Source organism: Leucoraja erinacea, chromosome 12, assembly GCF_028641065.1.
Source record: "Leucoraja erinacea ecotype New England chromosome 12, Leri_hhj_1, whole genome shotgun sequence".
In the NCBI taxonomy this organism is placed as follows: domain Eukaryota; kingdom Metazoa; phylum Chordata; class Chondrichthyes; order Rajiformes; family Rajidae; genus Leucoraja; species Leucoraja erinaceus.
The window spans coordinates 35,713,308-36,264,858 of record NC_073388.1 but is presented as its reverse complement, the minus strand read 5'-3'; the positions used below and the strand labels follow the sequence as shown (position 1 = coordinate 36,264,858).

Below are 551,551 nucleotides of genomic sequence, written 5' to 3'. Positions count from 1 at the left end.
CACCTCATCCTTCTTCGGAAAGAAAGTTTAGTCAGCGATCATTCTGTGATGGTTCCAAGCCTTGCGTATTGCAGCTCGTCATGCAGGTTAATACCAAATTATTTTGAAATAGTTTCATCCCACTGTTCAGGCGATGAGAATTTTAGCTGCTGTTGAAACATAAAAGTTATATAAAATTTAATATAGAGAAATGCTTTGAATGAGATTAAAGACCAGTAAAACTGTACAAACCATTTACTTTATTTATTTACTTGAAAGATAATCGTAAAATGTTAAATTCCCTGTGTAAATAATGCCATACTCATTAACAGTAAATATTGGGAATTGAAACACAGTCCATCTGCACTTTAAGGAGCTCAGTGTCCCATGTCTTTGCTGGACTTCAATTGCCTATACCTTGCTTCCTTCATTTCCTGAGCAGAGCTTCAATTTATCTCATAATCTAAGGTTCCTTACTCCCATCTACCCTGCCCTTCACTCTAACAGGGACATACATGCTTTGAACTCACATCATCACCCTTTTAAATGTATCCCACTTTCCAGACATCCCTTTGCCTACAAACATCCTACTCCAACCAACTTTAGCAAGTTCCTATCTAGTGACATTATGCGGAGTGCTTAGAGAGGTTAGGTCTCTTTTACCTGGGACAGAGGAGGCTATGAAGAAACATGATTAAGATATTTAAAATAATGAGGAATGTAAAGAGAATAGAACTGCAGGACGTTTTCTACTTGTCTAAGGTGAATAAAAACGGAGGGCACAGACTTAGCGTAAAGGGTAAAAAGTCCAGAAGGATTCTCGGGGGATCTTTTCACACAAAGAGTGTTGAGTATCTGGAATGCACTGCCGGAGAGAGTGGTGGAAGCAGACTTGCTGAGAGCATTTAAAAATTGCCCAGTGGAACATTTGAATGGCCTCCACACAGAAGGCTATGGGCCATGTGATGTAAGCTATGATTAACATGCAAGGGTGAGCAGGGATGTTGTGGACTGCATGACCTGTATCAATGCTGCATAACTCTATGATTCAATAACTCCAACCTCAGTGCAAATGAATAACAGTATATTTTACTAAGGTTATTAAGGTTGTTTGCTCATGGAAAAATAATAAATTGTTGATGAATCTTTTAAGTTGCAATGCAAGGAAAAATGTCCCACTTTTTCTTCTTTTTATTAGCATTTCCAGAAGTAATCCATCCTGTCTTCTTATCATTGAAGGCTGCAGACAAACTCTTTGATTTAAAATTGATAGCCTGACAAATCTATCCAGAACTGACAGTGACCGAGGAACATTTCAACAATTGTCTGCTAAGATGTGAAAGAGCTGCCCGTCAAACACTTGAACAAATCACTCAGAACTTTTCAATCTGAAGAGCGTGCATCACCCCTTTCCTAGATCATCCATTTTTAGACAAACCATCTATTTATACAATACTTATAACCAAAAAAAGAATCATGAGAATCTGTGAAATTATTTGCAGATGTATACAAAGATGCATTTGAAGAGCCCTTTCTTTTAAAGGAAATGTTAAATAAAGATTAAAAAAAAGGAATACAACAGAGTGACCCAGATGGGCTGTGAAATCAATGCAATTAAATCCATTGTTTTATATGCTAATTACATGCTTTATTTTGTCATAGCAACATATTACAATGCCATACTCCTTCACTTTATATTGTAAACTGAGAAATTATAAAGTTCCCTTTCAGTCATAGAAACATGTGCTCCAGATTGGAAATTGGAACCATTTAATTCTACCTGATTCTTCTTTGTAGGTAATCCCTCGGGATTAAGGTCGATCTACATGGCTCTGGCTTGATGTTCGAATCTGACTGATTAAGCCAATATGGAAGCCAATCAAACACCTGTCAATCTCCGCTTTAACATTTTCCCAAGACCTTGGGTGAAGGAGATTTACCCTCTGCCCAAAGAAATTCCTACTCATCTCCTTTCTAAAAGTGCGCCCTTTAATTCTCAAGCTGTGCCCTCTAGTCCTAAACTCTCCCACGAGTGGAAAATAGTCTAAGTCTTTATTGTTACTACCAAAGTGCATGACTGAACACGTTGCTGTGCTGTATTCTATCTGCCACTTCTTTGCCCACTGTCCCAACTTGTCCAAGTCCTTCTGCAAACTCCCTGCTTCCTCTACACACCGAGCTCCTCCATCTATCTTTGCCCTGGATAGTTATATGGATGGGAAGGGAATGGAGGGTTATGGTCTGAGCGCAGGTATATGGGACTAGGGGAGATTATGTGTTCGGCACGGACTAGAAGGGTCGAGATGGCCTGTTTCCGTGCTGTAATTGTTATATGGTTATATGGTTATATCATCCACAAATCTGGCCATGAAGCAATCAATTCCCTCATCCAAATCATTAATATACAATGTGAAAAGTAGCGGACTCAACATCAACCCCAACACCACTAGTCACCAGCAGCTAACCAGAGAACCCCCTCTTTAGTCCCACTCTTTGCCTTCTGCCATTCTGCCAACCTTCTATCCATGCTAGTATCTTCCCCTGCACACCATGGGCTCTCATCTTGCTTAGCAGCCTCACATGCAGCGCCTTACCAAAGGCCTTCTGAAAATCCAAGTAAACAACATCCACTGGCGCTTCTTTGTCTATCCTGCTATTTACTTCCTCAAAGAATTCCAACAGTTTTGCCAGGAGAGATCTCTCCTTCAAAAAATCATGCTGACTTCTGCCTATTTTAGCATGAGTTTCGAAGTACTCGAAAACATCCTTAATAATGGACTCTAAAATCATACCAACAATTGAAGTTAGGGTATAGTTTCCCCTATTTTGCCTCGCTCCCTTCTTGCACAGCGGAGTAATATTTGCAATTTTCCAGTCCTCTGGAACCACTCCTGACTCTAGTGATTCTTGAAAGATCATTACTAATGCCTCCACAATCTCTAAAGCTACTTCTTGCAGAACCCTGGGGTGTAGTCCATCTGGTCCAGGTAACCTATCTGCCTTCAGACCTTTCAGCTTCCCAAGCACCTTCTCTTTATTATTAGCAACTCCACTAACTTATGCTCCCTGATTCTCTTTGCTGGTGCCTTCGGCGTGAAGATTGACACCAAAAAATGTATTCAATTTGTCTGCCACTTCTTTATTCCCCATTACTACTTCTTCAATGTCATTTTCCAGCATTCCAATGTCCACTCTTGCCTCTCTTTTATTCTTTATTTATATCTGAAGAAACTTTTGAAATCTTCTTTTATATTATTGGCCACCTTCATATTTCATCATTTCTCCTCTTATTGGCTTTTTAGTTGCTTTTTGGTGGGATTTTAACAGCTCCCCCATCCTCTAGCTTCCCACTAATCCTTGCAATGTTATGAGCTTCTCTTTTACTTTTGTGGTGTCTTTGACTTCCAAGGGGTGGAGATTCCTCAGTAGAGGTTGTTGCATTTCTATGATGAAGCTTTGAAGACATCCTTGAATCTTTTCTTCTGTCCACTTTACATCTACCCATGACTGAGCTCAGGAGAGACTGCCTGTTCTAGTAGTCTGGTATCGAGCTCTCAGGACGACCATTCCAACAGAATTAACTGTGTTAATAGAGCATTAATTGTACAAATATTGGTCTGTGAAAGGACACTGATTTCATTTATCCGTCCAGTGAATTTGGAGGATTTTGCAGAGACAGAGTTGGAGGTATCTTTCCAGTGACTTGAGGTACCTATCTCTGTTGATGAATGGGATCGGGATGAATGGGGATAATGGAGAGGTGGTGGCCAATCTAGCCATGAGCTGTGTTGGTCATAGTGTGAATGATGCAGCCATCTTTGAGGTCTCTTGCTGGGTGTCTCGACATAGTCCTCTGTTTATCTCTCTGATAAAACAAGGATTCATTCTGACCAGCCTACGCTCGAAACATTTTGTCAGGAAGATTAACCCATTGCCAAGCATGCACCTTTTGAGAATTGCATCTCGTCCTACTCTGGGACTGAAGTCACTCAGGATGATCAATTTGTCTCCCTTCGGGATGCCAACCAGGTTTTTGTTTTAAGATGGAGGTTTTTTCAAGTCCCAGTCTCTGGATCTGACGGCACAGCCTGCCAACATTCCCAACCCAGCATCAACAGCACAAAAACACTAAGTGCTCACTCAGAGGGTCAGGCCACATCTGTGGAGCGAATGGACGGATTACATTACGGGTCAGGACCCTGCTGCAGACTGAAGAAGTAGGAGAGGCAAAGCTGGCAATGAGAGTGAGGCAAAGCCTGGAAAGTGATACGTGGAGATGGGTTGATTGGCATGTGGGTGAAGCAAGTAAATAAAGTTAGATGTGAAATGGAGACACAAGGTGTCAGATAGGGGAGAAGAGAAAGAGTGAAATGTAAAGCTCTTGGAGGGTGGGGGGGGTGAATTCATGGAAGGAAGAGGGGTGTGGAAAGAAGAGGCATAAAAAGGAAATATGGGATTCAGGGATGGCAAATGACAGAATGGAAGACACCTTCTCTACCTTTATCTGGCACCCTTTCTTCTCCTTTTCCCCTTTGTCACTTACTCCACCACCTGCCAATTCACCCCTCACTTGTATCCACTTTATCATTTACCAGACTTTACCCCACCGTTTTCTCTCTCCTTTCCAGCTTTCTCCCCCTACTTCAAAATTCTGAAGAAGCACTCTGACCCAAAACGGCCAGTGTCCATTCCGTCCATACATAACAAGGAAATATGCCTGATTCAGGGATGGCAAATGACAGAATGGAAGACACCTTCTCTACCTTTATTGGCACCCTTTCTTCTCCTTTTCCCCTTTGTCACTTACTCCACCACCTGCCAATTCACCCCTCACTTGTGTCCACTTTATCATTTACCAGACTTTACCCCACCCTCCTCTCTCCTTTCCAGCTTTCTCCCCCTACTTCAAAATTCTGAAGAAGCACTGACCCCCAAAATGCCCCGTGTCCTTTCCCTCCATACATCCTGCCTGAGATCCTCCAGTGCTTCATATTTTGCTCAAGATTGTAGCATCTGCAGTTTCTTGTATTCCCATTTCAACTGCACACATGCTTCATGTTCCCAACCCCATTTCTGGCCCCATATTGCTCATGAAATCAGTGCTAAATAAACATAGAAACATAGAAACATAGAAAATAACATTAAATAAGGGAGGGATAATGGAGAGTCACTGCTGTGCTGGAAACCAAGTGTGAACTCCTGCACTCTCCCTCACAACCCCAATCACACACACGCACCAGGATGCACCCACTCCATGGGCAACAAGCTTAACAAATGGAGCAGGAGCTTCCTGACCCTAGCAGAGACTCCATTCACCATGCAGATCAGGATGCAGTCCTGACTTCCGCATCACAATACTGAGCAGCTACACCACTCAGCCCAGCGTGCCTGACACCAATCCCTACTGACAGCCTCTGCACACCAAGCTGTGGGGCAGTTCACTGTTACAAGAACTTATAAATCTTTTGCCTCTCACCTTAAACCTAAAAGTTAGAATCTTTTTCCCAATGTAAGGGAGCCTATAACTAGAGGCATCGATTTAAAGTAAGAAGGGAAAAGATTTAAATGAGATCTGAGGGGTATGTTTACATGGAACAAGCTGCCAGAGATGATTGAAGAGACTGATATAATTATGTTGAAAAGTCATTTGGGCAGAATCTTAGACAGGAAAAGCTTTTAGGGATATGGGCCTAATACTGGCAAATCGGAACAGTACAAAAATATATTATGGTCGCCAATCACATGGTTTGCTGAAATCGTACAATTCTATGATCCTATTATAAAATTGGATCTCTGTGGATGCCAAATTACTGGTTTGTATTTTGTGTATTTAGAGACAGCCAGGATTATTCCCAGTTTCACCTGTCTGCTCCAGCTTTCTCCACCCTATTCCTATCAGTCTGAAGAATGGGCCCTTCCTGAAATGTCCGTCTATCCATTACCTTCATAGATGCTGCCTGACCGCTGAGTCACACAAGTACTTTGGCTTTTGCTTAAGTTTTCTTGTGGTCCAGTCTTTGTTTCTTTCTCTCGCCAAGAACTTTGGCCTGTTGACCCAATTGTGCTTGTTTCTCACCAGTTACCCCATCCCAGGCGAATGCCAGAAAAGAGTACTGGGCAACATACTTTCAGTTAAGCAACTGTGCCATTGCATGGGTGTACAGGCATTTCTTGATATGAATACTTATTTTGAATATCTTTCACTGACTTCTGCAATTTGATCCCTAACAGATTTGCCCTGTTAACTGAGCCTAGTCTCTGACTAAATGCATCACCGATTTACATTATTTCATATTGCTTCTGTAAATCTGCACATTTAACTCATAGCATTATCATTGTTAGATAAATGTGCATTCACTATTATTCTGCTGAATACATTTGTCTCTTTATTTAATTTTGGATCTAACATGGTCATCTCACTTTTGCTTCAATAATAATAATAATAATAATCTTTATTTATATAGCACTTTTCAACAAAACCAGTATTTGAACCAAAGTGCTTTACAGAGATTGATTAAATTAATTGAACAGATCTAATGTCAATATATCCATACAAAACAAAAAAGAGAAAAAAGAAAAAAGACACAGAACAGTACACTATAGAAATCAACATGAAACGTCCCCCCACAACAGAATTCACTTTGAGGGAAGGCACTAAAAATATCCATTTCTCCCCCTCATAGTCCACCCGAGGTCGGGGTCTATATGTGGCCTCCTCAGCCAACTCGATGTTCTCAGGACCTCTGCCGCGAAGCTGGATCATTGGCATCGGGTGAACATTCTTCAGCGGCCTGGACTGAAGCGGCCGCTTCCTCCCTGAAGACTGCAATGTCCAAAGTTCTCAGGCCGCGCTGGCCGGACCTCTGACACTGGCGAACTCGGACACCAGGCCCCGCGATGTTGAAATCAAGGACTGAATAGCTGTGAATCTGATTGCATTAATACATGGACTCTTTTCTCCATGATGTACCTGATGTTGGACAGAGTACAAGAGTCTGAGGATATTTTGAGGTAATACAATTGTATATTTCTGATCAGCATAAAATAAGTAAAACAAAGATGGATGCTCCCACTGGTGAAAAATCGGCTCAGATTGACAAATTCAGTAAATTATGAGAACTCACACTGCCAGGAGATGGAAACTTGATGGAAACTTTCCATCTCTGATATTACAGATGAAGAACATCTATAAATGATGAGCCTGCTTATCAATCATATTTTCAGATTTTAACTGAGATCCAGAAGTAGAATAAGTAAACAAGAAACTGATAGTAAGAAATGTCAGAACGGGGATTTACTTAATCCTTGTCAGTTATAATTTATCAGTGAGTTCAATCTGGAAGAGTGTAAAATAAAATTAGAATGTTGTTTGTCAATTAGAAGTTAATTTGATACACCTGCAGAAGGGGTGAGTGGGTCGGCTGAAGATTTACTCAGAAGCACAGTAACCTGATGCAGATATGTAGAGGAGGTGGTGAAAGGCAATGCTGGCAAGCTGACTGTACCTGCATGAGAGTCCTCCCACAATCTAAGGGCCATATCCCTGGATATGTCTCTGCATTTTGATAGCTTGCCTTGGACCCTTGAATTACTTTTAAATGTGTGGTCACCTTGGAGCTCATGACTGGTGTAAAGCTTAGTCTAGGAGAGAATGCTCCAGCTATGGGATGTTCAACAAGTTGCCACGAGTACAGGAATTAAATGATAGGCTCAAAAAAATCCCCAGAAACAATTATTGTAACATCAGAAAGAATTACAAATGGAGAAATTACAAGTGGAAAATGTAAAAAATTGGGGTAAAAATCCCTAAATATCATATCTGTGTTTTTCTTAAAGTGATAACAACACAAAGAGAAAGCACAATTATTATTCATTTATTTTAAACAAATTCCTTTTGTTTAAAATTCAATAAAACTCTTTCTATTTGACTGTATAATCATGAAATGACTGAACATTTCAAAACCACTGGCCGGAATGCAGTAGGTGGATACCACAATTACCATGTACCAGTTCCCTATAATGCATGACCTTTAGCAGCACGAGTCATAAGTATTGATAAAAGGCCATGATGTGCATATTTCCATCTGATGCTTTCAGTTCAAGAGTTAAGTTTTGTTTCTTCCTGGATACATTTCTGAGTAAATGGTCTTATCCTTAATAGGCAACTTCCTCTTACACCCATCCTCTAAGTTTAACCTGAGCCATCAGGATGGATAAAGCTATCACAACTCAGAATTCTCACGTTTTAATTTATATTATTTTACTTATGTCGTTTTCTCAATTTTAATAACATTTTAGAAGAGCTCATTTAATAATATGCAAAATCACCCAATATTACACACCTTGAATTGTTATGCGGTGATTAGCAGTGGCTGCCTCAACACTCTTCCAGGGGTGGTGTTGAAGGCAGATACAATATTGCATTTAAGATGCTTTGAGATAGGCACATGGATACATAGGGAATGGAGAAATATGGATTGCGTGCAGGCAGATGAGATTTGTTTTACTTGGCATCGTGTTCAGGATGGATTTTGTGGGCTGAAGGGATTGAATAGAACATGGAAAGAACTGTTCTCTTAAGGGCATATACAGGGTATATTATCAGAGTATTTTTCTATGGTAGAAATGAAAAGAACTGGAGGACAATGGTTTAAAGTGAGAGGGGGAAGTTTAACGAAGATTTGTGAGGCATGTTATGTGTAACACAGGAAGTGGTAAATGCCTGGAACATGCTGCAAAGGGAGATGGTGGAAGCATCCTTTGATATGGTGGAAATACTAAGAGGCATCATGTGTCGAAGGGCCTTTCTCTGTTGTTCCATGCTCTAAAGCTGGATGTTTCTGGATTGGAGGACTTTAGTTATAGGGGGAGATTGGATGGACTGGGCTTGTTTTCTGAGAACAAGGATGGCCCAGAGGGTGACCTGATAGAAATATGTAAGATTATGAGAGCATAAATAGGGTAGATATTGAAATGTTTTCCCTGTGATAAAGACTTCAAAAACAAGAAGGCAGAGGGGAGGATGTGAAGTAGTTTTAAAGGGAATATGAAGGGTAAGTTTTTTTTTTTTACACAGAGCTGTTGATATCTGGAACATACTGCCAGAGGAGGTAGTGGAATCAGAGACGAGTCATTGTTTAGTCAGAACCTTATTGAGGGAAGGTATTGAAGGATGTAGCCCTTATGCAGATGATTGGGTGAAAATGCAAGTGTGGAGTTGGCCGGCAGGAGGTTCTGCTTCCATGCTGACAACTCTGATTCTAACCTTGTAAAACATTTTGTGGAGCCTTGGCTCCTACTTACAAAATAATTACGAGGCATTAAAAAAAAATGAAATGATTGATAAGATTATTTAAAAATTGATAAAATTACACAGGTATTTTAAACAGGTCTGCTCACTGTCCCCATCAGAAAGCTGCTATCTTCAAGTAAGCGTCTGAGAGGTTGCCTTCTTTTGACAGTCGCTTAGCCAACTTCACGGCACTCTCTGCAGCCCTATCATTTTATGGAAAATGGCATGAATATCTCTGATGTTCCTACAGCTGTGAGCTCAAGGTCAACAAACCAGAGATACATATCTTTATAACTGTCCTTTCAGACAATGAACAATTTTCAATGTGTGGGTGTTTTCTGAGAATGTTATCTCCCAGAAATCGGAAAAGTAATCAACATGCACAATATAATTTTCCATCCAAGTGAAACAGATCTGATCTGGCTTTGGTCTAGAGCAGTGGTTCCCAACGTGGGGCGTACGCCCCACAGGGGGGCAATTTGATTTTTAAGGGGGGCAATTGAGCGCGACTGAGAAGGTCTGGGTCCAAATTTTAATTTTATTTTTTTTTACAATTTTGTAGTAATTTCTTGCTCAGAACTTTAACTCTTTTGTTTATTTCATTTTTGTTTTTCATGGATGCCATGTTCTTTTGAAGCTTGTTTAAACCAAGGTATTGGCGTTTTAAGCTTCTTCAGCTGAAACGGAGTTCACTTTTTAAATGATAAGAATTATATATCACCACATGGGGTGGGGGGCATCAGGATTTTAGAGGTGACTAGGTGGGGCATGGCCAAAACAAGGTTGGGAACCATTGGTCTAGAGTCAGTCGGAGACCTAATAAGGGTGGGGGTTTTTTTAGAGATCCTTTCTAGAGATTTGCATGTCCTACATTTGTGCAGATACCTCCTTATCTCCCTGTCCATCCCTGTAGATACATTCTCTCACTTTGTCGAGGCAAGCATTCAATCCCAGACATGAAGAGTGAATGCCTATGATCAGGTTTTTATTTTCTAACCGAGGAACAATTACACATCTGTCTCTGAAGATCAACTTGCCTAAACAACCCAGTCTGTCAGGGTGAGTTACAGGTATGTTCTGAGAACAAGTGCAACCTCAGATTAATGTCTCTTTCCATTGCGGTGTCTGAACTGTGTTCCCAGGTCCATTGTTCCATTTTGTTTGATAGTCTTCTCAATCATTTGCACCAAGGATTGAGTGATTGGAATATGCCTCACCATGCTGATTGTCCCAGGCTACATTTCCTCAGCATATCTGGTGTCCACAAGGTAGACAGACCTTGGATAATCGCAACAGTAATAATAATTGAGAAGCCCACTGTCTCTGGTAAGAAGAGTCGATTCGGGAGCTCCATGCCGCAGAGAGAGTTTCAACCGCCCCGACGAAGAGGTTTTGATCACCCCGATGGGGGCTTCGATTGTTGGCTGCAGGGGCTTCGATCGCCCCGACTGCGAATGGTTTGACTGCCCCGACCGCAGGAGAACCAAGAAGAAGAAGATTGAACTTTATTGCCTTCCATCATAGTGAGGACTGTGGAATCCACTGTGGTGGATGTTTATGGTAACTTTTATGTGGTTGTGTGGGTTGTTGCTTTTCACTTAGTATGGCTGGATGGTAACTCAAATTTTACTGTACCTTAACTGGTACATGTGACAATAAAATGATTTTCATGAAAGGGCTGGCAATACCTCTTGCGGAGCAATGTCATCTCTTCTTTAGACCTCTGACTACTACCTGATTAAACACCATTCTCAGCTGAAAGCCAAACCTTCACTGATCCAGAAGAAAGACACAAAGCACTGGAGAAACTCAACAGATCAGGCAGCATCTCTGGAGAAAAGGAATAGGTGATGTTTCGGTTGGAACTCTTCTTCAGGTTGACCTGACCTGCTGAGTTACTCCAGCACTTGGTGTCTACCTTCGGTATAAACCAGCATCTGCGGTTCCTTCCTCCACTGATCCCTCCTGGGAGATGATGGTGGCAGATCACAAGCAAGCAATTAGATCACGGCGGAGAAACGCAGAGATAATTCAGCCTGGCTGCAGTTACAGAAAATTAGTTTTCACTTTGGTCAGGGCTTCATTTGTTATGAAGAAAGATAGAAACTAGACTGCAGAAGTTCAAACAGAAAGTTATCTAATTTTTCAGTCAGATGTAGAGGTACTTTAAAGTGGTCTGTAATGTTCGATGATAAAAAATAATCCCACTCAAGCACTAACGGGAAGTGAATAGCTGCATCATGTTGCCTCTGTCATACCTCTACGTCCGTTCTTGAACAAGTTCCTCCAATGCTGTGGATATTTGCACAGTCATATACAAAAATCAGTTATAAATCAAGGCACAAAATGGAACTGATTGGATAATTTGTTTTAACATTTTGATCTGAGCAGAGAGATCAGTGGCTAAGGAACAACATTCATCATTCACCTTGGGAAGGGGCATGGTAAGAAGTTTGCAGATGATGCAAACAATAGTTATGTGTTTACAAACAAAGCTTTTGAGTTCAAGATAAAAATGGTCCAGTCAGTTGGACAATAAATTGGCTGATGGAATTTAAACCAAAAACTGGGAGGTAATGGAGATGGGGGGGGGGGGGGGGGGGGGGGGGGGGGGGGGCAACAAGGCAAGGGAGTTCATATTAGATAGCAGTGTGTCCAGTGGTGTAGATGATCTTTAAAAGTGTATGTCTACAGAGCCTTCAAGGCAGTAGGATAGTCAGTACGTGGTTTAAGTGCCTAAGTGATGCTATCCATTATTAGCCTTACAATTGAACTTATAAGAGCAAGGCGGTTCAGCCAGAAAATCAACCAACTGCAGATGATGAAAAGCCAAAATAAAACAAAATTGATGGAAACCCTTGCAAACACAAGGAACTGCACATGCTGATTTCCCAAAATGGCACAAAATGCTTGAGCAACTCAGCGGTCAAGCAGTATCTCTGGAGAACATGGATAGATGATGTTTCGACTCAGGATCCTACTTCAAGCTCATAAGCAATGTTTCAGATCGGAATCCTCTTTAGTCTGAAGAAAATACACAACCCTTTGCTTATCCATATTCTCGAGAGATGCTGTCTAACTGCTGAGCTACAGCAGCATTTTGTGCCATTTTTAAAATAAAAATTCCTAAGGGATCAGGCAATACCTATGGAGAGAAATGCAATATCCTTCTAAGTTTTGCTAGAACTGTATGCAATGTTGGATAAATCACAACACGAGTACTGGTCGCCACATTACAGGAAATACACAATTACACAGAGAGGATCCAGAGGAGATGTACAAAGATGTATTTTAACGATGAAAAGATTGCATAAGCTTGGGGATGTTTCTTTGCAAGGGGAGCAGGGAGGGGGAACGTGAAGTTTATAAAATTATTCAGGACCGACGAAGATGAAGCAAGAAGGAACAGTTAATTAATTTATCAACTTGTCAATTTACAAAGAAGTTAATATCTGGAGGCATAGATTCAAAGTAACTGGTAGAGGATTAGAGGGGATACGAGCAATTCTGTTTTCATCCAGACTGTGAGAGGAGGAAAATATGGAGAAATATCGCCATATTTTACATGTACCTTGTATATGTACTAGAGCCTTCATCTGAAGGACTGCAGAACAAATGAAGTAAGTTGAGGGTAGGCTGGATAGCAGACACAATGGATCTGTGGAATTCTCTGCCACAGAAGGTAGTTGAGGCCAGTTCATTGGCTATATTTAAGAGGGAGTTAGATGTGGCCCTTGTGGCTAAAGGGATCAGGGGGTATGTGAGTTGGATGATCAGCCATGATCATATCGAATGGCGGTGCAGGCTCGAAGGGCCGAATGGCCTACTCCTGCAACTATGTTCTATGTTTCTATGAAAGGAGACCAATCAATTGAGCCTTTAGTTGAGCTATTCACTCAATGGCCTGGTCATTATTTTCCATCACATTTTTACTTCAGTTTTTTTTTTTGAAAGATATAACTGCAATTTATTAATGCATCAGAAAGGATAATGGCCCAGTCACCAACCTCTGGGAACTGTAAACATACATACCTCCAGTGTGAAAGACATCCACTTAGAACTTTTCCACTTTCTTTGCCTGAAGTGATTTTGTATCCATGGTGCCACAATTCTTTTTACCTAGCTAGGCGTTAGCAATGAAGCAGGTTTAAATGCATTGCTTACTGACAATGTGTCAGGAGACCAGTGCCTAGGTACCACTCTGTATACAATACTCACCTCAGCCATAAATAGAGGGCCAATATTGCTGGTCCACTGCACCCTTAAGTCCGATCAGGAGGTCAAAGTGGCAAATTGACTATGAGTTGGAAAATGCAGATATCCTGTCCCATAGATAGCCAATGACAGAATGCATGGCTGGAGGTAGAGATTTTCTTCCTGGCAAAGTTGCCAATGTTTCAATTTTTAATAAACCTGGCGGACATTTGAAAACGGTTAAGATTGCAGTTGTTATTTCAATCCACACTGAAGCACATGGAGTTTTCTTCGACAGAGTTTGTGAATCTCTGCAATTGCCTAACCTTTTTCTCCAGCGATGTTGCCTGACCTGCTGAGTTATTCCAGCACTTTGTGTCTTTCTTTGGTATAAACCAGCAGAAGGTTGTTTCTAAATTTGATTAACACTTAATTGGTTTGCTTTCTGTAACTTTAACATTGCAAAGTAGACTTCAGCAGATTTTAAGCCAGAAAAAAAAGACACAAAGTGCTGGAGTAATTCAGTAGGTCAGGCAGCATCTGTGGAAAACATAGATAGGTGACTTTTTGGGGCATGACCTTTCTTCAGGCTACAGGACTGTGGAAAAGAATGTTTAAAAATACAGGACAGAAACCCAGTCTAAACTTCATGGTGCATTGTGCTGCGGTGATCACAGCTCTCTTTATGCTCCTGTGACTTACGTCAGGCACCTCAAAACACTGGAGAGTGGAGGTCATTATCACTGTCATCAACAAAAACCTCCAATTTCAATTGCAGGACTTGCAAAGGAATGTCAGGGTCCTTCCTAGCATAGAGACTCCAATTACTCTCAGACAGCTCTGTTGGACTAGCCATATTATGCCCAATACCAGACTCCTGCAACACACAGATATATTAAGGTAAGTGATTAGTAGGTGGACAGAGGATGTTCTCAAGGACACCTTGGTAACTTTCCCACTGATTCCAGGGGATCACGGGCTCATGACCACTCAAAATGGAGGAATATTTATATTGGTACTGTGGACCACGAGTTCACACGCTCAGAGTTCCCAACCCTGAGTTACATACAACTGGGTTATGGAAATTCATCCTTCCAGAAATTAAAACTGAGATACAGAATAAAATTTGCTCCTGCATAATTTATGTGAACAATGCAAAATAAGAAACATCGGTTTTTTTTATAAACTTGTGTTTCTCAACACATTTGCAGATGAAGTGACTTGGAGCTGCAAATGTCACAATACAGCCCATTTTCTAGGAACACAGTCCCCTGTACCATAGGGGTCACTTGTACAAAAATCTAGTGCAAACATCTAAGGAGCGCAACACCTCCCAAGCTTTCCAGACACAAAATCGAATGAGACTACTATCCAGTTTCCTTCTATCCAGGGATGCTGCCTGTTCCGCTGAGCTATTCCAGCATTTTGTGTCTATTTCTGATGAGACCCTCATCCCCACATGTGAAAATGTCAGTGGGAGTTACTGCAGCACATAATATCAATGCAAACACACAGGCAAAACCTTCACACAAGGCATGCACCATTGGGTAAGTAAATACCAAACAGTAGAACTGACATTGTCAAACATGTAATATTATGCAGGCAGTATGAACAGTACTATATTACCCAACTCTTTAATTACACTCAATCATACCATCTACTGGATTTTTTTCCATTCATTTCCGGGAGCGAAAATTAAATTATAGGCTAGAATCATTCATCTAATTTCTGCCTCAATCTCTTAAATAATAGCGTCCATGGGGACTTTAGACCTGAGAATGTAAAACCCTCAAAATCTATTGACCAAAGCTGCGACTGAATTTCACACTTTGCACTAAAGATGCCTGGCTTTGTAGTAAATGCGAACGTGTGTGTAATGTTGCAGCAATGTCACGTGGACAGTGTGGTGGAGCTGCCAGTAGAATTGATGCAAACACTGTGGCCTGCACACACTGCTTTCATTGTCTTCCTGTTTGAATGCAATTCTGAAGGTCAGGAAGTTTATTTTCACTGATTCTCGCTCGAGTTTTGTTTTGTTTAGTTTAATTTAATTTATTGGCTTGTGTACCGAGGTACAATGAAAAGCTTTTGCTGTGTGCTCACCAGCCAGCAGAAAGACAATACTGTACATAATTTCAATCAAGCCATTTGCAGTGTACAAATACATGACAAGGGAATAATGGTTAGTGCAAGGTAAAGCAAGAAAGGTCTGAACAAAGATAGTCCGAGGGTCCCCAATGAGGTAGATAGTAGTTCAGGACTGCTCTCTTGTTACGGTAAGATGGTTCAGTTGCCTGATAACAGTTGGGAAGAAACTATCCCTGAATCTGGAGGTGTTCATTTTGCCGGATGGGAGCGGGGAGAAGAGGGAGTGCGACTCATCCTTGATCATGCTGCTGGTCTTGCTGAGACAGCGTGATGTATAAATGAAGTCAATGGTTGGTGTGATGGTCTGGGCTACGTCTACAATTCGCTGCAATTACTTGAGGTCTTGGATGGAGCTGTTCTCAAACCATGCTGTGATGCATCCCGATAAAATGCTTTCTACGGCGCATCTGTAGAAGTTAGTGATAGTTGCTGGGGACGTGACAAACTTCCAAAGCCTTCTAAGGAGGCAGAGGTGTTGGTGTGCTTTCTTGGTTATTGCTTCAATATGGTTGGTCCAGGAGAAGTCATTGGTGATATTTACTCCTAGGAAATATGTGATTGTAGATCTGCTTCTGCAATCTAGCACGCAAATAGTCACCTTGGGTGGGCGTCATCTTGGGAGCAACAAACATGTGCAAAGAGGTTAAGAATCAACTGTTTTTATTTACTGATCTTTGTCAATATTTAGAAAGTATGACATTTGTATTGACAATTTTACCTCATTTTATGAAGTCACATGATAAAAGGATTATTATTTCATCATATAAGCCTGGAGCCTCTTTTCCACCTTGACTTCAGCTGGAGAGCAGTTTAAGTGTTAGAAGCATAAACATACTGTATATACAGTGGCAGTTAGTTAGTGGACAGCAAAGCACTTTGATATTCTTGTAGTCACAAGGAACTACAGATGCTGGTTTATATAAAAGGGTACAAAGCACTGGTCAAGCAGCAACAGCATCTCTGGAGAACATGGATAGGTGATGTTTTTGGTCTAGGCCCATAATGATGATATTCTCACTCTACTGCCCACTGTCTCTCAGTCATGGATTGTTAATAAATATTTCCATTATTTCATTTCCTTTTTATTAATTAATAAAATGCCGTAACAAACGTCGGTGTCCAAGTGAAAGAGATAAAAGTGTTCCCAGGAATGTGACATTGATAACTTCAAGGGGAGCTTAAAACAAAGTGTTGGAGGAACTCAGTAAGTCTGACAACATCCAAGGAGGAATATGCCTGATTGGTTCAACATGGTCTTGGAACAGTTCTGATTAATGGAGGTTAAATAGCTGCAAAAATTTTGAATTACAGTATGTCAGATTATCTCAACATTTCACAATGCAATTTGAAATATTCATTTATTCTCAGATTATTTGCTTGTTGCTGAAAGCAGTAAACGGCTCACATTGATTCCGCTTTAAAGATTCTGGCTTTGCACATAAAATTACATAACAATTCTGACATTTGAAACCTGCAGCAACAAAAACCACAATCTTCTAAAGGATCCCACATTATCACCTCTATCTCTTTGTTTATCATATGACCCTTCAGTGATAGAATAAATCAATCATTTCTACAACACATCAAAACAGCACTCCAGCAGCACAGGGGATGGGGGGGATATGCATCACATGGAAGCAGAGCAGATTGTTTTAACTTGGCATTGTAGAGGCACAAACATAGTGAATAAATGGATTCTTTATTCAGGCATTGTAGGTTAGATATACATGCATGTTTAGCACTCTAACATAATAGTCATTGTTGTTGCTGAGAGGCTGTTGCCTCGTGGGCTCGACTGAGCTCCTGCTGAGGTGGCAGGACACTCTCATGAAGAGAGAAGAAGAGGAAGAGGAAGAAAAAAGTGAGCGAGAGATCGAAGGTCGGTTCTTATATACTAGGGCACACCTCTATATCCCGTGACTCCTTCCCGTGACTGCCGAGGATTCGCATAGCAAGAGTGGCCGAACCACTAGGTGCCGCTAAAGCATCATGATTGAGACAGACATTGTGGCTTGAAGGGCCTGGTTCTGTTCTGGAATGTTCTAGTTGTCCAGACATTTTTACTATCCAGTCATCATTGCATTTGCATACTTCTAGAAATGTAAATATCTCCTATTATACCTGAACCTAAAATTCATATGTCTTTCTTCGTGTGAAGTTGCTGTTTTTGTCCCTCCTGAATTGTTGCGATTAATATATCGGCCCCGATCATATTAGCAGCAAACACTCAAACTGACTCTACTTATTCCTAATGTTTCTTGTTGGTAAATAATGCTAAAAATATATGGGCATAAAATCTATTGATAGATCACTAAGGTCCACTAACCTCTTCCCTAATAAAATGCTGGCGTCATACAGCTTGAAAACAGACCCTTCAGCCCAACTGCACTGACCATCAAGCACCCATTTTCACTAATCCTACATTGAGCACATTCCATTCTCCCCACATTTCCCATCTGCTTCCCCAGACTTACCCCGACACCAGCTGCAATTTAGAGTGCCTATTATCCTACCACCCTAAGTCTTCGCGAGGTGGAAGAAACCGGAGTATCCAGGGCAAACTTGTGCAGTCACAGGGAGAACATGCAAACTCCACATGGACGGCACTCAGGGAATTGAACCCATGTATCTGGAGCTGTGGTGCAACAGCTTTACCAGTTGCACCACTAGGCTGGCCCAATTTATACATCTTATACCTCACCATAAAGAAAGAGTTTGGTTCCCATGGGAGAAACTATTCCCAGTTCCATTCCTCTTCTCCTTTCTATCCTTTACCATTGCAGTTTATTCTCTTTCATGGTTGATCTGTATGTTAACCCGGTTTTCTCCAGGCATTTTGGGAGCAAAACACGAAAAAGCTATTCCAAAGTTTCCTCAATAGAATGCCGCTTTGGAGTTCTTCAGTGCATTGTGCAGACTAGCTGTAGACACCCTTGGGAAAGCCGTGTAAATTCTCCTGCAACTATCTTGTGAATGTGACTGAGATGAGTAATGAATTCAGAGACAGTATCACATGTTCGAATTGTAAGAATACCCACTGTTTCCCTGTGCTATGGAACTGGGTCAAGTGGCAGCCACAGCGTTCACCTACCACAATGTGTCTCCACACATCACACCTATGTTTCACACTTCTTACATCTCGCAGTTGAGAACATTGATGTGCTGTGCCATGCCTGTAAGTCTTCACATAAACTCAAACATATACATCCACCCACATTAAAGAGCAACACTGAATGATCTTAACCTTCAAATAGACTATAGGTATAATTACACCTGGTATGGCTGCAACACGTGCAGTCAAGTCGTTTGAATATTTTCAACTCATTTGTGTTCAAAACTGCATGTGATAAATGACAGCAATGGATCAGAGGAGGATTAACAGGAAGGTGCACAAATTGTGCTCTGAAAATGGCACCCTACGAAAATAGCAGAAAAGGACAAGCAGCAGATATGACCGTGACTGAACTGATTTCAGGCTTAGTACCAATCTTCTGCCTATTCCCCAAACCATCAACAATCAGAGACAAAAATCTGTCTCAGTCCTGACTGGTCGTTGAATATATTCAATGATTTAGCCTTTGTAAAAAAATGAGATAATCTGATTTGATTACCGAAGGCAGAGCTATTTGCATTGAGATGTAAAAGAGCATTGAAGGCAACAACGCTCAGCTAAACATTGATGTGTTGAACAACAGAACATAACCGCACTGCACATTCATTAGAGGAACCCTTCCAGTCACATATAGATCATTGGTTGGAAAAGCTGACTTCACAGTCTGTGTGGTTTGTTGTGTAGAAGTGCAAGACCGAATGGCCACTCTTCCAATGATTTTTAGCAACTTTCAATTAGGAAGAAATTGTACCAGGCAGAGGAATTATGATGGAGTAACTCAGCGGGTCAGGCAGCACATCTGGAGAAAAGGAATAGGTGATATTTTGGGTCGAAACCCGAGTCAGAAGAAGGGTCTACACCCGAAACATCACCTATTCCTTTTCCCCAGAGATGCTGCCTGACCCGCTGAGTTACTCCAGCATTTTGTGTCTATTTTGGTATAAACGAGCATCTGCAGTTCCTTCCTATGCGGGTGAGTTATTTGATTGGTCCCCAAAGGTTTGTTCCATCACATTTCATCCTGGCAGCATGGATTGCTTATTTATATGTTGTTTGTATATTTGATTTCTCAGCTGAATTGCAAACTGTGTTTGGTCAACAAGTGATTGGGATCCCTTCAGATTTAACATGTTGCTCCTGTACAGCAGCATGCTAATAATTAGTAGCATTCCGCACTATGAGCTGCGAGTAACACTTGTAAAGCCATAGCTCACTCTGGCAGAGGGACAATAGCAACAGGCCCATAACGTGGACATATTGATCCGATGATTAAAAAATGGTCTCAAATATTTTCCAGTTTTCAACACTCAGTTTCTAGCTTTTCCCTTGCTTCCGACCACCAAGAGAAGCCTGGGGTTTTCAGCAGCATAATGTGGAACTGAGGGGGCTCGGGGTATAAGTAACCAGATAAGAAACATTCAATTTTCCCTCGTGGACCTCATGAATTTGAAATCCAAAATAAAATAATTTTAAGTAATGGACAAAAGATTTCTAACTCGTAAAAATAAAAGGTTCTTATCAACATATTCCATTGACTTTAAAAAGGGATACTATATTTGTGGTATGCCAGCATTATATGGAAAATTCTGTTACATTACCTCAGAATCTCAATCATTGGTTCTTTAACTTGCAGATAATTCCAACCACATTGAGTAAATTTCAACTATCAGATCATGTCACAAAGAATGCAAATGACTATATTGTTATGCTGTTCCTGTGGTTGTGGTTTGACTTTCAGTTGCAGAGAATTGAAAATATATTTAAAATGTATAAAATGAAAATTGTAAGTTTTTTGAAAAACAATGAAATTTAGAATGCTCAACCTTCTAAACATTATAAAGATGACAATTATTACTAAGGAAGGAGCTCCCCTTACTGTGACTGTAAATAGAAGATAAACTTGGAAAAAGAAACGTGATTGATGCATTGTTCAAATTGGAGCACGATGCACTCAATTCAAATTATAATTTTGGTTAAACCATGTAATTTAACAAAAAATAATAGAAAATGAAATTGAGAAGGAAATCAGTTTTTATGTGGTCTCAAAAAGGTTATACGAATGTCCTCCTCAAAAACTGATTGGATAATTAAGGCCAGGGGAAGATATATACCTTTCGATTTGTGCTTTTAGAAAGTAAATTAGATCATGACAAGCGTATTTCCTGATGAGTTTCCTTGTACGATTCAGTAAAAAGGTGGTCCGGAGTACAAGCATCTTAAACTTCCTATCAATCAATTTATCCATATGCATTCCTCACACTTCTCTGAGTCTTGTAATAAAAAAGAAAATGATGGAATTACTCAGTCGGGCGGCATCAGAGTCAACATTTCAAATCGATGACCTTATGCCAGAACATATTTTTAACTCAAGAATCATCTCCTGAATTAATTTATATTTCGAGTTCCTTTGAATCAAGGCATGTTTCTATTTTCAGCCTGTTCGTCAGATCCTGGATCTCCTGACCATTCTCATCAAACCAGGCCCTATTCTGACCTTGAAAAAAATCCTGACCCATATCCTAGAGAGGTACAGAAACATAATCTTCCTAAGTGAGTTCAAAGCCAAGCTTGGAAATGCGACAATCCTTTGGCAAGGCATGATGAGCAAGAATGGGGTAGAGAAAGCTAACTCCAACAGAGTCCTCCTCCTTTCAAAATGATTAGTGCACTGTGTTGCCTTAACCAAATCCCTCTTTCATTAGGCAGAGGTCCATTAACCTCATGCCAACACCCCATGTCCAGGTCAGGCCATCAGGATTAGATTCATCACCACACTATGACAAGAACCAAAGAACATTAGCCAACCACTTCATCCTCTCTATTGTCCCCATCAATCTGAACCCAAACAATGATGGCAACAGAAACTTTGTCATCAAAAAATCAATGATGCATATCCCATGGGGCCTGGAAAAATAGATCTCCAAAAACAGCACCTCACAGACACCCTGACAGTTCCCACCCTCAGCAGCCATAGTGTGTCTGCAGCTTCTGAACTGTTCCAATGTTCTTCATAATTAATACATGTGAGGTGATGTATTTATATATTTGATATAATAGAGATAAAAGTATATAAGATACAATATTGCATACTTACTGTGATATACAATGATACATGTTTTCCCATTTCCTCCATACCATCACCAATCAGCAAGCCCCTCAGTCCCAATTGCATTCTCCTGCCATTTATCTGTACAAGGGGCCATTCAATTAAGCCAATTAACCTAACAGCACATTTTATTGCATAAATCCAAATTCCAAAATCTTTATCAGTGAGCCAGCATTATGTAATAAATAGAAGTTGGACTGGACTGGACCTTTGTGCCTGCTCTGCCATTCAATGGCTACCCCAGCACAACTTTCCTGCACATACCTTGTGTCCCTTGATATTGAAAAATCTATTCATCACTGTCTTGAACCTTTCCAGAGACGTCAGTCTTTTGGGTAAAGCATCCCAGAGATTTACAGAGATCTGCAAGATAACACATCGCAATTTTTTTTCTACTCAACAGTAGAGGTTTAACATCAGCATAAACAAAATCCCACCATTGCAGGAATCATTTTTGTGCACTTTCACTGCACACCCTATTACCCAGAGTAGGGGAATCAAAAGCCAGGGGACACAGTTTTAAGGCGAGAGGGTAAAGATTTACTAGGAACCTGAGGAGCACCCATTTCACGCAGAGGATGGTAGGTATATGGAATGAATTTCCAGAGGAGGTAGTTGAGGCAGGTACTACAACAACATTTAAAATACATTTGGACAGGTACATGTATAGAAAGTTGAAAGGGATATGAGCCAAACATTGGCAGATGAGACTAGTGTACATGCAGCATCTTGGCCAGCATGGTCAACTTGGGCCTAAGGGCCTGTTGCTGTGCTATATAACCATATAATAATATAACCATATAACAATTACAGCACGGAAACAGGCCATCTCGACCCCTCTAGTCCGTGCCGAACACATATTCTCCCCTAGTCCCATATACCTGCGCTCAGACCATAACCTTCCATTCCCTTCCTGTCCATATAACTATCCAATTTATGACTATGACTCTATGACCATTTTATTTACTTATTACAATGTGAATCATTCAATCCATCTAATCCATATTGGCTCCCTGGACAGCTTCATTCCCATCCCTGTAGCCCTGCAACTTATTTGACCTGCGTGCCCATGAATCCCCCTTTGATTGTCCTTCTGCTTACCTATACTACAGTCTGGTTTACAATTAACCAACCAGCCACAATGGCTCTTTTTCAATGATTTTTCAATTCTTCCGAATTGCTAACAGTGTCCTTGTGGCCCTTGTGGCTAAGGGGATCAGGGGGTATGGAGAGAAGGCAGGTACAGGATACTGAGTTGGATGATCAGCCATGATCATATTGAATGGCGGTGCAGGCTTGAAGGGCCGAATGGCCTACTCCTGCACCTAATTTCTATGTTCTATGTTTCTATGTTAACTTGCACTGACCATCTGACCCTCTGACCATCAATATTTTCCAATCTCCCACTTTTGAAATACTTTTCCACATCAAGAGTCAAAAAAGTTTACGTGTTATGCAGCGGGTAAGCAGGAATAAAATTCTTATTTGCTCCAGTTTTACAGGCATATTAATGCACCAAAACAAATAAATATGCAACAATCAATAATACAATAAGTTATTAGTAATACGATGAAGCAAGGCCATAATAGTACAAGCCAACCTATGAAGTGCGACCTATGTATTGTCTGTTGCTGAGGTAGGTTTTATGGTCAGGTTGTGCAGTGTGATTATAGAGCTTGATGGTTGATAGGAGGAAGGTGTTCTTGAACCTAAAGGTAATAGTTCTTAGACTCCTGTACCATCTTTGCAACATTATATTCCATCTGCCTTACCTCTGTTTAGATTGTCTATAATCCTACAGCTATTTTGCATCTATTACATAACCCTCACTGCTACAGCTTATATCATTAGCAGGTATGGTTACTTCAGTATATGGAATATACTACATTCAAAGCAGCGATATAGATTGTGCATGATGGAGGACCCACCACCAATCCCTGCAGCAGCACACAGAGCGGTGAAGGACACCATAGGTCAGGCTCTATTCCATCACTGATCTCGTGATCTTTAGCAATGCTATAGGCCTTTTCCTTTGATCTTGGAATAGGGCAGCATAGTGGTACAGCAAGTAGACCTGCTGCCACAGCACCAGAGACATGGGTTTAATCAGGCTGCTGTTCATGGGGTAGAAAGGAACTGCAGATGCTGGTTTAAGCCAAAGATAGACACAAAATGCTGGAGTAACTCAGCAGGACAGGCAGCGTCTCTGGAGAGAAGAAATGGGTGACATTTCATGTTGAGACCCTTCTTAGGTCTCTACCTGAAAAGTCACACATTCCTTCTATCCAGAGATACTGCCTGTCCCGCTGGGTTACTCCAACATTGTGTCTATCTGTGGTCCATGAGGTGTTTGTATGTTCTCTGTAACTGCATTGTTGTCCACCAGGTTCTCTTGTTTCTTCCCACATGTCAAAGTTGTGCTGGTTGATAGATTAATTGGCCACTGTAAATGTCCCCAAATGTGACTAGTGGTGTGTCTCAGGGTTTGGTGCTGGGCTCATTGCTGTTTGACATCTATATCAATGATTTGGATGAGAACATACAAGGCATTTAGTAAGTTTGCAGATGACACTAAGGTGGGTGATATTGCACAGTACATGGCAAATATGATTGTCAACAATTGCAGCATGATCTTGGTTGGGCAGGTGAGCTGAGGAAAGGCTAATGGAGTTAATACAGAGAAGTGTGAGGTGTTACATTTTGGGAAGTCAAATCAGGGCAAGGATTACACAGTGAATGGAAGGGCTTTGGGAGTGTTGTAAAGCCGAGGGATCTAGGAGTGCAGGTACATTGTTCCTTAAAAGTGACATCCCAACACACCTATCACTCTGGTTTTTACCCCTTGTGTTTTATTAGCTTCAGCCAAATTGATTCTACTTCTTGATTTTCTGTGCTGGAGTAACTCAGCAGGACAGGCAGCGTCTCTGGAGAGAAGGAATGGGTGACATTTCGTGTCGAGACCCTTCGTGTTGTGTCGAGAGCTTTCCCCCTTTACTGCTTTTATCCTATTCTTTAATATCAGGACTGTAACCTACATCTTCCATTTAGCCTATCTCCTCTTAAAGTGAAGCATCCTTCAATATTCAGTTATCGGCGTTGCACCTTTTTCAACCACTTCCCTATCATGACTATTAGATGGTATCTATTTGATTTTGTATGTTACCTATTCCGCGAATTAGTTATTCATACTGTGCACTTTAGCTCAGGAGCCTTCAATTTTGGACTCCTACCACTTTCTCTTCTCTGAATCTAATTGGATGTATGTATGTTTATGTATAAAGTTCCTCTTTAACTCAATTATCAGATAACATTTTGCTATCCTGCACGATAGCTTTATCTTTTTTCTTTAACTTTCTAAATTTCTCCTCACCTAAACCAAACCGTCCCCCAACAATTTAATTTAACATATTTACAAATTCAGTTGTTTTATTTGCCCGGATACTGGTTTGAGTAAAATCGGGTGGATGGAACAGCTCCCTATTTCCCCAGTACCGGTGTCAGTGACCACTAATTTGAACTTCTTTTCCCCTGCTTCTGTCCACCAAATCTCCCATTTTCTCCTTGCCAATTTGCAAATGAGTTGGGTAGTTATCCAGAGATTCCCCCTCTGCTGCTCTGCTGTTTAATTTGGACCCTTACTGCACCTTCTTCTTTGTTGCATCAATGCCAATGGGTTTCACAGAGACAAAGATAATTGTATATTTCCCATCTCCAAGTTCCCGTGCAGTCCCGGGGATTGTCCAACACTGCATTGGGCACAACTTTCAGGTTCAGAGAACAGAGTTTACCCTTCTAATTATGCTGTTTTCTAACACTATTATATTCCTAAATCCATTCTTAAAGCTGGTTCTCACGTTGCGAGTTGACACAAGAGGTACCCCGAGTGAAAGACTCGTGGTTGTGTACGAGATTGCAAGTGTATGATCAAGAGTTTAACCGGGTTCCCACGAGTATGACAAGTTTGCCGTTTACTTGTCATTTCTGCGATGTTCCAAGTTCGTCTCCCAAGTTACTTGAGCCAATCCTGATTGAAGGTTTGTTTTAATAAGCAATGGTGTTATATTTTAATAAGCAACAGTGTTAAAGAAGACCTCTCCATCCTGTGGCTTTGTTTTAAAGATAGAATTCAGCGCGGCCGCATCTATTGATGTGACCTACAAAGGAAAAATGCGCACCATCCAGTGCCAGAGCAGTTATACTTATGATTTGTTTGAAACACACAGGTTTGATATGTTTTAGTTGAATTTACTGCCATGTCTAAACACTGCGGGGAGACGGGAGATTAAATCTTTAAATGTGGCCGGATGTGCACATCAGATTGTTGTGAAACGGAGCTCAGGGTTCGCCTCCTGAGCTGCTTTGGTGCCCAGGCGTGAGTTGAGGTGGAGAGAGGTGGGGGGGGGGGGGGGACAGTGCAAAGCCCCGACGTTTCACACAGAAGACAGTGCAAAGCCCCTGTGCCGGTGCAATGGGCGGGGAGCTGGAGAGGGGAGGGAAGGGGTCACACACATGGCTGGGAAGCAGAGGGGTGTAGGTGAGGGTGGTGACAGATAGGACCAACAATGAGTGGAGAAAGACTGAAACACCGACGTGCAAAGGAGACCTACAACAGTGCATGATCTTTCTCACGTTATGGCAGGTGATTGTCGCTGGGAAACTGAAGGGAGCGACAATCTGCTGCTGCCTACCCGCTGAGTTAAAGAGTTCCCACGGTAGACTCACGATACACTAAGGTAAACGCACGGGCCATTACGTTCTTACAACGTTAAAATGTTTCAATTCGTAACCACAAGAGTAAAATTGACTCGTGGAACATTTTAAACATGTTTGATTTTTTGCAAGAGTTGACAAGTTTCACGAGTACCTGCCGTTAGTGCCACGAGTCTCTAAGTTGCGTCCATGAGTTCCGTACATTAATCGTACGTTATTACCACGAGTTTTAACTCGGGGCACCTCTTGTGTCAACTCGCAACGTGAGACTCAGCTATCAGGATTTTCAATCTTTCTCCCCAATCCTATCCACCACCGCCCCCCACCCCCGCATATTTCCCATTTTTCTTCCGTCTTTTGTCAGTCCCTTTCTCTTCCAGCGGAAGTGCAGAGTAGATTTCAGATATCAACTTCCAGATTTGTCTCTTCTTATGTGCAAATAAATAATCCTTTCGATATGCCCAAATATTACAAAAACATTTATGCAAATTAATTTTTATTTTCCAACTTCATCCAAAAGCTCTGTTTTTCTTTTTAAATAGTGGCTACACAAATTGACAACACCATCCACATCCAGGTTGAAGGTGATTGCCTAATTCCACTATAAATCAAACATTGTGCACAGTGCTATAAATAGCAAAGATAACAAATGTACATAATTGATATGCACATTGCATTTTTTTCTGGAGAAATTAGCTCAATTTTGTTGGGATTAATTTGTGCCTGTGTGTGTTTTTTTTCTCCACATTTCAGCCAGTTTGTAGTCTGAATAAATGGGTTTTATTGGGTGAATCGAGTGCTGAGTGCATGCTCTGTTATGTGACAAGCCCCACCCAACCAACTGATCACTGGCAGACTGTGCCGTCAATTTTGTTATACAGTACATGTATAACATGGAGACAGAATGACAACAATGCCGTTAGAATGGATTAACCACGTACATCTTCAGCTGGCCACATATTCGAAGTGAACCTTAACTGAGAAGGTCTTCAAGCATGAATTAACTTTGGGATTGATGTACAGATACCTCTGTCCTGTAAACCATTTAGACATTCTCTATTCCAAAAACACACAAAAAATCAAAACCAAAAAAAGATAGAAACAGGTCCTTCTGCAGACCGAGTCCATATCAACTATTGTAAATACGCTCTTCTAAAGCTTAGTCTGGTTCAGTTAAAAAAAAGCACTTTCAAGCACTGGAACAACTAAACTTTATTTTTAGATTGAATAGCAAATTCCACTATATGATACCTAAACTACCGCAGGTTCGATCCTTGTCTCTGCCTGTCCTTCAGCCTTATGCAAGCAGACATGCTCCAAAAGGTCACGCAGTCCCAAGCGCTCTTCCTGAAGATCGACAATGGACCTCGTGGGGGCTACCTTTTATAGGTCCCCGAACCTTGAGGGGCCGAACTACATAGGGGTTGTCTCTTTACAATCCAATCAAACATATTAATTACATCAATACATTATTGACAGTTCCCCAAACCAATTAGTGTCTCCCATACATTGTTTCTTGGAGAAGCTTCTGGAAAGAAGCTAACTTAATTTAACAGGGCAACATTTACCCTGGAATTCAAAACAATCCTGCCAGGGCTTAACACCTTAACCAATCAACAAACAGCATTGTAACTGTCTAGCAACATTATTTACATTATTTACAATTATCTTGTAGTAATCCAATCAACTTCATTCATTTACAATTCTTTGGAGGTCCTCTGCAATAATCTCATTCATATTGACAATGGAAGAGATACTGATGCATTTCTTATCTGCAACATTGATCTGGGACCTAGACTTCCTGGCAATATTCAGTAGCTTGTCTTTTTATATACAGACTTGACCAAAATGGCCTTGCAATGCAAGAATCGTTTACTAAATTTTGGTTCTATTCCTGCTCCATTTTGGCCTGGATTTACACTATCAGCCACCCATTTTTAAACATCCATTTTAACCTCCCAACATTCCAATGAAATAATTCCCAGATGTTGTCACTCATCAACACATAAAGTCATAGTCATACAGAGTGGAAATCAGTCCTTCGGCCCAACTTGCCCACACCATATATGGCCTCATATTCTTTCTTACCAAATTTTAAAAAAGTGTGATAAAGCTTCAGGTTTACACTATAATCTGTGCCTTTTCTGGAATTTATTACTGCCCATCTTTATTTGAAAAATGAAAAAGCATACTGCAATACATTTACATTAACGATTTGGATGTAAATACAGATGGGTTGCTTATTGCGTTCGCAAATGACACAATATAATTGCTGGGATCGCAGACTGTGAGGAAGGCTGTCAAAGTATACATCAGCTATAGAAATGGGCGTAGAAATGGCATATGGAATAATCCAAGTTGGTGTTCAACCAGCACATAGAACATAGAACAGCACAGCCCAAGAACAGGCCTTTCGGCCCACAATGTCTGTACCGAAGATGATACCAAGTCTATCTCTTATCTTCCTGCACATAATTGATACCCGGCCATTCCTACATATCCATCAGCTATCAAAAAGGTTTTTAAATGCCACTATCAGATCTGCTTCAACCACCAACCCAGACATCACTTTCCAGGCATGCACCACCCTCTGTGTAAAAATGTTGCCCTGCACTTCTCTTTTAAACTTTGTCCCTCATCTTAAATCTATTTCCTCTAGCATTTGATTTTTCCATCCTGAGCAAAATAGTTATGTCTTTCTTCCCTTTCCATACCTCTCATAATTTAAAGTATTCTATCAGGTCTCCACGAACATCCAGCATTCCAGCGAAAACAATCTGTCTGTTGACCTCCTCCCATAGCTTATACCCCCTAATCCAGGCAAAATTTTAGTTCAAGAGTTCATAAATGATAGGAGCAGAATTTGGCCATTCGGCCCATCAAGTCTACTCTGCCATTCAGCCATGGCTGATCTAACTCTTCCACCTTAACTCCATTCTCCTGCCTTCTCCCCATAACCCCTAACACCCGTACAAATCAAGAATCTATCTATCTCTGTCTTAAAAATATCAAAATTTGGCCTCCACAGCCTTCTGTGGCAATGAAACCTCCTCAATACACTTTCCAAAGTTTCCACATCCTGCCGGTAATGGAGCAACTGGAACTGCATGCAATACTCCAAACGCTGCCTAAGCAAAGTCCTATAAAGCTGCATTCACCATTTTATAAGCAAATAGAGTATAACATCCACAGAGGACTGGGTGGAAATTCTGACAAATATTTTTAAACAGTAACTTTGTATATTCATGTCACTTAGCTTTCAAAACCTGTGCAAAAAAACATACGTTTTTGTAAATGTGACCTTTAAAATGCTTTATTTGAAGTTTGTATGTACACTTTAGATTATAGACCTTTGAGATACAGTGTTGAAACAGGCCCTTAAGCCCACCAAGTCTGCATAAACCAGCCATTCTATCCCACGCACTAGGGACAATTGACAATTTTTTTTGGGAGCCAATTAACCTACAAACGTGTCTTTGGAGTGGAGCAATCTTCCAGTCAAGGCAAAACTGCAGTAATACTTGGAGATAAATCGGACTACACTAAAATGTTTTGGATTTATTAAAACATCATCATTAAGAGGTTTTTGTGTGGATCAATATTTTACATTAACATAGCCTATTGAAACATTATTTTGCTGATAATAAATCTTTAACTGCAAATGCTACATGTGCTATTTTGGCTCACTTGCACCTTATTGCATAAAAAAAAATCTTACAATATTATAAGATTTAACAAGCCACAACTAGAATCATGTTGACTTAACCTGTAACTTTGGCGGTGTCGTCAGTGAGAGATGTGACTCAACAGCTTCTAAATCAACTGCAGGCTCTGCAAAAGCTCTGCAAAAGCCTCCCGAAGGTTACCCTGCCTGCCAGAGCCAGGAAAGTGAATGTTCTTGCAGTCAGCTGTTGATCATCTCATGCCAGGGTGGCCTCAGAAATTGGACTACATGGCACTCTGTTACTGCATCCCAGCATAACTGGGATCTTCGAACCATACATAGTCTTAGAATTGTGGAGTCAGAGTGTGGTAGGAGTGTGGCACTCAAAGGTGGGAGGAATCAAGACATAGTTTGAGGGGATGGTGGTAGCAGGAACTCTCACAACATTTTAAAAATATACAGACAATCATTTGAATTTCAAGGCATGAAAGGTTATAGGTCAATTATTGAAAAATTAGATCATTCTAGATGAATATTTGATGGCTGGCATGGATATGGGAGCTGAAGGGCCTGTTTCTCTGCTGTGTAACTATGATTCTGATTCTATGTCCTATATTTATAAAGCATGTCTAATATAACAAACCATCCCAATATGTCAGATATGCACAGAATGCCCAATATGGCCAAAAGATTTTACAACGAGGTACATAATATTTTAATGAAAGGATAGGAAGTTGTGAATAAGCAGAAAATCCCATGTTAGAGCTTGGACAGCAGAAACACTGATCAGGATGGCACGAGACAGTGGCGCAGCGATAGAGTTGCTGCCTTACAGCACCAGAGACCCAGGTTCGATCCTAACTATGGGTGCTGTCTGTACTGAGTTTTCCCTGTGACCGCATGGATTTTCTTCAGGTGCTCCCACATTTTCTCCAGTTTCCTCCCACACTCCAAAGATGTACAAGTTTCCTCCCACACTCCAAAGATGTACAGGTTTGTAGGTTAATTGGCTTCTGTAAGTGGTAAATTGTCCCTAGTGTGTAGGATAATGTAGTGTACAGGGTCAGCACTGGTCAGCGTGGACTCGATGGGCTGAAGGGCCTGTTTCCACGTTGTATCTCCAAAGTAAAGCAAGAGAGAATGATTGTTTACTTTCCTGTTGTAAAGTTGTTGATAAGATAAGTTTTCTAGCAACTTACTGTACCTCAATACATTCTGTCCTCAACTGTCAAGTGCTGGGCAGACCATGGTGCTCCAAATGAGGCCACACTAACAAACAATGGTTTTATGTAGAATGCTTTGCCACACATTTTCTATGTCTTATAACTGATGTATAACTTATATATGTTTGTGCTGTCTGTGTGTATATTCCAGTCGTTCTGCTGCAAGCAAGATTTTTATTCAATCCATTCCTCATCATGCTTGTGTACAGGACAATTATCATTGAAGTCAAGGTGAGTGCATGACTGTAATCACTTGATACCGAGGAAGTAGCACAAATCAGCGACATTTCCCTGAACAGTCCAAAACGCTGACGTACTCCAATAGGAAAAACAATTTTGATGAAACCTCTAGTGGTTTTATACTTCATCCTCATTTAAAAGTTCTTCGTCATATATCTGAAGAAACTCATTGTTTAAGAACACAGCAATTTGCATACAGTGTCTGCTGTAGATGGCTTACTGACATTTCACAAATTACCAAAACATTTCCTGCATCAGAATCTAATTCTATGTAAACTGAACAGGAAGTCGTATAATGTTTGTTTGGTCCGCTGTGATGAAAACCAAAGAATATATTTTTGATTTGTCTGTTGTATGCATAGCTGTATTGAGAACATTTCTCTTTTACCCATTAATCTCACAAATAAGGTCTTCAGTTGGGATTAAGATCACAGTTTTTTTTGAGACCTGGACTTGAGGTAAAGAACATCATCTAAAAATTGACAAATGGTACAAAACTCTGCAACATTACAAATAGTAGGTAACCAGTGATCAGCTTCAGGGGGGCTGGCGAAATGCACAGACACATGGCAGGTGTAATTTAATTTGGTGAAGTGTGAAGTGATGGAATTAGAGACACAGCAACTGTGTCAGTATTATTTAAAAGGAGCTACTTTGTCAGAGGAGAAGAGCAAAATGACTCAGGAGTGCATATTCACAAAATCTTAGCGGTTTACCTATGGGGTTTCCAAATGACATGGACTTTGATTTTGTAAACCAGCCGATATAATATAACACCAATGCAATGATGTTAAAGCTTAATGATAGGTTGTGAATCCTGTATTCAACTGGAAACAATACTAGTGCCAGGGTCTAATACTTTGGGGAGGGCAAGAGCAGTTTTTTTATTCCCCTACAGTCTTCCAAGCTTTGCTAGACGTAGATTCGGCAAAGGTTACTGCTTGGTGTCGTAAAAAACAGAACATTTTGGAAACACAATACGTTCGGCAACATCTGTAGGATCAAACAGATTAACCTTTCAGAGGAAATGGTTGTGACTCCACCAGATTGCATTTCAAAAATAAATGTATTCCCCATGTTATTAGCTCGCTGATTGTGAGGAGTCATAAACAATATATTTACTCAACATTTTGTAGTTTTAGGAATTCATGATATCATGCATTGAATGTCAAATTAATGTGGCCTCTTCTACAACAGTGAGATCAAGCATAGACCAGGTAACAACATTGGCAATTACTTGCACTCTGTCCACCAAAGCCTGTTGAAAGGGTTGCTAAATATTTTAACTGCCCTTCCCATTTCCATATTGACTTTTATGATATCGGCCTCCTCGACTGCCAGAGTGAGGCCACACATAAACTGGAAGAATACCTTCTCATCTTCTGCTTGGGTAGCTTACAACCCAACAACATGAGCATTAAATTCGCCAATTTCAGGCAACCACACTCCTGCTTCTCATCTTCTCAGCTTTCTGAACCCCTCCCACTCTACTCACATCTTTCTTTCCACTCACCCCACCCCTATTACCGAGTGTTTTTTCCCCTCCTCCAACCTCCATCCACTCATAGCCCACCCCTACCTGGCCCATCCCACCATCATTCCTCTCCACCCACCATCCTTCCCACTGCTTCTACATTTCAGTCTCCATCTTCCTTTCTTATCAAACGCAGGCAGCTGGGACATGTTGGGACATGTTGGCTGATGTGGGCAAGTTGGGCAGAAGGGCTTGTTTCCACACTGTAATACCCTATGACCGTTGGCAGCCTTTTGCCTTCAGTTTACCACTTCCAATGTCAGCTACTCTCTCCAACCTACTATTCCCTCTCTGGCATCTAATAATCAACTTATCCGGATTCACCTATCATTTGTAATATCCTGCCTTTCCCTCACCCCTTTTTTGCCAGCTATCGCTCCTCTTATTCATCAGTCTGAAGAAGGGTCCTGATCTAAAATGTCATCTTCCCTTAGAAAGACCCGGCCTGACCCGCTGAGAGCCTCCACCAGTTTGTTTTTTACTCAGGATTGCAGCCTCTTGTGTCAATCTCTGCTGTACTATTTCTAGTGCTGCAAGTGTGGTGACCAGATATGCCACAATATTCCACGTGCCTAATCACTGTGACGTATGGCAAGCTGCGAAATCCCCTGGAAATGAGTGCATCACTCTGTGTTAACCTCCGTGCCATGATGACAGCAGTCTGACCTTGCCTGGCCTACAGCAAACAGAGATTTGAGACAGGGGCTGATCATCCATGACCTCATGCATACTTTGGATGTCCTTTGCCTCTTCGATCAAACACTGCCAGATGGACAAAATAATGCTGGCTTGCAAGGAGGTTCCTACCACTTCCCCTCTGACAATGACAGCTTTGCAGATGTCTGGAGAGGGTTTATTCTTTGCTCATTTACACCTCTCATCAAGGTTTTCTGGCGTCAGAGAATGCACACAGTAAATCCATAAATATATAGATCACCCTGCATCCTCATCTAAGTTTTCCAGAATAGAATTAATGGGAAATCTTGTTTCTTATCCCTTGGCTGCAGCTCTGGAGTTGGATATCTCACAATATGTTCTGGCTCCATTAAATTGGCTGGCACCTTTGGAGTGAATAAAAATGTAATGAAGCAGTGTTCCTTTTCCTCTGGGTGCCTTCCTTCCCAAGGGTGACAGTGAGGAAAGGCTAGTTAGCCAGGTAGGACTTTGCAATGATAAAAGCAAAGTAACAGGATAATGTAAACCTGTGGTCACTAGAAAAAATCCGTGAGTGTGTGAGCAGGGTGTACTGGCAGCAGAAAAGATGGTGAAATTGTGGCACATGAACGCACAAACGCACACATGTTCACATCAAAGTTTTGCTATGTTGGATTTTCTGAATGGTATATGAAGCTTACAGCACAAACTTTGACCAAATGCATGGGAACACAGAATATCTTCTAACACTGATCCAAGATCAGTGGGGATTCACATCGATCTCATTGTCACTTGCTCCCAATACCTCCTCATTACAACACAGTGTGGTTTCACCTTTTGCACCCAGCAGGTTCAAATTGTCCCTGAAGTTTGAGGTGAGGTCTGGTCGGAATAGGTCAGATTTCCTAGTATCTGACCTCCAGTTCTCTTCCAATATCCAACAATGTAACATACATATGCGCATGGTCTGGGACAAGTTAATACATGCTGCAGTTAGCCATTTGCAGAACCATTAGCAAAGGTAGGCATGATTCCAGCTGATGTGAGAAAATCTGGAATCTTGCTTCTGCTCAGGTGGGAGTCTCGTTCATCCCTGGACATAGAAAGATCCAGAACAACTAACAACAAAACATCTTGTTGCTGTGAAATATACATGCCAAATGAGTTGTGAACTATTAATCAAGTCCATAGCAGAGTGCATCTTAAACACAAGGAACGCAAACAAGGTGTATGGATTTTATTTAAAATTTTGTTTGACAAATATTTTTAGAGCCCAGTTAGATATTTGACATAATCTGAAGGAAAGGACACCATTAAACTGAGTTCCTGTTCTCATCCAATATTACATACACTGCACTGTTGTATCTATTGCAGAAAAGAGTAAAACATGTAAAAAAAATAACGTAATGCAATGTAAATATAAATTTAGCTAAGACATGTTTCACATTTTCTATGATCTTTGCCAAATCACAGAATGGTTAAGGCCTGTAGGCCATTCTGCCCATTAAATCTCTCACTGGTTCCACATAACACAAATCCAGGTAATCCCAATTCTAACTCCCTTGTCTTCTCCCCATAATCCTGAACTGCAGGTGCTGTATTAAATCGAAGGTAGACACAAAATGCTGGAGTAACTCAGCGGGTGAGGCAGCATCTCTAGAGATGCTGCCTCACCCGCTGAGTTACTCCAGCATTTTGGGTCTACCTTCCAATTTAGCATACTGCACTCAGTACTTACTTTTTCACACAGAGAGTGAATCTCTGGAACTCTCTGCCACAGAAGGTAGTTGAGGCCAGTTCATTAGCTTTATTTAAGAGGGAGTTAGATGTGGCCCTTGTGGCTAAAGGGGTCAGGGGGTATGGAGAGAAGGCAGGTACGGGATACTGAGTTGGATGATCAGCCATGATCATATTGAATGGCGGTGCAGGCTCAAAGGGCTGAATGGCCTACTCCTGCACCTAATTTCTATGTTTCTACCCAGCACTGAAGGAATTTCAAACTTGTGGAACACCTATTGAATCTACAGGAGTGATACTGAGCTCTCAGTTGACTTGTCCTTTTATTCTCCATCCCTCTCCCACTCTTACTTCTCCATCACTGATACAGTGAAGCTTGGGGGACAGCATTTTATCTTTTGCAGAGGAACATCATAGCCCTTGGGATTTAACATTGAATTCAGCAAGAAAAAAGAGACTGCAGTTTCCAGAATCTGGCACAAACAAAATGAATGCTGGAAGAACTCAGTGAGTGAAATAGCATCTGTAATGCAGTATATAGAAGCATTGGTGAGGTCTGCAATGTTCCCAGAAACATGGTAGCAGGACTGGCTTCAAGTAAGAATGTAGCATCATTGCCTCTGACCCCAGTCCCCAAATCCAGTATGCTTGGGCTAATGTACATCCACTGAATATAAGATTGAGGACTTAAAATTGCTTTACCAAATGGACATGAAGGAATACTGTTTAGTCTTTTCACAGAAACACGGCTTAGCTCCAGCTCTTCCAGCCCAAATATGTATCAATCTATCTCATGCACTAGCGCCATCGGGTATAGGAAAAGGTGGCAGCGCCAACCTCATGGTAAACTCCTGAGGTACGGACGTGATGACCTTGTCGATCTCCTGCTACCCCTGCCTGAAATGTCTAGCAGTGAAGTGCTGCCTCTTCTACCTCACAAGAGAGTCCACATCCCGCCCAGGCACATATTCAGCTAACACTTAAGGAATTATTCGCCACGGTCAACAAACACCTGACGGCATCCCCCCAACACCTTCTCCATCATTGCCAGGGATTTCAACATGGCTAACCTGTAGAAGGTACTTACAAACTAACATCAGCACATCTCCTCCAGCATCAGAGGATCAAACACTCTCTTGCTTCTGCTACACCACTATTAGAGATGTCTGTCACTCCATCGGTTGCATGCACTTTGGAGATTTCAACCATCTGATTGTGCCTCTACTTCATTCATACGGGCAGCAACTGAAGAGCATAATTCCAGAAGAAGGAATGTACAGAGCTCTTCAGGGGAGACAGAGGAATGATTTTGTGACCAGTTGGGACTTAGTAGACTGGAAGAACTCAATAATGGACCTGAATGAATAAGCCATGGGTCTCACTGATTTTATAAGGGAATGTGTGCAAGAGTAGGTTCCTACCAAGACCATTTGAATGTGCCCTAACTGGAAACCTTGGATAAACCAAAAGATAAGCAATTGGAGGTTGAGGGGAGACTTGATAAAAAATATATACATTTATGAGACGCATTGGTAGGGTAGACAGTCAGAACCTTTTCCCTGGGTAGAAAAGTCTGGAGTCATACCTGAATTTCTCGTATGACTGGATGGTCTGACTTGAATGCAGCAGATCTGCTCCTCAGCATAGAACGTTAAACATAGAACAGTACAACATGGGAATGGGCTCTTTGGTCCACAATATTTGTGGCGAACATGATGCCTAGTCAAACTGATCTAATCTGCCAGTACAAGATCCATATCCCTCTGTTGCCTGCACTTCTGTGTGCCTATCTAAAACCCTTTAAACACCACTTTCTGGCCTCCACCACCATCCCTAGCAATGCATTCCAGGCCTTCACTGCTCTCTGTGTAAAAAAACTTACCACGCACATCTCCATTAGACTTTCCCCTCTCACCTTACAACTATGCCTCCACAAAATTCATAGAGATACTTTCAGACTAAATTAGATGATCAAACGGATAGTTGACACCTGTGGCAGGGATAACTGAGGCCTCTCACTACTAGTCTGTGATCCACTTTAAATGGATATCCATAATAGAAGAGCAATTTTTTTTACACAGAGAATGGTGGAATGGTGCACTCAATGCAGCGCTATGAGCGGTGATGGAGGTAGCTGTGATAGTGTATTTTAGTTACACACATGGATGTGCAGGGAATGAGGGGAATATGCAGGCAGAGGAGATTAGTTTAACTTGACACCATGTTTGCACAGACATTGTGCCATTGAGTACCAGTTCTTCTGCTGCACTGCTCTACTTTCTATGCTCTATAATAACTGATAACTTTTTGTATATTATTGTTGTTGTGGCTAATGGGCCTATAAAGCTGCATCGATGGACAAGGGCTGATGAGAGAGTCGGCTTGGTTTTGTACGTGGGAGGTCATGTCTCACAAATCTGATTGTTAAATATATTTAAAATATTTTGGATTCCTGGACTAGGTTATAACTTTGAGACAAGCCCAGGCTTGCCCCAGGTTGCTGTGTATTGAGACAATGACCGATGACTTTGAAATGCATCTACCAATTGATGAGAGAGAGAAGCCCAGACTAGTCCCAGTGAGGGGTATTGGGACAATGTCTGATGCCTTTGAAATGTGCAATGACCAATGCCTTTGAAATGTCTTGGCTTGAAAGTACCAACTGGTAGGATGCCTTTGATATGCAACTGCTGATTGACAAGAGACAAACTCAGACACATCCTGTGGTAATGTGTATTGACTCTGACCACGACTAACATCTTTGGTGCTTGGGTGACAAAAAAAAAACAGTATAAAATACTATGTAATTATTTGTTCATGGAAGTGGTGACACGAGGAGAACCATGTGTCTATGTTGCTTACTTGGCTGGTGTATCCTCGTCACTTCCATCGACCGATAATCAGTAAAGTTTGAATTGGTCAACCTAACCATATTGTGAGTTGACTGTTTATTAAGAAGAGAACCTTTTAAGAAGTGAACGTTTTTCAATGTGACCAAAGAGCTTGGTGAAGGCAGAGCTGGTAATATTGAATACATGGATATCAGCAAGGCTTTCAACAAGGTTCCACATGATGGGCTGCTCTGGAAGGTTAGATCCAATGGAATCCAAAGCAAGATAGCCGAATGGATAGAAAATTGGCTTCATGGGAGGAAGCAGAGGGTGGAAGGTTGCTTTTCAGACTGGAGGCTAGTAACTAGTGGTGTGCCTCAGGATTCGGTGTTGGGACCATTGCTGTTTGTCATCGATATCAATGATTTGGATGAGAATGTAAAGGCACGATTAGCAAGTTTGCAGATGACACTAAAGTAGGTGGTATTGTAAAGATTTAATAGGAACCTGAGGGGTAACTTTTTTGCACAAAGGATGGTGGGTATATGTCAGAGGAGGTTGTTGAGGCAGGTACTATCACAAAGTTTAAGAAAAATTTGGACTGGTACATAGATAGGACCGTTTTAGAGGGATATGGGCCAAATGGAGCCAGGTGGGACTAGTCTAGATGAGACAGGTTAGTCAGTGTGGGCAGGTTGAGCCAAAGGTTCTTTTGCACTGTATAGCCAGTATTGAGCATTATTGTTTTATCATCTATCCTCACTGATTGTAGGCTGTTGGTGACCAAGTCGAGGATCTTATTGCAGTGTGGAGTGCTAACTCCAAGTTCCATGAGTTTGAGATGAGCTTGGATAATGTGAATAAAATCAGAGCTGTAATTTATGAATAGAATTCTGACATAGTTGTCTCTCTTATCCAGGTGTTCCAGGGATGATTATAGGGCCAGGAAGATGGCATCAGCTGTGAACCTGCAGGGGCGGTAGGTGTACTGTAATGGATCGAGGTTGCTTGGTCGGCTGGATTTAATGTATTTCATACTGAGTGTTCATGAACTGAGTGGCTTGTTTGGACATTTTAGAATCATTTACAACCATACCTTTCATACAGATTTCCAGTGTGCCTCATATTTAGAGAAATGCATCCATTTAAGTTCGAAAATATGAGAGCAGGGCTTTTAGACCAGGTTCAGAAACCTATCATGATCCAGATTGAGGGAGTTTTATAGATTGTGTGTGATATCCCTGGATGCCATTTGGGGAAGGATTAATGGCTGTTGTTAACAGAGAGGTAACTGGAGAACACAAGTCATCAGTAATAAGCTGATCAGATGTTCCACCTGCACATGAGTCAGTTTCCAAATTATCCCACTCTGAGCCGTCGTTGATGAAAAGTTTTACCGAACTTAAAAGGATATCGGCACAATTCCAAATCCCTATTTCTGTGCTCTCTAGATTAATTTCCTGAGAGATATCAAATTGATGATGTACAGTCTCTGATGCCTGAATGTCTTTAGCAGTGTTGTTCCTGCTTGTGTCTTCTGTATCTTCATCACTTAAAAACTGTTGGTACGGTAAATGAGAGGATCCTGGAACTCTGAGGCTGATGTTTGGGGTGATGCTTGAAGATCCACCATTTTCAGTAGATGTTTGGAAGGAGATAGGAATGCATTCATTCTCCTTGTCTGTGCAACCATCGTTTACTTGCAGTAATCTGTTACACTCATAACTTGTACAATTCAATTCACTACTTTGGTCGAAAGCATTTCCATCCATACTGCCAGTTATTGACATGGTTAAATGTAATCTCTGGCTTTTCTGGTAATAGTCATTGGCATAATCACTGTGTGTAATGAACGAGATACGGTCAGCCTCTGGATTTTCATCAAGCTCTTTGCATTGCAGATTCACATGTAATTCTTGAGAAATAATGACCTGTTTAGGTAAAGAGACATTAGTTTTAAACATTGCGTATCCAAGCTCGTTCAATAGATTTCCCTTGGATGAATAATCTGGTATTCATCAACAAATAATGTGATGACGGTACATGATTCCTCCATATCTCCATCCATAGCTGTTCTCCTGGGTTTTGCTTCTGTAGCCAAATCTGCATCAAGAGAAGCATTCAAGTCCTGGTGAACCTACACTAACTAAAAAAATGGCAAAAAACCTCCATCTCAGTGTGCCATAAGGAACCATCAGACATTTTAATAAACATTTAAACTGGGAGCTAAACTTTACTTAGCTTCAATTTCAATACATTTAAAAACAGGTTGTGAGCTATGATGCCCTGCAAGACATAATTAATATTACCCCAAGCTACACTTAGATAATGTGTATAAAGAAGATGTTTAGTGGGACTGCCTGTACTTTATTCTGTTTTTATTGATTTGACTATTGTTTGGCACGATAGTTTCTTCCTAGACTTGAATCGTCATTTCTAAAGTTCTCCAAGGATCCATTTCAGAACATTCCTTTTGTTCATCGATGTCCTGTAAAGTGACAATACCATCTCTAGCCACAAGATCACTTTCTACGTGACCTGACATGGCTTGCAACTCCATCGTTCCATCACTTCCTATGACTTCTCCACTAAACATGTTTCAACATCCAGTCTCAGATGGGCCCTTACTTTTGTAATCATTAGTCAATCTAAAACCATCAAACTGAGATGCTACCACAAATTCTGTTAACTTACTGCTAATCCATCACTCTTCCGAAATGCCTGATGCTAAGCTTTGTACCTACATTCATCCACAACCAGCATTTCTAATCTATATCCTCTCTATATTAAAGGTCAACTGCATGTCCCCATCCAACACTATCTGCTCTTTCGTCCACCCCTATCTCTTCAAAAACCATGGTTTTACAACATCAACATCAAGGAGTAACATTTGCAGCCCAATGTAGGTATGATTTGTAGTGGATGTGATGTTTAAAAAATCAAATCAAATTTGTCCTCAATCAACTTTGAACGTGCCCACTCTTGGCCTTCTGTCATTGCCTGTGGCCCAACAACAGGAATGTTCCACCTGATTACCAGTAAATGTCTCTGTCCTTGTACTGCAATCTGAACATTCCAACAGTACCTCCATGCAACTGCTAACAATGTTGCCCAGCTGTTTTCACCACCACCAGATCAATGATTCTCACATCTCCAATCTTTGTGATTATGGAACACAACTCAAACATCATCTCTACCCCGAGATCCTCTTTAAACTACTGTACTTTCATCGCCATGATCTCTATCCTGGGCGGCTGGAAATCTGGCCGTTCCTAGGTTGCATTTCTTTGCAAACAGGGAGAACAAACTGAACATGTGTTAATCAGGGTAGTGTTTGGGAGGAGAACTATTAGCAGAACCCCAATGAGTTTAAACTACAGAGCAAAACATTCCTTCTTGTGCTTCTCCATCGTACTTCAAGATATAAGAATACATTAGGCTATGTGATTTTGAAGAGTCAGAGACTTATCATTACAACATCATACATCATGTCTTGCCATAAATGATCTCCTGAAGACATTTCTCTTCTTATTCTGCTATAACTCCATTAACACAACTGATACTTTCTGGTATGGGCTACAAAATTCACAAGCAAGTCTCGTAGTGATAAGCATCAAACTGTCCCACTGTAGGAGGTGTCAAATCTTGCTCTCTTTCAAGGAACCACACTTGCAGCAGAAGCTGCCCAAGATGGAATCAGAGGCTCTTTAGCAGTTTATATAATTGTTTCATTGTGTATGTAATTTAGCAGGAACCAATATAGAATCATGCATTTTGGTCAGGGTAAATTAACTGATGAAACAGGAGGACACATATCCCCAAATTTCAATCAGTTTAATAATATTTTCAAGGGTCAAACATATTTCTATGCAGTCAGGTATAGGAAAAAAATATTTACATACCAAGGATTTAGGAAGATCTGACTGGACCAAATGTAGGTAAGTAAATTCTTTCACCATCCATATCCCAATACCAGTGATGATCAAAACTACAATGAAAACAGCCCCCGCTACTAAGGGAGCAATCCACAGTATATCTACCAGGGAAGACAACAGACAAATAACAGATTTATGATGTAGAAACAAGATACAAAGCGCTGGAGTAACTCAGCGGGTCAGGCAGCATCTCTGGAGAACATGGATAGGTGACGTTTTGGGTCGAGCCCTAGTTCAGAACCGATCCAGAAATGTCACCTGATCATGCTCTCCAGAGATGCTGCCTGACCCAGAGTTACTCCAGCATTTTGTGTCCTTAACAGATTTATAACGCCTGCTTATTTAATGACTCTACGAATCCTACTCTGGAGATTTTAGCAGGAGTCCAGTATTGTGGGTGTGCTGTCTGCCAGGGATGCCTCGTTTGGAAGAGGCTCTAGCTTCTCTCTGAGGTGGGCAGAAAATATAGCATGACAGCAGCTGATAAAGGAGTAAGCAAATCATTTTGTGTCCTGTGATTGTATCCAACTAAATCTGGTTTAAAGAAGACCCACTGTGTTTGATTCGCATCACTCATGATGGCCACTGCAGAAGGGCACAGATGCCCATAGCTCAGCACAGAGTCTGATCTGTATATGGTTTCGCTGATTCCCCTGTCAGCTTTGGCTATCTTGTGCTTCTGGTTGGATTCCATTAAAACTCCCATTCCCACACGGACCTATCTATCCCTGGATTTCTACACTGCCACGGTAAGGACAAATGCAAACCTGAAGAACAGTACCTCATGGTCTACCTAGGTAGTCTCCAATCCAATGGTGTGAACATTGAATTTTCAATTTTTAGGTAAACCACATCTCTTTCCTGATTCACATCTCTTTCACAATTCTCTCAACTCCCCCCTTCCTTCCCTCCCCCCCCCCCCCCCCCCCCCCCCCCCCCCCAATCTCCCATTATTCAGATTTTTCCCCTTCTCCCAATGGATCCATTTGCTCAACATTTCTCCCTTATCTGGTTCCATCTATCACAGGCTTTATATATTAGATTGCAGAACCTGCCACTTTTGTTATGCCTACTTATCACCTCCAGCCTCTGATTCTCCTACCACCTCCCCCTGCCTTGTTTGATCTGCCCTACATCCCTCCTCACTTGATTCCACCTATCACTTGCCAGCTCTTGCTCACTCCAACCCCTCTCTTTATACTGGTTATCTTCACACTATGCTTCCAGTCCCGATATAGGATCTCGACCCAAAATGGTGATCAGTTATTGTGGGGCAGAAATTGCCAATTGAATGTGTTGTTTGTAATGTAAATTAATTTGTGACCCCAAAGTTGAAGGGGGAGATGTAATGTAAATCTAATGTAATTGCCAGCACCACTTGAATCCAGGAGTAGAAGCTGGCGAGTTGGCCAGTGCCTCATGACGAGTGGCCTTCTAGAAGCTTGTGGTTTGGAGTGGGAAATAAAGAACTTCTTACAAGATGTCATCAGAGTCGGACATCCATTCATTGTGCTAGCCACAACAGGGCCTTACAGGAGACATTATAGGGTTGGCATGTTGGAGGTATCATGGGAAGAGGGATGGATGGGTTTGGAGTTCTGCTGGATGATCAATTATAGGATTTCATTTGGATGGGTGATCATTGAATGGGAGAAAAGATCACGTAAGGATCCGGTGGAGGTTGAGAAATTGATACCCTGGTGGGAAAGAGGTCTTCATTTGACTCAGTAACTGAAAGGGACCAACAGGATTTGATTTCCCTATACTGGACTGGGACTTGAACAATGAGGCTTGTTTTGAGTTATGCTTCAAGTGTAGTTTAAAAGTCTACTGCTTCAGGTATGGCTTGCAAACCATGGCGACTCTATAGCAAATGGAAGTGGTATCTGCATAAGCGCAGCACATCAATGGACTGTACAGGTCATACCCAGTGTCCTCAACAGGTTAAGTAGAATTTGCACAGAGAATGAATTCGCAATAATGAAAATCATAGCTTTTGTAATTTATGTGCTAGGTCTCCAACATTTCTTCACATTTTGCTATTCATGTACTAGGATCTTTTATCATACAAAATATTGCGTTGTGTAATTGAAATGCAGTAATTATTTGGTTGTAGAATAAGTGAGAAAGTAATATTTCAAAGATTTATTTGGTACAATTCAACATGGCAGCCTTAAGATTATTTACCTGTATTTTGAGTTGAGGTGGTTGTGCAAATCTTTCTGGAATCCTTCATGTGGTAGTTATGTAATGACTCAAACCTGGCTACAACACAGTATGTAAAGTTGGATTTTAGATTTTCAAACCGATAATATCCTTTCCCCGATTTATCAGGTTTTACTTTTCTATTCTGGTGGGAAAAACACATCCATTACTCATTGCATACTGTATAGAATGACTGGGGTACATTAAATAATCATCCCATAAACTGATTTCAGAAAGCAGCAATATTAATATGAATATTGAATATGAATAATACAGAAAAACTATAAAATAAATCATTTAGGTACAGTGAAATTATTCAAGTGATCTTTCCCTTATGCTTATAGGAAAAACATTAAAATATTTATCTATCAATATGCAATTTTGCACAGTAAAGCGCAACTAACAAATTAACGATTGGAGTTGTGTGATTTTGTGTTCAGAAATCTAGGGAGTGGTGCGCAGTGTGACCAATAACAATTAAATATCTACATTGATCCAGATAGAGGTAGTTAAATGCAGAATTAGGATAAACAGGAACTGACAGGTGAACCACACCAGTAACACCAAGGTCAGGGAATAGCAGATGCAGTTCCATAGATGATAGTGTCTTCTTAAATGCTTATATGCTGTCCTGACTCTCACTGATTGAACCTAAGACATACAAAATAGGAGCTGGAGAGAGCCATTCTGCTTCTAAAATGTGCTTATTTACTGTAATAAATACACCTTAAAATTCCAAACATAATTTTCCTTTCACAGATCCATGCTATGTCAGCTCAATCATATTATTATTTAATATTTATAATGCACAAAAACTATTCAGCCCTTCAGGTCCATGCCAGCTCCTATTAGTCCTATTCCCATTCTTCTTACTTCCTTACACCACTACAACCCGTACCGTCTCCCGCAGACCCATTCAAATCACTTTTGATTTTTTTCTTAGATACACTAAGGATAATCCACAGATTGTAACTAACCTAACATCATATCGTTGGGTTGGTCAAAGGGAACCAAAAGAACTGAAGGAATCCTCCAAGTCATGGAGCTGTGACATGACAGCATGTGTTTTGATACCATACCCTTTTAATGCATTCCTCTCACATTCCTTTATTTTCCATTTAAAATTTTATCATTGTAAGCGAGCTACATTTTTATTTTTACAGTAAAGATCAACATGCCATCTTTCTTCCTAACTGGTTTCTCTACTCGCATGTTAATTTGCAGAGATTTGCATGCAATGACCTCAGGGTCCATCAGAAAATCAATGTTTTTCAATTTACTGTGTGGCTAGACTCTTCTTCAATGCCATTTTTTAATTCACCGCAATTCTATAGTTGTTGGACAAATAATGGGTAATGGTGTGTCAGAGTTCAGCAGAGAGATTGATAAACTGACTGAATGGTGCCAGAACAACAAACTTGCTCACAATGTGAGCAAATCCAAGGAGCTAATTGTTGACTTTAGGATGGGAAATGGATCCATGAACCTGTCTTCATCAATGAGATGGCAATGCAGACCGTGACATCTGCATGTTCCTGGGCATGCATATCTCTGATGATCTGTCCTGGGTCCAGCACTTAGGTGAAATCACACAAAAAGCACATAAATTCCTCTACTGCCATAGAAGATTAAGTAGATTTGGGATGTCAACGAATACTGTATCAAACATCCACAGTGTATGGTAGAGAGCATACTGACTCATTACATTAGAGCCTGGTTTGGAAACTCAAACCCAGGAACAAATGAAGCTACAGAGGGTGGCAGACACTGCCCAGTCCACACATGAACTGACATCCATACTATCGAAGGGAGCTATAGGAGGTTCTGCCTTAAAAGGGCAGTCGATATCAAAAAGGATGCACACCAACCTGGCCACGATATAATTTCACTACTGCCGTCAGGAAAAAAGGCACAGGAGGCTGAAATCTGTCACCTCCTGGCTCAAGAATACCTTCTTCCCAACAACCATCAAACTCTTGAACTGTACAACACGAGCTATCACAGTAAACACAGACCAAAACAGCAAATGAAGAAAAAGATGAGACAGGCTGTTGACGCGGCTGCCAAGTATGGCGCCAATAAGTAGGAATAAATTTCCCATTTATTCCTATTTTGTTGTCTGCCCATTATCCAATTCTCAGTCCACACCTCTGCATCATTTCCAATCCCATAAGCTTTAATTTTATTGAATTGAATACTAATGGATGTGGTACATTTGGAGTTTCAGACAAAGCGATCCAGTGTGTGTGTGCGCGCGTGCGTGTGCGCGTGGGTGGTGTGTGTGTGTGTGTGTGTGTGTCTGTCTGTCTGTCTCTATATGTATGTACATATTAATGTATATAGTGGAAATTATTTTATTTAACTTGGAGAGAAGACATGAGAACAAGAATGGACCATGCAAATATTTAAAACTTTATATATAGTATTTCCAAAACAATATTAAGTTTGGTATAATTTCTCTTGAATATCAATGGAAATATTATAAAAAGTTAAATTAATCTTGTTAGAATAGCTTAAATAGAAGTTCACTTACTGTATACGCTTTGCCATTTTCATCAACAAAAAGGATAATGTAAATCAAATATGGATCAATATCCCTCAGTGTCTTTAGTTCATGACTATCTTCTTCCTTGTGTGGTGTCAGAGGCATGTCAAGAATTACTTCAATTATCTGGAGATTGCTTTCCACCATAACAATTGGGGGACCCACAATGGCTGCGTAAAATAAAAACAAAGAATCATAAAGATAAAATATTTTAATAGATGCACATACTGCATTTCTGTCCACCCTTGCAAGTAGGTCTTGTACCTTCTATAATTTTCCAAGACCAATACCTAAATAACCTTTAGAGACATAAGAGGCTGCAGAGGTTGGAATCTTGAGCAAAAAACAAAGTGCTGGAAGAACTCAGCAGACGATGCTTCAGGTCGGGAGCCTTTTAAACTAAAGAAGGGTCCAGACCCAAAACGTCTTTCAGCTCATTTTTACACGAACCATCAACCACCCATTTACACTAATCCTACATCAACCCCATTTTTATTCTTCTCACATTTGCACCAATTCCCCTCAGATTCTATGGCTCACCTGTACACTCAGGGCAATTTATAGTGGCTAATTAACCTACCAATCTGCATGTCTTTGGAATGTGGGAGGGTACCAGAAGAAACCCATGTAGTCACAGGAAGAACATGCAGACTCTACCCGCGGTCAGGATTGAACCCAGATGCGAGGCTGCAGATCCACGAGCAACATCAGAATATAGTGCATTCAATTTCCTTCCTCCGAATTAATGTAATTTATTTCCAAAAGATAAATGATTTGCTTTTCAGATATATTTTCATGCATTCCTTTTACTGTAAAACAATCAATCCTCTTCTTAAATATATCCTGACAATATGTTTACTTGCTGTAAACAGGTACATGCAGGCTATATTTATTAAACAGACATTAAAACAACTCATTCTGACAGTTGCTGGCTTCATATTTTCTACAAAATGGCACTTTAAGTCAGAGAGTTGAAGGCCCCTTCTATCAAACTGTAAATCAGAGAACTCGCACTAATCAACCACAACCTCTCCTTTTCGCAGAAAACATCAAATAACTGCACATGGGTCAGCATGAAAGAGATGGGCCAAAGGAACTGTTTCTTTGCTATATGCCACAGATTATATTACATAATGAACCGACAACTACTAAGATATCAAAGGTAGACAAAAATGCCGGAGAAACTCAGCGGGTGAGGCAGCATCTATGGAACGAAGGAATAGGTGATGTTTCGGGTCGAGACCCTTCTTCAGACTGATGTGGGAGTGGGGGGAGGCGGGATGAAGAAAGGAAGAGGTGGAGACAGTGGGCTGTGCGAGAGCAGGGAAGGTGAGGGAGAAAGCAAGGACTACCTGAAATTGGAGGTCAATGTTCATACCGCTGGGGTGTAAACTGCCCAAGTGAAATACGAGGTGTTGCTCCTCCAATTTGCAGTGGGACTCACTCTGGCCATGGAGGAGGCCAAGAACAGAAAGGTCAGATACAGAATGGTAGGGGGAGTTGAAATGCTGAGCTACTGGGAGATCGGGTTGGTTAATGTGAACTGTGCGGAGGTGTTGGGTGAAGCGATCGCCAAGCCTGTGCTTGGTCCCACCGACGTAGAGCAGTTGACACCTAGAACAGCGGATGCAATAGATGAGGTTGGAGGAAGTGCAGGTGAACCTTTGCCTCACCTGGAATGACTGCTTGGGTCCTTGGATGGAGTCAAGGGGGGAGGTAAAGCGACAAGTGTAGCATTTCCTGCGGTTGCAAGGGAAAATACCAGGGGAGGGGTTGGTTTGGGTGGGAAGGGACAAATTGACCAGGGAGTTATGGAGGGAGCGGTCTCTGCAGAAAGCCGAATGGGGAGGAGATGGGAAGATGTGGCCAGTGGTGGGATCCCGTTGGAGGTGGCAAAAATGTTGGAGGATTAAGATATCTGTGACCATTCATATTGCCGCATCAGATTTACCAATAACCGGTTATGCAGCTTTAAATATATGGCGCAGCCACATTCAACCTTTCTCGGTGCTCCTCCCCTGAGGGAATCATTACAGTGTTTTAACGTCACTGTCAACGTCAAGAAAAACAGCTGCACCCAAAGAATGTTTTCTTTCTGGAGTATCTGTGGCATACCTTCAAGGTAAATAACTCTCTGCATTCATTGACACTATACAGTGATGTCTAAAATACAGGATGATGAATGTCAAGCATTCTTCTTTTGTTAATGGAATGCTGTGTCAAATTTAAGGATAATGATAAAATTGAGCTTCCAATTTGGATACAATAAAAAGCTAATGTAGACAATTGACAATAGACAATAGGTGCTGGAGTAGGCCATTTGCACCGCCATTCAATGGGATCATGGCTGACCATCCCCAATCAGTACCCCGTTCCTACCTTCTCCCCATATCCCCTGGCTCCACTATTGTTAAGAGCCCTATCTAGCTCTCTCTTGAAAGCATCCAGTGAACCTGCCTCCACCGCCCTCTGAGGCAGAGAATTCCACAGACTCACCACTCTCTGTGAGAAAAAGTGTTTCCTCGTCTCCGTTCTAAATAGCTTATTCCTTATTTTTAAACTGTGGTTCTGGTTCTGGACTCCCCCAACATCGGGAACATGTTTCCTGCCTCTAGCATGTCCAAGCCCTTAACAATCTTATATGTTTCAATTAGATCCCCTCTCATCCTTCTAAACTCGAGAGTGTACAAGCCAAGCTGCTCCATTTTCTCAGCATATGACAATTCCGGGAATTAACCTTGTAAACCTACGCTGCATTCATTCAATAGCAAGAATGTCCTTCCTCAAATTAGGGGACGTAAACTGCACACAATACTCCAGGTGTGGTCTCACTAGGGCTCTGTACAACTGCAGAAGGACCTCTTTGCTCCTATATTCGATTTCTCTTGTTATAAAGGCCAACATGCCATTCGCTTTCTTCACTGCCTGCTGTACCTGCATGCTTACTTTCATAGACTGATGTACAAGGACCCCCAGATCCCGATGTACTTCCCCTTTTCACAACTTGACGTCATTTAGATAGTTAAGGGCCTGTCCCACGAGCATGCGACTCCATGCTGCAAGCGCGACCTAAGCGACTCCATGCGGCAACCGCGACCTAACCAGAAGCGGGGGCCGCGCGGTGGTCGAGTGAGTGACATGAAGTGCGAGCGAAGTCCGGCAGTGGTTATGTTTCACCAATTCTTTCATTTAGAGAATAAGGCATAATTGTATTCGATCAAAACAAGGTGATGAATTATCTGTTTTGTTTCACACTGCCTGTTTTGTGCATGTAGCCAAGAAAAGTGTCATTAAGATAAATTAGCAAAAAAAAATGTGGTTCTGAATTAATTTCTGGAGTTAAAATAAACAACGATAAAGCCAATAAAAATAGTGGAATGGCCACAAACCTTGTCGCACAATGTTCTTAAACATAATCTATTTTTGCTGATCAGATGCCAGGAAGCAAACAGGACAAACCTGTTCTTTAGGAACCACATAATTGTGTATTCATTGAGCCAAAACCAAGAATGTATCTTCTCAGGTGTACGTCACAGGGTTGCCAAAATAATTATGTTCAACAAATGTTAAATGTTCATGAAGGAAGAAATTCTACCTCATTCTTTGCCCTAAATAGACAAACTCTTATTCTGAAACTTCGGTACCAGTTTTAAATTTCCACATGATGGTAAATATCTTCTCAATATTTATTCCAAGGGTGTTCTCCCCAATCATCTGGCCAGTATTTATATAATCACCTTAGGTGAGAGGATAGCACAGTGGCACAATGGTAGAGTTGATGCCTTACAGTGCCAGAGACCCAGGTTCAACCCTGACTAGGGGTGCTATCTGAATGGAGTTTGTATCTTCTCTCTATGACCACGTGGGCTTTCTCCTGGTTCTCCGGTTTCGTCCCACATCCTAAAGATGTGCAGGTTTATAGGCTTCTGTAAAATTTCCTAGTGTGTAGGATGTGAAAGTGGGATAACACAGAACTAGTGTACGGATGATCGTTGGTCAGTGCGGACTCGGTGGCCTGAAGGGCCTGTTTCCATGCTGTATCTCAAACCTAAACCAGTTAGCCTAGTATTTGCTTATTATGTAATCTTTGAATCTTACAGCACAGAAATAGCCCTTTCAGCCAATCGTCCACCCCTGCCATTTGAACGTATTAGACATATCCTATTGCACCTTTCCTCTGCAAGTACCTGTCCAAACATATTTTATTTGATTAAGATATTTTAATTTCCTTCCTGATTACATTTGAAATAGAAAAGTGAAATGAGTTTCATTTATCCAATCTAAACAAAGATTTATAATCATCTCCCAAAAAGTTCAACATCCATGCAGTAGTGATGCTGCATTATTCCTTGATAGGCAGTGAGCAAGAAAGTTATAGCAGCCTAGATAATGTGCTTAGGTCTCTGCTGCTGGATACAGAGCAACCATATCTGGCTCAGAGGTAATAGTGTTACCAGCTGAGGCACAGTTGCTCGGAAATGAAATGATGGCATGAGCATTTGCTAAATTATCACAGTGACAAAAACTAAACAGTTAGGCACTCACTGTCCCGGATTGGCAGAAGCTCCTTCGATTCCACCCATGAGGATTCAGATTGGTTGGTGACACTTTTAACCTGAGCCCAGTAAAGGTTGGAAAAAGACTTAAACTTCCATGACAGGTCACATGAGTGTGCTGTAATATTGGTGCATCTTTTCACTGGAGTGAATTTCCCTTGAGCATTGCTTTAAACAAAATAAAAGAATCAACAGATGAGTCCCACTGCAATGCATCAATTCCATTTGAGGCTTCTGTGGCCCATTTGTCCAAGAGTTCACATGAAAACCTAAAGGCACATGGTATAAAATTAAACAGTTTCCATTTAAATGAAAGATTGTTATCAGACTGGTTCTTTATAATAGGAGGAAGACAAAAATGCTGGAGAAACTCAGCGCTGCAGCAGCATCTATGGAGCGAAGGAAATAGGCAACGTTTTGGGCCAAAACCCTTCTTCAGACTGATGCAGGGTGGGGAGGGGATGAAGAAAGGAAGAGGGGGAGCCAAGGGGCTGAGGGAGAGCTGAGAAGGGGAGGAGACAGCAAGGGCTACCGGAAATTGGAGCAGTCAATTTTCAGGCCACTGAGATGCAGACTGCCCAAGCGGAATATGAGGTTCTGCTCCTCCAGTTTCCGGTGGTGCTCACTCTGTCAATGGAGGAGGCCCAGGACAGAAAGGATGGATTCGGAATAGGAGGGGGAGTTGAAGTGCTGAGCCACCGGGAGGTCAGGTTGGTTAATGCGGACCGAGCGGAGGTGTTCGACGAAACGATCGCCAAGCCTACACCTGGTCTCACCGATGCAGATCAGATGACATCTAGAGCAGCGGATGCAATAGATAAGGTTGGAGGAGGTGCAGGTGAACCTCTGTCTCACCTGGAATGACTGCTTGGGTCCTTGAATGTAGTCGAGGGGGGAGGTGAAGCGACACGTGTAGCATCTCTTGCGGTTGCAAGGGAAAGTGCCCGGGGAGGGGGTGGTGTGGGTGAGAAGGGAAGAATTGACCAGGGAGTTACGGAGGGAGCGGTCTTTGCAGAAAGCAGTCAGGAGTGGAGATATACGGAGGGAGCGGTCTTTGCTGTTTTCCGCAAAGACCACTCCCTGCTTAACTCCCAGGTCAATAGTTCCCTTGGGTCCTCTACTACTTTGAAGGATAAGGATAATTGGTTATTACAAACATGAAGTCCCACATTTTCCAGCTTCACCAACAGTCAAAGTTCTGGAACACTTAATAGAATCGCTGGAGCCCATTCATCATAAGGTGTGACACAATTCAAGAAGACTTATTATCAGCTTCAAGGACAACTATGGATGGGAAGACAGTATTTTGGCAATGATACTTAGACCCCATAACAACCTAAGAAAGAGTAACATATTCACCAAAAAGTGTTCAGAAATCTATGAAACATAGATACAGATGCTTACTTCAGGTTGCTGACCTCAACTGTGTATCGTGTGTCTGGAGATGTCCCAACTCCTGGTTTCCATGTTACAATATATCTAAAGTTTTCAGAGGTTAACTGCACATCTTGTGGTGCGACCAGCTGTCCGAACACTAAAGAACAAATGTACATTTAGGTTACGGATTCAAAGGTCAATGTACATTCCAATTATCTACACCTTTTTAAGATTTTGTTACTGCACTTAAGCCAGCTTTCAAATAAACAGAGATGGATATCTCTGACTAGGTCTTGAATGGAACATGGAAAACCAGAGGCACAAGTTCAGTGCTTTGAATATTTGCGTATTTACTGTATGTTACATGCAATTAATTCTGAATCAATTCTGAAAAAGTTGGAGAGAAAGATTCTGCTTAGTTTCATCATGATTGGATTATTAAAACAATTTGAACAATTCACACCTACCACATAAAAGGAGATGAATGAATACTGTTACCCAAACAGTTGATTTAGTCATCTCCCGAAGCTGACCATTCTTCATTGACATCTTAAAGCCTGCAGAAGGAATGCATAGAATAATCACAGGGATTTGCCTTTGTGTCTTTGCTGTACAAAACTATTTTACAAAACTACAGGAGATGCAATACTAGAAAAAGGTGCCTTCCCAGATAACAGTCAAATTTTAATTTCCCGTAACAGCAAAGCTGGGTCACATGCTCATGTATCAAAGAAAGAGTTGAAAAAATTACACAAATATTTGTTTACTTTACTCACATTTAGATAGAGCAAATTTTACTTTGTATCTCACATCTCTGGGTAGTGATTTATAAATTTGGTACGGGCAAATGTTTGTTTCCCAAATAGCTATAATGTGGGCATACCTGTACTTGCAAAACAAGCCTGAATTGAAAGCAGACTGTGGTAAACAACACTTTTAAAATTATTTTCTTGTAGTTAGCATCCAAGTTTGGAGGTGAGAAGATTATTTTGTTCCAGTTAACTTTATACTTTTAGAGATACAGCATGGAAACAGGCCATTTCGCCCACCAAGTTCTCGACTACCAGCGATCACCACGTACATTAGCACTATCCAAAACATGAGGGACAACTTACAATTTTACCGAAGCTAAGTAACCTACAGACCTTTGGAGTGTGGGAGGAGACCAGAGCACCCGGAGAAAACCGATGCAGTCACAAGGAGAACGTACAATTTGCACACAGGCAATACCCGTAGTTAGGATTGAACCAGAGTCTCTGCCGCTTAATAGCCCTGTCCCACGGTGCGAGTCCACCCACGAGTTATCCCGAGTTAAAGAAAAAATCAAACTCGTGGTTTTCTACGAGATTCCAAGTTTATGTTCACGAGTTTCAATGAGTTCCCACGTGTGTGTCTAAGTTTGCCGTTTACTTCTCATATCTGCAATGTACCAAGTTCCTCTCCCGAGTTACTCTTGAGCCAACAACGACTACCGTCATGTGGAAAAATCATCACATGGTAAAAATGATGTCATGCAGTTTTTTTTTTCACTATAAAAAGCCTCCCATGTTTACATTTCTTAGGGTTACGGAATCAAGGGATATGGGGAGAAAGCAGATTTGGATGATCAGCCATGATCATATTGAATGGCAATGCTGGCTCGAAGGGCCAAATGGCCTATTCTGCACCCATTTGTTATGTGTTTATACCTTTTAAATGTTTTGACATGCGTTTCAGGATTCCAGCATCTGTCTTTTCCAATATCCCTTTCCCTGTATTTCTCTTAGGCTTTTCCTCTCTTTCCCCAACTCCTATCTCCTCCATCTGCCAGTCCATCTGAGTGTAGATATTAAGTTCTTCTTGGCTGTCTATCTGTATGTGTGGACTTTCCATTAAAAGTAATCCATGATCATTATCTCACAATCCTTCAGGTGTTTTTGCCACTCATTTCTCATCGAGTCATGGGTTCATACATCACAGAAACAGGCTCCTCCACCCACCATGTCCATTCCAGCCATATCCTTCCTGACCGTTATTCAAGTTCTGGCCCATATACTTTGTAAACCTGCCTCCATCGCGTTCTCAGATTACGGCTACAGTACTTACTGGGATGAGAAAAAAATTATCAGATGCCCTCTATTCCGCCTGCTGCTCACGTTAAATCTACGCCCTTTGATGAGTTCAATTACTCTGATTATTGTCTGTCCGCATTCATTTCATTATATGTTCACTGGAGCAGCACGTGTCACTACTCCAGGGACCCGGGTTCGATTCTAACCTCCGGTACTATTTTATGGAGTTTCCCCCAAGGGCTCCCTTTCGCTCCCCGCACGCTGCTTTGTTGTATGAATGCTCCCCACAACACCTGCTGTGTTGTATGAACCCATGACTCGATGAGAAATGAATGGCAAAAACACCTGAAGGACTGTCACCTCCCCCCGATGTGTCGGTGAGTGGTCGAATGGGGCTCAAGTGGGAAATTGATGTGAATGCGGGCAGAAATTAGTTTGAGGTAAATGAGTGTTTGATGGCTGGTTAAATGGGCCAAAGGGACTGTTTCCACCCTTTGAGACTTGTCACGTACACGCAGCTACACGCGAAGCTTCACTATTTGTAAAGGTTTCTTGTCTAATGTACTTTTTTAAACTCACTGAACCCAAGTTTAGGGATTTTTCAATATATAGGCTGACGGTTAGTACATTTCTCACCCCTGTTTATTCATCGCTCGGCAGATTATTTCAGGGATCTCGCCTCACACCTGTATCATTGGCCACATTATCATATCCGTGACTGCGGATGGTATCAAACGACCCCAAAGGATATTCCCCTTCGTGTTGGCAAAGTTTTGCAATTGCTTTATTTTTCACATAAAGGCTATTTATTTTTAAGAGTTGGTGTGGATCATTTCATTTCAAATAATCTTATTCAAACAAGAGATGGACACAAAAAGCTGGAGTAACCCAGCGGGTCAGACGGCATCTCCAGAGAAAAGAAATAGACGACGCTTCGGATCGAGACTCTTTTTTTCAGCGTTGCTACATGACCCGCTGAGCTACTCCAGCTTTTTGTGGCTGTCTTCGGTGTAAACCACCATCTGCAGTTCCTTTCTACACTTATTAAAACAGGAATGCATTCACTACCCCCCCCCCCCCCCCCCCCCCCCCCCCTCCCCGCCCCACATAACGCATCAAACCTCTGAAGCAGTAATGTGAAAGGCACATAAACAAGGGAAGTGACTTGCCCTTGGAAATCTGGAAATATTGGTTGTTGGTCGCTCTATACCAAAGGCCAAGGTGCGATTCCCACAGGTGTCTCCAGCACCAGGGGATCATTCCTGACCGGCAGACTTGGCAAACCTTTTTTTATTCACCTTTTTTTTCTCTGTACAATTAAGAGTACCCACGAGTTAATACGGCAAACTCACGGGCTACTACGGTATTACAACAAGTTTAAAAATATCAAAGTTTTCCTTCAAGAGTATATTTGACTCGTGTAAATCTTTTAACATGTTGAAAATTTTTCACGAGTTAACACGTTTCACGAGTACCTGTCGTTAGCGTTACGAATCGCTAAGTTACGTCCATGAGCTCCAACGTGCCCGCTACGTTCATTCTACGTGATTACCACGAGTTTGATTTGTTTTTAACTCGGGATAACTCGTGGGTGGACTCGCACCGTGGAACAGGGGTTTAAGGCAGCAACTTTACCACTGCGCCACTGTGCCACCCACTTTGGGGTTATTTGGTGTTAATTCTAAACAGTTCTAAATCACATTTAAAAGAATTCGACAGGAACCTGGATAGAAAAGATTTAGAGGGATAGGGGTCAAACTAAACTAAGTGGGACAAGCACAAGCACAGGTATACAAATTGGACGGCATGGACAAATCTGGCCAAATGGCCTGCTTTAGTGCTGTGTAAATTTATTAGTCCATGGCCCTAATTGAATTCAGAACAGGCTATCATTGCCAAATGAGAATATCTAATCACTTTTAAAAGTAGTAGGAAGGAACTGCAGATGCTGGTTTAAACCGAAGATAGACACAAAGTGTGGAGTAACTCAGCGGGACAGGCAGCATCTCTGTTGAGAAGGAATGGGTGACGTTTCAAGTCGAGATCCTTCTACTTCTGCCTGTCCCGCTGAGTTACTCCAGCATTTTGTGTCTACCTCATTTAAAAGGACACGAGCAGGTAGATATAAAAACATATTGGATGTATTTTTAAAATTGTAAGAAAGGGTATTTAACTTAATTTTATTTTTCCAGTGTTCCTACGTTCTTTCACAACATAAGATATTCACGAACAAGAGACAACTACCCGATTAAAAAAAATATATTAACCTCGTTATTTTTGTGAATGTTCTAGTTCCTTTAATAACAAAAGGCAACGCAGAATCTCTTTGCGGTCAGATTCACCAATAAATGATTGAGTAACTCATTACATAATTGCCCCCTCCTTAACCCCTCGAGATGTATCTTACCTTTAACTTCAGCGTTGCAGTCCGGCAAACGACGACTGGTCGCTCGTCAGCCCACACTGGTTGTATATTTCCTTGAAGAGAAACGCCTTCATGCACGTTGCGAATGTTGCCGTGCCAGTTCCTGGATACCAAACATTCTCAACCGCACGAAAAATAGCTAGAGGCGGCACCCTAGTGGGACATACGTGACAATGATATTATCCCTTCCTTTTCCTCTAAACGTATTTGTTTTAAGTCAAATTTATCTCGCACTTGTAGCGGCCGATTTTGTATTGCATTCGCACAATGGCCATCGGACTACAACAAAAGGAAGCACAACAATTTAATCAGTTTGTTTTGAAAAATGAGTTTAAGACAATTTTCTATTTAGTTCACAGCCAACGGTATATCATCTATTTGGGGTGCTACAATTCCCTAATGACCAAATGGAGTCGTTGCCGACATACCGAAAAAACACAGATCCTTGTCGTTCTCAGGAGAACCATGCTTACTTTTTTTAATAATGGTGCCAGTCTGCAGCAAAAGGCAAGCTGTTGGTGGAACCCAACAAGTCAGGCAGTAGGTATGGTGGGAAATTGACACCTCAACTTCATGTCCATTTCGCTCCACTTGATCGGCTAAATTCCATCAGCAGATAGACACAAAAAGCTGGGGTAACACAGCGGGACAGGCAGCATCTCTGGAGAGAAGGAATAGGTCACGTTTTAGATCCGCAACGTCACCCATTCCTTCTCTCTTGAGATGCTGCCTGTCCCGCTGAGTTGCTCCAGTTTTTTGTGTCTATTTTCGGTTTAAACCAGCATCTGCAGTTCTTTCTTGCATGAGTTAAATCAGCAATTTGTTTTTCTTTTACCGGTACTGACCTCCACGGGATCTGTAGGAGCAGGGCTGGCAAAATTTGGTGAGAGTTGAGAGTTAAGAGTGAGAAATTACGGGGGAAGAATAGCGACCGGGGGGGGGGGGGGATATAATGGAGCGAATCGTTTAACTTACACTTGAATGCAACATTTATGGCAGATGGAGGAGATAGGTGTTGGGGAAAGAGAGGAAAAGCCCAAGAGAAATGCATGGAAAGGGATATTGAAAAAGACAGATGCTGGAATACTGAAACGCATGTCAAAACATTTAAAAGGTATAAACACAGAGCAAATAGGTGCAGGAGTAGGCCATTCGGCCCTTCAAGCCAGCATTGCCATTCAATATGATCATGGCTGATCATCCAAAATCAGTACCCTGTTTCTGCTTTTCCCCCATATCCCTTGATTCCGTAACCCTAAGAAATTTAAACATGGGAGGCTTTTTATAGTGAAAAAAAACTGCATGACATAATTTTTGTCATGTGATGATTTTTCCACACGTCGGTAGTCGTTGTTGGCTCAAGAGTAACTCGGGAGAGGAACTTGGAACATCCCAGAAATGAGAAGTAAACAGCAAACTTAGACATACACTTGGGAACTCATTGAAACTCGTAAACATGAACTTGGAATCTCGTAGAAAACCACGAGTTTGATTTTTTCTTTAACTCGGGATAACTAACTCGTGGGTGGACTCGCACTGTGGGACAGGGCTATTAAATTGGATTAGGAATGAATAAGGTTAAGCTAAATTATATTCCTAATTACATTCCACAGCTGAGCCAGGCTCTGATCAACAAATGTAGCACATGAATGATCTTAGTATAGTCCTTTATGGAAATCAGATTATAATTCATGCTGTTGTGCATATATATATATATGCATATATATATATATATAGAAAAAAACAGAGAAACAAGTCGGACTTACATCACTGTTCTGCACAAATAAATTAATCAACCTTACCCTTTGACTAGCAATGTTACAAAATTTTGAGATTTAAAAAATTAAGTCTGTAATTTATCCCATCAGATAAAGCATAAAAATAAGTTTAATTTGACACCTAATTCACTTTCATATCTCAAGTATTTAAAAAGTTATGGCCATTTTCATACTCGGAAATTAGCAACTTGTTCCCTATTGATTTTCTATGGACATAACAAAAAGCTGTGATCATGGACAGTCAAAAGGCCATAACCTTCTTAAAAATTAAGAGAACTGAATGAAATTTTCAGTTATCGTAGATTGAACCATTCTGAAACAAACATAAAATAATCTAACTTGGATGACCTGAAATTAAAGCATATAATTAGTTAGTTACCCAAGTGTAGCAAATTTCAAACTTCAATTACTAGATCTAAACATCTATCCATTTCTTAATAAATGATTAATGTTTTTAAATAGCCCAAGTGTCCAAATAATATTCATAATTAATTCACAATAAAACATGATTTTAAAATCTCATTTACATTAATTTATAGGCCAAAAGGAAGGAATTTAGTGTTCAATTGCTGTAAATTAAAGTCAATTTTAAATCGGCTTTCTAGTGGGTTCCTGGGAACACGCTGGTTTAGAACGTTCACATTGCGCTGGATTTGTGCCCTCAAATGCCCAGAAAAATACTGCGGGATATAATTTAGCTACTCGCTATAGAAAACTTTATATACAGGGTTCTTAAGAAGCCCCTTTTAATGTAAAAATAAGGTACATACCTTTAATTGTTTGCTTTATAAAACCCTGGGGCTGCGAGAGGTTGCGGGTTGAGAGAGTGATTTTTAAACTACTATAACTATTATACAAGGCCATAAAAACTAATAATACCTTTTGCGACGGGGTCTTTCAGCGATTTTCCGTTAATGATTTACTAGGCTGAACATTTTCGATTGCAACAGCCTAGTAAAAATCGCGTTTTAAACCCGCCCCCTCTAAACAGCGCCAAAATTGCGCACACGGGGCTGGGACAGATTCTCAGACACGATTCAGGTAGGTTTTGTAACATACCTACTTTGACTATAGAACAAGACAAAAATAATGCCACATATTCAATCATATATGGTTCAATGAAATTAAGATATATATGTAAAAAATACAGTGGCTTGCAAAAGTATTCATACCCCTTGAACTTTTCCACAGTTTGTCACGTTAGAACCACAAACGTAAATGTATTTTATTGGGATTTTATGTGAGAGACCAACACAAAGTGGCGCATAATTGTGAAGTGGAAGGAAAATGATACATGGTTTTCAATTTTTTTTACAAATAAAAAACTGAAAAGTGTGGCGTGCAAAAGTATTCAGCCCCCTTTACTCTGATACCCCTAAATAAAATCCAGTGCAACCAATTGCCTTCAGAAGTCACCTAATTAGTAAATAGAGTCCACTTGTGTGTAATCTAATCTCAGTATAAATACAGCTGTTCTGTGAAGGCCTCAGAGGTTTGTTAGAGAACATTAGTGAACAAACAGCATCATGAAGCCCAAGGAACACAACAGACAGGTCAGGGATAAAGTTGTGGAGAAGTTTAAAGCAGGGTTAGGTTATAAAAAAATATCCCAAGCTTTGAACATCTCACGGAGCACTGTTCAATCCATCATCCGAAAATGGAAAGAGTATGGCACAACTGCAAACCTACCAAGACATGGCCGTCCACCTAAACTGACAGGCCGGGCAAGGAGAGCATTGATCAGAGAAGCAGCCAAGAGGCCCATGGTAACTCTGGAGGAGTTGCAGAAATCCACAGCTCAGCTGGGAGAATCTGTCCACAGGACAACTATTAGTCGTGCACTTCACAAATCGGGCCTTTATGGAAGAGTGGCAAGAAGAAAGCCATTGTTGAAAAAAAGCCATAAGAAGTCCCGTTTGCAGTTTGCCACAAGCCATGTGGGGGACACAGCAAACATGTGGAGGAAGGTGCTCTGGTCAGATGAGACCAAAATTGAAGTTTTTGGCCTAAATGCAAAACGCTATGTGTGGCAGAAAACTAACACTGCACATCACCCTGAACACACCATCCCCACTGTGAAACATGGTGGTGGCAGCATCATGCTGTGGGGATGCTTTTCTTCAGCAGGGACAGGGCAGCTGGTCAGAGTTGATGGGAAGATGGATGGAGCCAAATACAGGGCAATCTTGGAAGAAAACGTGTTAGAGTCTGCAAAAGACTTGAGACTGGGGCGGAGGTTCACCTTCCAGCAGGACAACGACCCTAAACATACAGCCAGAGCTACAATGGAATGGTTTAGATCAAAGCATATTCATGTGTTAGAATGGCCCAGTCAAAGTCCAGACCTAAATCCAATTGAGAATCTCTGGCAAAACTTGAAAATTGCTGTTGACAGACGCTCTCCATCCAATCTGACTGAGCTTGAGCTATTTTGCAAAGAAGAATGGGCAAAAATTTCAGTCTCTAGATGTGCAAAGCTGGTAGAGGCATACCCCAAAAGACTTGCAACTGTAATTGCAGCGAAAGGTGGCTCTACAAAGTATTGACTCAGGGGGGCTGAATACTTTTGCACGCCACACTTTTCAGTTTTTATTTGTAAAAAAATCTGAAAACCATGTATCATTTTCCTTCCACTTCACAATTATGCACCACTTTGTGTTGGTCTATCACATAAAATCCCAATAAAATACATTTACGTTTGTGGTTGTAACGTGACAAAATGTGGAAAAGTTCAAGGGGTATGAATACTTTTGCAAGCAGACAGTACCCGTAGTCAGGATCAAATCTGGGTCTGTGGTGCTGTAAGGTAGCAACCCTACCATCGTACAACGTGCCATCGTGCCATCCCATTAAATTATTTTTTCTGTAATATATTTATTATGGTGTCACGTCAATAAAGAAGAACACAATTCTGATTTCTGCCCTTAGTAAGATAACACACATCTCCAGTCATTGTGTTTTATGGTTGATTTTCAACCTCTTCAGTCTGAAGGTCTCGACCGGAAACATCACCCATTCTTTCTCTCCAGACATGCTGCCTGTCCTGCTGAGTTATTCCAGTTTTTAGTGTCTATCTTCAGTTTAAACCAGCATTTGCAGTTCCTTCCTACACTCTTTGTTAAGCGAAACAGGTTAAGCTATTAAGCTATTTTTATATTATTCACTTCAACTAAAGGGCCTGTCCCACGAGCATGCAACTCCATGCGGCAAGCGTGACCTAACGTGGTCGCTTGAGCCGTACGGCCTCGCGGGGCCGGTCCCACTTCAATCGCCAGAGCCGTATGGAGTTGTGCAGAGCTGGTCCCGACATCGTGTAGGGCTCCGAAAAACTGACCGTGTTCAAAAATTCCGCGCAGCATCGCCCGCTCCGCAATGGAATCCAATGCTGCGCCGCCGCTAAAGCTCTGGCCGGTCTCCGGCAGAAAAGGCTGCGCCAATGCAGTTGGTAGGCCACGAGGGGGGGAGTGAAGATGTGGCTCGGAGAGAAGACACATCCTCGATCAGGTAGTGACTCAGAAGACGGTTTACCTTTTCCCCACATAAAAAAGACTAAAAGACTTCAAATACAAAACTTTAGACAGACTAAAAATAATACAAAGGATGAAAGGACAGACAGCTGCTGGCGAGGCTGCCACTTTTGATGGAGCCACCACCTATGGTGAATGCATAGTCTTTTTCCCGGGATATGGGATTGAAGAACTAGAGGGCATTGGTTTAAAGCAGGGGTGTCAAACTACTGGCCCGCAAAGGGGTCCAATCCAGTCCGCGGGATGATTTGATGGTAAAAAAGTAGATTAGTTTCTCCCTGCAGATGGTGTGATAGGTGAGACACGGCAGTGGTCGCAGCACCAACCTTCCCAGAGGCACCGCTCACACCTCCCACCCTCACCTCCAGCATCTCCATGCCCGTCGGCCAGTCCGTCCAAACCTCATGGAGTTTTAACCCCGGCCTGGAGCGGTGAGTGGGGGCGTCGTGCCCACCTCCGAAGCCGTGGGGATAAATCTCAGGCTAAGGTTCCACTCTGTTGCCGATCCCCCGGTCACTGACCACACCTCCCCCTGACCCCAGCTGGACACAGGTCACCTGGGCCGGCCCGCTTTCCTGGGGGGGGGGAAGAGAGGGAAACGGTCCCCAGGCATCACCAAGACTCTGCTCACCCCGGATGTTGGCGTTGCTTCACTCACACACAAGGTTTAAAGGTATCAAAGGTATTTTATTAGTCACATACACACTAGGTGTAGTGAAATGCTTATTGCCATTTTGCAACACATAAAGAAAGAACAGACATAACATTAATAAGAGTTTTAAACATAAAAAACATCCCCCCACAATGGTTCCCATTATGAGGGAAGGCACAAAGTCCAGTCCCCAACCCCAGTTCACCCATAGTCGGGCCTATTGAGGCCTCCACAGTTGCCTCTACGGAGGCCCGATGTTCCAGGCCGTTCTCGCCGGGTGGTGTTGCTCCGGCGTCGGGAGAGTCGTCTCCGCGGCTTGAGAACCCTGGAACGGCCGCCTCCGTACTGGAGGCCGCGGCTTCCGAAGCCGACAAGGCCGCGCCGGTTGGAGCTCCACTACTGGCGATCTCGTCGCGAGATCCCAGGCTCCCGGTGTAAAGTTCGGCGCCGCCTCCCGCAGCTGGCCGCTCCATAGACCCGCAGCTCTGCGATGTTGTTCCCGGCGGTTCTTCAGCTCACCGGAGCTCCAGCGCGGCGACCCAGGCAAGGCATCGCCCGCTACACGATAGCGCTCCAGTGCTGTGCCGCCACAAAAGCCGAGGTTCTGGGCGGTCCCCGACAGGAAACGCCGCTGCTGGCCCGCTGGTAGGCCGCGAGGACGGGCCAAAGCTGCAGCCCGGAGAAAAACTGCCTCTCCGACCATGTAGGGACCCTGAAAAGTAGTTTCCCCCCCCACCCCCCACATAAAAAAAAAGTCTAGACCTCCAAACAAAACACTTTAACTAACTAAAAATAAAAATAAAACGGTGAAAAGACAGACAGCTGCTGGCTGGGCAGCCATACAGCGTCCCCTCAGATGATATGGGCCAAATGCGACTAGTTTAGATGGGGCATCTTGATCTGCATGAACAAGTTGGGATGAAGGGCCTGTTTCCATGCTGTAAGACTATGACACATTGTAGAAACGGTGCAATTGCTCTAGCGAGGATCCAGGAACGATTTATGAACAAATTGGCAGGGTTAGAATATTTTTTTTCACTTTGAAGAAAGATTTGATAACTGGGATTGTATTCTCTGCAGCAACGGAGGTGAAGAAAAGACTAAAGGGCCTGTCCCACGAGCATGCGACTCCATGTGGCAAGTGCGACCTAACGTGGTCCCTTGAGCCGTATGGCATCGCGGGGTTGGTCCCACTTCGATCGCCGGAGCCGTATGGAGTTGTGCGGAGCTAGTCCCGACATCGCGCGGGGCTCCGAAAAACTGACCGTGTTCAAAAGTTCCGTGCGGCAACAGCCTGCTGGCCAGCAGTCGCCCCAACACCATACACACCGCCTCGACGGGCGTGCGCAGCATCTCGACGCAGTACGCAGCGTCTTGACGCTGTACTTCACACGCGAACTTCCCGCGGACTTCGCTTGAACTTCACGTCTCACTCGACCTCCACGCGGCCCCCGCTTCCGGTTTGATCACGCTCGCCGCATGCAGGCGCATGCTGGTGGGACCGGCCCAGTACGGGGATCACTCGACCTCCGCGCGGCCCCCGCTTTCGGCTCAGTCGCGCTTGCCGCATGCAGGTCGCATGCTCGTGGGACAGGCCCTTTAAGGCGATTATTTGGTAAGACCTGCAACCTTCGGCAATGACCTTCAACTAGCATCGTAACCGGCTTCGACTAAAAAATTACCGATATTTAAAACAGCAACCTATTTTTAGTGGCGGCCGGTTTTGAAATAATCGCAGGAACATAGAAGCGGAAACCACTTTCGACCATTAGGGAGACCGACAAATACCTCCGGGAACCGCACGGAAACCTTGGGTGGGGCGCAAAGTCCCAGAGGTTTCCGTTCAGATTTCCTAAGTGGGACAGGGGCATAACACTGAACACCGTTCAGGTGTGGTCTTCTTACCAGTGACAGACTGTGCAGCAAAGGTTCATTAGAAATATGTGAACTGTGAAGAGGATGTTAGGAGGTTGCAGGGTGACCTGGACAGGCTGAGTGGGCAGATGCAGTATAATGTAGATAAATGTGAGATTATCCACTTTGGCGGCAAAAACAAGGGGGCAGATTATTATCTCAATGGGGTTAGGTTAGGTAAGGGGGAGGTGTAGCGAGACCTGGGTGTCCTTGTACACCAGTCACTGAAAGTTGGTGTGCAGGTACAGCAGGCAGTGAAGAAAGCTAATAGAATGTTGGCCTTCATAACAAGAGGATTTCAGTATGGTAGTAAAGAGGTTCTTCTGCAGTTGTATAGGGTTCTGGTGAGACCACATCTGGAGTATTGTGTACAGTTTTGGTCTCCTAATTTGAGGAAGGACATCCTTGTGATTGAGGCAGTGCAGCGTAGATTCACGAGATTGATCCCTGGGATGGCAGGACTGTCATGCGAGGAAAGATTGAAAAGACTAGGTGTTGTATTCACTGGAATTTAGGATGAGGGGTGATCTTATATAAAATTATAAAAGGACTGGACAAGCTAGATACAGGAAAAATGTTCACAATGTTGGACGAGTCCAGAACCAGGGGCCACAGTCATAGAATAACAGGGAGGCCATTTAAGACTGTGAGAAAAAACTTTTTCCACCCAGAGTTGTGAATTTGTGGAATTCCCTGCCACAGAGGGCAGTGGAGGCCAAATCACTGGATAGATTTAAGAAAGAGTTAGATAGAGCTGGGCTAGTGGAATCAAGGGATATGGGAAGAAGGCAGGCACGGGTTATTGATTGGCGACGATCAGCCATGATCACAATGAATGGTGGTGCTGGCTCGAAGGGTCGAATGGCCTCCTCCTGCACCTATTTTCTATGTTTCTTGAAAGTATCCAGAGAACCGGTCTGACTCGCAACTCAGTGAGAAAAAGTGTTTCCTCGTCTCCATTCTAAATGGCTTACCCCTTATTCTTAAACAGCGGCCCCTGGTTCTGGAATCCCCCATGCTCTGGATCTTGGGGAGTTCCTTCTCTACTCCATACTTAGCTCTTGCCATCACTCTGATATGTTAATCTTTGTCTCATCTGTCCACAAGACCTTTTTCAAGAACTGCGATTGCTCTTTTAAGTACTTCTTGGCAAACTAACCTGGCCAAACTATTTTTGCAGCTAACCAGTGGTTTGCATCTTGCAGTGCAGCCTCTGTATTTCTGTTTCTGAATTCTTCAGCAGACAGTAGTCATTGACAAATCCATACCAGACTCCTGTAGAGTGTTTCTGATCTGTCAGACAGGTGTTTAGGGATTTTTCTTTATTAGAGAGAATTGTTCTGTCATCGGCTGTGAGATCTTGGCCTGGCAGTCCCTTTGCGATTCATAAGCTCACCAGTGCTCTCTTTCTTCTTAATGATGTTCCAAACAGTTGATTTTGGTAAGCCTAAGGTTTGGCTGATGTCTCTAACAGTTTTATTCTTGTTTCTCAGTCACACAATGGCTTCTTTGACTTTCATTGACACAACTTTGGTCCTTATGTTGATAAAGAGCAATAAACGTTTCCAAAGGCGATGGAAAGACTGGAGGAAAGACTAGGTGCTGAGAGCTCTCTTATACCTGCATTAAGGAGGCAATTAAACACACCTGAGCAATTACAAACACATGTGAAGCCATGTGCCCCAAACATTATGGTGCCCTGAAATGGGGGGGGGGGGGGACTATGTATAAACACTGATGTAATTACTACATGGTGAAACCAAAGTATAAAAATACCCTTTAATAAAATCTGACAATGTGCACAGTAATTGTGGTGCTCTGAAATGGGGGGGGGAAAGAGAGGACGAGATGGACAATGTATAAATACTGCTGTAATTTCTACACTCTGAACCCAAAATGTATAAAAAATGCCTTTAATAAAATCTGACTATGTACTTTAACCACATGTGATTTTTTTTCTATTACAAATCGCAAATTGTCGAGTACCGAAGCAAATAAGTAAATGAAGGGTCTTTGACCCAAACATTACGGAGGGCACAGTATATCACTGCATTATTTAAAAAATGTATTGCCTTAAACTGGCCATCAGATACACATTTACATTTCAAGAATATATTATACATCTAGGAAGAAAATTCTATTGCAATTCCAAGACAAATCTAAAACAATATATTCTTTGACAGAACAAGCTACATTTGGAAATAAGATAATTTACAATAACATCAGTTCTCAGTTTACTGGAGTCAGCATCATTCACTAATTTTACTGCTATTATTATTAAACAACAATGAAAATCAACATGAGAAACAGTTCTGCTGAAAGGTCACAAAAAACAAAAAAAAAAATGATTCACATGATATGGTTAAACAGGCATCATCTTTACAATCTTTTAAAATAAATCAACAGAAAACATTCAAGCTAAGTGTTTATTCAAGCCTGCAGTTCATAAATAAATTTTAGAGTTTGATTACAATAGATTAATTTTAACACCAACTTATACAATCATTAATCATACACAATTTTGCATCATTAACACATCTAGGTTTATATGTATTAATATTGGAACACTGTATAACTATAAGAAAAATGCTACTTTTAAATTATGTTTTCATTAACATTGCTATTGAATTGATTTGACAAATGTGATTATTTCTTAAATGAGAAAATATCTTAAATTTGGTTTCATGCCTTTTATTGGGTAACATTGGACATAAATGTTGATTCAGCAGGAAGATTAATTTGATGTACATTCAGGGTGCTCCTGGATTTTGCCATCCACCAATAGCAATTTCTAAATGTCGAGCCACACCGAGACAAAGATGGTCATAATGGTGATTGGCTACAAGCTGAATTCCAAGTGGCAGCCCATCTTTACTCATTCCAAGGGGGCACTGGGTCACTGGCAGTCCAAGCACGTTAAAAATTGCTGAAACAAAAATTTACAAACGCAAGTGATTATAGAACAGAGAACAGTATAAGCCCACTATGTTGGAGCTGAACATGATGCCAAAAACAACTCTATCTGCCTGTACATAATCAATATTGCTCCATTCCCTGCATCTATCTATGTGATTATCCAAATGTCTCTTAAATCTCACTAGTGTCTGTCTTCAACCACTCATGGTAGCACATTCCAAGCACTCACAACCCTGTGTAAGAAATCTTATGAAGGTTGGCTGGTCACCATCTCGGTTTGATTGAAAACCATGTTTTGCACATCTCTGGTACAAAGAACACAGCAGAAAAAATCAACTCTCAACTCAAAGTTCCTTCGAAGTTATGAACCATTGATATAACTCAAATGATTGCCAAATGCTCATTTGAATTTGGAGTCGAGACCTTGTTTTCTGTTGTGTTACTTGTGTGCTCTGATGTACAGACTCTAATTTTCAGGGAAATCTGAGAAGATGTTCAGTCAATCCATTAGTCCAGGTTGCACAAAACAACACTACATAATAATTACACACAAGATGGTTAACTTATCTATATTCGCACTTCAATAGAGTACTGATGGTCCATTTTCTCATCTCTTAGTTCTTCAATCTGAAACCATGATAATGGAAAACTGCTTTTCAACCAGTCCCTGCAAACCCGCTTTGTCCCTGCCTGCTTCAAAGCCTGTATTGTCCCTGCCTGATTTTAGCTCTGCATTCCTCACCATTATGCCAGATCTACTGCACTCCAAACTCTCCAAGTTGACTGTGCCTGAACCCCTCTGTCAGTGGATCACCAACTTCCTGACAGGAAGCAGCATGTGAGGCTGGGAAAGCACCTCAGACCCGCAGACCCTCAGAGCATGGCCAGGGTGTTGTGGGTCGCTCATGATGCTGGCTGTCTTCTTATAAGGCAGTATTATAAGGCAGTATTCTTTGAAGGCAGTGAGGTCAGTACACATAATGGACTGGGTTCAGCACTTTTTTTTGCAAACTTCTTTGTTCCTGGGCATTTAAGTTGCCAAACTATGCTGTTATGCAACCAGTCATAATGCTCTCTACCTTACACCTGTAGAGGTTCAAGAGATTATTCATCGATGTGCCGAATCTCCTCAATCTTCTAAGGGGTTGATAGGCTTGATTTATGATTGTGTCAATGTGATGGATCCAGGACAGATCTTCAGGGATAGGCACCTCCAGGACCTTCTTGTTGGCTCTCTCCACCACCAATCGATCGATGAAGATAGGTTTTAGGATCCTCAGCCTTCCTCTTCTAAAGTCAACAATTCGTTCTTTGGTTTTACCGATGTTCAGAGCAAGGCTGGTCTGGCAACATTGTCAGCCGACGGACCTCACTCCTATTCTCTGACTCATTGTTCATAAGTTCATAAGTGATAGGAGCAGAGTTAGGCCATTTGGCCCATCATTTACTCTGCCATTCAATCATGGTTGATGTATCTCTCTCTGCTAACCACATTCCCTTGCCTTCTCCCCATAACCCCTGACACCATCTGAAATGCGTCCAACAATGTGCTGTTGACAGCAAATTAAAAATGTTGGAACTGTGTTGCACGACACAGTGATAGGTATAGAGTGAGTAGAGCAGGGGACTGAGCAGAGGTCTGAGGTGCTCCTGTGCTGATGGTTATTGAGAAGCAAGTCTGGCTACCAATTCGCACTGATTGTGTTCAGTTGATGAGGAAGTTCAGATTCCAATTGCAAATGGATGCGCAAATGGACACAGTTCGCTGAGTTTGATAACCATTTTGGAGGGGATGATAGTGCTGAAGTCAATAAACAACAGACTGATGTGTGTGTTTTTATTGTCTATGTGGTCCAGTGCAGAGTGAGTAGTCAGCCAGCGTGATCATGTTCTCCACTGATCTATTTTGGCAGTAAGCAACATAGTGGGTCCAGTTTCTTGTTGAGGTAGCAGTTGCTATGCACCATAACCAAGCTCTCAAAGCACTTAATCATCATGGACTTCAGTCGGTCGGTAACACATTGAGACATGTCACCTTGCATATCCTGGGCACTGGTATTATTGACCCAGACCGTAGTAATGCGAGGTTGAAGATGTCTGCATAAACTCCATACATCATGTAGCTTTTCAGAAAATGACGAGGAACATCTTCAGGGCTGGACACAGTGCAAAGGTGTATTCTCCTGAAGGATCCTTTGGTATTGGCCAAAGTAACCATGTGGGCCTGGGAATGCACATTAGTGTTCTACTATGGAATGCATTAAGCATGTCCATGAGTGATGTTTCACTGTCACTTCAGCTGCCCCCTGGCATGCAAGTCATGCAATAGGGCTAATCCATTTAAATGGACTAATAGCTTGTCAGCTACAACACTGATTGCGTTGTTACTTTTATCCAAATAAGTTCAGAATTACTACATTAGATTTCTTGCCGTTGGGCGGCTTGCAAATTGTTGCCGCAGAACGGCGCCGTATTGAAATGAATATTTTCTCCTTACAGTCAACCTCTCAAAATACAACACCTCACGCTTGCTTGTATAAAATTACATAGAATAGAATAGAATAGTTTCTTTATTGTCATTGTAACATGAGCCATGTACAACGAAATTTAAAAATGTCAGCCAGTCAGTGCACCATTCAAACATTTCTAAAAGCTAACGATACATACAAGGTAAAATATTAAAAGATAAAAAACTAAATAAATATCACGAAAATAGCACGCATAAACACCCAACCCTCCATCCTTCTGTCGATTTCACAGTGTGCCACAGTCCCTTAGTATGTCTCGCCCCTGCGTTCCTTGGCGGCTACATTTAGTGCTTTTATAGCAGTGGGGTAAAAACTGTTTTTTAGTCTGTTCGTCCTTGTCCTTGTAGATCTGTACCGTCTGCCTGACGGCAACAGTTCAAACAGGGAGTGTCCGGGGTGGGAAATGTCCTTTATGATGCTCTGGGATTTTTTGGTGCAGCGGGAACTGTGTAAGTCCTCCAAGGTAAGGAGAGGGCAGTCGACAATCCTCTGGGCGTTGTCAATGGCCCTCTGGAGCGCTTTCCTCTGAGCCGCTGTGCAGATGGTGTACCACACGCATACACAGTATGTTAGTATGCTCTCAATGGAGCACCGATAAAAGGACAGCAGCAGTCCCGGAGTGATGTTATTCTTCCTGAGCACCCTCAGGAAGTGCAGTCTCTGCTGGACCTTTTTCAGCAGCGCAGTGGTGTTCACGCTCCACGTCAGGTCCTCCTCAATATGGATTCCCAGGAAGCGGAAATCCGCCACCCTCTCTACACAGTCCCCTCTGATAGTCAATGGTACCATGTCCGTTTTATTCTTCCTGAAGTCTATTATTACTTCCTTTGTCTTTAAGGTGTTGAGGAGCAGGTTATTTTCTTCACACCACACTGTCAGCTGCTCCACCTCATCCCGGTAGGCGTACTCGTCCCCCCCGGAGATGAGTCCCACCACTGTAGTGTCATCCGCAAATTTGACAATGGTGTTGCTGTGGTGGGCGGGGGTGCAGTCATGTGTGTAGATGGTGTAGAGCAGGGGGCTCAGTACGCAGCCCTGTGGAGAGCCGGTACTGAGGCTGAGGGCCGTGGATGTATGATGGCCCACTCTGACTCTCTGGCTGCGACCCGACAGGAAGCTATTTATCCACGTACAGGTGGAGTGTGGAAGTCCCAAGTCCCCCAGTTTGTCCACCAGTTTGTGGGGAAGGATGGTATTAAAAGCAGAGCTGTAGTCCACAAAGAGCATCCGCACGTAGCTCCCCCGCTGCTCCAGGTGAGACAGTGCAGCATGGAGAGCTGTGGCTACAGCGTCCTCTGTAGATCTATTTGCTCTGTACGCAAACTGGTGGGGGTCAAAGCTTCGGGGCAGGAGTGATGTGATATGACCCCGGACCAGTTTTTCAAAACACTTCATCACCACTGGTGTGAGTGCGACTGGCCGGTAGTCGTTGAGGCTGGAGATGTTGGTTTTTTTTTTGGGCAAGGGGACTATGGTGGAGGACTTCAGACAGGGTGGAACAGTGGACTGGGCCAGAGACTGGTTAAAAATCCTTGTAAAGACTCCAGCCAGCTGGTCTGCGCAGTCCTTCAACACGCGTCCAGAGACGCCGTCAGGTCCAGTAGCCTTCCTTGGATTGATGGCCCGCAGCGTGCGCCTCACCTCATGCTCCTCTATCTTGAGGGTTTGGCTGCTGTGGACCATGTGCTGTGATGTGGCTGTCTCGGGTGGCTCCACTTCAAAGCGAGCAAAGAAGTGGTTCAGCTCCTCTGCCAGCGAGGCGTCACCTTCAACAGCTCCAAGGTTGGTCTTATAGTTGGTGAGATACTGGATCCCCTGCCACACCTGCCTGCTGTTATTACTGTCCAGATGGTCCTCTATCTTCCTCCTGTAGTTTGATTTGGCCTCTCTGATGCCTCTCTTCAGGTTAGCTCGGGCCGTGCTGTATAAAGCCCTGTCGCCAGACCTAAAAGCGGTGTTCCTCTCTTTCAACAGCCGCTGGACCTCCCGGGTCATCCAGGGCTTCTGGTTGGGGTAGACCCGGATGCGTTTGTCCACTGTGACCGTGTCCATGCAGTTTTTAATGTAACACAGTACACTGTCTGTGAACACCTCCAGGTCCCGGTGTTCAAACACCTCCTAGTTGGTCCTGTCGAAACAGTCCTGCAGCTGCTGAGAAGCACCATCAGGCCAGGTTGTGATGGTCTTTGTAATAGTAGGAGCGGTTTTCCTGAGGGGGGCATATGCAGGAATTAAGAGCAGGGACATATGGTCAGACTGGCCCAGGTGTGGTAGTGGTCTAGCCCTGTAGCCCAGCTTGATGTTGGAGTAGACCTTGTCCAGGGTGTTAGCTCCTCTTGTAGCACATTTAACATGCTGGTAGAATTTGGGCAGCATTTTCTTCAAGTCCGCGTGATTAAAGTCCCCTGCTATGATGTGAACACCGTCAGGATATATACTCTGTTGACTGTTAATGCTACCATACAAATGACCGATAGCCAAGTAGCATTAGCATCCGGTGGTATGTACACAGCAGTTATCATGACAACAGTAAACTCTCTAAGGAGGTAAATGGGCCTGCATTTAACAGTCACATACTCCAGGTTCGGGGAGCAGTGACTGTCCACAATCACTGTGTTTGTACACCAGGTGTTGTTCATGTACACACAGATATACATCTGCCATTTCTCGGGCCATTTCTGTAGATCTATATCCTACTTTATACTTTGACAGATTTCCTCACAGTCTGTGACACCAGCAATTTTAGCGTTATACGTATATGTACTAACCAAGCCGTCAACGTTTACATCCAAGTCATTTATATATATCACAAACAACAGAGCAGATAGATTCCTGCAGGATTCCACTGGTCACAGACCTCTAGCCTCAATATTGTCCTTCCACAACAACCCTCTGTCTTTATCAGTAAGTTAGTTCTGAATCCATGCGACCTAGCCACTGTTAATTCCATGCATCTTAATTTCCTGAATCAGCCCACCATGGGGGACTTCATCAAAGGGCTTGCTTAAAACTGCATAGACAACATCCACCACCCTATCCTTATCAATTATCTTAATCGGTTCCTCAAAAAAAACTCCAAGTTAGTAAGACATGACATGCCGTGTAGTCACGCTGACTGTCCCTAATTAACCATTCTTTTCCGAGGCTATGAAATTAAATTTACACATATTATTTGTAAAAACCTTTGAAGAGTAGGATCTTTATTGAGTGAAACATCTCTAATTATCTAACAAACTAATAACCCAACGCATACATTTTGTGTTAAAATGAAACATGCCATTTTGATCAAGAGAACAGACGTGCTTTGATATTATTAATTTGGTCTTTGACATTCCAGTTCTTAAACATAAAAATATATCAGTTAATCCGGTACTACCAGATATGATAATTTTATTTACTAACCACTTCTAATATTATTTACATTGCAGTTAAAATCAATTTTTCCATAATTCAAATCGCTATCCCCTCTCTTCTCATGTAAAAAAAGATTAACTTCAAAAGCTACTTGAAGTTAAACTATGTCAAATGAACCCATGCAAAATGGTTCAATGCCAAAAAGCACATATTGAGTGACTATAACTTTGAATAATCTCCAGTCGAGCATCAAAAAATCCTGGAATTATCCAAGAAGCAGTGAGATAATGCTTTTGAGCATTGTCAACAATTCTTGCCAATTGTTTCCCCCCCCCCCCATTAAATACTCAAGGTGAAATGGAAAACCAAGAACGATTTCACTTTAGTCGAAGGCTGGAACACCAATGTACACACAAAAAGGTGTGGTGTGAAGACAAAGAACTGCAGATGCTGTAATTTTGAGCAAACTGATTCAATTGGGGGTGGGACAAAGCTTGGCAAATGATGGGTGGCTGGCTATTCCTCCCCTCACCTGTATAGACCTATCACTTGCCAGGCTTTGTCCCACTCTCTAACCTCTCTTTTCCAGCTTCCTCCCATTCCCCCCCATCTCCTATTTCAATCAGTTTGAAGAAGGGTCCCAAACCAAAATATCGTCTGACCATTTCCCTTCACACTTGCTGCCGGACTTTGTTTTATTGCAAAATCTGAAGTGTAGATATTAGGCTGAATCAATCCAACTGATTTAAACTAAAAAACACTAATTTGATGGCAGTCTTTCAAAACCATCTCTCAGTTATGGTGCCTCCAAAGCTGATCAAAAAGAATAAAAGATGAAGTAAAACAAAACTTTAACTAGAACACAGTAAACAAAGAATAAATAATTGTGAAATATACTTTGCCTCTTCATGTAAACCACACACTGCTATCCAGAGAAATAATGGCAATTATTTTAAAAAAATCTTGAATGATGTACGTAATCTGCATGTCTGAAACTAGTAATTTGTCCAATTAATTTCCCTGGTAGATACTGCAAGTAAGGCACAGTGGATACAGACCTAATTAGGACAAATGAAAATAGCTAGATAGGTGAAAATATTCCCATGGACATGATGGGCTGAAAGGCCCATTTCTACTCTACAATGCTATGACTATACCTAGGTTTGAAATGAGGTTGTTTGCACTTTTGAATGAGTCCAACTTTGACAGATTTCTAAACCAAAATTACAGCAAAATAACAATGACTTTTATCTGCTTATCAACTCTTTTTTTTCAAAAAAGGTGACCAAATATACGTTCTTCATTAAAATAATTGACATTTTAAATATACAACATCTTATATGTTTATTATAAATGTAAAAATACTCGGTTCTCTACAATTTACCTGTGTACGCAAAGTTGAAAGGCATAAATTTAGGGTGATGGTGTCTGGGTGCAATTTTTGGATGAGATGGGTATAAAAATATACCATCGTCACCAAGAAGACTGCAAAACTCAGCTTCAAGACTCTGGCACATGCTCATCAACTTAGCATTATTGCACTGATTTATCTTGGCCAAATCCTCCAAAATAGCAAGACCTATATTGAGAAACAAAACATAGTACATCAGGACATGTTTATGTTCCAACATTCACATAATTTATAACAGAATTAACAGCTTTCCAAGAGATGCCGATGATAGAAAATATATAATAGGATTATTATGACCAATTGAGTTGATTGCCATGAAAGCCAGCAAATTCAATGATTTTGATTTCCAATACCACAACTAAAATCATCATGTTAACTCCAATACTTAAGAAAAATTATGAAGCAAACTATTTGTTATATATAAAGTAAAACATTCTTTAGTTTACACAGTTCTTGAATAAGAGTACTGATACAAACTGAAAAACAAATATTGTAACATTTTAATCTACAGCTTCTACAACTATCAAGAGTATAATGGAGAAGAGAATCTGCCGACGCTAGAACCTGGAGCAAAAAAACAAAGTGAAGGAGGAACTGAGGGGGTCTGGCAGCAACTGTGGAGGGAATGGACAGATAATGTTTTGGAGTGAGGACTTCTTCAAACTGATTAATCGTCTGTTCATTTCCTCCACAGAAGCTGACGAACCTGCTGAGTTTTTCCAGCACTTTGTTTTTGAATCAAGTCTAATGCGCCTGTCCCACTTAGGCGATTTTTAAGGCGACGGCCGGCTGTAAAAACCGGTAACTGTCAGACACACACACACACACACACTGCTTCCTTCCGAGTTAAATTTACAAGGTGCAAAGACAAGGTAATACAGATACACCCCACGATGAACTGGAAGGTTGGCGCTGTAATTAAGACGGCTAAAGCAGTGTACGGTAAGTCCTTTAAAAGAGAGAGGGGGGGGGGGGGGGGGGGGGGTGAAAAGGAGCGGAGACAACTTTTAAGAAGCCAGATACCCTGCTGTGAACCTCAGCGGACATTTAACATTACTGGTCGGTTACCCTTGGTTCTGAAAACTACTGCTAATTTTTTTTCCCCCAATGAGCCATTGAAATTCACCGGTCAAACTGGCCACAACCTACAACAACCTTCGACCTCCTGGCGACCCACCCACGACACGCAAATTCTCGCTACTCTCCATGGCGGCTTCATTCTGGTCGCCGCTAATTTTTCAACATGTTGAAAATTTCTCGGCGACCATGATGAGACCACGGCTAATTCCCAGAATGCGGGAACACCTCACGACCATGAGGGAGACTACCCAAAAACCACCTGAAAACATGTGGCGACCGCATAGTCTCCTGCAGTCGCCTAAAAACTCACCAAAGTGGGACAGGCCTCTAAGGATATTTATTGAGAAATCTTTAAGTATCGTGTTCCAGTTTTCAAAAATCTTATCGAAGTTCACCCTTCGGCTTGTGTGCATTTAAAATATTGGATACCATCTTCATTTGTGCTTTTAAACTTAGATATAGTAAAAACTTGATTCACCGGGTGGTGCCGTCAGCGATGGCAGCCTCTGTCTTTTCATCTCTTTTGTCATTTTTAGTGTGTTTTAAAAGTATGTGTTAATGTTCTCTGGTTAGTTTTATGTGGGGGATGGGGTCGGGGGAACATTTTTTCAATCTCTTACCTTGCCGGAGATGCAATTGTTTTCCGGGTTGTATCTCTGGTCGCTCTGCGGCCTAACATCATGGAGCTGATGGCCTTGCTCGAGACTGTCTTTAAGCCCATGGACTTACCATCGGAGCCTGCGATCCCTTGCTTGGGATCGGCACTCCAACCGCGGCCTGCGGATTTCAACCATGAGGAGCTCGCAATCTCAGGTAGTGACTGATGTCGGGAAGCTTCAAGTCGCAGGAGGTTCGACTAGATCCGACCCTGGGTCCAATTGCCCAGCGCAGGGGAGCCGAGTTGCCCCCAATGTGGGAGCTTGATCGCCCCAACGCAGAGGGCTTGACCGCCAGCTGTGGGAGCCAAGATCAATCAGACAACGGAAGGTTAGAGTGCCCCGACAGCAGGAGAACAAAGAAGGGAAGAAGATTGAACTTCTTTTGCCTTCCATCACAGTGAGGAATGTGGGGGCAGTCGCTGTGGTGGATGTTCATGTAAAAAAAAATTGGGGTGTCTTGTTGTTCTTTATTGGTGTGACTGTAAGGCAAATCAAATTCCTCGTATGTTGCAAAACATACTTTGCTTAATAAAGTACTATCATGATTATTATGAAATCTACTCGCATAAGTAAATTTCACTTTGTTTCACTGTGCGTTGAAGCACAATAAGTTTTTTAACATATCAATCACATTACAAATAAATTACATTCTGTTAAGCTGGACTATACCTATAGCTGGAAATGTGTGTACTGAGAGTCCCAGAATTTTTTTCACCAATTCCCACAGTGGTTTCATTTCCTTCCCACAATCTCCCATCAAATCTTTGAACGACACAGGTTCCTGTTAAAATAAATGTACACTATAATCAAAAATGAAAACGTTTCAGTTTAAGTTAATTTTTGTTTCAGATCTAAATTATACCACAATCATTTAATATCCTGGAAAAAACCAAACACAATTTAATATTACTCACTATTTCCCCCACCTAAACAGCCCTCAATGAATGATAGAGGCTGTTTGACTGCTCGTCCAAGTCGACCAATACGCCCCATCTAAGACTTATTTGCTCATGCTTGGCACAAATTTATCTAAATCCTTCCTATCTATGTATGCCCAATTTATTTTAAATGTTATTGCACCCGTCTCAACTACTTCATCTGGCAGGTCATTCTATATAACTACCACCCTTAGCGTTGAAAGGTTGTCTCCTCAAGCTTCTATTACATCTTTCCCAGCTATCCTTGAACCTGTGCTCACCTCATCTTGGGTCTCCTACCACAGGAAAAAGACAGTGCCTTCACCCGGTCTATAACCTCATGATTATATACATGTACAAGATCACCCCACTGCCTCCAGCCCTCCCACGATTGAATTTCTAGCCTGACCAACCTCTCTTGAGCTCAGGCTCTTAAAGAGTTCTATACTTGTAAGTCTTTTCTGAAATTATTTCAGCTTAATGGCATCATGCCTATAGCAGGATGGCCAAAACAGAACACAGAATTCCAAGTGCTGCCTCACCAGTCTTGTACTTTGTATTGTATTGTATTGTATTCAAATTTATTGTCATTGTCTCAATTTGAGACAACGAAATGAATTTCCCTTACAGGCAGTATCATAAAAAAAAATCATTAAAAAATAAATAAATAATAAATAAATAATAAAACATATTAAAAATCAAATTGAAATTGAATTTTTTAAAAAAAGCACAAACACAGAAAGTCCACGACACAACATAACATAAATGGCACCAAGGTGAGGATGGCACCATAGTCCAGCCAGCCTCCCCTCCGTGTTCATCCGTGGTCGGGGCCTTCCGAGCACCCGCAGTCACCGCCCCGGTTGGCCCGATGTTCAGGCCCTCACGCCGGGTGGAACGCCGACGCCGACGGTGAGCATCCTCCTCAGCGGCCCGGACCTCCCGATCAGCAGCCTCCTGCTGCCGGAGTCTGCAGCTCCTGAGTCCGCAGGCTGAGCCGGGCAGAGTCACAGGACCCCGCGCTGTCCATCAGCGCCACCCGCGTTGGGAGCTCCGCAAACCGCAGCTCCATGATGTCGGTGCAGCAGGTCCAGCACTCCGGGCTCCAGACGGCGACCCCCGGTAAGGCATCGCCAGCCCCGCGATGTTCCAGCGCTGTCCCGCCGCTGCTGGAGCTCCGGTCGATCCCGACAGGAAAGGCTGCGCCAATCCAGGTAGGTAGGTCGCTGTGGGGGGGGGGGGGGGGGGGGGGGGCGAGGACGCGACTCGAATAATAGTCGCGTCCTCACCAGGAAGCGGCTGAAGGACGGTATCCCCCGCACCGTGCCCTCTTCCCCCACATAAAAACACCAAAAAAACACACTTTTACATAACTAAATAAACAAAAAAACAAAAAGATACCGGGCTGTAGGTGGAGGCTGCTGGCACCAGCGCCACCGGAAGTACAACTGTGAAATAATGTCCTTACTTATATACTTAATTTCCTGCTGATGAAGACCAGTGTGCCAAAAGCCTTCTTCGCCATCCTAGCTACATGAAATGCCTTTTTCAGGGAACTATGTACTTCTGCGAGATCACTCTTTTTTTACAGCACCTCCCAGTGCCCTCTCGTTCATTGTGAAGGTGCTGTCCTGGTTTGACTTCCCGAAATGCAACACAAATATGAAGTAAACTTAATTTGCTATCACTTGACCAGCTGATTAAGATTGATGGAATTATTGATAATCATCTTCACCGTCTTTGATACCATCTATTTTAGAGTCATCTGCAAAATTCCTGTTCGTGCCTTATACGTGTTTATCCAAATCGTTGACTGTTCTCAAGGCATCAGGGATTAACTTGCCCAAGTTCCCTCATCTCCATGTCTTTCTCAAAGGTTAAAAACAGAATTTTCCATTGAAGACCTTTTCCTGTGACTCCACGCGTAGATGATCACTTTGATTCCTGAGGGTCTCCATTTTCTCTCGAGTTACCCTTTTTCATCTAATATTGTTAATAACATTCATTTGGATTTTCCTTAATCTTGTCTGCCAGAATTATCTCATGCCATGTCCCTTTTTGTTCTACCTTTCCTTTAGTATGCTCCTCAATCCCCCTTCCTCCTCCAAGGATACATTTGACCGAGTTACCTACAGTGCCCTCCATAATGTTTGGAACAAAGACCCATGTATAAACACTGCTGTAATTTCTCAATGGTGAAACCAAAACGTATAAAAATGGCCTTTATTAAAAGCTGACAATGTGCACTTTAACCACGTGATTTATTTTGCTATTACAAATCTCAAATTGTGGAGTACAGAGGCAATATAAATCAATGATGGGTCTTTTAACAGCAACATGCATACCTTAAACTCACACTCACACTTTTAAAAGCATTCCACTTGCTGGATGCCCTTTGCCCTCCGCAATCAACATTTGCACATTGCTGTTCATTCCCATCAAAGTAGGGCTTTGTCCCAACTTAGGTGTAGACACATGGACCAGCTCTGTCCTTGTCCTTACTATTTTAAAGCTAATAGAACAGTAGTGGCTGGTCTCAAAGTGCTTGCCCACCGACACTTCAGTCATTCGCCCTGGCCAATTCCCTCACAGTAGGTCAAGTTTTGCCCTATCCCATGCCAAGAAACTGTATTTCACCCACCATCAGTGATACATTTTAACCTTAATTGTCAATCAATAAAAATTTAAAAAAATTGTTACGTTGCTTTGGTGATTTGCCTCCTTTCTCTAAAGCATTGTCCGTGCATTTCCTAATGATGGTTATAAACAGATCAAGTAGCTCTGTACTATCACTGAAAAGCAAACCACAGCCGTGAAACTCTCCATGGAAAGCGCAGTACAGCATAAAGGCTTTCAAGGAGGGGAGGGAACTATGGGAAGAGGGGGATAGCGAAGAGATAGGGTAAAAGCGGGCCTCTTCAGTAGGGCCAGAGACTCCTTGCATGACTCTCTGATCACAGAGCTGTTCATAACCAAATGACAGCAAGGCACCAGATCATGATGGGGAAATAATTCAGCATCTTGCACCGAGGTACATAATACAGAGTTGCTACAAACTTTCAGAATAATCTAAAGAGAACATTGCAGTATGTCAAAAGGGTTAAGGCGCTGTCTGTGAACAAAAAACAGCATCCCATTGGGGATTCCTTAAATTACGGATGGATGCTGACTTGCTGCAGGATTTAATTGAGCATTGAACAGCAGTATAAGCAGAATTATTTTGATTTAGATAATGGATTGTTGCGTCTTCATTGGTTCCCAATCTGCTCTCGCTTTGCTAATCTATTCTCTTCATACAAGCTGCCACAAATGTAATTTATGACCCAAATTGCTGGCAAAATTCCCCATTATCTTTAAACTCCTCCATCCTGAATGACTTTCGGAAATAGGTCTAATACACGTTAGTAATCGTCATTACTTAAAAAAAAAATAGCACAGTATTGAACTGTGGAACTTATTTTCCTTAATTTAGCCCTCCTGGAAAAAATAACGAATACTTTAACAATCAAATTCTTTGTGTGCGCTAGCTGGATATATACCATACCCCATGCCTACCAATGACACGTAAACAATAAACCAGCCACTTGAAATTTTTGGAGTGGTGTTGATGGGATTTGGAGTGTGTCACAAAATAAAACCATTTGAAGAAGGGTTTTGGCCCGAAACGTTGCCTATTTCCTTCGCTCCATAGATGCTGCTGCACCCGCTGAGTTTCTCCAGCATTTTTGACTACCATGGTGATGATTACTGTGTCTCAACCTCTTGTAACATACTTTGGTTTATCTGAATTGCTCCAACTTGAAATATGAAGTTTTATTTTATTTTTAAAAAATTGAGAAAATAAAATGAAGACAAAGCTAAACAGAGGGAAAATCAAGATTAAATAAATTAAACAATGAATGCACCAATACAAAATCTTTAAACTCTCCCTCTTCATTCTGAAGTTCCAATCTACATTAAGATGACCCCTATCATTCCAGTGCCAAAGAAAAGCAAGGTTGCCTTACTAACTATCATCCAGTGGCTGACATCCATGATGAACATTAACTTCAGCTTCCTACACAACCTTCATCCACGACAATTTGCTTACCATCACAACAGCAGGTGTCATCTTCCTTGCCCTACACTCATAGCTCGAATATCTGCATTACAAGGATACCTAATTGTGAGACTCCTATATATTGATTACAGCTCCCAATTAATTTACAGTGAAATTTGAGTTACCATCCAGCCATACTAAGTAAAAAGCAAAAATACACACAGCACATAAAATAAAGTTTAACATAAAAATCCACCAGAAATCCATCAACATTGCTCACTGTGATGGAAAGAAATAAAGTTCAGTCATCTTCCTCCTTTATTCAACCGTGGTCGGGGCCTTAGAACGGGGCTGTTGCCGACGGTCCGCTGTTTAAGCATTCACGTCAGGATGATTGAAACTCCAGCATCGGGACGGATCGGAACACTCAGTGGCATGGAGCTTCCGAGTCAGCGGCTTCTTACCGGAGACCGCTGCTTCATGGTGTTAAAGTCCACAGGCCCCGCGATCGGAGCTCCAATACTGGCGATCCTTGGCAAAAGATCCCAGACTCCGCAAAGGTAAATCTGCGCCGCACCCGCGACTTGAAGCTCCAGGCCGGCGTCGAGGTAAGGCCTCATCACCCCACGTTGTAGGCCACGGGGGGGGGGGGGGGGGGGGGTTGTAACAGAGATACGACGGAGGAAATTTGCATCTCCCGTCGAGTTAAGTGACTGGAAAAAGTTTTGCCCAATCCTCCCCCCACACCTCCACATAAAACATACCATGATACATTAAAACAAACAAGACATACTTTAAAATAATAAAAACAGAGAAGGGACAAGATAGACTGCTGGCGAGGTGGCCATTATGGGTGCAACGGGAGCTACACAACATCCTCCATACCATAAACGGAACAGTTGCTACATTACAGCTTTAGAGACTCGGGTTGATCCTGACCACGGGTGCTGTCTGTACGGAGTTTGGACGTTCTGCCATGTGCATTTTCTGCAGGTTCTCTGGTTTCCTTACGTAGGTTTGTAGGTTAATTGGCTTCTGTAAATTGTCCCAGGTGTAGAATAGTGTGTATGAGTGATCGTTGGTTGCTGTGTACTCAGAAGGTCGAATGGCTGGTTTCCACGCTGTATCTCCAAAATTGGTGCTTGATATACTCCTGATACATACAAGACTGTGGCCAAATTCTGCTCTATATTAAAAAAATTGCAGATGACATCATCGGAGAGGTCCAGATCTCAAAGACAGGACAGAGCAAAGTGAGATTGGGATTGGTAGCATGGTATCAAGAGGACAACTTCTCCCTCAATATTAGCAAAGATAAGCTGATCAGAGACTTCAGGAAGAAGCATGTTGTTGAAGCCCCAGTTAGCATTAATGGTGCTGATGTGGTCAAGAGCTTCAAGTTCCAAGTTTCAAGGAGGTGCAAAAAAGGAGTTTTAAAAAGACCACACAGTTAATGACAATTCAGTTTCAGTTGGATACACTGGGAGAAGACAGTTAGTTGCTAAACATTTTAACTCCCCTTCCCATACTGACCCATTCGTCCTGGGCCTCCTCCATTGCCAGATTGAGATCACATGCAAATTGAAGGAACAGCACCTCATATTTCACTTACAACCTTGCAGCTTACAACCCAGCGGTAACTCCTGCAGTCCCTCCCCATCCTCATCGTCCTTCCAGTTTCATTGTTCGCATCCTAGCATCCCTCTTATTAGCACATCTTCCACAGCCATTATGGACGCCACCCTGTCGGAGGTCATCTGTTGTCGGCCCTTTCTCGCTCTAATGCCCCCCCCCCCGCCACCTCTCAGTCCGAGGAAGGGTTCAGAAATCCGAAATAGCAACACAAAATGGTAATCAGGCAGTATTTAATATTTGTCGAGATAAGCAGGACCATCATTTCAGATCCTTGAAAGTTAATTGACGTTAAACATAGAACTGTACAGCATAGGAATAATTTTGCTGCATGTCATTGTGGTATGTGTCATGTCTTGATTGGTGAATATGTTTAGTTTGTGACTTTATTTGAAGCAGAAATAATATCTGAATGCTTCATTGAGCATAATTCCGACTGGCAACTATGCACTTCATCGGAGCACATTATTGCATGCGTCATGCAAGCCGTCTTAAATTATCACCTAAACTGTCATTTGGCAACCTAAATAGCTGCCGAGGTTGCCCGGCTGGCAAGAGAAAAAAAAGTTAAGTGAGAGCCCCGATTTCCCTATATTCACTGCACTTCCATGTGCCTATCTAAAACTCTCTTAAATACTGCTATTGTATTTGCCACCACCACCAACCCTGGCAATATGTTGTAGGCCCCCACCATTATCTGTGTAAAAAACTTGCCGCACACATCACGACCGCCACCACTCATCTAAAAGCTATGCCCCCCAGTGTTGGACATTCCACCCTGGAAAAATGGTTCTGACTGTCTATGCTTCTCAGAATTTTACATATATCATAAACATTAACTGTTTTTCTAGTGCTACGATGTGGCTTGATTAGATTTCAATTCAGGGCTATTCATAGAAATAGGAAACATGTTTAATTTATTTTATGTCACATCCCATGGAGAAATATCCAACGGAACTGTACCTTGCCATCAGTGCCACAAGAGGACATCATTGCTGACCATATCGGAAAAGCATACTTCATTTTGCGAATCTGAACTTGTTGCACCTGAACACCAAATTGCTCTTCAAGGTATTTAATTAACTGAAAAAAAATTACAAAATATATTATATACTGAATCTGGATATTTAAAAAATAATAATTTTTAAGACTATGAACAGAACAGGTAGTAAACTCAGTATTTTAACCAACTGCATATCAGTTGCATGCCACTGCAAGCTGCTGAATTTAATTTGAGATTACTAGACAGTTCAAAATTAATTAGAAAATAACATTCCTATCCCAGATGGGTTCCTTCCACACATTAAAAGTAATTGGATGAAAGACAACAAACACACCATCTATCTATCTATCTATTACTAAAACTCTGTTCTTGACCGGTTTTGGCGTTCTGTGCTGCGATTTCCGAGAGAACGCCACCACCTACGGCCGTCATTTTTGGCCACCTCGCTCAGAGCCCCCCTCCGCCACATGTATGCCGAGGATTTTTCCCGTGAATGAAATATGACAGAGATATTAATGTTTTTACAATATTCTCCGTTCTCTCTGCTGCCCCTGCTGGAGGGAGGAGGAGGGACTATAAAACCAGGAAGTAGTGTGCCTCAATCAGTCTCTGCAAGTGGTGTGCCTCAATCAATCTATGCAAGTGGTGTGCCTCAATCAGAGCTCTGAATAACACTGAACAAATGTCTCCACAGCTGTGAGTACCCATAATGTGGTTTGAAAATGAAAATATGGTTAGTTTGAGGAAAAAAGCACTGCCTGCAAATGGTTGTTTGGGTTGAAGTAAAAAGTCACCCTCTCTCTCTCTCTCCCTATCTCTTTCTCTCTCTCTCCACCTCTCTCCTCTCCCCCCCTCCTCTCCTCTCCCCCCTCCTCTCCTCTCCTCTCCCCCTCTCCTCCCCCCCCCACAACCGCATGTTGGGGGAACAGACCCAACGGGTCTGCACTTGGTCTAGTATATTACTAAAAGTCTGTTCTTGACCGGTTTTGGCCATCTGTGCTGCGATTTCCGAGAGAACGCCGCCACCTATGGCAGTCATTTATGGCCACCTTGCTCAGAGCCCCCCTCCGCCGCATGAATGCCGAGGATTTTTCCTGTTGATTAAAAATTACAGAGATATTCATGTTTTCACAAAATTCCCCATTCTCTCTGCTGCCCCCGCTGGCGGCAGGGGGGAGCGACTATAAAACCAGGAAGTGGTGTGCCACACAGTCTCTTCAAGATGGAGGAAGGCAGAGGGTCACGTTTCTCTGAGCTGTGAATAACACGGAACACATGTCTACTCAAATGTAAGTGCCCTTAGTTGTTCTAAAATGCATGCAGAATGTGTCTATTGGTTTTAAAGCTTGCAAAAAAAGCATCTATTGGTTCTAAATCTTGCAAAAAAAATGTCTACTGGTTCTAAAGCTTGCAAAACAAATGTCTATTGGTTCTCAAGCTTGCAAAAAAAATGTCTATTGGTTCTAAAGCTTGCAAAAAAAATGTCTATTGGTTCTAAAATGGTTCATACTAGCGCTCCAGAAAGCACCCCCCCCCTTCCCTCCCCTGGTTGGCTTGGCTTGGGTGTGTGTTGAAATTGAAAGGCACTACTTACTGCAAATGGTGGCATGAAGTTGAAAGGCACTACTTACGGCAAATGGTGGCTTGGGAGCCCTGGCTTGAAGTTGAAAGGCACTACTTATTGCAAATGGTGGCTTGGTTGCTTTGGCATGAAGTTGAAAGGCACTACTTACTGCAAATGGTGGATTAGTTGCTTTGGCTTGAAGTTGAAAGACACCACTTACTGCAAATGGTAGCATGAAGTTGAAAGGCACTATTACTGCAAATGGTGGCTTGGTTGCTTTGGCGAGAGGGAGGGCCATGGTGCCACTCTAAATCTCAGATAGCTTCCCACGGCAGGAGTGAAATTAAAGAAAGTATGGCTTAAAGGAGTTAGAGAATGGCCAGGGTGGTGAATCCTTGATGATGCTGGCTCCTTTTTTTGAGACATAGCCTCCTATAGATCCCATCTACTCTGGGGAGGTCAATACTTGTGAAAGACCGGGTGACGTCCACCACTTATGGTAATCTTCGTTTCTGAGCGTCAAGTTGGCTAACCGAGCCGTGATGCACCCAGTCAATATGCTCTCTACTATACACTTTCAGGAGAGTATTCGTCGACATACTAAATCTCCTCAATTTTCTAAGGAAGCAGAGATATTGATGGGCTTTCTTTATTGTTACATCGATATGCTGGGCCCAAGACAGATCTTCAGAGAAATGCATGCCCAGGAACTTCAAGATGTTGACCTGCTCCACCACTCATCTGTAGACTTGTGCAGTGTGGCAAAAACAACAACCACCTTGTTAAGATCTTTGCACATCAACTGAATATAGGGATTTGAAAGGAAGCTTAAAATTGCAGTGAATTTAATGAACAAGGAGGTATCCATAATCAGTCAAAATCTTACTTCAGCAAAAAAGTGCTCATACTTTATCTCAGTGGTGAAAAGTTGATTGGTTTTATAATTTAGTATTATTCAAAATTGAGACATACTTGTATGTTGAAGAGAGCTGAATTTAAATGAATGTCGCTACAATGCATTTCAAATGTAATTTTGTTTTGCTCCTATCCAAGTCAAATATCCAACTTACCCTCCTTTGAGCTCGAATTAGCTCATTGTCCACTTTAGACACACATGACGATCCACCATCATTTTCCATGGAATAGAACTTCACTTTCTTCATAAATACTTCTTCATCAAGCCTTACCCTTTTTAAATACAGAAATAATAGCAGATCAAATTAATATAGGTGATACAAAATTAGATAGTTCCTTACTGCTGCTTATGCAACAAATGAAACTTCAGCAGTCAGGTTATAATTTATGTTTTTTTTGTTGATGTTAGGACACAAACTGTTCCAATGTTCTTCTATGAGACATAATGACCAAGCATAGCTTTGCAAATACATATTATTAATTACATTGCATCTGACAAAGTATGGCTTAAAGGAGTTAGAGCAAAGTCCGAAAGTTGGAAAGAGTGCAGAGAATATTTACAAGTCGGTTGGCGGGGCTCAAGGGTCTGAGCTGTAGGGAGAAGTTGGGTAGGTTAGGACTTTATTCCTTGGAGCACAGAGGCTGAGGGATGATATTAGAGGTGTAATAAAATCATGAGGGGAATAGATAAGGCAAATGCCGAATCTTTTTCACAGACTAAGGGAATCATGAATTGGAGAGTATAGGCTTGCAGTGAGAGGGGAAAGATTTAATAGGAATCTGAGGGGCAATGTTTTCATAAAGAATGTGTTAGGTGTTTGGAACAAGCTGCCAGAGGATGTAGTTGAGGCAAGTACAATAACAATATTTAAAAGACATTTGGACAGGTGCATGGATAGGGAAGGTTTAGAGGGATATGGGCCAAACATGGGTAGATGGGCTGAGATGAGGCTCCAAGGGAGGCATGGATGAGTTGGGACAAATGGCCTACTTCTACGCTCCATGACACAACTGACGTCAATGATGGGGCAAAGGGAAAACTCCAGCGATCAAAGTTGCAAAATATGGTTGTGGTGATCGGAGAACAGTTATTGTAACTTTAGGACATTACTGCAAAGGAGTAATGCTGTCTTCTCAAATATTTCCAGCATCATCACATGGTCAAAATGGAACTGATTTTCCATTATCATGACACTACTGAAAATGAAACAATTTTCTATATGATAAAGATACAAAATCTTGAGTTAATAAATGGTAGGTAATACTCATTCCATATAAATGTAGCTTAATTTATTATTTTGTTTGTTTGCATGTGATCCAGTCAAAGAAAATACTAAGCATGGATAATAAACATTGCAAATATAAAGGAAGGATAAAGGGTTAAACATTTAGTGCAAGATAAAGTCAGATTAAAGATAGTTCAATGGTCCATCAACTAGCCCCACTATTAGGACACTGTGGTTATAGGACACAATCCTTCTGGAATGTCCTTCCTCCCCTACTACTCCAGCACCAAAAAAGGACAAGAAATGCAATAGGTATACCATCTCAAAATCATACGCTGTAGTGGCCATTTGGCTTAACTTAGTAAATTGATGGCATTTGCCTTTGACATTTTATCTGCCTGTAATTATGTGGGTGGGATTTATTACAAAATCGGAGGCGTGTTTGCTGCTGGGATTCTGGCGCAGAAGCTTGTAGTTTTTTTAGTTTAGTTCGGAAGAAGTATGGAGGGATGGCACAGCTTTAACCCCCACCCCCCCACACCGGTTCTTCAAAATGCTCAGAAAGAACAAGCAAGTTCTGTAGATCCCGAGGTCACCAGCGCTCATGAAGAACTTTCTCCTCGCGGCCAGAGCTGCTTGAAGTCACGCCCCTCCCCCGCCCCCTCCCTCCAGCTGTAAACCGCTCGGGGCTTCCAGTCAGGCCCTGTTCTCTCTCTCTCCGCTTTTTGCAGCCCACTCACTCGCCTGGCTCCCTTTCCTTCCCTCTCCCCTCTCCCCACCCCCCCCCCCCCCCCCCCCTCTCCCTCCCACCCCCTTCCCTCCCCTCCTCCTCCTCCTCCTCTTCCCCTCCTCCTCCAGCCCCCCACCTCCCCTTCCCTTTGCCCCCCCCCTCCCCCTCCAACTCCCCCCTCTACAGCACCCCCCTGCCCTCTCCCCTCCATCTCCATCCCCTTAAATCGCCCCTCCTCTATCCTCCTCACTCTTCCCCTCCCCCCCCTTTGCCTCAACATCTCGGCCGTCTGCCCCTACATCTCCCTCCTCTCCCCTTCCCCTCCACTCACACCCCCCTCTCTCTGCCCCCCCCCCCCCCCCCCCCCCCCACTCCGCTCCGCCTTGAACTTTTTCTTTGATTCACATCTCCTCGAAAACCAACGCGGGGTAACAGTGAAATGTTTACATATTCCAGTAGAGATTTACCTCACGATTTCAAAAAACACCTCATCCTCTTCCTCTCTGCCCCCCCCCCTCCCTCTCAGCCCTCCCCCTCCCTCACACTGCATCCTTCCACCTGTTGGGGCTTATGTGTGTGGATAGGGCGGGAATGGGGTAAAAGAAGCAAATGAATAATTTAAAAAGTGTGTGTGTGTGTGTGTGTCCCAAAGGCACCCCCCCCCCCCCCCCCCACCCCCCCACCTCCTACCCACCCCACCCGGTGCCCTGAAATGCTGGGACTATGTACAAACACAGCTGTAATTTCTACATGGTCAAACCAAAATAACTAGATATCAATTTGAGCTTTTTTCTTACTTGGAGATATTTGGACCAGCCATGACTTTGAGCATTGGAATGAGATCCTCCGCATAACGACACATCGGACCAGTACATAGGAACTTCTCTCTTAAACCTGTTGCATCTGGAAACTGACCATCATTAGGTACCAAACCTGAAAACAGAGCATTAAGAATGTAGAGTACGAAGTACAGTCAATTTCAGATAGATTGACAAGGATTAAGTCACAATTATAGTATATTATAGTTGATCACAAAGCAAAATATTTTATCCACAAATGATTCATAGTGGAAAATCCTTAAAGATACCGGTTCCCTGGTCAGCATAGTTTGGGATGCAGGGCGACAAAAATATCATCATCCCCAGGAACTGTTGCAGATCTTCTTTGTCTGCGGTGTTGGCATCATGTGAATGTCCTTCACCTTACAAAGATCTTGTCTGATGCCTGTGTCTGAATAGACTGACCCGAAGAAGTTGATGGACTTAGCCTTCACTACGCACTTTGCACTGTTGAAAACTAGTCCTTCCTGGGATGCGGTCTCCAACAGATTCTTCAGATTACCGGCATGTTTTTGTTCTGTGGATCCCACTACGACAATATCATCTGCAGTGCAGATGCATCCAGGAACCTGCTCTATGATTGTGTCCATTCGTTGCTGGAATATATCCTGGCTTCCTGGCTCACCGACAAGCCGAAAGGTAACCTTCTGTAGCAATACCTGCCAAAAGGTGTCCGGAACGTGGCAAGTTCCTGGCTTGCCTCATCAAGTCGGACGGACCAATAGCCCGCTTTTGCATCAAATTTGGATAAAATATTTCCAATTGGCAAAAGCTGGATTGATTTCTTCAAGAGTTTGGATCTTGTGTGGGCAGCATTTGAGACTTGCATTCAAACGTTTTGGGTCTAGGCATATCCAGATTAATCCATCTTTATTAACGGAGGTTGTTATTGAACTGCACCAGTCCGTATGGCGAGTTACTTTACTGATGATTTCATCATCCACCATTTTATCCAACTCGGCCCGCAACTTGTCTCCGATATGGACCCTGCATTTCCTTGGTGCATCTATGTGTGGCGTGGCCTTCTCCTTGAGATGAAGGGTGGCTGGCTCCTTGAAGTTGCCAATCCTGTCAAATTGATTAGGCCATCTCTTCATTAGGTCTCCCACCGAGTTGAAAACGTCTTGCTCCTTCCGAGCATTTGATGGCTGCTCTTCTGTTCCCATGGCATGTATCGTGACGACCTGAAGTTGCTCGATACTTGGGAGGCCTATGACAGCGGGTCCTGCCACGTCCACCAAGAAGAATTCGTGAGGACACCACATTGATCCCTAGTATCGGCATGAAATGGATATAGTTCCAAGACAAAGGATTTCAGTCCCATTATATGCCGTGAGTCGGACTTTGCATGGTCGTAGGTACTACTTATATTTGTCACGTGGATACATGTCTCGTATGACCCGAAGGGGAAGGGTATTTCCTACAACTCTGGTGTCCATCTTCACCTTCAGTCGATGTTGCCCCTTCATCAATGGGTATATGATGTTCAACACTGCAAATGCCTCATTGCCATAATCTGTTTATTTGCACTTTATCTGCTTATTGTCCTATCTGGGACACATGACAATTAACTCTCTTGACTTGACTGTTTGCCACTTGACAATTTAGATGGGCGTATATTACCCTTCTTAGACCTACAACAACTTGCCCAATGTGTCTTGCATGTGTCACGAAACACTGGGCATTGCTTGGACTTGTGAAACAAAGCACATTGGCCACAAAGGTTTTGTCTCTCCTTATCTTGCGGCTTTTGCTTCGTTTTCCCTCTTGTCTTGACTGCATCCATATTGCAAGACCAAGACTCTAAATCTGCAATGCACTGTCTGCTTGCCTACCTCAATGCCCTCATACTGCCTGCCTAATGTAAGCGCCTCTGGAATGGTGCATCCTGCAGGCTTCTGCAGAAGCTCTCGCTGTAAACCTTCATAGGGCGTTGACACGATTATCAACTCAATGATTCTTTCATTGAGTTCGGGATCAGTGAAGTTACATTGGAGAATCTTTTCTCGTCATCGGGTCACAAATTGATCGATCAATTCTTCCGGTTTCTTGTGATACCGCTTCAACTCCAACCTGTGGACTCTGAAAATTACCTTTATCCTCAGCTGGCCCTCAAAGAATGTTCATATCTCCTCTGGCTTGTTTTGATTCTCATCGTTCAGACCTGGCACATTCAAACGACGGAGTCCTTCTACTCCTAAAGCAAGTTTTATCTTTGTTGCCTGGTTGGACACCGATGTGATTTCTAAGTCTTGCAGGCACAATTCCATCCTCTGCTTGAACGCGGAGAACTCATTGGCAATGTCCAGCACTTGCCAGTTCATTTCAGGTAACCGAGTCATGTTACTTGCCATATACAGCATAAACACGGTAACTTGAAATATTAAATTTGGATTAAAAAAAAAAAGTATCACAGGGTTACACACCTCTGCACCTTTTTGCAGTTCCACACACAGCTTGTGCAATCTTAGGGGGGTCCTTTAAGTTTCTATGGTAAACAATCAGTACTTCAGTACATTTCATCAAATTGGAATTCAAAACATCGTTAAATTTGAGATTTCCAAGGTCCCTTGTTTATGTCTTCCTAGGTAAGTCGTTTTCAGTACGGCTTATCTCGAACAGCCTTCTGCTTATCTTGAGACTGTTTTCCATACAGAGCTTTTTAATAGCCTCTGTTGCTTTTGCTGTTTTCAATATTGCTTCTGCAGCTTTTAACTTTAAAGTTCTTAGGTTTCAAAGAAAATACAGCCTTTCGGCTTGCTTCGTCTCCGTGAGCGTTCGGTCTCACCGGTCGCCGCGTCCCCGTGTGTGGCCAGTCTCTCCGTTTGTCGCGCCTTCGTGTGTGTCTTGTCGCTCCCCTTTCCAAACTCGGGCCTGTACAGGGCTGGGGCGCGATGTGGCATTCACTCACCACCCATAGCTGCTTGCAGTGTTCCGTCGGTAGCTCGGCATCCAATCAGGTACTTACATGTGTAGTAGACCTGCTTCTTTTTTCTGTTTCTTTCTAGGGCTAAATCACACAAACCGCTGCCACCATGTTGTACTTCGTGGTCCGGTATCTGTTATACCTTTGTTATGACTCTGGAATAACCACAAGTACACGTATCTAGGAGTTTGAAGCTGAGCATAAATCAAGGCTGTTTATTTCACGGCCATCTGGAACCAGAGTGCCCTGCCCACATACGTCATTCCCATATATACATGTTGCTATGCGGGCAAACAAAGTAGTCCTTGTGATATAACAAAGTAGTCCTTGCAATATCACAACACTGACCATTGCCGTGACATCCTCCTTAATCAATAACGCAACACGCGCTCCTCTTTTACCCCCATATTTATCTCTCCTGAAGCACCTATACCCTGGAACATTGAGTTGCCAGTCCTGCACCTCTCTTAACCAGCCTTTCGTAATGGCTACAACGCCCCAGTCGCACATACCTATCCATGCCCTAAGTTCAGGCCTTTTGCATTAAAATAAGTGCAACTTAAACCAACATTCCTTCCTCATTCCCTACCTCTCTCCTGCCTATTTTGCTCTCTAAACATTTTCTCATCAACCTCCATATCAACTAACCTCTCATCTGCTCAACTTCTGACCTCTTACCTATTTAAATAAGCATTTGAAATACCACAGCAGAGAAGGCTTTGGACCAAGTGCTGCTAAATGAGATTAGCTAGGATTTTGGTAGTGCTCTTTAAGGACCATTTTCGACACAATACGAGATCTGCCTCGCATCAAATATTACAAGCTGCAAATTAAGCCCACTGTTACTTGGATCTGGAATGGTAGAAATATCTTCAATCAAAAAAAAGAAAACATAAGAAATACAAGGTCAGGCAGTAAAGCATAGACTTAAAAGTTTTAGGTCAATAACATCATCAAAAAATATCTTTCCTCTTTCTTTATAAAATGTTCTCATTTTTGGGCGGTCTGGGCATTGCAGACAAGCAAAGAGTGTATTGTCCTCAATTGCCCATGAGATGACAATGGCTAGCCACATTTACTGAAATGGCTTCCAACAGAAGGAAAGAATACACAAATACAAAATCATGTTGTGCAGCAACACTTGGTGGTCAGAACCTGCAATTGCAGAACGATGCACTCAAGTACATTTTATCTTTTTAAGCTGTGCAGAATTATGAAAAATATTATTATTTCCTTGTTTATTCAATGCTAAATGCCTTGCTGTGTAATCCACAATTTGAGGATTTTTGGAATCTTGCTGATGAATCTGACGACACCATCCATCCACTCCATATTCTTTGGCATTTAAGACTATATCAAACAGCAATTAAAAAAACCCTAAAAAATAACGTTATATAAGCATTCATCAAGGTGGAGAAACTAGATTTAAATATTATTGCAACAACTGTGACGCGCTTGAAAGTATAAATAACTAACCTGGAGCCAATAGGCAAATTAATGGAATAAAATTTGAATTGTTTGATTTGAAATTAAGAAATGTGCTGATGCGGACACGTTTAAACTTACACTTCAATATTTAAGCTGCAACAAATAAATCGCAATAAAATATGAAAAAGACAAAATCTTACTCTGACCTGTTGTAGGTTTGTGCCCATAAATTCCATTGAAGAAGGCGGGCATTCGAATACTTCCACCAATATCAGAACCTACGCCCATTACTGACCCAGCTGCAGCAATAATGCACCCCTCACCACCTGTAGAAAAAGTAAATATTTTTTCACCCATTTTATTTTTTAATTGAGGAACATCACCAATTCAAATGAAGAAATTGTTATTCCACAGGACAAAGACAAAAGACTAAGAAATTATGCTAGACAAGACAGAAGACTAGGAAAACAAAACAGAATGTTTTACACTGTCACTTGAGATGTGATAGGGGTCAGGAGTTAGGAATATCTTATTCTGAAGAAAAACAGTCCTTTATTCAATTCCATACAATGCTTGATTATATTTACGACAACTTGTCCTAGTTTTTGTGTATGCGAGTTCTGGGTGAGAAACTTTACGATTGGGAACACTTTTCAATTCATCTAAAGTGCACATTAAGAATTCCCATGTCAGACAAAATCTTCTTATGTCTGACATGGCACACTCTTCCAGTTTCAGATTTCAAACTCATCAGCTGCGGATGCAAGGAGAAATCAACATTATATGGCTGGCAATAAGGAGTGTCTATTTTACCACCATCATCTCGCCTCACAAGCCCCAGAAATTATTTCCGAGTGCCTGGCTCCTCGTTTCAAGTCGGCATACCATTTTGCTGCACCTTTCTTTATGGCATCAGTCTCTCAGCTCCTGGTCTTCCATCATCTCTCGCACTTCTGGTATTTTAGTGCACATTTTCCTTCCAAACAAAGCTTCTGCTGGACTTTTCCCTGTCGTTGAGCGAGTGATCACCCGATATACAGCTACGTATGCTAACAGTGCCTCCTTCCAGTTTTTCCCTTCGGCATGGGCGATTCGTATCCACTTCTCCAGGGACTGGTTTTGTCTCTCTACTTCTCCATTAGCTTGTGGCCATTTCAGAGTCACCTTGTGATGATGGATGCCTGTGATTCTCATGTATTCAGCAAACGTCTCAGAAATAAACTGTGGCCCATTGTTGGAGTACAATGTAACAGGCAACCCATGTCTGGCGAAGATCTCTGCTAATGCCTGTACAGTCTGCTGTAGTTGACTTCATCACTGCATACTCGTAGTACCTACTATAGTAGTCTACCACTACCATAATTGACAGCATTTCAAGTTTAAACTTACACTTCAATATTTAAGCTGCAACAAATAAATCGCAATAAAATATGAAAAAGACAAAATCTTGCTCTGACCTGTTGCAGGTTTGAGCCCATAAATTCCATTGACGAAGGCGGGCATTCGAATACTTCCACCAATATCAGAACCTACGCCCATTAAATGGAAGTGGTCCAAGAAAGTCAACAGCTATGTCAACACATGGTCCTGTTGGCAACTTTGTACTTCTAATTAGTTCTGGTGGGTTGCTCCTGCTTGTGATTTGGCATCTGTGACAAGTCTCGACAAATTTTGCTGCATCTTTCTCACAACCTGCCACCTCACTTTGCTCTGCAAATTCTGTTTAGTACTGACGATGCCTAAATGTCATTCATGAGCTAATGACACGATCTTTGGTCGTAGTGCCTGCGGGATCACCAATCTGCTACCTCTCAGCACACACTGACCAACTACACAAAATTCTTGCAAATATCTTGACCTTGGTATCAGCTGACTTGGAGGTCAGATCGCATGTGCACTGTGTAAGCCAAGGCAGGAGGTCATGGCTGGGTGAGATAATATACACGGAGACCAAGGATTGTAACCTGTAAATATTGTGTCAGTATTATTATTCTTCCACATCTGAGGCGAAGATGGGACAATGATCAGTCAGTCTAGATCTGGTTTGAAGTTTGGTTCCAGAAGTGAAGTATTAGCATTTCGCCTTTATGTTATCAACACATCACCAAATATACATTTCTCATGACATTTCTTTGTATTTTGTGTTATTAGTAGCTTTTTGTGTTCTTACAATTGGTGAAAAATGTTACCATCAATGAGGACTAAATGGATACTGGGACATATACGTAATTGAGAAAAGTTTGAAAACTTTCCATCTAACTCGCATCACTAAGTGCAGTTGCTATAACAACAAAATACAATGGTGTTTCTCTGCTTTTAATACTTACCAGAGCTTCCACCCACAATGCGATCCACATTATATGGATTTCTGGTTGTCCCATATAAATTGTTACTAGATTCATACCACATGCACAGTTCGCTGCAATTTGTCACACCTAAAGGGATAGCACCAGCTTTTCGAAGATTAGTGACAACTGCAGCATCGGTAGGGGAAATTACATTCTTACGGCTTACAAGACCGGAAGAATTAGGCGAACCTGGAAAAAGGCACAGATTTTTTTTAATACAGACTAAACAGTTGATAGTACAATTAAAGTTTTCTCATAAATGCAAATATCACATAAAAGTAAATTTGGTTATATATTTTAAAGCACAAGACTAGATACATATGAACTACTACTTTGAAAAGTACAGTTCAAACAGCTAAAGTATTTATTCAAACATTATAAAAGTTGATTTATTTGTAAGTTAATTTATTTAGATGATCATTGATTAGGCATCTTTCACACTTTTGAACCCAGTGAAAATTATAAAGATTATTTTTTCTCTTTTTAAGCAAATTAATAAAGTTATGTCAGATGGGTACTTGCTCTGCATAGGAGCATCAATGTTTACTTAATGTACAATAAACCCTCATTTTAACAGACCTCTTTATAACAGATTTTGGTTACAGGGGTGCGACCAACCGCCAACTGTCCATGCTACCACTGGGTCACACTGCCTCCCCTTCCGCTCACAGAACTGGCTGCCCGCAACGTCGGCTGCCACCAGCTCGCGCCATTTCCCCTGCTGCTACAGCGCCCTCTGCCATGCCGACCCCGTCTTGTGCCGCCCCCCCCCGCCGTTTGCAGTGCCGGCTGCCTTCATGCCATCCCAGGCTCATGCTACCTCCCCTGCTGCTAGCAGCACCGGTTGCCCCAATGTCGTCACCGACTTAAGCTGCTTCCATGCCAGATCTATCGTTGCCACCTTCCTTGCAAGCACAAACAGCTTCCTTGCCCGCTTCCAAGCTGCGCCTGCTGCTCCCACCACCGACCCATACCTGCACTCCGGCCACCTGCAGGCCGCGACCTGACTCTGCCGATGCTCACCTCTCCTCCAGCCACCAGGGCTGTCAACTCACTGAGATTCCATGATTAGTTCCGGACTGAGAGTCTGAAGAAGGGTCTCGACCCTAAACATCACCTATCCATGTTCTCCAGATGCAGCCTGATCTGTTGAGTTCCTCCAGCACTGTGTCCTTTTGTGTGTTAACCAGCAACTGTAGTTGGTCATTTTTCACTACTTGCACAATGATAATACCTTACTCAGTTATAGTGGACAATCGGCAGTAAGGGATCTTCAGGAAGCTATTTGCATTCCACAAGAAGTTACTATTCTTAAATGCAAGGCATAGACAAAGAACGACACTCTAGAAATACGGGAAATGAATGGCTGATCAGGTCACTCAGGGGACTACCTCATTAATGTGTCTGAAACAGTAGAATGTCATCTCCCCCAAAATTATTCTGACTCTCCACTGGGTGGAGCGGGATTACGGGATAGCTGATCTCTTTGGGAACTTCCTCAGCTCATGGCTTGATCATGTATAATTTTAACCATTTTAGTTTATAGTGGACTAAGTGGGACACGTTGGGTCCCTGTCACACAGGCTTGGTCCCCCAACGCAATATTCCACCACTCACCCATAGCCTCCAACTGCACAGGTGCAGCTCATTTACCCTGGTCCCTAGCACTCTCTCCCCCTGTTCTTCCCCTTCCCCAATCCCTCCCTTACCTCTCTCCTTTCCCCTACTCTGTCACTCCCTCTATCCATAACATCTCTCCCCTTCCTACCCCACTCCTATCCCTCTATCCCCCATCTCCCCTATCCCACCTCACCTCCCCCACTGCCCTCCTCTCCCTCGATTCCCTATTCCCCACTCCCTACCTTCCCCACTCCTCCCTCCTCTTCCTCTATTCCCCCTCCTCCAGCACTCTCCATCCTCGCCTCCTCCCTCTTCTTTTCCCTCTCCTCCCACCCTCCCCAAATCCCTCTCACTTCCCCAACCCTGTCACTCCCTTCATAACTCCTCTCCCCTCCCTACTCCTCTCCCAGAGGAGCACCAGCCGTCGGCGCGGATCCTCGGCTCAGCCCGGAAGCACCAGCAGCTACGGCCGCACCGGCATGTGGGGGGGGGGGGGGGGGGGGGGGTTGGGAGGGGGGAGAGAGCTCGGAGAAAAGATGGGGGAAGAGCCATGGGGGGGAAAGGGGGTTATCATGGGGGAAGGGGTCAGGAGCCAGCGAGGGGGACCAGAGGGAAAAACCGTAAGAGCACAAGATCAGGGTTTTAGTTATGTATAGATTGTGTTTTAATGTTTATTAAGTATTGTTGCAAACGAATGGTAAAAGCCCTAGCTTACATCAGATCCCTTCAGTTCTAGCTACCACTCTCTGACCACAAAAGCATTTCCTATATTTAGAGAAAAAAGATTTATTCAGGCTTTGCTATCATAGGTATAGGAGGCTGTCTCTAAAATATGGAGACCATTAAAGATAACTAATGATGTGTGCTTGTGGTACCTTTACTTATTTAGGTGATTCATTCTCTCTAGTCGTGATCACAGGGGGGGATTGTACAGGCTTCCAGAAAATTGCTAGGGTTAGTTTATTAAACTGCTTGAGAACAGGTCTGCTAAACACAGTGACAGAGCAGTTTGTGAGCTCAAGGTCGTAACAAAAACCGAGACAGAACTTCATGGTGAGGGGTGTTTGGTACATCCTAATCACCCTATATGGATAAGGAAGCTTGTTTTACAGCAGTCTAAAAGTTCTGTGTGGATGTCCAGCGTCTTTTGTCTGTTAGCTATATTCAGTCAAATATCTGTTAGTTATATTCAGTTTTTAGTCTTTTAGTTGCAACAACAGTTACTTTGTTTCGTTAGTTGTGATAAGTTCAGTTTTTAGTTAACGTCTGCAAATATTTTAATGCTTTGCTCTGGTGCTTTATAACCATTATGCCTGAATTAAAAGTTCGAAATGGAGTTGGCAAATCATTGATTTAGTGATCTTACAGTACTCCAAATGTCTTGTCCAGCTGTTACATGATATCCCACCCCCTTTAATAAACTTCAGTTAAGTCTCCCCTCAGCTTCCTCTGTTCCAAAACAAAATCCTATTTTATCTAATCTTTTCTCAAGTCTAAAACTATTCCCTGTTGGCAATGTCCAAATGAATTTCCCCTTAATCTTCTCCAGAGTGATTACATTATTTTTTATAATATAAGCTGTGACCTAGTGTTGAGCATAGTTCCAGCCAGTTGGATTTGATAATTACTGTGCTATTTACAAAATGGGCAGCATCTAAACTGTTCAGATCAGTATGGAAGATAAAATGAACATGATGTTTTTTTTACCTAAAGAACAATGTGTCCAATTAATAACAAAAATATCGGTGAATACTTAAATGCACTGACATACCCTCTAATGCAAATGCTTCTTTGACTGTAAAAGGAACACCAAGATAAGGAACACTCTCTTCGAGTAACTTTTCATCTTCATTTCCTTCAGCAAGTCTTTTATCCACCTGCTGGGCCTCTTTCAGGGCAGCTGAAAACCTGGAGCAGCAATATGGTTTGAGGAAAAAACATGATGGATATAAAATGTCAAAGCGATAGCTTCATGATACGCGTCAAAATCTTAACCTTATGAAACCATGAGGAAAACATAATTTTTTAGAATTAAAATTTAGAATCAGAGCCCAATTATAGTTATACTTAACATGTTGCATTGATGACTTTCTTACCTCTCTGCGACAAGAGCATTGACAATGGGATTGACATCTTTGATTCTGCCAATATATGCTTCTATTACATCCACACACTTCACCTAAAAAAACATGAGATTGTTTTACAAACTTTAACTAAATGTAGTGCAAGACATTGACATTTAATCACAAAATCATACAGAGTATCACAATAATCTTTTTTTCCTGCTCATAATAGACCCAAATAATATTACAACAAAAAAACTGCCTATTTTGTCATTAAACCTAATTTTCTTTTCTTACAAATCATTAGATCTACATAGCCATGCCAGGGCTCTCGCTTGACTTAAGGGGGGGGGAGGGAGGGGGAGGGATCCTCGCCACCACCTCCGCCAGCCAACAGCAAAGTGCGGGGTCGAGCGGTGCAGCTGCTTCAGAAGTTTCGGGGCGGATGACGGGTCCCGCACAGCAGCAGCAGCAGCAGCGGCTCCATCTCCTCCTCCTCCCTGAAAGCGGCCGCTGCTTGCAAACCCGCTAACGGCTATAACCGCTTTCAAAACAAACCCTCCCGCACGCTGAGGCCGGGAGGAGGAAGGGGGAGGCCTCGGCGTGAGGGATGTTTCTTTTTTTTTTAAAGCGCCGTTAGCAGGTTTGCAAGCAGCGGCCCTTATCAGGGCGGGCGGGGTGCAGGAGGAGGTGGAGATGGAGCCGCTGTCGCTGTTCGGGGCCCGTCATTCGCTTCGACCCTTCGTCACCCCGCATCTAGTATCTTTCCCACGCAATACAGCCGTCACCGCCGACACAAAATGTTGCGTTCCTTTTCTCCGGAGATGCTGCCTGACCCGCGGAGTTACTCCAGGTTTTTGTATCTATCTTCGGTACAAACCAGTATCTGGTTGCCAAGCCGGGCAAAATGACTCGGTGTTTAGGTTGCCCGGCGGCGCTTTGAGTGGTCAATGGAACCCGGGCAACCGTTAATTTTGAGCCCTGCATGCTTTACTCTAACACATGCACACTGCCACGGCAACTGGTCGGTACCGAGCATGCTCTACTTCCCTTTGCATTGTGGGAGATCTGGACGCCATTGCTGTCCAGTCGCCGCCTCACCGCGACCGCCGAAGCCCAATACAGAATCACTCCCTGGAGTATCTCTTGCTTTTTGGTTTCCTGGTCCTCCAAACATATTCCAAATGGAATTTAAACTGGAGGTGGTGGAGTGTGGACTTTAGCAAAAAAAGGGTTCTTGGGGAAAAAAGAGCTACCTTAAATTTAGTTGCGTCTGGTTGGGTAACTACGGCAGGGTTAAGACTATTCCATGCTTTAATTACGCGGGGGAACTCCATGGAGCAGCCAGCAACTCTGGATAGAAGAAATTGGGTGATGTTTCAGGTAGAGACCCTTCTTTAAACACCCTCTGGTTTTAGTATTTTAAAGTTTAATTTAAAGATACAGCATGCAATCAGGCCCTTCGGCCCACCAAGTCCACGCCGACCACCGATCACCCGTGTTCTAGTTCTATCCCACACATTAGTGACGTAAGTCAAGAATCTTTTATTCTCTCACATTCCAGTTAGAACAATGAAATCCTTACTTGCAGCAGCACAATACCCACACATACATACACACAATTTTCCTCCTGGGATTAATAAAGTTCTATCGTATCGTATTAGACAATAGACAATAGGTGCAGGAGTATGCCATTCGGCCCTTCGAGCCAGCACCGCCATTCAATCTGATCATGGCTGATCATCCCCAATCAGTACTCAGGGCTCTCGCTGAACTTTTTCCCCCTGTTGCTAGCCGGGCAACCTAGGCAGCTTTTTAGGTTGCCAAATAACAGTTTAGGTGGTCATTTAAGACGGCTTGCATGACACGTGCGATGTGCTCGGACGAAGTGCGTAGTTACCCATCAGAATTATGGTCAATGAAGCAGTCACATATTATTTCTGCTTCAAATAAAGTCACAAACTAAACATATTCACCAATCAAGACATGATATATACCACAATAACATGCAGTAAAATTACAATGCAGTAACTCATCTCCTTTTACTCGTTGCAAAGAATGCAAATTCTATTATTTCTTTCCACTTCCAAACAAAATTCTGGTTGGATTATTCAGCATATGATCAACCTCAGTGAGATCAAGTGCAGGCTTGGCGATCGCTTCGCACAACACCTACACTCAGTTTGCAATAACCAACCTGATCTCCTGGTGGCGCAGCACTTCAACTCCTCCTCCTATTCCGAATCCGACCTTTCTGTCCAGGGCCTCTTCCATGGCCATAGTGAGGCCCACCGCAAATTAGCAGAACAGCACCTCATATTTTGCTTGGGTAGTTTACACCCCAGCGGTATGAACATTGACTTCTCCAATTTCAGGTAGTCCTTGCTTTCTCCCTCCTTCCCCTCCCATTCCTATCTCTCCCACAGCCTATTGTCTCTGCCTCTTCCTCTTTATTTTTCTCTACCCCCCCCACCCCCCCCTCGACATCAGTCTGAAGAAGGGTCTCGACCCAAAACATCACCTATTCCTTCGCTCCATAGATGCTGCCTCACCCGCTGATTTTCTCCAGCTTTGTCTACCAATGGCGGCTTTCCATAGAGACCGCTCCTTCCCCCCTCGAGTGTTCCATCTCCGTTCAGGGGGTGGCCGGAGATGAGATATCCGGACCAACAGGACATCAGCCCTCAGGCCCAGTACAGTGAAGCACTAAACCCAGCTCATCGCCGCCTTTCCTGCCGGGCCAACTAGTAGCCCGGTCCGACAGAACCCACAACCAGCGGCAACTCCAGCCCAATCCCACTCCAACTCCAGAGGACAAATGCCAGCTTGCCCACGGTCTCAGAACAAGCTGTACCTTGCACACCACCAGCTTCTGCCCCTACGGTGTCTGCTGCCACTTCATCCACAACCCCGAGGAGGAGTGAGTGCCCTGACCTCACCCGAGCCAGAGCACCAACCTGGGCTAAGCCTCCTCTAGCCCGGTGTTAGCCTTCAGCCCCGACCTGGAGTTAGAGCTGGCCCGGACTCGGGCTTGGGGCTGGGTAAGGGAGGGGGAGGAGGTTGCTGCTGCCGCCAGCACCACCACCACCAGTACCCAAAGCTCCAGTGGGCGCCTGTTCTTCCATGGCAGTAGCTCATCCACAGACTCTCTCTCTGACCAAGACAAATCTAGCAGCAGCGACTCAGAGTCACCCATCTTCGAGAAGGCCAGGCAGCTGCCCATCTTCAGCAGGATCACGGTGTCGGATCGAAGGGAGAGGGGTGGAGGTGGAGAGCTGTTGGGGCCAACCCGGCACGACAGGCAGAGCCGAGCTGGAGCCAGCGGCTGCAGGTCCGGACCAGCCCCGCCAGCCCAGGGCCACCCCGGACAGGGACGGGACACCGGGGAGGGGACGGCCCAACAGTAACTCAACAGCACCCACAGCGACTGAGAGCCGGCCCCGGATGAAACGCAAGCCTGCCCACAATGCAGCACCACCGTTGTCAAGACTTTCATAGCTAGTGACCTATGACCTAGGCATGCGCAGTTGGAATACCAAACTTGCTTGTTCTGAGGGAGTGTCATAATTGATACTTTTGGAAGAATTAAATTAAATAAAACCTTTGCTCTCAAAGGATGAACATAAGAGATTGAATTACAATTAGATGAATATGGATCTAGTGTGAGATCAAACAGATAATTATCCAGTAATAGTTGAAAATCTGATCATTTCATACTGCTAAGAGCATGCTGTGGGTAAAATGACTGCCTAATTTTACACAATAAAAGCACATATCACAAGTATTTATTTCATTGCAAAGCAATTTAGGAAAACAAGGCCATAAAGTGCTATATAAATTCAATCTTTTTCTTCAACAATAACATTGAACATAGTTTAAAAAGCTATATGATTCACAAAAGCCATATGCAGTTACAACAAAAAATTGTGCCGCTAACATTTTTTTTGATTTGGTGTTAGAGGAAATTAATATAGAGAGGGGTGATGTCTCAGTTATGCATGGGGTGAGACTGCATCTAGAATACACGACATAGTATTAATCTACTTATTAAGGAAATGTTAATGCTTTAGAAGCAGTTCAAATGAGGTTTAATATAGGGAGGTTGCACGGCAGTCGGGTCACGACCATGACCGTACTGTTCCTACGCTACGCCAACTGGAGTATAGCGGGGATGCACGGAAGATCACTGGGTCATAGGGCTTGACGTACGGAGCCGCTAAATGCAACTGGAAGTCATCCGTCACTTCCGGTATATGTTATTAATGCTAGAAACGCGTACTTTCCTACCTGTTAAAAACCGCCAAAATGTTGAATTTTTGCACTGAAAAAAATTGTGGGAGTCGGGGTAAGTGTGAGAGACATGTACCCAACTTCAGAATTCCAAAAGTGAAGCGAAATGAAGGTATAGAGAAGCGAGAACTGCAGGGCCAACAGCAGTTAAAGTGCTTGGTAAACATTGAAAATATTGGGAATCATCGCGTTTGCTCACTGCATTTCATCGTAAGGCATTATTTGTGTTTTTTCTTGATTCCTTTGGTATCTAACAATTCTCAGAAGTGATAAATCTGGCTAAATTTTTCTTCAGATGCGTTTTCATTTTGTATGTAAAAACCCACGAGAACCATGGGCGATTTAAAAAAATTACAGCCAGATTTATTACTTCTGAAACTTTTTAGATGCCAAAGGAATCAAGAAAAAACACAAATAATGCCTTAGTTGATGAAATGCAGTGAGCAAACGGCCAATGTTCGCTAAACACTCTGGCTGTTGTTGTCCCTTCAGCTCTCGTTTCTATCTACCGTCATTTCTCCTCACTTTTGGAATTCTGAAGTAGGCTAAATGTCTCACACGCTTATCCCGATTTCCATAATTATTTACAGCGCAAAAATCGACAATTTCAGCTTGTTTTAACGGGCCCACTACGCTGGAAACAATGGTAAGTGCCTACCTGCAGTACATCGCGTGTAATCCATTTGGAGTAACGTAGTAGTCATGTGACCCGACTGCCGTGAAACCTCCCTATACGCGATGAACTGCAGGTAAGCACCATTGTTTCCAGCGTAGCCAGATTTATCACTTCTGAGACTTTTTAGATACCAAAGGAATCAAGAAAAAACACAAATAAAGCTTTACTGTTGATGAAATGCAGTGAACAAACGCGATAATTCCCAATATTTTCAATTTCTATATCTGCACGGCCAATATTCACCAAGCACTTTAGCTGTTGTCCCTTCAGCTCTCGCTTCTCTTTACCTTCATTTCGCTTCACTTTTGGAATTCTGAAGTTGGGTACATGTCTCTCACGTTTACCCCGATATCCACAATTTTTTACAGTGCAGAAATTCAACATTTTGGCGATTTATAACAGGTAGGAAAGTACGCGTTTCGTATCGCAACATATACTGCGATGTCCTCCAGATGGATTGGGCGGCTCCGTGCGTCGAGCCCTATGACCCAATGACCTTACGTGCAACCCCCCTATACACAGAGGCATGGGTGGCAGATTCGAGTGCAGTGATCAGGATGGCTGCAGGGACTCTGAACTCAGTGGGACCAATAGCTAACCCAAGATAATGGATACTTACCTGAATTGGAGTGATGCCAAATTATGTGTGCAAGTACAGCAGGTTCGAGGAGGCAGAGGCGAGGATTACATATCCCGCGGTCTTGTTCAAAGATCATAGCTCCGCTTTATGATCCGTGGTCTTGTTCATGTTACCCTGGTTAATGTCGTTTACCTGCTCCACCCCAGGGTTCAGGTGGGAAGCTGCTGCCGCCTCACCGACACAGGTCTGGAGCAGCGCCGACTCGACTCGACTGCCAGCGACCCCCCCCCCCCAACTACCACCACCATCCCATTACTAAAGCTGAAGCTGCCGGGTCGCCATACCTGCCTCCGTCGAATCCGGCGCGCTAACTCCACTCCCGGGAGCAGGAGGAGAGGCTGAACGGCGGGTGGGACCGGTCGGGAATTCCTGGGCCCGCCGACCGTCTGGATGAGCGAGAGGAGGGCGCGTAGGAGCCGGGAAAGAGCGCGGAGCAGCAGCGTCGCGCTGCGCTCGAGCACCGAGGACGACATCACGCGCCAACAACAAACTAACGGACCTGATCTTTGCAACGGTCTGCGTGTGGGGGAGGGACGGGGCGGGCAGGGGAGGGGGGGGGAGGGGCGGGGCGGCGGGCGGGGGCGGGGGCGGGGAGGGGAGAGGCGGGGGGCGGGGCGGGGCAGGGCGGGGAGGGGGGGGGGCGGGGGGGGCGGAGGCGGGGCGGGGGGAGGGGCAGAGGCGGGGAGGGGCGGGGGCAGAGGCGGGGAGGGGGAGCGGGGCGGAGGCGGGGAGGGGCGGAGGTGATGGGGCAGAGGGGCATTTCAAAAAACGTTGAATGTAATCGTTTTAAACAACTCCAGAGGTAATGTGATAGCATGGGAGAGAAAAGCGTTGATTGGATGAAAAGGACGATGAGGCATGAAAGATAATCAAAATATTTGTTCCCTGTTGTTGACGTATCGAAACCATGTGTTTAAGATGAGAGGAAGGAATTTTAAAACAATGCAAGCAACTATGATGTGTAGAAAGAATAACAGATGCTGGTTTACACCGAAGATAGACACACATGTTGGAGTAAGTCAGCGAATCAGGCAGGCAGTGTCTCTGGAGATACCTCTAGAGAGATACTGCATGATTCGCTGAGTCACTCCAGCATCTGTGTCCATCTTCGGTTTAAACCAGCATCTGTTGTTCCTTCCTACATGTTTCGGGTCGAGATCCTTCTTCAGGTTGTGAGTCTGACCCCTAGATCTGCTGGTACGTGAAATACATAAAATTAACATGTAGACATGTTAAGTCTGGCTCCAAAATTGGCTGTGTGATAGAACGCTGTCAGTAACGGTGGATGGGTGTTTTTTTCTGACTAACAAGTAGTGATTCTTGACGCCAAAGTAGGCAGGAACCATCCATACCTGCCAATAAAATACCAATAATGTGCAGTAATCCAACAAAATAGCTCTGTGTCCTCTCCAAGAGATATTCTGATCTATTTGAATAGGTCAAGCAATGTGTGTTCCTCGTCAACTGGAAAATACTCATGCCGTTATTGAATCAGTAAGTACAAAGTTGAATTGTCCGTAGGTAGCCAAAAATGCTGGAAAAACTCAGCGGGTGAGGCAGCATATATGGAGAGAAGGAATAGGCGACGTTTCGGGTCGAGACCCTTCTTCAGACTGATGTAGATGGTAGAGGGGGGGGGTGAGGGGGGGGAGGAGCAAAGATCTTAGAGCAGAATGATAAGATCTTTGCAGAGGCAGGAGCAAAGATCCTATAGCCTTTGGCAAGGACTCCTATAGGATCTTTGCTCTCTCCCCCCCCCGATCGTCTGGCGGACCCCCCCCCCCCCCCCCCCCCTGTCACGCTCCTCACTCCCCCTCTCCTCCGGGAGATCGCTCCGTCTCTCACTCCCGCTCTCTCTCTCTCCCCCCCCCTCTCCCCCTCCCCCCCCCCTCCCCCCCCCCTATCTCTCTCACTATCCCCCACCCTCTCTCCCCCCCCCCCCCCCCTTCTCTCACTCCCCCTTCCCCCTCCCCCCACCCTCCCTCCGCTAAGCCCCCTTCCCCCCTCCACACAGTTAGTGTGTGTGTGCCGCATCCGCCCTGCCCCCCAGCCCACCCCCCCCCCTCTCCTCCTCCCCCCTCCCCTGCAACCACACCCTTTTGGGGGAACAGACCCCTCCGGTCTGCACTTGGTCTAGTTTTCGCTCAACCTGTCAGGTCTCACTACAGCAAGTTAAGACTCGCTACAGTATGCACCAGATTCCACAATTTCAAGTTGAAAAATGCAAAAAGCTCCGTACCAATGGGAGGGGGAACATCCCCCTCCCCACAACTCTCCCCCCCCCCCCCCCCCCCCTTGACCTTCTCCCCCCCCCCCCCCCCCACTCTCGGTCGCTACGCTCCCTCGGGCTTCGTCTCTCGCAATAGGGGGGTTGCACATAAGGTCACTGGGTCATAGGGCTTGACGCACTGAGCCGCTCAATCCATCTGGAGGACATCCGTAATTTCCGGTATATGTTATTAATGTAAGAAACGCATACTTTCCTATCTGTTAAAAACCGCCAAAATTTTGAATTTTTGCGCTGAAAAAAAATTGTGGAAGTCGGGGTAAGTGTGAGAGACATGTACCCAACATTAGAATTCCAAAAGTGCAGCGAAACAAAGGTATAGAGAAGCGAGAGCTGAAGGGACAACACCTTGAGAACCACGGGCGATTAAAAAAAATTACAGCCAGATTTATCACTTCTGAATCTTTTTAGATGCCAATGGAATCAAGAAAAAACACAAATAATGCCTTAGTTGATGAAATGCAGTGAGCAAACTGCCAATGTACGCTAAGCACTTTAGCTGTTGTTCAGAGGTACACAAAAAAACTGGAGAAACTCAGCAGGTGCAGCAGCATCTACGGAACGAATGAAATAGGCAACGTTTCGGGCCGAAACCCTTCTTCAGACTGATCGGGGGTGGGGAAAAGAAAGGAAAAAGGAGGAGCCCGAAGGCTGGGGGATGGGAGGAGACAGCAAGGGGACTGAGGAAGGGGAGGAGATAACAAGGACTAACAAAATTGGGAGAATTCGATGTTCATGCCCCCAGGATGCAGACTCCCCAAGAATAGAATAGAATAGAATAGAATAGAATAGAATAGAATGGTTTCTTTATTGTCATTGTAACATGAACCATGTACAACGAAATTTAAAAATGTCAGCCAGTCAGTGCACCATTCAAACATTTCTAAAAGCTAACGATACATACAAGATAAAATATTAAAAGATAAACAACTAAAATAAATATCACGAAAATAGCACGCATAAACACCCAAGCGGAATATGAGGTGCTGTCGCTTCTATCTACCGTAATTTCTCCTCACTTTTGGAATTCTGAAGTAGGCTAAATGTCTCTCACGCTTATCCCGATTTCCATAATTAGTTACAGCGCAAAAATTGACAATTTCAGCCGGTTTTAACGGGCCCGTTCTGCTGGAAACAATAGTAAGTGCTTACCTGCAGTTCATCGCGTGTACTCCGCTTGGCGTAGCGTAGCAACAGTACGGGTCATGGGTCGTGACCCGACTGCCGTGAAACCTCCCTATTTCTCCATCCCAACTCTCACCCAATGTTGGCAGCCCTGTAACAGTTTTGTTTTCACTATCTTGCCTTTCTATTACACAATTGATCCTTTGTGGAAGGATAAGTAACAAATGCTCACTACATTTTAACAGCATTACGTTTCAAATGTTGCAGCTATAAATTCATTCCCGGGAGGCTTACTCTTGGTTTCTGTAGTTGTGGTGCTTGTGTTGTTGGAGCTTTGGCTGCAGGCTCCTCTTCCTCGCGGGAGTGCGCGTTCTTCCGGCGCGGGATCGCGCTTCGCCGGACCCTGCGCTTGCGCACCCGCGCGTTGGCTTCTCGGAGCAGTGCGGCGTTGAGACGTGAAATAGGAATAACGTCGGGGGTCAAAGGATTCACTGCAACCATGTTACAGTGCAGGGCAGTGTGGCAGAAACTAGCGCCGCTGAGCAGGGCATCGTCCACGCTAGGGAGGACTGGCAGCAAGAGGCGAGGTAAACGGCCGAGAGCGGTGTGTACAGGTCGCTGCCGAGTCAGCCTAGGCCTCTCATGGTCCTGGGAATTACAGCCTATGTTGCGAGGCCCATTCGAGCCAAGGTCGTGGGAACATTCTTATGCACAATGTTTTTTGGCGACAGCTCCATTGCAGAATATATCTCAATTTTATTAAATACGTGATCATTTCCTCGGCGGTTTTTCTGACTTGCGCCCTTGTTTTCCACTTTTCTTTCAATAACTAACTCCAAGAGCAACAGTTGTGCGTTGCACGGTGGTGCTCAATGGTACCCAGATGAATGAACTCTTGAAAGTTATTGGGGAGTCTACACTACGCGAGCTACGTGGACGATGTATAAACGAAAATAATATAGTATATACTGTCCATTTGTTTTAGTACTAAACTTATTCTTGGTGATTCTGATAACAATTAACTTACAGCATGCAAATTCCAGTAGATTGGTTCAATGTTACCCAGAAGGGCAGTTATATATGCACACATTTGATGTCTTATAGAACTCAAAAAATATATATTTCCCCCAATATTAATAAAACACATTGAAATTAGCATCTGCAATGCTGGAATTCTGAAATACAAAATATAATCCTATAAATAATTGGGTTGGACACCATTTGGAAATTGAGATAGTTAACATTTGAAATTATTTTCTCTTTTTGAACTTGTGCCTCATTTGAAATATGTTGAATGTAATGGTTTTTAAACAACTACAGAGGTAGTGTGATAACAAGGGAAATAAAGTGTTGATAGGATGAATAAGATAATGAGGGAAAATACTCTAAAATGGAGGATCACGGCAGGACTCGAGGGCCTGAGTTCCAGGGAAAGACTGGGCAGACGACGACTTGATTCCTTGGAAAACAGTATGCTGAGAGGTGACTTTTCGAAATGTATAAAATCATGAGGGAAATAGATGAGGATAGTATTTTCCCCAAGGGTGGAAACTTTTGAACTAGAGGGCATGGGATTAAGGAGATGGGAAAGATTTAATAAGAACCCTGGGCAACCTTTTCACTCATAAGGAGGTGGAAATATGGAATGAGCCGCCAGAGGAAATAGAGGCAGGTACTACAACAGCATTTAAAAGATACATAGATAGGGAAGGTTTAAAGGGATATGGGCCAAATGCAGGTAAATGGGACTAGCTGAGATGGGGTATCTTAGTCAAGGTTGGAGAAGAAAAGATTTTGTCTGAGAATGAAAATGGGAAAGTGAGAACCTTCTGACAAATCAGTCTGAAGAAGGGTCTCGACATGAAACGTCACCCAATCCTCTCCAGTGATGCTGCCTGTCTCGCTGAGTTACTGTCAGAACTTGTATTGGAATCGGTTCCCAGGAAAAGGTGACAGTGTGGTTATAATCTGAGGTATCTTATCAATAATTAATATACTTTCCCAAGATTCCTTTGAATGCTGAACAATGAGATCAGAATGAAATGAAGATTTTAAAATAGCAATTATTGGAAGTTAGGGATATTTTATCATCCAGGATCCAGGATGTCACGGACAGAGTGCAGAAAATCCTCAAGGGCGAAGGTGAACATCCGGAAGTGGTAGTCATGTCGGCACAAACAATGTCGGAAAGAAGGGGATGAATATTCTGCAGCGTGACTTTAGAGAGCTCGGAAAAACGTTGAAAAGCAGGATCTCCAGGGTTGTTATCTTCGGTTTGCTTCCAGTTCCCCGTGCTGGCGAGAGCAGGAACAGGGAGATACGGGACCTGAACGTGTGGCTGAGCAACTGGTGCATGGGGCAGGGATTTAGATTCTTAGATCACTGGGATCTGTTTTGGGGTAAGGGGGAACTGTACAAAAGGGACGGATTGCATCTTAACAGGTGTGGGACCAGCATTCTGGCAGGCAGGTTTGCCACTGCTACACGGGTGGCTTTAAACTGAATAAGGGGGGTGTGGAGAATAATGAGATAGTGGAGGATGGAGTTAAAGGGAAAGGGTTTCTTAAATGTGTGAGCGTAGAGACCAAGGGGTGTAAACTGAGGGTAGAAGTAATAGGTAGCAAGGTGAAAAGTAAAAGTGGCAGGCAGACAAAACCGGGCAAAAATCAAAAAGGGCCACTTTTCAACATAATTGTATAAGGGGTAAGTCAAGTCAGAAGGCTTTGTGTCTCAATGCAAGGAGCATTCGTAATAAGGTGGATGAGCTGAATGTGCAGATAGCTATTAATGACTATGATATAGTTGGGATCACGGAGACATGGCTCCAGGGTGACCAAGCCTGGGAGCTGAACATCCAGGGATACTCAATATTCAGGAGGGATAGAGAGAAAGGAAAAGGAGGTGGGGTAGCGTTACTGATTAGAGAGGAGATTAATGCAATGGAAAGGAAGGACATTAGTTTGGAGGATGTGGAATCGGTATGGGTAGAGCTGCGAAACACTAAGGGGCAGAAAACGCTGGTGGATGTTGTGTACAGGCCACCTAACAGTAGTAGTGAAGTTGGAGATGGTATCAAACAGGAAATTAGAAATGCGTGCGACAAAGGCAAAACAGTTATAATGGGTGGCTTCAATCTACATATAGATTGGGTGAATCAAATTGGCAGGGGTGCTGAGGAAGAGGATTTCTTGGAATGTATGCGGGATAGTTATCTAAATCAACATGTAGAGGAACCAACGAGAGAGCAGGCTATTTTAGACTGGGTATTGAGTAATGAGGAAGGGTTAGTTAGCAATCTTGTTGTACGTGCCCCCTTGGGCAAGAGTGACCATAATATGGTTGAGTTCTTCATTAGGATGGAGAGTGACATTGTTAATTCAGAAACAATGGTTCTGAACTTAAAGAAAGGTAACTTTGAGGGTATGAGACGTGAATTGGCCAAGATTGACTGGCAATTAATTCTAAAAGGGTTGACGGTGGATATGCAATGGAAGACATTTAAAGACTGCATGGATGAACTACAAAAATTGTTCATCCCAGTTTGGCAAAAGAATAAATCAGGGAAGGTAGTACATCCGTGGATAACAAGGGAAATCAGGGATAGTATCAAAGCGAAGGATGATGCGTACAAACTAGCCAGAAAAAGCAGCATACCGGAGGACTGGGAGAAATTCAGAGGCCAGCAGAGGAGGACAAAGGGCTTAATTAGGAAAGGAAAAATAGATTATGAAAGAAAACTGGCAGGGAACATAAAAACTGACTGCAAAAGTTTTTATAGATATGTGAAAAGAAAGAGATTAGTTAAAACAAATGTAGGTCCCTTGCAGTCAGAAACAGGTGAGTTGATCATGGGGGACAAGGATATGGCGAACCAATTGAATAACTACTTTGGTTCCGTCTTCACTAAGGAAGACATAAATAATTTGCCGGAAATAGCAGGGGACTGCGGGTCAAAGGAGTTGGAGGAATTGAGTGAAATCTAGGTTAGCCGGGAAGTGGTGTTGGGTAAATTGAATGGATTAAAGGCCGATAAATCCCCAGGGCTAGATAGGCTGCATCCCAGAGCACTTGAGGAAGTAGCTCCAGAAATAGTGGATGCATTAGTTATAATCTTTCAAAACTCTTTAGATTCTGGAGTAGTTCCTGAGGATTGGCGGGTAACAAACATAACCCCACTTTTTAAGAAGGGAGGGAGAGAGAAAACGGTGAATTACAGACCAGTTAGTCTAACATCGGTAGTGGGGAAACTGCTAGATTCAGTTATTAAAGATGGGATAGCAGCACATTTGGAAAGTGGTGAAATCATTGAACAAAGTCAGCATGGATTTACGAAAGGTAAATCATGTCTGACGAATCTTATAGAATTTTTCGAGGATGTAACTAGTAGCGTGGATAGGGGAGAACCAGTGGATGTGGTGTATCTGGACTTCCAGAAGGCTTTCGACAAGGTCCCACATAAGAGATTAGAATACAAACTTAAAGTACACGGCATTGGGGTTTCAGTATTGATGTGGATAGAGAACTGGCTGGCAAACAGGAAGCAAAGAGTAGGAGTAAACGGGTCCTTTTCACAATGGCAGGCAGTGACTAGTGGGGTACCGCAAGGCTCAGTGCTGGGACCCCAGCTATTTACAATATATATTAATAATCTGGATGAGGGAATTGAAGGCAATATCTCCAAGTTTACGGATTACACTAAGCTGGGGGGCAGTGTTAGCGGTTAGGAGGATGCGAGGAGACCGCAAGGGTACTTGTATAGACTGGGTGAGTGGGCAAATATGTGGCAGATGGAGGATAATGTGGATAAATGTGATGTTATCCATTTTGGTGGCAAAAACAGGAAAGCAGACTATTATCTAAATGGTGGCCGACTAGGAAAAGGGGAGATGCAGCGAGACCTGGGTGTCATGGTACACCAGTCATTGAAAGTAGGCATGCAGGTGCAGCAGGCAGTGAAGAAAGCGAATGGTATATTAGCTTTCATAGCAAAAGGATTTGAGTATAGGAGCAGGGAGGTTCTACTGCAGTTGTACAGGGTCTTGGTGAGACCACACCTGGAGTATTGCGTACAGTTTTGGTCTCCAAATCTAAGGAAGGACATTATTGCCATAGAGGGAGTGCAGAGAAGGTTCACCAGACTGATTCCTGGGATGTCAGGACTGTCTTATGAAGAAAGACTGGATAGACTTGGTTTATACTCTCTAGAATCTAGGAGATTGAGAGGGGATCTTATAGAAACTTACCAAATTCTTAAGGGGTTGGACAGGCTAGATGCAGGAAGATTGCTCCCGATGTTGGTGAAGTCCAGGACAAGGGGTCACAGCTTAAGGATAAGGGGGAAATCCTTTAAAACCGAGATGAGAAGAACTTTTTTTCACACAGAGAGTGGTGAATCCCTGGAACACTCTGCCGCAGAGGGTAGTCGAGGCCAGTTAATTGGCTATATTTAAGAGGGAGTTAGATGTGGCCCTTGAGGCTAAGGGGATCAGAGGGTATGGAGAGAAGGCAGGTACGGGATACTGAGTTGGATGATCAGCCATGATCATATTGAATGGCGGTGCAGGCTCGAAGGGCCGAATGGCCTACTCTTGCACCTAATTTCTATGTTTCTATGTTTATGTGCACATTGAATGGAAGAGTTTACAAACATGACTGTTCAATCTACATTTGGTTTTCCTAATATAGAAGAGTTCAAGAGAATTTATTGTCACATGCATCAATTGGCACAGTGAGATTTAAATCACCATACAGCCATACGAATAAAAAGAACACAATACACAATAGAATTTAACATGAACATCCCCTAGAGTTAAATCAACGTTTCCCACTCTGCGGGAAGGCAATAAAGTTCCTCTTGTTCACTCATGGTCGGGCCTTTAAGGCCTCTGCATTTGCCGCAACGGCGGCCCAATTGTACTATAAGCAGTGAGTATGGTCTACTAAATTAAGAAAGTACTAGTCAACAATCATATGGAAGGAGTATTTGAGGTCATGGATGGTAGAAAGTAAGGTTACGAATAGCCAGGTGTTGTCCTGCGTATGTATGAGAAGGAGTCTTGAACATTACAGCTGACTGGAATGGATTAAGGAGATACAAAGGACCAGATCTTTCAAAATACTAAATGGGAAGCAGAAGAGAGCTTTTTGGTGATGACATTGCATAGGAGTGTCTTTGAATGTTCAACCTGGTGAGGTGGAGGGTGATGACAATAAGGATACAGGTCTTTCTGGGGATCAAGGGATGAGTTACAGTAGAATTGAAAGAAATCGGACATACTGTCAAATATCCTGGTTCCATATGAGGAATATTCCTTCAAATAGCCCTTGGGATCACTCGTTTGGAAATCGCTTTTATTTGATGCAAGGAAGAGTAGACTAAAGATGGTGCATTTTTAATTATTTTGTGTATTTGCACCAGATTTACAGTGCCCTCCATAATGTTTGGGACAAACTCATCGTTTATTTATTTGCTTCTGTACTCGACAATTTGAGATTTGTAATAGAAAAATCACATGAGGTTAAAGTGCACATTGTCAGATTTTAATAAAGGTCATTTTAATACATTTTGGTTTCACCATGTAGAAATTGCAGCAGTGTTTATACATAGACCCCATTTCAGGGCACCATAATGTTTGAGACTGCTTCAAGCCTGCGATTCACTGACATCACCAGTTGCTGGGTGTCTTCTCTGGTGATGCTCTGCCGGGCCTGTAGTGCATTCATCTTTAGCTTATGCTTGTTTTGCGGGCTAGTCCCCTTCAGTTTTCTCTTCAGCATATGAAAGGCATGCTCAAATGGGTTCAGATCAGGTGATTGACTTGGCCACACAAGAATTTACAATTTTTTTTAGCTTTGAAAAACTCCTTTGTTGCTTTAGCAGTATGTTTGGGATCTCTTCACTCAGTTATATATTCAAAGCACTATTAAATTTGTGAATACATCTTGGTTTTAATAGACCCCATAATACAAAGGTAACATGCAGAGTACTCAGCAAGCTTTAGTGTGTCCACGGGGCGATAATCAGAATTAATATTTTGGGACTGACATTCATGGTTTTGAGCAATGCTGAGGCAAAATGAATGAGGAAGGGCTCTGCTGGGATGGAAGATAGCAATGGAAAAACACCCAGCTAAGTAATTACTGGTGTCTGCTGTCTGGAGGTGGAAAGATGACCAATAGTTAGAGTCATTGATTGAACACACCTGCCAAATTGGAAAATAAGGTACTGTGTTGTTTCTTTGCATCCTTTTATTTCTCAAGTAATTATCTTGTAGGAACAGCATTTTTTATGCTAACATACAATGGTTGCTTTATTGCAATGAGGAAGAAATACTGTACACCATGAATTGTCTTAAAATTATGAGTTGAGCCTTGTAAGTACTATAATGCTATCTATAGCTTGTTGCCTGATTAATTTGTTGCTGTTTCAGTTTCAAATGGAAACTGTTTAATGACTTCACAGTTCTGAGGTAGAGAAATAAAACATGTCCGAATAGTCCATTGTCATTAGCTCTGATGGAAAATAATTCCCCTGATTATTAACTCTGATTTTCCAAAAATGCTGTATGACCCACTGACCACTTTTAATGGGTTCTGTTTTTACTTCCAATTCCCAATATTTTGTGTTGAGACAAAAATTTGTGATTTGTTAGCCTGGCAGGAACATTTTGAAATCCTTTACACCTAACAAGTTATTTATAAAGCCAATGATCTATACAGTTGAATCAGTAATTTGTTTATTATTTTGTGCTCATCGTTTAATGCAGTGCGCATAATTCCCTATTTTTGAATTTGTTAACCTCTTTGTTCCAGGCAGTTTTGTACAGAATTTCATTTTGGTTAACCTAATTCTATTTTGATAGAACAGTTCTTGCAACTGTTTGTTGCATAGGCTTTTAAAATATTAAATATAACTGAGTGTTGAAAGAGTATTGATCTACTATTAAATGGTAGATCAATTTTTAAACTGTGCCTCAGTTCTTCAAAACTGCAAAACCGTAACTCAACGGTTTGGTAGATTGATACATTTTTGGAGGGGAAGAAAATCGAAGTGGTATATTTGGAACTAAAATATTAAATTAAAAATAAACATGCATGAAACAGGGGCCAACATCTGTAATTCTGGGAAGAACATGCAACTTCCATACAGATCAGCACGAATCTGAGCCTATGCGGCAGTAGCTTCAACTGTTTCGCCACTGGGCTATCTCTATTATTTTTCATTAATTCTCATCCTGGAGGATGCAACTCCCTAATTAAGGGTGAGAATATAGGGATCACAGCAACGTTTATTGGGGCTCTATGAGACTTCATTAACATTGGTAAACCTTTTAACTAAATTACTGTGTGTGTGCGTGCGTGCTCATTTCGTTCCCTGAATTGCCTCAATTCCTTCATAGGAGCTGTCCCTTATATAGAGTTATAGAGACAGCCTATCTAGGGCCCTTCTGGCATTAATCACTCATTGACAACCACGTTAGCCCTTTTAAAAAGATTCTCCCAACCTTATCTCCTCCTCCCGCTCCCCCCCAGATTCTAGCTTTCATATTTTCGAGTCATAGAGCTATATATTGCAGTAATAGGCCCTACTGCCCACCTTGCCCATGCCGATCAAGTTGGCATACTGGGCTAATACTATTTGCTTCCATTCTACCCATGGCCCTCTAAACCCTTCCTTTCCATATTTATGCTCAAATATATTTTAAAAGTAATAATTGTATCTGCTTCTAGAGCTTCTCATAGCTCATTCCTGGTATGGATTACCCTTTGAGTGAAAAGATTATTCCCAAAGTCCCTTTTAGATCTCCCTCCTGTAACCCTAAGTCTATCCTCTCTAGTTTAGGAATTCTCTATGCTGGGAAAAATGTTTTTGAGTGTTCACTTTATCCATGCTTCTCATGGTCTCAATAAGGTTAGTCTCAAACCTTCCAAATAAAAAAATTCCAGCCTATTCAATCTATAACTCAAGACTGCGGTTCCAGGAAACATCCTGGTGAATTTCTTTTGCATTCTTTCCAATTTAGTGACATATTTCCTATAGCTTGGTGACAAATGCCCACAGTACTCACAGTGTGGTCTCATCAATGATTTGTACAGCTATAGAGACAGTTTACAGTGGCCAGTTAGCTTACTATCCTGCAAGCTAACCCTCAAGGTCATATTGAAGCTGGGTTTCTGTTTTTTTGACGCAGTGGTTCCAATTGCTGCCCCACTGTACTGCCCACAATCGGTTATCATCAGGTAAGGTAGAAATTTAAGTTTATTTTCTTGAGTGTGAATAAGTGAGACTATCATTCATAAAGATTAGAAACCACTTATTTAGATGAGGGTGATTACCACTGATTTAGACTAAGATCTCAACAATGTAACCTTTGCCTCTCACATCGAACATTATTCTGCCCTGACCCTGGTGAACCACACTGTGATTCTGCTCTATGGTTTTTCTCTTGACTCTGATCTGTGTCATTGTAGTGTCATTTAGACACTGTTTATCATAATTATCATTGTTTTGACGGTTTAGATTTCACATAGTAATAAATTGACATGTTTAATTTCAAACTACATTTTCATAATTGATCTTTAAGATGCTTGATTGAGTAATAGACGTATTCACTTAACCTGCCTTCTAAAATATAAGTACCCAAATTATGATTATTATATTCTTATATTAATAAATTTTACTCTTTAGGAACTTTGTTACAGCGATGGAAACTTCCTTTAAATCAACAGATGAACAGGCAAATGGCTAGCGGCGTTGAACCTCATGGCTCTGGCGCTATTTATTTAGTGCTTATTGGCTTGACAAGTATAGGAGCTGGTGCATATGTAAGTAGAAGGGATATTTAATGAAAGGAATGAGCTTGCCACCTCTGCTTCTGTCGGTAACATTTGGAACATTTTGGAACTTCCTAATACCTCTTTACTTCCAGCTCAATTTCTTTGCTTTGTAGGTACTTGTAACTGGAAAGAAGAATAAAAATTACAGTGTGGATTGCAAAATTCATTTAACCTGTGTGACCCTTAATTTTATTAGACCTTTGGTTTCACTTTTTTAAACCAAATTGATACAATCATTAGGATCTGTCGTTAGTTTTCCCTGATTCTTTTCCATTTGCTTGCCATCTAAACCAAGAGATTCTTATTGATATGTTATTTTAGATTCATTGTTGCTTTGAAATGTGTGTAACTAGTGAATGTAGAGAAACATTTTTTTCAATTAAGCACTCTTAGCGAGGAAGTGTGCTGTAGATTCCACTAACTGTACATTTAGTTTGTAGGCAAAGGTTATTATCTAGTAATATCCTGATAAATCGGTTATTGCTAAATAAAACTTTTTTTATCCCTCACAAATTACTACTTAAATTTATGAAGTTTGATACATTGCCTAGGAATTCAAAGGAATTGCTTTACCCAAGAACTAACGTAAATGAATACATTTTTTCTGTGAATTAAGTGGGCACAATTAAGAATTTCTGCTTTATTTGGCTAATATTTTTTTTAATCAATTGATATTGCACTTTATCAATAGACTGAGCCTGATACTTCCAGTTTGATAAAAACAAATCTTAATTTTAGACCATCCTTACCATTAAAAATGAGGTATTTCCAAATGTAAAGTGGCATAGAAAAAGATATTCGGTTTTAAACTACAATATTATTTGTATTTTTCACGATTGTCCCATTCATATTTATTTTCCACCCAACTAAATATGATGGTATTAACACTTGTGTAAACACCATCTTTTTTTCCCCCCCTAGTTATTGAATGTTCTAGAGGATCTTCTCAAATATATGCACAGTCATCATACAAATTAAAATCTTTTTACTTCCAAGAAAAGTTCACTGAATATCAGAACAGTCATTTTCTGTTGGAAATATCAATTTCTAAATTATTTATTATGTGTAACTACTTCACATCAACATCAATAATGAAAACAAAGATTATACAGGGAGACAAACCAATGCGTGTTTCCCATTCCACAAAATCATAATAAATCAAGTTAGTCACTTGGAAGCTTTGCAAAGCAAGAGTATTAGTCATATTTTAGCTGGAATGCTTTTAAATTTGCATAGCTATGCATTGGAAAGAAAAGCAGCCTAAAAGTGAAATAAAAGGTCTTTTGAAATGGAAGGGTTTTCACTACTTTTTCACCAGTTTCTTCTTTTATTCTTTTCCTGATTTTCTTCTCTACTTTTCTATTCTTCTCTACAGTTTTCAAGCCTTACACAGTGCCTCCTTTAGGACCTTCAACAGGGTGTTTGATGTCCACAGGTGTGTCAAGGAACAGCAACAGCAATCTCATGTACTTCTTCATTGTTGGTGGAACGTTCATTGGGGGAATTACATATGTAAGCCAGCTTTGCCCTTTTGTAGTTGTATTTCAAATATTTCCTGTGGGTGGACCAATTGTTTCTTTTGTTTCATTGTTTCATTGAAACATTGTTTCTTTTTCCAATTAGTAGTGCCCATTTTATGCAATTGTATTCGAATAATATTAATGAAGTATAGCTGTGAGTTTGAAAAACTCCCATATTACGTCAACATGAACTACAGAAAAGCTTTAGTTTTCTCACAAATATTGGTAGTTCACTTTGCTGAGGTCAATTTGATCTTTGAAGTATGGACTACAGGTTGTTACTTGTAGTAGAAGTGATATGAGAAATTTGAGGTAAAAAATATTGTTGTGCTTGGGGCAGTTTAGGCAGATAGTCTTACATGTGAATGAGGAGCAGCATTAGGTTTCTCAACTATATTTTGCCACTAACTGGGATTATGACAGATCTCTTTGTAATCTGAATTTTGTTTCCTGGTAGTAACCCTATACTATGCTTGATTAGAAATTGATTGATTGATACTTTATGATCATGTGTGGCATGTCTCAGTGAAATTCTTTGTTTTGCATACCGTACACAAAGTATGCAAGAGTCGCCACGTATAGGACACCACCAATTGTTAGAAGGAATCTCTGCCTTAAAGATATTCAAGGGCTTTGCTCCCATCGCCCTATGAGAAAGAATTCCAAAGACTCAAAATTCTCTGAGATTTTTTTCCGCCTGATTTAAATTAGCAACCTAAATTGCGATTCTTGTCGTAATCCAAGACTTTCAAGACTCCACATTATAGAATAGAATAGAATAACTTTTATTGTCATTCAAACAGAGAAGGTTTGAACGAAAGTCATTCCTACAGTCATGATATTACAAAAAAAAACCAAGACACACACTTGACACAATTTACACAAACATCCATCACAGTGAATCTCCAACACCTCATCACTGTGATGGAAGGCAAAAGTCTTATCTCTTCCCGTTGTTCTCCCACGGTCCAGCAGTCCAACTGCAGCGTTGAGGCGACTGGGGCTCACGATGTTAAAGCCCCCGGCGGACGATGGTAAGTCCCACGGCCGTTTAAGCCGCGCCGGGCGATGTTAGGCCCTGCTCCGAGTCATTTAAACTCCGTGATTCCGGAGGACGAAGTTGCTGTTACGGGAGCTCCGAAAAGCGGTCTCCTACCAGGGACCTGTGAGCTCCCGATGTTCCTGTCCACCAGGCCTGCGGCCGGAGCCTCCGAAGCTCCGAAGTCAGGTTGCAGCGGTGCGCCACCACAGCTCTCCCCGTTCCGAAGTCGGCCAGCTCCGCGATGGTGAGTCCGCAGGCTCCGCGACTGGAGCCCTCAGGTTGGTTCCGGTTGGAGGCCGCCGCTGGCTCCATGATGTTAGGCCCAACGACACCGGAGGCCTGACAGGGAAAAAGCCGGGTCCCCGTACAGGGAAGAGATTAAACGTTTTCCCCCACCCAACCCCCCACATATACACAGCTTAAAAAATAATAAAAATTAAAACCAAAAACATACATCTAACGGGACAAAAAAAAAGACATACGGACTGCAGTCGAGCGGCTGCCGTTAGGCACCGCCACACTGCAGTTATCTTGTGTTGTGATCAAGTATCCTCGTACTCTTCCAAGTTTGCCCTGTCCAGTGTTTCCCAATGAGCAGTCTGCCCATTCACAGGTTAATTCAGAAATGCTTCCTCTGCAGAAACATCCTTCCTTTAATAAGGAGGCATACTGCATCTCAGTTTGCACTACATTCACGAAGAACATGATAATTAACTGACTCTTTGCTTCACTGTGTCCATTCTGGGTAGCAGTCTATACCAATCCCATTTACTAGTACTCAGTCCTCAGTCTCCTGTGCCTTGGCAATTGCAAGTGTGTATCCAGATGCTTCATAACCGTGAAAGTACCTGCCTCCACTATCTTCTTCACCTTCGCATTCCAGATAGCAACCACTCTCTGGCTGAAGAAATTCTTCCTTGGATCCCTGCTGAATCTTTCTCTTCAACTTAAACCTATGGCATCTGGTCGTGGACAACTCTGCCAGTGTAAAAAGTTTTTTACTGTTTACCCTAACTATACTTATTATGATTTTGTATACCTATGTCAGGTCTCCCCTCAGCCTCATCTGCTGCAAGTAAAACAAGCCAAGCCCATCCTGTATCTCCCCGTAACTGGTCTGTTCCAAGCAACATCCTGATTAATCTCTGCACCCTCTCCAATTCAATATTTCATATTCAGCAGAATCTAGAACTGCAGAGTATTCTAGATGTGGCTGAATTAATATTTTATGATTTTGTACCAAGACCTCTACTCCTATTTTCTACGCTCAAGCTGATGATGACTCAAATACCTTGTCACCACCCTTTCTATCTGTGCTGACACCTTCAGAGATCTTTGATCTTGTACCATAATGTCACTGTTCCTTGCGATTCATGGTATATGGCCTAACCTTATTTGACCTTTATTCCTCATAGTAATATATTGCCTCGCATGTCAGAATTAAATTACATTTGCCATTGGCTTGTCTCATTTAGCAATGGATTAATGTCATTCTATAGTCCAATACTACCCAGCTCTCTATCAATAATATCACCAATTTCCATCTCATCTACAAACATATCAATTGTTCCATCTTAGTCATTTTTTTTTTTTTTTTTTCCTTTTCTTAAATTTAATGAAATCTGTGGGTGAACATTTAAGCTTTCACAGCGTATTTGCGCATGGGGTACAGACGCTCTTTCCTCTGCAGTTTCTTCGTCTTCAAACTCTCCTCGTGCTTGTTTAGTCACCAGCGCATGGCTCGGGTCTTCTTGGGTCGCAGATCCAAAGGCTTGTACTTCTTGCCTTTGTAGAATTTTCTCAAGTTCTCCTTCTGTGTCTGATTAATGACGGTAAGGACTCTGGCAATGGACTTGCGCACGACACGGATCTTGGAAAGCTTTGACGCATGCTCCTCCTGTTACCTTGGCAACACGGAGCTGGGACAGTTCCACCTTGAGATCATCCAGCTGCTTGAGGAGCTCCTCCTTTTTGCCGCGCAGATCTCGTGCCTTGATCTTTGCCATGGTCCTGGGCCATCTTAGTCATTGATATATACAACCAACAGCAAGAATCACACCAATGTTAAACTGCTGGTCTCTGACTTTCACTTACAAAAGCAACCCTTCATTGTCATCTATCCTGTGTTATTAATTTTGCATCAGATCTGACAAATTGCGTTGGATCCTATGGTTTCTATCTTGGTGGACTAACCTTCTCAAAGGCCTCACTGAAGATCATGCAAAACACATCAACTGCATTGCCTTCAAAACTATTCAGATTTGTCAGATGTGATTTCCCACCAACAAATTCATGCTTAACTACCCCTTATCGGTCCCTGCCTTTGCAAGTATAGATCAATCCTCTTCCTCTGATATTAGCCTGAGCATTTATTTCTCTATTCTCTATTCTCAGTAAATAAATATAAGTAAATGCCTTCCACGAATCTTTCACCTCACCTGTGGCCAGCAAAGATTTATATATCACTGACTGATGGTCCCTGACAGTCTCCCTCATATTTTCCCGAAGCTTGGGATGCACTTTAGTTTAGTTTGGAGATATAGCGCGAAAAACAGGCCCTTCGGCCCACCGAGTCCGCACCGACCAGCAATCCCTGCACATGAACACTATCCTACTATTAGGGACAATTTACGCACACACCAAGCCAATATACCTGTGCATCTTTGGAGTGTGCGAGGAAACCCAAGAAAACCCACGTGGTCACGGGGAGAACATACAGACTCCGTACAGACAGCACCTGTAGTCGGGGTTGAACCCGGGTATCCGGCGCTGTAAGGCAGCAACTCAACAGCTGCACCACCGTGCCCACTTCACCAAGCACTGGTGATTTAACCTCCTTTATTCCCGCAAAAATATCTTGTACTTGCTTTTCTATCTTGATATACTCTCAAATATCACTATCACATTTGAGATTTCGAACTACAATGTCTTTCTCCTGAATGATAACACACTGATTTAAGACCTCACTCACATTCATTGGCTCCATGCACAGGCTGCACATTTGATCCCAAATGGGCCCACACTTTCCCTGATTATCTTCTTGTTCCCAATGTACTTATAAAATACCTTGAAACCTCCCTTAATCTTTAATGGTCCACCTTTGCCCTAATTCCTTCTGTCAGCACCTCTACATTTTCTTTACTCCTGAAGGTCTTATTCGTGGTTTGTACTGTGTGCCTACCATATGCATGCTTCATTTTCATTCTCCAATCCTCTATCCTTTGAAATTCAGAATTCCTTGGATTTGCCACGTTTGCCTATCCCCTTGCAGGAAGATAGGTTAGCCATGCTATTTCACTTGTAAAACACTGCCCCATCTTGGAAATAAGATGACCCGTATCCTGAAAGTAAATTTACCTGTAGGTGGCAGCTCCCAGTCTACCTTTACAGTCCAGCTTCATGACATTGAATTTTGCCATTTCCCCCATTCAAAACCTTAATTTTGGGACGATCCCAAAACTCCATCTGTTACTACCTTGAAACATGTTGAATCATGGTCACAATTAAACTGCTTGTCAACTAAGACCTTCACTACTTGCCAAGTTCCATTTGACATGCCCCACTCACTGAACTTAAAGTGATTCCCAGTCCACTAATGCATAGAACAAATCACATCAGATGGATCGGGGGAAAAGAAGGTTCTTAAACCTTTTTTTTAAAGTGCAGCGTACCTGCCAATTAGACATAGACATAGAAAATAGGTACACGAGGAGGCCAATAGGCCCTTCAAGCCAGCACCGCCATTCATTGTGATCATGGCTGATCATCCACAATCAGTAACCCACCCGTGCCTGACTTCTCCCTATACCCCTTGATTCCGCTAGCCCCCAGAGCTCTATTTAACTCTCTTTTAAATTCATCCAGTGCATTGGCCTCTGCTGCCTTCTGTGGCAGAGAATTCCACAAATTCACAACTCGCTGCGTGAAAAACTTTTTTTCTCATCTCAGTTTTAAATGGCCTCCCCTTTAATTCTTAAACTGTGGCCCCTGGTTATGGACTTCCCCCAACATTGGGAACATTTTCCCTGCATCTGGCTTGTCCAGTCCTTTTATAATTTTATATGTTTCTATAAGATCCCTCATCCTTCCGGATTCCAACTAATACAAGCCCAGTCTTTCCAATCTTTCCTCAAATGACAGTCCCTCCATCCTGGGGATTAACCTTGTGAACCTACTCTGCATTGCCTTGATAGCAAGGATGTCTTTCCTCAAATTAGGAAAATCTGCACACAATACTCCAGCACTCAAACTGCACACAATACTCCCGATGTGGATTCACCAGGCCCTGTACAACTGCAGAAGGACCTCTTTACTCCTATACTCAAATCCTCTCGATATGAAGGCCTACATGCCATTAGCCTCCTTCACTGCCTGCTGTACCTGCATGTTTACTGTTAGTGACCAGTGTACAAGGACACCCAGGTCCCGTTGCACTTCCCTTTTTCCTAATCTGACACCATTTGGATAATAATCTGTCTCCTTGTTCTTGCCGCCAAAATGGGTAACCTCACATTTATGTACATTGTACTCCATCTGCTTTGCATTTGCCCACATACTCCACCTGTCCAAGTCAATGGATCAAAGGATTTTTCCAATGTCTTTTCAAATTGAACAGATTTTTCATAAATGTAAAGCTTGTTAGCCTGCAGTTCACCAGAATGTGTTAATTTTTTTTAAATTGGAAATTTTATATTCACTGCTCATTCATAAAACTTATGACATTTCTGATACTGAATCATTTCCCTCTCCAATCTTATTTTAACAATGTTATTTTACATCTACAGAGAATGTCATATTAAAATACTGTATTCCTTTGTACGTTGAGATATATTACGACCCTCCTTGGCAAATCTTTACTTAAGTTGTTTGATTGAGATCCAATGTTGAATGTTCTAATGAGTTCGTCAGAAATAAGTTTGAGATACAGAAAACTTATTGAACAGCTGCTGGAATCTGGAGCAACAAACAAGCTGGTGGAGGAACTTGGTCAATTGTGCAACATCTGCATTGCTGCTCGATTTGATGAGCTATTCCAGCAGAAAGTTGTTTGACACATAGGATTGTTTGAAATGGGTTAATTTTGAACTATTGTTAAAATGCAAACAGAAAACCTGCCATGTACCATCCTTTTCCAGTGATTTTTAGGAGTTTATAGCAGAAGCCTAAATTTCATAAATTGATGTTGTTTATTAAATGTTCACTGATTGTAACACCACATTAATTGGTTCAGCCTCCACTTGTAGCCTTTGTGCATTTAGACATCTTCTCTGTAGCCTCACTCAAGCCATCCAAATATCACTTTACAAAATCCCCACTTTCCAACCCACGGGTATTTTTGGAATAGAAATCCTTCAATCTTAAATTTACTAGTTGTGTTTTTGAACTAAAGAATCCTGTATACAGTGAAATTGTATCACTGAAATACTCTTCTCATCTCTTTTTCAAAATAGTTGGAGTACATTTTCAGAATAATTTGTGTTTCATGTACTGGATCTTGACAGGCTGATAAGACTTCATGTTCTTGTATATTTCCTTGTCTGATATATTTTCTCCTACTCCTGCCATTCCTCAATCCGAAACACTGACCCCTGCACTGACATCTCAATGTTTCTTTTTGTTGTTGGATCGCCAGGAGAGCTAAACTAATTGACATTGATTAAGACATATGAAAATACATTTAACACCAGATAAAATACGTAATGAACTAAAGCAACGTCAATTTTAGAAACAATTAGGCATGAAGGTCAGTTTTTTATTAATTTGGAAATGTTAATCTGATTATTGAACCAAATATACCAGATTAACACAATTTGTTCACAGGTATATAGTACAATAAAGGAAGACAAAGAAAGGTACAAAAAGCGAGTCACACAGATGCGATCAAGATCCAGTGAAGAAAGAAAGCCTGAAGAATTGTCAGCAAAAGGTATGTAAGTTTTTTTTTTCTTCTGCTTTCTTGAGGTGCAGATGCAGACAGATGTGCCATGCCAGCAGATATTTGGTACTTTTGTTGAAAGTCTTAACTTGTGTATCTAAAAAGTGGGCTTTTGCAGTTGTTTAACATGACTGCGGTACTTGGTGCCCTTTCTCACACTCTTGTGCTGGAGTAACTCAGCAAGTTAGGCAGCATCTGTGGGGGGAATGGCTGGGTAACAATTTAGGTCGGGACCCTTCAGACATTGTTGGCAGGGAGAGAAAGCTGAATAAGCAACAGGTCAAAGCATTGCAAGTGAAAGGTGGATACAGGTCTTGGGATTACAGACAGATGGACCTGTCCCACTTGGGCGACTTTTTAGGTGACTGCAGGAGACTTTGCAGTTGCCACATGGTCACCACATGTTCGCGGGTGGTTGCCTGGGAGTCGCCTTCATGGTCGTGAGGAGTTCCTGCATTCCGGGAACTAGTCGCAACCTCATGGTCGCCGTGAATTTCTCAACATGTTAAAAAATTAGCGGCAACTAGAATGAAGCTGCCATGGAGAGTAGTGAGAATTCTCGAGCCGTAGATGGGTCGGCAGGCGATCCTAGTGGGTTGCCAGGAGGTCGTAGGTTGGAGCCAGTGCAAACCGGTGAATTTCATTGGCTCATTGGGGGGGGGAATTAAGCAGTGGTTTTCAGAACCAAGGATAACCAACCGGTAATGTTAAATGTCCGCCGAACTTCACAGTCGTGTATCTCTGGCTTCTTAAAAGTTGTCTACACTCCTTCCCCCCTCTTCCTTCTCCCTCCCCCCTCTTTTAAAGGACTTACCGTACACTGTGCTTTAGCCGTCTTTTTACAGCGCCAATCTTCCTGTTCATCACGGTGTGTCTGTATCATCTTGGCTTTGCACCGTGTGAATTTTTTTGGACAGGGTAAGTGGGGGGAGCGCTGTCTAAAAAATTCTCATGGGCTGGTAAAGAAAGGTTGGCACTGTAAAAAGACGGCAACTTGACAGATGCCGGCAGTCCGCTGAAAAATCGCCTAAGTGGGACAGGCCCATTAGGTGTTACTTAATATTGGATAATTCAATGCTCATAAAGTAGTATGCTTTCCTAACTAATAATGATGGTAAAAAAAAAAAATTGACAATGATATTAGCAGTGAGACTCTTATTGCAATTTATCTTGTTTTGAAAGTGTCTGAGGCACTGATGCCATTAATACAGAAATCAAATAAAGGCTGCTTGGTTTTGTCAAGTCTGATAAAAGTATATTATTAATAAAAAGGAATTCGTCCTATAAAAATATCTCTATAAAAAGGAGATTTGCCTAGTTTCTTTTATAAAGGAAACTTGGCACATTGTTCCCAAAAATTGGAAGTAATTCAGGACTCTTATCACCTTGGATGGAATTACATTGGCTGTAAATGGTGGGCAGAGATAGTTCAGCTGGAAGTGGTGGTGCACAGATAGTTCATAGACAGAGGCTAAAAGTTGTTAGTCCTTTGATCTGAGCTGAAGTAAATAAAAGGAGGCAGCATAAAAAAATTACATATTTTTGTTGGAGACTATTAAATCTGGAAGGTGCACATATTTCTCTATTTTTGTTTTAGTTTGCCTTATGCTAATTGCTTTTCTTGGATTGGGTTTAGTGAAACATGTCAAGTTAGTCTTTCGCGGTTGCTTTGACTGGTATTAAATCTGCAAGCATAATGTTTCCTTGAAGGCCCTGCCTGATTCAAAACATGGAATATATTGACTGCTTGGGTAATTTAAGAAATTTTGAACTGAAGATGAGAAATTTGCTGCTTTTGGCTTTTAAAAATGTTCATGTCCACAGTTTCATAAGTCATAGAAGTGAAATTGGGTTATACAGTCCATCAAGTCTACTCTGCCATTCAATCATTCAGTCTATCTTTCCCTCTCAACCCCATTCTCCTGCTTTCTACCCATAACCTTTCACATCTGTACTAATCAAAAACCTGTCAATCTAGCTTTAAAAATACCCAATGACTTGGCCTCCACAACTGTCTGTGGAAATGATTTCCACAGATTTGCCACCCTCTGGCCAAATTTCCTTTCTAAAAGTACATACTTTTATTCTGAGGTTGTGTGCTCTGTTCCTATACTATCCCACTAGTGGAAACATCCTCTCCAAAACCACCCTATCCAGGCTTTTCACTATTCGGTAGGTTTCAATGTAGGTCTCGTCCTTCTAAGCTCCAGCGAGTACAGGTCCAGAGCTGCCAAAAACTCCTCATGCATTAACCCAATCATCCCTGGGATTATACACGTAAACCTTCTCTGGACCCCCTCGAATGACAGCACATCCCTCCTCGGATATGGGGCTCAAAACTGCTCACAATTCTCCATATGTGGTCTGGCCTCATGCCTTATAACGCCTCAGCATTGCATCCCTGTTGTTATATTCTAGTCCTCTCGAAATGAATGCCAATATTGCATTTGTCTTCATTACTACCTATTCAACTTGCAAATTAACCTTATGGAAATCCTGCACCAGCTCTCCCGATCTCCAATTTCTGAATATTCTTCCCATTTAGAAAATGCTCATGCTTTTATTCCTACTGCCAAAGTGCATGACTGTACAGTTTGCTCTGCTGCATTCCACCTGCCATTGTTTTGCCCGCTCTCCTAACCTGTTCAAGTCCTTCTGCAGACCCCTTGGTATTCCACACTATCTGCCCCCCTACCTATCTTTGTATTATCCATAAACTTGACCATAAAGCCATCAATTCCATAATCTAACACTGACCCACTGCGGAACACCACGAGTCACTGGCAGCCAACCAGAAAAAGCCCTCATTATTCCCAATCTATCTTCTGCTATTCAGCCAAACTCTATCAATTTCATCTGATACCATGGGGTCTCATAGTTTTTTAACAGCCTCACGTGCAGCACCTTATCAAAGGCTTTCTGAAAATCCAGATAAACAAAATCTTTCTGCTCTCCTGTGTCCATCAAGCTATTTACTTCCTCAAAGAATTCCAACAGATTTGACAAGCAAGATTTCCCCTTCACAACACCATGCTGACTTTGGCCTATTATTATATCTCATCAAAATCTTCCAATTAAAATGGATGAGGATTGGGTTACATGAGCCTAATTAATTTGGCTCTGAATTGTTTTAAGGGCCTGTCCCACTTGGCGACTGTCGGCATCATTCACTATTGTATCATGTCACCGAAAAAGTTGCGGCGTGACGAGATATTGATGCGTGGTGTCTCCTCAAGTAACGCAACTTTTTTTTGTTGCTGCTGGATTTTGAAATGGTCGAAATCTTTCAGCGACCCTGATACGTCAGTCAACGACGCCGGCAGTTGGCAAAAAAATCGCCAAGTGGGACAGGCCCTTTAAACATTGCACGATACGAAAGTTGTATCTAATGGTTTGTGATGTGTATCTGTCATTACAGCAGATGCCTCAGAATTGTCCGATCAGGTTTCAGTGAAAGTAACAGCAGAGAAATCGGAAACTGAGATTGAATGTGAGTTTTGATTTTTTCCCACGTACAGTATTTTAAATTTTATTTTGTCCTAGTAAACCATTAAACAAAATCAATGTATATTTAATGATAACATGAATTTGATGTAAATATTAGATGAATTGCATCCATGTATCTTGATCTAATTGGAGTTACTGATGCTGTATATTGAAGTATATCACATGATTAAGATGACATTGTTATGGTGTCTGAAAAAACAATTAATGTGGCCTGTGGTCCAAATGATGCAGTTACTTGAATTGCTCTGGCTGACCCGCTGACCAGCACTGTGTCCTTTTCCATATTAACCATGATCTGTTCTTTATTTCAACTATATACAATGATAATACATTACTCGGTTATCACGGGCAATCAGCAATAACGAACACCACCGCAACCCCCCCCCCCCCCCCCCCCCCATCCGTTATAATGTGGGTGTACTGTACCATGAAATTAATCTTTGTAATTTTAGGGTTGTAAATTTGAATTAATTGCATTATATTTTTCTGCATTTGCTTGTGCTATATTTGAATTTTTGGTCATCTGATGCTATTTCTGCAGTTCATTGCAAAAAATATAATTGCTGCATTTTAACTAAGACACATAACTATTATTAATTACGAAGTAATGTAGCTTACCTGTTATATGTTTGATTGGTGCTGGAGAAAAGTCCTTCATTGTTGTTGCTCAAGCCTATATAGAATTTGTTTAATGTGTTTCTCCTCTTCCGACAGCAGCAACAGTTGAACCAGTCAGTGCTAGGCCTGACATACCATCACATGTTCCTTACCTTCTGATTGGTGGAGGCACTGCATCATTTGCAGCAGCTAGATCTATACGTGCACGAGATCCTGGAGCAAGGGTGGGCAATAATCTAATTTATTTGTATGGATTTCTAATTAAATATGATTTGAGTATACCATCCCTTAGTATGTTTAATTGTCCCTTTGCTAAATTACTATGACAAAGATGGAAGACCTGTAACATATCTATATGACCCAGATGGAGAAAGGAAAATCATCCAAACTGAAATTGCATTTGTGCATGATTGGAATGACAAAGATGAACTTTGAAATGTTCCCAAATTATAAATGTACAAGAAACTAGTGCTTTAAGGAGTCTTTAAGGAAAATAAGTACATTTGCATACTGTAGTCGAGGTGAAGGATGTTATCACAGTGATGCTTAATGAAATAACACCCAGTGTATGGCTTACAGCTTTAGTCTCCACTTTTAACAGAGCAGTTGTTTGTAGTAGAAGCAGTGCAGAGAAGGTTCATGAGAGTAATTCATGAATTGAAAGTGTGAATGTAAAGGGACTGGCCCACTTGGGCGACCTAATCCGCGAGTTCTGGCGATTTTGCCCTCGACTCGTACTTGCAGCATGGTCGCCATGAGGTCGTAGGTGGTCTTTGTAACTCTCCTTCATGCTCCAGAGTTGTCCCCATGTACTCAAGGCCTCAACTAGGTTGCGGCTCATTTTTCAACATGTTGAAAAATGCCCCGTGAGTAAAAAAAGGTTGCCATGGAAAAAAATTATATTTTTTTTACTCGTAGGTTTCGTCGTCGTAGGTCGTAGTAGATCGGCATGTTAGTCGTAGGTAATCGAGGGTAGTCAAAGGTAGTCGTAGATAGTCTTCATCACAGTCGAAGGGAGGTCGGCTTCACTCTCCACTATTCGGTGTCCAATTTTCCCAAAGTTAGTCGTAGTAGTTGATCTTCAACATAGTCGAAGGAGGTCTTCAACATGACATTTTTTCAAACTCTCCTAAACTCTTCTAAACTCGCCAATTAGGTCGCCCAAGTGGGACAGCCTCTTAAGAAAGGTTTGCAGATTGAACCTACAGTTGGATTCCTGAAGAATGATAAATTATTTTATTGAATCAACAAGTTTCTGAGGGAAGAATGACAGAGTGGATGCTGAGAGCATGTTTCCCCAATTGGGAGTATCCAGCACAGATAAATGAGTGGAGGAGTAAAATCCAGAATGGCATGACTTAAATTGATAAAATAGAATTGGTTGGGTATCTGGGGTACAGAAGACTGCCAATTAAATAATGTTGTATGGTTAGGCCAGTCGTACTCAATCTGCCCTTGGAGGATGAATCCTCATCCCAGGGAATATGCCGTCATCCTAGTAAGGGAGAGGTCACAGTATTTGGGCACAGGTTGGAGTTCTGCAACATATGGCTAGAGTGTATGAAATTTGGTGAATTGTTGGATAGATTTTTACAAATGGTTTTTAACTTTAACTTTATAGTTTCATAAATATTGTCAGTGATAAATAGTCCGTGAAAATTAAACTGTCTACAAATGGCAATATATTATTATTCATATCGGGCACATCTCAGATATTTGGTCATTTTTTTTCAGGATACATACTGAAGACTATTACTAACACTGAGTAGGATAGAATCTAATACCAGGGAGAAGGTCCTTCAGAATGGGGAAAGTTGGTATTTTGTGTGAAACAATTGGGTGAAGTGATGGGAAAGAATACTCTGTAGTTTCAGAAGTAAAAATCAATTGAATTCGTCAAAAAGCACCAGTTGTAAAATTTTGCGTTTCAGAAACAGTAGCAAAATTTGAGTGTGACATGATTGAAGGGAGGTAGTAGTTGGCGAGTGAATATTGTGGTTCTCCATTTCCTCTGCTTTAAAATGATTTTCTGTGCACTTATGGCACTGAATTATTATTAATAATAGTATTGAAAAGATATATGATTAATTATAGATGGGCAACTTAATTACAAATTAGATTCAAACTGCCAAGGGAGAGCAGATGTGACTGGAGCAGATGGGAGTTGCTCCCATTAAGGGCCATCACAATCGAGGAACATTTCTGAACCATAAACTGAAGTTTGAGCTTTTCTCATTCCATCAGGGAAGGAAAATGGTACGAATATTTTGTTCCAAGAAGCATTCATAATCTTTGGGCTCTAAATTTGGTCATGTTGTGGTGAGGAATGAGTGAGGCAAGTCTGGCAATCTATACATTAGCAGTAGGGCAAGTAAGCCCTTGCACTTGTCTGACAAGTCTGTGGGTTTTTTTGTTTGTAAAGTTTTTTATTGTCATATGTCCCAGATGGAACAATGAAATTCTTACTTGCTGCAGCACAACAGAATATGTAAACATAGTACAAACAATATGATAAATGATAGGGGGAAAAAAAGTTCACTGTAAATACAGTGCATTCAGAAAGTATTCAGACCCATTCACTTTTTGCACATTTTGTTACTTTACAGCCTTATTTTAAAATGGATTAAAACATCTTTTTTATCTTCAGTCTACACACAATACCCCATAATGAAGAAACAAAAACAGGTGTTTTGAAATTTTTGCAAAGTAATTAAAAAGAAATAACTGAAGTATCACATTTACATAAATATTCGGACCCTTTGCTATGACACTCAAAATTGAGCTTGGGTTCATCCTGTTTCCATTGATTATCCTTGAGATGTTTCTACAACTTGATTGGAGTCCACACACCAGTGGTAAATTAAATTGATTGGACATGATTTGGAAAGGCATACGCCTGTCTATATAAGGTCCCACAGTTGACAGTGCATGTCAGAGCAAAAACCAAGCCATGAAGACGAAGGAATTATCTGGAGACCTCCGAGACAGGATTGTGTCAAGACACAGATCTGGAGAAGTGTATAAAACAATTCTTGCAGCCTTGCAGGTCCCAAAGAGCACATTAGCCTCTGTCACTCTTAGATGGAAGAACTTTGGAACTCTTGGACTCTTCATGGAGCTGGTCGCCCGGCCAAACTGAGCAATCGGGGGAGAAGGGCCTTGGTCAGGGAGGTGACCAAGAACCCGATGGTCACTCTGACAGAGCTTCAGTGTTCCTCTGTGGAGATGGGAGAATCTTCCAGAAGGGCACTGTATCTGCAGCACTCCACCAATCAAGCCTTTATGGTAGAGTGGCCAGACGGAAGCCACTGCTAAAAGGCACACGACAGCCCGCTTGGATTTTGCCAAAAGACATGAGAAACACGATTCACTGGTCTGATGAAACCAAGATTGAACTCTTTGGCCTGAATGCCAAGGGTCATGTCTGGAGCAAGCCAGGCACCGCTCATCACCTGGCCAATACCATACCTACGGTGAAGCATGGTGGTGGCAGCATCATGCTGTGGGGATGTTTTTCAGCGGCAGGAATTGGGAGACTAGTCTGGATCGAGGGAAAGATGAACAGAGCAAAGTACCGAGAGATCCTGGATGAAAACCTGCTCCAGAGCGTTCTGGACCTCAGACTGGGGCAGAGGTTCACCCCCCTCTCTTCTCCTCCCACCCCCCGTCTCCTCCCCTCCTCCCTCTCCTCCCTATCAAAGCGTGCGTAGAACAGCAGTGAGCTTGTCAGGGAGTGATGCTTCGCTGTCGCTTGAGCTGCTTCCTGATTTTGCTTTGGAGGAGGTGATGGCATTCAAGCCCTGCCACAGTTGCTGAACAACCGCCACAGCTTTAGCAGGAGTCCCTTTTGGCCTTTTTGATGGCCTTGTCAAGGTCGTATCACCAGACCTGAATGCCCATGATCTGGTCCTCAGAAAAATGTGGATTTCCTGATTCATCCAAGGCTTCTGGTTAGGAAACACTCGGAAGATTTTTGTAGGAACGCAGTCCTCCACACATTTCCTTATGAAGTCTGTAACGACTGTGGCATATTCATTCAGGTCAGTTGCCGAGTCCTTGAACATTGCCCAGTCTACTGAGTCCAAGTAGTCCTGGAGTTGTTCCTCTGCCTCCCCAGACCAGCTCTGTACAGTTTTCACCCCTGAGGGTGGGCTCTTCAGTTGCTGCCTGTATGCAGGAAGAAGCAGCGCTGCTGAACCGTCGGATTTCCCGAAGTGAGGGTGAGGGATAGAGCGATAGGCATCCTTGGTGGTCGTATAACAGTGGTCAAGGGTGTTTAATCATCTGGTGCTGCAGGCGAATGTTGCTGGTAGTTTGGGAGTGATTTCAGGTTGGCTTTTTTTGAAGTTCCTGGCTACAGTGGTAAAGGCTTCTGATGGTTGTTGACCACGGCGTACAGCTCCTCCAATGGTAGATGGATGTCTGCCTGGGGTGGGATGCAGACCGCGGTCAGGATGATGGAGGTGAATTCCCTTGGGAGGTCGAAGTGGCGACACTTTGCTGCCAGATGTTCCAGGTACGGAGAGCAGGAGTTAGACAGAATTGCTACATCTGAGCTGAGTCTGGGGAGCTGGAGGTGAGCTGTGCCTCTGTGAAATAGAACACAGAGCATTCTCTCAGCTCCCTTTGGTAAAGCAGCCTTGACCTTAAGTCCTCCACTTTATTTTCCAGTGATTGTACATTGGCTAGTAGGCTGGAAGAGAGCGGGGGGGCGTAGTCCCCTGCGCTTCAGTCTGTCTTGTAGTCTTGCCCGCCGGCCACGTTTCCGGACACCATGGAGGCCTTCCCGGTGTTTCCAGGTACAGTACTTACTGTTCCTGCGATCCTCTGCCAGGTCGGGGATTCCCCTGCGATCGGGAATTCCCTTACAGTCGGCAGCTCCATTGCTGCCGGTAAATCGCAATAGTGCTAATGCGATTAAATGCATTAGCAGCTTGTCAGTTACAGCGCTGGCTTCTGCTGTATCTTTTATACAGGTAAACTGAGAACTACTGAATTTGTTCATTTTCTGCTGTACTGCTGGCAACATGTCGCCACAGTCAGGTGCCAACTTTGTGGAGGGTGCAGGGAGGATATAAGAAAAATAAACGTGGATTTTGAGTCCTAGATGTTACCTGCCCATTTCCAAGAATAAGGATATACTCAAGTTTAGAGCAGGAAGTAAAAGAGCCATCTAATGTGGTCCTCTTCAGTACCCAACAAAATAGGACTAAGAAAAACATCTTGCTTTGGGAATATATACAACTGGGTTGTAAATTAAAAAGCTACAAAGGTTGATTATTCTGCACAATGAGCAAACTGGTGAGGACTCGATAAGATCAGAAGCTGAAGCTGAATGAAAGACATTGATTTGTATGGGAGAGAGAGGATTCAATTCATGACAAACTGGCAAAATCGGGAAAGTAGCAGTTTCATTTGAGATGACTTCACAAAACGAGATGGGAGTAATATCCTGGCAAAATCCAATAACTCAACCAGTATATTAATTATTGACCTGCTCATGCGAGGGGACATTTTGAAAGTTCACAAGAAAAGACATGGCAGAATTGCAAAATGGTAATAATTGCTATAGAAGAAACAATCATGAAGATACTTCAATTTGAATCAGTGTGGGAAAACATGTCAAAAGGCAAAATTTGAGGCATCTTTTTTAAAGTTATAAAGCTAGTAATTGTCATTACGATCCAGTGAAGGTGATGTATTTGAACGCCCTTGGTGAGGGACCACGTAAAAATCTGTTAAGACCGTATAAGAATTAAAGCAATTAAAGGTAATATACATGTCTAAATTAAGAATGATTTAATTGGAAGAAAACAGGAGGAATGAAACATTTTTAGGTTGGGCTGCTTTGACAGAATCCACAGGGGTTAGTGCCAGCTCCCCAGCTGCTGACGAACTTGCATGAATTTGGATGAGCTGGTTAAGTGTAACATTTCAAAATTCACAGCTGAAGACAGCTGGATGTTACAAAGTTGTGAGAAGGATGCAGAGAGGTTTCATGCAATGTAAACATGCAGACTAAATGGGTGTATGCATGGCAAATGGGGTATGAAATGGGTAATATGTTGGGGAAAAGTCCAAGAGCATCCACTTTGATCGAAATTAAGAAAGCAGAGTATTTTCTTTCAGATGGCGAAATTGAAAGATTCAAAGATACATGCAGGTCAGTAGTTTAATCGGCCACTGCAAATTGGCCCAAGTGTGTCGGTGAATGGTAACATCTGGGGATTTGATAAGATGAATAGAGAATTAGATTAATGTAGCATTGGTGTAAATGGATGGATGATTTGGTTCTGTCTTCACTAAGGAAGACATAAATAATCTGCCGGAAATAGCAGGGGACCGGGGGTCAAATCAGATGGAGGAACTGAGTGAAATCCAGGTTAGCCGGGAAGTGGTGTTAGGTAAATTGAATAGATTAAAGGCCGATAAATCCCCAGGGCCAGATAGGCTGCATCCCAGAGTACTTAAGGAAGTAGCCCCAGAAATAGTGGATGCATTAGTGATAATTTTTCCAAACTCTTTAGATTCTGGAGTAGTTCCTGAGGATTGGAGGGTAGCTAATGTAACACCACTTTTTAAAAGGGGAGGGAGAGAGAAAACAGGGAATTACAGACCAGTTAGTCTAACATCGGTACAGGTGCACAACCTTTTATCCGAAAGCCTTGGGACCAGACACTTTTCGTAATTCAGAATTTTTCGGTCTTCGGAATGGAAATCTTTTAGCGTAGATTTTAATGGCTGGCTCAGTGGTAGAGTGTTCGGCTCATATCCGCAAGATCGCGAGTTTGCGCCTTGATCCCAGCAGTTACTCGGTCGCGAGTTTGAGTCTTCAATGTCGTTTTTTCTTGCAGAATAAATGTTTGTATGAAATGCAGTGTAGGAGAGGTGTACTGACTGTGTGAGCAGAACTTCGGAAGTGATTGCCCACCAGTCTAAAAAGCCGCTGTGTCTCCCTGTCCCTGGGATAGCAGGGGGCGATCAAACAGCACAATACCCCCCTCCCCCTCCAACTCCAGAGGAATCCTCTCCCCGATGGGCCGCTACGGCGACAAGTGGCAGTTTGCCCACAGCCAGAGCTGCGCCACCCCAAGAACACCTTGCACACCCTCAGCTTCTGCCCCTACGTGTTCCTCTGGAGTTGGAGCGGGGCTGGGCTGGAGTTGCTGCTGGCTATGGGTCTCTGGGATCTCCGTGCTTGCAGTGGGCCTGGGGGTCGCTGTCCCGTTGGTCCTGACGTCTCCGGCCACTCCCCTGGACTGGAGCTGAGACTGGGAACTGTACCACCCTTGCCCCCTCCCTCTGCAACTGCAAACAACCCCACTCTCCTGCAAGGGCGGTACAGTTCCCGGAGGATAGCAGGTGGCAGGAGACGTCAGGACCAACAGGAACCCGCTCCCCGATGGGCCCCTACGACGCCCCGAGCTGCGACCCAGGTTCCTCTGTAGTTGGAGCGGGGCTGGGCTGGGCTGCTGTTGGCTGTGGGTCTCTGGGATCCCCGTGCTTGCGGTGGGCCTGGTGGTCGACGTCCAATTGGTCCTGACGTCTCCGGTGACTGCACTGACGTGCTGGCTGCCATCGCCGACGTGAAGACAGTACAAAGCCCCCGCGCCGGTGCAATGAGCGGGGAGCTGGAGAGGGGAGGGATGGGGTCACACACATGGCCGGGGAGCAGAGGGGTGTAGGTGGGGTGAAACTGAAGGGAGCGACAATATGCTGCTACCTGCCAGCTGAGTTAAGAAGTTCCCACGCAAGACTCACGATACACTGTGTATCGTGAGTCTACCATGGGAACTTTTTAACTCAGATGGCAGGTAGCAGCATATTGTCAATTATTAACCCTCCCGCGCAATATACCCTCACCTTGTCTTTTATGAATGGGGATTTAGTTCCCCTTTCTTCGAGGACCGACCGGAGGTTCCGCTGTCACCTCTGCGGGCCGCCCTCGGTGAACGTTTTCAAGGACCTTTCTTCAAGGACCGAAAAAATGTCGCTATTCGGAGGTTTTCGTTATTTGGATCTTTGGATAAAAGGTTGTGCACCTGTAGTGGGGAAACTGCTAGAATCAGTTATTAAAGATGGGATAGCAGCACATTTGGAAAGTGGTGAAATCATTGGACAAAGTCAGCATGGATTTATGAAGGGTAAATCATGTCTGACGAATCTTATAGAATTTTTCGAGGATGTAACTAGTAGAGTGGATAAGGGAGAACCAGTGGATGTGTTATATCTGGACTTTCAGAAGGCTTTCGACAAGGTCCCACATAAGAGATTAGTATACAAACTTAAAGCACACGGTATTGGGGGTTCAGTATTGATGTGGATAGAGAACTGGCTGGCAGACAGGAAGCAAAGAATAGGAGTAAACGGGTCCATTTCACAATGGCAGGCAGTGACTAGTGGGGTACCGCAGGGCTCAGTTCTGGGACCCCAGCTATTTACGATATATATTAATGATTTGGACGAGGGAATTGAATGCAACATCTCCAAGTTTGCGGATGACACGAAGCTGGGGGGCAGTTAGCTGGGAGGAGGATGCTAGGAGGCTGCAAGGTGACTTGGATAGGCTGGGTGAGTGGGCAAATGCATGGCAGATGCAGTATAATGTGGATAAATGTGAGGTTATCCACTTTGGTGGCAAAAACAGGAAAGTAGATTATTATCTGAATGGTGGCCGATTAGGAAAGGGGGACATGCAACGAGACCTGGGTATCATGGTACACCAGTCATTAAAAGTAGGCATGCAGGTGCAGCAGGCAGTGAAGAAGGCGAATGGTATGTTAGCATTCATCGCAAAAGGATTTGAGTATAGGTCAGGGATGTTCTACTGCAGTTGTACAGGGTCTTGGTGAGACCACACTTGGAGTATTGCGTCCAGTTTTGGTCTCCTAATCTGAGGAAAGACATTCTTGCCATAGAGGGAGTACAGAGAAGGTTCACCAGACTGATTCCTGGGATGTCAGGACTTTCATATGAAGAAAGAATGGATAGACTTGGTTTGTACTCACTAGAATTTAGAAGATTGAGGGGGGATCTTATAGAAACTTACAAAATTCTTAAGAGGTTGGACAGGCTAGATGCAGGAAGATTGTTCCCGATGTTGGGAAAGTCCAGAACAAGGGCTCACAGTTTAAGGATAAGGGGGAAATCCTTTAGGACCGAGATGAGGAAAACATTTTTCACACAGAGAGTGGTGAATCTCTGGAATTCTCTCCCGCAGAAGGTAGTTGAGGCCAGTTCATTGACTATATTTAAGAGGGAGTTAGATGTGGTCCTTGTGGCTAAAGGGATCAGGGGGTATGGAGAGAAGGCAGGTACAGGATACTGAGTTGGATGATCAGCCATGATCATATTGAATGGCGGTGCAGGCTCGAAGGGCCGAATGGCCTACTCCTGCACCTATTTTCTATGTTTCTATGATGATCAGCATGGACCTGGTGGACATAAAGGCCTGTTTCCCTGTTGTAGTGTTCAGTGCAATAGTTACTGCAATAATGAGTGGCCCTGGAATTCAGACTAAAGGCTTGTTTGACTTAACCTAAGAACATAGGTTCAACAGAGGGAGCATAATAAAGGTTCATCAGATTTATTTCCAGAATGGGATGAATTGTTCATCGAAGAGAAAGAGCCTATAAGCAATGTTCCCTCGAAGCTGTGCGCGCGCACACAAGCTTTGAAACCAGCGCACAAAGAAAATGTATGTGCGCACAAAAGTATTTTGAAATTAGGAAAATAAAATCTCCACTATAAAATTTCTCCGCTATAAATGACAGTGGAGAAATTTTATAGTGGAGATTCTTTTTTCCCCGAATTTCAAAATCCGCGGCCCAATCCGACACCAGGGACAGCTGCAACCCGCTCTGGCATCGACGGGGAAATCATTGGACCCTTTCGCGGGCCACATCCCGTCCGTGGGCCGCATACGTCCCCGACCATCACCCGGGGGAGGGTCAGGGCCTCCCTCCCCAAGGATGGCGGCGCTGCTGGCAGGTACCCAGCGGTAAATGGGTGGGACTGGACCTTGGAGAGGGAGGTGGGGAGGGAGAGGATGGGAGTAAGGGAGAGAGGTGTGGGGAGGGAATGAGGAAAGGGAAGGAGAGTGGGGGGACGGGGGAGGAGAGAAGGGGAGGACATTACACTGTTAAAATAAAGAACTGTTTCATTTGAAAAATGAAAGCTTTCAAGAGTCTGTATGTCATAGACACTACAATGTTACCTAAAATGTAGTGATCAATAATTATACAGTATGTAATTTATACTTATTTGTGAAAATCTCATAATCATATTGACTTTATTGCACAGTTTCCAAAGATCCATTTCAAATTCTGTAGCTGGCATTGAGTTTTTAATTGATAGATATTTTGATTCACCATGTCAAATTCAAAGGATGCAAAGGGTGTGAAGCGCAAAAGAACTGCAAGCTGGTTTAAAGTTGTATGACTTAACGAAATGGTAAAATCTACTACACCAAAAGCTCATGAGGTCAAATTTGCACAAGAATTCAGTGCGCACACACAGTTGTAACAGCATAAAAATTGCACGATAGAAGATTTCTGCACCCAATTCTTATAATTATAAAACTTTGACTTTGGGTGTGTGTTTGTGTGTGTATTTATTTGGTTGTGTGCGACCCATTCAGGACAAAATGATATTGGAAAGCAGGAAACCGTGGACCAGTTCGATGAATGTCTGTATATTTTACTCTTTTACATCTGTGCATCACTGCCAAGCTCTACATTTATTGCTTGTCCACAATTACCCTGGTTTAACATTTCAGTCAATCATTTTGGTGTGTCTGGCATCACACTTGTAGCAGATTTAACAAGTATGGCAGATTTCCTTCTGTGAAGGATAGTAGTAAATCTGGTGTTTTTTGTGATAATGGTTAATGTTTTTATGTTCCAGGTTATTGAAATAGTCCAGATGTCATGATTACCAGTTTGGAAATTTAACTGTAGCATCACTATCATACCATTTTAAACAAGTACTCTCATGCACATTATTAAGAAAATGTGAAGTTATCCACTTTAGTGGCAAGAACAAGAAGGCTGATTATTATCTGAATGGTGTCAGATTAGGAAAAGGGGAGGTGCAACGAGACCTAGGTATCCTTGCACATCAGTCACTGAAAGTAAGCATGCAGGTACAGCAGGCAGTAAACAAAGCTAATGGCATGTTTGCCTTCATAGTGAGAGGATTTGAGTATAGAGCAAGGAGGTCCTACTGCAGTTATAGATGGCCCTGGTGAGACCGTACTTGGAGTATTGTGTGCAGTTTTGGTCTCCTAATTTGAGGAAAGACATTCTTGCTATTGAGGGAGTGCAGCGTAGGTTCACCTGGTTAATTTCCAGGATGGCGAGACTGGCATATGATGAAATAATGGATTGACTGGGCTTACAGTATATTCACTGGAATTTAGAAGGATGAAAAGAGATCTTATAGAAACATAACATTCTTAAGGGATTAGACAAGCTAGATACAGGAAAAATGTTCCCCATGTTGGGGAGTTCAGAACCAGGGGTCACAGTTTAAGAATAAGGAGTTGGCCATTTAGGACTGAGATGAGGATAAAACCTTTTTGGCCAGAGATTTGCAAATTTGTAGAATTATCCAGGCAGTAGAGGCCAATTCACTGGATGTATTCGAGAGAGAGTTCGATTGAGCTCTTGGGGCAAATGGAATCAAGGGGTATGGGGAGAAAGCAGGAACAGGGTACTGATTGTGGATGATTAGCCATGATCATATTCAATGGTGGTGCTGGCTCGAATGGCCGAATGGCTTACTCCTGCACCTATTGGGACACTGCACCTGGAATTCTACATACAGTATTGATGTTCTTTTTTAAGAAAGGATATCATTCAAATGGGAGGCAATTCACTTGTTGATTTCTAAGATGAAAGTGTTGTCTTATGGACCTGTCCGACTTTGACCATTTTTCAGGCAACTGCTGGCTGAAAAAGCGGCAACAGGAACAGCGACTGTCAGAGTGGAACACACACACACACACACACACACACACACACACACACACACACACACACACACACACACACACACACACACACACACACACACACACACACACACACACACACACACACACACACACACACACACACACACACACTCTGACAATGTGATACAGATAAACACCATGATGAACAGGAAGGTTGATGCTGTAATTAAGAAGGTTCACGCAAGTCCTTTAAAACGGCGGGGGGGGGGGAGAAGTAGTGGAGACAACTTTTAAGAAGCCAGAGATGCACGTCTGTGAATCTCGGCGGGCATTAACATTACCGGTTGGTTATCCTTGGTTCTGAAAACTACTGCTAACGTTTTTTTCCCCAATGAGCCAATTAAATTGTAGCACCGGCTACAACCTACGAGAACCTACGACAACCTTCGACTTCCTGGCAACACAATACCACTGCACCTACGGCATGAGAATTCTCACTACTCTCCATGGCAGCTTCATTCTGGTTGCTGCTAATGTTTCAACATGTTGAAAAATTCCCGGCGACCATAATGAGGCCGGATTCCCAGAATGTGGGAATTCCTCACGACCATGAAGGTGACTACCCGGCAACCACCTGCGAACATGTGGCGACCGCATAGTCCTGCAGTCGCCTAAAAAGTCGCCTAAGTGGGACAGGCGCATTAGGATTAGGCTGACACTTGCTGGAGTTTTCAAGAATAAGTAGTAGTTTCATTGAAATACATTTGCTAGACAAAAGTTAATGCTGCTCTTTTTATTGCCCTTTTGCTCATTTCCAGAGTAATCGCCAATAGTTGCCAGGTCTCTAAAATCTAGAATTTCCTTCCAAACCTCTAATTTACCTTTAAGTGTTTCTTAAAACCTGTATTTTTAAATGAACTTGTAGTCATCTCCCCTCATTCCTTTTAGTTAGGCCTTTTTGTTGTTTCTTGTTTGATTATTCTCCCTTGGACTATTTTAAGTTAAATGAACGAGTATAAGTAAAATAACACAAAATGTTGGAAATATTCGGAAGGTTGGGCAGCTTCCATGGAGAGAAAATGCTTTTAATTTTTCTGAAATGGTTTTGGCTTTTTCTGGCATCTATTGTACTTTGCTTTGAGATTGCAATTTGATATTGAATTATAGTTTGAATTCTCAAGTTTTTAATGTTTTGTGTATATTATATTTTAGGTCCTGATAGTTACGGAAGAACCAGATTTGCCTTATATGCGGCCACCACTTTCGAAAGAGCTCTGGTTTTCAGATGACTCCAGTGTTCCGGAAACACTGAAATTTAAACAATGGAATGGAAAAGAAAGGAGGTAGGCTTATAATATTACTGAAATTGATATATAATAATTGCTCATTTTTGTTCCTTTCCTGTTCAATCATAACATAGAGGTTGATAGTTTAGAGATGCAGCATGGAAACAAGCCCATCGGTCCACCAGGTCCTCGCCAACCTGCAACCCACTCCTGCATATTAACACTATCCTACACACTCTGGGGATAATTATTACATTTGCCAATATACCTACATACCTGTACACCTTTGGAGTGTGGGAAGAAACCAAAGATTTCAGAGAAAACCCACGTAGGTCACGGGGAGAACAGACAACTCCCATAGTCAGGATCGAACCCATGTCTTTGAGGCTGTAAGCGCTGTCAGGCAGTTACTCTACCACTGCGCCACCTTGCTTCTTATAGGATGTAGGGTTTTTGTTTCTTTAGCTTTCTTTATCAGACAAGTGCTTTGGTAAGGAACAGGGGGGAAAGAATGCCTATTCTAGGGGGATTTTGGAAAATTGCCAATAACGCCATACTAAAAAAAAAGCCACAAGACATACAGCTACATAAAAGTTAACATCAACATCCACGGCAACGGATTCCCCACATTCCTCACTGTGATGGAAGGCAATGAAGCCCAATCTTCTTCCTCTATTCTCCCGCAGTCGGGGCGATCAAAGCTCCCACAGCCAGAAAATGAAGCTCCCGCGTTGGGGCGGTCGAAGCTCCTGCAGCTTGGAGCTCCTGAATTAAGTCTCCCACCAGGGACTGCGAGTTTCACGATGTTAAAGTCCGCAGACTCCTGCGGTTGGAGCTCCAAAGTTGATCCCCGACAGAGACCGCGAGCGCCACGATTGTCAGACCGCAGGCTCCCGCGTTTGGAGCTCCTGAAGTCGGTCTCCAGCAAAGGCCGCTAACTCCTCGAATGTAGGCCGCAGTGCGGACGGAGATACGATATGGAAAGAAATCGCATCTCCGTCGAGGTAAAATAAATTCCCCAATGCCCCACGCCCCCACTCCCCACATAAAACAAGCTAAAGAGCACTAAAACAAACATTTAATACATACTATCGAACAACAAAGAAGGAAGGGACAGACAGACTGTTGGCGAGGCTGCCATTGGTGGCGCCACTCTTTCTTGGAATTCTTTGAAGAAGTAAATAGTAGGACAGACAAAGGAGAGTCAGTGGGTGTTGTATACCTAGATTTTCAGAAAGCTTTTGATAAGGTGCCACACATGAGGCTGCTAAGGAAGATGAGAGGCAGTAGTATGAAAGGGCAGATACTAGCATGAATATCATGTTGGCTGGATGGTAGAAGGCAAAGAGTAGCGATAAAGGGAGCTTTTTCTGGTTGGCTGCCAGTGACTAGCGGAGTACCACAGTGGTCAGTGCTGGGGTGTTGGTACTCTACACGTTGTATATTACTTATTTTGACGAGTGGATTGAAGGCTTTGTGGCCACGTTTACAGATGATAGGAAAATAGATGGAGGGGCAGGTAATGCAGAGAAAGCAGGGACTCTGCAGAAGGACTTCAACAGAGTGGGCAGAGAAGTGGCAGATGAAAGATTGTGTAGCAAAGTATGGAGTCATGCATTTTGGTAGTAGAAGTAAAGGCGTCTAAATGGGGGGAGAATCCAGAAATCGGAGGTTCAAAAGAACATGGGAGTGCTGGTGCAGGATCCCAAAAAGTTAATCTGCAAGTCGAATCAGTAGTAAAGAAGGCTAACGCAATGTTAGCATTTATTTTTGAAGAGGGCTAGAATACAAAAACAGGGATGTAATGCTTAGCCTTTACAAGGCACTGGTCAGGCCAAATTTGGAGTATTGTGAGCAATTTTGGGCACCATATCTGAAGAAGAATGTGTTGGCCCTGGAGAGATTTCAGGGGAGATTTACAAGAATGATCTCCGGAATGAGAGTGTTAACATATGATAAGGATTTGAGGGCACTGGGCCTGTACTCGCTGGAGTTTAGAAGAATGAGGGGGGACTTCATTGAAATGTACCAAATAGTGAAAGGCTTGGATAGAGTGGATGTGGAGAGGATGTTTCCAAATTGTGGGCGAGTCAAGGACTAGAGGTTATAGCCTCAGAATTAAAGGACGGTCCTTTAGGAAGGAGATGAGGAATTTCTTTAGTCAGAGGGTGATGAATCTGTGGAATTCTTTGCCACAGAAGGCTGTGGAGGCCGTCAATGGATATATTTGTGGCAGGGATAGATAGATTCTTGATTAGTAAGGGTGTTGGGGGGGATGTGGGGAGAAGGTAGAAGAATGGGGTTAGGAGGGAGATAGAACGGCCATGTTTGAATGGGTAGACTTGATGGGCTGAATGGTCTAATTCTGCTGCATCTGTTGTCCACAGAAAAGTTTTAAGGGTCTGATTCTTACATGGTTTTTTTTTAAACTTGCCCTTTTCGTTTTTTAAAACAGTATTTACTTCCAGCCCCCGTCGTTCTATGTCAGCCCTCAAGAGTTATCTTTTGTGGAGAATGGAGGAGTAGCAGTGTTAACTAGAAAAAAAGTAAGTCTAAAAATTTACATTTAGTAATTGTATCAGGATCACATCAGATTTGAAAGCCATGTGTTAATAAAAGGAAGTGTGCACAACAGATCTGTTAGTTTAATTGCCTTGCATTCTCTTGATTATTTGCATAATGGCATGTTGTAGTTTTTAAGCTTGTGCTTAAACACAAAGGGCTATTTTGAGATGGTTTACTATGGGCAGTGCGACTTAATGGCAAGAGTTGGTATTGTTTTTCGTTGCAGGTTGTAAACATTGATGTCCGAGGAAACAAAGTAAAATTAGACGATGATGTGGAAATAACATACGATAAATGTTTAATTGCAACAGGTAACCTTTTAATTTTTTTTCATACTAGCAGTCCTTTCAATATAGTTATGGTCTGTTCTAAGCTTAATTTTTAGTTGCATACTTATTTTTTGCCACAGTTGAGCATTGTCTTGTTTATAATCTGTATTGTTAGTGAAGGAGGATGGGTTTTTTTTTCTACATCTAATTAAAAGATAAGTTTGGGACAAGAGTGATGAGATTGCTCTGCTCGAAATTTGTGCTGTCTTCAAGTTCCAAGTGGTCTGCCTGTGTTGTAATAAATGTCACATAATCATACCGCACAGAAACAGGCCCTGTGCCCCACATTGTTCATGCTGACTATGATGCTGATCTTTGCTCATTCCATTTGCATGCATCAGGCCTGTATCTCTCCTCATCTTTCTTATCTAAACGTTTATTCAAGTGCTTTTAAATATTGTACTGTTCCTGTCGCCATCACTAGCTTTGGCAACTCATTTCAAATATTGATCACCCTCTGTGAGAAGAACCCCCCCCCCCCCCCCCCCCCCCCAAGATCACCATTGAAATTCTCACCACCCCCAACCCCCCTACCCATGTGCAATTTGTTCAAGACTCTCCTGCCCAAGAAATAATACCAAATGATACAATCTATGTCCCTTATAATTTTATAAACCTCCATAAAATCACCCCTTGCCTCCCTATGTTAGGAGACAAAAACAAAAAAAAATCAAATTGCTGGAGGAACTCAGCGGATAAGGCAGCATCCTGAAAGGGAAACAGCCATTATTGACCCTACATTTGGACTGGATAGTGGGAAGCTGGCCAGTATAAGGAGGTGAGGGAAAGGGAACTGATGAGATAGCAATAGAGGCTGGAAGGGGGTAACTGAAGGCAACAAAGGGGTACAGTTGATGGAGGCATAAGAAAAGAAGAATGTAACCCAAATAAGCAGTATGGTGGGCAGATGGAAAGAGTGCAGGGAGTGCTGGAGGACCTAATGGGAGGAGTGTGTTGGTGATGGGAAGGGAGGGGAAAGAAACTGGGTAATAGAGGGAGTGGACAATGGAAAGGGTTTGTGTGAGGGGAAGCAGATTCAACTATGAATTTTAAAAGGCATTTGGACAGATATTTTGATGCGAAAGGAGTAGAGGGGTTCAGGTCTAACACTGGGGGATGGAATGGGAACTGGTAGATGTCACGATTGGTTTTGACAAGGTGGGCCAAAAAGGCTTGTTTCTGTGCTTTGATTCTTCCCTGTCACCTATGTTCCTACAGTGACCTGTAGACTTGCACCCTAGGTCACTCCGCGTCATAACTCCGACAGTCCTTGCTCTTTACTCCATATATTCCTAGCAGAATTTGACGTCGCACGCTGCATCGCTTCACGTGTTTTAACCTCTGAACCAGCCTACCATGTCGGACCTCGTCAAAAGCCTTACTGAAGTCTATGTGAATCATATCGACTGCTCTGCCCTCATTAACTTTCTTGGATACCTCTTCAAAAACCCATGATTTGTGAGACGTGAACTCCTGCACAAAGCTTGCTAACACCAGTTAATCAGTCCCTGCCTTTCCAAATGAACATAAACCTTGTCCATTAGAGTCTTCACCAACATTTTTCCTGCACGGATAGAAGACTCACTGGCCTACAGATTGCAGGTTTTTCCATGAGACCTTTTTGTTGAACGAGGGACAGTATTGTCTATCATCCCGAGGCTAATGAAGGTGTAAAAATCTGTCAGCTTAGTTGGATACCAATTTTCTGTATCAGACATTTGCTTCCATCTTCCCTGCTCAAGATTTCAATATCCTTTGTTAACCAAGTTTCGCTAAACCGACCATGTTTGCTTCTTGCACTGCTAGGGGCATGCTGACTCTGAACTCTATTTACTTTGTTTTTAAGTAATTATCAATATTGGGACCAGTATAACCTTACTGCTTTTACCTTGTGCAATCTGTCAACATATTTGTTCGAATCCCTGCTGACGCTTGGGAAGCCTGCAGTATAACTATCAAAACATACTACCCAAACAACCTCATTGGCTGATCCCTGCAGAACATTCTCCCTCCATACTGCTGCAATGCTCTCCCTGATCTGCAGTGCGTTCCCCCCTGTCACGTCTGAAATTTCTACATCCTGGAATGTTGACCTGTCAGTCCTGACCTCTTGCCCTCATTTTTATCATGCGCTGATCCAGGGTCAACTTGTGCTGATCCATGTCCTCAACTCATTCACCTTATCTGAAGTTTGTTGCACTGGAGTAAACATAGTTACGCCTCCAGGCCCTTTCATGCTTCTCCTGCTTCTGTCCCACTGCTCTTCCCACTGGTCTTGCATGTTATATTTTCTACATGAGTCAACTTTCCTTTGCGATGCACTGTAACTCTAGGTTCCACCTCCTGCCTCACTAGTTTAAAGCCATCTGATTTGCATTTGCAAACCACTCTGTAAGGATATTGATTTTCCTCTTCAGTTTGCACATTGTCCTTGTATGCCACGCTTGCCCTAGAAGAAATTCCAATGATCCAAAAACATGTTACCTTCTCCCTTCCCCACCCCCCCCCCCCCCCCCTGCGAACCTATTCTTTAGCCACACATTTTTCCATTTGGATACAAAATGGCACGTGACAGTGACTAATCTTGTTATCAACCCTAGAGGTCCTGATTTTCAATTCATTTTTCTACTTAACTCCCTAAATTCCATGACTGCATATTTCTTATCTATGTCATTAGCACCAATGTGGATCTCCTACATCTCAGAGGAGGAGCCATGACTGAATTACTAATTGTTCTAGCTATTGACATACATAAAGAATGACTTTGCCTTACAAAGCCTCCTCTTTATTTTCAACTACAGCACTTCTGTCCAAGAAACAGTGGTTCTATCTGGCCTCTTCTGCTAAACCTACCTCTTTTTATAACTCCTCTTTGTAACATCGTTCCCCAGTCCCGCATGGCCCGTTTTATCTTTTCATCCAACGGGATCCTACTACTGGCCACATCTACCAGTTTCCACCCCTTTCTGCTTTCCACAGAGACCGTTCCCACCGCAACACCCTGATCAACTCGTCTCTTCCCACCCAAGCCACTCCCTCCCCAGGTACTTTCCCCTGCAACCGCAGGAGATGCAACACCTGTCCCATTACCTCCCCCCGTGACCAACCAAGGACCCTGACAGTCTTTCCAGGTGAGGCAGAGGTTCACCTGCTCCTCCTCCAACCCATTTCATTTGGGTAGCTTACACCCCAGTGGTATGATCATTGACTTATCTAACTTCAAATAGCCCTTACTTTCCATCTCTCTCGATCCCCTCCCCATCCCAATTCTCCTACCAGTCTTACTGTCTCAGACTACATTCTATCTGTCCCGCCACTCCCCTGACATCAGTCTGAAGGAGGGTCTCGACCCGAAACGTTGCCCATTCCTTCTCTCCAGAGATGCTGCCTGTCCCGCTCAGTTACAAATGCATTTTGTGTCTACCTTTTTATAACTTACTTAGGTCCAATATTACAGACACTGCATGTCCTGCTGACGTTTATAACCCTTGCCTTGTTCTCTCTCGCTTTCTTTCTCATGAAAGTATTCATAACTTAAAATGAATCAAGAAAAACATATTTGCTGGTGATGGAATGAAACAATTTCTTTCACATGATTAGTCTTGTTGATTTGTTTTTAAATGCGTAATTTAGCATTTCACCCTCTAACTCGACTTGCCTGGTTACAACCTCGTGATGTTCAGTGTGAGATCAGAAACTCAGCAGGAAAAAAACCCCAACTATTTCATTTAATTTTATTATTGCTTTTACAACGTATTTTGCTGATGAAGTCATAAACTTGCACAAGTTTTTAAATTTTCCTTTGTATATACACCTATCATGCCTTTCTATTTCAATTTTGCTTATGTTTTTTTTGCATTCCTAGGTGGAATTCCACGCAACCTTCCATCACTTGAAAGAGCAGGAGAAGAGGTACAAAAGAGAACAACTCTATTTAGGAAGGTAAATATAGTATTATTTTCTTTAGGGTTTTGCCTTCCACCAGGATTTCATTAAAAAAAAATTAAGTTTTAGGTTAAATGTATTGTATTTTGTACCACTCATTCCAGAAAAAAGGCTCTTCACCCTATGGTAGGCCGATTTTAGGACACATCTGTACGTATCACATTTATCAGCACTTGGTCTAGCCAGGGTGAAGTTGATATTGTGTGGTCTAGGTTCACAAATGGAAAATTCGAGGATGAAGCAGATGGTTGCCATCATGTATGGAACTGTCAGGTTAATGAGGAGGGCATGAAATAAAATGAAATTGGCATTACAATGTGCTGTTTTAACGTACTTTCTAATCATGAAAGCTATAAAGTCTGCATTGACATATGCTGCTTTAAAGTTTCAACCATCTCTACTTTGGCGCTGTCAATGTATAACTTTGCTTCCTGAAGTCTATCACTATCTTCTTTGTCTTGTTGACATTGAGAGAAAGGCTGTTGTCTTGACACCAGGTCAAGAGGTTCTTAATCTCCTTCCTGTACTTACTTTGTCATTATTTGATATCCAATATTTGGTATTTCGTTAAACATGGACGTGAAGGCATTGTTTAAGTGTGAACTATGAAAATGTAGGTATTTTGTGATTAGTGCAGTTGAATGTATTGAAAATAATGTATAATTAACATAACATATTAAGAGTATTTTAATATAATGCTCTTGAGGGGGCATTAAATGCAATGCAGTGGATTGTGAAATAAAATTACTTCGCTTGGTGTGAAATCCGCAACAGTTGGACCATTTGATTCTAACTAATGGTGCTGTTTTTATGAACCTGTCCTTGGAGCTCAAAGTAAATCAAATGTTGTCTCTCCACAGCTGCTGCCAACTTGTTGTTTTGAATTTTTTTATCCTTGTCATTAAGAACACATTTTTACCACTGTCCATATCTTAGCTTTTGTGTTGTCTTCTATTTATATATTTCCTGGTTATATTTTATAGTAATATTTTCTGGATCACATTTTCACAATTTATAAAACTTTTTTTAATCGATTATCAACAATTGAGTTAGTTTTGTATTTTTAGCGTAAATAATTTTAAGTCATTCTTGCCATATTTCTTCACATAACCACCAGATTTGTTTCTCAGTTAAAAGCTAAAACTTTAATTTCTATATTATTTTTAAAGTAAATATATATAATTGCACTCAACTGAAGTTGTTTGCCAAGAATATGAATGTACTAATGTTCCTGAGACAAGCAAAGCAGTATGTGCCAAAGATATGTGCCTCCCATTTAAAACTTTAGTGGCATATTTTTGGCATTGAAAATGTACTGGTTGTATTTTTGTTTTAGACAGGTGGGTCTGTTCTGTGACAGGTTGATATTTATGCACCAATTACATTTTGAATTTTCATTGCTTGAAGTAGTGGTCAACTTGTCTGATGTTACATTTCGGTTATAGTTCAGATTAAGATTTCTAAACTGGAAAGTAAACTGTTCATCTTCACTGATGCTACCTGAACTGCACGGTATTTTCTGTTTTATCCCAATAACATCATAGTTAGGCAATATGAACTCTGAAATAGTATTAAAACTGTGGAGCACCTTTTGACACTGTTGGGAGAGCTTTAACCAGCTACCAGATTTCACCTGTATCTATCCAGGAGCAAGCTAAGTAATCCCTGGACGGGAAAAAAAAAGTCTTAGCCATATTTACCATTGCCATTTATAGTGCAGATGTGTTCTGGAAACGTGGAGTGCATGAGGTGGATTTTCTACTTATTTTATGGTTGTTTTTCTTTGGAGAAGTAACATTTTTTCTAATAGACTTAAATTTCCATTACAGGTAGAAGATTTTAAATCATTGGAGGCAATTTCAAGAAATGTGAAGTCTATTGTAATAATTGGTGGCGGATTTCTGGGCAGCGAATTGGCTTGTGCTTTGGGAAGACGTGGTATGTCTTTTCAGTTTATTTCAGTGAGAGAGATTAAAAAATTATGCTCAAAATAAATCCAATGTCGGAAATCTGGACCAGTAGGTACTTTGAGTGTTGACATAAGGAATTACAGATTCTGCTTTATAAAAAAAGACACAAAGTGCTAGAATACCTCAGTGCATCAAGCAGCATCACTGGGGAACATGGAAGATCTGGAAGTCTTGACCCGAAATGTCACCTAGCCATATTCTCAGGGAATGCTGCCAGACCTGCTGAGTTACTCCAGCACTTTGTGTCTGATTTGAATCTTGTTTTGCATGCACATGCTATTCTGTGTCATTTAGTTTGGTTCATTATTAAGGGTCTCTGATATTGAGCCTTTTGAATTTGCCTTATCTAAATATCCACTAAATAGATATTTATAGCTGCACGGTTTGTATTTCAATCATTAGCTAAAAACGTTAAAATTAACAAATATAAATAAGTACTCAAATTATTATTAGTAATCGCTCAATTTGGCTTCATTTTCATGATCTAAGCATTATTGGAAAAGATAGCTTTTCAGACTGTGGACCAGGAAAAAACATAATGGTGTTATCTGTTGTTTGTGTAACTGCCCTCCTTAACATTTTCCCTGCTGAGATGCTAAAAGGCATAGGTTTAAGGTGAGAAATGGAACAGTTTAAAAGAAAATATACAAGGCAAGTTTATTGTTTTTTATATACAGAGTGGTGGGTGTCAACACTGCAGGGTAACGTAGTGGTAGAAGTAGATATAATATTGATGTTAAAGAGGCATTTACACAGCCAAATGTGGGATATGAACACTGGAAATAGAGGGATATGAGCACAGATCAACACAGTACTAGAGGAACTCAGCAGCTCAGATAGCATATGTGGGAGAACCCTTCAACTGATTATAGTGTGTGGGGTGGAGGGGTGGTAAGCGAACAAAGATCTGGGAACAGGATAGAGCCAAGCAATTGATCAGTGAAAAAAAGATGACAATTGCTGGAATAACTTTGTGGGTCAGACAGCATCTCTGGAGAACATGGATAGATGATATTTCAGTACAGGACCCATCTTCAGACTAATTGACTGAGAGCGGGGGGGGGGGGGGGGGGGGGGGGGGACGACTGGAAGAGAGGAAGTGCAGGACAAAGTGTGGCAGGCAGTAAGTGAACACAGGCGAGGGGGGGAGGGGGATGGGAAAAAGGTTTGTCACGTCTTCCCATCACCACCTTTTTTCACGTTCAGCAGAGACAGCTCCCTCTGCCACACCTTGGTTCACTCATTCCTTCCCAACAAAACCACACCCTCCCCAGGTACTTTCCCCTGCAACTGCAGGAGATGTAACACCTGTTCCCATACCTCCTCCCTTGCCTCCATCCAGAGACCCTAGCGGTACTTCTTGGTGAGTCAGCGGTTCGCATGCACTTCTTCTAACGTCACTTACTGCATCTGGTGTTTCTGATGTGGACTCCTGTACATTGGCGAGACCAAGAAGTGGATGATCATCCAAGTGGGACACAGGGAAAATATTGGGGGGGGGGGGGGTGTTGTCTAGTTATCTAAAATTAGAGAATTCATTGTGAATTCTCTCCCACCCACCTTCCCTGTTTCCCCCCTCCCTCGTCTCTGTGGCCCACCTGAATGTGCATCTATTTTTCCCACAAACCCACCCCTCTTTCCCCCTCATCGCCTTCCACTTGTATCTCTTCTGGTATCACATATCGTGCCTCTTATCTTGTTTCCTTATCTCAGTCTTATCTTCTTCCCATCTCTAGGCTTTGCCACCAATCTGCCAATCATAACCACCCTCCTCTGCACCCACCTATCACTTAGCCCACCCATAGCTCTCTTCCAATTTTCTCCCCTGACTATAATCAGTCTGAAGAGGATCTTAACATAACTTAACCAATCCAAGTTCTCCACAGTTGCTGCCTGACCTGATTAGTTACTCTAGCAATGAATCTTTTTTATGTAAATTAGCATCTACAGTTCCTCGTATATGGATGATGATGTTTTGGATTGGGACTATCCTTTGGGCTGAGTTGAGGAGGCGTGAGTAAGCTGAAAAAGAAAGGTGGGACTGGGAATATAGATGAGCTTACGGAAGAGCGGTAAGGAGCAGGGTGGCTTCAGGGGCGGAAGATCCTGCAAGGAATGTGTGCACACTGGGCTGTGGAGGAGGGCATGGGAAAGAGAGGGGTGGAAGAAGGTACTATTTAAAATTGGAGAACTTAGCGTTCATACTGTTGGGTTATAAGGTACCCTAGCGGAATACAAGGTGCTGTTCTTTTTGTTTAAGTGTGGCCTCACTCTGGCAACGGAGGCAAAGGACAGAAAGATCGGCATGGCAATGGCGTTGGGAAGGGGCAATTAAATTATTAGCAACCGGGAGATCTGGCAGGCCTTGGTGGAGCTAACTACCACTGAGTAGTCATAACCACTCCTAGTTTCTCTGCAACCTCTCCAGCTTAACCATATGGGGGGGGGGGGGGGGGGGGGGGGGGGGGGATGGTGGTTGGACAAAGGCTAGAGATTAAAAAGACAAAAACCATGAGATAAGGACATTGAGATAGAAGAGACGTGAAATGTGAAGCCAGGGGAAGGAATATAGGTGGAAGGAGAAAGGGAGAAATGGATGCACATCCAGGTGGGGTACAGGGATGAGGGGAAGGGGGTGAATGTTTGTAGATTTATTACCTAAAATTGGAGAATTCAAAGTTCATACTATTCGGTTGTGAACTCCATAAGTGGAATATGAGATGCTCTTTCTGTTTCTTCCATTCCCAGAGTGAGCCCACATGCAAATTGGAGGATTGTCACCTTGTATTCCGCTTGGGTACTTTGCAACACAACAGTATGAATGTTGCATTCTCGCATTTTAGAAAGCTAAACCACACACACACACACACACACACACACACACACACACACGCGCGCGCGCGCACACACACACCTTTGTGTCAAAAGTTTTACATGGCTACAACATGAATTCGTGATTTTTATACTCGATGCACAAATGAAAGTCAGCATGTCATATGTTATCTTTGACACCCTTTAGGAGAATTATGACTAATACCCCACGATCCCACTGTAGATAAATGATCCTTCCTGTTCTGCCATTTGACCTGCCATAATGCATCATTTTATTATTTTAAATTTTATTACTATGTTGTTTTCTTTCAACAAAACGGAGGAGTTATTTTTTTCGGTAATGGCATTGAGGAGCATAAACAGGACAGAAGTGTGGACTCGAGAAAAGTTGGAGCAGCCATGACCCTGGCAGCAGGGTCGAGAAGCTTAAACTCTTGCTCTTTTTTCTTATGGGTTACTAGCATTTTATAAAACTGTCAATTATCCTAAATCTAATATTAGATATTTTACTTGTTCCCCGTGTACTTTTCTAAACCATGACATATTAAATCACAGCACAGAATACAGAACTTGAAGTGATCCAGATATTTCCTGAGAAAGGAAACATGGGTAAAATTCTCCCAGAATATCTCAGCAACTGGACAACTGAGAAAGTAAGGAAAGGTAAAGATCCTTCATTGTTATTTTTGTGGAAATTATTTTGAAGTGTTTTGATTGATGGTAGAAATTTATTGTTTTGATGTTAAACTTTGGAATTTACATAAGCATGCCAACAGTAAATCTTTTGCAACACAGAATATTTGGCTAATCTTAATCTCAAACTATTAAATTACATTTTTGTACAGTCAATGTCTGTTAAATTGAGAATCGATATAAATAGAGATTAAAAAAAAAAAATCAAATAAAGTCCCAAATATACAGTGTAATTTATCACAGAATAAAACATCCTACTTATGACCCTTTCCTTCCTCCCACTCTCTATGAAGATTTTCAGTATTTTGTTGGAAATATTACTGGTTTAACAGATGTTAAAATTGTATTTTATTCAGCACAGTTCTATTTGCATTGAAGCTAATTTGAATATGGTTCTTTTGAATATGATTCATAAATGGTTAAATGGTAGTAATTCGACTGCGTCATTGAACTCGAAGTGAGACCAGTTTATTTAAAGCTGTCAATGCTTATTTGCTTATTCTTCAATATTTTTCAATAAATTAGATTGTGGCCAACCAACATCTTAACTTGATCTCCCTCTCAGTTCAGCAGCAATCAAATAGCCTTCATCAAACAAATATCTAATTTATGGATCTTTCACTAACCTGCAACATTGGCCCTTTGCAGTTATCCATATATATCCAACCCCTTTTTCAAAAGTTTCTAACATGAACATTAGAGTGCTTGGCTCTAATTTCTTTTCTTGCCCCCCTCCACCCCTCCACCCATTGTAGTCTTTCCCATCTGCTAATTATGGTCTGACCCTAACCCTTATCCAGTCAATAACTTGTTTCTATCCTGGTCCATGCCTTTTTTTTGTACCTGATAATAGCTTTTAGTGATTTCTGCATAGATTCCCACATCTCTGCTCTTCTGCAGTTCAGAGCATTATACCATTTAAAAGATTTTCAATTGTTTTGGCTCCAAAGTAAAATAATTCACTTTTTCACACGTTAAATTCTGCTTACCACAGTTTTGCCCAAACATCTAGCCTTTCAATGCTGCATTGGAATTAATCGCTGTGTGCGCAACATTTACTATGCCATCGTACTTGATCATGCCCTCAAAGCCGGATCCTTCATTCTCACTTCCTTACTGCACAATTGAGCAAACAAATCTCCCTAGAATACCACTACTGGATTGTAACTTACTTGAGTTCTTAATCCTTCGTCTCTGTGTGGAAGTTGCCAGCAAATCTATGAGCTCTTCTTACCCTTGCCATTCCCCCCTCCAATACATTTTGTTACCTCTTCATAAAGTTTAGCCAGTTTGATTAGATGAAGATATTCCTCAAATGAAACTTCGGAGATACAATGCGGAAACAGATCGTTCAACCTACTAAGTCCACAACGATCACCCCGTACACTTACGCTAAAATACAGGGTTCTTTGGATGACAAGGAATATGGAAGCACAAACGACTGAACATGCTGGAATCTTGAGCAATGAATCAAAGTGGTGAAAAAAATCATGTCAGAGAACATCAGTGGAGGGAACAGACAGGCAACATTTTGGGTTGGGACCCATCTTCAGATTCTGACCAGTCTAAAAAAGATCCCAACGTGAAATGTTGTCTGTCCATTCCTTCTCATGATAGACACAAAAAGCTGGAGTAACTCAGCAGGACAGGCAGCATCTCTGGAGAGAAGGAATGGGTGACGTTTCTGGTCGAGACCCTTCTTCAGACCTTCTTCCCTTGATGCTACCTGACCAGCTGAGTTCCTCCAGCACTTTGTTTTTTGCTCAAGAAACATTGAGGTTTGGATAAGGGTGCGTACTTTTATTTGCATGTAAAAGATAACCTTCCTGATTCAGCAGTGCAGCACCAAGGCCTCTGATGACATAATTGTAAAACAAGCGGGTCAATCAAGCCCTCGTTGTGAAACTCTTTTGAAAACCCTTTGGCATTCAGAAAAAATGCAAAACAATTTAAAATGAAAACCTTTTACATGTTGATTTTTAAAAAATCTGAAACATTTAGTTGAAGTAGTTGAATAGTTGAAGCATTCCTGCAAACTCAATCTAAAATAAATTATCTGTTCTTGTTAAGTATAACATTTTCATTAAAGTTAATGAGCAGAATTTGAGAGCAAATCTTCTAGTCTAAGTTCAATGTAATACTTCACACTTGAACACATTATGGAACTGCAGATAAATCTTGGCTATGAAGTTAGTTCCGTGTTAAAATGAAACTGTTTCCTGTTTTAGAGGGTGTCAATGTCATGCCCAATACACTTGTGAAATCTGCCAAGTATAACGATAATAAAGTTGTTCTGCTGCTCAAGCATGGCCAAACTGTAAGTATTTTTAATATAACTTTGAAATTGTATTCAAATATATTAGTTTTGTTAACCAAATTGCCAGTTAAACACGCCAGAACTAATTGGCTTATTGTTCACAGATAAAGACTGATCATGTTATTGCTGCAGTGGGACTTGAACCTTGTGTTGAATTAGCAAAGTCAGCAAGGTTAGAGCTGGATTCTGATTTGGGTGGATTCAGGGTGAATGCAGAGCTACAAGCACGTTCAAATATATGGGTGGTAAGTACATACATCATTTTCGAAAACATCTTTTTGCATTTATTTTTCATTGCGAAGGTCTATTTTTTAAGTTTCCAAATACCAAGGTCAGTTCCACAGTAGTCTTCCTCATCATTGTATATATTATTTTCTTCTATAAATTTCCAACTTTTACAGTAAAATTATTAAATGGAGTAAGATTGCCAACTTTTCTACAACTAAAATTGGCTATACTTTATACAGTGCCCTCCATAATGTATGAGACAGACTTATAATTTATTTATTTGCCACTGTACTCTACCATTTTCTCTTCAGCACATAAAAGGCATGCTCAAATGGGTTCAAATCGGGTGATTGACTTGGCCACTGAAGAATTGACCATTTTTTAGCTTTGCAAAACTCCTTTGTTGCTTTAGCAGTATGTTTGGGATCATTGTCTTGCCGCAGAATGATCTGCCGGCCAATGATTTTTGAGGCTTTTTTTACTTTAGCAGATTGAATGTGCCTTTTCACTTCAGAATTCATTATGCTACTACCATCAGCAGTTGTATCATCAATGAAGATAAGTGAGCCAGTACCCTCAGCAGCCCTTATACATGCCCAGGCCATAACACCTTGGCCACTGTGTTTCACAGATGAGGTGGTATGCTTTGGATCTTGGACAGTTCCTTCTCTCCTCCATACTTTGCTCTTGCCATCAGTCTTATACAAGTTAATCTTTGTCTCATCTGTCCACAAGACCTTTTTCCAGAACTGTGGTTGCTCTTTTAAGTACTTCTTGGCAAACTGTAACCTGGCCATCCTATTTTTGCAGCTGATCAGTGGTTTGCATCTTGCAGTGTAGCCTTTGTATTTCTGTTCATGAAGTCTTCTGCGGACAGTGGTCATTGACAACACCACACCTGACTCCTGAAGAGTGTTTCTGATCTGTCGGACAGGTGTTTGGGGATTTTTCATTATTATAGAGAGAATTCTTCTGTCTTCAGCTGTGGAGGTCTTCCTTGGCCTGCCAGTCCCTTTGCGATTAGTAAGCTCACCGGTGCTCTTTTTCTTCTTAATGATGTTCCAAACAGTTGATTTTGGTAAGCCTAAGGTTGGGCTGATGTCTCTAACAGTTTTATTCTTGTTTCTCAGTCTCATAATGGCTTATTTGACTTTCATTGGCACAACATTGGTCCTCATGTTGATTAACAGCAATAAAAGTTTCCAAAGGTGATGGAAAGACTGGAGGAAAGACTAGGTGCTGAGAGATTTCTTATACCTGCATTGAGTAGGCAATTAAACACACCTGAGCAATTAGAAACGCCTGTGAAGCCATGTGTCCCAAACATTGTGGTGTCCTGAAATGAGGAGGGACTATATTTAAACACAGCTGTAAATTTTACATGGTGAAACCAAAATGTATAAAAAATACCCTTGAATAAAATCTGACAATGTGCACTTTAACCACATGTGATATTTTCTATTACAAATCTAAAATTGTGGAGTACAGAGACAAATAAATAAATGATAGGTCTTTGTCCCAAACATTATGGAGGGCTCGGTGTGTACAATGTATGATAATAAAGGTATACCTTTGGCTTCGTAGCAAAAATGTTTGTTTTTTAACCCCACAGGCTGGAGATGCTGCATGTTTTTATGACCTCAAGTTGGGTAGAAGGCGTGTAGAGCACCATGACCATGCTGTAGTGAGTGGCAGATTGGCTGGAGAAAACATGACTGGAGCTTCAAAGCCTTATTGGCATCAATCTATGTTTTGGTATGAAATCACTTGGTATCGTCATTCACTTGACGAATATCTGAACATGAAGAATAGAATAACTGTTAGTGGTTGACTAATATTTTACAATGTCAAATTCTAATTCTTGCTGTTGCAGGAGTGACCTGGGCCCTGATGTGGGTTATGAAGCCATTGGTATTGTGGACAGTAGTTTACCTACTGTGGGAGTGTTTGCCAAGGGAACTGCAAAAGACACCCCCAGAGCTGTGACAGAAATGTCTGGTAACTTGCTGTATATTTTGTAAATTAAGATGAATCATACAAATGTTGCTAATAGTAAAGATCCATCTTGCTCCATAACTGATTCCATTAAGAAGTCATTGAACTTGAATGCTAATTCTGTACCTCTTTTCACCTATGCTGGCTGACTTGTATATTTTGAGCATATTCTGTTTTTTGTTAAATTTCCATCTATGTTAGCATAGTTTACTTTTTAAGACTCTTTTTGGATGTTTATATATTAAAACATGGTGGGTTTTTTGAATAGCATTTTGAAAAAAACCCCATTATATTTTAAATTAAATTAAGTTGGAGATGTTAAGTCTGATTTTTAACTCAATTATTGTAGAAAATAACTATGTCATGGTTTGGCTGTTCCCCAATTGCTTGAACTAGCTTTATTTGAAAGGAGAATGTGCAGCAGTCAGCTAACCTATTATAGTTTCTTTAATGTCACCATGAAACTTAACTCCACACAATTCTTAAAGGTATGATGCTCAAATCAAAAACTGCCTAAGCTCTTCCAGTGGTGCTGACTCAGAAACATAAGATCAGTGGTGTGTAAGCAAAAGTTAAATAGTGTGGCAGTAGATATGCTCTATATGGCATTAATGCCATAAGATAGATAAAGCAACAATAAGCAATGTCTCTGTTCTCAATATCCAACATCCATAGCCAGTTAAGGACTTTGTATGCAAACAGAAGCTGTCGCAACTTCAATGGTGAAATACATACTTAAACTACATGGCATTGGGGGTTCAGTATTGATGTGGATAGAGAACTGGCTGGCAAACAGGAAGCAAAGAGTAGGAGCAAACGGGTCCTTTTCACAATGACAGGCAGTGACTAGTGGGGTACTGCAAGGCTCAGTGCTGGGACCCCAGCTATTTACAATATATATATTAATGATCTGGATGAGGGAATTGAAGGCAATATCTCCAAGTTTGCGGATGACACTAAGCTGGGGGGGCAGTGTTAGCTGTGAGGAGGATGCTAGGAGACTGCAAGGTGACTTGGATAGGCTGGGTGAGTGGGCAAATGTTAGGCAGATGCAGTATAATGTGGATAAATGCGAGGTTATCCATTTTGGTGGCAAAAACGGGAAAGCAGACTATTATCTAAATGGTGGCCGACTAGGAAAAGGGGAGATGCAGCGAGACCTGGGTGTCATGGTACACCAGTCATTGAAAGTAGGCATGCAGGTGCAGCAGGCAGCGAAGAAAGCAAATGGTATGTTAGTTTTCATAGCAAAAGGATTTGAGTATAGGAGCAGGGAGGTTCTACTGCAGTTGTACAGGGTCTTGGTGAGACCACACCTGGAGTATTGCGTACAGTTTTGGTCTCCAAATCTGAGGAAGGACATTATTGCCATAGAGGGAGTGCAGAGAAGGTTCACCAGACTGATTCCTGGGATGTCAGGACTGTCTTATGAAGAAAGACTGGATAGACTTGGTTTGTACTAGAATTTAGGAGATTGAGAGGGGATCTTATAGAAACTTACAAAATTCTCAAGGAGTTGGACAGGCTAGGTGCAGGAAGATTGCTCCCGATGTTGGGGAAGTCCAGGACAAGGGGTCACAGCTTAAGGATAAGGGGGAAATCCTTTAAAACCGAGATGAGAAGAACTTTTTTTCACACAGAGAGTGGTGAATCTCTGGAACACTCTGCCGCAGAGGGTAGTCGAGGCCAGTTCATTGGCTATATTTAAGAGGGAGTTAGATGTGGCCCTTGTGGCTAAGGGGATTAGAGGGTATGGAGAGAAGGCAGGTACGGGATACTGAGTTGGATGATCAGCCATGATCATATTGAATGGCGGTGCAGGCTCAAAGGGCATAATGGCCTACTCCTGCACCTACTTTCTATGTTTCTATGAAATGTAATGACACTGACATTGGGTATGGCATTTGTGAATTTTTCCACATGTTGGTAACCATGTGTTTTGTTCATGAATGTAGGTACAGGAATCCGATCAGAAAGCGAAACTGAAACAGTTGCCACTTCTGTAAGCGTGGCTGCTGATGCTACCGCTGTGGCTCATCCACCTGCAGGAGGAGATGACTATGGAAAAGGCGTCATCTTCTACTTGAGGGACAAAGTAGTCGTGGGAATTCTTTTGTGGAATGTTTTTAACAGGATGCCTATTGCCAGAAAGGTTAGAGTTGTCATTAAAAATTAAATAGAAGCAAGATTTTTTTTTGTGTGTTATCACAGACACAGTCTTCATTTCATTCAAGTATTCATGAATACCTTTTGCTACACAGTACCCAGTACAAAAACCTATTATTTATTTATTTGCCTCTGTGCTCCACAATTTGAGATTTGTAATAACAAATCACACGTGGTTAAAGTGCACATTGTCAGATTTTAATAAAGACCATTTTTATACATTTTGGTTTCACCATATAGAATTCACAGCAGTGTTTATACATGTCCCCCCATTTCAGGGCACCATAATGTTTAGGAGAGAGCAAGTCATGTAAATTAAAGTAGTCATGTTTCGTATTTTGTGGCATATCCTTTGCATGCAATGACTACTTGAAGTCTGCAATTCATGGACATCACCAGTTTCTGGGTGTCTTCTCTGCCAGGCCTGTATTGCAGCCATCTTTAGCTTATGCTTGTTTTCGGGGCTAGTCCCCTTCAGTTTTCTCTTCAGCATATAAAAGGAATGCTCAATTGAGTTCGGATCGGGTAATTGACTTGGCCACTCAAGAATTTACAATTTTTTAGTTTTGAAAAACTGTTTGGGATCATTGTCTTGCCGTAGAATGACCCGCCGGCCAATGAGTTTTGAGGCAGTTGTTTGAACTTGAGCAGATAGGATGTGCCTTTTCACTTCAGAATTCATTATGCTACTACCATCAGCAGTTGTATCATCAATGAAGATAAGTGAGCCAGTACCTTCAGCAGCCATACATGCCCAGGCCATAACACCCCCACCACTGTTTCACAGACGAGGTGGTAGGCTTTGGATCTTGGGCAGTTCCATCTCTTCTTCATACTTTGTTCTTGCCATCACTCTGATAAAAGTTAAGGGCCTGTCCCACCAGCGTGCGACGAGCGCTACCTAATGTGGTCGCTTGAGCCGTACGGCCTTGCGGGGCCGGTCCCACTTCGATCGCCGGAACCGTATGGAGTTGTGCGGGGCTCCGATAAACTGACACTGTCAAAAAATCCGCGCGGCAACGGCCTATCAGCCCGCAGCCGCATTGAGGATGTACGTTGCGCCTTGATGGGTGTACGCAGCGTCTCGACGTTGTACGCAGCATCTCTACGGCGTTGCGTGATGACATCACCGCCCGGCGTGCCGTTGTGTGATGACGTAACCGCCCGACGCCGTGCAACGTCCAAATTCAGTCATCCTGCCTCCTGCCCAGCTGATTGGTGAGTATGACGTCGGGACCAGCCCCGCACAACTCTAGACGGCTCCGCGGTTGGAATTGGGACCAGGGCCACGAGGCCGTACGCCTCAAGTCACCATGTTTGGTCGCGCTAGACGCATGCAGTCGCATGCTGGTGGGACAGGCCCTTTAATCTTCGTCTCATCTGTCCACAAGACCTTTTTCCAGAACTGTGGTTGCTCTTTTAAGTACTTCTTAGCAAACTGTAACCTGGCCATCCTATTTTTGCAACTAACCAGTGGTTTGCATCTTGCATTGTAGCCTCTGTATTTCTGTTCATGAAGTCTTCTGCAGACAGTGGCCATTGACAAATCCACACCCGACTCCTGAAGAGTGTTTCTGATCTGTCGGACGGGTGTTTGGAGATTTTTCTTTATAAAAAAGAGAATTCTGTCATCAGCTGCGGAGGTCTTCCTTGGCCTGCCAGTCCCTTTGCGATTAGTAAGATCACCAGTGTTCTTTTTCTTCTTAATGATGTTCCAAACAGTTGATTTTGATAAGCCTAAGGTTTGGCTGATGTCTCTAACAGTTTTATTCTTGTTTCTCAGTCTCATAATGGCTTATTTGACTTTCATTGGCACAACATTGGTCCTCATGTTGATTAACAGCAATAAAAGTTTCCAAAGGTGATGGAAAGACTGGAGGAAAGACAAGGTGCTGAGAGCTCTCTTGTACCTGCATTAAGGAGGCAATTAAACACACCTGAGCAATTACAAAGGCCTGTGGGTCCATGTGTCCCAAATATTGTGGTGCCCTGAATGGCTGTAAACACGGCTGTAATTTCTACATGGTGAAACCAAAATGTATAAAAATAGCCTTTAATAAAATCTGACAATGTGCACTTTAACCACATGTGATTTTTTCTATTACAAATCTCAAATCAAATTGTGGAGTATAGAGGCAAATAAATAAATGATGGGTCTTTGTCCCAAACATTATGGAGGGCACTGTGCCTCAATACTGCTTGTAGTTTTGCTATCCTAGTCTTTTCCAAAACCATCTTACTGTCGGTGAGCACATCTCGCAACGATGTGCCTGTAACCAAAATAATGACATTTTATTGACCTCTTCATCCTCCTCTGTGGATGCTCCCTATTCCATACAACTCGGGCAATTTATGTAAATATTTGTGGACTAAGAACAACTAAATTGTAAGGTACACAAAAAAGCTGGAGAAACTCAGCGGGTGCAGCAGCATCTATGGAGCAAAGGAAATAGGCAACGTTTCGGGCCGAAACCCTTCTTCAGACTAATTTGTAAGTTTGTATCAAGACCCTCTTTATAACTTGGCTTCATAATAGTATCTGTAGCAATGTTACAACATTTTGAGATTGCGTGGTTTGAAGTCGAACACACCGGTTGCCAAACACTCACTCCCCTTCCCATTCTCGCTCTCTTTTTTCTCCTGGTGAGTTTCATTATCTGTATAACTCGACTTCACTGAGTCCACACTAACAATGCACTGTTTTCTTGATTATTGTTGCTGTTTTGCATATCTTTCATTTCTTTGTTGTACATCTCTCTAGACCACCGTTTATATCTCCTGTTTCCCTTTCCCCTGACTCTGTCTGCGGAAGGGTCTTGACCCAGCGTCATCCATTCCTACTATCCAGAGAAGCTGCCTGAGATACTTAAGTATTTTGTGTTAATATTTGGTGTAAACCAGTATTTGCAGTTCCTTCTTGCACACATTCTCAAAATGCTGGTTTTAAGAACAGAATCATAGAATGGCAGAGGAGGAGAGATGTTGAAAGTGCGTTCTGAATTACTTCCTCAAATTTTCCAAGATCTCCCATGTTTTATTCTTCCAATGCATTGATCCCTTTTTTTTCCCCCCCAATATACAGGTCATTAAGGATGGTGAAGAATATGATGACCTCAATGAAATTGCAAAGTTGTTCAACATTCATGATGATTAGAATGATCAGAGTTTAACTGTATATAAGAGTCTAGAATTTTTTTTAAAATTGTAAACACATTTTGTGTCCAAAATCAAGAACTTGAATTCTCAGAAATGTAAGTAATATTTTGTGAGTTTCCAGATTATTTGAAAATTGCAAACAATTTGTACCATGTGCACAGTGATTAAGATTTTCTGAACTAAATATTAAAAATAATGTAAAAATGGCATTTAAAAATTCGTAATTTTATAAGCAATGTTTGAGTTTGAATTCAGTTGTATTTTCGGCTGTGGGGACTAACCAAACTAGTATTCATTCATTCATTCGTCATTGTTGAAAACATTAGCGACGCAGTGGTGCTGGTTTCCAATGGGAACGGTGACGGAAGCGCCACATATCTCTGTTCGCCAGTTCCTGCGGACCTCCGCCGCTGGATATATAGGATATTGGTGTGTGTGCTTTATCATCATTCCTTACAATGCTATGTACAACAGCGAGCACAACTTCTACTGAAGTGTGGATGGCCGTTGGCTCGCTAGAAGCTCATCTGCCCTTTGACAGCTCTTGTTTTTGGTCCTGCTGGGGGTCTACAGCCCCCTCCTGCTGGAGGTCCACAGGTGGGAGAGACTGTTTAGTTGCCGACTATCCAACCATGGAGCAGGTAGCACGGGATTGCACGGTATCCATGGCAGGGGGGAACTCCCCCTTCCGCGCCCCCCCCCCCCGACCTGAAAACTAGTAATTGAGGATATAATTTGACAGATTGCTCAGAAAAGTTGGCTCACTTTTGACTGGTACCACGTGATTTGTTTCTTTCCATTAAGAGATATATTCTCTGCCAGTATATAAAAGCTATGGTATCACTCAAGGTTATGGTGCTTGCATCACAAGTTAATTCGGATGAGAATGTTGATGGAAAAACTAAATAATAGACATTCATATTTATGGTGCAGGGATAGAAACATACAAAAGCAACATACTGACTATGTCCATCCTCAAGTTACAATTTCAATGGAATTTGCTTTTGCTTGCATTGTAATTTCTGTGAGTGTAATGAAATGTGATTTCTCTCAACCATGGTTGTTTAAATGTTTTAAATTTTCTACACTTCCTTTTCTGGGCCTGAAGTATGTAGCATTGAAATGACAATTTAGGTGCTTTGATGATTGAAGATGATAGACACTCTCATAATTTGCATGGATAAGCTGTGGGCCGAGGAGCTTTTTTGTTCAAATTTGTGACCCAACTCACGGAACTACCTGAATTTTTAACATATTATGTAAAAATATTCTATAAATCGTACCTGAAACTCGTCAAGAACAAAACCTACACATTTTTTGAAAAATATGATAAAAACGTCCAATTTTCCGAGTAGTAATTGTCCAATCAATGCACGTTACATTAATAGCAATAGCAAGGTTTCCAAGGAATAAAGGTAATGCTAACCTTAGGTTATATGGTTATTATATAACCTTGCTGATAATTTTGTTTTTCAATTGCTTTATCTTTATAAAGTTAAGATGTGAACTGTTAAATAAGAATGATAAATAACAAATGTAGGGTCAGGGTCAGTAGGTCGGTCTTGTCGGTAGGCCGAAGGATGCTGCGGAGGATCGGTCGGGCTGTCGCGCCGTCGGTGGGTGGTGAGAGTGGTCAGACGGCTGGTGGATGCTGCTAGGGGTCGGTCGGGCTGTCGGACAGCCGGTGTTGCAGCGAGCGAGCAGGCGGTCTGATGGAGCCGCCGTTATGGTGGTGCTGAAGGTGGCCTGGGCAGCGTGCAGGGCAGTGCTGTTCCCCACCATCATCACCATGATGATCGAGAAGGGCATGCTGGCATATATATGCAATTGCAACACGGAAATAGGCTCCCCATGGTGCAATATGGGCATTGCACACTAGATGGTGCTTAAATTTTTCGATCTCATTTTCTGATTCGTTTAATTAATTATTGTGCAACTTTTGGCACTGACGAGTTATATAACCATATAACAATTACAGCACGGAAACAGGCCATCTCGGCCCTACAAGTCCATGCCGAACAATTTTTTTTTTTCCCCTTAGTCCCACCTTCCTGCACTCATACCATAACCCTCCATTCCCTTCTCATCCATATGCCTATCCAATTTATTTTTAAATGATACCAATGAACCTGCCTCCACCACTTCCACTGGGAGCTCATTCCACACCGCCACCACTCTCTGCGTAAAGAAGTTCCCCCTCATATTACCCCTAAAATTCTGTCCCTTAATTCTGAAGTCATGTCCTCTTGTTTGAATCTTCCCTATTCTCAAAGGGAAAAGCTTGTCCACATCAACTCTGTCTATCCCTCTCATCATTTTAAAGACCTCTATCAGGTCCCCCCTTAACCTTCTGCGCTCCAGAGAATAAAGACCTAACTTATTCAACCTATCTCTGTAACTTAGTCACTTATGACTTCCTTCTCAATTATATTTTGTCTAAATCTGCAAAATTTAATGCAGTTCCGAGACATGGGTCACAAAAGTTCGTTTCTAGATGCATTTTTGATGCTCGGCCCACAGCCTAGGGGCCTTGAAAGCCGGGACAGCAGAATGATATTAGAACACCTTTATGTTTTCACTGGATGTTCTTGTAGAGAATGGTTATTAGAAGATGCTGATAAAATATCTCCATGAACTGGACCCTGTAATTTACATTGTGTGGCCTCATGAGGGAGCCAGGTCTCTAGTCGTGAAAAATACCTATTTTCAGCACTGAACTGTCAACCTCATTTATTCCATATTCACCATGGGTTTCGTGGGGGGGGGGGGGGGGAGCGTATTGCTTTGGAATACCTCTGTCCTCTTCTGCAGACTCTCCTTATCCTGCCTGATGTTTCTGGCATTCTGTTTTCAATAAGTTTACCAGTGTCTGCAGCTGCAGTTGGAAGAATGGAAGTAATGCAATATCGCATCTTGAGAGGAAGTTGTTTGTTTCATTTAGTGCCCTTCGTGAAATACAACATAATATTTATATATTCCCCTGCTCGAGGTCCACCAAAAAAATTATTTTCCCCTCTTTTCCAACCCTGCTCAATTTAAAGGTAGGTGTTCAAAAATTAAAAATTGGGAACACTGTATCTGGAGTTATGGTGAGTGGGGAATTCCAGCTGTCCAGAATTTGTCTGTGGAACACTAGAATTGGCTACCTAGAAAAGATCTGAAAACTTTTAGGTGCATGCTGCTAAATCGTAAATTGAGTCACTTGTGTCTCCTCTGTGTCCTGCAGTTCTGCTCTCTGCCCCTTCCCCCAGATACAATAGAATTCTCCTGATCCTTGGCTTTTTACCCCTCCAGCCCACACGTCATCCTCCAACATTTCCACCATCCACCAGTCACATCTTCTTGTCACCACTGTTTTTGTAGAGATGACTCCCTGTGCAAGCCCTTGGTTCACTCATCCCTTCCCACCTACCTGCCATCTTATCTAGTCCTTTCCCCTGCAACCACAGGGGTTATAACACCTGTCCCTTCACCACTCTTACTTATATCCAGGGACCCCTACCAATTGAGATAGACATTTACATGCGCCCAATGAGGCTTCGATTACATTGGCAAAACCAAGTGTAGATGAGTGACCATTTGGCTGAACACTTACATTATGTTCACCAAGGATTGCTGGACTTCAAGTTCAAGTGAGTTTATTGTCATGTGTTCCTGATAGGACATTGAAATTCTCACTTTGCTTCAGCACACAGAACATAGCAGGCATTTACTACAAAACAGATCAGTGTCCATATACCATTATATAAATATATACACACATGAATAAATAAACTGATAAAGTGCAAATAACATATAGTTATTCCTGGTTGCTAACTAATTTAAAATTCCTTCCTATTCCATTTGAATTAGCATCTTGTAGTTTTAATTATCAAGTTCTTAAATATATAGATTCTAATCTTGGCTATGAAGGCCCATTGGCTTAATGATACTGTCGGTATCTTCTACTGCCGCTCCGTGCAGCTGCTGTAGGCTGTGTCCAATCTATTCACTTGTCCAATGTCTGTGGTTCGTCCAGCAGTGTTTGAGCTGCGCATACCCACAACTGTGATAGGGTCATCAGTGGTCTATTCCACCATCAACTCGATCTGTGGCTTTGTGGAGTTGCACGTTCTCAACAAATGCAAGGGTTTCCTCTCACATTACAAATATGTGTGGGGTGGTTAGATAAGTGGCTGCTCTAAAATGGCACAAACTGCCCCCCGGTTCCCGGAGGTTTTTGTCAGTCTCCCTACCTGCTTCCACTACCTGCAACCTCCGGGAACCGCACGGAAACATTGGGTGGGGCGCAAAGTCTCCAGAGGTTTCCGTTCAGGTTTCCTAAGTGGGACGGGGCATAATAGGATGAGATTCTCAGAGACATGATCGACCTGCATTTGTAAATGCAAGGACTGATTGGGGATACTCTCCATGGTTGTCTGCACAAATTTGAGTTTTCTCAAGAGATGTCCAAGTGAATTGATGATGGCAGTAGATGTTGGCTACATGGACTTTAGTGAGGCATTTGACAATGCCCTTCAAGCAACTCTTTCTCCTTGTTAGCCTCATGAACCAACTCAGAACGGTATGCAATCATTGTCAATTGTAAGGCAGTACTGTGAGCACGAGAGAGATTAAGTACCTTTACCAGAACAAAGCGACAGTTTAAGTAAAAGGAGACAAAGTGCTGGAATAACTCAGTGGGTCAGGCACCATCTCCCGAGAACATGGAAAGGTGACGTTTTGAGTCGGGACTAATCTGTAGTTTAAGGTGATTGCTCACCACACCTTGACATGATCATCACCCCTTTTTTGAGGACAGTGGTGTAACTAGTGTAAATGCTACATCACATCTCCAGCAACAAGGTTCAATCTTGACTTCCAACGCTGTAATTTGCGGGATTATATAAACAAGTGGTTGATGGTCAGCACAGAAGGGCCTGAATTGGGTAAGAAATAACTGCAAGCCTTTCCAGTAATGCCCATGTTTTGTACATGAATAAATGACATTTAAACAGAAATTCTGGCTTTTGTTTTAATTAACAGTTTTTAATTTGCTGAGTGTTGGCATATACAGTGCATTCAGAAAGTATTCAGAGCCCTTCACTTTTTCCCCCATTTTGTTACGTTACACCTAAAATTCTAAAATTGATTAAATTCTTTTTCTTTTTTTTTTATCATCAATCTACACAATACCCCATAATAAAAAAGTGAAAACCGGTGTTTAGAAATTTTTGCTAATTAAAAATAAATAACTGAAATATCACATTTACATGAGTATTCTGACCCGTTACTCACTACTTTGTTGAGGGACCCCAAGCCTCAAGTCTTCTTGGGTATTACATTACAAGCTTGGCACACCTGTATTTGGGTAATTTCTCCCATTCTTCTCTGCAGATCCTCTCAAGCTCTGTCAGGTTGGGTGGGGAGTGTCAATGCACATCTATTTACAGGTCCCTCCAGAGATGTTCGATTGGGTTCAAGTCCGGGGTCTGGCTGGGCCACTCAAGGACATTCACAGACTTGTCACAAAGCCACTCCTGCGTAGCCTTGGCTGAGTGCTTGGGTTGTTGTCCTGTTGGAAGGTGAAACTCTACCCCAGTCTGAGGTCCAGAACGGTCTGGAGCAGGTTTTCATCAGGATCTCTACTTTGCTCAGTTCACCTTTCCCTCAATCCTGACTAGTTTTCCAGTTCCTGCCACTGAAAAACATCCCCACAGCATGATGCTGCCACCACCACCATGCTTCACCCTCAGTATGGCATTGGCCAGGTGATAAGCGGTGCCTGGTTTCCTCCCGACGTGACGTTTGGCATTCAAGTCAAAGAGTTCAATCTTGGTTTCATCAGACCAGAGAATCTTGTTTCTTATGCCTTTTGGCAAACACCAAGTGGGCTGTCATGTGGACTATCATTACTGAGGATTGGCTTCCGTCTGACCACTCTACCATAAAGGCCTGATTGGTGGAGTGCTGCAGATATAGTTGTCCTTCTAGTAGGTTGTCCCATCACCACAGAGGAACTCTGGAGCTCTGTCAGAGTGACCATCTGGTTCTTGGTCACCTCCTTGACCATGGCCCTTCTCCCCCGATTGCTCAGTTTGGCCGGGCTTCCAGCTCTATGAAGAGTCCTGGTGGTTCCAAAGTTCTTCCATTTAAGAATGACGGAGGCCACTGGGCTCTTCGGGACCTGCAATTCTGCATAAATTGTTCCCCAGATCTGTGTCTCAACACAATCCTGTCTCGGAGGTCTACGGACAATTCCTTTGTCTAAATGGCTTGGTTTTTGCTCTGACATGCACTGTCAACTGGGATCTTATATAGACAGGTGTGTGCTTTTGCAAATCATGTCCACTCAATTTAATTTACCACTAGTGTGTAGACTCCAATCAAGTTGCAGAAACATATCAAGGATAATCAATGGAAACAGGATGAACATGTTCCAAAACATTTCTAAACACCTGTTTTCACTTCTTCATTCTGGGATATTGATAATTGATGATTAAAAAAATGAATTTAATCAATTTTAAAATGAGGCTGTAACATAACAAAATGTTGAAAAAGTGAAGCGGTCTGTATACTTTCTGCATGTTTTGTACTGGCTGTCATTCATTAATGAATTTCTTGTGTGAAATGAAAATGAAAATTATTTTGTGGCAAATACTATTTCATAGTTATCATTTAAAGATAATGACCTACTGGAGGGTAAAGCAGAGCACTGATAGTTCCATCTCAGAAGAGGAATACTTGGCAGAAAAGTATAAAACTTCAAAACAACCAAGTGTGAATCTGTGGAATTCTCTGCCACAGAAGGCAATGGAGGCCAATTCACTGGATGTTTTCAAGATAGAGTTAGATTTAGTTCTTAGGGCTAACGGAATCAAGGGATATGGGGAGAAAGTAGGAATGGGGTACTGATTTAGGATGATCAGCCATGATCATGTTGAATGGCGGTGCTGGCACAAAGGGCCGAATGGCCTACTCCTACACCTATTTTTTATGTTTCTACCCTAAGGTATGTTAGTTCATTAGCTACAGTAAATTTACCTCTTAGTATAGGTAATTGACAAAAGAATCAAAAGGATGGGAGAGAGTAAATTTTAAGAAAAAAGGGAAGTAAGGCACATTGAATGGGATTACTTTGCTCGGAGCCTGTATTGATCCGATAAGCTTACTGGGAATCTCCTGTATCATAATCAGCAAGTCAAAAGCACTTCTTGTTATTGGTACATAGCAATGTGGAGAAAACAACATGACACTGAGTTGGGCAGAGAAAAGGGTACGACAAAGATAATAAACCATTTTGTCCACATTGTATTATATAAACTGATTCCTCTGATAAATGTAACAACTTATTCGGACTATCAATTTATTTGGAGTCGTTAAAGTTGACAGAATTAAGAGTACTTTAGATAAGCGAGATGTAGAAAGAAACGGAAGAACGTGCTGTTAGGGTGAAATCAGTAATGTGGGAGTAAGCCTCAACGTGGGATAAGTACGGTGGCTTGCAAAAGTATTCATACCCCTTGAACTTTTCCACATTTTGTCACGTTACAACCACAAATGTAAATGTATTTTATTGGGATTTTATGTGATAGACCAACACAAAGTGGTGCATAATTGTGAAGTGGAAGGAAAATGATACATGGTTTTCAAATTTTTTTTTACAAATAAAAAAAACAAAAGTGTGGCGTGCAAAAGTATTCAGCCCCCTTTACTCTGATACCCCTAAATAAAATCCAGTGCAACCAATTGCCTTCAGAAGTCACCTAATTAGTAAATAGAGTCCACTTGGGTGTAATCTAATCTCAGTATAAATACAGCTGTTCTGTGAAGGCCTCAGAGGTTCACCCACCTGACCAGCACATTAAAAATGTTGGGAAAACACCCTACTGGGATGTGTGAGGAATGCCATCAGCCGGAAACAGTTCAGCATGCTCTAGTTGCATGTAGAAGATATGCAACAGAAAGAAGAGTTTTGATCAATGAAATGAAGAAAATTGGAATGACAGATATATCAGAAAAGAACATTCTAGAGTATGGAGGGGAAGGAAAAGGAGTAAATTTGTTGTTTAATTTCTTGAGGGCCTCTGGCCTTATAAAAAGGATATAAAGTAAAGACATGAGGACTGTGGAGTGAAGCCAGAAGGTGGCAGCAATGCAACATTGTGGATGCCGGCTGCCGTAAAACTCCAAAGAAGAAGAAGAAGAAGAAGAAGAAGGCCTCAGAGGTTTGTTAGAGAACATTAGTGAACAAACAGGATCATGAAGCTCAAGGAACACACCAGACAGGTCAGGGATAAAGTTGTGGAGAAGTTTAAAGTAGGGTTAGGTTATAAAAAAAGATCTCAAGCTTTGAACATCTCACGGAGCACTGTTCAATCCATCATCCGAAAATGGAAAGAGTATGGCACAACTGCAAACCTACCAATACATGGCCGTCCACTTAAACTGACAGGCCGGGCAAGGAGAGCATTGATCAGAGAAGCAGCCAAGAGGCCCATGGTAACTCTGGAGGAGCTGCATAGATCCACAGCTCAGGTGGGAGAATCTGTCCACAGGACAACTATTAGTTGTGCACTCCACAAATCGGGCCTTTATGGAAGAGTGGCAAGAAGAAAGCCATTGTTGAAAAAAAAAGCCATAAGAAGTCCCGTTTGCAGTTTGCCACAAGCCATGTGGAGCACACAGCAAACATGTGGAGGAAGGTGCTCTGGTCAGATGAGACCACATTTTTGGCCTAAATGCAAAACGCTATGTGTGGCGGAAAACTAACACTGCACATCACCCTGAACACACCATCCTCATTGTGAAACATGGTGGTGGCAGCATCATGCTGTGGGGATGCTTTTCTTCAGCAGGGACAGGGAAGCTGGTCAGAGTTGATGGGAAGATGGATGGAGCCAAATACAGGGCAATCTTGGAAGAAAACCTGTTAGAGTCTGCAAAAGACTTGAGACTGGGGTGGAGGTTCACCTTCCAGCAGGACAAAGACCCTAAACATACAGCCAGAGCTACAATGGAATGGTTTAGATCAAAGCATATTCATGTGTTAGAATGGCCCAGTCAAAGTCCAGACCTAAATCCAATTGAGAATCTCTGGCAAGACTTGAAAATTGCTGTTCACAGACGCTCTCCATCCAATCTGACTGAGCTTGAGCTATTTTGCAAAGAAGAATGGGCAAAAATTTCAGTCTCTAGATGTGCAAAGCTGGTAGAGACACACCCCAAAAGACTTGCAGCTGTAATTGCAGCGAAAGGTGGTTCTACAAAGTATTGACTCGGGGGGGCTGAATACTTTTGCACGCCACACTTTTCAGTTTTTTATTTGTAAAACAATTTGAAAACCATGTATCATTTTCCTTCCACTTCACAATTATGCACCACTTTGTGTTGGTCTATCACATAAAATCCCAATAAAATACATTTACGTTTGTGGTTGTAACGTGACAAAATGTGGAAAAGTTCAAGGGGTATGAATACCTTTGCAAGCCACTGTATATAAACACTATCAAGCTACTCTACCATCATTAAGAATGCATGAAACATTGACTACTAAATGTAATGTGTTCATACATATTAATGTATATGTTATTGAGTTGGTGTTGTATATAAGCTGGGAATGTTGGGTAATAAATCTGTCTCTCGTGATCCAGGCAACCTGCGTGTAAGTTGTTATTCATTCTGCCATCCAGAATATAGCAAAATTGGCGACGAGGATGGGTTAGAGGTTGTGAACTCATCCTTTAAATACAGTGCAGGACTGTTGTGCAACATGCAGTATTGTTTAACATTTTAAACAGAACATACGGAGTTGTGTCGCAGTTGTTTGCGAGCTGGACACGATAGGCCGCAGATCCTTCTGTGCAGGGGACTGCAGTTTAAAACAGCAGCTGTACAAATTGGCGAGAATTTGTCAGGCTATCTCTATGTTGTGTCTACATGGCAAGATGTCGCCCTTGGGATTGTATAGCATTTTAGACTGAGTTTTTTGTTGTTCCTTCAGCTGAATAGCCTTTGTACAGCTAAGTTTGAGGTGAATTGTTACACCAGAACAGACAGGAAATCGGGGTTTTGAACGGACTTTAAAAAAAAAAGAGAACGACACGATGGCAGCGTCCACGGGCTACATCGGAAACTTTGGAGATTTTGAGAAGAGTAGAGAGCCGTTCAGCGACTATATGGAGAGAGCAAACATGTTTGTCACGGCAAACAACATAATGGAGATTAGTGGTGCAGGAAAGATAGTGACTGAAACAAATAAGACCGTTTGTGAATGCATGAAAGCGATTCTATTCACGGAGATCGGTCCTAATGTGTGCGACACACTCGTGAAACTCCTTGCGCCCATAAAGACAAAAGACTTGCCATTCAATGACATGAAGAATTTGGAGGAGCATTTCAACCCATAGACTCTGGACATTGCAGAAAGCTATAAATTCGGCACTAGAAACCAGAAGCAGAATGAAACAATCAATGAATACATTGTTGCCTTGAAAAACTTAACTGTGCACTGTAACTTTGGAACCTTTCTTGGACGTGCACTATGCGACAGATTTGTTTGTGGTCTAGTGGATGCACGAAATCAGTCCAAACTCATGAACACTCCAGATCTTACATTCAAGAAAGCATGCAAGATTGCTACCACAATGGCGATGGCATCAAAGAATGCTCGCGAGTTTCATCCACCACGAACTGCAGTGGCCGTTTACAGTCACAAGGCAGTGCCTATGGCCAAACCATCAGGCGCTAAACCAAAACCAAAGTATGGCGGGTAGCCGGGTTCAGCCAGTTGTTATAGTTGCAACGGTAATCACTCATCCCAATTTTGTCAGTTCAAAATGGCCAAGTACTATAACTGCCAGAAGAAAGGCCATATCGCCTCAGCATGTCAGGCCAAGCTTAAAATAGGAAACCAACAATCTGCGGGAAACAAACGACAACACCAGAAAGGAGTTCATAACTTGGAGATGAACCCAGATGGAAGTGAACTTGGGTTGTACACCATTTATGCAAGCAACATCAATAAGCCTACAACCAGCCAAGGCAAGGACTTTCGAACTAAACTAATGATAAATGAACAGCTAATCGATATGTGTATCGACACGGCAGCAGATTGTTCGGTCATGAGCAGAGACCTGTACGAAACAAAGTTCCCACATTGTTTGCGAGTAAGGTGAGAACCTACTCGGGCGAAGTTTTGGAGACGTGGCCAAATGAACTGTAAAGTTCAGCTTAATGGTCAGTCAGTAACACTGCCCACCATAGTGGCCAGCTACAGAAATAAACCAACCCTCCTTGGAAAGGATTGGCTGAGTAGAATAGAGTTAGACTGGAAGAATATTTTCAGCGTTGATTTGTCCAAATCACGTCTTGAAAACGTCAAAAGCAAAAATGCAAACATTTCTGCTGACAGTTTCACGGGAATAACAGGGTACTCTGCACACATTCAATTTAAGCAAGATGTGAGACCTGTGTATTGTCGACCAAGACCTGTACAATATGCACTAAAGCAACAAGTGGAGGAAGAACTCGACAAGTTAAAGCAGAATGGAGTACTCGTGAAGACAGACCATAGTAACTGGGCAACGCCACTTGTGGCCGTACCCAAGGCCGACAAAACTGTTCGACTATGTGGTGACTACAAAGTCACAATCAACCAAGCTCTTGATGACGAACAATATCTGTTACCAACCTCGCAAGATCTGTACGTAGAACGTAGCGGAGCAAGATTCTTCACTAAACTGGATTTGTCTCACACTTACGCCCAACTCAATGTCGACAAGGAAAGTCAGCGGTACTTGACTATCAACATACATAAGGGTTTGTATTCATATACAATGCTGCCCTATGGTGTGAAATCCTCCCCGAACATTTTCCAGTCTGTCATGGACAAAATTTTACAAGGCATTGTGTGTGCAACCAGGATGACCTACTGATATTCACAGAGGGCATGGTAGAACATCTGGAAATCCTCAAGCAAGTTCTCGCACGACTGAACTGCCACAATGTCATCTGCGTCAAAGTAAATGTGCATTTGCGAGGTCAGAGGTGGTTTACCTTGGACTCAAAGTAGACGCCAACGGACTTCACCCTGTGAAGGCGAAAGTTGAAGCAATAGTGAATGCTCCAAAACTCAACAATGTGTCAGAGCTACGATCATTCCTTGGGATGGTGCAGTTCAATGCACGATTCCTTCCAGATTTAGCAACTGTGCTAAAGCCACTACATCATCTGCTACAAAAAGATGTGAAATGGACGTGGGGAAAGGAACAGCGACGTGCATATGACATCTGCAAGGAAAATTTGACAAGTGACAAACTCCTTGTTCACTACGATACGACACGCGAGATGAAACTTGCTTGTGATGCTTCAAGTTATGGTGTAGGTGAATCTGAATCTAGGTGCAGTGATCTCCCACCTAATGAATGACGGTCAGGTAAAGGCTATTGCATTTGCAAACCGCACCTAATCACCAAGTGAACGCAATTATACACAGATAGAAAAGGAAGCACAGCATCGTGTTCGGAATCAAGAAATTCCATCAGTTTCTTCTCGGCAGACCATTCATCCTAGTGACTGATCACAAACCGCTACTAGTGATACTTGGTCCCAAGTCAGCTCTACCTTCCATGGTGGCATCAAGGATGCAGCACTGGGCAATTTTGCTGTCTCAATATGACTACAAGGTTGAGTACAGAAGCTCCAAGTGCAACGCAGTTGCAGATGCGTTGTCCCGGTTGCCCCATGAGAACTCTGACGTGGGAAGGGAGAACTCAATCTACACACTGCAAGTTGTTGATGAAGACTTTCCGGTGACTGCAACAGAAATTGCAGCAGAAACAGAGAAAGGCACTGTGCTGAAGCAGGTCTATGAACAGACATTGAATGGTTGGACTGAAATCGATAGTGGATTGAACTCAGTTCTGAACTCAGAGCTGAAGCCTTTCCATAATCGACGTCATGAATTATCATGTGAGCAGGGATGCATTAAGTGGGGTTACAGAGTGGTTGTACCAGAATCTTTGAGAAACAAAATTATGAATGAACTTTTGTGCTGAACATCCTGGCATAGTAAGCCAATTGCCAGAAGTTTTGTGTATTGGCTTAGTATTGACAGTGACATTGAGTCACAGGTGAGCAAATGTGTCTGCCAAAATTGTCGGAGTAAACCACCAAAAACACCACTGCAACCCTGGTCATGGCCAAGTAGACCTTTTCAGAGAGTTCATGTAGATTTTTGTGTAAAGGGTAATGATCACTTTCTGGTACTAGTAGATAGTCATTCCAAATCGATTGAGGTTCAGCATATGGGGTCATGCACTACTACTGAGTGTACCATAGATGTTGAGATCAATTTTTGCATTCCATGGTTTACCGGAAGAACTTGTTTCTGATAACGGGCCTCAGTTTCGTTCTGAACTTTACACTGTACCTCGATACACGTGAGAATAAATTAATGAGGGGGAAATAATTATATGAGATTGTTACGTGGATTGGTCTAACAACACACCAGTTGTTGTTGTGAAGCTTCAGTCATTGTTGTTGCTTATATTGTATTGCTCCTTTACAGGTGCTCTCCCCTAAATCTAGCCTAAATTTACAGATGCCTTCCCTACTGCACCATTTAAAGATGCCCTCCCCTAATTCACCATTTACAGAAGCCCTCCTAATGCACCATTTAAAGGTGCCCTCCCCTAAATCTCCCTCCCATTTACATGCCCTACCCTAAATCCACATTTGCAGATGCCCTTCCCTACCTCCCCCCCTATTTCTAGGCACCCTCCCCTATATGTAGCCATCTAGCTAGCTATCCAGCATGTAGCTCATTCTAGCTAGCTATCTAGTTTTCCAGTATGTAGTCTCAGTCTAGCTGGAGCTACCTAGCTACCCATTATGTTGCTCAGTCTAGCTATCTATCTAGCTATCCAAGTACAGATAGTTGGGGCCAGTTCATTTGCTATATCTAAGAAGGGGTTAGATGTGGCCCTTGTGGCTAAACGTATCAGGGGGTATGGAGAGAAGGTAGGTACAGGATACTGAGTTGGATGATCAGCCATGATCATATTGAATGGTGGTGCAGGCTCGAAGGGCCGAATGACTTACTCCTGCACCTATTTTCTATGTCACTATGTTTAAACCAGCATCTGCATTTCCTTCCTACACATTGTATCTTTGATATTGTTTAAGAATCTGGCTAAGGTTGCTTTGATTTCTGGAAGAAGCAATGATAGTAAATAACAGCAATCAAGGAATTGCAAAGCCACTATCAGCAGCCAAAGGCCATCTCTGAGCAGAGAAAGTTGGTATAGGTTACAGAGCTATGTGGTGGGAATGATGTGATGGGAACAATACTGTAGTGTGATGGGAACAATACTGTAGTTACTGTAGTTTGATCCCAGGCTGACCATGTTTTAGCCTGGAATAAATCCACTGACTGCTTGAAATTCAGACCAAGGTCAGTCATCCTCACCAACATGGAATTATTGCAAAGGCATTACCGTTTGACAACAGGGTCCACAAATTAAAGTTCAAAATTGGGGCAAAGTTATCTTTGAATGGTATTAGGCAGAAACTTGCAAAAGTTGATTAGAGTAAGTTGCTTGAGGGCAAAGGGACATCCGAAAAGTGGGATGCTTTTAAATGTCTGATAGTGAGAATTTAAAGTCTGTCCTAGTGAAAGGCAAGGCAAGTAGAAGTATGGAACCCTAGTTGACGAGAGAAATTGAGCATCTGGTCAGAAAAAGGAGGTATAGTTCAGGTATAGGTAGCTGGCATCACACGTGCTCCTGGGGGAATATAGATGATTGCGAGGCTAACTTAAGATGGAAGTCAGGACGGTAAATGGTGGGCATGTGATTGCTCTGGCAGATAAAGTTAGGTAGAATCCATAGATATAAGTATATTATGTGAAGAAGGGCTCTCACTTATAGCCTTCGCGTGGTTCTGGATGGCAGACGCTGTATGTATTTTTTTAATCATATTTTGATGATATGGCTAATGGTGATATTGATGGAGGCAATCCTGTGAGGTTTATATCTTGGAATGTAAAGGGGCTTAATGGTCCGGTTAAAAGAGCTAAAGTTTTTTCTCACCTAAAACAACTAAAAACAGATATACTACTTTTACAAGAGACTCACTTAAGACTGCAAAATCATAATAGACTGCGTAAAACGTGGGTTAGTCAGATTTTTCACTCCAGATTTAATAGTAGGTCCAGGGGTGTGGCAATATTAATCAACAAAATAATACAGTTTACACTGTCTGACATAGTCAGTGACCCTAATGGCCGGTTTATTATAGTTTCTGGGTGTCTTTTTCAAAAACCTGTCGTTTTAGTGAATGTTTATGCCCCTAGTTGGGATGATATTCACTTTGCAAATAAGGTTCTGTCATTAATACCCGACCTGAACACGCACCAGCTAATTTTTTCGGGAGACCTGAACTGTGCTATTAATCCACTGCTTGATAGGTCTAGTTCTAAGGGGACACCTTCTGGTATGGCAAAGACCTTCTCACTGTTTATGCAACAAAATGGTTCCGTGGACCCCTGGAGATTTCTGAACCCAACTGCTAGACAATTCTCTTTTTTTTCTCATGTTCACCATTCTTTTTCCAGAATAGACTATTTTTTTATAGACAGCCCCTTTGTTCCGAGGGTTAAGAAAATTGAATATACCGCTATAGTAATATCAGATCACTCACCTGTGATACTGGACCTAGGCTTTCCTTTAAATATTAAAGAACGACCTCTTTGGAAACTCAACCCCCTTTTGCTTTCCAATGAAAAATGTTGCAGTTTTGTATCAGCTAACATAGACACATTCCTCGAAATTAATAAAACTGAGTCCGTATCCTGCTCTTTAATTTGGGAAACTTTAAAAGCCTACTTAAGAGGTCAAATCATATCTTATACTTCATACGCCAATAAAGAACGCAAGAAGGAAATGGAAACCCTGTTAAAATCCATCTTGACCCTGGATAGGCAATATTCTGAAGCACCCACCACCCAATTATACAAAAGCCGTGCTGATTTACAAACGAAATTCAATCTTTTATCTACTAATCAAACAGAACAACTAATTCTCCGGACTCGTGGTCTTTATTATGAATATGGTGATAAGGCGAGCCGGCTTATGGCTCACCAACTGAAGCGTCAATCCGCGTCACGGCTTATTCCTCAGATAAGAGACACACACCAAGACATAACAAGCAATCCAAAAGAAATAAACAATACTTTCACAGCCTTTTATTCTTCTCTTTACACCTCAGAATTCCCCTTGGATACTATGAATATGGAAACTTTCTTAGACGATTTGGAAATACTCACTCTGGAATTAGAAGACGCAGAATATCTAGACCAACTCTTTGGGCAGGAAGAGATTAAGAATGCCATTATGGCGATGCAGAGTGATAAAACCCCGGTCCATGACGGCTACCCATTAGAATTTTATAAGAAATTTAAGGATAAGCTCACACCTGTTCTTTTAGAAATGTTTCAAGAATCTTTGGAAAAAGGTTCATTACCCCCCACCCTTTCACAGGCTTCTATTTCACTTCTTCTTAAAAACAACAAGGATCCGACTCAATGTGGATCATACCGCCCCATCTCACTTTTGAATGTAGATGTAAACATTTTGGCGAAGGCGCTGGCTTGCCGTTTAGAATGCCAACTTCACAAAATAATCTCAGAAGATCAAACAGGTTTCATTAAAAATCGTCATTCCTTTTCTAATATCCGCCGATTGGCCAGTGTGGTCTATTCGCCCAGTGCTTCTCCGCGCCCAGAGGCTGTTATCTCTTTGGACGCGGAGAAGGCATTCGATCGAGTGGAGTGGCCATATTTGTTCAGAGTCTTGGAGAGATTTGGATTTGGCAAAATATTTGTAGCCTGGGTTAAGCTATTATATCATTCACCCTTAGCATGTGTACAGACAAATTATTTGCGATCTGATTATTTTCAATTAACCCGTGGCACTCGTCAAGGCTGCCCATTGTCTCCGCTTCTTTTTGCGATTGCAATTGAGCCCCTCTCTATTACACTTAGGTCAACTACATTATTCCAGGGCATTAGGAGAGGAAACAGGGAACATCGTGTGTCTCTATATGCCAACAACCTTCTTCTTTATGTGAGTGACCGGACAGCCAGTGGCCCTGCAATTGTGTCCTTGTTGGATCAGTTTGGGACTTTTTCCGGCTATAAACTAAACCTCCAAAAAAGCAAATGCTTTCCCATCAACCTAACCCTACAGATACAACAGGAAACCCTGCCCTTTCCCATATCTCAAGAAGGTTTTATATATTTAGGAATACACATCACCCTTTTTTACACATCCCTGTTTGCAGCTAACTACATGCCTCAAGTTAGCCAAATGAAGGCTGACTTTGAGAGATGGCGTAGTCTGCCACTCACTATGGCTGGTAGAGTGCAGTCAGTGAAGATGACTGTACTTCCCAGATTTCTTTACTTGTTCCAATGTTTTCCGGTTTTCCTACCCAAGTCATTTTTTAACAGTTAACCAATCTATAACCTCCTTTATATGGGGTAACAAGGTTCCAAAGGTCAATAAGTGCACTCTCCAAAGAGGTCGTGATGTAGGTGGACTGGGCCATCCTAGCTTTATTAATTATTACTGGGCATCCAATATCCAAAAGATATTATTCTGGCTCCATCGACCAGATGCAGACTGGTGTCTGCTTGAATCACAATCCTGTTACTCCTCGTCTCTCCCAGCTTTAGTATATTCCTCCCTGCCATTGAAACCCTCTAGATTTACATCCAACCCTGTCGTACTATCCACCATCAAAATTTTTAACCAATTTCGTTGCCATTATAAGTTTACATCAGCTTCAGTTCTGGGTCCCATTCATAGTAACCATTTATTCCCCCCCTCTACACTTGACTCAACCTTTCGACAGTGGGGTTTGAATGGTCTTATGTGCATTAAGGATTTATACACTAACAACATATTTGATAGTTTCGACTACCTACACAAAAAACATGGCCTCCCACATAATCATTTCTTTAAATATCTTCAGGTTCGCCACTTTGTCATGAAAAAATTTCTTTTGTTGCCTGATCTCCCTCCTGTCACAGTATTGGATAAACTCACTCTTACCTTTGCAAATAAAGGACTGATCTCTGCAGTATATTCTCAATTGATGTATTTAGGAGATCAAAACCTGAACAAAGTTAAAGCTAGGTGGGAGGATGACCTTGGTATGGATCTGTCTGAGGAACGCTGGACAGAAGTGCTGAAAAAAGTCCACTCCTCATCATCATGTGCTAGATTGGGGCATACAATTTAAAGTTTTACACAGGGTTAATTTATGCAAAGCCAGGCTTGCTAACATATATCCAGGGACGGACGCTGGCTGTGACAGGTGCTCATTCTCTCCAGCCAATCTAGCTCATGCATTCTGGCCTTGCCCCAAACTTGTTAACTACTGGGCAGTGGTTTTTAAAACCATCAGTGAAGTCCTTGGGATGACAGTGAGACCTTGCCCGCTTGTAGCTGTATTTGGTGTAACAGATAAAACCTTGGGTTTAAATACAACCCAGTCTGATATCATTACATTTACATCACTTTTGACCCGTAGGAGAATCTTGCTGGTCTGGAAATCTACCACTCCTCCATCTGCCGCTGCTTGGCTGGAAGATGTCATGTTTTTTTTAAGGTTAGAAAAGATTAAATTCTGTGAAAAAGTTTTATTTGAAATGGGAACCCTTTTTATCATACTTTGAGGGTCTAAAGGAACTACCTATTGACTGAGGGCACTTGACAGTAAGTGGAGATGGGATCCGCCTTTATTCTGTTTTGTTACTTTATTATTGTTAAAAAGTGCATTTGATTTTGTGATATCATTGGATTGTGAAAAAATAAGCTGCCAAGGGGTGTTTAGGGAGGGTGGGTTAGGGTTATTTTGTTTATATTATTATTATTATTTATAAAAAACAAAATGGAAGAAAATGTAATTCCATACATCAGATGTACTGTGAATTTTTTTTTTCCCTCCACTCAAAGGGTAATGAGGGGGAATATGCTCTTCAGAACCCAAGGTCATCCACCCATGGAACCTCGGGAGTTTTAAATGAATATTTCTTCTGTTTTTAATGTGGAGAAAGACATTAAGTTAATGGTGATGACTTGAAGATGGTCCATATTACAGTAAAGGAGATGCAGGATGTCCCAATATATATGAAGGTAGACAGGTCTGTTGCCAATTAGATCAAGGACACTGGGAAGCTAGAGAATGAATTATCATCAGACATGGGTGAGGTACCAGAGAACGGAAGGATTGCCATTGCATGGTAGTTCATGTCTCACAAATTTGATTGAGATTTTTGGAGATGTAAATAAGAAGGTTGATGAGAGCAGGGTTGTGGACGTAGTTTATAATTCTTCAGTAAGGCCTTTGATAAGGTTCCGCATGGGAGGCTGCTCTGGATGTTAAATTGCATGAGATCCAGGGTGAGCTAACTAAGTGGATAAAGAATTGGCTTCATGGAAGAAAGCAGAGGATGGTGGTGGCCTGTGACAAGTGGTGTGTGCCTCAGAGATTCGTGCTGGACCCATTTTAAAAGAGCAGCAAAGAAAAATGTGGGAACTATAGCCTAGTGAGCTTAACATCTGTGATTAGAAAGTTACTGGATTCTAAAGAATAATATATTTATTTATTTTGAAAAAACAGGTTGATTAGGCATAGACAGCATGGTTTTGTGTGGGGAGTTTATGTCTCATGAATTTGATAGTGTTTTTTGAAGATGGTTGGTGTGAGCAGGGCCGTAGCTGTGGTCTATATGGACTTAATTGAGGACTTTAATAAGGTTCCGCATGGTTGGCTACTTTGGAAGGTTAGATTGCATGGAATCCACGGAGAGCTAACTAATTAGGGCGGCAAAGTGGCAGCAGCGATAAAGTTGTTGACTTACCGTGCCAAAAAGCCAGGTTTGATCCTGACTTTGGATGCTGTCTCTATGGAGTTTCTACTGGGTGGGTTTTCTCCGGGTGCTCCAGTTTCTTCTCACATTCCACAGATGTGCAGGTTTGTAGGTTAATTGGCTTCTGCAAATTGTCTCTGAGGTGTTGGATAGAATTAGTGTATGGGTGATCATTGGTTGGTGCAGACTCCATGGGCCGAAGGGCCTGTTTCCACGTGGTATCTCTAAAACTAAAACTAAATTGGATACAGAATTGGCTTCATGGGAGGAAGCAGAGGATGGTGGTGCAAGGCTGTTTTGCGAACTGGAGGTTTGTGACTAGTGTGTGCTCGGAACGGAGTTGGGCCGATTGGTGTTTGCTATCTATGTCAATGATTTGGATGAGAATGTACAGGTTTCCAGATGACACTAAAATAAGTGATATCATAGATAGTGAAGATAATTATAAAGAATTGCAGCAGGTTCTTGGTCAGCTGGGCGATGGGCTGAGGAATGGTTAATAGAGTTCAATTCAGACAAGTATGAGGCGTTACATTTAGCGACCCCTTGCGGTCCTTGACTTTCTTACCACTGTAAATAAAATATATCATGTGAGTTGACCCTACTGTGAACGTCAGTGTTGTCACTGCTGAACCCGGTGTTATTCCCCGATGCCACAGTGTGTAGATGCATTGTCAGTTATAAGTCCCATGAAATGCAGTGAACTGTAAGTTAGATGCAGGACAAAGAAAGGATCACAATCACAATCCCGGTTTATTAGCCATGTGTGTAGATGTTTTGCAACCCATAAATGCATGAAGAATTAGATGCAGGACAAAGAAAGGATCACAATCACAATCATACTTTATTAGCCATGTATGTTTTGCAACATATGAGGAATTTAATTTGCCAAGTCAGTCACACAATAAAAAGCAACGGAACACACATAACACATTTTAACATAAACATCCACCACAGTGACTCCTCCACATTCATCACTGTAATGAAAGGCGAAAAAAAGTTAAATCTCTTCCCTTTGCTCTCCTGCGGTCGGGGGCCTCGAGCCTTCTGTTGATGGGACGATCTTGACTCCGTAGCCGGTGGCGTTTTGGCCCACCGCATCGGGGTGATCAGCTCCTGCATCAGGGGTATGTCAGCTCCCAGCGCCGACAATCGCACCCCGCGTCGGGGCTGGTCGAAACTTCCGCGACGTTGGACTTTCCCGACTCGGCCTCTCCCGAGATTGCAAGCCTCGGATGTAAAGTCCGCATGTGGAGTGATCCAAGGCAAGGGACCAACTCCGAAGTTGTCCACGCCCCACGGTGGGGCCCACGTTCGGTCCGAGGAGGCCTCCTGCTCCATCGATGGTAGGCCACAGAGCGACCGGAGACACAATCCGAAAAGTAATCACATATTCAGCAAGGTAAGAACTGAAAAAAAAGGTTTTCCCCTCCCCCCACATAAAACAAACCGGAGAACATTTACACGAGCTTTTAACACACACTAAAAAATAAAAAAAGACGAAAATACATACAGACTGTTGGCGGGGCTGCCAATCGTGCATCACCCATGGTGGTTAGACAAGTCACAGGCTGTTCCTCAAGACCTTGGAGCCTTGCCATTGAATTGACTGTGACACGGGTTTATTTTCCCTCTCCCGTGCCTGCTTGATGGTAAGTTCTGCTCCTGGTCATACTCTCTCAAACTTTACATGTATTTTGCCAACTAGTTACAAATTCACAGAGCTATCATACCCCAGTTCCTTTCAAAAATGCATTTTATATCTCATTTACAACAAACCCTGTCTGCTCTTCTATGGAGTCAACCATTCCTTATCGTCTTTGTTTACTTTTTTTGCTGTCTGAACCCGTCCTTGAGTGGTGCCATTATAGTAGTTGGCTGAAATTCTGTGATAAATATCATCATGGTGGCCCTTTGGTTGTTGCAATCACTCCTCTGTTCTTTCTGTCCCTTAATCAGGGTTCTGGCCATCTTATTTTACATAATATGGTTAACCCTGTCTGCTCTAACGTATGGAGTCAAGATTATCCATCCGCTATCAACACAGTCCACAGTCGTCAGTTTCTTTTTTCCACATGCTGTCTGACGGGAGACCCGTCCTTGAGTGGTGCCATTATAGTAGTTGGCTGAAATTCTGTGATAAATATCATCATGGTGGCCCTTTGGTTGTTGCAATCACTCCTCTGTTCTTTCTGTCCCTTAATCAGGGTTTCTGGCCATACTTATTTTAATTTAATATGGTTAATTAGCCCATTCCTAGCAGATCTAATGTGGTTATTGGGTCCACGATTATGGCCATCCGCTCCGCTTCAACTGAGGCTTCATGCGGTCCTGGTGGACCGGCCCGCGCAGAATCCCGCGGGACTTCTGCGAGCGCACGCACCTCTAACCCCAAGACCCGGTGTGCGACCTCGCACCCAACCCGGCGGTGGCTTTAAATTGGCTCAAGGGGTCAGTCGGCATCAGTGCTGTTGTGTCTTGGCCTTTCACATGTCGCAACATTTGAACAGAATACTGTTTCGGCACATTCTTTATATTTAGCATCATTTTCAAATGAATTGATCATCATGTGTTGCTTGTGGACCTTATACCTAACTAACTTTACAAACAACCAGTTAGAGACAGAAAAGGGGAAATAAATAAATTGAAGGGGAAGATACTGTCACAGATGAGAAGAGAAATAAATAAAAAAAGGTGGTTACTTGAAATTGTTAAGTTCAATCTGAAGTCCTGAAGAAGATGGAAGATGAGGTGCATTGAGTTCATTGAGTTTATGTTGGGATTTATCAGGAAATTGTAAGATGTGGAAAATGGAGCAGGACAGAGTGACAAAGGACAAGAAACTCTGGTTCAGCCTTGTGTGCTGCAAAGGTCTCACCCAATCTGCATTTGGTTTGTCAATTGTGAGCACAGATTGCAGTACACTAGTTTAAAACAAGTGCAAGTAAATCCATCTAAAAGGACTATTTGGGGGAAGAATAGGTTAAAAGGGTGCAGTTGTGGGGAAAGTATTGGGAGAAGATACTTCTCCCAATGGTGGAAATGGAAATGGAAGAATAGACTTGGGGAAATGTCGAGAGATCATTCCCTTCAAATGGAGCATAGGGGAAGAATGGAGCATAGCGTTTCTGTTGCTAGAATCTCATTGCAGGTGGGATGATCAACTGGAAAGTGAAGACAAAAGGGGAATCCTGTAGCGGCGCTTAGTGGCGCACGCAGGTATCGAACCTGCCGTTCGGAAGCCGCGGTCACGTAACTTGGCAGGGGCTGCTTGTTTTCGCGCGGTTTTGCTTTCGCGCGGTTAGTTCAGCGCTGACCACCGACGTGGCCAGACGTGTCTCGAGAACCTGTGTACTGAAAACCAAACTTTTGAATAAAGATCAGTTTAAAACTACAGTTGTCGTTCTTGAGACCGCCAAAATCCTATCATTGTCCTTCCTCAGAGAAGTGTGAGAGCAAAAATAGACAGGATGCATTTGGGGGTTGCATGTCTTCAAAGGGGAGTTGGTGGGCACGTGGGAGAAAATTAGTCAGAAGCTGAAGGATTACCTGATAGAAGTATATAAAATTATGAGACGCATAGATAAAGTAGAAAGTGAGAACATTTTACCCAGAATAAAGTTGTCAAGGACTGGAAAGTATATGCTTTAAAGGAGATGTGCGGGACAAGTACTGTACACAGACAATGCTGGGTGCCCACAACGTGCCGCTTGGGATGGCTGTGGAGGCAGATACAATTGTGGCATTTAAAAGGCTTTAAGACAGGCGCATGGAGACCTAGGGAATGGAGTGATATGAATCATGTGCAGGCAGAGAGAATTTGATTTATTTGCCATTATATTCAGCATGGGTATTGTGGACCGAAGTGCCTTTTCCTGTGTTGTATTGTTCAATGTGTAAATTTCAAGGTTACAGGGAAATAATAATTAGAATGGGACTAATGAGATTAAAAAGTAAATCCAGTTAATTGTGTGGAGAACAAACCACACATAAGTGAAAAAAGAAAATCTCTTAAAGGCACTGAAGTGTATAGTCTCATCATAAGAGCGGATACAGAGAGGTTGAAGAACCAGGAAACAGAGGTAATTGCAGGAAATGTTGTTGCGGTCACTTGCTGCCAGCACATCTGATGGTGCCGCATTCCAGATGCCAGTCACATGCTACTTAATAATGTTTTCTCCAGGTCACTCTTCTACATGTGACTGTCACGGTCTTAAAATTAGGAGGAAGGTCGCTTGGGTTTGAAGAGAGAAGAAATGTATTCACACAGTTGACGATGAATCATTGGACTATTCTACATGAGAGAGCTGTGGAAGTTTAGTCTTTGATGGCATTCAGAATAGAGGCTAATAGAATTCTGCATGTGAGAAGAATTCAGGATTATAGGAATAAGACAGGAAAAATATGTTATGTCGATGTTGAATAGCACAACAATCAGTGACTGCTTCCACCACTCCTCTTAGGTGTATTCCAGAGAATTATTACTGTGGGTAAAGCAGTTTATAAGACCATAAGATATAGAAGTAGTATTAGGCCATTCAGTCCATCGAGTCTACTCCGCCATTCAATCATAGTTGATCTGTTTTTCACCCTCAACCCCATTCTCCTGCTTTCTCCCTGTAATCTTTGATGTCTTGATTAATAAAATACTAGTAATCAAGAACCTATCAATCTCCGCTTTAAAAATACCCAATGATTTGGCCTCCACTGCAGTCTGTGGCAATGAATTCCACAGGTCCACTGCCCTCTGGTAAAATAAATTCCTCCTCATTTCCATTCTAGATGTGACATCCTTTCATTCCTATGGATGTGCCCTCTGGTTCTTGACTCTCCCACGAGTGGAAACATCCTCTCCACATCCACTCTGTCTAGGCTTTTCATTATCCGGTAGGTTTCAATGAGATCTCCCCTGATCCTTCTAAACTCCAGCGAGTACAGGCCTAGAGCCTTCAAATGGTCCTCATGAGTTAACCCAATCATCCCCAGGATCATTCGTGTAAACTTCCCCTGGACCTTCTCCAAAATCAGCACATCCCTTCTCAGATATAGGGTGTAAAACGGCTCTCAATATTCTATATGTAGTTTCACCAGCGTCTTCTAATGCTTCAGATTTACATCCTTGCTTTTATATTCTAGCCCCCTCAAAATGAATGCTAGCATTGCATTTGCCTTCCTTACTGCTGACTAGACCTGCAAATTAACCTTTTGGAAGTCCTGCACTGGCATTCCCAAGTCCCTTTACACTTCCGATTTCTGAATCTTTTAAAAAGTGGACTATGCCTTTATTGCCTTCCCCCCACTATTACAATCAGTCTGAAAAAGAGTTCAGACCCGAAATGTCACCTCTCTACGTCTCCATGGATGTCGACTGACACACTAAGTTAAGGGGCCCTTCCACTGCGGCGACCTAATCTGCGAGTTTAGAAGAGTTTGCCCTCGACTGAAACTCGCAGCATAGTCGACACATGGTCCTAGGAGGTCCTATGAGGTCATTGGAACTCTCCTTCATGCTCGAGGGAAGTTCCCGCCTCAGCGAAATTCAATTATATTATTTTCTTTTTTTTTTGTGAAAATCCTTCATGAGGAGCTTCCTGACAAACCAAACACACCAGACATGGACAGATCAAAATGTATTGGTTAATTGCATTTTGTTTTATTCCTGGCAATTATCGCAAATCCATTTCATGAACTCATCTTTCAGAAGAATCCTTGCCAACTTAGTTTCTCCTACGTGTATGATAAATGAAATTCCTTTATGATTAGTAGACAAGCTCTTTGATTCTTTGATTAATTAATCCTTTGATTAATTCTCGTGGCTTGTGTACTTTATGGGGGCCTTTAAATCACCCCCAACAATGTTTCTGACCCCTTTTTCAAAACAGACACTCCTCCCTGATCTCTCTCTCCTTATCCTTTATTATAAGGGCTACCAAATCTCCATTTCTTTTTTAGTTCAAAACTGTGGATAACTTGTAACCAAGGCCACCAAATCCCCCCCCCCCCATCAGTCCTCTACCTTCTTATGACCTTTTCATTTCCAATTGCCGGCGGGACATCAACCGCCTCAAATTTTCCACTCCCCTTACTCACTGTAGTCTCTCCCCCCCTGAACGTACAGCCCTCTGCAGCAACCCTGCTGACAATGGAGGTTCTATGGTGGTCTGGCGTGCTAACCTATACCAGGCAAGGCCAGGCGACAACTCTCAGCCACCTCCTCCTAATTATCCTTGGACCATGACCCCACAGATGAGCACCAGGCCTTAATCTCAAGCACCATTATTGACTTCATCACTTCCGGGTCTCTGCCCTCCAAAGCCTTCAACCTTATCGTTCCCCAGCCCCGCATGACCCGATTTTATCTTCTCCCCAAAATCCACAAACAGAACTGTCCTGGCAGACCCATTATTTCTGCTTGTTCATGCCCCACCAAAATGATTTCAACATATCTCAACTCCATCCTATCCCCCCGGTCCAATTCCTCCCTACCTATGTCCAAGACACCTCACACGCTATTCGGCTCCTCAATAACTTCTGTTTCCAGGCCCCCATTCCTTCATCTTTACTATGGATGTCCAGTCACTCTACACCTCCATCACTACACTCTACACCAGGAGGGTCTTAAAGCCCTCTGATTCTTCCTCGACCACAGAACCAGCCAATTTCCATCCACCAATACACTCCTCCGGCTAGCAGAGCTGGCCCTTACCCTGAACAATTTCTCCTGCGACTCCTCCCACTTCATCCAGATCCAAGGCGTAGCTATGGGCACTCGCATGGGCCCTAGTTATGCCTGTCTCTTTGTAGGGTACGTCGAACAATCCCTGTTCCAGGCGTACACTGGCCCTAACCCGGATCTCTACCTCCTCTACATTGACGACTGCATTCGTGCTACCTCCTGCACCGATGCAGAACTCCCTGACCATCAATTTCATCGCTAATTTCCATCCTGCACTCAAATTCACTTGGACCATCTCCGACATCTCCCTACCGTTTCTAGATCTCACTGTCTCCATCACAGGAAACAGACCATTGTCCGACATCCACGATAAACCTACTGACTTATATAGCTATCTTGACTACATTTCTTCCCACCCTGCTTCCTGTAAAGACTCTATCCCCTACTACCAATTCCTCGGTCTATGCCGCATCTGCACCCAGGATGAGGTGTTCCATACTAGGTTATCGGAGATGTCCTCATTCTTTTAGGAACGGGGGTTCCCCTCTTCGACTATAGATGAGGCTCTCCTCGGTATACTGCAGCTCTGCTCTTGCTCCCCCTCCCCCCCATTCGTAACAAGGACAGAGTCCCCCTTGTCCTCACCTTCCACCCCATTAGCCGTCATATACAGCATATATTCCTCCAACATTTTCGCCACCTCCAACGGGATCCAACTGGCCACATCTTCCCATCTCCACCCCTTTCTGCTTTCCGCAGAGACCGTTCGCTTCATAACTCCCTGGTTAACTCGTCCTTTCCCACCCAAACCATCCCTTCACCAGGTACTTTCTCCTGCAACCGCAGGAGATGCTCCACCTGTTCCTTTACCTCCCCCCCTCGACTCCATCCAAGGACCTAAACAGTTTTTCCAGGTGAGGCAGAGGTTGTTTGCACCTCCTCCAACGTCATTTGTCTATTGTCGTCTTCTGTATCCGCTGTTGCAGGTGTCAACTTCTCTACATCGGCGAAACCAAGCGCAGGCTCGGTGATCATTTTGCTGAACACCTACGCTCAGTCTGTCTTAACCTATCTGATCTCCCGGTGGCCCAGCACTTCAACTCCCCCTCAAATTCCCAATCTGACCTTTCTGTCCTGGGCCTCCTCCATTGTCAGATGCCCAGTGCAAATTGCAGGAACAGCACCTCATATTTTGCTTGGGTAGTTTACACTCCAGCGGTATGAACATTGACTTCTCTACTTCAGATAATCCTTGCTTTCTCTCTCCTTCCCTTTCTCCTTCCCAGATCTCCCACCAGTCTTACTGCAGAGCTGCCAGCTCTCACGCATTGAGCGTGAGATTCACGCATTTCGCCCAATTCTCACGCTCTCACGCTGATCAATGAGAAATTCAAAACTATCAACTGCATGGGCCACGAGTGTTGGAGAGCCGGAGCGGAAGAAGGATGGAAGCAGAAGGAGCGGCGGGGGCAGATGCGGACGGGGAGCCAGGCTGGCGAGTCGCTCGCTGCAGCTGCTGCCATGGAGCGGCCTCAGTGCAAGAGCCCCGGGCCGACGGAGGCGTCGGAAATGTTGCGCCGCTGCCGTGAGAGTCTCTGTGCCGAATTTGCCCTGGTGACCGGCATGGACCAGGCTGCGGCTCGGTGCATCCTGGAGGACAACCAGTGGCTGTTGGAAGTAGGTACCAAGCACTGGGTAGAAGCGGTGGAAGATAGTGGCCTTCAAATGGGGGTGGTTGGAGAAAGCATCCTGCTTGCCTGCTAGATTTTCACTTACTGTAACTGCAGGAAAATTGTGCCCGATGTTGGGGGTTCAGAACCAGGGGTCACACATTAAGAATTAGGGGTAGGCCAGTTCGGACTGAGATGAGGACAAACTTTCTTCAACCAGAAATATGTGAATCTGTGGAATTCTCTGGCACAGAAGGCAGTGGAGGCCAATTCACTGGATGTTTTCAAGAGAGTTACATTTAGCTCTCGGGGCTAGCGAAATCAAGGGATATGGGGAAAAAAACAGGAAAGAGGTACTCATCTTAGATGAACAGCCATGATCATATTGAATGGCAGTGCTGGCTCGAAGGGCCGATTGGCCTATTCCTGCACCTATTTTCTATGTTTCTATGCTTGAGTATATGGCAATAAAACTTGACCATTTGATTTTGAAGCATTCATGCATGGTGGAGGTATAATGTAGTCAACCTGTCAAAATAAGTTGGGGGTGGTTAGAAATAGTCAGTGAGGTAAACAAACATAATAGTTGAGTGGCAAATGACAATAGTGCAACCTTCCCAATATTTAACTGAGGAAATAATGGGTTATCGCGGCTGTATGTTGTGACAGACAGCCTGACACCTTGCATGTCATTTTAATATTACACTTATTCCACCCCCCTGGATATTCCGGATTAATAAATTAAGGTTTTGTCAACTAATCACAAATCAGGCTAATTACATATCAATAACATTAGCCAACTCCGAAACACGAAGCGCTGAGAATTGGGATCCAGACATCACGGACAACTGACCTCAGTTCCCCGCTCACATCTGGCAGTGCTCTCCATCTGAACCAGGGGCCGCGGAGCGTTTTTGAAAGTGAGGGGGCTGAGCGATCACTGATCACTGGCCTTGGGGGTACCCGGCGAGGGACACCCCCCCTCCCACATCCCCCCCCCCCCCCCCCCCCCCCCCCCCCCCCCCATCATGCTCGCTACGCTCCCTCGGGCTTGGTCTCTCACAATTTCTCACTCCCAACTCTCACCCAATGTTGGCAGCCCTGTTACTGTCTCCGCCTAAATTCTATCTTTGTCCCACCCCCTCCCCTGACATCAATCTGAAGAAGGGTCTCAATCCGAAACATCGCCCATTCCTTCTCTCCATAGATGCTGCACCCGCTGAGTTACCTCAGCATTTTGTGTCTACCTTGGACTATCTCTTGCTGTTTTATTAATTAGACTCAAATGAAATACAATCACCTTGTATAATTTATTAAAGTGTTATTTCATCAAGCATTATTTTGTGATTTCTAATTTTCCTCTTATGTCCACCCCATTACCCTTTATTCAGCTATCTTCAGGTCTGCCACAGGTGCTTTTGTATATTTGGTTGGGGGTTGAAAGCAATGCTTAGATCAGCTGCAATGCCCCCTACAGTTCTACTGCAATTTAGCAATCCACCGAAAAGGTTCCAGCTGGAGCAACTGGTGTATACATACCACAACAGCAGAGTTGCAAATGACTCCTACCATCCAGGAACAAGACTGGAAATTTTATTCTTTAAAGAAAAATAAAATTCACATATTTAAGTGGAGCTGTTGGAAAATGACACCCTGATATATAAGCACAATGTGATTTGTCATTACAATGTATCCCGTCGACAACCTTTCAGTTTCTCTCTGAATCTTGTAATGTGAAAAGTCTTGAACTTTTAAACAGTGGTTTTGTCAAGAACTTGAGACTGTGGTCGGGACTTGCTTACTGACCGGTGAGAGTAATCCAGGAGTCAAATAGCACAATGTCTGTGTCAATTAAGTAGCTACTCATTTCTGAGTAGCCCGGGCTGAGAAACAGCAGGTCATGAAAATAGTGGTGCACGGTTGCTGGCTGACTTCTTGTTAACGTAGCATTGACCCAGTGCGTGAAGTTTCTTTGTAACCAAGAGTTGGTTTTAGTAGGCACTCTTTGCCTTCGGACCCAAGAATCAATCAAACTTCAAAAGGAAATGTTGCAACACACTCCCCAGCCTGGTGTAGGTTGGCAGTCGCTTTCTGATAGCCGTTCCCATATGGTCTAGCGGTTAGGATTCCTGGTTTTCACCCAGGCGGCCCGGGTTCGACTCCCGGTATGGGAATTACAGTTTTGTGACCTTAATTGCAATTCTTTTAAAACTAAAATATATGATACTCCCAAGCCAGCCAGGCGTCACGGCGATGGGCGTGGGAGCTCTCAAAGAGTTTCGCGGGCCGAGCCACGGCTAAAGACGGGCAAACAAGTAAGCAGGGTGTTATCCGGGAGGCTGCTCGCAAGTCTGGGCCGAGCTGCACTATTTGGAGGCTGGGCTGGCGGGACGGGGCATAGGTTGAGTTTGTCTTGTAACGTGTCTAATTGTTCATCTACTCTACATGGTATTCACAAAATTGCTGGAGAACCGCAGCGGGTGCAGCAGCATCTATGGAGCGAAGAAAATAGGCGACGTTTCGGGCCGAAACCCTTCTCCAGACAGATCTGAAGAAGGGTTTCGGCCCGAAACGTCGCCTATTTTCTTCGCTCCATAGATGCTGCTGCGCCCGCTGAGTTTCTCCAGCAATTTTGTGTACCTTCGATCTATCAGCATCTGCAGTTCCTTCTTGAACACTTAATCTACTCTACATGTTGTGTGACTGTGACAGAGACCGGGGGGCGCGGCCACTGTGACAGCTTCCCGCAACTCTGATCTCTGCAATTTCCCCGTGGCATGTAATGTCGAAAAGTCGGCATCACTTCTGGGAAAATAGGAGCGGTAGCAATCCAAGGGAGCGTCTCCAAAGTACCCTTCTCTACCCAGTGTCCTTTACAGTGAGCTTCACTAATTGTTACAAATATGTTTATGTCAGTTCCTACTAAATCAACTAGGCCGACACGATGAGTTAATCGTGGCTATATTTGGGTGTGCCCTTTGGTGCATGTAGTTTAAATGTGTTTTGTCAATGTGTTATCAATCCAGACGCAAGTGACTGCAAATATGAAGAAGGGTCCCGACCCGAAACGTCACCTATCCATGTTCTCTTGAGATGTCGCCTTGCCTGATGAGTTACTCCAGCAAGTTGTGTATTTTCAATGTTCATGGGTCCCGGCCCTTCGTGGTCTAAAACCTTGCATGCCGCCTCTGTGCTGGTAGTAGTGGCAAACTAACGGGTTTGCAATCCACCTAGTTTACCTGAACTATCTTCCCCGACTCTATGCCTCAGCCGGGACCCTCTCTTCCACTGTACCTCTTCGCAACTCCACTCCACTCCAAGGCAAACAGGGATTTTGTATGTTGCTCAATCTTCGAAAACCGTTTTTCCTTTTTAAAGAATATAAGTTTATATCTGCGACTCCTTACGCCAAGTCTTGTTGGTTTCTCTAGGCTTTGAGCAGCAAAACAATATTGGGACCGAGAGCTGGAAACGCTGCCTCATTTCCATCCCGTGTGAAGCTTGGAGACGATCCCTTATCGTGGCATTGGCCGATATTATGGAAAAATGTGATTCACCCTGCGCCAATGGAAAGGGTGAACGTCTAGCTGGGAAACCCCCAAACATTCAGGAGTTCAGGTGGAGCATGCGATCGTGTGTGGAGTCAGGCAAATGGTGAGAGGACTGCTCTTCATTCATCAGCAAAGGGTTGTTCTCAGGTAAGTTGACGGAGCTTTTTCATTCGGTGACCGGGTACAAATTGTGAATGAGTTTCTCAACTCTTGTAGCCCAGAGAGAAGCTGTAAGGCTAAAGGGTTCATTTCGTATGGAGCAAAGTGCGGTAACTGATATACTTATGTTCAATCTATCGAGTTTCGCGTGACTTTACCCAGGATTTGCGTTGGCGTATAGTTTATACGTTCTTAAAAAACACTCAATTACTGCAATGATTAAGGTCCTGGAAGATGGCTCGCATTGATTTGGAAGTGTGTCATTTTAAAGGCGGGTGGTATAATGCATGCAGAGTATAGATAGCGAGTGTAAAGGTGCCTTTAAAGCAGGATTTTAATCACAATCTTCAGAGTTGTCCGATCATTGGATATTTCCCTATTGTGGCGATCCCAAATGCCAACCATCCATCCATGTCAAGACAAGTGATTAAAGACGACCCCATGTGGTCACTACCAAAGATCATAGAGCTCACTACATCAGCCCTAATTGTTGTACTTTCATTTCCACGTGCGTTCACCTTCGTGTAATGCTCTGAGGTTTCATTGCGAAAGGCAGCTGTCCAAGTTGAGAAGGATGCACTCATTGACCACTCCAGCTCACTGGGAAACTTCAAACATATATCACTGAATCACAGCTTTTGTTGTTTTCTTAAACATAAAATTGAAATATTATTGATAATCTAGTAGAGGTGAAGTGGAAGAAGAACTTCTTTAAAAAAGAGACGAAGAAAGAAGGAGGGGGAGGGAGGTGACTGTAGAAGTTACTTAAAATTGGAGAATTCAACATTCATTCCGCTGGGTTGTAACCTATCCAAGCGGAATATGAGATGCTGTTCCTCCAGTCCACATGTGGCCTCACTCCGGCAATGGAGATGGCCCACGACAGAATGGTCAGTATTGGAAGGGGAGTTTATGTGGTTAGCAATCGGAAGATCCTGAAGGCTTCACAGACCGAGGGTAAGTGTTCAGAGAAACAGTCGCTGAGTCTATCTTTGTTCTTGCCAATGTACAGGAGCCCACATTGGGAATACCAGATGCAGTAGATGAGGTTTGAGGAGGTGCATTTGAACATCTGTCTCACCTGGAAAGAATGTCAAGGTCCCTGAATGGAGTCGAGGGAGGAGGTATAGGGACAGGTGTTACATTTTCAGATTGATGGAGTTGAGGAGAGAAATCTGGTAAAAATAAGTGACATGAAAGGGTGGGGCAAGAACTGGCAAATGAAAGATGGAGTCAGGTTATGAATGGCGATTAGTAGTTGGGTGGAGATGGTTACCTTGACTGGAGGTGAAGTGGAGACAAAAGGATGCAGATGTGGAATTTGTTAAGGTAGGAAGATGAGGAGTGAAATGTAGAAATGTAGGAGGGATAGTGGGTGGAAGGGTACAGTAGGTGGGTAAGGGTGGAATATGGGAAATAGGGGAGTTGGAGTAGTGAAAGAGGGTGAGGACAGAATTTCATTGTTCTGCCTTCTGCTGCTAAGAGCTTCCAAAAACCCCTCCTGTGAACCTATCTCTTTTTCCCGGTGACTGACACATTCATGTATTGTCTTTCTGCTGACTGGTTAGCACGCAACAAAAGCTTTTCACGGTACCTCGGTATACGTGACAATAAACTAAACTGAACAAGAGACTGCAGATGCTGAAACCTTGAGCTAAAAACAAAGTGCTGGAGGAACTCAGCAAGCCAGCCATCATCTATGGAGGGAAATAGACAGATGATGTTTTGAGTAGGGACCATTCTTTGGAGTGAAGGGGCCTGATTCAAAACATTGTCCAGTCCGAAAGAAGGCCCTGATCTAAAATGTCTGCCCATTTCCCTACATTGTTGCTGCCTGAGTTACTGAGTTTCTTCCTCCAGCAGTTTGTATTTGCTTTTTCACCTGATATTTGATCATGTGTTCAGAATGTTTTTGCTAATTCTTCTGTAAAATGTTAAGGTTTAGTACCTTTTATAGGTGTAACATAACTGCTATTTGTTGTTCAGCAATGATCGATCGGAGAGGTGTTTCACAGGAAAGCATTGTATAGAGGTTGATACTTGAGTATGGGAAATGGTTGTTAAGGTGGTTGGAAGCTTGATTAAAGATGAGCCATGAATGCAGAGTAATATGAATGAAGGCAACACTGGTGCTTGCTATCCAGCCCAGTTGATTGTCTCCCCTGACCCCTGATCCCCATCCTCATTCACTGCTCCAATCCCCACTGTCTTGGCTGAGCACAGGCCCCAGACTCCAGTTCTGGTTCTTTAAATACATACATTTGAAGGTGTTCAAATCTTGCTCATAAAGCAAACTCACTCAACTTTCCTTTTGCTTGTCATTTCATGAGCATTTGCATCATCTCATGTTTCCAAGTACTTTATTGATGTTATAATTGTGATTGAAATGTAAGTAACTGGTCCAGCCAGTTTCCCCCACTGCAAAGTACCACGTGATACAAATGAGATAAGTGATTTTCAATCTGTTATTGCTGAGAAGAATGATGGTGCAAGGACACCAAAAGTGCTTTTCACTCTTTTGATCAGCATATGAAATATCTAATGTTCATAATGAGACAGATTAGTTTAATTCTGACCTCAGTTTAATCTCTTGTTTATGAGAAAGTTAGACTCAGCACTCCTGTGGGCTGGAAAATAATTTCAACCAGGTTGGGAATCTTTGCTTCACTCCATGCATCATAACATTGACAACTGTGTCAGTATGAATGATACAAAAGGCAAAATCTAATCCAGATCCTGACACCTGGGATGAATAGAAGGAGCAAAAAAAAAAAAAGAACTACCAAACAGGAGCACAAGATATCAAATAGCCACTGCATGCATGAAACACACACTTTGGCTTAACTTGTCCATGTTAACCAAGTGTCCATCTAATCCAGTCTTATTTGCCCGTGCTTGGTCCATATCCCTTTGAATCTTCCCTATCCATAAACCTGTTTAAATGCCTTAAAATACTTTAAATCAAACCATCTATAGACACAGGATCAGTTCCTGTGGATTGGAGCGTAGCTAATGATATCCCACATTTTAAGAAAGGCGGGAGAGAGAAAACAGGGAATTATAGAGCAGTTAGCCTGACATCAGTGGTGGGATAGATGCTGGAATCAATTATGAAAGATGAAATAGCGGCACATTTGGATAGCAGTAACAGGATCGGTCCAAGTCAGCATGGATTTACGAAGGGAAATCATGCTTGACTAATCTTCTGGAATTATTTGAGGAAAAAGGACAAGGGAGAGCCAGTGGATGTAGTGTTCTTGGACTTTCAGAAAGTATTTGATAAGGTCCCACATAGGAGATTAGTGGGCAAAATTAGAGCACATGGTATTGGGGGTAGAGTACTGACATGGATAGAGAATTGGTTGGCAGACAGGAAATAAAGAGTAGGGATTAACGGGTCCCTTTCAGAATGGCAGGCAGTGACTAATGGGGTACCGCAAAGCTCGGTGCTGGGACCGCAGCTATTTACAATATACATCAATGATTTGAATGAAGGGATTTGCAGATGACACAAAGCTGGGTGGCAGTGTGAACTGTGAGGAGGATGCTATGAGAATGCAGGGTGATTTGGATAGGTTGGGGGAGTCGGCAGATGCATGGCAGATTAAGTTTAATGCGGATAAATGTGAGGTTATCCACTTTGGTAGCAGGAACAGGAAGGTAGGTTACTATCTAAATGGCGGCAAGTTGGGAAAAGGGGAGGTACAACGGGATCTGGGGGTTCTTGTACACCAGTCTATGAAAGTAAGCATGCAGGAATAGCAGGCTGTGAAGAAAGCGAATGGCATGTTGGCCTGTATAACAAGAGGAGTCGAAAATAGGAGCAAATAGATCCTTCTGCAGTTGTACAGAGCCCTAGTGAGACCACACCTGGAGTGCTGCGTGCAGTTTTGGTCCCCTAATTTGAGGAAGGACATTCTTGCTATTCAGGTAGTGCAGCGTAGGTTTACAAGGTTAATTTCTGGTATGGCGGGATTGTCATATGCTGAGAGAATGGAGCAGCTGGGCTTGTACACTCTGGAGTTTAGAAGGATGAGAGGGTATCTCATTGAAACATATAAGAGTGTTAAGGTTTTGGACACGCTAGAGGCAGGAAACATGTTCCCGATGTTGGGGGAGTCCAGACCAGGGGCCACAGTTTAAGAATAAGGAGTAAGCCATTTAGAACGGAGACGAGGAAACACATTTCCTCACAGAGAGTTTTGAGTGTGGAATTCTCTGCCTCAGAGGGCGGTGGAGGCAGCTTCTCTGGATGCTTTCAAGAGAGAGCTAGATATGGCTCATAAATAGCGGAGTCGGGGGAAATGGGGAGAAGGCAGGAATGGGGTACTGATTGGGGATGATCAGCCATGATCACATTAAATGGCGGTGCTGGCTCAAAGGGCCGAATGGCCTACTCCTGCACCTATTGTCTATTTTCTACAGTTGTATTGGAGAAACAATGATTGTGGTCACAAACAATTTGGAATGGAGACTTTCAGACTCGCAGTAAGTGCCGTTTGGAGTGGGAGGGGAAATATCCAGTCATCATCAACCATGTGGGTACCAATGACTAGGAGAACTAAGCAGTTCTGCTGAGGGAATTTGAGCAGCTAGGGACTAAATTGAAAGGCAGAATCCAAAGGTAATAACCTCTGGATTGCTACCTCAGCCACAAGCAAATTGGCATAGGGTCAAGAATATTAAAGAGTTGGATGCTTAGCTCAAGGATTGGTGTGGGAGAAGTGAGTTTGAATTTATGGGACATTGGCATCAGTAATGGGGAAGGAGGGAGATGTTCTGATGGGAAGGACTCTACTTGAATCCAGCTGAGACCTGGGTTCTGGCAAACCACATAACTATGGCTGTGGAGAGGGCTTTAAAGTAAATAGTGGGGGCTGTAGGTTGAACAAATCAGAGCTGGGGCTGAACACCAAAGGATACATGTTCTATCGAAAAGACAGGCAGGTGGGCAAAGGAAGTAGAGTGGCTCTGATGGAAAGGAATGAAATTCAATCCTTAGCAAGGGATGACAGAAGATCAGAAGATGTAGAATCCTTGCGGGTAGAGTTAAGAAAATGCAAGGGTAAAAATGCCCAAATGGGAGTTATATACAGGCCTCCGAACAATGGCCAGGGAGTAGGGTACCAATTACTTCTGGAGACACAATCGGTATGTATGTAAGAAAGTCAATGTTACAGTGGTCATAGGGGAATTCAATATGCAGGTAGACTGGGAAAATCAGATTGGTACTGGATCGCAGGAGAAGGCATTTGTGGAATGCCTACAAGATGGCTGCTTGGAGCAGCTTGTGGTTGAGCCTCCTTGGGAAAAGGCAATTCTATATTTGGTCTTGTGTAATTAAACCCAATTTGATTAGGGAGCTTGAGGTGAAGGAACCACAAGGAGGTAGTGACCATAGTATGGTAAAATTCAATCTGCAGTTTGAAACTGAGAAGATGAAATTGGATGTGTCAGTATTAGTGTTCAGTAAAGGTAACTACAGAAGTATGAGGGAGGAGCTGGCTAAAGTTGGTTGGAAAGGGACCCTCGCAGGAATGACAGACCATAGCAAAAGCTTCTTCAGCTATATTGAGAGTAAAAGAGAGGTGAGTGCACATTGGACCGCTGGAAAATGATGCTGGAGAAGTAGTCATGGGGAATAAAGAAATGGTGACAAATTGAATAAGTGCAAGACACCAACAACATGCGGAAATTTAAGAGCATCAGGAGGCAGAAGTTAGTGGAGTTGCTTTTACTAAGGAGAAAGTGCTTGGCAAGCTGAAAGGCTTAAAGTGGATAAGACGCCTGGACCAGATGGACTACACCACACGGTTCTGAAAGGGATAGTTTTGAGATTGTGGAGGCATTAATAGTGATCTTTCAAGAAGTACTTGTCAGGAGTGCTCCTAGAGGACTGGAAATTTGCAAATGTTACTCCACTGTTCAAGAAAGGAGAGTCAAAAGAAGGGAAACTTGACTTCAGTGGTTGGTTGGATTTTGGAGTCCACTATTTGGATTACTTAGAAGCACATGATAAAATGGGCTGGCCAGCATGATTTTGTGAAGGGGAGATCTTGTCTGACAAATGTGTTGGAATTCTTTGAGGAAGTCAATAACACAATAGACTAAGGACAGTCAATGATGTTGTTTACCTGGATTTTCAGAAAGCCTTTGATACGGTGAGGCTGCAAAACAAGATGAGCGCCTGCAATATTAGAGGGAAGCAGGTTGGCTGGATGGCAGAAGCTAAAGAGTGGCAATAAAGGGGACTTTTTCTGGTTGGCTGCCAGTAACTAGTGGAGTTCCGCAAGGGTTGGTGCTGGGGCCGTTGTATATTAGTGATTTGGATGAGGGGATTGAAGGCTTTGTGGCAAAGTTTGCAGATGATACAAAAATAGGTGGAGGGGCAGGGACTCTGCAGAAGGAATTGGACAGCTGGGAGAGTGGGCAGAGAAGTGGCAGATGGAATATAGTGTAGCAAAGTGTGGAGTCATGCATTTTGGTAGTAGGAATAAAGATGTAGACTATTTTCTAAATGGGGTGAGAATCCAAAAATTGTAGGTGCAAAGGAACTTGGGGGTGCTGGTGCAGGATTCCCAAAATGTTAATCTGCAAGTTGAATCAGTAGGAAAGAAAGCAAACACAATGCGAGCATTTATTTCAAGAGGGCTTGTATACAAAAACAGGGATGTAATGTTGAGACCTTAAGTTGCTGGTAAGGCCACATTTGGAATATCGTGAGCAATTTTGGACACCATATCTGAGGAAGGATGTGCTGGCTCTAGAGAGGGTCCAGTAGAGGTTTCCAAGAATGACCCCAGGAATGAATAGGTTAACATATGATGAGCGTTTTGCGGCACTGGGTCTGCGCTCGCTGGAGTTTCGAAGAATGGGGGGGGGGGGGGACCTCACTGAAACGTAGAGAATAGTGAAGGGGGAGGGTCCAGTAGAGGTTTCCAAGAATGACCCCAGGGATGGATAGGTTAAAATAGGATGGGCGTTTTGCGGCACTGGGTCGGGGCTCGCTGGAGTTTAGGAAGGGGGGGGGGGGGGACCTCACTGAAACGTAGAGAATAGTGAAGGATGAATAGAGTGGATGTGGAGAGGATGTTTCCACTATTGGAGAGTCTAGGATCAGAGGGTATAGCCTCAGAACAAAAGGACGCATCTTTAGAAAGGAGATGAGGAGTTTCTTTCGCCAGAGTTTAGTGAATCAGTAGAGTCCATTGTCACAGACAGCTGTGGAGGTCATGTCTTTGAGTATTTTTAAAGTGGAGATTGGTGGGTGTTTATTCAGGGTGTCATAGGTTATGAGGAAAAGGCAGAAGAATGGGGTTGAGAGGGAAAGATAGAACAGCCATGATTGAATAGCAGAGTAGACTCAAGGGGTCAAAACCTCATTCCTAATCCTTCAACTGCTATGACTTATGGACATGAACTAATTTAACCTATCAATTACATAAAGGTGGCGATATTTTAGTACAGGTATGAGAAGTAAATTAAAGAAGATATTAATGAATTAGTTGGATGAGCAAAACTTTGGCAAGTAGATTTCCAATGGGGGCAAGACTGAAATTGCCCAGTTTGGATTAGAAATGAGTTCCCACTGTAATAGATGGTAGATGGTCCAGTTCCAGTGAATAGGATCGGTAGTTCTGGTTCCTTGTATGTTTCAGACATTACAGCCACACCTTTAGCCACCTGGGCCATGAGTTCTCATCGCATACCTCTTCCTTCACGGTGTTACCTAAAACACTCTGTCCGAGCATTTAGTTACCTGCACTATTTTGCCTCTCTTCTGTCATTTTTTTCTGATGCTGCTCAAGTGCATTGAGATATTTAATTATGTTGGTTAGCGTAAAAATCTGAATTGTTGTTGTTGCAAAATAAAGTTGATGCCTTCTCTGAGCTCAGGATCAATCAGATGTTTTCATGTGGTTTCAGTGATGTACTTTCTACATATTGACTACGTTCTACTGTTTAGACCAAAAGGGGTCTTTCACCTTCTAATAAACAAGTTGGCGCTCTCTTCATTTTTTGGTTCTGAATCTTGGTTAAAGTGAAATCCAGGAATAATATGTCCCTGCTAATTCAGCTCATCTCATTTTAGCAGTGATGACGGAAGAAAGATCTAATCGCTGTTACTAGCGCACCTCACAAAGGAGGTCACCAGGGTAAACTTGGGGTGCTAGTTAATGTTGGACAGTCTTTGAGAGGCTGAAGCAGAACAGTGCCAGGGGAAAATAAATTCCCCAAAAAAAGATTCTCTTCCCCTTCCAGCCCCTTGTAAATCCCCAGTGGACATTCTTCCTCCCAGACAGCTGTGTTTTTAGCTGCCTGGGCCCAATATTTGGAAATCATCCCAAAACTTGAGCCTTTCCTCTGCGACTCCTCCAATGCTCTTTGCAAACTTTTGGTTTGTCCTTGATTTGTGCTTTGGTCATGCATTGAGGTGTTTGCTTCATTCAAAAAGTGCTATATATGTTAAGGTAGACATAATGGCATACCTTGCATGTTGTGTTTTTGTTTTAAGCTGGAAGAGTTGTTAATGCTGAAAATGCCATACAACCCAGGTAATTTGTATTGTTTGGACTATCCACAATGCTGGAGCTCCACACAAACCTCCAACTCACCCATTCGGGGGCAGTGTGCACTGTGTCTTTGCTCTAACTACCCTGGTTCCCGCTCACGAACCGTGCATGCCTGACAAAGGCATGAATGTAACTTCATTGTGAGACAGTGTTCTGTTGCTGCTGAATTTTCTGTGAAGTTTAAATGAAATAGTTGACAGAAAATAAATCTGCTGATCCTATAGAATCCCATCCATTATACTTGGATCCATAATATAAATGGGGTGTGTTTGAATTGACTGACTCTTTGACCACGAAGATAGCAATGTGTTCAGATCCAATCGCTCTAAATAGCTGAGCCTGAATTTGTGGCATTATTGATGCTAGATGAAAGACTGACATAAAGACTGAAAGAGAGTGCTTGCTGCATTGTGCACGTCTCCAGAAATTGACTGAGTCATTGACAAAAGTTGCTTTTATTTTAGACTTGCCGAAGTCTTAAAGCTGACAATTCCCAGTAAACTGTTGCCATGCCGCTCGTGACATCTCTAATTCTGTGCTGGTTTAGCTCAGAACATTAACATCATCAGAAGCAGTAGTAGGCCATTTGGTCCGTGTGTCTACACCTCCTTTAATTTACATCAATGGCTGATATTTTTTTACTTCAGGGATGGTTTACTTTATCGTGCAAAATCTCTTTCTCAAATACACTAAGTAACTCTGCCTGGGGGGAGAATCCAAAGTTTCATTACCATTTGCAAGGCTGCAAGGTGACATGGATAGGTTGGGTGAGTGGGAAAATGCATGGCAGATGCAGTATAATGTGGATAAATGTGAGCTTATCCACTTTGGTGGCAAAAACAGGAAAGTAGACTATTATCTGAATGGTGACCGATTAGGAAAAAGGGAGGTGCAACGAGACCTGGGTGTCATGGTACACCAGTCATTGAAAGTAGGCATGCAGGTGCAGCAGGCAGTAAAGAAAGCAAATGGTATGTTAGCATTCATAGCAAAAGGATTTGAGTATAAGAGCAGGGAGGTTCTACTGGAGTATTGCATACAGTTTTGGTCTCCTAATCTGAGGAAAGACATTCTTGCCATAGAGGGAGCACAGAGAAGGTTCACCAGACTGATTCCTGGGATGGCAGGACTTTCATATGAAGAAAGACTGGATAGACTCGGCTTGTACTCGCTAGAATTTAGAAGATTGAGGGGGGATCTTATAGAAATTTACAAAATTCTTAAGGGGTTGGACAGGCTAGATGCAGGAAGATTATTCCCAATGTTGGGGAAGTCCAGAACAAGGGGTCACTGTTTAAGGATAAGGGGGAAGTCTTTTAGGGCCAAGATGAGAAAATCATTTTTTACGCAGAGAGTGGTGAATCTGTGGAATTCTCTGCCACAGAAGGTAGTTGAGGCCAGTTCATTGGCTATATTTAAGAGGGAGTTAGATGTGGCTCTTGTGGCTAAAGGGATCAGGGGGTATGGAGAGAAGGCAGGTGCAGGATACTGAGTTGGATGATCAGCCATGATCATATTGAAAGGCGGTGCAGGCTCGAAGGGTCGAATGGCCTACTCCTGCACCTATTTTCTATGTTTCTATTTGGATGATGAAATATCTTCTCATTCTCGGTCCTGAATGGAGGACACCACCGTCATGGGAACCATCATCCTTGCATCCACCCTGCCAAGTTCTGTAAGAATTTTGCATTTCAATAAGGTTATCTCTCATGATTCTAAACTAAAGCGATACAGGCCATGTCTGCTTAAATTCTTCTCTTATGGGCCTGTCCCACTTAGGCGACTTTTTAGGCGACTGCAGGAGACTCTGCGGTCACCACATGTTCGCAGGTGGTTGCCGGGGAGTAGCCTTCATTGTCGTGAGGAGTTCCCGCTCTACCCACATGTCCCTCCCCACACACTACTTACAAATCAATCTGATGAGTCTTTGCTTCACCTTCTATCCCACCTTTGATAGAAAAAACTGGCTTTTACACAATATTCTAGGTGAGATCACATCAAGCCTCTTTTCAATTGCAGTAAAACATATAAGTTTGCCCAATGCCGCCTGCAATAAACCCCTTCATTATAGCTAGCTGCACCAGTGTTTTAAGAGTGATTCTTGTACAAGACACTCAGTTCCTGTAAACATCAACAGCTTTTAATCTTGTGTAACTTGTACTATTTAAAAAAAATAAAATCACTTAGCTCTTTGTTTACTGACAAAGTGGATGATCTTGCATTTTTCAATTTTGTGCCATTGACTCAGCCTGACTACACCCTTGAGGGTTCTCTGCTTCTTCGTGGCCCACGCTGTTACCCAGCTTGGTATTGTCAGTATAATGTACTTTGTGGTGTAGTCTATGTATAGCAGTGACTCCATCACTGATCTGTGCAACATCCTGTCACAGCTTGGCAACCCAAAATGGACCATTTGTGCCTACTTTGTTTTCTGTCCATTAAGCAATTTTCAATTCACACCAGAATAGTTGAAAATTAGTGCAGATCAGTTTTACTAATCATTTCCTCTTTACATATGTACAGCACAGGGGTTTGCATTCCCAGTAAAGTGTTCATACCATGATTTTCTGTATTGTGAAGCCACATAATCTGTGCATGCACCAAGAATGTGAGCTGAAATAAAATCCAATTTGCACGCAAATTCCGTGATAGCAAATTGTATCCTTCTCAGATTCTTGGGTAGTGACATGTAAATACTGTAAGGGGGTCAAGGAAAGCGTTCATGTCGCGGCCCTGTTTCCACCAATCTTTCTACCACCACGCACAAGAAGCACAAGAAGCGACAAAACAGACACCATTGTATGCAGATGCAGAGAAGTGTGTTCAGCTCTGGCTGAACAATTTCTAATCCTGTGTGTGGACTCGATAAGAAGAAGAATACTGTAAGAGCAAATTTCTGCTATGCAAGTAGCAATGATTCTGAAATGGCATCACATATGGAAGAACCGGAAATACGAAAGTTTGAAATTGTCTGGGATTGAGTTTAAAATAAGGTTCTGTTTTGGAAACGGGTTTGGTACAGTCACTGTGGGCCATAGGGCTTGTCTTGTGCTGTTCTGTTCTATGTTCTATGCCCTAAAATCTGATTGGATTGGCAGCTGCATAAGGGATTGGTGTAGTGGTTAAATTATTGGAATTTTGGATGTTGAGAAATACAGAAATACATCTCATGGTGGTTCGGGAATTTGATAATTAAAAGAAAATTCTGGTTCCACAAAGAATCACAAGACAGTGATCTGTTCACAATTATTTTTTCAGTGACTTGTATTTGCTGGTCTTGCTCTGTCTGTCCTATGTGACTGCAGACCCATCACTGTGGTTGTCTCCTCAGTGCAGCAGCAATTGGGAATGTACAATAAATGTCAGCAAATTTAGCAATATCCTGGGAACCAAAACAGTTGAGGAAAATGGATTTGAATTTAAGAACTGAGAAACCCTGATCTATATATCCAAGTAAGTCAAAGACATGCAGTTTTATCCAAATTTTTATTTTATGAAAGCTTTATGTCTACCATGATTAGTCACTTGTAAATTGATAGCTTCCTTTAAACAACATAATGATGGAATAATTGACAAAAGTGTATGAAGGTATGTGCAGCCCTGATACTATATGGAGCAAGTGATTGTCTGCTTTATTTACTTACCACAGTGAGCGTTCTTTGAGAAATAATTAATTAGATGTGATAAAATTTAAAGACTCCTGTAGTTCTAAAAGAAGAGAAAAATGCTGGAGAAACTCAGCGGGTGAGGCAGCATCTATGGAGCGAAGGAATATTCCTTCCTATTCCTTCGCCTATTCTTTCGCTCCATAGATGCAGCCTCACCCGCTGAGTTTCTCCAGCATTTTTGTCTACCTTCGATTTTTCCAGCATCTGCAGTTTTTTCTTAAACTGTAGTTCTGAAAGGTACTTTTTAAATTACTTTTTGAAGTGAAGGCATCTACCTTGCATAAGAACAGAATGTAGGTTAGTCCAGAAAATTGGGAAGAACATCATGTTGTTGGACCCAAGCCATGCTATGCAATATGATAGAATAGGTGACCATTCTAATCCATGGGCATTTTGTGCAATGGGACTGAATGAGATAATATGCTGGGGGAATTTTCTGTTCGATATGTTGTAATGTAGAGACTATTTCTCACAAGTTCAAGTTATTTACTGGAAATAGCCTTTCCTTCAGGATTCTGTTCTCCACACTGCATGTTGAAAATAAAGTCGTTAACTGCTGTGACTAATGTGCAGAAACAAAACGCCAAAAGCTATTACCATCTCGCTGGGGCTATCCTGATTGCTTTTGTCAGGGTGAAACTCTGCAAAGCAAAAAGCGCATATGTTGCTGTAAAAACTCACATCACAATCAAATGTAGAAGGTCTTTTATTCACTCTGAACCGAGATTTAAATGTGCCGTCCCTGATGTGAATGTATTAATTTGTGAGTTAATCCCCTAATCCTTTGCCACATCTTTGCAATTGCTGTTTCTGTCACTTAGTCTGTTTTCATCGTAACTGTGGCATCTCACATGTTTGCTTTGGCTTATTTTCACCTGGACCTCGCAAATCTGAATGCTGGTTCACCTGTGGCATCAATAAAGGAGATTGCACTGTGTTTGCCTGGGGAGTTAATCCCTCTCACTAGATGAGCATATTAACTGTGGCTGTGTTGTCCCACTTTCCTGCACTGTTGATTTATTTGTTGATTGGTGGGTGATTGTGGCGTGGTTTAAGGTGGCACGTAAAGCAAGAGGGAACATCCTGTTGCGATGACTAAACTTTCCCTTCCAACACGGTGTCTAGAGGATTTGTGGAAGTCTAGGAACCATTTGGGGTGCTGGGTAGGAAGGAATTTCAGATGCTGGTTTAAACCGAAGATAGACACAAAGAACTGGAGTAACTCAATGGGTCAGGCAGCATCCATGGAGAAAAGGAATAGGTGACCTTTCAGGTCGAGACCCTTCTTCAGATTGAGAGTCGGGGGAAGGGGTCCGTGACTCTCTGTCTGAAGAAGTGTCTCGACCCGAAACGTCACCTACTCCTGGGCTGCTGGCTGATAGTTTCAGAAAAACAGAGGCTGACTCTGGATGGAGGCAACCTTTTGGGTGGAAGACTCTTAACGCGGGCATTTTGTAGCAACGCTGCTTCTTTCACAGAAGATTTCAAGTGGACTAAATCTCCTTTGACCTTACTGCAGAGCCCTGGTGATGTTTGCAAATAAGTACCCAGTTTGAAATCTGAAGAAGGGTCTCGACCCAAAACGTCACCCATTCCTTCTCTCCAGAGATACTGCCTGCCCTGCTAAGTTACTCTAGCTTTTTCTGACTACCCCAGTTTGTATTTATAGACGGCTATAAATATAAACTGGGTACAGTGTGCAAACATCAACAGGGCTTTGGCAAGGATGTACTCAGTTTGTACATATCTTATATGTATATATTTTACCAAAATAGATATATTTCAGCAAAAAAATCTGTCGTCAAAATGACTGCTTAAAAATTTGCAATAATCTACCTGTAATCACCCAGTGCAATGCTGAACTATTGACCACCCAGCGATCATCTGTGTGCTTTTATGGATAATGCCTGAAAATTTAGTTTAATTCTGCCTTTCTTCAGTGTTGCACAGTTGAAATTAGAATTTTCTTCTAAAGGGAAACTCGATAATGAACATTTCTGACATGTTTTGAGCCTCTTGTAATACTCAACCAGGCGTTTCCTGTTATCAGTCATGCTGATAATCCCATTGCAATTTCTGTGTCATGGATGAATACAATGATGATATTCTTTTGGAGCATTGCAGGATGCTTGGAAGTGCCCTTAGTTGGGTACTGCCAGATCAACAGGATTTCATTGCTGGGACATTGAACTGGGAGATCTATGTAAGATAAGCTCGCCTATATCCTTGGGACCCTCTTCAATACTACCTCATAATCATTTTTGCTTTCTCCGCGATAAACAAAAGGGTGATCTCTGAATCCCTCATGTTCACTTATCTTGTTATCCTCCAATCCACCCTCCCATGAATCTCATCCAATCCCGTCAGTTTACATTCATCCAAACATCAGATTTTTGAGTACACCCTTGAGGGTTGTTGAATTTCATGCCAGGTAAACGTTAAGCCAATATATCCCTGGATGTCTCTAAAAGACTTTGCTCAAACTTACCACTTGAATGTGCTTTATGTTGTTTGAGTTCCTCCTTCTCCTTCACTGCTCAATATCTGGTCTTATTTTTGTCTAGCACATGTTCAAAGTGTGAGAGGGAAATAAAAACAATGCTAGAAACATTCAATGGATCGGGCGGCATCTGGAGGAAGAGCAACGGAGTAAATTCTGACAAATTCTGACATTCTTGGTGCTTATGATGCTATTGAACGTCCAGGTGGATAGACCCTGTCCTGATAATGTCAGTCATTATCTGACACGTGTTGTGTAAACATTACTTGCCGCTTATAAGCCATTGCCCAAATATTCCTTGCGTCTTCCCAACCTGCAGAATTCTAACCTTACGATGGAAGGAATGATGGTTTGATCCAAAGACCTGGCTTGGAGGAACTGCCTTAGTGTTGTCGCAGTGTCGAGATGATTGAACTCGAGCAACTGCAACCATATTCTTTTGTAAGCAGAACGACTCCAACAATTTGAATTTTATTTTCCATTGAAGTCAGTCTTGCCACAGCTGCTTGGTGCCGCATATGTGGTTAAATGCTGCCTTGTTGTCAATGTCAGACACTCAGCACACATCTGGAATTCACCTATTTGAAACATGTTTGGATTAAATGGCATTTATTCCATATGAAGTCGAGAACTGGGAGTGTTACAGCAAAGAATTTGGAATCGGTCAACATCCTGGTTACAGTGAGCAAGGTGTTGATGAGAGAACTGTTTGAAATATACCTTTGTCACTCTTATGGTTGACAGTACAGGAACAAGGAGGTAATTGACTGGATTAGATTTGTGATTAAGATATCACGAGTAACGTTTCCAATTGTTGGTAGGCTACCAATATTGTATCCGTAATCAGCCGGCTTGAATAGAGTATGGCTTGTTTTGGAGCAAGGGTTCTCCAGCATATAGTCTTGCCCCATATTTTGAGATCTGATATTTTCTGTAATTATATAGAGCAAATCAAATAGTGGAATAAATGGTTCCCACATCACACATTTTGTTCTAATTAACTGCCACACTGAGTGACATTGACACTTGTCAAACACCAACTCCCTCTCGAGCAAACAAACCTCGGAAAAAAACTCAGCAGGTCTGGCAGCATCTATGGAGGGAAGTGGATAGATGATGTTTAAGGTCAGAATCCTTCTTCTGAGCTTATTCCGTGGAAGGGTCTCGATCACATTGAATGGCGGTGCTGGCTCGAAGGGCCGAATGGCCGACTCCTGCACCTATTGTCTATTGTCTATTGACCTGAAATTCCATCTGTCAATTTCCCTCCACCAATGATGCCTGACCCACAAAGTTCTTCCAGAAGTTTGTTCTTTGCTCAAGATTCCAGCAAGTGCAATCTCCTGTCTCCACTAATTATTTTCCCATACTGGCTTGTGCGTTATTCTCCATTCTGGTATTGCCTAGGGGCTGAGATCTACCATTCTGACAGTCAAAAGACTCTGAGAGCTATTACCCATTTGGAACATTTTAGGCATACCAAACATGCATTGCTTCCTTGTGGCCTTGTCAGAATTAACTTCAGTTGCTCGGTATCTGCAATAACCTGGGTTTGATCTGAATTTCATCTTGTGAATGGTCGGTGGATAAGGTACTGATAATTTTCTGAGAGATGTGATTGTGTAGAGAAGATTTGTGAGGATGGTACAAGGTTTTAAAGGCCTGAGCTACAGGGAGAAGTTGGCAGGCTAGGACGTTATTCCTTGGAGCACAGGTACCTGAGGGGTGATCTTATGGAGGAGTATACAATCATGAAGGGAATAGATTGGGTGAATGCACGTCTTTTTCCCTGGACGGAATTCCCCTAGGGGAATTAAGAACAAACAGGCATAGGTAAGAGGCGAAAGATTAAATGGAGACTTGAGGGGCAACCTTTTCTCACAGTGAGGCACAGGTGTATGGAACAAGATGCCAGAAGAAGTAGTTGAAGCAAGTACAATAACAACATTGAAAAGATATTTAGACAGGTACACATAACTGTGTTCAGTTATGTGTAAGGTTCAGAGGGATATAGGCCAAACACTGGTGAATAGGATTAGCATAGATAAACCATCTGGGTCGGCATGGTCGAGTTGGTCTGTTTGACCTTTTGGGCCCATATCTGAGGAGGGATGTGCTGGCTTTGGAAAGGGCCCAGAGGATGTTTACAAGAATGATCCCGGGGATGATTGAGTTAATGTATAAGGAGCATTTGAAGGCTGTGGGCCTGTGCTTGCTGGAGTTTGCTTGAAGGATGAGGGGCCATTTCATTGACACCTACCAGAAAAATGAAAGGCTGAGATAGAATGGACGTGGAAACATGTTTTCCTTAATGGGAGAGTCTAGAACCAAAGGGCACAGCCTCAGAATAAAAGAGTGTACCTTTTAGAATGGAGATGAGAAAGAAATTCTTTAGCCAGAGGGCAGTGAATCTGCGGAATCTGAACAGATCTTTCAGCCATCTCTTGGCCCGACCCGGCTAAATGCATTGAATGTTCCTGAGCCAGCCTTACATTTGGTGCCTCTGCACTTGCCCTCACAGTGGAGCAGGGGTAACTAGAGATAGGCAAAACAAGCTGGAGTAACTCAGCGGGACAGGCAGCATCTCTGGAGAGAAGGAATGGGTGACGTTTCGGGTCGAGACCCTTCTTCAACTGCATTTGTTGCATTGTTGTTGAGAGTGATATAATTCTGGATGATCTGTTTCAAATAAAAAGTGGTTTAAAAATACTGAAGCTCAATATCTCAAAGAAAATTATAAATACTGGAAATATACAATAATCAATGATAAAGAGTAAAGAACAAAATCAAGTATGTTAACCAGAGTAGGCCTGTTTTATTACACAGTCTTGTTCAAAATTTTAGGTGAGCATTTATCATTATTTTTAGCTTTTTCTGCATTGCCTGTCACACTTGTATTTATTGAGTCCATGAATGATGGAGGTGCCTGATTCTGTTCCAGAGCTGTCCACTAGGAAGCATGTGAGTAATGCCAATTTTTCGAGGTTGTTGTAACTTGTCTGCATCCACCCAATGGGATAAACCAGATCTCTACTTGCCAATTGCAGCTCATCAACTGGAGGCAATTAAACTTGCAACACCACTCTGCATTGCCTTCAGTTTCACTTTGCAGAAAATCGTGCCATTCAGTTCTTGCGCTAGTTTAGTGGCCAACAGTAAACATCACTTCATGATCAGTTCAACATACATTGGTGATCCAAAAATTACCTCATTGTGCCCCTGCTCTTAATCACTGCAAGTCTTCTCATTTTTTTTTTAATGCATCAGTCGTCTACAGAGAGCATCACTGCCTCATTGTTTCTCTGCCCATTGTTGGTCCACAGACTGCATTGTTGCCTCAATATTTACTAGTTTGACAAATAATTGACAAGAGGGCAGAGGTCCCCTCTCTGAACTAAATATTCCCATGCAATTTTTTTGGGAGTGTCATGAGCTTGGTTTTTGGCAGTGTAGTAGACTTTCAGTGTTGCAGTAGATTGACAACCTACATTATGTGCTCAAGCCGCTGGAGAGGGTCTACCGATCATGACTGCGTAGAATCTTGCCATATGACAACACAGACTGTTAGGTTTCAGTCTACCTTTCCCAAATGTTAGTTTGTGCCTGTGAACAAAATGTAGAATTTGTAGCTGAAATCGTGCTTTATTGAATGGCAGATGCGCAGAGACTGCTAGTGAGTGAGGCAGATTGCTTGGAGAAAGTTGCTCAGGAACTTTGCAAAATGGTGACTCTGTTCAATTAAACTGAACAGTGATTTTGCTGTACCAATATTTCTTGTATTTTTCTTGTCAAAAGTAATTGTCATACAAAAATGATTTATTTGTCTTCACTGTTGAGTCATGACTCTGCCGAGCACCATTTCCCTCTGTATCCTCCTGTGGCATGCTGGGGATGGTGCAGGGCAATATGTAATTGAAGAAAGACTTAAAGGATATTAATCCTGGGCCTTGCCTGGGATTGTCGCGACCTGTGGATTTTAACATTGAGGAGCTCGCAGTCTCAGGTAGAGACTGATGTTGGGGAACTCCAAAGTCGCAGGAGGTTCGACTAGCCCCGATCCGGGGTCCGATTGCCTGGCGCGGGGGAGCTGAGATCCCCCCCAATGTGGAGGGCCCGACCGCTGGCTGCGGGAACCAAGATCGCCCTGACAACGGAAGGCTCGAGGCCCCCCGACAAACAAGGACAAAGAAGAGAAGAGATTGAACTTTTTTTTCGCCTTCCATCACAACGAGGAATGTGGATGAGTCACTGTGGTGGATGTTTATGTTAACATTTATTTTTGTGTGTTTTCTTGCTTTTTATTGGTATGACAGTATGGAAAATCAAATTCCTCGTATGTTGCAAAACAGACTTGGCCGATAAAGTATGATTATGATTGTGAAATGTTGTCCAGTTCTTGATGTGTTTTATATGGTTGAAAACACCAAACTGGATGCCTACTTGTTTTGGAGGGATCAATTAATTATTGACTAATGGATGTGATTGAAGGACATTTTAATGCTGATTATTCGCTCCTGGAAACGTGCTTCCTACGAGCTGAATGGTTTCATGGTAAGTTGGGAGTCCAGCAGGCCTAGAAAGGCAGTGCAACTGTTCAGTGAATAGTTGCCTCGTCTATGCTTGATCTTGTTAACGTAAAAAAGGCCATATTGAGTTTGAAAGAGGTGCAGGTGAATCTCTGTCTCATCTTGTAGGGCTGTTATGGGAGGAGTGTAACATCTCCTAAATGTTGGGTGAGAAGGGATGAGTGAATTAAGTTGTGGAGAGTTATATCTGCAGAAAGTGGAATGTGGTGGTGGTGGAAAGATGTGACTTGTCTCATTGAAAGTGGTGGGAAAAGTTGGAGAATGATGTGTTGGATGCGCAAGCTGGTGGGGTGAAAGGTGAGGGCCAGGGAAACTATCGTTATTCCATCCGAGGGGAAGGGGATCAAGGGCATAACTGTGGGACAGAGGAGACACGGGTGGGGCTTCCTTCCACAACTGCATGGGAGAAGCCACGTTTACTGAACATATCCCAGAGTGGGAAGCCTCACTTTGGGAGCAGATGTCATGAACATGGAGAAATTGAGAGCAAGGGATGATGTCCTTGCAGACAGTGCAGGAGGAAGTACATTGAGGTAGCTGTGGTAAATGGCAGTCAATACAATGTTCCACATGATGGCGACAAAGGATCGAGAAAGAGAAGAGGGGTCTCGAAGATAATTCAAGTGAATTTGAGTGTAAGGTAAAGTTGATGAAATTAATGAGTTCTGCATGGGTGCAGGAAGCAGCCCCGATGTAGCAAAGGAAGAGTTGAGAATGGTGACAGGTTATGTTTGGAACAAGTACTGTTCAACTTAACCACCAAACAAGCAGGCACAGCTGCGGGTGTCCATGGCTACACCTGTGACGAGGAATGTGAGGAGTCAAAAGAGAAGTTGTCAAGGGCGAGGACCAATCCTGGCTGACAGAGGAGAGTCATTGAGGGGAAGTGGATGTATGTTCAAGGAAGGGCTGGAGGGCCCTGAGTCCTTCCTGATGGGGACTGGAGGTGCAAAGCAATTGTACTCCTGGACTGGACCAAGATCTGTGGGGAGCATGTCAGAACTAGGACCTTGTAGAAGGTACAGGCTCGGGGGCATTGGGGTAGATAAGGACTGGACTTGGAGCAGCAAGACAGTAGCAGGCTGGAGGAAGTTACTTTTCTTAACCTGTGACCTATGTTTATTTGAACTCATGTGTGGAAATGCAACCAGATCAGATGTTATGCCTCTGTGCTCACTTGATGAATGAATGACGTATTTCTAGTTTCTATCCCAGTCCATGTGCAGTGTGCCAGGTGGAAGTTGGGTCAATGTACAATGTCAGGTGGCTGACACCTCATTGATTGATTAAAAGATAGAGCATGGAATTAATCCCATCACCCACTAAGTCTACACCGACCATCGCACATTCACACTAGTTCTATGTTATCCCACTTTCTCATCCACTCCCTACACCCTGGGGCAATTTACAAAGGGCCAATGAACCTACAAACCTGCATGTCTGGGATGTGGGAGTAAACCGGAGCACCTGGACGAAACCCACATGGGTGCAGGTAGAATGTGCAAACTCCACGCTGATAGCACCCGAGGTCGGGGACAAACTGGGTACCTGGCGCTGTGAGGCATCAGCTCTACTGGTTGTGCCACTGTGCTTCCACTAAGCTTTTATCCTAGCAAGACTGGCTGTCAGTGAAGAGAAGGGGAAGTATGGTTTGATGTCAATCAAAATACCAAACTTAAAGCATGTAAAATTGCTGGACATTTCAATTAACTTGGGATAAAACAAGTATGAGTAATTTTTCATGTTTAAACAAAAATGTTGGCTGTGTTTGTGTATGAATAAAATCAATGTTCCCTCCTTGCTGTGAATATTTTCTTAGCTGTCGTAATGTACAGCCAACCCTTTTCTGGCTTTGAAAGGTAGGAAGTATTTAAAGGCAGTGTTTGCCTGTGTTTGTTTTTCAGAGTTAGGAATGCAAATGCTTTACTGGGAGGACAGTCTATCCTGCTCCGAGTTGAAGGAATTCTGTTTATAATCAATCAAGCATGCACAAACTCGCTTTCACGTGGAGGGAATGTGCATTCTTATTGTGCAACTGCAGCTGATGAATATTACAAGCGTCCAGATGCAACTCTCAGATAGTCAAAAGTTCCAACTGATGGAGCATTTGTTTGTCCTTGTCCTGCCACAGTAGAACACGAGGAGGTCCCAATAAGTATTGGAATGGTCTGAGCTGATGTTTGTGAGCACCTTGTCAAAATAAAATCAACATTTAAAAGTCACTTGAACAGATACTTGTATAGGAAATGTTTAGAGGTATATGGGTCAAATGTGGCCATATAGAACTTGCTTACATGGACATCTTGCTCGGCATGGCCTGAGCAGGGCCAGAGGCAGTGCTGCCAACTCCCAAGCATTGAGCGTGAGAATCACGCATTTCATTCATTTCTCACGCTGATCACAGAATTTCTCAGATACAGCAACTCCTATTCTGCTTGGGAACAATCCAATGGGCCGAATGTTAAATTCTCCATCTTTTAGGAACTTCTAACAAACCCCTCCCTTGCCTCGCCCACACACACATTCTTCGCCCCCTCTCCCCCCCTCTTCTGGCTTCACAATTTGTAACTTTTTGATCCTTTGTCTCAGTAGATATTCATCTCTGGCCTTTCGAGTGGTGGCGCCATCGAGTGTGGCGTCTTGGTCGAGGATACGTCTTTTTTTCTGAGCCGCATCTTCATCCCCTCGTCGCGGCCTACCAACTGGATTGGCATGGCCTTTCCTGCCGGTGACCGGCCAGAGCTTCAGCGGTAGCGCAGCACTGAATTACCATCGCGGAGCGGGACGATGCCTTACCGGGATCGCCGTGTTGGAGCTCCGGAGTGTTGGGCCTGCCGACTTTAACACCGTGGAGCTGTGATCTGCGGAGCTTTAACATCGCGGAGGCCTGGGATCTTTTGCCGAGGATCGTCAGTGTTGGAGCTCCGCCCAGCTCAGCCTGTGGACTTCGGAAGCCGCGGTCTCCGGTAGGAAGCGGCCGATTCGGAAACTCCAAGCCGCTGAGAGTGTTCTTCCGTTCTGACATCGGGGCTCCGATCATCTGATCATTCCGGCGAGAGGGCCTGAAACATCGGGCCGCCGTTGCGGTAACTGTGGAGACCTCAATAGGCCCCGACCTCGGGTGAACAAGAGGAAGATGACTGAACTTTATTGCGTTCCCTCACAGTGGGAAACGTTGATTCCGTTGTGGGGGGATGTTTTTATGTTTTATGTTAAATTTTATAGTGTTGTGTTTATCTTGTTTGTGTACTGCATGTTAACTCAAATTTCACTGCACCAATTGGTGTATATGACAATAAATGTCCCTTGTTCTTTGTCCAACTACCCTCCCCTAATGAAATAGTTAACTTTAGTTTTCACTTTGCATTTTATTTTGTTTTAGTTTTTCTTTTAAAACTGATCTATTCAAAGCATATTTTATGACCTTAAATGGTGATGCCTCTTGGAAATTCTTCCCACACTCCCTGTTGATGATGTCAGTGAAGACTAGGAGGGTCATTCCCAGATGAAAAAGCCTAGAATTTGTTTGTTGTGCAGTCTGGCGGTTGTGTAATTCAACAGGGAATGGAGCAATTATTGTACGGTGACTTCATTCTCACGCACAGGTTGTGAACAGTAGCAGAGGACCAGGGTTGAGAGGTGCTGAAGAGGAAGCAAACTTGAAATGCTTTGCAAAGTGTAAGAACATTTGCATCCCTTACGCAAACATTACGCTACACTCAAGAAAGTTGACCTAATGCAATTAATGACCCATGACGTTGTTTTAGTTGGGTGTATTTCTGAAAATAAACCTCTTTTGGTGAGCTTTTGTTTAAAATAAGTAAAACAAACTTTAATTGGAGCAATTTGAAAGTTGTGAAATGCAGCTCTTGAAATACAAGCTTGTAGAATAGAATTAGAAATACTTGGCATTTTGACTGAGGACCTCTTCTGGATCATATGGCTGGAAAAAACACTGCCACTTGCCAGCGTTGAGGAAATTAGTTAATGCTTGTCAAAATGATGCAACACATTCATGTCTTTAAGGTATGTAACTTCTGAGATTGCAATCATGTCTGATACGTCCCTCCCTCAAACTTTTGATTGCATACTTCAAAATAAACTGTTTTCTAGCAGAGTAAGCTAATTCAAAAGAGAAATATAAAATAAAAACATTTTTTAATTAAACAAAAAAAACTGGTAATCATAAACTTGATGGTCGGATGATTATCCTTGTGTCATTCGCTGATACTTTTCCTATATTCCTGCTGTGATTGCAGACAATGAAGTACTTTTCGAGTGCAGATGTCTTTGAGAGGGCTTTAAGTGAGTCACATCTGACACTGTTGTGTCTGCTACCCAAATACTTTGAAACCTGGTTCATGAACATATTCTCCATATTGCCACAATTCTTACACGCAAGAAAGAGGCCATTTACCCTATCAAGTCTGTGCCAGCTCACTCGTGTTCCCTGTTGACTGCCCTCCACATCTCCTCATCAATTCTATCATCCACCTACACGAAGGGATCATTTACAGCAGCCAATTAACATACTAACAGTCTTGGGATGTTTGAGGAAACTGGAGCGCCCAAAGGTAACACACATGGTCACAAGGAGTAATCAAAAGGAACTGCAGATGCTTGTTTGTACCAATGATAGACACAAAATGCTGGAGTAACTCAGCGGGTCAGGCAGCATCTCTGGAGAAATTGATAGGTGATGTTTCAGGTTGGGACCCTTCTTCAAATGTCACCTATCCGTGATCTCTGGGAATGCTGCTTGACCTGCTGTTACTCCAGCATTTTGTGTCTATCTTTGGTCACAAGAAGATGGTACAAACGCAATCCTGGGTCAAACGGGAGTGGTGGGGCAGTAACACACTCTACTGTGCTGCTGGCTGCCCAGTACTGAACATTATCTTTCAACCGAGACAACGTTTTTGTCTGCCTTCTCAGATAGAAGAAAAAAATATCATCACAATACAGGTGACACCTGTATAACAGCCATTTGGGTAATGGGAATTCTGTCCTTACTTCTTTAGAGTTGTTGCCTTACAGTCAATTGATTATATCTAACACTTCTCACAGGTTTATTGCTGATTATGTGCATACAACTGGATAGCATCACTATTTCTGTTACTTGACATCCTTGACTGTATTATGTTGCCACCCTAGTGAGTGGGCTTCATTAGTTATAGTTATGTAATGTGGGTAGATACAAAATGCTGGCATAACTCTGCAGGACAGGCAGCATCCTTGGAGAGAAGGGATGGGTGGCGTTTCGGGTTCAGACCATTCTTCAGATTGAAAGTCACGGGAAAGGGAAACGAGAGAGATAGATGATGATGTAGAGAGATGTAGAACAAATGAATTAAAGATATGCAAAAAAGTAATAACGATAAAGGAAACAGGTCATTGTTAGCTGTAGCTAGGTGAGAACAAAAGGTTCACTTGCACCTCCAACCTCATCGACTGTAAGCGTTGTTCAAGATGTGGACTCGTATACATTGGCGAGGCCAAACGTAGACTGGGCGATCGTTTCGTTGACCACCTTTGTTCAGTCCGCCTGGACCTACCTGATCTCCCAATTGCTTAAACCTTTAATTCTCCTTCCCATTCCCACACTGACCTATCTGCCTGAGGCTTCTTGCATTGTCAGAGTGAGGCTAAATGCTAATTGGAGGAACAGTATCTCATAATTTGCTTGGGCAGCTTACAGACCAGGGGTATGAATATTGATTTCTCTAACTTCAAGTAAACCCTGCATTCACTCTCTCTCCATCCTTCCCTCACCCAAGTCGCACCAGCTTTTCATTCACACCTAGCTACAGATAACAATGACCTGTTTCCTTTATCGTTATTACTTATTTGCATATCTGTTAGTCCGTGGGCCAGAGGGGCCGACCATGCACCCCCCCCACCCCCCCATGATCCTACTTCATGGGCGTCATTTTGTTCATTGGTTCTTCTGTCAGAAAAATGATGTGCCCAAGAAAAAAACCCCATTTGGACTATGTTTTTTTAACCCTTATTTCAGTATATGTCAAATTTGTGTTTTGCCCTCTTTCTTGAGCTCTGTGAATTTGGTACTTGCAATTGAGTGTTTCTTAGCGAAGATACATTAAAAATCCACTAAATTAGGACCATATAATCTTCAACTCCATGAAAATCACTGCCAGAGGTTTCACGAATTAGTTACACTGTTGCATCACGGAATTACGGAGGGAGCGGTCTCTGCGGAAAAGAGGTGGCTTGAATGCTGTTTGCATAGTGAAGCAATATGAAAAAGATATCGCTGTCTGGGCTTTTGACTTGTACGTGGTCATATCCTTTGCCATAGTTGCAGTATTGGATGACTCACGAGTCTGTTTCATCTTGGTTTGGCTTCAGGGATTGAATCTCAGACTGCAGTGTCTCTTTCCCATTCTGAGAAGTGAGAAGCAAAAATGTGGCCTCTCCTTCCTTAATGAAGATCACCTTCCTTCCATGTAGCCTCTTTGCCATGTCATGCTCATTCCACACATCAAGAAGAATTTCAATGAGCTGTTTCTTGTTCTCATCACTGGTCAAGAACTGCTTCCAATCTCTTGGTTTTTTCGGTCTTTCCTCCTGTGATTATTCTCTTCTCCCACGCCGTGTCTGTTCACTTGACTTCACTGAATCTGGTTTGTACATATCGGTACTGAAAAAAACATCATTAGATGACAATGCATTGAAGATTTTGATGCCAATCTCTTTGAAGTTTGCAGGAATCTCTTTGAGATTATATGCAGCATTGCCATCTTCCACTATCAATGTCTTGTTACCTATCAGGAGGTTGTGAGTTGTCTACATCTTTCTATAGGTACTGTAGGCCCTTGGATTTATCTGCCTTTGTAAAGAAGTTGTCTGATGTACCAATGGAGTAGGGTACAGGGTTCAGAGAGTACTTCATAATCTCCTGTATATTGAATTGACTGACAGAACTTTGTGCCTTGACCATCAGTTGAAAATCAATATCTCCTTGTTGCTTGTACTCTATAACCTTTCATTGAGATATTTTCAGCTTCACTCTTTTCTTTGTTTCTGCCATGGTTTTGAGCTTCAAATTCTTGATGGGTTCGGAGAATGCTGTCTTTTTCTCAAGTCGCTCTCTGATGAACTTCTCTTTCTGTTCTTTCCCTGTGGTAAGTACCTTTATGACATCTTTCTCAACTTCAGCTGGAACACGTGCACCAGAAGAGAGTACATACAACCCAGTCTTGTCATCTACGTCAAAAGGATTCAGGAAGCTCTTTACAGCATCAATGGCTTTCTTTACACATGCCTCACTTTTCCTTATTCAGTTGGTTGTTGATCTGTGTTTGCTTCTGTGATTGGTACCAGAAGTCATGTCTGCGAGACTGAGAGTTGCAGAGAGAAAGTGTGCCCTTTCTGTTGAAGTTCAAACCCATCTCTGATAAGCACTGTGATTCTCCAAGATGCCAGAGAGCCCAACACCACTAACACCACCTCGAGATTTGCCATGCTTCATGATTGTCTCCTCAATCGTTTTGTCAACAGCACATCGGTTTCCTGGTATGAACGACCTAGGAACGATCTTTCGAGGAAAGCCAGGGCATCGGGATGTGATTCATCGATGTTTGCCAAGAACACAGCAAGGTAGGTCAGATAGCGGGAGTACCAAAGGTGAGGAAGAGATCGGGCATAACAAACAGACAGTGCAAGTACAACGGAAAGTTGTTCTCTTTCACAGACCCAATCAATGAGAGAGCAATCCACACAGAATCCATGTACGACAACCAAAATTGTGCAATCTTCCCGAGAGTTCCTTTTCGAACATTAGCATTGAAGCTCTCATACGACTCCAATATGTTGAGATTTGCATTGGCCATGATTTAAGCAAGTGTCTGCTTTGTTGGCGATCGGATTAGCTCTTGAAAGATGCCCTTTGATTCTTCTGGTATACCGGACAGCACTGCATCTTTTCCAGCCATTAACAGGAATTCATCAAGAAGGAGCCTCTCCAAGCACTCCACCATCGTCTTGTGGTAGTGCAGACTTCTGTCATAGTTCTTTCCTGTCATAACACCTTTCATAGAACTAGTAGACATGAGTCCAGATTTCATGAGGACATCCTGAAATCCGGATCCTTCCATTTTCTTTCCAAGCATTTTCAAGTTTGCACAAATGACATGAAATGTGCCAATCAACATCATGTGTTTCTTGTCCTTTGCAGGATGACTCCATACGAGAGGATATGTCTTCATGCAGACACCCGTCAAAGGTTGTAATGACATATTCTTGGCCAACCTCATGACTTGCTTCTTCAGAAGCTCGCAAATACTCTTGAACTGTACTAAATTCTGTGATGGGATGATTGATCACAGGATAGTAGTCAATTGTGGTCACATTTGAAGGCACATCTCCTGTTGCTGAGACAATTTCAGCCCAAGCTGGAAGCTCTTGACCTTTCTCACTACTCGCTTTCCGGGAAAGCATCCATGCCAGATCTTTTCATGTACACTGTTTGAATGCTTCATCCCCCTCACCACGCTTCCAGTGCTGCACACGAAAATCTGAATTTGCTTTCCGGTTGACATAGGATGATGGAAGAGGGCCACGAGAAAGAGGGCAAAGTGTGAAAACACAATTTTGACATGGATTGAAATAAGGGGTTAAAAAACATAGTCCAAATGAGTTTTTTTCTTGGGAACATTCTTTTTCCGACAGAAGAGATACCAATGAACAAAATGACACCCAAGAAGTAGGATCATAGAGGGGTGCACGATATGCCCCTCTGGCCCACGAACTGTCATTCATTTGTTTTATATCTCTCTACATCATCGTCTATATCTCTCGTTTCCTTCCCCGTGACTCAGAAGGGTCTCGACCCGAAATATCACCATTCCTCTCCAGAGATGCTGCCTGTCCTGCTGAGTTACTCCAGCATTTTGTGCCTATCTTCGATTTAAACCAGCATCTGCAGTTCCTTCCTACACAGTGTAATGTGGGTGCCAGGCTGGTTAATGGGTGGAGATACTTGTGAATGATTACTCATTCTTTATTCAGATGCCTGCTTTTGCCTACATTTCCAGGAAACGGTACTTTTAAAACTTTCTAAGCTAATTGATAATATGTTGTGTCTCGTAGCATTCAGTGTTCAATATAATAAATGAGTAAATTGACAGGAGTTACAAAAAGTACAAGATCTGGTGATATGGTGACCCATTTGAGATCTACTAATGGGCATCCTCGAAAATATGAAGCTATTTAGTTGCATGCTGAAGGTGAGTGGAATATAGTAGTCTGGAACATCACATGAAGAAACTATAAAGATCCAGTGATATAAGTGTGGACAAGTACTAAAAATATAAAGAATAAACCAAGGTATGATGTTGGTATTCCATTTGTGTTTTGAAGCATGTTGCCTACAGAAAAATAATAATACGATGAGATGCTATGAATTTTAAGAAGAGTTGAAACAGATGATGCAGTAACTCAATTTCAATATAATTATTGAAATGAAATACCAGGGGAAATGTTCAAATAACATCCGACAACTAACCAGTGAAAATGTTTTGATATTGCAATTGCATACTTCTGTCTAACTGAATGTGGAAGTAATATATTTTGGGCGAATTAATGATATGTCATTTTATTTGATTAAGAATGTGTATTTTATTTGTTGTTAAAGGCGTTTTCCTAACCCTCACCTCACTGTTTCAAGTACCTAATGGTGTTTGTTGTTAAATAGAACCTATTGATAACAAAACTAATGGGAGGTTAAGTAACTCATTAGTAGTCTCCATCGAAACATGGCTTTAGACCAGTTCAAACTTTTGTTGCTCACTGGTTATTTGTATAATCTGGTGGAAACATACTATAAAGTGTAAATGTCCCTTCCCCAGAAAGTTTCACAATTTATTTTAGCTTTGTTCATTTTTTCATATTTCTCTTTCAGTTCTTTGAGGATTGAACCTGGTGTATGTAATGTTTAGTCATCTAGCTTCTCAATAATGGAATTATCTCTCCAAACCACTCTGCTACCACCCTGCACTCCCATCCCCAAACCCTTCCTTATCCTTTTGGGGGTACCTGACTGGAGCAGAGAAATGAAATTATCTACTTTGGTGCACAAAACAGAACAATTTTATTTTAATGTGTCATTAATAAAGGATGAGGGGTGATCTTACAGACTTATAAAAAGTCAAGGAGGCATAGATCGGGTAAACACACAAGAATCTTTTGCCCAGAGTAGGGGAATTGAGAACATAGGGCATAGGTTTAAGGAGAGAGAGGAAATATTTAATAGGAACCTAAGAGGTAACCTTTTTTACCCAAAGGGTGGTAGGTGTATGGAGTGAGCTGCCAGAAGAGGTAGTTGAGACGGGTGCTATTGTTAAGTTTTAAGACGTATTTAGACCGGTACATGGATAAGATAGGTTTGGAGGGATATGGGCCAAATGCAGGCAGATGGGCCTAGTGTAGATGGGGCATGTTGGTCGGCATGGGCATGTTGGGCAGAAAGGTCTGTTACCACGTTGAGCACTCAGATTAGACCAGTATTTGACATTAAAGTACTTGGGGTCATACGGCACAGAAACAGGCTCTTCAACCTACATGTCCATGCTGACCATCAAGTATCCGGGTACGGACATACCTGAGACTAGTGCAGGAAAATGGAGTAGAGGAGATGATCTCCCATTCACAAAACACTGTTCATGATAGATAGTGTTCAAGAAGGAACTGCAGATGCTGGAAGATCGAAGGTACACAAAATTGCTGGAGAAACTCAGCGGGTGCAGCAGCATCTATGGAGCGAAGGAAATAGGCGACGTTTCGGGCCAAAACCCTTCTTCAGACTGATGGGGGGTGGGGGGGGGGGAGAAGGAAGGACAAGGGGAGGAGGAGGAGCCCGAGGGCGGGCGGATGGGAGGGTGGGAGGAGACAGCTAGAGGGTTAAGGAAGGGGAGGAGACAGCAAGGGCTAGCAAAATTGGGAGAATTCAATGTTAATGCCATCCGGACGCAAGGTCCCCAGGCGGAATATGAGGTGCTGTTCCTCCAATTTCCGCTGTTGCTCACTCTGGCAATGGAGGAGACCCAGGACAGAGAGGTCGGATTGGGAATGGGAGGGGGAGTTGAAGTGCTGAGCCACCGGGAGGTCAGGTTGGTTATTGGTTCACGATAGATAGTTTAGCTATACGTTTCTATAATGTGAAAATGTAGAAACAAGTACTGCAGATGCTGGTTTATACAAAGTTGGGCAGAAAATGCAGGAGTAACTCAGCGGATCAGGCAGCATCATGAGAGAAAAAGTATAGGTGACATTTCTGGTCGGGATCCTTCTTCAGACTGATAGTAGGGATTGGGGGGGGGGGGTATAGATCGGGAGGTGAAAAAAGACCAGGACAAATCAGGGCCAGCAACAGTTTACCTCGGACAGGGTGGTACCCTGTTAAACCAATTGTTGGCTTGGGGAAGGTGTGATCTCAAGAGGAATATATTGTGATAAACTGTGAAGCTGGTTGAACAACTAGGGTGGAGGGTGGAGGAGGGAGCGGGACGGGAGTGTTGGTAGATTATTTAAAATGAAATAAATAAAATTCGTACCACTGGGTTGTAAGCTACCCAAGCGGAATATGAGGTGCTGTTCCTCCAATTTGCGTGTGGCCTCATTCTGGCAATGGAGGTGCCTCGGAACAGAAAGGTCATTATGGGAATGGGAAGGGGAGTTAAAATAGTTAGCAACTGGGAGATGCCATAGGCCTTGGCGGACCGAGCGCGTGTCCAATGAAATGATCGGCAACTCTACGTTTGGTCACGATGTACAGGAGAAAGGGTAAAGGGGTTGCAGGGGAAAGCACCTGGGGAAGCGGTGGTTTGGGTGGAAGGAATAAGTGAACCAAGGAGTTGCAGAGGGAGTTGTCTCTGTGGAAAGGGGTGGAGATGGGAAGATGTGATTAGTGGTGGGATATGTAGGTTGGTGGGGTGAAAGGTGATGGCCAGGGGAACTCTCTCCTTGTTTAAGAAGGAACTGCAGATGCTGGAAAACCGAAGGTAGACATAAATGCTGGAGAAACTCAGCGGGTGAGGCAGCATCTATGGAGCGAAGGAAATGGGCAACGTTTCAGGTTGAAACCCTTCTTCAGAACTCTCCTTATTGCGTTTGGGGGGAGTGAGAGCAGAGGAGACGCGTGCGAGGGTCCCATCCATGACAAAAGGGGGAAACTTACATTCTCTGAAGGATGAGGGTCATCTCGGATGTCCTGGTATGGACAACTTCATCTTGGAGCAGATGCAGTAAAGACAGAGGATTTGAGAGTAGGGAATAGCTTCTTTGCAAGAGGCAGGGTAAGAAGACGTGTAGTCCAGATGACTGTGAGTTGGTAGGTTGGTAATAGACAATAGTCTGTCTCCTATGATCGAGACAGAGAGATCAGGAAATAGGTGCCCGAGTTAGTCCAGGTGAATTTGAGGGCAGTTAGTGGTGAAGTTAATAAAGTCTAAGAGTTCTGCACGTGTTCAGGAGGTAGCCCCGATACAGGCGTAGCAGAGAAGTACCCAGTACCCAGTATAAGCCTGTGGTGTGAATTGGATGTAATGCATTGTTGATTTAGTTATAGCATGATTTTATCTTGGAACCACCATCACACCAATCACAAATCAGGGTGCCTGTTTAACCGTGGATGGTTAAAGAGAGTTATTTTGGAAAATGGCAAAAAACAAAACAAACCTGTCTCTAAAAAGCTGTTTTGCAAAAACATCTGTGGTAGGACCTTGGTGGTTACACAGAAAAGCTGGAGAAACTCAGCGGGTGCAGCAGCATCTATGGAGCGAAGGAAATAGGCAACGTTTCGGGCCGAAACCCTTCCACAGAAAAAACATCTGTGGTAGGACCTTGTTCCGCCAATTGTAACAAGATTCCACCCCAATGTGCATCTTCTTTCCACTTTCCACTGTGCATCACTTTCCACTTTCTATCAGGACAGACTCCCTCCATGAACCCCTGGTCCACTGGTCCCTTCCCACTCATCCCTCCCTGACCCCTGGCATTTTACTCTGCAGCCACAGGAGGTGTAGCAGTTATCCATACACTACATCCTTAACTTCCATCCAGACACCTAAACGGCTCTTCCAGGACAACAAAGATTCACGTGCGCCTCCTCATCTACTTCAACCAGTGCCCCTGATGCAGCCTTTACTACATTCATTGACACCAAGCATTGAGGACCCAAGCAGTCTTTCCAGGTGCGACAGAGGTTCACCTTCACCTCCTCCAACCTCATCTATTGCATCCGCTGTTCTAGGTGTCAGCTGCTCTACATCGGTGAGACCAAGCGCAGGCTTGGCGATCGCTTCACCCAACACTTCCGCTCGGTTCGCAATAACCAACCTGATCCTCCAGTGGCTCAGCACTTCAACTCCCATTCCGAATCCGACCTTTCTGTCCTGGGCCTCCTCCATGGCCAGAGTGAGGCCCACCGTAAATTGGAGGAGCAGCACCTCATATTTCGCTTGGGTAGTTTACACCCCAGCGGTATGAACATTGACTCCAATTTCAGGTAGTCCCTGCTTTCTCCCTCTTTCTCTCTTTCCTCTCCCCTTCCCAGCTCTCCCACAGCCCACTGTCTCCGCCTCTTCCTTTCTTCTTCCTGCCCCCCCCCCACCCCCACGCCCACATCAGTCTCAAGAAGGGTTTATTTTTCCTTCGCTCCATCGATGCTGCCTCATCCGCTGAGTTTCACCAGCATTTTTGTCTACCTTCCAGCAAATTGTTTGTTGCTTTGGAAATAAAGGTCTGTTTCCATGTTACCTCATGACACCATAGTCTCTTAAGAACACAAGCGCTCAGTTTCACCGGAGGAGAGCCATTTGAGGTTGACGTTAGAACTCCGTACAAACAGCACCCGTAGTCAGGATCGAACCCTGGTCTCTGGTGCTGTAAGGCAGTAGCTCCACCACTACGCCACGGTGCCACCCCAATACTCCAGATTTTTGTGTCTTTCTTAGGTTTCATCGATACGTGTGTAACCATACATTGTAACATATAGCCTTTAGTGTTGTTACCTTGCAGTAACAACATAAACTTATAGCTATTAAAGCATTAGACAAAGTTGTACCCGTTGGGTCCCATTGTTATACGGGAGGCCTGGTCCCCCAAAGCAATATTCTACCACTCCCATAGCCCCCAACTGCGCAGCCCCAGCTGACAGGTTCCCATTGTGAAGCCCCTGATCCCCCCATTCTGCTCACCGCCCCACCCTCTGCTGCTTGTCCCCTCCCCCCCCCCTCCCCCATGCACTCACTCTATCCCCCCCCCCCCCCCCCCCCCCCCATCCATTCTTAGTGCCTCTCCGGCGGTGCAGCCATTTCCCCCCCCCCATTGGATTCTCATTGTCAAGAGTCAAGAGTGTTTTATTGTCATATGTCCCCGATAGAACAATGAAATTCTTACTTGCTGCAGCACAACAGAATATATAATCAGAAAAAAAAAGAACAAACAATACAGTGCAACAATAATAATAATAGTCTATTGTAGTTCAAAGCTTAGGAGGTTGTAGTGTTTAATAGCCTGTTGGCTGTAGGGAAGAAGCTGTTCCTGAACCTGAATGTTACAGTTCTCAGGCTCCTGTACCTTCTTACTGATGGCAGTGGTGAGATGAGTGTAGCCAGAATGGTGTGGGTCTTTGATGATGTTGGCTGCCTTTTTGAGGCAGCGACTAAGATAAATCCCTTCGAAAGTAGGGTGGTCAGAGCGATGTGGCCTGGGCAGTGTTTACAACTTTTTGCAGTCTTTTCCGCTCCTGGACGTTCAAGTTGCCGAACCAGGCCACAATGCAACCAGTCAGTATGCTCTCTACTGTGCACCTGTGGAAGTTCAAGAGAATCCTCTTTGACATACCGATTCTCCGTAATCTTCTCAGGAAGTAGACGCGTTGATGTGCTTTCCTTATGATTGCTTCAGTGTGCTGGGTCCAGGAAAGATCGTCTGAAATATGCACGTCCAAAAATTTGAAGTTTTTGACTCTCTCCACCATCGTCTCATTGATGTAACCAGGATTGTGGGTCCTCAACCTTCCTCTTCCAAAGTCCACAATCAGTTCTTTGGTTTTGCTGATATAGAGAGCCAGATTGTTGTGCTGGCACCATATGTTCATTGTGACGTAGAACACGCAGGTATTACTGTGCAGGCGCAGCTAACGGGCGCGGCAAGTGAAAAAGGGATTTATTAAAGCTTAAAATATGAATAACTCTTAAAATACAACAACAATTTAAACTTTAAAGATGAGATTTATTCTGTTAATTTCTTTCTTGTTGCGTCTCTTGTTGCGTTCTGCTGCTCACTGCGTCTCGATGTCTCTTTGCTGTTGAAAAAAAAGGCACACAATTTTCATATAGAGACATTATTGAGTGGTCAAAGTTTAACTTGAAGAAATTCGGAGAATTTACCTCAGAAGACATCGTTCAACCAAGCACGCACTTAATGACAACATTCTTGGTTGATGTTCCATCCTTCAGGAAAAAATTGACATTTTCCTTCACCTTTCCTCAGCTAAGAGCCACATATAGTTTGATGCTGAAATACCGGTTTCTCGAGGTATATCAACACTTTCTCCATGGTTTCTCCTTGGGCTTAATGGATCGTCATAGCAAAACTTGACAATGGGGAATTGGCTCCGTTGAAGGGGAACGTCTTTGCGTTCTGTCAAATTGAGCGTTATCCTAAGAATGAGACCAATGTCATCTTTGAAGGCTCCCATGCTGATTCTTACAATGATCAGAGTATTGTGTAGCTCTTCCACAATCATCCTCGTTCTATTGCATAGCTTTGGGGGTTCCAAGTTTCTCATTAACATGATCGGAGATCTTTTTTCAACTCCAATATGTGTGGTGGTAATCCAGAGATGTCAGGATTGTCAAATGCGGGATAGATGAAACGAATACAATCCTCCAATATTTTTGCTGAGAGAACGATGTCTCCTGTCATTACAATTTCATCATCTTCATTCTTTAAAATCTCGTCTTCTCCAACTTTCAGCAAAAATTGAGAATAGTCGCCTTCTCCTTCTCTCAATTGCATATTCGTCTGCAATTGAAACTTGGTGAAAAGTGTCCAGAAGTAGGATTTCTTGATGCAGGAATTTTCAACATCAGCATCATTTCCGCTTTTCAGTACAGGAAGGAGTTGTCAAAAATCGGCACAACAAATGTTAAGAATGCTGCCAAAAGACTTAGTCTTGGTGCATACATCTTGAAGAGTTCTGTCCACTGCTTCAAAACTCCCTCCTCATCATTGGTCATTCATCCCAAACAATGTTTCACTTGCCTCATCAAACGTGCCGTGTTAGAGTTCTTCTCAATGTTGCAGAATATATTCTCGGTCACTTGGATGGGTATCTTGAATCGAGAATGTGCAGTTCTTCCACCAGGCATTAATTTAGCTGCTATCCCACTTCACCTTGACCTCTAACTTTGGAGAGGATCAAATTGGTGATAAATGTTTTCCCTTTCCTCCAGCTTCAGGCTGGGGCTATCGGGGGGAGTTTCCTATAGCCGGGGGAGGGGGACGGCTTCGGCTTCAGGCGGGGCCTGTCAGGGGGAGCACTGCCCTGGTGGTCTGCCGCTGCCATGGCCGTTACCTGTCACTTCAGGCGGGGACCGGTGGAGAGCATCCTGCAGCTGGGATGGGGACGAATTCAGGTGGGGCCGGTGGAGGTGGGAGGGGGGACATGCGCATTGCAGGTGGGGACGGCTTCAGGCGGGGACCAGTGGGAGTGTCCTGTAGCCGTGGACAGGAACTGCTTCAGGCGGAAGCCGGGGGGGTAGGGTGTCCTGTAGCCGTGGACAGGGGGAACTGCTTCAGGCGGGGGCTGTTGGGGAGGTAGGGGGTGAGCGAGCATCCTGCAGCTAGGAGAGGGGGAAGGCTTCAGGCGGGGGCTTTCGGAGCCGGTGGGGGAGGGGGTAGCATCCTGCAGCCGGGGGAGGGGGACGGCTTCAGGCGGGGGTTTGTCGGGGCCAGTGGGGGAGGGAAACATCCTGCAGCTGGGGACGGAAACGGCTTCAGGCGGGGGCCGGCGAGAGCATCCTGTAGCCGGGACGGGTTCAGGCGGGGTCGCGTCCTGTAGCCGGGTTGAGGACGGGTTCAGGCAGGGGCCGGAAAGTGGGGGAGGGGCTTTCTGGAAGGCTAGTACATGTGTTATGGGCCAAAGCAAATGGTTTCCAGAGGGCTATGGTTTCCAGAGACATTGTGGGCGGAAGGGACTTTTATTGTGCTAGTACAGGTGTTGTGGGCTAAAGGGACTGGTTTCTGGAGGGCTAGTATGGACATTGTGGGCTGAGTGGACTTTTATCGGACTAGTACAGATGTTGTGGGCCGAATGAACTGCAGCTGGGGATGGCTTCAGCCAGTGGCTGGCGGGAGTGTTCTGTAGCTGGGGGCGTTGACAGCTTCAGACTGGGTCTGTCGGGAGCCGGTGGTTGGGGGTGGGGCAGCGTCCTGGAGACGGCTGCAGGCGAGGAAACTGCCCCCCGACAGCCCCCACCTCAACTACTTCCTCTGGCAGCTCTTTCCATATACCTATTACACTTTGTATAGACAAAAAGTTGCCCCTCAGGTGCCTATTAAATCTTTCCCCCATCAACTTAAAGCTATGAACTCTGAATCTTGATTTCCCCCACTTTGGGTAAAAGACTCTTTGCATTTACCCTATAATCTTCTCATGGCCTCATACACTGCTATTAGATCATGCCTCATCTTCCTGCGCTCCAAGCCTGCTCAACGTCTCCCTATAGCTCAGGCCCAAAAGTCCTGGATACTTCCTCGTAAAAAGCTTTGGTAACACATAAAATCTATTTAAACATGAAAATACTATTTTTCCCAGTTTCAATATCCATATTATGAGCAGAGATCAGAATCAAATCAGTACTCCAGATGTTGTTGAAACAAGACCTTGATTTGTATGGGTGTCAGAGGTTTTGGGCAGAAGGCAGGAGAATAGGGTTAGGATGGAGAGATAGATCAGCTATGATTAAATGGCAGCATGGACTTGATGGGCTGAATGGCCTAATTCTGCTCCTGTCACATGATCTTATGACTCTGTAGAAATAACTTTTTTGTCAGTGTTATTGTTGCAGAAATCTTTGGTCATACTGTTCCTGGCTCTGGGGAACAGGGTTGTCGGAAGAACAGCTTCGATGACAACACCTTGTAGTTGGCATTCCGGAGATGGACTACAGTTTACAGGATTTGGGCATTGCATTTATTTTCTATGCCTGACTATCCTTGAGGACATGGTGTGTTGAAGTCCTGTTTTGTGATGGTACCCCACAGTGATGTCTTGTTCCTCCAGCATTTTTGTGTACCTTCGATCTTCCAGCATCTGCAGTTCCTTCTTGAACACTTTGTCTACTCCACTGCGATATCTCCTCAAGGTATGCCTACATTGAAGAAGTTCTCCTCCTCTCTCCGGAGACAGTTTCACAACCTCCTCCTAGCCCTTGCTGTCTCCTCCCCTTCCTTAACCCTCGAGCTGTCTCCTCCCAGCCCCCTGCCCTCGGGCTCCTCCTCCTCCCTTTTTCCTTCCTTCTCCCCTCCACCCCCCATCAGTCTGAAGAAGGGTTTCGGCCCGAAACATCGCCTATTTCCTTCGCTCCATAGATGCTGCTGCACCCGCTGAGTTTCTCCAGCATTTTTGTGTACCTTCGATCATTCAGCATCTGCAGTTCCTTCTTGAACACTGTTATCTGGCTACTGCTCCATATTGGACACACAAGAAACTGCAGACTGCTCAATGTTGAGCAAAAAAAACAAAGTACTGAAGGAACTCGAGGGGTCAACCTGTCTTTTTGTTGGTAACAGAACACAGAACAGTACAGCACACAAACAGGCCCTACAGCCCATAATGTCTGTGCCAAACATGTCTGTACCAAGACGATCACTTATCTACCTGCACATACTCGTATTCTTCCATTCCCTGCATGTCCATATGACTATCCAAAAATCTTTTAAATGTCACGAATGTATCCGTTTATTAAAATCTTTGTACACAACATCCACCACCCTATCACCTTTGTCACCTCCCCAAAAAATTCAAACACATCAATAAGGGGCGATCTGCCATGTACAAAGCCTTGCTGAATGTTCTTCATTAGCCCATTCTCTTTCAAATGAGATGAATCCTACCCCGTAGAATTCTCTCCAATAGCTTTCCTACCACTGATGTGAGGCCCACCAGCCTTTAATTCCCTGGATTGTCTCTACTTTCCTTCTTAAACAAGGAATGACATTGTCTGTCCTCCAGGACCTCACCAGCCACCAGACATGTTGCGAAGATCTTCATTTTTCTTGCTTCTCTTAGTAACCTGTGTTAGATCCCATCAGGGCCTGGGGATTTATCAACCTTTATGTCCATCTAGGGCCCCAACAGCACCTCCTCCTTGATCTCAAACTGCCCTTGCATATAGATGTTCTCCACACTAATTTCAGTGCTCCACGCCCTTCTCCTTGGTGAATGCCGATGCAAAGTACTCATTTAGTACTTACATTGTGTTGCTCCAAGCACAAATTCCCTCCGTTAACTTTGAGCACTCCTACCCTGCCCACCGTCTTGCTTTTAATGTTTGCAGAAGAGGCTACAACATCTAAACCTATTGTCCAATGTTTTGGTGTGTTTTTTAAGAGAATTGTGTGAAAGCAATGTATTTCCAGAATGGTGCATAGAGGTCCGTGGGCAAGTACAATGATGTCAAGAGTTCATTGGGCATTACCTGTACAAGATTACACTGTGTAAATGTGTAGGCTGGTCCCTCCATTGACTCTCATTGATACAGCTGTGCAGTCCCCCTGAAATACAGAGGTTCCATTGTCGGATTACGCCACGTGCCTGACCACCACAAAGCCGAGGCTGCAACGCCATTGCCCACTGGACGATGCAGCATCGATGCTCAATGCCTCTGGGTACTCACAGGTCAGACCCACAAACTCTGCCCTTCACTGCATCACAGGCCGGGACCTCTTACTCCACCACTCCCTGGCCAGGTGTTTGTAGGTCCTTGCCTGCACCCCTGCCGCCTATGTGCCAGGCCCAGACTCCGCCAATCCGCACTGCTAGGAGACCGGGGTCATTGACCCAGCTGGGTTGCAAGCCAGGTGCCTCGACAAGGCAGGCGCCACCTGCTTCACATTGACTGACACTCCTGGATTCTTCTGCTCCGCTCTTCCAACTGGGGACCTCAATACTGACACCAATGGGTGGTGTCCACGCCACCCAGTGGCGACCGTTCTCCCTTCTCTAACATTCTTCCTCTTCATGGACTCCCCCTGCTGGCCTTTTAACCTCTTTGGATGTTTTTATTTCCAACTGCGGCATCAACCGTCTTGACTTCTCCACTCCAATTCCAGCCTCTCTGAACGCACAGCCCTCTGCTTCAATTCCAACATTGTTCATAAGTGATAGAAGTAGAATCAGCCCATCAAGTCTACACTACCATTCAATCATGACTGATCTATCACACCCTCCTAACCCCATTCTCCTGCCTTCTCCCCATTACCCCTGAAACCTGTCCGAATAAATCCTTGCAACAAGGGAGGTACCACTGTACTCTGGCAGGCTGACCTCCACTGTGCTGAGGCCAGACACCAGCTCTCGGACACCTCCTCATACCTCACCCCTTGACCATGGCCCCACGGATGAACGCCAGACCACCATCTCCCAGACCATTAATGGTCTTGTCACCTGTGATTTTTCTGGTGGCTGCTCTTTTATCCGGACCTCATTTAACTGCCGCTCCATGCTTTCACAAATCTCCTTAACACACCTCCACGTCCACCAGATTAAATGTGCTTTACCTAGCACTGCGTGTTCTATATTCCCCTCGCCTCTCCCTACTTTGATTCTTGGAGAAATATGCAGATAAAGAATGTTCCAGGATACAGCCTGCAATCTTCACCTGCTGCTGTTTACTCAGGATACTTTGAATGAACAAACCCACAAAAAGCAACAGCTTGCATCTGATGGACTTTGCTGTTGGGGGGTGTAATTTACATTCCCCACAGTATCAATGTCATTATCGTCCCCTTCTGACCACAAATGAGTCATTTCAGCACGGTGAACCAGTATGTATTCCAGAGCGAATGTTCTAGTCCCCTGTGTCTCGTGCACTTGTTTCTCACAATGCTACAGATATAGATGTCTGGTTGTTTATGATGTGTCCTTGTGCTATTGGTAGGGTGTTTCCACACGCGATTACAATGCTCTCTCTTTTACACAAATGATCTGATTGGCCACAGTAACAGCACGATGTTGCTGGGTCTGGTATGCTGATCCAACAGACCTTTAGCATTGGTTTGTTTTTTGATGGCAGCAGGGCTACTGTGGGTTTGAGCTCTGGGTATGTTGATCTGTTTTGTAGAGTCGGCAGATGAAGTGAGGTAAAATAGCAGTGCATAAATAATGCATCAACATAATGATCAATTTTGGGGTTTTGAAATGCTAAATGTATATAAAGAGCTCTACAGTGAGAAATATATTGAATATAGTAAAGAAAATATTCTATAGTTAAATAAAGTAACGGCATTTGAAATATGTGAGGAAGAGGATATGATAAATCATTTTCTGAAACAACTCACGCTGGCAAAGAAAGAGCAATAATTTAGTAGAAGCAAAGTCCAAGTTGAATTTGATTTATCAATTTTCAAGTTAGTGATCTGGCAGTGCCTGATATGAAAGCTTCTGAATGGGGCCCAAAGTCCATGGGCAATATTATGATCTGGCCTCTTAAACTCAACACATCAATATCCGCCATCATTAAAGTTAAGTTTACCTCTGATAATTCGCATAGGTTACGCGACAATGCTGTCTAATGGCGTCAAGTTGGGAAAAGGGGAAGTACAACGGGATCTGGGGGTCCTTACATCAGTCTATGAAAGTAAGCATGCAGGTACAGCAGGCAGTGAAGAAAGCGAATGGCATGTTGGCCTTTATACAAGAGTATAATCGAATATAGGAGCAAAGAGGTCCTTCTGCAGTTGTACAGAGCCCTAGTGAGACCACACCTGGAGTATTGTGTACAGTTTTGGTCCCCTAATTTAGGAAGGACATTCATTGAGGGAGTGCAGCATAGGTTTACACGGTTAATTCCCGGGATGGCGGGACTGTCATATGCTGAGAGATTGGAGCAGCTGGGCTTGTACATTCTGGAGTTTAGAAGGATGAGAGGGAATCTCATTGAAACATATAAGATTGTTAAGGGTTGTTAACCATATATGGTTATATGTTTATATGGTTTGGCCTCGCTAGAGGCAGGAAACATGTTCCCGATGTTGGGGGAGTCTAGAACCAGGGTTCACAGTTTAAGAATAAGGAGCAAGCCATTTAGAACGGTGACGAGGAAACACTTTTTCTCACAGAGAGTTGTGAGTCTATGGAATTCTCTGCTTCGGAGGGCGGTGGAGGCAGGTTCTTTGGATGCTTTCAAGAGAGAGCTAGATAGGGCTCTTAAAAATAGTGGAGTCAGGGGATATGGGGAGAAGTCAGGAATGAGATACTGATTGGGGATGATCAGCCATGATCACATTGAGTGACGGTGCTGGCTCAAAGGGCCGAATGGCCTACTCCTGCACCTATTGTATTTTGTCTATTGTCTATTGTCCCAATAATCTGCCTTCCTGTTCTTGCCACCAATGTGGATAACCTCACATTTATCCACATTATACTGCATCTGCCATGCTTCTGCCCACTCACCTAACCTATCCAAGTCACCCTGCAGCCTCACAGCATTCTCCTTGCAGCTCACACTGCCAACCAGCTTTGTGGCATCCGCAAACTTAAAGATGTTATATTTAATTCCCTCGGCTAAATCGTTAATATATATTGTAAACAACTGGGGTCCCAGCACTGGGCCTTGCAGCACCCCGCTAGCCACTGCCTGCCATTCTGAAAAGAACCCGTAATTCCTATTCTTTCCTGCCTGTCTGCCAATCAGTTCTCTATCATGTCAATACCCTACCCCCAACACCACGTGCTCTAATTTTGCACACTAATCTCTTGTGTGGGACCTTGTCAAAGGCTATTTGAAAGTCCAGATACACTACATCTACTGCTCTCCCTTATCCATTCTACTTGTTATATCCTGAAAAAATTCTAAAATATTAGTCAAGCATGATTTCCCCATCATAAATCCATGCTAACTTTGACTAATCTCAACACTGCTTTCCAAATGCACTGCTGTAACATCTTTAATAATCAGGTCGTGACACGCATGTGATGTGCGCATGGTGCGTGATGACATAGGCAGTGTCGCACGGCATCGCAGGATTTTGGGATGTACAAAATCTTTGCACGCCATCTGAGTGACGGGCAAATGACCGCCAAGTGGGACAGGCCCTTTAGTTCGCCGCAGTGGGACAGCCCCAAGGCTAACTAGTCTATAATTCCCCGTTTTCTCCCTCCCTCCTATCTTAAAACATGGGATTACATTGGCTACCCTCCACTCCACAGGAACTGATCCAGAGTTGAGAGAACATTGGAAAATTATCACCAATGCATCCACGATTTCTGGGGCCACCTTCTTGAGTCTAGGATGCAGACAATCAGGCCCTGGGGATTTATCTGCCTTCAGTCCCATCAGTTTACCAAACACATTTTCTGACTAAAGTGGATACCCTTCAGTTCCTCCCTCCCACTAGATCCTCGGTCCCCTAGTATTTCTGGGAAATTGTTTGTGTCTTCCTTAATGAAGACAGAACCAAAGTACTCGTTTAACTGTTCTTCCATTTCTTTGTTTCCCATTATAAATTCACCTGTCTCTGATTGTAAGGGACCTACATTTGTCTTCACTAATCGTTTCCTTTTTACACATCTAAAGAATCTTTTAGAGTCAGTTTTTATATCCCCGCAAGCTTTCTTTCATGCTCTTTTTTTTCCCTGCTCTTAATTAACCCCTTTGTCCGGCACGGACTTGTAGGGCCGAGATGGCCTGTTTCCGTGCTGTAATTGTTATATGGTCCTCTGTTGAATTCTAAATCTCTACCAGTCCACCGGTTTGCTGCTTACTCTTGCCAATTTATATGCCTTTTCCTTGGATTTAACACTCTCCTTGATTTCCCTTGACAGCTACTGTTGAGCCGCCTACACTGTTTTATTTTTTCGCCAGACATGGATGAACAATTTCTGGAGTTCATCCATGCGGTCTTTAAATCTTTGTCATTACATCTCCACCATCAACCCTTTAAGTATAATTTTGTCTGTCTATCCTCGCCAATTCCCGTCTCCTACCTTCAAAGTCTCTGTTCTTTAAGTTGAGGATCCTAGTTTCTGAATTAACCGTGTCACTTTCCATCCTAATGCAGGATTCCACCATATTATGGTCACTGTTGCCCAACGGGGCCTTGTACAACAAGATCGCTAACTAATCTTTCCTCATTACACAATACCCAGTCTAGGAAGGCCTGCCCTCTAGTGAGTTCTTCTACATATTGGTTTAAAAAACCATCCCGTATACATTCCAGGAAATCCTCCTCAGCGCAACTACCAATTTGGTTGGCCCAATCTATATGTAGATTAAAGTCACTCATGATAATTGCTGTACCTTTGCTACACACATCCCTAATTTCCTGATGGATGCTATCCCCAACCTCCCTACTGCTATTTGGTGGTCTGTGTACAACTCCAACAAGCGTTTTCTGCCCTTGGCTATTTCGCAGTTCTACCCATACTGATTCTACAGCATCCAAACAAATGTCTCTCCTTGGGTTTACATTAATTTCCTCTTTAACCAGCAATGCCACCCCACCTTCTCTTCCTTTCTGTCTTCTTGCTGAATATCGAATACCCCTGCACATTTAGCTCCCAGCCTTGGTCACCTTGGAGCCATGGCTCCGTAATTCCAACTATATCATATTCCTTGAGTCTCGCCTGTCGCCACAGAATCTCCTAACCGCACCTCTGATAATGGAATCACCCACCACTATGGCTATGCCTGACCCCCGCCAGTCTGGCCAGTCGAGCCTCAGCGGCAGAATTCGAGTCACTGGCCTGTCCGACGCTCAGACTGGAAGCGTCTTCTGCCCCGACAGGTCCCCGAGATCATGAACGTGATGAATCCTGATTTGAAGCAAGCTGCTGATTACCCTGGGATTAGGTTCTTTAGAAATCTCATCATAGAATATGTTTAATAACTGGGTAAATGTACTTTATATAACTAGTTATTGCAATTATATTGACTTTTTTTTCAGTTCGAATGTTTCACTCTGTTCACTGAAGAAAACTTCCTTTTATTAGGAAATACATTTTTTGCATCCTATTCTACAATAAATTCTGAACCCAAATATCATGATTCTTCAGTGGTCACTGAAAGGCTTTGCTATTCCTGTGGCCTGCAGTCTCCCTTTGGCCCCTTCCTACTTCCTCTTTCAGCTTTCTATCATGAGCGCTTGTACTTATTCACGCTCTTGTATTTGTTAACACTCTCACCTTCATCTAATGTTTATTGGCAGAAGGGCTTCCAGTTCCTTGCACCTCTGTCTTGCAAACAAGCTACTCGTGTTTCAAAGAATCCCAGTCTCATTGCTTTGACCGTAGATACAGGCCATGTCCTTCAATGCCTTTCTTGCTTCTGCACCTTCTGACATGCCTTGGGACGTTGCTGTTTTTGGGAGCTTGCATAAGTGCAGCCAGTTATAATGATGCAAGGTTTCTTTGACGTTCATTTCCTGTATACCCACCCCACCCAAATACATCACGTGGAAGCAGCAGTTTTTTAAATGTACCACTGTGAACTGAACTGAATATGACATATTCATATTCAGAAGGGTGGTGACCTGTGAAAATTACTCCTGCTTGATATCTACCTTGTGGATAAATTATCTGAAATAAACCTGCTGTTCTTTTGGGATGCGTTGACATTTTCGCACATCATTTAACACATATTTACTGGTCAGTGAGAAATATCTGCCTTGTCTATAAAATAAAAAATAGTATTTCAGTCAAATTGAACTTTGAAAGTTGGATACCAACCCAGTGTTGGTTGTAAGGGAAGACATTCTGACTTGAACATGGTTCCTCAGGACAATCCCGTGGGTAACTTTGTTTTTGCAATTTCCAGATAACCAGAGTCTTTGAGTTCACAGCAGCAGACGATTGCAGTTATTCTCATTCTTGGGCCTCATTCCATTGCCAATACTGGAATCTTGTTGCTCAGTTCCAATATTATTGTTAGTTGAGCTGTAGAACAAACTTACAGTGTGTCTGAAAATAGAATATTGCTTGTAACTCTGTTCATAATTCAGTGTGTTCTCTCCACCCATACGAAACCAAATAAGAGAACAACTAGAATATTTGAAGTGTGGGAAGCACTTGAAAAGGGGACCAGAAGAAAATTGTTGACTGCGTTTGTGAACGATACCCAAAATAACCTGAAATTTGCTCCCAGTGATCTTCCCGGTGAGAATCTGTAGTGACTACTGAAATCCTTCCGGGGGGGGGGGGGGGGGGGGGGGGTGTGGAAATGTGGAAATGGTGTGGAAATGAACCTCACCCACATTAGCCTTTTATTTTTGAAATATGCTGTTGGTAACCAGACCCTTTCCCAATCTTTCATTCACTATTCTGCTTATAAAGTTCTTTGGCCATGGAAAGCTGTTTATGATTCAATGGTGCTTTATTGTCACATACGCGAAGTGCAAATGCATAGTGAAATTATTTTCTTACAAACAGTCCAGTAGAGTATTGCCATGCCATCCCCGATTAGCAATTGAACAGAAATAGTCTACTGATCCCGCATGCAACAGACGCCATGTTTTGACGCTATTTTCCACATCCAGAATGCTCCAGTTGTAATGAGCAGTGATTATTTCAGGGAAGGCCCAGGCTGCTGCGGGTCTCCAGCCATCAGATTCCTTGATCAACCAGCAACTGACAATCCTCTCCTCACCCATCCACCTTTGTGCCCTGGGTGCACCTCCAGCAGCTGACCTTGAAGACATGGTAGGTCAAACCCCGGTCCCTCTTCCCTCTCCTCCCTCGTCGCGTCCGTTGTCAATGTCGGCTCCTTCCTTCTGTTCTCTGGTCCTCGGGGGCCATGCAGCAGTGGCTCGATGGGCTCCACTTCCATGCCGCAGTCTGCATGGCCAACTCGGCAGCTACCTCCTGCAGATCACAGTACGACGAGTCTTACGGTTGGCCCTGGTTTGCTGGATGTTGCGTTTGGCTGCGGACCGCTGGGTCGGCATTGGTACACTAGGTTTTGCAGTACTTTGTGGTCCACTAGCTCGGCGGTTTCCCCTGTGGTTCGAGTTGTCTCAGCAAAAATAAAACTCTGATTATCAGTTTGTATGGATAATGGCCCTGACACTTCTCATTAAGATTGTGAGAACAAACTGTTCATTGCAGTTTCATTTTATTTCAATTGTGAGGTTGGGCTACATGAGCTCAGAGAGGGTGTGTCGCTGTGATAAGAGCAGACAACACTTCTGCTAGAGTTGTGCTGGGGCTAGAACTAAACTGGATGTTGAATGGGATCTTCCAGAAGAGTGAGACTTTGCTGATTAGCCTCTGCTTTGTCATGTTTGGAGTTCAGAAAATGCATAGTCGGCAACATGCCCATGCTTAAGATGATTGGATATTGTTTTTCTACTTCCATGGTGTGTGTCACCAGGCATGTAAAGACGGTGCTTACCTGAGCATGTAAATGTTGTGATGCAAGTACTGAAAGCAATAGGGTAGTGGGGGTGGGACAGCAATGAGTTGGGTGGCCGGTTTTAATGTGACCATACCTATTATCATTACATTAGCCTTTTAAAGCCGGAATGCCCTTATATTTGATTCCAGAATCCCTTTCTTGCCCAGATTAATAGCTTGTGGGAACGGTGTTCCACTATGTGCCGTTGCAAGGCCACTGGGTTCTCGGTACAATCCCAAATGCTCCCTTTTCTTGTCTGCGTGGTCATGGGCCAGTGGTTCCAATTAGTCAGCAGCGGATATTAAATTGAGACTTAATTAAATCCTATAGATTATTCTGTTGAATTGGGAATAACAGCTCAATAGTTTAAGAGAGAGATTCGAGATCATATTGTAGGGTATATCAGTTCAGTAAATTCTGAATAATATGGTTCTTAATTTTTTTTCTAAGCATATCGTAAGTGGAATTTTTTCTTCCAGGACACCAATTAAATTTCATTTCAGGATGGATCTGTTAACTGCGAAGGCCCTAGATGAACTGAGCATGGACAGAAAGCTACTCGTGATGTTGATTAGAGGATAGCTAATGTGGAAATTGGACCCGTTTGTGTGGTTGGCTGAAGGAGCAGATGGGGGAAATGCACTGAGTTTTCTTCACGCTGAGCTCTTTGGAGGACCTTTGTTGTCGAACATGAGTACCCAACTTGTGCATCATGGGACCCTGCTGTGTGTGTCCTATTTCTGTTTTGACAGGTGTGTCCCCTGTTGCAACATTTGTCAGTTTAGGACTTTTATCCTGGTCAGTTTGACTGGGCATCAGCAATGACGACTATGTTAGCTGAATCTCTGGCTGATAGTGGACAAGAGTCATAAGAGAACAATTTTCAGTTGATTCCGCCTCAATTGCAGGTTGTGATACCCGACAAGTGAATGGACGGGGACTGTTGCCCCAGATCTGGGAGCTCATTCTTGAGCGTCTGTTGTGAGTTGATCTTGATGTCAGTGGCAGGGTGCGGTGCCTGGCAAGGGAGTGAAGCTGATCATCAGAATTAATGGGAAACTGTTCAACTTGCAGTGACTGCACGTCAAATACTGGGTTACACTAACCTCGCAGTCGTGCTGCAGGAGGGGGATGATGCTTGCGTTTGCACACTCAGCCAAGATATTGCTGACAATTTCACTGTTGGTATGGGTCTTGCACTCTACATTAATGACCCAAAAGGCCAACTACCAATCTGCATTTCTGCACCACAGATTCCGTCATCAACACTTTTTAGCGATTTCCTGTAAATACTTTGAATACATGTTCAGGATATTAACTGGATCAATTTTTGTCAGTGTTCGGTCAATATGATTGGGAAGGAATGGAATAAACAATCAGAATGACTCTTAACACATACAACATTTTTCTGTTGTATCTGTTCAGAATTTGGGTGAATATTTGACTCGCCCTGATTAGGAATATTGAGGGCCACTCAGATGATTAGTGAATTTTAGCATTATTTAAATGTTGATGATTATGATCTGGAGACAGAGCTTGGCATAGTTTTATGATCAGTGAGAAGGATTTAAACTTTCTTTCAAATTCAGTTTTAACTCGATGTCCAACATCAATGGTGCACCTTAATGCAAAGCTTATTGCTCATTAATCTGCATGTGTACAATTGTGAGCATGACCCTTGACTACACTAAAACCAGCCAAGTGGAAATATTATTTCTGAAGAAGGAATGACAAGTCTGCTCTCTCACTTTGTGCATTATTTGCTTTTGGCTGTTGGTCACAGATAAGCCACACTCTTCCGTTTCGCTTGTACTAGAGGCCGTTTCTAAAATGCAATACACTTCCTGTGGAAGGAAAAACAGCCTGCGTCATGACTGGGTTGCAGTTTTCAGAGGAAGCCCCTAACCATAGTTCGCCTTTGCAGCTCAGAGAAACCAAACGTTTCAATTGTCTCCTTTCTGCAGCTCAGATGGATTCTTTATTCATTAATGAACGCATAACCTCCCACTTTGGATCAACAATTTGTATTTGACTAACCTTTTAAAGAATGTTAACAATTCTCCTAATTTTCTGGCTAACTTGTTCCCCTGTGACCATCACTCGAGAATAAAGTGATTAACAATATTTGCCTTCCATTGATAGAGCCTGCCATGCACAAATTGAGTGATGTGTTTCCAATTTTATCGTGTCACCTACAGAGAAAGTGCAGATTTTTTAAAAAAAAAGCAAGATCCACAGTGGGGTAGATTGGGTGATTGGGACTACATCAACAGCTTGTGAGAAACCTGTTCAGTTGTCTCAGAGCAACAGAGAAGAAGCTGCTCCTGAATCTGGTGGATTGTGCTTTCAAGCTGGCGGACTGCGGGGGTGATGCGCCGTTGTGTATGGCTGCTCCTCCTGCAGTCCGTCCTTTCTCCCTTTTTTATTTTTATTTTTAGTCCTGTCCGTGGGAACTTTTAATTGGAAGTCTTCTTTTATGTGGTGGGTGGGGGGGGGAAGGGGGAAACTGTTTTAATCCCAGTCCTACCTGGTCGGAGATGCGGTTTTCTTCCGAACCGCTTCTTCGTCCTCTCTGTGCGGCCTACCATCGAGCTGGAGCAGCGCTGGAGCGACGATTTCCTACCGGGATTACAGCTTCGCCGGCGGTGCAGATGCTGGGACACCAACACCAACACGGAGCGGGCGATGGCTTACCGGATCGTCATCGGGTAATCTCCGGGGCACTGGGAACGCCGACTGCAACATCGTTGAGCTGCGGCTGCAGAGCGTCCAGTCGCGGGCGGGCGGCACTGGATTTCAACACCGCGGGGCCTGGTGACCGAGTTCGCCAGTGTCAGAGGTCCGGCCAGCGCGGCCTGAGAACTTTGGACATTGCAGTCTTCAGGGAGGAAGCGGCCGCTTCGGTCCAGGCCGCTGAAGAATGTTCACCCGACGCCGATGATCCAGCTTCGCGGCAGAGGGCCTGAGAACATCGAGTTGGCTGAGGAGACCACATATAGACCCCGACCTCGGGTGGACTATGAGGGGGAGAACTGGATATTTTTAGTGCCTTCCCTCACAGTGAATTCTGCTGTGGGGGGACGTTTCATGTTGATTTCTATAGTGTACTGTTCTGTGTCTTTTTTCTTTTTTCTCTTTTTTGTTTTGTATGGATATATTGACATTTGATCTGTTCAATTAATTTAATCAATCTCTGTAAAGCACTTTGGTTCAAATACTGGTTTTGTTGAAAAGTGCTATATAAATAAAGATTAGTATTATTATTATTATTATTATTATTATTAAGCTTTTGTATTAACTGCCTCACGAGGAAGGGGGGCAGAGGGAATAACTGGGATGTAATTAGTCCTTGATTATGCTGGCTGCTTTCCGAAATGTCGATGGAGTCAAGGGAGTGGAGCATGGCTGATTTGGCTGATAGATCGGGCTTAATTTACAATTCTCTGCAATTTCTTGTGATATAAGGCAGAGCAGTTGCCACACCAGGCTGAGATGCATCTGGACAGTGGTGTATCTGGAGAAATTGGTAAATCATTGGAGACATGCCAAATTTCCTTGGTCTTTTTACTAGAGGTGTTAATGTGATCTCTTGTACATATTGTTGAGAAGATTGGACCAGCACAAATTGTTGGTGACATTTACGCACACGAACCTGAAGCTCTTGATCATCTCCACTTCAGTTTATTGGCAGAGGGGGTGAAATGTGGACAGTCTCAAGGACAAACACCTGTGCCTTTTACATTAGTGCAGGGGAATAACTTTTGTCAATTTTAGGGGGGTTTAATGTCTCATCTAAAAGTTGGCATGTTGACTATGGAATATCCAACATAATTGATTCAATCTCTGGAGTATAACTTGTCTGCAAAGCAAAAACCAAGTGAAGCTTTTGTCGATAGTGTAAAAGAATGCAGAGATGTGTTCATCTCATAAAATCACAGGCCATGTGTAATTTCAATTTGCTACCAATGTGGCCTCATTCAGTCCCCTGGAAAGAAAACCATCTGCATTCCAGTGTTCCATCATATATAGCTTATTTAGTGAAGTGTTCTGTCACATTGTCAAGTTGGAATTTCTGGAAGTTAGTTGGCCCGGCCTGCATGTTCATTTGCTGTGTGTGGGTTCCAGTGAAGTATAATCATGTGCTTGCTTCCCATCTGCCTGTGTGCCTTTTGTAATGGGTCCAGTGGGATTGGGGTCTCTTAATCTTCATGCGTGACAATGAATTGCAGATCCAAATCTGTCACCCGGACGAGTTTAGTTTAATTTAGAGATACAGCGTCGATCATCCATTTGCACTAGTTTGACGTTAACCCACTTTCTGATCAACTCCTTACATATTAGTGGCAGTTTTTTATCATAGAGGTCAATTAACCGACAAACCTGCATGTCTTTAGGATGTGGGAGGAAACTGGAGCACCCAGAGGAAACCCATCAGGTCACATGGAGATCATGCAGACTCCACACTGACAGCTCCCACGGTCAGTTTCAAACCTGGGACTCCGGTGCTATGTGGCAGCAGCTCTACCCGCTGCGCCACTGTGCCGCACATAACAGGATTACGTAACTCCCATGTGTTTCAGGGGATAAGTGTTGTGACTTGACAAATGGAGCAACAGGAAAAATAGGCATTGTCAGACCACCAGAGAGAAAAATCTGTGATTACATTTATAGTGAGACGCTTTTGTAAGCCAGGCAATTGTTAACATATTTTTGAAAGCATTATCTTTCTTTTTGCTTGTATGAACGGGATGCTGAGGACGGTGGCCAACCCAGACACATGACGATGATCCGATTATTTTGGTTGCTAACTATCCATTTGTCTTTACCTTTCCTACTAGTTTCTCATGTGAACAAAACTCTCAAGTCACATACCCCTTGCTTGTTTGGGAAGATGGATGATCATGTTAAACACTCTCACTACAGACTCCATTGCTATTTAAGCCACAGTGGTCTTTGTCAGCTGGAAGTGAGCCTATTTGCCATCTGGCTCCTTTAAGCAGTCTCTTTAATGGTCGATCTGAGACTTCTAGTTTGCAAATGACTCGACAAGGATAAACAACACGCAAGCAGCCATGGTTGAGTTGAACACAACACGGTATCAAACACAAGCGTTCTGCCACAGAGCCGTACAGCATGGAAGTAGATCCTCGTATATCCATATCCAAATAATTCCCAGAAATTGTAAACCGCAGAGGCCCCGGCAATGATCTCTGTGGAACACTAGTCATAGGTATCCAAACAGAAAAACAACCTCTGCTATCACCTCTGGCTGATTTATCCAAACCTTCTTATCCCTTGACATCCAAAATCCCCTGTACTTATTACCCATGGCTTTTGCTCTTACAAGAACATATTGAACTTGAACTTTTACTATTTCTCCTTTGAATCCTCCCCACTGTGCAGATGCTGATTTACCGGCAATAGATGCTACCAGTCTATCTTGGCCAAATCCAGTCTTATCTCAATAAAGTTGGCCATCCCTCAATTTTAGACTTTTATTCCCTGCCTTTTTTTCATGATCACTTTGAAATATGTAAAATGAGCTGAGACTATATTATTGATGTTTTTTATGTTAGGGGAGGCGTGATTGTTTTCATTGACTAACTTTAGTGGTTCAGTGAGTGGTTTCAGAAATGACTGTCTGGTACAATTAAGGTGATACTTCCATTAGTCTCAACCTGTTGCAATCTACTAGTGCACAGTAACTGTTAGTATGTGGGAAAACATGACAGACAACATGCAAACAGTAATATCTCATATACAAAATTAATGTTCAACTGGTCTGTTTTGTTGTTGGCCAAGATGTTGTGGAAGGTGTCTCAATTTTCATGCTGATATCCACTATTGCATCTGAATTCCAGATACTCCAGCAAAGAAGGGGGAGGGTAGAGGGCAGGCATGTGCTGGGAGTAATTACTCAGGGTAGGCAGTCAGTTGGCTTTAAAAAAAAAAATTAAACCTCGCATGCGCAGATTGTTCTCTCCGTAAAAATAAAAATAAAAACAAAAACAGTAACAATTCAATTTGCCCAAGGCTTCCTAGTCTCCTTTATTCTGAATTACTGAATGGGTGGGGATGACAGGTGATGGCAGGTGGAGAGATGGTGGGAAAAACGGGAGCACAGGAAAAAGTTGAATCAGTTGTCATCTTATTGAATGACAACACTTGTTCAAGGGACCAATTGGGGGGAGAGTTCCTTTCACAGCGTGTGGAGAGTCTGTTCCAGGGGTAAAGTTGCGGGGAGGGCAGGAGTGTTGAGAAGGAGGGCGTCGGGGATAATGCCAGTAACTCATTCAGTGCTGCTGTGGCGCTCCGGGCTCCGGGCGCGGAACCAACGCATTGTAGCCGGGGATAGAAGCAGCTCGGGTGGCTGCGAGCGGCCGCCGGGACCCGACAGCAAAACTGGCCGCCACTTCAGTGCTTTCTGCCGGTCTGCTCACCTCTAGCAGTGCTCTCCGTCTGTCCATCTCTCACCTGCCGCTGGCCAACTTCGCTCATGTCAGCCGCTTCCCGCAAAGCCTTAAATTCCCACAGCCGAGTAACCTCAATCGCAGGGGTGTCGGAATTAAAGGATTTACGGAAAGCTGACATGAGTGAGACCAGCGAGTGGCAGGAGAAAGGTTTTTAGACGGAGAGCTAACAGAGGTGAGCTGGGGCCGGCAGAAGTGGCAGTCGGTTCCGGTGTCCGGCCCAGCTGTCGCTCGCAGCCATCCGAGCTGCTTCTCCCCCCCCCGCCCCCCGTCCTCAATGCAGTGGCTCCGTGCAAGGAGCGTCGCATATGGCATGATCCCGACCCCCTCCTTCACACCATTCGTGCCCTCCCCACAACTTTACCCCGGGTCAGACACCCAAACACTCTCCCCCCCCATCCCCGCACCCCGGGAAATACTGTATTTAAAAACATAAAGCACCAAGAAATGTACTTACCACATTATCGGTACACAAACTCCATTCTTTTCTCTTTGTTTTCTAAGAGACACTTAAAATAATGGCAATCCATATTTGAAAACTCCGCCAAGAAACTTGTGCTGCGCATGCGCAGTATGATGCTGTGCATGTGCAGTCCTGCAAAGGCAGAATTTCAGCTGCCTTCAACCCCGCTTCAAATCCCAGATTCAGATTCAGATTCAATTTTAATTGTCATTGTCAGTGTACAGTACAGAGACAACGAAATGCATTTAGCATCTCCCTGGAAGAGCGACATAGCAAATGATTTGAATAAATAATAATAAGTGTCTGGGGGGGGGGGGGGGGGTGGTGATTGGCAGTCACCGAGGTACGTTGTTGAGTAGAGTGGCAGCCGCCGGGAAGAAGCTGTTCCTCGACCTGCTGGTTCGGCAACGGAGAGACCTGTAGCGCCTCCCGGATGGTAGGAGGGTAAACAGTCCATGGTTGGGGTGAGAGCAGTCCTTGGCGATGCTGAGCGCCCTCCGCAGACAATGCTTGCTTTGGACAGACTCAATGGAGGGGAGCGAGCTTGAAGCAGTACCGATGGCACGTGGGCTGCACAGATCTTCAAAGGTTACAAATGCTGCGGATGAAAGGCACGGAGAATTATGCCCACCTAAGAGTTTGATCTCTTAGATAGGCATAATTCTCCCATGCCTTTACTATTTATATTGTTATTACCATTTAATAATTTTAGTCAGGGTAGGCAGTGCCTACCTTGCCCACCCTGACAGCACGTGCCTGGTAGAGGGGTGGGGGGGGTGGGTGGAGGGGTGAGGGATAGGTCGGTTTGGATGAGGGACTGGTGTGGGGGATGGGGTCTGGGGGGAGGGGGGGGGCTGTGGGGGAGGGTGGGTGTGGGGAAGGGGAACCTTCAAAACCTTCATAACTTTTGTACTATTTCACCGATCGGAACAAAACTTATTTGACGCAGCAGAGGAGAATGGTGAGTAAGGTGGCGAAAAATCGTAGCGCTATGGGGGATCGTTTTTGCGCAAATTTAATTACAACACTGACAGGAAGTGGTCAAGATGAGAGTTTTAGTAATACATAGATATAGATAGATGTATAAGGGGCACAGCTGGATATTTAGTACTGTTTCTTCAAATACTATCTCCAAAAAGTCCTTCAAATCTATTGGTAGGATAAGTGAGCCAATGTTGGCATATTCTCCCAAGCCAATTACCTCATTATGGCAGACCTAATTGCACTCAGTCCCTTCTGATGTGCAGGCCACAAAATTGCACTAAATATCTTGAGTCTTTCTTTCAGGCAACACTAAGAACCTCTGAAAACAGCTGCCTCCCACCCCAAATGATTTCCTTTTCGTATCTCTCTGAATCAGAAATTGCTGAATCAACATCAGCTTCATCAGCACCTGAGAGAGAAAAAAGAGAAGTACTGACTTGTTGTCTAACATCAGCAAGAGAGTGAGAAACAAGAGACTGCAATTGCTAGAATCTGGGATAAAAAACAAAATATACTGCTGGGGAACTCAGCATCCATGGAAGCAAAAGATGATGTTCCAGATTGAGATGCTGGTAGAGCGAATGCTGGAATCCATAATGAAGGATGTAATATCTGAACGCCTGGAAATAACAAATTCAACAGTCAGTAGGGGTACTTGAAAGGGAAATCATATTTGACTATTCTGATGGAGTTCATTGAGAATTTAACTGATAGATTATTTAACACAGAGTCACTAGATGTGCTGTTTGGATTTTTAGGGCTTTTGATCAGCAAGATAAGAGCAAAGTGGGGACGTATATATCGAATTGTTTATTAGGTTGAAAGCAAGAAGTGGGAATACGAGCATTTGGATGGGATAGGGCTGATTGGGGATAGTCAGCATGGTTTTGTATGTGGGAGGTCGTGTCTCACAAATCTGATTGATTTTTTTGAAGATGTGAGCAAAAAGGTTGATGATGGCAGAGCTATAGATGTTGTGTACATGGACTTTAGTAAGGCGTTTGACAGGACGCCCCATGGTAGGCTGCTCTGGAAGGTTAGATCTCATGGGATCCAAGGAGAGACAGCTGAATGGATAGCAAATTGACTCCATGGAAGGAAGCAGAGGGTGATGGTGGAAGATTGCTTCTCAGAATGGAGGCCTGTGACTAGTGGTATGCCACAGGGTTCGGTGCTGGGACCGTTGTTGTTTGTCATCTACATCAATGATTTGGATGAGAACATACAGGGCAAGATTAGCAAGTTTGCTGATGATACAAAAGTTAGTGGTTTTGCAGATAGTGAAGATGGTTGTGAACGATTGCAGCAGGATCTGGATCGATTGGCCAGGTGGGCGGAGGAATGGTTGATGGTATTTAATACACAGAAGTGTGAGGTGTTGCATTTTGGAGGGCAGGAGCTACACAGTAAATGGTAGGCCTCAGGGTAGTGTAGAGCAGAGGGATCTAGGAGTACAAGTGCATGGTCCCATGAAGGTCGAGTCGCAGGTAGATAAGGTGGTCAAAAAGGCTTTTGGCACTTTGGCCTTCATCAGTCAAAGTATTGAGTATAGAAGGTGGGAGTTAATGTTGCTGTTATGTAAGACGTTGGTGAGACCACATTTAGAATATTGTGTTCCGTTTTGGACACCATATTATAGGAAAGATATTGTCAAGCTTGAAAGGATTCAGAAAAGATTTACGAGTATGTTTCCAGGACGAGAGGGTGTGAGCTATAGGGGGAGGTTGAGTAGGCTGGGTCTTTATTCCATGGAGCATAGGAGGATCTTATATAGGCATACAAAATTATGAGAGGAATAGATCGGGTAGATGCACAGAGTCTTTTAACCAGAGCCGGGGAATCGAGGACCAGAGGACTTAGCTTCAAGGTGAAAGGGAAAAGATTTAATAGGAATCCGAGGGGTAATTTTTTCACACACAGGGTGGTGGGTGTATGGAACAAGCTGCCAGAGGAGGTAGTTGAGGCTGCGACTGCCCCATCATTTAAGAAACAGTTGGATAGGCACATGGATAGGACAGGTTTGGAGGGTTATGGACCAAGCGCAGGCAAGTGGGACTAGTATAGCTGGGACACTGTTGGGCGGTGTGGGCCAGTTGGGCCGAAGGGCCTGTTTCCACACTGTATTAATCTATGACTCTAAATATATTTTTTACAGATTGACAGGCTGCCATGTGTGGGGTACCGCAGCAATCACTATTTTTGATCTATATCAAAGATTTGGCTGATGGAACCAAACATCATGCTGCCAAGTTTGTTCATGCGACCAAAAAAGGTGGGACTTTGCGTTGGGAGGAGGTTGTACAGAGGCTTCACAGGGAGATGGACAATACTTGAGTGATTGGGCAAGGATATGGTGCTGTGATATAGGAAAATGTGAAGTTATCTATTTTGAGGCATGAAACAGAAAAGTGAAGTTTTTTTAAATGCCAATAGATTGAGCAATGTTTAAGTTCATGGGGACCTAAGATCCCTTCTGCAATAATGTGATGGATTAGGAGTATGAAATGGTATATTAGCTTTAATTACAAGATAATTTATATACAGGAGTAACGATGAGACCATACCTGGACTGTAGTGAACAGTTGTTGTCCCCTTAACTAAAAGAGGATACGCATACCATACAGGGAGCGCAGGGAAGATTGGTTGGAAAAATGACGAGATGTTTGCGATTTGAGGACAGATTGAATTGCTGCGATTCATATTCTCTGAAGTTCAGAAGAGGGGACATCTTATATAAAGTTGTGAAATTCTCGGAGGGCTAAACCAAGGGCAGCAGAGTGGCACAGCTAGTAGAGCTGTTGTCTCGCAGTATCTGAATCCCGATTTCAATATTGACCTTGTGTGCTGTCTGTGCCATGTTTACACATTATCCCTGTCACTACATAGGTTTCCTCCAAATGCTCCAGTTACTTCCCACATCCCAAAGCCATGAGGGTCGTTAAGTTAATTGGCCACTATAAATTACTCCTAATGTCTAAGTGCATGGTAGAATCTTGTGGGGTGGTGTGGTGTGGGACTTCAGGCCTCTGCACCTCTTGCCCGATAGTAGCAGTGAGAAGAGGGAATGGTGGGGCTCCTTGATGATGGATGCCACCTTCTTGAAGTAGCATATCATGGATGCTTCTGATCGGAGGGTTATGCCTGTCATGGATCCAGCGGAGTCCACCACTTTCTCCAATACCTTGCACTCCTGTGCATAGGAAATGCTGAACCAGGCCACGATGCAACTGGTTAGGATAGTTTCTACAGTTCATCTGTAAAGGTTTGTTAGAATTTTCAGAGACATACCAAATCTCTGTAAACTTTGAAGAGAGCAGAGGGGCTGATGTGTCTTCTACACAATTGCATTTATGTGCTGGTCCTCAGACAGGTCATTTGAGATGATAATATCCAGGAATGTGAAGCTGCTTTCTCTCTCCACCATCGATCCATCAATCAAAACGGGCGTGTATTGTCTCAACTTCTTCTTTTCTGTTAATTGTACAGTTGATTATTGGGAACTATTTCTGCACTTCCCCTCAGGAATAGTTTCTATACGCCAGTAGCCTTTTGTACAGTGAAGGAACCTTTGACGTTCTAATTCATACTTGTAATGTACAGTTTTACACCTGTTCACATTCAGACAATATAGTTTACCTTTGCTGTTGAGCGAGTTTCAGAATTTGTTTGGGAGCAATGTAAGTGTGCTTCAAACAACACTGGACCCACTCCAGTGCACCAAATGAAAACCTGCAAGACACTTGTATCTTGATTTGTAACATGTGTGCCTTATTTTAATACACTAAGGCCCGTATTCTACTAATTATTTTTAAACCCAACAGCAGGTTTAACTCTGCAATTTAGACTCGACGGCGGGTTTAAATCCCTGATATTTAGACTAAAGTCTAAGTTGTCTTTCTACTAATCGCCAAAGCTTAGACTGACCTTAGACTAGAGACTAACTTGCCACAAAATTTAGACTCAGCAGGTGGCAGGTTTAAGGAATGTTTAAGCTCGCTACGGAGAGAAAAGATGGCGGTTCATGTTGAATTCTATAGTGTGTTGTGTCTTTTTAAATTTTTTTTATTTTATAGCAATATACGGTAATCAACATTTTCTCAGAAAAAAATTACTTTTAATGTCAGTTAAACAGAAAAAGGGATAGGACATTTTAAAAAGAGAAATTATTTCATTGTCTATATAGGAACTTTCCAACTAATGCATGGTGATGATGCAGGTTTATCACAGCCATCTATGTCACGTATAGTCCAGGAGGTGTCATCCCACATAGCCCAACGGAAAAGAACCTATATCTCCTTCCCATCAACTCCCCAGCAAGTTCATGACACACAAAATGCTTTCTACCAGTATTGCTGCTTTCCTGGCGTGATAGGAGCAATTGATTGCAGACGCCCCAATCAGAAGTCGCTCAGCTGTTTGTCAATCGGAAGGGCAGATATTCTGTGAATGTACAGGTAAATGTAAATGTTAAAATCATTTTATTTCTGAGAAATATTGAATGAAATCCTTTCAAAGATTTCTGAATTCATGGTTTTACATGAGAAAATGTAGTTGTCCAAAACAAAATAAATGTGTCATAGCACCTTGTTTTATCGATAATTGTAATTTTATATGCAAGTAACGTCAGGAGAAATTCTTTCTCGCTGGCGTCCCAGTTTCCTTTCCGCTGTTTCTTTTTGTCAGCCATGTTGAAGTTGTCGTCTGCTCGTGCTTCTGCTATTGCATTGCACATGTGCAGTAGAAGCAGACATCGTCACTATGGCAACTAAAATGCGGTCTAACTTTAGACTCAGTTAAAACCAAAGTCTAAAGTTAGACTCGTCTTAGACTTTACCTTTAACTAAACCTCGCTACCAGATTACCAAATCTTTCTTAAACCGTGCATCGGGTTTAGTTAGACTGAGCGGTAAGTTTAAGGAAAGTCTAACTTTGCAATTAGTTGAGTACGGGCCTAAATGTTTGGCAACAGTGGTAATGAGGATTGAGAGTACTTCAGTTACAACAGGGAAATTAATGGAGCAGATCATGGGCAGTTTTTGTGTAGTTAACTATAAATAGAAGCTGTTACTTCAAGTCACTTTAGCTACTTGTGTTTGTTTTCTAATGACAGAAGGATGCCATTTGTCAATTACATCTCTTGGAGCTAAAGGGATCCCTTGTGGCTAAAGGGATCAGGGGGTATGGAGAGAAGACAGGTATGGGATATTGATTTGGATGATCAGCCATGATCATATTGAATGGCGGTGCAGGCTCGAAGGGCCGAATGGCCTATTCCTGCACCTATTTTCTATGTTTGTATGGAGGAATTTGCCATTCACAGTCCCATTCCCCACCCATTTACCGGTATGACCATTTCTGACATGGCTTCTTCACATTTCCTGTGAAATGTTAAACTGAAGTCCATTCTGCAGTCCAAAGATTCTAGCAGACAGAAGATTCAAAAAAGAGCAAAACAGTGTTTTTCTCTACATTGTATTTATCCTTCAACTAACTTTTCTAGTTTAAGTTGGTTATTTGTCGTCTAGCTGCTGGTGTGGGCTTGTTTTGTGCAAATGACGAGTGGATATCAACAACGACATTTCATAATTATTAGTGATTGGTGCCAATGTCGTGAAGATGAGAATGGAAATGTTTCACTCTTGTTTCACATTCCTTATCATGTGATGTTTTGGTCTGATCAGATTCTCGTGGACTGGCCTATCTGCCCCATATTAAGTTTTTGCAGATTAATTAATGACCATTGAATAACATGTGAACTGAAATGAATTCAACAGCCCCAGAAAGGTTGAACAAAAGTGCTGAAAATCTGAAATAAAACAGAATGTGTTGGAAATACTCAGCAGGTTTTGCAGCATTCATTGTGAGAAAAAGCATTTTGCATTTTTAATTTGTGGCCTTTCATTGGGGCCCAACCAGAGTATTTCCAGCATTTTTGTTTGGTATATGGATCTTGCCATCTATTCATGGCCTTCACTTCTTACTGATGATAATTCCTTTGAACAATATTAATAATGGACCTGAAGGCGAGAGACTATTTCTGTTAAATACCAGAATTGAAACCTATTAAAGTTTGCTCTGTACAGGGTATTTTTTTCTAGGACCCGTCCTGGAATGCTGTTGCGGCACTTACTGTGGACTAACCCTGAAGACACATCAGCTGTTTACTTGCCTCATTAGAGGTTGATTGGACTCAATGCACCCATTCTGTTTTTGCTATTTGTCTTTGCCCTCTTTCTGGTGTTGTGACTCGCATCCCGAAACATCATAAAATCTCTTGCTCTCTGAATTAGCTCATCACAAAGTGGAAATTCTCAATAGAAAATCTCCAGCTTCAGATTCATCAAATCAAAGTGGACTCACTGCTCAGCAGCACTTACAAATCTGAATAGTTGCCCAGAATGAACTGGTCAATCTTTCTCCTAGTAGCTCGTGGGTTTGATCCTACTGATTGTAATGTCCCCACTCTGAAAGCAAAGGTGTCATCTGTACAATGATTACCAGTGGAAGCCTTGATCAATGGAAGAGATTTGTCGCACTTCTGTCAAGTCGACTACCAGCAATGACCGGGAACACAGGCATGATCTTGCCCCATAGAAACTTCACCATTTTACTCTACAGTTAATATAAAACTTACAGTCAATATAAAACTTGCAGTTATCGCACCACCAGTGCTCAAACACAGACAAGGAATTACACACTGACCTTTTTGCTAGCTAGAACTGCAGAAATGGGCAGGCTAAATTTCAACTAAAATATTAATATTATGCTCTTTGTGCAACATTTTGAAACTTGTGTTTTCCAAAGTATTGTTCCCTTAAAAGTTTTGCAGAAATATTACCACATGATCTCAGTTGAACTTGAACTTGAGCTTGTGTTTGTAAAATGGTGGCAGTGACTCCAAGCTAAGTGTCCTTGTACATCAATCACTGAAAGTAAACATGCAGGTATAGCAGGCAGTGAAGAAAGCTAATGGCATGTTGGCCTTCATAACAAGAGGAGTTGAGTATAGGAGCAAAGAGGTCCTTGTGCAGTTGCACAGGGCCCTGGTGAGAGCACACCTGGAGAATTGTGTGCTGTTTTGGTCTCCAAATTTGAAGAATGACATTCTTGCTATTGATGGAGTGCAGCGTAGGTTCATAAAGTCACAAGGGATGGCTGGACTATCATACGTTGAAAGAATGGAGCGATTGGGTTTGTATACACTGGAATTTAGAAGGATGAGAGTGGATCTTATTGAAATAAGATTATTAAGGGATTGGACACGTTAGAGGCAGGAAACATGTTCCTGGTGTTGGGGGAGTGCAGAACCAGGGGTCACAGTTTAAGAATAAGGGGTAGGCCATTTAGAACGTAGATGAGGAATAACTTTTTCACCCAGAGAGTTGTGAATCTGTGGAATTCTCTGCCTCAGAAGGCAGTGGAGGCCAATTATCTGGATGCTTTCAAGAGAGAGTTAGATAGAGATAGCAGAGCCAAGGGAGAAGGGGAGAAGGCAGGAACGGGGTACTGATTGTGGATGATCAGCCATGATCATGGTGAATGGCGGTGCTGGCTCAAAGGGCCGAATGGCCGACTCCTGCACCTATTGTCTATGGACGTTAAATATATTAAATCTTTCCACACTCAATTTAAATCAATGCTCTAGTTTTAGATTCCTTTACACTTTATCTACAGTCCTCATGATTTTATACATCTCCATAACTTCACCGCTCAACCTCCTACGCTTCTATTGGACTGAATGAATAGCTCAGTACTTCCTAGCCTCCATGGGAGGTTCCATCTGTGTGATTCTTCCTGTTTGTCCCGGTGCGTAACTGAAAGATGCAAGATCAGTCAGTAGGTGCAACCCACATTGCCCAAGAGGGTGGTGGAGGAGGTACTGAGAACTCCATTTTTGAGAACTGTTCAGATAAGAAAGTGACATGGAAGGGAACAGACCAAGCAGTGGAAAACAGGATTAGTGAAAGGAAGATAATTGGTAGCATGGACGGACAGCATGGACACTGGACTCTGTTTTCATGCTGTTTCATTTGTAAATGTTCCAGTTTACAAAGTTATGCCTTTGTTCCTGGCCACTGATTGGCAGCAGTGTGTAAATCTGGCATAATTGTGGCGTCTATTTCTAATTATTATGCAGATGATAAACCTCTTGCTTTGTGGGTGAAGTCATTATGAACCAAACAATCTTCTATGTTCAAACCTATGTTCAAACAATGAATCACCAGGAGAATGACTACTGGAGCATTCCATGCATCATTCATATTTGTAGAAGTGCTGCTTTGCTGTGAGCTGACTGTGATTTAATTGACTCAGCCTGGTCAATCATGGCCACAGCTCTCTCCAACATCGAAAGCAACTCCATGAGGTGCTGCCGCATGAAGGTGACATCCTGCACTTCTATGGACTTATGTTCCAATTGTGTTTTGCACCAATATCTTGTGTTCTCAAGTAGTATTTTTCTTTTTGCTGTCTTTTGCAGAATTTGTATAACTTATCTATAATTGATTCAACAGTTATGTCAGAGACCATATGCTTGTGTTGCTGCTGCAAATAAGGTTTAATTGTACTTGTACCTTATTGCACTTACGCACTTGACAATAAATTCAACTTGCCTTGAATCTGGTACTTGGAAACTTTCTGTTAAGAAGTCCGACTTTAGTGTGCTAAATCCAAGTAATAGAGAATTTTTAACAATGTGTTCTGAGATGACGGTGATACTGACAATGCAGGCGTTTATTGCCATTGCGGGTTGCCCTTCAGACTGAAGTTACCTTTATGGTTTATGTGCTGAAGGTGTTTCCACAATTGTGCAGATAGGCAGTTCCAGAATATTGATCCACTGCAAGAATAACAATTCTGATAAAATGCCTTGCAATTTGCCTTTGGGCTATTATCATTTCAATCTTGAAACAAAATGTTGAAACTCCGGAGACGTAACAAGTACTAAAGAAATAGACATAAAACACCACAGAACAGGAATAGCTCTTCATCCCACAATGTCAGTGGCGAACATGGTGCCAGGTTAAACCAATGTCCTTTGCCAGCACATGAATGCATATCCCTCCATATCCATGCACATATCTAAAGGCCTCTTGTCTGCCACTATTATTTCTGCCTCAATTACCAGCCCTGGCAATGTGTTCCAGGCACCCACCATCTTTTCTGGGTTTTGTGTGGGCCCCACACATCTTTAAAGTTTACTCCACTCTTGTTAAAGATATGCCCTCTAGTCTTTGATATTCCCACCCTGGGGAAAAAAGGTTCTGACTCTAGCCTACCTATGCCTCACATAATTTTTCATGCTTCTATTATGTCTACCTTGAACTTCGGATGTTTCAGAGAAAACAGTCCAAGTTTTCCAATCTCCTCTTATGGCTATTACCCTATAATCCAGACAGCATTCTGCATAACCTCTTCTGCACTTCTCCAACCTCTACATCATTTCCGTAATGGGGTGACTAAAACTATACATCTATGGAGCGAAGAAAATAGGCAACGTCTGAAGAAGGGTTTCGACCTGAAACGTTGCCTATTTCCTTTGCTCCATAGATGCTGCCTCACCCGCTGAGTTTCTCCAGCATTTTTGGCTACCTCCGAGAGTAGTAATCTCTGGAATACTTCCTGTGCCACCTATTAGTGAGGATAGCAATAAGAGGATAAATCGGATGAATGCATGGCTGAGGAGTTAGTCAGGAGGCAGTGATTTAGATTGGACCATTGGAATCTCTTCTGGGGCAGCGATGACCTGTACAAGAGGGACTGGTTTCACCTGAACTGGAAGGGGGCAATTTCCTTGCAGGAAGGTTTGTTGTGCTATATAAGAGTGTTTAAACCAGAGTGGCAGAGGGTGGGATCCATAGAGGGTTAGCAAATGGAAGGTGGAGGTTATGACCAGTCAGTCTGAAAGAAAGCACAGGCAGGGAGAGGTTAAGCAATATGCTGAAAATTATGAGCTGATGTGTGTTTATTTCAACACGGGCAATATCGTGGTTAAAGTAGATTAACTTTGAGCCTGGATCAGTAAACATCAAATTAAAATATTCCAATTTAGTAATGTGCTCAATGGATAGTTGGGGTGGATTTGTTGGGTAAAAGGACCTGTTTTCATGCTGTGGCTGAAATGACTGTGGCTCCATGACTCTAATGGAAGAGGTCTGGCAAGACCTTTGTGTATGGTTAGCCCTACTGTGCCTGATGCCCAGAGTTTTGCAGGGCCATACCATGAACAAAACGTACATTGGCTTATGTTCATTGACTTTGATCAGGTTTTTCCTAGTGAGGAAGAATTTCCAGGCCAATGTCTTTGCTTTCACTGCAGACTTCTTGTTAAAAGATCAAGATCCAGAGGGCAATTTCAGAGGCACCTCTCATAGAGCTGCCAGAATGTTCCAGATGTTCTCTAGCTGGACGCCGAACAACAAAGAAATGACAGGGTTTGAATTTATGATTAAACTACTTAATATGATTTGTCTTAGCTTTGTAAAGGAACTGAATGTATCGAGAACAGGAACTTGTGGCTTTGTTTTATTCCAGTCTGCCCTGTGGGACTCTGGCTTGATTGGGTTGGCCAATTTGTTAGCAAATGGAAATACAAGCTGGGGGTCAGCTGTGCAGCCAACAGAATCCCATTGGCTTCCGACGAGTGTGTTTAAAACTTCACTGAACATTTTTAAAGTGTAGTTCAGAGTATGGATTTGTTGTTGCCAGCTAATGAACTGCCTTTGAAGTATTGTCATGAATAAACCTATCTAAATTGTTTTGGCTATTTATGTGAGTGTCCACAATGAAGCTGTGAAGAAAGGAATATATTTACTCTGTAAATCGCCTTAAACCACAGCGATGCTGTGTTGTATACATGACTGCCTCAACATTATTCTAGTGCCTTGTTGTTTTGGCCATGCTTATATATGAAGAACTATATGCATCTTTGAGTTGGAACAGAAACCTTCTATTTGTTTAGTTTAGTTTAGAGATACAGCAGGAACACAGGTCCTTTGGCCTACCGAGTTCACGCCAACCATCGATCACCCATTCACGCTAATTCTATGTTATCTCACTTCAGCATCCCCTCTCTACACACTAGGGACAATTATGCAGAGGCCAATTAACCTATAAACCCACATGTCTTTGGCATGTGGACCGAGCACCAGGAGGAGGCCCACACGAGAACATGCAAACTCTACACAGACAGCACCTGAGGTCAGCATCGAACCCTGGCCTCTGGCGCTGTGAAACAGTAAGTCTACCAACTGTGCCACTGTGCTGTTCAGGTCTTGACTTTAAATTCAACCAAGTCTTCTGTCTTTGCTTTTGGAGCACGAGTTCCTTGGTAAACAAAGTTACCTGCAATTTGGCATTGAATTGGACACTTCATTTATAGAAGCCACCTGCAGTGGATGTCGGAAATGGAAAACTTAAATTGGTTCAGTAAGGTTGATGTTGTGAATCTGGACATAAAGGGATAGTACTAATTGTTCACATTTCTTTCTACATCGAACACCATAGAAACAGATTGGCTAGAAATCTAGATGATAATGAATGACCTAGAAACATAAAATGTGAAGAATGTCATTCAAACACCTGGGAGGGAAAGATAGTAGATCTATTACCTCACAGCCCTTGAAACCCAGGTTGAGTCCTTCAGTGTTGTATCTGTAAAGTTCGCCCAAGTGATCTGGTTTCCTTGCACATCCCAACATCATGAGGGTTGGGAGGTTAAATCTAATAACCTTAGGTGAGTTGTACAATCTGGTACAATATTGATGAGGATTGCAGCAGGAATAAAATGGGATTTGGTGATCTGAAAAAACTGTTTCAAGTTGCACGACTCGATATTTCAATGGCTTATTCCACCAATTAGTTCAGTTTGGCTAATCTACATTGTAACTTCATTTATCTACCTTGGTTTTATAGACTTTATATCCATGTTACCCCATAAAAGTCTATCAATCGCAACTTGAAAGTTTCAATCAGTGCTTCAATGTGCAAGAATATCGCTCCAAAGTCAAAGACAGAAGGCTTGGTTGAATTTAAATTCATGATGTGAACAGCACAGTGGCACAGCTGGTAGAGCTACTGTCTCACAGAGCCAGTGACCTGGATGCAATATTCTGAGTTTCCATGTGCTTAATTTCCTGTTATTCGTCCTGAAATTCCACTTCAATTTTGTGTTGGCCCCTTTTTCGGGACAAGTACTCAAATAAAGGAAATGGTTACTCGAAAATCTATACTATCAAATCGTTTAATTGTAATTACAGGCCTGATTTAGTTTATCCCTTTATATCTCACTTAAGATGATACAAAGAGGATGTGCCTAATTTAACTCTCTTTGTTTGTCGTGAAGTCAATTTGGTGAATCCCTACCCCAACCTTCCTGAGCCAAAGATCTTGTGAGGTTTGGGGCCCAGAACACAACACACTACTACGCATTCAACCTTTATCTATGGGAGCTTGATACTAAAAGAGTTAATTGGAAAACAAACGATTAATGAATGTGCAACATTGTACACTTCCAATGTTAAAAATGCCCTGATATTTTTAAGGAGATAGTTATCAAACTTAATAGCAGTCTTTTGTAAAGTCTTCCTTGCAGCCAGAGGGGTGATTTAGTAACTTTAAATTTGTCTGTGCAACTTGTGAAAATGTTGACCCAATCAAACGACACAATTTTTCAGTGAGATTCAGAATGCTGATTTCACGAAGTGACTTCTTTGCACCTTACCCACATATGACAGTCAGGAACACAGTAAAGTCAAATATTTGCTGCTGAACTGGCCTGTCAGCAACATGTCATCTCTTTGAACAGTCATCCAGCCCTTAGAACCTACCATGCATATCATCTGCACTGTAAATCCATTTTCCTACCTTCACAATGCACCCCTTGACATGATGTTAGGAAACAATGCCATATGCAGCTATTTTAGGCTTGGGCAGATATATGGATCGTAATATTTATGTAATTTAAGTGTAAGACCATCCTGAACAAGACTAAATGTTTGCCATTACATGACATCCTCATTCTCAAATGCCATCATATTGTGGGAGTTACTATTGACCAGCATCTTACGAAGATCAGCTGAATAAATACCGTGACTGCAAGAGTAGGTTAGAAGTTTGATAACCTGCATCGAGTATCCGGTAACTCATCTCCTGACATCTAAAAACGACTACAATATCTACATTCTATAAGGTAGGAGTGTAATGAAACATTGTCAACTTGCCTGGTTGAATACAGCTGCAACTAGATTTTTAGCACAAAACTCCCAGGACTAAAGGGCTTGGCCCACTGTACGAGGTAATTTAAGAGTTCTCCTGTTTCCCCGATTCGAACTCGGAGAATTACGGCAATAGCCGTTCGTAGGTAATTGGGGCTCTCATGGACATTTTTCACAGTGCTGAAAAAACTTCACGAGTTACTGCGTTTCCCGAGTACCCGCCGTTAGCATTATGAGCCGCTATGAGACATCCACGAGCTCCAACGTAGCCGCTACATACATTCTACGTACTTACCACGAGTTTAATTTTTTAAAAACTTGGGAGAGCTCTTGAATTACCTTGTACAGTGGGACAGGACCTTAAGAAACCCACTTGTTTGGTGCCCATGTTCCCCAGGTCTTCTTCACTCCACCACCAGTGCTTGATGGCATCCATTGTCTCCAAGATGCACTGCAGTAACTCTCGATGGCTCTTTCAACTACGCTTCTTAAAACTGTGACCTCTACTTTCTGTAAAGGGCAAAGTCAGCAGATCCAAGTTTTGAAAAAAAAAATCAGTTTCCCTTGAATGTGATTTTATCATCAGTATGTAAAAATCTTTGAGGTTCTGTGGGAGTACTTTCAGCACATCAGCTGTGGTTCAAGCAGCTCACCACTGCCTTCTCCAGGGTACTGAGGGATGGGCAGTAATTACACACCTTGCCGGCAATACCCACATTCTTTGAGCAAATTACAAAGGGCTTGTAGCAACCAAATTGATAGCTTTAGATGACTCAGAATAAGCTCTGTTCATTGCAACACCAGAGACTTGAACCATCACATTCCTTGGGTTAAAGGTGTAATGATGTAATTGCAGTTGTGGCGTTCGAGGGTGGTTGATGGTTAAAGGGCTAGTGCAGCACACTTGAAGATTAGAGGGCTGTTACAGTGGGATTAATAGAGGTTGCATGAGTACACCAAAGGGAGTGTAGAGGATCATTAACACCATGGAGTCGAATAATTAGACTCAAAACTTGCCCTAAACCCTATCTTGATACGTTATCTACCACACTTCAAATTGCTGAAAGCTTCCACAGTCCTTTCTTCGTGCTCTCCATTAATAGGATTCACATCTGCGTTTGTATCATTAAAACTGTAACAACCAGCAAGAGATGCCACTCAGAATTTGTCAGAGTGCACTACCCCTTTAAGAGGTTATCCAGTTGTCATATCTTACAGACTGCTTACGAGTGCCACTCCCTTCAGATGTGTTTTTATATATAATCTCCATTTGACGAGAAGGGGGGGGATGCATGCGAGGAGGGTGTTGTGTAAATTTTGAACACACATAGTGCTGCTTAGGAGAGCCAATAATGTGTGTGAGAGAGAGTGAAATGCAGAGAGACATAGAGGGACGACATTGTCATCTGCGCTCGTTCGGCCTGAAATTCAGGTATGCCCAGCCACTGTATTTTTCAACTGGCTTCCAGTTGCTGTGTGTCACTGAGAAATGTCATCCCCCTCACCTGCAGGCATTTGCATAAGGAGCGGAGAACAACCATTGGGTGACTGATGTACGTAGGCGTGCCTCACCCAGAACCGGCTTGCTTCTATGTATGTATGTGTGTCTGGTGTGTGAGTCATAGTGAAATACCATGCAGTGGCAGTTGAACTTGTAGTTCTTTTTTTTCTTCAAATTCAGCCATTTCTGTCAGCAGTCAACAAACTAAAAAGAAACTTCTGGGGCAAAGAGGAAAGAAACAGTTTTGAAAGCGGAACTGCTTGACTTCCCGTTCGGTGTTGTGAGACTGGAGTAGGGTTTCACATCTCGTTGTTCTGCTGTTTCACAGGTGTGGTTTCTTTACGTTTGACTGGAATTTTATTTGCGTGCATAAACAGATACATGGATACAAGGAGCGGCATGGAACTCTCTGCTTCCTGAGGTAATCGATCACTTGATGTATTTTTGTGTTAATGTTCTATCCAAAGGGGGAGGGGGGGGTTGCATTAAATCTGATTTTGCATTCACTGTTGTGAGCTATGTAGAAACTTCAGTTGTGCGGTTGTACTCGTCTCTGCCGAACAGCCCAGTTCCAATAATCTTGCTTGTTAACTATTAAGCCCTTTTGCTGCCGAGTTTAGTGCTGGTGGTTTTTAATGTGAAATCTATGAAGCTTTGCGGGAGTTCATTGATTTGCAGGTCCATTCTCCACTTCTTTGAAACTGGGAGTGAAAGAAATATTCAATGCTTTGTTGGTATTGGCTTAGTTCTCATCAGTTTGACATGTTTAATTGCTTTGCCAACCTTCCCTTTTCCCCATTTGGTCTCACTGCACCCTGGCCTGGACCATTCCACTGGTCCTTGCTCCCTTTCCCAATGGCTGCCGTTTTGTTCCTCTCGATACTTGTGGCCCAAAGGTCACCATTGGCACCACAAGGTCTGTATCAGACCATTGTCCAAAAGCAGGACAACAGGTGTGTTAAGTGCTCCCTACATTTCCCTATGTTTTACCATTTAGGAGGAACCTTGGAACTTGGGTTTACCTGGCACATCATTGGGTTCTGAGGAGCACCTTTACAAATTTGTATTTTCAGGGCCTGTTTAGAGATGGAATTTCTATCTGGAAGATATTTAGGGAAACACAGTTGAACAAGAACAGGCTGCAAAGGGGATATGTTTCCATGTCATTATCTATGGAATTGTTCCATTAGTGGAGTGATATGCAGTGGGTGGGTTTGGGCTGGTTTGTTTGCGAATTAATGTGTCACCTGACCATTACTTACTGAAAGAGTGATATTGTTGGCTGAGTCTTTGTGAAAGGTGTTTGCCGTTGATAGAGCTAATCCAGGGAGTCTGATTCCAAGTCCACTAAATGGCCAAACTGTTGATTTTGATTTTGCAATTGAGTTTAAATCTTATTGACATGCCAGATCCCAATACAGTTTTAAATATAAAATGTATGTTATATTGCGTGCTTGTTGCACGCACAGTTTTGCGTCTGGGTTTTGTTGTTCTGCAGACTGACTCTCAGAAAATGGATACCATGAAGTTTTAATTGTTTTGTGATTGTGCTGTGTGGGCGTGGGTGTGGTGCTGCAAGTGCCTCCTGCCCCTGGATACCTTGTCAAGGTTATCAAGTAATCTTTTACATATATGTTGGTGAGCTGCTAAATAATTTGGATGCCACAATTGAGTATGATTCCCCTTGCCTATATCCTCAGCCTTTTCTCTTCAATCTCCTGCCTCCTCTGCCCCCACCATCTTCATCTTCAGCTCAACATACAAGGACCTTAAATGGTTCTGCAGTAAGTTTAAGTCATCCACTCAGCTCTTCTGTCACCACATATCCACTGAGTATCAGGTAAACCTCATTTAAGCCAGGGCCATCCTAGCTCTCTTCTTCCCATTCTCTGGATCACTTGGAGCATCACTCATCCATGGGACATCTCCCACTACTTTGATCCCTTCTCACAAAAAAAGAGAGGGGGAAGATTTAATAGGAACCTGACAGGCAACTTTTTCACACAGAGAGTGGTGGGTCTATGGACCGAGCTGCCAGAGTACTATAACACAATTTAAAGACATTTGGACAGGTATATGGCTCGGAAAGGTTTAGAGGGATATGGGTCAAACACAGGTTTGTGGAACTATTGTGGATGGGGCATCTTGGTCGGCATGAAAACGTTGGTCTGAAATGCCTGTTTTCATGCTGCAAAACTCTATGACTATAATAATAATAATAATAATAATAATAACTTTATTTATAAAGCACTTTAAACAACTGCAGTTGCCACAAAGAGCTGTACATGAGAACTCATGGACAAGAAGTTATTACAAACCATTAAAAACCGTAAAACAAAGGACTATAAAACAGTAAAAATTAAAAGACATTAAAAGCACTAAAAACAGGAGCAATGTCTCAGCCAGTGTCGAAAGCCAGAGAATAAAAATGAGTTTTTAGGGTGGATTTGAAGATGGACAGTCAGGGGGCCTGTCTGATGTGCAACGGCAAGGTGTTCCAGAGTGCCGGAGCAGCAACAGAAAAGGCTCTATCCCCTCTGAGCTTCCGCTTAGACCTTGGTACCATGGACTATAAATATACTTCCTGGCCTTGGTCTTACTGATAAGGATGTATGATTATCCTTCTTTTCTAAATGAGCTCCTATTGCTATGGGTTTAACTAAACATATTCCTCTTTCCCTTCGTCCTTGCAAATTGCTGCTCCAATTTGAAGCTCCCTTTCCTCAAATGTTATCAGTTGGGTTAAGGCTCCAAACCAGGCTCTTTCCTAGAGTTTTTTTAATTTGTCTCGCAGTAACTTTCTTTGCTGTACTACTTGCGTATCTCACTTTATCTCCAACTCGAACCCATCCAAAACTTTAACCATTGAAGTGATTCACTATCAATTCCAAATGAATGGTGACAACTACCAGCTCCATATTCACTCTCATCAAGCCACCAATTCCTTAATATCAATTGATGTAACAGGTTTCAGAAGGCGAGGAACAGTTCTCAAGCCTGCTCTGCCATTCAAAAAGGTCATGGTTAATCCAATTAGTGTATTCACACTCTCCTTCTACCCCCTGACTCGCACTCAGTTTAAGTGTCTGTCAATCCCTGCCTTGAATGTAAACAATGGCTTGGCCTCCGCATATATCTGGCATATATTCCAAAGGATCACACAACTTTGAGAGAAAAAAAAATCCTTGTTATCTACATCTTAATTGAGTGACCAAAACCTATAATCCTGGACTTACCTTGCCTTTGACTTTGTCCTTTACCATCTGGACGCTCGCAGCAACGGCTGCGGAGGGTGGAGGTCCTGACCACGGGGGGAAATGGAGGAGGTCTGGCCAAGTTCTGTGCCTTCCACCACAGTGATGAATGCTGTGGTGGATGTTTGTGTTATATTTTTATTGTGGTTGTGTGTTCTTTATTATTGTACCGCTGCTGACAACCCAAAATTCCACCGACCCTGGTTGTGTGGCAATAAATTCTATCAATTCTATTAATCAATCAATCAGAAGAAACATCCTCTCAGCATTCTTCCTGTCAGTTGTTTCAAACCTGGAATCAACCTTGTGATTCTTCTTTGCATTGCCTCCAATGCAAGTATATTTATCCTTGAATATGTAGTCCAAAACTGTGCTCAACATTCCAACTTCTTTCTTACTAATGCCCTATAAAGTTGCATCTGCGCTTCTCAGCTTTAATCCTCTATAATCCTGACAATAAATGAAGGCAAACATTCCATTAGATTTCCTAATTAATTCTTGTTCCTGCATCCCAATTATTTGTGTTTCTCAGATCTCATATTCTTTGGTATCACAACATTTCATAGCATTCTTCTCAAATAATAATTTTATTTTTTGTTGTTCCTTTCAAAGTGGGTAACCTCACATTTTCACACATCACACTTCATGTGCCAATTTCATGTCCACTATTTAACCCATCTAGATTCCTAGCAAGATTTTTGTACTTGCACCTCTCACACTTTGCTTATCCATGTTTATATCATCAGCAAATATACCACAATACTCATGGTTCCTTCATCTGTCATTGTTACAGATCATCAAGAATTGAGGTCCCAGGACTGATCCTTTGGCACCACTTTAGTTACTGACCGCTAATCTGAAAATGGCCCATTTATCCCAACTCTATTTTTTCACAGTAAGCTACACCTGTCCATGGCACTAAATTACTCCCAACCTCCTACATTCTTATCTTGTGCAATGACCTTTCATATAGCAACCTGTTGAATGTTCTTTTGAAATCCAAAATACATAACATCTACTGGTTCTCTTTTATCCAGCCATTTTATAGCATCCTAAACTCTACAAATTTGTCAAATAAGATTTCACTTTCATAAAATATTTCTACAAGTTGATTATTTTAATCATTTATTTTATTTGAAAGGAGACATCTGCATGTTTTTCAGTTATTGGTCTGAGAATGATCATACCACCATCTGAGTGCTCATTCTTCTCTTGCAACACAAGCTCAGGGGGAGAATGACTTTTACTTGCCAGTGGGTGAGGTTCCGGTCTGAATCTTTAAAGCTTTTGTATAATGTTCCCCAGTGGATTCTTTATCATCTGTGTTCACCAAGGTAATGGTTATCTAAAAATGAAATGAATAAATGTAAAATGCATTGCACAAGAAGGAACTGCAGATGCTGGTTTACACCGAAGTTAAGTACACAATGCTGGAGGATCTCAGCAGGACAGACAGCACCTTTGGATAGAAGGAATGGGTGATGTTTCGGGTCACAACCATTCTCCAGACTTGACCTGAAATTACACCCACTACTTATATCCAGAGATGCTGCCTGTCCTGCTGCATTACTCCAGCATTTTGTGTCTGTCTAAAATGCGATGTACTTCAGGTTCCTAGATTTTTAAATGTTGCCCCCATAAAGCAGATTTTAACGTGAAATTAAAGAGGTCATAAGTCAAGTCAAGTCAAGTTTATTTGTCACATACACATACGAGATGTGTCTGAAGTGTCTGAGCGAATGGAGAATGTGATGCTTTCTTCTTTCTGTTCAGATACTGAATGAAGGGATTGTATTTTAAGTGTATTTTAAGAAGCAAAATGTTCCATTCCTTGTGTCGGAAGGAACTGCAGGTGCTGATTTAAATCGAAGATAAACACAAAATGCTGGAGTAACTCAGCGGGACAGGCAGCATCTCTGGTGAGAAGGAATGGGTGACGTTTCGGGTCGAGACGAAACGTCACCCATTCTCTCCAGAGACGCTGCCTGTCCCGCTGAGTTACTCCAGCATTTTGTGTTTATGTTCCATTCCTTGTTGTGACTGTCCCCAATCTCGATGAGACCACACCAGCAAAACTCAAGGAAGACTTTGACCAAAGTGCCCTTTACCAGCGAAATACTGAGCGTTCAGGGTGAAATGATCAAAACTGATGACTTGGAATTTCCTGTAAAATTAGCAGCCTAATCATTTAATACCTTTTTATAAAAGAATTGACGTAATTATAACTTCCCACAGGATCTGTATAAAACCCAGGCATGCAATCTATTCTGTTAATGATATGTGTGGCCAATAGGTGATATTCGTAACTAACAGTTAGTTTGATTCATAACTTGATTAAGCCAAATTCAGAATCAGGTTTATTATATTTTTTAAATAATTAATTAGCTCTCCTAATTATTTTTATACTATTACAGTGGAAGATAAATGCAGTGCCCCATTAACATTAGGCCAAATCTCAGCTGAATTCATCCTTACCTACCCACATTGTCGAAAATCTTATACTGGTTTCAGGTGCCAGATGCGTTCTAGCTGTGCATTTTGCAATAGTTTGGGTAATTCTGTCCCAAACCTATGTTTTAAATCAAAATGTAATAGGTTTTCGTAACTTTTGTGATATTCAGTTTAAATGTAACTTTAAAAATAAATTGACTTTGTTCTGCTGTCATCACACTTCTCCTTCAAATCCCTCAATTTTGGATTGCATTACTAGGTCCATAGGACGATTACCTACTAATAGGGTCGCAACTTTCTTCAGTGAAAGTTGAGGGCTTCTGTGGAATCCATGCAGTAGAAATTCAGCCCAAAATGTGTAATAGAAGGTGACTGCATTTTGAACCCTGCTCCTGAAATTCAGCGGATTATATGAATTGAGCGGAAGACTTGGTCATCTGGCCCTGTGAACCTGTTCCACCAATAAGATCATGGCTGATTTTATTTCATGGGGCAGAACCCGAATAGATGAACTCTTGCAGATTGCACGTAGCACAGGTCAGAGGCTGTTCTCAAGTGTCGCTCGTGCTTCTTCAGTATTTGCCTCCACTACCCGTCCTGTGACCAATTATTCTATGGCTTGAGTCTGATGTGTCTTTGTTATTCTCTGTCTCCATACCTGGAAGCTGTAGGTGGGGATGGTCTCCCAATGTTGATGAAGGCACACTGCAGCACTAGGGTGGAAGAGTGGTGCAGCTCATAGTGCTGCTGCCTCACACGTCAGTGATGCGGACCCAGTCCTGACCTCCAGTGCTGCCTGTACAGGGTTGGCACATTTTCCCTGTGGGTTTCCTTCCAGTACTTAATTTTCATACAACATCCCAAGGTTATTTGGTTAATGTAAATTGCTCTTGTCATGGAGGTGAATTACAGAACCTGTGGGAATTAATGTGGATGTGGGGAGAATGAAGTGAGATTAGTGCTTGATGATTGGTGTAGACTCAGTGGGATGAAGGACCTGTTTCTGTGCTGTATGAGTCTGTCTCCATGAAACTGCAGGTGCTTTCGGATGGATCTAGTGTACCTGCCTTGCAGATAGTGATTTCACTGGGTCAGGACAGGAAGCTGCCCACCTCCTGAACGTAAAGGGAAGCCTGGGAGTTACACTGACCAGAGGACAGACACTCTAGGGGTCTGACCCTCCCTACCTCACTCCTTTACCCTTGTTCCAACCTGCCACAGCGCTGGCTCATGCAGAAATGTTCCGTACACCCCAATTTTATTTGGTTAAATTTGCAGAGTTTTGTAAGACTGAAAAAAGGAACTGGCCGTGTGCATTATAACCACCCATTCAATTATGGAACTTGTGGTTTCATTTACAGCAGCCATCTGGTGGAATTGAATGTTGAAAAGTGGACTAAAGCAGGCAGCAATGCAATCGGCCATTGGCACTATTTGATACTAATTCTGATGCAGCTTCTCAAACTGAAACATCGACCACCCCTTTGTCTCCGCAGATATTGCCTGACCCACTAAATTCCCCCAGCAATTTTTTTAAATTATATTTGCTCCAGGTCACAGCATTTGCAGTCTTATGTTTTTACAAATACAATCCTTTGTATTTGTACAATTGTCTCTTGATATGGACGTGTGATCAGACTAGATCAATTGTTGAAAGTCTGCATGTATTGAAACATCCCCTTATTTATTTTGAGTGGACATCCATAATCTGCTTTTAAATACGTAGATCAGCTCCTGGAAAGGTTAAACTTTCTGTCAGTTTTAATCAAGGGTAGTTATTTTACATTTGTTAGTGTGGCAAAGATTTCAAATGTTATCCTCCTGTTTAAGTTGAACTAGTGATGTGAGGATTTGCAGTCCAATGGTTTATTTGATTGCAATAACACATCCAATGCTGGGATGCTTGGTTCTGTTTAATGGATATGTGATGTTATTGTTCAGTTTGTTTAATGTCAGCATACTATTTTACTGTTGGAAAGTGCTCATTTGTTATTGTATGATGTGCTTATTAGTTTTCACCTCAAAAATGTGGCAATATCATTTGCAGCCTTTGAGAGACGGTAGACAGTAGGTATCGGTATTTACAAATCAGCTTGTTGCAGTGATAGCACTGCTACTTGAGTACACAATTGAAGCTGACATTTTAGCATAGTGCTTTGAGGTTTTTCCACTGTCAGAATGGTCATGGGATAAGCTAAGACTTGACCTGTGTTAAAGAACAGAAAATGCACTAAATGTTCAGCAGTTCAGGCAGCATCTGTGGAGAACTCATATTCATAATTCAGGTGGAAAGCTCTCGATCGATTCTGTGTGTTAATCTCGTCTCAGTGGATCCCACAACACGATTTGAAGACGACAGGGTGCTCCCTTGATGCCTCAGCCCATATCTCAAATGAAGAGATCAAAAACTGATCATTTATCCCTTGCTATTTATGGGCTACACTTGAAGTATGCCAAGCAAAGGAACATGGAAAATGAAAATAAATTAAATCCATGATATATTTTACTCTCGGCCTTCTCCCTACTTCCAGCATCTGCTACTTTATTCCAATTGCTCACTCAATGCATTTGGGGGGAAAAAAAGAAGATGAAATTTAATAAAAGTGTCGAAAATTAGAAGAGGTTTAGAAGAAGTGGTTAATGAAAAATTCTTTATTGGTAATTAAATATTTAGCTGGTCACACTTTAAGGTTATTTCCTTGATCTGTGGATTTGCTATATTAGATTTGGCTGTAGGTACAAAACGCATGATGGTTTTTTTATGGAAGTAGAACCAAAAAGTATGTGGCAGGGAATTGGGAGCTGGGTAGCTTTTCAGAGATATAGGCAGGTAACGACTTTCATTAGTAGAGACCTCTACAATTCGTAATCTAGTTTGGAAAGAAAAAAAATATATGGCTGTGTTGCTATTTCATACATTGGAATGTAGGTTGTGCAGTGATTAAATTGCCAAAATATCCCATCATGGCAACTATGGAATGTAAATTTTGTTAAACTAATCTTGCCAATGATGGTCATGAAGAATTATTATATTATCGTAAAAGCTTATCAGATTCCATTAAGTCCTTTGGAGGAATAAATCTGCCATGCCTATCCAGTGTGATCTGTTTATGACTCTCAAACTACCTCATGTTGGTGACTTTTACATGCTCTCTGAAATGGCCTCGTCAATCGTACAAGTACATGTTGAAATAGAGAACTGGTCCTTCAAGAAGGCAGCTCACTACCACCAAGAAGGGTAAATAGGGATGCCAGACCTGAGTTTTTCCAGCATTTTCTGGTTTTTATTTTGATGTGAAAGAACATTTCTTGTCGACATGGTGCAACTATTTTGCAACTTCAACAACAATTTTTAGTAGAAGCTTTGTAATGTAGAAGTAATGTAATGTGGCCTGTACAATTGTGTGCATGCACTGGAGGACTCTGATCCTCTTTCTCTGTTGTGCACTGCGAACTTCACCAGTGCTGAGTGCAGTGCTCTGTATGAAGTTGTGAGGAGAATATTTTGAAACAAAATAAATGAATCTAATAGTCAGACTCATTTCTATTTACAGCTTTTTGAATGGGTCGTTAAACATGAGAGTATGCAAAATTCTGTTGCCCATGTCTTAACTTTGATCAGTAATCTTTATATTTGCTAAATTGCCCATGTTCTCAGTTGAGCAATATTTAAAAAAAAAACTTCTTCCCTGTGTCTCCTTGTATCATCCACTATTCTTTGTGTTCTACAGCCACTCAACGTTCAAATCTGAATTCAAAAACTCTACCACAGGAGACTGCTTCAGCTCCCAAAGCCCCATGCAATGGAGTTCCCTTTATCAACCCCTTAGTCTATTTCTATTTCCTCGTTTAAAATGCTTCTGAGTCCCAGTTTCAGAGCTAAACTACTATCTACCCCATTGTAGGGGATTGTTAGAGGTCACCCTAAAATTGGAGAATTTAATGTTCGTACTGTTGAGGTGTAAGCTACCTAAGCAGAATATGAGGTGCTGTACCTCCAGTTTGCATTCTGGCAATGGAGGAGACCGAGGACAGAAAGACCAGTTTAAGAATGGGAAGGGGAGTGAAAATAGTTATTAATCAGGAGATCCATTAGGCCTTGTAGACTGAGTGTAAATGTTAGGCAAAACGGTCGGCAAGTCTATGCTTCGTCTCATACAGGATGTCTCATCGGGAACACCGGATGCAGTAGAGGAGGTGCTCGTGAACCTCTGCCTCACCTAGAAGGACTATTGGGGTCACTGGATGGAGGCAAGGGAGGAGGAATAGGATAGTATAGGGACTAGGAACTGAATATAGACACATAGAAAATTGGTGCAGGAGTCGACCATTTGGCCCTCTGAGACCATGGCTGATCATCTGATATCAGTATCTCGTTCCCACTTTCTCCCCCTATCCCCTGATTCCTTTAGCCCTAAGAGCTAGATCTAACTCTCTCTTGAAAACATCCAGTGGATTGACCTGCACTGCCTTCTGCGGCAGAGAATTCCACAGATTCACAACTCTCTGGGTGAAGACGTTTTTCCTCATGTCAGTCCTAAATGGCCTACCCCTTATTCTTAAACTGTGACCCCTGGTTCTGGACTCCCCCAACATCGAGAACATCTACCCTGTCCAATCCTCTAAGAATGATATATGTTTCTATAAGATCCCCTCTCATCCTTCTGAATTTCAGTGAATACAAGCCCAATTTCTTACATCATACTGTATGTCAGTCCGGCTATCCTGGGAATTAACCTGGTGAACCGACGCTGCACTCCCTCAATAGCAATAATGTCTTTTCTCAAATTAGGAGATCAAAATTGCACATTATACTCCAGGTGTGGTCTCACCAGGGCCCTGTACAACTGCAGTAGGACCTCCTTGCTCCTAAACTCAAATCTTCTCGCAATGAAGGCGATACAGAGACATGGCTGCAGGAGAATCAGGACTGAGAACTGAATATTCAGGGTTATACGTCCTATAGAAAGGACAGGCAGTTGTGCAGAGGAGGTGGGGTCGCTTCGTTGGTGAGGGGTGAAATTCAGTCCCCAACGAGGGGTGACATTGGGGCTGACGATGTAGAGTCACTGTGGATAGAAATGAGGAATTGTAAAGGTAAGAAGACACTAATGGGAGTTATCTACAGGACCCCAAACAGTAGCCTGGATATAGGGTGCAAGTTGCAGCAAGAGTTAATATTGGCATGTAACAAAGGCAATGCCACTGTGGTTATGGGCGATTTCAATATGCAGATAGACTGGGAAAATCAGGTTGGTTCTTGACCCCAAGAAAGAGAGTTTGTGGAGTGCCTCCGAAATGGATTCTCAGAGCAGCTTGTACTGGAGCAAACCAGAGAGAAGGATATTCTGGATCTAGTGTTGTCTAACCAGATTTAATAAGGTAACTCAAGGTAAAGGAACCACAAGGAGGTAGTGACCATTATAGGGTAAGTGGTAATCTGCAATTTGAGAGGGAGAAGGTTAAATCAGAAGTGTCAGTGTTGCAGTTGAACAAAGGGGACTATGGAGGCATGAGAGAGGAGCTATTGAAGTCCTTTGTGTCTTCACTAAGGAAGACACAAAAAATCTCCCAGATGTACTAGAGGACAGAAGATCTAGGGAGACAGAGGAACAGAAAGATATTTGCATTAGGCGAGAAATAGTATTGGGTAGACGGCTGGCTTGAGGGGCCAAATGGCCTCCTCCTGCACCTATGTTTCTAACGCCATTAGCTTTCTCAGCAGCCTGCTTTACTTTCATGACTGATGTACAAGCACACCCAGGTCTCTTTGCATCTCCCCACTTCTCCTAATCTGACACCATTCAGATAATAATCTGCCTTCTTGTTCTTGCCACCAAAGTGGATAACCTCACATTTATCCACATTATACTGCATCTGCCGTGCTTCTGCCCACTCACCCAATCTTTCCAAGTCACCCTGCAGCCTCATAGCATCCTCTTTGCAGCTAACACTGCCACCCAGCTTTGTGTCATCCACAAACTTAGAGGTGTTACATTTAATTCCCTCGTCTAAATCGTTAATATATATTGTGATCAACTAGGGTCCCAACACAGAGCCTTGCCGCACCCCACTAGTCACTGCCTGCCAATCTGAAAGGGACCCGTTAATTCCTACTCTTTCCTTCCTGTCTGCTAACCAGTGCTCTATCCATGTCGATACCCTACCCCAATACCATGTGCTCTAATTTTGCACACTAATCCCTTGTGTGGGACCTTGTCAAAGGCTTTTTGAAAGTCCAGATACACTACATCCCCACTGGCCTTCCCTTATTCATTGTACTTGTTACACCCTCAAAAAATTCCAAAAGATTAGTCAAGTATGATTTCCCTTTCATAAATTTATGCTGACTGATCGATCCCATCACTGCTTTCCAAATGCGCTGCTATAACATCTTGAATAATCGACTCCAGCATCTTCCCCACTACCGATGTAAGGCTAACTGGTCTATAATTCCCCATTTTCTCTTTCCCTCCTATCTTTAAAAGTGGAGTTACATTGGCTACCCACCAGTCCACAGGAACTGATCCGGAGTCAAGATAACATTGAAAAATGATCACCGATGCATCCACATCCCACAGAAGGCAGTAGAGGCCAATTCACTGGATGAATTTAAAAGAGAGTTTGATAGAGTTCTAGGGGCGAGCGGAATCAAGGGATATGGGGAGAAGGCAGGCACGGGTTACTGATTGTGGATGATCAGCCATGATCACAATGCATGGCCACCTCCTTCAGTACTCTGGGATGCAGCCCATTAGACCCTGGGGATTTATCTGCCTTCAGTCCCAACAGTTCACCTAACACCATTTTTTGATTAATGTGGATTCTCTTCAGTTCCTCCCTCTCACTAGATCCTTGGTCCCCTATTCTTTCCGGGAGATTGTTTGTGTCTTCATTAGTTGCCACCAAAGTGGATAACCTCACATTTATCCACATTATACTGCATCTGCCATGCTTCTGCCCACTCACCCAATCTTTCCAAGTCACCCTGCAGCCTCATAGCATCCTCTTTGCAGCTAACAAAGTACTCGTTTAACTATTCTGCCATTTACTTGTTCCTTATTATAAATTCACATGTCTGACTGTAAGAACCAACATTCATTTTCACAAATCTTTTCCTTTTTGCATACCTAAAGTCATTTTTAGTCAGTTTTTACATTCCCCGCAAGCTTTCCTTCATGTTCTTTTCCCCCCTTTTAACTAATCCCTTTGTCCTCCTCTGTTCAATTCTAAATTTCTCCCAGTGCTCTGCTTTGCCGCTTCTTCTGGCCAATATGCCTCTTCCTTGGAATTAACACTTTCCTGGACTTCCCTCGTCAGCCACAGTTGAGCCGCCTTCCCCGTTTTATTTTTTCACCAGACAGGGATGAACAATTTCTGGAGCTCATCCATGCAGTCTTTAAATCTTTGCCATTGCATCTCCACTGTCAATCCTTTAAGCAGGGCTGCCAACTCTCATGCATTGAGCGTGAGAATCACGCATTTCGCCAAATTCTCACGCTGATCACAAATTTCTCACGCTCTGTCATGAGAAATTCTGTGATCAACGAAAATGTCAAAACTCATATCAACTGCATGGACCGCGGGTGTTGGAGAGCCGGGGCTGAGGAAGGGATAGAAGCAGAAGCGCCGGCAGAGACAGATGCGGTTGGGGAGCCGGGGCTGGCGAGTGTTTGCCCTCGCTCGGTCGCTACGCTCCTTCGGGCCTGGTCTGTAGCAATTCCTCACTCCCAACTCTCGCCCAAAGTTAGCAGCCCTGCTTTAAGTACAACTTGCCAGTCTATCCTAGCCAAATTCCGTCTCATACCTTCAAAGTCTCCTTTATTCAAGTTAGGACCCAAGTCTCTGAATTAACTGAGTCACTCTCCATCATGCAGAATTTCACCATATTATGGTCACTGTTGCCCAAGGGGCCTTGCACAACAAGATCGCTAGCTAATCCTTCCTCATTACACAAACCCAGTCTAGGATAGCCTGCATATTGGTTTAAAAACTCATCCCGTATACATTCCAGGAAATCGTCCTCCTCAGCACTGTTACCATTTGCAGGGGAAAGTACAAGGGGTTTGGAGTTAGTGGACATCGTGGTTGGGGGTGCTCAGTGTTGGGATTGGCAGTGGGGTTCTGTATGATACAATACAATACAATACAAATTTATTATCATTTGAGCCCCAGTGAGACTCAAACGAAATGTTGTTTCCACAGCCATACAAACAAAGACACTGTCTTACAGACATACACATAATTAAATTCACACAAACATCCATCACAGTGAAGCCACTGTGATGGAAGGCAAGTCTTTTCTCTCCCCTGTTCTCCGTGTCTCTCCCGATGTCCAAGCCCCAGGCGGGCGATGATGAGTCCCACGGCCATTTTAGGCCGCGCGGGGCGATTTACGGCCCCGCTCCCGGTCTGAAAGTCCAAGGTTGGAACCCCCACGGGCGATGGTGAGTCCCACAGCCATGAAGCCGTGCCGGGTGATGTACTGTCCCGGTCCGGGTTGTTCCAACCCCGTGACACCGGCTGGAGAAGTCGCGTTGCGGGAGCTCCGGGAAGCGGTCTCTCTCTCTCCTCCCAGACCCGCGAGCTCCCGATGTCCCAGTCCACCGGACCTGCGGCTGCGTTGCTGGAGCCTCCGAGCCCCAGGAGTCGAGTCGCAGCAGCGAGTCACCGCCGCTCCCCCACGCTCCGAGGCCGGCCACCCCCGACGATGGTGAGTCCGCAGATCCGCAGCTCCGCAGTCTCCGGGACTGGAGCCCCCGGGTCGTTCAGGTTGGAGGCTGCTCCACGGTGCTAGGCCCCAACGACAGCCGAGAACCGACAGGGAAAAAGTCGGGTCTCCCGGACAGGGAAGAGATTTAAATAGTTTCCCCCTCCCCCCCCCCGCCCCCCACATTTACACATTTAAAAATACTATTAAAAAACACCAAGCACTACATTTAACTAGACAAAAAATAAAAAAAAGACAGACAGGCTGTAGGGGCCGCTGCAACGGGTGAGTCGCGCCGCCAACCTAATGATGAGCTATAAGGTTCCTAACTGGGATCTAGGATCTATGTGTGGTGGGTTCCCAGTACTGCACCTGAAGAAGGGGTCTGAAGAAGGGTTTTGACCTGAAACGTCACCCATTCCTTCTCTCCCGAGATGCTGCCTGTGCCGCTGAGTTACTCCACATTTTTGTGGCGATCTGCGTCTGTAAAACCCTGGATCTGCTTGTTTTGATTCCTCTTTGTACGACTGAACTGATCTTCTACAGTAGAGATCTGTGTTAGCCTTGGGCCATGTATGTGAGATATAATTCAGGATGTGATGACAAGGAATTCATTGCATATTGTTGAAGTGTTGCATATATATGGGTTTCTCTGTGCATACAGGAGTACTCTGGAGGAAAAATTTCCGATATTGTGCAGCCTGCACGTATATGCCACTTTCCTTTAACATTGAAATGAAATCTAAAATACAAAAAGCGTGAATACACGTAATCAAATTTCCAGGCAGTATTCATGGATCGGAGCTTAATTCTGATGTTGTTTTGCAAACATTGTAAATGATCAAACTTTTTGTGTGATTTGACAATTGATACCTACCTGATACACACAACAATGGCAAATCCATGCTCCCTTCTGGCATAAGGGTAAATCAAAGCATACACCAGAGACAGGCAGGTACTTTGTTTCTGTATTGAGCAAAGCTATGAAGTCCTTTGCTAGGTGTAAGTTCCAAGCTTTGACCAAGCTCCGATATTTGAAGAGTGAAGGAGTCAGCAGTATTTAATTGTCTTATGCACCAGGAACAGAGCAATGTAATTCAGGTTGGTACTGGACCCCAAGAAAGGGACTGTAGAGTGCCTTCATGATGGATTATTTGAACAGCTTGTATTGGAGCCTACCAGGGAGAAGGTAATTCTGGATTTAGTGTTATGTAATGAACCAGATTTGATAAAGGACCTTGAGGTTAATGAGCCACTAGGAGGCAGTGACCATAACATGGTCAGGTTTAATCTACAATTGGAGAGGGAGAAGAGTAGATCAGAGGTGTCAGTGTTGCAGTTGAATAAAGTGGACTATGGGGCCATGAGGGAGGAGCTGGCCAAAGTTGACTGGATAGATACACTAGCAGGGATGACAGTGGAACAAAAATGGCAGGTGTTTCTAGGAATAATACAAAAGGTGCAGGATCAGTTCATTCCTAGGAGGAAGAAAGATTCCAAGGGGAGAAAGGGACGACCATGGCTGACAAGGGACGTCAGGGACAGTATAAAAATTAAAGCGAAGAAGTACAATGTAGCAAAGATGAGCGGGAAGCAAGAGGATTGGGTAATGTTTAAAGAACAACAGAAGATAACCAAAAAGACAATACGGGGAGAAAAGATGAGGTACGAAGGTAAGCTAGCCAAGAATATAAAGCAGGGTAGTAAAAGCTTTGTTGGGTATGTGAAGAGGAAAAAATTAGTTAAGTCCAAAGTTGGACCCTTGAAGACCGAATAAGGTGAATTTATTATGGGGAACAAGGAAATGGCAGATGAGTTGAACAGGTATTTTGGATCCATCTTCACAAAGGAGGACACAAACAATCTTCCTGATATAGTAGTGGCCAGAGGATCTGGGGTGACAGAGGAACTGAAGGAAATCCACATTAGGCAGGAAATGGTGTTGGATAGACTGATGGGACTGAAGGAAGATAAATCCCCAGGGCCTGATGGTCTGCATCCCAGGATACTTAAGGAAGTGGCTCTAGAAATCGTGGATGCATTGGTGATAATTTTCCAATGTTCTATAGACTCAGGATCAGTTCCTGTGGATTGGAGGTTAGCTAATGTTATCCCACTTTTTAAGAAAGGCGAGAGAGAGAAAACGGGGAACTATAGACCAGTTAGCCTGACATCGGTGGTGGGAAAGATGCTGGTCAATTATAAAAGATGAGATAGCCGCACATTTGGATAGCAGTAACAGGATCGGTCCAAGTCAGCATGGATTTACGAAGGGGAAATCATTTACGAAGGGAAAATCATGCTTGACTAATCTTCTGGAATTATTTGAAGATGTAACTAGGATAATGGACAAGGGAGAGCCAGTGGATGAAGTGTACCTGAACTTTCAGAAAGCATTTGATAAGGTCCCACATAGGAGATTAGTGTGCAAAATTAGGGCACATGGTATTGGGGGTAGAGTGCTGACATGGATAGAGAAGTAGTTGGCAGACAGGAAACAAAGAGTTGGGATTAACGGGTCCCTTTCAGAATGGCAGGCAGTGACTAGTGGGGTACCGCAAGGCTTGGTGCTGGTACTGCAGCTATTTACAATATACATCAATGATTTGGTGAAAGGATTCAAAGTAACATTAGCAAATTTGCAGATGACACAAAGCTGGGTGGCAGTGTGAACTGTGAGGAGGATGCTATGAGATGTTGGGGGAGTCCAGAACCAGGGGCCACAGTTTAAGAATAAGGAGTAAGCCATTTAGAACAGAGACGAGGAAACACTTTTTCTCACAGAGAGTGGTGAGTCTGTGGAATACTCTGCCTCCAGAGGGTGGTGGAGGCAGGTTCTCTGGATGTTTTCAAGAGAGAGCTAGATAGGGCTCTTAAAAATAGCAGTGTCATGGGATATGGGGAGAAGGCAGGAACGGGGTACTGATTGGGGATGATCAGCCATGATCCCATTGAATGGCGGTGCTGGCTCGAAGGGCCAAATGGCCTACTCCGGCACCTATTGTTTATTGTCTATTGTCTACTTACTGCAGCTTAAGCCGATTATTGAAATAACTCAACAAATACATATATAACTAACAATACATTTCAGTAATGCAAGGTTACCAAACTATAATGCAAACTGATGTACATAGTGCAACCAAAACAAAGTCCATAATAGATCGTTGCTGGGAATAATGCTGTTGTGATTAGGGTTATGCAGTGTGGTCGATGGAAATAAGCTGTTCTTGAACCTGGAGGTCACAGTTCTCAGGCTCCTGTACCTTCTTCCTGATAACTAGCAGTGAGATCAGTGCATGACCAGGATGTTGTGGGTCTTTGAGGGATGATAATTAGGAATCAGAGTGATTTCCCTGATGTGGAGAAAGTGGGCAAGGTTGTTAATTTATACCTTAGTCAGGGGAATGATTGTTACTGTTGTGCTGTAAGTTTGCTTGCTGTGAAATAAAATTATTCCAGCTTCCGTTTCACCTAGTTGCAAGCTATTTCAATATCCTTTCCCATTCTCACACTGACCTAACTTCACTTGACCTTTTCCATTGTCAGGGCGTCCAAATGTAAACTAGAAAACACCACCTCATATTCTGCCGCGGCAGTTTACAGCACAAAGGCATGAACGTTGAATTTTCCAGTTTTAGGTGATCCGCATCCCACGTGACCATTCCCTTCTTTTCTGATTTACTCGCTCCTCCCCTTTCTTCCCCAAACCCTATGCTCCTTATCACCCTGTTGTTGCTCCCTCCATGGTTCCATCTACCCATCATTCGCACATCTAATCCATTGGATCTCTTTTCACACAATGCACCTGCCCCTTGTCTCTCCCTTATATGGTTTCATTTATCACCTTCCCTACTTATCTGATTCCAGAATCTGCAGCCTTGGCGTCTCCACAGCATCTTCCAGTCTCTTACTCCGTCTCAGCCTTCCCCCTCTCTACCTGGCTTCAGCTGCCCATCCTCACCTGGGTCTATGACTTGCATGCCTTACCCCTCTCCTTACCTGATTATGCTGACTATCTTCCCTCTAAATTCTCAATCCTGATGCAGGGTTGGTGACACAAGTCATCAACTATCCCTCTGTCTCCACAGCTGTTGCCCAATCTGCTGTTCTTCGAGCGGTTTGATTTTCCCCCCCAGTATCATTGTACGAGGTAGTATCTTACGCAGGAACAAGGAATTGCTTGCATTTCACCTCCTATCTGTCTAATTACTTTTGAAGGATTGTCGCAGTTGTAATGTTGGAATTATGACAATTAAAAACAAGATGAATTAAAAACAAAACTCCTAGCAGATACTAGAAGTCCGAAATAAAAGCCATGAATGCTGGAAATGCTAGCAAATAGGCAGCACTTGTGGTAAGGGAGAGAGTTAGCATTTCAGGTCAAAAACCTTTCATCAGAACGAGGACCATTTAGAAATTAAACAGATTTTAATTAACAACAAAAATGGGGCAGAAAAGAAATCTTCAATTGAAGGCAGCTGCACTTCTTAAATTGACATTCATAGTTTGTGAATAGTAAATGCCCATGGATCTGTCTGGTCATCACCCTGAAGGAATACCAAGTGACACAATAACTGTCAGGAATATCTGAAACATTTTTATGTGTACAGATTAATCCCTCTCCTTTTTTTAAATCTATTTGCCATTAGTATAAGTACTGTATATTGATCTGTTTAGGTGAATTCATTCCTGAGGGGTTTGACATTCCTGTCCCCAATAAATGTCATTTCGTGAGCTGCAGAACATGTTGACAAAGGCTTTCCCTCCTGCCTTACCATCTGATCCATCATAGCCTGGAGGAACTGCATATTTTAGCTCCCATAGTAGCTCAACTGGATGGAGAAGCTTATGTTTCACCATTACATCATGTTTAGGTTGACACCCTTCATTCAGGTCAAGTGTAACCTGGATTTTCCCGGAGGATTCAACCAGGCCTAAATATTTTCCAATGCAAATACAAACTGATTTGTGCTCTGTTTGTTCATCCACAGCATAAACATCTCAGTAAAGCAACGGTGGGCCGCTACAAAACCAATGTTGGGTTTTGAAGCCCCTGTGTTTCCATGATGCTCTTCACACAGTCACCCACAATCTATTTCGGTAGCAGAGATGTGACCTTAGAGATCTGAAACCACAAGCATAACATCATTTAAACGTATGCTTGTTCAAAGTAAGCCAAAGCCTATATCGTCTCTATTGTCTGATCTTTGTACGCTATTTACAGGCTTTGAATTGTTTTGCAGAAAGTTGGTGTTTGTTTCAAAGTTCAAGTTGACTGGAATTAGCCATGTAGCTGGTGATTAGTAGCACACAATCTTCATTTTTAGTTAGTACTTGTAGTTCAATGCCCCTCCCATAGCACACGGAACATGGTTTAAAAAGACCACATGCTTCTTGCTCATAAAATAGTTCATTGTTTTATGTATAAGAAGGGTCTTGACGCGAAACATCGCCTATTTCCTTCGCTCCATAGATGCTGCCTCACCCGCTGTGTTTCTCCAGTATTTTTGTCTACCTTCAATTGTTTTATGTAAATGTTTCTCTTGCTCCATTCCTATCACCCATTTCAATCACTCTGCAGCTATGTCAAACTAACACGCGACTCATCACAGGATGTTGACACACAAACCTGACCATGCATTTCCTTTGGTTAGCTCCTTTCCTCAAAGCCACACCTCTGTTCTCTCCTCCATGAAGCTAGCCGCAACTATGGCTTGTAGTGGAGTATAATTCTGCTTTCTGGTCTATGCTCCAAGTAGTTGTTCAAATATAGAGCCATCTCATTTGAACCAGTCTGTCCCTTCACTTAGAAACATAGAAGTTAGGTGCAGGAGTAGGCCATTCGGCCCTTTGAGCCTGCACCGCCATTCAATATGATCATGGCTGATCATCCAACTCAGTATCCTGTACCTGCCTTCTCTCCATACCCTCTGATCCCCTTAGCCACAAGGGCCACATCTAACTCCCTCTTAAATATAGCCAATGAACTGGCCTCAACTATCCTCTGTGGCAGAGAGTTCCAGAGATTCACCACTCTCTGTGTGAAAAACGTTTTTCTCATTTCGGTTTTAAAGGAATTCCCCCTTATTCTTAAGCTGTGACCCCTTGTCCTGGACTTCCCCAACATCGGGAACAATCTTCCTGCATCTAGCCTGTCCAACCCCTTAAGAATTTTGTAAGTTTCTATGAGATCCCCTCTCAATCTCCTAAATTCTAGAGAGTATAAACCAAGTCTATCCAATCTTTCTTCATAAGACAGTCCTGACATCCCAGGAATCAGTCTGGTGAACCGTCTCTGCACCCCCTCTATGGCAATAATGTCCTTCCTCAGATTTGGAGACCAAAACTGTATGCAATACTCCAGGTGTGGTCTCACCAAGACCCTGTAAAACTGCAGTAGAACCTCCCTGCTCCTATACTCAAATCCTTTTGCTATGAAAGCTAACATACCATTTGCTTTCTTCACTGCCTGCTGCACCTGCATGCCTACTTTCAATGACTGATGTACCATGACACCCAGGTCTCGCTGCATCTCCCCTTTTCCTAATCGGCCACCATTTAGATAATAGTCTGCTTTCCTGTTTTTGCCACCAAAATGGATAACCTCACATTTATCCACATTATACTGCATCTGCCAAACATTTGCCCACTCACCCAGCCTATCCAAGTCACCTTGCAGTCTCCTAGCATCCTCCTCACAGCTAACACTGCCCCCCAGCTTAGTGTCATCCGCAAACTTGGAGATATTGCCTCCAATTCCCTCATCCAGTGGGGTACCGCAAAGCTCAATAGCTGGGGTCCCAGCACTGAGCTTTGCGGTACCCCACTAGTCACTGCCTGCCATTGTGAAAAGGACCCGTTTACTCCTACTCTTTGCTTCCTGTTTGCCAGCCAGTTCTCTATCCACATCAATACTGAACCCCCAATGCCGTGTGCTTTAAGTTTGTATAATAATCTATTATGTGGGACCTTGTCGAAAGCCTTCTGGAAGTCTAGATACACCACATCCACTGGTTCTCCCCTATCCACGCTACTAGTTACATCCTCTAAAAATTCTATAAGATTTGTCAGACATGATTTACCTTTCGTAAATCCATGCTGACTTTGTCCAATGATTTCACCACTTTCCAAATGTGCTGCTATCCCATCTTTAATAACTGACTCTAGCAGTTTCCCCACTACCGATGTTAGACTAACTGGTCTGTAATTCCCCGTTTTCTCTCCCCCTCCCTTCTTAAAAAGTGGGGTTACGTTTGCTACCCGCCAATCCTCACTCCAGAATCTAAAGAGTTTTGAAAGATTATTACTAATGCATCCACTATTTCAGGAGCTACTTCCTTAAGTACTCTGGGATGCAGCCTATCTGGCCCTGGGGATTTATCGGCCTTTAATCCATTCAATTTACCCAACACCACTTCCCGACTAACCTGGATTTCACTCAATTCCTCCAACTCCTTTGACCCGCGGTCCCCTGCTATTTCCGGCAGATTATTTATGGCTTCCTTAATGAAGACGGAACCAAAGTAGTTATTCAATTGGTTCACCATATCCTTGTTCCCCATGATCAACTCACCTGTTTCTGACTGCAAGGGACCTACATTTGTTTTATCTAATCTCTTTCTTTTCACATATCTATAAAAACTTTTGCAGTCAGTTTTTATGTTCCCTGCCAGTTTTCTTTCATAATCTATTTTTCCTTTCCTTATTAAGCCCTTTGTCCTCCTCTGCTGGTCTCTGAATTTCTCCCAGTCCTCTGGTATGCTGCTTTTTCTGTCTAATTTGTACGCATCATCCTTCGCTTTGATACTATCCCTGATTTCCCTTGTTATCCATGGATGCACTACCTTCCCTGATTTATTCTTTTGCCAAACTGGGATGAAAGATTTGTAGTTCATCCATGCAGTCTTTAAATGTCTTCCATTGCATATCCACCGTCAACCCTTTTAGAATTAATTGCCAGTCAATCTTGGCCAATTCACGTCTCATACCCTCAAAGTTACCTTTCTTTAAGTTCAGAACCATTGTTTCTGAATTAACAATGTCACTCTCCATCCTAATGAAGAACTCAACCATATTATGGTCACTCTTGCCCAAGGGGGCACGTACAACAAGACTGCTAACTAACCCTTCCACATTACTCAATACCCAGTCTAAAATAGCCTGCTCTCTCGTTGGTTCCTCTACATGTTGATTTAGATAACTATCCCGCATACATTCCAAGAAATCCTCTTCCTCAGCACCCCTGCCAATTTGATTCACCCAATCTATATGTAGATTGAAGTCACCTATTATAATTGCTTTGCCTTTGTCGCAAGCATTTCTAATTTCCTGTTTGATACCATCTCCAACTTCAGTACTGCTGTTAGGTGGCCTGTACACAACACCCACCAGCGTTTTCTGCCCCTTAGTGTTTCACAGCTCTACCCATACCGATTCCACATCCTCCAAACTAATGTCCTTCCTTTCCATTGCGTTAATCTCCTCTCTAACCAGCAACGCTACCCCACCTCCTTTTCCTTTCTCTCTATCGCTCCTGAATATTGAATATCCCTGGATGTTCAGCTCCCAGCCTTGGTCACCCTGGAGCCATGTCTCTGTGATCCCAACTATATCATAATCATTAATGGCTATCTGCACGTTCAACTCATCCACCTTATTACAAATATTCCTTGCATTGAGACACAAAGCTTTCAGGCTTGTTTTTACAACGTTCTTACCCCTTATACAATTATGTTGAAAAATGGCCCTTTTTGATTTTTGCACTGGTTTTGTCTGCCTGCCACTTTTACTTTTCACCTTGCTACCTATTGCTTCTACCCTCATTTTACACCCCCCTGCCCCTCTGCTCTTGTACCCATCCCCCTGCCACGTTAGTTTAAATCCTCCCGAACAGCACTAGCAAACACTCCCCCAAGGACATTGGTCCCATTCCAGCCCAGGTGCAGACCGTCCTGTTTGTACTGGTCCACCTCCCCCAGAACTGGTTCCAATGCCCTAAACATTTGAATCCCTCCCCCTTGCACCATTTGACTTGCAAATACATAACATGCATTGATATCCCACTCTTGAATGCAATGCTTCACAGATTATCAAGAAACAACATTTGATAATTATCGAAATATTTTTGAAATGGAGAAGATTAAAGAGAGAGATTTACAAAGAAAATTCATCTCTTTGGTCCTCAAACGAACACTTGCCAATATTGGAGTAGTGAGTAATTAAGAGTGACAAAACTTTGGAGGGCTGGAGACACAAGGAACTGCAGTTGCTGAAGACACAAAGTGTTTGAGCAACTCACGAGAACAGGCAGCATAGCTGTAGAATATGGATATGTGACGTTTTGGGTTGGGACCCCTCTACAGCCTGATTGTGGTGGTGGGGGGGGGGGGGGGTGGGGGGGGGGGTGGGTGGGGGGGGCGGAGCACAAAGAGGGGACAGGACAAGGTTTGGCAAGTGATAGGTGGATACAGGCGAGGAGGGGGGGGGGGTTGATTTGCAGAGGTTTGAATAAAGGCCAGAGATTAAAAGACTGTGGGAAATAAGGATAGAACGGGTGAGTATTGTGAGGCATTGTGAAGTATTGAGGAAGGAATATAGGTGGAAGGAGAGGGGGAAGGGGAGAAGTGGGTGTGAGTCTAAATGGGGCACAGGGAAGAGAGGAGGAAAATAGAGGAGGGGGAGATTTCTTTGTAGGTTAGTAAACTAAAGTAGAGAATTCAATGTTCATATTGTTAGGCTGTAAACTACGTAAGCGGAACATGAGGTGTTTTTCCTCCAGTTTGTGTAATAGAGGAGGCCAAGGTCAGAATAGGAAGGGGAGGTAAAATGGTTAGCGACAGGGAGATGCAGCAGGTCTTGGTGGACCGAGGAGAAGTGTTTAGCGAAATGGTCGCCTAGTCTATTGTTATTTGTTTCCTTTTCTTTCCTTCCACCAACAATAGCAAGGTCCCCTTTCAGGTACATTTCTTCCCCAGGCTTCACAATGCTCATCTCTTCTATCCTTACCTCAAGCCATTTGTCTTTTCATCTCCAGCCTTTGTCCAAACATCTGCCAATCAACCTCCCCCTCACCCCTAACCTGTATTCACCTATCATTTAATAAAGACACAAAAAGCTGAAGTAACAGCATATCTGGAGCAGTAACAACAACTCAACGGGTCAGACAGCATCTCTGGAGGAAAGGAATAGGTGACGTTTCAGGTCGAAACCCTTCTTCAGAGATGCTGTCTGACCCGCTGAGTTACTCCAGCTTTATGCGTCTATGTTCAGTGTAAACCAGCATCTGTAGTTCCTTCCAACACATTCCCCTATCACTTGCCAGGCATTGTCCTGCCAACGTCTCTTGCAGCTTTCTCCACTGCCAACCCCCCACCCTCCTCCTCTCCACAATCAGTCTGAAGAAGGGTCCCGGCCAGAAACGTAGCGAAATTTGGAAGGCTGTATGGCTGGAAAATGTTACTGAGATTAACTGTTTCATGAGCAAGTGGGATTGTTAGCATGAATAAGGATTTTACTGTTGTTGCTGGAGCTAATGGCAAGATCTGTGATTAGTGAATGGGAGAATACGTCTGGATAGATATTAAGTCGTTTATTTTGACCTCACTTGGCACGTGGAAGAGATCCCTAGGGCTGTCCTTGCTGGAATGTGATGGCTCAGTGTGAAGGCTTGTTCCCATGGTCTTTCAGAGTGGACCAACATCTGGCAGCAGTGTACCAATAGACCAATGGTATGCTCCATTCCTGTGTCCAACAAAAGCAAGGTCTTATTAAATACCTATTTAATTGAACAGAACTAGAATACGTTATGGTTAATTAAAGAAACAGATGGGATGATGAAAACATTAAATGTAATTTCAGTTTATTACCATCTACATATTAAATACATTACACTACACAATGTGGCTCATAGTTATTGAACAAAGTCATTGAATGTGTGTCACTTTCCTAAAACCGTAATAACATTTTTAAGTGTGAAATATTTTCAATATTTCTTACAGTTTGAGAGAATATGTTTTGGGTTAAGTGGTAAGCTGGTAAGTATGTTGTGTGAGTGAGTATATTCCTCACTATCAATGGATATTTTTAAGACAGAGATAGATAGGTTCTTGATTAGTACAGGTGTCAGAGATTTTGGGGAGAAGTCAGGAGAATAGGGTTAGGAGGGAGAGGTAGATCTGTCATGATTGAATGGCAGAGTGGATTTGATGGGCCGAATGGCCTAATTCTACTCCATGTCCTTATGACCTTGACCATCGGGTATCAACCTCCCACCCAATCACCTAGCAACAATGGTGACTGCTCATGCCTTGTGTCAATTTTATTACTTTCTATTTCCATTGGGCACAAAGTTGAAAAATTATCTGTTACACGGCTTGCAGGTGAGAAAGAAACGCATATAGACGTGATTCTGATGCATCTATTTTGTATTTGGGAAAATACATGAGGAATGAGTTTCAAAAACTAGAGATGTTGGAAATTTGAAATCAAAACAAAATGCTAGAAATACTCAGAAATATTTAAGGGGCTGTCCCACTTGGGCGACCTAATATGCGAGTTCTGGCGAGTTTGCCCTCAACTCATACTTGCAGCATTGTCGACACGAGGTCCTAGGAGGTCTTTGTAACTCTCCTTCATTCTCGAGAGTAGTCCCCGTGTACTCGAGGCCTCAGCTAGGTCGCGGCGTATTTTTCTACATGTTGAAAAATGCCCGCAAGTAAAAAATGGTCGCCATGGAAAAAATGTATACTTTTTCTACTCGTAGGTTTAGTCGTAGTAGGTCGGCATGTTAGTCGTAGGTAATCGAAGGTAATCGAAGGTAGTCGAAGGTAGTCATAGATAGTCTTCATCATAGTCGAAGGGAGGTCGAAGGAGATTGAAGGAGGTCGAAGGAGGTCTTCAACATAACATTTTTTTCAAACGCTCCTAAACTCGCCAATTAGGTCGCCCAAGTGGGACAGCTCAACTGTTTTTCTCTCCACAGATGTTGCCTAACCTGCTTAATGTTTCCAGTATTTTCTGCTCTTATGACGAATAATTCACCTCGGAGTGTGGCATTTCCATTTTTCTTTGTGTTGGACATGTTACCAAACAGAGTATTTGGTATTCACTACCTGGATGTCTGCACTGGCTGTTAATGGACATTGGAGAGCCCTGACTAAGAATCTAAGGTGTAAATCTAGCGTGACCACCTACCGGATATTGTGGAATAAACAATGATTCTGCATTTAGAAAGGAAAGGACTGATGTCAGCATGCCTTTGCTTTGTCTGAAATCATGTCTCATGAATATGAGTTTTTTGAAGGGGTGACCAAAGGGATAGATGAGGGCAGGGCAGTAGACATCGTCTATATATACTTTAGGAAGGCCTTTGGCAAGATCCCGCATAGTAGTCTAGTCCAGAGGGTTAGAACACAAGGAATTCAGGGTGAGCTAGCCAATGGATACAAAATTGGCGGTGGGAGGCAAAGGGTGGTATTGAAGTGTTGCTTTACAGTTCCGAACCTGTGACCAATGGTGTGCTGCAGGGATCTGTGCTGGGTCCTCTGTTATTTGTTCAAGAAGGAACTGCAGATGCTGGAAAATCGAACGTAGACAAAAGTGCTGGAGAAACCCAGTGGGTGCGGCAGCATCTATGGAGCGAAGGAAATAGGCAATGTTTCAGGCTGAAACCCTTCTTCAAACTGATGTAGGGTGGGGTGGGGGAAGAATAAAGGAAAAGGAGGAGCCAGAGGGCTGTGGGAGAGCTGAGAACGGGAGGAGACAGCAAGGGCAGACTACGCAAGCGGAATATGAGATGCTGCTCGTCCAATTTCCGATGGTGCTCACTCTGGCCATGGAGGAGGCTCAGGACAGAAAGGTCAGATTCAGAATGGGAGGGGGAGTTGAAATGCGGAGCCACAGGGAGATCCGGTTGGTTAATGCAGAAGTGTTCAGCGAAACGATCGGCAAGCCTACGCTTGGTCTCACCGATGTAGATCAGCTGACTAGAGCAGCGGATGCAATAGATGAGGTTGGAGGAGGTGCAGGTGAACCTCTGTGGCACCTGGAATGACTGCTTGGGTCCTTGAATGGAATCGAGGAGGGAGGTAAAGCGACAAGTGTAGCATCTCCTGCGGTTGCAAGGGAAAGTGCCCGGGGAGGGGGTGGTGCAGGAGGGAAGGGAAGAATTGACCAGGGAGTTACGGAGGGAGCGGTCTTTGTGGAAAGCAGACGGGGGGGAGATGGGAAGATGTGGCGAGTGGTGGGGTCACGTTGGAGGTTGTGAAAATGACGGAGGACTTTTTGTTGTATGTGACAGCTAGTGGGGTGGAAGGTGAGGACCAGGGGGACTCTGCCTTTGTTCCAAGTGGGGGGATGAAGAGAGAGAGCAGTGTTGCAGGGCATTGAAGAGATCCTGGTGAGAGCCTCATCTATAGTAGGGGAGAGGAACCCCCGTTTCCTGAGGAATGAGATTATCTCCGATGCCCTGGTGTGGAACACCTCATCCTGGGAGCAGATGCAGCGTGGACGGAGGAATTGGGAGTAGGGGAAGGAGTCCTTACTGGAAGCAGGGTGGGAAGAAGTGTAGTCTAGATAGCCATGGGAGTCAGTGGGTTTATAGTGGATGTCGGTCAGAAGTCTATCACCTGCGATGGAGATAGTGAGGTCAAGAAATGGTAGGGAAGTGTCGGAAATGGTCCAGGTGTATTTGAGTGCCGGATGGAGGTTAGTGGTGAAGTTGATGATGTCAGTGAGTTGTGTGTGGGTGCAGGAGGTAGCACCAATGCAATCGCCGATGTGGCGGAGGTAGAGGTCGGGGATGGGGTCCTTGTACATCTTGAACAAGGATTGTTTGACATACCCTACATAGAGGCAAGCATAGCTGGGGCCCATGCATGTGCCCATAGCTATGCCTTGTATTTGGAGGAAATGGGAGGAGTCAAACAAAAAGTTATTACGGGTAAGGACCAGCTCCGCTAGACGGAGGAGAGTATCTGTAGACGGGGATTGGTTGGTTCTCCGGTTGAGGAAGAACCGGAGGGCTTTGAGTCCTTCCTGGTGGGGGATGGAGGTGTAGAGTGACTGGACGTCCATGGTGAAGATGAGGGGGTGGGGGCCTAGAGAATGGAATGCCCAGAGACGACGGAGAGTGTTTGTCATGTGTATTAATGATTTTGATGAGAATGTAGCTGGCATGATTAGTAAGTTTGAAGATGATACCAAAGTTGGTGATATAATGGACAGTGAAGAAGGTCATTTCATGTTACAATATGATATTGGTCAACTGGGAAAATATGCCAGGAATGGCAGGTAGAATTAATCTCAGACAAGTCTGACGTGAAGCATTTTGAGAAGATAGACTAGGGTAGGAGATGCGCAGTACATTGTAGAGTGTTTGGGAGTGTTGTTGAACAGAGATGCCCGGGGAAAAAAGTAAATAGTTCTTTGAAATTGTCAACACAATGCTGAAGAAGGCATGTGGAATGCTTTCTTTCATTGGCTGAGTCATTGACTACAAGACTTGAGTTGTCATTCTATGGTTACATAAAACATTGTATAGGCCGTACCTGGAGTATTGTGTCCAGTTTCGGTTGCCACACTATAGGAACGATGGAATTAAGCAAGAGAGGGGGCAGAAAAGATTCACAAAGATGTTGCCGGGACTGGAGGACTTGAGTTCCAAAGAGAGATTTGATAAGTCCCACTTTCCCGAGTTACTCACAAATTCTCCCGAGTTTTCCCCTTGATTCAAACTTGGAGATGCCAGCCGTAGGCACTCGGGGCTATTTATTTTACTCTTGGACATTTTTCAACATGCTGAAAAAACGTCCCAACTTACCTGATGCCCCGAGTAACTACGGCTGGCATTACGAGCCGCTTCAAAATATCTACGGACTCCTACGGACTCGTTACGGACATTCCCCGAGTTTGAATCAAGGGGAAAACTTGGGAGAATTAGTAAGTAACTTGGGAAAGTGGGACAGGGGATTTAGGCTTGGTCTATTCACCCTAAAGCAAAGGAGTCCTGAGAGGTTACACGATAGTGGTATATAAATTATGAGGGCCATAAGTAAGGTAGATAGCCTGAGTCTGCTTCCATGGTAGGCTGTCTAAAAAGGTTCATAGGTTTAAGGTGAGAATAGGAACATTTAAAGGGTATCTTAGTGATAAACTTTTCACACAAAGAGTAATTGTAGTGCTCTACAAGATGTAGGTGAGGCCGCACTTAAAATATTGTATTCAGTTTTGATCATCCTGCCATAGGAAAGGTGTAATTTAGGTGAAAAGTGTGCAGAGAAGATTTCCGCAGATTTTTCCAGGACCCATGGGCTTGAACTGTCCGGAGAGGTTGGACTGGCTAATACTTTATTCCTTGAAGTGCAGGAGTCTGAGAGGTTATTTCATGGAGATGTATGCAATCATTAGGGGAATAGATTGGGTGAATGCACAAGGTCTTTTTTAGGGAAATCAAGAACTAAAGGGCATAAATTTAAGGTGAGAGGGGAAAGATTTAATAGGAACCTGAGGGGTAACTTTTCCAAACAAAAGGTGTTGGGTTTATGGGCTGAGATGCCAGAGGAGGTAGTTTTGGCAGGCACTATAACACCATTGAAAATACATTTGGACAGGTACATGGATAGGAAAGGTTTATAGGGATATGGACCAGGTTCAGGAAATGGGACGAGCTCGAATGAGGCATCTTGGTTGGAATATTTTATTGTCACATGTGACTAGGCACAGTGAAATTCTTTGCTGGATACTCAATGTATACAAATACCAGCTAACTACGGGGCTGGCAAAGTTATAAAGCACGCTGGCCACCAGGTCCTCCTTTGTCCTACCCCTCCCCCCTAACAGTGGTCCTCCACGTTGTCATCGATCGTTGACCATGGGTCTACTCGCGAGGCATCGCCACCGTCGCTGCCATGCATCACCGCCGAGGCCCCGTCGTCGCGAGGCTTCACCGCTTCACCATCACCGCCAAGGCCTCACCGCTGTCGACGCCCCACTTCACGCCTCCGTGGTGCCGACCCCCAGCAGCGGGCTCTGTCCGCCGCTCCGCCGACCCGGAGTCTGACCCGCGACACCCCGGCTGAGCCCCGACCCGGGCTCCTCCCCGCGGCGATCTAGAAGGCATCGAGACTGCGGCGCCTCGATGAAGGCCTCTGGCCACGTTCCAAGGCCAAAGGGCCTGGTTTTATTCTGGATGGAGAATACTGAATACTGAATACAGACTGATTCCTGGGATGTCAGGACTGTCTTATGAAGAAAGACTGGATAGACTTGGTTTATACTCTCTAGAATTTAGGAGATTGAGAGGGGATCTTATAGAAACTTACAAAATTCTTAAGGGGTTGGACAGGCTAGATGCAGGAAGATTGCTCCCGATGTTGGGGAAGTCCAGGACAAGGGGTCACAGCTTAAGGATAAGGGGGAAATCCTTTAAAACCGAGATGAGAAGAACTTTTTTCACACAGTGGTGAATCTCTGGAACTCTCTGCCGCAGAGGGTAGTCGAGGCCAGTTCATTGGCTATATTTAAGAGGGAGTTAGATGTGGCCCTTGTGGCTAAGGGGATCAGAGGGTATGGAGAGAAGGCAGGTACGGGATACTGTTGGATTATCAGCCACGATCATATTGAATGGCGGTGCAGGCTCGAAGGGCCGAATGGCCTACTCCTGCACCTAATTTCTATGTTTCTATGGATGACTTTTAGCTGAAAAAAGGGGAAGTTCTTCTGTGTCCTCATGATTAGTATCAAGCTCTTGTTGTAATGCCGGGCGATTGCAAAGATGCAGATAAAGTAAAGTTGAGTTCTGGTAAAACCTTCAGCTGATGATTGCAACTTGGCTGAAGGATGCAGCTTGGAACCAAACCAATCACATACCAAGAGGAGAACAGCTGGAGAAGTGCAGGTAACCATTCAGCACTGTTTTAGGGATGAGACTCCCAGAACACCACACTACCATTGGCAGTTTTTGTAATCAATAAACAATGAGTAAAATTAGAAAGCTTAAATTTCATTTGAGTCTCAAGCAGTGTCTCGATTGAAATGCATTTCTTTTGAATGTGTTGCAATAAACATAAATGAGATACATAATCCAGTGTGTTCACAAAAGTTATTCAGAAGCACATGGTTGACCACAGTCATGTGAATATATCAGAATGCCCTTTGACCTGATCTTGAGGGAAATGGGCTGTTATTTGCAGAAAAAAAAGTTGATTCTAATCACTGGCTGTAAAGATGGACATGTTCTCATAGTGGAAACTTGAGCTGAAAACAATTTTTAAAAGGTTGGTTCAAGTTCATTTTAAAGGACAGATTAGAATTAGTTTAAGATATGTTTAGAGACATAGTTTGGAACTTTTCCACAATATCATAGTTATACAAAATGCTTTGCATTTGAAAGGTCAGCAAGGAGTGTATTTGTAAAGTATGGGGTGCATCTTACTTTTAACTAATCAAAATTAGCTGAGTTCGATGGCGTCTCCACTTTGGAAGGAAATGGGTGATTGTTTAAACGGGTGATGGCAGCTGGACTGAGCACTGCTCTGTTCCGTGCAGGCATTTTACTCCGGCAGGAATGTGCTTATACACGTTTCAGTGTGGGCGCCTATTCCTCACTAGATTAGATAAACAAGTTAATGTACATGCTCAAAGTTTATCTGTTTTTTTTTTAGTGTTTAATCTGAAGATTGGAATAGAATTGCATGGTTCAACGAGCTAGCAATTCCTAGCTGTAGTTATTTTTTAAAAGCAAAGTATCAACTTTAACGAAAAGATTTTTGAAATGTTTAAGGGAAAAGTAGCTGAAAGGCATTAACTGACAGAGAAAGTCAAAGTTTTTGTTCTCTACCGTCTATTCTACTGTCGAAGCACGGACTTTGAGCTTATTAGCTTGTTGGCTCCATTTGTAATGAGGAGCTTATTAAATGCTGCATTATGCCCTGCAATTATGTGTGCAATTCTGTTTGATATGAGTCAGAATACAAATTAACTGTTTATTTCCCAAGCCATCAGTGTTGGCTTTTACAGAGCGCATTTGAGATTGACTGGCATTGCAGTGCCATTTATTTCAGGCATTCTATAACATTGCCATTGCAAGAGAGAGGACAACAGACTCATCATTTCCTTTAGGAGATTGCTTCAAAAATTTTGAACATCCTGATTTTACGACATGTTACTTATGAAATGTTTGTGGTAAGTTTTAGCCTCAGCACTCAGTATAGTGAAGTTTTTTTCTTGTTTTGCGGATGGAGGGAGTGTGGTTGGAATCTTTTGTTTATACTGTACCGTATCTCACAGAACATTGCAACAATCAACTGCTATGAAATGTTGTTGCATGTGGGTGAATGTGATAGATGTGTTTATTCTCAGCAAAATCACACATCCAGCAATAACAGGAGGAACTAACTGGTTAATCTGTTCTTTATAGTCTTGGCTGCCCACCACACAAGGAAAACTTTTTGTCGAAATGTTTTTGCATGGCACAATATTTTTGTACATTGTGTGAAGAAATTTAATCCAAAACCTGATAATCAAATGTGGTTGGTTGGTTTCGGTGTAGATTACTTAATTTCCCCCCAAAGTATGTTCTGGGCAGAGTTTCACGTGACACATAACTGGCTGCAAGGATTGTACTCTGATGTCAACCAGCACACAATAGGATTTTGATTTCACAACTTGTATATCTGAGGCCCACTTGCAGAAGTAAAGGTCTTGCCAAGAAGGGACCAGCATTACGTGCCTGTACTTGGGATAGCTCATGCAAAGAGATTTTTCTGTGTATGTTGTGTAATCCCCCCCACAGCCTGACAGCTGACAACACCCAATCCTGATTGAATCTTTGTCTGCTCTTCCAACACTAGTTCACATTTTTGACCCTTGCTGGTTTGCGTTTCAGTCGTGGATTACTCCTCTTTAAACATCTCCATTGGTCTCTGAGTGCCATGCAATCATTCAATGAACTTGCAGATTCAATACAAGGAAGGCTGTCATTTGTACAGGGCCTTTCTATTTCCTATGCCATTTTAGTTTTTGTCTGTGAGTAATTTCTTAAAATATTAATTTTAATTATTTGGGAGCAATATAGAAGATGCTGCAAATACCCAGCAGGTCAGGCAGCTTCCATGGAAAGAGAAAAAAAGTTCAGTTTTCAGGTTGACGATCCTTCATATTTTTTCCTCCACTGAGGTCAAGTCAAGTCAAGTCAATTTTATTTCTATAGCACATTTAAAAACAACTCTCGTTGACTAAAGTGCTTTACATTGGTGCAGGTACTAACGTGCTACAAACAGTGGTACATAGATCAACAATACATACATAGATCCATACATACATACAGCGCTCCCTCAGAGGATCTCAAGAAAGGCTTGAGAGTAGAAATGTTTTAAGTCTGGACTTAATAGAGTTGATGGAGGGGGCAGTTCTGACGGGAAGAGGGATGCTGTTCCACAGTCTAGGAGCTGCAACCGCTAAAGCGCGGTCGCCCCTGAGCTTATGCCTAGACCGCGGGATGGTCAGTAACCCCATGTCGGCCGATCTGAGGGATTTGGAGGTGGTATGGTGGGTAAGCAGATTTTTGATTTAGGTGGGGACAAGCCCGTTAAGGGTTTTGTAAACATAAAGAAGGAGCTTGAAATTGATTCGGAACCGCACTGGGAGCCAGTGGAGAGAGGCCAGAATCAGGGTGATGTGGTCCCTTTTTCGGGTGCCCGTCAGGAGCCTGGCTGCGGCGTTTTCGACCAATTGCAGGTGGGACAGGGATGATTGGCTGATGCCAGTGTAAATGGAGTTGCAGTAATCTAGGCGGGAGGAGATAAATGAGTGGATGAGTGGTCGGTATCTGATCCTGGAATGATGCTTCCAATCACAACTTTCTCATTCAGAGTGACAGAAATATAAATGAGGCAATAGTGATATTGTTAAAACGTGAGAACTGTGAACATTAAACACCTAGGAGGAATTAAAAACACAGACAACCACCAAATAGGCATTGTCATTCTTGTCATGGGTCTCAATGTTTGAGTATTGCACCAAAGAGAAATATCAACTTGCTTATAACAATGAGTCATTAGTGAATTAGCTGTGGCACGCAAGAGGTTAAATCCATACAGCATTATATTTGTTTGCAAAGGATTGCTTAGTTAGCAGCTGTGACCAGATGTGGCATATAGAGCAGTTATGGTTTTTGTCCAAGATACCAGTTTGTGGTATTGTCAACTGTTACTACATTCAAGTAGCAGTCATAGTTCTAATAGCCACCAAACTTTTGAAGGGCCAGGGTTGGTGTTTGTCTAAGGGTGGTCAATAGCTTGTAGATGCCCCTTGCACAAAACTAGTCCAGGATTGGTCAAGGTTCAGAAATGAAGAAATCTCTTATGAGTGAATTCCAATTTACCTATTGGTCCCTCTATTGAATGGAACCTTAATCAGAATATTCATTTACAAATTAGTCAGACCTGATGAGAAAGGATTAACCACCCACAGCAGAGATGATATAATTATAATCCCCAGTTGTACTGTATAGTTATAATGACCTCATTGTATGAGAAAAGGAGTCTCCTTGCGGAAATCCTGAATCCAAGTGAGGGAAGACCTGAATCTGCAACTCTCAATAAGACCAGAAGAGTATGTGGATTGCTTTACAGGCACTCCCTGACTTGCATTATAGGCGAGTTACATAAACTCACATTTACGTAAGCAATTCATTAAGCGCACTGATGCCTCCCCAGTCCCCACCTCGGAGCTCCCCGTAGTCCCCGACGCGAAGCTCCCCCATGGTCCCGTCTTGGAGAACCCCCCCCCCCCCGTGGTCTCTAAGTCAAATAGTAAACTTGCGCATGGGCAGTAGCACTTCTATTTCTGACATTCTTGATTAGTGCGGGTGTCAGGGGTTAGTTGGGAGAAGGCAGGAGAATGGGGTTGAGAGGGAATGATAGATCAGCCATGATTGAAAGGTCAGAGATCTACACTGACTTGATGGGCCAAATGGCCTAATTTTGCTCCTATAAATGATGAACTTATGTAACATGCGACTTCCGCAAGGGTCCAGGGGAGGTAACCCTTGTGTAAGTCAGGGAGTGACTGTTTTAGAATGTAATGGCAGGAACAAGTGAAAAAAATCATTTTAATATTATCAGATAGAATCTCTAGACATCTATTGAAATGGCTTAAATTGAGCTGTCATTCATTCAGACAGGTATCCCACTCGTTATACTTCATTCTAGGCATGGATGATGTAAAATGAAAATACCGAGATTAATAAATAGAGAGAAAATATATACTTTTAATTATTTCCAAAGGACCCTAGAACCATCAGTGTATATTTAAGCAAATATCAGCTATTCTGTCTGTAGGTCATGAGTAAATCTTTACACTAATTTTGGAGTCCATCTTTTGCATGTAATGGCTTAATTTGCTGAATTTTTCAATGATATCTTTGCACCATAGTCATTTACTGTTCTTGTTTTTTCTAGTTTTCTAAACAATACTGGTTATTGCAAAGATATTTTTACAGATTATGAATAGAATTTGTGATGCCTCTGCTATTTCATGCAAATCTAATTGGTTGTTATTCCATTCTGATCTCAGTTTTTTACAATTGAATGAAATCTGAATATGCAAAGTGTAAACAAATCCTTGTCGTTTAACAGTCCGACTGATGTACTTTCCAAGTCTCGCGTCACAATTGATTTTCTAATCAACAATTCAATTTTCCAAATTGATTGCTAAAGGCAGCTTCTATTGTGTAGGGATGGGATAGATGGTGGCTTTCGTCACAGCCTGTTAGCTCCATTGGACAAACCACATTATTCACGTGCCAGTCGCCAAACTCCCAAAACAGGCACTCTGTTCCTCACCCTGTCAGATGAAAAGACTTCAAGGAGCACACAGGAGAAAAAAAATCAAGGACATGCACAAACCCTCTCTTATCATTAACATGGTGGGGGAAAAAATGCATGTACTAAATATGGCTACCGTAGAATATACTAACATTGGAGGAAGCTGCTCGGCTAATTCCTGGGATGAGAAAGTCATCCTTGCAAAACATGCTGGACAGTTTGTGTCTGTATAACATAATTAAGAAGAATTTGAGGTTTAGAAAATGTAAAATTCCAAGGGACTTGAGAAATGTTGAGATATTTTCATGTGGAAGAGTCATAGACAAAGGGAAATATATACAAAATCCGGGGTTGCTCATTAAAAATGTTGGTGCGTAGAATTTTTCTTTTGGAATCTATGCAATTCTGAGGGTGGTTGAGGCCAGATCATTAGATATATTTAAGGTAGAAATATAAATATCTTTGCAAAACTGGGGAATTGAGGGTGATGGAGAACTGACAAGAGGAGTTAAGGGTAGATCAGTCATGATCATATTGAATTCCTGAAGGGTCTGCTGGCTCCTAATATGTTCTTGCAGGGGGAAATTGCAACATCCCCGCTGACTAAGGCATCTCTGGCCCAAGACAGCTCAAAGTTGAGAAGGAGGGTTTGAGTTGGTGTTGAGAACCATGAGCTCCTACATTAGGAGCACACCACTTCCAAAAATTGTTTGGCGCCACCTTCCCCATGAGTGGAATAGAATGTAGGTTTCATCAGTCAGAACCAGAAAACCGGAATGGAAGTATTTCAATGATAGGGTATGTTGTCACTAGGCGGCACAGTGGTGCAGCTGGTAGTTCCGCTGCCTCACAGCGTCAGAGACCCTGAATGAATCCTGACCGTGGGTGCTGTCTTTGCAGAGTTTGCATGTTCTCCCTGTGGCCACGTGGGTTTCCTCTGGGTGCTTAGGTTTCCTTCCCCATCCATGTGGGTTTGTAGGTTAATTGGCCTCTGTGAATTGTGAATTACCCCTCGTGTGCAGGGTGGATGTGAAAGTGGGATTACATGGATCTAACGTAATTGTTTGCATGGATCCGGTGGGGTTGAAGGGGCTGTTTCCATGCTGAATCTCTAAACCAAACTAAGTCTTCTGCAATAATTACAGACTACATTAAGAAGAACGTGATATTCATCCTTCTGTTACTGTAGATTAACTCGATGCAGAGTAAACGGTAGTATCATCCACCCAATTACTTCAATGGTTTAAACAATGGTGCTTCATTGTAACGTGTGTGCTGCACAGTGAAATTCTGTTTGCATAGATCACACATGCATGAGCCACAATATTTTGGCGCCATTCACTAAAAGTCCAAAGTCTGGTCCATGCGTTCGATGTGCAGGAGTGGCTCCAGATCCAGATAAGCCCCAGGCTGCGGCAGGACCTCCTCCATCGCCCTCGACCGGCTCGGCCCGACCAACCAACGTCCCTCTCCTTGCCCGACTGCCTTTGTGTCAACTTTCAATTTTGCGTAGCAATTAAAATCTTTAAAAGCTGAATAAAGTTCTGAGGAATGTTTAAATTCCTTTCATTCTGAAATGAAATGGGAGAGCCTGGCCATCTCTCACTATGGAACTGGTATATTAGGCAAAATAATCATGGTGAAGAGAAACACCAATTAGTCCTGCAGATTGTCAGTACAATGTTGCAACCCTTGGGTTTTTTGGATAGTGATTCTGTTCCTCGTTCCCTGTCATAAGCTCCTATTTCCCTGTTTGGGTAACTAATTCTGCTGCTGCAACATGACCTCTGCACAGCGCATAGTATGAGTGCCGTACAGTACAATACAGTTAAGTCTTCTTCAAGCTCCACTGCAACCTAAGTTTACTTTTTCAAGAAGAGGACTGCAGATGTGGTCAGTGTCTGAAACCAGGTAGGCCCTGAGTGTGTATTGATCATGCTTGGATAAATCAAATACATGAATGCATCTCAGTAATTTTACTAAGAGAGCCACTTCGGGTTGGGATCCATTGTCCCGACCCGAAACATCACCAGAGATGCTGCCTGACCCGTTGAGTTACTCCAGTATTTAGTGTCTTTTAGTAAACCAGCATATTCATTTCCTTGTATCTGCAATCATTTAATCGTTGGTATAGTTCTACTGGCTGTTATTAAGAATGGACACATATTTTTGGTCACAGCCAATCTAGAGATGAGTATTTCTAGGACTGGATCATAATGATCCGATGATATTATGTTTGACAGATATTATTGATTTGCTATGTGTAGATTAATGTCACAAATACTTCACTGAAAAACAAAGCATCCATCTGTGAGGCTCTTTTCTATTAAAAATGAATTGATTGTGAATTAATGGGAAATGCTGTACTATGCCATTAACCTGATGGCAAAAATAACATGTCCGTCCTGTAGATGTGACTACTGCCGGTGGTAATGCTCTACTATTTATTATAGTGCTCACAGGACATTTGCAGTTGTTGATGGGTAACTCACAAGACATTTGATACATTGGTGCAATATGAGCATAATTGGATTATTTGTTTAAAAAAAAAACAAATTCCTGTTCCATCGGTTAATATATCAGAATTTGTATGCAGTGTGATTGTTCAGTCTTGTCTTCTCATTGAAAATGTAACAACCCCCCCCCCCCCCCCCCCCCCCCCCCCCCCCCCCCCCCCCCCCCCCCCCCCCCCCCCCCCCCCCCCCCCCATGAATCAGCCAAAAAGCCCCTGAGGCAACAATGCCTGCTACCTCTCATTCTGAAAGCTAATTTAAAGGCATTCTCCAATCTGCAGTATTTAATGGAAATCTTACTCTGGCTGCTGCTGTTGAAATTCTGTTGTCTAAAAGTGTGCTGTTTTCTGCGAACAGTTCATTGGAGTGTTCCTATTTATATGGAAAATATCCTGTTAATTAGCTGCTGTTATCTTACTATAGTGATAATGCTGGTGGCAATATGGTTTATCTGTACTGACAGCTGAACACATTGAATCTTCTACTTCTGGCTAGACAACGGCATGATCTCTGCATGCACAAGATTAAAAAACATTTCATCTCTAATTCTCTATTTTCCTTTTCTTCTTGAGGATGGCAAATCAATCGAGTGCAGATTCCAGACTGCTGACATTATACTTATGGGCCTGTCCCACAGGCGAATTTTAGGCGACTGCAGGCGACAATAGCATTCACTAGATTATGATGTGGAACAGAGGTAGGTTTTGTCTCCGCACTCCTCTTCTGTTGATAGTTTTCTGAAGTTTGCATCAGTTTGGTCTACGATGCCCCCATGGAGAGCCAATTATTCAGTCATAGACTGGTACAGCAGGGAAGCAGGCCTTTCGGTCTAAAAAGTTCATGCAAACCATCAGACGCCATTTGCACCAAAGCTACACTAATAGCATTTTATTCTTGTCATAGACTTTACAACTATTTTGAGCTAGAGGCAAATTACACTGGCCAATTAATGTGGAAGGAAACTGGAGCACCAAGAGAGAATGCTAGCAGTCACAGGAAGAAAGTACAAAGTCCGGAGGTCAGGGTTGATCTCGGATCGCTGGCTATTAAACTCGGCTCGGACAAAACTCTGAACATTAATGGCCCATAATCTGTTTATTTGCACGTTATCAGTTTATTTATTCATGTGTGTATATATTTATACAATGGTATATGGACACACTGTTCTGTTCTGTATTCGTGTCTACTATGTTCTGGTGTGCTAAAGCAAAGCAAGAATGTCATTGTCCTATCAGGGACACATGACAATAAACTGTCTTGAACTCCTCAACTTGATCCCATTTGCCTACATTGAAGCATCTTTGTGACAATCAGGCTGTGGTGTGCAATGGAGTCATGGACAGTGTCATAACGGAGGAATTTTCCAAAGGCTCTTTATAGGCCAGAGCTAACTGCCTCTCCATCCTTTACAGGCAGGCTCTCCTCTCAGCAGGGTGGGCCCTTGGGTAATGTAGGTGACACTGAAAGCCAATCTGCCAGTTGTAGAATCTCCTGCATTCTCTCTAGGATGCACTAAGGTTGCAGTTATTGCTTGCACCTCAGCCTGCAGGTGCATTTAAAGGCTTCCTTTCCCTTGAAATATGGTCGATTTTCCAGTTCAAAAAAGCTCTTCTTTTGTTGTTAATTAGTTCTTGGTTCTTCTGGTCATTTCCATAAAGCCTGTCCTGGTGTTTTGATCCAAAAAAGTAAGGCATACAGGATCCCCAAAGACATGCTAGATTGGATTCAAAATTAGCTTGGCCAAAGCAAACAAATATTGCTAGACTGGAGGGGAGTTATTCTGACTGGAGATCTGTGACCAGTGGTATTCCACAGGGATCATTGCTGTGACCTCAGTAGTTTGTGATAAAAATAAATGATTTGGATGAAAACGTAGTTGGCTGATTAGTAAGTTTGCAGTCAACATGAATATTGATGGAGTTGTGGAAGGTTGTCAAAGGATTCAGCAGGATATACAGCAGTTGAAAGATTGGGTAGAAAAAGGCCCATAGAGTTTAACCCTGACATGTTGAAGGTGTTGCTCTTTGTGACAAATGTGAGAGGGAATATACAGTAAATGTCAGGACTCTTAAGAACATTGATATACAGATGGATCTTGGGCTGCAAGTACAAAATAGTGACAATGAGGGTAGTATATGGCACACAAAATGCTGGAGAAACTCAGCGGGTGCAGCAGCATCTATGGAGCAAAGGAAATAGGCAACGTTTTGGGGCGAAACCCTTCTTATGGCACTTTGCCTTCATCCATCAAAGTCCATTGATATCAAAGTCTGGAGGCCATGTTGCAGCTTTATAAAACTACAGGAAAGATGTGAATGCTTTGGAGAGAGTGTGGAAGAAGTATACCAGGATATTGTCCAAATTAGAGAATTTTAGCAGGAATGACAAGTTGGACAAACTAGATTTTGGTTTATCACTGGAGTCTCAGAGCCTGATGGGGTAAATCATCTTGGGTTTTTTCCACATGACTTCAGGGAAGTGAAGAGGAAGTGAGCATTCTGCTATTCCTGTAGGTTTGATACTCTGAGTTATATTAGTAGAATTCCCCCAACTTCGTGACACTTTGCGTGCACAAGTTTCATCCATCCATCCCCAGCCACATTCCTTGCACACTCATCAGCTTTTGGTTTGCACAGCATCCAGTCTTGTGGCTGTGTATTAGCTCTTCGTTCTACTGGTTGTTTTACAAGTAATAGTCTTAAATGTGTGGCAATGAAAATTTGGATAGTCTCAAAATCTTCATCCCTTTTGCAAAATTTAACCAAGCCTTTTGCCTGCGGTGATTATTTTCTCCTAGTTCCATTATTTCCACTGCCTTGTTATGGAAGCTCTGAGCAATTCAGTTTCCTCTTTTCAATAACGTTTGGCTATGTCATCTGACATACCAGTCCTATGTCTTCTCGAACTCTCTTTACATTGCTGCTCAGATCATGTATCTGTCATTGCAAGGCAGCGGCTCCTCCAGCTGTGCCCCTGTGATGTCCCCTACACATGTTGGTAATCTAAAATAAAATGCTGGATGTACTCTGGGATCAGGCAGCATGTGCGGATAGATAAACTGGGTTTATGACCGTTTCGTCAGATGTTTCATTCAGTACAGTTGCTGCTTGACCAGAGTGTTTCCAGCACTGAAAAATGTGTATCTAAAACCTTTAACCAGCTGCTGAAATGTGACTTCAGCCCCTGATAGAACTTAAGTGGTTCAGAAACAGTAATATTTACTTGTCATGGTTGCATTCAGCTCTACACAGAATGCTGCACCAGATCCTACCAAACTACTTTTTTCAAGAATGCAATACTGAATTTATCTGTGGTTCAGGTTTCAAGCCATTGACAGAGAAGATAAATGCTTGTGGGGCTATTTTAATAATATAATTTGTCTTGTTTAAATGGGTGCTGGTTTCATTGTTGCTGCTGGTGCCATGTTACTGAAATATTGAAACTTACCGGTAATTGTTTAGTGATTTTTAATGGAACACTAACACAAAGAATGATATCAACTATAATAGCAGTACTATATGATATCACTTACCATCCAATGTGTCTTGTAGTAGCCATATGGGTCAGAGGTATTCCCAAGTTGGGATGTGTCAATTTGTTGCCCTTATAAATACTACTTTGATGTTTTACTATGTGAACCTCCAGTCTCTCCTTATGACATCTTGGCTGTTTGTTTCACACGCAAAGAGTGAGGAAACGCATGGAAAAGTATGAAGTCAGAGCTTCTTTTGAGGCCATAACTGGCTGGATAGATAAGGAGGTATCAGTGATGTGTTTGGATTTTCAGAGGGCCTTTCATTAGTGTTGCACAAGAAATTATGAAACACATTTAGAGGATTTGGAATTGGTTAATAGACAGAAAGAGCAGAAATAAATGGAGCACTTTTGGGTTGGGAGTTTTAGATTGGTGAGGTATTTCAGGGATCAGTGCTGAAGCCCCAGTTTGGTTACTTTCTACAGCAATGATGTAGATGAGAGGACCAAGTGTAATATACCTAATGCATACTACTTTGATGTTTTACTAAGTGAATAGCAAAACAGAGGCAGGGACACTTCAGGGAGATAAAGGGAGGTGGAATGAATGGGTGAGACTGACTGATGGAATAAAATGTGAGGTCATTCACATAGGTGGAAAAATAGAGATGTGCATAGTATTTTTTAAATGTTGAGAGATTGAAACATGATGGTATTCAGAAGGACATTGGTCTCCTTGTACACAAATCACTGCACAATTAGGAAGGTAGGTGGTTCATTGGACTTTATTGCAATGGGCTATGAAAACAAGAGAAAGACATATTACTGTAATTATATAGAGCCCCAGTGAACCTCAAGTTGAGTATTATGTACGCATCTGGGCTCTACCTAGGGAAGGATATACTTGTGAAAGTGGGAATACCACAAAGCTTCACCAAATTGATTGCACAATGGTGCAGCTAGTAGAGTTGCTCATAGTACCAGAAACCAGGTTCAATGCTGACCTTGTGTGCTGTATGTATACAGCACATTCTCCCTGTGACCATGTGGGATTCCTCTAGATACTTTGGTTCCCCCCACAATTCAATACATGTGGATTGGTTGGTTAATATGCTGCAGTAGATCACTCCTATTGTGTTGGTGAGTGGGAGAATCTTCAGGGAACTAATGAAAATGCGGAGAGAATAAGGTTGAATTAATGTAATATTACTGCCAACAGGTGGTTGATGGTTGATGTGGACTCGAGTCTGTGTTGTGTCTCTATGACTGTGGTTCCTGTGATGGGGTGGTCCTATGGGAAAAGACTAAGCATCCTAGTCCTGACCCGTTGGAGCTTAGAATGAACGAAGAAACATGCAACGGTCCTACAGAGATATTAGAAATGAATCTTCCCTGCTGGGGTCTGGATAATCACAGCAGTCACAGTTTCAAAATAAAAGGTGCAAATTAGGGCTGTGATGGGAAAAAATCTTCCAAAGAAAAAATAATGAATCTTTGGTATTCTCTACTCTAGAGCGCTGAAGGGGCTTGATAACCGAACATGTTCAAGACAGAGATCAGTAGATATTTGGTAATAAGGGAATATAGGTTATCATTAAAAAAAAGTTGTGCCGAGCTAAAATATCAGCTATGATCTTATTGAATGGCAGTGCAGTCATGAGAAGTTGTAAGGTCGATCCCTGCTCCTATTTTCGTAAGTGAATAATTTAAGAACAAATGGATACTATTCATTATTAAAATGTAAATATTAACATTGAAGACATGACTTGGATAAAGTGACAGCTGATCAAATAACATGATACCAACTTTTCCCATTGGTATTCTGATTTTAGAATATACATAATGGATAATAATGTAATTTGTTAGCTGTCTATTATAGACATATACAGAGGGAGCCTAATATCATCTATCTAACCCTAGATAGGTTTAAGATAAAATATTGCAGATACTCATTTTGTCAGGCAGCATCTAAGGATAGAAAAATCATTAAAGTTTCAGGTTGACAAAATTCCATCAAAACTCAGAAAAGTTAGAAACCCAACATTTTTCAAATTGAAAGGAAAGAGTGCTTGTGATGGGTACAGAACAAGAGAAACTGAACTGCACAAGTGGTGCTGGTGGTGTCATCTGAGGGGGAGTTGCTAAGGCTGGGTATTTGCTGCTTAAATCTGGGCTGATACTCTGAAAAATCTGAACAGCAGAAAAAATGAACGAGCATTGTAATGAAGAGTAGAATCAATGAACTGCAGATGCTGGTTTACAAATAAAGACACAAAGTGACAGCATCCCTGAAGAACATGGATCGGTGCTGCTACGGGTCAGGACTCTTCTAACACATGACAACTATTAGCTAAAATTTTTACAGATGAAGTTAAATGTACTGTTATTCATAAGTATTGGCTAATCATCAGAAGAACGTAATTGATATCTGAATGGATCTCCAGTTATTGTGGCTACATTTAGATGTTCTTGGTAATTCTGTTCTACACACAATGATGGACACAAGCTTCCCAGCACAGCAAGCTTGTCATTTAAAGCCAACATTTTCTAAATGTAAACCCAAGATTGATTTGGAGAGCATTAGTTATTCGGGATTCAGGTCATTTAGGATCTTTCAGAAATCAGCAAAAGCATTTTAAACATAGCAAAATATTGCATGGTGTCTCTGAGATTATCAAATGGACAATTTCAATGGAGGAAAATAAGCCATGATCAATAGCTTAATCAAAGAACTCGGCATTGAGGCATCTTAAACAAGGATTGTTGAAGAGGACTTCTTTGGAATAAAACATGAATTCATGGCTTCATCTTCTAATTATGCATTAAAATGCTTGTGTGGAAATATAAGCCCTGAAACATTTATTTATGGCAGGAACTGAATGGAACAAGACAGAGGCAAGGCTAAACTGGCCTCATAGCTAATCGCTTTTTAGTCATTCATTGCAAGCTGGGTCTGGCCCCATCAAGTTTGCAATCTGAAGGTAAAACGGCTAAAGGTAATGCAGAAAATAGTGGTTTAGTTATGCTTCTGGTCGAATAAGCTAAAGAATTTGAGCACAAATTCCACTTGGGCAGTAGAAGAATTTTCATTCAGTTTTTAATGTGAAGTATTTTAATCATTATCAGTAAAAGTGACAATGAAGCTGTCAGATTGACAGCTGGTTGGTCATGGAGAGAAGGAAGCTGCTGCTTCAGATATCTATGTGAAGGAAGGGACTGCAGATGCTGGTTTAAGCTGAAGATAGACACAAAAACCTGGAGTAACTCCGTGGGACAGGCAGCATCTCTGGAGAGAAGGAATGGGTGATGTTTCGGGTCGAGACTTCAATCTGAAGAAAGGTCTCGACCCGAAATGTCACCCATTCCTCCTCTCCGGAGATGTTGCCTGTGCCACTGAGTTATTCCAGCTTTTTTTGTCTAGCTTCAGGTATCTGCCTGGTTTGGTCTAAAATGTCACGCCTTTAAAAAAAACTATGGTTATTGGATTGACTCAGCAAGTCAGTCCCATAAACAGGATGGCCTCAGTTGAAGTAGTGTACTCACCAGCACCATGCAGAAACTAAACTGATGCATCTGTGGTAAGGAATATTCTTGCCCCATGTAACCAGATGGAAAGTGCACTGCATTGCTTGAAATGGAGCATTCTTATTTAAAATCTCTTAATGGGTAATATAAGCAGTTACAATATAATTTTTTTAATAGCTGGATTATATTCCGACCTTCAAATGCTTCAGAAACTACTTCCCCTTTCTGGAATTGACAGCAAGAAACAGAACAAGACAAATACTATTTCTGCGTAGCTTTTCAAAACCACAACCAGAATTTCTAAAGACATTTACAGTCAAGGAAGCAGTTTTGAAGTGTGATTATTACTGCAGTGCGTAAAATGTGGCAATTGGTGCACAGGCAAATTCCCTTTGCAGTAATGGAGGGTTTGAGTTCAAAGAAAAAACCTCCTGTTGAACTAGGGCTAGTTGAGGAGCAACTTTGTCGGAATACCTTAGGACTTGATATTGTGTCACAAAATATTTTATGTCCACCTCAGAAGATTAAGTCTTGAATTAAAGTTTTATTCCATAGAAGCCCTCTCCAACAATGCTGCATTTGCTTGGTTCTGCACTGGGAGTTTCACCCTTGAATTTGTGTTCCAGTCTGCATTGTGGTTACTGAATTCTTCCGTTCAATCGGCTTTGGCATACAATAGTGGCAGGTGCTTTAATAATTACTGAGTAGAAGTCGTGTGCTTTTGCTGTTCCTCCTGAGAGCCTTCCCCCATGAGATAACCACAAAAAGGTTTTTTGAAACAGCCCTCTGGCTCCCACACCAATCTGCCATCAATCCCATCAAGCCCCCACCACACCTTATTTGTAGATGGTAATCATTTATTTGAAGATAGATACAAAATGCTGGAATAACTCAACAGGCCAGGCAACATCTCTGGAGAAAAAGAATAGGTGAATTTTAGGTTGGAGACCCTTCTACAGACTTCAATAATTTATCTGACTAGCTTGCTGTAATTCCTGATTCTGCACTAGAAACAGAAACTGTGTTGTAGAATTGTTGAGGTTGTTAATCTCCTCTCCCCTCACCCAGATGCTCTGCAGCACTTCCAGTCCAGCTCGGCAGAGGGCCAGTGGTCAGCTTACATCAACTGAAAATGAAAGGGGAATGTTGTGTTAACGATTTCCATCTTACAACTCTTAATTGTGTCAGCTACTTCCTCATTTTGATTTGCCTAATGGATGATTTGCATTTATGTGAGCCCATCCTGATCTCACGACAACCCAAAGAGGTTTGCAGCTAATGATGTAGTTTTAAAACGTTGCCATGCAAAATCAAGTTGAGTTTATTGTTCTATGCACAAGTACAGTGGGGTAAAGGTATAATGAAAAACTGGTTTGCAGCAGCATCACAGGCACATCGACTCAGATGACTCACAAAAACAAATTATATATAAATCATCCAAAAATTACAGAACCTTTTTAAAAGAAAGACTGTCCCAAAAAAACAAGATATTAATGCAAGGTATAATTAGAAAAGAAAATGACTCGACAGTATTGTAAGGTATGGAATGTAGTTAGACAACAGGTGCAGGAGTAGGCCATTCGGCCCTTTAACCCAGCACTGCCTCTCACACTTCTAAACTCCAGAGTGTAAAAGCCCAGCCGCTCCATTCTCTCAGCATATGACAGTCCCGCCATCCCGGGTATTAACCTTGTAAACCTACGCTGCACTCCCTCAATAGCAAGAATGTCCTTTCTCAAATTAGGGGACCAAAACTGCACACAATACTCCAGGTGTGGTCTCACTAGGGCCCTGTACAACTGCAGAAGGACCTCTTTGCTCCTATTGTTATAAAGGCCAACATGCCATTCGCTTTAGAGTTACAGCACAGAATCAGGCATTTCGGCCCACTGAGTCCACACCAACCAACGATCCCCGCACACTAACACTATCCTACATATACTCGGTACAATTTACATTTATACCAAGCCAATTAACCTACAAAAATATATGTTTGGAGTATGTGAGGAAACCAAAGATCTCGGAGAAAATCCATGCAAGTCACGGGGTGAACGTACAAACACCATACAGACAAGCACCTGTAGTTGGGATCAAACCCGGGATTCTGACGCTGTGAGGCAGCAACTCTACCACTGCGCCGCCCTGATATTGATGTAGGATTTGTGTTGTGCAAGTTGGTTCAAGAATCTGATATGTGTAGGAAATAACTGCAGATGCTGGTTTAAGCACTGTAGCTATGCCTAAACCTGATGGCGTAGACCTTAAGGCTTCTGTACCCCCTGTCCAATAGTGAGAAGAGAGCATTCCTCTTTTATTTTCAGTTGATGTTAGCTGACCACTATCCCTCTGCTGAACTAGAATGGAAGTGCTACAGTGCACCTGGATGAGAGGAGAGGAGATTAACTCCTTTAAAAATTCTACAACACAGTTTCTGCTTCTAACAGTGAGATGAGGACATGGTCCAGATGGTGGGTATCTTGATGATTGATGCCATCTTCTTAAAACAATGTCTTATGTAGGGAGGCTGTGCCCTGATGGACCGGGACAAAGTCCACCACTTTTTATAGCTTCTTGCATTTGTGTCTGCTGGAATTAACATACCAGGCCATGAGGCAACCAGTCAGAATACTTACTACAGTGCATCTGTAGAGGTTTGTTAGAATATTCGGTGACATGTCGAATCTGTTCAAACTTCTAATAAAGTAGAGGTGCTGGGACAAAACCTTTGTGATTACATCTACGCGTTGAGCCCACGACAGGTCATCCGAGATGTTAACGTACAGGAATTTGAAGTTGCTAGCTCTCCACCGCCGACCTTCCAATGATAACAGCCGTGTGAGCTCCCAACTTCCCATATCTTAAGTCACTAGTCTGATGTAGGAAAAATGGTGATTAATATGTGCACCGCAGATTGCCTCAAACAATTTCTTTTCCAAATCTGTTTTTTAATGATGTTGATTGAGGGCAAAATACCAAAGAACCCACTCTGGCAAAATGTCTCTAATGTCTGCCAGACAAGACATTCGATCCATGGTTTAACGTTTCATCTGATAACTCACATCTCAACGGTGCAATACTCCCTCAACGCTGTAAGGAAGTGAATTTATGACGGGGACAGACTTAAGGCGAGAATTAATTAGAAAAGTAAGCACTCAGTAAATACAGATGCTATCACTTGGCTGGAGAGTATAAATTGTTCTTGTTTACAAAATAAATAATAATTAGTAAGTAGTAAGAATTTAATGATTCATTAAATGAGGGTTGTGCTCTCTTCCCATGGCCTCTACAAGTAGTTTGAACTAACCTCAGGGAAAACTTTCATGTGAGGAAAAGTTCATGGACTGGGCATACACTACAGAGTTTAAACAAATTTGACCTCATTCAAACATTAAAATAATATTCTTAAATGGGCTTGAATGCTGAATTATATCAGATGTCCATTACCAGTTGTCAGAGTTTGAAGAGGTCCCTCATTAGTGACTGGGACGACAAGGAGAGGTTACCAGAGAGCTGGGAATCTTCAGAATTCTCAGACAATACTCATTTGCTGAGCATATTCAAGACATATACTGATGGATTTTTGTACGTTTAGGGAATTCAGAGATATAGGGCTTGAGCAGGAAAGTAGAGCTAAATGTTCTGCCACAATCTCACTGAATGGCAGAACAGTCAATGACCTACTCCTCTTGCTGTTATCCTGAAGGATTTTCGGCTGCACAGTATTTTAGATTTTGACCTTGAATGCTGAAGAATGTTTAATGTTATGTTCTGGCCTTGGGAACATTCGTTTTAGAGAATTGAGCTTGTCAAGAAAAGCAGAGTTTAACTTTGGTTCCTAGTAGTTAGATCAAAGGTAACTTTGAGATTTGGCCATCCACATTAAATATTTCAAGGTTGGAAGAACAGTGTTGTGGCTTTTGATTTATGAACTCAATATTTACATTTAAAAATACTGGACAGCATCCTAAAACTGAGTTTGCTGCAGTACAGTTTGCTTCATACAGTTAACCCCTTGAATTTTGAAAACGGCGAGTAAGTACTAAGCGGAATTTGAATATCAGAAGATGCACACATTGCCTGTGGGTTCAATTTGTTCTGAAGATTATACTGTGTTTCTTGGCTCGATTTGATTTCCTCCATGGAAAGTATCAGCCATATCTTAATGACAGTGTCAATTTCTCTGAGTCAGAAGGATGGATGTGCATTTATCCAGAAGCCAGGCTGAGCCTCTGGTGCAAGACTGAACGACTGTCCTGATTTGAAGATTTTAGATAGGTTTAGATTTATTATGTCACAGATACTGAGGGACATTTAAAAGCTTTGTTTTGCATGCTATACAACCAAATGGGCAATGGGCAGGTGCTATGGACCTGCACGGGTAGGTAGACGCTCCCGCCCCGATGTGTCTCGGGCAGATGGGGCTCGTCAGCCTGGGAAGGCAGTCCACCTAGGAGAGGGAAAACTCAGATTTAAAACCACCACTGCTTTGTGGCCATATCCAGTCATGGAAAAGGCTCCTGGAGTAAACCTCAAGAAAATCTGGAGTCGGAGCCCCTAAGGCAGTTCGTCATTGTCTACAACCTCGCTCTGGCAGCTCCTGCGATGGCGCTGGTGCCAAACTGTAATGGCCCTGCTGTTCCTTTGGATCGATCAGCAACGTGGAGAGGGGGGACGTGCTGCATGGGCAACAGCCTGTCCTCCATATGACATCGCCCAGACTTGCATCCAACCACACATCACCTGCAAACTAGGATGCTTTACCCATGGTTAGTCATGACCGAATGGGGCCTACAAATACAACCAAATGAATTATGCAAGGTACTATAAAACTATCAAGCTCCGGATCCCAAGCAGTACGAAAGGTAGAGCAAAGGGAAGGGTAATCGAAAAATGCCGTGTAGTTTTATAGCCCACTCCTTTTAATTCAAACTTGCTTCATACGGATTAATTTTTATTCTTTTAAATTAAAGTAACACACAGCAGATTACTGAATGAACTGATTTGTTACCATCCATCACGCATACACTGTACAAAGGCAATGTCCGCAATTCTTGTAATGCCATGACCCTGAGACTGAAACAGCTCTCAATCAGATTGAAATATTAAAAAGGCTTAAAAACCAGAAGCATTAAAATAATTTCATTCACTGAAACCAAAAGAATAACCTCGACTTCTCCCTTGCAGCCTCAAAGTCCAACCTGGGAATCAGAGTGAAGTAGCATTTCAGCAATTTAGTTAAATAAACAGCAGTTGCTCACTTGGGCTACTCCGACAGCTCTCTTAAGCCCATGACCTCAACCACCAAGATCACCACCAACTGGATGTTCCATAGAAACATAGAAAATAAGTGCAGGTGTAGGCCATTCGGCCTTTCGAGCCAGCACCACCATTCAATATGATCATGGCTGATCATCCAAAATCAGTACCTCGTTCCCGATTTTTCCCCATATCCCTTAGCCAAAGTGCTAAATCTAACTCTCTCCAGTGAATTGCCTTCTGTGGCAGAGAATTCCACAGATTCACAACAATCTGGGTGAAAAAAAATGTCCTCATCTCATTCCTCTTATTCTTAAACTGACCCCTGGATCTGGACTCCCCCAACATTGGGAACATGTTTCCTGCATTTACCCTGTCCAATCCTCTAAGAATTTTATAGGTTTCTATAAGATATCCTCTCATCCTTCTAAATTCCAGCGAATACAAGCCCAATCGACCCATTCTTTCATCATACATCAGTCCCGCCATCCCGGAAATTAACTTGGTGAGCTTACGCTGCACTCCCTCAATAGCAATAATGTCCTTCCTCAAATTAGGAGCCCAAAATTGCACACAATACTCCAGGTGCGGTCTCACCAGGGCCCTGTACAACTGCAGTAGGACCTCTGTACTCTTAAACTCAAATCCTCTCGTAATCAAGGCCAACATGCCATTGGCTTTCTTCACTACCTGCTATACCTGCATGCTTACTTTCAGTGACGGATGTACAAGTACACATGTACAATGTCCTCCTCGCAGCTCACACTGCCACTCAGCTTTGTGTCATCCGCAAACTTAGAGATGTTACATTTAATTCCCCTCGTCTAAATCATTAATATATATTGTAAACAACTGGGGTCCCAGCACCGAGCCTTGCGGCAGCCCACTAGTCACTGCCTGCCATTCTGAAAAGGACCCGTTAATTCCTACTCTTTGCTTCCAGTCTGCCAACCAGTTCTCTATCCATGTCAATACACTACCCCCAATACCATGTGCTCTAAGTTTGCACACTAATCTCTTGTGTGGGACCTTGTCAAAGGGTTTTTGAAAGTCCAGATACACCACATTCACTGGGTCTCCCATATCTATTCTACTTGTTACATCCTCAAAAATGAGTCAAGCATGATTTCCTCTTTATAAATTCATGCTGACTTTGACCGATCCCATCACTGCTTTCCAAATGCACTGCTATAACATCTTTAATAATCAACTCCAGCATTTTCCCCACTACCGATGTAAGGCTAACTCGTCTATAATTCCCGTTTTCTCTCTCCCTCCTATCTTAAAAAGTGGAGTTACATTAGCTACCCTCCAGTCCACAGGAACTGATCCAGAGTCGAGAGAACATTGAAACATTATCACCAATGCATCCACAATTTCTAGGGCCACCTCCTTGAGTACTCTGGGATGCAGACCATCAGACCCTGGGGATGTATTTGCCATCAGTCCCAACAGTTTACCTAACACCATTTTCTGACTAATGTGGATTCCCTTCAGTTCCTCCCACTAGATTCCCAGTCCCCTAGTATTTCCGGGAGATTGTTTGTGTCTTCCTTAGTGAAGACAGAACCAAAGTACTTGTTTAACTGTTCTGCCATTTCCATGTTTCCCAATATAAATTCACCTATCTTTGACTGCAATTTGTCTTTTCTAATCTTTTCCTTTTTGCATACTTAAATAAACTTTTAGGCAGTTTTTATCTTGCTCACAAGCTTTCTTTCATGCTCTTTTTCCCCCTTCTTAATTAATCCCTTTGTCCTCCTATGTTGAATTCTAAATTTCTCCCAGTGCTCTGGTTTGTTGCATCTTTTGACCAATATATATGCCTCTTCCTTGGATTTAACACTACCCGTGACTTCCCTCGTCAGCCACGGTTGAGCACCTTCCCCGTTTTATTTTTTTGCCAGACAGGGATGAACAATTTCTGGAGTTCATCCATGCAGTCTTTAAATCTTCGTCATTGCATCTTCACCGTCAACCCTTTAAGTATAATTTGCCAGTCTATCCTACCAAGTTGTATTGTATTGTATTGTATTCAATTTATTGTCATTATCTCATATTAGAGACAACAAAATGAATTTTCATACAGTCAAGTATCATAAAAATAAATAAATAAATAAAACATATTAAAATAACAAATCGCCGCCACGGGCGGCCCGATGCTCAGGCCCTTGCGCGGGATGATGGTACACTGACGCCGAACCCCGACGGAGAACATCCTGAGCGGCCCGGACCTTCAGATCAGCCACCTCCCACCGGAGTCCGCGGCTCCCGAAGTCCACAGGCTGAGGACTCCGGGGCTCCGCGAAACACAGCTCCGCGATGTTGGTGCAGCGGGCCCAGCACTCCGGGGCTCGAAACGGTGATCCCCAGTAAGGCATCGCCCGCCCCGCGATGTATGCAACGCTGTGCCGCTGCTGCTGCTGGTGCTCTGGTCGGTCCCGGCGGGAAAGGCCGCGCCAATCCAGTAGGTAGGCCACTGGGGGGGGGGGGTGGCGAGGATGCGACTCGAATAATAGTCGCATCCTCTCTAGGAAGCGACTGAAGGACGGTATCCCCCTTACCGTACCCTCTTCCCCCACATAAAGACATTTAAAAAAAAAACCCACAGAAAACGCACTTCCACATAACAAAAAAACAAAAAGATACCGGACTGAAGATGGAAGCAGCTAGCACCAGCGCCACCGGTAGTTCCGTCTCATACCTTCAAATTTCTCCTTTATTCTAGTTCAGGACCCTGGTCCCTGAATTAACTGTGCCACTCTCCATCTTAATGCAGAATTCCACCATATTATGGTCACTGTTGCCCAAGGGGCCTTGCACAACAAGATTGCTAACTAATCCTTCCTCGTTACACAATACCCAGTCTAGGATGGCCTGCCCTCTAGTCGGTTCCTCTAAATAGTATTTAAAAACCCAGCTCATCCGTATACATTTCAAGAAATCCTTCTCCGCAGCACAATTTGGTTGGCCTAAACTAAAGGTAGATTAAAGTCACCCATAATAACCACTGTACTTTTTCTACGCGCTTCCCTAATTTCCAGCTTGATGCTATCCCCAACCTCCCTACTGCTGTTTGGTGGTCTGTTTACCATTCCAAGAAGCATTTTCTGTCCTTGGCTATTTCGCAGCTCTACCCATTCCGATTGTACAGCATCCAAGCTAATGTCTCTCTTTGCTATTGCATTAATCTCCTCTCTAACCAGCAATACCACCCCACCTCCTCTTCCTTCCTGTCTATCAAAGTGGCAAACATTGAAATATTTCACCGTTAAGTCTTAATTCTATACAACAGTACTGTGGGAACACTTTCTCTGGAAGGGCTCCAATGACTTAAGACAGTGCCTCACCACCATCTTCTTACGGGAAGGAGCAACAAATGTTGGTCTTGCCAATGATGCCTAGATCCTGAGAAATGAATGAAAAAAGTGTTCTCGACTTTGACATTCATGTAAGAGTTCAAACCTTACTGATGTAAATATTTGTCATTAATTAACATCCTGTTCCAGAGCAGGATTTTTGTTTCAGTGTAAGTAATATTCCTTTGCACGTTCAAATCCGTCCATTACTCATAAAACTTCTGTAAAAATAGGATCCAGGAATATAGCAAAAGTATTCTGATTAGCAAAGGTTGGAAATCCCACTCTTTCTGTATTTCAGTTAAAAGAGTGAAAGGGCAAGACTGAAATAGGTGGTGTTCTGGTGAATGGGACGGCTTAGGTTTTGCTGTATAACAGTATTTTTTTCTAAAAATGTGATTGACCAATGGCCATCTGTTGGTGACAATTGATATTGGCCCAGAGCTGACAAACCCTCATCCCCAATCACGACCATTCTGTAATGATACAACTGCTTGCCTGCTGCACCTGAACAAGCTGGGGTATAATAGAACTGAATTTCCAATTGAATCTCAAAAAAATGCACAGCTCAACTTAATGAAAAGCAAATAGATCACTGCCATTGAGAAGTATATTTATTAAGGTGTATTTGAAAGGTGAGAATATAATAGATGGATTGTGAATGATCATTTCAAATAATGAGCAGAGATGTTGACATTATTCTCTCCTTGGAAAAGTGAAGATTGAGGGATATATAATAGGTCTTTAAAGCAGGGTTAGTTACTAGAGGGCATAACTTGGTGAATGATCCAGTGCATGCATGAGGAGAATCACTAGTAACTTTGCAAAGGAAATAAAATAATAAGGTTTATGGGGAAGGAGAATGGAATTGCCAATTGAATTGCCTTTTTCTCAAAGTTACTACAAATAAGCTAAATAGCTTTTGTTGAATAATAAGAACATGGGAGCAGGAGTAGATCATCCATTCCATGAGTCTGCTTCACCTTTCAACAAGATCATGGTTGATTTTTGTTTTAAACTTCTGTCCTTTGCCTGTATCCCCTCATCCCACTGATGTCCTATAATCCAATGGCTTCTGTTTTTGAATATAATAAATGACTGAGATTCCACATCCTTCTAGTGTGGAGATGCTCAATAATCACCAAGTGTTTCATGATGAATTTCCCCCTCATAGCATCCCTTATTTTATGATTATGATTTCCAGTTCCAACCGAGATGCCCAGCCATGGAAAGCACCCTCCCAGATCTACCTTGTTGCACCTACATTAGATTAGGGAAAATTGAACAAATCAACAGTGTACAATAACATAATACACTCCAATGTATTAAATTAGGGGCAACAGAAATCCATTGATACTTTTACACCAATCCTTACCTTATTCTCAACTCTTGCGCATCTAATCTTTTATTATTCTGCATTCAATATTTGGTCTCCTTGTCCAGACCCATTAGTTTGGAGTCATATTTTTTTCCCAAGTTAGGAAACTCACATATTAAGTAATGTGAAAACTTTTTTCTGCCACTTTTAGATATTACAGCAGGCATGTTGCTAAATGTAAAGCATTTTGCAAGACACATCATTCGTTGGCAATGGCACGAAAAATAGATGGAATTTGCACAATGTGTAAAAATGTATCTATTAGCAAAAGGAAAGACAATTTGAATAAAACACCGAATATAAAGCTGCCAAATGGTGTAAGAAAGCTGTTCAATCCATCGTGCAATACATTGCAGTAAACTCAGTATACAGATGAGAGGAAGGATTCTTTCCAGAAAGTTAGTGAATCTTTGTTATTCCTGTATGTACAGAATGTACAGAATGGCAGAGTAGAGAGACAGTCTAAATGGCCTACTCCTGCTTCCATTTTTTAACCTGTTCAAGAAGGAACAGCAGATGCTAGAAAATCGAAGGTAGACAAAAACGTTGGAGAAACTCAGCGGATGCGGCAGCATCTATGGAGCGAAGGAAATAGGCAATGTTTCAGTCAATGTTCAAGCCGCTGGGGCGCAGACTGCCCAGTCTGCGACTTGAACATTGACTTCTCCAATTTCCGGTAGCCCTTGCTGTGTCCACCCATTCCCAGCTCTCCCTCAGCCCTCTGGCTCCTCTCATTCCTTTCTTCTTCCCGCCCTCCCCCCCTCCCTATCCTCCATCAGTCTGAAGAAGAGTTTAGGCCCGAAGCGTTGCCTATTTCCTTCGCTCCATAGATGCTGCTGCACCCGCTGAGTTTCTCCAGCATTTTTGTCTACCTTCCATTTTTTAACTTATTCTTTGCAGGAATTTGGCTCAAATTGGATTAAATGGATCAGTGCTCAGTTGATGGACTGAGCCTCACTTTGGGTCTGCTACAGGCACGGCTGTTCAATTCAGAGACGTGTCTGGTTCAAGGCCATTCTTTTATTTAGCAGGCCCAAGGAAAGATGATGGTTTACAAAAAAAAAGACACAAAGTTCTGGAGTAACACAGTGGGTCAGGCTAAAGGGTCCCAACCGGAAACATCGCCTGTTCATGTTCTCCCAAGATGCTGCCTGATGCACTGTTACTCCAGCACGATGTGTCATTTTTTATTATTTTATTTTGTTGTACAATTGTGAAAGTAACATAATGATGCAGGTGAAGAAGTGAAAGGGTGATGGTAAAATAGGAGTATGATTTCTCTCGGTGCACTGTCAGGTATTTGTATTTCTCACCGTACACTTTATGAGAAAACCTGTGGGATTTAGATTTTATGAGCAACATGTTTGGTTGGAAGACTCATTTCCACGCCAAGTTTGGTGGAGTTTGGCTGCTTTCGGTGATGAAACGGAGCAATAACATGGAGACACAAACATCTTCAGATGCTGGAATCTTAAGCAAAAAGAAAAGCGTGAAGGAACTTAATGGGTCAGGCAGCACTTGTAGAGTGAATGTACAGACAAGATTTTTGATTGGGGCCTTTCGTCAGGTAAAAGGTCCCTACCCAAAATGTTGTCTGTTAATTCCTTTCACAGATGCTGACTGACCCGTTGAGTTTCCACAACACTTTATAGTTTGCTCGTGAAGCAGACCAAGTTGAGGCAGTGCTGATAGCATTCTACCCGAGATCTACTGGCTTCTATTCGTAGAGTCAAGTCAAGTCAAGTCAAGTTTATTTGTCACATACACATACGAGATGTGCAGTGAAATGAAAGTGGCAATGCTCGCGGACTTTTGTGCAAAAGACAAACAACAAAACAACCAAACAAATTATAAACACACATATTCTTTTACATAATAAATAATGGAAGGAAAAACGTTCAGTAGAGTTAGTCCCTGGTGAGATAGGCGTTTACAGTCCGAATTGCCTCTGGGAAGAAACTCCTTCTCAACCTCTCCGTTCTCACCGCATGGCAACGGAGGCGTTTGCCTGACCGTAGCAGCTGGAACAGTCCGTTGCAGCGGTGGAAGGCGTCTCCCATGATTTTATTTGCTCTGGAGTTGCACCTCCTGTTGTATAGTTCCTGCAGGGGGGCGAGTGAAGTTCCCATAGTGCGTTCGGCCGAACGCACTACTCTCTGCAGAGCCTTCTTGTCCTTGGCAGAGCAATTCCCAAACCAGATGGTAATGTTCCCGGACAAGATGCTTTCCACCACCGCTGCGTAGAAGCACTGGAGGATCCTCGGAGACACTCTGAATTTCCTCAATTGCCTGAGGTGGTAAAGGCGCTGCCTTGCCTTACTCACGAGTACTGAGGTGTGTGATGCCCATGTCATATCCTCGAAGATGTGGACTCCCAGATATTTAAAACAGTTCACCCTATCCACAGGATCCCCATTTATCCTCAATGGAGTGTACGTCCTCGGATGATGTGCCCTCCTAAAGTCCATGATCAGCTCCTTCGTTTAGAGAAAAGGATGCATCCTTGGGTTTCCCAATGTTTGGAGTGGGGAATCTGCCAATCGGATCTGCGAATAAACTTCATTGTAGCCCTCACTTACTGAGGTACTGGAACATTATGCATAAGAAATGTAGTTAGTGGAAGCTCTGTAGTTGGTGGAATTGGAGTTCTCCATGTGGGGGAGAGGGAAATGCATGGCCAGATTGGCAATCCCTGAAACAGTCTGCATATTGTCAAACCACATTGCCTATGGAACATGACCTCATTGGAGCAGCTATGTGGGCGAATTTGATCTGTAAATGGCTGCATGCACCTGCTAAATCTTCCTAATGGGTAGATTGTATTACAACTGGAACGTGGTTAGATAATATAATTCAAGGCAGAAACAATTACTATTGACAGCCTGGTCATCAGTTCAGTTCATTGCATTGTGATGCTTGTTGATGAAGTGGGAAAGTGCTGTGGATGATTGGCCAAAACATAGTAACCCAGAAGATTGATGGATGCAGAGGATGGTGTCTTTAAGTCAAGGCTCTGAATCAACGACCGGTCCAGAAAGATAAGACCCGAGTGATCTGAGGCATGAGGTGAACGGGATCCAAAATTGGCTGATGATTGGAGGCACAGGGTAGTGGTGGATTGGTGTTCTTCTAAGTGAAAACCTATGTAATAGTGTACCGCAGGGATTAGTGCTGGGACCTTTTGTAGTATGTAAAATATTTAAATTATCGATGAAATCTAGGAGGTATAATCAGTAAGTCTGCAAAAACATATAAATTGCTGCAGTTGTAGATAACAAAGTAGATTGTTTAAGGGCGCAGAGATCCTGGAACGTTGGGTGGAGTGATGGTAGATGGAAGGAATCCAAACAAGAGTGAAGGAATGCACTTTTGAAGATCAAATTCTGATAGGGTCAGGGACCTTCAGCATGACACCTTGTGTTGCAAGTCTATAGCTTTCTGAAAGTGGTGACGTGGGTGGATAGGGTGATTTTAAAAGAATTCGGTGGTGCTCAACTAGATAGGCCAAGGGTTGGGTATAAGAGTTAGGACTTCATGCTGCAGTTGTACAAGATGTTGGTTAGACCACACTTGGAGGTTTGTGTGCAGTTTTAGTCACCACCCCAAAGAAATATTACATGCAATAGAGAGAGTGCAGAAGAGATTCACTTAGTTGTGACCTACAGGTAGAATGATAGGTTCCCAGATGTGGCCAAGATTGGATAGGGTTTATTCTCATTGTTACGTAAAAGGTTGAGAGGTAACCTTATTGAGGTTTACAATATTATGTGGCATAAATAGAATAGACAGTCAGAATATTTTTTACAAGGGTTGGGGAGTTTTGAAATAGAGCATTGGGTTTTAAGGTGGCAGGGGAGAAATTTAAAAGAGATCGGAGGACTATATTTTTCACCGGGAAGATAATGAATATTTGGAGAAAGCTTCCACAGAGATAAAGGAACCAGCCATCTCACTGGTGTACCTAAGGAAAGGAGATTTGCCGTACTTATCAGGTCTGGCCTATATGCAGACCCACAACATGGTGGGGATTTAGCAGTTCCTTGAATTGTACTACATGGTCACTCAAGTGTAGCAAACCCTAAAAATCAAAACATCATGAGAATAAAACGATTCAGCCTGCATGCATCAATATAGACAGTGGCAAAGTACATCTAGCCCGTCATGACCTCACAAAGTCATAGGACAAGCATGAGGGGATGAGCCAAAATTAGCAGTTATCCCACACACGACTCGAGCAGAACCCTACCACATTCATCTTAACAGAATTGTACCTCTCAACGTACTTGCCAGAGTCCTCTGTTGTATCTGGGTTTGTCTTGACCCCACCATAGACTAGAGGTGGCATAGCACAGTTTGTGGACCAAGGGGTACCTTGACATCGGGTCAAAGATGACTTGGCAGATGACTCAGTGAAACTCAACGTTGCACTGAGGTTAGCAGAATGATGTCTGGGTGGGGAGGAGGCTGATGCTTCCATGTCCATCTGTGCCACTCACTGGCTCAGCATCACCACTGTAAAATCTGCTGGGCCTGTCTAGAAGGACCACGACCAGAAGGAAAACAAGCATAAAGGATAAACCTCATTGTTACTAATCTGCCAGGTGTGGCTGCCTGTACCCATCAAAGAATAATAGTCAGAATCAGCACTCCCCTCCACTGCAGGATGAGGAATTCCATCTTTGCAGCAATTATACATTGCATTGAGGCACTAACATCATGCTACTGAGAAATGCTGAGAGCAGATCTGTCCACTTAAAATCATATACCATAGGCCAACTGCAGAAATGTTTTTCACCACAATCTGCAACCTTGTGATCTAACATGGATATTTTTGACAGCATCTCTCGAATCCATGTCAGACCAAATGAACCATGGTTCACAATTCTCCAGTTCAATTCAATTCCACTGAACAGCCGAATGCAAATCCCCAACACAGGTAATTAGGGTTGGGGATTTTTGGGATGGGAACATGAGTCAGCGATGATGGTCAGAAGGTAATTGATGGCAGAATATGTGGTCCTTTAACGGTGGTGGCGGTTTGTGCAAGAGTAGGTCTCTGTTTATGCAATGCTTTTATTCTGTATATAAAGAAACCAGACTGTTAATAAGTTACTGTGAACATTCATACAAGCTACTGCTACTTAAATGGCAGTGAGTGATTGGTAACTGATTCCAGAATTACAATCATACAGTCCACACTGAACATTATATATCATTTGCATTCCCTGTATTCACATCAACCTGCCTCTGACCTCCCTCACCCATTTGTCCACACATGAGGGGCAAATTGCAGTGGCCAATTAACCTACGAACATATGTGTCTTTAGGATGCGGGAGAAAACTGAAGCATCAGGAGGAAATCCATGCAGTCAAATGGAGAACATGTATCCCCTGTACAGACAACAGCAGAGGTTAGGATTGAACCTGAGTCACTGGAGCTCCGCGGCAGTAGCTCCACTAGCTGCGCTATTGTGCCAACCCATAATAATATGGCTGAATGCAGTTGGACTGTGATATGTAGTCAACATGCTTGTGAATTATGGAGTTAAGGTGGTTAGTGAGACAAGATCTAGTATTTTGCAAGGGGTTTGTTTCTGACGATTTTGTGACCAAGTTGACCAATGTTGGCGTGAGAGACTGGAATCATGACTTTGCTTGGAAATCTGTGAATTCCAGCAACCCTCTTCTTTCACGTTGGGATGTGACTGAGAATCTCAAGTCCATGCTTCAGGAGCACACACTGCAACCCAGGCTGAGCGGTGAAAGGAGTGCACCAATACACAAACTACCCACCTACCTGTCCTGTAAGAATTCTCCTCCCCATCTGTGGATGAGGCTGACAATCTCACACTGGGCTCATTTGCCACCACAGAACATTTAGAACCAAAGTAAAAACATAGAAAATAGGTGCAGGAGTAGGCCATTCGGCCCTTCGAGCCTGCACCGCCATTCAATATGATCATGGCTGATCATCCAACTCAGTATCCTGTACCTGCCTTCTCTCCATACCCCCCGATCCCTTTAACCACAAGGGCCATATCTAACTCCCTCTTAAATATAGCCAATGAACTGGCCTCAACTACCTTCTGTGGCAGAGAGTTCCAGAGATTCACCATTCTCTGTGTAAAAAATGTTTTTCTCATCTCGGTCCTAAAGGATTTCCCCCTTATCCTTAAACTGTGACCCCTTGTCCTGGACTTCCCCAACATCGCAACAGAAGGAAGTTATAGTTGATCCCAAAGAATATTGCATCAAGACTTTACTTCCAATTGGGTAATAACGACTACTAAAAGGGTATCTCACGGACACATGACGCTTAAAGCCATCAACAGCTTTGAATCAGGTGAAAATAACCTGCCTTTTTTCCATTATGCCTTTTCCAAGAATGCTCAGCCGCAATGCCCCGTGACAGAAGAGTTTGAGTCATCCTGGAATTTGACCATGGTGTAGTGACCACATCCCAGTTTTTCATTGCATCATATGGAAATAAAATGACTACTGTGGATTCGATTTCAGGTCATGATGGATTTTGGTTGCTGGCCATTATCACTCCCCAAAGACTGGGTTAAACCTTGTACTGGGCAGCACAATTATGGTAAACCACTCAAGATGATGGCCTCCCCCCCACTGCCTGCTGTGCTTCCACTGTTGCCAGAGGAATGTTTGATGAGCCGAGAGTGGGGAGTGGCTGTTTCAAAGTCCCAACCCAATACAGTCAGCGCAATAAAATTCTACTTTGCTGTTAAGATTTTGGAAGCCTGGAACGATAACTGTGTAATAAAGGAAGCCGAGGTTGTTATGGCTGTGTTCCCCAGCTATTTAACCTCAGTCTGATCATTAAAGGAACACCAAAGCTGGCAAAAATGTTGATGGTTATGCAGCTTAGACCCAACTGACTGGAAATTCTTTACCTTATCCCATTGTTAGTTTGTCACACAAAGCAGTTTAAAAACTGATACCAAAAACATTAGTGCTGACCAAAACTGTATCCAGCTTCTTGGTGTGTGCAATCCGTGTACATTCACAAACCCATTAACAGCCATGAATCTGGTGAAAATAACCAGCATGTTTGGTTAATTTAACAAAATAAATGATTAAAATAATGCATAAATCTTTTCCTGGCCTTTACAAAATCCTTCTGTGAAATTGAAACCATGAAATAGGCCCTTATTGCCGGGTTGGAGCAGGAGCTGATGATTCTAAATGAGCAATTGAGCTAATGAGTTCTGAGCATGGTAAGCTACTCAAACTGCACTCAAGGTTGTGTCATTGCACCAATTGGCTCCATTGCTGCTCGTAGCTCCCTGACATGTGTCCTTCGCCTTTAATAAAACCAAATGGATGAAGAACCTGCCACTGCACACTGAACTTTTTATTAATGCATTGATGTGATTGTTCCCAGCAATGCTTAGCATTACTGGTTTCATTTCTATCTGGACTTGACCTGAAGTGATACCTAGGAGTCAACCACACTGACGGCCTAACAACCTATAGAGGCTAATCAGATGGAGGTGTCAAATTTTGTTCTCCTGAAAGACATAATTGAACCCATTGGGACTTATGGCAATCCAGTACTTTCATCATTTTTGTAACTCATGATTCTTCAGGATAGTATTTCTGTGCATTTGGAACAGAATGGGATAATTAGAGACTCAGCTGGCTTTGTCTGTGGCACTACTAACTTGACAGATTTTGTGAGGAAGTAACGAGGGTGATTGATGTAAGAAGGACAGGAGAAGTTGTCTATATGGATGGTGAGTCCGCAGGCTCCACGACTGGAGCCCTCAGGTTGGTTCCGGTTGGAGGCTGCCGGCTCCACGATGCTAGCCCCAACGACAGGGAGAAGGTCGAGTCCCCGTACAGGGAAGAGATTTAAAAAGTTTCCTGCACACCCCCCCCTCCCCCCTCCAACCTCCCACATATACACATCTAAAAAATAAAACAAAATCATACACCTAACGGGACAAAAAGAAAGAACAGACGGACTGCCGCTGCCACAAGGCGCCGCTGCCACAAGGCACCGCTGCCACAAGGGGCCGATGCCACAAGGCGCTGCTGACACAAGGCGCCGTTTCCACAAGGCATGACCACACCTAAAGAGGGTGTATAAGAGGTTTACCAGAATTCTGCCTAGAGTTGGACAAACTTGGATTATCTTCACTGGATCGCCAGAGAATGACGGAAGACCTGATCGAATCATATACATTTTTGAGAGGCATAAATAGAGTATTCAGAACCTTTCTTCCTAGGTGGACATATTAAAGTCTCAAGGGTATAACTTTAAGATCAGAGTGGGAAAGTTTAAAGAATATACTTGGGGCAAGTTTAATTCTATCGGAACTAAATATGGGAAATAAAGTTCTATTGTGTCGTATAGTTTTTTATGCAGAATGGTGGGGGCCTGATTTGTGCTGCCGAGGTGAGTTGGGAGGGAGGTGGTGGAAACAGATATGACAGTGGTGTGTAAGTGGCTATTAGATAGGCTCTTGGATATGCAGGGAATGGAAGGCTATGAATCATATGCAGGCAGAGGAGATCAGTTTAACTCAGCGTCATATTTGGCACTACATTGAGGGCTGAAGTTCCTGTTCTGTACTGTTCTATGTCCTGTGTATATGTAAAGTTTGTTTCTTCAGATCTGATGTTGTAAATGTTAAACGTAATGTTTCTCACTTAAGCAACTGTGGGGATGGCCAGTATTTTGTTCCAGAATTAACTTTCTTTTTGCTTTTCTGCTTCTGGAGTATTTATTTTGTGGTGGTGCCTCTCCAGTGACTGCCCCTATGAGGCACAACCTTGCATTCCAGCTCTTAACCATTTAACCATATAACAATTACAGCACGGAAAAAGGCCATCTCGGCCCTACAAGTCCGTGCCGAACAACTTTTTTCCCTTAGTCTCACCTGCCTGCACTCATACCATAACCCTCCATTCCCTTCTCATCCATATGCCTATCCAATTTATTTTTAAATGATACCAACAAACCTGCCTCCACCACTTCCACTGGAAGCTCATTCCACACCGCTACCACTCCCTGAGTAAAGAAGTTCCCCCTCATGTTACCCCTAAACTTCTGTCCCTTAATTCTGAAGTCATGTCTTCTTGTTTGAATCTTGCCTATTCTCAAAGGGAAAAGCTGGTCCACATCAACTCTGTCTATCCCTCTCATCATTTTAAAGACCTCTATCAAGTCCCCCCTTAACCATCTGCGCTCCAGAGAATAAAGACCTAACTTATTCAACCTTTCTCTGTAACTTTGTTGAAACCCAGGCAACATTCTAGTAAATCTCCTCTGTACTCTCTCTATTTTGTTGACATCCTTCCTATAATTGGGCGACCAAAATTGTACACCATACTCCAGATTTGGTCTCACCAATGCCTTGTACAATTTTAACATTACATCCCAGCTTCTATACTCAATGCTCTGATTTATAAAGGCTAGCATACCAAAAGCTTTCTTTACCACCCTATCTATATGAGATTCCACCTTCAAGGAACTATGCACGGTTATTCCCAGATCCCTCTGTTCAACTGTATTCTTCAATTCCCTACCATTTACCATGTACGTCCTATTTTGATTTGTCCTGCCAAGGTGTAGCACCTCACATTTATCAGCATTAAACTCCATGTGCCATCTTTCAGCCCATTTTTCCAAATGGCCTAAATCACTCTGTAGACTTTGGAAATCCTCTTCATTATCCACAACACCCCCTATCTTGGTAGCATCTGCATTGTGGTGGAGTTTTGCTCCGCTTTCTCTGCCCATGTGAAACTTCTGCACGCGTTTACCTTGATGGATTGATTTAATTTATCTTTAACCCTTTGTTCATTTTCCTCTCAGCTTTATATGGTGAAGCATTTCAGAACTTGAACATGAAAAGGAGGTTTTGAAGTGAACGATGTTGAAAGACCTTAAAATCCTCAAGAGAGAGTAAAAGGAGTTACATTATTGTGCCACACTCACTAAATATTGAGAGGTTTACACAGTGTTTTCTTCTCCATATTGTTGATGTTGTATGTCTACAGCTGATCTGTCTCTCTGGTAATCTATCCAGTGTAAATCCCTAAAGGTCTTTAAGGCAGGACCCACCCTGGTTATTTTGTGAATGTGCTCCGAGTAACTGCATCCTTTCTTTGAGACGGTGTCCAGTGCTTTCTTTGGCCTTGAAACTGCTGTGTGGTGGTTGTGAACAAAGTCAAGGTCAGTCTATACCTTTCATGTATTGTTGTTCTGCAGCTGATGGATTGTTTATTTGGTGCAAATAAAAGATGTCAGCCTTAGCTCGGGTATGAAATGTTGTGTGTTCAAACTTTGTGGAAGAGCTTGATGTAAATCTGGGCTTTTCCTGAGTGGTCCTGAAAACTGTAAGCCATTCTTTCAGCTGTTACTTAAAACCCACTGGTGTGGCCAAGCTTTTTTGTAATTTGTATTAATGTATAAATACAAGGAACTGTGAATACTGGTTTAGAAAAATAGGTACAAGGCGCTGGAATAGCTCAGTGGGTCAGGCAGCATCTCTGGAGAACATGGATAGGCAACATTTTGTGTCGGGACCCTTCTTCATTGTGCAGCTTGGAGTTTTGTTTTCTAATACCTCTGCTGTGGTAATTTGCAGTGCTGAAGGTTCAATGAAAGCACTATAAAACATTTTTATGGGCACTTTGCTGCTATTTCAGGTGATTATAAAATTACCAATCACATTATTTGAAATGAAGAGATCCCCCTTGGCCATCACTAATCTCTGAAATGTTCCCACCAAAACAAAATAGTTGTTTATTCACCAGCAGTAGAGACAGCTGTATTTAATCCAGAACGTGGTTGGCCTGGTGGGGTGAAAGAATGGTGCACTGATAGAGGTGCCGTCTTTTGGAACTGAAGTCAAGGACATGCATGGAAGCTTTTCCTTGCCATTCATCTGGAATGATAGAACAAGTATGGTGGGACAAATGTCCTACTCCCTTCTCTTATATTCTTCATGCAAAATGTAGAGGTGGCCAGTATTATGTAATGGATGTATTATAATAAAGGACAGATTTCCCATTAAATATTTTTGTCCATTCAGGTTTATAATGGGATCACTCATTGATACAGAACCGTTTCCTAGTTTAAGTTCTGCACCTCGACACACAATTGTACACACACAAGATTTCCGCTGCCTGGTTGTTATAGCTTTGGCAACTTCATTTCTGAATATTCCTTATTTGTAAAATATAAATGATTTCTCTTCCACAATGCGATGGATGACAACACCAATTATAAAGCAGGAAATAGCTAATCCAATTGCAGACATATTTTTTGCAAAAGTGCAGTCAGTTTATGGTGCACCCCACTAGATTCCTTTGAATTTTTAGTCTGGTGAATACCTTGTGAAAATATAATTACATTTCGCATTTCTCCAGTGTTTGAGTGAAGATTAGAGGTTCCATGGATGTAAATTGCCAGCATAGAATATATTGACAACACGAAAATGATACCAATTACAGCGCTAACCTGACAGTTTTGAATGCTTTAGAAATTATGAGCTGTAAGATTATCCTTTCAGTAACTCCTCAATCTCTAGTTTGTGTACGAAGTTACCTGAGTAGATGAATTTGGAATAACCATACATGTTGGTGTATCGAACATAAGATTTGTTGAAAAGCATAATGGACATTTTCAGTTTAAAAAGTAAAAGCCTAATCCATTAGTTGAATGTGGCATACTCTATCAGAGGTGTCAGATAGGTGAAGTCTGAAATCAACTCCCATCGGTCCTTGCAGGTGGATGTAAATCTCCCCTGGTTTTCTTGGTGCCGTAGTATAACAAAACAGGAAGACTGACCCTTAAGCTCAAATTGTTCATGAGAACCAAGTTGTCTACTTGGGCTAGAACCATTTCCCAACATATGACACATATTCTCTAAACTATTACTATTCATGTACCAGTCCAAATGTCTTTTTGAGGTTGTATTCATTTCATTTGGCAGCTCATGCAATGCACCCATTATCCCCTGTATGAAAAAGTTGTCTCTCACATCCTCTTTAAATCTTTCCCCCCTCACCGTTAATCTGTGACCTCTTGTTCTCGACTTCCCACCGCTGGGAAGTCACCTCATCTATAGTCCTCATGATTTTATTAAAATCACTCCTGAGTATTTTATGCGCCAGAGAAAAAAAAATCTTGTTCTATTGAGCCTCATCTTATAATTCAAGCCGTCCAGTCCTGGTAATGAATGTCCTTGGGAATCTTTTCTCCAGTTTAATGACATCCTTTCTATAGCTAGGTGAACATAATTGCCCACAACACTCCAATAGTCTCACCGCTGTTACATATAATTTTAATGTGGCATCCCAACTTTTGTGCTTATTGCTCTAATGAAAGCAAGAATATCCAACACCTTCTTCAACACCCGGTCTACCCATGCCTCCACTTTCAGGGGACTGTAGGTTTCTCTGTTCACTCTCCAAAGAGCAGTGGAGATGTTCCTAGTGTCCAGGCTAATATTTTAAATCTAACTCAAGATTACAAAGTGAGAACTGGTCATTTTGATTTTAACATTTGTGGCAACTATAGGGAAACTGGCTGCAAAGTTCCTATATTAAATAATAATTAAAAAGCAGCTGATTAGCTACAATGTGTTTTGCTTTGGGGAGGTGAAGCCTGCTTAACCAGAAACCTGTTTTCTTTATATCGGGGTTAAAGGAAGTATGCAGAATGGGTGCAGCAAATCTCTGAAAGTAGTTCCCAAACAATAAAATATTTTGTAACATTTTATTTTTGTTTTTCTTGGCAACATTATCAAGTTGAAGAATAGTTTAATTCTTTATTTGACGCAATGAATGATCAGTAACATAAAAATAGAAAATATTGAAATACCCAGCAGGATCTGCAAAGAGAACTAAAACTCATCAGGCTGATGACGAACCTTCAGAGCCGGGAAAAGTTAGGAAACACGCATGCCTTAACCTACAGAGAAACGGGGTAGGGGTGGAGAGAATAAACTGTGATTTGGTGCAGAGTGAATGACACCGCAGTGGTGGTGTCATCTGGTAGAAGGCATTAAAGGCGACTGAATGACAAAAGTTCTGTTGGAAGGAGGAGTACGAAGCAGGAGTTGCCAAGGGAAGGTGTTATCTAAGAGGGAAACAATGTGAAGAACTGTGGAACTGGTAAAACAACTAGGGTGGAGGAAGGGGGTAAAGGGGAGTGGAGAGGAGAGTATAAATAGAAGTTACTTAAAATAGTTAGATTAAACGAGAACATACCAGTTTGAAGTTTGATCTGTATTTTATGAGGAGTTAGGATGATGGACTACGTGAAGAAGCCTGTCCAGGGCGCAGGCGCGGCATGCTTCCAAGCAGCGGTGTGGAATCACAGACAGACACCCATATTTGAAGTAAGATAGTAAAGAATAAAGAGATATCAATTATCAGTTTGATCCATGTAAATGAGGGTGGGAGCGGAGGGCACGTAGTCCCTCATCGTAACTCCTCATAAAATACAGATCAAACTTCAAACTGGTAAGTTCTCGTTTAATCTTACTATTTTACTTCGGAGTCACGTGAGTGACTTCGTGAAGATTTCAAAGCTCTGTGATTTCAAACCGTGTAACAGTTTTACTCACTCACTGCCGAAAGCTCTTGAGGAAGGAAGTGTTATTGTAATCAACCAATGAATCTGTTTAAAAAACAAAACGGTATTTATTAACAATAACAAAAGAAAAATAGCTCCCCCGGGCTTTAAATTAAATATCTGCAGTTTCTAAAATTCTGGCTGCAAATACGTCAGGTTCCACCAACGGCTTATGATAAAATGTTCGGAATGTGGATTCCCTTGACCATCCTGCTTTGTTGAGGATGATGTCAACAGGCACATCCATTCTGGCTGCCGATGATGTGGATGCTGCCCTGGTGGAATGAGATTTAAATACGTTAATGTTTATCCCCGCAGCTTCCAATACCTGTTTCAACCATCTTGAAATGGTTTGGCTTGTTACCCTGCCATGTGGCTTTTTGTGGCTGACCCAAAAGGCTCTCTCACTTCCTCGGATATTATGGGTGGTGTCAATATAAATATTTATGTGGGTCACCACACACAATCGTGGCTCTGGAGGGTAAGCCCGGAATTCCACCAGCGTGTTGGATGTTCCTGGCCTGGACTGTTTTATAAGACCTTTTATAAAGAAGGTTATTTTGTCTGGCGTTGTCTCCATGTTGTCCAGTCGCAGTTTATGCAAGGACTGGACCCTTTGAGCAGATACTAGCGCCATGAGCATGAGCGTTTTTAAAGTCAATTGCTCTAAAGGGAGAGACCTTGCTGGTGGTCTGTCCCAAAGGTAAGCGAGTACAATACTGACATCCCAGATTTGTGTATATCTGGGGTTGGGGGGCTTGCTGTTAAATATACCCCTCATGAGCTTGACCACCAGCGGATGGGCTCCCATGGCCTGATGTCCCACAGGTTTGAGATAGTTAGAGAGTGCACTACGGGCCGTGTTGATGGCACTGTAGCTCATATCTTCACGATGATGTAAATCGGCCAGGAACTCCAGAACATTCGCTACTGTGGCTGTATTGTAGGCAGTCCCCGTTTTCTGGCAGTAGGTTTCCCATTTCCTAATGCTGGTTAGGTACTGCCTCTTGGTAGATGTTCTCAGGGATGCTGACATGGTGGCGATGGTTTGTTGCGATAACCCCAGATCCAGGTAAGGTCGGTCTAGAATCTACAACCCAGGAGATTCATGTCTTTGTGGCATGGGTGGCTGATGCCTGACACTGGGTGAGTTAGCAACCTTGGATGACGGGGAACACCATTGGTGCTTCCACCACCATGTTATGGAGAATTAGGAACCATGGCTGTGTAGGCCAGTCGGGCACTACCAAAACTCCAGACGCTGAATCCGTCTGGATTTTCCGAAGTACCCGACTGATGAGGCAGAAGGGAGGAAAGGCATAGAAAACAAACTTTCCCCAATCCAGCGTAAATGCGTCTACCGCTGCTGCCTCCGGATCTGGTTCCCACGCGACATAGATAGGTAGTTGGTGATTCAGTCTTGAAGCAAATAAATCTATATCTGGCTTCCCATATCGCTTTACAATTTCAGCGAATGTTTTTGGATTTAGCATCCATTCGATGTTGTCATTGAATTTACGTGACCTGGTGTCCGCCACTGTGTTTAGCTTACCTGGTAGATAGGTAGCTGAAAGCCAAATATGTCTTTCGACACACCATTGCCAAATCGTATTGACCAATTTGTCGCATGATAAAGATTTTATGCCGCCCATATGGTTAATATAAGCCACCACCGTTGTGTTATCTATTTGTAATCTAACATGCAAGTGATGCATATTAGATGCATATGCTTTTAAACCATAAAAGGCGCCCAACATTTCCAAAGAATTAATGCCCAGCGTAGATAGTAACGACGACTCTGAGTTAGTCCATCTACCACCTGTGCTGGATATGGAGTTAGTTGCTCCCCAGCCTTGAGCACTAGCATCTGTTTGGAGTACCAATGTAGCATTAGAAATGACAATAGGACTATGACTGTGCCAAATATTTTGTATCCACCACTGTAGCTCTGATATGGCTTCAGGGGGTAATGTCATGACTCGGTCATAATGACCTTTGTGCTGTTTTAGTGCCTTTATTTTTGCTCTTTGCAAATTTTGATAGTGCAAAGGTCCAAATTGGATAGCTGGAAATGCTGCTACCATTCTGCCAATTACTGCTGCCACTTGTCGAATGGTTGGTCTTTGTTTTATCTTTAAGTTATAACATGATTGTATCAATGCAATCATTTTTTCCCTTGGCAGGGTAATAGTCATTTGGACTGAGTTAATCGTGAAACCCAGATAGTCCATAATAGTGGATGGATTTAACCTGGATTTATCTGGATGTAAGACAAAGCCTAGGCTCTGTAGGAGCTGTTTAGTAGCTGATACTGCTGCTACAGCCAATTCCATAGTTTTCCCAACTATGAGGATGTCGTCCAAATATGCCATGACTATATGGTTTTGTTTTCTTAACGTTGCCATGGCTGGTTTTAATATTTTTGTAAATAGTCTTGGAGCTGACGTAAGCCCATTAGGCAGTGCTTTATACTGCCAAAGCTCCCCCATCCAGATACATTTAAGGTATCTGCTATAATCCTTATGTATAGGTACTAGATAGTAAGCATCTTTGAGATCAATGCTTGCCATATAGTATCCTCTGGAAATCAGTTGTCTAGCAGTCACAAATGTTTCCATTTTGAAATGTATATACTTAACAAATTCATTCAGGGATGTTAAGTCAATGATGATGCGACACCCACCATCCTTTTTCCTTTTTGTAAATATGTTGGAAACGAATTCCAAAGGCTCATGAGTAGTTTTCTCTATGACCCCTTTGTTTAGAAGCCTCACCAGTTCAGCTTGTCCCTCCTGTTGTTCCTTGTTGGAGGGTGCAAATACCCTTGCGGGTGCATGTTGAACTGGTGGTAAATTTGAAAGAAACTCTATTTTATACCCTTGAATACTGTTGAGTATATATTTATCATCCGTGATCCTTTCCCATGCTTCTTTGAACAAGTGTAACCTTCCCCCTGTTAGTAAGTCACCCTTATTCTCAATATGCAGGTAGGAACCAGATCCACCTACCTCCATGGTTATTGTCGGGGTTGTGATTTTTTCTTTCTGAGTGTTCGTCCCTGTCGACGTGCTGGCGATGTTGGGGGGAGGCGCATTTTCCAGGGGGTCCGCTGCAGGCCCTGACCTAAAAAAGGTCTCTGGGGATAGTGCGGCCCACAGCTTTGACCAGTCGGATGTTCGGGCCGCCGACTGGTAGATACAGTGGTGTGCTGCCGCCTGGGTGGAATGAAGAGCTTTGGTATCACTGCCGGTGGTGCCCTCATGAGGCTAAAGGTCTTGGACGCCTCCTCCATCTCTTTGAGCTGTTTGTTCAAGTCCTTCCCAAATAAAAATGAGTCGGTCTCTACTGATGGAGTTTTGCATAGTCCTGCAAATTTAGGATTGAGGGCCGGCTTGATGTTATCTCTTCTTAAGTTATTCAGCTCATATTGTGTCGTGCACATGAGCGCCAGGACATCTTGTTGGTAGGTGGTCATCTCTACGTTCTCGACTCCCCGCGCATAGGCTGTTATAGCCGCCGTGAGGAGGCGAAGTATGCGCTGTAATTTGACCTCCTGTGTCCGGATCTGTCCCCCCACGTTGCCCCAAATTTGAGGGTTGAGGCTCTTGACCTTGAGAGCCTCACAATTATCCGGGGCTGTGTGCTCCTCAAGCACTTGGTCGAGCACCTTCTCCCGCAGAGGTTTGTTGGAGAGATGGTTTATGCTGGCAGCCATTCTAGGCTCCAATGGTGCTCCGACCCGTGGGGTTGCGACAAAGCGACTTACGACCCCTAGCAGCTCTTCCTGCACACCCTGCTCTCTTTCGGTTCCGTCCGCCTGCCCCATACTCAGACCAGCCTGCTCCTGGTCACCAATGCTGACCTCCCATTCCGGGTCCGAGGTCGCAAAGGGGGGTGCCGGACTCAGCACCATGGAGGGGGTGCCTGTCCTGTCTAACCGAGAGCGCTGCTGCTCCCGGTAAACCATCCCCTCCAATAGCTGCTGGATGCAGCTTAGGCGGCTGTCTCTCCCCCGTTTTGGGGTGGACATTTCCCCTTCTGACGAGTCGACCGGCCGGTTTGTCTTCCGTTTGGCTTTCCCAGCCCGTCGTGTAGGCTCTGGCGTGACTGGGACCGGCTCGGTCTGGGGGATTTCAAACCGCTGTTCAAGCGGTAAAGCCGCCGGTTGCTGCCCCGCTGGAATAGTCTCCTCTGGTGGAGTTTCTACTCGGGCAGGTCTGCTAGCGAGTTTCCTACGTTGGGACATGTTTCTTCCAAAGAATCAACACCAAACTCGCTCCGTTCCCAACGCACCGTTCACTTACCTGATGGTGCGTTTTAAAGCGCAGCTGGAGAGCCTGACTCCAGCTGCCGCCGCTGTTGCACTTGCTGGCGTAATGCCGCACCTGGACCCTGGACGGGCTTCTTCACGAAGTCACTCACGTGACTCCGAAGTAAAATTAGCTCATTCAATGTTTATACCACTGGATTGTAAACTACCCAAGCAACGCTTAGTATTTCCATCAATTTTTGCTTTTGCTTCATATTTCCAACTTCACCAAGTTTTATTTTGATTTTCAGGTTGCATTTTCGACTGAAGTTTTCAGTATCTGCCAGTTTTTTTAAATCTACATTGATGTCAAATGTTGTGGTGTTTGATAATATGTACTCCTGTGGTGTGGCCTGGGTTGTTTTATTACTTTGAAGGCTGCATATGAATGCGGTTGTTGCCACATTGTTAAATAAGTTATAGTCCCAGATTATTTACATCTTGGTCAATGTAGCTACCAATGCCAAACTGGGCATTTCTTTCATTGGTGCTTGTTATATAAAAATTATCTTGCATTGAAACTAACTGGACCTACCTGTTTCTACCACCCTGTTGTAATCACTTATCTTCCTGTTCTCGGATTGTGATTTGTTTCCAAGTTGATCAAAAGTTCCTTGTAAGTGAAAGCTTTTTATATGAAGCAAGATCTTGCAATGGCGCAACTACTGTAAATATCTTCTTGGCAGTTGCTTATGATACATCTGCGGAGATAGGTGTGCAAATTCACAACTTTATGTTTACAATTGATCACAATCTATTATTCTAATTGAATATTTGAATAATTTGAATAATTATTCAAATATTTTGGTTGTCTTACATGAATTGTGACAATGAATAATGGACAGGATGCAAACAAAGAGTTCATAATGTTCGGGACAAAGACCCATCAGATATTTATTTGCTTCTGTACTATTTGAGATTTGTAATAGAATAAATAACATGTGGTTAAAGTGCACATTGTCAGATTTTATAAAAGGCCATTTTTATACATTTTGGTTTCACCATGTAGAATTACAGCTGCGTTTATACCTAGTCCCCCCATTTCAGGGCACCATAATTTTTGGGACACATGGCTTCACAGGCGTTGGTAATTGGTCAGGTGTGTTTAATTGCCTCCTTAATGCAGGTATATGACAGATCTCAGCACTTAGTCTTTCCTCCAGTCTTTCCATCACCTTTGGAAACTTTTATTGCTGTTTATCAACGTGAGGACCAATGTTGTGCCAATAAAAGTCAAATAAGCCATTATGAGTGAGAAACACGAATAAAACTGTTAGAGACATCAGCCAAACGTTAGGCTTACAAAAATCAACTATTTGGAACATCATTAAGAAGAAAGAGAGCACTGGTGAGCTTACTAATCACAAAGGGATTGGCAAGCCAAGGAAGACCTCCACAGCTGATGACAGAAGAATTCTCTCTTTCATAAAGAAAAATCCCCAAACACCTGTCCGACAGGTCAGAAACTCTTCAGGAGTCAGGTGTGGATTTGTCAAAGGCCACTGTCTGCAGAAAACTTCATGAACAGAAATACAGAGGCTACACTGCAAGATGCAAGCTACTCGGTAGCCGCAGTTTGCCAAGAAGTACTTAAAAGAACAACCACAGTTCTGGAAAAAGGTCTTATGGACAGATGAGATGAAGATTAACTTATATCAGAGTGATGGCAAGAGCAAAGTATGGAGGAGAGAAGGAACTGCCCAAGATCTAATGCATACCACCTCATCTGTGAAACACGGTGGTGGGGCTGATTTTCAAAGCTAAAAAATGGTCAATTCATGAGTGGCCAAGTCTGAAGCATTTGATCTGAACCCATTTGAGCAGGCCTTTTATGTGCTGAATAGAAAACTGAAGGGGACTAGCCCCCAATACAAGCATTAGCTAAAGATGGCTGTAATACAGGCCTGGCATAACATCACCAGAGAAGACACCCAGCAACTGGTGATGTCCATGAATCGCAGACTTCAAGCAGTCATTGCATGCAAATGATATGCAAAAAAAATACTAAACATGACTACTTTCTTTTACATTACATTGCTGTGTCCCAACATTATGGTGCCCTGAAATGGGAGGGACTATGTATAAACACTGCTGTAGGTTCTACATCGTGAAAGCAAAATGCATAAAAATGGCCTTTATTAAAATCTGACAATGTGCACTTTAACCACATGTGATTTTTTCTATTCCAAATCTCAAATTGTGGAGTACAGAGACAAATAAATAAATGATGGGTCTTTGTCCCAAACATTATGGAGGGCACTGTTGGTGTGTGAAAGTGCTGGCAATTACTCACTATAGTACTTAGTGGTAGATGGTTGGAGTCAGTAATGAGGAAGCAGTGTTGCAGTTTGGATCAGTAAACTATGAAAGTTGACAATATTGATAGTCTGTAAACAAAGCTCTTTACTACTCTTACTAGGGGGAGTCTTCCATTGCAAATTGCAGCACATTGCCAATAGGTTTGCCAATAGCCACGTGTGGACAATTCTTGAGAAAATTAAATAGCAAAGGACTAATATTGAGCACAAGTGTATGATCTTGCATACAGTACCAACAGAGGCATGCAGCATATTTACACTCATTTACACTGATCCTACATTAATCAATGTTCTCATCAATTCCCTAAGATACTACCATCCACCCATACATCAAGGCAATTTGCAATGGCCAAATAACCTGACAATCCACACAAAACTGGGACATGGGCAGAGACCAGAGCAACTGGAGGAAACCCACATGATCACAAGGTGAATATGCAAACTCTATACACGCAGCATTTGAGGTTAGAATTAAACCCAGGTTATAGTTAGATTCTACAAGCTTTAACCTTTAAAAACATTTTTTTTAAACAAGCAGGATTTTTGAAAATTGTCATTGTGTATTATTACATCCTTGATTTCTGCATAGTGCTGGACTTTAAAACCTACAAATAAACTAGTTATCGAGATAGTGAGTGTGTTTGGGTGCCTATCAAATTTAGTTGATGCTGCTAATCACACTCCTGTTTTTGTGACAGCAGTGTTATAACGTGTACCAAGGTACATTGAAAAACCTTAGAAACAAGAAACTGCAGATGTTGATTTTTTTTTAAATGTAAGAGTGCTGGAGTAACTCAGCGGGTCAGGCAACATCTCTGGAGAGCATGGATAGGTGATGTTTCGGGTCGGGACCCTTCTTCAGACTTCTTCAGTCAGGCATGCAAAGTCAATGAAACACTGTGTTATCCAGACCAATCACATCACATATGAGGACACCAGGAAGTGCAAAAGAGAAAGTAAACTGAATGCAGAATGTGGTCTGAAGAAGGGTCTCGACCAGAAATGTCACACATTTCTTCTCTCCGTTCCTTCTCTGCCTGTCCCGCTGTTACTCCAGCATTTTGTGTCTACCTGCAGAATATGGTGTTATAACTACAGAAAAAGTGCAGATAAAAACAGTACAAGGGTCCCAACATGGTACATTGGAAGATCTGGAAATTCATCCCCAGCATATGAGAGGTCATTTCAAAAGATTGAACAATGGGGAAGAAGCTGTTCTTGAATCTGGTGGTATGAATTTTCAAGCTTTTACATCTTCTCAATAGGAGTGGAGAGCAGAGAGAATGACAGGGTGTGAGTGGTCTCTGATTATGTAGGCAGGTTTCTGGAAGCAATGCAAAGTATAGATAGGATATTTGTAGTGTAGATGGTTGGTGTGGGCAAGTTGTGCTGAAGGGCCTGTTTCCACACTGTATGACTATGACTAGATGGGGGTCAATGGTGGGATGGATTGTTTGGCTGATGGACTGGGGACAGTCTTAGAATTGAGATTGGAAGTCAGATTGAAATAGATGTAAGTAGCTAGCTAGCGTATAAAATCACCCCCGCTCTGGAGGAGCAATCTTGAATGAGGATCCAGGCTTCTATCAGGAGACCATTCAGCCAATGTTAATTACTAAACCCGGTGTGTGGAATGTTATGGCAATGTAACAAAGAAACTGCATATAGATGAGCCATGACGCAATTCCAAGATAAACCATAAGGCAGTTAATATACCTTAAGGATAAAATTTAGCAAGAAGTAGTTTTCATTTTCTTTTACAGAATTAAATACTTTATCCCATGGAAAATATGCACATACAGGTAGTTCTTCTATAATGCATTTGTCACATTCCTAAAAAAACATTATATTATAGAAAATCATGTTATAAAGGCAATTGTATCAATGGGTAAAGGGGTTTAGGGGCTAAAGAATTTCAGACTGGCAAAAACAATTATTTTCCCTGTAGACACTAAAAAACTAATCTTTTTTTAATAGCTATAAGTTTATCTTTGTTACTGCAAGCTAAAAAATACTAAAGGCTGCATGTTACATTGTTGACCAGAGTATCATTGCAATCAAAGTGATTGCTTGTCAACTTCATTGCCCTTCTGTGGTGAAACTGGCTGTTCTTCAGAAACGATGGTGTCTGATTACTGCAGGATGCTATAAGCATTTTTTCCCCAAGCCAGCTTTTGTTTTCTGCTTGTCAATGTTCAAAGTAACTTTAAGTAGCTCTTGCGATCCGGATTGCAATTGTGATATAACCAATTTGGCCGGTGTAATGCAAACACTGTAGTGTTCCCAAAATCATCAATCTCGTTATATTCAATTAGTATTATGGAAACACATTACAGTAGAACTACCTGTAGTTAATAGAAACAACAGCAAAGTTTTCAATATTTATAATCAATACATTTGGATACAGCAATACCATCCCCGTTCACCATGTTCTCTTGATGGGGTTTGATGGGCAGCATTTTACAGCCTGTTACCCACAGGATGTATGCAAAAGTATAGAATCTGAGTATAGAAGCTGGGATGTAATGTTAAAATTGTACAAGGCATTGGTGAGACCAAATCTGGAGTACATTGTACAATTTTGGTCGCCCAATTATAGGAAGGATGTCAACAAAATAGAGCGAGTACAGAGGAGATTTACTAGAATGTTGCCTGGGTTTCAACAACTAAGTTACAGAGATAGGTTGAATAAGTTAGGTCTTTATTCTCTGGAGTGCAGAAGGTTAAGGGGGGACTTGATAGAGGTCTTTAAAATGATGAGAGGAATAGACAGAGTTGATGTGGACAAGCTTTTCCCTTTGAGAATAGGGAAGATTCAAACAAGAGGACATGACTTCAGAATTAAGGGACAGAGGTTTAGGGGTAATATGAGGGGGAACTTCTTTACGCAGAGAGTGGTAGCGGTGTGGAATGAGCTCCCAGTGGAAGTGGTGGAGGCAGGTTCATTGGTATCATTTAAAAATAAATTGGATAGGCATATGGATGAGAAGGGAATGGAGGGTTATGGTATGAGTGCAGGCAGGTGGGACTAAGGGGAAAAAAATTTGTTTTGGCATGGACTTGTAGGGCCGAGATGGCCTGTTTCCGTGCTGTAATTGTTATATGGTTACATGGTTATAAAAGCAACATTTACTCTACATGGCCCGCAACATGAACTCAGAGGTTGAGGTGTGTGAGTCTGGTGCACTGGTCATGTACAGCTCTAGCAGCTGGCTGAACAGCAGATTTCTGGGAGACCATGAGACTCCTCTCACAATGAATCAATGGCCTCCCAGCAACAATGAATGTTTGTCTCAGTTTGTACCCTCGGAGCAGCTGTAGACCATGGAACCCTGCTTATTGAGCGCTTTAGAATGACCCCAGGCAGATACCAATAATTTCTCTTCATACCTATTTTTACACAAAGTGTCATCCTGTTAGAACGTGGATGATGGATTCTAGCCTTGAGTCAGCTAATGGGAAAGCTAATGTTTCAGATAAATGGGATGGACCAAGTAGCAAGGGGTGATTCCTCACAGCCGTTCAGACTGTATCCTGCTGCTGATGGACAATTCTGATAATGTGTGTGTTTTGCCAAATGGTGTGAAAACAGGCAATGTTATAGTTTTATCTGGACATTGATGGCAAGGTCATTATTTATTATTTATCCGTAATACCCTTGGGAAGGCCATGGTGGGAAATCCTCTAGAATAACTGCAGGATTTCTGAGGACGTTAATGTGTATGTTACTGACCACTTCACAGCCCTTCATAGGCCTTTCTGCATAATTTCTATTTTGACAGATCCTATGCCAGCTCTCAAGGCAATATTATCAATTGGCATCCCCCATTTATTTCCCTACAATCACAATTCGAACATATGAGCACTGACAGCCCATTGATCTTCTCACCAAATACCAACATAAGGGAGAGTTGTAAAAGGCCAATTACCTTATCAAACAACACATGCTGGGAATGTGGGCAGAAACCGGAGTGACCCTGGAGAAATGCATGCAGTCACAGAGATAATATGCAAACTCTATTCTGACAGCAGCAGAGTTGAACCTGGATCCCTAGACTCGTGTGGCAGCAGCACTTAATTTAGAAATGAGCAAAGAAGAGCTTGCATTTATATTCTGTTATTCACATCCTCAGAAGATCTCAAGTGTTTTGCAGCTAATAAATTACTTTTTAAGTGCTGCTTTTGTTCAGATAATTTGCAAAATTGAAAGGTATAGACTAACTATATTAGTTTGTTACAATGTTTAATTGGTACAAAGGATTTTTGGTGCCTGTCTTCCTTTTGCTGTTGTCCTGTGATGCTGAAAATGTTGCTAATAGTTACCGCAGTCTTACAGATCTTTCAGATAGCATTAAAAACCAAAATGTCAATGCCGTTTGATGCTATTCAATGGGTTATCAGAGTTCCTGCATACAAATATTATCAAATTAGGAGCATGAGTAGGTCACCTGGCCCCTCAAGTTTGTTACATAATTTAATATGATTCTGTCCGAGCCATCTGAAACCACAACTTTGCATTTTTGTCTGTCTGCTTTTCAATTCCTACCATACAAAAATATTCAAAGGCTTTCCAACTCCCTTTTGAGGCAGAAAGTTCCAAATGCTGATGATCCTTTCAGGAGAAGAAATATTTTCATTTTGTCTTAAGTGGCTGACCCTTACTTTAAAACAGAAACACCTAGTTCTGCATTCTCCTACAAGAAGTAACTACTCCTCCACATTCATGCTGGCAACATCTCAGTATCATGTGTCTTAAACATGGCACATCTCACTCTTCTAAACTCGAGTGAATACAAGCCTGGCCTGTCCATCTTATAAGAGAACGACATGTGTAGGAGGGCACTGCAGATGCTGGTTTAAACTGAAGATGGACACAAAAGCTGGAGTAACGTCACTATTCCTCTTCTCCATAGATGCTGTCTGACCCACTAAGTTATTATTATTATTATTATTATTATTTTCTATTCCAGTTTTTTGTGTCTCTTCTTATCAAGGGAACGCATCCATTCTTGGTATTAGTAAAGAAAACCTTTTCTGAAATGCCTCCATGCATTAAAACACTGTGCTTGAACTGGTAGTCGGGTATTGTTTAGGTGAAGCACTCAAGTAAGATTTTTAGTTTTGACTTTAATGCAAATGGTGGTATAATTTATTATCTCTGGGACTTTATTTTACCATCTCCAGTAAATTGTTATGAGATGCATTAATTAGCAGTGAGAAAAATGCATCATCAGGCATAAAACAGGTAATGCTATAATTTTGTCGCTTTGCACCACTTATATCCCAACATCACCTTCCTCCCACCTAGCATGCAAACAACTCCCTCCACTCACCACATTGTCCTTTGATTGTAGCTCTTTTTACCGGAGGGCTGTTAGCTTGACCTTCTCTAGTGCCTTTCACTTCCCTCTTGTAGTATTCTACTCTTTCTTCAACCATTCCATTTATCCCGATCACTGCTCTCTTTTTCATTGCCATTGCTCCAATTGCCACACATTTTCCGAAAAGACTTAATCCTAACCAAATCTTGACTTAAAAATGAATCTGTTTCTGTGTTTGCGATTTCTCAGCAATTATGTCAAATTCTAGTAAAGCTAGATTCTGGGTTACTAAGCTAGTCAATACCACTATGTATGCCCAAAAGGATAACTGTTCTATTACTATCTGAAAAACCGAAACTGTTACTGGGAGTAACTTCTCCCCGTCTCTCTCCCTTCCTCCCCCCTCTCTCCCTTCCTCCCCTCTCTCTCCCTTACTCCTCTTCCCAGTACTCCTATCTGCCCCGACCGCCTCACCCCTCCCTCTTCTCCCCTTTATCTCCCTTTGCTGTCTATCTACGATCTCCAGTCTAATGTGCATTTCCTGCTCATTGCAGCAAGTTAGATGTTTTGGCCCTACATGGAGAGACTGCCACATGTTGAAAATATCTAGCTGAAAGCACTTGACTCCTTCTTTCCCCACTGAAGTTGTTTGACCCGCAGAGTGCTTTGTTTCTTTGTTTTCATTCTGGCTTTCCAACATCTACAGTTTTACACTCTACCATGAAAATACTTTAGTTGACATGTGAGATGATTTTCACCCATATCTTACTTTCATAAGAATGCCAGTGTTTTTCTTTGTAACCTGAACCACACATACATCCTGTCCTCGCTGAGCATAGCGCCCATACTTGGTTCAGTGTAAAGGGACTCTGCATTGCAAATGACAGGTTGACAAGCTGAGCGGAAATGAAGGCAATCATTGCGGATTATTAAAAAAAACATTTTTGGATTTAATCTGACACTTTACACATGAAAGAAAACATACTTGTTTTTAAATTTAAGTTAAAGCACAATCTAAGCCTGCTTCGCTTGACATTGGTTCATGTTTCAGATTATACTGCAATATCAGTGTGTCTCTGTGTCATCAGTCTCCTACTATACAGTGGTGGTATTGTCATAAAGTTAAAGGAATAAATGTGCCAACACTCTTCAAGCATGGCTAATCTTGTTTAGTCTGGGAGCTGCATTGATCTACAAAGCTTTTAACAGTTTATTGAGATGGTTACGATTTAACTTGTCAGCACAATTGAGGGTCATCTAAGCAAGCTGTGGGAGGACAGACAGTATCCAAGGAACCACGACACGCACAGGTCAACGTCAGCACGGAGTAGAAGCCATGAGAAGAGATAACCTCTTTTTTTGGTAATTTTCCTGATTGGATGAGAAATGACAGTCCAGATCTCAGCAAAAAATGCTCCTGTAATGGTCTTCTCCATGGGTCTTAACAAGCTTGTCTCTAATTCTGCTCTTGATGAAACTCCTAACCAACTTATTTTGAATGTCCTAGCAATGATGTACATGGAAATTTGACGGCAACACTAAATAACACGATATACAAAGGACATTCCCACCTGCAGCTTATACAGTTAAAAGAACAACAAAAAACTGCAGCTATGCAAAATCTGACGCAAAGGCAGAAAATACTGGGAATACTCAGCAGGTCAAACAGCATCTGTGGAGAGAGTTGATGATCCTTATCCAGGATCTGTACAATTGTTTTTATTTCAATTTTAATACATAAAGCTAACTTTGTCTTAGTGAATGAAAGACTCCTCTGCCCCTCACCGTCCTTCAGTCAATAGAATGGATCAGCAATTTTGTTGCTTTTACCCCTATTTGGGAAGAATCACAATTGCGGGTTATTCTGCCCACCGGTTCTCCTCTCCTCCTTGGTAGATTTGCTACTTTTGTTGATCTGTCCCATCATAAACTGGTAGTAATCAGAAATTGGACCCATTTAGCTTTAGAGCAGAGGTGAGATTTTACTTTCCATCTCTCATATTTTGCATATTCAAGAAGCAAATAGGTAATAATGTCTAGTGTTGAAATTGGTAACCAAGAAAATTCCTTGCAGGATTTCTGTATTGTATTTAAGGTTGCTAAAAAAATCCACTGGAATGTTCAAATCAAACCAGTAAATAATTTTGATTAATAAAAATAAAGTGTTGGAGGAACATAATGGGTCATCAGCATTTGTGGAGGGAACGGATAAACGGGGTCAGGGCTCAACCTCAGACCCAACATCGTCTGCTAAATAGTCCTGACCCAAAACGTCATCTGTCCTTCCCCTCCACTGATGCTGCCTGACCCACTGAGTTCCTCTAGCACTTTGTTTTTTGCTCAAGAATCCAGCAGCTTCGTGGGTCTCTGATAATTTAGATTCTGCAGTTTAAGTAAGCAATTAGGTGCATACATTTAATTTCATTGCTTTGAATTTTCTTTTGCATATCAGAATATTTAATTTTCCTCTTACAGATTAATGTATATAAATCCATCTTAATGGATGGATTGTTTGGAAGTCTGGCTCTTTTTCATTAAGACCATTATTTGTGTCCCACCTAATTTATACAGCATTTTACCATTCTCCTGCACAGTGCTGCTTATACAGAATGACGGCCATTTCACAGTGCTGGCTGGAGCAAATTTGTTCACATATATTTGAGCAATAAATATTTCTCCTCTGTATTTACCAAGGAGAAAGCCAATAGGACGGAGAAACGGGGCAGTCAATGGAAGTGTCTTGAGAGCAGTCAGTGTTACCGTCAAAGAAGTACTGAAGGTACTATCGTGTATGAAGGTAGACAAATCTACAGGGCCTGATCAGATATATCCAAGGACATTTTGGGAAACGATGGAGGAAATTGCGGGAGCCCTGGTTGACATTTACGAATCATCCTTAAATACAGGAGAGGTGCTGGAAGACTGGAGGGTGGCAAATGTTGTGCCTCTATTCAAGAAGGGCTGCAGGGAAAATGCTGGGAACTATTGGCCAGTGAGCTTAACATTTGTAGTTGAAAAGGTACGAGAGAGTATTCTGAGGGATAGGCTATACAGGCATTTGGATGGACAAAGGCTGATTAGGGATAGTCAGCATGGTTTTGAACGTGGAAGGTCGTGTCTCACAAATCTGATTGATTTTTTTGAAGACGTGACCAAAATGGTCGATGAGGCCATGAGAGCTGTAGATGTTGTATACATGGATTTCAATAAGTCTTTCGACAAGGTTCCGCATGGTAGGCTGCTCTGATAGGTTAAATTGCATGGGATCCAAGGAGAGATAGATGAATGGATAGCAAATTGGCTTCATGGAAGGAAGTAGAGGGTGATGGTGGAAGGTTGCTTCTCCTGCTGGTGGCCTGTGACTAGTGGTGTGCCTCAGGGTTCGGTGCTGGGCCCGTTACTGTTTGTCATCTACGTCAATGATTTGGATGAGAACATACAGGGCAAGATTAGCATATTTGCTGATGATACAAATGTGGGTGGTTTTGCAGATAGTGAAGATGGTTGTGAACGATTGCAGCAGGATCTGGATCGATTGACTGAGGAATGGTTGATGGAATTTAATACAGAAAAATGTGAGGTGTTGCTTTCTAGGAAGTCTAACATTAGGACCAACACAGTAAATGGTAGGCCTTTGGGTAGTGTTGTAGAGCAGAGGGATTTAGGAGTGCATGTGCATGGTTCCTTGAAGGTTGAGTCGCAGGTAGATAAGGTGGTCAAAAAGGCTTTTGGCACATTGGCCTTCATCAGTCAGAGTATTGAGTATAGAAGTTGGGAGGTCATGTTGCAGTTGTATAAGACGTTGGTGAGTCCGCATTTAGAGTATTGTGTTCAGTTCTGGGCACCATGTTATGGGAAAAATATTGTCAAGCTTGAAAGGTTTCAGAGAAGGTTTACAGGGATATTGACAGGGCTAAATGGTCTGATCTTTAGGGAAAGGTTGAGTAGGCTGGGTCTCTATTCCTTGGAGCACAGGAGGATGAGGGGTGATCTTATAGAAGTGTATAAAATCATGAGAGGAATAAATTGTGTAGATACACAGAATCTCTTGCCCAGAGTAGGAAAGTCGAGGACCAGAGGACATAGGTTCAAGGTGAAGGGGAAAAGATTTAATAGGAACCTGAGGGGTAACCTTTTTCACACAATGGGTGGTGGGTGTATGGAACAAGCTGCTTGAGGAGATAGTTGAGGCCGAGACTGTCCCAACGTTTAAGAAACAGTTGGACAGGTACATGGATGGGACAAGTTTGGAGGGATATAGACCAAACCCAGGCAAGTGGGAGTAGTGTAGCTGGGACATGTTGGCTGGTGTGGGCAAGTTGTGCTGAAGGACCTGTTTCCACACTGTATCACTCAATGAATCTATATTAATTGCATCAAAAATAATTGGTCATTCCTTTCATTTAATATTGGTGAACACCTTGCTGTGTGGAAATTAGCTGTGACCTTTACTCAAAATATTGCCTCTTAATAAACCAAATTGAAGTTATTTATTCCTTCATCCACAGCTGTTGTTAGAAGAACAGAGAAACTGGCAGCAATCCACTGGTATGTACCTCTACTTTAGTTACTTTAGTAGTTTTCAACCTCTTGAAATATTGTCTTGGGTCAAACAGAATGTAAGTGAATTAAGTTGTACCTTATTAGTATACTTAAAGGTGCTGGATGCTAAAATCCTGTTTGATTCTGGTGTTGATTCGATAGGCAAGACCACGCTAACCCAGCCCCTCCAGGTGTAGCTCGCTGTGGTCTGCCCAAGTCGGGAGACTCCTGGTCTATCCAAGCTGGCACCTACCTGCTCTGGGACAGTCAGTCACAGATGATCAATGTTTCCAGCATTTTTTGCATTTCTTTGCAATTTTCAGCATCCACAATTTTTATTTTTTGATTAAAAATTTTTAAATTACGTTATCTAATTCCCCTTTCAATATTAATTTGGAGCTCCATTGAGATTAGAGCAGTCCCCGATTCCATGATAGGTTTGACCTAGTGTTGGATCCAACCGAATGCTGGGGAACTCGGTTAGATTGTGCTCCACATCAGCATCGGGAGCCTGTGGCAGTGTGAAAGATAGCATCCCGATTTCATCAGTGATGGTGGGACTTCCTTGTTTGAAGATGCACGTGCACAAGTCTGGAATAATGCCATAATTCTGTACGCCGAGATCTTTGATTGGGTAAATAGCATTAGTCAGAGAGATCCAGGCCGATAATTATAACTTTCAAATCCAGTTGTCATATAAATGTAAACTTTTTTTTGTTTATTGCGCACTGTCAAACCAAAGTTGCCATGCGACCATTGCCTGTTAGGTAAGAATGTTTTGTCTGTTGCCATGAACATGAAAATTACAGCTCAACTATAAAAGAATATGTACTTGGAGCTGACTACAAGCTGTGGTAGTATCAAATGCTTCAAGTAAAGGCCAACTTCATGTACCTAGATAAAAATCATTACATTTTATTTAAACAAACAACTTCACATAAGAAGAAAAATTGATGAAGGATTAAGGAAAATTCGTTTTTTAATTCCTTTGTGTAGAGGGTGCAATTAAACTCTCTCCCCACAAAGAAAACATTAACCAGGCAAAGGTGCGTTTACAGGTGCTCGGGAAGATCTATCTGAAGTAAACCTTTAACCTAACCTACCTTTCCCCTCCCCCGTTCTCCTCTCAATCCCCCTCCCCTCCCCACCCCTTCTCTGCTATCACCATCTCCATCTCTCCTCTTTCTTATTGCCTTCACAGATCTGAGCATACCAAATGTTTTTGTTATTCTTTCTGATACAAAGACGGTGATTTTAGTCACATAATCTGATCATCCACTGTAAATAAAATAATTTGCCAAAAAGGAGCATGAAGTTCATTAGTAAATTTGGTTATAAAAGGTAACTAGACTAAGTGGAACCTGTTAGGTCCCTGTCATTCGGGATGCTTGGTCCCCGAATGCAATATTCCACCACTCACCCATAGCCCTCAACTACACAGGCGCAGCTCATTTCCCCTCATCCCTAGCACACTCTCCCCCTCCTCTTCACCCTCCCTCTTCTTTCCCCTCTCTTCCTCCGCATGTGGGCGGGAGAGCTCGGAGAAAAGACGGGAGAAGAGCCATGGGGGAGAGGGGGGTGTCACGGGGAAGGGGGCAGAAGCCAGTGAGGGGGACCAGAGGGGAAGGGGCTGGAGCTGTGGGGCATTGCGATGGCGGAGCGTTTGGGACTCACAGCGGGCGCTGGACGCTCTCCTCCGCCGGGATCAGATTCGCCCCTTTCCGTTTGGCGACATTGCCGCGCCGCTACCGGTCCTTCCGAAAATTGTGTCCGGTTGGAGACTTCTGCCGGCCACCCACAGCGTCCCTCAGCTCCAGTAAAGATTCGATGGCGCAGGAAGGGGTGGACTGTCCCGGGGAGTGACAGGAGAAGAGACCAATTTTCGCAGCGCTGACTGGCAAGAGAGGAGATCGATCTGCGCATGCGCGGTTTTTACGATTTTTAAACGCTGCCAATTTTTACAATATACCACCGATCGGAACGGAGAACTGTGAGTGAGCTGGCAAAAAATCGTAGCGCTATCGCGTACCGTTTTTGCACAAATAGGAAAACCGTGCAAACCGGAAGAGGACAAGATCAGAGCTTTAGTTATGTATAGATTTTGTTGTTATGGTTGTTCCTTTTTTGAACAGTTAGTTTGTTCTTAATCTGGCTACGTTTCCTCATATCATTATTTTGAAATAAACTGTATTGATTTATCATCACGTTTCTTTTCATACACCCTTTCTGTAGGTTTTGCAATCTTTTTCAAACAAGAAACAGGCCTTTCAATCCACTGGATCCATGTACAGCCTTCAGACCTCAACAATGAATTGAATAAGTTTAACAATAAACTGCTCTGCTTTTGCTTTCTCTCTTCTGGCATTTAAGATTTCATTTGTGTCCTATTTCACCCCTGTCCAAGTTATTTTTTATCTCCTCTGGCTCGCCTTCATTCAGCAACCACCACTAGTATCATTCAACCTCCTGTTTTCTACCCCATTAAAACACTGTCCTTTTGCTCTTTCTCTCTCTCACCTCCTTTTCTGTCATTTTAAAACTTGCTTTTGTTCCCATCCACTGAGCAATGTTGTAAAATAGATAAAATTCAAGTATGTCCAACGAACAGTTTTACAGCACAATTGATTTTCCTCTTTCCCATTCAGATGAAAGTTCCCAGATCTAAAATGTTGACGGTTGTTCATTCCACAGATGCTGCTTGAATTTTCCAGCATTTTTTACTTTTATTTCAAATGTTTTGCCTTTTTTTCTAATTCCATTTGGACTAAATCTTGAATTTATTTCTTACTCTCATATCTATTGCAAAATGAGGTGGGCATTTACAAAGAAAGTAGCCTGGATGTTGTCCACTTGGTTTGAATCAGTGCTCTTTCTGTAGACATCGATGAAAGACTGTTCAATTCTTATGTCAAATCGGGATGAAATCTTTGCACATGAATAGTAGCTCCATGAGATATATGCCACAGGGCCTGTTATTTTAGGAACTATTCTTTAGCATGACACACTGTCGTGAAAGAGGAGAGCTTGAAATATTAATGATAAGAAAGTTAAAGAAATCTTTGACTACAATATAAAGGAAAATATAATGTATCTTTGCTGAACATCACCAATCTTTCTCCAATGAAGAAAGTGCTTATGTTTTTATGCAGCATCATTGAGTTTCACTTTATAGAAAGGAATAGCTTGCTTTTATGTAGTATTGTTCAAAACCACAGGCTCCCAAACTGCATTATTGCCAAAGAAGTTTCGCTCCGAAACATTGCCTATTTCCTTCGCTCCATAGATGCTGCCTCACCCGCTGAGTTTCTCTAGCATTTTTGTCCACCCAGGTACTTTACAATGTTGTTGCCATTGCAATGTAGCAAGTTCAGGGACATATTTATTATTCTATCAAGTCCTAAAATGCCTAGGCCATAAGGTTTTTCTAATAAAATTATGTGCGAATCCAAGGTTTGTTTCAAGCAGTTGTTTAAAAAGGAAAAGTCCATGTGAGCCTTTGGACTCATCTGAGAGGCAACATGCCTCGGCTGATTCACTGGGTAGCAGCTAGGATAGTGTAGCTTACCTTCAGTAAGGCCTAGATTTTGTACTTAATATTTGTGGAACTAACTCCAATCTTCTGACTTGGAGCTTAGAGTACAAGCAACTCGATTAAATCTCCCACCTTAAAGCGTTTTTAAACTGTATACATTTGTCCTAAAGAATATGGACATCTCCGATGATCTGGTATGGAAAACTTCATCCTGGGCGCAGATGTGGGGTAGACGGAATAATTAGGAGTAGGGGATAGAGTCTTAACAGGAAGCAGGGTGGAAAGTAGTGTAGTCTAGATAGCTATGGGAGTCAGTAGGTTTGTAGTGGATGTCAGTCAATAGTCTGTCTCCTGTGATGGAGACAGTGAGATCCAGTACTAGTCACTACTAGCCACATCTTCCCATCTCCACTCCTTTCTGCTTTCTGCGGAGACTGTTCCCTCCGCAACTCCCTGGTCAACTCGTCCCTTCCCATCCAAACCAGCCCCTCCCCAGGTACTTTCCCCTGCAACCGCGGGAGATGCAACACCTATCCCTTTACCTCCCCCCTCAACCCCATCCCAGGACCCCGGCAGTCTTTTCAGGTGAGGCAGAGGTTCACTTGCACCTCCTCCAACCTCATCTACTGTATCCGCTGTTCCAGGTGTCAACTCCTGTACAACGGCGAGACCAAGCACAAGCTTGCCGATCGTTTCTCTGAACACCTCTGCTCAGTCCGCCTTAACCTACCTGATCTCCCGGTTGCTCAGCACTTTAACTCCCCCTCCCATTCTCAACCTTTTTGTTCTGGGCTGACTCTATTGTCAGAGTGAGGCCCAGCGCAAATTGGAGGAACAGCACCTCATATTTTGCTTGGGTAGTTTACACCCCAGCGGTATGAACATTGACTTCTCTAACTTCAACTAGCCCTTGCTTTCCCTCTCTCTCCATCGCCTCCCCCTCTCCCACCAGTCTTACTATCTCCAACTACATTCTATCCTGTCCCGCCCACTCCCCTGACATCAGTCTGAAGAACGGTCTCGACCCGAAACGTCACCTATTCCTTCTCTCCAGAGATGCTGCCTGTCTGCTGAGTTACTCCAGCATTTTGTGTCTACCTTCGATTTAAAACAGCATCTGCAGTTCTTTCCTGCACAGTTGGGCCGAAGTGCCGGTTTCCACGCTGTATGACTCTATGACTAAAAGTTGTGCTGGACAGTGCGAGAACAACCCAACTCAACTTAAAGCTATGTCCAGGGCTAACTTACATTCAGCTTAGAGGACAGATTGAACTGCTATTTAATGTCTTATTCTAAAATATGGCAGCTTCATCAGTGCCCCACTGATGGATAGTGCTTGAATGCATCGCCTACTGGAATGGGACGAATCCCATGACTTTTTGAATCTGAGTAGACCGAGTGATGGTACAGAACGAATGCTAACACTGTAGATAAAGATATGAAAGTATCCGTGACCAGCTCGAATTAAGTGGTACACCATATGTCATCGCCAGCCACGTATTTTTACTACTAAGCTGAATTCGATCAAGCACAAAGTGCCAAATGAAAATGGGTGGAAAAGGTCTTTCACAAGCTTTCATAAGTGTTTATCTATCTTTTGGCAGCAGCTTATTTTTGAAAAACGTAATAATCTTGCACTGCTGAGATGTGTTTTTTGTACTTTAACAGTTTGTCAACTGGAAATCTTTCTGTAAGTGTTTAAGAAGGAACTGCAGATGCTGGAAAATCGAAGGTACACAAAAATGCTGGAGAAACTCAGCGGGTGCAGCAGCATCTATGGAGCGAAGGAACTTTTAGTCCTTGCGTTGCACCCGCTGAGTTTCTCCAGCATTTTTGTGTATCTTTCTGTAAGTGGTATTTTTACGCAGGCTCTATTAGCTCACAACAAATAAAAAACATTGCTGCCATCAGACGTCATGGAGGGAAACAGAACGGAAACAGGCCCTTCGGCCCACCGAGTCTGTGCTGGCCATCAACTACACGTTAAACTAATTCTACATAAATCCCATTATGTATTCTCGCCACCTTCTCATCAATTCCCTGCAGATTCACCCACACAACGGCCAATAAACCTAACAATCCACACATCTTAAGGTTGCGGGAGTTGACCAGGGCAAACGCACAGGGTCACAGGGAGAACATGTAAATTTCATGCAGGCAGCACCTGAGGCCAGAATTGAACCCTGGTCTTTGGCACAGTGAGTTGAATAGGTGAATATGTATATAGGAGTTACTAATGACTATTAATAGTCACTAATTAAATGTTGCATCTGTCAGTACTACATAAATCTTAATGCCTAAAATGAAAGGCCGACTCTGAACATGAATATATTTGGCAATATTATTAAGAGAATTCTCGATATCTGTGAAACTTGTTCAATGGTTCTTTATTATCAGTTCCTCTGTCACCCCAGATCCTCTGGCCACTACTATATCGGGAAGATTGTTTGTATCCTCCTTAGTGAAGACAGATCCAAAGTACCTGTTCAACTCATCTGCCATTTCCTTGTTCCCCATAATAAATTCATCTTTTTCAGTCTTCAAGGGTCTAACTTTGGTCTTAACTAATTTTTTCCTCTTCACATACCTAAAGAAGCTTTTACTATCCTGCTTTATATTCTTGGCTAGCTTACCTTCGTACCTCATCTTTTCTCCCCGTATTGTCTTTTTGGTTATCTTCTGTTGTTCTTTAAACATTACCAATCCTCTTGCTTGCCACTCATCTTTGCTACATTGCAATTCTTCGCTTTAATTTTTATACTGTCCCTGACGTCCCTTGTCAGTCATGGATGTCCTTTTCTCCCCTTGGAATCTTTCTTCCTCCTAGGAATGAACTGATCCTGCACCTTCTGTATTATTCCTAGAAACACCTGCCATTTTTGTTCCACTGTCATCCCTGCTATTGTATCTTTCCAGTGAACTTTGGCCAGCTCCTCCCTCATGGCCGTACAGTCCCCTTTATTCAACTGCAACACTGACACCTCCGATCTACCCTTCTCCCTCTCCAATTGTAGATTAAACCTGACCATGTTATGGTCACTGCATCCTAATGGCTCATTAACCTCAAGGGCCTTTAACAAATCCGGTTCATTACATAACACTAAATCCAGAATTGCCTTCTCCCTGGTAGGCTCCAATACAGGCTGTTCAAATAATCCATCACAAAGGCACTCTACAGTCCCTTTCTTGGGGTCCAGTACCAACCTGATTTTCCCAGTCTACCTGCATGTTGAAATCTCCCATAACAACCACAGCATTACTTTTATAACATGCCAATTTTGACTCCTGATTCTACTTGCGCCCTATGTCCAGGCTACTGTTTGGGGGCCTGTAGATTAGTCTCATTAGGGTATTTTTACCCTTACAATTCCTTAGTTCTATCCATACTGACTCCACATCTCCTGTTTCAATGTCACCTCTTGCAAGGGACTGAATTTCATTCCTCACCAACAGGGCAACCCCACGCCCTCTGCCCAATTTACAAATGAACAGTGACATTTTTTTTGCATACAGTTCAGTAAATCATCGCCATATGTAAGCACAATCCCCTATAGTACAACGAGCATAGAAATAGTCCACTGAGAGAGCATGCAAGATTCGCCAGGTTTAAAGTCCATTCCATATTGTGCTCGGTCTTCAGGCTGCTGCAGGGCCTCCAGTCGTCACTCCTTTCCAGACTGTCCAGTGAACTGTCATATTTCTCCTCCCCCAGGTCACCTTCAGCCTTTGTGCCCTGGGGGCACTTCCCGCAGCCGACGTTGAGGGTGCGGTATGTAAGACCCCGGTTCACTCTCTTTGCAGCCCCATCTCTTCTGTCTGCCGGGCCCCTCCGTCCTCCACTCCGGTTCTCCGGTCCTCGGGGAACACCAGGGGCCGGGCTTGGTGGCTACAAGCCGCGGGATCCACTGCATTCCTATGGAGTAACTGTATTATTTATTGTCCTGTTAAAGAGTTTGGAAGTGTAGGCATTCATAGTAAACCAGGTTGGAGGAAGGCAGCTAAGATGTTGAACCGACATTTTGAATATTTATTGTGACTTGATTAGAATGACGATACTCTATTTAGTATTTCCTAATTATTGTGCATGCCAGGTTGATTGCATTTGTTGAAACAGGGGGGACCACGTGAAGGTTGCAATCTCCCACCCCCCTAATTATTGTAATGTGATACAAATCTGTGCACAGTTTTGGGGAAGTTGATTCTGATTGGAGATGTTTTTTAATTTTAAACTGGACCATCTGGTATCATAAGTCTTGCATTGGTTCTTTTGTGTGAGGAAGCAGAGTTGTGCAGGACTACACTTGTCCTTGAACAAAAGAGAAAAGAGCAAGTAGCTGCTTAATTAGAGCAAATGAGTCAGAGCCTCCATAATTGGAAGGTAACCATAATTGAATTCCCAGGGACTGTGATGGATTTCCTTATTTAATTGCCAAAAGTTGAGAAAGTTCATTTTCAGTAATATTGTTACATGTCTTCTACTTTAAATTGTTTTTTTTTTTTGCAAAATCATAAATTGTGGTTGGTAAACCATAGTGATTATTATTAATGACTGCGTCTTTTTGCCCTTTATAAGATGGATTTGAAACATAAACAAATGTAAAGGCTCCTTTTTGCCTTTAATTATGATTAAGCTCCTCTTGTCACAATGTCAAAAGCAATGATTGGATAACCTTTGTCAATCTAGTAAAATCCAATAACGTTTAATTGAACATTTTAGGTTCCTTATTCAGGACCAATTTATCAGGATTTCACCCACAAATGTCACCTGATTTTCGAAATGATCATTATTTGCATGTACAATGGAATGCAGGTAAACGGTCTGATATGACCGCAATCAAAAAAACGCTCTGATGTTCTGTAAACATCTCTGATCCTTTAGCATGTTGGCTGCTGCCATGTGTGGTATAGCATTCTTCAATGTTTGACATACTTGTCTAGCTTCATCAGTCAAAACAAAACTGGGATGTTTGAATTGAAACATCAGAAATTAATGTGAAGAATCAAATCAGCAGAACTTGACATAAAACGTCAGGATGTAGTGACCTGGAAGTAGGATATCAATGGACCTCAAGTAGGTTGGACAGGCTGTTGGAATGGGCAGATGAAATTTAAAGTTGTGGAGTGTAAAGAGTTGTATATTGTTAGGAAGAAAGAACAAAGGCAATATCGACTGGAGGGCTAAGTCGTAAACATAGTATATGAATCAAGAGATCAGGGGATGTATGCTTAATTCATAGAACCTAACAGGTCAGGTTGTGAAAGTGAATAAAAAACATGTGGGTTCCTGAGCTATATAAATCATGATGAACCTTTATAAATGTGTGGGAAAGAACTGTAAATGCTGGTTTATACCGAAGATAGACGCAAAGTGCTGGAGTAACTCAGCGGGTCAGGCAGGATGTCTGGAGAAAAAGGATGAGTGATGCTTCGGGTTGGAATCCTTCTTCAGACCTTTAACACTACTATTAGCTTTATAAAACTACTAAAACCCTTATAATTACTAGCTCAACCATCGGTGAAATATTGTGTTTACTTCTGAGTTCTACACTTTAGAAAATGTATGAAGTCTTTAGCACTCCAGCAACACAAGTAGAGAGAGCGGTAAAGAAGGCTCATGGTATGCTTGCCTTTATCGGTTATGACATTAGAAACATAGAAACATAGAAAAATAGGTGTTGGAGTCGGACATTCGGCCCTTCGAGCCAGCACCATCATTCAATATGGTCATGTCTGATCATCTAAAATCAGTACCCCCGTTCCTGCTATTTCCCCATATCCCTTGATTCCTTTAGCCCTAAGAACTAAATCTAACACTCTCTTGAAAATGTCCAAATGATTGGCCTCTGCCTTCTGTGGCAGAACATTCCACATTCACAACTCTCTGGGTGAAGAAGTTTTTCCTCATCTCAGTCCTAAATGACCTACCCCTTATTCTTAAACTGTGACCTCTAGTTCTGGACTCCGTCAACATCGGGAACATTTTTCCTGCAAATAGCCTGTCCAGTCCTTTAAGAATTTTATATGTTTCTATAAGATCCCCTCTCATCTTTCTAAATTCTAGTGAATACGTCCAATTGACCCATTCTTTCATCATATGTCAGCCCCGCCATCCCGGGAATTAGCTTGGTGAACCTACGCTGCACTCCCTCAATAGCAATAATGTCAATTTTGAGTCAGGAAGTCATGTTGCAACTTTACATAGAAACATAGAAATTAGGTGCAGGAGTAGGCCATTCGGCCCTTCGAGCCTGCACCGCCATTTAATATGATCATGGCTGATCATCCAACTCAGTATCCCGTACCTGCCTTCTCTCCATACCCCCCCGATCCCCTTAGCCACAAGGGCCACATCTAACTCCCTCTTAAATATAGCCAATGAACTGGCCTCAACTACCCTCTGTGGCAGAGAGTTCCAGAGATTCACCACTCTCTGTGTGAAAAAAGTCTTCTCATCTCAGTTTTAAAGGATTTCCCCCTTATCCTTAAGCTGTGACCCCTTGTCCTGGACTTCCCTAACATCGGGAACAATCTTCCTGCATCTAGCCTGTCCAACCCCTTAAGAATTTTGTAAGTTTCTATAAGATCCCCTCTCAATCTTCTAAATTCTAGAGAGTATAAACCAAGTCTATCCAGTCTTTCTTCATAAGACAGTCCTGACATCCCAGGAATGAGTCTGGTGAACCGTCTCTGCACTCCCTCTATGGCAATAATGTCCTTCCTCAGATTTGGAGACCAAAACTGTACGCAATACTCCAGGTGTGGTCTCACCAAGACCCTGTACAACTGCAGTAGAACCTCCCTGCTCCTATACTCAAATCCTTTTGCAATGAAAGCTAACATACCATTCGCTTTCTTTACTGCCTGCTGCACCTGCATGCCTACCTTCAATGACTGGTGTACCATGACACCCAGGTCTCGCTGCATCTCCCCCCTTCCCAATCGGCCACCATTTAGATAATAGTCTGCTTTCCCGTTTTTGCCACCAAAATGGATAACCTCACATTTATCCACATTATACTGCATCTGCCAAACATTTGCCCACTCACCCAGCCTATCCAAGTCACCTTGCAGTCTCCTAGCATCCTCCTCACAGCTAACACTGCCCCCCAGCTTAGTGTCATCCGCAAACTTGGAGATATTGCCTTCAATTCCCTCATCCAGATCATTAATATATATTGTAAATAGCTGGGGTCCCAGCACTGAGCCTTGCGGTACCCCACTAGTCACTGCCTGCCATTGGAGAAACTTTATAAAACTTTGGTCAGGCTGCAATTGGAGTAGAGCGAGCGGTTCTGGTTACTCCATTACAGGAAAGATGTGGAGGCGTTGGAGAGGGTGCAGAAGAGGTTTACAAGAATGCTGTATGGATTGGAGGGTATTTGCTTCTTCTTCTTCTCATGGAGTCCACACACAAGGTTAGAAGTTGTTCAGCCAGAGCTGGTGTCTGTCTTGTCGCTTCTTGTGCGTAGTGGTGGAAAGATTGGTGGAAACAGGGCCGCGACGTGAACGCTCTTTCCTTGACCCCAGGGTATTTGCTGTAAGGAGGTTATTATCTGTAAGAAAACTTGGATTCTTTTCTCTGGAGTGTTGGAAGCTGAGGAGCGATTTTGAGCGGCATAAATAGGGTAGACGGTAATAATCTTTTTTCCCAGGGTAGAAATGTTAAATACTGAAGGGCATAACTTTAAGTTGAGAGGGGGAAAGTTTAGGGGAGATGTGTGGGGTTTTTGTTTATAACATATATTTTCACAGGTAAATGCCTGGAAAACATTGCCAGAACTGGTGGTGGAAGCCGCTGGGCACATTGAATCAATGATTGATATACTGGGAATGGAAGAACATGAATTATGTGCAGGCAGAAGGGATTAATTTAAGATGGCATCATGTTCAGCACAGACATTGTGGGTGAAGGGGCCTTTTAGTGTGTTGTCCTGTTCCAGGTTCTCTTGATGCGGAGAAATTTATGCAAATAGCTTGTGGGTTCGATTGGAGAAGCTGGGGCTGCTCACTTTGGTAGTTACCAGGGTATGTTAGAGGGGTTTAAAATAATGAAAGGTGTAGCCAGAGCAGATACAGTTTTCCACGAAAAATTCTCTGTAAATCTGCAGGCTATAATTATCAGCTGTATAATTATATATTTAATATGCAAATAAAAGCCAAAGTGGTTGAAATTCCAAACATCCCCCTGGAACACTGAAAGGCATTATTTAAACAGAATGACTCTACAGTTACAGTTGTGGCAGTATCCATAGCTTTATAACCAGCCCTATAATGTGCAGACGGATTTCAACCAATGCATCTATTTTCTTTATGTGTGTGCAGTTTAGTTTTCTTGCATTGTAAAGTCTGAGTGAATTGTGAAATAGCAGTTGGTTAATAAAAACATCCTACCATCCAGGGTGTTGGAACAGTCAACATTCTATTATATTAGATCTATGTAAACAGTTCAGTCAATTCAGGACTATCCTCTCTGTTCTGCCTCAGAAATAATGAAGTTGTTCCAAAGGAGAACAGCAACGCTCATCGTGTCATCACAAGGATCTGCCTCTCACGGGCCGGTGATCTTGCCATCCCAGCAAAATCGTGACAGTGAATTCAGTGCGGACAGAGCCCAGTTGCATTTTTATTGTGTGGCGCCAGTAATCAGAGGGCAGGCAGTCCAAGAATGTAGCCATTGAATGCTATCTGGTAGCATGGAGTCTGAAGGAGAAGGCGGAGGTAGGGTGTAATTTAAAAAAACACAAGAGGTGTTTTTGAGCAGGTGAAAACAGTGCCCTTTTTGAGCTTCTGAGTTTAAGTGTACGTCACCCAACCAGTGTGTGGATTCACTCTGTTCATTGACCGGAGGGCAATATTATTAATCAATTTTGACAATGGGACCCTGACCTGAAAAGTTGATACTTTCTCCTACTTAAATTCTGCCTGGCCTGCTTAGCATTTCCAATATGTACGTGCAATTTAATTCCTGAAATACACAGATTTTCCTTCATAAGAGGCACTTGGTGTTATGTTTGTGCCTAAAGTGTTTGTGTGCGCTTGGATTATTGTTGTGCACTATTGCAATTTATCTAAAGCAGCACACTTTACCCTACCCCATTTTCCTATTAGTCATGCTGTCAAACCTGAAATTCAGCCTTGACGACGTTTCACCAGTCTAGGTGTAACATTGTTAACAGGCGAGTTCATTCTTTATTCTTTTTGGCCGGCACACACCTGAGTTGCATTTTTAGACACAGTTTCTCCAGCAGTTCCTTGATCTGCTGGGCTTGCAGCCGGTTGCATTTGGCATTTCCCCATTTTGTCGACTTTCTTTGGCTTCCCCATTCAACTACCTTTTTCTTGGATTATTCTTTTTTTTTCCTTTCCCAAATCATTTTGTTCCCAGCTTGACTCAGTAGAAAAATGTAATGAATCCCAAGGCTTTTAACATCAGGGGTGTGGATCAGTGGACTGCAAGCTTTAAAGTATTCTGAGAATATTTGACTCCCACTGAGCTCTTCTCTGCTGTCAGTAATCTAGCGATGAAGCTGACCTGGAGTAGTTTCAGGTCAATGGCCAGGTAAGAGTAGCTGTTAAAAATTCTAAAACCAAGGTATTCCCATTGAAAATTAATACAAATGAGTTCCCTTTGAAAGTGTGAAAACTTTGACCATCCTTAGATTGCTGCTTGCGTGAGAAACAATGGTCGAGGGTGGTTCTAGAATCAATGACTAGGGGAATGTTGAAAGCTAAAAACAGCACCGTTTTAAAGAACTGTTTAGAGTTTAAGTTATATAAATTACATTGTAAATTGTGCTAAAATTAATTAGTGCAATGAAATTAATCCCTCTCCTTTGCTATCGAGATGTTCATAAACAGATTTCCTTGATCCTTTCTCTTGTCTGGTTTGAGGGTAACACAAGCTTCTAAAGAGGGTGGATCTTTGGTGTCCATATCAAAGGCACCTGACCAGCAGAGAGAAGGGCCATGTTAGCATGGCTAGAGTTGAAAGATGTGATTTATATTTAAACAAAATTGGTTGAGGAGGTGAGAGTGCGAGTGGGGGATGGGAAATGCAAGTCCAGTGCTGTTGATATATTGGTTAAACTTAATAGTAAGCGTGTGAAATGTTCAGATAGACCATGAGGGACATCCTGCAGTATAATTGAATTATTGATTTTTCACTCTCAAACTGAGCTTAAAGTGAGTGTTTCGATGTGGTTATTACAGATGTAAAATACCAGTGATTCCAAGTAACTGATGACAAAGATGAAAGGAATTTGAGTTGATGTTAAAACTTATCCATGTCAGGAGGAACGGCAGATGCTGGTTTAAACTGAAGACAGACACAAAAGGCTGGAGTAACTCAGCAGGTTAGGCAGCATCTGTGGAGAAAAGGAATAGATGACGTTTTGGATCGAGACCCTTCTTCAGACTAAGGTTCAGGGGAAAGGGGAATCCAAAGCTTATTGATGTTTTTCACGTTGAACTCTTCTCACACGACAGATAGTATGCTGCAATCCCTGTTGACAGTGGATTTCTCTAGTACCTTGGCATGCAATTTCTATGGTAGACCCTACAGCAACTCTCATGTCTGCTGCAGAATGCATGTAAATGGAGTAGCTCCTGAAGTGGAATCACGAAATCTGTCCTAAACACTCCACTGTCCACCAAACACTGCACCAAACATGAGCATTGCTGTGGGGCCTACAATCTAATGCTGTTCACTAATAAGGGCTGCAGAACTTGTTGGCAGCAGAACACTGCCATAGAAGATCAGTTGCATGGGGCTGGCATGCTATCTGATTCAAACTTTAGTAAATAACTGCAGGTGTGAAATCGTCAACATCTCACTGTCTGTCTCACCACTTCCGTCCCCACAATCTTTTCTTTAGGGCTGCATGGTAGCACAACTGGTAGAGCTGCTGCCTCACAAAGCCGGAGACCCAGGTTCAATCCTGACCTCGGGTGCTGTCTGTGTGAAGTTCACCTGTTCTCCCTGTGACCTCATGGGTTTCTTCTGGGTGTGCTCCATCTTCCTTCCATATCGCAAAGCTGTGCATGTTTGTAGGTTAAGTGGCCTCTGTAAATTGCCCTGAGTGTGTTAGGGAGTGGACATGAAAGTAGGATAACATAAAACCAGTGTGAACCGGTGATGATGGTCAGCGTGGACTCGGTGGATCAAAGGACCTGTTTCCGTGCTGTATCTCTAAAACAAAAAACGAATCCTTCAACACCTGGTCTCCTGCACACCCTTTCCCCATTGGCAACCATGTTTCAGGTTGCTTTCGCCTCTCATCTCTCCCACTACACTGCCTCACTTTTCAGAATTGAATGTTTAAGAAAGAACTGCAGATGCCACAAAAATCAGTAGTCAAAAATGCTGGAGAAACTCAGCGGGTGAGGCAGCATCTATGGAGCGAAGGAATAGGTGACGTTTCAATCGAGACCCTTCTTCAGACTGATGTGGGGGGGCAGGAAGAAGAAAGGAAGAGGCGGAGACAGTAGGCTGCGGGAGAGCTGGGAAGGGGTGTAAACTACCCAAGCAAAATATGAGGTGCTGCTCCTCCAATTTAGGGTGGGACTCACTCTGGCCATGGAGGAGGCCCAGGACAGAAAGGTCGGTTTCGGAATTGGAGGGGGAGTTGAATTACTGAGCCACCGGGAGATCAAGTTAGTTAATGCGAACTGAGCGGAGGTGTTGGGCGAAGCGATGGCCAAGCCTGCGCTTGGTCTCACCGATGTAGAGCAGTTGACACCTAGAGCAGCGGATGCTATAGATGAGGTTGGAGGAGGTGCAGGTGAACCTCTGCCTCAATTGGAAAGACTGCTTGGGTTCTTAGATGGAGTCGAGGGGGGAGGTAAAGCGACAAGTGTAGCATTTCCTGCGGTTTCAAGGGAAAGTACCAGGGGAATGGGTTGGTTTGGGTGGGAAGGGATGAATTGACCAAGGAGTTACGGAGGGAGCGGTCTCTTCAGAAAACCGAAAGGGGAGGAGATGGGAAGATGTGGCCAGTCCCATTGGAGGTGGCAAAAATGTCAGAGGATTATCTGTTGTATGTGATGGGGTGGAAGGTGAGGACAAGGGGGACTCTGTCCTTGTTATGGATGAGGGGATGGGGAGTGAGCGCAGAACTACGGGATATAGAGGAGACCCTGGTGAGAGCCTCATCTATAGTCGAAGAGGGGAACCCCTGTTCCCTAAAGAATGAGGACATCTCTGATGCCCTGGTTTGAAACACCTCATCCTGGGTGCAAATGCGGCGTAGATGGAGGAATTTAGAGTAGGGGATAGAGTCCTTACAGGAAGCAGGGTGAGAAGAAGTGTAGTCCAGATATCCATGGGAGTCAGTGGGTTTGTAGTAGATGTCGGTCAGTAGTCTGTTACCTGCGATGGAGATAGTGAGGTCTAGAATTAAATCATCCCTCTTTAACCAAGCCCAAAGTTACATGGCTTAACATCAAATTATGCTTGATAATGCTCTTCTGAATGCCTTGGGGCATTTTACTTTGCAAGCACCATTTTACATGCATTTGTCATAATTGCTATTTTTACTGCATTTCATTACTTTAAGTTCTTTCCAACTGGTTATTTCCTCCTTAATCTCACGTCATCTTTTCCCAACCCCTGTCCCCAAAATGTCAGTGGCTTCACTGAAGTTAAGTATAATTACATAGATTTATGTAGAAATTGCAGCACAGATTCACGTGGGTTATACAGGTCCGTGCCAGTATACAGTATATGCTCCACATAACACTCTAATTCATCAGCATTACTTCTATTCCTTTTTCTCCCTGTGCTTCTCCAGTTGTTTAAACCAGCATTTACATTCACAGCAGATTAATGGATGGGAGTATTCACCAAATTTTATTTTTCCTTCTTTAACCGGGAGTCATGAGGCAATTGCAGAACTTCTAGCAATTACGAGTAACAGGCTCGGCAAAGATCAGGACTAATCAGAGGCTTGTTCCTTCATTCTTTGGGCTTATCTTCATGATAAATGTCGAGGCCTAGGGTGAAATGATTTTCACTTATTCTATGTTCTGTGGCCAATCGTGCCTCATCAGTTTTCTGGTGATTAAAATAATAAGAAAGCAGCGATGCATTTTTAAACCAGTTTTCATCTGAAATTACTGAACAATAAACATGCGAGATGTGGTTAATTCACTGGTTAAGAACTAGAATGGCAATTCTTTCTTGGCTATATATTTGACCGTGAGTGCCTTAATACTGTCAACATCTGAGGGCTGTATAATTACTACATATTGCTGCTCAGTCCTTCAGGTCATGGGTCAAGAACTAATGTTAATTTTAATCTTACCACCATTTCACATTAACCAAGGATACGTGGGCCAGTAATGTTATCGTCAGAGCAAATTGCTTCAATAATGCAATTAAGAAATGAAATATAATTGAATAGAGAGTTATATTTTTCTCCAGGATAGAAATGTCATGCCAGAGGGCATAGGTTTAAGGTGAGATGGGAAAAGTTTAAACAAGATTTATGAGGCAAGTTTCTTTACACGGAGAGTAGCAGGTGCCTGGAATACACTACCAGGGGAGGTGGTGGAAGCAGGTATGATGGCAATGTTAAAGGGGCTTTTAGTCAGACTGATGAATGGAGGGATACGGATTATGTGCAGGCAGATTAATTTAGTTAAAAATTAGTTTAATTTGGCATCATAGTCGGAACAGACATAGTGGGTTGAAGAGCCTTTTCCTGTACTGTAGGCGTTAGGTTTTGTGGGCTATGAAGAAACAGTAGGTCTGTGATGTTATTTTTGCCATGGCTTTAATAACTTTAATGGTCACAGTCGTAGCCATTGCATGAAAATCTCTCAGTGTGCATGTCCTTTTCGAATATTGCTGTGTTTTGATTGAAAAGAAGCATTGCTTCAAGTAAAAGTGAGAAATTTGAAAAGCAGGCATTTGCTTGACTGAGGAAGAGGCACAGCAGCCAATAAAAGGCAGGGAAGGTGTAGCGGAGCAGAGTGACCGTGTTGGGAGAGAGACTGTGTTGAGGAGAAGTCTGTGTTGAGGGAAAGCATCGCTGAGCCTTTAGCTCAAGGGGCTTAAGTGCTGTGTTGAGGGAAAGTGTAGCACTGAGGCTTTGGCTGAAGAGGCTTCCACGAGAGATCTGAGAAAAGGGTAATTGCAGAAGTACGGTCTGTTCTGGATAATTCCTCCTTGGCTTTGGTGTCGTAGAGATGGCAAGTGGGATAGTGGAATGTTCCTCCTGCAGGGTGTTTGAACTTAAGGGCATTTCCAGTGCCCCCTTGAGGACTACACCTGCAGCAATTGTGTTCAGCTGCAGCTCCTTCGTGACCCCCCATGTTAAGGAAGTGCAGCTGCAACTGGATGACCTCAGCACTATCCAAGGGTGTGAGAGTGTAATAGATAAGGGTTACAGTGAGGTGGTCACATCTAAGGTACAGGCAGGAGGTAGATGGGTGACCACCAGGAAAGGTAGTAGACAGAAAGTGCAGGAATCCCCTGTGGCCATTCCCCATGACAACCTGAATGCTCCTTTGGACACTGTTGTGATGTAGGACTGGTCAGGGGAGAGCAGCATCAGCAGCAGTGGTCTAGCCTATAGTGTCTGAGGCACAGCAGGAAAGGGAGAAACCAGACAGAGCGATAATGATAAGCGACTCGTTAGTTAGAGGCACAGACAGGAAATTCTGTGGCAGCAAACAGGACCCAAGGGTGGTGTCCCTTGCCTACCTGGTGCCAGGGTCCAAGACATCTGTGGGGTTGCAGAACATTCTCATGGGGGAGGGGAAGCAGCCAAAAGTCATTGTGCATGTTGGCACAAATGACATAGGTAGGAAAAAGGATGAGATCCTACAAATATAGGGAGTGAGGCAGAAGATCAAAAAGTAAGTTCCTGAGGGTAGCAATCTCTGGATTACTCCCAGTGCCTCATGCTATTGAGGGTAGAAATAGGAAGACAGGACAGATGAAGTCATGATTCATCTTTATAGACCTTTGCTTTGGCCGCATTTAGGGTATTGTGCACAGTTTTGGTCGTCTCATTACAGGAAGGATGTGAAAGCTATCGAAAGGGTGCGGAGGAGGTTTACCAGACTGATGCCTGGATTAGAGGGTGTTAGCTACAGGGAGAACAGTTGGACAGATGGATGTTTTCTCTGGAGGAGACCTGCTGGAAGTATATAACATTTTGAGAGCCATTGATAGTGTAGACAGAAATAATCTTTTTCCCAGGATGGAAAAAAAAATCAAATATTGGAGGGCACAGCTTTAAGGTGAGAGGAGCAATGTTTAAAGGAGATGTGTAGGATAAGCTATTTCATACAGAGGGTGGTGAGTGCTGGGATGTGCCACTGGGGGGTGGGGGGGGGCGGAGGTGATGGGGAGTGTGTAGGATTTTAAAAACCTTTGGATTGATAGGGAATGGAGGGATAAAGTTTAAAGTCTCATCTGAATGGTGGGCCTTTAACAATACAGCAATCCCTAAGTATGGAACTGGGATGTTGAGCTTGAGTGGTCTAGGTGGGGTTTAAACCACAATCTTTTGACATAAAGGCAAACACTGAGTCACAGCTATGACTGATGTGTTGATTACAACTTCGGTCAAAGATCTGCTTTTGCATTTTCTGCAGTGAGTGTACATTTGAGTAGAATTATAGAAGAAACAGAAAAGTAATGTGGAGTTTCTCATTTCAAGGGAAAAACGCTTCTTTTAGAAAGCCTTTGGTCTAGGATTCCATTTGTTATTATTAAGTGCCTCTGTGGGGTTGAACTTTCACCTGATATTACTTTGGGAGACTTGTAGATTGCGAATACATTGTTAGATAGATACGATACGATAAAACGTTATTCATCCCCGGAGGGAAATTGGTCTGCCAAATAGAGGAGGAGAGGTAAATAAATCTTTTGCACTTCATTTTCAATTTTCTCTATGCTTCATCTCAATTTTTCAAATGACCAGTTAAAAATGTTCTCGGCTGATAATGAGATTTAAAACTAAATTATTACATGCTAAACCATTCTGGATTCACAATTCCAGTAATAGATTGGAATTCAGTGCTGGGACAAATATGAAACCCACCTCAAGAGATTATTTCATTGTGGTCAGAGCGCCCGAGATATGAAGCTTGCATCTTAAACATTAAACATCCTGCTAAATCTGGTTTTGCAGACCTGCATCTTTCTTCTACTTTTATTTTTTTTAGGACTCAGGCCATTGTGGTTGAAGGAACTTAAAACACTCTTGACAATTAAGATGGAGTAACGACTCTAGGTTTTTCAACATGTTGGAAATGCCCGCGAGTAAAAAAAGGTCGCCATGGAAAAAATCTATACTTTTTTAACTTGTAGGTTTAGTCGAAGTAGGTCGTAATAGGTCAGCATGTTATTCGTAGGTAATCAAGGGTAGTTGAAGGTAATTGAGGGTAGTCGAAGGTAGTCATAGATAGTCTTCAACATGGTCGAAGGAGATCGAAGGAGGTCGTCTTCACTCTCCACTATTCGGTGTCCAATTTTCCCGAAGCTAGTCGATGCTAGCCTTCAACGCAGTCGAAGGATGTCGAAGGAAGTCTTCTACATAGTTGAAGGAGGTCTTCAACATGAATTTTTTTCAAACTCTCCTAAACTCTTCTAAACTCGCCAATTAGGTTGCTGCAGTGGGACAGCCCCTTTACGTGACCTTTACAGGCAATTGCCGGCACCCGGCGACCAGAAAGATGCTATGGCTCTTTGGAGACCTCTCACGACCATAGGAGACCTCTCACGACCATGCAGGCTGTATGGTGGTAAGAGGTCTCCTATGTTCATGAGTGGTCTCCCGCTACATGTCGCCAGGGGTCGCCTGTATGTTCGTGAGAGGTCTCCAACGAGTTGTAGCGTCTTTCTGGTCGCCGCTGAATTTTCAACTTGTTGAAAATTTTGGCGACCTATGACGGGTGCCGGCAGTCAACTGTAAAGGTTGCGTAAGTGGGACAGGCCCTTGAGGCTCAAGGAAGGGAAAGCAAAAAACTATGGTGGCTTGAAATCTGAAATAAAAACAGAAAATATGCTCGGCAATTCTTGCATCTTCTCCCGAGGTACAAATTCACCAAAGTCATATGTATCGAAAACAGAACAATGATATTCTTACTTTCAGCTGCATAACAAGTCTGCAAACATATTACTCATATAACATAATAAACAAGAAAAAGGTTCAATAAATTAACAACAAAAGAATTGGCAAATCAAAATCCCAAAGTCCCTGGTGCAGCCAAGACAGTTCATAGTTTAGTTGGTGTTTTTATTTAGTGTTCGCAAGGTAGTTGGGAAGAAGCTGGAGGTTACAGTTCTCAGACTCCGATACCGTCTTCTCGATGCCAGGAGTGAAATGAGAGTATGGCCAGGGTGGTGTTGGTCTTTGATGTTGCTGGCTGCCTTTTGAGGCAGAGCCTCATTTTGATCCCTTCCATGGTGGGGAGCTCAGTACCTGTGACGGACTGAGCAGCGTTCATTTTTTTGTCATCTCCTTCATTCGTGGGCATTTGAGTTCCTGACCCAGAACATGATGTGACCAGTCAATGTGCTCTCTACCCTACACCTGTAGTTCAAATGTGTATTTGTCAACATACTGAGTCTCCTCAATCTACTTAGAAAGTAAAGGCATTGATGGGCTTTTTTAATGTGCTGGGCCCAGGACCGATCTTCAGAGATAGGCACGCCCAGGAACTTGTTGACCTGTCAATGCAAGACAGATTTGTTGGTCCTGGCCTTTCCTCTTCTGAAGTCAACAATCATCTCCTTGGTCTTGCTCCTATTGGGAGCAAGGTGTTTGTTCTGAAACCATTCAATCAATCGATCTGCCTCCTATAATCTGGCTCGGATAGAGATGAAAGGTCATTGATCTGAGACGTTAATTCTCTTTCTCCTCTTTGCAATTCTGAATAGTAGCACCATTTTCTGTTTTGTGGATTTCAGGCTAAAGTCATTGATTTAGTTTTCCCTTACATTTTAGAAAGACAACTAAAACATTGTATTTTTTGCAATCTGTTTCATGTGCTTGCTCATGTGCAATTTAAATTCATAAATTTAATTACAAGTTTAAAATTGCAGGATTCAATTGAGTTACAGGATATGTTTTGTTGCTGGTGGATGAGTTCCTTCTTTGAATTCAGAAAACATGTGCCGCAGACAAAAAAAGGTGACATTTTAGCATTTTGAGACCATGGCAATCAAAGAAATAAATAGCTTAAAAGAAAAAAAAAGAGTTTTTTTCAACTTTATTGCAATAGGGTGAGAACAAAAAACAATATTTTCAGTCCCAGAAGATTTAAACATTTTTCTAACAGTGTAATGCTGACAACTGTTCCTGCCTTGGGTAGCAAGGGAGATTTGCAGAGAGTGGGGTAGCTGTTCCTATGCCATGGAGAGCAAAAGTAGAGCTATTTTTATCCCAAAGCTGTGCAAAAGCGAGATTGTAGTTTAAGTGTCCATCTTATTCCGTAGAAGGTAAATGGGAAAACAGACAGGTGAAGTGCCTTCCCCATTGTGAAGGAAGAAAAAAATCAGCCATATTACCAGTTCTTAGCTGCTGACGTCACTGATTTAAATTAACTATATTAACAAGGCTATAATGAAATTCCTTGTTCACATGTAGCTCACAGATTAAATAGTAAACATACTGTAATAATAAATACAACAATAAACAAGACAAGTGCAAAACAGCAAAACATTGCAGGATTGCATTGCAATTTGATGTAGTGCAAATTTTTTTTAAAGAAAAACAATGGAATAATCAAATAATGTAGAGTTAAGAGAAAGAGTATGTGACAGCAACTCCAGGAAGGAAAAAGATGAGTTTGTAGTTTGCAGAGGGAAAGAAGCAATTCTTAAGGCTGGACATCCAAGCTTTCAAGCTCCTGTATGTTCTGTCAGTAAGTAGAGGAAAGCAAAGGGAAAGGCCGGAGTGGCAGTCATCCCTGTCGATACTTCCAGCCTTCCTGATGCAACACACTATGCAGATGGACTAGATGGAAGGAAATGTTAAGCCTGTGATAGACTGGGCCCGTGTGTTCACTGTTCACTGTTCTCTGCAGGTTCAGGCAGTCCCTCTTAAACACTCTGTTGCTGTATCAGGCTGAATGGCATCTCATCAGAAAACTTTCTATAGCACATCTGTAGAAGTTCAAGAGAATCCTTTGGACAAGTTAAATATTCTGAGATGCCTTAGAATGTAAATAGACTAATGCGCTTCATTGATCATCACATCAGTGTGAAAGGACTAGTTTAGATTGCTGGTGATATGGATGCTGAGGAACTTGAAGCTACTGACCACCTCGTTAGCACCACTGATGAGGACAGGATCACCCCTATGCTCACTGTGATGAAATCTGAACTATGGACAATAAACTACATTCTAATATAGATAATTGAATTGTCAAAGTGATCCAGAGCTGAATGGAATGCAAAAGCAATGGCGACATCCTTGGACATATTTTGTGTACGCAGCTTACAAGGGGTTTAGATTGTCTGTAAGACTGATGTAAATATGGCCCATTATCCGTCTTTCAAAACACTTATTTATGATCGATGTTAGAGCTGTTGGAGTGGTAGTTATTGGATCAGGTCACTTTTTTTCTTTGGAACTGGAACAATGGTGGTATCCTTGAATAGTAGACTGTTAAAATGAGACGATAAAGATGTTGGTGAAGACTGTGGCCTGTTGATTGGTGCACAATTTCAGATTAAGTTCAGGGACTCCATCTGGACTGTCGGCTTTCCAAAAGTTTACTCTTGTGATAGCAGATCTGATACTGACACTGAGATGGAACAGAGCCAGTGGGGGATAAGCAGATGCATCCACGTGGAACGTTGGTTGTCTGCTCAAGGCAAAAGGTGTAAAAGGCATTGAACTCATCTGGTTATGATGTGTCGTGGCCAGTACATGTCCCCGATTTTATCTAATAGCCCATGAATATGTGATTCTGTTCCATTCTGATTGTAGTTTGTTTGGTTGTTTGTTTGTTTTTTTTTTTACGCAAAGTCCGCGAGCATTGCTACTTTTCATTTCACTGCACATCTCGTATGTGTATGTGACGAATAAACTTGACTTGACTTGACTTGATGACTTGACTTGACTTGATGATGGTATTCACGCCCTTCCTCTGTGTCCTGGAAGCTGCTTGATTGAATCGAAGTTCCAACTTGTTATAGCAATCCCTTTCACACCCCTGACATCCTTATGGCGATCATAATTGGTCTTTGTGTACAATGCAGGATCATTTTTCCAGAAGATCTCTGATCTGGACTTTAGCAAGGAGTGAATCTCTCTCTGTTCATCTAAGGTTTCTGGTTAGGATAGACCCCAGTAGTCAACCCACTACTTGATGACACTGGTGACGATTGAGTTGTGCTCCTCTTATCATTGATACCTAGCGCTTCAATCTCTGTCTGTGTGGCGGCAGGAATAGCACCAGCAGATGATGAGACTGGCTAAACTGAGGTTGAGTGATAGAGCAATAAGGACACTTGATGGTGGCGTAGCAGTGGTCTCAAATGTTAAGAGACCACGTGGTGAAAGAGACGTGTTGATGATATTTTACGGACTGTTTTCAATAAATTAGCTTTATTGAAGACACCGCCGATGATGAACAAGGCATTAGGGTTTACGGTCTTGAGCCAGTTGACAATTGAGTATAATTTGTCCAGTGCGACTTTGACCTGGGGAGGTATGTAGACTCCCAGTAGAAAAACGAGAAGGCATTTTTATAAACGGGTATTCCAGGTTAGGAGAGCATAATTAAGCCAAGGCCACCACATCCGTGCACCACAAAGCATTGATGAGAAAAGCGGACGCTGCCTCCCTTCCTCTTGCCTGAGGATTCTGCACGGTCGGATGATAAATGGCCAGGTCCTCAGGCTGTGGAGCGGGGTCAGGTGTATCAGGGGTGAGCCATCTTTCAGTGAAACATAGAACACTGCAGTCCATGGTCGACCTTTCAAACAACAGCCTTGCTCTGAGCTCTTCAAATTGTTGTGGAGTGATTGAATGTTAGCTGGAAATATGCTGTGTGGGAGAGGAGGTTGGAATCCCCATTATTTTAGCTACATCTGGAACCCCCTCCACCCCCTCCCGACCAGCGATTGTCATTCTTCCCTGTTTTGTTACACACAGCTGTGGCGGTAGCGTCAGGTCTAATGAAGATTGGTAGTTACAAGAGTTCCTTTGAAACAGCGATGATTAACAGACTTCCAGATGGAATGAAGGACTTTCTCAGTGCTGGATTGGATAGATAGGAAATGGTCAGATGAGGTTGTTTTAATTGTTTTAAGAACTTCACATAAAATCTCACCGCTCTCCAATGCAAACCAAGATCTTTTACTCGTTTTGTGTCTTTCACTACACCGGGTATCATAAAATGACTTTCAATGAATGAGATGTGGTTACTAGTGCTTTCTAGGGAAGTGTGTTTGTGCACAGTATTGTCCCTGAAACTGTAACAAGGCAAATACTGCCTTGTGTGCATGTAGACTCAGCAAAAATAAATTTCTCCCTCCTGCCTGTAACCCCAGTCTGCTGGCTAAGGATTGGCAGATTTGAAGTGAATGTTAGATTTTCACTCTGGTTGTTTCCACACTCCATTGATTTAGGGTAGAAAGTTCCTGATGATCAATGTCTGAATTTGACATGTTCCCTCCCGGCAATTTGAGAAATGGTTTCAAATAATGGGAAGGGTGAAGAAGGGTCTCGACCCGAAACGTCACCCATTCCTTCTCTACAGAGATGCTGCCTGTCCCACTGAGTTACTCCAGCATTTTGTTGTCTACCTTCGATTTAAACCAGCATCTGCAGTTCTTTGGCTATATTTAAGAGGGAGTTAGATGTGGCCCTTGTGGCTAAAGGGATCAGGGGGTAAGGAGAGAAGGCAGGTACAAGATACTGAGTTGGATGATCAGCCATGATCATATTGAATGGCGGTGTAGGCTCGAAGGGCTGAATGGCCTACTCATGCACCTATTTTCTATGGTTTCTATGTTTCCTACACAGGATAATTTGAAAGCCTGGTTTAGATACAGAAGGCCACAAATATTATTACAGTCTAGATGGTGACTGACATCTGATGTTATTTATGTGTTGACCTCCTTGAAGAATCAAACGTATCGTGGGAAGTTGAAGTCTTGCCATCAATGGAGCATTAGAGGAGCCTCTAATTGATTCCAACAATGGATTTGTTTTAATGTAATTAGTACAATTGGTATTTTATGTAGTTAATATTGGATGAAGATGTTGCTTCAGATTCATCTTTCTTGATGGTCTGTACCCTGAATCTCTGGATAACACATGTATGTCCATAGAAAAGGTTCCCCCCAGTAACAGATTACAGACCTACATCTTTGTTTATCTTTCATATTTCTCTCAAATTCATGGGAAAAATAATACCCTCGAGCAGTTATGAATGTTTCCTTGGAAGGTTTCAATGTAATGAAGATGATAGGAGGGATTAACAAATTAGATTATACATTTTTTTTTGAGTGAAGGGCCTGTCCCACTGCGGGGACCTAAACTGCGAGTTTAGAAGAGTTTCCGCTCGACTCAAACTTGCAGCATGGTCAACATGTGGTTGAGGTTTTTAGGCGCGTGCTCTCAAGCTTGAAGGTCGAAGACAGTCGCTGAAAAGTTGCATTAGTGGGCCTTAACATGCTCCAATATTATTCATTACACTTTGCATAGTTGTGGTGGAAAAATGTTATGTACGTTAAGTAGGGTAATGGTTAAAATTCATTGTGCCCTGATATCTTACTTAATAGTTACAGCATGATTTCTTGTTCTCATTTGCCACTATTTGTATAGCTTGGAATTCTGTGTGCTTTTTTTAAACCACTTTGTCACCTTGTCATGCCACTTTCAAGGAGCTACTCTGAGATCTCTCTTGTCTGTCCACCACCAGTTTATAATGCCTCTTTGGTGGAAAGAATGAGAATATTTCAAATTTCATCTGCCACTTATCTGTCCATTCCACCACCAAGATGTTTCCATATCTCCTTGTGGTCAAATATCACTGTACCTTAATTGGTGCATGTGACAATAAATGTGAACTTGAACTATCCTCCTTACCATTGTTTTGCCTCCAAGTTTTGTTTCACTGCCAGTTTAGAGACGTCCAAATCATTAATATGAATTGGACAGAGGAGGTACTTGATGCTGCGACTATCCCAACATTTTAGAAACAGTTAGACAGATACATGGATAGGGCAAGTTTGAGGGATGTGGACCAAACGCGGGTAGGTGGGATTAGTGTAGCTGGGATATGTTGGACGGTGTGGGTAAGGTGGGCCATGGGGCCTGTTTCCACACAATAATATCACTCTGTGACTATGTATTATGAAAAATAGCAATCCTGTTGTCACCTAGAGTGGCAATCAACTCTACACTTCCCTCTGGTAGGAAAAGCAGCCTTTTCTTCCATGTACCCAAGACCTATTTAAAGATTTGGCTTACATTTTAATTGATGTGATTAGGCAAGGTGCTTTACTATCCAGAACTGGCAACGAGTTTGAGAAGGAGCATCAGATTAGTGTGAAGGAGGTGCTATATTGAGGCTGGTTTTGCGAGCAATGCACTGAGAGGACCCAGCTATTTTAAGTTATTCATTCTATTCAAGCTATTCATTCCTACTCTAACCCAGAAAGTTTTGGTTTTAGAATACAAGGGAGAATTTTGTATTCTTCATGATGGGTTCTCAAAACAGACCGTGGGAGAAGCAAGATGACCATTTATGAGCAAGCTATTCCAACTTGCAAATTCATCAGAATATTTTTTTTATGTGGAATACATCTGCCCTTACAGTCTCCTGTTAAGGCCCTTATTTTGATAGAAGTGCAAATTAACTTCAGAGGATGTAAGAGATTAATGGGCACAAATGAATTTGAGCTGTTAGTCTGAGAAGTCAATGCAAGAACGCTAAGCGTTCCTGATTTTGGTGCAGATTAGAAATCCACCCAGGTTTTTAAAAAGGTTATTTAATCTACTTTGTTATTTCAGGACATAGAGACAGTCATTTTATATAATGCAAAATAACCTCTGTCTAAATGTTGCAACAAAGTATAAAAGCTATAACCAGTTAGAGCTTACTGTAGCCATGGTCTAAAGCTATAGACCAAGACACAATCTAGATGTGTAGAACTCGCTGATGGACTGCATTTCGCATGATGAATCAAAATTAAGATCAGATGATAAATTTGTGCAATACTGTTTTGCAACATAGCGGGAATTGCAGATGTACTCATTTCTTGGAGCAGATACTCTGGCAATTTTGGCCATTCTAAACTTACTGTTCTGGTTTCCTTGCTTTTAACAGCACCAGTGGTATTTCTTTCTTGTTCCAACATTTTGACTGGTGAGTCATGATTTCATGTCCACTGGTGGATCCGTCGGAGCTCAAGCACTAGATGCCTCATTAATTCAGCAAATCTGGGTTTGATCCTCAACGTGAGCTATCCGTGTGAAATTTTATATTCTCCCCTTGGCTATGTGGATTTCTCTTGGTGATCCAGTTGTCTAACACATTCCAAAGCATAGGGGTTGGCATGTTAATTGGCCATTGTAAATTGCCCCTAATATGTGGTGAGAAGTCGAGTCTGGAAAGTGGATTTAATCAGACTGTGGGGAAAATAAAATGGGTGAGTGTAGAGTTCGTGCAAAAATGGGCGGTTGATGGTCAGCAAGGCCTGTTACTGTGCTGCTGCCTCGATGTCTCCTGACCCTTTGCAAGTTGGTAGACCATACAACCACAAGAGGATATTATTGCCTCCAAAATTCTGCTCCTGGCCCTGCACTTTTTATTTAGTATGGAAGGTCAGTTTAGCAGCTGCACCCAGATCTTACGTCTTTCTTCCTTATTTTAGCTGAACATGTTATTGGATGAAACCAATGGGCAGCAGTTAAGGAGCTACAATGGTGTCTTGGTTTTCCTGTACAACTTTGCAGAGTTAAAGGAACCTATTGATATGCTTGTATTTCTAACGACCCTTTCATGACTGGAAGACAATCGTTGTACTCCCTGTAGCGATGATGAATCATGGTAGCCAGTCACTGCACAGGACGGTGCCTTGATCAGCAATGTGATTATGATCTTTGACCTTTTTGTTGATATTCATTGAGAAATTGACCACTGCTGCAAGAAGAGGTCAGGTGCACTTCTTCAGAATGATGGTCTGGGATATATTAAGTGCATTGAAGTGAACTAAGCCTCAGTTTAACATTTAAAGACTGACCTCAACGGACCTTGCAACTCTCTAGTATCAGCCTGGATTGTGTCCTCGGGCCACAAAAATGAACTTTCTGGCTTGGAGATGAGATAAAAAAAATCGCTGAGAGCATTAGTTTGAATCATGAAAAATCTATCTTTGAGTTGGGATATTGGCTATACTTTGAGGGATAGACAAGAATGGGCACTTTATTCCATTGAAAACATAATTCATAAAAAAACTTGCATAAAATAAAACTTCACAATTCTAAAACTCACTTGATACCTTGCAGATAATTCAAGTACTGATCAGAATATCTCAGCTCTATTTCATGGAATATCCTCTTTTGATCGGAGGTTTTGGGCATGATTGTTAAAAGCAGTGGCCATTGCATGTGCCTGATTACTGGAACCAGAGACAGGAGGGAAAACCTTTCAACTATAGTTGTGTGAATTTATAGGAAAAATGTGCAGGAGACAGAAAAATCTGCATGGATCATGATGGAATTAATTAGAACTGCACAATAATGCTTGCATTGTAATTAAAACCCAGGGAAATACATTTGGTGTGGCAATAGCACCAGTGAGAGTCTGGTTTAAGTAGCAGGAAATTATAGCAGACGATTACTGGTATCATTTATTCAAATTATTTCCTATGGGTTTTCTGTGTGATGATGATGATGATCCATCTTCAGAAGATATAGGAAGTAAGCAGCCAGTTTTATAATCTCTCTAAGGTAGACTAAAAATGCTGGAGTAAATCAGTGGGACAGGCAGCATCTCTGGAGAGAAGGAATGGGTGACGTTTCGGGTCAAGACCCTTCTTCAGACTGATGTCAGGGGAGTGGACGGGACAGGGATAGAATGTAGTCAGAGACAGTAAGACTGGTGGGAGAACTGGGAAGGGGGAGGCGATGGAGAGAGAGAGAGAGAAAGCAAGGACTATTTAGAGTTAGAGAAGTCAATATTCATACCGCTGGGGTGTAAGCTCCCCAAGTGAAATATGAGGTGTTGTTCCTCCAATTTGTGCTGGGCCTCACTCTGACAATGGAGGAGGCCCAGGACAGAAAGGTCAGATTGGGAATGGGAGGGAGAGTTAAAGTGCTGAGCAACCGGGAGATCAGGTAGGTTAAGGCGGACTAAGTGGAGGTGTTCAGCAAAACGGTCGGCGAGCCTGCGCTTGGTGTCGCCGATGTACTGCAGTTGACACCTGCAACAGCAGATACAGTAGATGAGGTTGGAGGAGGTGCAAGTGAACCTCTGCCTCACCTGAAAAGACTTGGGGTCCTTGGATGCAGTTAAGGGTGCGGGTACTGGACCCCAAGAAAGAGAGTTTATAGAGTGCCTCCGAGATGGAATCTTAGATCAGCTTGCACTGGAGCCTACCAGGGAGAAGGCAATTCTGAATTTAGTGTTGTGTAATGAACCAGATTCAATAAGGGAACTCATGATAAAGGAACCATTTAGGAGGTAGTGACCATAATATGGTAAGTTGTTGTCTACAATTTGAGAGGGAGAAGGTAAAATCGGAAGTGTCAGTATTGCAGTTGAACAAAGGGGACTTTGGAGGCATCAGGGAGGAGCTGGCCAGAGTTGGCCCTAGACCCCACACAGAGAGTTGTGAAATTTGTGGAATTCGCTGCCTCAGATGGCAGTGGAGGCCAATACACTGGATGCATTCAAAAGAGAGTTAGAGCTCTTGGGGCTAGTGGAATCAAGGGATATGGGGAGAAGGCGGTAACAGGGTACTGATTGTGGATCATCAGCATGATCACATTGAATGGCAAGGCTGGCTCGAAGGGCCAAATGGCCTGCTCCAGCACCTATTGTCTATGTATCTATGTAAAGGGACAGGTATTGCATCTCCTGCGGTTGCAGGGGAAAGTACCGGGAGAGGGGATGGTTTGGGTGGGAAAGCACGAGTTGACCAGAGAGTTGAGGTGGGAACGGTCTCTGCGGAAAGCAGAAAGGGGTGGAGATAGGAAGATGTGGCCAGTAGTGGCCAGTAGATTCAAGTTTCTGGATCATTGGGACTTCTTTTAGGGAAGGTGGGACCTGTACAGAAAAGATGGGTTGCACTTGAACCCGAGGGGAACCAATATCCTGGCGGGGAAATTTGCAAAGGCTACTGGGGAGACTTTAAACTAGAATGGTTGGGGCGAGGGACTCAAATAGAGAAAGCTAGTAGACAGAATGGGAGGCAGGAAGCAGAAAAGGGAAGCACTCGGGCACAAGAGGAGAAAGAAAAAAAAAGGAAATAAACAGAGAATAAGAGGCGGGGGGTTTCTTAAATGTGCATATTTTAATGCTAGGCCCATTGTAAGAAAGGTGGATGAGCTTAGAGTATGGATAGACGCCTGGAAGTATGATGTTGTGGCGATCAGTGAAACATGGTTGCAGGAGGACTGTGATTGGAAACTAAATATTCCAGGATTTCGTTGCTTCAGGTGTGATAGAATTGGAGGGACAAGAGGTGGAGGTGTTGCATTACTAGTCAGGGAAGATATTACAGCAGTGCTTTGGCAGGATAGATTGGAGGGCTCATCTAGGGAGGCTATTTGGGTGGAACTGAGAAGTGGGAAAGGGGTAGCAACACTTATAGGGGTGTATTATAGACCGCCAAATGGGGATCGAGTATTGGAAGAGCAAATATGTAAGGAGATAGCAGATATTAGTAGTAAGCACAAAGTAGTGATTGTGGGAGATTTCAACTTTCCACACATAGACTGGGAAACACATTCGGTAAATGGGCTGGATGGTTTGGAGTTTGTAAAATGTGTGCAGGATAGTTTTTTGCAGCAATACATAGAGGTACCTACTAGAGGAGGGGCAGTGTTGGACCTCCTGTTAGGAAATGAGACGGGACAGTTGGCGGAGGTATGCGTTGGGGAGCACTTCGGGTCCAGTGATCACAATACCATTAGTTTCAATATAATTATGGAGAGGGTCAGAACTGGACCTAGGGTTGAGATTTTTGATTGGAGAAAGGCTAACTTTGATGAGATGCGAAATGATTTAAAAGGAGTGAACTGGGACATTTTGTTTTATGGGAAGGATGTAGAAGAGAAATGGAGGACATTTAAAGGGGAAATTTTAAGAGTACAGAATCTTTATGTTCCTGTTCGGTTGAAAGGAAACAGTAAAAATCTTCAAGGGAAATTTGACATCTTGTTCGGAAAAAGAGGGAGATCTACAATAATTATAGGCAGCATGAAGTAAATGAGATGCTTGAGGAGTATAAGGAATGTAAAAAGAATCTTAAGAAAGAAATTAGAAAAGCTAAAAGAAGACATGAGGTTGCTTTGGCAAGTAAGGTGAAAGTAAATCCAAAGGGTTTCTACAGCTATATTAATAGCAAAAGGATAACGAGGGATAAAATTGGTCCATTGGAGAGACAGAGTGGACAGCTATCTGCAGAGCCAAAAGAGATGGGGGAGATATAGAACAATTTATTTTCTTCGGTATTCACCAAGGATATTGAATTATGTGAGGTAAGGGAAACTAGTAGAGTAGCTATGCATACTATGAGTTTCAAAGTAAAAGAAGTACTGACACTTTTGAAAAATATAAAAGTGGATAAGTCTCCAGGTCCTGACAGGATATTCCCTAGGACATTGAGGGAAGTTAGTGTAGAAATAGCCGGGGCTATGACAGAAATATTTCAATTGTCATTAGAAACGAGAATAATCCCGAGGATTGGCGTACTGCGCATGTTGTTCCATTGTTCAAAAAGGGTTCTAAGAGTAAACCTAGCAATTATAGGCCTGTTAGTTTGACTTCAGTGGTGGGCAAATGAATGGAAAAGATACTTAGAGATAATATATATAAGCATCTGGATAAACAGGGTCTGATTAGGAACAGTCAGCATGGATTTGTGCTTGGAAGGTCATGTTTAATCTTCTTGAGTTTTTTGAAGAGGTTACTAGGGAAATTGACGAGGGTAAAGCAGTGGATGTTGTCTATATGGACTTTAGTAAGGCCTTTGACAAGGTTCCTCATGGAAGGTTGGTTAAGAAGGTTCAACTGTTGGGTATAAATGCAGGAGTAGCAAGATGGATTCAACAGTGGCTGAATGGGAGAAGCCAGAGGGTAATGGTGGATGGCTGTTTGTCGGGTTGGAGGCAGGTGACTAGTGGGGTGCCTCAGGGATCGGTGTTGGGTCCTTTGTTGTTTGTCATGTACATCAATGATCTGGATGAAGGTGTGGTAAATTGGATTAGTAAGTATGCAGGTGATACCAAGATAGGGGGTGTTGTGGATAATGAAGAGGATTTCCAAAGTCTACAGAGTGATTTAGGCCATTTGGAAGAATCGGCTGAAAGATGGCAGATGGAGTTTAATGCTGATAAATGTGAGGTGCTACACCTTGGCAGGACAAATCAAAATAGGACGTACATGGTAAATGGTAGGGAATTGAAGAATACAGTTGAACAGAGGGATCTGGGAATAACCGTGCATAGTTCCTTGAAGGTGGAATCTCATATAGATAGGGTGGTAAAGAAAGCTTTTGGTATGCTAGCCTTTATAAATCAGAGCATTGAATATAGAAGCCGGGATGTAATGTTAAAATTGTACAAGGCATTGGTGAGACCAAATCTGGAGTACGGTGTACAATTTTGGTCGCCCAATTATAGGAAGGATGTTAACAAAATAGAGAGAGTACAGAGGAGATTTACTAGAATATTGCCTGGGTTTCAACAACTAAGTTACAGAGAAAGGTTGAATAAGTTAGGTCTTTATTCTCTGGAGCGCAGAAGGTTAACGGGGGACTTGATAGAGGTCTTTAAAATGATAAAAGGGATAGACAGAGTTGATGTGGACCAGCTTTTCCCTTTGAGAATAGGCAAGATTCAAACAAGAGGACATGACTTCGGAATTAAGGGACAGAAGTTCAGGGGTAACATGAGGGGGAACTTCTTTACTCAGAGAGTGGTAGCGGTGTGGAATGAGCTTCCAGTGGAAGTGGTGGAGGCAGGTTCGTTGGTATCATTTAAAAATAAATTGGATAGGCATATGGATGAGAAGGGAATGGAGGCTTATGGTATGAGTGCAGGCAGGTGGGACTAAGGGAAAAAAAGTTGTTCGGCACGAACTTGTAGGGCCGAAATGGCCTGTTTCCGTGCTGTAATTGTTATATGGTTATATGTTATATGGTTAGTGGGATCCTGTGGGAGATGGCAAAAATGTGCTGGTTGCGACGGCTTCTGGAGTGGAAGGTGAGAACAAGGGGGACTCCGGGGGGAGGAGGAGCAAGGGCAGAGTGGGAGCCTCATCTATAATGCAAGAGGGGAACCCCCCGTTTCCTAACGAATGAGGTCTTCTCCGATATCCTGGTCTGGAAAAACCTCATCCTGGGCGCAGATGCGGCGTAAACGGAGGAATAGCAGTATGCGATAGAGTCTTTACAGGAAGCAAGGGTGAGAAGAAGTGTAGTCTAGATAGCTATGGGGGTCCGTCAGTTTGTGGTACATGTCGGTCAATAGTCTATCTCCTGTGAAGGAGATGGGAGATTATCCAAGTGAATTTGAGTGCAGGATGGAAATTAGTCGTAAAAGTGATGATGTCAGTGAGTTCTGCATGGGTGCAGGAGGTAGCATCGATGCAGTCATCAATGTAGTGGAGGTAGTGTTCGGGGATAGGGCCAGTGTATTTCTGGAATAGTGATTGTTCGACATACCTTACAAAGATGCAGTCATAGCTGGGGCCCATGCCAGTGCCCATAGCTACGCCTTGGATTTGGAGGAAGTCGGAGGAGTAGAAGGAGAAATTTGTGAGGGTAAGGACAAGCTCTACTATGCCGAGGGGAGTATTAGTAGACGGAAATGGGCTGGTTCTGCGATCGAGGAACAAACGGAGGTTCTCTCTTCTGCCAGGGCTGCCCGGTTCTGGCATTTGGCAATCCCACATTGGCAATAATGTGCAAAGGTATAATTACCCTTGGGGACTAAACACTTGGATCACCAATCAAGGATGCCAGTTTAATTTTGTATTGGTCCTCTTCATGCCTTGTGCATATTATATGTGGATTTCTTTATTTAATGTACAATTAAGAAAACCTGTTTCAATACTGTTTTGGGAACTTAACAATGGTTTACAATAAAGTGTGTGCAGAATGTTTAGTTTTAGTTTTGGAGATGCAACGCGGAAATAGGCCCTTCATCCCACCAAGTCCGCACCAACCAGCGATTCCTACACATTATCAATATCCTACACACACTGGGTCCAATTTTTACATAGAAAATAGGCGCAGGAGTTGGCCTTTTGGCCCTTCGAGCCAGCATCGCCATTCAATGTGATCATGGCTAATCATCCACAATCAGTAACCCGTTCCTACCTTCTCCCCATTTCCCTTGATTCCATTAGCCCCAAGAACTCTTATCTAACTCTCTTTTGAATGCATCCAGTGAATCGGCCTCCACTGCCTTCTGAGGCAGAGAATTACACAAATTCAAACTCACTGGGTGAAAACATTTTTCCTCATCTCAGTTCTTATACCAAGCCAATTAACCTACAAACCTGAATGCCTTTTTCGAGTGTGGGAGGAAACCAATGATCTCGGAGAAAACACATGCGGTCACGAGGAGGAATGCAGTAACTCCGCTGTGCCACCGCGCCACCCTGTGCACGTGTCTCTTGCAATAAATGTGAAATAAAGTGTCCTGTGAACAATGGGAAAGTAGGATGAGGAAATGTGGTTCATATGCTCCAAAAATTAGCCATTGCATTCCATCACTGTCCTTATTATGGAGTTTGCAAATATTGGGACTGTTAAGGGCCTGTCCCACTTAGGCGACTTTTTAGGCGAGTGCAGGAGAATCTGTGCTAGCCTCATGATCGCCACATGGTCGCTACATGCTCGCTGGTAGTCTCTGGTGAGTCTCCTTCATGGCCGACAGGAGTTCCCGCATTCTGGGAACTAGTCGCAGCCTCAGTATGGTCGCAGCAAATTTTTCAACAATCATTATCAGCTTTGGTAAACAGTTGAAAGAGAAAAAACTGTTGGATGAAAATTTCATTCCAACCCCTCTCCCACAAGAAAAAATCAATTCCTCATGGATTTTAGAGAAGATTAATTTCACTTTGGTCTTTTCTGCCCTACTCAAGCTCAATAATAAATGGACACAGATTAAAAAATTAGTCGCCATGGAGAAAATCGATACTTTTGTAGTCGTGGGTGCAGTGGTAGTGGATCGCCATGTCGTTGTAGGTAGTCGAGGTAGCCGTAGGTAGTTTTAGTTAATCTCCATTGCTGACCGGATATTTTCATTGGCTCATTGGGGAAAAAAAACCGTAAGCACGAGAAGAACCAAGGAAAACCGACCGGTAATGTTAAATGCCCGCTAAACTTCACAGTTGTGTATCTCTGGCTTGTTAAAAGTTGTCTGGCTTCTTAAAAACATCTCTACTCTTTCTTCTCCCCCCTTCTCCCCCCTTCTTCCCCCTTCTCCTCCTTCCCCCAACTCCCCGTTCTTTTAAAGGACTTACCGTACACTGTGCTAGCCGTCTTGAACCTTCCTGTTCATCGTGGTGTGTGTCTGTATCACCTTGGCTTTACACCGTGTGAATTTCAGACAGCGCTCACCACTTTCCCTGGCCCCTGCCTTTGCGATGTGTTTGTGTGTGTGTGTGTTTCCGCTCTGACGGTCGCCATTCCAGTTCGCGGTTTTTCAGGCGTGTGCTTCGAGCTTGAAGGTCGCAGGCAGTCCGCTGAAAGGTCGCCTAAGTGGGACAGGCCCTTTAGGTTACACCTATAATCCACAGCAGTGCTCAAATACTGATAATCTATTAATTTATATCAGATTTGTTGATGATATTTGCACCTGAAAATATTTACTGGTGTGCATGCAAATATTCTGATCATTATAGAAGTTCCAATTTTCAAAGTCTAGACATATTTTATTATTTATTTTGTAATTCACAATCATTTAATTTCTGTTTGGACTACAGATGTTAGTTTTCTCCCATATTGCACATGTCAAAAATATTGGAAGTTTTTTTTTGGTTCTATCAAAAAACTTTTTGTATCTTTTTTTATCCTGTGTCCTTTTATTATTGAGCTTGAGTAGGACAGAAAATACCAAGGTGAAATTAATCTTCTCAAAAATCCATGAGGAATTGATTTTTTCTAGTGGGAGAGGAGTCGGAATGAATTTTTCATCCAATAGTTTTTTCTCTTTCAACTGTTTACCAAAGCTGATAATGATTGCTGGGGTAACTAAAAAGCTGGGTCATGACTGCTTATCTGGATGGTCAATGTTATTTTAAGGGAGTGGATTTAACCACTTTAAATACACAGAGAAATTTCAGAGTGGAGTTTTGGATGGATGTATTGAGATCAGTTACATGAGTGTTTGGCAGTACAACATTTTTGAAATAGGTAACATTTAATACTCTGTTTATGTTGTTAAATGAGTTTAGTTTGGCAGAACATTTTTTCTTTCACTAGAATATTGAATTTAAATTATTGGAATTTTTCCTTATATCAGGTCATTAATGAGCTCATCATACCTACCCCTGAGGGATCTCTTCATTTCTCCCAAGCAATGATAAACATTAGATGTTTTTTCCAATTTAATAACAAACTTTTCATTTGTTAAAGGACAGGAAATAAATTAAAAACGTTAAAATAATATTCAAACCTGGAAGTTTCAATTGCTAGTTTGAGTTGGTCAACAACTATGAGTTTTATTTGCCTCTAATTTCAATAGCCCGTTCACAACACCTGAGATGATTTTTCTATTTTGTGTCTTTATTTGTCATTAACTGAAATTCCCCTTAACAGACTTCATGTAACTTCAAAAGTCTTATCCATGATATAGTGAAAGCACTGTAAAAGGTTCTTGAAAAAAAATTAGCAGGAAATCTTCTTGTTTTATTAAATGAATCATTTAAGCTTCGTAGAATGGTTGCTGGTGTTGGTATGATATCTATCTATTTATCTATTAATATATAAAACTCAAATCCATCCGTCCGCCTGCAGTACGGATCCCTTCCTGCCTTTTGATTCGTTGACGGTTGCTCCTTCCTATCAGCTTCCAACACACTTCGAAACAAAGTTGCAAGACAGGAACACTGAACTTTTCACTGCTGCAGCAGGCAGGGGAGGTGCAATTGAGGGAGGCAGGGGAGTGCTGGAAACTTACATTTGGCAACGGCTTCAGTTCCATTGGAGGAGACGGGTGCATGGTGGAATATTGGGTTGGGGGAATCACACCATTGGGGGAGCAGACCCAACGGGTCTGCACTTGGTCTAGTTAATATATAAAACTCTCGTGCCATCCGACCGGCTGCCGTCCGGCTGCCTTTCTGCCTTTTGATTCGTTTCCATCGTGTGATGTCACAATGCCCAATGCTCGCAGATGTCCAATCACAATGCCCAATGCTCGCAGATGTCCAATCAGAATGGATCCATTTACATGTACGGCTGCCGGCTGCATTTCTTCCTTTGATTCACTACAACTCCAAAACCAGACGCAGAATCGCCGACATCTTTTCCATTTCGGTAGAGATTTCACTTTTCTTTCTAAGTATCTGCTCCTCATTACATTTCGTCGTGTTTAAGTACATGTTTTTAATCAAATCCTCCCCCCACCCCCCAATATTTCAAAAATAAACTGGCTTCTCACCCATAGAAGCAGCACCAGCCCCAGCCCACGGTGAAGGTTTCCATTGTGTGATGTCACAATGCCTGATGCTCACAGATGTCCAATCGGAATGGATTCATTTACATATGCCTTTGCAGGAGCACAAGCACTTGGTGAATGTTCCATTGTGTGATGTCACAATGCCCAATGCTCAAAGACATTGTTGCCATAGAGGGAGTACAGAGAAGGTTCACCAGACTGATTCCTGGGATGACAGGACTTTCATATGAAGAAAGACTGGATAAACTCGGCTTGTACTCACTAGATTTTAGAAGATTGAGGGGGGATCTTATAGAAACTCCTGATTACATTTCGTCGTGTTTATGTACACATTTTTAATCAAATTCTTCCCCCCCCCCCCCCCCCCCCCCCCCCCCCAATAGTTTTAAAAAGAAACTGGCATCTCACCTTGTAGAAAGGGATCAGCCCCAGCCGCTGGTGAACGTTCCATCGTGTGATGTCACAACGCCCAATGTTCACAGATGTCCAATCGGAATGGATTCATTTACATATACCTTTGCAGGAGCACAAGCACTTGGTGAACATTCCATCGTGTGATGTCACAATGCCCAATGCTCAAAGACATTGTTGCCATAGAGGGAGTACAGAGAAGGTTCACCAGACTGATTCCTGGGATGTCAGGACTTTCATATGAAGAAAGACTGGATAGACTCGACTTGTACACGCTAGAATTTAGAAGATTGAGGGTGAATCTTATAGAAACGTACAAAATTCTTAAGGGGTTGGACAGGCTAAATGCAGGAAGATTGTTCCAGATGTTGGGGAAGTCCAGAACAAGGGGTCACAGTTTAAAGATAAGGGGGAAATCCTTTAGGACAGAGATGGGAAAAACATTTTTCACACAGAGAGTGGTGAATCTCTTGAATTCACTGGCACAGAAGGTAGTTGAGGGCAGTTAATTGACTATATTTAAGAGGGAGTTAGATGTGGCCCTTGTGGCTAAAGGGATCAGGGGGTATGGAGAGAAGGCAGATACAGGATACTGAGTTGGATGATCAGCCATGATCATATTGAACGGTGGTGCAGGCTCGAAGTGCCGAATGGCCTACTCCTGCACCTAATTTCTATGTTTCCCTCTCCCTTCCCTCTTCCCCTCTCCTGATCCCTCTCCTCCCTCTCCCACCCAATTCTCTCTCCCCCACCCCCCTTCTCCCTCTCTAAAGAACCACCCCTTCCCCCCCTACCCCTCTGTCCCTCTTCCACCACTCCCCCTACCCCTCCTATCCCCTTACCCCACCCCTCTCCCTCCCCCACCACCCTCTCTCTCTCCCCTCCCTCTCCCCTCTCCCCCACCCCATCTCTCCTCCCCCACCCCTCTCTCTCTCTGCCTTATGTCTCCCCCCCCCCCCTCACCCCAACTCCCCCCACCCCTCCCAGCGGGTACCCCTCTGTCCCTCTTCCACCACTCCCCCGTCCCTCTTCCCCACGCGTGTGTCCCGCTACCCCTCTACCGCTCCCTCCTCCTCCCACGGTACTCTTCCACTTCTCTCCCCTTCTCATCTTCCCCCTCTCCCCTCTCCCCCTCCCCCCATCCCCATCCCTCTCTCCCCCATCCCCTTCCCTCTCTCTATCCCCACCCCCCCTTCCCTCTCTCCCCCCCCCCCCCCCCCCTATCCCAACTGTCCCTCTTCCATCACTCCCATCCTTGACCCTCTCCCCCTCTCCTCCTCCCCCTCCCCCCACTCTTCCACTTCTCTCCCCCTTCCCCCTCCACTCTCCCTCCCCACTGTTTCCCCTCTCTCCCCCTCCCTCCTCCCCCCCCATCTCTCTCTCTCCCCCCTCTCTCACCTCCTACCCCCCGCTCTCCTTTTCCTCACAAATCTATCCCGTGTCCTCCTCCTCCTCCTCCTCTCCCCTCCCTCTCTTCTCACCCCCCCGTTAGGGAAACAGACCCAACGGGTCTGCACTTGGTCTAGTAGACTTTAAAACACAAAGGACAATGGATACCCGATATGACGGCGGACTTCATGTTTAACTTTGCACTCATTGTATATTTCCTTTACTCTTCATCATCTCTGACCATATTTGAACCAAAAGGATTTTTGCTGGTTGCATGGTAATGTATCTTTTGTAGCCTAAATCTCTTTATTATTGAGCTTAAGTAGCATAGTATCAGAATGTCACTGACTCCTTATTTCCTCTGAGAAAACATTTCCCCTTACACCTCCTGTGAACTGGTAAGGCTGACATCTCTCAACATGTGGAATCATTGATGCAAGTTCACATTTTGCCACTCCTTGCCACTTTGTTGCAATCTACCAAATTCCTATATGGCACTGATCCCGTTTAAATTATCTTTTAAAAAGAATACCAATTGGTAATGGGGCATTTTCCTTTGACAAAGCATTATTTCATTGGATGTGAACATTGCAGAATTTTTCAAATTGTGGAAAACTGTTGTATGCCCAGTCATGTGCACATATTTAAACAAGGGATCATTCTGAGCTTTGGATCATGTCATTTGGTAGATTACCTAGTGAATGTTGGTAAAAGCCATTGGATGCTAATATACTGAACATGCCATGCCTTGTATCAGTCACAGGCTGCCCATCTTAATGTTCCAGTCATCATATTTTCTCATGTTAAATTTATCATCTAGATCTTTGTTTGGCCACTTCATTGATAAATCTATTTTTGTTTTGCTCTTACAGATCCATTACATGATGTGCCAAGAACCGTCGTTTTCCATAAGGTTATAAGTTCACCTTCAAGACCAAAGAAAGTTCCCTGTGTGGCACACATGCAGCTTTGATTCAAAGTTTGTCATCTTGACGCATCTTCTTTTCAACAAGCTCATCAAGGCTGACAAGACAGATATATTTCTTCATTCTAACTACCTCTTGAAGCTCCGGATTGCCATCACTCTTTCGAATTCATAGGGAGCCTTTATTGCCTAGTTCAGGAGAGGTCTTGGAATCCTTTCTCTGCAAAACATGGCTGCTGTAGTCCAGCACAACGAGTTTGTGTTTGAGTTTGCAAGCAATGGAATGGAGGATATGCAGCAGGTATGTCTAACAAGCATGAAGTACAATCATATAACCATATAACAATTCCAGCACCGAAACAGGCCAACTTGCGACAGTATAATGATGGAACCGAGAACCCAAGTCTTTTAAGAAAATATTGTTTGCAATAACTGTGGAGGAATTGAAGTGGGTGGCAACACTTAGTCTGTAAGTTCCCAATCATGTTGCACTATTAACGTGACCCAGCTATATATCATCGTTGCTTTACCATTACTGGATCTTCCTAACTAATTGCAATACAAGAATATCTTCTCACACAGGAGGTAATCCTCCACTATGGTTTCAGATTTATGTAGATTTTGGCAATAGATATCCTTGCCAGTGATAAATTGCACTGTGCATTAATAAATATGATTTTGGAATATGATAGAACCCCCTGAGAATTTAGATTCTGATCATGCCCCACAAAAGAGCTAAAGTAAACCATGTAGCAGCTGCAGTATCTCTTTCTGATCTCTTGCTGTTTGCTATCATGACAAATTCATGTAACTTCCCATTTTCTAATGTAATAAAAATGATGCGGAGGTGCTGGTCTATACCAAAGATTGACACAAACTACTGGAGTAAGTTAACAGGTCAGGCAGCATCTCTGTAGAAAGTAGATAGGTGACATTTTGAGTCTGAAGAAGGAACCAGACCCGAAACATAACTGATCAATTTTCTCCAGAGATTCTGTATGACCCACTGTGTTACCTCAGCATTTTGTGTCTATCTTGCACATTTTCTAAATTACTTTTCATTAAATAGGCACATTTTCTAAAATAATTTTCATTAAATAGGCACCCTGCAAACTCCACTCCCACCCCATCCCGGCTTCCAACATAGAGTTAGCCTGCAGCCAGATTGTAGAGTTAGCCTGCAGCTAACTCAGCCATAACATGCCCACTCATTGAACAATTGAATTTCACCAGATCACAAATGAACATTCATCGCCTTTAACATTTAAAATTAAACATAGTGGTGTTGAAAGTCTCATACTTTATTTGAAAACTGATGAAAACCAATGAACTAGAAGGCTCATTTAAAAAGTAACAAAGCATTTGCCAATAATCTTATTACATCAATGAACCACTGTTTACAAATGAACAATACATGATATCAGGGGAAAATTGCGGAGTGAGTAAATGTGCCCAGATGTGCCAAAGCTATTACCGTCAGCGTGTTATGAGACTGAATTTATCTCTGATTCCATTGGTGATAATCGAATTGCAGTGAAATCTCATCCGATTTCTAAAGAGTTCAAAAAGATCTTTGGCATAGCTAATGTTAGAGATTATTACTTTCCTTTTCCTTCCTGTGAAGATACTTATCTCACCCTGTTCTTACCATCCTCAGTTATCCAAACTATTAAATTCACTGTGTGGGGAATATGTGCAGCAAATGTTTGTACATCACAATTAAATATTATAGTATTACTACTGTAATGTCCTTCAGTAATGCAATAATGCTGCACTGTTACTAATCTAAATAGCTCATGCATCAACAAAATAGATGCTCACTCTTCAAAGCCCATGGGTGTGACATCAAATCAAATCTCCTCTACTGTTTGCTGTTTGTGCACCTGTTTTAGGTAGAAGTTCAAAGCACCTTAGGAAAGGGAGAGCAGGTGGATTAAGTTGAGGAATTGAGCACTGAAACAGCTGGTTAATGAAAGCGAGTGCTGGCAAACCAGCCATGAAGAAAATACATTACAATGTCAAGCTAAATACATTCTAATACAATGGGAAACTTAACAGTCAATATCAATTTATTTGGCAAAAAATGCTGGAAGGATTGAAAGTTTCATATTTGACTTATTGATGAGACATAGTTAAAATCCATGATACAGTTTCACCAATGTTTTGACTCCATCTGCTGCCAAATGTTATCCTCATCCACCAATTTTTAGTTAGACTTAAGCTTGTACACTGACTCATCATCTTCACCACCGAACTGAGTGAGTTGCTACATTTATTTTGATGTTTTACCCTCACCTACCTCCCTACCATGACAACGTCGAGTAGACTAGATTACTTCGGTAAGTGCATCAGATAATTTATTTCCCTGTTCTAGGTAATCCATTTTCCATGCACCTTTCACAGTAAATTAACTACAAAAAAGATTAAGGGCACATAATCCACGTTTTGAGTGCTGTTTTTCTCATCTCTTGGCTACAGATGAAACAGAATAATTCAGAATTTTGTCAGATGTGGCGATGATAGTTAAGAGATGAATGCTGACTGGGATATTTGTTCCCCTTGCAATAGAACCAAGAGACCAAACTAAACCAGAACCATCTAAATACACAGTAGTCTTGGGTGTTGCCCTGGTGTCACCACTTCAGCTACATGTCAGCCGTCCATGTACTTTCATGCCCCAGTTGAAATCATATTCCATCAACCAAAAATTGATAATCGTTCAGTAAAAAAAAGAATACCAATCAACAGATACTCACATACATTCCTTTCAATTTGAAGGAGAATCATCTACAGAGAGACCTAATATTAACATTCATACTGCATGCATGTCTGAGTATTGCGACAAATTGAAATAACTGAGGCAGCTCACTGGTACAGCAGGTAGAGCTGATGCCTCTCGGCTCCAGTTTCTCTGGTTCAGTCCTACAAAGGTGAAGTCTGTTGAGTTTGCACACTCTCCCTGTGATCGAATGGGTGTCCTCCAAGTGCTCCTATTTTCTATCTCATCCCAAAGATGCATAGGTTGGTGGATACATTGGCCTCTGGTGTAGGTAGTGGGAAAATAGATGGGAATGTATGGAAAATCAGTTATCATGAAAATTAGAGGAGAAATTAGATTGTTCTGAGGGCCAACATAGACTCACAGAGTGGATTGGCCTCTTTCTATATCATGACTAAATATAAACGTATTGAAATTGTACAGGCTGTTTTGGATCATTAGCATTCAGACTGATTAACTGCTGTATATGCTCTCAGAGTCAGGGGCTTGTTCACAGATTCAGGGGAAGTTCTACATATTACCATGCTACTGCCATACACTGGGGTGGGGCTCTTCCAGAGAATGCTGTCTAATTGTTTCTCAGATCCTGTGTTTAGTTTAGTTTTGTTTTGAGATACTGTGTGGAATATGGCCCTTCAACACACCGAGTCCAAGCCAACCAGCTGTCATCCATACACTAGTTCTATTCTACACTCTGGGAACACCACCACTGAAGCCAATTAACCTACAAACCAGCATGTTGAATGTAGGCAGAAATTGAACTACCTAGAGAAAATCCTAGAGAAGAACATACAATCTCCGTACAGACAGCACTCTTATTAGTCAGGTTCAAATCCCGGGCTCTGGCTCTGCAAGACAGCAACTCTATTGCTGCACCATTCTGCTGATCTGTTGATTTAATCGTGTTTTAGTGAATTCATAAAATAGGGGGAAAAGTGGACGTTAGTATAATAAAAATTACTGTAAGTGCTAAAAATCAGAAAAAAATGCAAATGATGGAAGCACACAACAGAATAGACAGCAACTGTAGAAAGAGAAACAGCCTTAACATTTCTGGTTGAAGATTCATTCTCAGAACTGGAGAAAAATTAAAATGACTTTTAAGTTACATCACTCTTGGGCATGTCTTTTATAGGGTGGGAAGGCTCTGAATAGTCAGCCTGCATGACTCAACTCTCTGAGTTGTTCCTGTGGCCATGTTCATTCTGTGGCTGATCCAATAATAGGGTTGAATATCTAGGGGAGGTGATTAGACTGTCTCATTCTGACCTGGTGAAATTGTTTGCCACTTTTCAGCTTCAATCTTCACGTGGAAGTTGTGTCCATGAGTGGTTCAACAACATAGCAAATGAACTGTTGTCTGCAAATGCATTTTTACAATTCTCCCCATGGATGTGGTTAGTTGCTCTAGGTTCTTATAAATTACACACACTGCAATAACAGTATAAACATGATGCCCAGTAGAAATCCCGCTCTCTCTTAATCAATGATCCATCCATTATTTTTAAAAGGGCTCAAGACAACACTATGGAATCTTTGTGCTGGCCTAATCATAGGTTTTCAATGTACCCATAATACTTTTATTTTGTGTTTCAATGAATCAGAAAATTAAATGATACAGGGGGAGACTATTTGCCCCATCTTGCCTAGCTTGGCACAAGTCCTGTCCAATTAATCCTGCAGTTCTTTTCTTTCCCTGTTGCCATGAGAATTGCTCCTTTTAGAAAGTTGCCCGCTTCTTATTCAGAAAGCAATGAACAAACCTGCTTCCCTTCCCCTTCTCCCCAACCCCCCTCCCACCTCTCCTCCGAATGCGACCATTGCATCCAGCGTACATTTCTCCAAACTCAGGATGTAGTCTCCAGGTCCTGGCCATTTACCAGCTCTCAGTCCCACGGATTTATTTCTTTAATTTTGATTTGGCTCACGCTGATTTGTTCAGCTTCTCTGGCCTTTCTGTAAAGGCGCACAAAAGATTTGCTTAATTCCTCTGCCATATCTTAATTCCCCAGTATGTTTTTGTATCTCAGTCGATAAATAATCCACATTAATTTGTCATAGAGTCCTACAGCGTGGAAATTGACCCTTCAGTCCAACTTTCCCACACAGACCAACATGTCCCAACTATACCTGCCTGAGTTTGGCCCATATCCCTCTAAACCTGGCCTATCCATGTACCTGTTTGTAAGCATTGCAATAGTCCCTGCCCCAACTACCTCCTCTGGCAGCACGTTGCAGACACCCATCACCCTTTGTGAAAGCGTTACCCCTCAGATTCCTATTATATGTTTTCCCCTTCATCTTAAACCTATGTCCTCTGGTCCTTGATTCCCCTGTGCGTCTACCTACCTATCTATTTCTCTCATGATTTTGTACACCTCTATAAGATCACCTCTCAATTTCCTGCGCTCCAAGGAACAGTCAAGTTGTCAAGTTTATTCATCACATACACATACGAGATGTGCAGTGAAATGAAAAGTGGCAATGCTTGCGGATTGTGCAAAAAAAAACTACAAAACAGAACAGAACAGAATCACATATTCACATATTACATATTTGTGGGATGGAAAAAAATAAAAAAATAGCAATTTTAAAAAGACACCACACAACAGTAAATTGGTACAGTTAAGTTAGTCCCTGGAGAGATAGGAGTTTACAGTCCTAATGGCCTCTGGGAAGAAACTCCTTCTCATCCTCTCCGTTTTCACAACATGGCAACGGAGGCGTTTGGCTGACCGTAGCAGCTGGAACAGTCCATTGTTGGGGTGGAAGGGGTCTCCCATGATCTTGTTGGCTGTGGCGTTGCACCTTCTGATGTATAGTTCCTGCAGGGGGGGCGAGTATAGTTCCCATAGTGCGTTCGGCCGAACGCACTGCTCTCTGCAGAGCCTTTTGTCCTGGGCAGAGCAGTTCCCAAACCAAATCGTGATGTTTCCGAACAAGATGCTTTCCACAGCCACTGAGTAGAAGCACTGGAGGATCCTCAGAAAGACTGAATTTCCTCAATTGCCTGAGGTGGTAAAGGCGCTGCCTTGCCTTACTCACCAGTGCTGCAGCGTGTGATGTCCATGTCAGATCCCCTGAGATGTGGACTCCCAGGTATTTAAAGCAACTCGCCCTATCCACAGTATCCCCATTTATCTTCAATGGTGTGTCCGTCCTCGGATGATGTGCCCTCCTAAAGTCCACGATCAACTCCTTCGTTTTTTTGACATTCAAGAGAAGGCTGTTGTCCTGACACCAGAGTGCCAGATCAGCCACCTCCTCCTGTTTTCGCTAGTGTTTAGGTTTGAGAGAGTTTCCCTGTCATACTTTGTTAGTACTAGGGAGTTGGAACTTAGAAATAAGTTATAAAAGAACATGAAAGTTAAAAATACGCACAGTTTCCGCGGAGCTGCCATGACGACGACGGGACAGGATCGCGCCATCTTGGTTCATCTTTGTAAATCTTCTCTGTAGCCTTTCCAACTTTACAACATATTTCCTAAAACATTTGTGTTAATCTTTCCTATTTAAAAATATCTATAGAAGCATTTACAGCCAGTTCATCAGTTTACATCTGTGCAATCCTGTGGACCCATGCTCTTTTGCAGTTTTATACGCTATATACTTCGATTTAAAACTATTTAAAAATTGTTAGCCACAGTTGGCTCATTTATTTCCAACCAAGGAAAGATAGGACAAATGTTTATTTGGCCTTAAAGGGTTGTACACTGTATTAATTATTTAAATGTTAACCAATGCTTATCATATATTTTTAGTTTCCTAACCAACAATGATCATGTCACCGCTTACTGAATCATAGAACAGTAACAGCTTAGAAGGTATAATTTAGTCCATTGAACCTTTGCTGCCTGCTATAATTGCTCCGTTATTTTCTTCCCCCCCCAAATATTTCCTTATGTTTCATACCTTCTTAAGATTTAATTGAAAATTGCATTATAAATGTACTTACATCTGCAGGCAGTCTGCAGGCAGACCTTTTTGCAACCTTCTGGAAAATCTTCCATATTTTTAAGTACATCAATGCTTGGACTAGATAGAAACAAAGAATGACAACTTGTATGGTTGATATTGCCAGATAAACCCTTCATTACTTTGATCCAGCTCTTAAACAACAGTAAAAATAATTACTTTTAAATGTCTTCAGTTTGGAAACAAATGTGAAAATAAATCCTTTGCTATGATGTGCCAGAGTGAGGCACTGTAGCACTGCAGCAGAATTCTGAGCTGCTGTATTACACATGCGGCACACAAATAGGTAGGATAACATCCATTTATATGTACGTCAGTGTTTGACCTACAGTGACCACTGACTGCACTGGCTATCGCTGCTTCGTGTAGCCTGTTCCAAAATAATGAAATACAATGTAAACATTTGCTTATTAAAATCTCTTTATATTTCTTTGCTAATGCCAGAGATTTAAATAAGATTTTTTTACCATAATTTTTTTTCCAGAACAAACATTTGTTTATTGTCCCTTTGTAAGGGCAAAAGTAGGGAATATTCCAAAAGTGGTTACTTTACTGGAAGCTCAACTGTGCGTGAGGGTGAGAGAGGAATGAGTCGGTGTAAAACAGTGCAATTTGACATGACAATAAAATTGACTGTGCATTTACAGTTAGTCTGGGTCTGTTGAACTGATATCTGCTGCCCCCTTCTGGGCATTCTGTTGCCTCTCCTGCTCCACCTTTTCGATCATAACAATCTTGGACAAACACACTCTACTATCCTTTTAACGACTTCTTTCATTTGTTGAACATGTGTAATTTGGCACCCGAATGATTGGTATTAACATGCAGACCTCATACTATGATAGACACGAAGGGCTGGAGTAACTCAGCGGGTCAGACAGCATCTCTGGAGAAAAGGAATAGGTGACGTTTCAGTTCACTGTGTTGTCAATCTTACTTTGATAAAAGATATAGCAGCATTAAGCACAGTCAGAACTACGAAAGCATCAACACGTCGTCTTAGCATTGACAACGTATATCTTTTACTTAACCATTTTCCCTATCATATATGCAATCTTGAGTTCTTTGTTGCCACAAGCTTTCTTTCCAAACCTTCAAATGTAAGACACTCCAGTTCCATTCAATACAAACATGATCACAAGCTGTTCATTAATGACAATTTTGAAAAAAATGAGTCATTTGTTCCATAATGCCATGTTAGATTTTCATTCAATGCTCTCTCTCTCTCTACCCCTTTTCTGTGTTGGTCAGGAGGGGTTGGTGGCAGGAGGGGGGTTGGTGGGATGCAGGCAGAATAATGAAAAATAGAGCCATTTCCTGAAGTACCTTCTCAACAGTACTGTGGGTCTACCTTCAACCACAGTGATTGCAGTGGATCAGGAAGGTAGTTTATCACCACCTTGTCAAGGTGCACAATACCAGCTGGCACCCATTAAACCAAACAAAAAAATGGCATCAACTTAAGAACATTTCTATGCTTTGAATTTCGAGAAATCTATTTCACAAACTGTTACCTGTTACTGACATCCAAAAGAAGACCCTTGAGCTAAACTTGATGCTGAACCTTGAGGAGCTTGGATGCCATCTCATTGTTCTCTTATCATTAATTTATATGGAGCTACATTATATAGGCAAGAAAATATCTCCAAAAAAAATCACAATGTGACTTAAAATTGCATTTGTCTTGAATTTCTACAAAGTGAAAATGTGTATGGAATGTTGATGCATACAAGGATGTGACGGTTTTGGGGAGGGTGCAGAGGTTGAGCAAGATGCTGCCTGGATTAAATGGCATCAGCTGGATGCAGAGTTTGGAGAAACTTTGGATTATTTACTCTGGAGTGTTGGACCTGATGGAAGTTTTTTGAGAAGACAGTCAGAACCTTTTTTCAAGGCTCGAAATGTCAAATAATAAAGAAGGACATCGCTTTAAGATGAGAAGGGAGAAAGTTTATATGAGATATTCGGGGCACATATTCACACAGAGTGGTGGGTGCATGGAATGCAGGGGTGACAGGAATCCAGGGGCGATGGTCGACGCAGATACTAAGTTTATGATATTTATATATATATCTATATATAAATATATTAATGTATTGAATATTCATATGCCTATCTAAAAGCCTCAAACATTACAATTGTATCTGCCTCCATGCTTGCAGCTTGCAGACATCTACCACTCAATGAGTAAAAAAAACACTCCACATTTCCCCATTAAACCTTGCCCCTCTGGCCTTAAATCTATGCCGCCTTGTCTTTAACATTTCCACCCTGTAAAAATGGTGCCAACTGTCTACATTATATGTGCCTCTATTAGTCTAACTGTTGAAACAAACTGCATGAAGAACTCAGCAGGTCAGGCAACATCTGTGGAAGGAAATGGACAGTTAATCGAATGATCGCTCAGTCTTTCCAATCGAGACCCATCGTCTGGACTGTAGGATTAGAGGAGAGAGAGTAAGCACAAAAGAGATGAAGCTGGGTAGGGGAGTGGAAGCTGGCGAATGATCGGCAGACCGGGTGAGAAGCGGTGGATGGGGTCTGGTGGGGAAGAGAGGAGTGGAGGTAGTGGCAAACACTTGGGTGTGATTGGTGAAGATAGCAAGAGACCTGCAGTTGATATGAATGGGAAATAAAGATGGATTATGGGTGCAACTAAGGGAGGTGGGGAGTGCAGATGGGAAAAGTGGGGTGGTGGGGACTTGATGGGAGGAGTGTGTGGGTAATGAGCAGGTGGAGTGGGCAGAATCTGGGTGAGAGGGGGTGTGGTATTTGTAGAAATTATCTGGGTAGACGAGAAGTAGGGAGAAATGGACTGTGGGAGAACAGTTTACCTTTAATCAAAGAATACAATGTTTGTGCCATCGGATTGTAAATTCTACTGAGATGGAATCTGAGGTTCGTTCCTCTAGTTCAGGCCAAGTAAAGGGACATCCGATACATTGACTGCCCATTTCCCTTAACAGATACTGCTTAGTTTCTCTATCAGTTTGTTTTTGGCCCTATTTTTCTTGTGTTCTTATGATGTTGAGTTAACTCAAGGAACACCAAGCTTGAGTTTCAAATGGGGAAAAGCTTCCTAGTTTTGAGATGCTGGGGAAAGAATTAGTAATTGCTTGAATCCCAAGTAATATATGGAAGACCAAGGACATTGATGAAGGGTCTCGATTCAAAATATGAATCCACTGTAAGAGGGCAACCTTAATTGCAGCATGCATGAGGAAGAGCAGCATATCAAACAAAGGATCAAGGGCTGATGGAAACAGAGAAAGACAATGAATGTTGTCGTCAAGAAGTGTAAAGCAATGTTACAATTCCTTTGGGAAATGGAAGAGCAATTAGTAGGATTTTTGGCAGACAGTGCAACACATCCATGTTCCTTGGTCTTCCTGATATTTCAAGGGAGTCAAGCAATCAGTCAGTTTTGAGTAGAATAAAGCTAATTGAAATTACCCACGTTATACCAGGATCCTGTGAGACTACTTTAATGAGAAAAAAGTTGGGGAATTCTCTCAGTGCTCCAGTCAATATTTATCACTCAGTTAACACCTGGAAACAGATTGTCTGGTCGTTTTCACGTTGCTGTTTGTTGGAACCTGTTGTATGGAAACTGGATGCTGTGCATCCTGTAACAATGACTACACACACACAAAAAAAATCCTTAATAGCGTTGTAAAGTGCTTTTGGACATCTTGAAGTCCTGAGTATCATATATAAATGCAACTTCTTCTTCTTCTGTACATAAAAAAAAGATATTAATTCACTAGACAATTATATATTAATATCCATTGGACATGATAAGTTTCTGATGACTTAAAAGACAGGATCATGTCAATACAGGGAGGTCAACTATGAGTGTTCCAAAGGGATCAAAATCAAAAAGATGGCTTAGGGATGATATTAAAAGACAAGATAATCGGATGATATATTCTGGATCAAGAGTTCAGGCTTTGTGTTGAGGGCACATTGAATGAGTTGGCTTGTACTTTTTAATGTTTAACCTTAAAGTTACACTTTAGGGCAACTGGGAAATTTCAAATAAAGCAAGATCAGTGTAGCTAGAATTTAAATTATCTTTATTTTGAAATCTTGAGTTGCACTGCAATGGTGAAGATGTGCTGCTGTCATGTCGATTTCTGCTCCTCACTTCTCCATGGGTGAAAAAATTGCATTGAAATCTGCTTTGAAATTGCAGTTCACAATAAAACAGTTGTTTTTAACAGCGATGAGCACTTTGCCACATTGAGGTCTTGCAGAGTGAAGTCCAGTCAACACTGCCACTTCAGGTTGAGTTCCTTTGGAGAAACAAAGAACTGCAGATGCTGGTTGATACACAAAAGGATATAAAGTGCTGGAGTAACTCAGCAGGTCAGGCAGCAACTCTGGAGAACATGGATAGGTGACTTTTCAGGTCAGGACCCTTCTTCAGACTGATTGTAGGGGGGGCAGAAGACAGCTGCAAAAGGGGAGAGACAGGACAAAGCATTGCAGGTTAGAGGTGGACACAGGCGAGGGGGATTTCGATAGGTAGATGGTTGGAACAAAGTCCAGGTTACATACTGTAATCTTAATTCCGCTTTCAGAACAAACTGTTGATACCTAAGTACATTGCTGAAGTTGGAACATGCTGCATTTATTTTTGTTTAGAGCAACAGCTGCTTCTTCACTATGTTCTCTGTCTCTTTCACTTTAACCACATTGAATGTTTTTTTTGTTCCTAGCTTGAAGATCCTCTGCCATTTCCTGCCGTTATAGTGGAACAAGTGCCAAACACAGACTTGTTCTATTCAAGCCTGGATTGTGATGATGTTTCTACTGGAATGATGGACGACACCTCTCTAGATGTTGTAGAGGAACAAATAATAGAGGATAACATTGGCCTTTCTGGTTAGTACTTGTAAGGATAGATTAATAATAGTAGTTTGCTTTTTGCTTTTAAAAGATGTACTTGAATCGATGAAGCAATTTTTCTGATCGTGGTCCGTAAGCACTTTATTTCCAATGAATGAGGTCACTGTTGTTGTGCAGGAAAGACAGCAGCCAATGTGCTCAGAGGGTGCTGTCATAAAGAGTGGTGTGATAGTGACCAAACTGATCGAGGGATAAACATCGGCTACAGCACAGGGAATAACTGCCCTGCTCCTCTGCAAAATAACAGGAATCTTTTACACCACCTTGATAGAGCAGCCACAGTCTTAGGATAATGTCTCAAATGTAGCATTTTGAGACGGTAGCAATCCCTCATTGTTGCAGTGTTGAATGTCAGTCGTGAATTTTGTGCTTGGACCTGTGGTGGGAGACCAAGCGGCCAACCACTCACATCCCAGTCGTTCTCTTTTTCTCCCCTCTCTTGTCGGGCAGAACATAGAAACATGGAAAATAGGTGCAGGAGTAGGCCATTCGGCCCTTCGAGCCTGCACCGCCATTCGATATGATCATGGCTGATCATCCAACTCAGTATCCCATCCCTGCCTTCTCTCCATACCCCTTGATCCCTTTAGCCACAAGGGCCACATCTAACTCCCTCTTAAATATAGCCAATGAACTGGCCTCAACTACCTTCTATGGCAGAGAATTCCACAGATTCACCACTCTCTGTGTAAAAAATGATTTTCTCATCTCGGTCCTAAAAGACTTCCCTCTTATCCTTAAACTGTGACCCCTAGTTCTGGAGTTTCCCAACATCGGGAAAAATCTTCCTGCATCTAGCCTGTCCAACCCCTTAAGAATTTTGTAAGTTTCTATAAGATCCCCCCTCAATCTTCTGAATTCTAGCGTGTACAAGCCGAGTCTATCCAGTCTTTCTTCATATGAAAGTCCTGCCATCCCAGGAATCAGTCTGGTGAACCTTCTCTGTACTCCCTCTATGGCAAGAATGTCTTTCCTCAGATTAGGAGAACAAAATTGCACGCAATACTCCAAGTGTGGTATCACCAAGACCCTGTACAACGGCAGTAGAACCTCCCTGCTCTTATACTCAAATCCTTCTGCTATGAAGCTATGAAACATACGAAAGCTTGAAAGCACACTCCACCATTCAAGAAAAGCTCTTCCTCACTGTTATCAGATTATGTACTCAGTCATATACACCAATGATTTGGATGAAGGTATTCAAAGTAACATTAGCAAATTTGCAGATGACACAAAGCTGGGTAGCAGTGTGAACTGTGAGGAGGATGCTATGAGAATGCAGGGTGACTTGGACAGGTTGGGGGAGTGGACAGATGCCTCTTGGCTCATGTACTCAGGATTTATTCCCAATCTACCTCATAGAGGCCTTTGCACATTTTTAATCTGCAAAATGTTTGTAGCTAACATTATATTCTGTATGAAGAATGCATCTGCAGTTCCTTCCTACACACTATATTCTGCACTCTGTTTCCTTTATCATTCTGCATACAACTGTTGCTTGCAAGATGACAATAAAGGTTGATTGATTGATTGAAGAGAGGTATAAAGCAGCATCTGCAGTTCCTTCCTACGCACTATATTCTGTATTCTTGTTTCCTTTATCATTTTGCACTACTTGTTATACTCATGTATAGGATTATTATACCCGTGTATGGGTTATTTGCCTGGAGAGCACGCCAAATGAAAATTTTCAGTGCATTTTGGTTTACAGAGCAATAATACAGCAATAACAATATTTGGCCTAAACCGAAGATAGACACAAAATGCTTGAGTAACTCAGTGAGACAAGCAGCATTTCTGGAGAGAAGGAATGTTTGATGTTTCGGATCGAGACCCTTCTCCTTCTGACTTAGAGGTGAGAGAGTGCTACCCACTTAGGCCAATTTGGCAGTTTATATTAAATGAGTTACAGTGTGGCGTCTGGATGATACCAATGCAGACTCATGGCCTGTTATAGAAAAAACAACTTAATTTGACACCATTTTGTTAACTTTGAACCAGCAGATGTTGATAGTTTGATAGCATTTTACATTTATGTTAAAGATTTGTGGGTTCAAGAACACAAAGGGGAACCACAAGTAAATAGAGTATTAAAGATGGATTAGGTATGCTTGCCTTCATTGGTCATTGGCATTGAATATAAGAGCCAGGAATCCTACTGCAGCTTTATAAAACATTGGCTAGGCCACATTTGGAGTATTCTGTGTAGTTCTAATCACCCCACTACAGGAAGGATGTAGAGGCTTTGGAGCCAGCGCAAAATACTTTTTCCAGGATGTTGCCTAGATTAGAGGGGATTCTTTATAAGGAGTGGATGGACATTGCAGGATTATTTTCTCTGGACCATTGGAGGCTGAGGAGAGACCTGACATAAATGTATACAATTATGAGGGGAATAGATACGATAGACAGTCAGAACCTTTTTTCCAGGGTGCAAATGTCAAATTCTAGAGGGCATAGCTATAAGATGAGAGGGCAAACGTTTAAAGTAAATGTGTGGGGCAAGTTATTTTACACAGAGAGTGGTGAGTGACTGGAACATGATGCCAGTGGTGGTAGTGGAAGCAGATACGATAATGGCATTTAAGAGGCCTTTAAATAGGCACATGGTTATTTAGGTTTGGAGGGATCTGGATCATGTGCAGGCAGAAAGGTTTAGTTTAATTTAGCGACACAGACATTGTGACTGAAGGGTTTCTTCCTCTGCTGTACTATTCTATGTTCTTCCGAAACGAAGTGGGTATTTTTTAAGTTTTCATAATGAAAAAATATATAGTCTGCTTTGAAAAGGAGTATGTACAACAGGGTAACTAAATTTGAGGGTACATTACACCCTGAAGTATTTATAAAATGTTTCAGTCTGCAGGAGATAACATAACAGCAGTGTGTCAAGAAGCTGAAATTGCACCATAAACCTGGGCACTTGACTTGAGGGAAACACTTGATCAGTATGGAGAGGAGACATCTAGTGTCAGACTTTGATGAACAGTCCTCACCCTTGCACTGTCATGCACATCATAATACCTGCCGATATTGTTCAAATGGTGCTGACTGACTGCCCTTTGCCTGGAAATTGGTTATAAATTATATCAAAGGTGGTGGCTATTTTGGGCCGGATTTTGTTTTCCTTTCCAGAAGATCGCTTTCTGGCAGTTAGTATTATGTGTAGCTCGCTTCAAGTAGGTTTTTAAGGGTCTTGATATCAGGAAGGAAATTGTACAGTTGCGGAATCTAAAATCTATAAAGTTAGTCAGGGATGTGCGTCTTTGTTTCTGCTACTTGTCCACTGCCAGCTGCAGACACAGTGGTAGAGCCAGTGAAGTTGCTTCTCACAGTTCCAGAGTCCAAGATCCAATACTGTTCTCCGTCACTGTCTGTATGGAGTTTGCATGTTCGCTCTGTGACCATGTGAGCTTCCTCAAAATGCCCCAGTTTCCTGTCACATACTAAAGACATTTAGATTATTTTGCCACTGTAAATTATTCCTGATTTACACTTTAATTGTTACATCTGTGGGGAGCTGATGGGAATGAAAAGAATTAAAAAAATTGTATTAATCTACAATTAATGGTTCATGGGGTGCGGGACCTGTTTTTTCTGCTTAATCTCTGCAGCATTGCCTTAATATAAATACAACCATTATAAGTGGATAGAGACTCTGGATAATTTGGATTTTGAACCTTGCATACAGTGCCCTCCATAATGTTTGGGACCAAGACCCATCATGCCTTTTATATGCTGAAGAGAAAACTAAAGGGGACTAGTGCCCATAACAAGCATAAGCTAAAGATGGCTGCACTACAGGCCTGGCAGAGCATCACCAGAGAAGACACCCAGCAACTGGTGATGTCCATGAATCGCAGATTCAAGCAGTCATTGCATGCAAAGAATATGCAGCAAAATACTAAACATTACTACTTTAATTTACATTAAATTGCTGTGTCCCAAACATTATAGTGTCCTGAAATCGTGGGACTATGTGTAAACATTGCTGGAATTTCTACATGGTGAAACCAAAATCTATAAAAATGACCTTTATTAGAATCTGACAATGTGCACTTTAACCACGTGTGAATTGTTCTATTACCTGTACTCCACAATCTGAAATTGTGCAGTACAGAGGTATTATTTTGAGAATGAGCTCAGAGAAACTTCCTTGTGTACTTGTGATGGAGAAATGTGTTTCTAACGGAGCAAAACATGATATACTATTTGAAATACACATCTACTTTTGTATTATAATCAACAATTTGTTATTGATTACATATCAAATATATTATATTACAAACCCACTGACTCCCACAACTCTCCTGACTACATTTCTTCCGAAACCACCCCCTCCCTAGGTACCTTCCCTGCAACTGCAGAAGATGTAACACCTGTCGCTGTACCTCCACCATCGACTCTGTCCACGGACCCCAACAATCCTTTCAGGTTGGGCAGAGGTTCACTTGCACCTCCTCCAACCTCATCTACTGTATCCGTTGTTCAAGATGTGGACTCTTATTCATCGGCGAGACCAAACGCAGACTGGGCGATCGTTTCGCGGGACACCTTCGCTCAGCCCGCATGAACCAACCCGATATCCTGGTTGCCAGACACTTTAATTTTCCTTCCCATTCCTACACAGACCTTCCTGTCCACGGTCTCCTCCATTGTCAGAATGAGGCTAAAACGCAAATTGGAGAAACAGCATCTCATATTTGGCTTGGGCAGCTTGCACCCTAGCGGTATGAATATTGATTTTTCTCACTTCAGGTAGCCCCGGCATTCCCTCTCTCTCTCTCTTTCTCTCTCTCTCTCTCTATCCTCCCCCACCCAAGTCACACTAGCTTCTCATTTTCACCCTACAAACAAGTGAACAATGGCCTGTGTACTTTGTCATCGTTACTTTTTGCATATCTTGCATTCATTGTTCTTTATCTCTCCACATCACTATCTCTCTCATATCCCTTATCCCTAACCAGTCTGAAGAAGGGTCTCAACCTGAAACGTCACCCATTCCTTCTTTCCAGAGATGCTACCTGTCCTGCTGAATGACTCCAGCTTTTTGTGTCTACCTTCGTTTTAAACCAGCATCTGCAGTTCCTTCTTGCATATAATTCTTACAATTGGTGTTGTACTTTGTGACTAGGTTTGAAGCCATTCTGTGAGTTATTTAATTGTATTGCATCAGTGGCTCCTGTGCATTTAATTGTTGCCAGAGGACCACTTGAGTTAATTTATCCTGCCAAGTGATGTATAATTGAGCTACCCGTGGACGCTGTATCCCAAATGGTTACTTTATCCCATTTTATTTCATTTGGCTTTGTTGTCAAAAACTGTACCAAAGAAAGAATGTTTGATTTAAGTTTCTGACCAGAATTTAAATTTATGTTCTGATATGATTCAAATTTTGATTTAGAATTTTGCATAGGATGCAATAACAACAACAGGCTTTATATTTCCTTACGATAGCCAATTCTTGACTTGACTTGACTTCAATAATTCCTAACAGAGCTTCAAATTTAGTGCATGATACAAGTTGTAACTAAGCTGATTACGCAGTGTATAATCAAAAACCAATCATAAAAATAGTTGGATGCTTATAAGTTGATGATGTGCAATGCTCTGGATAGAAGCAAATCATGATCACATGCACAGGTCATTCTTGGCTAAGTCTTCTGATGAAATAGAACAAGTTGGTTGTCTGAAGATCGAAACAAAATTCTGGAGTAACTCAGCGGGTCAGGCAGCATCTCTGCAGAAAAGTAATAAGTGACTTTGTGGTGAAATGGAAACATCACCTATTCCTTTTCAGCATCTGCACTTCTTTCTGACACAAGTTGGTTGTCTGTGTGGATGTTGAATATCTATAATTCATAATAAAAAGATAACCATACCAAGCTTATTACGTTAAACTATGATTAGTATTTTCATATCATACTTGTCTCGCAGTAAGCATTAACTCCAGGTGTTAAATGATACATTAGTATTTTGGAAAACTACAATAGCACTACAACAGGAGGTGTCTTTTGATCTTTCCCCAATATCTCTGTAATTTTGACTCCATTTACTTATTCAAATTCTAACAGTTCATTATGTTTACAATGTGTTACTGCCAGTATCTGCTAATCAGAAATACATTCCTCCTGGTTGTCAATCTTTGGAAATCTTCTCTCTATCAACTTAATCTCACCTTTTCCTGATTCTGAACACATAACAAATTTCTTCGCAGCAGTATCCACTCGATGACGAATGACCCCAGCCTTTGTAATCTCTCATTGCTGGAACTATTCCAGTAAATCATCCTGTGCTCTTTCCAAACCCTTCCCATCCTCCTGAATGAGTGAGTGGCACCTAGAGTTTAGCAAAATATGTCAACAGGGCTGACATCTGAGCTCACGTTTTATGCAGGATTAGTAAAACTCCAAAGCAATTCTTTAGCAGATTATTTCACTGGGCTTGGTCACTAATGTTCAGGCATCATAATCATACTTTATTAGCCATGTATGTTTTGCAACATACGAGAAATGTGATTTTCCATAGCCATACCAATAAAAATCAACAAAACACACAAATACATTTTAACATAAATATCCACCATAGAGACACCTCCAAAATAAGTTCAATGTCTTCCCTTCTTTGTTCTCCCACGGTCGGGGGCCTCGAGCCTTCCATTGACGGGATTATCTTGGCTCCCGTAGCCGGCAATTGGGACCTCCGCGTCAGGTCGATCGAGCTCCCGCATCAGGGGGATCTCAGCTTCCCCGCGCCTAGAGATCAGACGGTTGGGGCTGGTCGAACCTTCTACGACTTTGGGGTTTCCTGACATCAGTCTCTCCCCGAGACTGCGAGCTCCTCGATGTTGAAATCAGGTAAGATATCACAGGCTCCCATGGTAAGTCCATGGCCTTGAAGTTAGGCTCAAATTCAGTCTCGAGCAAGGCCGCCAGCTCCATGATGTTAGGCCGCAGAGCGACCGGAGATACGATCCGGAAAATAATCACATCTCCGGCAAGTTAAGAGATTGAGAAATAATCAACATGAGGACCAAAGTTGTGCCAATGAAAGTCAAAGAAGTAATTATGAGATTGAGAAACAAGAATAAAACTGTGAGAGACATCAGCCAAACCTTAGGCTTACCAAAATCAACTGTTTGGGACATCATTAAAAAGAAAGAGAGCACTGGTGAGCTTACTAATCGCAAAGGGACTGGCAGGCCAAGGAAGACAGAAGATTTCTCTCTAAAATAAAGAAAAATCTACAAACACCTGTCCGACAGATCAGAAACACTCTTCAGGAGTCAGGTGTGGATTTGTCAATGACCACTATCCACAGAAGACTTCATGAACAGAAATACAGAGGCTACACTGCAAGATGCAAACAACTGGTTGGCCGCAAAAATAGGATGGCTGGATTACAGTTTGCCAAGAAGTACTTAAAAGAGCAACCACAGTTCTGGGAAAAAGGTCTTTTGGACAGATGAGATGAAGATCAACTTATATCAGAGTGATGGCAAGAGCAAAGTATGGAGGAGAGAAGGAACTACCCAAGATCCAAAGCAGACCACCTCATATGTGAAACATGGTGGTGGGGTTGTTATGGCCTGGGCATGAATTGCTGCTGAAGGTACTGGCTCACTTTTCTTCATTGATGATACAACTGTTGACGGTAGTAGCTTAATGAATTTTGAAGTGTATAGACACATCCTATCTGCTCAATTTCGGAACCCAATTGATCATGCCTTTTATATGCTGAAGAGAAAACTGAAGGGGACTAGACCCCAAATCAAGCATAAGCTCAAGATGGCTGCAATACAGGCCTGGCAGAGCATCATCAGAGAAGACACCCAGCAACTGGCGATGCCAATGAATTGAAGACTTCAAGCAGTCATTGCATGCAAAGAATATGCAACAAAATACTAAACATGACCACTTTAATTTACATTGCTGTGTCCCAAACATTATGGTGCCCTGAAATGGGGGGGACTATGTGTAAACAGTACTGTAATTTATACCACTCCTCTCGCCCCCTTCCTCTCACCCCTCCATCCTCTCTGCCCTCTCCCTCCATCCCCACTCCATCCCCTCTCCCCCCCCATCACCACTCTCCCCCTACTTCCCCCCCCCCTCTACTCTACCACCCTCTACTCCCTCCCCTCTCCCCCCCCTCTCCCCCCCCTCCCCCCCCTTGCCCCCCCTCCCTCCCCACTGCCTCCCTCCGCCTCCCCCCCCTCCCTCTCTCCCCCCCCCCTCTCTCCCCCCCCCTCTCTCTCACCCCCCCCCTCTCTCCACCTCCCCTCCCCCTCCCCTCCCACTCCCCCCCCCATCTCCCCCTCCTCTCTCTCCTCCTCTCTCTCTCTCCTCTCCCCCTCTCCCCCTCTCACCCCCCTGTGTGTGTAGGGGGGTGGTTAGTGTGTGTGTGACGCCGCAGCCCCCTCCCCCCCCCCCCCCCGCGTTGAGGGGACAGGACCCAACACCCCCCCCCCGGTCTAGTATTCTTTAATAACTAAATAAAATAAAATAATAAGCTCTAACAGGAGAAGGAAAAGAATGTGCCATGTAACAAATCTAATGGACTTAGAGTACCTTCCTTCATTGATTTATAAATTACCTGCTTGCTGAAAACAGCATCTTCTATGTTCCTTTGAAAGCTGGTATTAATCCTTTTGAAATGCAAAAATAATTTAAGGAATCATCTTCCTCTGATGCGAGCCAAGTATCATGATGCTGAGTAAAGGATTGCATTTTGTGCAGGTCATTTAATAAATCAGTTGAATTACTTGACAGATTGTTAAAGGAATGGGAAAAGAAGTACTTGTTTTAAGTGGCACCTTTCAGTACCACCTGACATCTCAAAGTGCTTTTCAGTTGATGAGGTACTTAAGGCAGTTTTTGCCATGATGTGGGAAGCACAGTGGCTTGCTTCCACACACCAACACCCTGCGAACAGTGGTTAGGTAAATGACCATAAGGGATTGCATATGCTGGAATATTGAGCAAAAAAAAACCTCTGGAGATTTTCCTCCACAGATGCTACTGGACACATCGAATTCCTCTCACAGTTTATTTTTATTTTTATTATTTTAGGGATCAATTTGATTCAAGACATCCGAGGGTGAGCTCTTTGCCATGGACTTTTAACATCTATCTGGGCAGCAAATTAAAATCCCAATTGAACGACTTCACATGAAAATGCAACACTTTTACTTCATTAGCCCATTTTTTCATAATTGTCTTTCTGTCCTTGATAAAACCAGAAGCAGCAACCTTTTAACACAGGGCCAAATTCTGTGCAGATCTGCATTGCTGCATGGAGTCAATCCTTTGGAAATAGAAATGGTCCATTAAAATTTGAGATGGCCCATTTTAAATGTAATTTAATGGTATAATGGAGGCTTTATTGTCACATGTGCTAAGTGCAAACGCAATGTGAAATTATTTTTCTTACAAGGAGGCCAGTAGTGTATTGCTATACCTAAGCATATTCTCTGATCAGCAAACTGTACAGAAATATTCTATTGATCCTGCATGCACCATTTTCAAAGTCCAGTCCACGCTCTAGGTATTATGAGTGGTGCCCGATCCAGGCAAGCCCCAGGCTGCTACGGGCCTTCAGCCATTACCATCTCTTGGATGAGCGGGTCAGCCTGCGAACTGCCGTTCCTTTCATTGCTCGTCCACCTTTATTCCCTGGAGGAGTCTCCCACAGCTGACCTTGAGGGCATGGTAGGCCAGACCATGGTTCCCTCTCCTCTCCTACTGGTCTCGCACCTTATTCATCACGTCTGTCGTCATTGTCGGCTCCATCCTCCCTGGTTTTTCTGGGTTATTTTTTTTTTTTTTGGATTGGTCATCTGACATTATCTACCAGTCTGTAACTTGGTCAGAACACAAAATGCTGGAGTAACTCAGTAACTGGAGTAACAGGCAGCATCTCTGAAGAGAAGGAAGGAAGAGAAGGGTGACATTTCGTGTCAAGATACGAATTAATCAAATGCAAATGAAATCTTTCTCATAATTAAAAAAAATACAATCTAATTCTGACTAATAACTAACAACTTTGTGAGTTGCCCAACCACTGCCATATGAGGAGGATCTGCAATTCAAAAACAGAGTCAATCTTGAGGAGGTAATTTAAAAAATAAACAGTTTTTATTGAGAACACAAGCGACTGCAGATGCTGTTTTACAAAAAGAGACACAAAGTGCTGGAATAACTCAGCGGGTCAGGCAGCATCTCTGGATAATCGGGAAAGGTGATGTTTCGGGTCAGGACCCATCAGAAAAGACATGTGGAAGTCATTTGTTCTTGCCTCCTCTGGGACTTTCATTCCTGAAATATGGGTGTTGCTTGAAATTGCAGATCATTACAGGTCCCTAGGTTTTACTTGAACAAGTGGTGGTGAAGTAGCAGACCTGTTGTGTTGCTATCCTTATAGTGAAGATGCTCTCACAATCCTGTTAAAAAATCTTAGTGATCAAGCTAACAGTGAGCTGCACTGGGTTCTGAAAGTAGGTAAACCAAGTAATAACAGGGCTACTGGATTACTGTTAAAAGAGTCTTGTCACATGGCTGCTTCTGTCAAAAGAAAAGTCATAAAAATAAATCACTTTCGTGTTGTGCATTGAGTCAGGTCACTGGTGTAACCTCTGCAACTTGTCCCATTATTTCTCTGTGCTTGTTAGTCCCAGGAACAGAGGATAATTATGACTGGACTGAACCATCCTGCTGTTTGCTCCCAATGTTATATATATTTTTGTTTTTATCATTACTCTCTGTGTACTGTTTACTCTAGGAGCCTCATTTGAACAATGAATTTGGTTGCACCCTAGAGTATGTGGCAGTATACTAATCTGAATCTGGCCTGAAGTTGATCGTTTATGCAGCAAATTCTCAGTCTTGATCAGACATCAGGTGTGAGACACAGTCAACTGCAGATGGAATCTTGAGTGAAATACAAAATGCAGGAGTAACTCAGCGGGTCAAGCAGCATCTGTGGAAGGATGATTCTCCTTCTTCAGACTGATTGTAGTAGAGGGGAGAAAGCTGGAAAAGAGATGTGGGTGGGACAAAGCCTGGCAATTGTAAGATGGACAGAGGTGAAGCGAGCTTTGGATTAGCTGATGGGTGGACAAAGATTAGAAATGAAAAGGAGATGGAGTATCAGAAAAGGAGAGGAGTTAAAGTGTACTGTCAAGCCAGAGAAGGGATATAAGTGGAAAGGAATGGTGTCGGGGGGGGGGGGGGGGGGATGGTGGAAGAAATACATTTGCACTGGAGAGAAAAGAGTGGGGAAAGGGTGGGTGTTACTTAAATTTGGAGAAATCAATGTTCCTAACATTGGGTTTTAAGCTACACCATATGAGGTGCCGTTCCTCTATTTTCGTGTGGTTTCATTCTGGTAATGGAGGAAGCTTAAGACAAAAGGTCAGTATGGGAATGGGAAGGGAAGTTGCAATGGTTAGCAGCCGGGAATTTCCGCTGGCCACAGTGGACCAAGCGCAGGTGTTTGGCGAAATGGTCACCTAGTCTATGTTCAGTCAAAGAGTCATAGAGTGATGCAGTGTGGAAACACCTCCTTCAGTTGTACTTATCTAACTGTTTCTTTAAAATTGGCATAGTCCCAGCCTCAACTACCTCGTCTGCCAGCTTGTTCCATACACCCCTCGTCTCCCTGCGCACCAAGGAATAGAGTCCCAGCCTACTCAACCTCATCCTACAGCTCAGACCTTCTTTTCCTGGCAACATTCCCATAAATATTCTCTGTACCCTTTCCAGCTTGACAACATCTTTCCGATAACATGGTGCCCAGAACTGAACACAATACTCTAAATGCAGTCTCACCAACGTCTTATACAACTGCAACATGACCTCGACTTTGGTGTCGCTGATGTAAAGGAGGCCATGTTAGGAGCACTGAATGCAGTAGATGAGGTTAGAAGAGGTGCATGTGAACCACAGTCTCACTTGGAAAGGCTGCTGGGGTGCTTGGATGGGGGTGAGCGAGGAGATGAAGGGACCTGATCGGATATGATTGGGGATCTGGCGATTTCTGCATGGTGTGAAAGAAGACGAGAGGGACTGTATTGCTGGTGTTGTCGACAGAATAAACTTTTAAGACTTTTGTTGAAAAAGTTGTTATTTTGCGTGTGTCTAGTCAGTGAATGCGTGTCTAGTATGTGGGATGATTGAAGCCCGAGATGAACAAAGCTGCAAAATTATGACAGAATGTTAAATACTTTCGATTCCACTATTGGTTCACATGAGATCATACTAAGATCAGCTTTAGGGCTCTGACATATAATCAATCAGGACAAGTATTTTGGCTGCTGTTGTTTTACCACAGCTGACTGCACAGATTGATGAAGACAAAGTGCAGCTTATTGAGAGAACCCATGTTTTCAAGAGCAAGTGAAGAATGAGAAGGACTGAAAAGTGTCAGCGCTAACCGGTTTAAAATGTTCAATTGTGCTGCATAAATACTGCAATTACTGGCAATAAAATGTTGCCTTGCTAACTGTGTAATTTCTCACCCCCCCCCCCCCCCCCCTCCCCCCCCCCACCTCCCGAACCCACCCCCCACCTTGTACTTATCTTTTCCATTGTTATACTTTCATGGCAAACTGACGTGTCATCTTTGCCTGAGAGCAGAGTGCATGCCTGGAAAGTAAATTTTCAAGTGGGTGGGAAGGAACTGCAGATGCTGGTTTAAATTGAAGATAGACACAAAAAGCTGAAGTAACTCAATGGGACAAGGCAGCATATCTGGGGAGAAGGAATTGGTGATGTTTCAGGTCAGAACCTTGAAGGGTCTCGAGCCGACACGTTTCCCATTCCTCCTCTCCAGCTTTTGGTGCCTATCTTAAGTAATTTTTCAAATTCTGGTTTAATCCACTTTGTCTCTCCAAACAAAGACTTCCAAGCAGTTCCCAGTGAAAATTACTGCTCAATAATTGGGATTGGGAATCCTACAACTTGCCCAGGCCTAATAATAGGGACATAGACAATAGGTGCAGGAGTAGGCCATTTGGCCCTTCGGGCCAGCACTGCCATTCAATGTGATCATGGCAAATCATCCACAATCAGTACCCGTTTCTGCCTTCTCCCCACACCTCTTGATTCCACTAGCCCTAAGAGCTCAATCTAACTATCTTCTGAATGCATCCAGTGAATCAGCCTCCACTGCCTTCTGAGGCAGAGATTTCAACAAATTCACAACTCTCTGTGTGAAAAAGTTTTTCCTCATCTCAGTTCTAAATGGCCTACCCCTTATTCTTAAACTGTGGCCCCTGGTTCTGGACTCCGCCAACATCGGGAACATGTTTCCTGCATTTAGCATGACCAATCCCTTAATAATCTTATTTTTCTATAAGATGCCCTCTCATCCTTCTAAGTTCATACTTCGTCTTTCTTCCCCGTATTGCCTTTTTAGTTATCTTCTTTTCATCTTTAGAAGTTGCCCAATCCTCTGGCTTCTCGCTCATCTTGGCTATGTTAAATGTCTTCTCTTTTATTTTTATATTGTCCTTGACTTCCCTTGTCAGTCACGATCACCACTTACTCCCCTTAGAACCTTTCTTCCTCTTTGGAATGAAATTATCCTGCATCTTCAGGATTATTCCCAGAAACACCTGCCATTGCTGTTCTACCGTCATCCCTGCTAGGGTCCCTTTCCAGTCAACTTTGGCCAGCTTCTCCCTCATGTCAACATAGTCCACATTGTTCAACTGCAATACTGACACTTCCGATTTTACCTTTTCCCTCTCAAATTGCAGACTAAAAATTATCATATTATGGTCACTACCTCCTAATGGTTCCTTTACTTTGAGTTCCCTTATCAAATCCGGTTCATTACACAACACTAAATCCAGAATTGCCTTCTCCTTGGTAGGCTCCAGCACAAGCTGCTCTAAGAATCCATCATGGAGGCACTCCATAAACTCCCTTTCTTGGGGTCCAGTACCAACCTTATTTTCCCAGTCTACCTGCATATTGAAATCTCCCATAACCACTGTAGCATTACCTTTGTCACATGCTAATTTCAACTCGTAATGCAACTTGCACCCTATCTCCAGGCTACTGTTTGTGGGCCTGTGAATAACTTCCATTAGGGTAATCTTACCCTTACAATTTCTCAGTTCTATCCACAATGACTCTACATCTTCTGATTCTCTCATCCCTCGCAAGGGACTGAATTTCATTCCTTACCAACAGTGCCACCCCACCCCCTCTGCCCACCTGTCTGCCTTTTTGATAGGACATATACCCCTGAATATTCAGTTCCCAGCTCCGAACCTCTTGCACCCGTGTCTCTGTAATTCCCACAACATCATACTTACCAATTTTGAACTGAGCCTCACGCTCATCCACTTTATTTCTTATACTTCGCGCATTCATATAAAGCACTTTTAATTCGGTATTCACCTACCCTCCCACACCGGTTCCTATTTCACCTGACCTTAATCTCTTATCCCTTCTTGAACTTTCCGTCCCATTAATTTGGGTGTCTTTCGTAACTTTTCCTATACTCTCTTCCCCTTTAACTCCATCCTTATACTCCCAATTTGTCAACTCCCCCCCCACTATTTTGTTTAAATCCACCCGTGTAGCACTAGCAAACCTGCCTGCCAGAATGTTGCCCAAACCTGCCTGCCCTCCAGTTAAGGTGTAAACAGTCCCTTTTGTACAGGTCACCCCTACCCCAGAATAGGTCCCAGTGGTCTATAAATCTAAATCCCTGCTCCTCTGCCACACATTCAGATCCTCTATCTCCCTGTTTCTGCCCCCTCCAGCATGAGGTACTGGAAGCAATCCAGAGATAACCACCCTTGAAGTCCTGCTTTTCAGCCTTCTTCCTAACTCTAAACTCCCGTTGCAGAACTTCTTCTTCCCGCGTCATTTGTGCCCACATGCACAACCTCTTCCGGCTGCTCACCCTCCCTCTTAAAGATGTTCTGAAGTCGTTCCGAGACATCTTGAACTCTGGCACCAGGGAGGCAACAGGCCATCCTCGAGTCTCGCTTGCCGCCACAGAATCCCCTGTCTGACAATGGACAATGCAGTCACCCACCACTATGGCTCTGCCCGACGTCGGTCTCGCCGGTCGAGTCTCTTCGCTAGGATGGGAACCACCGACCTCTCCACCACTCGGACTGAAAGCGTTGTCTACCACGACAGCTCCTAAGAGGGTGTACCTGTTTTCATTTGGTACAGCCACCGGGGTCTCCTGCACTCCACGGTTACTCCTCTTTCTCATTGTCACCCACGTTCGCTCTTCCGGTATCTTCAGTGTGACAACCTCACTGTAGGTCCTGTCCAGGAAACCCTCGTTTTCCCAGATATCCCTGTGGTCATCCAGCTGCTGCTCCAGTTCACCAACTGTTTATTCAGGAGCTGCACCTGGAGACAATTTCTGCAGGTGTAGTTGTCAGAAGCACGCTGTCCCAACTTGCCTGCCATTTCTTCAGTGGACAAAAAAAATCACAAATTTCGAATCAAGTGTCTCCTCCTTGCCTCAGCCTCCTCGCCGAAGACTTACGAGCCAAAGACTCACACTTGACTCACCAAGGACTCTCGAGCCAAAGACTTGGGGAGTGCTCCCCTGTCACACATGCCATCTTTCACAAGAGTCACTAAGTTAAAGGTGTGAAAGATCCAATGGTAATATTGCAAGTAAAATAAGCTCTCCTGGTACTGTTTGTCATTACCCTTCAGTCAGCATCATTAATGTAAATGATATGTTTACATCTCATTACTAATTATGAATGCTTACTGTGCAATAATAGGCTCGTGAATTTCCACACCTCACAAGAAATACTGCACTTCAGAAGTACTTAACTATAATATATTTATGATATCCTGAGTTAATGAAGATCTGGTATAAATGCGCTTGATTTACTTTCTTTGGTCTCTTTAATTTCTACAGGTTGTATATATTTTATAGGAAATTAGGCAGGTGGCTATCTAAAACCTATTTTCTCTTCTAAATAAGGGATATTTTTGGATAAGGTTGTCTAGGTTGTCTAAATTTTGGATACGGTTGTCTAGGTTGAGTACAATTTAGGCTGTGGGGTAGTTTTGAGTAACAGGTTATGATTGTGCATTGTTGTATCTCACCAATAGTATAACTGATAACTGAGACATAATGTACTTCTGATGCCCTCTGTCAAACTCCAGCTTGAGGTATAGAATGGATGAATATATCTGCATACCCAGTACTGGAAGTAGGACAATTATAGGCATGAATCCTCTAATATATGAATTTTTGAGGCGCATTTTCTGGATAAAATATTTTCTCAATAATTTGTACCTGAGCAAATAGTGTTACTCATATATTTATGTGGTAATATAGGATTGTACAAGACAGGAAAGCCAATTGTAGAGCAGCTAGCTTGCTCTATTGCAGAACAATATTTCCTGTGATTAATTTCCTGCACATCTGGCATCAAACTCAAACCCCTTTAAGATTTAGACCACAATGTGGGCTGATACTTCAGTGTCGTTCACCAAAAAAAGGCTCTCGACCCGAAACATCACCCATGCCTTCTCTCCAGAGATGCTGCCTGCCCTGCTGGGTTACTTCAGCATTTTCTGTCTATCTTCGGTGTAAACCAACATCTGTTGTTCCTTCCTACACAAAGAACACATTTACTAATTGACCCCTCTCCGTGCTATTTGGAGTAGGTGCTGTATGTAGATTGGCTACAACATTTTACTGCAAAGTGAATAAGAGCATTGGCAGATAATCCTATTAGATGCTTATTGTTTTGGGATTTCTTGAGGACAGGAAAGGAGCTTTAAGATTGCAAATTTCCATCCTGTATCTTTTATCTCACTAGATTTGCACTTAGATTTTTTTCTCCCTCTGACTTTCGTTTGGTGTTACCATAAGTCTTTCCCACTTGCAATTGCAGCCTATTTTGCACATTCACCTCCCTCTGTGTAAAGTAATTAAATATAAATGGTTATTTCATGTTCTGTCTTTGGACAAATATTTCCTGTAGAGTGAGTAATTGTGCCAGTAAAATAGCTCTGCATCCATAAAGCCCAATTAAAAAAAAAAATGCAAATTGTATAATTACGGGTGGGCTATCCAAGAACTGAGTTTTTTTCCTGGAAATCGGTTCTTCTACATAGAGATCTGGATATTAAACTTTGAGAACTTACAGAAAACTACCATTTGGTTATTGGGTGAAACTGACTGCATATTTATGATTGGAAAAGAGTGATTGGTGAAGTTGTCAATGAGTGTTGCAGGTCACAATTTACAGTCTTCAGCAGAGACAATGAGATCGCAGGTCGACATGCATCCAACCATAGACACTAATTGTAACCTTCTGCCAAAATCCTACTTTCAGGTTTTCCCCCTTTCTCTGCATTTGATTGTTTAACAACACATTGGATGGTTTATTAGTGTTCTGACATTGTTCTGGTGCATGTCATTAATTTATGTCATTATTTGAAGAGGACCTACACTAACTTTATTCGTGGTGTTGTAAATAATTGTAAGGAGGGAAGTTTAAGTTGCATGAAAACCCACAGCGAATCTCTAGGTCAGCTAATTCTTTCCCGTTTCATTATACGGTACATCTTGTAAAAATGCACAGCATGTTATTCAAACAAGACACTTCACCAAGTAACTGCCTGTAGTTGTTTTTTCATTAGAGATATATCATCTAAAATTTATTGTGTTGGACAATGGTCACGGCTCTATTCTTCTGTCAAAAATGATGTATGGTGTAGTTTTTTGATCTCAATGTATTTAACCTAACAAGAAGCAATAGCAAGAAGCAAGAAGCAATTTTTTTAGACGTAAAAATAGCAGATGTTGGAATCTTGAGCAGATAACAAAATGTTGGAAGACTAGGGCAGCAAGGTGGTGCAGTGAGAGAGTTATTGCCTTACAGCGCCAGAGACCCGGGTTCGATCCTGACTATGGGTGTTGTCTGTACAGAGTTTGTACATTCTCCCGTTGACCACGTGGGATTTCCCCGGGTGCTCCGTATTCTTCCCACATATTAAAGACGTGCTGGTTTGTAGGTTAATTGGCTTCTGTCAATTGCCCCTAGTGTGTAGGGTGCGAATGTGGGAGAACATAGAACTAGTGTACGGGTAATCTCTGTTTATTTCATCTTTATTACTATCTGTTGTACTCCCGTGTGGTACGCTCTTCAATAGCACCCAAACCAAAGTGTTTCACTGCATCCTGGTATACATGGTAATAATAAACCAATATCAATACCTTGCTGCCTTCCCTTCCCTTCCCTGTTGCAGGATGTACTGTACAGGCACATCCCTTGCCTGCTGGAGACATTGGAGGGTTCTGTAAAGTTTCTGCTCTCCTGCTGGTGTGGATTTTGCCCAGCAATCTCAGGCTGCCTTTATTTGCATGGCATTCCTGGATTTTCTGGCACATGTCTATGAAATGCTCAAATTTGGTGTATGGCAGGTTGCACCGTGACTGGGGAGGGAGGTGGAGGTTCAACTTGTCCAGGGTGGGGACCGACTCCTCAGGTTGGGGAAGGAAACTAATTACAGAAGCCGGCGTTGACGGTTAGCAATAATGCAAAATGTGTCGGAAGGAACTGCAGATGTGAGCTTAAACTGAAAGGTTGTCACAAAAAAGCCTAAGCAGCTCAGCAGGTCGGGCAGCATCTCTGGAGAAAGGGAAGTGAAGTGTTGGAGATGGTCCAAGTGAATTTGAGTGCAGGATGGAAATTGGTAGTGAAGTTAATGGTCCATGAGTTCTGCATAGGTGCAGGAGGTAGCCCTGATGCAGTCATCAATGTAGCAGAGATAGAGTTGGGGGATACAGCCAGTGTACGCCTGGAGCACTGATGTTTACAGTACCTTACAAAGAGGCAGGCATAGCTGGGGCCCATGCGAGTGCCCATGGCTACGCCATGAAGAAGGGTCTCGACCCGAAACGTCACTTATTCCTTATCTCCAGAGATGGTGCCTGACTCGCTGAGTTACTCCAGCGTTTTGTATCCACATTCAGCAATAGTGCAAGCTGTTCGTTGATCGGTGGCCGGGAGCTCTCTGTCCCGTTTGTAATGTCCACAGTAGGGGAACACAGCGCATCGAGTGCCTGTCTCACCTTTCAGTGGACTAACATTGATCATTTTGGTATCCTTCGGTACCAATTGTAAAAAGATGAAAATTGATCATGTGTGATGGCGCAAATTTATTACCAGTATTGATCATTCCACTAATAGATTATTTTTGATACCTTTCTGAGAAGCAACTTGCCTGATGAATGTTACTATAGCAATGGAATAGATTTCTCCATGGCAAAACTTGCCCTTAATCTGTTTAAAGAAAAAAATTGAAAATACTCAAAGCTTGTTAGGCAGCAGATATAGAGAGAGCAGTTGTAAGGAGGTGCACGGGCTGGTTTCTTGAGCAAAACAAATGTGCTGGAGGTACTCTGCAGATTTCTCCCAAATTGCAAAGACTTGCAGGTTTGTAGGTTAATTGGCTTCTGCAAATTGTCCCGAGTGTACGATTAGAACTAGCATGCATGGTTCGTGCGGACTTGGTGGGCCTGTTTGCACTCTGTCTCTCTAAACATTTATGCCGACCAAGATGCCCCTTCAACTCTAGTTCCATTTGCTGGGTTTGACCCATATTCCTTTTAACCTTTTTTTAATCTCTAAACTAATCCATATACTTATCCTTTTTAAAAATGTTTTTTTATAGTACCTGACTCAACTACCTCCTCTGGCAGCTTGTTGTATATATCTACAAAACTCTGTGGAAAAAGTTGCCCTTCAGGTTCCTACTAAACCTTTCCTCTCTCACCCACCTTATGTCCTTTGTTCCTCTACTCTGTGGAAAAACACACTTTGTGCTTTCACCCCTACAATATACAAGATGGATCCCAGGAATTAGAAGGTTAACCTATGAGCATTTGTCGGCACTGGGCCCGTACTCACTGAAGTTTAGAAGAGTGAGATGGGACCTCATTGAAACATACAGAATAGTTAAAGGTTTGGATAGAGTGGATGTGGAGAGGATGTCTCCACTCCAGTGGGAAAGTCTTGGACAAGAGGTCATAGCCACAGAATTAAAGGATGTTCATTTAGGAAGGAGATGAGGAAACATTTATTTAGTGGTGGTGGTGAATCTGTGGAATTCTTTGCCACAGAAGGCTGTGGAGGCCAAGTCAGTGGATACTTTTAAGGCAGAGATAGATAGATTCTTGATTAGTACAGGTGTCAGAGGTTATTGGGGAGAAGGCATGAGAATGGGGTTAGGAGGGAAAGATAGATCAGCCAGATTGAATGGCAGACTTGATGGGCTGAATGGCCTAATTCTACTCCTATCACTTATGACCTTATGACATGACTATGCTTCTCATGATTTTATACACCTCTATAATATCACCCTCAGCAGCCTCCTCCCCAGAGCCCAGGCTCTCAGGTTCTGGCAACATTCTTCTAAACCTTCTGTACACTCTTTCCAGCTTTAAGGCACATTTCCTTCAGCAGGATGACCAAAACGGAACAGAAAACTCCAAGCCTCACTATCGTCTAGTACAACTATAACATAACATCCCAACTTCTAAACTCAATGCCCTGACTGATGAAAGCCAGTGTGCCAAAACATTTCTCACCACCCTGTACATCTGTGATGCCATAATCAGGGAATTATATACTTGTGCTCCAATGTTCCACTGGAGTTGGGTTCTGGAGCGTCATCTGGGTATACTCCTGACCTTGGGACTAGGAGGGTGGTCTGGGTGCGCTCCTGGTTTTGGGACAAGGAGCGCGATGTGGATGTGATCCTGGAGTAGGGACTAGGAGCGTGGGCTGTGTGTGATCCTGGAGTCGGGATGGGAGTGAGGTCTGGATGTGTTCCTCGCATTGGGACTAAGAGCGTGGACTGGGTGTGTTCCTGGCATCGAGACTAGGAACGTGGGTTGGATGTGCTCCTGGAGTTAGGATCCAGAGTACAAGCCAGGTGTGCTCCTAATGTGCTCATGGTGTTGGGGGTCAAGAGTGTGTGGCTGGGGGTGGAGTGTGAGGTCCAGAGTGAAAACCGTGCGTGCTACTGCAGTTGAGACTGATCCAGAGTGTGGTCCAGGTGTATGGATAGGCCTGCGGCCTATAACATCCTGATGGCATGGAGCTTCTAACCGCGGGCGGGGAGTGGACTTACTATCTGGAGCCTGGGATCCCTCGCCAGAGAAGAGTTCCGACCACCGGCCTGCGGCCGATAACATCCTGAAGCCGCGGACTCCTGTAGGAAAGTGCCGATTCGGGCACTCCAAGCTGCGGAATGTGTCGACCGTTCATGGCCCCGACCACGGGTGAACAAGGAAGGAGGACTGGCAGAACTTTGTGCCTTCCACAACAGTGAAGAATGCTGTGGTGGATGTTTGTGTTAAAATTTTATTGTGTATTGTGTGTTCTTTTTAAGTGTATAGCTGCTGGCAAATTCATTTAACTACACCTTCAGGTGAATGTGATGAATAAATTGACTTTGACTGACTTTGACTTAGAAGGGACCTGCGTGTGGTGAGCTTGTATGTTGCAGTTTATTTTGAAATTCAAAACGTCAGTGGATCTGTGGAGTGGTCGGCCATTGGAAGACATTCAGTCAGCCTTCGTAGGATCTATTTTTTTTCTGCTGGAAATCTGTACCCCTGCCTCATGAATAATAAGACAGCATACTGCCATTGAGCTAAGGCACATATGTGTAGGTCAATTCTTACTGCCTCTCCTGCAGTAAGATGAGCTGAAATTAGCTATTATGGGTCAGATGAAGTAGAAGGAGCTTTGGATTTTTATAGTTTGGTCGTACATTTATCTATTCACCCCTTGTGGGAAATTTGTGTAGAAAATTAATCAGATTCTTTGAAAATATTATTTATTTGTGATTGAATGCCCAGTTTGTGTGTGTGTGTGTGTGTGTGTGTGTGTGTGTGTGTGTGTGTGTGTGTGTGTGTGTGTGTGTGTGTGTGTGTGTGTGTGTGTGTGTGTGTGTGTGTGTGTGTGTGTGTGTGTGTGTGTGTGTGTGTGTGTGTGTGTGTGTGTGTGTGTGTGTGTGTGTGTGTGAGAGAGAGAGAGAGGCGTTAGAGAGGATTACATTTCCCTTTAGAGGTTAAGAATTTGAAGTAAGGTAGACCATTGATATTCTGACCAATGCATTCCCACTACCATTGAACTGAAGTGAACACGCTACAGATGAGCCTCTATTACTCTTCACCACTGTGGCAGAGAAGGTAACTGTAAACGTGACATGATTTGAAGTACCCATTTATTGAAATGCACAAAGGTCCGTGTATGGAGCTGATGGTGCTGGATAATCTCCGAAAGGCAGCTTGTCTCGTTCAGCAGACCTGCTGACTGGGCAGGAACGCAGGATTCAACTTGATGATATTGTAACAGGATTTTCATTGTACCATCTGTGCTTTACTTGACTAACACCAGTAATACTGCAGTACAAGATGAATAATGAAACGTCCAATCCCCATTTAGAACAATTAATTAGTTGTCGAAGTATATGTTCTTAACCTCGAGGAAAAGGACAAGGATGGGAAACTGCACTCAGAGATTGAATTGTTGATAGTTTAATGCATCGCTTGTGTTTTCATTGAGACGTATTAATCAATGTTAAGACTCCAATGAAACAAACTTGAAGATACAATGATTGAAATCTGTAATCCGCCCTTATCTTCACCCAGCTCTGTTTCCACATGTCATGCGTAAAGGTTCACAAGTTGACATCAAATTTGGAGAAATAGGATTGGATTCATTGCCTACTATCTGGAAGGTGCTGTTGGGATGGTGAAGATCTGGCTTTTGAAATGCCCTGTATAAGGTCATCGAGCTGCTAGTGAAGAATTGGCACTTTGACAAAGCACCAGAAGGAATTTGCCATCTGTGGTGTCATTCTTCAATAGGAGCTGCCCTTTCCAAAAATCAGAGAGGAAATTAATGCACATTCTGGTTTTCATGATTAAACTGCGACGTTATGAATTTGGTGAGAATTGAATATGCGAGAATAATTACAGGGCACAAATTAAATTTAGTAATTCAGATAATAAATTGAAAGATTAATGCTTGGACCATTTTATTGCTGTTGTACAAGCCCTCCAGTTGTAACAACTAAAGTATGAAACACAGTGGCCAATGTTAATTCTGTTTCTCACAAAAAACATCTTTTTTTTTGAGGAGTGCCCCTCACTCGTTGCTCGTGTGTGATGATTAAACCAAAGTTCCTTTCCTTGATAAACCAAAGTTATCATCCAAATGTGCAGTGAGTGGAAGTTTTATTGTTTCTATAGCCAATGTGAATAAAATAGTTTGGCGTACATAATGATTTACACAATCATAAGTTCTCATTGTTTAAAGTAGATATGTACAGTGTCAAAGTCATTCAGGTATTAATTCCCATCTCTCAAGCTTGTGCATCTAACTTCCATTACTATTTGCAAAATGTTCTTACTTATACTGCACAGTGACGCAGTGGTAGAGTTGCTGCTTTACAGCTTGCAGCGCCTGAGACCCGGGTTTGATCCCGACTACTGGTGCTGTCTGTACGGAGTTTGTACGTTCTCCCCATGACCGCGTGGGTTTTCTCAGAGATCTTCAGTTTCCTCCCACACTCCAAAGGCGTACAGGTATGTAGGTTAATTGGCTTGGCGTATGTGTAAATTGTCCCTTGTAATAGGATAATGTTAATGTGCGGGGATCGCTGGTAGGTGCGGACTCGGTGGGCTGAAGGGCCTGTTTTTGCACGGTATCTCTAAAGAAAAGTATTTAGAAAGTAGTAGTTACTTTTCTTTGAAACTATTTGCAGGAAAATCTTAAATAGGGATATTTGTTTTAATTTGAAACCCATTCCACTTCCTTCATCAGAAATTGAATAATATCCTAGTCCTAACTCTCAGTGTTCACTAAAATACATCAGGAATACTTGCCATTATCAGAGCAGTGATAGTATCTAATATTCTTATAGATTTGATTAAACTTGGATGCTATAATAGAGGTAATCTGAGTTTTGTAACATAATAGAGAAAATGGTAATTACTGGTCTACTCTTGGTGGTAAGAACAATTTGAGGTGATTATTTTAGAGCATTAGCAATAAATTGTATTAGTCTGACCGTAAAGGCTTTTGGCTCATACAGATTCTCCATGATATTGATGCTTGTAGGTAAAAATAAACCGAGCAATAATACTGTGAGCTGCTATCCTGTCAGCAGCATGGCATGTCTACTTGACAGATATAGATTTAAGAAGCTTTTATCGGAATATTTGATGTCTGTTTTCGTTTTTTTCCATGCATCAAAAGCCACCACTGACAAGTTATGAAATTAAATTCAACAAATTTGTTAATGGGTGAAATTTAAAATTTTCATGCTGATTTTCAAATCTCTCCACAGTCCTGTCTGACTATCTGTGTAACCTTTTCAGCTGTAGAATTTAACCAGCACTCTGAGCGTCACCAGCTCGATCCTTTGCCTCACTCACCGCCTCGTAATTGGCAGTCTTCCTTCTAGTTGCCTAGGGCATAAACTTTTAAATTACTTCCCTAAATCTATCCAGTACTCAATACTCTTTAAAGATCCTCCTTAAATTCTATAACATTTTCCCCTCTTTTTCAGCCACCTTATCTAACATCTCCTCAGGCTCATATTCAGTTTAGTTATGATTAATTGTTTTAACCTGATCTGCGCTGTGTAACTGTAAGTTATTGTTGTTTGGATATCAGGGAAGCGATGTATGTACATTTGCCTACCACACTTTAAAATCGAGGGAGCATGATCTCCGGGTAAAATGGTTCCTGAAAAATTACTCCTGCTCCTTTGTGTTTTCATAAATACAAAATTGCAACAACCTGACATTCAGCCGGCATAGTCCCAGTGCATGATTGTGTAGTAAGTATAAAGAATGTGCTTGGCAGATTTGCAAGCTAGTGTAATTTGCTTTGAGTTTCCTTCATGAGGTCCACTGATCTTTGGGAATGTTTGCAAACAGAGCTGGTTAACATTGGCCTTCAGGTTTGTATATGCTCAGAAGATTGCACGTGGCATGCAGATTGGGAGCCGATGGAGTCTGAAATTACTTTTGGATACTTGCCAAATGAAAGTCACCTAAGTTGGTCACAGACTCATGGATTTTTCTGGCACAATAAGGAGATCATTTGCACCTTCGTGCCCGTGCTGTCCAAACGATTATTTAGACAGAACCGGCTTCTGTCCTGTGTCCTGAGGCCATTGTTCTGTAGTTCACGGTTCAACTGCTCCTCCAGCTACCTTTTATGCGTCCATTCTTTTAGGTCATCACTTCACAAACTTTCTTCACTCTTTAAGTGAAAGCAAATTTCTCAATTTTGATCTCAGTCAATTATTGCATTAATCAGAGCTCAATAATTCTTAGAAATAAGCAACTGCAGATGGTGGTTGATAAAAGAAGACACAAAATGCTGAAGTAACTCACCAGGTCAGGCGGCATCTCTGGAGAACATAGCTAGGAGACGTTTTGGGTCGGGACCCATTTTCAGACTGATTGTGGAGTGGGGGTGGGGAAGAAAACTGGAAGAGCAGAAGGGAAGGACAAAGCCTGGCAAATAGTAGGCTGACACAGGTATTGTATTTGGTGTTTCCAGTGTGGCCTCCTGTACAACGGTGAAACCAAGCATAGACTTTGTGGCCGTTTCGGCAAACACCCGCTTGGTCTGCCGAGGTCTTCAGGATCTCCTAGTTGCTGATCATTTTAACCTCTTCAAATACCCACACTGACCTTCCTGTCCTGGGCCTCCATTGCTAGAGGGAGGCCACACACAAACTGGAGGTAGCTTACAACCTAATGGCATGAACATCAAACTCTCCAATTGGTGACTACATAACCCCCTCCCCCTTTCTCCCCATAAATAACCGCCCCACACACACACCTCTCCCCCTCCCCCTACATTCCATCTTTTAGCTTCACAATTCACAACTCTTCCATCCTTTTTGTCTCACACCTACCTTTTCAACACTGGCCTTCGTCTGCCCATCTGCCTATCCTCACACTCCTGTGTCGGCCTAATAACTGCCCGGCTTTGTCCTTCCTCTCTTGTAGCTTTAATTTCCCCCCTTACAATCACTCTGAAGAAGGGTCCCAACCCAAAACATCACCTCTGCATGTTCTCCAGAGATGCTATCTGACCCACTGAGTTACTCCAGCACTTTGTGTCTCCCTCACTAAATATTAACCATTTTGCTGGGGAAATGTGTCCTTCCTTAGTTCTGCATGCTTTAGCTCTATTTATGTTGATCCAAGAAAACAACCCAAAGCATTCATTATTAAAATGCTCCCTTTCTCCCAGTTCTGATGGGGAACCTTTCACTTCAAATATTAACTCTTCTTCCCTCTTCACAAATGGTGCCCAACCTCCTGAGTGTTTCCAGCATTTTCTCTTTTTATTTCAGATTTCTAGCATTTGCAGATATCTGATTTTCTTCAAAATAGTTTCAGTTCTGGCATCATCTTTTAAATCTCTTCCACACATCCATAGATAGACTTTTCTAACTGGAACCGTAAATAGGAGCCAATCTTTGACCTAATTAATATTTTATATAATTCTAACTATATTCCTGCTCGTATTCTATGCTCAACTAGGCAAGTGGCTGCTTGCATTTGTGTGCTTATTATTTTGCTGTCCTGCTTCCTTCAGGGAGCCGTGGGATATTCGTCGAATAGTCCTTTACTCGTCTACAACTCTTAATATACCATCAATTCATCCTTGACCCTAAAGGACTGTATGGGAACCATAAAAGTGGTTTCCCTCTACAGATGCATCATGTTGCCATCTCTGGATTTAACTCTGTTTGATTTTGCTGTTTGTCCAGTTCAATGATGTCTTCCTGCAGCCGACAACTTGCACCCTCACCATCAGTCGCATAGTCAAATGTTGTACCATCTGCAAACATTTTAATCCTGACTCAATTCAAGGATATGTACCACAAAAAGCTCGAGGTTATCAGCGAGTTCTGATGAACGCCATTAGGAAGACCTTTCATTTACCAAAAATACTGTGAACCTTTATAGTTTCATTTTTGCCACTGTGCAAATACTGGATCTAACTTGGTTTTTTTCAATGAGTCCCATGGGGTTTTATTTATTTTTTAATAGTTTTCCACAAGGAACTTGGTCAAATGTCATGCTACAATTCAAGTATGTTATCCTTATCGATCTTACCGCAACCATCTTAATCAAGTTAGTTATATAATTAATTGTCTTTGTAAGCATATGTTGACTGTCAGATTCAGATTTGTATATTGTCATATACACCAAGATGCAATGAAATTTCATTGCCTGCATGAAACGCAGAGAGTAAACAGGATACATAGTAATTACGAATACAATGGCAAGTGCGAAACAGCTGAGTGGTGGAAAAATTGTAGTGCAATCTGAAGTAGTGCAAAAAATAGTAAAGTGCAATAACAGAATAATCAGTCTGAAGAAGGGTCTCAACCTATTCCTTCTCTCCGGGAATGGTGCCTATCCCGCTGAGTTACTCCAGTATTTTGTGTCTATCTAAATGAAACAGATAAGAGGTAAGAGTAACTGTACATAACACCACCTCCAGGAATTAGTTGTGAAAGAGACAACTGACTCAGAAGTCTGATGACAGTGGAGAAGAAACTCTTAAGACTGGACATCCTTTGATCAACGTTTGTCATGGGTAAACTCAAATTAATACTGTTCATCGGTGTATTTTGTTTTTCCGAGGCAAGACATTCTCCCACTAAACAATGATGCTATATTCACTATTTTTGAGTCTTCCAGCACCATATTTTGAACCAAAGAGAACTGAGGAACTTCCTTTAATTCCTTCCTCATTTCTTTTCCATGCCTGGTATCCATTTTAATGCCACTCAGCATATCCCATGTTTACAGGGAATACCGGAACCACTCTGCTGTAGTGTGCCTCACGGGGTTATAGTGTTTCTTCAACACCACTCCCTCCTTAAACACGAGACACAAAGATAATGCCAAAAATATTAAAGAGATGTGCAAACTTTGTGAGATAGCTGAAAGATTTCCTGATCAAGGTAGATGTGGCACAGAAGCTGGAAGGCTGATAATAACTGATGGCTACAAGATTGAGATTGATTCTCCATTGGAGATGAGGAAAAATAATCAAAAGCGACATCCATTGAAACACGTTCTGTACATTCTAAATGTCTAACTGTCCTAATTTTCATTAATAACCTGGACTGTTGTTTCATTGTTTCATAATATTGTTTCATGCCTTTTGATGGTAATTCCATAATATATTGACTTTGTAAGATTTGAGATGGTGTGTTGTGCATCCAGAGCCATTTTGATTTTTCATTTGGGGTTGTACTTGCATATAGAGAATGTTAATTTATTTTTTGATTGTGGAAATGTAACCATTTGGGCACGGGTGATGTAGCTACTGGGTGAAGGGAGTATGAAAGGGCATCAACTGAGGATCAGTAAAGGAAGAGGAGATAAGCGTTTGCATGCATTGCAAGACAGATTAAGATCTCTTATGAACTTTGGTATCCAAACTACCAGAGCAATTATTCTTTAGTTTTTGTCAGTAATATCTCTGTAAATTAGATTTATTTGATGCTATCTAAAGCTGTGCGGCATTTAAATATTGTTCTCAAGAATGCATGGAAGAAATTGGTTCAATGCATGTGTATATTAAGTATTTATTTTAATTATTTGTCGAAGGTTATGCAGAAAATGCAGGAAACGCTCAGAAGGTCAGGCCGTACCTGTGGTTTTAGATTTCCAGAGCTGCAGTTTTTTGAATTTTGATTATTGAAAATTCACTGGGCCTGCTCTTGCTACTACTTATGCAAATTTTCAGCAAACGGTCTGCGACCTTCAAGCTCGGGGGCATTAGCCTGAAAAACCGCGAGCTGGATCGACCGTCAGCGCTGAACACACACACACGCACACACACACACACACACACACACACACACACACACACACACACACACACACACACACACACACACACACACACACACACACACACACACACACACACACACACACACACACACACACACACACACACTGCAAAGGTGGGGGCCAGGGAAAGCGGGGAAGCATTGTCTGAAATTCACGCGGTGCAAAGCCAAGGTCATACCTGCGATGAGCAGGAATGTTAAAGACGGATGGCACGGTGTACGGTAAGTCCTTTAAAAGAGCGAGGAAGGGAGAGAAGGGGGGGGGGGGGGGGGGGGGGGGGAAGGAGTGGAGACACTTTTAAGAAGCTAAACAACATTTAATAAGCCAGAGATACACAGCTGTGAAGTTTAGTGGGCATTTAACATTACCGGTCGGTATTCTGAAAACTCGTGTTTACGTTTATTTCCCCCCAATGGGCCAATTAAAATGCCCGGTCAGCAAAAGAGATTCCCTACGGCTACCTCGACTACCTACAACGGCTTGGCGAACCAACAACCACTGCCCTATGAGTTCAAAAGTATCGATTTTCTCCATGGTGATCAATTTTTACTCGCAGAACATTTCTCAGCTTGTTGAAAAATTTTCCTCGACCAAACTGAGGCCGCTAGTAGTAACCACTATGCGGGAACTCCTCTCGACCATGAAGGAGACTTACCAGAGACCATGTGTACCAGACTATCCTAAACTTGTCAATAATGTCGCCACAGGCCTTTTAATGACAGTCGTCCGAAACTGTTGAGGGAGAAGTGAGCTTCGTACTTCAAAGTCAGGAAGTCGTGGATCTAGATACAGATTCAGGATGTTACAGGGTCTGAGACCTCATTGATTTCAGTAGGGATAGTAGAATGGCTGATCTGAAGCAAAGGGAAGGCAAGATTTGTTTTCCTGGGCTTGCTTCATTACTTAAATAAATAATTTAAAGTGTTTTAGCTGACTAATTTTCACTTTTTAGAGCTTCAATTATTTGGTCTATTTTCCATGTATCAGGCACCTAAAAAGCCGTTACAAATTCCAGTGCAGTATTTGCTGTTTTCAAAGCTTAGGCGAAGGCTTTGCCTTCTCTTGACGTGTACAGGGCTGTCTCAGGATGGGCCTTCTACTGTGTACCACTGGTGGCCTTGTTGCTGCCCAGGCCATGCCACTGGTGTGCAGCACTCTAATAGCCAGAAAGTTGTGCCTTCTGCATCTGAGCCAGATAGCTTCCTGTGCTACATTGTGGTGGTGGGGGGGGGGGCTACTGTAATCTTGACCAACTCCTTACAGAAATCCCTCTGCCTCTACTCCACTTCTACTGTCACCATGCTTTAACCCATTACCCCCTGAACTCCATCAACACCACTTTTTTTCCTTTAATTTTTGATTCTCAAATCTCATAAATGTCTCTGAAATCTCCACTTCTTAATCCCTTTCCTAAATTACAAACCTGTGAATTGGAAAAAATGCCCCACAGATGAAGAGAATGTCAGTACTGCACTCAGAGATGTCTGTATACGTATGGGTGTATGTAGTAAAGGATTCAGCTGTGACTCGTATCCAAATCATATTGTTCCCGTGGTATTGAGTGACTAAAATCTGTTATTTACTTCGAACAAGTCATCCATCCCTCGAGTTTAATGTTGCCTTCATTTATTGCATTAAAAAAAAGTGGGTCACTGACAAAAGGGCTTAATCTGAGAGGAAAACATCCCATGGAAAATCATCTCCAATAAGAACAGGGGACTGGGTGGGAAAATGGGGTTTTATGTTTCAGTAACTTGCAATAGACACAGTTTACTAAGAATTGAAATTCTCTATAATGCTGGGTCACCTGCACTTCTGCTGCAATATATTAGTCTGTGAATGCTCCACCAGCAGTCAGATTCTAAAGAATAATAGAATTTGGTCTTTCATTTCTTCCTCATGATAATACTGCTGAAATGCAAACATAAATAATCAAAAATATATTTCACAATATTAAAATTAAATGCAACCTGCCTGGATCTTTTTAATTCTTGGAATAGTTATTTAAAGGGTTTAACTTCAAACTTAGGAGAATGGCCACTAATATATTGACTGAGATGTACAGCGTGCTCGATTTCAGAGTATATCTGAGTCATTTAATTATCGCCACCACAGAGATATTTATCTTTAAACCCTCACACCTATTGCCCTGAAGCCCTTAGTTTAGTTTAGTTTTTTTAGTTTAGTTTAGAAATACTTCAGGTCAAATCGTGAAGACTTGTCGTTTAGTTATAACGGAGGTTGTTTATGAATACGTATGGAAATAACATGTGTTTGCTTGATACATCTAAATGCTCTAAACTATAGAAGAGTCCATGTCTTTATTTAACATTGATACGTTGAAGCTTCAAGCCAAGTAAATATTTCAGGCTGTTTAGTTGATGGAAAAGGTCAGAAATGTATTAAAACTGTACATCAGCACTCCAGACATATCACTGACTCTTTGAATGCCTTTATTGTGTTTAACGCTATTGCCAGAATGTATGCGTCTTCATACTGACATGCCCACACACACAACCAGGTTCCTGATTGATGGGCTGTCCAGTAACTGCCCTCAGCATTGATTTTGAAAATGTGGAACATTTGCTAATTTTAACCTTTAAAGGGATATGCACAAACAATTAAAGAACACTTCACATTTAAGTTTTAATCCTGCTAAGGCGTATCATTCTGTTTCAAAAATCAAACACTGGAGGAACTTGCTGATTCAGGCTGTATCTGTAGTGGGAAATGGACAGTTGACATTATGGGTTGTGACCCTTCATCTGGGCTTCCATTTTCAGTTTCAGATTCCAACATTTGTAGTCTCTTATGTTTCCTGTCAAATTCATTGACTTGCCAGAGAGATCTAGCTCCTGCAGTATAATTGTCCCTTTTGGCAGCACAGTGGTAGGGCCACTGCCAGAGACCTGGGTTCAATCCTGTCCTTGGGTGCAGTCTGTGTGGAGTTTGCACATTCTCCCTGTGACCACATGGGTTCCCTCCATGTGTTCCAGTTTCCTCCCACATCCCAAAGATATCTGAGTCTTTAGCTTAGGTGGCTTGTGTAAAATTATCCCCTGATGTGCAGGGACTGGATGAGAAAGTGGGCTAATGCTGAACTAGTACGAATGGTTGATTGATGGTCAGCATGGACTTGGTGGGCCGAAGGGCCTGTTTCCATGTGGTATCTCTAAATTAAAGTAAACTAAACTGTGTCCATTTTGTAGCAGTCAGAATTAGAAGAGGGCATAATCATTGGCTTTTAAATCTCTTGATCTGGAGTATGAAAGTACAGGTTTAAACTTTTCTGAAGCTGATCAGTTTACATCCACTTGACTGCTGGATTTACAACTGCAGGTCTGTGAGATACATAATGCATCTTTCAGAGATTCACAAAATATGTCGTTATTGCAAATTTATGAGAAGTTACCATTAGTCCACAATTCGTGGGTTTTGTGGCTGCATGTGGTTTCACCAATGATGTGTGCTGCCATCTTGTTTACTGTATAAAATCCTCCAGTCCTGTTCCATTTCCCTACTTCACCACTGACTACAGCGGCTGTAGGTTTGGTTAACTTGTAGTGGGCGAGCTGCTACCAAAGTGATACACCGTTGGAGGGCATGGCTACCAAAACATTTCACAGCTGCCATCTGAGACAATCTGATCAAATGAAGTCGATCAAAATACCTACTCCTTGTGAAACTCTGGGTGTGATACTGAATCGCATCACACTCTGACAAAGAAATGTTCATATTTGGCATTTGCCTGTGAACTGTTGCCAGGTAACCTGTGGCTAATGGGCTTGCTGTCTTGATCTGAAGTTGGGTTGACTGGTACAGTGTAGACAGGAGTCTGTTAATATTTGAGCAACTCAGCACTGGTTGAGTCATTACTTTTGTTTGTGTGGTTCTTCGTAAGCTTTGCAGATTGCTGTCAGGGCTCTATCTCTAGCAGATTAGTCAGTGTTGCTACCAAAACATGAAACGTAGCGATTAGTTGTCATCTCCATCAAACCCTGGAGTGCTTGTGAGTTAATGGTTTGATTGCTCTCATTGCTTGTGCATAGCATTCACCAGGTTATGGATTTGCAGCAAGCATGTCAGATGATTTTCATTTTAACCTGCCAATTATATTGACAAAGGTTTCTTAAAAAAAACCTTTTGTAGCCATTTATCTATCCTCATTTGTTGTTGGAATTGTGTGGTCTATTTTGGTAGGTGGCTGCCTTCATTTCACCATGACGTCTGCTCATGACTTGTTCAGCATTTCAACCAGGGTCAAGGAGGTCTCTGATGAAGGGTCTTCAACCTATTTCTCTTTCCACAGATTCCTCACCTGCTGAATGTTTCCAGTATTTTCTGTTTCGTTTGTTCAGATTTCCAGCATCTGCATTTTCTTTTAGATTATTAGGAATCTCTAATGGGCAGATGTGCATTTCAAAGGAAAGTAGTGAAGAGCCATAGGTTGTGGTCTATATTTTTATTGATGACATAGATGAATTTGGGGATGAGAACCCCCTTTTGGGTTTTGGGTGTTCAGGAAAATTAATAAGCCAGACTTCAAATGTAGTGACCACTAGATTACTCCCAATGCCACAAGCCGGTGAGTTCAGAAAATTAGGATACTATAGACAGGAAGCAAGGTTCCTGGACAGTGAATCTGGTTCTGGAGGTGGCCGGGCTTGACTGTACATTATGTGCATGTGGTGATGGAAAGAATTAAACATAGCTTGTTGGATGGAAACTCGGAAACTAACTAGGAAAATCAGAGTTTTAAATTGGTAGGTAGACAAAAATGCTGGAGAAACTCAGCGGGTGAGGCAGCATCTATGGAGCGAAGGAATAGGTGACGTTTCGGGTCGAGACCCTTCTTCAGACTGATTTAAAATTGTTAAGCTGGTTTTGGAAAGCAGAGGAAATAAAGTAAGGGTGAAAGAAAAAGATGGCAAAATTAGGAAACCTTGGATGATAAAACCTATTAAATGCTTTATCAGGAAAAAACGAGGGAGTACATGACAGGTTTAGGCAACTACAATCGAGCAAGTGTGTGGGGAGAGTAGGAGAGTACTTGAGAAAGAAATTAGTTAAGAATAGTGGAATCCCAAGTCATTCGGTCCAAGAGAGTAACTAGTAAATGAATGGGTCTCCTTAGATATGGAGTCAGGGGAGGTGGGCAAGGTAATTAATTAACACTTTTCATCTGTATTGAGCAAGTAGAAGGACATAGTTCAGAGTAGGACATGTTGATTTTCTGGAGGATGTCAGTATTAAGAGGGTGGATGTGTTAGATATCTTGGAATGCATAAGGGTGGATAAATCCCCAAGGCCAGGTGTGGTCTATCCCAGCATGCTATGAGAAGCAAAGTAGTAGATTACTTCATTAGCCACAAGCCACATACCAGAAATCTCGTCTAATAACTAATGTTAAAGGTGATCCTTGTGTTTGTAGTAAGGAAATTATTGGAGAAAATTATAAGGGGCAGGATTTGTGTACATTTGGAAAGCCAGAAAGCAATCAAGGACAATCAACATGGCTTTGTGTTGGGGAAATCTTGTCTCACTAATTTGATTGAGTATTTTTCAGAGCTAGCAAAGGAGATTGATGATGGCAAGATGGTGGATTTTGTCAAGTTCCCTGGTGGTTAGTTGGCCCAGAATATTAAGGCACATGGGATCTGAAGTGAGCTAGTTTATTGTTTCCAAAATCGGCTTGGAGATGGTGGATGATGGTGGAAGGTTGTTTTTCTGATGGGAACTCTGTAATTCGTGATGTTCTGCAGGGATTGTTTCTGGGACTGTTGCTCGTTTATGATGTAAGTGACATGGATATGAAAATGCAAGTTTTGGTTACTATGTCTGCTGTTGTCTTGGAAGAATTTAGTTATGGAGAGAGATCGAATAGGCTTAATATAGGCAAATGGGATTAGTGTAGATGGGTACAATATTCAGTATGGACAAAGTGGGGCTTCATTGTTGCAGTTCTGCCTGACATTCTGTAAGGGAACTAGAGGCTAACCAAAGTGAGAGAAGGCCCATTGCACAGCAGTGCAGTAGAGGTGGAAATAACATTGCCTTTGGCTTCATAAAAGACGGGGAGGAAGCGTGTGAAATTTGGGATGAATAATTCCATTTGGAGGAGGCAAGGGAGAAATTGTTTCAACTACATTGAAAGAAGGTAAATCACCACCACCTAGTAAAAACAAATCCAGGCTGTTAAGAGGTGCAATAAAATAAATAATGGAGACTATAATTTTCCATTTCTTTCAGCCACAGTTGTTCGGTGAAAGATTATTGAAAAAGGAAACAGGTGGTATACTAAATAATTATTGGCAAGTCTGCAGAATGTTGGTCATGGGCAAATTAATGGAAAACATCTGGAGCAATAATTTTTGTCATTTAGAAAGTTGTTAATCAAAAGTTGTCAGCAAGGGATTTGTTGTGGGATGGTTGTGCCTGACAGAGTTACAAACATTTGAGGTAATGTGTTTAATTGGACCCTTTTGTTTTTGTAACACATGCTTCACACAGATGTTGGGAGCAGAATTTGGAAGGTTGCATAACATACCAAGTTACCCAACAATGGTAACATTTTTGTGGGTATGTCAGTAGCAAACAGAATCCAATCTGGTGAAGTCTGAGATGGCCAAATGCAGCGATGAATTGCCCCATGTTTAGCAGGATATTTGGAAATATAGAGGAACAGGGTACCTGAGATTTGCCGTAAAGCTAAATGATGAACAAAGAGGCAACTGGAAGTTCCCTTCAGTGGTTAAGGTGTGGCATCTAAGAGCAAGGAAGTTGTCCTTTAATTATATAAAACATTAGTTTTGGAGCAAGATTATTGGTCGCCACTTTACAGCAAGAAAATAATTGTGATGGAAAATTCAACTGCCTAGTCTAAAATCTTTGAGCCCAATATTTCTCTTCTGTTCACAAGGCTGGCACAATGGGGTGGATATGAAAGACCTACTGTACATACCTATAACAGAGTCCTAACATGCAATGATTGTAGGTCATTTGAGAATCTATCTGTCCATCCAGGACGATGAGCGGGAGGGAAATAGTGTTGGCTCTGAAATGACCGAACTTCTACTCAGTCCACTAAAGTCAATTTTAGTACCACCTGAATATGCGCTGGAAATACACAACCCTCCAACTAAAGACTGGATCTTCATGGATAGCCTTTCCTTGCACATTTTGTCTGAAGTTGTGAAAATTCTTCCACTCTGCTAACCTCTTTTGGTGAATTTCTGACCCACAGTGGTAACTTCCTGCCAGAATGAAGATGAAACAATGGAGACCATTGAGGCTGCTGAAGCTCTTCTTAACATGGAATCCCCAAATGCCATTTTGGATGAAAAGCGAATGTGTAAGTTTTAGTTCTGGATACCGTTTTTTTGCCTTCCTTGTTCTGCCTGGAGTAATTGTGTGTCCTAATACCAACTGTACAAAACAAGATATCTTGTGGGAAGATTTCTAGCTTGAATCTCCATTTTTTAATATAAATTATAAATAGATTTTAATTCAGTTTAGAGATACTGAGTCCGCACCGACCAGTGATGCCCGCACACTAACGCTATCCTACTCACACTAAGGACAATTTTCAATTTTACCAAGCCAATTAGCCTACAAAGCTGTACGTCTTTGGAGTGTGGGAGGAACCCAGAGCACCCGGGGAAACCCACGCAGGTCACGGGAAGAACATACAAACTTTGCACAGACAACACCCGTAGTCAAGATCAAACCCGGGTCTCTGGAGCTGCAAGGCAACAACTGTACTGCTGCGACACTGCGCCGTCATAATTGTTCATCTGACAATGTAATATCAGTGCCAAACATGCAATGTTTTACTCATGAAAAATAAATCCCCAAACCAATGTCTTAACCAATAAAACTTAATTTTATCCCTTCTCACCACACTTTCTTCTTTCTCCTTCCTCCTCCCTGTTTAGTTCATGGATATACACACTCTTTGGATGAAGTAATCACAGAATCCGTTGAGCAAGGCACTATCTCATTGGAAAAAATCCCTGGTGTCATCAAAAGATATTCATCTCAGATGGCAGCTGATGAAGATGACTCTGCATATGAGTCTCCTCGAAAAAACGCACTTAAACAAAGGAAAAAGAAAGGTAAGTTTTTGATATGTGTGTTGTGTTTATGGGGAAATAGAAACAACCAGAGGTCTTCAAGTGGATATCGTGAGTAATTTCACCATCCTGATTTATATTACCTCGCAACTTCTAATAAAGCTGTACCTAGGTTTATCGAAACATAGAATACAGGAGCTATAATTGGCTATTTGCCCCATCAAGCCTGCCCCATCATTTAATATGACGTGTGACTAATTCATATCTTAATTAGATATCTTTCTAGCCACACTGGGCTTTGTACATTGCAGTAAGATCCCCTCTTATCCTTCTAAACTCTCTTGTATACAGGCCTAGTCAACTCAATATCTCCTTTTATATGACAGTCCTACCATGGCAGTATTCTGGTGAACCCTTCACTGCACACCTTTGTGGTCAGTGTATTATTTCTTTGATTAGGAAATCAAAACTGCAACTGGATGTTTGCTTTCACCTGCTGATATATAAGGAAATCCAGGTCACTTTGGACATCAATGTTATCCAATTATTCACCAATTAAATAATACCTTACCTTTCTGTTTTTTCCCTTCCAAAATAGATAACAGCATATATCTATATTCTATTGCATGTGCCATGTATTTGTCAATTCACTGAAAGAGCACAAATGCTTTGAAGCCTCCATGCATCTTCCTCACAACTCAAAATCCAACTTAGTTTTATGACATTTTATGACGAGCACTTAAAAGTATATCTGAATTTTGCTTGGTGCCAACATCTATGATATTATTTTCTCTGGATTAATAGACATATTTTTCAGTAAAAGGGGCACTTTGTCTCTAGTTAAAATTGAACAGTGTTGACTCACTCCTGACCCGTGTTAAGATCAAAGAAAGCGCATATAGGCTGTGTGACCAACACACAATTATGTTTGTGCAAGTTGGTCTCATGGATATTTGGGTGTTGTTCCATATGGCTTTAATGTGAAGTTAGGTTTCAAAGGTTTCAAAGGTCCTTTATTGCCACATGTACCAATTCAGGTACAGTGATATGCGAATTACCATACATCCATATGAAAAAAAGCACACGACACACAAATACATAAAAGTTAACATAAACATCCACCACAACGGATTCCCCACATTCCTCACTGTGATGGAAGGCAAAAAAGTCCAATCTACTGCCTCTTTATTCTCCTGCGGTCAAAGGGAATCGAACCATCTGACGGGGTGGTCGAAGCTCCTGTGTCTTCAAGTTCCCAAAGTTGGTATCTGACCTGAGACCGCGGGCTCCGTGATGTTAACCCATGTTTGGTGCTCCGAGGTGGATCCCTGGCAAAGGGATTGTGGGCTCATAGTTCGGTCTCCAGCAAAGGCCGCCAACTCCTCGATGTTAGGCCGCAGTGCGGACGGAGATACGATACGGAAAAAAATTGTATCTCCATCGAGGTAAGAGATTAGAAAAAGTTTCCTTCAACCTCCCCCACCCCCCAACTACCCCCATAAAACAAGCTAAAGAACATTTAAAAATAAACATTTAACACATACTATTAAAACACAAAGAAAGAAGGGACAGACAGACTGTTGGTGAGGCCGCATCACTGGTGCCACCCGGTTGCAGACTTCAATCAGTAAGAGTGTTGTCTTGCCTTTCTGTCCTGAATGCACTTGATTGTTGTAACATTAGTTTTGCACTCACTTTCAAACAGAATTGCAACACTAAGTTTTAACTGCAACAACAGTATGGAACCTCTTGTACACTGTACCATCGTGTAGCATGACACTTGCCATTCATTCCATGCAAAAGATTTTCAGTAGTGGAATAAAAATTCACAGATTATATGTGCCTCATGAAATAAATCAGGAGCCCTTTAGTGATGCTTGTTCTGCCCGTGGTGGAATTCTAATCATGTGGATTTTTTTTCCCAAATTGCATTTGCAACTGTTAGTGATGCACTCGGGTGCTGAGTGACTGTCATGTGTTGGAGCAGCTGTAGTGTAAATAGCAGTGTTAAACAGAGGATGCCGAGTGTATGCATAGAGTGACGTGATTTGATTTTCCAGGTCGGAAGATTAAACCTTCTCGCCCATCTTCGCCTGTCACAGCTCCACACCTTCCAATTAAAAAGAAAAATAAGGATGGAAAAGGTAAAGCATCATTGGTGTGACAGCTCAACAGTTGCACAAACATCGTGATTTATTTTTCGGTAGCTTTTTGTCTCATCAGCAAAATGATGTTGTATTAACACTGAGTGATGGATCTGCTGATAAAGCAAGAAAAATGTTTTTATTTGGTAATTTGTTGCTGTTCTGTCATTTGTTCATCTCCCTCCCTCCTTCCATCACTCTCTCTTCCCCCCCAGATTTCAGCTTTATTGGTTTTAAACTTGAGAACCCAGAACAAAATGCATTTGCTGCAGAATAGAAAGAAATGATGAATGGTCAAGCATTCTAATGTTTAGCAGAGCTTTTAGTTATATGTGAAACTACAGGTAGATCTACTATAGTGCGATAGTTAAGCTCCTAAAAAAACCTAGCTTGTTGAAACTCACATTATAAAAGCAATTGTGTCAAAGGGTGTCAGGGGTTATGGGAAGAAGGCAGGAGAATGGGATTAGGAGAGAGAAAGATAGATCAGGCAAGATTGAATGGTGGAGCAGACCTCATGGGCTTAATGGCCTAATTCCGCCCCTATCACTCCTTATGACCTTTTGTAAAGAGGGTTATTGGCTAGAGAGTATCAGACTTCCAAGAACAATTTATATTCCCACATGATTTTCAAAAATAAAGATTTTAAATCTCAATAAGTTTATTTTTGTTACTTTAGGTTAAAAATACTAAAGGCTGCATCTTACATTGTGTGTCATTGTACAAGTGTTAATAGAAGTGATTCTTGTCAATTCCAATGACCACCTATGGTGAAACTGAGAGATTGTGTTCTTAAGAGACAGTGTTGTCTGTTAATTCAGGTCATGTCATGCAAATCATGTTCCTTAATTCATCACTTGGATTCAATCCAAATTGTGTCATAGAAATACATGTTGTAGCAGAATCAGCTGTAACTTAAAATTTCTTACAGGCCTGGCATTCTAACATGGCAATAGACAATAGGTACAGGAGTAGACCATTCGGCCCTTCGAGCCAGCACCGGCATTCAATGTGATCATGGCTGATCATCCCCAGTCAGTACCCCGTTCCTGCCTTCTCCCCATATCCCCTGACTGCTATTTTTAAGACCCCTATCTAGCTTTCTCTTGAAAGCATCCAGAGAACCTGCCTCCACCGCCCTCTGAGGCAGAGAATTCCACAGACTCACCACTCTCTGTAAGAAAAAATGTTTCCTCGTCTCCGTTCTAAGTCATAGTCAAAAACCGTGATAGTCAAAGCTGCCAACCTCACAATCCCAGTGACCCTTCAGTGCTGCCTTTGTGGATTCCGCACATGCTCCCTGAGCGGTTCCCCTGGGTGCTCCAGTTGTCTCCAACATCCCATTTTGTGGTTAATTGGCCTTTGTAAATTACGTCAAGTGTAGGTAGTGGTAGGAGAATTGGGGAGTAAACGGGCAGGTGAAAGAGAAATGCTGGCACGTAAAAGAGAAATGCTGGCACGTGAAAGAGAAATGAGAAGTTCAAATTACTTTATGAATGCATTGTGTGCCAGTCCCATTTGTTTGTGGAATATCCTGTGTGATAGTAGTGACCTCATTGATGGTAGCAAATTTGAATGAGTAAGAGTGCTATATCACAGAAATGGGACCTTTGGATCACCACATCCATACAGATTTTTTTGCCCGTCCACACTAATATTATTTTCCCCAATTGGATCCACATTCTTCTATTCCTTGCCTGTTCAAGTGCCCATCCAAATATCTCTTAAATATAGTCAGAGAATTACAGCAGCGAAACAGGCTCTTCTTCCAAACTTGTCAATGCTGACCAATTTGCCTGCCTAAACTAGTCTCATTTGCCTATTTGGCATGTGTCCCTCTAAATCTTTCATTTGCAGTTAACTGTTCAGTGGTCTTTTAACCATTGTATTTGTTCTACAACCTGTAATTCTCTACCACCTGTCCACCACCTTCTGTGTAAAAATGATGCCCTGAATCTTTCATCTTCCACCTTAAATCCACACCCTCAAGTTTTAGACTCCCCTACCCTAGCAAATTGACTGACCATTCTCCTTATCTATGCCTCTCTTGATTTTATAAACCTCTAAGGATCCCCCTCAGCCTCCTTTGCTCCAGGAACAAAAAATCAGCAGCCTATCCAGTTTTTCCTTGTAATTCAAGCCTCTAGTCCTGGTAATATTCTTATTAATCCCTTCTGCACCATTTCTGGCTTAATGACATAATTCCTATTGCTAAATGACCAGAACTGCACATAATATTTCAACAGTGAAATCACCAACATCTTCAACAATTGCAATGTGACATCCCGACTCTGCACTCAATGCACCACCAAGCATGCCAAATGGTGCCTTCGCCTACCAGTCTTCCTGGGTCGCCATTGTAAGGGAACAATGTTTTTGTATCCCTAAGTCATTCCGTTTTACAACATTGTATGTGGCCCTGTCATTTATCCTGTAACACAACCCTGATTTAACTTTCCAAACTGCATCAGTTTGCACTTACCCGAGTTAAATTCCATCCGCCACTTTTCCAGTTGATATAGATCCTGTTGTGATCTTAGTAACCTTCTTCACTCTCTACTGTACCACATTCCTTCTATCCAGAGATGCTGCCTGTCCCACTGAGTTACCCTAGCATTGTGTTTTGTGTCTATCTTCAGTGTGCATCTGCAGTTCCTTCCTACATATTCCTCGACAAATGTTAATGTTATCCACAAACTTACCAACTGTGCAACTTACATTTTTCATCCAAATCGTTAATATAGATGACAAACAACAGTGAATACAACCAAACCCAGGTGCTCCAAAGCATTCCGCTGGTCACAAGTCTCCAATCTGAAAAAACAACCCTCTATTATCCGGCCTCTGACTCCAACCATCAAACCAATTGTATTGAATTGGCTAGCCCAACTAGTTCAGGTGTTCTAACCTCCTGGGCCAGCCTACTTGTCAAAGGTCTTGTTAAACTCCATGTAGACAACATCTACAGCCCCGCACTTTACAGTCCTTTGATCATTTCTTCAAAAAACTAAATTGTTTCTTTCACACACATAAAGCCGGCCATGTCTTTCCAAATCCATGTAGATCCTGTCTCTCAGAATTCCCTCCTGCAGCTATCCCACCACTGATGTTAAGCTTGCCTTTCCCTGGCTTTATCTTGCAACCTTTTTTAAATAAAGGCAGAGCATTAGCCACACGAGTCTTTTAGTACCGCACCCATGGCTGAGGTGATGCATGTATCACTCCTAGAGCTCAAATAATTTCTTCCTTTACTTTCCCACAATGTTCTTCGGTACATTTGGTCAGGCCAGGGGATTTATCCATGCATTTTTAAGATCACCAAAACCTCTTTTTTAATATGGATATGTTACAGGACATCGCTATTGTCTTCCATGAAATCTCTAGCTTCCACAACCTTCTCTATGGTACAAATAGACAAGACATTAATTGAAGACCTCATTAATCTCATGTAGCTCCCACGTAGATAAAACATTGATGCTAAAGGGCTGCTATTCTCTCCCCCTCATTCCTGTTTTGCTTTTAATGTACATAGACTTTCTTGGGATGCTTCTTTAACTCATCTGCTGCAGATGTATCATGTCTTTATTTTGTCATCCTGATTTCCTTCTTAAATATACTACGCTCTCTGTAAACCTCAAGGCAATCGCTTGATCCTAGTTTCCTACATCTGACATATGCCTCTTTATTCCAGACCAGAGCCTTAACAAGGGTTCTCTAACCCTGCAAACTCAGGTCTTCACTCTAACAGGAACAAGCTGGACTGAACTCTCCATTTTACTTATTAAAGCCTCCCATTTTCCAGGCATCCTTTTACCTACAAACAGCCTCTCCAAATCAACTTTTATAAGTTACTAGACCAAGTGCAGACCCGTTGGGTCTGTTCCCCCAACGTGCGATTTTGGGGTGGGGAGGCGGCATGCAGCGTCACACACACTAACTATCCCCCCGCACTCATGCTAATTACACCCCTTGATATTATATCTAATTATAATTAATTATACTAGAGGGGGGGAGAGGCGAGGGGAGGGGGGGAGAGGCGAGGGGAGGGGGGGGGGAGAGGTGAGGGGAGGGGGAGAGGTGGGGAGCAGGGAAGGTGGAGGGAAGAGGATCGGGGTGTGTGGAGGGGAGGTGGGTTTAGGGGAGGGAGGTTGGGGGAGGGGATGGAGGGGAGAGGTGGGGGAGAAAAAGAGGGGAGAAAGAGAGAGGGGGAGAGGAGAGGGGGGGAGGGGAGAGGAGGGGAGGGGAGGAGGAGGGGAGGGGGTTGAGGAGGAGGGGGGGAGGAGAGGGGAGGGAGGGGGAGAGGGGGGGGAGACGAGAGGGGGAGGAGAGGGGAGAGAGGGGGGGTGTGCTGAGAGGGTGGTGAGGTGAGGGGGGAGAGGTGGGGGAGCAGGGAGGGGCAGGGTGGGTGGAGGGAAGGGGTAGGGGTGTGGAGGGGAGGGAAGTTTAGGAGAGGGATGGTGGAGGAGGGAATGGTGGGGAGGAAGGGGACAAAAAGAGAGGAGAGAGAGAGGGGGGAGTGGAGAGGAGAGAGAGGAGGGGGGGAGTGGAGAGGAGAGGAGGGGGGGAGAGGAGGGGGGGGGGGGAGGAGAGGAGAGGGGGGGAGGTGAGGGGAGAGGTGGGGGGGCAGGGAGGGGGAGGGGGTGGAGGGAAGGGGGTAGGGGTGGGGTGTGGAGGAGAGGGGGGAGAGGAAAGGGGAAAAGAGGGAGAGGAGGGGGGAGAGGAGAGGGGGGAGAGGAGAGGGGGGAGAGGAGAGGAGGGGGAGAGGAGAGGGGGGGGGAGGGGAGAGGAGGGCGGGATAGGAGGGGGGGGGGGGGGAGAGGGGGGGGAGAGTGAGTGCCTTTTTTACTTCAACCCAAACCCCCCAAATAACCATTTGCAGGCAGTGGTCTTTTACTTTAACAATATTTTCATTTTCAAACCACATTAAGGGTACTTACTCACAGTTGTGTGGACATGTGTTCAGTGTTACTCACAGCTCAGAGAAACGTGACCCTCTGCCTTCCTCCAGCTTGCAGACTAATTGATGCACGCCACTTACTGGTTTTATAGTCCATCCCCCCTGCCACCAGCGGGGGCAGCAGAGAGAATGGGGCATTTTGTAAAATCATTAATATATCTGTCATTTTTCATCGATTGGAAAAATCTTCGGCACACATGCGGCAGAGGGGGGTTCTGAGCGAGGTGGCCAAAAATGACGGCCGTAGGTGTCTGTGTTCTCTCGGAAATCGCAGCACAGATCGCTAAAACCGATCAAGAACAGACTTTTAGTAATATAGATTTCTACTGCCATCAAAATTAGCCTTGATCCAATTGAAGTCAAGTAGACGTAAATTTAGGGGCAACCCTTCGGCCTTAACCCTTTGGCCCACCGAGTGCATACTGACCAAAGATCAGCCATACAATAGTTATATCCTACACACAAGGGACAATTTAGGTTATTTAGGCTCGACCAGCTCAGAAAACAGGAGGGAAGCTGAGCCCAATTTTACTAACCATACAGGGGCTACAGAGCAATCAAGTCCTTCAGCAAGACCAGCACCTCATATTCCGCCTGGGTTGCTTGCGTCCGGTTGACATGAACGTTGAATTCTCCCAATTTTGCTAGCCCTTGCTGTCTCCTCCCCTTCCTTAACCCTTGAGTTGTCTCCTCCCATCCCTCCGCCCTCGGTCTCCTCCTCCTCCCTTTTTCCTTCCTTCTCCCCCCATTAGTCTGAAGAAGGGTTTCGGCCCGAAACGTCGCCTATTTCCTTCGCTCCATAGATGCTGCTGCACCCGCTGAGTTTCTCCAGCATTTTTGTGTACCTTCAGCATGGACTGCCAGATGTGTCCAGAGCTTCTGTAACTATGTCTTCATCTGCGCAGACAAGCAGTAACAATGAGCTTTACTGTAATAATAATGGTTTGTAGGTTATTTGGTTTCTGTAAGTTGTCCCCAGTGTGCAGGAAAGTGGGAAGAAACTGGAGCATGCAGAGAAAACCCACGCGGTCCCAGAGAGAATGTGCGAACTCTGTATAGATAGCACCTGTAGTCAGGATCAAACCCAGGTCACTGGCACTGTAACTCAGCAACTCTACCACTGTGTGACTGTACCACCCTGCTGAATCTCTGTTTTCGATCATTACTACTAAGAATTCCATTGGTCCATTGTTATATTGCCAGCAACAAGGTAACACAGTCAGCAACCTTCTATTTCTGATATTATATATTCAGGACCTTTTCTTGCCAAAATCAGTAAATCAAATGGAGTCTAGAGTAGGTGCTTAATATTAATTGAAGCAGTGGCACACTATTTACTAAATATTTCATCCAAGGAGCCAATAAATGATTGGATAATAAAATGATTTCAAGGTGTGAGATTTCTGTAACAAAAAATCAATGGATATTTTATTGCAAATAAAATAACTCTTTTGCAAAAGGCCAGGGATTCGAGGTAGTGCTAGTTAGTCAGGAGGTGAATGTCAGCTTCCTTACAAATACAGAAAATGTGATCAGGTTAACCAAGCGAGAAGATATAATTGAGAAACGTTGGAAGGGCCAATCCTGACTTATTTTTGATAAATCTTTGTCAAAAACTATGCTGCACTTAAAAAGTGTACAGTGCATTCAGAAAGTATTCAGACCCCTACACGTTTTCCAAATTTTGTTACGTTACAGCCTTATTCTAAAATGGATTGAATTCATTTTTTTAAATCATGAATCTACACAATACCCCATAATAAAAATGTGAAAACAGGTGTTTAGAACTGTTTGCAAAATAATTAAAAAGAAATAACTGAAATATCACATTTACATAAATATTCAGACCCTTTGCTAAGACACTCAAAATTGAGCTTGGGTTCATCCTGTTTCCATTGATTATCCTTGAGATGTTTCCACAACTTGATTGGAGTCAACCAGTGGTAAATTAAATTGATTGGACATGATTTGGAAAGGTAACCTGTCTATATAATGTCCCATAGTTGACAGTGCATGTCAGAGCAAAAACCAAGCCATGAAGACGAAGGAATTGTCCGTAGACAGGATTGTGGCGAGACACAGATCTGGGGAAGGATTTAAACCAATTTCTGCAGCATTGCTCGTCCCGAAGAGGCCTCCGTCATTCTTAAATGGAAGATCTTTGGAATCACTAGGACTCTTCATAGAGCTGGCCACCCGGCCAAACTGAGCAAACGACGGAGAAGGGCCTTGGTCAGGAGGTGACCTTGAACCTGATGGTCACTCTGACAGAGCTCCTGAGTTCCTCTGTGGAGATGGGTGAACTTTCCAGAAGGACAACTATATCTGCAGCACTCCACCAATCAGACCTTTATGGTAGAGTGGCCAGACGGAAGCCACTATTCAGTAAAAGGCACATGACAGCCCATTTGGATTTTTCCAAAAGGCATGAGAAACAAGATTCTCTGGTCTGATTAAATCAAGATTGAACTCTTTGGCCTGAATGCCAAGCATCACGTCTGGAGGAAACCAGGCACTGCTCATCACCTGGCCAATACCATACCTACAGTGAAGTGTGGTGACAGCAGCATCATGCTGTGGGGAAGTTTTTCAGCGGCAGGGACTGGGAGACTAGTCAGGATCGAGGGAAAGATGAACAGAGCAAAGTACAGAGAGATCCTTGATGAAAACCTGCTCCAGAGCGTTCCGGACCTCAGACTGGGGCGGAGGTTCACTTTCCAACAGGACAATGACCCTAAGCACCAAGCCAAGACAACACAGGAGTGGCTTTGTGACAAGTCTGTGAATGTCCTTGAGTGGCCCAGTCAGAGCCCGGACTTGAACCCGATCGAACATCTCTGGAGGGACCTGAAAATAGCTGTGCATCGACGCGCCCCATCCAACCTGACAGAGCTTGAGAGGATCTGCATAGAAGAATGAGAGAAATTACCCAAATACAGGTGTGCCAAGCTTGTAGCGTCCTTACCAAGAAGACGAGGCTGTTTAAGAAGGAACTGCAGATGCTGGAAAATCGAAGGTAGACAGAAATGCTGGAGAAACTCAGCGGGTGAGGCAGCATCTATGGAGCCAAGGAAATAGGCAATATTTCAGGTCGAAGAAGGGTTTCGACCTGAAACGTTGCCTATTTCCTTCGCTCCATAGAAACTGCCTCACCCGCTGAGTTTCTCCAGCAGACTTGAGACTGTAATCGCTGCCAAAGGTGCCTCAACAAAGTACTGAGTAAAGGGTCTGAATACTTATGTAAATATGATATTTCAGTTATTTCTTTTTAATTACTTTGTAAAAATTTCTACACACCTGTTTTCTCTTTTTTATTATGGGGTATTGCATGTAGATTGATGATAAAATAATGAATTTACTCCATTTCAGAACTAGGCTGTAACGTAACAAAAAGTGGAAAAAGTGAAGGGGTCTGAATACTTTCTCAATGCACTGTATGCCTTGACCATTGCCTTTGTATTGCACAGTTTGTTGTGTGTGGTAATCAAATGGCGATGCTCATCCATTTCTCTCACCTTTTTCCTTTTCCAGGGAACACGATTTATCTCTGGGAGTTCCTGCTGGCTCTCTTGCAAGATAAGAACACTTGTCCAAAGTATATCAAGTGGACGCAGAGAGAAAAGGGTATTTTTAAGCTTGTGGACTCGAAGGCAGTGTCAAAATTATGGGGAAAGCACAAAAATAAACCAGATATGAATTATGAAACAATGGGCAGAGCCCTGAGGTGAGTAAGACTGCACCTTACAAAATGGCCAAATTTGTCTGGTTAGATCACTCTGTAATAGTTGAATAATTGCATTGTCCGTCCTAGTATTTGTTTAAGCATTATTCTGACCAGGTCCTAATTAACGTTTCTGGCCTGTTTCCTTTATCTTATAATATAAGGTGATGAGTTAAATTCTGAATGGCCATTGTTCCTTTTAGATATTACTACCAGAGAGGGATCTTGGCCAAGGTGGAAGGTCAACGGCTGGTGTATCAGTTCAAAGAGATGCCCAAGGATCTGGTGGTCATTGACGATGACTCAACTGAGCATGTCACACCTAACATGATGACCTCATCAGATTATTCATTGCCGACGAAGAGGAAAAATGCCACCCATGGAATCCTCCAGTTGCAGAATGTAGGCAAGGTGGCAACTGTGCCACAGTCAGTGCTGGTGCAGCACATTAAGCAAGAGCCCACAGAGTCGCTGACTCAGCCCACTCAGAAAAGAGGAGGGCAACAGGGCCACATCTTAACAACCATGCAGGGGCCACAGAGCAATCAAGTCCTTCAGCAAGGACTGCCAGATGTGACCAGAGCTTCTGTAACTATGTCTTCAGCTGCACAGACGATCAGGTAACAATGAGTTTTCTTGTAACAGTCATTATTTGTAATTCAGGAAGCTCTTGCATTGATGCAAAATGTAATATTACACCACCCTCAAAGTTTATTAACCTTTTCTTCCAAAATCATTACAAGAAGTGAACTATGGGTGGTGGTGCTCTATATAACTTTATTTGGTTTCCAGAAACATGTTCAATATATTGACCTAATTTGTCCACAATTTACATTCTCTTATAACCATATAACAACCATATAACAATTACAGCACGGAAACAGGCCATCTCGGCCCTACAAGTCCGTGCCGAACAACTTTTTTTCTCTTAGTCCCACCTGCCTGCACTCATACCATAACCCTCTATTCCCTTCTCATCCATATGCCTATCCAATTTATTTTTAAATGATACCAATGAACCTGCCTCCACCACTTCCACTGGAAGCTCATTCCACACCGCTACCACTCTCTGAGTAAAGAAGTTCCCCCTCATATTACCCCTAAACTTCTGTCCCTTAATTCTGAAGTCATGTCCTCTTGTTTGAATCTTCCCTATTCTCAAAGGGAAAAGCTTGTCCACATCAACTCTGTATTATAATTTAACAAGCAAACTCTGGATATCTTTCTGAAACCCCTAAACTCCCCAGACCAACACTCTACATACATTCACATCAAATTAACATAATACGGTGAAGGAGGAATTCATTGAATATAAGCAAGATGGGTTTCTAAAACATTTACTTGAGGGACTAACTAACAAACTAATTTGGATCATGTATTGTGCAATAAAAAAGAAGTAATTAATAATCTTGTGGTCAAGGGAATTTTATGGAAGTGTGACCGCAATTAAATTTTACATTGAGTTTGAACATAATGTAGTCATGTCAAGCCCAGTCGAGTTTATTGTCATATGCACAAGTGCAATGATGTACAGGCATAATTAAACATTTTGCTGCAGTGGCACGTAGACTATGACAAACACAGAGAAATATAAAATGCACATAAATTCTACAAACCAATGAAAAGAAAAAGCCTGCAAATAAAAACAAGACATTAGTGTGAAAATACACAATTAGAACACAAGTTCATGGTAGTGCAAGAAGCGGTCTGTAGAATTCCGTTGGGATTAAGGGTGTGCGGATCGGTTGAAGAATCTGATAGTTGTCGGAGAGTAGTTGTTCCTGAACCTACTGGTGTGTGACTTCTGGCTCTTATACCTCCTGCTCAATGATGGCAGCGAGTAGAGGGCATGGCCTAGATGGTGGAGATTCTTGATTATAGATGTCACTGGCTGGAGATAGTGCCTCATTTAGTTGCTTTTGATGGTGGGGAGAACTGTGTCCGTGATCTGAATCCACCACATCCTGCAGCCTCCCTGTTTCTGTGCGTTGGAAAAGCTGTACCAGACCATGATGTAACCAGTTAAACTCGGGTTTTCAATTTAAACAAACAATACTATGGAGGATGAGAATTGTGGATTGCTTGAAAAATTGCAATAAAGGATATGACAGTAAACAGAAAGTGGTTTGTATAATAATTTAAAAAACATGATTTGCAAATGAAAAACTGCTTTAAGGCTCAATAATCAAACAGGAAAATTGGTCTAATCTTGGTTGAGGAGAAATTAAAGATAGTATTTTATCCAAAAAAAGAGACTTTTAAAGTTTTTGGAAATAACATTAATTGTGAGGGTTGAGACTATTTTAGAACTTACCCAAGAAGAATCAAGAAATTGATACAGTAAAATATAATTTGAGAGAAAACTGCTGAGTGACATAAAGTATAAACAAACTGACTGTAAGATGGTTTATTTTTATGTAAAAAGGAAATGACCAGTGATGGTAAATAGGGATTTCTTACAGGCATTGAGGGGAGACTTTACATTGGGGAGTAATTATATGACAGAGAAATCAAATACTGGAGTTGTATAAAAAGAACCCGATGAACTACTTCCTAGAGGATGGAACGCTAGAGATAGTGAATACATTGAATATCATCTTTCAACATTTTATAGATTTGGAATTATTCCTGCAGATGCAACCACAATTACTAAAAACAGAAAAAGAAAAAAACCATAGACGGATTTAATCAGCAGCACTGGTCTAAAATGGACCTGGAAAATAGTAATTGGATTTAGCAAAGTCAGCATGGATATTAGAAAGGGAATTCATGTTTCACTAACCTGTTGGAATTCCTTGAGAATGTGTCTAGTGGAACAGATAAGGGAGAACCAGTGGAAGGTGTGCATTGATTTTTTGGGAAAGGTTTCGATGAGGTTCGCCACTAGAGGTCCGTTAATAAGATTGGAACACTTAAAATTGGAATTAATGAACTGAATTGGGACAGTACAATGTCAGGTGCTTGGCTCTTGCTGTTCACCTCCTATGTAAACAATTTGGCAAGGGATGCAATTTGTTGCCAGAACAAAATTAAATTAGACTTCAGGAAGACAAGCTAAGAAAGTGTATGAGAACATGGCAGAAAGAATGCAATGTGGACAAATGTGATGTTTACTCATTGTGGTGCATTTCGTGATATTTAAATATGGAGCTGACGCGAGCATTTAGGTCAAAGAGAATGTTATCTTTTATTGCCCTCAAATTTGGATTAATTAATATATTTTTAATTTAGAGCTGCTGTCTGCACATCCCTTTACCAAACATGAATGCATGACTTACCAGTCCCTCGTCTAAATAATTTGCAAGTACAGAGAGTAGTTAAAACCGTGAAGGGCACCTAATTCCATCCTGCCATTGATCTGCCTCTTAGAATCCTGCTGACTGGTTGTGCTGGCGATAACAAGATGCTTAATGAATGTTTTCTTCTTCTTACCTCAAACAGGACAATAAGCGTTCCAAGCCACGTTCCTATGATGATGACTTCTGGTGCACATGCTGTTGGTACTTTGATGTTGCAGACTATACCACTTACTTCCATGCTGTCTGGAACAGACCGCTGTCCTTCCAAAATTATTTTACGTGCCATTCCTTGTTCAGAAGGATCTAAGGAAACTGTCACAATCCAGGCCACTTTGTCTCCCACAATAAATGGATTTGGCTTCACTGAGGCCCAGCAGGCCCAGCTCATTGCCTCCAGTCTTTCATTATCTGATAGTGGATTTCAGACAGTCATAAATAATTGTGTGCAACCTTCCCTTGATGGCATCACACAACTGGTGACCCTCAACAGCGTTGGTCAGCCTGTGGTTGCACACCGTTCGGGGAGTGTAATTGCCACGGTGCTTAAACCACCCGAACATATTCTGGACACTTCTGAATTTCAAGGCGTGGTCTCGAGTGCACATGACCCCATTCCCAGAGTCAAAATGGTGGTGGAGCCTGGTCCTCTAGTGGACGACGAGTCCAACTATCAGCATCTCAACACTGTGCTGCTGAGCAATCCCAATGGTATCGCAACGTCTGTCATAAAGATGGAAGGAATGGACAGACACTTTGAAACTATCGTTCAAGGCTCTGAGAACCTCAACAGTTCATTGTCACAGAGCCTGAATTGTGCTCTCACTCCTGTGGTGAAACTGGAAGCCAATGACGAGTGCTCAGTATCAACCCTGCACCCAGACCACAAACATGATCAAGATAACACCCTCCTGGATACGGATCTCCACGATACCATGCCATTTCTAAAACTGGATAATTCCCAGACATTTGCACATGCAGAAAGCTTACTTTACTACCCTAGTAATGTGACTTCTTGTCTAAGTGCCATATCCACTCCTGCAATGGTTAAAACAGAGCCGACAGATCTGTAAATAATGTAGAAAGCAATATCTACTGTATCTCTCACATGTTGGACTGGCGTTTGGCCAATCTAATCGTGAAGGATTGTAAATAAGCAGTTATTGATTCAGAATATTTAATACTGTGTCCAGGCCATCATTGTCAGTTACAATTTGAAAGAATGTTATTTTAGATCTAAGCATCAATACCAGAGAAGTAATCAAGGGACCTAAATGGTGCAATGATTTTCTAGTCGTATGTTTTGATGCAAGTTTGAAACTTCACTTACACTTTTCTCCCTTTGTCCATCTTTATTGTTCTTTGACTGTCTAGTTAAAATTATTTAGATGTGCCTTGAACTCGAGTTCCGAGGCTCTTCTTAATAATTACCATCTCGGTCAATGCTCAGCAGATATTTCAGTGAGGGTTAGATTAAGTAACCAATTAAACATGGGTAGTCACCTTTAAACCTTACTGAACATTGGTTTCGGTGACCAGTTGTCCAGGAATTGAACCACCCCTCATGGTTTGGTTCCAAAACCAGCATGAATGAAAGTTGCACAAAAAGAAAATGCTGCAGATGGAGATCTGAATTAATAACAGGGCTGGAAATACACAATGGATCAGGTAGCATCTGTGAAGAGAGAAACAGTTGATCTTCATTGATCCGAATCATGAGCTTGGTTTCTCCCTCAAAAGATGCTGATGGAGGGAAAGCGAATTGTGCTGCAGTTTTAAGGATCCGTCAAGAGGCGTAAATCCAATTCAGCTTTTTCTGCTATACCATATTTTTCAACCATGTGATGTACCTGGAAATAAACAATTCACTGTTCTCCAAAACATTCCCACAGTTAGGTACACTCTCTTGAAAGTGGTGAATTAAGTTAAATTGCTTGATGGTACAGCTTTTTTAATATCTTCCTCCCCCAACATATCTTGCCAAAACAGTGAACAGTGTCCATCTGCAGTGAGCATGCAACTTAGCTTGTACCAGCCTAAGCACAATTATGTCTCCTTTGCTCTAACATAGCCTATTTATGTTTTTTGTAAACCTTGTTTTGGAATTATGTTTTCTTATCAGAAATTTGACATTTAGGAAATAATATTGAATGTAATTTTAGCTTACCATGAAGATGGGATGACAAACCACAAGATGAATATTTTATATCAAATTGTTAATTCCTTGTAGAATAATTGCAGAATATTATATTTTCATATGTGATATGAAAAGAATTCTTCAGGAAAAAAATGTGAACTTGGGATATTTTGTAAGAGGTTTTTGTAAATATTTATCTTTGATAATTCAAAATGTATACATTTTCTAATGCTACACAATTTCCTCGGGCTTTGTTTTTGACCAGCTTCCTGTCAGTTTATCATTGGAAGCTTATGTGGATGCTTCATCGGATGCAGAGGTCTATATTGATACTGCACCATCTCAAGAAAAAAAAAAACATGGGAGAGTGAGATTTCATTGACTAAAATAAAAACAGGTTATTTTACAAATTGTTTGAATTAGACAGCTATGTTATATTTTGCATATGGTTTGAAAAACATGCTTGGAATTTGCAGCTTTCGCCACAGCAGCCTATGGTATTTGGACCATATTCATGTTCTCCAAAGATGCTGTATGACTCCAGCACTGTGTCTTTCTTTGTAGTTCCCTGTTTCTATAGTTGGAATTGTCGTCTGCTTTATCAACATCTCATTCCTTTTCCAGTGAGCATTGCAGCACATCAGTTATGTGGGCCGCCAATTTATTATCTAACATCTGTTACCCAATTTGAAATTAATTTTATTGGAAGGATCTAATGCAAGGAATTTAGGTCACCCGAGCAAACCAAGTCACAGTGTTCCTCTTTAACCAGTTGAAGGATGTAGAAAATCAGAAAATATAAGTTGGAATATTCAATTCAACGTTAAACTAAATACAGAAATGAAAACAGAGAGGAAAAGAAAGCATTGCAAGAAAAATTAGCTAAATGCCCCCAACTTTAATTAAAATCTGAAGGAATGAGTTCAGGTGTAAATTTTTAATATCAGTTTATTTTACAGTTATTAAGATTTGTTAAATCGTTAAAACTTTCTTATACTTGAATGGACAAGCATTTTGTTTAGTGGATTTCACATTAATGCTTAACAGTTTTTTGTTTTCTTAATGGAGAGCACCCAGAGAAGAAGACGTTAGCTAGCAACTTACGAGCTTCCCCCATGTAATTACATGCCTGTGATCATTGCAATTTGGCGCATAATTTACATTTCACGTGAAGTTGAGGATTGGTGCTGCAAAATTTGAAACATCTTTGTCCTCTATTTTGCATGCATTAAAATCATTGATACAGTCAGCCAGACCATTTTCTAACCAGTTGCGTGTTCAGCACAGTTGGACAGTGTGTTTTTGTTTAGCTTTTTTGTTCTGTCATTTCTCCTATTTCACACCATGATTTTCTTTTTTGTATCATGCCCCCACATTCAACGTCTCCCTATTTCAACTCAGTTTAACAGATTCAGCTTTCACTTAAGACAAATATTATGTGCTCACTCAATGGTCCCCTGGGTAAGGACATTCTCTCCTTGCTTTGTGTACAGACCAATTAGTTTGTAGATTTGATCCTGGCTCTTTGCTAAGCTGACTGATTTTAACTCTCTTGATAATTGATGCTATAACAGACTTGCATGTTAGATTGATTTCCATCCAGTGACCCACTGCTTGGAAATACGTGCTGAAGGTCAACCGGTGGTAAATGTACACATTAAATAGCTTAGTTGCTTTCCAGGCAGAAGGTTGTGTTTCTAAATACCACTCCAGAGACGAGCACCGAATCTGGGCTGCACTTATACATATTGAAACAGGACTACAGAACAGTCAGAGGTATTGTATTTCTGATAAGGTAATAATCAGGCTGGTGTGTAAGAAAACATGACCTCATTTGAACAAGAACAGGAGTTTCCACAGGTTTTCTTGACTTTGTGGTATAAATATTATTTGTTTGTTATCCAACACCAGATGATCTGATCATCCATTTAATTGCTTTTTATGGGAATTTTGTCTTTAATTTAGTTGGTACATTGCCTTCTTGACACCAGGTCTACAGATCATTAGTTGAAGTGCTTTTGGACCGGAGCTATCATATGAATACACATCCTCCTCTTTTCCCTTCAACTGTTGGAACTGATTATGATATTGTGTTTCTCAGTAAAACCTACGAAAACCCCTCTTGTAGTGAACAATGATAATTTAAACTTAGGACAGGAAGGGGCTACTAACATTTATTGTCAATATGTTAGCTGAAAGCAAAGGAAAAATGAAAATGCTGGAAATAAAGTGAGGCAGCATCTGTGAAGCAAGAAACAAGGAATGTAACAGATCAAACATCTTTCATGTGTGGGAAGGAACTGCAGATACTGGTTTAAACCGAAGATAGACACAAAAAGCTGGAGTAACTCAGCGGGACAGGCACCATCTCTGGAGAGAAATAATGGGTGACATTTCGGGGCGAGGCCCATCTTCAGACTCATCTTTCATGTGTCTAATTTACCTGTTCTCATGTCTTGCCATTGACTTGAAACATTAGCAGCTTCCTTCTCCATGGATGCCATCAACTCTGAATATTATTGAATGAAGAACTGGAAAGTGGGGACAGTGGAAGAAATGCTGGATGGGTGAAGCTTGCCTACCAGACTACTCTCGGATTTCAGCATTTGACACTTTGACATAAAGGTACAAGTAGGGCCAACTGAAAATGAGCACGTACCTAAATTGACCCAGATATATCATCTTCATTATGGTGGTCATTTATAAAACATGAATAAAAAAATTGCAGATGGCAGAAAATTGGACAAATACTCAGTTGGTCAGTCTGCATGTGTGGGAGATGGGGTCTGGCCTGTTTAGGATTTTCAGCACTATTTGCTTTTATTTTATTATAAAATAAGAATGTTTGTCGTGAATAACTGAGTATAAAGTTTCTCTAAAGGTTTGTAGTACTCCAGAACACCTATTCATTCCATTCTGTTCTAATGACTATAGTCTTCATAACCTTGAAGGTTGATTGTGACTATAAGTCCCCAAGCATTGCCTTGACAAGAAATAAACCAATGCTATAATTCCTGGATCTACATCCTGCAAAAATATCCTGTGAGACTAAACCTCTGCAACAGAGTCTTTCCTACTACAAGCTCTATTAAACTACATGGTTGGTTGACACCCTGCTTTCATTTGATTACTGAAATGAATGTCATCATTTTTGTGGTTTAAAGCAAAGCCTACTAAACACAATAGGCATTCCTGAGTGGTATTTTAAACATTGTGACTTTGTTGGGGGAGATTAATCTTGTAAGAATGCTGCAATGTTTGAAAACAATCCTCTAACAAGCCATTTTCCTTCAGTGTTAAACTTTAGTTAATCTGAAGACATTTTACACAAAAGCAGATGTTAATGCAGTCTTCAGGCTAGTTTGAAATGTTCAAAGATTTCTATTATAGGCATAGATAACACATTGTAAGGATCTACAGTTTGTTAAATATCTTGAAACTGCATTCTGACTAGACTCAAACTGATTTAAATATTACCCAATTGAAGCATGTCTAGTTTTATTTTTATTTGCAAAGGTTACTGCTCATGTGCTGTAGGTGAATACATTCTTTTGACAAACTCATTATGATTTTTAAAAAACGTTCTTTTTGACTGCAGTGTTTGAATTTTCTACACCTCTGACCTTTCTGCTGAAGCTCAAAGTCTGATGCCTCATCCTTCTAGACTCAAAAGTATTAATTTAAGAAAACAGTCCAAATCATTTCAATTTAAAACAGAATCAAACAGACCTTATGGCTGACAAGCCTTCAAGTATCTATAGATATTAATCCCATTTTCCAAGACTCGCTCCATAGCCTTCTCTGCTTTGGTGATTGACGTGCTCTAGATATATCTGAAATATTATGAGATTCTCTCTCCCCACAACCTGCTCAGAAATATGCACTTCATCATCACATACACAGACGTACTTGCAGTCAAAACATTTGTACATTAAAGGATATTTTTTTGCAAGCACCGTATAACCATGTCTTCCATTACAACGTGTACAAAGAAGCTGTGGTGCGTGCTGACATTACACAGTAGCCTGCCCCCATAACCGACAATAGATATTGCTTGTGTGACTACAACAGGAGCTTCTGGACCTTGTGATGTGCATGTTAGCAAACATCATTTATGAGTGGTTCCTTCTGCTGTGAGACCACCAGACATTAGGTGGATCACAAATATCATTTAGGCAGCACAGTGTCATAACTAATAGTGCTGTTGCCTCCCAGCACCAGAAATCCGGGTTCGATCATGGTCTCGGTTGCTGTCTGCCTGGAGTGTTAACATTCTCCCTTTGACCACTGGGGTTTCCTCTGGGTGCTCCAATTTTCTCCTGCTCCCAAAGACATGTGGGTTTGTAGATTAATTGGCTTCTGTAGAATTTCCCCTGGTCTGTAGGAAATGGATGAGAAGTTAGAGTAATATATAGCTAGTGTGAATGGGTTATTGACAGTCAATGTTGCGCTCGGCTTGTACTCGCTGGAATTTAGAAGATTGAGGGGGGATCTTATAGAAACTTACAAAATTCTTAAGGGGTTGGACAGGCTCAGGGGGTATGGAGAGAAGGCAGGTACAGGATACTGAGTTGGATGATCAGCCATGATCATATTGAATGGCGGTGCAGGCTCGAAGGGCCGAATGGCCTACTCCTGCACCTATTTTCTATGTTTCTATGTGTCAGTGGGCCGAAGGCCTGCTTTATCTTTAAAATTAAAAGGAAACTGATGCCAGACCCTGTAGGCATTCCCGGGTACAGCCCTTAGCACAGATAGATTTTGTTATCCAGCTATGCATCAACCAGTGCAAGAAAGAACTGCAGATGTTGGCTTAAATCAAAGGTAGACACAAAATGCTGGAGTAATTCAGCGGGTGAGGCAGCATCTCTGGAGAGAAGGAATGGGCGAAGTTTCGGGTCAAGACCCTTCTTCAACCAGGACAGAATGCCACAATTAGTAGTGTTGTTGCCTTACAGCTTCAGTGATTTGTGCTCAATCCTGACCTTGGGTGCAGTCTGTGTGGAATTTACACATTCTTGCTTTTGCTATGTGGATTCCCTATGATAGCTCCATGTTGATAGGTTAATCGGATAATCTGAATATCCCCTAGTCTGTAGGTGAATGATAGAATCTGGTGAGGATAGATGAAAATAATAGCAGAATAGGTCCCAGGAAAAATTAGTTTGGGAATGGAATGTGAGTGGGCTTGGATGCGATGGGCCAAATAGTCTCCCATGTTGTAAAAAAATGTAGAAATTAATGCCAACATCCATCTCTTCGTACTAATAATGAACAGGAGCACTTCATGTCCTTAAGCTTTAAGCAAAAAGACTGCATGCTCAATTGAATGCATGTTCCTCCAACCAGGAAATACAGCATCAGTAATGACTTTTGTCTTTTTGTAATCCAAGCTGTTTCCACGCTGTATCACTCTATGACTGTTAGATTTAGTGTATACCATTTCTCGCCATTGTACAATCTAGCAGTTTATTATCTGTGTCACTTTATTACTATATCTTGGTTTCAAAAATATTTATTTATATAAAAATGAAGATGCATCACTTGCACTTGATAAACTAATCTATGATATTACATTAAAAAAAAAGGAAAAACATTTAAAATCAGGATAAAATTTAAAGTATGAAAAGTAAAAAGGGATGCAGTTAAAGTTCAAGATGTAATTTGCAAGATCACTATCACATTCGATTTTCTGAATAAAATATTCGAATCAAGTTCCTTGTGTCGGAACACTGCTGGTCAGGTTCTGCTAGCTTGGACAAATGCAGACTGAATATAGACTTCTCTTGGAAAAGGATGATATTTTGTAGATGATAGAGGAACTATACTGCCAACGTGAGCAGATAAAGCGAAGGGCAAACCGTAAGTGGTTCATATAATGGGAGAATTGCTGGTCTTTCCTCGAGGTATCTGCTATAGCGATCTTCAGTTCCCATGAACAGTTATCATTGCAGTCTGCTTCCACAAAATGGCGTTGGAATTTTATGCATTGAAGGCGTGCAAACTCAGTCCCTGCTGTTTATATTTCATGTTCATTGTTTTATATGCTTCTTTAAGAATTAAGTCTCCAACCAAAGGACAAAGGTCAGGGTTAATAACACTGCCCTCTCACTTCTGTGTATTTAGTTCCAGAACTAATTCATACAAATAGTCGTAAAAATATCTCCTTTGCTGCCAGTAAAACTACTAAGTGAATTTAACTCAGGCAAGCAAGATCCATTTCCTAAAGAGTGTGAATCTGTAGTAAATAGAAAAAAAAATTCCCCCAATTCAACACCAATACACAACTTTACTCCGAAGTAACAAGGTTGGCACAGCAAACTGGAAATGTCAAGCTAGTGCAACAGTGGGCTCTCTGTCGAGGAAAGGTTAAGACAATTGATGGAATGGGGTATGAAGGGAGCATTACATTGCATATAACCTATGCCCAAACCTGTCATTCCTTCCTGAACATTGAATAAAAATTCACTGGAGATGGTGGTTGTTGCTAGAGAAACCTAAGGAGGCTTATCTAACCTGATACTGTTGAAAAATACAGTATATGGAGGATTGAGCTGTGCTATAATTTCCCATTGTCATGCACACAATTCTACCACGGTGCTACAGTATGTGGATAATTAAACCTTATGGCTTGAGACAAATAGACAGCATGAGTGCGTAAACATCTGGTAGTTTGTATAAACCTATTTGAGCTGATTAATATTTTAAACCTCCGTACTGAAGCAAAATATGAAGTAAACTAAGTAACCCTCCCCATGCAATATTTGAGCCAGCCCGTTGCAACAAGGATCAGCAGCCAGGCAGCAAAAGGTCAAGTTCAGTCAGTGAAGTGGACTGTTGCTATGGTATCAAACATCGATTATTCAACCAGTGTTTAGAAGATTGCCAATGTGTGAAATGGTGACAATCTCATTATCAGAATCCCAATTCCTAACAGAATAATCGATGATAGATGCCATGGTAACAGACTTAAGACAATGTTTTAGTTTGCAATGCTCTTGAATGTGGCATTACCTTATATCCTTAACTTCTGCCTATAACAATAGCTGTTGTTGCTGAATAGGTGATTATTTTGATATTCCATTGTGGATCTCTGATTCCACAATTTGTTCTGCAGAGATCCTTTCTTGCAGGCCCGGTTGAGTTTTTTGAGAATGCGATGGAGTGAATTTGTGACGTCATTGAGGTGGATGTCATTTACGTGGACGTTGGTTGAGCTTAGGACTGGGTCCCACATGCTGGGTTTCTCTGGAGGACTGAGGCATATGGGGTCCAAGTTTCATTGGCAGATTGGATACAGAGTTGACGGTGGTAGTTGAGGGGTGTTTTTCTGACTGGAGGTTTGTGGCCAATGCTGTGCTGTTTGTGGCCAATTGGTGCTGGGACCACTGTTGTTTGCCATGTATATAATTAACTCAAATGAGAGTGTGGATGGGCCGATTGGTAATTTTGCAGACAACACAAATGTTGGTGGTGTGGCGGATTGTGAGCAGGATTGTGGGGAGAGACAGAAGAAATAAGTTGGAAGGTTATGGGGAATGGTGGCAGATGGAGTTTGGCCCAGACAGAAGTGGGGTAGTGTATACTAATGGGGGCATTCACAGCAGCATAACATACACTTAAAACAAACAAAAAACAATAATAGTGCAAAAAGTCAAAACCAATTCCCCCAAGTCTATTCGGTTCAGAGCTTATTTGGAGTTTCTAATTTTTAATAGCCCGATGGCTATAGGGAAGGAGCTGAACCTGGATGTTACTGTTTTCTGGCTCCTGTATCTTCTTCCCGTTGGCAGGAGTGATATGAGTGTGTGGCCGGGTGGTGTGAGTTTCTGATGATATTGGCTGCCCTTTTTGGGGCTGTGACTCCTTTGATGGTGGGGAGGTCAGTACCCATGATGGGCTGGACAGTATTCACCACTTCATGCAGTCTTATTCTGGGGTGCTCGTTGCTGGCCCAGGCTGTGATGCAACCAGTCAATTTGTCCTCTAATGTACAAATGTGGAAGTTCAAGTACTATAACATACCGAATGGCCGCACAATTCTCAGGAAGTAGAGGTGTTGACGGACTTTTTTTATAATTGTATCAGTGTGTTGGGTCCAGGAAACATCTTCAGAGATGTTCACAGGCAGGAATTGAAAGCTTTTGATTCTCTCCCCTATCACCCCGTCGATACAGACAGGTTTGTGGGTTTTATTCTTCCTCTTCTTAAGTCCACAATCAGTTTCTTGGTCTTATCGACATAAAGAGCAACGTTGATAGACAGGAAATGCTGGATTAACTCAACGGGACAGGCAGCATCTCTGGAGGGAAGGAATGAGTGGCGTTTCAGGTTGAGATCCATTTTCAGAATTGAAGAAGGGTCTCTACCCAAAACGTCACCCATTTCTTCTCTTCAAAGATGCTGCCCATCCCGCTAAGTTACTCCAGCACTTTGTGTCTATCTTCCATGTAAACCAGCATCAGCACATTAAGAGCAAGATTGTTGTGCTGGCACCATTTGGTATGTTGATCAATCTCCCTTCTATACTCTGACTCATCAACAGTAAACGGTAAACTTGAAGATGGTGTTTGCACTGCCCGTCTGCACAGTTATGAGTATATAGTGAATAGAGCATGCAGCCTTGAGGTGCTCTTTTACTGGTGGCTGTCAAGAAAGCCAATTTGCTGCCAATTTGAACAGATTGTGGTCTGTTGATGAGGAAGTCGAGGATCCAGTTGCAGAGGGATGCGCAGAGATCCATTTCTATGAGCTTGGCAACCAGCTTTTTTTTTGTATCAAAAAATAATTTATTTAATTTCAACACGATACAAAAAGCAAAAAAACCCAAAACTGTGGTGACATACCCGCCACTATGTTACAAAATCATCAAACAACTATTTTACAAATATTCTAAACTACTAAACAACTCCAGTAAGGGGCAAGCATCTGGCTCAGGTAAAGCCCTCTTCCGCCCTCCAGAACATGGGACCAGGGCCCGAACCAGAGGGCGGGATTCATCCTCCTCCATAGTACTCCCCTCCCCCCTGAAGGATTCCCGTTCATCCCCCTTCCGCTCCTCCCTAGAGAGGTTCCTCCTCTTTTTCGATGGGGAAGAGCTCACAGACTCTGGGGTCACCTGAGCAACCTTCCTCTGTGGCACCCCCCCCTCCTCCCGTCCGATCCCCACCTCCCCTGGCTGGATTATGGGGCTAGTGGAGGTGACGGGATGGGTGGATCATTCTTGTCCCTGGGGGATTATTCTCCAGGTGCTTCACTTCATTTGCCACCTTGCCCCACTTCCTTTGACCCTCCGCACCCCCACCCGTGCTCTGCGCAACCCCAGGGTTCCCTGACTCAACTACTGGAGGGATGGAAGGAACGGGGTGAGGGGGGGATAGTGGCACTGGAGGCAGAGGCCTCCTCCCGGGATTAGGGGCCATTCCTCCGAATATGCCTCACTTCATTACAGGCATGGCACCTTGGGCGCTCCGATGTCCAGAAGATGGTAAAATCACGCCCATCCTGCTGGACACAGAAACGCCCATCATCTTCCTCCTCCAGGTCCAGCATCATCGTCAGCTGGCGCCGGAGGGAAAGAACATGCCGCAGCTCCTTCCTGCGGAACCCCTGGGATATCGGGGTGATGTCCGACAGTACCTTCCTCAGGGTGTGAAGGTGGGGAAGGAGTTCCTCGTTTGTAATGCAGGGCAGGACATCGGACAAGCCAACCCGCTGCGCGATGGACCCTATGGGGTCGACCAGCAAGAAACCAGAAAACAAACCTCACTGTGACTCCTTTACTGACAGCCGCATTCACCCCCTCAATGGACTCAAGGAAAAACACGGCCTTCCCGAACATTTTATCCACGTACAGGACGCCACATTGTGGGAGCTGGGCAATAAGCTGATAAAACTGCACGCAGTCCCATAAACTTTAAAGTTTCTGCACCGTCGCAGCGATACACAAGGATGTTTAACTGTATCGCTGTGCCTCCTCCGAATTCCAAAACAGATGTTTAAGCACTTATCTCCGTATCTGGATGGGAGCTCCAAATCACGACACCTCTTCACGTAACCAGCTTGGAGGGGATGATAGCATTGAACACCAAGCTGTAGTATATAAACAACAGTCGGATGTATGTGCTTTTATTGTTCATGTGGTCCAGTGCTGAGTGGAACCAGTGAGATCACATCCTCCATTGACTTGTTGTGGCAGTAAGCAATTTGTAATAGGTGGAGGTTCTTGTTGAGGCAGGATTTGATATGTATCATCTACCTTTGGTAAAGTAGCCTTGTCCTTAAACCCTCCTCTTTATTCTCCAGTGACTGAACATTGGTCAGTAAAATGGTAGGGAGAGGAGGTCGTAGTCCCTGATGCGTCAGCCTTACTTGTAATCCTGCCCACCGGCCACATATCTGAACATAATGAAGGCTTCCTCTGTGTTTCCAGGTACTGTACTCATTGCTCCTGTGATCCTACGTCGGGTCGGGGAGCCCCTGAAATCAGAGATTGCCTCTAAATGTACTAGCACTAATAGTTAGTTACAGCACCAAATTGTGCTGTTTCTTTTCTCCAGGTATAGTAGTTACAGTACGGTATCACAGTCAGTGTGGATGAGTTGAGCCGAAGGGCCAGTATCTGTCGTGTACAACTCGATGACACTATGCATACAGTGAATGTGGTAGGAAAAAATGATTTCCCCATGATGTTGTATTCACAGTCTCTGTTTTATCACTTTATGTGGATGGTAGGAAAAGGAAGATGTGTGCAGCTAGTTTGTGGCTATGTTGAAATTGGATAGTAATTTTTCAACAGTTGATGAGGTTTGTGCTAGGAGAGCAAAGAGTCACATCCAATGTGAAACAACATTCAGAAGCCACCTAGACTTGAAGATCAATTTTGTACTAAAATAACTTGTAAACATAACCTTATACCAAATGCCAACATGCCACTGTTGAATAGTCATCAACTCCCAGAACACATGCAATTTGAGTATAGTATTAGATATTTCTTTAGAAAAGAGAATATGAAGGGTAATAAAGTCATACAGCATGGAAACAGGCTCTTTGGCCCAGCAAGCCCATGCCAACCAACAATGCACAACCGAAGACCCATTTGCCTGTGCCTGGTCAATGTCCCTCTAAATCATTCTTATCCATGTACCTGTCCAAATGCCTGTTAATGGTGTTGTTGTAGACACAAGAACTGCATTTGATAGAATCCTGAACAAAACACTAACTGCTAGAGAAACTCAGTGGGTCGGGCAGCATCCGTGGAGAGAATGCATAGGTGCTTTTTGGGTCAGGACCCTTCTTCAGATTGATTGTAGAATGGGGCAGAAAGCTGGAAAAAAAAAGTAGAAGCCAATCAAAGCCTGCCAAGTGGTACGTGGATACAGCTGAGGAGGATGTGAATGACAGATCAGTGGAGTACGTGACAAAGGCTAGAGATAAAAAGGAACAAAAGGATATCAGAAAAGAAGGGAGAAATGGAATGTAAAGCTAGATTGAGGAATGTAGGTTGGTATTGAGGGGTAGTGATGGTGAGAGAAATGGGCGCACATCACACTAGAGTGGCACAAGAAAGGTTAAGAGGTAGGGGTGTATTAATGAAAATTGGAGAATTCAATACTACTGCATATCATAGTATATATAGTGTTGCACCTCCTGCAGATGCAGAGGAAAGTACATGGGATGGCATGGGTTACGTGGAAGGGACGAGTGAACAAAGTTGCGAAGGAAGTGTTCTCTGCAGAAAGCAGACAGGAGTGGGGATGGGAAGATGTGACTGATGGTGGGATCATGTTGAAGGTGGTGAAAATGTTGGAGAATCACGTGTGTGCGGCGGCTGGTAGGGTGAAAAGTGAGAAACCAGGGAAACACAATCTTTGTTTCCTATGGGAGGAGAGGCAGAGAGAGAAGAACTGTAGGACATGGGAGACATGCATGTCAAATTCATCCACAGCAATAGGGGGAAAACCATGTTTCCTGTAGAAAGAACCATCTTGGATGTCCTAGACTGGAAAGCCATATCAATATCAGTATCAGTTTTATTAGTCACTTGCACATAAAGTGCAAGTGAAATGAATTTGCCAGCAGCGGTACAATGAAAAGAGAACACACAAAAACACTTCCGACATCCCACAGCGTGGGCTCGCCCGCTCCATGACGAAAGTCCGCGCTGCGCCCGCCGCTGAAGCCCCGGGCGCTTCTCCGGGAAAGGCCACCCGATCCTCAATGTTAGGCCACGGGGGAGGCGACATGGAAAAAATCGCATCTCCGTGGAGGAGGTGACCAAAACGGTTTCCCTCTTACCCCCCACACACAAGATACACAGAGAGACATTAAATACACACATTAAAACACACTAACATTTTTTTTTAAATGTTGAAAAAGCTAACACGCTGCTGGCAGGGCTGCTGGCTTGCAGCGCCCTCCACCGACCATTCTTGCAGCGCCCTCCACCGACCAATCTTGCAGCAGAGATGGAGAGAAATGGAGGGCGTCCTTACAAGAGGCAAGGTGGGAGGAGATGTAGTTAAAGAAACTGGGAGTTAGGGGGTTTGAAGTAGATATCAGTCAATAGTCTGATGTTAGGTGCGGAGATTTTCCAAGTGAATAAAAGGGCATGGGGGATGTCGGTGGTAAAGTTCAGTGGTAAAGTTAAAGTTTGGGGAAGGTGCCTGTGTATATTTGTAACAAGGATCGTTCAATGGGCTGAAGGGCCTGTTTCTGTGCTATATCTCTGTGGCTCTATGACTGTAAGGGAATTATGAGGAGAATGTTAGAATATTGTCTTTATGATAACATTAAAAGAGAAAGAACCATTCAAAGTTAACAACTGTATGAAAAGAACAAGTGTATTTTGCCTTGCCAATTTGCTTTATTTCACATGGTTAGTGCATAAGGCAAGGTCAGAAACAATGTTCACCTTCAGTTTCAGAAATCATTTGCCTAGATCTATCTGTTAGACATAGTAATGACGTTCATGAGCGTGGACTTAGTTTGATGGACAAGCCCATCAATTTCATGTCTTCATATGCATGGGGAATTACAGTATCTGTTCAGTCACTTCTTCAACCTACTTTCCTCATGACAAAACACTGTGATTCTCCAAATAAGGTTTTGTGGCATCGAAGATGAATTGATCTCCAATTTCATCCTCAAAAAGGTTACAAATTTTAATTTCACTGAATAACCCATATCCATCAAGAATATCTACAATATTCTGTGGCTGTGTATATATATGTTTCATAGCAAAAGGATTTGAGTGTAGGAGCAGGGAGGTTCTACTGCAGTTGTACAGGGTCTTAGTGATATTTAAGAGGGAGTTAGATGTGGCCCTTGTGGCTAAAGGGATCAGGGGGTATGGAGAGAAGGCAGGAACAGGATACTGAGTTGGATGATCAGCCATGATCATATTGAATGGCGGTGTAGGCTCGAAGGGCCGAATGGCCTACTCCTGCACCTATTTTCTATGTTTCTATGTTTCTATATGTCTACATTGAACAATTTGATTAAAAAAGACTGAACTGAAGGAGAAACACTTCATTTTATTAAGATGCAAGAGGCTGTGCTCCTGAAACATCAGACAGTTAGACGATTGGACATGTTTACTGATATCTGCAAAACATGCACACTATTTCTTTGAACATATTCATTGGCATGTAGCCAGTGAACTAATGTTTGTAATTTTTCAGTAAATAATTTTTATTCCTGGACATGCAAGTGCTACAGTGCTTGCAATATGTTTTCTGTGTGGGCAATATCCCTGTGATTCATTAGTATGGGTGGAACAGAAGGCAAGATCACTTCATCCCAGCCTCCTTCCCCCTCCCTCCCCCCAACCCCACCTTTTGTGTGAAGGATTATTTAGCTGGGGAATTTTGGCTGTAGGATTCTATTGCATAATGCATCACCTGTGTGTGTAACATTGTAGACATTCTTTAATAGATATAGACAATTTAATCAGACATTCATCCCATTGAAAGCAATTGTATAGCAGGGTCTTCTTCCAATTGGCAATTGGAGCAGGTCAATCCTCCAGATGCTCAATATGCAAACTTTATGCCTGGAGATTTACAATGGAATCAAAAGGCTTGCAATGAAACTTTGTTTACCACTTCTTCTGAATTAAGTGGTGCTTTCATAGACCAACAGCAGGTTAGTTGTAACAAAAGTATTTGACCTATTTTAAAGAGACCTGCTCTGGATGGAGCAAATCCACGGCTGTGGAAACTGGTTCTTCACATTAACTGATTATTGTTAATTTATGAACTTAAACCCTGTTGCACGTCCCTTTCAACCCTTCTCAAAGATAGGTCCATGTTTGATCCTGACTTCCTCATCAGCACCTCACCCACCCCCCCTTACAAATCTCGCTCTTCAGCAACCCATTGTAATCCCGCTTTTGCACAAAGCTGACTAACATTCTCACCCTCAGTCTTCCCCTCACCACAACCAATTTCCACAGTCGCCCCTAATTGATCCAAGTTTCTGATTCACTTTGCAATGGTGTAGCTGTTGAAAGATATTTGTGCACAATAAAACATTTGTACTTCATCCACATATTGCAGTATTAGGATTATGCAAAAAACATCTACTAGTCTACCAAGCAATACAGTCCCCATCATAGAAACATTTAAAAACCTATATTTTGCCTCCAAGTAAAATCCTTAAACAGCAGTGATGCTGTTTCCTACTGGATCTCACCAATTATAGACTCCAAATGGCATTATCCATATTATTTTTGCAACAGATATCGTAAGAGCTACACAGTAGTGCAGTCGTAGAGCTGCTGCCTCATGACGCCAGAGACCCAGGTTCACTCTCCTGACTACGGGTCCTGTATGTGCAGACTTTGTACGTTCTCTTTGTGACTGCATGGGTTTTCTCTAGGTGGTTCAGTTTCCTACCACATTCCAAAGACGTGCAGGTTTGTAGGTTAATTTGCTTCTCAAAAAATTGCCCCAATAGGGTATAGAGTGCGAAAGTGATATAAAATTGAACTACTGCATGGATGATGGATGGTCAGCATGGACTCAGTGGGCCTAAGTGCCTGTTTCCACGCTGTATCTGTGAACTAAACTAAACTACAAGGCTGGCAGAACCCACTCAAACCCATTAGCTTTTTTTAGTTCCAACTCAGTTGCTCACTGCAGCCAGCTAAGTTTGAGAAATGAATGAATGACTTTAATTATGTGACTTTTGATGGCATCGTCAATGCTAAATGGTTATTTCTCGTAATTGCTCTGTCTTTAGTTGGTGATTCAGTCAATTGGCGTTCAGTTGGATTGGCTGAATAATACTAAAGTCCAACTCGGTAGATTTAAACTGTGGCAATTAAACAGAATACCCTGGGAACTGACTGAACATCCCCAGAAGACAAACACTGACTTAAGCATGAATCCAATCTTAATAGCTGCCAAACTCCATCAAGCGAGATCATAGTTCAGTGAAATGTCCTGCCATCAAATTCGAAACAGACAGGAGAGCGAAAGTAACTCCAACCCTTCCATGTGGTAATATATGCAATTGGTTCAAGAATTTAATCAATATCTCATCTCAGGATCCATTGGAAAACCACGTTTGAATTTATCCTTATAACATAGAATATAAAACAGTACAGGAACAGGACCTATGACCCACAACATTTGTGTGAAACAAGATGGTAAGTTAAACTAACCTCCCTTGCCTGTACATGCTGCATATCCCTCCATTCCCTGCTTATTTATGTGCCGATCCAAAAGCTTCCTAAATGCCACTATCATATCTGCATTCTGTCAGTGGGTTTCAGGAAACCACCACTCTGTAAAGAAAATACTAACTTTGCACATCTCATTTAATCTTCCCCCCTCCCACCTTAAAGCTATGCCTCTAGTCTTTGACATTTCTACCTTGGGGGAAAAACGGTCTGAAAAAGTCTCATCTTGACCACTGCATGTCTGTGCTGTATATTGATTTTAGAAAAAAACGCTACCATATATCGCTATGATTTTTGGCCATCTTACTCACAGTCCTCCACTGAGGCAGCCCCGAGGATTTTTCCGATCGATGAAAAATAAAAAAGTTATGAATGTTTAAAACATCTTGAGATCAGCTGATTGGTCCTCTTGCCTGTAAATCACTATGATGAAGGTAATGCCAGGGGGGAGGGGGGCAGCACTATAAAACCATGGATGCCTGGACGTGAGTCAGTCACTCTGGAAGATCACAAGGGAGAGGCCACAACTGTGATTCTAACCTGTGAATCAACTGAACTGTGAGTCTGCAATGTACTTGATGTGTAACCCCTTAATGACAATGCAATGATGTGTAACCCCTTAATGACAATGCAATGAGTTAATGCAATGAGTTGTTTGGCCTGCCCTGCCTGTGCTTGAAACTGCAATGCAAAATTAGAAATTAAGTGACAATGCAATGAGTTGTTTGGCCTGCCCTTGATATGGATTGACTTGACTTGACTTGACTTGAAATTGATTGACTTGACGACTTGAAATGGCTTGACTTGACTTGAAATGGATTGATCTGACTTGATTTGACTTGAAGTGGATTGACTTGCCTTGAAATGGATTGACTTGATTTGAAGTGGATTGACTTGACGAAGTAGGTTGACTTGACTTGAAGTGGATTTACTTGACTTGACTTGAAGTGGATTGAATTGACCTGCACTCACTGTGCTTGACTTAATGACAATGAAATGGATTGTTTGGCCTGCCCTGCCTGTGCTTGAAACTGCAATGCATAATTGGAAATGAAGTGACAATGCAATGAGTTGTTTGGCCTGTCCTTGAAATGGATTGACTTGACTTGACCTGAAATTGTTTGACTTGACTTGACTTGAAATGGATTGACTTGATTTGACTTGAAATGGATTGACTTGACTTGACCTGACTTGAAATGGATTGCTGGCCCTGCACTCACTGTGCTTTACTTGACTTGACCCACAACACCCATGCTAGCGGTCCAGAAAGCACCCCCCCCCCCCCCCTCTCTGGCCACCAATATTGGAATTGGTGGAGAGGTGGAATATTGCGTTGGTGGACTAGCCCTCCTGTGTGAACCTGGGACCCAACGGGTCCCACTTAGTCTAGTAATTTTATATACCGATCAAGTTTCCTCTCATCCGTCATCGCCCCAGAGAAAACAATTCAAGTTTGTCCAATCCCTCCTCATAGCTAATGTCCACTAATCCAGGCAATATTCTTGTAAACTTCTATGACATTCTCTCCAAAGCCTATGAACTGAGGGGTTGCTAATTTATTTTTATAGCATTCTGCTGACAGTGACTGATATACTAATGACCACGTTTCATAGCCAGCTCACGACATCTGCTGTGGCAGTATGAATTTTGGTCACATGCACAGGTGAAAATTGGAGAGGACCGTCTTTGATGACCTGGTCAATTTCTTCAACTATTATTGCTAGAGTCACTATTTAAAATAGAGTTTCCATCAGTTTGCACAATTCCCCCTTCTCATCATCTAGTTTGTATCCAGTTCTGGATCATCTGTATATTACAAGATCGGTCTGATATAGGTGGGGATTCTGCAGGTTTGATCACTTTATTTGGGGCATTGTACCATATAGACTTCTATTGTTGTTATGCGTTAATGTCACAGGAACAGAATAAGACCATTCAACCCATTGAGTATACTCCACCATTCATTCATGGCTGATCTATCTTTCCCTCTCAACCCCATTCTCCTGTCTTCACTTGTAACCTTTGACACCCTAACTATTCAAGGACCTGTCAATCTCTGCATTAAAAAACCCAATGATTTGGCTTCCATAGTCATTTGTATCAGTGAATTCCACAGATTTACTACCCTCTGATGAAATAAATTCCTCGTCTCCTTTTGAAAGAACGTCATTTTATTCTGAGACTATGCCCTATGGTCCTAGACTGTGAAAACATCCTCTCCACATCCACTCTATCCGCAATATCTTTGTGGCTAAATATGGTCTATTGTTGGAGACTCTGCTGCTATGGTTTCCTTGACCTGATGCATGATAGTGGCATGCCTTTCATACTGTAGTGGATCAGGTATGTGTAGGAAAGAACTGCAGATGCTGGTTTAAACCGAAGATAGACACAAAAAGCTGGACTAACAGTGGAACAAGCAGTATCTCGGAGAGAAGGAATAGGTGATGTTTCGGGTCGAGACCCTCCTTCAGAATGGTTAGGATAATGGAAATCTGAGATATAGGCGATGATGTAGTGAGATAAAAAACAATAAATTAATTATATGCAAAAATGTAATGATGATAAAGGAAACATGCCATTGTTAGCTATTTGTTAGGTGAAAACAAGAAGCTAGTACGACGGGTGGTGAAGGGGTAGAGAGAGGGAATGCCAGAGCTACTTGAAGTTAGAGAAATATATATTCATACCACTGGGCTGTAAGCTGCCCAAGCGACATATGAGATGCTGTTTCTCCAATTTGCATTTAGCCTCACTCTGACAATGGAGGAGACCTAGGAAGAGACAGGTTTGTGTGGGAATGGAAAGGAGAATTAATGTGTTTAGCAACTGGGAGATCAGATAGGTTCAGGTGGATTGAGCTCTGGATCAGGTATGAAGGATTGACAAAGATGTAATCAAGAAAGCCGCTGGCATTGGCTTCCTTTCCAACATCAGAAGGCCTCTGTTTACCAGGTTTGGGATTCTGTTCATATCCATTGAGTTTAGTGTATTCCCAGTGTTTTCCTTTACATTCAGTGTCTTGGGGTGACTAAACTTTACCCATCTGGAGCATAACACAATGGTGGAGTGCACCAATGCCAAGTCTGTAGGCGGTGCACATAATCTTATTTATTTGGTTCCTCTGGACACTCCTGTTTCCTCTAACAGGCCAAATATTGGACATAGATAGGAGGCTGTGGAGATTACATTGGAATTAATCTAAGATCATTGTATTTGGCTTAATAGTTAGGCGACAAGGTCTGTATTCCATGCTGAGACATATTTTCTGATATAAAATCTTTACGTCTTCACCTTATGTGGTTCCTGTGAGTTTTTGCATGAGGCTTATTCACATCTCCCATTCCATGGTCTTCAATAAATGTTGCTTGAAGACCAGACCTTGACAGTCCTGCATCTTACACCTCTCTCTGTGGAAACCAGCCTCTGAGCCTTGTCCAGAAAAAGAAGACATGACACAATTGATTGTAATATTTGTTCTGCATTCATTTAGGAAGACAATAGCGAGAGTGATTGTTTTGCTGCTTTTAGCAGGGCAATGACCTGGGCCTGCTTCTTCTGCTTGACCCACTCTGGGTTTGGTGTCCATAGTTCAGAGTGAGTCCAATGTAGTTCAAAGTCATGTCTATGGTGAGTTTCAAAGTCATGTCTATGGGAAAGACATGGTCCAGAGAAGGAGACAGAATTATCACAAGGGTGTCATTGGTTGGAGTTACTGGAGTGCTGGTCCTCCTCCTATGGACAACTTTGAAAACACAATCATACTGAAGCCTAGTTGAGTTTTCTGATCAGATTGAACTTGGGCCCACTGTGGCATGATGGATTCAGCCAAGATGTACCAATGGAGATGAGCAGAGTTTACATCAATGGTCACCTAAGTAAAAAATTGAAAAACCTATTGGATTGGAATTACAATTAAAAATCAGTATAAGCCACGAGTAGGATGCAACTCCCACAGTGAAAGGTTGATTCTTACCTTTCAGTGCCAATTTGTTGTGTCAATAAACAAAGCAAATTGGATGCTACTTTACATTGATAAACAAATTGAATTCTGATCCCAACAGACCTCACCAGTGCAAAGCAATAACTTGGTGATATGTATGTATATCTGGCTTGCCTTCATCTGTACCAAAGTGGCAATGCAGAGGTGTCAACAAATTTATCTTCACAAGATTGTATCATCGAGATCTCATCTCTTTCAGTAAAAAGTGTATGATATTATCAGTTAGGAAATGCAAACTCTCAGAGACACCAAAGCAGAAGGACACAATCTTAAGGGCCTGTCCTACTTATGTGTCCTTGGCATGCAAATCACGCGACCTCGTGGTCGCGTTGAGCCGCGATGGTCCCGTGAAGGTCGGGCGCGATTACATGCATACCCACAGCTGTCTGGAGCGCGTGACGTTATTTGAAGATGGACACAAAGCTGGAGTAACTCAGCGGGACCGGCAGCATCTCTGGAGAGAAGCAATGGGTGACGTTTCGTGTCGAGACGCTTCTTCAATCTGAAAAGAAGGGTCTTGACCCGAAATGTCACTCATTGCTTCTCTCCAGAGATGCTGCCAGTCCCCCTGAGTTACTCCTGCATTTTATATCAATCTTCAATTTTCTTGGCCCCGCTCTGAGAGTAGAAGTGGGGGCGGATCCGGACCGCAAAGGCCGTGAGCCCCAAGCCGAGCTTGACGATCGTTTGCCTGCTTCTGCTGCTGTTGAAGGTGAGATGTTGCGTCGCCCCAGGGTCTTGGGCCTGTCCCACTTTGGCCGTCAGTTCCGCGACAGGCCGTTGGCGCGCGAAGATTTCGTTCACCACAAAAATTTCAGAGCCCCGCGCGATGTCGCGCACAACTACATACCCCTCCGTGCTTCTAAGTGGGACCGGCCCCGCGCGGCCATACGATGCCCGTGCACCTCAACGTGACCACGGGGTCGCATCATTTGCGTGCCAAGGACACATAAATGGGACAGGCCCTTTAGGATCAATAGGTCAAGGTACTTGAGGAAGTATTCTTAACACGGGCTAGTTAACTTTGGGGATGGATGGTTGTGAAGGTTGGTTGGGGAAGGACAATAGATTAGATGTCAGAGCTGGTATGTTAGTTTTTTTATTTAGGGATACAGTGCGGAATCAGGCCCTTTGGCCCATCGAGTCCGCACCTACCAGCGATCCCCGCATATCGACACACACTAGGGACAATTCACATTTATACCAAGCCAATTAAACTACAAACCTGTATGTCTTTGGAGTGTGGGTAGTCGAAAACCGTAGATCTACGAAAACCCATGCAGGTCACGAGGAGAACGTACAAACTCCGTACAGACAGCACCTGTAGTCGGAATCAAACCCGGGTGTCCAGCGCTCTATCACTGACCACCAGAAGGACAGAGGAGAAAATCTGTTCCAGTGATCGAGCTGTGGGCTCACCTCCCATAGCCTTGGGAGTTCTCCAGGGGTTCCGAGGGCAGCCGCAGTCGGTGACCTGAGCAGGTGAGGTGAGGGATGGTGCATTTGTGGGTCGATATGGCCGGGTGATGAATCCATGGAGTGGGCCGCTGGAGGACAAGTTAAGACCACATTTTTAAGAACTTTTAAACTTGAAGGATGTAAGTTGTCTCTGGCAATGTGGCGACTTTTGTGTACTTCCTCCGTGTTATCTACTATTCTAACACTCTCGTACATCAGTATGATTGTGTTAATGTATTGTAACATTTTACTGAATTGCATGTAAAAAAAATAATTTCACTGTACCTAGGTACATGTGATAATAAAGTACCATAAATGCCAAAAGAGTAAAATAATAGAGTTGTGATAGAATAGATTGTAATTGTTTTGTGAAATCAGTCTTGTGCTTAGTTGAGGCAGTCAAGGTAATTTCACATATTCCTGATTATTTTTGGTATGTGCTTTAAGCACGATCTATTCTAAAAAAGATCTCGAATGCCCGCTAAATCAGAAGACACTTTTTGAAATGGCAGGAACAAGATTCAAGATTCAAGATAGATTTATTTGTCACGTGTGCCTGATGGCACAGTGAAATGAATTTCCATACAGCCATACAATAAAAATCAACAGGACACAACACACTATAGGGTTTGACATAAAACATCCCCACACAGCAGAATCAAAGTTCCCCACTGTGTGGGAAGGCACCAAAGTCAGTCTTCTTCCTCCACTATTCCCCGTGGTCAGGGCCTCCCCGTGCCCTCCACACTTGCCGCTACGGGCAGCCCGATGTTCAGGACCGCACGCCGGGGTGTTAAAAGTCCGACGTCGGGGCTGCGGGACATCCTCAGCGGCGTGGACACAGAGTTGGCCCCCTCCTACTGGAGTCTGCGGCTCCCAAAGTCCGCAGACCACGCCGGGTGGAGACTGCTGCTGGCGGCCCTCTGCAAGGCGCCCCAGGACTCCACGATGCCGTTCAGCGCCGCCCGCGTTGGAAGCTCTCCGCACCAGAGCTCCACGATGTTGGAGCAACGGCCCAATGCTCCGGAGCTCCAACGGCGACCCAGGTAGGTATCGCCCGCTCCGCGGTGACTCCAGCGCTGCGCCACCTCTGTAGAAGCCCTGGTCCGGTTCCCGGTCCCCGGCAGGAAAGGCCGCTCCGATCCAGCTGGTAGGCCGCGAGGTGGGGTGTGAGGACGCGACTCGGAGAAATAGTCGCGTCCCCGCCAGGAAGAGACTGGGAGACGGTTTCCCCCTTACCCTGCCCCCCTCCCCCACATAGAGAAGTTAAAGTTTCCCCCAACACAAAACTTTGGACTAAATAAAAATAATAAAAAAGACAGAAATAACACTGTAGGCAGAGGCTGCTGCCAGTGCAGCGCCCCTAGAGGCTAAACATTCTACTATAGTATGCATTGTACACTTAAAGTTTGGGCCTTCCTGCCATTTTCTAATAGAATGTGCGCGTTGAGGATGGAAGATAGAGTTCTGCTAAACTTAATCTTTTCCTGTTAAAGTTACAGGATTTTATTGATCTGGAGCAGTGAACAATTGTTTAGCCATTCAACCAATCTTTGTGCATGGGGAAAGATAAGAGGGGTTTATCAATGTCAGGTAGGGGTAATTACTGCTGCTGATAGAGAAAAGATAAATATTCAAGTTATTTTTAATAGGCCACAGCTGACCACATGTAAACATATTTTTCTCCATGCATTATGAAATTAGAAATTCGAGTTGCCGTACCAGGCATGATGCAACCAGTCAATGTACTCTCTACTGTGCACCTGTAAAGGTTCAAGAGAGTATTCATTGACCTACTTAATCTCCAGGAAGTAAAGACATTGATGGGCTTTCTTTATGATTGCATTAATATGCTGGGTCCAGGACATATGTTCAGAGATATGCACACCCAGGAATTTGAAGCGTTTGACTCTCTCCATCATGGTCCCATCAATGAATATAAGTTTGTAGATCCTCGTCTAGCTTCTTTCAAAGTCCACAATTAGTTCCTCGGTCTTACTGGCCTTGTTATTCTGGCACCATCTGGTCAGTTGATCGATCTCCCTCCTATACTCTGATTCATCACCGTCCGTAATTTGCCCAACATCGATGGTGTCATCAGCAAAGGCAGAAGAAGGGAAAGGGAGGGGGAGATGAGGTCAAGGAGTGTTGAGGAAAGATGTCTGGAGGTTTGCACTCTAGGATAACTACAATGATTGGAAGTTTTGGCAGCGATGTTGCAGCACCAATACTGGCAGCAGGGCTTAATTACGACTCAACAAAGTATTAACTGTATGTTCTGTTACAAATGTATAAATGGTAGCAGATGATAGCCATTCAAAATGAGGCCAGATGTTTGCCACTTGTGAATCCATCTTTGCCTTTTGATCCAAATATATTGTCACTTCCCTCCTCACTTCAGCCAACGACTGAACTTTGTGAGGCCTTCCGGGTAAAAATGGCCATGGGCAGGATTACTGAGCACGCAGGTGACATCTGTATTTTCAGTTTTATTAGTCAGTGCAATAGAAACTGTGCAGGGAATATAACTAGCCCTTGCAACCTATCTCACATCCAATTTCTCCCACACTATAGAACAAGCTTGGAGTAAAAATACCTATGTTCATTTGCCTTTGGTAGTGAATTTTGTCAAAAGTTGCTCCTGCTTTAGCCATGATGTTGATAGTGAAGTCCAAGCAGTTTGAAGGAAATTCCCAACCTAAGCATGAAATCATACTCATAACTTTGCAACAGTGCATAAGGAGGCCATTTGGCCCTATGACTCTATGCCAGTTCCCAGTGGAGTCCCATCAGTTCCATTTCCCTGCTCTTTCCCGACAGTTTGATACTGATGCTATTCACTGTTTCAAATGTTCTGCAGGATTTTACTGGAGGAAATATATAACTACACAGCCTCGTGGAGCACTATTTTCACTTTGTTTAAATGACGACGACTCCTGGCTCCATTGTGTTATACATATCATAAATTGGCTCCATGCTCACTTGTGGCCCAGTCCCATCAATTTAGATTTGCATCAGTTTTTGGTCTGAATTTGCTCCGATCCATAACCATTACAATAACAATCACAGTTTAAATGGAAGTATCATCAACTCCCACAAGAGCTTTTATACATTTGGAAAAGAGAGTTAGATGTTATACGATTTCAGTCCAAATAGCCCAGAGATTGATTTGAGTTGTGGCAGCTGGCCTTCCTAATGGGGATGGTACAGATGGAACAAATGCTACATTATGACCTTTCAGCATTTGGATTACTGCTGAAACAGCTCATGTTTTTTTCCCTGAAAGCGACATATCATTTTGACACCACACAGCATTTGTAGGACAAGTGCGTGCGTGCAGCAGGTGACACAATGATATCAATAGTCTGTAATGGTGTTAAATCCATTTGCAAGTGCAAAGATAACAAAATGGCCTTTGAAACGATTAAAGATTCATCTCGTCGGAATATGGCATTCAGAAGGTTTTATTAAAACTGAAATGTAAGTGCACCATATGACAGAGTTGAGACTGGGTAGATTTATTTTTCCAAGGACTCGAAGTAAGATCAATGTTGTGCTGGACGGAGGGGCAATGGGTGTTATTTAAAATTGACTAATCCTCTGTCCTGCTGTATGCTGGTCATAACACCATCGAGCACAAACAATTTGGTTTAAGCATGGGCAGATATTTTTACTTTTCTTTTACTTGAGACATCATGTTGCTGTGGGCTCAGGACTAAATTCATAAATTCACAGAGTGAATTCTGTGTTATATAGATCTGAAAAAACATCATACCTTTTTATTCCACCAGGGATTGGTATGTTTTATCCTTTTATTCCTGGATTATAAAATGCGCAGCCCTCACAGCTTTAACTTTCTGATAGCACAGGTGCAACAGGGTTGCACCATGTGCCAGAATAAGTAAATAAGTAAGTAAGTTTATTGACCAAGTATTCACATACAAGGAATTTGCCTTGGTGCTCCACCCACAAGTAACAACACGACATACAGTGACTGTTACGAATGACTCAGAAAACACTAAACATTAATAATAATAAAACATTAATGATAAAACACCGTTGAACTGCATTTATACTGAATCACTCAGCACTGTGAGTATCTGATCGGAAGCAAACTGGACCCCAAATATGTTGTGAAACTGGATCGCTGTGCCCCTTTGCTGTGCACTGCTCTTCTTCATTCAGCATAAGAATATTTTACATTTGTAACACTCTTCTACACCAGCCGGAGCCACAGTACATCAGTGGATGAATTAACACTAGATGGTGCTCTTCACAACATAATTACTGGTGTATCAATAAGTTGCCTTGGAAAGCAAAGCTGCCTGTCAAAGCCTACTAATTACATTGAAGGGTTTTCTGAAGCAATATTTTCCTGGAAAACAGCCAAGTGTCTCAATGTCATTCTTCACATCCCAATTATATGGACTGTAAGTAAAGCGTGACTTTACTAAAGCTGGAGAATTTATTTTCCATTTGCCAAATTCAGGTCAATTTCATAAAGATAAAATTGACTAACTAGTGATCTTTGCATATTTAAGCTAATTTTTATATGACACCATTAATTTGCAGGTTGCTGTGATAAAACTATATATGAAGGATAAACATTTAGACTCCACCGTTCACAAGCCCTCTGTATAATGCCCTCTATCAAATCTATCATTCCATCCATCCCACTTTCAGCCATTCAAAGGCACTATTACTCCATCTAATTCAAGTTCAATCATTCATCGCCTTCAACCTACTATTCCTTTGAATGGCACATGCCTGTGAAAGCTCGAGAGACCCAACATTCTAACCATATGGCTAACAGCTAAACCTTTTCAATATGTTCTGAGAAGAGGTCAACGTTACATGAATTCTCTGGCCAAATATAAAGAGGAAGAGAACCAGAGAGTTGCAAATGATGATGAAAGGTTGCTTAACCTCAATGGAACCCAGGTCATTAAAATTAATGAATGGACTAGGGAATATTGAAACAGATGTCCTGTTTGTTCAATGAACGATGACCTCAGAGTTATGAGGGGAGTGGCAGGGATGACCATGAAACCTTTAAAGAACCAGAGCACCCCATAATTAAAAAGAGATCACCAAGGACATTGGTAGAAATATTCTAGGAAAATCTGAAGGACCATGTGTTCAGAACTCAGAGAAGACTACCATCCATAGACATGAATATGCACTGTATTTTCTATCTCAATTGTTCCATAAATCATATTGCTACATTTAGACGGCCCAATACTTCTCCTTGAGAAGGAGGACCTCTGCCCCATAAACCTCTCATAGAGTGGAATAATTAAATATTGTATTAAATGGGAATGGCACCAAATATCAATCAAAGCATGGTAACAAATAAGTTAACATATTGCGTACAGTTTTGGTCTCCTAATCTGAGGAAAGACATTCTTGCCATTCTTCACCAGACTGATTCCTGGGATGGCAGGACTTTCATATGAAGAAAGACTTGGCTTGTACTCGCTAGAATTTAGAAGATTGAGGGGGGATCTTATCGAAACTTACAAAATTCTTAAGGGGTTGGACGGGCTAGATGCAGGAAGATTGTTCCCGATGCTGGGGAAGTCCTGAACAAGGGGTCACAGTTTTAGGATAAGGGGGAAGTCTTTTAGGACAGAGATGAGAAACAAAAAATTTACGCAGAGAGTGGTGAATCTGTAGAATTCTCTGCCACAGAAAGTAGTTGAGGCCAGTTCATTGGCTATATTTAAGAGGCAGTTAGATGTGGCCCTTGTGGCTAAAGGTATCAGGGGGTATGGAGAGAAGGCAAGTACAGGATACTGAGTTGGATGATCATATTGAGTGGCGGATCCTCAAATTTTCCATGAAGCCAGAATTCTTTTACTTAGTAATTCATTTATGAGATGCAAGCTCTATGAAAGCCCAGCGTTTATTTCCTGTCTCAAGTTGCCTTTCGAAGGTAATACCCCTATGCGGAAGTTATTCGGCAATGTGTTAAGGAGTTCCAGAATTTATACTTGAAGGTAAACAATTGGGTTTCTGTGACATTTGTGCAGTGTCATGATCACCAGCACTGTTCCAGATTTATTGAAATACTTGAATTTGAACTCCAGAACCAGGGGCCACAGTTTAAGAATAAGGAAGAAGCCATTTAGAACGGAGATGAGGAAACACGTTTTCTCACAGAGAGTGGTGAGCTGTGGAATTCTCTGCCTCAGAGGGCGATGGAGGAGGGTTCTCTGGATGCTTTCAAGAGAGAGCTAGATAGGGCTCTTAAAAATAGCAGTCAGAGGATATGGGGAGAAGGCAGGAATGGGGTACTGATTGGGGATGATCAGCCGTGGTCACATTGAATGGTGGTGCTGGCTCGAAGGGCCAAATGGCCTACTCCTGCACCTATTGTCTATTGAATTTGTTAATTGTCATGGTGGAATTCTTTGGATTAGTGTTCTGATACTAATCCAATAGTTTACCCACTATGCTCCATGCAAATCAAAATGTTAGAATGGTTTTCTTCTCAGTTTGCCCTTTGCCCAGATCGGGTTGTGTCGGACATTTGGGACATGGCAACATGATCCCATAATCTTGCTAAAGAAGCTAATTACTTTTCCGCCCTTTTTGTCTGTGAGAAGCTTTGTTGTCCCAACTGAATGGAAGAATTTTACGTCACACCTGTTCACGAAAGGTAATGAAAATCATGCCTGATAAATGTACGTCAGTCTTCCATATAGCTTGTCGTGTCAGAACTGCAGTGAAGGAAGGTATGTAAATGAGTAGCTGTTGCAACCTCTCAATTAAATCAAGCTGCTGTTTGACAGTTTTCCTTCAGCCCAAATTGCTTGACTTGCAATCCTCTATTCTCATGCTTTAGCAGTTGAGTGATTCCCTCAGCGCCTGGTACATAAGTCTGTGCAGTCAGCCTTGACTGTTCTTGGGCTTTTTCTTGGTCATAACATCCTAGCCTCTGTGACCGTATCTGATGAGCGGTTCAACTCGACAATGCATTTGATTAGGGGGCGACAGCCTGGCAATGAGCAGATGTTTATCTTATTGCAACAGATGGAAAGGTTTCATCCAGAAAAAAATTGTTCGCTGTAGCTTTTGTTTTTTATCAATGACCTGGTGGATGTTATTGAAAGTTACATCATTTTCCTTGCTAACAGCAGTGCTCTATCTGGAATGCATACCTCCTGGTGTGAAAGACAAGTGGGAAGTAGATTACTGTAGATAGATATACAGAAAACTAGAGTGTGGGTGGATGAATGCTGTTCTGCTCAGTGATGGGAACACTGACTCTATTCAGGAAGATAAATTACAATATTTTTAATGTAACCACCTACATCTACAAATACATCAGCTTTATGCCATTATCAACATTCAGGCCCATGACTTAGAAATGTGATAGCATCTACAGTGGGAAAGATAGGAGGCAAATAATTACATTGAATATCTTGCAGAATACAAGATGCATATGACTAGGAATTGACCATTGAGTTCAGCTGGTCATACTCTTGCTTATATTTCAAATGAACATCTGCCAACATCTGTGAAATGAACATCATTTAACCCTATCAATGTATCACTATGCTTTTTCTTCCTCACTTACATATTACACTTTCTCTTAAACGCATCTCTGTCAATTCGTATGGTAGTCCAATTTTTAATTATTCACAGTAAAGATGCCACTTTATAATTATTGGATTAAAAAATAATAATCATATGTTCATTGGAAATATTACCAATTTGCTGAAAGACATGGGTTCTTTTGTGCTGTCAAGGCCATTGATGCCACTGACACTCAGGCCCTATCCCACTGAGAGCCAAGAACAGAAGTGATCAGAAGAGATGGTCAATGCTCACTGGAAAGTTCACGTCCTCATCTGTTTCTTGAATGTGAACGATCAACAGAGTCCTCATCGAGCCATCGAGTGATAAACAGGCCCTTCCGCCCAACTTACCCCTATTGGCCAACATGTCCCAGCAACACTAGACCCACCTGCCTGCATTTGGTCCATATCCCTCCAAACTTGTTTTATATTCCATGTCAACATGATGTCCAACTTTGCTGCCACTCCGAACTAATAAATAACTACATTAACAAATGACTGAAAAATGACAAGACTTTGGGAGCTGAGTGCATCTTGTCCTGAAGTTCTCAACTTAGTAGTGATGAGCTTCATTCTCAAATTTCACTTTCAGTTTCGATTAGTTTATTGTCTCATGTACCGAGATACAGTGAAAAGCATTTGTTGCGTGCTAACCAGTCAGCAGAAAGACAACACATGATTACAATCAATACATTTACAATGTACACAGGACCGGCCTTAAGCCAATTGGTCCAATTGCTCTCAATTGGGCTCCGCGCCTAAGGGGGCCCCATGCTCCCCGGGTGGAGGGGGAAGAGAGGGGTGGAAAGTTAGTAGAGGGGTGGAGGGGGAAGAAAGGGGTAGACGGGGAGGGGGGTGTGAGGGGTGAATGCAGAAGGGGGAGGTGGGTCGTTCCCTCACGGTCCCGGGGCAGCGCTTCCGCCCCTCTAGTCGCCATGCTTCATGCACACAGCCCTGGCTCCCCCCTCTCTCTCCGCGGGAAGACGCGGTGAACAACAGGGAGGACTGGACTGGGGATTGGAGGGGGAGGGGGGGGAGCAACGTTTACAAACCTCGGCCTCAGCTCACACCCGTCCACCCCGGCAACCGCTCCCGCCGCGCCCTGACCCTCTCTCCCTTCCCTTCCTTCCCTCTCCCTTTCCTTCCCTCCCTTCCCTTCTCTCTCTCCCTTCTCTCCTCCCCCCTCCTCCTTCCCTCCTTCCTCCTCTCTCTCTTTCCCTTCTCTCCCCCTACCTCCTCCTTCCTTCCCTCCCTCCATTCTTTCTCTACTTCACTCCCTCCCTTCTCTCCTTCCTCCCTTCTCTCCCTCCCTCCCTTCTTTCCTTCCCTCCCACACACATCACGCACAGACAACTAACACCCACACACAACTAACACACACACACAACTAACACACACACACACACTACGTTATGATGGGGTAGAAGCCCAAAGGGTAGGATGGGGCTGAAGCCCAAAATTTAATGATCGTTAATTAAAATACTGCTTTTTTTTCATTTTACAGTCACTAAAACAAGTGATATTGTAACTATGTACTTTTCAGAGGTGATCTATAATTTTGTTTGTTACTTGTAGGCTTACATGTAAACAATTTTATATTAAAATGTAGCTTAGATCTGTTTGGTCCATTAACTTGCAGGCAATTTTTAAGCGCACATTTTGATTACTTTCCATTCTACCATAGAGATATAAAGTATATAATAGAGTTTATTTATATTTCTATGATTCTATAGACCTTGGCTGGGAACCTGGGGCTCACCAAAATTGTTCCCAATTGGGCCCCGCACCTCCTAAGGCCGGCCTGAGTGTACAGAAACATATCTAGGAAGTGGAGGATCTCAGAGATGCCGTAGTCATTACTACCGTCATAACAAGAGATATGTTGGCTGTGGTAACTGCAGAAGGTTCTCATAATTCATCATAATTGATCTTAACCTTCTCTCCCCAGTGGCAAAGCGATTCCTTCAATCAAAGTGTGGATTCTGAACCATAGGAGACGCAGTGTTAATGGCCTGTCCCACTTTCACGACCTCTGCCAAGTTTGCCCTTGACTCATACTCACAGCATGGTCGTCACGAGGTCGTAGGAAGTTGTAGGAGGTCGTAGGTAGGTCGTGATGCTGGTCGTAGGTACTCGTGGCATCAAGTAGGTTGGGGCGTTTTTCTAGCCTGATGAAAAATGTCCATGAGTAAAAAAGGTCGTGAATTAGGTCATGAAAGTGGGACAGGCCCTTAACTATCTTCACCATGCAGCAACTCTGAGAGAAGAGAAGCATCGTACAAGTCAAGTCAAGTCAAGTCAAGTTTATTTGTCACATACACATACGAGATGTGCAGTGAAATGAAAGTGGCAATGCTAGCGGACTTTTGTGCACTTTGTGCACATAGCCTTTCTTACCTTAAAGGCCCTGTCCCACTTTCCCGAGTTACTCATAAATTCTCCTGAGTTTTCCCCTCGATTCAAACTCGGAGAATGTCTGTAGCGAGTCCGTAGGAGGCCGTAGGAGTCCATAGATATTTCGTAGCGGCTCGTAATGCCAGCCGGTGGTACTCAGGGCATCAGGTAAGTCGAGACATTTTTTCAGCATGATGAAAAATGTCCACGAGTAAAAAAAATAGCCCGAGTACCTATGGCTGGCTAATACCGTAATTCTCCGAGTTTGAATCAAGGGGAAAACTCGGGAGAATTCCTGAGTAACTCGGGAAAATGGGACAGGGCCTTTAGTAAAGGTTTTTGATTCGATTAAAAAGGGGGTTAACAGTGGAGTAGCCTCCTTGAATTCGGCTGACAAGAGAATTTTCTTTCTACCTTAGTGACAGCATATTCCCACTGGCTCCTGGAATTTCTGTCCCATGACCATTCAAAGTAGAAAAGGAGCATTTAGGATGGTATTGAAAATATTAAACCTTAAATCTATGCATGAGGAGCACAGAGGTGCCCAGTGTAAATGATGAAATAAACACACCACTTCACAAACCATCAACTCTCTCACCTCATCTGGCACACTGCATCCCATCAGTTTCCACATTATCCTCATTTGTCACTTTGGAATACATAAAACCAGAGTGAGTCATGCCTGATTCTGAAGAACAGCCTAGGAAGCAGGAACATCTAATTACATCGCTTCAACTTTTTGATTAAATTCCAATTGCAAGTGAAAACATGAAAGGAGATTACCCTTTCAACCCACGGTATGCTGACTCTTAACTGTGATATTTGCATAATCTTATTTGGTGTTCACATCTCACTGATGAGAAGTCAGATACTGCTGCAAGGTCTAAAGATTTGCAGCATCTTAATGGCAGTGCTGCAGTATGCCACTTCATACCTGTTAGTTCCCCTGCTTGGAAGGTATCCCTGAAGCACTGAATGCCATATATTTATGATGGGGCCATGGTGATGCTGTTGGAGATGGTGGGACAACAAAGAGAGAGCTAATTTCAGGGTGGAGGAATGTCAGCAAACTGACCAGCAAGAGTGAGAGGGACGAGGACAATATCAAAACAAGAGGCCAAAGGTTAAAGATGCGAGGAAGGAGTTTTAAAGAGGATCTTACGGATACATTTTTTACCCAGAAGAGATAGTTGAAATAGGTATTACAACAGCATTTAAAATATACTTGGACAGGTACATGGATAGGAACATATGCCAAGTGCAGGCAAATAGCTCTTGCTTAGATTGGCCATCTTGGTTGAAATAAATAAGATGGACCAAAGGGCCTGTTTCTGTGGTGTATGACTAATTTAGTTCTGTTTTGTTTATTATTATCATGTTTACTGAGGAGTGAAAAGCTTTTGTTTGCGTGCCATCCTGTGAAAGAAAAGACTATACACAATTACAATCAAGTGTACAGTTGCCTGATAACAGTTGCAAACTGTATGACTCTAACCGTTGATATATGGAACTTGTTGCGAGAGGAGGTGGTGGAATCAAATAGATTACTGTGTTAAAAGACAGACATTTAATTAGGCAAAGCATAGAAGGATATGTTTCTCCTGGCAGCAATGTGGGTAGACATTCAATGATCATAGCAGATTACGATGTCAAGAGTCAACGGTGTTTTGTTGTCATATGTCCTGTAGTGAAACAATTAAGTTCTTACTTGAAGCAACACAACAGATATATACTCTGTAAAACACCAGAATTAACATCAAAAAAGAAGTTAAGTATATTAAAAAACAATCAAACAATAATGGTGCAAAAACAAAAACAATGCCCCCAAGAATTTGTTGTAATTTGGTGCTTAGTTGGAGGACGTTCAGAGCAAGGTTGTTGTTCAGACATCATTCAGTCTGTCTGTCGATCTCCCTCCCCTCCCCTCATAATTCATCCAACATCGGTGGTGTCATTGGTGAATTTAACCATGGAGTTGGAAATGTGTCTGGCTTTACAATCATGGGTAACAAGTGAGTAGAGCAGGAGGGTGAGCACACAGCCTTGATATACTCCTGTGCTGATGGTTATTGAGCAGGAAGTGTTGCTGCCAATTTGTACTGATTGTGTTCAGTTGAAGAGGAAGTCAAGGATCCAGTTGCAGAGGAATGCTCAGAATGCTCAGGCAAGTTTCCTGACTTTGATAACCAGTTTGGAGGGGGTGATGGTGATGAACACAGAGCTGTAGTCTATGAGCCACATCCTGACATATGTGCTTTTATTGTTTTTTTTTTTAGTTTTGGAGATACAGCGTGGAAACAGTCCCTCCAGCCCACCGAATCCACGCCGAGCAGTGATCACACTGGCACTACCCTACACACTAGGGACAATATACAATTTTATTGAAGCCAATTAACCTATAAACCTGACTTTGGAATGTGGGAGGAAACCAGAGCACCTGCGGAAAACCCAAATGGTCATGGGGAGAATGTACAAACTCTGTCAGACAGCAAACTTAGTCAGAATCAAACCCGGGTCCCTGTTGCTGAAAGGCAGCAAGTCTATCGTGTCTCTAAGATAGACACAAAGTGCTGGAGTAACTGAATGTGCCAGGCAGCATCTCTGGAGACATTTCATGTTGGGACCCTTACTCATACTGAAAGTGGCCCATGTGAGTTCCCATGACTACACCTTGAAGAAGGTGAAAGGAGTCAAGAGAGAAGTTGTTGAGGGTGAGGACAAATTCCACCTGACGGAGGTGAGTGTTAGTAGAGCAAGACTGATTGGGTCTCTCTGTTCAAGAATGAACTAGAGGGCCTTGATGTCTTTCTGCTGTGAGATGGTGGAAAGGGACAGGATATTCATAATAAAGCTGACGTAATGAGGGCTATGAAACTGAAGGACATTGAAGTGTTAAAGGGCATGTGCGGTGTATTGGATGAAGGTCAGAAGGGACTGGACAAGGGAGGATAGGATGAAATTTGGAAATGAGCTAGGCTGGGCGGGTGCAGGCAGAAATAATGGGCCTGCCAAGGCAGTCCTATTTGTGGATTTTGTGAAGGAGATAGAAGTGGGCAGTATGGGGCTGGGGAACTAGAATGGGGACTAATTGGAGACTGGAGGGGAAATTGCCAGAGGTGATGAGATCGGTAATAGTGTGGGAGATGATAGCCTTATGTTCATCAGTGGGGTCAAGACCATGAACCCACTGACGAACATCACTGAGCCCACGACCCCACTGAGAACCTGCCCCTTGACCATGACCCCACTTGACCTCAGCACGGTAGAAGTCAGCCTGCCAGACTACAATGTCACCTCCGTTATTAACAATGTTGGGATTATTGTTGAGTGAGCAAAGGTGTGTGGTTTCAAGGTTGGTGTGTTTAGTTTGGGTAAGGAGTGGAGTGGTTTGGTTTGGAATGGAGAAGTGTAGATGGCAGATGTGGTGCCGGAAGTTGGAAATAAGACACATAAGCTATCTCTTTATGCAGATGATCTGTAATTATTCATTTCTAACCCTGAGAAATCTATTCCGGCAATAATAGCATACTTAATCAATTTAGTAGTTTTTCTGGTTATAAACTAAATCTTAGTAAGAGTGAGCTCTTTCCATTAAACAATCTAGTTTCGAATTATGGATAGTTTCCATTTAGATTGATCGCCGAATGTTTTACTTATTTAGGCATTAAGATTACCAAGAAACACAAGGATTTATTTAAAGCCAAATTTACGCCTTTAATTGACCACATCAAACACCAGTTCACTAAATGGTCACCAATGTCCTTATTTCTAATAGGCTGAATCAATGCTATTAAAATGTTTATCTAACCTAAATGTTTATATTTATTTCAGACAATACCAATATTTATTTCTAAATCTTTCTTTGATATTATTGACTATAAGAAATATAAATTTTCTTATATATATGGCAGAATAAAAATTCCAGACTAAGTAAAAAATACTTACAGAAATCAAAAAAAGATGGTGGTTTGGCACTGCCGAACCTTAGATTTTACTATTGGGCAGTTAATGCTCTATGTTTCTATGTTTCCTGTGAGGGGATGGAGTTTGTGGGAAGGTATATCAAGAACAAGAGGGCAGAGGTTAGTAAGCAGGAGTTTTAAAGGGGATCTTACAGGTATGTTTTTGATGGTTGATATCTGGAACTCACTCCCAGAGGAAGCAATGAAAACAGATATAATTACTGGATTTAAGAGCCATTTGGATCACATTTAATTAGGCAAAGCATAGAAGGATATGTTTCCAATGTAATACATGAGATTAGTGTCGATGGGCAGCAAGGTTGGCATGGATGAGTTAGTCAGAAGCGTCAATTTCTGAGCTGTATAACCTTTTAATGTGTTGGAAACGTCTGGGTCAGGCTCCCCATTCAGGCCCGTTTGCACAACACACACTGGCAATCAATGTTTTCAATAGCAAGCTTAAAATTGTCCTCTTGGGGGATTTTCTTGGAGAAGCATTGACTGGGTCAAACATAGTGCTCATCAGCACAAGAACTATTGATGGTGGCAGTACATAAAATAATAGACTGCATAACACTTTTCATATTATTGGGATGTTAATAAACATTGAAGCACCTCTAAAATGGATCTATTGTTTTATTTTATTGCAAGAAATGTATCCTTCAATTTGTAAATAATAGCATCCACAAATTGAACGATACATGGGCTGAGCAGTTTATATTGGTCAGGAAAATAAACCATAAGACCATAAGATATAGGACCATTAGACCATTTGGCCAATTCTAGAAGAGAGGTACAGTGACGCAGTGGGAGAGTTGCTGCCATACAGTGCCAGATTTGACCCTGACTATGGGTGCTGAGTTTCTGTACTGAGTTTGTATGTTCTCCCTGGATTTTGTCCGGGTGCTCCGGTTTCCTCCCACACTCCAAAGATATGCAGGTTTGTAGGTTAATTGGCTTTGGTAAAATTGTAAATTGTTCTTAGTGTGACGGATAGTAAATGGGTGATTGGTGGTTGATGTGGACTCTGTGCGATGAAGGGCCAATTTCCATGCTGTACATCTAAGGTCTAAAGAGTTTACTCAAGTATTCACTCATGGATGATCTATTTTTCCCTCTCAACCCCATTCTTCAGCCTTCTCCCCATTATCTTTCACACCCTTACTGATCAAGGAACTGTCAATCTCTGCTTTAAAAAATACCCAATAACTTGGACTCCACAGCCGTCTGTGGCAATTCAACACCCTCTGGCTAAAGAAATTCATCCTCATCTCCATTCTGTAGGTCCATCCTGTGAGAGCCTGTGCTCTCTGGTCCTAGACTCTCCCATTACTGGAAACATCAAGGGCTTTCATTACCCAGTAGGTTTCAAGATACTTCAAACACTCCTCATACATTAATACTCTCACCAAGTGGTTCTACGGCTAAGGCAAATAGCATCGAGGAGAGAGTGCACATCCTTGTCTATTGCCCCCGAATAGGTAAAATTTAGATGAAAGTATTTGATTGGTTAGCATTCTGGCGGTTGGGTTAGTATATAGATGTTTCATCCATGAAATGAAGTTTTTGCCTAATTGGAATTTTACCAACGCTGTGAAAAGATAAGACTATTCAACTTGGTCGAAAGCTTTTTCCGCGCACAATGAGATGATTGTGAGGTCTTCATTCGGTATTCTATGTGAATAAATTATATTAAACAGGCGTCTCAGATTAAAGAATGAGTGTTGTTTAGGTATGAACCCAGTTTGATCTGAGTGTACCAATTTTGCCAATGACTAGGCTGAGTCTACGAGCCAGTCTTGGCTAGAATCTTCTGGTCAGTATTTAAAAGGTCAACTGCTCTATAAGATCCTGACACTTCAAGATTCCTATCTTTTTTAGGAATTAAAGTGGTAATTGATTCAGCTAGATAATGCCGTAAAATCTGCTCCTTGAACGCTTGGGTATAGAGGCTTTGTAGACATGGGGAAATTACCAATCATCACACATGGGTGGTTGAATTCAAGTAACCTTCCTTACAACTCATTTTTAATACTAGAATTATTATTAGATAGTCCCGCACCTTTAACGCGTTAAGGAATTAAACAGAACAAAATGTGAAGATCTTTTAGAGGCTCAGCATTCCACTCTAATTAATGTTCTATAGGAAGGCATGAGTAAATAACTGAATGCATATTTAACTGACATGCGTCTCATAATAGTTATCTTTTAGTTGACAATGTTTCTACCATATTACAATGTAGCCAGTCCGCAACAGCCTGTGACTTTACAGACTCGTACTTGCCCCTGGCGGCTCTGGCGATGTTCTGGGCAAACAATAATGCCTCGTTCGGGTCAGTGAAGAAGGATTCAGCACCTTCATGTGTGACACGGAACATGGCCAGGTATAATAATCCAAATCGGTCTCCTGGTATGTCCCTCAGAATTCCTCTTGTATTGGAGAAGAGTGCTCTTTGTTTCATGACCTCGGGGAAAGTCTCTGAAAATCCGTATCCGTTGTCCTTGGTCTGTTAGGTTCCTGTCCTTGGCCACTTTACGAAGTATTTCCTCCAGAATGTGGCAGTGATGCACACGCAGGATCAAATATCGCAGTGGTACCTTGCTGTCTGACCGGGTTCTCAGAGCTCTGTGTGCTCGGTCAAGCTGGCTTTTCATCCAGAACAAGTGTGTCTTTAAGTAATTGTGCTGTAAAGTCACGGATATTTTGACCACGTTCTTTAGCTCTTTCTCTCCGGCTATTCTCAAGTTCTGACTCTTGGAACGCCCCTACAGATCATTTTGACACCAAGCCGGAGATGTGCTCCACTTCAGCTTTCAACTCGTCTGTAGCATCAGAGCTTACTGTAGCCGCTAGTTCCAGCTCACGGATAGTCTTGCTGTGGGCGAGTGAAGTAGCCAGGGTAGTTTCCAGCTTACGGTTGATGTTGGTTTCCAGACGTAGAATTTCCCCTCTCAGTTTCACAGTTGCCTCTTCAACGCGAGTCTATTTTGGCACAGATTTCTTGTTTTACTACTGAGTGTGCTTGGCGAAGAATTTTGATGGCTTGCAGGACGGGTGTTTGGATTGCTGTCTATTCACGGGACTGTTTTCCAGGTGAGCTCGGGGCTTCTGCGCGGCCTTCCTCTCCGTCTTTTTTCGACCTTTGTTTGGGTGGCATTGTGGTCCGATTACTGGTCTGCTGGCCCTTTGCCTGTAAATGCGTTGAATAGTGAACCGTTTTGCTCTTTTTGTAATGTAGTTTTGTTTGGCACGTGCGTCCTCCATAGCGCCACCGGAAGTCAATATCTTCTATCCATACTAGTATCTTCCTTCTCCATGTGCTCTTATCGTGTTTAGCAGTTTCACACGCGTCATCTTACCAAAGGCCTTCTGAAAATCCAAGTAAACAACATCGGCCTACTCTCCTTTGTCTGTCCTGCTTGTTATCTCCTCAAAAAACAGCAATACATTTGTCAGGCAAGTTCTCCCCTTAACAAAACCATGCTGACTTCAGCCTATTTTATCATGTGCTTCCAAGTACCCCAAAACCTCATTCTTAATAATGGACTCTTGAAGATATTCTAGCCCAGAACATGTTAAGACTTTAGTTCTGCAAATTATGAATATTTGTAGATGTATATTCAGTTGTTAGTGCAATGTGTTCACTTAAAAAAGTAATGGACATTTATTAATACGAGTGGCGTAAACTATATGCCTCTCATTTCTGTTGCTGGCTTTCAGTGACTGGAGCGAATCACACTTTGTAATGAATACAGTTATGAATATATTCATCTTCCTTTCCCTGATAGTGGTTAGAATGTATTTATTTATCAGTTCCATGTACTGTCGGGCAAGCATTGCACTTATGATGAACCAGTGTAACTCATGACCCAAAGGGGCCATGGCAAATTTCAGGGGGGGGGCACAGAAACATTTTGAGATTTAGGGGGCCACAGGTTCAATGAAGGGGGCCACAGAGCTACCACCCTGTTGCATCCTAAATTTCAGTTCTAATAAATTTAAATCTATGTAGTTTAAATATTTTTGATGTTTGTGGAATAGAATAAAAGAGAATATATGTGCAATTAATAGACACTGATATTTTTATGGAAGGTATTATAATATTGAAGTACTTTTTTTCCGGTAATAATGTCAGGGGGGGGGGGCACAAAAAAATTAAAAGATCCCAAGGGGGCCATGAGCTAAAAAAGGTTGGGAACCACTGGTCTAAATCATCTAGTCTGAATAAGGGTACCAACCTGAAACGCCACCTATCCATGCCCCCCCCCCGGCTGAGTTACTCCTGCAAATTGTTTCTTTTTATGTAAACCAGCATCTGCAGTTCCTTGTGTCTACATCTGGACTGGGTTATTGGGAGATCCTATGATGTTGGTTGAATAATGCAAGGTCTTGCACGGGCAGCTAATGGTTAAGAAGAACCCACTGATGTAAATGGTACTATAATGAATGATGATTCAAATAGATATAACTAATTAAAAGCACTGATAGCAATAGTTCAACTACCGTATTTGTCCATTTTATATGTGTGTGTCAATGTAAATAATGCAGATAAAGCAATTAAAACGCAGTGGAGCCTTAGTTAGTTAGCAGGCTGATATGTCAAATAGGAAGCAAATTGGGCACCAAAAAGGTAAGCTGGGGAAAAGTTACTTCAGCAGCTAAATAGGTGGAAAGCTGGTGTGAGAAATTAATTTGTTCATTTTCTGAATACTGCAGCTCTCTTTGACAGCCAGTGAAGAAAGAACATGTCTTTAGACACTTGGGCTTTGAATTAGTAGCTAGTGCAGAACCACAAAAATCATCTGTGCTTAAGTCAGACATCCATTCCCAGGCCAAAAGACAATAGTTATTGAAGATGACAATGATATCAAACTTCTTATCTGTAGCTGAACTTTTGATGCAAGTTTTTGCATGTGAAAAATTCCCAAATGACAATTTCAGAGCGAACTTTATGTATTACGTGCCGAATCCTAGGGTTGTTAAGAATGTCCTCAGGAAAGAGGGTGGCAGGAACATATAAAATTACCTTTAGAAAATGTATGACGTGTCTGCTAACAACTCAGTTCAAGTTTAACAATGTATCTGTGATCCAGCAGCCATTGTTACAGAAGCACCACCACAAACTCTAACAATTCCAAGACACTAATGGACCTAGAAATTCCTTTCTGCATTTCAAGTGTGTTGAAAGAGCATTATATTGCGCACTAATGCTGGTTTAAAACTGTCATTTGAAAACATTGTGTAGAAAGGAATTTGATTTACACCAAAGATAAACACAAAATGCTGGAGTAACTCAGCGGGCCAGGCAGCATCAGCAGGTTAGACAGCATCGGGAGGTCAGACAGCATTCAGGTTGAGACCCTTCTTCAGACTGAGAAGCCTGAAACGTCACGCACAGTGCGTTCAGAAAGTATTCAGACCCCTTCACTTTTTCCACATTTTGTTACGTTACAGCCTTATTCTAAAATGGATTAAAAAGAAATAACTGAAATATTACATTTACAGAAGTATTCAAACCCTTTACTCAGTACTTTGTTGAGGCACCTTTGGCAGCGATTACAGCCTCAAGTATTCTCGGGTATGATGCTACAAGCTTGGCACACCTGTATTTGGGTAATTTCTCCCATTCCCCTCTGCAGATCCTCTTAGGTTGGATAGGGAGCGTCAATGCACAGCTATTTTCAAGTCCTTCTAGAGATGTTCAATTGGGTTCAAGTCCTGGTTCTGGCTGGGCCACTCAAGGACATTCACAGACTTGCACAAAGCCACTCCTGTGTTGTCTTGGCTGTGTGCTTAGGGTTGTTGTCCTTGTTGTAAGGTGAACCTCTGCCCCCGTCTGAGGTCCAGAACGCTCTGGAGCAGGTTTTCATCAAGGATCTCTCTGAACTTTGCTCTGTTCACCTTACCCTCGATCCTGACTAGTCTCCCAGATCCTGCAGCTGAAATACATCCCCACAGCATGATGCTGCCACCACTATGCTTCACCGTATGGTATTGTCCAGGTGATGAGCGGTGCTTGGTTTCCTCCAGATGTGATGCTTGGCATTCAGGTCAAAGAGTTCAATCTTGGTTTCATCATACCAGAGCACCAGAGAAAACAACTATTTTGGCAAACTCCAAGCGGGCTGTCATGTGCCTTTTACTGAGGAGTGGCTTCCGTCCGGCCACTCTACCATAAAGGCCTGATTGGTGGAGTGCCGCAGATATAGTTGTCCTTCCAGAAGGTTCTCCCAACTCCACAAAGGAATTCTGAAGCTCTGTCAGAGTGACCATCGGGTTCTTAATCACCTCCCTGACCAAGGCCCTTCCCCCCTGATTGCTCAGTTTGGCCGGGTGGCCAGCTCTATGAAGAGTCCTGGTGGTTCTAAAGATCTTCCATTTCAGAATGACGGAGGCCACTGAGCTCTTCGGCTCAATGCTGCAGAAATTGTTTTATACCCTTCCCCAGATCTGTGCCTCGACACAATCCTGTCTCGGTGGTCTATGGACAATTCCTTCATCTTCATGACTTGGTTTTCGCTCTGACATGCACTGTCAACCATGGGACCTTATATAGACAGGTGTGTGCCTTTCCAAATCATGTCTAATCAATTTAATTTACCACTGGTGTGTGGACTCCAATCAAGTTGCAGAAACATCTCAAGGATAATAAATGGAAACACGATGAACCTAAGCTCAATTTTGAATGTCATAGCAAAGGGTCTGAATACTTAGGTAAATGTAATATTTCAGTTATTTATTTTTAATTACTTTGCAAAAATTTCTAAACACCTGTTTTTGCTTCTTTGTTATGGGGTTTGTGTGTAGATTGATGATAAAAAAAAAAGAATTTAATTAATTTTAAATAAGGCTGTAACGTAACAAAATGTGGAAAAGGTGAAGGGGTCTGAATACTTTATGAATGCACTGTATTCCTTTTCTCCAGAGATACTGCCTGGCCTGGCCCACTGAGTTACTCCAGCATTTTGTATCTCTCATTAGATTACATTGTGTTAATAGCCCATAATTTCAGGAAATGGCGGGTTTATCCTCTCCCTGATTTACTTGCCATCTCCCTCTACTCATTTGGCTCCATCTGCCTAACCCCACTTACGTAGTCTACCTTTCATCCACGAGTCCCTGATTCACTCCTCTACCACATTTTTTTATATTGCTATCTTCCTTTCATCTCTCGATCATGATGGAGGTAACAACCCCAAAGTGTTGTTTGTCCCTTTGCCTCCACAGATCCGCCCATTCGCTCCAGCAGTTTGTTTTTGCTCCAAAAGGCTGTGATCTTAGAAGATTCCCCTTAAAGGTTTCCATATACAACCCAAGTAGCACTACAACATGACAATGTTGCTTCTTTAAGAATAGCTGTTGCAATGACTGAAGAGTGGAGGGGATATGCTGCCAGACTCACAATGACGGACCTGAGCAGGCTGATGGAGAACATTACTTTCAAGAACTCATTGTGCTTGTCCCTAAAGCTACTATAGCATTTATGGCAGGAGTTTACCAAGGAGATATGTTCTAAGAGTTACACTCTTAGGAATACAGGCCGGCACTGAGAAAAATCCAATGACCTTGTTATATGAGGGAGGATCTCCAGCATTTTACACTTTGGAATATTATTTGTAGTCTTTAGTTTCATCTTCATACAGATCATCCTTATATTTGACTTCTATCCTTTCCTTCAACAGACTCCCATTGCCTCTCTCTCTCACACACACTCTTTCCTTTGTTTTCACATCCCCTCTGCACTGACTCTCACTCCTACAACCTTGCTCCTGCACACACAGACACATAGAAACATACGCAAGCATTCATATATGTCTAGGCCTGCATCACATGTGCTCACACTCAGCACATACATGCAATACACACAAACATATACACACACACTTCATACATACATGTGCGTGTGAGTGCAAGTGCACACATAGGCACAGGCATGCACACAAGATGCACACAAAGTACCTGCTGGGAGTTTTGTAATCAGCTTTGAGCATTGAGATGTGGTGGGTGGTGAGGCAATGACTGGGTGTACAATGTGTGCTGTGAAGGTGCAGTGAGGCTGTAGAATGATATGCAGCAGGCTGGAAAATAAAACAGTGTGAGTGTGTCTGGCCATTTACATTGTACAGTTCTATGGAATTGCCATCAATAAAAGATGGTAGTTCTGTGGGAAAAGATGAACCGTTGAATTTTAGACTATTGAGATTCAAAATCGAATTGGCTCTTTAGCAGCTGGCACTGCACAGTTATTGATGTTGTTGGGAAACATAATTCTAGCGTGGACAGAAACCCAGTGGCAAGTAGAGAGATCAAGTTTCCTAAGTAGTACTGAGAGACTTGGAAAAGGCTGCAATTTAGCTCTTTTCTGGTGAAACCAATTTCAACACAGCCCTTTTTTCATCTACACCATGAGAAACAACTTCTACGCTAACAACAATGTAGGGGTATTGGGCAAGACATGAGACATTACCAATATTATCCACATCCATAGAACAAATTTAGAGAAAGCTCACCAAGGTTGCTGGCCCTATGGCAGGTGTTGTTCATTCATTGCTTTTTTTCTTTTGGGATGGTTATATCATAAGAATGAAACCTCCTCAGAGCATTTCTCACATGAAGCTGAGAACTTGGCCAAAGACACCAACATCTTTCCTAAGAAAGATCATACCAGTGCTAGCTGGCAGTCTCATGGTGGCTACAGGAATCTTGGAATGAGATGTCAGAGTGAAGCCAAATACTATTACAAAAGTTTAAAAGGCATTTGGACAGGCACTTAGATAAGAAAGGAGTAAATGGATACAAGCTTACTTCTGCAAGTGTACGATAGAGAGCATACTGACTGGTTACATCATAGCCTGTTTCAGTAACTCAAAGTCCCCAAAATAGTGGATATTGCTCAGTATCTGTTGGATACTGACCTCCCTATCATTGGAGGCATTAAAAGTAAGTACTGCCAGAAGAACTTTCAGTTAATATCATCAAAGACACACATCAACTTTGCCACACCTTCTTCTTACAAATACCATAGGGAGAAAAGTACAGCCTTGCTCCAAGAGATAAAATCCTAGGCTGCCCAACCTCTCCCTATATCTGAAGTCCTCATGTCCTGGCAACATCCTTATAAATCTTATCTGCAGCTTTTCTAGCTTAATGGCATGTTATCTGTAGCAGAGTGACCAAAACAGAACATGTTTTGCCAATATCTTGTACAACTGTAACAAAATGTCCCTACTACTATACTCAATTCCCTGACTGATGAAGGCCCAATGCCTTGTTCACCACTCTATCTGCCTGTGTTGCCACTTGCAGTGAACTATTTACTTGTGGTCCTGGATCCTTCTCCTTTACAACACTCTGCAGGGCCCTACTGTGAAGTTTCTGCCCGGTTTTGCAACACCTCACATTTATCTCAATTAAACTTCTTTGCTGTTTACCAATTGCACAGCTGATTAAGATCCCACTGTAATTTTAGACTTATTTCTCTCATTTAGGACCTGTGCTATTAACTCATTTAAGCAACATTTCTTAACCTTTGTGGAAGTGAGTTGACAATTTATTTTAGAAACTTTGTTGAATAATGTTCGTTCTTTGTGAATAACTCCTCATCATGCCTGAGTCCTGGCCAACGACCACCTACTACTATAGAGGACTGGTAATCCTTCTGCTTCAAAGCCAATCAGAATTTTTTGGCCCAAGCATCCCACCATGAAAGCCCTGTCAGCTGAACAATGTGCACTGCTCATCACCACACAAACATAGTTAGCAATCCCACAATGGCAATACGAGCTTGTTTGAAGATTTATTTACTATCCAAAAACTGCATTAAGCTCAGCCTGGATTCTGAGTTTCCAACAAATTCCAGAAAGAATGATATTTCAGTTTTATTACCGTTGTGTGAAGTTTGATTTAGAGCAAACATTGTTTTGCTTATGTATGGCACTGAAATGCAGCAGATGTTGCTGCTTGTCTGTAAATATTAACCACACTGAAAGGAAATGGGATCATTCAAATGGTCAATATCCTCTCTTAAATCATGTCAACAGTTTTTAATGAAGCAAACTAGATCAAGCTGGCTGTCGCCTATCTGTATGTGTGCAATATCCTTGGAAAACCGGATTAAGTAGCCACAGGGCAGCTGGTTGGCTGACCTTCCAGCGAGAAACATAGAAACATAGAAACATAGAAATTAGGTGCAGGAGTAGGCCATTCGGCCCTTCGAGCCTGCACCGCCATTCAATATGATCATGGCTGATCATCCAACTCAGTATCCCGTACCTGCCTTCTCTCCATACCCTCTGATCTCCTTAGCCACAAGGGCCACATCTAACTCCCTCTTAAATATAGCCAATGAACTGGCCTCAACTACCCTCTGTGGCAGAGAGTTCCAGAGATTCACCACTCTCTGTGTGAAAAAAGTTCTCCTCATCTCGGTTTTAAAGGATTTCCCCCTTATCCTTAACCTGTGACCCCTTGTCCTGGACTTCCCCAACATCGGGAACAATCTTCCTGCATCTAGCCTGCCCAACCCCTTAAGAATTTTGTAAGTTTCTATAAGATCCCCTCTCAATCTCCTAAATTCTAGAGAGTATAAACCAAGTCTATCCAGTCTTTCTTCATAAGACAGTCCTGACATCCCAGGAATCAGTCTGGTGAACCGTCTCTGCACTCCCTCTATGGCAATAATGTCCTTCCTCAGATTTGGGGACTAAAACTGTACGCAATACTCCAGGTGTGTGGTCTCACCAAGACCCTGTACAACTGCAGTAGAACCTCCCTGCTCCTATACTCAAATCCTTTTGCTATGAAAGCCAACATACCATTCGCTTTCTTTACTGCCTGCTGCACCTGCATGCCTACCTTCAATGACTGGTGTACCATGACACCCAGGTCTCGCTGCATCTCCCCCTTTTCCAATCGGCCAGCATTTAGATAATAGTCTGCTTTCCCGTTTTTGCCACCAAAATGGATAACCTCACATTTATCCACATTATACTGCATCTGCCAAACATTTGCCCACTCACCCAGCCTATCCAAGTCACCTTGCAGTCTCCTAGCATCCTCCTCACAGCTAACCCTGCCCCCCAAGGTTGAGTTGGGCAAAAGAAAGTGCCAACGACAAAGTCCAAAGACCAAGCCTGCAACCACACCACCCTGGAATAGAACATGCAGGCCAAAATGTGACACAACTCTTCTTGGGAGCAAAGTGAAGGCTATCTTACAATGGGTTATCTGCCAAGCTCAAGGTGAGGGTATAAAGGCATCTGCCCTCAGACTGTTGCTACCCATATGTTTCTTCTACTCGTTCTCAGTGAAATTATGAAGTCAATATATTTAAATATTATTTGCACTGCTAAATTTAAAATACCATTATTTTTTTTCCAGTGTAAGTTCAGCAGTTAGCACTGCTGTATCACAACTTAGTCTGAAATCGATGCTGAACAGTGTGGAGTTTGCACAGTTTCTCTGCGACAGTGGACTGTGTGGGTTACCCCTGTGCCTGGGTTTACTCACACATCCCATGGGTGGGAGGTTAATTGGAAATTTAGTGTCTTCCAATGTGGAGGATATCACCTCTGGGACACAGATTGTTTTCCACTTTGGTCACTTTGAAAATGCTTGGACTCCACAGACTGGCGATCAGAATCTTTTCTATTAGCAAAAGAAAGCTTAACATCCAATGGCATCCTCATCTGTTATAGATTTACCCCATTCAATTTTGACTAAGTTAATGCTTTGGGAAAAATGCAAGACAAAAGAAAGGCACTCAAAATTCATCAGGTTTCCACCTGCTAATGTTGACTGAGTATTTGTTTAGCTCCCGTATTAAGTTGTGCAGGATTTGGAGTTGAGCCAATGCATATGGATATGCAATGCAAATCGATTTTCATTCTCCTCTAATGACCTTCAGATTTCCCACTGCACCATGAGGTTTGCAAAGTTTATTGTCCAATGTCACATCTACTATCTATGTAATAATGTATGATTAACAGAATGTGGTATTCTCTGACTGGACATGATCTACTTGGTCCAAGCCAAACCCCATGAGGAGATGTGATGGTGAATTTTTGCTTGTCCAGGATACTAGTAAATTTAATGGTAAGCGACAGATTTTGAGCTTATTGATAAATCTCTGTTCTGGAGTGAGCTGTGCAGCAAAACACAGAGCTTGGGGTTGGGTTTGTGGGAGATACTTTAATCACTTCCAGCAGGAGACAATAAGAAAAATTGTAGATTCTGAGAAGTGGTAGAATCTATAACAATGTAGGATGTCATACCTTAGAAGTGGATGCAGAAGATTCACTAAATTACCACCAAAGACGGGGGAACATTTCTGAGGGGACACTGAAGAAGCGAGGATTGATCCCCGTAAAGAGAAGAAAGTTGTGAAGAGATTTGCATGTCAGAAATGATTTTGAGAAGATAAATATGAGAAGCTATGTGTTTCCAATAGCAAAAGAAACAATAATCAAGGAACACAAGGGAATGAGAGGCTTGAGGAACTTATTTTAACAAAATTAAAATACATTAGATGGCCATTATAATAATGATCTTTCTGATATCTAGAAAAGCAACCGTTCCGGAGGCTTTGATAATCCTGCACAATAACTGCAAGAATGTCCCAATGTAATACTAATAAATGCTTACCTATTTTGCATGTAAACTGCTGGGGTCCTAAGAGATTCACAGAAATTGGCTGCATTATTTCCTCAGCTGCATTGGTTGCATTGGTTCAACAGAGATCAAATGTACTTCAACATCTGATAAAGCATTTTGGTACATTCTGACCTTGTGAAAATTGGATGTGGCCTACAGGGAATGAAGCTTGGGGGTGGGCAAAATTCAGTGGAACTGATCTCACCTACTCTCCACAGCTCCATTATAGAAGGATCAGGAAAAAATAGTTAATGCGTTGTTAAATGCTCCTCTTCTGAAAATAGTGAAATAGAGACAGAAGATGTGAAAATAAATCATGGGGAACTGGTACTGGGACAAAATCCTTTCCCTTTTGATCTTTATTTCAAAATTATTTCTGTACATTATGCACCACTTATGCACCACTTTAGTTTTAGGATTCAACATAATGGTCTAAATTTGCTGTCCAGTGAATAACCCAATTCTGTATTGATTGGTAAAAATTTAATCATTAGCAGAAAGCCGCTGCCAAAATAATTTTCTTTTCCCCAGTGAAATACTTTTATATGAAGGACTTAAAATGTACTTGATTTTAAAACTCATCTTGAAAGTATGCTTGGAATATAGAACAACTCTTTTCCAGCTGTCTCCATGCAAAAGTAGGTAATGTCTATTAATATTACATTGGGACATTCTTGCAGTTAAGGTGCAGGATTGTCAAAGCCTCCAGAAAGATTGCTTTGTCTAGATATCACCATATAATATAGTTTTAAATCCATGTGCATAATCCAATGCTTTTGCCTATGGACTTTAAATATTGTCTGATTTAGATCACAAAGATCTATTCAATTTGCTGACATTACCTTATCTTGGTTGATTTACTTCTGTGTCAATCAGTTAAGGGCTTTAAACATTCACTGCTTAAATGGGAACAGAACATTTTAGACTACCCTTGAGTGAGTGTCATGCTATTGGAGTAGCTGTTCTGTGAATGAGGAACTGAACTGAAGCCTGGTTTTCCAACTGAGGTGGGAGAGCAGATTCAACAGCACCAGTTGAAGAAGAGGGAGGGAAGGTCCTAGCCAATGGTCTGAGCCATCAAACACACATATGAAAGCAGAATGCGACTCCTCATGCATTTCCTGCCTCTTACAGATAAATTGGCAATACTTCTACCACTGGGCAAGAGTACCTGGTTTTGGGAAGTAATTAATGGTTTACTATGTGCTTTAAGATGCTCCATGGATGTAGTGAGATGCTATTGAAATCCATGCCAGCATGCTGCACCACGGCTTATGTGGATTTGAATCAAACACTGCTCCACAAGGAACAATCCGATGTGTTTAACTTCCGCATGTTTGATTCAGCCTTCCTTGTCTTGACTTTCTTCTTTATTACTATTTTCCCCATTGAATCAACTTAATAGCCTTTCAACTATTTGGCATTGTGACGCTTTGTTGGGTAATTTACGTGACCTTTGAAAGTTATTTTTCTGCTCACGGAGATTTCCTGCTGCTTCTATCCTCTTGGTCATGTTGAGAAGAAAGAAATTTTAAAAAGAAAGTTAGTATTTCCTGAAGGATCCCTCCCATTACTTTGTCCCAGATGAAGCATCATCGACATTATGGCATTACTCTAGACAGAGTTCTTGCCCCTCTGGTGCTTGGGATAAGATCTCTCCACGTGTTTTCGCAAACACACCAGCAGTATTTTATTTGTTACTGTTACTTTTTCCATTGATAATCACTCTGTGCTTTATCAACATTGTAATTTAATAATTAAAAGGTGGCACAGCCGGTAGAACCACTGCCTCACTGCCCCAGAGACTTGGCTTTAGAACTGCTGTAAAACTATTTCAGTGATTGGAATGTTGAAAATAACTCTCCTGTCAATGAGAACAATTGTTAATTCCATCCCCTCTTGATGTTATTGTTATACTAGACCAAGTGCAGACCCATTGGGTCTGCTCCCCCAATGCACCCATCCCCTACCCGTAGCCTCCAGAGACACATGGTCCTCCAACTCTAGCCATTCCCGAATGTAAGATTCCAGCACTCACCTGCCTTCCTCAGCAGTGGGCTTTAAATAAAATACCAATTGCACTTGCCCTGCATGTTGCAATAGCAATTCGCCCTCCCCCTCATGTGAGGTGAAAAATTCAGAGTGTTCTTGTGTCGCAATATTGTATCAAAGTGTGTTGGAAGCTAGCAGGAATGATTTTAACAGTAAAAATCTTGTGAAAGTTGGCATTTTTAAAGCTATAATTGCGAATACCTTGAAATATAGGATGAAATCTTCAGTGAAACTGATCACTGCTAGCCGAGCCATTGTGATGTCATAATTTGAAGCAGGTCTTTTTAAATTCAAAGTATTTTGTATGCTGTTTCACACTTGATTTTTATTCTTTTATTCTGTTCGAAATAAAGAATTAAATAAACAAACAAGTAAATAAATAAATATTTCAAGTTTGGATCGTTCATCGTATTGAAGGATATAACTGATGAAATTATGGAATGCTGGGAATGGGAAGGATGAAGAAATAAATACATGTACAAGACAAGCAAATAAAATAAATGATCTATGAAGTACTTAAAAGGCAAAGAAGATATGATTAAATGGCTGAAGTTATCATGAGATTAAAGTGGGAGACATAATGAGAAAAATCATTGAAACTAAAGGCGGTTAACAGACATTGAGTCTCCTAGAATGACAATTGGTCTCATTATATCTCCTTTTCTCTCAAGCTTGTAGTTTAACTGTCTCGGCAAAGAACTGCTGTGCACTGTTAAAGGCTGGTCCTAATCTCAATGCACAGTGTTCCTTTGGTTATTTTATTCCTAACCCCTCAGTAGTGTCCATGGCCATGGGATCACTGATTGACCATGACCAATTTCTTTAAAAAATATATATATATTTTTATTAGAAGCATATACATATCATAACCAAAACACGATTTGTTTACCAGTTATATATTAACACAGCTTCTGTTTATTATTTATAGATTTTTTTGAAAGATAGAGCTATAGAGAGAGAAGAAATAGAGGAAGAGAAAAAGGAAACTATAAACTAGAAGGGAGGGAGAAATAAAAATAAAAGAGATTACCAATAACACAATTTTGGAGATAGGTCTGTAGATTATAGAGTGTAATTATTCATCCAGTCCTGGATTCAAGTTTCAGTCAAGCTTCCGTGTTGAACCAAATTAACCTTTCAGAAAATCAATAAATGGTGACCATATTCTCGCAAATAGTTCTGATTTGTCAATTAAGACAAGTTTAATTTTTTCCAAATGTAAGGTCTCAGACATTTCCATAATCCACATTTTAATTGTTGGGGTTGTTGGGTTTTTCCAAAATTTTAATATTAATTTTTTCCCAATTATTATACCTTAATCAAGGATATTTCTTTGGTTTATTGTAAGTTTTATGCTTTGTTTTGATATTCCTAATATTATTAGTTTTGGATCAGGATCCAATTGGATATTAACAACTTCAGAAATAATTTAAAAAAAATTAGTCCAAATGTTTTAATTTTTATACAGTTTACGAAAGTATGAGTTAAATTAGCTTCTGAATATTGACATTTGTCACAGATAGTAGAGATATTTGGAAAAATGCTGTTTAATTTTGTTTTAGAATAGTGCAGTCTATGTAGTATTACATTAAGGAGTGTCTGGCATTTAACGAGCATTGATGTATATGTAAACTTTCATTCCATATATCTTTCATTATGGGTTGAGCCATTTCATTTTCCCATGCTTGTCTTTGTAGTTCTGTCGACGGGACCTCACTATCTAAAAGGATATTATAGATGTGAGATATTAATTTATCTGTGTTAGGATGTTTATTCAAACATTCGCCAAGGATTTCTGGCTCTGTAATTCTATATTCTTGTGTATGTGATTTAACATAATCTCTAAGTTGTAAATATCTAAAAAAATTATTTGAGTGTAGTCCATAATTTGCAACATAATTTCCTCAAACTCAACAGCGATAAGACAGAATTCCTCCTCATAGGCTCCAAAGCCACACTCAGCAAAATCAATAACCCCACTCTCACCATCGACGGCACCACTGTCTCCCCATCTCCCCAGGCCCGCAACCTTGGCGTGATCTTTGATTCCACCCTCTCCCTTTAGCCTCACATCCGCCATGTCATTAAAACCTCCTTGTTTCATCTCCGCAACATCGCCAAACTCAGACCCTCTCTCACGCCTCCCGCTGCTGAAAGATTCATCCATGCCTTCATCTCCACCTGACTGGACTACTGCAACTCACTTCTCCTTGGCATCAGCTCCACCTACATCAACCGACTCCAACTGGTCCAGAACGCAGCCGCCCGACTCATCACCCACACCAAATCCTGGCATCACATCACTCCAGTCCTCAAACAACTTCACTGGCTTCCCATCTCCCACCGGATCAACTACAAAATCCTGATCCTCACCTACAAAGCCCTCCACCATCTGCCCCCCCCCCCCCCATATCTCACTGACCTCCTCTCCCCCTACCAACCCTCACGGTCCCTCAGATCCACATCAGCCAGTCTCCTCTCCATCCACAAGTCCAACCTCCACAGTTTTGGGGACAGAGCCTTCTCCAGGGCAGCTCCCAGGCTCTGGAACTCCCTCCCCCAACTGATCCGCAATTCCGTGTCCCTCACCATCTTCCAGTCCCACCTCAAGACCCATCTCTTCACCTCTGCCTATCCTTAGCCCCACGTCCCCCCTCCCTTTTCATGTGCATTAATTGCCTCATATTGTGTTTTGTATTGAATTCTGTCTTTACTTTGTGTACTAGTCATGTCTCTACTATTTATTTAATTCCCCTTACATGTTTTTCCTCTACCTGCTAAATTTTTGTAAGGTGTCCTTGAGACTCTTGAAAGGCACCCATAAATAAAATGTATTATTATTATTATTATTATTATTATTATTATTATTATTATTATAATTCTGTTGTAACTCCTGAAATGAAAGAAAAATACGTTTTCGGCAAAGGTGTCCCACCTTTTTAATTCCATGGCTTTTCCATGGTACAAAACCTTTATCCAACACAGATGATTTAAATGAAGGATTATTTACAATGGGGAGAAGGATCCAATTTTAAAGTAATATTTAATTGTTTCCAAGTTCGTATACCACTATATATTATCGGATTTTCACAATAAGTTTTTAAGTTCAATTTTGTGGGGATTAACAAGATCGAGCCAATTTCAAAAGGTAAACAATCTTCCTTTTCCATCTTTAACCAATCTGATTGTTGATCAATTTCTTCCAACCAGAAGGTCATATTTTTTAATATTAACTGCCCACAAATAAAATAAAAAAATTGGTAAGACTAATCCTCCATTCATCTTGAATTTACATAAATATTTTTTACTTATTCTATGGTTCTCGTAATCCCAAAATAAAGTTTGTAACAATAGAATCAAGTTTTTAAAAAAAAAAAAACATTTTGGGGGATATATCGGAATTAATTGAAATAAGTACAGTAATTCTGAAAGGAAAATAATTTTTATGGCATTAATTCTACCAAGCATTGAGATGGGAAGTGCTTTCCAATACTGAATATTCTTATGCAGTTTATTCAGTAAAGGGGGAAAATTTAATTGAAATAAAGAAGTATAACATAAATTCCAAGAAATTAAATTTTTTTCACAGACTATTTTAAAAGGAGATTGTTGCAATATATGTGGGTTTAGCTCCGTTATTGGCATAATTTCACTTTTATTCCAATTAATTCTATTTCCCGAGAATGAGCCAAATTGAGTTATAAGATTTAGTAAATTTGGAATACTAGTTTCTGGGTTTGTAATGTATAGTAATACATCATCTGCATATAAATAAATTGTATTAACTGTATCTTTAGTATTATACCCATAAACGTCTGGGTGGGCTCTAACACTTTCTGCAAGTGGTTTGATAGCTGGGGCGAATAATAACGGAGATAATGGGCATCCTTGTCAACCTCTAGGCAGATTGAATTTGGGTAATAACATTTGAGTTGTCAATATTCTAGCTGTTGGGTTAGTTTATAGGAGTTTAACCCATCTATAGAACTTATCACCCAGTTGAAATTTTTCCATCCCCGAATATAGATAGGCCATTCCACCTGATCAAATGCTTTTTCAGCATCTAACGAGATGACTGCTAAATCTACATTAGCTATTCTATTTGATTTTATAATATTAAATAATCGTCTCAGATTATAAAATGAATAACGTTTTGGGATAAAACCTGTTTGATCAGGATGTATTAATTTATGAATCACTAAACTCAATCTATGGGCTAAAATTTCAGTTAATATCTTCTGATCAGTGTTTAAAAGAGCTATTGCTCTATATGAACCTGGATCCTCAAGATCCTTATCTGTTTTTGGTATAAGTGTTATTGGTGATTCGTTTATAGTTTCTGGCAGTTTCTGGTGAGTGAAAGCATAATTATATAATGTCTGTAGACATGGAGAGATCAGATCATTACATTTTAAAAATAAAATTCAGAGTTTAAACCATCAGGACCTGCGGCCTTTCCGTTTTTCAACGACCTAATGGACTCTTCAATATATTTTACTGATATTTCAGCACCTAATAATTCCCTCTCTTTCAGATCTAAGCCTGTAAGCTAACATTTCTGTAAGAATGTTTCCATTCTCGTAGGACAATCTGTCGTTTTGGCTGAATAAAGTGTTTGATAATATTGTAAAAATCTGTCATTGATATCCTTGGGCAATGTTAATGTTTCTTTCATATCTGATCTAATTTTATGAATTGTTTTTTCCTCATTTAATTTATGAAGTTGATGGGCTAATAGTTTTTGTGGTGTTTCACCAATTTCAAATTAATAAAGTGTTGATAAAGTTTTATGATTTGATCTGAGTATATTTGCTTTAACTTATATTTAAGTGCAGCAATTTGATTATATTTTATCATAGAAGGGGCAGCCGCATTCTCTATATCTAATTGCCTTATTTCCATTTCTAATACATGTTGTTTAGCTCGATTCTTTTTATTATGGAAGGCTTGAGAGGAGATTAACGCTCCTCGTACAAATGCTTTGAATGTTTCCCAAAGAAGGGAGACAGATGCTTCAGGGCGGTCATTCGTCTCGAAAAACATATTAATCTGTGTTATAAGATATTCGTAGCATGCATGTTTTATCATTTAAAATTTGAGGGTTAAGTCTCCATTCTCAGTCATTCCATTTAGTCTGCTTCTCGGTCATTCCATTTAGTTTAATCATGAATGTTAAATGTGCATGATCCGAAATCATAATATTATGATATTTCAAATTATAAGTATATGGGATAAGTTTAGAGTCCACTAAAAATAGTCGATTCTTGAATACGTTTTAAGTACCGGTGAGTAAAATGAATATTCTCGTCCAGATGGATTTTCTTTTCTCCAGACATCTTTGATATTGGCAGTATTAATGTATGAATTTATGAAGTATGAAACGTTGAGGAAAATCGTTTTTTAAAAATATAATTCACCCACCAGTAGACTTATGAGAGAATGAGGAGTGATACGTTTTGGCAATCCATTTTGCTTTCAATCTATGTTGTGCTTCATTTTTAAAGATGAGTTTCTTGAAGAAACATTATATCAGCTTTGAGTGATTTTAAGTGTGCTAATACTTTACCTCTCTTGATTGGTTCATTAATACCCTTGACGTTTCAACTACAATATGTAATTCCTTCACCCCCAATTTTATATTAACGTTTTGCATCTTATGGGTAGGATGGTCTATAAAAGAGCAAATGGTTCAACACACTAAACCTGACATTCCACCCGAACACAGGATAGATGAATTTTAGATTTAATAAGTCTTCATCCCGAACATATCTCCTTAAAAAAAACATAATTAAATTTAATATTTAAGTTGTAATTAAAAAAAAAAGTAGAAAAAGTAGAAACACAAATGGCTAGAAGAGTGCCAGTGCAAAGAAAATAAGAAAACTACATCTACAATCAGTGTAGTTAGTGATAGCCACACGTGCGTGGCTAACCCTCTAAAGACTTCCGTAGCCATATAAAAAAATAATACTAGCTCCGTGCTTTAAGAAAAAATAAAAATTCAATAAAAGAAATTTATAAAAGGGAGGGGGGAGAAACATTTTTAGGTCCAAAAAATTTGTAATCCAGTAGTAGGGAATTATTATTCCCCTAAAAAATATATTAGTCAAATATAAAAAAAACAAATTTTATTAATAAAATACCTAAATCAAATATTATTTACAGTTGTTATTTATAACTAATTCTAAGAATTTGTTAATAATAGTTAATAATAATTAGTAGTGATTAGTACTAAATAATAATGGTTGTAAGTCAATAGCAAGATAACTTGCTCAGCTACCATTATCAACTATCATTAGTCCTTGAATATAACAATTTAAAGTTCCATTTGTTCTCTGCCAAGTGATGGCACCGTGGAGATAATGTTCAATCATCAGTCGATTTCTCAATATCCTGGGCAAACTGCAGTGCTTTCTTGGAATCGGTGAAGAAATGTTCCTTCTGCTTATAGGTGACTCTCAGTTTTGCAGGGTACAAGTCCATATCACAAATTTGGTATCTTCTAAAGGATTCCTCTTGTCTCATTGAAAAGCGTTCTTCTCTTAACAACCTCTACAGGATAGTCTCTGAAAATACTAATCCTGTAGCCTTCAAATGAAAGATTTCTGTTGCCAGCAATTTTGTCAAGATGCCTTCCAAAACGTGGTCGTAATGCACCTTCAGTATCAGTTGTCTTTGGGGGGCGCTAGCACTTGGATGAGGTCTCAATGCCCTGTGTGCCCGACCTGAATCTCCTCCTCACTGTGATGGAAGGCAAAGTCTTTTCTCTCCCCTGTGCACCATTTTTCTCCCAATGTTGGTGCCCCCAGCAGGCGTTGGAATGTCCCGCAGCCATTAAAGCCGCGCCGGGCGATGTACGGCCCCGCTCTGGGTCGTTCCAACCCCGCGACATGGGCTGGAAAGGTTGCGTTGCGGGAGCTCCGAAAAGGGGTCTCCCACCCGGACCCAGGAGCTCCCGATATCACAGTCTACCGGGCCTGAAACTGGAGCCTCTGAGCACTGGAATTGGGCTGCAGCAGCGAGCCACACCGCTCCCCACGCTCCGAGGCCAGCCAGCCCCACGATGGTAAGTCCGCAGCTCTGCAGGCTCCGCAACTGGAGCCACCAGGTCGTTCCGGTTGGAGGCCGCTCCACGACCCGACAGGGAAAAGATTGGGTCTCCTGTGCAGGGAAGAGATTTTTAAAGTTTCTCCCTCCCCTCCCCCCCCCCCCCCCCCCCCCCCCCCCCCCCCCCCCCCCCATGCATACACAGTTGAAAACAGTATTAAAAAAAACACACCAACTACATTTAACTAGACCAAAAAACCCCCAAAAAAAACAGGCTGTAGGGGCCGCTGCAACATGAGTCGCGCCGCCAACCGGAACGCTTGCTCTCGGACAGAATTATTTTTGTAGTTTCAGCGCTTGTGTCGGCAATTGACTTTAATTCAGTTATAGCTGCAGTGTGCTGAACTACTGTATCGATAATGGGATCTAACCTAGAGTTCCATCAAATTAGGTTTAACGTTTACCTCTTCCATTTGTTGATTTTATTTTTCAGACATTTCTTCCTTCCAGGAAATCAATTCTTCCCCGAACAATCTGAACTGAGGCTGAAATTTCTTCTTTGAAGTTTTACAGTTCTTCCTTTATACTTGAGATTTCTCTTGAAATAAAAGTACGAAGGTCCTCCATTTCAGTTTTTTTAGTCTTTGCCTTCTGGACCTGTTTTGAAACTTCCTCTTGGAACGACGCTGAAATTGAGCTCGAGGCGTCACTCAGGCCTACTTCTTCTACCGGTAGTTTAGCCCTACCAGGTTTCTTTGCCTGTCCTTTTGGGGGAGTGCGTTGAATCAACATTAAACCACCGCAGTCGCGGTCTGATGACGTCACTCACCCGCGACACAGGCCGCCGGTGATTTCAGCAGGTCAGTCCCGTTTTTCTCCTGTTTTTCTTCGGATTCAGCGTGGAGCTAGTTGGCGCGTGCTTTTACTGCAGCATAGCGCCACCGGAAGTCCTGATCGTGACCAATTTCTAAAGATGCTTGTATCTCGGATCCAGGCTGGGAGTGCAGGATTTGGAGAAAGATGAAGAGTAACTAGAGGGCCGGATGATGGTTTGAGGTCTGGAGAGATTGGCAGCAGGTTGAGGTCCAGCAATTGCAGGGGTGAGGACGTGGTTTGTTTGGCCAGGAATTGCCATCCAGTGATGATATTTGGGGTTGAGGCAGTGGAAGACTGGAGCAAACACAGCCTTTGTTAGCGAGTTTAGGGGATGTTGGCGATGTTATCTTTCAGGCTGGCGATTGCATGGTCAGGTAATCAGAAGAATTCTGCTTTGGGGATAGGTGAATTTGGGGGAAAGGGTTAGGGTGAGATAGCTGGTCACAGATTGAAACCTGGAATAGGTGTGGTGATGCTCAAGAGCTAGGTGCTCAGTAGTAAATGGTACCTTGTAAGGGAACCCAGTTTTATGCAACCTTGTTAAAATCTGCTCAACCAGCAGTGCCTGAAGATGGTTTATCCTCAGAAGAACGGATATAATTTACCTGGAAGCTATCCAAAAGGATAGTTTCATGAGGACTGATCTAATTTGATGCATACCTAACACATAAATCACTTCTGATGAGCAAGATAATTCATGGTGAAGAATAACATTGAAACGATTAACATCTGGTTCACCAATGTTCCTGAGGGAAATAAATCTTTGTTGCCACTAATATCTGCAGGACTTTAACTTTGCTGCCTTTTGTCGAGGCACAAACTTGCATCCTTAATATTATAAAATCCATTCAGAAACTCGCAAAACATCAGGGAAGGGTCAAGCTGTTTCACATTTCCTGTGTTTGCTGCATTCAATTGCTTTTATAAATCAAAACCGTATTTGAATCTGATATTGCACATTGTCAAATATGTGTAAATAATTCCAGGTTATGAATAAAATGGCTGGGATCAATTTGTAGCAAAACTCCAGGTTAATACCTGTAAAACACACCTACCATTGAAACTGAATTAATCACGATGGATTGAAAATCAAAAGTGGAAATAAACATATAAAGACAATGTAATCATTTTATAATCCAGTTTTGGATACATCAGTTTGTGATGCATTTATTTTTTAAAAAGCATCAATATCCAACGTGGTGACAGCCCTGTTAAATTAATATGTCAATGTGTTGCACTGAGATGCAGATAATTTCCCCCATTGAATTTCCTGGATGTTCATTAAATATTAATATTGCGCAATTTGCATTATTTCTCCTCGGAGGAACATTGTCTATGTCACCTGGCAACTCTCCAAAAAAAGTGTTTCAGGGCTTTGATGCAAGTGGATGAACATCTCATTTCATTATGGTGTACAATCTACAATGGTGTGCAGGTACTTGTCATCCCTTGAGCATAGAAGCCAGGCTCAGAGTTCTGATGGAGCGTTCTACCAGCAGTTGAGCCATCTTTCAGGCAACACATTAAATGAAGGAATAGGCTCTTTTTTCCAAGGGGACATAAAACAAAATCAGTGCTACTCTTTCAAAGGAGGGTATGTGAGATCCTTTATCAACGAACATCACAAAAATAAAACAGATTATCTGACCACTGTCACATAATTGTCAGTGGGAAACTACTGTATGTAAATTTACTGCCAAGGTTCATGTATCAGAATAATATCATTTGGCATAATTTGAGATTATGGAAAGTGTTTCTATAAATGCACATTCTTTCTTCCTTATTGAAACTTGAGATGTTAATTTTTCTCCAATTCATATTCCTTTGTTGTATTCATGAATTTGCATACTGGTGATTACCTTATAGGTCCATTGCATTGTGTATGAATCTGAGCTTTAGCAGTAAAGCAGTCATTTGCAATGTGCATTACAATGCAATCATGGTTGCTGACACAAGTGCCATTAATGATCACACACCAGGAAAATAAACAAGTAATTTTTCTGCCTTTGCTATCCTTATCACTCTGCAAATTCAAAATCTACAGACATTCGTCAAAGTTCAGTAAGAACAATCTTTTTGTCAAGAGTGCTGGATGCAACTGTTCCTTTGTTGATCTTAAAAGCAAAGAAATGCATTTAATTAAGAGCAAAGAGGCATTTACTTTTAACATATTTTACAGAAGAATATAATGCATCACTTTTCTAAGGATTTACTGTATAAAGCTATTCAGTTAGAAAAAGTACCCTGACTGTACTGAGTGTGCAATGAGAATATCTGGATTATTTACAGACGCCAACTTTGTAACAGTAGATGAAACCTCCTGTCTCAGTGGTGTCAGGGGATTTGGCTACAAAGACTAAATCCATAATGCAGAGATCCATTAAGCATGAGCGAAGGGTGTGTTGGAGACTGTCTCTCCAGCTGCTACAAACTGAAGCCCATGGCACTTCTTTCTTGCTCTCTTCCCCTATAAAAAAATATTGGATGATACTGTGATGTAAATGATGCATGTAGAGTGATTGAGAGTTCAAAACAGGAATAAGTACAAATATGCATTTTCTGCAGATTTTGGAATGGTTGAGATTACATTGTGAGGGAATGGTTGCTTCCTCATCACGCCGCCCATCCGGGGTGCGGGTGGAGTGGGGGGGGGGGGGGGGGGGGGGGGGGGGGGGGGGGGGGGACAAGTGACCGAGCCAGTGAGGTGGAAACCGAGCTTGCAGGAACGTTAATTCTCTTCATAGTGGTGCTGACTTGCTGCATGGTGGTATTTTTTTTCGTTTGTTGATCAATCACACCAATTAACTGACAGCAAACCAAGTCAATATATTCACTTTTGTCCTTTTTGTTATGCATCAGATTTTTCTAAACTTGTAGTGCAATTTTGTGGATGCTTACTGCCTAACAATTTCCCAGCTATATTGTCCATCAGCCAAACAGTTATCTTTAGCAGCCCATTACATTTTGAAAACAATCAATGCTGTCACTTGGTTGGCTTCGACACAAATGGATCCCAGTCAGGATAGTAGGTTGATGAAAAGCAGAAGGAGCCCTGGGCTGTTTCCTTTCTATTTTTTTAGCTTCTTTATTCAATCATCCCAAGCGCTTGGTCTAATTTTCAAGCCCATTTGAGACCCACGTAGAGAAAGGTTAAAAGCTGCATTTCTGTACGTTAGCTAATTTTTCTTACATTATTTATTCCCATTCACATAAATCTGAGCGTATCCTTGGTTCAAGATGAATAAAAATCTCCTTTTTGTTTAGTCAAACAAAACCTCTAAGGCAGCATCTTGAGATTACTCATTTTGAGTGGGCCCCTTTTTCTGGTTCAAGAACAATATCCAGCAGCTACATCACAAATAGAGCAGAGCGAGAAAACTGTTCCCATGACAGAGGCATCAAGAACCAGTGGACATGGAACAGAGATGAAATACACTGCCAAGAGGTAATGGAGGCAGATTATTTTATAGCATTCAAAATCAAGCTAGGATAAGTATCTGTAAGGAAAGGTTTTCCAGGCCTTTGGAGGGAGAGTGATACCGCATGTATTAACGATATATGGAGTGTAGGTACTCAATCAATGGGCCAATTTACCTCCTTCATCATTGTAACCATCTTATATTCTGTGATATGGTTTTGTTTCAATTGTTGTTCACTTTGTTCTTTAAGTGAGAGTTAATTAAAAAAGTTGACAAGAATAGCCATTAAAATTACATGTTTCTATTGGTTCATTTCTAAAAACAAACCATTTGCTCCCAATGATTTGAAGTGTACTTTTATAACTACTTGGTAACCAATTAAACAGTTGCAAGTCATAGAGATTTAGTTTAGTTTAAATATACAGTGTGAAAACTGCCCCTTCGGTCCATCGAGTCCACGCCGACCAATGATCCCGGTACACTAGCACTATTCTAGGCATGAAGGATAATTTATCATTTGTTTCAAAGCCAATTAATGTATAAATCTGTGTGTCTTTGGAATGTGGGAGGAAACCGGAATGCTCAGGGATAACCTATGTGGTCACAGGGAGAATGTACAAACTTCATAAGGAAAGCACCGTAGATCACAGCAAAGAATTCTTATCCCATAAAAAGTTGCATATTTTATGAAGGCATTTGATGAAGTCCTCCATGATCGGCTGATCCAGAAGATTAAGATGCACGTGATTAACAGTGACTTGGCTGTTGGATTCAAAATTCAGTATTCGGGCTGGAAGTCTATGACCAGTGGAGATCTACAGGGATCTGTGTAATTTGTGATATATGCAGATTAATTTGATGTCAAAGTAGGTGGGTTGATTCGCAAGTTTGTAGTCAGAACCTTTATCCCAGGGTTGAAATATCAACGGACATGGCTTTAAGGTGGCAGTTTAAAGGAGATATAGCGGGTCAAATTTTTTGCACAGAAGGTGATGAGTGCCTGGAACATGCTGGTGGTTGTTACGATTTGTAGACAACAAGATTGCTGGGGTCGTGGAATGTGAGGAGGGTCGTCAAAGTATACAATGAGATTATAGATCAGCTACAGAAAAGAATGAAAAAATGGCTAAATGAGTTTGATCGTAGAAAATATGAGGTGTGGTGTTTTGGGAGGTCAAAATTTTCGGGGGAAATATACAATTAATGGCATGACATTAATAGTATTGCTGTACAGTGGGATTTTGGGTTCCAAGTCCATAACTCCCTGAAGGTGGCAACATGAGTAGATAGAATGGTGGAGAAGGCATATGGTATGCTTGCTTTCATAGGTCGGGACATTGATGCAGGTTTATAAGACTTTGGTTCAGCTGCATTTGGAATATTGCATGCAGTTCTGGTTGGGTCATTGTCCATTACAGGAAGGATATGGATGCTTTGGAAAGGGTGCAGAGGAGGTTTACTAGAATGGTGCCTGGACGAGGCGGTATTAGTTACAGGGAGTGGTTGGACAGACTTGGGTTGTTTTCCTTGGAATACCAGAGGTTGCAGGGAGATCTGATAGAAGTATATAAAGTTATGAGTGGCATAAATAGACCAGACAGTCAGAACCTTTTTGCCAGGATGAAAATCTCAAATATGAGATGACATAGCTTTAAGGTGAGAGGGGCAAAGTTTAAATGAAATGTGCAGGGCAGGTTTTTTTACACAGAGGGTGCTGAGTGCCCGGAATGCATTGCCAGTAGTCATGGATGAGGCAGATATGACATTGGTATTTAAGAGTCTTTTGAATAGGCATATGGATATGCAAGGAATGGAGTAATATGGATTATATGCAGGCAGATGAAAGTTGAATCATTACAGCAGGTGAAATGAGGCACTTTGATTTGGAACAAATCAGAAAAAGTGTATAGCAGACATCGGATACAATCCCATTTTGTTCCCATTGGGTTGACTGGATAATATGAAGGCTTGACAATTTTTTAGATTTTTCAAATATTGGTCTAGTTTCAATTAAAATCTGTGCACAATTCACCGTAAGTGAGCACTGTGAGCATTGCATTACTTGTAATGACCCCAGTCAAGAATGGACAATAATTGCATAGCAGATGTGCTATTTCTGTTCCATATCTTGAAAAATCATCATAATTAATCTCACCCCCTCTGTTAAAGTGCAACAAAATTACATCAGCCAAGAAGTCTGTCATTTGTTTTGAAGGAAATAACATTTCACTTTGATTTTAATAAAGATTGCATTCTTTATAAATGATAGAAATGCTTTATAAAATAAAATTTCTGGTCTCCTTTGCAAGTCACATGCAATCATTCGAATTGTTAACAATTTTAAATAAGATTTAACCATGTTACTCTGCATACCCTTTTCAAATCATGAATCTATTTTGCTCCTACTGATTCTGGAAAAGTATCTTTTCCACTTGAGTCTTGGAATTCATGTGACAGTGCCACGGCCAATATAATATTTGGCTAGAGGTTTCTTGGATCCAAGACAGGAGGATGAATTACTTTTCAATATGCACAACCTTGGGACAATTATAAATCCAGACAAGTGCATTCCGTAGTCATTGGATTGCCTTTAAGGCAAAGCTTCTAATTACTAAATTGGATAACTTATATGATGTATTACTAGAGAGGGGAAAGTCTTCCCAAACTTTGAATATCACTGTGGCCACATAATAGGCTGTTAATAAAATTATTTATCTTTTCTTAAGTAAAGTACGGTAACTTTTCATTTTTATTTTAAGGTTGGTTGGGGATTGTGGCATTGTTATTCTGGTGATAAAGAATCTTGAAGATGACAGTACTACCATAAAGTGACTCTGTTCATTCAATTTTGTAATAAAAGAAGACTGCAAAACATATTTTGCCCAGTATCAGATTTATGTAGGAGTTGATCAAATAGAAAAATAACATGCTGTGGATACTGAAAATGTATAATAAAAAGAGAAAATGCAAGAAATACTCAGCAACTCATAGCCATGGAGAGATACAGCTTAGTATTAGACCCTATGCTCCACTGTATCCACACAGAGTATGAAAAATCCACATTACACTAATCCATTTAATTTCCCCCACATTCTCACCACCTCTCCCTGGATTTTACCACTCATCTACAAATTGGAGACAATATACAGTGCCCAATTACCCTGCCCACCCGTAGGTTTTGGGGATGTGGGAAGAAAATGGAAAACTCGGAAAAACCTACTTGGTCACAGGGAGAGCATGCAAGCTTCACACAGACAGCATTAGAAGTCAGGATTGAATGGAGTCATTGGAGCTCTGATGTGAGCCAGCAGCTCCACTTGCCACATCACTTTGTTGCCCTCAATGTGAGGTAATATTTGCATAAAGAGAAATTAATTTATTGGATAAATTAACTTAATTTAAATTTGGTCATCTATTGTCAGAACTTGGAAAAAGTTAGAAACTTATCGTTAAAACTGATCAAACAGAAAATGGTCAGGGAGAAAAATAAAATAAAAGGAAGGACTGTAATCAGGTTGAAGGCAAGAAAGCTTAAGTGGCCAAAGGCATGATTGAATTGAATTGAATTGAATTGAATTTCCTTTATTGTCATTCAAACAATAGTTTGAACGAAAATGTGTATCTTGCAGTCATGACAGAAAAAAAAGCAACAAAACACACAATGAACACAGTTTAACACAAACATCCATCACAGTGAATCTCCAGGGACCTCCTCACTGTGATGGAAGACAAAGAGTCTTATCTCTTCCTTGCTTGTTCTCCCACTGCGTCGAGGCAATCGAGGCTCTCGATGTTGAAGCCCCCGCCGGGTCCTGTGGCCAATTCCAACCTCCGCGAACAGGCTGGTTCAAATTCCGCGGCCGGGGGCGGACGAAGCTGCCACCCTCCAGTCCAGTGGACGAAGCTGTTGTTGCGGGAATCGGTCGCCAACCTGGGACCTGCAAGCTCCCGATGTTACCATCCACAGGACCAGCGGCTGAAGCCTCCAAAGCTCTGAAGTCGGGTCACAGCCACAGCGCCACCACAGCCTCCAAAGTCAGCCAGCTCCCAACCAGCCAGATGGTAAGTCCACAGGCTCTGCCACCGGAGCCTCAAGTTGTAGGCCGCCAGCTCCACGATATTAGGCCTCAGTGCAGACAGAGATGGAGATACGACAAGGAAAAGGTCACATCCTCATTGAAGGAAGAGGTTTAAAAAAAGTTTCCTCCACCCCCCACACACACACAACTATAAATAAACTGAAACATACAAGACAAAAGATAACAAAAAAAAATGAAAAGACAGACAGACTGCAGGCGACCCGCAGCTGCATGGCAGCGTCGCCACTTCCGGAAGATAGTACAATGCAAAAAAAGATAGGTAAGAAGTAAAAAAGGTCCTTTAGGAGCTGATGGCACAATTGAGAATCATTGTGAACAATTATGAAAATGTGGGATCAGTGCTTGAGTCCAAGTGAAATTGCTGCATTTACTCCTAAATCTGGATGGATGTAAAATGGTTAACTGAAAGAGAAAGTGCTATTTGTTTAGTGTGTTAAACAATGTAGGAATCCATGGGCTGGTGGGAGCAGCAGGGCCTCAAGGTTGGAGTGGGGCAGAAGTAGTCCATATGAATTACTATATATTTAGAAGAGATATTTGCTTCTTGAAATGATTCATAGCAAAGAAAAACAACCACTGAAAGTTTTGTTTCAATGATGGAGGTGATGAAGTTTTGCAAAAATGTAGTAAATTAGACCGTCATTTTTAAAATTGTGATGAGCCATAAGAAGTGAGACAACCATTATGGGGCTTATATTTTTCAAAATAAAAAACATATAGAGAGAACTGAAAATGTTTTGTGTGATAGAGAGCTGCTGACTGTGCCTGTTCCCCCACAGTTTAATGTTGGTTTAATACTATTAAAGATTCTCGTTGCTTTAATACAATATTCTCTTGTCATACAGCCAAACAAAGAAAGAGCACAAATCATGGCAGACTCTGTACTTAACTTCTCAATGCACATTATAGAAAATGAAAGTGAACGTTGATATCCTTCTTGGATACCTTCTCTGGATAGAATTCCATTTCAGAAAACACTACCTTGACTATTCATTTTGCAGCTGGCAAATGCACATTAACTCAGTAAAAAAGTTATTCAAATGAAATGTAACAAACTGAAGCCAAGAATTTTGGTCAACTGTTACTTTGATAACATTATTCTCCAAATAAATAAGATAACAACAAATTTGATGTTGCTGCGCAAAATCATGTCATCGCCTTTAATCTGACAGTAGCTCCTGTAGTTACAGGAGTCACTGCCAGATTGGGAGCACACAATATTCACTGGTTCTCCAAAGGCCTTTTGGGATAATTGGGCATTGCAGGGGTTGGACAGCATCCTGGTTAAGGATGGTCATGCTTTTACTTGGATATTGTAAATAACTGTATGTTAAAAAAAAAAAAATCTTATTTGAAGAAGTCTGTCCTGCTTGATGTTTTGGTTAAGTGTAATTAAGTGTAAATTTGTAATATTGTTTAAACATTAAATATATGGAAAGTAATTGGTCAGAATGACAGTATATGTATATAGAAATCCATTACAAATAATTAATCTGGTTTAAAAAAACTGGATAAGATCAATTTTGAGAAGTTTTAATCATTTTAACAAGATTATTTGAATTCTGATGCAATTATTTGTATTCTGATGAATTATTTGAATTCTGATGCAAACACCAAGGGGTGTTTCCTCCCTTAAGGCATATTTAAAAGTCACTAGTTAAATTTAAATTTAAAATTCAGCTGTGGCAGCAACAAAAGACAAAATTCCTCTCCAGTAATTGCATGAAATGCTTTCAGGAAATTCCAAATAACACAATTCACAATTTATTTCAAATGTATTCTGCAAATTTCAAATTAATATACAGTGGGCAGGGAGTAATGCCACTTTTAATTAGAGTTACATAAAACTTGGATGGATCCCCTTGTCCTGGTGAAAAGTGAGTAGAGGTTGATTCAAAGTAAACAGCAGGTGGTGCAGTGAAAAAAAAAGATTGCTGGCCATATTTTAATAAATACAATGTGCAAGGGCCACTGCGATTGACAAGCACTTTGGTTTTGCCAGCATGAAGTCTGGACTAGAATGGAGATCCCCTGCTCCCCCTATAATCAATCTGAAGGAGGGTCCTGACCTGAAATGTCAGCTGAGTAGTGCGGCAGGTAATGCCTGATTATAACTGGTGGGCCATCTGATCCATTACTGGGCATCATATTTATGTTCCTATCATCATTTCCGATGAAAACCTCCAAGAGACGACCCATGACATTCCTGACCTTGACTGGATGGGTGTTAGGTGTTAGGCGCTCCCCCCCCCTGGTGAATGCTATGTACTTACCTTTCTCTGTTTCTCTCCCGAGTACAGGCTTCGTGGCTGTGAGTCTGGAATCAAGGGGTTAAAGGCTCCTGGACCCGATTGGCCAAGCTGCGTCAGGTGACGGGTGACTCATCTGAAGCTTAAATACCAGAGTTTCCCAGGATTCTCTCTCTTCTTCGTAGACCCTGACTTGTGAGCAGCCTGCTGGTGTGAGCTGAGGAAGGCCTGGCCACATGGCATAGATCTTTGTGTACTTTCACCATTACTTGTTAACAAATATTGAATTGGGACGGATAAGGGCTGACCTTAGTGTTTTTGGGTATTTTGTTTCAGGGTTATATCTCTTTAGGCAGGTTTTAGAGTCTCCGGTTCGACGGCACATTACGTGGCTGGCTGGAGCACTGTTTAATTGTTTATTAGTCCATCCATATCCTTGACTGGGTTGTTTGAATCGGGTTTGGGTTTTGTGTTCCATTGAAAAATTAAAACTATTTTTTAACTTGAACCTGGTTTTTGAATTATGTTACGCGGCTCTGAAGTACCTGCATTCGGGAGTCGTAACAATGGTATTGAATTTTGAACTATCAACCTGTGAATGTTTATTCTAACATGGGCCACAAATTCCCACCTTTCATAAATAAGTCAGTCAGGTGATATGAATAGTGAGAATATATGTGTGAAGAATTATTTATTTTTTCACCCTATGAATAAAATCTGCCAGTATTTCCACACTGATGGGATCCTTTTAGGTTCCCAGCCCTCTCCACCGGTTGAGATCCAGGCTTTCAGCTAGTTAAGAGGTGAAATATAATAAATCACATCTGTTGCCAAAGAAAGGCTTTTAGAAGCAGTCAATGTGAAATTATTACTGCGGTTCACTAATCTGCCCCTTGTTAACTTCTGAAAAGAATCTCGGCTCTCTTCAAAACTATGTATGTTTTCGTTATTTTTCAAATGTTGGTATTATGGTAGAAGATCAGACAAATAATTCGGCACTGCACCGACGTTTGAAAGTCAAGCTCGGTGAACCATCTGTGATTTCACTTTCATTTAATGCTGCTCATCAGATATGCAATGATAAAAGAAGGCTGTGGATTTGCTGAGGCCTCTGTAAATCTCTTGCTTTCGAAGCAGAGAATTTAATTCTGACTTTGAGCCTTTCATTACAGGGAAGCAGAGGTCTGTGGTGAGAGTCTGATATAGCAAATCAAAATCAAAATGCCTGGCAGCAATAGCTAACTTAAAGCTGGGTATTTATCTTGCTATCAAGGCTGCAGAGCCCATTTTAGACAATATTGTCATCTTACCTGAAGAGTGTCAGTGCTGAATGTTTTTTTTTTCTGCAAGCATTTGATTGTGTTAATGTCAAATTAAATATTCATTCCCTTCTCATTGCATCATTATTTTCTGCTTTCTTCTCATCCTGAAAATGTTGACATTTGTTCGCCTCTTACCTGACATGGAGGGCACAGTTAATACTGCTGCCTCACAGCTCCAGCGACCTAAATTCAATCCTGACCTCTAGTGCTGTTTGTACAGAGCATGCATGTTGCTTCTGTGTCCCCGGGTGCAGTTGGTAGGTTAATTGTACTCTGCAAGTTGCATAATAAGTTGTACCAGCTATCGGAAGCTGAGGGGAAATTCTGTGGGGAATGTGGAGGGAATAAAATGAGATTATTCCAAATGCATGAATTATTCATTGGACCAAAAGACTATTTCTGTGCCATATGACTTGACGATTCCATCCAGGTAGCCGATTTATTGTATGGGCTATTTTCTAATGGTTAGCACGACAAATGAAGTTAAACTCGGCCTTTTTTTTCGTTTTCACCAGAATAAATTTGGGGAATGGCAGATTTGACATGGATGACAAAGAAAGCTTCAATCCAATGGATTACTGCAATCATCTCTTTGGTCACAAGCTCCTAGTTGTATGGCGATTCACTTCCAATTCCCATGCTCGCCTGACTGTCCTTCTTCACTGCCAGTGTGAGGCCCAAAGCATAGTAGAGGAAAACCACCTCGTATTCGACCTGGGAATTTGAAAACCTACTGGTATGAAGATTGAAGATTGAATTTTCCAAATTTAGGTCATCCTTCCTCCCGCCTCTGTCCCTCGTTCCAATCCACAAGTCCTCCCACTTTTCTACCATTTCCCATATCCCCTCTCCTCCCCTCCCATCATCCATTTTGATCCTCACCCTCCTCCTGGTTCCATTATCCAGATCTACTATCTAGACATTTCACCTTCAGAGGTTTCCCACCCCATCCCCCATCTGGTTCTGTTTCCATCTATCCATCAACTGTCTCGCAATGTTTCCCATTATCTTATCAGATTCCAGCACGAGTAGCCTTTGTGTTCCACATATCACCCTCTTAGCTTCACCTTCTCTTCACCTAGCTCATTCTGCCTTTGCTTGTGTCTATCTCAACCTATCATCCACCAGTCTCTACCTCCTCTCCATCCTCTACCTGGCTCGAACTGCCCATCGTCTTTCCCCACCTCCTTAGTCCATCAATCACCCACTGACTGGTGTCCCACCACACGGCTCCTCCTTATACCAACTGACCCAACCCTCTTGCCTTATACCAGCTACCTTCCCTCTTTACTTTCACTCTTCAGACAGATTGTAGTAGTGGGAAGAAAGTGGGAAGTGAGGATAGGGCGGGACAAAGTGATAGGTGGATATAGGTGAAGGGATTTGATTGACAGATGGGCCAGCAACAAAAATAAGACAAAAGGCTGTGAGATCAGGTGTAAAAAGGTGAGAAATATGAGGCCACATGAAGCGATATAGGTGGAGAGGGAAGGGGAAAGAGGTGGAGGGAGAATCAAGATAGTGGGAGAAATGAGTGCACATCCAGGTGGTGCAGAGGTGGTGTTTAAAATTGGGGGAGTGGGGGTTGTAAGTTATCCAAGGAGGTGCCGTTCCCCCACTTTGTATGTGGTATCACTTTGGCTATTGAGGAGGCCCAGGACAGAGAGATCGGTATGGGAAGATGACTTGCAATTTGTCTTTGCATTTTTACAAGGGGATTGTAAGGTAACTGCACTGCATTACTTGGCATTGCGAAATTTACAGAGCAATGACTGTTCATTGCAATTCATCATGTATGTTGTTTCAGCTTCTGTCACTTCCACCAGCAATATTTAGGCTTTAAATTCCATTGGTTTTGATAACAACCGCTGAGAGATGAAATTTCTCAGTCTATATGCTCATTATAGAAATTTCCAAAAATAACTTGGATGAGATAATTTCTTGACATTAAAATTCAATGCATAAAAAAAACCTCAAGGACCAGCTACTGCAGGGAATTAAATGATGGTTAATGTTAATTTGGACGGGGAATGAAACAGAAGGTTGCCCTGTGCTCAAAGGGGTTTAAAATATGTAAATGCATATGAGGTTCTGAAACTGTAAATGATGAGAGTTACTGGCTTTCCATTCGCCTCAACCCATTTATGCATTAGGTAGGTACATTTTACAGAGGCAATCATCACTCGGTGATGGGCTATGACTGAGCTAAGGTGCCAGGCCTCCTGTGAGCAATTGTTTATTTCCTCTAATTATGAATTAATGATCCTGGCACTGGAGATTCTGAGGAAGGTTGTACGCCAAGTGACAGATAATAGGTTACAGGGATAAAAGTAAGGGAATAAGACTAATGAGACTGATAGCTGGCATACTCAATGGACCATATGGTCCCCTTTTACGTCATAACAAGAAAAATAATACAATAGAAATAAAATGAGTTGTGTAGAGATGGGATCCAACTCAAATGCAATGCCCTCGTAGTCATACAACATTTATGCACTCGTTGTCTGCAAAGTATTAAAACTTACAGTAGTGGCTGCTGGGTGATGAAGCAGAGGTGTATATATGAGTCCATCTATCAGAACAAGACTGAAAGTACCCCTCAGCTAACACTGTCCTCCATCTGGTGGAACTTGTCCTCGCCCTCAACAAATTCTCTTTTAAAGCCTCTCACTTCCTTTGTCAAAGATACATCCATGGGCACTTGCATGGGTCTCAGCTATGCCTGTCTTACCTCAAACCTGTCTTACCTCGTTGGTTACCTCGAACAGTCCTTGTTCCAAATGTAAAGTACCTCAGCACCATTCTCCAACTCCTTCTCCACTACATCGATAACTGCATTGGGGTTGTCTTGTGCACACATGCAGAACTCTTGTAAGAGGCAGGGTTGATTTCACCAACTTTATTACTACCTTCCACTCTGCTCTCAAATTCACTGGGTCTACCTCTGACACCTCTCTCCCTTTTCTCAATCCCTCTGTTTCATTCACCGGGGAGAGACTATTGATTGACATCTACTATAAACTCACTAACTTCCATAGCTACATTGACTACACATCCTCCACCCTGCCTCTCACAAGTGTTCCATCGCTTACTCTCAATTTCTCTATCTCCACCGCATCTGCTCCCAAGATGAGGCTTTCCATGCTGTGACATCCGAGGTATCATCCTTCTTCAATAATAGATTCACCAAGCCACAGCTAGCCCTTCCAAGTGAAACGGGTACACATCTACTGCATTAGGTGCTCTGGATGTGACCGCTTTTACATCAGCAAGACAAAGTGTAGACTAGGCGACCATTTCGCCAAACACTTATGCTCTGGCTGCAAGGCCTGCTGGATTTCCCTTTGCCAACCATTTTAACTCCAATTCCTATTCCCACACCTATCTATCAGTCCTTGGCTTCCTTCATAGTCAAACTGTGGCCATATGTAAAATGGAAGAACAGCACCTCATATTTTACTTAGGTTGCTTACTACCCAATGAAATAACCATTGAATTCTCTAATTTTAAGTAAACCCCCCCCCCACTTTAATATGGCTCTCCTTGCCCAGTATGCACCCATTTCTCCCATCATCCCACCGTCAGTGAGCCTGCTACTTTCCTCTCCTTCATGCACGCATTTCCCTTCCTCATCCCTCATTTCCCCTTTTATCTCCCCTCTTTCCCTCCCTGTTGTGCCCTTCCAACTCTCACCCCTCCCTCTGGCTTTACATTTCCCTCCTCCTCTCTTTATCTGACACCCTGTTGTCTCTTTGGTGCCCGGATGGGACGTCAAAGGACGAGAAGTCGAAGCCAAGAAGTGGAAGCCTAGATACAGAAAGTACATCACGCTGAAAAGCCAAGACACCGAAAGTACATCACGCCGAAAGGACACAAACCCGAATGGACACCAAGCCGCAAAGACAAGACGCTGAACAGACATGACGTCGAAAAGCTGCCGAATGGACATGACGTCTCGGGAGACGGTATTGGTCCAACACCTTGTCAGTCATCGACAAAGGTCAGCGATTGGTCCAGACCCCTGCGTCCATCACATCATTGGCCGGGGGAGATGGGAGGGGAAGCTTGAGCTTGCGTTTGTAAAATGGTGGCATTGACTCCAATCTGCTACGTTAGCCACAGAGGCTTTTCGACATCATGTTCCTTCCCCGCCAGATTTTAAGCCAAAAAACAATCTGACGCCAAACGCACATGAAGCCGAAATGATAAATAGGTATGAAACACTGAAACACATTAAAACATCTATATTTGCTGCACAAATTGTTGTACCTTGTTACATTTTGAAATAGTTACATTGTTGTGCCTTGTACGTCTCCGGGGATGGGATTGATCCGACACATGTCAGTCTTCGACAAAGGTCAGCGATTGATCCAAACCCCCGCGGCATCCATCACATCACTGCCTCTGTGGCAGCAGCTTGGAGTCACTGCCACGATTTTACAGACGCAAGTTCAAGATCCCCCCCCTCCTGTCTCCCTCTGGCCAGTGATGTGATGGACGTGGGGGTCTGGACCAAACGTCATGTTTGATCTGCGTCTTGTCTTTGCAGCGTGGTGTCCATTCGGGTTCGTATCCTTTCGGCGTGATGCACTTTCAGCTTTGTGTCCTTTCAGCGTGATGTACTTTCGGTATCTTGGCTTTTCAGCGTGATGTACTTTCGATATCTTGGCTTCCACTTCTTGGCTTCGGCTTCTCGTCCTTCAACGTCCTATCCATACACGGTCTCTTTTTCATCGCTAGCTTCTGCCACTTACACCATATAACCATAACCATATAACCATATAACAATTACAGCACGGAAACAGGCCATCTTGGCCCTACAAGTCCGTGCCGAACAACTTTTTTCCCTTAGTCCCACCTGCCTGCACTCATACCATAACCCTCCATTCCCTTCTCATCCATATGCCTATCCAATTTATTTTTAAATGATACCAACGAACCTGCCTCCACCACTTCCACTGTAAGCTCACCACCCATCTGCCAATCCAATCCCCCTCACTTGTATCCATCTATCACTGCCATGCTTTGTCATGCTCCACCTCTCTTTTCCAGCTTTCCCCCCCCCACTACAATGTTTGAAGGAAAGTCGGAACCAAAACATTAGATGTCCATTCCCTCCATAGAGTCGCTGAGTCCTCCAGCCCTTTATGTTTTACTCAAGATTTTCGCATCTGCAGTTCCTTGTGTCTCCAAGGATTGAAAATGTATGGGACAGTAATTGGATATTGGAAATAGATATTAGACCTTCAGAAATCTTGAAGCAGTTTATAATTCATCAGAATCCTTGAGTGATTTTTTTTTAGAGCTATAGCACTGTTCATATATCTTTCATTACATATAAATGGTTTGTATCATTGCCAAGGCCACAGTGACTGAATAAATTAAATTATCTTTCTATTACTAATAATGCAAAGCTGCAATATGAATGCCACAATACTGTCCAATTAGTTTTAGACCCGTTGGTTTATGTTGATGCAATAGTCAATTCACTTCCCACACTTCCAGCAGGATGCCGTGTTTGGAACCTGTTGGAAAATCAGCACTGCAGTCTATGTCTCTTGTTGCCTCCCAGGAGGCTCCAATATCAAGGGATTTGCTGCAAATTGCTAAATGTTATTTTTACTCCATTATCTTTCTACTTTCTGACATGGCATCAGTTTCTATGATTCTGTATGTTTTTCTAATGAAACCTCAATTAGAAGCTCTTAAACAATCCCATCTCGTATTCCCTTAGTTGTTGGGTTAGTGCACAGAAGTTTTTGAATACTTAGACAATCACATCTGTACATATCATGGGGTAAAGTTATTCATTTTCGTGTCCAACCTCAGTTGGTGTTAGGATGGTGAACTTCTCATTGCAATAGTTTTTTAGTGACTGCAGCGAATTCTGGTTCACAGAGACATGGCTCATTCCCAATATACCTGTCTGTGCCATTCAACCTGAGGGCTTCACCCTTCACCAGATGGCCCTCCGGGCAAGGTTAGAGGCGGAGGGGTCTGCTTCCTAATCAGGACCAGATTTACGTATAGGCTTCATCGGCTTAAGCCTAGGGCCTCGAGATCTAGGGGGCCCTCGTAGAGCCGGATTTACCACTAGGCTTCATAGGCTGAAGCCTAGGGCCTCAAAACCTGCCGTTCAACTCTGGGCGGGCCCCCCTCTCTATCTCTCTCTCTATGTCACTCTCCGTCACTGCCCGCCATCCATATCCGTGTCCGGGCCACTGGATCTCCGCTCTCTGCTCGCTGCTCATCCGCCGGCACGGCAGGCCGCCTTGCACATGCGCATTGCTGCGGCCAGCACATCCTCCACCCTGCACATGTGCACAACCACAGCCAGCACAACATCGGCCGCCGTGCGCATGCGCACTGCCACAGCAACTGGTTGGCGCTGGGCACTTTCTCCCTCGCTATGAATTGTGGGAGATCTGGCCGCCATTGCTGTCCGATCGTCGCCTCGCCGCGACTGCTGAAAACCAACGCAGAATCACTCCCTGACCCTGGAGCTGGAGTAACTCCCTGGAGTAAATCTTGCTTCTGGTTTCCTGGTCCTCCATAAATATTTAAATGTGTAGATTGATGATGCATGTAAACCAATCACACATAGGCCAGCATCACTAACTCCACCCCACAATAACACTTATACTAACACTCGTTCCTGGCACTGCCAGGCTGCGCAGCTAGGATGTACTGACAATGTGTTGTCGTCAACGCTGTTAAGTCTTGGTGTTGATTAAAGAAGTATTTAAATCATACACGGTATCTGGTGCCTGTTCGCATGGCATCAGAAGCGGTCTGATCCACTCCTTCTGTATAACGGTTTTTATTTTAGCTTTTGTGAGTTTTTGTTTTACTTCATGATGGCCTCAAACCCGATCCGAAGAAAGCTACTGCCATCACAGACATGCCTGCCCCTACAGACGTGAAAGGCCTGCAAGGTTTTCTGGGCATGGTAAACTATCTCGGAAAGTTCATACCGAACCTCAGCGAACTAAGCTCCACACTGTGGCAGCTGACCAAAAAGAACACTGCATGGTCATGATTCCAGCAACATCAGGTTGCCTTCGATGTAAAATTTAAAATCCAAACTGACCAGTGCACCGACTCTGACTTTTTTCGAGCTGAAACGTCCGGTGACGATCACCTGCGCTGCCTCGAAATTCGGGCTCGGCGCAGCCTGCTTGCAACCATCTGCTGATGGCACTCTACTACCTGTCGTGTATGCCTCTCGCACCATGACCGACACGGAGCAGCACTACGCGCAAATGGAAAAGGAACTGCTGGCTGTCGTCTTTGCCTGCACCAAATTCCACGACTTTGTCTTTGGCAACACATCCACGGTCAAGACGAACCACCAACCACTGGTGACAATCTTGAACAAGCCCATCCATGCCGCGCTAGCTTGCTTGCAGTGCATGATGCTGCAGCTGCAGCGATACGACTTCTCCATTACCTACAAAAAGGGTAAGGACATGCATGTCGCTGACACTCTCTCTCGTGCACCTCGTGCATCTTGCGAACAACACCCCCATGAACAGGAAGATTTCACGGTCCTCGGTGTCGACCTCGTCTCCAGTAAGCAACTGCGCACCCTGGCCGCGCACACTGCCACTGGCGATACGCTTCAAACCCTCTCCTCCATCATCAAAAGGCTGGCCAGACAAACAATCCGACACGCCCACAGAGGTGCAGCCATTCTTCTTGGTCCGTGATGAACTGGTGGTTCAGGATGGTGTTGTGGTTACAAGGTAGGTAGTGATACCCTCATCACTATGAGACGAATATTTCAAAGAGGCACACAGCGGTCACCTAGGAGCTGACTACACACTGGCACGCACTCGTGGTCTGTTCTACTGGCTGGGGATGGCCAAGTACATCCGGGACTGCATAGCCTCCTGCCCCACTTGCAACAACCTTGCGTCTCATCAGCAGCGGCTGCCCCTTCTGCAACACCCACCACCAGCACTGCCCTGGATGTCGCTGGCGACAGACATTTTCGAATGGTGTGGAAAGCACTACCTCGTTCTGGTCGACTTCTTTTCTAACTAGTTTGAACTAGACCAACTGACCTCACTCACATCTGAGATGGTCATCAATAATGGTCCTCAATGCTGTTAAGTCTTGGTGCTGATTAAAGATGTTTAAATCATACACGGTCTCCGGTGCCTGTTTACAAAATGGAATTTAAACTGGAGGTGGTGGAGGGCTGAACAATAACAACCTATTGCATTTTATCTGTTTATTGATTGTGTATATGATATATAAACACACTGAAATTTTATCTCCTGTTCTGTATTATGTTTACATATTTTGTTGTGCTGCAGCAAGCAAGAATTTCATTGTCCTATCTGGGACAGATGACAATAAAACTCTCTTGACTCTTGACTTGCACTTAAACAAAAAAGAGTTCTTGGAGGAAAAAAGTGCTACCTTAAATTTAGCTATGTTTAAGAAGGAACTGCAGATGCTGGAGAATCGAAGGTACACAAAAAAGCTGGAGAAACTCAGCGGATGCAGCAGCATCTATGGAGCGAAGGAAATGGGCAACGTTTCGGGCCGAAACCCTTCACGTTCATTACCTGCATCTCTTCCAACTTGACCCAAGCAATCGTTCCAGGTGCGACAGAGGTTTACCTTCATCTCTTCCTACCTCATCTATTGCGTCCGCTGCTCTAGATGTCAGCAGATCTATATCGGTGAGACCAAGCGGAGGTTGGGCGATCGTTTTGCCGAACACCTCCGCTCGGTCCGCAATAACCAAGCTGACCTCCCGGTGGCTCAGCACTTCAACTCCCCCTCCCACTCCGTCTCCGACCTCTCTGTCCTGGGTCTCCTCCATGGCCACAGCAAGCAGCACCGGAATCTGGAGGAACAGCACCTCATATTCCGTTTGGGGAGTCTGCATCCTGGGGGCATGAACATCGAATTCTCCCAATTTTGTCAGTCCTTACTGCCTCCTCCCCTTCCTCAGTCCCCCTGCTGTCTCCTCCCATCCCCCAGCCTTCGGGCTCCTCCTCCTTTTTCCTTTCTTGTCCCCGCCCACTCCCGCCCCCGATCAGTCTGAAGAAGGGTTTCGGCCTGAAACGTTGCCTATTTCCTTTGCTCCATAGATGCTGCTGCACCCGCTGAGTTTCTCCAGCTTTTTTGTGTACCTTAAATTTAGCTGCGTCTGGTTGGGTAACTATGGTAGGGTGAAGACTGTTCCATGCTTTAGTTGTGCGGGGGAACTCCATGGAGTAGCCAGCAACTCTGGATAGAAGAAATTGAGTGATGTTTCGAGTAGACCCTTCTTTAAACTCCCTCTGGTTTTAATGTTTTTAGTTTAATTTAAGGATACAGCATGGAAACAGGCCCTTCGGCCCACCGAGTCCACGCCGACCACTGATCACCCATAGACTAGTTCTATCCCGCACATTAGCGGAGTAAGTCAAGAGTCAAGAGTGTTTTATTCTCTCACGTCCCAGTTAGAACAATGAAATCCTTACTTGCAGCAGCACAACAGAATATGTAAACATAGTATTCTGTAAACAATGTTATAAATGAGAAAACAAAATAGTGTATATTTATATATGAATATATAACTATATCAGAGTGTGTGTGTGTGTGTGTGTGTGTGTGTGTGTGTAATATATATACCCACACACACACACAATTTCCCTTCTCGAATTAATAAAGTTCTATCATATAGTATCGTGTGTGTAGGAAGGAACTGCAGATGCTGGTTTAAACTGAAGATAGACACAAAATAAGCTGCAGTAACTCATCAGGTCAGACAGAATCTCTGGACAAAAGGAAAATATTACGAGTTTTGGGTTGGGTCTGAAATAGGTTCCTGCACACCTTTGAAATGTGGAAGGAAACAAGAGCACCCGGAAAAAACCCATGCGATCAAAGGGAAAAGGAGCAAACTCCATACAGACGGCATCCATATTCAGGATCAATTCCGGGTCTCTGGCACTTTTAGGCAGCAACTTTATGGCCAATGGCCCTATAGTCTTGAACTGAATTAAAACATACAGTAGCTGTAAAGGGGGACATAGCGTCACTTGGAGATTTAAGACTGAAAATGGATACTTTCATGTTTTTAGTAACCAAAGTTATCAACGTCTAATTTTTTGTGTGTTGGAAAACAAAATATAGTGGCACAGCTGGTAGACTTGCTGCCTCACACGCCAGAGATCTGTGTTCGATCCTGTCCTCGGGGACTGTCTATGTTGAATTTACACATTCTCCCTGCAAGCGTGTGGGTTTCCTCCCACATCCCAAAGACACATTGGCTTTGTTGGTTAACTTGTCTCTGTAACATTGCCCCTAGTGTGTAAGGAGTGGGTGAGGAAAGTGGGATAACAGAACTTGTGTGAATGGGTGGTAGACAAAAAAGCTGGAGAAACTCAGTGGGTGAGGCAGCATCTATGGAGCGAAACAAATAGGCGACGTTTCGGGTACAGACCATTCTTCAGACTAATGTGAAGGTGGGGTGGACGAGAAGAAGGAAGGAACAGGCAGAGACAGTAGGCTGAGAGAGAACTGGGAAGGGGAGAAGAAAGCAGGGATTACCTGAAATTAAAGAAGTCAATGTTCATACCGCTGGGGTGTAAACGGCCCAAGTGAAATATGAGGTGCTGCTCCTCCAATTTTTGGTGGGCCTCACTCTGGCCATGGAAGAGGCCCAGGACAGAAAGGTCAGATTCAGAATGGGAGTGGGAGTTGAAGTGTTGAGCCACCGGGAGATCAGGTTGGTTATTGCGAACTGAGTGGAGGTGTTGGGCGAAGCGATCGCCAAGCCTGCACTTGGTCTTATCATGGTTGATCATACGCTGAATAATCCAACCACATTTTTGTTTGGAAGTGGAAAGAAATAATAGAAATTGCATTCATTGCAATGTGTAAAAAGAGTTGAGATACTGTATTATAATTTTGCTGCATGTTATTGTGGTATATATCATGTCTTGATTGGTGAATATGTTTAGTTTGTGACTTTATTTGAAGCAGAAATAATATGTGAATGCTTCATTGAGCATAATTCCGACTGGTAACTATGCACTTCGTCCCAGCACATTATCGCACGTGTCATGCAAGCCGTCTTAAATGACCACCTAGACTGTCATTTGGCAACTTAAAAAGCTGCCAAGGTTGCCCGGCTGACAACAGAGAAAAAAAATTAAGTGAGAGCCCTGCAAGGTGTATAATATTTTTGACACTGTCATAGGCCTTTCTTACATATGCTGTCACAACGCACTGTGGTCTCCAAACAACCCTTCAGTAATTTTCCTTGCCCTCCATTTTGGAATAATAGTGTTTAAATTTAAGCCGATAACTTGACACTAGCACTGGCAATAAATAAATAAATAACAAGTGCAGCTTTCCAGCCCCTTATCTCATTGGCCACGCTCAGCTGCGAATCGGTGTCAATCTGGTGGACCATCTTCTTCTAGTCATGGGGGTGGAGGATTGGGAGGTGCTTCACAAGTTGAACAGCCTAGGGCCTCTCTTCATCTAATTCTGGCCCTGTTCCCAATTAACACCTCATGGTGCTCCCTCATGGTGCTCAGATGTGGTGGTACTGGTGAGGTCATGCTCCCTGGATCTGGAATATCTAACAGTGAAGTTCCGTTCCTACTACCTGCCACAGGAATTCACCTCAGCTATCCTGACAGCAGTCGGCATCCCTCATGCTGGTCAAGCTTGCTCTGATTGAACTGTACTCTGTTACCAATAGCTTTGAGACAAAATACCCCGCAGTCCTGATCGTTGTTTCCAGGGACTTCAATCAAGCCAACTTCTACAGTCTATTACCAAAATACTATCAGCATGCCCCTAGTCCAAGAGCCAAAACACACTTGACTACAGCTACAACTCCATTAAAAAATGCCTACTGCTCCATTCCCTGGCCTCATGTCAGAAAATCTGATCGTCTAGCTGTGCTTCTACTTCTCTACAAGCAGAAACTGAATCGGGAAGACCCGTTACACAAAGTCATTCACACCCGCTAGCTGGTCTGCAGAAACAGATAAGATCCTACGCGACTACTTTGAGTTGGTCGACTGGTTCAAATTCAGGGAAACTGCAGTCAACTTGAATGAGCATGTCACTGCCTGAACAAACATCATCAGCAATGCCTGCCAAAGAAGACAATTCAGGTGTTCCACAACCAGAAACCATGGATGACCTGTGATACCCATTCCCAGGTGAATGCCAAAACTGCTGCAAAGGATCCCAAGTGATACAAGAAATCGTGGTTACAATCTTTGCAAAGACAACGGGATTGACTATGAAGGAAGCCAAAGTCAGGCAGCATCGCTGGTAACAGTGCAGCCCTCCCTGATGAACTTAATGGATTCTATGCTCGCTTTCAGTAGATGATATCCATGCCACCAGACTTGAGTGTGCCTGTTTACATAGTCTCTATTGCAGAAGTTAGATTGGCCTTCCTGAGGGTGAACCCATGGAAATCGACTGACCCGGATGGATTCCCTGGCCGTGTCCTTACGAACTGAGCAGACCAACCAGCGGGTGTGTTCACGGACATCTGTAATTTCTCCCTACTCCATTTAGTTTAGTTTTGAGGTACAGCACGAAAATAGGAACAGGCCCTTCAGCCCACCAAGTCCACACTGACCACTGATCATCCATTCGCATTAGTTATATATTATTCCACTTTCTCATTGACTCTATACACGAGGGGCAATTTTACAAATGCCAATTAACCTGCTAATTAACGTTGGGAATATGGGAGGAAAGCGGAGCACCCAGAGGAAACCCACGGAGTCACAGGATGGCGGACTGCAGGGGTGATGCGCCGTTGTGTACGGCTGCTCCGCCTGCAGTCCGTCCTTTCACCCTTTTTTATTTTTATTTTTAGTCCTGTCAGAACATAATGTTTCTTGGAGGTCTTCTTTTATGTGGTGGGTGGGGGGAGGGGAAGGGGGAAACTATTTTAACCCCAGTCCTACCTGGTCGGAGATGCGGTTTTCCTCCGAACCGCATCTTCGTCCTCTCTGTGCGGCCTACCATCGAGCTGGAGCAGCGCTGGAGCGGCGTTTCCTGCCAGGACTACAGCTTCGCCGGCGGTGCAGATGTTGGGACACCAACATGGAGCGGGCGATGCCTTACCGGGTCGCCTTGCGGTAAGCTCCGGGGCACTGTGACCGCCGACTGCGACATCGTTGAGCTGCGGCTACAGAGTGTCCAGCCGCGGGCGGGCGGCACTGGATTTTCAACACCGCGGAGCCTGGGATCCGAGATCGCCAGAGTCGGAGGTCCGGCCGGCGCGGCCTGTGAACTTTGGACATTGCAGTCTTCGGGGAGGAAGCGGCCGCTTCAGTCCAGGCCGCTGAAGAATGTTCACCCGACGCCGATGATCCAGCTTCGCGGCAAGAGGGCCTGAAAACACCGGGTTGGCTGAGGAGGCCACATATAGACCCCGACCTCGGGTGGACTATGAGAAGGAGAACTGGATATTTTCAGTGCCTTCCCTCACAGTGAATTCTGCTGTGGGGGGACGTTTTTTATTGATTTCTATAGTGTACTGTTCTGTGTCTTTTTCCTTTTTTCTTTTTCTTTTTTATTTTGTATGAATTTGTGACATTGAATCTATTCAATTAATTTGATCAATCTCTGTAAAGCACTTTGGTTCAAAGTGATTTTGTTTAAAAGTGCTATATAAATAAATATTATTATTATTATTATAGAACATTCAAACTCTACACAGACAGCAGCCAAAGTAGGAATCGAACCTGGGGCTCTGGCACTGTGAGACCAACTCTACCAGTTGCACCACTGTGCCGTCCCTTAGTGAGAATACCCTACTAAATTCTTCACAATTCGCAACTCTTCAATCGTTTTGTCTCACACCATTTGTTGCATCTCCGGCCTTTATCCAACCATCAGCAATTAGTTCCCTCCTCACCTGTATTCACCTATGACCTGCCACGCTATGTCCTGCCCCTCCTCTCTTCCAGCATTCTTTCCCAGCCTCGTCAATTAATCAATCACCTATCCATGTTCTCCGGGGCTGCTGCCTGACCTGCTGAGTTACTCCAGCACTTTGTATGGTTTCTTTTGTGACCCAGCGTTAGCAGTTCCTCGTTTTTACTGTTTTCTCCAAGTTCTATTAAAGTTTGGTTGGAAGCAGCTGGTAGGATAACACTAGCAATGTTGTCAGCCTTCCCCATTGTTAGGTGGAGCATCCCACCAGAGCTCCCATCTGGCCTTGGGCAGAGGATTATCTGCATTTTTCTATTCTTTCTTGATTAAAAAGCATTAAGTCTATCAGAATTTGCCCTTCACAAAATGAGGTCAGAACTCAAGGAGTAATAATTGGAAATACCAAGGTTTTAACTATAATGAATAGATTCTTTTTTTACCTTTTTAAATATTACAAAAACAGATTTATAAAGCACAGTAGCTAATTGAATCATGACAGACCTGTCTCATGGAAAAGGAATCAGGGAAATAAATCATTTATGTATATTTTTTAAACACCATTTTTTCGGGGTAAAACCTACTTTTGAAATTTGTGTATTGAATATTTTAAATCTATTTCATTGCAATCCTTTCATTGCATTTATTGGATTTGAAAGCTATTAAAACCTTCAATAACATTTTTTGTATTTCAGGTATTTTAATGGATTAGAAAATGTTTTATTCAAAATTTACAGATTTCACTGTCGATTGTGACAATGTCCCACCCTTTTTTCTTTAATAAGATCATAATATGTGCCATCAACTGTATTAAATGGATAATTAAGAACAGGTTTTACTTTTTTTAAATGTTCTGTTGCTTAATGGAAATTTATCTTGGAAGCTAATACATGAGAATAATGTTCCTGAAAACTGGGGCCTGGTTGTAATGTTCTTTGCTTGAGAGGATTTCCTGCTTCCTTGTTTACAGTAAGGCAGAGTGTCAAACTGTTTAATAATTAAAATACAATTATACAGCAGTTTGTCATTCAGATACCATCTATCACATTTTCATTCACTAACTCTTTCACTGCTAAACTGTAGAAGTCATTAACTTGCATTCAGTCCAAGGTTAACCTTTATTATAGCCACATATGTGAGGTATAGTGAAAAGCTTTGTTTTGCATGCTATCTAATCAAATCAGATAAAACTATACATAAATACGATCAATTCAAACTCAAATACAATAGGTAGAGCAAAGGTAAAGATACATAGTGCAGAATATAGTTCTCAGCATTGTAATGCACCAGTTTCATAAACAAAATCCAATGTCCGCATAGCGTACAGGTGAAGCTGACAGTACCCTAGCCTATGGAATGACCGTTTCATACTGTCATCAAGAAACATGCCATCAAAAAACTCAATGCAGGTTATATTCACTTTGCAGCAAATCCATGAGAAAGAGAGGAGCAGCATTAACAGCTGTATCTAAGCCTTTTGGCCTCATAAAGTCCCTGACTCTATCAACCAAGATGGTTTATAGAGAATGCGCCTCAGATTTGGTCATTTGCCACCTTCCCTGTCTTCACCTTAATGAGCTACCACTAGATTGAATCACAGTGCAGTCAGAGGCCGTGAAATTCTTAATCCTCCTCATTGCAGTATCTCATCTCACTTCCAACAAATTCCCTGTAAGAGTTGATTAATGGTAAACTGTGTTGCCTCCAATCTACGCTCCAAATGATTGCAGGTTTAATCGTTGGATTACAATATGCACATGACACATACGCATGCATTGGCCACGCTTCACTGAGACTTGTTAAAGGATATGCTTTACACTAAAATGCCTTCACCAACTTGTGCTCATGACTTAATATCATCCCTTGACAAATTAGATCCCGAACAAGACCCTGCTCAATATGAATCCCTAAGGAGCCATCTTTCAGTGAGGGCAGACTTTCATAATCTATAACTAAAGTAAAGAATATTTAATAAGCCGGATCTCCGATTCAGCACCAGGTTCATTGTCAACTTCTTATGGCGTGCCGCACCCTCTTGTATGCATTAGAGACAAGGACAACCTAAAACACTAAAGGCATATCTTGCAATATCCTCCCAATCCACTGGCAAGGAGGTGCAAAATTGTTACCATTCCTCTTGCAGATCAACATACCAGCATTGAGTCTATGATCTTCACCATCAGAGCCAGGCCCTCATCTCACTTCTACCGTCAGGCATGACGTCCGGCTTGATGTCACACACAACACAGTTCAGGAACAGCTACTTTCCCACAACCATCAGGTTCTTGCACTGACTTGTACAACTCTAATCCTACTTCAGTAAATGAACACTACATACCACCTCTTGCATAATCAAGCTTTCCAGTTATGTTTTGACATAATGTCTTGATTTTGTTTTTGCACAGTATTTTTCTTTGCCCAGTATTGCAGAAATTAAGTAGTTTAGGTATAATTTATGCATATTTTGTGCTTTTGTGTGTAGTCTGTGTCTACATGTCTGTTATGCTGCTGCAAGCAAGATTTTCATTGTACTTCAACATTCTTACATATTTAACAATCAACTCAACCTGACGCGGTTCCTACATATGATTCATCATAGACCATACAATGTAGAAGATCATGGGAAATTTGGGAAATCAAGATCCAGGGGACATAGGTTCAAGGTGCAAGGATTTAATAGGAACTTGAGGGGTGCCTTTTTACACAGAGGGTGGTCGTAAAATGGAACGAGCTGCCAGAGGAGGTAGTGAAGGCAGGTAGTATAGCAACATTTAAAATACATTTAGACATACATTAGGTACATGGAATGGAAAGGTTTAGAGGAATATGGACAAACATGGGCAGGTGGGACAAGTGTAGATCAACAGAGGTAAGTTGGGCTGAAGGGCCTGTTTGCATCCTGTATGACTATAAGTAGTTACCTCAGAACTTAGGGAAATTATGAGGATGCAAGGTATTTTCAACCTTATGAAACTATCAACGGAGAAGAAGGTAAAAATGATTCACAATCTATAATTTCACTGTTTAGATAATGTGTGTGTAATTTAGCCCATCCCTTTAAGTCTAATTGCTGTATCAACACTGATGGAGGTTAATTATAGTTAATGCGAACAGTTGGGCAATTGGAGTACTCACAAGAACTCGGCTCTCTGTCTGATCAATACAACAATCTTACTTTCTTTTGCTTTTTATTGTACTTTTGAGACATTAGGATAACACAATGTACTAACCAACTCCATTACAAAAATTCAGAATTTCCACAACCTAATCTTTCCCTGAAAAAATTGGGTCTGTTCCAATGAGCTCCCAGATGCTTCTCTAATGATTCCACAAAGTTCACTCCCATTCTTGTATAACTCTCCACGAGATCCATTCTGTATCCGGGATGTATCTTTATGCAGAGCTACCATGATACCCTTTTGAGAATCAATGGCAGGAGTTTGATTTTAATGTTGGGTGTTAGAACAACAAGGAGCAAGGTAACTGTGAGTAAGGTGGCTGGCTCACTGACTCTCACCCGCAACTATTCATTGGACATCCATATTATTAAGAATGTCCACAGGTTGTTGCTTTGTGTTGGATCCATGTCTCTGAAGACTAACAATGTATTTTATATAATATGTTCCTGCTGCTGGTTTTCACCATTGTTATTGAATACAAGCTGTCTCCTTGATAATTTGCACAAAGCCCATCAGAAGGTTTAACAGTTGTTAACTCAAAAGGCAATTCATCCTCACTGCTGAACGTATACATCTGTGACTGTTGCAGAGTCCAAATATGTCACACTCAAGCTACTTGGAGCCATTCCTACTTTAAAATGCCTATAAAACATGACAATTCATACCGTTAAAATGGGGAATGAGCAAGCTGCACATTTAAACTGTGCTATTAAATATTATAGTGGTCTGTTATACACGGGATGGAGTGAAAGTTGTTCACTGACATTTCAGGTAGAGTGTATATTAATCCAAAGATGTTGTGATTTTAATTAGTTTATATGCTAATTGAGACTTTATGATTTCAAGTGTTAGTTTGAACCACCCAGGAAATTGTGCTAGCTTCTTCTCAGCATTTACTTCAATGACTGGATTCAATTTTCCTAAGCCCAAATTTTCTCAAAGATATCTTCCCGAGAAAAGATGAATTTAAGATGGAAATGTTTCTCTCTGAGCCCATGCGTTACACCTTAGTGCTGCAATGAATAAACAATGGAATTGCAAGGAGTACAGCACTTCTACACAGTAAAGGGTGAAGGTGAGATCTTACATGAATACATCTCATCTACAGATGTAGATGGGAAATACATTTTTGTGGTTGGGGAATTCAGTGAGGAGACAATTAAATTGCTGGTGGTATTGTTCATTGTATGATATGGACTCTAGTTCTGGAGTTCCTTGCTTGGGAAAATAAATCATCATAGATGTAGACTCCAGGATGATATTGATCAGCCGGTACAATGGGCAGCGAGAGCAATGGTAGATGGAATTTGGTCCTGATAAATGAGGAGTGATGCAATGTGGGAGAACTAGAAAGGGTAGGACATGCACAATTAATATTAATGCCCAAGGGAGTTTAGAGCAACTGGTGGATATTGGTGTAGAAAAAAGACAAAAAGTGCTGGAGTAACTCAGCAGGGCAGGCAGCATCTCTGGAGAACATGGATAGGTGATGTTTCAAGTTGAGATACTTCTTCAGACCTTGTTGTAGGTTGAGATACTTCCTCAGACCTTGTTGTAGAGGTAGATAAGGTAGTAAAGAAAACATATAGGAAATTTGTTTTTATTAACTCGAACATAGAATATAAGAATAAGTAGGTTATGATACGACTTTATAAAGCATTGGTTAGCCCACAGTTGTAGAACTGGGTACAGTTCTGGCTGCTGCACCACAAGAAGGAGATGATTGCATTGAAGATGATGCAAAGGAATTCACCAGGATGTTGCCAGGGATGGAGCATTCAATAATGATGAAAATGTTATAGTGTTGGTTTGTTTTTCAGGAAGTGGAAGAGGCGGAGGGGGACGAGCTATACAAAAAATGATGAGGTATACAAAAAATTCCCCTGACATAGGAGTCTAAAGTATTTGAGAATAAACTTAAGATAAGGGGTGGGAGGATAAGAGGAACTGCGAGGAAGAATCTTATCACCCTGTGATTGGTTAAAATCTGGAACACACTGTTTGAGGGCAGACACTTTCACAGCATTTTAAAAGTATCTGGATGATGTACACAGTGATACACAATATATAAGTATTTTCTCAGGTTTAAGTATGGGGAGTGCCTTGAAGGATAGGGGAGCCATCTCTCAACTATTTGGCCAAATTTAATTTCCATCAACATCACCAAAGCAAATGATCTGGACATTGTCACATTACTGTTTGTTGGACCAAGCTGAATGAAAATGGGAAATATTTTTTCTCATAACAGTGGGTACAGTGCAAAGCTACTTAATTGGATATAAAGTACCTGGGGACCACCTGCCATCTAAAAGCAAGTTATTTGCTTTGTTTTTACTAAGTATTTATTCAGCACTATATCAGTCAATAAATTGGAGGAAGGTTGGAGTATCACGTATTGTGACTAAAGTTGAAATTTATTCAGATTTGAGTCAATTTATGAAGCAGAAGAACCAGAAATCACAGTAACTTATTTAAGAGATTTTTTTCCCTGAAAAGAACAATCTGTAGAGGTCTGTTACATTTAAACTATGTGCTATAATTTCAATTACAGTTACTCTTATCAGTGTGCTCACTAACCCTTTTAATTGACCAAGGAATTACCCAAAATCTTTACTCTGGCTGCGTCATCATAAGGAAACTTATTTTGTTTTGGACAAATGCAATATTTTTCTATCTCTCTATCTTGTTATCTTTCTATCAAATCAAGTGATTTGTATCAGCAAAGCCTTCTGGATGAGGAAATTATTAGGGTTTGAAAATGCTAACAAATTTAATACAAAAGGTCTCACAAATAAATATTTGCAATATTTGCTTGGGTTAAATGTTGGCAACTTTGTTGGCAATCATTACATTTTCTGACATTTACCCATATGTGTTGATACAAAGAACATTTCAAATGATATCAATTTTATATGTGTTTGCATTTGGGCTTAAAATGGTGGGAAGATGTTTATTTGAATGACTGGTTTTCCCTTTAGTCATATTAGTTTATGATATTTATCTTTGCTAGATATAGTAAGCCACAAAAAAAATCACAGATTTGCTTTAGGTTTTAATACTAAAAAGGGAATTTGGTTATCGTTCATGGTTTCCAGAATATTTGTGTGATTAAAAGGGTGAAATTTATGAACACCAAACTTGGAAATTTCCAACACACTCACAAAACTTTCTTTTTTAGCCAAAAGGTAAAGCTTGGCACAAATTATATTAGCAGCACAGAATAAAACAGAACCGTGGCAAATATAAAGTACGTCAGCAGACACTGACGCAATAAGTAAAGCAGCCAAATACACCAAATTGTGTTGTAGGCTTATGGCAGTAGATTGCTCCAATAAAACATTTGACCGGGAATTATATTTGATGCAGAAAATTCTGTAAATCAGAAAACAGTCACTTTTAATTTAATTTATTTGTTCACAGGATGGGGATGGCTTAATCAAAGCTAAACTGGGTGTTCTCCAGGCGAATACTTTGCTGTACCCACAGTCTCATTGTAGACTGTAGCTCCGGTTGGAGTTTTGCAATGTTGCACAGTTGGGTTATTAATTGCCCCATAAAAATCACTGTGCTGGTTGTGCAGTAATAGTGAACAATTCTAGGATATGGTCATGATCCATGCCATTGAAAGGCACACTCTGTGAAGCCCAGATCTTTGGCATAACCAGTAGGAGGAACCTTCAATTAGTGTTTGTGTCCACCTGCTCTGGCTCTGTGTCACATATACTCTGTTCTTTCATACACTTTTGAAATTCACTCTTGATATCTCTTGACAAATGTTGGAACAGATGGTAATGCAGGATGCCTTTTGGTCTCACAATGTAATTGGGCAAGTCCTACTCCTTTCTATCAACCAGATGAGGAAAACATGATGTACAGGTTAATGCATGTTGCAAACATATAAGATTTCTTAAGCATTGCATGTAATTTGGAATAAAATGGAACCTTGCATATGGTCACTGAATATTAAAGGGGAGAGCAAACTCAGTGTGATTGAAGTAGTCAGGCTAGTGCAAAGTAAATATATATCTGAGTCTGTTACTCATGGGAACAAACTGAATGAACTGCAGTCATGTGGAGCTTGGTCATCAACTTTACCACTAACGTCTGTATTGTACTCAAATTAATTGGAACCATTTTGACATCACTCTTCCCTTTTTTGATCTCTCTATCTCCAGCTCAGGAAAGAAAGGGTCCACTGATATCTACTGCAAACCCACTGAACATAGCATAGCAATGGAACACTAAAGACCACCTTTTGCACTACCATGAACTTGTTTTCTAATTGTGTAGTTTTGCACTAATACCTGTTTGTTTTGCACTAATACCTATTTGTTTTGCATGGTCTTTTAGGGGCTGTCACACTTGGGTGACCTAATTGGCGAGTTTAGAAGAGTTTAGGGGCTGTCCCACATGGGCGACCTAATCTGCGAGTTCTGGAGAGTTTGCCCTCGACTCGTACTCGCAGCATGGTTGACACGAGGTCGAAATAGGTCTTTGTAACTCTCCTTCATGCTTGATAGTGGTCTCCATGTACTCGAGGCCTCAGCTAGGTTGCGGCGTCTTTTCATTATGTTAAAAAATGCTCGCGAGTAAAAAAAAGGTTGCCATGGAAAAAAACAATACTTTTCTTACTCGTAGGTTTAGTCCTAGTAGGTCATAGTAGGTCAGCATGTTAGTAGTAGGTAATCGAGGGTAGTCGAAGTTAGTCA

The 551,551-nt window shown here is 42.5% G+C and overlaps 4 protein-coding genes, 1 non-coding gene and 1 pseudogene across 19 annotated transcripts; 3 read left to right on the top strand and 3 right to left on the bottom strand.

Moving 5' to 3' along the window:
• Positions 1–35,080: 35,080 nt before the first annotated feature.
• On the bottom strand, positions 35,081–57,587 carry LOC129702250 (interferon alpha/beta receptor 1-like). Its single transcript, XM_055643922.1, has 8 exons — positions 57,501–57,587; positions 53,510–53,599; positions 53,070–53,199; positions 51,655–51,833; positions 47,098–47,279; positions 44,547–44,709; positions 42,327–42,460; positions 35,081–40,355 (listed from the first exon to the last, which is right to left on the bottom strand). The coding sequence occupies exons 2-8, from the start codon at positions 53,589–53,591 to the stop codon at positions 39,621–39,623; spliced, it is 1,605 nt and encodes a 534-aa protein (XP_055499897.1). The 5' UTR covers positions 53,592–53,599; positions 57,501–57,587; the 3' UTR covers positions 35,081–39,620.
• Positions 57,588–67,288: 9,701 nt separating this feature from the next.
• LOC129702247 (fatty-acid amide hydrolase 2-like) lies at positions 67,289–106,712 on the bottom strand. The gene is made up of 11 exons (XM_055643921.1): positions 106,478–106,712; positions 100,621–100,703; positions 100,296–100,432; positions 96,884–97,093; positions 94,763–94,882; positions 90,161–90,296; positions 87,563–87,680; positions 84,889–85,008; positions 78,007–78,118; positions 75,572–75,766; positions 67,289–68,315 (listed from the first exon to the last, which is right to left on the bottom strand). The coding sequence occupies exons 1-11, from the start codon at positions 106,664–106,666 to the stop codon at positions 68,140–68,142; spliced, it is 1,596 nt and encodes a 531-aa protein (XP_055499896.1). The 5' UTR covers positions 106,667–106,712; the 3' UTR covers positions 67,289–68,139.
• Positions 106,713–109,916: 3,204 nt separating this feature from the next.
• aifm1 (apoptosis inducing factor mitochondrion associated 1) lies at positions 109,917–167,719 on the top strand. Of its 8 annotated transcripts, none has more exons than XM_055643920.1 (17): positions 109,917–110,192; positions 119,294–119,430; positions 127,825–127,930; positions 131,358–131,429; positions 132,161–132,288; positions 145,233–145,363; positions 147,762–147,852; positions 148,098–148,182; positions 152,066–152,142; positions 153,975–154,083; positions 157,503–157,610; positions 159,869–159,957; positions 160,062–160,202; positions 161,798–161,940; positions 162,059–162,183; positions 164,136–164,332; positions 167,429–167,719. In XM_055643920.1, the coding sequence occupies exons 1-17, from the start codon at positions 110,105–110,107 to the stop codon at positions 167,498–167,500; spliced, it is 1,899 nt and encodes a 632-aa protein (XP_055499895.1). In that variant the 5' UTR covers positions 109,917–110,104; the 3' UTR covers positions 167,501–167,719. The 8 variants fall into 8 exon arrangements, with proteins under 8 accessions (XP_055499895.1, XP_055499891.1, XP_055499888.1 ...); XM_055643916.1 differs by lacking the exon at positions 119,294–119,430 and adding an exon at positions 120,818–120,954 and having other exon boundaries at positions 109,999–110,192; positions 131,361–131,429; XM_055643913.1 differs by lacking the exon at positions 119,294–119,430 and adding an exon at positions 120,818–120,954 and having other exon boundaries at positions 109,999–110,192.
• LOC129702249 (60S ribosomal protein L35-like) lies at positions 123,586–124,031 on the bottom strand (annotated as a pseudogene).
• Positions 167,720–197,868: 30,149 nt separating the features above from the next.
• On the top strand, positions 197,869–197,940 carry trnae-uuc (transfer RNA glutamic acid (anticodon UUC)). Its single transcript has one exon. It is a non-coding gene; the product is annotated as a tRNA-Glu (tRNA).
• Positions 197,941–199,197: 1,257 nt separating this feature from the next.
• Positions 199,198–463,660, top strand: elf1 (E74-like ETS transcription factor 1). Of its 8 annotated transcripts, none has more exons than XM_055643904.1 (11): positions 199,198–199,464; positions 269,405–269,497; positions 354,889–354,928; positions 395,962–396,315; positions 407,490–407,655; positions 443,858–443,965; positions 444,549–444,728; positions 446,747–446,830; positions 455,319–455,511; positions 455,712–456,128; positions 458,950–463,655. In XM_055643904.1, exons 4-11 carry the CDS (start codon positions 396,244–396,246, stop codon positions 459,875–459,877), a joined length of 2,148 nt encoding a protein of 715 aa, XP_055499879.1. In that variant the 5' UTR covers positions 199,198–199,464; positions 269,405–269,497; positions 354,889–354,928; positions 395,962–396,243; the 3' UTR covers positions 459,878–463,655. The 8 variants fall into 8 exon arrangements, with proteins under 8 accessions (XP_055499879.1, XP_055499884.1, XP_055499881.1 ...); XM_055643906.1 differs by lacking the exon at positions 199,198–199,464 and adding an exon at positions 268,975–269,007; XM_055643905.1 differs by lacking the exon at positions 199,198–199,464 and adding an exon at positions 269,151–269,168.
• Positions 463,661–551,551: the final 87,891 nt, after the last annotated feature.

Bases quoted from the DNA above. Each gene is read 5' to 3' on its own strand.
- LOC129702247 (XM_055643921.1), bottom strand. From the start codon at position 106,666: ATGTCGTCCTCGGTGCTCGAGCGCAGCGCGACGCTGCTGCTCCGCGCT. The intron at 78,119-84,888 runs GTACAGTTCCGT...TTATTTTAACAG, and splicing joins CTTGTGGCACTGATGGCAAG to GAACCTGTGTCGTTCAAAGA. The intron at 68,316-75,571 runs GTAAATTGTAGA...TTTTTGTTTCAG, and splicing joins TTTCAACTTTGCGTACACAG to CAATTTTTAACGTGCTTGGA.
- LOC129702250 (XM_055643922.1), bottom strand. From the start codon at position 53,591: ATGTCAATGAAGAATGGTCAGCTTCGGGAGATGACTAAATCAACTGTT. The intron at 47,280-51,654 runs GTGAGTGCCTAA...TATTTTACGCAG, and splicing joins GCTTCTGCCAATCCGGGACA to CCATTGTGGGTCCCCCAATT. The intron at 40,356-42,326 runs GTATGTAAATAT...TTACCTAAACAG, and splicing joins CAGATCTTCCTAAATCCTTG to GTCATTATTTCTCAAGAATT.
- elf1 (XM_055643909.1), top strand. From the start codon at position 396,244: ATGGCTGCTGTAGTCCAGCACAACGAGTTTGTGTTTGAGTTTGCAAGC. The intron at 443,966-444,548 runs GTAAGTTTTAGT...CTCCCTGTTTAG, and splicing joins TTTGGATGAAAAGCGAATGT to TTCATGGATATACACACTCT. The intron at 456,129-458,949 runs GTAACAATGAGT...TACCTCAAACAG, and splicing joins TCAGCTGCACAGACGATCAG to GACAATAAGCGTTCCAAGCC.
- aifm1 (XM_055643920.1), top strand. From the start codon at position 110,105: ATGTTACAGTGCAGGGCAGTGTGGCAGAAACTAGCGCCGCTGAGCAGG. The intron at 131,430-132,160 runs GTGAGTTTTGAT...CTCTTCCGACAG, and splicing joins ATCGGAAACTGAGATTGAAT to CAGCAACAGTTGAACCAGTC. The intron at 160,203-161,797 runs GTAAGTACATAC...TTAACCCCACAG, and splicing joins CACGTTCAAATATATGGGTG to GCTGGAGATGCTGCATGTTT.